This window comes from Lagenorhynchus albirostris, chromosome 9 (genome assembly GCF_949774975.1).
Source record: "Lagenorhynchus albirostris chromosome 9, mLagAlb1.1, whole genome shotgun sequence".
Lineage (NCBI taxonomy): Eukaryota > Metazoa > Chordata > Mammalia > Artiodactyla > Delphinidae > Lagenorhynchus > Lagenorhynchus albirostris.
Window position 1 is genome coordinate 8,673,500 of NC_083103.1, and position 475,282 is coordinate 9,148,781.

The 475,282-nt window shown below is 48.1% G+C and overlaps 32 protein-coding genes, 2 long non-coding RNA genes, 12 other non-coding genes and 2 pseudogenes across 106 annotated transcripts; 32 read left to right on the forward strand and 16 right to left on the reverse strand.

The window, feature by feature from the left end:
• Window positions 1-6,284: 6,284 nt before the first annotated feature.
• On the reverse strand, window positions 6,285-45,111 carry LOC132525123 (solute carrier family 22 member 10-like). The gene is made up of 10 exons (XM_060157640.1): window positions 44,710-45,111; window positions 43,678-43,781; window positions 17,242-17,396; window positions 16,971-17,139; window positions 15,500-15,623; window positions 14,919-15,034; window positions 11,670-11,884; window positions 9,486-9,594; window positions 8,500-8,703; window positions 6,285-6,345 (listed from the first exon to the last, which is right to left on the reverse strand). Exons 1-10 carry the CDS (start codon window positions 45,109-45,111, stop codon window positions 6,285-6,287), a joined length of 1,659 nt encoding a protein of 552 aa, XP_060013623.1.
• A 46,970-nt stretch (window positions 45,112-92,081) lies between these two features.
• SLC22A8 (solute carrier family 22 member 8) lies at window positions 92,082-111,780 on the forward strand. Its single transcript, XM_060158869.1, has 10 exons — window positions 92,082-92,417; window positions 105,154-105,257; window positions 105,783-105,937; window positions 106,413-106,581; window positions 108,716-108,839; window positions 109,050-109,165; window positions 110,121-110,335; window positions 111,047-111,155; window positions 111,292-111,495; window positions 111,574-111,780. The coding sequence occupies exons 1-10, from the start codon at window positions 92,082-92,084 to the stop codon at window positions 111,671-111,673; spliced, it is 1,632 nt and encodes a 543-aa protein (XP_060014852.1). The 3' UTR covers window positions 111,674-111,780.
• Window positions 111,781-119,900: 8,120 nt separating this feature from the next.
• Window positions 119,901-126,724, forward strand: SLC22A6 (solute carrier family 22 member 6). Of its 4 annotated transcripts, none has more exons than XM_060157641.1 (10): window positions 119,901-120,269; window positions 120,612-120,715; window positions 120,970-121,124; window positions 122,304-122,472; window positions 122,895-123,018; window positions 123,161-123,276; window positions 124,333-124,547; window positions 124,658-124,766; window positions 126,123-126,383; window positions 126,643-126,724. In XM_060157641.1, exons 1-10 carry the CDS (start codon window positions 119,901-119,903, stop codon window positions 126,722-126,724), a joined length of 1,704 nt encoding a protein of 567 aa, XP_060013624.1. The 4 variants fall into 4 exon arrangements, with proteins under 4 accessions (XP_060013624.1, XP_060013625.1, XP_060013627.1 ...); XM_060157642.1 differs by having other exon boundaries at window positions 126,123-126,326; window positions 126,640-126,724; XM_060157644.1 differs by having other exon boundaries at window positions 126,255-126,383.
• Window positions 126,725-135,222: 8,498 nt separating this feature from the next.
• LOC132526112 (solute carrier family 22 member 6-like) lies at window positions 135,223-156,389 on the forward strand (annotated as a pseudogene).
• Window positions 156,390-167,692: 11,303 nt separating this feature from the next.
• On the forward strand, window positions 167,693-176,777 carry CHRM1 (cholinergic receptor muscarinic 1). The gene is made up of 2 exons (XM_060157646.1): window positions 167,693-167,780; window positions 175,321-176,777. The coding sequence occupies exon 2, from the start codon at window positions 175,398-175,400 to the stop codon at window positions 176,775-176,777; it is 1,380 nt and encodes a 459-aa protein (XP_060013629.1). The 5' UTR covers window positions 167,693-167,780; window positions 175,321-175,397.
• An 18,734-nt stretch (window positions 176,778-195,511) lies between these two features.
• Window positions 195,512-201,646, reverse strand: SLC3A2 (solute carrier family 3 member 2). The gene is made up of 9 exons (XM_060158876.1): window positions 201,069-201,646; window positions 200,504-200,677; window positions 199,827-199,921; window positions 198,128-198,196; window positions 197,973-198,031; window positions 197,642-197,822; window positions 197,386-197,529; window positions 196,147-196,230; window positions 195,512-196,022 (listed from the first exon to the last, which is right to left on the reverse strand). Exons 1-9 carry the CDS (start codon window positions 201,499-201,501, stop codon window positions 195,660-195,662), a joined length of 1,602 nt encoding a protein of 533 aa, XP_060014859.1. The 5' UTR covers window positions 201,502-201,646; the 3' UTR covers window positions 195,512-195,659.
• A 9,966-nt stretch (window positions 201,647-211,612) lies between these two features.
• Window positions 211,613-212,466, reverse strand: LOC132525126 (small ribosomal subunit protein eS4, X isoform-like). The gene has a single exon (XM_060157647.1). The coding sequence runs from the start codon at window positions 212,447-212,449 to the stop codon at window positions 211,646-211,648; it is 804 nt and encodes a 267-aa protein (XP_060013630.1). The 5' UTR covers window positions 212,450-212,466; the 3' UTR covers window positions 211,613-211,645.
• A 4,952-nt stretch (window positions 212,467-217,418) lies between these two features.
• LOC132526621 (U2 spliceosomal RNA) lies at window positions 217,419-217,535 on the reverse strand (annotated as a pseudogene).
• A 16,786-nt stretch (window positions 217,536-234,321) lies between these two features.
• LOC132526610 (U2 spliceosomal RNA) lies at window positions 234,322-234,509 on the reverse strand. The gene has a single exon (XR_009542604.1). It is a non-coding gene; the product is annotated as a U2 spliceosomal RNA (small nuclear RNA).
• A 7,854-nt stretch (window positions 234,510-242,363) lies between these two features.
• LOC132525709 (uncharacterized) lies at window positions 242,364-246,067 on the forward strand. Of its 3 annotated transcripts, none has more exons than XR_009542341.1 (12): window positions 242,364-242,448; window positions 242,804-242,853; window positions 243,121-243,207; window positions 243,432-243,482; window positions 243,587-243,728; window positions 243,835-243,869; window positions 244,233-244,281; window positions 244,555-244,609; window positions 244,786-244,820; window positions 245,034-245,070; window positions 245,451-245,776; window positions 245,957-246,067. It is a non-coding gene; the product is annotated as an uncharacterized LOC132525709 (long non-coding RNA). The 3 variants fall into 3 exon arrangements; XR_009542340.1 differs by having other exon boundaries at window positions 242,367-242,448; window positions 245,034-245,500; window positions 245,743-245,776; XR_009542339.1 differs by having other exon boundaries at window positions 242,367-242,448; window positions 245,034-245,776.
• On the forward strand, window positions 242,933-243,008 carry LOC132526663 (small nucleolar RNA SNORD26). Its single transcript, XR_009542652.1, has one exon. It is a non-coding gene; the product is annotated as a small nucleolar RNA SNORD26 (small nucleolar RNA).
• Window positions 243,288-243,359, forward strand: LOC132526662 (small nucleolar RNA SNORD27). Its single transcript, XR_009542651.1, has one exon. It is a non-coding gene; the product is annotated as a small nucleolar RNA SNORD27 (small nucleolar RNA).
• Window positions 243,691-243,765, forward strand: LOC132526661 (small nucleolar RNA SNORD28). Its single transcript, XR_009542650.1, has one exon. It is a non-coding gene; the product is annotated as a small nucleolar RNA SNORD28 (small nucleolar RNA).
• Window positions 244,322-244,448, forward strand: LOC132526668 (small nucleolar RNA SNORD22). The gene has a single exon (XR_009542657.1). It is a non-coding gene; the product is annotated as a small nucleolar RNA SNORD22 (small nucleolar RNA).
• LOC132526660 (small nucleolar RNA SNORD29) lies at window positions 244,651-244,717 on the forward strand. The gene has a single exon (XR_009542649.1). It is a non-coding gene; the product is annotated as a small nucleolar RNA SNORD29 (small nucleolar RNA).
• On the forward strand, window positions 244,887-244,956 carry LOC132526664 (small nucleolar RNA SNORD30). The gene has a single exon (XR_009542653.1). It is a non-coding gene; the product is annotated as a small nucleolar RNA SNORD30 (small nucleolar RNA).
• LOC132526665 (small nucleolar RNA SNORD31) lies at window positions 245,207-245,275 on the forward strand. The gene has a single exon (XR_009542654.1). It is a non-coding gene; the product is annotated as a small nucleolar RNA SNORD31 (small nucleolar RNA).
• Window positions 245,540-245,665, forward strand: LOC132526667 (small nucleolar RNA SNORD22). Its single transcript, XR_009542656.1, has one exon. It is a non-coding gene; the product is annotated as a small nucleolar RNA SNORD22 (small nucleolar RNA).
• A 5,545-nt stretch (window positions 246,068-251,612) lies between the features above and the next one.
• Window positions 251,613-251,803, forward strand: LOC132526599 (U2 spliceosomal RNA). The gene has a single exon (XR_009542593.1). It is a non-coding gene; the product is annotated as a U2 spliceosomal RNA (small nuclear RNA).
• Window positions 251,804-252,349: 546 nt separating this feature from the next.
• On the forward strand, window positions 252,350-259,150 carry WDR74 (WD repeat domain 74). 9 transcript variants are annotated; one of them, XM_060158879.1, is made up of 11 exons: window positions 252,350-252,577; window positions 253,961-254,067; window positions 254,153-254,274; window positions 256,052-256,127; window positions 256,269-256,415; window positions 256,595-256,696; window positions 257,796-257,896; window positions 257,979-258,034; window positions 258,378-258,523; window positions 258,608-258,664; window positions 258,930-259,150. In XM_060158879.1, the coding sequence occupies exons 1-11, from the start codon at window positions 252,454-252,456 to the stop codon at window positions 259,107-259,109; spliced, it is 1,218 nt and encodes a 405-aa protein (XP_060014862.1). In that variant the 5' UTR covers window positions 252,350-252,453; the 3' UTR covers window positions 259,110-259,150. The 9 variants fall into 9 exon arrangements, with proteins under 9 accessions (XP_060014862.1, XP_060014864.1, XP_060014866.1 ...); XM_060158880.1 differs by lacking the exon at window positions 252,350-252,577 and adding an exon at window positions 253,791-253,882; XM_060158887.1 differs by lacking the exon at window positions 252,350-252,577 and adding an exon at window positions 253,798-253,848.
• A 33-nt stretch (window positions 259,151-259,183) lies between these two features.
• Window positions 259,184-260,288, forward strand: TEX54 (testis expressed 54). The gene is given in 5 exon segments (XM_060159973.1): window positions 259,184-259,383; window positions 259,491-259,614; window positions 259,616-259,720; window positions 260,059-260,159; window positions 260,209-260,288. Coding segments are annotated over 5 exon segments (522 nt in total). The 5' UTR covers window positions 259,184-259,271.
• STX5 (syntaxin 5) lies at window positions 260,019-288,549 on the forward strand. 3 transcript variants are annotated; one of them, XM_060158890.1, is made up of 11 exons: window positions 260,019-260,159; window positions 260,847-261,090; window positions 262,095-262,165; window positions 262,331-262,386; window positions 262,505-262,575; window positions 266,368-266,484; window positions 266,560-266,616; window positions 266,792-266,873; window positions 267,345-267,451; window positions 267,621-267,742; window positions 287,800-288,549. In XM_060158890.1, the coding sequence occupies exons 2-11, from the start codon at window positions 260,866-260,868 to the stop codon at window positions 287,957-287,959; spliced, it is 1,068 nt and encodes a 355-aa protein (XP_060014873.1). In that variant the 5' UTR covers window positions 260,019-260,159; window positions 260,847-260,865; the 3' UTR covers window positions 287,960-288,549. The 3 variants fall into 3 exon arrangements, with proteins under 3 accessions (XP_060014873.1, XP_060014874.1, XP_060014875.1); XM_060158892.1 differs by having other exon boundaries at window positions 260,028-260,159; window positions 260,999-261,090; XM_060158891.1 differs by lacking the exon at window positions 266,560-266,616.
• An 83-nt stretch (window positions 288,550-288,632) lies between these two features.
• On the forward strand, window positions 288,633-301,880 carry NXF1 (nuclear RNA export factor 1). Of its 2 annotated transcripts, none has more exons than XM_060158888.1 (21): window positions 288,633-288,912; window positions 293,406-293,589; window positions 293,809-293,968; window positions 294,771-294,854; window positions 294,967-295,071; window positions 295,195-295,275; window positions 295,389-295,458; window positions 295,592-295,680; window positions 295,813-295,920; window positions 296,107-296,216; window positions 298,041-298,077; window positions 298,544-298,612; window positions 298,709-298,764; window positions 298,896-299,003; window positions 299,120-299,178; window positions 299,296-299,411; window positions 299,536-299,578; window positions 300,177-300,249; window positions 300,727-300,909; window positions 301,401-301,461; window positions 301,578-301,880. In XM_060158888.1, the coding sequence occupies exons 1-21, from the start codon at window positions 288,783-288,785 to the stop codon at window positions 301,614-301,616; spliced, it is 1,965 nt and encodes a 654-aa protein (XP_060014871.1). In that variant the 5' UTR covers window positions 288,633-288,782; the 3' UTR covers window positions 301,617-301,880. The 2 variants fall into 2 exon arrangements, with proteins under 2 accessions (XP_060014871.1, XP_060014872.1); XM_060158889.1 differs by lacking the exon at window positions 288,633-288,912 and adding an exon at window positions 289,940-290,131.
• A 114-nt stretch (window positions 301,881-301,994) lies between these two features.
• TMEM223 (transmembrane protein 223) lies at window positions 301,995-303,190 on the forward strand. Its single transcript, XM_060158900.1, has 2 exons — window positions 301,995-302,326; window positions 302,748-303,190. Exons 1-2 carry the CDS (start codon window positions 302,011-302,013, stop codon window positions 303,038-303,040), a joined length of 609 nt encoding a protein of 202 aa, XP_060014883.1. The 5' UTR covers window positions 301,995-302,010; the 3' UTR covers window positions 303,041-303,190.
• Window positions 302,658-316,904, reverse strand: TAF6L (TATA-box binding protein associated factor 6 like). 6 transcript variants are annotated; one of them, XR_009542343.1, is made up of 16 exons: window positions 316,777-316,904; window positions 315,979-316,038; window positions 314,236-314,395; window positions 313,806-313,892; window positions 312,986-313,136; window positions 312,780-312,830; window positions 312,123-312,217; window positions 310,587-310,661; window positions 310,235-310,455; window positions 309,751-309,883; window positions 306,510-306,638; window positions 305,396-306,391; window positions 304,338-304,361; window positions 304,123-304,254; window positions 303,876-303,954; window positions 302,658-302,813 (listed from the first exon to the last, which is right to left on the reverse strand). XR_009542343.1 is itself a non-coding variant. In XM_060158894.1 (12 exons), exons 2-12 carry the CDS (start codon window positions 315,984-315,986, stop codon window positions 305,621-305,623), a joined length of 1,881 nt encoding a protein of 626 aa, XP_060014877.1. In that variant the 5' UTR covers window positions 315,987-316,038; window positions 316,573-316,763; the 3' UTR covers window positions 305,582-305,620. The 6 variants fall into 6 exon arrangements, 4 of the variants coding, with proteins under 4 accessions (XP_060014877.1, XP_060014879.1, XP_060014878.1 ...); XR_009542342.1 differs by lacking the exon at window positions 304,338-304,361; XM_060158894.1 differs by lacking the exons at window positions 302,658-302,813; window positions 303,876-303,954; window positions 304,123-304,254; window positions 304,338-304,361; window positions 316,777-316,904 and adding an exon at window positions 316,573-316,763 and having other exon boundaries at window positions 305,582-306,391.
• On the reverse strand, window positions 303,284-305,529 carry TMEM179B (transmembrane protein 179B). 2 transcript variants are annotated; one of them, XM_060158898.1, is made up of 6 exons: window positions 305,373-305,494; window positions 304,696-304,798; window positions 304,338-304,525; window positions 304,123-304,254; window positions 303,876-303,954; window positions 303,284-303,628 (listed from the first exon to the last, which is right to left on the reverse strand). In XM_060158898.1, exons 1-6 carry the CDS (start codon window positions 305,489-305,491, stop codon window positions 303,467-303,469), a joined length of 783 nt encoding a protein of 260 aa, XP_060014881.1. In that variant the 5' UTR covers window positions 305,492-305,494; the 3' UTR covers window positions 303,284-303,466. The 2 variants fall into 2 exon arrangements, with proteins under 2 accessions (XP_060014881.1, XP_060014882.1); XM_060158899.1 differs by lacking the exon at window positions 304,696-304,798 and having other exon boundaries at window positions 305,396-305,529.
• Window positions 316,905-321,167: 4,263 nt separating the features above from the next.
• On the reverse strand, window positions 321,168-324,271 carry POLR2G (RNA polymerase II subunit G). 2 transcript variants are annotated; one of them, XM_060157648.1, is made up of 8 exons: window positions 324,155-324,271; window positions 323,912-324,021; window positions 322,781-322,940; window positions 322,146-322,196; window positions 321,975-322,040; window positions 321,799-321,870; window positions 321,582-321,615; window positions 321,168-321,388 (listed from the first exon to the last, which is right to left on the reverse strand). In XM_060157648.1, exons 1-8 carry the CDS (start codon window positions 324,164-324,166, stop codon window positions 321,375-321,377), a joined length of 519 nt encoding a protein of 172 aa, XP_060013631.1. In that variant the 5' UTR covers window positions 324,167-324,271; the 3' UTR covers window positions 321,168-321,374. The 2 variants fall into 2 exon arrangements, with proteins under 2 accessions (XP_060013631.1, XP_060013632.1); XM_060157649.1 differs by lacking the exon at window positions 322,146-322,196.
• A 7,735-nt stretch (window positions 324,272-332,006) lies between these two features.
• On the forward strand, window positions 332,007-335,077 carry ZBTB3 (zinc finger and BTB domain containing 3). Of its 3 annotated transcripts, none has more exons than XM_060157651.1 (2): window positions 332,007-332,066; window positions 332,772-335,077. In XM_060157651.1, the coding sequence occupies exon 2, from the start codon at window positions 332,823-332,825 to the stop codon at window positions 334,377-334,379; it is 1,557 nt and encodes a 518-aa protein (XP_060013634.1). In that variant the 5' UTR covers window positions 332,007-332,066; window positions 332,772-332,822; the 3' UTR covers window positions 334,380-335,077. The 3 variants fall into 3 exon arrangements, with proteins under 3 accessions (XP_060013634.1, XP_060013633.1, XP_060013636.1); XM_060157650.1 differs by lacking the exon at window positions 332,007-332,066 and adding an exon at window positions 332,334-332,431; XM_060157653.1 differs by lacking the exon at window positions 332,007-332,066 and adding an exon at window positions 332,432-332,493.
• A 3,141-nt stretch (window positions 335,078-338,218) lies between these two features.
• Window positions 338,219-345,914, reverse strand: TTC9C (tetratricopeptide repeat domain 9C). 4 transcript variants are annotated; one of them, XM_060158903.1, is made up of 5 exons: window positions 345,188-345,467; window positions 344,477-344,769; window positions 340,869-341,051; window positions 340,315-340,419; window positions 338,219-339,925 (listed from the first exon to the last, which is right to left on the reverse strand). In XM_060158903.1, the coding sequence occupies exons 1-4, from the start codon at window positions 345,295-345,297 to the stop codon at window positions 340,328-340,330; spliced, it is 678 nt and encodes a 225-aa protein (XP_060014886.1). In that variant the 5' UTR covers window positions 345,298-345,467; the 3' UTR covers window positions 338,219-339,925; window positions 340,315-340,327. The 4 variants fall into 4 exon arrangements, with proteins under 4 accessions (XP_060014886.1, XP_060014889.1, XP_060014888.1 ...); XM_060158906.1 differs by lacking the exons at window positions 340,315-340,419; window positions 345,188-345,467 and adding an exon at window positions 345,536-345,914; XM_060158905.1 differs by lacking the exon at window positions 340,315-340,419 and having other exon boundaries at window positions 345,381-345,511.
• Window positions 345,915-345,990: 76 nt separating this feature from the next.
• On the forward strand, window positions 345,991-355,862 carry HNRNPUL2 (heterogeneous nuclear ribonucleoprotein U like 2). Of its 2 annotated transcripts, XM_060158902.1 has the most exons (14): window positions 345,996-347,006; window positions 348,896-349,031; window positions 349,325-349,401; window positions 349,592-349,731; window positions 350,041-350,131; window positions 350,219-350,331; window positions 350,553-350,816; window positions 350,990-351,112; window positions 351,492-351,620; window positions 352,319-352,487; window positions 353,830-354,030; window positions 355,104-355,177; window positions 355,442-355,549; window positions 355,668-355,862. In XM_060158902.1, exons 1-14 carry the CDS (start codon window positions 346,466-346,468, stop codon window positions 355,746-355,748), a joined length of 2,247 nt encoding a protein of 748 aa, XP_060014885.1. In that variant the 5' UTR covers window positions 345,996-346,465; the 3' UTR covers window positions 355,749-355,862. The 2 variants fall into 2 exon arrangements, 1 of the variants encoding a protein (XP_060014885.1); XR_009542344.1 differs by lacking the exon at window positions 355,104-355,177 and having other exon boundaries at window positions 345,991-347,006; window positions 355,668-355,709.
• A 5,116-nt stretch (window positions 355,863-360,978) lies between these two features.
• On the forward strand, window positions 360,979-372,984 carry BSCL2 (BSCL2 lipid droplet biogenesis associated, seipin). Of its 10 annotated transcripts, XM_060158913.1 has the most exons (12): window positions 360,979-361,285; window positions 363,116-363,337; window positions 364,850-365,166; window positions 367,022-367,103; window positions 369,970-370,134; window positions 370,939-371,073; window positions 371,261-371,358; window positions 371,820-371,961; window positions 372,104-372,169; window positions 372,340-372,430; window positions 372,526-372,606; window positions 372,750-372,984. In XM_060158913.1, exons 2-12 carry the CDS (start codon window positions 363,149-363,151, stop codon window positions 372,890-372,892), a joined length of 1,509 nt encoding a protein of 502 aa, XP_060014896.1. In that variant the 5' UTR covers window positions 360,979-361,285; window positions 363,116-363,148; the 3' UTR covers window positions 372,893-372,984. The 10 variants fall into 10 exon arrangements, with proteins under 10 accessions (XP_060014896.1, XP_060014895.1, XP_060014897.1 ...); XM_060158912.1 differs by lacking the exon at window positions 360,979-361,285 and having other exon boundaries at window positions 372,104-372,170; window positions 372,395-372,430; XM_060158907.1 differs by lacking the exon at window positions 360,979-361,285 and having other exon boundaries at window positions 363,117-363,337; window positions 372,104-372,170; window positions 372,344-372,430.
• GNG3 (G protein subunit gamma 3) lies at window positions 361,231-363,929 on the reverse strand. Its single transcript, XM_060158920.1, has 4 exons — window positions 363,715-363,929; window positions 362,528-362,728; window positions 362,030-362,129; window positions 361,231-361,754 (listed from the first exon to the last, which is right to left on the reverse strand). Exons 3-4 carry the CDS (start codon window positions 362,126-362,128, stop codon window positions 361,626-361,628), a joined length of 228 nt encoding a protein of 75 aa, XP_060014903.1. The 5' UTR covers window position 362,129; window positions 362,528-362,728; window positions 363,715-363,929; the 3' UTR covers window positions 361,231-361,625.
• A 151-nt stretch (window positions 372,985-373,135) lies between the features above and the next one.
• On the forward strand, window positions 373,136-375,040 carry LRRN4CL (LRRN4 C-terminal like). Its single transcript, XM_060158919.1, has 2 exons — window positions 373,136-373,796; window positions 374,343-375,040. Exon 2 carries the CDS (start codon window positions 374,348-374,350, stop codon window positions 375,038-375,040), a length of 693 nt encoding a protein of 230 aa, XP_060014902.1. The 5' UTR covers window positions 373,136-373,796; window positions 374,343-374,347.
• Window positions 375,041-377,977: 2,937 nt separating this feature from the next.
• On the forward strand, window positions 377,978-380,567 carry UBXN1 (UBX domain protein 1). Its single transcript, XM_060158918.1, has 10 exons — window positions 377,978-378,041; window positions 378,142-378,229; window positions 378,369-378,422; window positions 378,511-378,605; window positions 378,704-378,773; window positions 378,960-379,151; window positions 379,246-379,297; window positions 379,414-379,530; window positions 380,062-380,254; window positions 380,428-380,567. Exons 2-10 carry the CDS (start codon window positions 378,171-378,173, stop codon window positions 380,475-380,477), a joined length of 882 nt encoding a protein of 293 aa, XP_060014901.1. The 5' UTR covers window positions 377,978-378,041; window positions 378,142-378,170; the 3' UTR covers window positions 380,478-380,567.
• Window positions 380,568-382,670: 2,103 nt separating this feature from the next.
• LOC132525726 (ubiquinol-cytochrome-c reductase complex assembly factor 3) lies at window positions 382,671-383,387 on the reverse strand. The gene is made up of 2 exons (XM_060158926.1): window positions 383,158-383,387; window positions 382,671-383,067 (listed from the first exon to the last, which is right to left on the reverse strand). The coding sequence occupies exons 1-2, from the start codon at window positions 383,383-383,385 to the stop codon at window positions 382,918-382,920; spliced, it is 378 nt and encodes a 125-aa protein (XP_060014909.1). The 5' UTR covers window positions 383,386-383,387; the 3' UTR covers window positions 382,671-382,917.
• A 540-nt stretch (window positions 383,388-383,927) lies between these two features.
• Window positions 383,928-391,527, forward strand: LOC132525724 (uncharacterized protein C11orf98). 2 transcript variants are annotated; one of them, XM_060158921.1, is made up of 4 exons: window positions 383,928-384,826; window positions 385,652-385,879; window positions 388,154-388,278; window positions 389,981-390,082. In XM_060158921.1, the coding sequence occupies exons 1-4, from the start codon at window positions 384,463-384,465 to the stop codon at window positions 390,080-390,082; spliced, it is 819 nt and encodes a 272-aa protein (XP_060014904.1). In that variant the 5' UTR covers window positions 383,928-384,462. The 2 variants fall into 2 exon arrangements, with proteins under 2 accessions (XP_060014904.1, XP_060014905.1); XM_060158922.1 differs by lacking the exons at window positions 383,928-384,826; window positions 385,652-385,879 and adding exons at window positions 387,906-388,001; window positions 390,163-391,527 and having other exon boundaries at window positions 389,981-390,078.
• Window positions 386,341-387,805, reverse strand: CSKMT (citrate synthase lysine methyltransferase). Of its 2 annotated transcripts, XM_060158923.1 has the most exons (4): window positions 387,793-387,805; window positions 387,414-387,501; window positions 387,177-387,310; window positions 386,341-387,013 (listed from the first exon to the last, which is right to left on the reverse strand). In XM_060158923.1, exons 3-4 carry the CDS (start codon window positions 387,241-387,243, stop codon window positions 386,358-386,360), a joined length of 723 nt encoding a protein of 240 aa, XP_060014906.1. In that variant the 5' UTR covers window positions 387,244-387,310; window positions 387,414-387,501; window positions 387,793-387,805; the 3' UTR covers window positions 386,341-386,357. The 2 variants fall into 2 exon arrangements, with proteins under 2 accessions (XP_060014906.1, XP_060014908.1); XM_060158925.1 differs by having other exon boundaries at window positions 387,414-387,800.
• On the reverse strand, window positions 387,579-387,727 carry LOC132526670 (small nucleolar RNA SNORA57). Its single transcript, XR_009542658.1, has one exon. It is a non-coding gene; the product is annotated as a small nucleolar RNA SNORA57 (small nucleolar RNA).
• A 3,270-nt stretch (window positions 391,528-394,797) lies between the features above and the next one.
• On the forward strand, window positions 394,798-399,451 carry INTS5 (integrator complex subunit 5). Its single transcript, XM_060158927.1, has 2 exons — window positions 394,798-394,949; window positions 396,297-399,451. Exons 1-2 carry the CDS (start codon window positions 394,870-394,872, stop codon window positions 399,274-399,276), a joined length of 3,060 nt encoding a protein of 1,019 aa, XP_060014910.1. The 5' UTR covers window positions 394,798-394,869; the 3' UTR covers window positions 399,277-399,451.
• Window positions 399,452-399,688: 237 nt separating this feature from the next.
• GANAB (glucosidase II alpha subunit) lies at window positions 399,689-416,469 on the forward strand. 4 transcript variants are annotated; one of them, XM_060158928.1, is made up of 25 exons: window positions 399,689-399,751; window positions 403,104-403,208; window positions 403,358-403,466; window positions 403,717-403,844; window positions 407,557-407,736; window positions 408,214-408,279; window positions 409,090-409,163; window positions 409,338-409,421; window positions 409,509-409,605; window positions 409,859-410,039; window positions 410,625-410,778; window positions 410,984-411,219; window positions 411,302-411,428; window positions 411,532-411,611; window positions 411,854-411,997; window positions 412,095-412,191; window positions 412,471-412,572; window positions 412,748-412,991; window positions 414,090-414,154; window positions 414,349-414,425; window positions 414,536-414,610; window positions 414,788-414,901; window positions 415,025-415,137; window positions 415,280-415,380; window positions 415,498-416,469. In XM_060158928.1, exons 1-25 carry the CDS (start codon window positions 399,714-399,716, stop codon window positions 415,605-415,607), a joined length of 2,901 nt encoding a protein of 966 aa, XP_060014911.1. In that variant the 5' UTR covers window positions 399,689-399,713; the 3' UTR covers window positions 415,608-416,469. The 4 variants fall into 4 exon arrangements, with proteins under 4 accessions (XP_060014911.1, XP_060014913.1, XP_060014912.1 ...); XM_060158930.1 differs by lacking the exon at window positions 409,859-410,039 and having other exon boundaries at window positions 411,028-411,219; XM_060158929.1 differs by lacking the exon at window positions 408,214-408,279.
• On the reverse strand, window positions 401,493-401,598 carry LOC132526634 (U6 spliceosomal RNA). The gene has a single exon (XR_009542625.1). It is a non-coding gene; the product is annotated as a U6 spliceosomal RNA (small nuclear RNA).
• A 2,574-nt stretch (window positions 416,470-419,043) lies between the features above and the next one.
• B3GAT3 (beta-1,3-glucuronyltransferase 3) lies at window positions 419,044-423,561 on the forward strand. 4 transcript variants are annotated; one of them, XM_060158932.1, is made up of 5 exons: window positions 419,044-419,187; window positions 420,318-420,492; window positions 421,830-422,190; window positions 422,361-422,651; window positions 423,053-423,561. In XM_060158932.1, the coding sequence occupies exons 1-5, from the start codon at window positions 419,106-419,108 to the stop codon at window positions 423,149-423,151; spliced, it is 1,008 nt and encodes a 335-aa protein (XP_060014915.1). In that variant the 5' UTR covers window positions 419,044-419,105; the 3' UTR covers window positions 423,152-423,561. The 4 variants fall into 4 exon arrangements, with proteins under 4 accessions (XP_060014915.1, XP_060014919.1, XP_060014918.1 ...); XM_060158936.1 differs by having other exon boundaries at window positions 420,357-420,492; XM_060158935.1 differs by having other exon boundaries at window positions 419,045-419,187; window positions 420,354-420,492.
• Window positions 423,562-423,705: 144 nt separating this feature from the next.
• On the reverse strand, window positions 423,706-426,054 carry ROM1 (retinal outer segment membrane protein 1). The gene is made up of 3 exons (XM_060158957.1): window positions 424,974-426,054; window positions 424,339-424,585; window positions 423,706-424,224 (listed from the first exon to the last, which is right to left on the reverse strand). Exons 1-3 carry the CDS (start codon window positions 425,561-425,563, stop codon window positions 424,006-424,008), a joined length of 1,056 nt encoding a protein of 351 aa, XP_060014940.1. The 5' UTR covers window positions 425,564-426,054; the 3' UTR covers window positions 423,706-424,005.
• Window positions 426,055-426,087: 33 nt separating this feature from the next.
• Window positions 426,088-435,425, forward strand: EML3 (EMAP like 3). Of its 8 annotated transcripts, none has more exons than XM_060158939.1 (22): window positions 426,089-426,423; window positions 427,252-427,423; window positions 427,505-427,765; window positions 427,864-427,977; window positions 429,009-429,076; window positions 429,246-429,369; window positions 429,586-429,756; window positions 429,921-429,990; window positions 430,077-430,187; window positions 430,429-430,524; window positions 430,891-431,046; window positions 431,200-431,341; window positions 431,744-431,895; window positions 431,978-432,094; window positions 432,191-432,322; window positions 432,773-432,840; window positions 433,394-433,482; window positions 433,556-433,653; window positions 433,773-433,860; window positions 434,388-434,486; window positions 434,770-434,900; window positions 434,987-435,425. In XM_060158939.1, the coding sequence occupies exons 1-22, from the start codon at window positions 426,402-426,404 to the stop codon at window positions 435,188-435,190; spliced, it is 2,685 nt and encodes an 894-aa protein (XP_060014922.1). In that variant the 5' UTR covers window positions 426,089-426,401; the 3' UTR covers window positions 435,191-435,425. The 8 variants fall into 8 exon arrangements, with proteins under 8 accessions (XP_060014924.1, XP_060014922.1, XP_060014923.1 ...); XM_060158940.1 differs by having other exon boundaries at window positions 427,508-427,765; XM_060158937.1 differs by having other exon boundaries at window positions 426,090-426,423; window positions 431,978-432,103.
• Window positions 435,426-435,700: 275 nt separating this feature from the next.
• On the forward strand, window positions 435,701-444,163 carry MTA2 (metastasis associated 1 family member 2). 3 transcript variants are annotated; one of them, XM_060158952.1, is made up of 18 exons: window positions 435,706-436,227; window positions 436,980-437,047; window positions 437,487-437,580; window positions 439,174-439,291; window positions 439,425-439,488; window positions 439,712-439,790; window positions 440,067-440,169; window positions 440,351-440,450; window positions 440,625-440,813; window positions 440,917-440,991; window positions 441,111-441,169; window positions 441,332-441,429; window positions 441,546-441,685; window positions 441,953-442,181; window positions 442,378-442,467; window positions 442,802-442,920; window positions 443,021-443,163; window positions 443,392-444,163. In XM_060158952.1, the coding sequence occupies exons 1-18, from the start codon at window positions 436,200-436,202 to the stop codon at window positions 443,555-443,557; spliced, it is 1,962 nt and encodes a 653-aa protein (XP_060014935.1). In that variant the 5' UTR covers window positions 435,706-436,199; the 3' UTR covers window positions 443,558-444,163. The 3 variants fall into 3 exon arrangements, with proteins under 3 accessions (XP_060014937.1, XP_060014935.1, XP_060014934.1); XM_060158951.1 differs by having other exon boundaries at window positions 435,707-436,227; window positions 439,673-439,790; XM_060158954.1 differs by lacking the exon at window positions 442,378-442,467 and having other exon boundaries at window positions 435,701-436,227; window positions 439,673-439,790.
• Window positions 438,793-439,867, reverse strand: LOC132525735 (uncharacterized). Its single transcript, XR_009542345.1, has 3 exons — window positions 439,652-439,867; window positions 439,397-439,476; window positions 438,793-438,966 (listed from the first exon to the last, which is right to left on the reverse strand). It is a non-coding gene; the product is annotated as an uncharacterized LOC132525735 (long non-coding RNA).
• Window positions 444,164-445,810: 1,647 nt separating the features above from the next.
• On the forward strand, window positions 445,811-460,644 carry TUT1 (terminal uridylyl transferase 1, U6 snRNA-specific). 5 transcript variants are annotated; one of them, XM_060158949.1, is made up of 10 exons: window positions 445,829-445,956; window positions 447,089-447,491; window positions 447,569-447,759; window positions 455,734-456,049; window positions 456,234-456,334; window positions 457,387-457,856; window positions 458,424-458,533; window positions 458,702-458,812; window positions 458,995-459,087; window positions 459,457-460,644. In XM_060158949.1, exons 3-10 carry the CDS (start codon window positions 447,745-447,747, stop codon window positions 460,599-460,601), a joined length of 2,361 nt encoding a protein of 786 aa, XP_060014932.1. In that variant the 5' UTR covers window positions 445,829-445,956; window positions 447,089-447,491; window positions 447,569-447,744; the 3' UTR covers window positions 460,602-460,644. The 5 variants fall into 5 exon arrangements, with proteins under 5 accessions (XP_060014929.1, XP_060014930.1, XP_060014932.1 ...); XM_060158948.1 differs by having other exon boundaries at window positions 445,832-445,956; window positions 446,989-447,491; XM_060158946.1 differs by lacking the exon at window positions 447,089-447,491 and having other exon boundaries at window positions 445,811-445,956.
• A 1,074-nt stretch (window positions 460,645-461,718) lies between these two features.
• Window positions 461,719-471,709, forward strand: EEF1G (eukaryotic translation elongation factor 1 gamma). Of its 2 annotated transcripts, none has more exons than XM_060158955.1 (10): window positions 461,719-461,745; window positions 462,848-463,006; window positions 463,691-463,754; window positions 463,911-464,053; window positions 464,563-464,706; window positions 466,371-466,500; window positions 466,888-467,092; window positions 470,842-471,014; window positions 471,108-471,232; window positions 471,472-471,709. In XM_060158955.1, the coding sequence occupies exons 1-10, from the start codon at window positions 461,734-461,736 to the stop codon at window positions 471,628-471,630; spliced, it is 1,314 nt and encodes a 437-aa protein (XP_060014938.1). In that variant the 5' UTR covers window positions 461,719-461,733; the 3' UTR covers window positions 471,631-471,709. The 2 variants fall into 2 exon arrangements, with proteins under 2 accessions (XP_060014938.1, XP_060014939.1); XM_060158956.1 differs by lacking the exon at window positions 461,719-461,745 and adding an exon at window positions 462,064-462,279.
• The last annotated feature ends 3,573 nt before the right edge of the window (window positions 471,710-475,282 follow it).

Genomic DNA, 475,282 nt, shown 5'->3' on the forward strand with positions numbered 1-475,282 from the left:
CCTGTTGGACATCTGCATGTCTTTTTGGAAGAATGTCTATTCAAGTCTTCTGCTCACTTTTTTTTTTTTTTTTTTTTTTGCAGTACGCAGGCCTCTCACTGTTGTGGCCTCTCCCGTTGCGGAGCACAGGCTTCGGACGCGCAGGCTCAGCGGCCATGGCTTACGGGCCCAACTGTTCCGCGGCATGTGGGATCTTCCCGGACCGGGACACGAACCCATGTCCCCTGCATCGGCAGGCGGACTCTCAACCACTGCGCCACCAGGGAAGCCCTTCTGCTCACTTTTTAATCTGGCTTTTTTCTTTTTTGATGTTGAGTTGTATAGGCTGTTTATATATTTTGGATAGTAATTCTTGGTCATTATTTGCAAATATATTCTCACATTCGGTAAGCTGTCTTTTCATTTAGTCGAAGGTTTCCTTTGCTGTGCAAAAGCTTGTAAGTTTAATTAGGTCCCATTAGTTTATTTTTGCTTTTATTTCCTTTGCTTTAGGAGACAGATTCAAAAAACACTGCTATAATATATGTCAAAGAGTGTTCTGCCTATGTTTTCTTCTAGGAGTTTTACGGTTTCAGGTCTTACATTTAGGTCTTAAATCCATTTTGAGTTCATTTTTTATATGGTGTTAGGGAATGTTCTATTTTCATTCTTTTACATGTAGCTGTCCAATTTTCTCAGCACCACGTATTGAAGAGACTATCTTTTCACTATTGTGTATTTTTACCTCCTTTGTCATAGATTAATTGACCATAACTGTGTGGGGTTTTTTTTTTTAACATCTTTATTGGAGTACAATTGCTTTACAATGGTGTGTTAGTTTCTGCTTTATAACAAAGTGAATCAGTTATACATATACATATGTTCCCATATATCTTCCCTCTTGCGTCTCCCTCCCTCCCACCCTCCCTATCCCACCCCTCTAGGTGGTCACAAAGCACCGAGCTGATCTCCCTGTGCTATGCGGCTGCTTCCCACTAGCTATCGGTTTTATATTTGGTGGGGTATATATGTCCATGCCACTCTCTCACTTTGTCCCAGCTTACCCTTCCCACTCCCCATATCCTCAAGTCCATTCTCTAGTAGGTCTGTGTCTTTATTCCTGTCTTACCCAAGCATCATTTCTTGAAGACTTCCTTCCTCCCACTGAATTTTCTGGTCCCCTTTGTTAAAAATCAATTGACCATAACTTTAGGGTTTATTTCTGTGCTCTCAATTTTATTCCTTTATGTTAAAGTCTATCCTAATGCCTGAATCACACTGTACTATAGATTTGCAGTAACCTTTGAAACTGTAAAGTGAAAGTCCTCTAAGTTTATTTTTCTTTTCCAATATTGTTTTGGCAATCTGGGTCCTTGAGTCCATATCAATATTAATGACAATGATATTATACATTGACAATTAATGTCAATTCTGCCCAAAAGTAAGCCAGTTGAGATTTGGATAGAAATTTTGTTGAAACTATAGGTCAACTTGGGGGTATTGCTTTACTGACAACACTAAGCCTCCCAATACGAGAATATGAGCTATCTTTCCATTTATGTAGATCTTCTTTATTTTCTCAGAACACTGTGTTTTGGTTTACAGTGGACAATTCTTGCACTCCTATTAACTTTTTCTGTGTATTTTATTCCCTATGATACTATTGTAAATTGATTTTTATAAGATTTGTTTTTGGGGCTTCCCTGGTGGTGCAGTGGTTGAGAGTCCACCTGCCGATGCAGGGACATGGGTTCAAAAAAAAAAAAAAAGATTTGTTTTTGGATTGTCTATTGCTAGTGTAAAGAAATACAATTGATTTTTGCAATTTATTTTGTATTTTGCAAAGTTCATAAACTCATTTATTACTTCTAACAGATATTTAGTGGATCCTTGGGAATTTCTACATACAAAATTATGTCATCTACAGATAAAGACAGTTTTGCTTTTTCTTTTCGAATATGGTTATCTTTTATTTATTTGTCTTCTCTAATTACCCTCATTAGAACTTTTAATATTTTGTTGAATATACATGATGATAGCTGACATCATTATATTTTCCCTGAACTTATGGTAAAGAAATCAGCCTTTCATCATTTAGGGTGAGAATTTCTGTAGGTTCTTTTTTTGTTGTTGTTGTTGTTGTTGTTGTTTTTGTGTGTAGGTTCTTTGTATTTTCTCCTTTTTAGTTTTACTGGGGTATAATTGATATACCAAATAATTTCACATTTTGTTGAGATTGTGCATATGCATACACTTATGATACCATCACTAAACTAAGGTACTAACCATATTGATCACCTGGAAAAATTCCCTTCTGTTCCTTTGTAATCTTTTTTTATTGAACACAACATGAGATCCACCCCTTTAACATATAAAATGCACAATACCGTATTGTTAACTATGGCCTTATTCATCATGAATAAAAAAACTTTATACCCATTGGAAAACAATTTCCAACTTCTCTCTCTCCCCAGCCCCTGACAACTACCATTCATTCTACTCTCTGCTTCTATGACTTTGACTATTTTAAAAACCTCATATAAGTGGAATCATGCCATATTTGTCATTCTGTAACTGGATTATTTCACTTATAATAATGTCTGTATGCTTATCCATGTTGTCCCAATGGCAGGATTTGCTTCTTTTTTATGGACAAATAATATTCCACTTTTAAGCAAGATGTAAACACTGACTTGGAACTCTAAAACTCCTCAGAGAAAAACCTAGGGAAAAACTTCTTTGACGTAGTTGGTGGCAATGATTTCTTGGTTTTGGCATGAAAATCACAGGCAACAATGTCAAAAATAGAAAAGTGGACTACATAAAACTCAAAAGCTTCAAAAAGCAAAGGAAATAATCAACAAAATGAAAAGGCATATATGCTGTTTACCAGGGTGAACTCCCTTTCTTTTGCTCACTTCCCATCTATTTTCTAAAAGAGTTTGTGAAGGATTCATGTTAATTCCTTTTAAATGTTTGGTAGAGTTCACCAGTGAAGGTAAATTAGACTGAGCTTCTCTTTGTAGGAAGTTTTAAAGTAGTAACTTAAGATCTTTAATTTTTATAGTCTTATTCAGATTTTCTATTCCTTCTTTGAGTCAGTTTTGGTAAATTTTGCCCTTCTAGGAATTTGTCCATTTCATCAAATTATCTTATTTCTTGGCATTCAGTTGTTCACAGGATTACCTATCTGCTCTTTTTTATTTATGATTTTAGAAACTTGAGTCTCTTCTAATTCTTTTCTTGGTTAAGGCACTTAAAGTTTTATTCACCCTATTTTGTTCACCTTTTCAAAGAATCAATTTGGTTTCACTGATTGTTCTCCATTGTTTTTCTATTATCTCTCTCTTTTTTATCTTTGTACTAATATTATTACCTTCCTTCTGCTTTCTTTGGATTTAGTTTTCTCTTCTTTTTCAAGTTCAAAGATTGAAGGTTAGATTACTGATTTGTGCTCTTCCTTTTTCTTTAATATAGTCATTTTCTTCCATGTCTTTTCCCCTAAGAATTGCTTTAGTGCATCCTATAAGTTTTGTTATGTTATGTTTTCCTGTTCATTCATCTTGAAAAATTCTCTAATTTTCCATGTGATTTCTTCTTTAACTAATGGTTAGGTAGAAGTGTATAACTTAATTTCCTCATATTTGTAAATTTCTCAAAATTTATGTTGTTGATTTCTAATTTAATTCTATTGTGGTCGAAGAACATGTTTTGCGTTATTTCCATCCTTTACTGTGTCTAAAAGCTTGTTTGATGGACTAATTTATGGTCTATTCTGGAGAATGTTCCATGAGTTCTTGAGAAGAATATGTACTGTGATGTTTTAGGCGAAGTGTTCTATACTTGTTAGGTCTTCTTTGTTTATAGCATTGTTCAAGTCTTCTTTACACTTCCTGACCTTCTAACAAAGGTTCTATCCATTATATTTAGCAGGATATTGATGTTTCCAACTATTATTGTTGAATTTTCTATTTCTACCTTCAGTTCTGTCAGTTTTTGCTTCATCTATTTTAGGGTTCTGTTGTTACATTTATGCACATTTATAATTCTTATATCTTCTCGATTAATTGACCTATTTATCATCCTAAAATGTGCAGATTTTGCTTTCGTCACAGTTGTTGTCTGAAAGTCTATTTTGTATGATATTTATATAGTCACACCAGCTATCTTGCAGTTGCGGTCTGAATGGTATTTCTTTTTCTATCCTTTTACTTTCAATCTATTGGTATTAGGTCTAAAGTCTATTTCCTGTAGACAACATAGAGTTGGATATTTTTGTTTCTCATCCAGCCAGTCTCTGCTTTTAATTAGATTGTAAATATTATTATTGATACAGTTGGAATCACATCAATTATTTTGATTTTATTTTTCTTTCTGTCTCATGACTATTTTATTCCTCTAGTCCTCTTTTAATACCACCTTTAAAATAAATATTTTCTGGTGTATCATTTAATTTATTTAACTATTTTAAACTCTTTTTTTTCTCAGTGGTTTCTCAGTAGTTGCTCTAGAGGTTATAATACACAGCATAGGCTATCAGAACCTACTTCATATTTATACTCACTGAATTCCATAATATATAGAAACTTTACTCCTCTAGAGCTCTATTTCCTCCCCCATCCACTTTGTGCTATTATTTTTAAGACATGATAATATATTACTATATATACTTTCACAGTCTAGAATAGTTGCCCCATGAGTTCTTTCATGGTGCATTTAGTCAAAAGAGAACAGATTCAGTATGCTTACTCTATCTTCTTCAGGATCAGAACCCTCCTCCTTTTGTAAGGGAAGCTCTGTACCACAGCAAACTAGTCATATATGTTTAATTTTGGTATATATGGTGTATATATGTGTCTTTTTAAAACTGTTTTCTGTAGATAATTAAGTTCCGTAATTAAAAATTTTTTAAAGAAAAAATAAAGAATAGGACAAAAGGGAAATTAACAGGAAGCAGAGAAACACATAAAGTTTGGTAGCAAGAGAGAGAAAGATGATGAAGAGGGAGAAATTATGAAACCATGCTCCATAGGATTAATGGAAGCTGGTGTTTAACAGAAATCATTGAATGTGTCTAACATAGCAGCAGATAAGGGAAGAGTTTCTTAGAAAACCCTCTGCTTGTAACCTGCCTTTACTGATTAAGCCTACTTCATTTGTATTTTTTCCGCTTTCTCTAACTGCAAACCCTCCAAACTTCATGAACCCTACATAGTTTATCATCAGACTTCTAACCACCCCTATAGATAATACTTCTGATGTATGAGTCACTAGAGTAATGGGGGCTTAAGTTGTTTTCCAAAAATTTGGAGTCAGCTCCTGCCCAATACACCTGGCTAAGACTAGTTGAGCCCACTGACCCTAAAGCTGGGCCTGCACAGAAATGAGTTACTTCATCTTTCCCCAATCTCCAATCACCTTTCCAAATGCCTGAGACCACTCTGTTTCTTTATATCATAAGTATCTCAAGCCTCTGGCCTTTGGAGATGCATATCTGAGATTTATTCTCCTGTGTCCTCACTTGGCTACCTCACAAATAACACTTTCTCTGTTGCAAACGTCAGTGACTCAGTGTTTGGCTTGTTGTTCGACGGGCAAACAAACCTGGTTTGATTACATATTTGGTGAGCAAGCTGGGAGATAACTCCAGACAATCCTTTTGCCCATGGTTCTTCAGCCCCTTACCAGTATTGATAGCCTGTGGATGAGTCCAAACAGCTGCCTGGTAGACACTCCACAGGATTTCCCCCAGACCCAAAAAGATCAGTGTTTTCAAGTCACTTAGGCATATCCCAAACAACTCAATAATATTTTTAGGAATAAAAAGTATCTAGCATCCAAGAAGTTAAGACACAGTGCTTGGCATCCATCAAAAATCAGGTAAGTAAAGTTATAGGAAAATAAAATCCATGATAAGGAGAGAAACTATTAATGAAAAAAAGATAAACTAAATAGTCCTATACCTATTACATGAAATAAATTTATAGTTAAACATTCTCCCACAAAGAAAACTACAGTGGAAATTTTACCAAATATTTAAGGAAGACATATTACCCATTTTACGCCAACTCCTTCAGGAATACAAGAGGAAAACATGTTTCCTAACATTCTACGTGGGCACCATTTTTCTGATCATGGAATTACATGTTCCAAGAAATCATATGTTTAATTGCAAATTAATGCCATGATTGTAAATGAGATTCATGTTCCAGTATACTTCCTTGCTAGTATGTAAAGATAAAGGAAAGCTCCCTTTTTTTTCTGCGTATTTTTATTTTCCTCACCAGTCATCTCATGAAATCCACTTAAAATTTTGTCACTTTAATGTAGAAATCTTTTTCATGTGCTTCTCTTGAGAATTTTTTGCTGGAAAAACAAAACAGAAAAAACCAAATCAACCAACGAGTTAGCAAATAAAAACACACATTAAAAAATAGAAAATAATAAAAGTAAGTTTGGATGCCATCCGTGCACAAGTACAAACTGATCCTTAACCATCAGCTTTTTATAATCCAATAAAATTCATGAGAGATTGACACTCATCCTGCAAAAGGCTCTGCTGACTGTGCAGACCCAAGAAAGCAGTTAGAAAGTGCTACTCTCACTTGGTCTTTTTAGACCTCTGACCAAAGACACCTTTGGAAAGTCAAGGGGTGAGTTGAAAATCTTAACCCCATTTGTTATGCAGTGAAATGTGTCCCTTCAAAAATTCATATGCTGAAGCCTTAACTCTCAGTATCTCAGAATATGAGATTGCCATATTTAGAAACATGGTTCTTGCAGATATAATTAATTAAGATGAAGTCATACTGGAGTAGGTTGGGCCCCTAAACCAATTTGACTGGTGTCATTATACAAAGGGGATATTTGGACGTAGAGACATGCCAGGGAGATGCCATGTGGAGACTGGAGTTAAGCTGCCACAAGCCAAGGAACTACCAGAAACCAGGAGAGACCTGGAACAGACCCTTCTCTAGAGCCTTCAGAGGGAGCATGGCCCTGCCAACAACTTCAGCTCAGACTTCCAGGCTCCAGAACTGTGAGACAATACATTTCTGTTGTTTAATTCACTCAGTTTGTGGAACTTTATTATTGAGGCCCTAGGTTACGAAGGTAGCGTATTTCTCATATTAAAAGACTTTTACTAGTTTCTTTTTTCCCCTATCCTTGATACTTTCCATTACTTGTAGTGACAAAATTTGCCTGAATCTTACAAGCGCCTACACAAGATTTATTTCTTTATTATCTTATCAAAGAGAGTCTTTATATTTTTTCTTTAAAAAAATTTTTTAACATCTTTAATGGAGTATAATTGCTTTACAATGGTGTGTTAGTTTCTGCTGTAGGACAAAGTGAATCAGCTATATATACACATATATCCCCATATCTCCTCCCTCTTGTGTCTCCCTCTCACCCTCCCTATCCCATCTCTCTAGGTGGTCACAAAGCACCGAGCTGATCTCCCTGTGCTGTGTGGCTACTTCCCACTAGCTATCTATTTAATATTTGGTAGTGTATACATGTCCATGCCACTCTCTCACTTCGTCCCAGCTTACCCTTCCTCCTTCCTGTGTCCTCAAGTCCATTCTCTACGTCTGCATCTTTGTTCCTGTCCTGCCCCTAGGTTCTTCAGAACCTTTTTTTTTTTTTTAGATTCCATATACATGTGTTAGCATACGGTATTTGTTTTCCTCTTTCTGACTTACTTCACTCTGTGTGACAGACTCTAGGTCCATCCACCTCACTACAAATAACTCAATTTCATTTCTTTTTATAGCTGAGTAATATTCCATTGTATATATGTGACACATCTTCTTTATCCATTCGTCTGTGAATGGACACTTAGTTTGCTTCCATGTCCTGGCTATTGTAAATAGTGGTGCAATGAGCATTGTGGTACATGACTCTTTTTGAATTATGGTTTTCTCAGAGTATATGCCCAGTAGTGGGATTGCTGGGTCATATGATAGTTCTATTTTTAGTTTTTTAAGGAACCTCCAAAATGTTCTCCATAGTGGCTGTATCAATTTACTTTCCCACCAACAGTGCAAGAGGGTTTCCTTTTCTCCACACCTTCTCCAGCATTTATTGTTTGTAGATTTTCAGAACGGCCATCATCAAACAGTCTTTAACTCAACATGATCTTCCTAACACTGTTCCTTCACTGGTCATCCCATTTCTTTTCCCTTTATATCCCCTGCTCTTATGGATCTGAGGATCATGAAATACTATCATGAGGGCAGGTAGGATATGCCCTCACAGTAGAGCTAATTACTGTCTCTTCAGCACTAAAACTACCAATGAGAACAGGGCAGAGAGGAATCTCTGCAGTCTAGACTGGAACTCACAATGGTTAGAAATGACCTTGCCACTTGTGAAGGCCATGGCCCAAGATGGAAGTGTCCCAGGCAGGCTCAGCCTTTCCAGTGATCTGAGGGACCCACTCTGTGTTTTGTCTTTCTCACTCACAGACCCAAAGCACACAGTCTCTCCCAGGGGATGGCTAGAAGCATTACTCACTTATTTTCCACATCCTGGATGGTGTCAAGCAGAGGCAGATTTCTGGTTTCAGGTTGGAAAGGGACAACAAGACTCGCAATAATGGGACATACTCCATAGATGATCCAGGGCAGAGTGGGTAGATACACCACCAGGGTCATCAAGAGGGGAGCCAGTGCTGACCCACACCTACTAGCCATTACATCTAATCCCAAAGCTTTTGCCCTGAAAGATAAACAAGAATACATAATAATCCAGTAAAAATCCACACGTGTAACTTATGATCTATTATTTTGATGTGATTATGGAACACACTAAAACACAATTATTACCTATGTGGGCTTTACGAAACACTGGTTTTTGTGATTTGCTCTGTGATTTTCTAGCTGTCTTTGACAGGGTCAAAATGTGTTAAGACGCGTTTTCATCATTTTAATAAAAACAGATGTACTGAAGTACTGCTTAGCACAGTACCCGACACCAAGTCAGCTTTTCTGATAAACTGTGGTGATAATTGTTTTTTAGTATATTGTTACTATTACTATTACAAATAATTGCTTTATAATTAACATTTCTTATTATGTTATTCCACAATAAGCATCAATTAGCTGGGAAAGTCCTATTTTTTGGCCCTGGAGGGATATTCAAAGTTCTTGGTTTTTGATTTTTCATTTTCTATTCTAAGTAGTACAGTTTACAGCTATTAGATAATAAACAATAAAAAGTCACTTTTTAGAAAATCCGTATCCAAAGCCAACCTCAAGGACACAGTAATTAAGGTTAAATCCACTTTTTTTGTTTGTTTTTATTTTCTAATATGTTTGGTGCTTTATATTTCTGTTTTACACTCATAACTGGAACTTACAAATGGGCAACTACTACCTTATTATTAGTGGAATTAGAACAATTTCCTGGTCCCTTTCCTAAACCACAAATTATATTAAACTACTGGATACTATATATCAATCTTTACTCAGGCTTCGGAAGGATATAAAAAATCCTTATACCTGAGGAGAGTGGGGATGAGTTCATTACAGTGGACAGAATAACTGGTGATAGAAGCGGCACCACAGCTGATTCCCACACTTGCCAAAGTCACACACAGGGTCTGCATTTCTAGAGAGAGGAAGACCAGTGAGATTAAGAACGCTGTGTTAAAGGAATCAGCAACCACCAACTTTATTCAGGACAAACAACTCTACAGGTTATTTGTATGTTTGAAATAGATTGTAGAAAATATCACAGTAGCAGGATCATGGAGTCTTATCAACTGAGAAAGATAAAGTTATCAACATAGGTTGTAAAATGTACATAAAATTATCTCGGTTAATTGTAGCAAATCTCCCTGTATATCTGAGATTTGCCAGAGAAGAAGAAGAAGAGGTGAGTGTGGCAGAAATTTGCTTTTAGTTATTCTGTCCAGTACTTGCTCTATGCTTATTATAGGAGGTAGGACTGGCACGTGGACAGTTACTGTGTCTAAGCCTCAGCTTTAACCTTGAGGACTTTACAATTAAAGGGCAGAATTTAAAGTGACCAGTCATCCTGGTTTTCCTGGGAATTAGGAGGTTTTAGCGATGTGAGATTTTCATTAATAAAACCTGGAAAGTCCCAGACAAACCTCAGTGAGTCAGTCAACCTCGTGTAGATACAGCATTGCCATGGGGTGAGTATGGCCCAAGAGAGTAATAGAGGGACAGGGCTTTTCTGTTAGTGGACAGGCTGAAGAGAAGCTGGGTCTACATCAGTGTTAGACATGAGGAACCAGGAACGGAAACTTCTATTTGGAAAAAAAGAATTGGGGACCACTAAAAAAAATTTCAGAGGAACAGTTTTCTGCACAGTATAAAAAGAAATCTAATTATAGCTTTATAATATTGGAAAGAACTCTCGTGTAAGGGAGTAAGCCTGCATCATTAAGGATATTCTAAAGAGCAGAGTCCGCCCATCTGTAATGCTGTGAAGCATATTCTTGCATTGGGAGATGGTGAAGCATAGCGCTCACTAAGGTTCTACTAATCATATCACTTTTCTATTAACTTGTAAAGTAATCTAACAGGGAATGGACAAGGATTTTTTTTAATACCTATTTTAATTAATTTATTTATTTTTGGCTGTGTTGGGTCTTCGTTTCTGTGCGAGGGCTTTCTCTAGTTGTGGCAAGCGGGGGCCACTCTTCATCACGGTGCGCGGGTCTCTCACTATCTCAGCCTCTCTTGTTGCGGAGCACAGGCTCCAGACATGCAGGCTCAGTAGTTGTGGCTCACGGGCCTAGTTGCTCCGCGGCATGTGGGATTTCCCAGACCAGGGCTCGAACCCATGTCCCCTGCATTGGCAGGCAGATTCTCAACCACTGTGCCACCAGGGAAGCCCCGGACAAGGATTTTAATCTGCTTAAATTCTATTCCAACTGTTCACTCCTTCATTCCTTGAAAAAGGGGGATTTTTTTCATTTCCTGGGAGACTCTCATGAGCAAGAGCTGCAGTCATGGTGACTTAACACCACATTCATATGTGGGTATGTAGAGATGGGGAAGTGACTAGTCATCAAAGCTGGTAATGAAGAACCCAAACAGAGGGAGTGACCATGCTGTGTCCTCACCTGGGGGATCATTGCAAGGCCTCACTCCTCCATACTTGTTATTTGAAGTGTGAATGGACAAAAGGCAGGTAAACAATTGCTGTCTTAGAGAAATAATCTGGGATAGATTGTACCAGTTTAAGACACTTCACAATGTGATGAGATGAACATATGCCTGATTTGCCCCTCGCTGACCTTTAGTATTTTTCCCGAAAAATTTTTAGCAGAATTTCTCATAAACCATCAGATTGGTTTGGGGGGAATACTTAGCACATAACTGGTACCTTTTTTTTTTTTTTTTTTTTTTTTTTTTTTGCGGTACGCGGGCCTCTCACTGTTGTGGCCTCTCCCGCTACAGAGCACGGGCTCCGGACGCGCAGGCTCAGCAGCCATGGCTCATGGGCCTAGCCGCTCCGCAACATGTGGGATCTTCCCGGACCGGGGCATGAACCCGTGTCCCCTGCAGCGGCAGGCGGACTCTCAACCACTGCGCCACCAGGGAAGTCCCTGGTACCTCTTTTTAAACCTGACTTCAGACAAGTGTGACCAATACAATCCCTGAAGGGTGGGAAAAAGACACTTTTTTCCCCAAAGTCCAGTCTTCTCTCACCTTGGGGCACAAACGTGTTGGTCAAAATGGAAAGTCCCACCAGGAACATGAAAAGCATCTGAGTTGGTCGACGGCCCATATAATTCAATACTAGAAGTGCAAGACATCGGGCTAAGGCAGTGAGAACGCCAAAGATTACCTGGAACAGGAAAATATTGCTCCCAAAGTGCTGTAGATTGATAAAGATGCCAAAAACGGGTATTGTGCTTGCAAATCTGTAGTGAACAAAAGAGGAAAGACACAAGCTGTAAGATTTAGAGCCAACATGTTGCAGTCGATTATTATATTGACACAGGTAGCCAATGATCAGTGTTTAACAATTAAGGTGTAGTCTGATTTGTATAACACTTCCTTTTAGGGTGATAAATTTACCATTAAAATAACAAGGAAAATGATATTCCTTTTGTCTTTCTTTTTTTGAGTCCCTAAGCATAGAGTTAGCAGTGACGGGAAAACATAACCTGACTCAATCACCAAACTGGATGGTATAGAGAATTTGAATATATAAGCATTAAAACTTAAAATTTAGGGAAATCATTTCTTTTTGAGAGTTGTCTGTATGCTGTGAGTCCTCCCTCTATTCCGCCAACCCCAATACTGTAAAGCATTTCCCTTTCCTCAACTAGTGACTGGAACTGCAAAGAAACTACCTGTGTCCCCTTGACTGGGAGCATAGTGTCCTGGTTTCAAACACAGTTCTGGGAAATTTAAAGTTCATATCAGAGTTCTTGGGGCTAAAAGAAAATGTAAGAATTCAGGAAAGCAAACATGTACCAACTGTACCATCAGAAATGGAATCAAAGATTCCCACTGAGGATCTACCTTTTACCCAAAGAGCATCTAAGGGAAAGGAGTCCACATAAAAGATCTATTTCACCCAGAGAGAGACAGATTTAGGTATTGCCATAGAAGAAACCATCACACTAAATAGACATTTCTCCAAAGAAGATATACAGACTGCCAACAAACACATGAAAGAATGCTCAACATCATTAATCATTAGAGAAATGCAAATCAAAACTACAATGAGATATCACCTCACACTGGTCAGAATGGCCATCATCAAAAAATCTACAAACAATAAATGCTGGAGAGGATGTGGAGAAAAGGGAACCCTCTTGCACTGTTGGTGGGAATGTATACTGATACAGCCACTATGGAGAACAGTATGGACGTTCCTTAGAAAACTACAAATAGAACTACCATACAACCCAGCAATCCCACTACTGGGCATATACCCTGAGAAAATCATAATTCAAAAATAGTCGGGGATTCCCTGGTGGCGCAGTGGTTGAGAGTCTGCCTGCCGATGCAGGGGACACAGGTTCGTGCCCCAGTCCGGGAAGATCCCACACGCTGCGGAGCGGCTGGGCCTGTGAGCCATGGCCGCTGAGCCTGCGCGTCTGGAGCCTGTGCTCCGCAACGGGAGAGGCCACAACAGTGAGAGGCCTGCGTACCGCAAAAAAAAAAAAAAAAATAGTCATGTACCAAAACGTTCACTGCAGGTCTATTTACAATAGCCAGGACATGGAAGCAACCTAAGTGTCCATCAACAGATGAATGGATAAAGATGTGGCACATATACACAATGGAATATTACTCAGCCATAAAAAGGAACAAAACTGAGTTATTTGTAGTGAGGTGGATGGATCTAGAGACTGTCATACAGAGTGAAGTAAGTCAGAAAGAGAGAAACAAATACCGTATGCTAACACATATATATGGAATGTAAAAAAAAGAAAAAAAAAGGTCAGAAGAACCTAGGGGCAAGACGGGAATAAAGATGCAGACCTACTAGAGAGTGGACTTGAGGATACGGGGAGGGGGAAGGGTAAGCTGGGACAAAGTGAAAGAGTGGCATGGACATATATACACTACCAAACGTAAAACAGATAGCTAGTGGGAAGCAGCCGCATAGCACAGGGAGATCAGCTCGGTGCTCTGTGACCACCTAGAGGGGTGGGATAGGGAGGGTGGGAGGGAGTGAGATGCAAGAGGGAAGAGATATGGGGACATATGTATATGTACAACTGATTCACTTTGTTATAAAGCAGAAGCTAACACACCATTGTAAAGCAATTGTACGCCAATAAAGATGTTTAGAAAGAAAATAGAAGAAAACATCACAGAACACAGCAATTGCAAACAGGTCTTTTCCTATCATTGTAGGTACTTTTTCCTTCCACTCTGATTATCTAGAATTCAGAAACGTAAGTCTGTGTCCTAGTGGATGTGAAAAGGTCAAAAAGCACAATGGAATTAAATGAATAAGCAGTCTACTAGGATATGTCCGGGAAAGATAAATTATACTATTCAATAGTCACTTTCTTAAGCTTGGCAGTGGGTGTTTATCGTCCTGTGTGCTTTTTGTCCATGTGTGTGAATCTTCAAAAATTCAGAATTTAAAATTTCTCCTCCTGACGATACCAAAGTAAATACTTATGTCCCCTCAAGAGATAATGAGCAAGACTTTAACAGAAGCCCTTGTGCTAACACACAAAAAACTGTATCCAAATTGGAAACAAATAAAAGTCCATTGATATTGAAGTACATAAAGAAATTGTAGTGTATTCATCCAAAGGAGACTAAAGCACTGGGGAGGAGAACAACCTACTGTCACGTGCAACAGAATGGATGAATCTTCATGAATGAGCATGAGACGACCTGTCACAGAACCCTTCTATCATTTATATTATGTGAAGGTCAAGGTCAGGCAACACTCATCTGCAGTGAAGGAGATCAGAACCACTGTTAAGTTTTATTTGGCACAGGAGAGGGCGGTGAGCAGAGAACAGTGTCGCGCAAAGGTGTGGAGGCGGTGAATATTGCTGAACCAGAGAGTTGAGGGGAAGTCTTGGGGAATTAGGATTTTCTATCTTGATCTGTATGTTGGCTACCTTTTTACATACTGACATATTCATTGATTTGTAGATATTTCTGACCTCTTCATGTTTCTGTTTGCAACGTTTGCTTCAATTAAAATTGAAAGAAAAATGCAGAAAATTAAGTGCCCAAATCTGTACTGTGATGGAAGTTCTCAACATCCATCTCCAGAGAAAAGACTGATAGTGTGAAATGACCTAACTAAATTTCATCATATAAGCAGTTCCGTGTGTGTGTTATTTGGTGTGATTTCCTCATTTTTTCTCCAAATCAGCGCCTCCCTCTCACAGCACTGTTAAAACCTATGAAATACATAGATTCATGTCCCCACTCTTTGAATGTTGTCATGCACTGCGTGGCGCCCACCTCACAAAGAGCAGGAGACAGATCCTCTTACGCAGGTTGGGTGTGCGGAACAAGTCAAATACAGTGGTTTTGGTCTGTGCGGCCTCCAGCTCCTCCTGCATGGTCGCTCTCAAACCCTTCAAGAACGACAAACGTGTCATTTGCCAATACAGTGCCAGGTACTGTGATGAGCACTGGCACCCGATAGGAGAGGAGAGATGTGTTCCCTTTCTTTATAACGTAACATATTACACATGCAATCACAGGAGTGAACATGGTATGAAGAAGGATGCAGGGAGTTAAGGGAGAGTCCAGGAAATTAAATGGCAACAATGATATTTTGAAAATGAGGCCACAGAGGTGGGTAGGGCACCCAGGAGAGTACATAGGGTTTAGAGTCAGATCAGGAATTGAGCTATAGGAAGAAGCTCTGTACAGTGCTCACAGCTTCTTTTCTATGAGATGGCCATGAAAGACCAGGGAATTTGCATTCTCGACTAGCTGCCCTTGTTAGAAAAGCAGTTTGTCTCTAATAAGGAGAAGGCACGTGTCAATTTGTATCTTCTCTCCAACCCAATGACCACCTTCCCCTTCCTGCTCACCTCCATGTTCAGGGCTGCTTCAGCATTCTTTATTCCATTTCTGTGTGCAACCTTTTTCAGTTCCTTTAAGCCCTCATCTGGTTTGTTGGTGATAATCAGCCACCGAGCAGATTCCACCAGCCACCTGATGAGAGACGGGCACACTAGTGCAGGCAGCTATCTCTCGCTATTCGTCCTACGGTTAATTACAACATAGGCTTTTTGCCTACCATCCAATATCCACCACCAATTGAAGTGGTGGCTATTAGATGGAAGGCAAAAATGTACTACATGCATAGGATCACACACTTTGTTTTCAAATTGCCTCTCTGCTTATTCACCAGGAGATTTTCCAAGAGGCTTATGAAGCTTAAGTTTGAGAGTCCCTCACTTGCATAATTCCCTTCCAAAGCTTAGCATGAGATCTGGCAAATTTGTGCCATAGTATATATTCTATATATAGTATATATAATGTATATTATATATATTATTATATATAGTGTATATAATGTACATTATATATATATTATTATATAATGTATATTATATATAGTATATATAATGTATATTATTATATATAGTATATATAATGTATATTATATATATATTATTATATATAGTGTATATAATGTATATTATTTTGACAAAAGAAGTCCCCAAATTATGTAAACTTTTAGGCCAACAAATATTGAGAATACTCCTGCCACTACCAGAAGTGTCGGTAACTAACTACATAAATGAGTCACTTATTTACATCTGCTTTAGTTTTCTTATAACTAAATGGAAACAATAAGCACATCTTCCTTGTTATGAGAAAAGAATGACTTAGCAGATGAGTCTGACATGGATTACACTCTTCTTTCTCTCTGTACTCATCTCACTCTATTAATCCTGTAGTCATCTTTCTGCGATCTACTAAAGCTAATTCTCCCTAGAGTGGTTTTAAGTGTAGGGATGGAATTATCCATAAATAAATATTTGTTAAAATTATTTAAGGGAAGAGGGAGTGTTGAACACGTAATGTAAGTCGTCCAATCTGCTGTCATTTTCACTTCTGGAGAAATTCTATTGCTATTTTGTTAAATTGCTCTATGAATAAATTTTCTGCCTCTTCCTTTATCCAATTTCATCTGCAACATAGAAAATCATGGAAAACTTTGTTGTACCTTATTCATTCCAAAGCCAAAAAATTGAAGGTATATCTTCAAGTCTATAAGAAAAATAATATTGGAATAACTAAATGACCACAATACTGGGTAAGACTTAGGAAGCAAAATGGCAGAAAATACCTCGAGCTCCCTGGAAGGAAGATCACTGTTACTCCCTATTCTACTTCTCAAATCTCAAATTGATCAGAGTGAACAAATGAGAAATGCTGGTTTAGGTCAAAACAACAGGAAATGGTCCAGGGAATAAGAAAATCAGTATATCCCAATTCAATATGCATTTTCATCCTAGGTTCCCTTAAGTGGAGTGAGAGAGAGGCTCATACCTTGAGGAGAAAAAGAAGACAAAGAATGGTATAGACACCACCAGCTGCAGGGTATGCCAGTCTCGAAAGACAAAAGCCAGTCCTCCCAGCATTATCTGTCCAATACTAATGGCACAGGTTATCAGTGTTATTACCATGGCTTTTGACTGGGACCTTGTCCACTCTACAACTGAAAGAAAACCCAAATGGGATATTAATGTCACATAAGGGTGAAATTTCAAGGTTAAATTCAAGGCTTGGAAAATCAAGAAAATCAAAACTGTTGACTTACTGAGCATCCAGTTATTTGTTATGATGACCACAGCAGAACAACCTGACCAGAAGCGTAGTGAGCAGTAAATGAGGAAGGTGGGAGCAAAGGCTGCACAGGTCCCAGAGATGGCGAGCTGGAGCAAACACCACCTGAGAATCAACTTTCTTCCAAACCTAAGAAACAGAGAGGCAGGTTAGATTATGGGAGCAATGATAATTTGTGGTAAAAAAAAAATTAAGAAAACAAAGCATACATTGAAATTTAGACAATGTTTTAGCAAGTGATTCTTTGTACCTGAAACCTTGAGTAAACAAGAGCTAAATCAACAATGGAAATCGCTTCATATTAACACTCTGGTTTACAGACTAACATTACTATACTAAAACTTCATCATCCAATCCCCAGGAGGACTCTGACAGGAAGTGATACCATACGAAAGAAACTACAGTGTTGAAAATTGGAATATACCATGAGCATTCATTGTACTAACATATGTATTTACCATAGTGGAGAGTCTGTATAGTGAGCTAAAAGTGTACTTTGGTCTCTAGCACCAGACAGGTGAAGATGCAACTGATACAAATGATCAGTGAAGCAATGCATCAAAGTTGTTGAAGATTTATGTAAGAGTCACCCTTCGTTGAATCTGTATTTATAAACCTCAAGTAATGTGCTTTCCTAGAATAGAATATAGGAGCGCCATAACCCAGACAGTGACCATTGTATCAACCTCTCACAGGAAAGAATTATGTAAAATGGAGAATGAAGGGAAAAAGAATGTGAAAGACAAATAAGGAAAAGTGAATTTTGTCTTTCATTGGGCATCAAGAGAAGAGGGTCTTAGTAGAGACATCGTGGACTAAACGAGATGTGGTAATGTAAATATAAGCCCATTGTCTGAAATAAAAACAGACAGACAGTGTTTGGTATTAGGAATTCCTCTGCAATATTTTAAAATAGAATCAAATAATTTCCCCCCAAACAGAAAATGGGATACATAAGAACAAACACAACACCAAATAATCATGTTCATAATCACTATCATCATCAAGAAAATAATTTAGAAAACAAAAAATGAAATGGTAGATGGAAAGAAAATCCCAAAACAATCACATCAAACTAATTGCTAATGACCTAAACACTCCATCGAATGATAGAGATTACCAGAGTGAGTTAAAAAACAGATGTACTAGGCTTCCCTGGTGGCGCACTGGTTGAGAGTCCGCCTGCCGATGCAGGGGACATGGGTTCGTGCCCCCGTCCGGGAAGATCCCACGTCCCGCGGAACGGCTGGGCCCGTGAGCCATGGCCGCTGAGCCTGCGCGTCCGGAGCCTGTGCTCCACAATGGGAGAGACCACAACAGTGAGAGGCCCGCGTACCACAAAAAAAAAAAAAAAAAAATTTCATTCTTTTACATGTAGCTGTACAGTTTTCCCAGCACTTCTTATTGAAGACGCTGTCTTTTCTGCATTGTATATTCTTGCCTCCTTTATCAAATATAAGGTGGCCATATGTGCATGGGTTTATCTCTGGGCTTTCTATCCTATTTCATTTTTCTATATTTCTGTTTTTGTGCCAGTACCATACTGTCCTGTTTAGTGTAGCTTTGCAGTATAGTCTGAAGCCAGGCAGCATGATTCCTCCAGCTCCGTTTTTCTTCTCAAGATTGCTTTGGTGATTTGGGGTCTTTTGTGTTTCCATACAAATTGTGAAATTTTTTGTTCTAGTTCAGTGAAAAATACCATTGGTAGTTTGATAGGGATTGCATTGAATCTGTAGATTGCTTTGCGTAGTATAGTCATTTTCACAATGTTGATTCTTCCAATCCAAGAAAGTGATATATCTCTCCATCTGTTTGTATCATCTTTAATTTCTTTCATCAGTGTCTTATAGTTTTCTGCATACAGGTCTATTGTCTCCGTAGGTAGGTTTATTCCTAGGTATTTTATTCTTTTTGTTGCAATGGTAAATAGTAGTTTTTCCTTAATTTCTCTTTCAGACTTTTCATCATTAGTATATAGGAATGCAAGAGATTTCTGTGCATTAATTTTGTATCCTGCTACTTTACCAAATTCATTGATTAGCTCTGGTAGTTTTCTGGTAGCATCTTTAGGATTTTCTATGTATAGTATCAGGTCATCTGCAAACAGTGAGTTTGCTTCTTCTTTCCCGATTTGGATTCCTTTTATTTCTTTGTCGTCTCTGATTGCTGTGGCTAAAACTGCCAAAACTATGTTGAATAATAGTGGTGAGAGTGAGCATCCTTGTCTTGTTCCTGATTTTAGGGGAAATGGTTTCAGTTTTTCACCATTGAGAATGATGTTGGCTGTGGGTTTTTCATATATGACCTTTATTATGTTGAGATAAGTTCCCTCCCTGCTTACTTTCTGGAGGTTTTTTAAAATCATAAATCAGTGTTGAATTTTGTCAAAAGCTTTTTCTGCATCTATTGAGATGATCATATGGTTTTTCTCTTTCAATTTGTTAATATGGTGTATCACATTGATTGATTTGCATATATTGAAGAATCCTTACATCCTGGGGTAAACCCCACTTGATCATGATGTATGGTCCTTTTAATGTGCTGTTGGATTCTGCTTGCTAATATTTTGTTGAGGATTTTTGCATGTTTGTTCATCAGTGATATTGGCCTGTAGTGGTCTTTCTTTGTGACATCTTTGTCTGGTTTTGGTATCAGGGTGATTGTGACCTCGTTGAATAAGTTTGGGAGTGTTCCCCTTTTTGCTATATTTTGGAAGATTTTGAGAGGGATACGTGTTAGCTCTTCTCTAAATGTTTGATAGAATTCACCTGTGAATCCATCTTGTCATGGGCTTTTATTTGTTGGAAGATTTTAAATCACAGTTTCAATTTCAGTGCTCGTCATTGGTCTGTTTATATTTTCTATTTCTTCCTGGTTCAGTCTCTGAAGGTTGTGCTTTTCTAAGAATTTTTCTATTTCTTCCAGGTTTTTCATTTTATTGGCATATGGTTTCTTGTAGTGATAAAAAAAAGTGATGTACTTTTATACTGCCCACTGTAGTACTTAAAATATTGTCAGTTGAAAGATGGACCTAGAGTCTGTCATACAGAGTGAAGTAAGTCAGAATGAGAAAAAAAAATACCGTACGCTAACACACTTATATGGAAACTAAAAAAACAAAAAACGGTACTGATGAACTTAGTGGCAGGGCAGGAATAAAGATGCAAACGTAGCGAAAGGACTTGAGTACACAGACGGGTGAAGGGAAAGCTGGGACGAAGCGAGAGAGTAGCATTGACATATATACACTACCAAATGTAAAATGGATGGCTAGTGGGAAGCTGCTGCATAGCACGGGGAGATCAGCTCGATGCTTTGTGAGGATCTAGAGGGGTGGGATAGGGAGGGTGGGAGGGAGGGGATATGGGGTTATATGTATACATATAGCTGATTCAATCTTTTATATAGCAGAAACTAGCACAACATTGTAAAGCAATTATACTCCAATAAAGAGGTAAAAAAATGTAAATTGACAGAAAAAGATATAGAATTAAAATAGTAATAATAATGTGGGAGTCTTTATATTAATATCAAATAAAATAAATTTCAAAACAAAATACATTTCCAGAAAAGATCATGCTGGAAATGTCAAATGTACCTTAACTTAAAAAAGTTTGAAATACATGAAACAATATTGACAGAATTAGACACGTAATTCACAATGATATTTGGAGATATGTTTGAATGTTTTTAATGTCATATGATAGATACAATACTTGTCATTTTAATCTTTTTTAGATGTACAAACCTGTGATTAATTACATTCGTCATGTTGTGCTACCATCATTGTCTTTTTTCTGAGACATTTACGTCAACACAAAGAGAAATTCTATCACCATCAAGCAGTAATTTCCCATTCATTCCTGCCCTCTTATTCTTCTGATATCACTAATCTACTTTCTGTCTCCCTTAATTTGCCTATTCTAGATATATTTCATATAAGTGGATGCCTACAACATTTGTTCTTTTGTGTCGGGTTTATTTCATTTAGCATAATTTTTTCAAGGTTCATTCATGTTGTACCATGTACCAGAACTTCATTCTTTTTTGCTGTATTTGATATACAGCTGTCTAAGTCCCTGTGTTTAGAGTATACACCTAGGAGTGGAATTGTTGGTTCAGATGGCAATTACATGTTTAGATTTTTGAGGATCTGTCAAACTGCTTTCCACAGTGGTTTCACCAATTTATATTCCCACCATCAATGGACAAGAGTTTCAATTTCTCCACATGCTCACCAACACTTGAAATTTCTAATTTTTTTGAAGTACTGTTGATTTACAATATTATATTAGTTTCTGGTGTACAGCACAGTGATTCAGTATTTTTGCAGATTATATTCCATTATAAGTTATTATAAGATAATGGATATAATTCCCTGTGCTTTAAAATATATCCTTGTTGCTCTTCTGTTCTATGCACAATAGTCTTAACTATCTCTTAATACCATACCTCTAATATCTTCCTCCCCACTTTCTGTCCCCTTTTGTAACCACTAGTTTGTTTTCTGTATCTGTAAGCCTGTTTTTTTTTTTTTGCATACATTCATTGGTATTATTTTTTAAGATTCCACATATAAGTGATGTTATAGAGTATTTGTCTTTCTCTCTCTGACTTATTTCACTAGCACAATATTTTCTAGGTCCATCCACATTGCTGCAAGAATTTCATTTTTATCATGGCTGAGTAATATTCCATTTTAAATATATACTACATCTTCTTTATTAGTCTGTTAATTGCTCCCATGTCTCAGCTATTATAAATAGTGCTGCTATGAATATTGGGGTGCATGTATCTTTTTGAATTAGTGTTTTCATTTTTTTCTAGATATTATCCCAGGAATGGAATTGCTGGGTCATATGGTAGCTCTATTTTTAGTTTTTTGAGAACCTTCCATACTGTCTTCCACAGGGGTTGCATCAATTTACATTCTCACCAATAGTGTACAAGAGTTCCCTTTTGTCCACATTCTCACCAATATTTGTTATTTGTATTCTTGTTGATAGCCATTTTGACAGGTATGAAGTGATATCGCATTTTCCTTTTAATTAACATTTCTCTAATGATTAAAGATGTTGAGCATCTGTTCATGTGCCTATTGATCATCTGTATGTATTCTTTGGAGAAATGTCTATTTAGATCTTCCTATTTTTTTATCTAGTTGTTTGGTTTTTTTGATGTTGGTGAGTATGAGTTATTTACATGTTTGGATATTAACCCCTTATCAGTCATATCATTTGCAAATATTTTCTCCCATTCAGCAGGTTGTCATTTCATTTTGTTGATGATTTCCTTTACTGTGTGAAAGCTGTTAAGTTTTATTTTGTCCCAACTGTTTATTTTTGGGTTTATTTCCTTTACTTTAGGAGACAGAGCCAATAAAAACGTTGCTTTGATTTATGTCAGAGTGTTCCACATATATTTACTTTTAGAAGTTTTATGGTTTCTAGTCGTACATTTAGGTCTTTAATCCATTTTCTTTTTTTATTTAAGTGTATATGGTTTTAGAGAATGTCCTTCCTTCTTTTACATGAAGCTGTCCAGTTTTCTGAGCACCACTTATTGAAATGACTGTCTTTCCTCCATTCTATATTCTTGCTTCCTTTGTTGATCAGAAGTGTATGGGTTTATTTCTTGGCTCTCTATTCTGGTCCATTGATCTATATGTCTGTTCTTGTGCCAGTACCACATTGTTTTGATTACTGTAGTTTTGTAATATACTCTGAAGTCAGGGATCATGATTCCTCCAGCTCCGTTCTTTCTCAAGATCATTTTCGCTATTGATGGTCTTTTCTGATTCCATTCAAAATTTAAAATTATTTGCTCTAATTCTGTGAAAAATGTTCTTGGTATTTTTATAAGGATTACTTTGAATCTGTAGATTCCCTTGGGTAGTATGGTCATTTTAACATTAATTCTTCCAGTCAATGAACACAGTATATCTTTGCATCTGTTTGTGTCCTCTTCAATTTCTTTCATCAGTGTCTTGTAGTTTTCCAAGAACAGGTCTTTCATCTCCTTAGGTAGGTTTATTCCTAGGTATTTTATTCTTTTTGATTGATTGGAAATTGAATTTTGTGTTTGATTTCTCTTTCCGATAGTTTTTTGTTAGTGTATAGAAATGCAACAGATTTCTGTATGTTAATTTTGTATCCTGCAACATTGGTGAATTCATTGGTGAGCTCTGGTAGTTTTCTGGTGGCATCATCGGATTTTCTATGAATAGTATGACATCAGCAAACAATGACAGTTTTTTTAAAAAATTGTTTTCTTTTATTTCTTTTTATTGTATTTGCAAGGTTAGGACTTCCAATACTATTTTGAATAAATGTGGCAAGAATGAGCACCCTTTTCTTGTTCCTGAACTTATAAGAAATGCTTTCAGTTTTTCACCAGTGATTATGATGTTAGCTATGTGCTTGTCATATATGGCTATTATGATGTTGAGGTAACTTTCCTCTATGCCCACCTTCTGAAGATTTTTTACTGTAAATGAATGTTGAATTTTATCAAAATCTTTTTCTCCATCTATTTAGATGACCATATGGTTTTTCTTAATTCTTCAGTTTCTTAATGTGGTATATCACATTGATTTGTTTGCAGAAACTGAAAAATACTTGCATCCATGCAATAAAGCACACTTGATTATTGTGTATGATCCTTCTGATATATTGTTGGATTCAGTTTCCTAATAACAACATGTTATTCAGGATTTTTGCAACTATGTTCTTCAGTGATATTTGCTTCTAATTCCTTTTTTTGTGACAGCTTTGTCTGGTTTCGGTATCAGGGTGATGATGGCCTCATAGAATATGTTCAGAAGTGCTCCTTCCTCTGAAATTTTTTGGAATAGTTTGAGAAGTATAGATGTTTTTGTTTTTTATTTTATTTTATTGAGGTATAGTTGTTTTACAATGTAGTGTTAATTTCTGCTGTACAGCAAAGTGATTAGTCATATATATACATGACTATATATATGAATATATATATTCATTCTTTCTCATATTCTTGTCTTTTTTTGTTTATTACAGGACATTGAATATAGTTCCCTGTGCTATACTGTAGGAACTTGTTTGTCCATTCAGTATATAATAGTTTGGATCTGCTAATCCCAAATTCCCAATCTATCCCTCCCCCACCACTCCCCCTGCTTGGCAACCACAAGTCTGTTCTCTGTATCTATGAATCTGTTTCTGTTTTGTAGATAAGTTCTTTTGCATCTTATTCTAGATTCCATATATAAGTGATATCATATGCTGTTTGTCTTTCTCTTTCTGACTTACAACACTTAGTATGATAATCTCTAGGTCCATCCAAGTTGCTGCAAATGGCATTACTTCATTCTTTTTTGTGGCTTAGTAGTATTCCAATGTATATATGTACCACTGTATATATTTACCTTCTTTAGAGAAGGATAGATATTAACTGTTCTCTACATGTTTGGTAGAATTCCCCTTTGAAGCCATTTGACCCTGGACTTTTGTTTGCAGGAAGTTTTTAAATTAAAGATTCTATCTCACTTCTACTGATCAGTCTGTTCAAATTGTCTGTTTCTTCTTGACTCAGTATTGGCAGGCTGCATGCTTTTAGAAATTTGTTAATTTCTTCTAGGTTGTCCAATATTTAGATGTACAACTAGTCATAGTATTCTTTTATGATTTTTTTGTTTCTCTGTGGTATCAGTTGTTATTTCCCCTCTTTCATTTCTTATATTGTTTATTTGGGTCCTCTCTCTTTTCTTCTTAGTGAGCCTGGCTACAGGTTTATCAATTTTGTTTATATTTTCAAAAAACCAACTCTTGGTTCCATTGATCTTTTCTATTCTTTTAATCTATATTTATTTATTTTCTTTCTGAACTTTATTACTTCCTTCCTTCTAGTGACTTGTGTTTTGTTTGTCTTTCTTTTTCTAATTATGTTTAGGTGATTTATTTGAGAATTTTCTTGTTTTGGGGGGAAGACCTGTATTGCTATAAACTTCCCTCCTAGAACTGCTTTTGATGCATCTCACAGTTTATGGAAAGTGTGCTTCATTTTCACTTGTCTCAGGGTATATTCTGATTTCCTCTTTGATTTTGTCATTGACCCAGTGGTTTCTTAGTAGCATGTTATTTAGTCTCCACATGTTTGTTCTTTTCCCATTTTTCTTCCTGTGGTTGATTTCTGGATTCATACTGCTGTGGTAGCAAAAAATGTTTTATATTATTTCTATCTTAAATTTGTTGAGACTTGTTTTGTGGTCCAATATGTGATCTATCCTGGAGAACATTCCATGTGCACTTGAAGAGAATGTGTATTCTGATTTTGGGGGGAGGGGGATGTACTGTCCTGTAGATATCAACCAAGTCCAACTGGTCTATTGTGTCTTTAAGACCACTTTTGCCTTACTGATTTTCTGTCTGGATGATCTGTCCACTGATGTCAGTGGAATGTTAAATTTTCCTACTATTATTGTATTATTGTCAATTTCTCCCTTTATGTTTGCTAGTGTTTGCTTTATATATTTAGGTGTTCCTCTATTGAGTGCATATATGTTAGCTAGTGTAATATCCTGTTCTTGTATTTATCCCTGTATTATTATGTAAAGCCTTCTTTGTCTTTTTCTATAGGCTTTGTTATAAAATCTATTATGTTTCATATGAGTACTGCTACTTCTGATTTCTTGTCGTTTCCCTTTGAAATATCTTTTTCTATCCCTTCACTTTCAGACTCACTCTCAAGTTGTCTCATGTGGGCAGCATACTGAATGTCTTGGTTTCTTTTCCCAATTAGCTACTCTATATCTTTTGATTGGAGCAGTTAGTTAATTGATATTTAAAGTAATTATTGATAGTGGTATACTTTTGCAATTTTATTACATATTTTCTGGTTGTTTTTATAGATCTGCTTTCTTCATTTTATCTTCTTTTAGTTCCTACTATTGTGATTTGATAATTTTCTTTTTTAAATATTTTTCTTAATTTTTATTGGAGTATAGTTGATGTACAATGTTGTGTTGGTTTCAGGTGTACACACTACTATATATAAAATGATGATTTTCTTTAGTAGTGTGCTTGGCTTTCTCTCTTTTTGATTTTTTTATATTCTTTTTATAAATTTATTTATTTTTGGCTGCGTTGGGTATTCCTTGTTGCATGCAGGCTTTCTCTAGTTGCAGCGAGCAGGGGCTGCTCTTCCTTGCACTGCACGGGTTTCTCATCGCGGTGGCTTCTCTTGTTGCGGAGCATGGGCTCCAGTCATGTGGGCTTCAGTAGTTGTGGTGCATGGGCTTAGTTGGTCCGTGGCATGTGGGATCTTCCCCGACCAGGGCTCGAACCTGTGTCCCCTGCCTTGGCAGACGGATTCTTAACCACTGTGCCACCAGGGAAGCCCTAAAAATATTTATTTATTTATTTATTTATTTGGTTGCACCCTGTCAGTTGCGGCAGACGGGTTCCTTAGTTGTGGCATGCATGTGGGATCTAGCTCCCTGACCAGGGATTGAACCCAGGCCCCCTGCACTGGGAGCATGGAATCTTAACCACTGCACCATCAGGGAAGTCCTGATTTTTGTGTATTTACTATAGGCTTCTGATTTATTTTTACCATGGGGTTCATGTATGTTGACTCATAATTATACCCACTTGTTTTAAACTGGCTGTTAATTTAAGTTCAAACACATTCTAAGACATACACATTTTTATTCCCCTCCCCCACATTCCCCTCCCCCACATTTGTGGTTTTGATGTCATATTTTACATATTCATGTTTATCTCTTAACTGTTTATCTCATAGTAGTTATGGTTGTTTTTACAATTTTTTGACTTTTAATGTACAACTGGCACACTTAGTGATCTTAAATTCTTTCTATATATTTGTGTTTCCTAATGGGATTTTCCCTTTCTTATAGATCCTTACTTCTTTTCTATTTGGAGAAGAATATTCAACATTTCTTTTACGATATGTTTATTATTGATTAATTCTTTCAGTTTTGCTTTTCTAAGAAGTTCTTTATTTCTCTTTCTATCCTAAATGGTACTCTTGCTTGGTAGAGTATCCTGGGTTGCTGTTTTTTTCCTTTCAGCACTTTGAATATGTCATGGCACTCCGTTCTGGCTTGCAAATTTTCTGCAGAAAAATCAGTTGATAGCCTTATGGGAATTCTCTTGTATATAACTCATTATTTTTCTCTTGCTGCCTTTAGAATCCTTTCTTTATCTTTCACTTTTATCATTTTAATTACGATATATCTTGTTGTGGGTCTGTTTGGTTTAATCTTTTCTAGGACCCTCTGTGCTTCCTGTGCCTGGATATCTGTTTCTTTCTCCAGGTTTGGGAAATTTTCAGACATAATTTCCTTATATCCATTTTCAATCTACTTATCTTTCTCTTCTCCCTCTGGAACCCCAATAATGCAAATGTTGTCATGCTTCATGTTATCTCAGAGATCTTGTAGATTGTGATCATTTTTTTTTATGTGTCCGGAGCCTGTGCTCCGCAACGGGAGAGGCCACAACAGTGAGAGGCCCGCGTACCGCAAAAAAAAAAAAAAAAAAAAAAAAGACAGTTGGCTATAAATGTATGGGTTTATTTCTGAACTCTCAGTTCTATTACATTTGACTGTATGTCAATCCTTATACCAGTACCATAACATTTGGTAACTGTAGCTTCATTGTAGTTCTGAAACCGAGATGCATGAGTCCCCTGAATTCACTCTTCTTTTTCAAAATTGTTTGGCTATTTGGAGCCCTGATTTCATATGAATATAAGTTTCAGCTTTTCTGTTTCTAGAAAAACATTACATTGGAGTTTTGATTGTGATTTCATTGAAACTGTAGCTGCATTAAATATGATTGACTTCATTGATAATATTAGGTCTTCCTACCTCATTAACATGGGATACTTTCCATTTATTTAGGTCTTCTCTAATTTCTTTCAACAATGTTGTATAGTTTTCAATGTGCAAGTCTTTCACATCCTAGGTTAAATTTATTTCTAAGTATTTTATTCCTTTAGAAGATGATGTATGGGTAATAAATTTCCTAATTTCTTTTCAAATTGTTCACTTCAAATATATAGAAAAACAACTGATTTTTGTGTGTTCATTTTGTACTCTGCAACTTTCTTAAATTAGTTTATTAGTTCTAATGAATTTCTTGGGCATTCTTTGGAATTTTCTATATCTATATGATCATGTCATCTATATATATATATAATTATATTATTCTTCTTCCTTTTTACTTTGGGTAAATTTTATTTCTCTTTCTCTCTAATTGCTCTACATAGGTTTACAGTATGATGTCAAATAGCAGCAGTGAAAGCAGACATCTTTATCTTTCTCCTTACCTTAGTGTGAAAGTTAATATTCTCTCACCATTGACTGTAGTGATAGTTGTAGCTTTATTCCTAAACACCCTTTAAAATATTGAGGAAGTTACATTTAATTCCTATATTATTTTCACCAAGAAAATTGTTTGATTTTGTAAAATGTCTCCTAAGCATCAGTTGACATTATATAGGTTTTTTTCCTCCATTGTATTGATGTGGTATATTATATTGGATGATTATCTTATGATGAACCACTTTGCATTTCTGTGATAAATCCTATTTTTTTACAGTATATAAACATTTTAATATGCAGTTGGATTCAGTTTGCTTGCATTTTGTTGAATATTTTTAGGTCTATATTCAGAGGGGATATGGCTCTGTAATTTTCGTTTTTCTGAAGTCATTATCTAGCTTTGATATCATAAGAACACTGGTCTTATAGTATGAGTTAGGAAGTTTTCCTACTCTTCTGCTTTATGGAAGAGTTCAAGAAGTATTGGCTTTGGATTTGAGACAGTGGAGTAAAAGGACGTGCACTCACTCCCTCTTGCAAGAGCACTGGAATCACAACTAACTGCTGAACAATCATCAACAGGGATACACTGAAACATCAAAAAATATACCTCACATCCAAAGACAAAAGAGAAGCTGCAATGAGATGGTAGGAGGGTCACAATCACAATAAAATCAAATCCCATATCCACAGGGTGCATGACTCGCAAACTGGAGAACAATTATACCACAGAAGTCCGTGCACTGGAGTGAAGGTTCTGAGCCCCATGTCAGGCTTCCCAACCTGGGGGTCTGGCAATGGGAGAGGAATGCTCAGAGAATCAAACTTTGAAGGCTAGCAGGATTTGATTGCAGGACTTTGACAGGACTTGGGGAAACAGAGACTCCACTCTTGGAGGGCACACACAAAGTAGTGTGCACATCAGGAACCAGGGGGAAGGAACTGTGACCCCATAGGAAATTGAACCAGACATACCTGCTAGTGTTGGAGGGTCTCCTGCAGAGGACAGGGCTGTGGCTTACAGCAGGGACAAGGACACTGGCAGCAGAAATTCTGGGAAGTACTCCTTGGCATGAGCCCTCCCAGTGTCTGCCATTAGCCCCACCAAAGAGCCTGTAGCCTCCAATGCTATGTCATCACAGGCCAAACAACCAACAGGGAGGGGACTCAGCCCCACTGATCAGCAGACAAGCAGATTAAAGTTTTACTGAGCTCTGCCCAAAAGAGCAACATCCAGCTCTATCCACACTAGCCCCTACCATCGGGAAGCTTCCACAAGCCTTTTAGATAGCCTCATCCACCAGAGGGCAGACAGCAGAAGCAAGAAGAACTAAAATCCTGCATCACGCAGAAGGAAAACCACATTCACAGAAGAACAGGCAAAATGAAAATGCAGAGGGCTACGTACTGGATGAAGGAACAAGGTAAAACCCCTGAAAAACAATTAAATGTAATGGAGATAGGCAACCTTCCAGAAAAAGAATTCAAAATAACGATAGTGAAGATGATCCAGGACCTCAGAAAAAGAATGGAGGCAAAGATCGAGAAGATGTAAGAAATATTTAACAAAGACCTAGAAGAATTAAAGGACAAACACCTAGAAGAATTAAAGAACAAACAAACAGAGATGAACAATACAATAACTGAAATGAAAAAAATATACTAGAAGGAATCAATAGCAGAATAACTGAGGCAGAAGGACAGACAAGTGACCTGGAAGATAGAATGGTGGAAATCACTGCCATGGAAAGAATAAAGAAAAAAGAATGAAAAGAAATGAAGACAGCCTAAGAGACGTCTGGGACAACATTAATAAACCAGCATTCACATTATAGGGGTCCCCAAAGGAGAAGAGAAAGAGAAAGGACGCAAGAAAATCTTTGAAGAGATTATAGTTGAAAACTTCCCTAACATGGGAAAGGAAATAGCCATCCAAGTCCAGAAAGCACTTGGATGATTGTTCATCCAAGCCAGAGACTCCCAGGCAGGATAAACCCAAGGAGAAACATGCCAAGACACACAGTAATCAAATCGAAAAAATTAAAGACAAAGAAAAATTATTGAAAGCAACAAGGGAAAATTGACAAATAACATACAAGGGAACTCCTATAAGGTAGTGGCTGATTTCTTAGCAGAAAATCTACAAGGCAGAAGGGAGTGGCATGATATATTTAAAATGATGAAAGGGAAGAAACTACAACTAAGATTACTCTAGCCAGCAAGGATCTCATTCAGATTCAACAGAGTAATCGAAAGGTTTACAGACAAACAAAAACTAAAAGAACTCAGCACAGCCAAACCAGCTCTACAACAAATGTTAAAGGAACTTCTTTAAGTGGGAAACACAAGAGAAGAAACGGACCTACAAAAACAAAACCAAAATAATTTTTAACATGGTAATAGGAACATACATACTGATAATTATTTTCATTGTGAATGGATTAAATGCTCCAGCCAAAAGACACAGGCTGCCTGAATGGATACGTAAAGAAGACCCATATATATGCTGTCTACAAGAGACCCACTTCAGACCTAGGGACACATACAGTCTGAAAGTGAGGGGATGGAAAAAGTTATTCCATGCAAATGGAAATCAAAAGAAAGCTGGAGTAGCAATACTCATATCAGACATAATACTCTTTAAAATAAAGAATGTTATAAGAAACAAGCAAGGACACTACTTAATGGTCACGAGATTAATCCAACAAGAAGTTATAACAATTATAAATATATATGCATCCAACTTAGGAGCACCTCAATACATAAGGCAAATGCTAACTGCTATAAAAGAGGAAATCTACAGTAACACAATAATAGTTGGGGACTTTAACACCTCACATAAAACAAAGGACAGATCATCCAAACAGAAAATTAATAAGGAAACAAAGGCTTTAAATGACACAATAGACCAGATAGATTTCACTGATATCTATAGGACATTCCATCCGAAAACAACAGATTTCACTTTCTTCTCAGGAGCACACGGAACATTCTCCAGGTGAGATGACATCTTGGGTCACAAATCAGGCTTCAGTAAATTTAAGAAAGTTGAAATCATATCAAGCATCTTTCTAACCAAAACTCTATGAAATTAGAAATAAATTGCAGGGGGAATAAAGTAAAATACACAAACACATGGAGGGTAAACCATACGTTACTAAATAACCAAGAGATCACTGAAGAAATCAAAGAGGAAATCAAAAAATACCTAGAGACAAATTACAAAGAAAACACGATGATCCAAAACCTATGGGAAGTAGCAAAAGCAGTTCTAAGAGGGAAGTTTATAGCAAATATAATCCTACCTCAAGAAACAAGAAAAGTCTCAGATAAACAATCTAACCTTACACCTAAAGGAACTAGAGAAAGAACAAACAAAACCCAAAGTTAGTAGAAGGAAAGAAATCATAAAGATCAGAGCAGAAATAAATGAAATAGAAACAAAGAAAACAATAGCAAAGATCAATAAAACTAAAAGCTGGTTCTGTGAGAAGATAAACAAAATTGATAAATATTTAGCCAGACTCATCAAGAAAAAGAGGCAGAGGACGCAAATCAATAAAATTACAAATGAAAAAGGAGAAGTTACAACAGACACTGCAGAAATACAAAGCATCCTAAGAAACTACAACAATCAATTCTATGCCAATAAACTGGACAACCAGGAAGAAATGGACTAATTCTTAGAAAGGTATGACCTTCCAAGACTGAACCAGGAAGAAATAGGAAATATAAACAGGTAAACACTACAAAAAAAGAAAATTGCAGACCAATATCACTGATGAATATAGATGCAAAAATCCTCAACAGAATACTTGCAAACAGAATCCAACAACACATTAAAAGCATCATAGACCATGATCAAGTGGGATTCATCCCAGTGATGCAAGTATTCTTCAATATACACAAATAAATCAGTGTGATTCACCGTATTAACAAATTGAAAAATAAAAACCATATGATCATCTCAATAGATGCAGAAAAAGCTTTTGACAAAATTCAACAACAATTTATGATAAAAACTCTCCAGAAACTGGGCATAGAGGGAACCTATCTCAACATAATAAAGGCCATATGTGACAAACCCATAGCAAACATCATTCTCAATGGTGAAAAATTGAAAGCATTTCCTCTAAGACCAGGAACAAGATAAGGATGTGTACCCTCGCCACTATTATTCAACATAGTTTTGGAAGTCCTAGCCATGACAATCAGAGAAGAAAAAGAAATAAAAGAATACAAATTGGAAAAGAAGAAGTAAAACTGTCACTGTTTGCAGTTGACATGATACTATACATAGAGAATCCTAAGATGCTACCAGAAAACTACTAGAGCTAATCAATGAATTTGGTAAAATTGCAGGATACAAAATTAATGCACAGAAATCTCTTGCATTCGTATACACTAACAATGAAAGATCAGAAAGAGAAATTAAGGAAACAATCCCATTCACCTCTGCAAAAATAAGGATAAAATACCTAGGAATAAACCTAGCTAAGGAGCTAAAAGACATGTACTCAGGAAACTGTAGGACACTGATGAAAGAAATCAAAGATGATACAGATGGAGAGATATACCATGTTCTTGCAATGGAATAACCAATATTGTGAAAATGACAATACTACCCAAAGCAATCTACATATTCAAATTACCAACAGAATTCTTTACAGAACCAGAACAAAAAAATCTTAAAATTTGTATGGAGACACAAAGGCCCCATATAGCCAAAGCAATCTTCAGGGAAAAAAACGGAGCCAGAGGAATAATACTCCCTGGCCTCAGACTATACTACAAAGCTACAGTAATTATGACAATTTAGTACTGGCACAAAAACAGAAATATAGATAAATGGTACAGGATAGAAAGCCCAGAGATAAACTCACACACATATGGTCAACTAATCTATGACAAAGGAGGCAAGGATATACAATGGAGAAAAGACACACTCCTCAATAAGTGATGCTGGGAAAACTGGACAGCTTCATGTAAAATGATGAAATTAGAACACTCCCTAACACCATATACACACACACAAAAAAAACTCAAAATGGATTAAAGACTTAAATGTAACACCAGACACTATAAAACTCTTACAGGAAAACATAGGAAGAACACTGTTTGACATAAATCACAGCAAGATCTTTTTTGACCCACATCCTAGAGTAATGGAAATAAAAACAAAAATAAACAAATGGACCTAACAAAACTTAAAAGCTTTTGCACAGCAAAGCAAACTATAAACAAGACAAAAAGACAACCCTCAGAATGGGAGAAAATATTTGCAAAAGAAGCAACAGACAATGGATTAATCTCCAAAATATACATACAGCTCATGCAGTTCAATATTAAAAAAACAAACAACCCAATCCAAAAATGGGCAGAAGACCTAAATAGACATTTATCCAAAGAAGACATACAGATGGCCAAGAGACACATGAAAAGCTGCTCAACATCACTAATTATTAGATAGATGAAAATTAAAACTACAATGAGGTATCACCTCACTCCAGTTAGAATGGACATCACTAGAAAGTCTACAAACCACAAATACTGGAGAGGGTATGGAGAAAAGGGAACCCTCTTGCATCTATTGGTGGGAATGTAAATTGATACAGCCACTGTGGAGAATGGCATGGAGGTTCCTTAAAAAACTAAAAGCTGCATTACAACCCAGCAATCCCACTACTGGGCACATACCCAGAGAAAAACCTAATTCAAAAAGTCATATGCACTCCAATGTTCATTGCAGCACTATTTACAATAGCCGGATCATGGAAGCATCCTAAATGCCCATCGACAGATGAATGGATAAAGAAGATGTGGTACATATATACAATGGAATATTACTCAGCCTTAAAAATGAACGAAATTGGGTCATTTATAAAGACGTGGATGGACCTAGCAACTGTCATACAGATTTAAGTAAGTCAGAAAGTGAAAAACAAAAATAGTATATTAACACATATATGTGGAATCTAGAAAAATGGTACAGATGAACCGGTTTGCAAAGCAGAAATAAAGACACAGATGTAGAGAACAAATGTATGGACACCAAGCGGGGAAAGTGGACGGGTGTGTGGTGCGATGAATTGGGAGATTGGGATTGACATATATACACTGATATGTATAAAATAGATAACTAGAGGGGGACCTTCAAGAAGGCAGACTAGTAAGAGGTGGAGATCACCTTCTTCCCAACAAATACATCAAAAATGCATCTACATGTGGAACAACTCCTACAGAACACCTACTGAGCGCTGGAAGAAGACCTCAGATTTCCCAACAGGCAAGAAAATCCACACGTACCTGGGTAGGGCATAAGAAAAAGAAAAAACAGAGACAAAATAATAGGGATGGAACCTGCACCCCTGGGAGGGAGCTGTGAAGGAGGAAAAGTTTCCAACACTAAGAAGCCTCTTCACTGGCAGAGACAGGGAGTGGGGGGGGAGAAGCTTCAGAGACCCAGAGGAGAGCTTAGCAACAAGGATGCAGAGGGCAAAGCAGAGAGATTCCCACACAGAGGATCAGTGCTGACCAGCACTCATCAGCCTGAGAGGATTGTCTGCTCACCCCCCAGGGCGGGTGGGGGCTGGGAACTGATGCTTGGGCTTCAGAGGTCAGATCCCAGGGAGAGGACTGGGGTTGGCTGCATGAACGCAGCTTGAAGAGGGCTAGTGCACCACAACTAGCTGGGAGGGAGTCCGGGAAAAAGTCTGGACCTGCCAAAGAGGCAAGAGACCATTGTTTCAGGGTGCGTGAGGAGAGGGGTTTCCTTCCCTGTCTGCCCACAGAAGGCAGAGCGCTGCCTAAACGAGCTCCAGAGACAGGAAAGAAATGCTAACACTGCCGCAGCCACAAAGAATCCTGTGTGCAAGCACAGGTCACTATCCACACACACTCCCCCAGGAACATGTGCAGCACGCCACTGCCAGGTCTCGCGATCCAGGGACAACTTCCCGAGGAGAAAACACTACACACCTCAGGCTGTTGCAACATCACGGTGACCTCTGCCACCACAGGCTCACCCCACATTCCAGTTAAAACTACCGTACCCCTCTCTGCTCCTGGCATGAGTAAGCAAGAGCCCCCTAATCAGCCACTGCTTTAACCCCTTCCTTCCTGTGGGGAACAGATGCCTGAGAGCGAGGTACATCCAGAGGTGTGGCCAAAACCAAAGCTGAACCCCAGGAGCTGTGCGAACAAAGAAGAGAAAGGGAAATTTCTCTGTGCAGCCTCAGGAGCAGTGGACTAAATCCCCACAATCAAGTTGACGAACCCTGAATCAATCAATAGCAGAAAAATTGAGGCAGAAGAACGGATAAGTGACCTGGAAGATAAAATAATGTAAATAACTGCTGCAGGGCAGAATAAAGAAAAAACAATGAAAAGAATTGAGGACAGTATCAGAGACATCTGGGGCAACATTAAATGCACTACCATTTGAATTATAGGGGTCCCAGAAGTAGTAAACAAAAAGAAAGGGTCTGAGAAAATATTTGAAGAGATTATAGTTGAAACTTTCCCTAATATGGAAAAGGAAATAGTCAATCAAGTCCAGGAAGTGCAGAGACTCCATACAGGATAATTCCAAGGAGAAACACGCCAAGACACATATTAATCTAATTATCAAAAATTAAATACCAAGAAAAAATATTAAAAGCAGCAAGGGAAAAGCAACAAATAACGTACAAGGGAATCCCCATAAGTTGAACAGGTGATCTTTCAGCAGAAATTCTGCAAGCCAGGAGGAAGTGGTAGGATATATTTAAAGTGATGAAAGGGGAAAATCTACAACCAAGATTAATCTACCCAGTAAGGATCTCATTCAGATTCAACAGATAAATTAAACCTTTACAGACAAGCAAAAAATTAACAGAATTTGGCACCACCAAACCAGCTGTACAAATGCTAAAGGAATTTCTCTAGGCAGGAAACACAAGGGAAGGAAAAGACCTACAAGGACAAATGCAAAACAATTAAGAAAATGGTAATAGGAACATACATATTGATAATTACTTAAAATGTAAAAGGATTAAATGCTCCAATCAAAAGATATAAACTGGCTGAATGGATATGAAAATAAGACCCGTATATATGCGGTCTACAAGAGACCCACTTCAGACCTAGGGACACATTCAGACTGAAAGTGAGGGGATAGAAAAAGATATTTCATGCAAATGGAAATCAAAAGAAAGCTGGAGTAGCCATTCTCATATCAGACAAAATAGATTTTAAAGTAAAGAGTATTACAAGAGACAAAGAAAGACACTACATAATGATCAAGGGATCAATCCAAGAAGAAGATATAACAATTGTAAATATTTATGCACCCAACATAGGAGCACCTCAATACATAAGGCAAATGCTAACAGCCGTGAAAAGGAAAATCAACAGTAACACAATCATAGTAGGGGACTTTAACACCCCACTATCACCAATGGACAGATCATCCAAAATGAAAACAAATAAGGAAACACAAGCTTTAAATTATACATAAAAAAGATGGACTTAATAGATATTTATAGGACATGTCATACAAAAACAACACAATACACTTTCTTCTCAAGTGCTAATGGAACATTCTCCAGGATAGATCATATCTTGGGCCGCAAATAAAGCCTTAGTAAATTTAAGAAAATTGAAATTGTATCAAGTATGTTTTCTGACCACAACGCTATGAGACAAGATATCAATTACATGAAAAAATCCATAAAAAATACAAACACATGGAGGGTAAACAATACACTACTAAACATCCAAGAGATCACTGAAGAAATCAAAGAGGAAATCAAAAAATACCTAGAAAAAATGGGCCCGTGTACCCCCCCCAAAAAAAAAAACTACAATGAGATATCATCTCACACCAATCAGCATGGACATCATCAAAAAATCTAGAAACAATAAATGCTGGAGAGGGTGTGGAGAAAAGGGAATCCTCTTGCACTGTTGGTGGGAATGTAAATTGATACAGCCACTATGGAGAACAGTATGGAGTTTCCTTAAAAATCTACAACTAGAACTACCATACGACCCAGCAATCCCACTACTGGGCATATACCCTGAGAAAACCATAGTTCAAAAAGAGTCATGTACCAAAATGTTCATTGCAGCTCCATTTACAATAGCCAGGACATGGAAGCAACCTAACTGTCCATCATCAGATGAATGGATAAGGAAGATGTGGCACATATATACAATGGAATATTACTCAGCCATAAAAATAAATGAAATTGAGATATTTGTAGTGAGGTGGATGGACCTAGAATCTGTCATACAGAGTGAATTAAGTCAGAAAGAGAAAAACAAATACCATATGCTAACACATATATACACGGAATCTAAGAAAAAAAATGGTCAGAAGAACTTAGGGGCAAGACAGGAATAAAGATGCAGACCTACTAGATAATTGACTTGAGGATATGGGGAGGGGGAAGGGTAAGCTGGGACAAAGTGAGAGAGTGGCATGAACCTATATACACCACCACACGTAAAACAAATAGCTAGTGAGAAGCAGCCACATAGCACAGGGAGATCAGCTCGGTGCTTTGTGACCACCTAGCAGGGTGGGATAGGTAGAGTGGGAGGGAGGGAGATGCAAGAGGGAAGAGATATGGGGACATATCTATATGTATAACTGACTCACTTTGTTATAAAGCAGAAAGTGAACACACCATTGTAAAGCAATTATACTCCAATAAAGATGTTAAAAAAAAAAAAGAAGATATACAGATTGCCAACAAACACATGAAAGGATACTCAACATTACTAATCATTAGAGAAATGCAAATCAAAACTACAATGAGGTATCACCTCACACCAGTCAGGTGTGAGGCCAACATCAAAAAATCTACAAACGATGCTGGAGAAGGTGTGGAGAAAAGGGAACCCTCTTGCACTGTTGGTGGGAATGTAAATTGATACAGCCACTATGGAAAACAGTATGGAGGTTCCTTAAAAAACTAAAAATTAAAAAAATTAACTAAAAATAAAACTACCATATGATCCAGCAATCCCACTATTGGGGATACACTATGAGAAAACCATAATTCAATGAGTCATGTACCACAATGTTCATTGCAGCACTATTTACAGTAGCCAGGACATGGAAGCAACCTAAGTGTCCATCGACAGATGAATGGATAAATGAGATGTGGCACATATATACAATGGAATATTACTCAGCCATCAAAAGAAATGAAAATGAATTATTTGTAGTGATGTGGATGGACCTAGAATCTGTCATACAGAGTGAAGTAAATCAGAAAGAGAAAAACAAATACCGTAGGCTAACACATATGTTTGGAATCTAAAAAAAACCAAATGGTTCTGAAGAACCTGGGGGCAGGACAGGAATAAAGATGGAGATGTAGAGAATGAACTTGAGGACATGGTGAAGGGGAAGGGTAAGCTGGGAAGAAGTGACAGAGTAGCATTGACATATATACACTATCAAATGTTAAACAGATAGCTAGTCGGAAGCAGCTGCATAACACAGGGAGATCAGCTCAGTGCTTTGTGTCCACCTAAAGGGGTGGGATAGGGAGGGTGGGAGGGAGACGAAGAGGGAGGGGATTTGGGGATATATGTATATGTATAGCTGATTCACTTTTTTATACAGCAGAAACTAACACAACAATGTAAAGCAATTATAGTTCAATAAAGATGTTTTAAAAAAAGAAAACTCTCAAATAACATTAATTTACACCTGAAGGAACTGGAAAAGAGGAGAAACTAAGCCCAATGTTAGCAGAAGGAAAGAAATAACTAATAGCAGTTCAGAAATAAATAAAATAGAAACTAGGAAAACAACAGAAACCATCAACAAAACCAAGTCGCGATTTTTTGAAAAAGCAAACAAGATTGAGAAACTTATTTGACTAAGAAAATGAGAGAATATTTAAATTAAAAAACTTAAAATGAAAGCAGATAGATTACAGCTGATACTACAGAGATACAAAGAGGCTACTGCAGATATTTATAAGTGACAACGTGGATAACCTAGAATAAAGGGAAAAATTTCTAGAAACATACAATCTACCAAGACAGAAACATTAGCAAGTTCAGTATCTGAACACACCAATAATGATGAAAGATATTGAATCACTAATCAAAACCTCACCCATCCTCAAAAGAAAATATCCAAAATATTTAAACAACATATATAGCTCAATATCAAGAAAAGTAAACAACCCTATATAAAAATGGGCAGAAGAGCTGATTAGACATTTTTCCAAATACAAAAACAGATGACCAACTGGCACATGAAAAGATACTCAACACTAGGAATCATCAGATAATGCAAATCCAAATCACAATGAGATATCACTTCAAAGCTATCAAATACTTATCATGAAACAGACCACAAACAACAACTCTTGGTGAAAATACGGAGAAAAGGGAACTTTTATACATTGTTGGTGGGAATGTGAATTGGTGCAGAAACTATGTAAAACAGTATGGAGTTTCCTCAAAAAACTAGAAATAGACTACTGTATGATCCAGCAATACCACTTCTGGATACATATCTGAAAAGAAACAATACACCATTCAAAAAGATAAGTGCATACAAATGTTCATAGCAGCATTATTTACAATAGAAAAGATATGAAAGCAACCTAAGTGTCCATCAACAGACGAATGAATGAAGAAGATATTATATATATATATATATATATATATATATATACACACACATATATCTACATACAATGGAATATTACTCAATGATAAAAAAGAAGGAGGGGCTTCCCTGGTGGCGCAGTGGTTGAGAGTCCGCCTGCTGATGCAGGGGACACGGGTTCGTGCCCCGGTCCAGGAGGATCACACATGTCGCTGAGCGGCTGGGCCCGTGAGCCATGGCCGCTGAGCCTGCGCATCCGGAGCCTGTGCTCCGCAACGGGAGAGGCCACAACAGTGAGAGGCCTGCGTACCGCAAAAAAAAAAAAAAGAAGGAAATTCTAAAATTTGCAACACTGTGGATGGGCCTACAGAGTATTATGCTTAGAGAAAAAAGTCAGACAGAAGAAGACAAATACTCTGTGCTTTCATTTATATGTGGAATCTAAAAAATAATACAAATGAATTATGTAATTATACAGAAACAGACTCACAAACTAGTGGTTACCAATGGGGCAAGGGAAGGGCGGGGGAGGCAAGATAGGGGATGAGATTAAGAGACATAAACTACTATGAATAAAATATATAAGCCACAAGGATAAATTGTAGAGCACAGGTAAATGTAGCTGTTAATTTGTAATAACTTTAAATGGAATATAATCTATAAAAATATTGAATCACAATTTTATGTACTTGAAACTAATACAATACTATAAATTGACTATATTTAAACTTTTTTTAAAAGACCTGATAATTTAACAGGTGAATTCTTACAAATATTTGAAGAATAAACACCAACTCTTCTCGAACATTTCCAAAACACTAAAGAGGAGAATACAGTCTCAAACTCATTTTATTTATTTATTTATTTAATATCTTTATTGAAGTATAATTACTGTACAAGGTTGTGTTAGTTTCTGCTGTACAACAAAGTGAATCAGCTCTATGTATACATATATCCCCCATTCCTTCCCTCTTGAGCCTCCCTCCCACCCTCCCTATCCCACCCCTCTAGGTCATCACCAAGCACCGAGTTGATCTCCCTGTGCTATGCAGCAGCTTCCCATTAGCCATCCATTTTATATTTGGTAGTGTATATATGTCAATGCTACTCTCTCACTTCGTCCCAGCTTCCCCTTCCCCCTGTGTCCTCAAGTCTGTTCTCTATGTCTGTGTCTTTATTCCTGCCCTGCCACTAAGTTCATCAGTACCATTTTTTTAGTTTCCATACATGTGTGCTAGCATACATTTTCCTGTTGTTTTTCTGACTTACTTTACTGTGTATGACAGACTCTAGGTCCATCCACCTTACAAATAACTCAATTTCGTTCCTTTTCATGGCTGAGTAATATTTCATTGTATATATGTGCCACATATTCTTCATCCATTCATCTGTCGATGGACATTTAGGTTGCTGCCATGTCCTGGCTATTGTAAATAGTGCTTCAATGAACTTTGTGGTACATGTATCTTTTTGAATTATGGTCAAACTCATTTTAGAAGACCACCATTTTCAAGATATCAAAATAAGATAAGGACACAACAAGAAAACTACAGTCCAACATCTCTGATGAATATAGATGCAAAAAATTTCTCATCAAAATAATAGCAAAGCAAATTTAACAGCACATTAAAAGGGTCATACAATACGATGAAGTGTGATTCATCCCTAAGATGCAAGGAGTTCAACATATGGAAATCAATATACGTGATACACTATATTAATGGAATGAAAGTTAAAAATCATATGATCATTTCAAAAGATAAAGAAAAATCCATTTATATAATACAATATCCTTTCATGATAAAAATGCTCGATTAATTGGGTGTAGAAGAAACATAACTCAACACAATAAAAGTGATATATGACAAGCCTTCAGATAACATCGTACTCAGTAGTGACAGTTTGCAAGATTTTCCTCTAAGTTCAAGGGAATAAAGGGAGCCCACTCACACCATTCCTATCAGCATAATCCTGGAAGTCCTAATCAGACCTATCAGACAAGAAAAAGAAGTAAAATGTATTCAAATGGGAAAGAAGGAATTATATGTTTTTTGTTACAGATGATATGAACTTGTATATAGAAAACCCTGAAGACTCAACCAAAAACTTTGTTAGAACTTATCTACAAATTCAATACAGTTGCAGGAAACAAAATCAACTTATGAAAATCAAACACATTTCTATATACCAACAATGAAATATCTGAAAACGGTAATAAAAGAAACAATCCCATTTACTATAGCATCAAAAACAATAAAATGATTAAGGAGATGAAAGATCTGGACACTGAAAAAAACAAGATGATGAAAGAAATTGAAGTGGACAAAAATAAATGGAAAGAACTCATGTTCATGGATGAGAAAAATTAATATTTTTAAAATGTTCACACTACCCAGAGCCATCTATAGATTAAGTGCAATATCTATCAAAATTCCAGTGGCATCTTTCACAGAAACAGAAAAAAACTGTCCAAAAATTTATATGAAATCACAAATGAACCCAAATAGTCAAAGCAATCCTGACAAAGAAGATCCAAGCTAGAAGCAGAACACTGTCTATTTCAAGCTATATTACAAAGCTATAATAATCAAAAGAGTATGGTACTGGCATATAAAGAGACAGATAAACCAATAGAACGGAATCATGATTCGAGAGGTGACACATTCAGAGTCCACAATTTTCAGCTGTAAGATTAAAGGACGTTAGGCTTACAGATGACAAGGGGTACTTTAAGCCTCCCATTTCCCCTATGGGAGACTTGAGTATGTGGCAGCCATGCTGGTCCTCTTACTTTTGGATGACCCCTGCCAGGCACAGGATAACCCAAACTTCTGACTCCAAAAATTATGACTCCTGAGTTCTATAGATTAGTTACCTTATATTGTTGAAAGTATTACCTCTAATGAGGCTTTTTATCTCTTACAAAATTAAACATACAGATTATAGCCACAATTATTTCTAATTCAACTTCAGTACCATCTCACTGAGCACACAAATTTTATAGAAATCAATACTAATTACAGTGGGGTAACCATGATATGAGGACTAATGTGAGAACCCACAAACATTTAGCTCACTGAATCCTTGGGAAAGGCCTACAATGCTGTTTCTTCAAACAGGCAGAACCTCCTATCTTGAAGCACCTTCCTCTCACTTCCCATTGGTAACTCCTTCTCACCTTTATAAATGAAGTTTATGGTAACTCACCTCAAACTACTATTCTGAAATGCACCCAGATCTTACGAAGAGGCCATTTATGTGACCAGTACAGAGAGCTCTGTGGCAACAAAATGACATTCATCGCAATGATTCTAATTCTGCATTTCCATCTATAGCTCCCTTGGAACCAAGGCAACCCACAACAGTATAAATTGTATATTGGGACTCAATAAAGAATCTTTATGAAGCAATTAATCATAAACTGTGAAAACACCACAGAGGAATGGCAGCAGTGATCTGGAGAAACTCACCTGTCTGAGAGATGGCCATATAGGAGGCCCCCCACCAGCATTCCAGCCATGAATAGGGATTGAACCACTGGTTTCTGTGACTGATAATCACATACGAGGTCCCACTGGAAGAGAAGGAAACCAGCACAGAGGAGCTTCACAGCATCTTTTACCATTCGATGCGCACTGACTTCAATAGCCCTCAGTGAACACGCCCTCTGGTTTCCTTTACTACATCTACTCATCTGTATCATTCATGTCTCAGCTTAAGCATGGCTTTCGCTAGATCCTCAGCTCACTCTACCAGGTTATACCAGGGACAGTCTTCATATTGACTGAGCACTGCATACCTCAGTGGTTCTCAATCTTTGTCACACATTGGAAAAATTGAGGTTTGTTTATTTTTTTTAATCATTGATGCCTGGATCACACCTATAGTGAAATACATTCTGATTTGTTTCTCTGACAATTAGTCAGGAAAAGGAATTTTTTTAAGTTAATACAAATATTTCCAATTGCAACTAGACTGAGAACAAGTGACCAAGAATAATTTTTCAGGACTTCCCTGGTGGCACGGTGGTTGGGAGTCCGCCTGCCGATGCAGGGGACACGGGTTCGTGCCCCGGTCCGGGAGGATCCCTCATGCCACGGAGAGGCTGGGCCCGTGAGCCATGGCCGCTGGGCCTGTGCGTCCAGAGCCTGTGCTCCGCAATGGGAGAGGCTACAACAGTGAGAGGCCCGCGTACCACAAAAAAAATAATAATAAATAAGAATAATGTTTCACACATTATATCAAGTATGTCCTTGTCTAAACGTCAATCTTCACATTAAATTTTAAGCTTTGTGATAGTAAAATTCATGAGCAGTTTGTTGATTTCATCATCTTCAGTTGTAATGTAAGTGTTTGGCAATTAAAAAGATAAACAATCACTGAAAGAATAAAAGAGAGCTGGTTATACTAGCTACTCAGTAACTGAATATTTGAACAGTGCCTATTCATGTTATTCTAAACACCCACACCACGTACTCAGAAGAGGTAAATGGGGCCTTTACCTCAGTCACGATGGTGGAGGAGAAGGAGCTTCGGTCATACACCCAGCCGTCCACACAGGGTTCCGTGTCCAGGTCACTCATGTTGGGGAAGGTCCCGTTCAGTTGAAGGAGCTGCCACTGGGGGAGGAGGAAACGATGACATTTCTCTGGTTTCAAGTTAGAATCCAACGGGATGAAGATTCTCAGGAGGACATCAGGGCTGAAGATCCCAGTGTCATTATCAGAGACAGTGTCATTATCAAGGATGGGGACCCAGCAGCGATGACCAGGAATGGCTGCAGTGAAGTTTTCCAGCAGTATGTGACAGGCTGCTATCATGACCGGAGGAAGAACGAAAACCATCTGAAGGATCTGGAATTTTCCCAGGCCACCAACTTCATTCAGAAGCTCCTCAAAAGCCATTGTGAAGAGGCAATTTTCAAGAAAACTCACAATGAATTTGTAGAGGTAAGTTCAAAGGGGGAAAAATGTTTCCTTTCATTAACTCACACTAAATCTATGTGACCTCACATCAGTTTCTCATCAATGGTTCTCGTCACTTCGCTACTGCACCAGAACATCGGAAGCAGTTTCCCCAATCTGTCTGGAATCACGAGGTATTAGTTTTTTAAGTAAAGTCATAGAGAAAATTATTTACCAAAGATACTTCTATCTGATGAACATTAAATCTGTTTAAAGGTTTACTCACTTAACATGCTTCTTCTCAGTGATTCTGTGAAATCAACATTGGACTTTGGCGTGTACATGGTCTCTAAATAATCTAAAATATGCCTGCTACAGTCTTCAGTCATTTCCAGAAAATGGAATTTGAGAGACACAGAAGTGAATGCTTTATGATTTTTCTGGGGAAAGAACAGAAAGCAAGTGTTCTTCTTGTTTATACTGACTTTAAGTTACAATAATTAACAAAATATAATCCTTTGTTTCTAATTAAAGCATAGTGGAATATGGTGCAATTGCTACCTTTTAGCAACTGATATGTGCTTCAGTTTCAGTCACACCCAGAACTCAAAATAATTTTAAATTCCTTCAAATAAAGATAGTGGAGAAAGAGAGGTGAGCTCACCTAAGGATTTATCTTCTGAGGTTTTCCCTTACAGAATATATTAAGGATCTTTTATGCGTTACCGGTCAGAATCCTGATGAATTCGTCACTTTATCAAGATGCTCCTGGGCCTTTTTACGTCTAGTAATGCTTCTCAATTCCCAGTATGTATTTTACTTATATGAATATAACAGTTCCAGGTTTCTTATACTTACAGTTTACATGCTACAACTTCCAATCTGGTATACTTTTAATTGAAGTGTTTATTGGTATTATTGAAGATTCACATGCAGTAGCAAGAAAAAATATAATGAGAATCTGCGTGCACTTCACTCAGTTTGCCCCAATAATAATATTTATAAAATTATAGTATAATAATCACAGCGAAGATATTGAGAGTGACACAGTCTACTGATCTTATTCAGATTTCCCCAGTCAGGTTTTCCTGTACTTGTGTTTGTGTGTGCATGTAATTAGAACTGTATAGTGTTATCACCCGTAGCTTCCTGTGCCCACCGCCATAGCCCAGATACTAAATAATTCCCTCCCCACAGGAAATCCTGTTTTAGTACTCTTATAAATGTACCACCAACACTTGCTCACGTCATTCCCTTTCCTACCTTTGGCATCTAGTGATCTGTTTTCCATTATTTAACCTCTGTCATTTAAAAGTTGCTATATAGAGGGGAGGGATCAAAAGGGTGCAGTGGGAGGACGTGGAGCTCACCAATCCTTACACACATGAAAAATACATCAACATGTGGAATAATTCTCACAGAATACTGAATGCAAGTTGTCAGAAGAACTCCTAAACAAACAAAGCTTCAAGAAAGATTTCCACGTAACAGAGGAGGACAGAAAAAAATGCCTATGGTCAGGATCCCAGCCCTGGAAAGGGATCTTCAAGTAAGAGAGAAATTTTGCAGGGACAGACCCTCATCCTGAGGAGCTATCTGGTTGAGTCACAGCCTGGACATCCCAATCTGGGTTCCTGCGTGGATGAGACAAGACCTCTTGGTGGCTGGGAGAACCTCTGGGACAGATAGATGAGCTGGAGGAGCCTTGACCCTACACACAAGGAGAGCACACATTTTGGCTCCAATAATCAGGGTGGACAGAACTTTGAACTGGCAGCTACCGCCTCGCTGCACTCCCCAATCTGAGGGGGCAAACATCCCACCCCCACTCACTCCACAGCACATCTTACTGCTGCATCTGGGGCAGAGAGGTCCTGGGAGAATACTGCCAGTGAGGCAGCCCATATACCTGACAGAAGTGCAGCCACCTCAATTCCTGCAGCCATAGTGCCCTGACCCCAAGCCCCAGTCTAGCGAACGCGCCAGCCTGGCCCCTCCACACCACAGCCTTGCACTAGATCTGGGATGAACACATCAGGGAAAAGGATGGGGTGCATCTGAGTGAGCTGTGGACACCAACACGGCAGTGCTTCAGTTCTCTGTGAGCACACGGACCTCTATTGCTTCCATACTCCTCTCTTTTGGGGCAGGGCATGCACTCAAGGGGAAAGAAACCAGATGGAACCTGACTTTCAGAGCTTCTACTCCAAAAACTGGGGAGCAGACCCGCCCATGAGAGCATGGTGATAGGCATGGAGCAGAGAGGAATTCCTGCCTCACTCTGGACTGGCTTTAGATCCCCCAAAACCAACCGCACCAACCTGAGAGAAGACATGGCTAGCATCCATTACAAACCAGCCCTTGAACCAAAGATATTGGACACACAGGGTCTACACCAGTATGCTCCCATCTAAAACACCCCTTCAACAGCACAATACTTAACTGTTTCCCCTAAATTCATAGAGATAGAGAATGTTAAGTAAAATGAAAATTCAGAGGAACTACTCCTAATTAAAAGAACATGAGAGATCCTCTGAAATAACAAAGCAGACCTCACCAGTCTATTACAACCCCAGTTTTAAAAGGAGGTAATAAAGATGCTAAAGGAATTAAGAAAATATATCAGTAGAAACACAGATCACTGTAACAAGGGACTAGAAACTATATAATAACACTTATCTGTTATTACAGAATATTGAATATAGTTCCCGGTGCTATAGAGTAGGTCCTTGTTTGTTATCTATTTCATATATAGTAGTGTGTATATGTTAATCCCAACCTCCTAATTTATCTCTCCCCCCACCCCCTTTCCCCTTTGGTAACCATAAGTTTGTGTTCTATGTCTGTGAGTCTCTTTCCGTTTTGGAAATAAGTTCATTTGTATCTCTTTTTTTAGATTACACATATAAACGATGTCATATGATATTTATCTTTCTCTGTCCAGTTTACTGCACTTAGTATGACAATTTCTAGGTCCATCCATTTTGCTGCAAATGGTATTATTTCATTCTTTTTTATGGTTGAGTAATATTCCATTATATATATGTTTATATACATACATATATATATGTTTATACACATGCATATCCATTCATATGTTGATGGACATTTAGGTTGCTTCCATGTCTTGCCTATTGTAAATAGTACTGCTATTTACATGGGGTGCATGTATTTTTTCAAATTATGATTTTCTCCAGATATTTGCCCAGGAGTGGGATCGCAGGATAATATCGTAGCTCTATATTAGTTTCTTGCAGAACCTCCATACTGTTCTCCATAGTGGCTGTACTAATTTACAATCCCACCCACAGTGTAGGAGGGTTTCTTTTTCTCAACACTCTTTTCAGCATTTGCTACTTGTAGACTTTTTTGATGATGGCCATTCTGAACGGTGTGAGGTGATACCTCATTGTACTTTTGATTTGCATTTCTCTAATAATTATCGATGTGGAGCATCACTTCATGTGCCTTTTGGCCACCTGTATGTCTTCTTTGGAGAAATGTCCATTTAGATCTTGTGCTCACTTTTTTGATTGGGTTGTTTGTTTTTTGATATTGAGCTATATGTGTTGTTTGTATATTTTGGAGATTAATCCCTTGTTGGTTGCATCATTTGCAAAAATTTTCTCCCACTATGTATGTTGTCTTTTTATTTTGTTTATGGTTTCCTTTGCTGTGCAAAACCTTTTAAGTTTAATTTGGTCCCATTTGTTTATTTTTGTTTTTAAATCCATTACTCTAGGAGGTGGACCCAAAAAGATATTGCTGCAATTTATGTCAAAGAGTGTCCTACCTATATTTTCCTCTAGGAGTTTTGTGGTATCCTGTTTTACATTTAGGTCTTCAATCCATTTTGAGTTTACTTTTGTGTATGGTGTTAGAGAATGTTCTAATTTCATTCTTTTACATGTAGCTGTCCAGTTTTCCCAGCACCACTTATTGAAGAGACTGTCTTTCCACCATGGTATAGTCTTGCCTCCTTTGTCTTAGATTAATTGACCATAGATGCATGGGTTTATCTCTGGGCTTTCTATCCTGTTCCATTGATCTATATTTCTGTTTTGGTGTGCATGTCATACTGTTTTGATTGCTGTATCTTTGTAGTATAGTCTGAAGTCAGGGAGCCTGATTCCTCCAGCTCTGTTTTTCTTTCTCAAGATTGCTTTGTTGGTGGTCTCTTGTGTTTCCATATAAATTTTAAAATATTTTGTTCTTGTTCTGTGAAAAATGCCATTGGTAGTTTGATAAGTATTGCATTGAGTCTGTAGATTGCTTTGGGTAGTATAGTCATTCTGACAATATTGATTCTTTCAATCCAAGAACACCATATATCTTTCCATCTGTTTGTGTCATCTTTGATTTCCTTCATCAGTGTCTTATAGTTTTCAGAGTACAGGTCTTTTGCCTCCTTAGGTGGGTTTATTCCTAGGTATTTTATTCTTTTTGATGTGATGGTAAATGGGATTGTTTCCTTAATTTCTATTTCTAATCTTTCATAGTTAGTGTATAAAAATGCAACAGATTTCTCTGCATTAATTTTGTATCCTGCTGCATTACCGAATTCATTGATGAGCTCTAGTGGTTTTATGGTACATCTTTAGGATTGTCTATGTATAGTATCATGTCATTTGCAAACAGTGACAGTTTTACTACTTCTTATCCAGTCTGAATCCCTTTTATTTCTTTTCCTTCCCTGATTGCTGTGGTTAGGACTTCCAAAACTATGTTGAATAATATTGGCAAGAGTGGACATCCTTTTCTTGTTCCTGATCGTAGAGGTAATGCTTTCAGCTTTTCACCATTGAGTATGATGTTAGCTGTGGGTTTGTCATATATGGCCTTTATTATGTTGAGGTTGGTTCTCTCTATGCCCACTTTCTGGAGAGTTTTTTTTATCATAAATGGATGTTGAATTTTATCAAGAGATTTTTCTGCCTCTATTGAGATGATCATATTGTTTGTTTGTTTGTTTTTTTTTGATCATATGGTTTTTATTCTTCAGTTTGTTAATGTAGAGTATCACACTGATTGATTTGTGGATATTGAAAAATCCTTGCATCCCTAGGATAAATCCCACTTGGTTATGGTGTATGATCCTTATATTGTATTGTTGAATTTGATTTGCTAGTATTTTGTGGAGGATTTGTATATCTATATTAATCAGTGATATCGGCCTGTCATTTCCTTTTTTGTGTAGTATCTTTGTCTGATTTTGGTATCAGGGTGATGGGGACCTCATAGAATGAGTTTAAAAGTGTTCCTTCCTCTGCAATTTTTAAAAATAATTTCAGAAGGATAGCTGTTAATTCTTCCCCAAATGTTTGATAGAATTCACCTGTGAAGCCAGCTGGTCCTGGACTTTTGTTTATTGGGAGTTTTTAAATCACAGATTCAATTTCAATACTTGTAATTTGCCTATTCATATTTTCTATTTCTTCCTAGTTCTGTCTTGGGAGAGTGTACCTTTCTAAGAATCGGTCCATTTCTTCTAGGTTTTCCATTTTATTGGCATGTAATTGCCTGTAGTACTCTGTTACGTACTTTTGTATTTCTGTGGTGTCTGTTGTAAGTTCTCATTTTTCATTTCTAATTTTACTGATTTGGGCTGTCTTTCTTTTTTTTTCTTGATGTGTCTGGCTAAAGGTTTTTCAATTTTGTTTATCTTTTCAAAGAACCAGCTTTTGGTTTCATTGATCTTTTCTATTGTTTTCTTAGTCTTTCATTTATTTCTGCTCTGATTTTTATGATTTCTTTCCTTCTACTAACACTGGGTTTTGTTTTCATTTCTCTATTTGCTTTAGGTGTAAGGTTAGGATGGTTATTTGAGATTTTTCTTTTTTCCTAAGGTAAACTTGTATCACTATAAAGTTCCCTCTTAGAACTGCTTTTGCTGTGTCCCATAGGTGGTAGATTGTCATGTTTTTGTTTTCATTTGTCTCTAGGTATTTTTTAATTTCCTCTTTGATTTCCAAGTGATCCATTTGTTGTTTAGTAGCATATTGTTTAGGCTACATGTGTTTGTGTTTTTCACAATTTTTTTCTTGTAGTTGACTCCTAACCTCATAGCCTTGTGGTTGGAGAAGTTGCTTAATATGATTTCAATTTTCTTAAATTTACCAAGACTTCCTTTGTGGCCCAACATGTGACCAATTCTGAAGAATGTTCTATTTGCACTTGAAAAGAATGTGTATTCTGCTGCTTTTGGATGGAATACTCTATAAATATCAAGTCTATCTGGTCTAATGTGTCACTTAAGGCCTGTTTCCTTATTGATTTTTTGTTTTTTGTCTAGATGAACTTCCATTGATGTAAGTGGGGTGTTAAAGTCCCCCACTATTATTGTGTTACCGTCAATGTCTCCTTTTATGACTGTTTGTGTTTGCCTTATATATTGAGGTGCTCCTATGTTGGGTGCACATATATTTACAATTGTTATATCCTCTTCTTGTACTGATCCCTTGATCATTTTGTCATGTCTTCCTTTGTCTTTAGTTTTAACAGTCTTCATTTTAAAGTCTATTTCATCTGATATAAGTATTGCTACTCTACCTTACTTTTGATTTCCAATTGCATGGAATACCATTTTCCATCCCCTTACTTTCAGTCCGTTTGTGTCTCTAGATCTGAAGTGGGGCTCTTGTGGACAACATATATATGGGTCTTGTTTTGTATCCATTCAGCCAGTCTATCTCTTTTATTTGGAGCATTTCATCTGTTTACATTTAAGGTAATTATCCATATATATATTCTTATTGCTGTTTTGTTACTTGTTTCAGATTTGTTTTTGTATCCCTTTTTTTTTCCTTTCCTCTTGTGTTCTCTTCTCTTGTGATTTGCTTGGATTCACTTTTCTTTTTTGCAGTATATTATAGATTTTTCGTTTGCAGTTACCATGAGGTTTTGATATAGCAGTCTATATGTATACAAGATTGTTTTACATTGCTGATCTCTTCATTTGAAATGCATTTCCAATATCCTGCATTTGTACTCTCCTCCTCTCATGTTTACGGGTTTTGATATCATATTTGTGTGTGGATGATTGCCTGCCTTTACTGTATGTTTGCCTTTATTGGTGAGCTTCCCCATTTTGTAAGTTTCTTGTTTCGAGCTGTGGCCTTTTGTATTTCACTTAGAGAAGTTCCTTTAGCATTTGTTGTAAAACTGGTCTGGTGGTGCCAAATTCTCTTAGCTTTTGTTTATCTGTAAAGCTTTTGATTTCTCTGTCAAATCCGAATGAGAGCCATGCTGGGTAGAGTATTCTTGGTTGTAGTTTCTTCCCTTTCATTACTTTAACTAAATTGTGCAACTTCCTTCTGGCCTGCAGAGTTCCTGCTGAAAAATCAGCTGATAGTCTTATGAGTATTCTGTTGGGTGTTATTTGTTGCTTTTCCCTTATTGCTTTTAATATTTTCTCTTTGTCTTTCATTTTTGTCAGTTTAATTGCTATGTGTCTTGACGTGTTGCTCCTTGGGTTAATCCTGTATGGGACTCTGTGCTTTCTGGACTTGGGTGACTGTTTCTTTTCCCATGTTAGGGAATTTTTCAGCTATTATCTCTTCAAATATTTTCTCAGGCCCTTCTCTCTCTCTTCTCCTTCTGTGACCCCTATAATTCTAATGTTGCTGTGTTTGACATTGTACCAGAGGTCTCTTAAACTATCCTCATTTCTTTTCAACTTTTTTCTTTATTCTGTTCTGTGGCAGTCTTTCCACCACTCCGTCTTCCAGCTGATTGATTTGGTCTTCTGCCTCATTTATTCTGCGATTGATTCCTTCTAGTGTATTCTAAATTTCAGGTATTGTATTCTTCATCTCTGGTTATTCTTTGTATTTTCTAACTCTTTGCTAAAAACTTCCTGTAACTTCTCACTCTTTGCATTCATTCTTTTCCTGAGTTCTTGGATCATCTTTGATCGTTATTCTGAACTCTTTCTCAGGTAGATTGCCTATCTGCACTTTACTTAGTTGTTCTTCTGGTGTTTTATCTTGTTCCTTCATCTGGAACATATCCTTTAGGCGTCTCATTTTGTTTAAAGTTGTATTTGCATTTTGTGTATGTAGTAGCTTAGCTACATTTCTCGACTTGGAGAAGTGGCCCTCTCTAGCAGCTGTCCTATATGTCCCAGGAGTACACTCCTTTCTCGTCAACCTAGGGCCAGGGACCAGCTGGCCCCAGGCTCATCTCTGACCTGTGTTTGCAAACTCAATGCTATAGGCTGAAGGACTGTAGTTTTCTTGCTTCTGGTGTTTGCCTCCTGGTGGGTGAGACTGGTCTAGAGGCTTATACAAGCTTCCTGGTGGGAGGGGCTGGTACCTACCCACTGATGGGTGGAGCTGGGTCTTGGCCCTCTGGTGGACAGTGCTGTGTCGAGTGGTGTGTTTAGAAGTGGCTGTGGGCTCAGGAAGTCTTTAAGCAGCCTGTTTGCTGATGGGTGGGACCTTGTGCTGACCCTGTGATTTGTTTAGCCTGGGGCATTCCTGCACTGCTTTCTTTCAGGTTGCAAGGTGCATTTAGTCAAAGAGACCAGAGCCAGTATGCTTAGTCTATCATCCCCAGCATCAGAGCCTTCCTCCTTCCTCCTTTCTTAAGGAAAGCTCTGTACTATGAACTAGTAATACCTGTTTAATTTTTGTGTATATGGTGTATATATGAGTGTCTTTTAAAAAATTGTTTTCTGTAGATAAGTAAGTTCTATAATTAAATTTTTAAAAAAAGAAAAGCAAAAACTTGGACAAGATGGAGATGAACAAAACTCATAAAGTTTAGTAACCAGGGAAAGAGGGATGTTGAAGAGAGAATAGAGATATTCATAGAAGCCAAGTCTTTGAGTAGATGTGGGGAAATGAGATTCCTTTAAAAATGAAATGTTTGGCTTTGGTCAGGAGAAGGTCATGCTGTGCAAATGAAAAAATGCAGAGTTTGTGGGTAAAGATATGAGTAAAAATGAGGTCTCCTCTGTTATTTTTACCCTTATTGAGATAACTAACTGGGTGCCCATCAGGTAGTACAACTGTAGGAGAAGCAGTGTTGTAAGTCTGAGGAGAGAGGACTGGGTACATAAACTGGAAGACTGGTCCTGCTCTAAAGTTAGGGTTAAATCATCCTGCAAATATAGTAGAATTGCCAGGGAATTCCAAGGATTTACTTTGTAGTTACAGTCTCACATTTACTGGGAAAAGTGAGCAACCACATTCAGTGACTTGAGTCCAAAGTGCAAAATGGAGAGAAGTTACCTCAAACCACATACCTAAGTTCACTGAGTTGTGTAGGTGACACGTGGCAGTTTCAAGGAGCACAGATGGGATGGGATTGACATCTTTATCAGCAACCTCTTCCCCTGCCTGCACAACTCCATGCACTTCCCAGTCTCACAGAGAAGCGTCCTGTGTAGGGAAAGGCCAGTCTATTCAGAATTTTTTTTCAGGGAGGCGGGATATTCAGGGAGCCTTTGGGTGATCCCTGGCCTTAGAGTAGATGTCCCCAGAGGGGCACCTTGGCAGGATAAGGAATGGGAGCTTGATTCAAGGGGGGGGTCTGATGAGTGCTTAAGGAAGAGGGGTCAGGGTTAGGAGGGGCTGCTGAGCCTCCACAAGCTGAAATGAGTAGTTGTTAGAAGAAGTGGGTCTATTGGCCAGCTTGGCCAGGACTTGCCATAAATTGGGTTCTGGAAGGTCCCAGCTTTAGATTCATAGAGGCAGGAAAGGGTGGTGAGATGGGGCTCCTGTAAGTCGCACAGCCCCATTATAGAAAACTACGACTTCTTTCCCCAAGGACAAGGAAATTGGCAAATATACACAAATAATCTTTTCTTTCCACTATGGAAAATAGTTCTTTTATTTTCTATCACTATAGAATTAAAAATTCTTCACAGAAAAAGTTGGAAATAAAATTTTACTTCACATAAGATCTAGGCTGTATTAACACACATAGATACTGTTAATATCTTGGCTAAATATATAGAACTTTATTTCTGGCCATAAGAATAGTGTCCTGGTATACATTTTGGGTTTTTCCTCATTTCCTAACTTAACATGTTCTTTTTTCCCCCCTTCAATGCATACAGTTATCCTTTGTAATGACAGAAGTGAAAGCAGTTTGGATGGATATATTTGAATTTATTAAATGAGAAAATCAAGGTCGTTTTCAGTTTTACTTTGAAACTTTCATTTATGAGCAGCCTAGTACATGCATTCTATTCCTTTTCATTAATTACTTCTTTAAGGTTAAGTTCTTCCCATTCAGTTTCTAAAATAAAGGTTAAGCCTTTTAATTTAGTTGTATTTTTAAAATAGCCTCATAAAGATTGTGCCTAATTATACTACTGCAAGTACCCCCAGAAATTTTGGTTTTCCCACATTCTCTATAATACTGTTGCACTTTAATCTGATGAAACTCATAAGTTTTAAGTGACATAAAAATTTTAATTTTCTAATTTTGTTATTATTGAGCTTGACCATCTTTTCATATTTTTTAGTCTCTTGCATTTCTCTCAGTAACTGTTCAGTGTCCCTTGAGCAATTTCTTTAAAAATCCAGTGTTTATTATACTTCTTTCCTTAAAAGGACTCATAATATTAGAATAAAAACTAGACTCTAAAAATGTTACAGAGTTTTAAAATTAATTGTTTTCTTTTTTCTTTTTTCTTTTTTCTTTTTGCGGTACGCGGGCCTCTCACTGTGTGGCCTCTCCCGTTGCGGAGCACAGGCTCCAGATGCGCAGTTTCAGCGGCCATGGCTCACGGGCATGTGGGATCTTCCCGGACTGGGGCACGAACCCATGTCCCCTGCATCGGCAGGTGGACTCTCAACCACTGCGCCACCAGGGAAGCCCCAATTGTTTGCTTTTAACTATTAAATTATTAGATTTCACTAAAAACATGCTTTTTAATATATGTGAAATATAAATATTATTTTTTAATTTTAAAAAATTCTTTTTAATTTTTTTTTTACATCTTTACTGTAGTAAAATTGCTTTACAATCTCGTGTTAGTTTCTGCTGTATAACAAAGTGAATCAGCTATACGTATACATATATCCCCATATCTCCTCCCTCATGCAACTCCTCCCACATTCCCTATCCCACCAGTCTGGGTGGACACAAAGTACCAAGCTGATCTCCCTGTGCTGTGTGGCTGCTTCCCACTAGCTATCTATTTTACATTTGGTGGTGTATATATGTCCATGCCACTCCCTCACTTCATCCCAGCTTACACTTCCCCCTCCCCATGTTCTCATGTCCATTCACTACTTCTGCATCTTTATTCCTATCCAGCCCCTAGTTCTTCAAACCCCCTCCCTTTTTTTAGATTATATATATATATATATATATATATATATATATATATATATATATGTTAGCATACGGTATTTGTTTTCCTCTTTCTGACTTACTTCACTCTGTATGACAGACTCTAGGTCCATCCACCTCACTACAAATAACTCAATTTCGTTTCTTTTTATGGCTGAGTAATATTCCATTGAATACATGTGCCACATCTTAATCCATTCGTCTGTGAATGGACACTTATTGGCTTCCATACCCTGGCTATTGTAAATAGTGGTGCAGTGAATATCGTGGTACATGACTCTTTTTGAATTATGGTTTTCTCAGGGTATATGCCCAGTAGTGGGATTTCCGGGTCATATGGCAGTTCTATTTTTAGTTTTTTAAGGAACTTCCATACTGTCCTTCATAGTGGCTGTGTCCATTTACATTCCCACCAACAGTGCAAGAGGTTCCCCTTTTTTGACACCCTCTCCAGCATTTATTGTTTGTGGGTTTTCTGATGATGGCCATTCTGATGAGTGTGAGGTGATACCTCATTGTCGTTTTGATTTGCATTTCTCTAATAATTAGTGATGTTGAGCATTCTTTCATGTATTTGTTGGCAATCTGTATATCTTCTTTGGAGAAATGTCTATTTAGGTCTTCTGCCCATTTTTGGATTGGGTTGTTTGTTTTTTTGATATTGAGCTGCATGAGCTGTTGTATATTTTGGAGATTACTCCTTTGTCCATTGCTTTGTTTACAAATATTTTCCCCCATTCTGCGGGTTGTCTTTTCGTCTTGTTTATTGTTTCCTTTGCTGTGCAAAAGCTTTTAAGTTTCATTAGGTCCCATTTGTTTATTTTGTTTTTATTTCCATTTCTCTAGGAAGTGGGTCAAAGAGGATCTTGCTGTGATTTATGTCATAGAGTGTTCTGTCTATGTTTTCCTCTAAGAGTTTTAGAGTGTCTGACCTTACATTTACGTCTTTAATCCATCTTGAGTTTATTTGTGTGCATGGTATTAGGGAGGGTTCTAATTTCATTCTTTTACATGTAGCTGTCCAGTTGTTGCAGCACCGCTTATTGAAGAGTCTGTCTTTTCTCCATTGTATATTCTTGCCTCCTTTATCAAAAACAAGGTGACCATATGTTCGTGGGTTTACCTCTGGACTTTCTATCCTTTTCCATTGATCTATAATTCTGTTTTTTTGCCAGTACCATACTGTCTTCATTAATGTACCTTTATAATATAGTCTGAAGTCAGGGAACTTGATTCTTCCAGCTCAAATTTTCTTTCTCAAGATTGCTTTGTTTATGTGGGGTCTTTGTGTTTCAATACAAATTGTGAAATTTTTTTGTTCCAGTTCTGTGAAGAATGCCATTGGTAGTTTGATAGGGATTGCATTGAATCTGTAGATTGCTTTGGATAGTATAGTCATTTTCATAATGTTGATTCTTCCAATCCAAGAACACGGTATGTCTCTCCATTTGTTGGAATGTATCATCTTTAATTTCTTTCATCAGTGTCTTATAGTTTTTGGCATACAGGTTTTTGTCTCCTTAGGTAGGTTTATTCCTAGATATTTTATTCTTTTTGTTGGAATGGTAAGCGGGAGTGTTTCCTTAACTTCTCTTTCAGATTTTTCGTCATTAGTGTATAGGAATAGAAGAGATTTCTGTGCATTAATTTTGTATCCTGCTACTTAATCAAATTCATTGATTAGCTGTAGTATTTTTCTGGTAGCATCTTTAGGATTCTCTATGTATAGTATTGTGTCATCTGCAAACAGAGACAGTTTTAATTCTTCTTTTCCGATTTGAATTCCTTTTATTTCTTTGTCATCTCTGATTGCTGTGGCTAAAACTTCCAAACTATGTTGAATAATAATGGTGAGAGTGGACAACCTTGTCTTTCTCCTGATCTTAGTGGAAATGGTTTCAGTATTTCACCATTGAGAAAGATGTTGGCTGTAGGTTTGTCATATATGACCTTTATTATGTTGAGGTAACTCCCTCTATGCCTACTTTCTGAAGGGTTTTATAATAAAACAGTGTTGAATTTTGTCAAAAGATTTTTCTGCATCTATTGAAATGATCATATGGTTTTTATCCTTCAGTTTGTTAATATGGTATTACACACTGATTGATTTGCATATATTGAAGAATCCTTATATTCCTGGGATAAGCCCCCTTGATCATGGTGTATGATCCTTTTAATGTGTTGTTGGATTCTGTTTGCTAGTATTTTGTTGAGGATATTTGCATCTATATTCATCAGTGATATTTGTTTATAATTTTCTTTTTTTGTAGTATCTTTGTCTGGTTTTGGTATCAGGGTGATGGTGGCCTCATAGAATGGGTTTGGGAGTGTTCCTCCCTCTGCTATGTTGTGTAAGACTTTTAGAAGGATAGGTGTCACCTCGTCTCTAAATGTTTGAAAGAATTCGCCTGTGAGAGAACCAAGTGAGAGAACCAAGATTTTTAATCACAGTCTCAATTCCAGTGCTTGTGGTTGGTCTGTTTATATTTTCTATTTCTTCCTCATTCTGTCTCAGAAGGTAGTGCTTTTCTAAGAATTTGTGCATTTCTTCTAGGTTGTCCATTTTATTGGCATATAGTTCCTTGTGGTAATCTCTCATGATCCTTTGTATTTCTTCAGTGTCAGTTGTTACTTCTCCACTTTCATTTCAAATTCTGTTGATTTCAGTCTTCTCCCTTTTATTCTTGATGAGTCTGGCTAATGGTTTATCAATTTACTGTATCTTCTCAAAGAACCAGCTTTTAGTCTTACTGATCTTTGCTATCGTTTCCTTCATTTCTCTTTCATTTATTTCTGATCTGATCTTTATGATTTCTGTATTTCTGCTACCTTTGGGGTTTTTTGTTCTTTCTCTAATTGCTTTATGTGTACAGTTAGGTTGTTTGAGATTTTTCTTGTTTCTTGAGATAGGATTGTATTGCTATAAACTTCCCTCTTAGAATTGCTTTTGCTGCATCCCATAGGTTTTGGGCCATCGTGTCTTCATTGTCATTTGTTTCTAGGTATTTTTTGATTTCCTCTTTGATTTCTTCAGTGATCTCTTGGTTATTTAGTAGTATATTGTTTAGCCTCTATGTGTTTGTATTTTTTACAGATATTTTTCCTGTAATTGATATCTAGTCTCATAGTGTTATAGTCGGAAAACATACTTGATACGATTTTTCTTAAATTTACCAAGGCTTGATTTGCACCCAAGATATGATCTATCCTGGAGAATGTTCCATAAGCACTTGAGAAGAAAGTGTATTCTGTTGTTTTGGGATGGAATGTCCTATAAATATCAATTATGTCCATCTTGTCTAATGTGTCATTTAAAGCTTGTGTTTCATTATTTATTTTAATTTTGGATGATCTGTCCTTTGGTGAAGGTGGGGTGGTAAAGTCCCCTACTATGATTGTGTTACTGTTGATTTCCCCTTTCACAGCTGTTAGCATTTGTCTTATGTATTGAGGTGCTCCTTTGTTTGGTGCATAAATTTTACTATTGTTATATCTTTTTCTTGGATTGATCCCTTGATCATTATGTATTGTCCTTCTTTGTCTCTTGTAATAGTCTTGATTTTAACGTCTTTTTTGTCTGATATGATAATTGCCACTCAAGCTTTCTTTTGATTTCAATTTACATGGAATAATTTTTCCATCCCCTCACTTTCAGTCTGTATGTGTAACTAGGTCTGAAGTGGGTGTCTTGTAGACAGCGTATATATGGGTCTTGTTTTTGTATCCATTCATCCAGTCTATGCCTTTTAGTTGGAGCATTTAATCAATTTACTTTCAACGTAGTTATCGATATATATGTTCCTATTACGATTTTCTTAATTGTTTTGGGTTTGTTATTGTAGGTTTTTTCCTTCTCTTTTGTTTTCTGCCTAGAGAAGATCCTTTAGCATTTGTTGTAAAGCTGGTTTGGTGGTGCTGAATTCTCTTAGTTTTTGCTTCCCTGTAAAGGTTTTAATTTCTCCGTCGAATCTGAATGAGATCCTTGCTAGAGAGAGTAATCTCGGTTGTAGGTTTTTCCCTTTCATCACTTTAAATATGTCCTGCACTCCCTTCTGGCTTGTAGAGTTTCTGCTGACAGATCAGCTGTTAAACTTATGGGGATTCCCTTGTATGTTAATTGTTGTTTTTCCCTTGTTGCTTTAATATTTTTTCTTTGTATTTGAGTTTTTATAGTTTGATTAATGTGTCTTGACGTGTTTCTCCTTGGATTTAGCCTGTATGGGACTTGTACTCTTCCTGTACTTGACTGACTATTTCCTTTCCCATTTTAGGGAAGTTTTCAAATATAATCTGTTCAAATATTTTCTCAGTCCCTTTCTTTTTCTCTTCTTCTTCTTGGACCCCTATAATTCAAATGTTGCTGCATTTAATGTTGTCCCAGAGGTCTCTGAGACTGTCCTCAATTCGTTTCATTCTTTTTTCTTTATTCTGCTCTGCAGTAGTTATTTCCACTATTTTATCTTCCAGCTCACTTATCCATTCTTCTGCCTCAGTTGTTCTGCTTGATTCCTTCTAGAGAATTTTTCATTTCATTTATTGTGTTGTTCATCATTGTTTGTTTGCTCTTTAGTTCTCCTAAGTCCTTGTTAAAAGTTTCTTCTGTTTTCTCCATTCTATTTCCAAGATTATGGATGATGTTTACTGTCATTACTCTGCATTCTTTTTCAGGTAGACTATTTCTTCTTCATTTGTTTGGTCGGTTGGGTTTTTACCTAGCTCCTTCATCTGTTCTGTGTTTCTCTGTCTCCTCATTTTGTTTAACTTAATGTGTTTGGGGTCTACCTTTTGCAGTCTGCAGGTTCGTAGTTCCCGTTGTTTTTGGTGTCTGCCCCCAGTGGCTAAGGTTGGTTCAGTGGGTTGTGTAGGCTTTCTGGTGGAGGGGACTGGTGCCTGTGTTCTGGTGGATGAGGCTGGATCTTGTCTTTCTGGTGGGCAGGACGGATTTTGGTGGTGTGTTTTGGGGTGTCTGTGAACTCATTACTATTTTAGGCTGCCTCTCTGCTAATGGGTGGGGTTGTGTTCCTGTCTTGCTAGTTGTTTGGCATAGGGTGTCCAGCACTGTAGCTTGCTGGTCATTGAGTGGAGCTGGGTCTTAGCATTGAGATGGAGATCTCTGGGAGAGCTTTCGCTGTTAGATATTATGTGAGGCTGGGGGGTCTCTGGTAGACCAATATCCTGAATTCAGCTCTCCCACTTCAGAGGCTCAGACCTGACACACAGTGAGAGAACCAAGAGCCTATCAGCCACACGGCTCAGAAGAAAAGGGAGAAAAGAAAAACAAAGAAAGAAAAAAATAAAATAAAGTTATTTAAATGAAAAATTAAAAAATTATTATTAAAAACAAAAAAAATTAAAAAGTAATTTTAGGGCTTCCCTGGTGGTGCAGTGATTGAGAGTCCACCTGCTGATGCAAGGAACATGGGTTCATGCCCCAGTCCGGGAGGATCCCACATGCCGCGGAGCGGCTGGGCCCGTGAGCCATGGCTGCTGAGCCTGTGCATCCGGAGCCTGTGCTCTGCAACAGGAGAGGCCACAACAGTGAGAGGCCCGAGTACCGCAAAAAAAAAAAAAAAAAAAAAAGTAATTTTAAAAAGGGGTGGGGGGGGAGAAAGAAAGAAAGAAGAGAGCAAGTAAACCAAAAATCCAATCCACCAATGATAACAAGTCTTAAAAACTATACCAAAAAAAGTAATCATCAACAACAACAACAAAAAAGTAATGAACAGACAGAGCCCTAGGACAAATGGTAAAAGCAAAGCTTTTATATAGACAAAATAACACAAAGAAACATACACACTCACAAAAAGTAAAAAACAAAATAATATAGAAAGAGAGAGAGAACAAACAAACCAGTAAACAAATCTACCAATGATAATAAGCTCTAAATACTAAACTAAGATAAACATAAAACCAGAAACAAATTAGATGCAGAAAGCAAATCCCAAGTCTACAGTTGCTCCCAAAGTCCACTGCCTCAATTTTGGGATGATTCATTGTCTATTCAGGTATTCCAGAGATGCAGTGTACCTCAATTTGATTGTGGAGATTTAATCCACTGCTCCTGAGGCTTCTAGGAGAAATGTACCTTTCTCTTATTTGTTCACACAGCTCCTGGGGTTCAGCTTTGGATTTGACCCTGCCTCTGTGTGTAGGTGGCCTGAGGACGTCTGTTCTCTGCCCAGACAGGACGGGGTTTAAATAGCATCTAATTAGGGGGCTCTGGCTCACTCAGTACAAGGGGATGGAGGGGTACAAAATATGGGGCAAGCCTGCAGCGGAAGAGGTCAGTGTGATGTTGCAACAGCCTGAGGTGCATAATGTGTTCTTCCGGGGAAGTTGTCCCTGGATCACGGGACGCTGGCAGTGGCGGGCTGCACAGGCTCCCAGGAGGGGAGGTGTGGATGGTGACCTGTGCTTGCACACAGGCTTCATGATGGCTGCAGCAGCAGCCTTAGTGTTTCATGCCCGTGTCTTGTGTCCACACTGATAGCCTGGCTCGCGCCTGTCTCTGGAGCTCATTTAGGTGGTCCTCTGAATCCTCTCTCCTCGTGCACCCTGAAACAATGCTCTCTTGCCTCTTAGGCGGTTCCAGACTTTTTCTGGACTCCCTCCAGCTAGCTATGGCACACTAGCCCCCTTCAGGCTGTGTTCACACAGCCAACCCCAGTCCTCTCCCTGGAATCTGACCCCTGAAGCCTGAGCCTCAGCTCCCAGCACCCACCTGCCCCGGCGGGTGAGCAGACAAGCCTCTGAGGCTGGTGAGTGCTGTCAGCACTGGTCCTTTGTGTGGGAATCTCTCTGCTTTTCCCTTTGCACCCCTGTTGCTGCACTCTCCTTGGTGGCTCTGAAGCTTCCCCCCTGCTCACCCCCCATCTCCACCAGTGAAAGGGCTCCCTAGTGTGTGGAAACTTTTCCTCCTTCACAGCTCCCTCCCAGAGGTGCAGGTCCTGTCCCTATTCTTTTGTCTCTTTTCTTTTTTCTTTTGACCTACCCATGTTTGTGGGGAGTTTCTTGCCTTTTGGGATGTCTGAGGTCTTCTGCTAGCGGTCAGTAGGTGTTCTGTAGGTGTTGTTCCACATGTAGTTGTATTTTTGATGTATTTTTGGTGAGGAAGGTGATCTCCACATCTTACTCCTGTGCCATCTTGAAGGTCCCCCAATATATATGTTTTTAAAAGTCATGGAATTAAGAGAATCTATACAAAAAAATATAAAAATTTCCTAAATATCAATGACCCTGAAATTTAAATTAATATTTTTATACTTTATTCTTTCTAATTAATCTGTAATTAGATGTAGTCTCCTTAGAAATATTTAAATGTTACTGTAAGCAAAATCTTGATCTTTACATCTTTGATCACTTAAATTGGATTTATGATACAAAAACTCTTCACACTCTGAAACTTTGATGTTCTTCTGTACTTTCTCATAGTATTTTATGACTTACATTAGATTTTTTAACTTTTAAATTAGTTGGAATTTTTTCTGATGTAATATAAAGCTATAATATTACTTACCCAAAATATTTAAATATTTTTTCTAGGACTATATTACTTTCCACACTGTTTTCAACTTCAACTATATCATAAATTCTCCTACATACTTCATGCCATTTTTCCTGAGCTATCTTGTTCAATTGGCTTTCTTAGAAATTATTTTGATTCTGAGATCTGTAGAGAGATTCCATTGAGCATTAGGCAGAGCGCACCTCACTGAATTTATTCAAGTATTTATGCATGTGGAAAAAACACAAAAGATTGAGAAAGAGCTATCCTAGGTTGTTAGAGGTAAAACTCATTGCATTTCATACAAGGATGGGAATAGTGCCAAATCCTATCAACAAAAGTAGAAAAGCCTGATAATTCCCATGAGTTTTTTGGTAGTATTTGCAGAAGATTTTCATTCATTAGGGGGAAAAATTAACCCTAGGTTAAATGTTGCTCTGTGGTACCTAAAGACGTTTAAAAGCAAGAACCCCCAAAGTCAGTGTCTGCAAATAACTTAATCACATCCCATACAGCTAAAAAATATTTTTAAGAATACAAAAATATGCAACACCCAGGAAGTGAAGAGTCATAACACTTGGCTTCCATCAAAAATTACCAGGCATATACTCCAATAAAGATGTTTTAAAAAAAAATTACCAGGCAATGGTGGTGCAGTGGTTAAGAATCCACCTGCAGATCAGGTAAGCAGATGCCACTGGGAAACTCTGAGGGCATGGAACCACTGACAGGTGGTGGCTTGAGGATCAGAAGATGAGGGACAAAAACAGCCTGCCGTGTGGCTGACAGGGTCTTGGTGCTCCGACTGGGTGTCCAGCTTGTGCCTCTGAAGTGGGTGAGCTGAGTTCAGGACATTGGTTCATCAGAGACCACTCTGCTCCACGTAATATCAAACAGTGAAAGCTCTCCAGGAGATCTCCATCTCAATGCTAAGACCCAGCTCCACTCAATGACCAGCAAGCTACAGTACTGGACACCCTATGCCAAACAACTAGCAAGACAGGAACACAATGCCACCCATTGGTGGAGAGGCTGCTTAAAATCATAATAAGGTCAAAGGCACCCCAAAACACACCACCGGACATACTCCTGCCCACCACCAACACAAGATCCAGCCTCATCCACCAGAACACAGGCACCATTCCCCTCCACCAGGAAGCCTACAAAATCCACAGAACTAACCTTAGCCACTGGGGGCAGACACCAAAAACAATGGGAACTACGAATCTGCAGCCTGCGAAAAGTAGACCCCAAACACAGGAAGTTAAGCAAAATGAGAAGACAGAGAAACACACAGCAGATGAAGGAGCAAGGTAACAACCAATCAGACAAAACAAATGAAGAGGAAATAGGCAGTCTACCTGAAAAAGAATTCAGAGTAATGATAGTAAAGGTGATGCAAAATCTTAGAAATAGAATGGAGAAAATACAAGAAACGTTTAACAAGGACCTAGAAGAACTAAAGAGCAAACAAACAATGATGAACAACACAATAAGTGAAATTAAAAATTCTCTAGAAGGAATCTATAGCAGAATAAGTGAGGCAGAAGAATGGATAAGTGACCTGGAAGATAAAATAGTGGAAATAACTACCACAGAGCAGAATAAAGGAAAAGAATCGAGGACAGTCTCAAAGACCTCTGGGACAACATTAAATGCAGCAACATTCGAATTATAGGGGTCCAGGAAGAAGAAGGGGAAAAGAAAGGAACTGAGAAAATATTTGAAGAGATTATAGTTGAAACTTTGCCTAATATGGAAAAGGAAATAGTCTAATCCACGAAGAGCAGAGAGTCCCATATAGGATAAATCCAAGGAGAAACACTCCAAGACACATATTAATCAAACTATCAAAACTCAAATACAAAGAAAAAATATTAAAGCAGCAAGGGAAAAACAACAAATAACCTACAAGGGACTCCCCATGAGGTTAACAGCTGACCTTTCAGCAGAAACTCTGCAAGCCAGAAGGGAGTGGCAGGACATAGTAAAATTGATGAAAGGGGAAAACCGACAACCAAGATTCTACCTAGCAAGGATCTAATTCAGATTCGATAGAGAAATTAAACCCTTACAGACAAGCAAAAGCTAAGAGAATTCAGCACCACCAAACCAACTTTACAACAAATGCTAAAGGAACATCTCTAGGCAGGAAAAACAAGAGAAGGAAAAGACCGACAAACCCAAAACAATTAAGAAAATGGTAATAGGAACATATATATCAATAATTACTTTAAATGTAAAAGGATTAAATGCTCCAATCAAAAGATATAAACTAGCTGAATGGATACAAAAACAAGACCCGTATATATGCTGTCTACAAGAGACTCACTTCACACCTAGGGACACATTCAGACTGAAAGTGAGGGGATGGAAAAAGATATTCCATGCAAATGGAAATCAAAAGAAAGCTGGAGTAGCCATTCTCATATCAGACAAAATAGATTTTAAAGTAAAGAGTATTACAAGAGACAAAGAAAGACACTACATAATGATCAAGGGATCAATCCAAGAAGAAGATATAACAATTGTAAATATTTATGCACCCAACAAAGGAGAACCTCAATACATAAGGCAAATGCTAACAGCCATAAAAGGGGAAATCTACAGTAACACAATCATAGTAGGGCATTTAAAGACCCCACTATCACCAATGGACAGATCATCCAACATGAAAATAAATAAGGCAACACAAGCTTTAAATGATATATTAAACAAGATGAACTTAATTGATATTTATAGAACATTCCATCCAGAAAAAACAGAGTACACTTCGCAAATGCTCACACAACATTCTCCAGGATAGATCATATCAAGGGTCAGAAATCAAGCCTTTAAATTTAAGAAAATTGAAATTGTATCAAGTATGTTTTCCGACCAAAACGCTATGAGACTAGATATCAATTACAAGAAAAAAATCTGTAAAAACTACAAACACAAGGAGACTAAACAATACACTATTTAACAACCAAGAGATCACTGAAGAAATCAAAGAGTAAATTTTAAAAAACCTAGAAAAAAATGACAATGAAAACACAACGACCCAAAATCTATGGGATGAAGCAAAAGCAGTTCTAACAGGGAAGCTTATAGCAATACAATCCTACCTTAAGAAACAAGAAACATCGCAAATAAACAACCTAACCTTACACCTAAAGCAACTAAAGAAAGAAGAACAAAAAAAAACCAAAGTTAGCAGAAGGAAAGAAATCAGAAATATCAGATCAGAAATAAATGAAAAAGAAATGAAAGAAGCAATAGCAAAGATCAATAAAACTAAAAGCTGGTTCTTTGAGAAGATAAGAAAAATTGATAAACCATTAGCCAGACTCAACAAGAAAAAAAGGGAGAAGACTCGAATCAAGAGAACTAGACGTGAAAAAGAAGTAACAACTGACACTGCAGAAATACAAAGGATAATGAGAGATTACTACACGCAAATATATGCCCATAATATGGGAAACCTGGAAGAAATGGACAAATTCTTAGAAAAGCACAACCTGCCAAGACTGAATCAGGAAGAAATAGAAAATATGAACAGACCAATCACAAGCACTGAAATTGAAACTGTGATTAAAAGTCTTCCAACAAACAAAAGTCCAAGAGCGGACGGCTTCACGGGTGAATTCTATCAAACATTTGGAGAAGAGCTAACACCTATCCTTCTCAAACTCTTCCAAAATATAGCAGAGAGAGGAACACTCCCAAACCCATTCTATGAGGCCACCATCACCTTGATACAAAACCAGACAAAGATGTAACAAAGAAAGAAAACTACAGGCAATAACAATGACGAACATAGATGCAAAAGTCCTCAACAAAATACTAGCAAACAGAATCGAACAGCACATTAAAAGGATCATACACCATGATCAAGTGGGGTTTATCCCAGGAGTGCAAGGATTCTTCAATATATGTAAATCAATCAATGGGATACAGCATATTAACAAATTGAAGGAGAAAAACAACTTGATCATCAAAATAGATGCAGAAAAAGAAAATTCAACACCGATTTATGATAAAAACCCTCCAGAAAGTAGCCAAAGAGGGAGGACACCTCAACATAATAAAGGCCATATATGGAAAACCCACAGCCAACATTGTTCTCAATGGTGAAAAACTGAAAGCATTTCCACTAAGATCAGGAACAAGACAATGCTGCCGACACTTACCACTGTTATTCAACATAGGTTTGGAAGTTTTAGCCACAGCAATCAGAGAAGAAAAAGAAATAAAATGAATCCAAATCAGGAAAGAAGTAGAGTTGTCACTGTCTGCAGATGACATGATACTGTACATGGAGAATCCTAAAGATGCCACCAGAAAACTACTAGAGCTAATCAATGAATTTGGTAAAGTAGCAGGATACAAAATTAATGCACAGAAATCTCTGGCATTCCTCTACACTAATGATGAAAAATCCAAAAGAGAAATTAAGGAAACACTCCCATTTACCATTGCAACAAAAAAAGAATAAAATACCTAGGAATAAACCTACATAAGGAGACAAAAGACCTGTATACAGAAAACTATGCCACTGATGAAAGAAATTAAATACGATACGAACAGATGGAGAGATAGACCATGTTCTTGGATTGGAAAATCATCACAGTGAAAATGACTCTACTACCCAAAGCAATATACAGATTCAGTGCAACCCCTATCAAACTACCAATGGCATTTTTCACAGAACTAGAATAAAAAATTTCACAATTTGTATGGAAACACAAAAGACCCCGAATAGCCAAAGCAATCTTGAGAACAAAAAACGGAGCTGGAGGAATCAGGCTCCCTGACTTCAGACTATACTACAAAACTACAGTAATTGAGACAGTATGGTACTGGCACAAAAACAGAATTATAGATCAATGGAAAAGGATAGAAAGCCCAGAGGTAAACCCACGCACATATGGTCACCTTAATTTTGATAAAGGAGGCAAGAATATACAATGGAGAAAAGACAGCCTCTTCAATAAGTGGTGCTGCAACAACTGGACAGCTACATGTAAAAGAATGAAATTAGAACCCTCCCTAACACCATGCACAAAAATAAACTCAAGATGGATTAAAGACCTAAATGTAAGGCTAGACACTTGAAAACTCTTAGAGGAAAACATGGACAGAACACTCTATGACATAAATCACAGCAAGATCCTTTTTGACCCACCTCCTAGAGAAATAGGAATAAAAACAAAAATAAACAAATGGGACCTAATGAAACTTAAAAGCTTTTGCACAGCAAAGGAAACCATAAACAAGACCAAAAGACAACCCTCAGAATGGGGGAAAATATTTGTAAACAAAGCAATGGACAAAGGATTAATCTCCAAAATATACAAGCAGCTCATGCAGCTCAATATCAAAAAAAACAAACAACCCAATCCAAACATGGGCAGAAGACCTAAATAGACATTTTCCAAAGAAGATATACAGATTGCCAACAAACACATGAAAAGATGCCCAACATCACTAATCATTAGAGAAATGCAAATCAAAACTACAATGAGATATCAGCTCACACCAGTCAGAATGGTCATCATCAAAGCGAGAGAGAGGCATGGACATGTATACACTACCAAACGTAAGGTAGATAGCTAGTGGGAAGCAGCCGCATAGCACAGAGAGATCAGCTCGGTGCTTTGTGACCGCCTGGAGGGGTGGGATAGGGAGGGTGGGAGGGAGACGCAAGAGGGAAGAGATATGGGAACATATGTATATGTATAACTGATCTACTTTGTTATAAAGCAGAAACTAACACACCATTGTAAAGCAATTATACCCCAATAAAGATGTTAAAAATAAATAAATAAATAACGACAAAAAAAGCATTAATTTATGTCATAGCCTTAAAAAAAAAGATGGTAAAAAAATAGAAATAATAATAAATAAAAATGAGATGGAAATCAGGAATTCACTGGCCATCCAGGGGTTAGGACTCTGCACCTTCACTGCCAGGGGCTCGGGTTTGATCCGTGGTCAGGGAACCAGGATCTCATAAGCTTTGTAGCTAGCCAAAAAAAAAAAGAGAGAGAGAGAGATGAAAACCACAAAGAAAGGACACACAGATTCTAGAAATGAGGAATACAGTGCATGGAATGAAAATTGCAATAGAGAGCATCAACAGCAGAATGGATCTTGCAGGAAAAAAATCTGTGGCTAAAAGACAATAACTCTGAAATTATCTAATCAGAGGAGAACAAAGAAAAAAGAATAAAAAAGAGTGGCGCAGTGGTTGAGAGTCTGCCTCCCGATGCAGGGGACATGGGTTCGTGTCCCGGTCCGGGAAGATCTCACATGCCGCGGAGCGGCTGGGCCTGTGACCCATGGCCGCTGAGCCTGCGCGTCTGGAGCCTGTGCTCCGCAACGGGAGAGGCCACAACAGTGAGAGGCCCGCGTACCGCAAATAATAATAATAATAATAATGCTAAGAGACCAGTTCAGCGTAATCGTAGTGACAGGACACCAGCCAAAGAGGATTCTAAAAGAACATCATTGGGGTTGGATCCAGGTTGTAATATCCAAAAATCTTCTTGATGTAACAAATTAAGTTAAAATACAAACAAAAGAAGGCAGCTAAGCCAGAAACTTGGATCTCAGTCACCTTGGAAGTCTCCTTCTCTAACCAAAAATCAGTCCATTTATAATCCAGATTAATTAACCTAAGCTGGTTTGAGGATTTGTGGTCGAAACTGCTAATTAACTGCCAATATTCATTTTTCCCTTCTTCCATAATACAGAATTTTGGCCACCCAGAGGAAAGGTTACATTTCACAGCCTCTCTTGCAGAAGAGTCTGGCCATATGAATCCTTAGCAGCATGTTTTCTGGACGGTGGGATGTGAGCAGAAGTAATGTGCACAACCTCTAGGTTGTCTTTAAAGGGAAGAGATGTGTCCTTTCCCTCCACTTTTGAACCCAGGCAGCCTACCTCCAAAAACAAACAAACAAAAATCTAAGTTCTTTTTTTAAATTTACTTTATTGAAGTATAGTTGAGTTACATTGTTGTGTTAGTTTCTGCTGTACAGCAAAGTGAGTCAGTTATACATATATGTACATCCTTTTTCAGATTCTTTTCATTATGGTTTATCACAGGGTACTGAATATAGTTCCCTGTGCTATACAGTAGGACCTTGTTGTTTATCCTTTCTGTACACAATAGTTTGCATCTGCTAATCCCAAACTCCCAACCCATCCCTCCCCCTCCTCCCCTCCACGCCTGGCAACCATAAGTCTGTTCTCTCTGAGTCTAAAAACCTGTTCTTAACCGTCGTGTTGTATGTGTTATATTGCTACTGGCCCCAACTTGCTCCTCCACTATCCCTAGGTTGTTGTCTTCATCATCATGATCCAAAATGATTCACTCCCCTGTCTGCATTCTACTCACCTGGAAGGGAAGAGACAAACTGAAAGAACTGCCTTCCGATCCCAAACTCCTAACACTGTGCTCTACGGCCCTCTAGTGGAATGATCTGGTACTTGACATAATCGTTGAGTCAAAGCACTGACAGGGCTGGAGGGAGGGTAGAGAGGGAAGAGAAAGTGTCCACAGCGTTCCAGCTCCCTCCAGGCATGTAGATGCCACCAGTCCCTCATCCCAAAAGGCCACTACCCAAGAGGCTTTAGAGCCACCTTAGAAGTCATCCCCAGGAGTCCTAGGGACATCCCCTCCTCCCAGTATGCCCAGGCAACAGCTCGGTATTTTGTGACAGGAGCAACTACTAAAGGAATTGCCCCTCCAGCTTCAAGGGGCAAGAAGGGTCCAGGTGGAACGATTGCCATGTGTGGCAGCCCAATTAAATCCCTCCTATGGCTAAAACTGGGAGAGCCATTTAACCTGTCAGGCAAACCCTAGAGTCGAAAGTGTTTGAAAACGTCAAGCTGAATTAACAACTTCAAATCCCTCCTTTATTTGGTAAAACACAAGTCATTTTTCTAACTAACCTGAGCCCAGGGGTCCTAAATGCTACTCTTTTCCATTCACTGGGAGTCCATTATGTAGAATTATATCCTCCCCAAAAAAGATAGGCTGAAATCTTATCCCCAGTACTGCAGAATGTGACCTTACTTGGAAAAAGGGTCATTGCAGATGTATTTAGTTAACATGAGGTCCTACTGGAGTAAGGTGGGCCCCCAACCCTATATGACTGGTGTTGTTATAAGAAGACACAGACACACAGGGAGAATGTCACGTGAAGACGGAGGATGGGAGTGATCCCAGACACAAGGAGTGTCTGGGGCTGCCAGGAGCTAGGAGAGAGAACAGACCCTCCCTGAGAACTTCCAGAAGGAACCAACCCTGCTGACACCTTGATTTGGGGCTTTTAGCCTCCAAAACTGTGAGACAATTTCTGTTGTTAAAAAGCACACAGTTTGTGATACTTTGTTACAGTGGCCCTGGGAAACTAACACAGGAGTCAACTGAGTGGACAAGAAGCTGAGGGTCCCTCATACAATCTTCTCTCCCCTCAAGGATCATCATGGCCCAATGGAAAGGGCACATCTAAGACCCGAGTTTGAATGCTGGCTTACTGTCTGTGTTTACTTAAGAAACGTTTTTAACTTCTCCAAGCCCTATTGTATCTAGAAAAACAAAGGGAGGAGGGGATAATGCCATCTAACTCAAAACCCTGCTGAGGCACTTGATGTCCGTTTAATCCCTCTCTCTCTCTCCCTCCCTCTCTCTCTCCCTCCCTCTCTCTCTCCCTCTCTCTCTCACTCATTGTGGAGGAAGCCGCCTGCCATGTTGTGAGGTGACCATGTGGAAAGGCTCCCTCATAACAACCACATAGAATCAGATGCCTTGCCCTGAGTAGAGCCTTCAGATAAGACCCCAGTCCTAGCCGGCAGCTTGACTGCAACTTCGTAAGACACCATGAGCCAAAGGCACCCAGCTAAGCCAGGTCCAGAATCCTGACCCACAAAAACTGTGAACTACTAAACATGTGTTTTAAGCCACTAAGCTGGAGGGTGATTTGTTACAAGGTAATGAATAGCTAATAGAGTATGTTCCACAGGAATCTGGGTCTGTGGAAGGATCTGAGATGTGTACTTTGGAGGCTGAAGTTTGGAGTTCCCTCTGATGCTGTGGAAGTTAAGGGGATGGATGAAGCAGCGAAGTGATGAAGCAATGCATTTTTGAGTCTGTGTGCTTTCCTCCATTGAAGAAAGTTCCTGACTCACGTTCTTAACAGCTACCAGCAGGTTCCTGATGAACCTACTCCCTCTTGAGCTTTCCTAGCACCTGCTCACGTACTCACCTGTACCCTCTCCTTCCACTCTTACTAAACTGAGCTAGGTAAATCCAGTTTTCCAAAATCGTCTTCGACTGAATAGTAGCTCCCAAAAAGATGTGTCTACATCCTGATCCTCAAAGTCTGTCAAAATTACCTTATATGAGAGGCTTCCCTGGTGGCGCAGTGGTTGAGAGTCCGCCTGCCGATGCAGGGGACGCGGGTTCATGCCCCGGTCCGGGAAGATCCCACATGCCGCAGAGCGGCTGGGCCCGTGAGCCATGGCCGCTGAGCCTGCGCGTCCGGAGCCTGTGCTCCGCAACAGGAGAGGCCACAACGGTGAGAGGCCCGCGTGCTGAAAAAAAAATAATAATAATAATAATTACCTTATATGATAAAAGAGTAAATATTACCTTATATGACTAAAAATGTGGTTAAGGATTTTTAGAGGAAGGGCATATCTGGGTTGTCCAGGGGAATAAGTCTCCTTAAAAGAGTGAGAAGGAGGAAGATTCCACTGACGGAAGAGGAGGAGACAGAGATTGGAATGATACAGCCTCAAGTCGAAGAATGCCAGGAGGCAGCAGAAGCTGGTAGAGGCAAAGAACTGGTTTTCCCCTACAGACTCCAGAGGCAGTGTGGCCTTGCCGACACTTTGATTTCATACTTCTGGCCTTCAAAACTGTAAGAGAATAAATTTCTATGGATGGACCTAGAGCTGATCATACTAAGTGAGGTTAAGTCAGAAAGAGAAAGACAAACACCACACGATATCACTTATATGTGGAATCGAAAATACGACACAAATGAACTTGCCTACAAAACAAAAACAGACTCACAGGCATAGAGAACAGACTTGTGGTTGCCAAGGGGGAGGGGAGTGGGGAAGGGTTGGATTGGGAGTTCTGGGTTAGCAGGTGCAAACTATTATATATAAGATAGATAAACAAGGTCCTACTGTATAGCACAGGGAACCGTATTCAATATCCTGTGATTAAACCATAATAGAAAAGAATATGAAAAAGAATATACATATAGGTATAACTGAATCATTTTGCTGTACACCAGAAACAAACACAACATTGCAAATCAACTATACTTCAATAACAAAACAAAAATAAAAAAATAAAAGTTTGTTGTTTTAAGCCACATAGTTTATCACAAAGTGTTTCAGCAGCCTCAGGAAACTAATACACCAGTCTATTTCCATGTACAGACATCCTCTATGGTTCCCGTGTGTTGTGGGCTGAATGTCTGTGTCCTCCCAAAATTCATACGTTGAAGCACTGACCCCCACTGTTATGGCATTTGGATGTGGGACTGTTGGGAGATAATGAGGTTTAGATTAGGTCATGAGGGTGGGACCCTCATGACAGGATTAGTGCCATTTTGAGAAGGAGAAGACAGAGCAATCTCCCTCTCTATGTGCACACAGAGGAAAAACCAAGTGAGCCCACAGGGAGAAGGGAGCTGTTGACAAGCCAAGAACAAGTTCTCACCAGGCACCAAATCTGTTGGCACCTTGATCTTGGATTTCCTAGCCTCCAGAACTGTGAGAAACAAATTTCTGTTGTTTAAATGACCCAGTCCATGATATTTTGTTACCGCAGTCCACACAGGCTAAGACATCATAGTACACTGAAAATGGCCACAAGGCCTTGCCCCATCCCCTTTGCATCTATACTCTTGTAATGTGACATGGTCTTCCCATTGAGGAGTGTAATCTATTTCTCCACCCCTTGGCGGTGACTTGCTGTGGTCAAGGAGATACTACCAATCACGACACAAGCAGAAGCTTGAAAGGTACTTGCTCATAGGGTTTCCCTCTTGCTGCGCTTTGGCAGCCCAGGCTCACTTGCTTCCTGTAAGAATGAGAGACCACCAGAGCAGAGGTGAGCCAACCCAGCTGAGGGACCTCCTGTTAGACCAACCAGCCTGCCAACTGACCCACCAGCTGACCACATCCACTTGAGCAAGCCAGGCAGAGATCAGATCAGGAAGACCCACAAACTCAGGAGTCAAATAAATGGCTGTTGTTTTAAACCACCACGTTTTGGAGTTGTTTGTTACCCAGCAGTAGATAACTAATACAGTTCCTAAGGTCACCTCACTTCCATGATAAATGCTTACATCCACAGGGGTTCAAGCTCTGATATCATCATGGGCCATTTCCTGATTTTTTTCTCTTTTCCAGGGAAAAAATAGATTTTCATAGTCTTGCTTCAGATAGACCTTTGTGCCAAGGAGGACCTTTGGTCTGCCCTGCAGTTCCTCTCTGGATGATCTTGGCCAGTCCCCTCTCTCTCTGGGTCTTGGTTCCCTCATCTGTACAATTAGGACAATGGATTTAACAAGTGGTTCTCAAACGCTGATTCAAGACAAAGTTCACAACTGGATGCATTAAAATAAGAAAGAATAAGACATTTTAAAGTTCCTATTTAATCTAGAATTCTTCCATTTAAAGCCCTCTTCTTTATTTTCAGATCATATCCTTCTTATGTTTGTATGTTTTTAAGTTGTCCTTTAAGAAATGATAAGGTATTGGGTGGGAGAGGATATAGGTGAAACAAAATTTGCAAAATATTAATAGCTGTTGAAGCTGGGTGATCTTCGTATATGTTTGAATATTTCCATAAGAAACGGTTTAGTAAATGATGGTGCAAGTAAGTCATGATGGTGTTTGTATGTGCATCTGCGTGTGTTTTAATTCTAAAGTGGATGAAAGGGCAGTTCTAAAAATAAAGTAGAGAAGAAGGAGGTGGGGAAGGAGAAGATGAGGAAGAAGAGTTGCTGTGGAAATTAGATACATGCAGACAGAGAGAGCTTAGTAGGCTCTCAGTAAATGCCATTCATACACCGGCAATACAACCTCTTCACAATTCTCTCTGCAATATCCCCCCCCGCCCCAACTCCCTCCCTTCTCCCCTGGGTCCTGGAAGGGAAACTTTTTCACTCTGACTTGCAAGTGAGAAAAAGTCATATCAGGGCTCTCTATTTCACAGAAGGTCCGAGGAGAATGTGGCTGTGAACAGGCTGAGGGAGGGGATGGTTGCCTGCCCTTGCCTATCCTCCCACCTGCTGAGGAAAGCAGGTGGATTGACTGCCCGATAGCCCTGGCCACATGCCCCTCCAGGAGTCCTGTCAATATAGACATGGACAGGGACCTGCTATGCTGCCACCCCACCCTCCCCCTATACCTGTGACGGGCCAGCAGAGACCATCAACTCCCAGACCACGTCCCCTTGGCCTTTTCCGTTTTAGTGATTGACAGCCTGACTTCCTGTTGCCGAGAACCTGCAACTCTTTGCTAATGGCTTTCCTGGACACCAGATCCTGCTCTGCCCAAGTATGGCAGACTGGAAGTGCAGGGGAATTAACTCCCGTACAGTAGCCCTCGACCCATGGTTGACCAGAGTTCAGGGAAGAGTGCCCCAGCTCCCCCGGCCGGGGTGCAGGGGTGACTCAGGCATGTGCTCCATGCTGTCTCCCTCAGTTCCCCAGCGAGGTCCAGCTCCAGTGGTCCACAGGGGCATCTGGCTCGATGACACACCCTTTATCGACCCCTTCCCTTCCCTATGCCACTCCCCACTGCCCTGCTGGGTGTCTTGGGATCACCTCCTAATAAACCACTTGCACTCAGACCTTCGTCTCAGGATCAGCAATGCTTACGGGGGAAACCAAACCAAGATACAGACTATGGTAACTGTGTTAGACAGAATAACGTTCCCCCCATGGCGTCCACATCCTAATCCCCAGAACCTGTGCATATGTTATTGTAGCTGAAAGTGGGGTCTGGCTGCTTACCTCTCAAAAGACAATAAGGAGGCAAAGTTGGTGGAAAGGAAAGTTTGCTTTATTTTGGATGTAGGCAACCGGGGCGGAAGGGAGGAGCAGACTCCACCTCCCACACACACACAACCAGTGGGCAAGAGTTTTTATAGGCAGAGGGAGGGCCTGCATGCAGAAACAGCACAGTCAGCTCCGACAGTCATCTTGAAATTGGTTATCAGTGGTCTGACCAGCGTCATCTTGATTGTTTCAAGTACGGTTAATGTTCAGTTCCAGGGTCAATTTGTTCCCAGTTCTTTGAGGACAATTCTTGGAATTGTGGCAGCTTATGTCATGGGTACAGTCTGGTCATCACGTAGTTAACTTCTTCCACCTGGTGAGGGTTTTCAGTATCTACAAGACAGCTCCCAGGATATGGCTCAGAATATGACCTATAGCCCTTGAGAGGGAACTGAAGATCCTTGACTAAACTATTCTTATTTAGTCTTGTTGGACTGTTTTCCTTTGTTTCTGCATTTTCTCACTTCTCTGATTAAACTTATTCTTTGGCTAAAGTTTTTCCACAGACAAAAGGCAGGTGGAGGACATGGGGGCGGCGGGGGGAGGGGGGGGAAGGACGATAAGGTCCTGCTCCATTTCATTACCTTACATGGAAAAAGGGGATTTTGCCAATCTTGAGATTGGGAGATTATCCAGAATGATCTGTGTCGCCTCAGTGTAATCACAAGAGTCCTTATGAGAAGGAGGCATCTGAGTCAGAGAAGATGTTATCATGGAAACAGAGGTCAGAGCAATGCAATTGATGGAAAGGGGTCACAAGCCAGCCGGCTTCTAGAAGCTGGAAAAGGGAAGAAAACAGATTTTCCCCTAGAGCCTCCAGAAGGAATGCAGCCCTGCTGACACCTTGATTTAAGCCCAGTGAAACCCATTTTGGACTTCTGACCTCCAGAACTGGAAGATAATACATCTGTGTTGCTTTAAGCTACTAAGTGTGTGGGAATTTGCTGCAATCACAACAGGAAACATACAGTCATCAATCAGCCACACTCACCCACTGAACCCAGGCATCGTGATGGAATCCTTCCCAACGTGTGCTAATTGACAGGAATTGGTACCCAAGGAATTACCCATGTACCATCCCTGTGTCATGAACACCTGCCCTCTAGAGCTGGAACCTTTGGACACATCAGAGGAACCCTCTCCCTCGGGTGGGTCCAGCCCTCACCTGCCCGTGTTCCCAGGGTCCACCACATTACACAATCAGGGGCACCACTTCCCTGACTCTCTGTGGGAAAGGTGCTTCCTGGGAAACGACCGAGAAAGAACCAGGTATTACGGAGGGGGAATGGGGGTGAGGAAGAGCCACCCGGGAGCTCCTGAGCTTGTGATGCAGCTACTGGGTGTGAGATGTTTCACTGCAGCTGCTCCGATGCTGCCATTTTGACTCAGGGACATTCTGACACAGCCTAAGAGACAAGCCACTAAACAGACAACGTCTTTATTATTAAGTAATGTGGGAAACGACACCCTGCTGCCAAAACTAAGACCCTCCCTACCCCTGACCCCTACCCAGGTGTGGATCAGGGATGAAGCAGGGCTCGGGGATGCCTGTTGCATTATAACTCGTCGGTGTTCGGGAAATATTAGATGATAGCTCCTATTTTTTTTTCCCAATTAGTTGATCAAGCCCCCGGTTGCCTTACTATCGTTCTTTTCTCCCAGAGGTTGATGCTGTCAGGAGGGCGGCGGTCAGTCTGGCTTCCTGGCGCTGGGTAGAGAGAAGCCCCAGGCCAGCCACCGTTGCCTCTCTCGGCCACACGGCGTCGCTGTTGAGCGGGCGGGGCCGCGGGGCTCGGAGCCCCGGCTTGGGCAGAGCGCCCACCCCAGCGCTCCACCGTGTGCCCCGAGGACTCTGAGATTCCACACGCGGCTGCTGTCCAGGGCCCCAGGCCTGCCGAGGGTCAACAGCCGTCGCTGTGAATCCTCAGACTGCGTCTCCTTTCCCCGGGCGATGAGCCCCTCACCCCCTTCTGAGAGAGATGCCTCCAGGATGGCTGGCCCAAGGAAGCCCCAGTGGTCCAGGAGACCCAGGCCGGGAGACTGGCTGCCACCTCCCTGTCTGGTAAAGATGCACACACAAGGATGGAGGGCGCCCAGACACCTGCTGGGGAAATACAAACTAGAGGCAAAATCCCCTGCCAACCCAGAAAACCCCTCCGAAAAATTAAGAGGGAAAGAACCTTTCTATATTGAATTAGCATTCGACCAGAATGTGGGGCACATCACAGGCTATCCGCTACGAGGTTACAAAGAACTCTCACCCTTTCCTATAGCCAGGCAGATAACGACACGTCATACACATCTCAAGATCAACCCCAGCTAGTCCTCCAGCAAAAGGACTGGACAGCACCACTGTCATGTATATGTTACATTTGCCTGGCAATTACAGTAGCCACCTCTGTTTGCTAATTGCCTTTATGCCGAGGAAAAATACCTACCTCCAGAGGTAGGTTTGCAACCTGGGGCCCGGCACCAGCTCAAGTTAGGCTCCTGCTTTCCCACAGAAAGTGGGAGATGAGTTTCTGGAGGATCCATTTCAGAGACAGAGCTGCGCATCCCTGAGGAAACATTCCTGGGATGGTAAACTGGCAAGAGGCTTACTTAGCTTTTGAAAAGATTTACATACATTTCAAAGAGGCAAAGCTTACAATTATAAGGTTTCTAAACTGAAAAGGGAAGAGAAGTCTCTTCCCTTTTTTTCTACACGGAGAATTAAACTCTTTTCTTTCTTATTTTTAATTTGTATCTGCCCTTACACACCCGAGGCAAACGTTCACTACCTCTCAAATGCACCTCCTCTGCCGGCCCCACCACAGACCCTGCAAGCTAGCCACCACACGCGCGAGTGCGGGACATGCACACACATGCACACACTGACTCACACGTGTGCACAAGCATGCGTGCACACGTGCTCACCCACTCTCTGCTTAGCCTTTGCTTTCTGGACTATTTTCCTTTCCAGGTTAACCCTCCAGGTTGAGCTGACTCAACTCAGCAAAAGTTAAGACTAGGTCTATCCAGTTCTGCCGGGGTGGGAGCAACAGGGGTGAGGCTGCGTCTGGGCGGGACCAGGGACCTGGGCCCATCTGGCTTCTTTGCTGTGAACTCTTTTTTTTTTTTTTTTTTTGCTGTACGCGGGCCTCTCATTGTTGTGGCCTCTTCCGCTGCGGAGCACAGGCTCCGGACGCGCAGGCTCAGCGGCCATGGCTCACAGGCCCAGCCGCTCCGCGGCATGCGGGATCTTCCCGGACCGGGGCACGAACCCACGTCCCCTGCATCGGCAGGCGGACTCTCAACCACTGCGCCACCAGGGAAGTCCTGCTGTGAACTCTCGATTCGTGTATCCACCCCCCTGCCCTACCGAACCCTGGCTGCTGTTGGCTTCGCCTTCAACAGATAGACCATAATAAAACTGTTCCCTGGTCTGTGCTGGCCTTCTGCAGAGACTGTAACAAGTGAATAGAGGGGACGGGACCTCGAACTGGACCTTTCCTGCCTTTAGGGCTCTGTGCTGGGCTTACTGTGAGGTAACAAAACCTAGCCCTTTACCTCAGCCCAGTCCATGTGAAAGAGGCTGAGAAATTCAAAAAAGACTGTTCCAAACGAGAATTTCTTCCTAGAGTTGTCAGCCCAGGAGGGAGAAGGGCTTACACACACACACACCCCAAAAAAACACTCCTCAAGCCAGGTGAGGGGGACTCAGGACCGCTGCTTGGAGGACAGGGGGTCGCCAGAGGAGACCCTGGCACCTCGTCCCCACCCTCACTGCTGAGCCGCTGACACTCAGGAACCTGCCACTGCTGCTACCAGGGCAGGGCAAGGGGAGAGCAAGGGACCAGAGACCTGCAACAGTGTCCAGACTGGCAGGATGAAGGACAGAGGGCTGCAGTGGGGGTGACGTGCGTGCCACCACTGACAGGGCAGCAGCTAATTCCCATGGCCAAAGTGGACGTTCAGGAAGAGAGCTGAGCTAGAGCAATCTCGACAGGACCCCACCCGGGGGCGCTGCCTGCGGGCACGAGGCGACCCCACAGAAAGCAGCTTTGCAGGAGGACCGGGCGGGGTGTGAGAGGGCAGCCGGAGCAGGTGTGACCTGTGTCAGGAAAGGGTGCAGGCAGAGTTTGTGGAGGGGCTAACTCACCTGCACACCCCACGTGCGTGACAGTCCCATCATCAAGGAGCCCTTAACAGTTTCTTTTCATCCCTCCTTGCCTCTCGGACCGAAGGAGCAGGAAAGCAGCGGCTAGCTGTGGGAGAGGAGGTGAATCAAACAGAGCCAAGACACCCTCCAAGACCGCCCACCTGCCGCCGCCTGCCTTTCCCACCACGTGAAACTGGGTCAGCTTGAATAGGAGACACTTCTGTTGGATGGGAGGTGAATATTCTTACTTCGATGGGACTGGGCTTATTTTTTAACTGGGCAAAAACAGTTTCTTTTTTAGCCAACTTTTGATAAGAATTTTCAAACTCACAGAAAAGTCGAAAGAATGATGCAATAAAGCCATATACTCACCACTTAGATTCAAAAATGTTTGACATTGTGGTGTGTGTGTGTGGGTGTGTGTGTGTGTGTGTGTGTGTGTGACCTGGTTTGGCTGAACCATTTGAAAGTGAGCCTTAGACATCACAACACTTCACTCTTGGATCATTCAATGTACATCTCCTAAAGAATCGCTTTTTAAAGCCTGAAATTGAAATTGATCTAATACCTGAAAGGAATTGGTAAAACTCTATTTAGTTGAAGTACTTTCAAGGAGAGGGATGAGAGAAGCAACAGAGCAAATGCTAGGATGGTGGCAGGAGACAAATTAAGCTGGTTCCAGCTTGCACCCTACAAAGTCCAGCCAGTTGAAAAAAACCAGTTACATGAAGAAGATAAGACCATTTCAGGTCATGGCAGGTGCTATAAAAAACTAAAGCAGGGTAGAGGTGATGCGGGTAAGACCAGGAGGCGAGACAACATGGGGGTGGTAAGGAGTCAACCCCTCAGGAAGAAAAAGTGACTTTTGAGCTGAGACCTCAAGTCAGCAACGCCAGACAGTCAGGAGAACGGTGTTCAAGGCAGAGTCAAGAGCAAGGCCAAGGGCCCGGAGGCACAGAGAGTGACAGCTTGCGGAGAAGGGGTATGGAAAGTACAGAGAGAGGAGAAGTGATGGGGACCCGGCTCTCTCAGCCGAGGGGAGGGATTTGGAGAGAATTTTAAGCAGGAGAGTAACTTACAGTTTTATATACTCTAGCTGCTCAGGTGAAAAAAGACCTTGGGGGAGACCCAAGAGTGAAGCCCAGAAACCACCAGGGAGGCTGTTTGCAATCCTCCAGGGAGGCCAGGGAGGATGGTGGCTTGGATCAGAGTGGTATCCCAAGGTAGGCATTATTGCCCCCACTTTAAAGATGAGGAAACTGAGGCTCAGAGAAGTTAAGTGACTTGGCCAAGATCATGCTCCCTTTAAGTGGCAGGTCCAGGATTTTTTTTTCGAGGGGGAGGGAGGGTACTCTTTTTAATTGTGGTAAAATATACATAACATAAAACTTACCATTTGACCCATTTTGAAGTGTGCAGTTCAGTGGCATTAAGTACATTCACAATGTGCCACCACTATCCTTTTCCAGAACTTTTTCATCATCTCAAACAGAAACTGTACCCACCCACCAATAGTTCCCCTGTCCCCCTACCCTAGTCAGTCCCTGATAGCCCATAATAGAGGTCTACTTTCTGGCTCTATGAATGCTCTCCTCTAGGTACCTCCTGTAAGTGGAATCATATAATATTTGTCCTTTTGTGTCTGGCTTATTTCACTGAGTATAACATTTTTTTGTTTTGGTTTGGTTTTGGTTTTGGCTTTTTTTTTTTTTTTGGCCACGCCGAGTGTCTTGCAGGATTTTATTTCCCAGACCAGGGATGGAACCCACGCCCTCGGCAGTGAAAGTGAGGAGTCCTATCCACTGGACCACCAGGGAATTCCCACTATAATATTTTCAAAGTTCATCCATATTGTAACATGTATCAGAATTTCCTTCCTTTCTAAGGCTGAATAATATTCTACTGTGTGTATATCACATTGTGTTTAACCATTCATCTGTTGTTGGAGGGCCAGGATTTTTACCAAGATGTCTGATTGGCGCTGAGTCCAGCGCAGTGCCCCCAGCGGCCACCAGAGGGAGCACAGAGACCACTCCCACCCCTACCCCCTCCCCACCCACCCAGGCGGGCGCGCTGCGGGCACTTGGCGGTTTGTGGGAGGAAGAGGAAGCCGGAACTCAGCGTCTTGCACGCACGTCCCACACCAAGGGACATGCAGATGAGAGGGAAGCTGGCTGCGGGGAAAGAGACCCAACTATAGAATTGGCCTCAAAGGGAGGAAAGGGAGGAGGTCGGGGTGGGAAGTGTCGCCCCTGCAATTCTGGTCCAACCCGCAAAGGAAACAAACGCCGGGCACCCCTAGCTTCCCAACCAGCCGTCCTCCGGCGGGAACAACCCGGCTGAGGAGCTGAGTGAAGCAGACGGGGCACTGTGTCCAGGGAGCCTCGGGCTCCCTGTCCTGCTCTCCTCCAGCGGCCCGGTGAGCTCCAGCCTAAGGCTTGCACGTTTCACAGATGAGGAAACTGAAGCTCGGAGCCATTGACCGCTTGTCCAGAGCAAGCGGAGGAGGCAAGGTCCGAACACCTGCCGCCGGGTGGGGCTTGTGAACTCCTCTCCAGGCTCAGTGCCCTGATTTCTTCAACCGTATCCCAGTGTGGCTTTAGGCCTCATTCCCCCCTTGATCTTGTCGGCCAGTCTCTCTGCAGGGGAAGCGCAGAATGGGATGCGGTTCTGGAAGCTGCTCTGACCCCCGTGGTCTCCCTCCTTCCGAGCATTAGGCCTCTAAGAATGGCGCCCAAGTCTGTCCTGGCTGGTCTTGGCAGCCACCTCATGTTGACCGAAATTTCCATCAGCTTAAATCCCTCAACTTTTCTGCCGCGTGCTGTTCGTTGCTAAGCCTTTGCTTCCCCCCACTGCGTCCATGCCGTGTGCTGTTTGTTGCTAAGCCTTTGCTTCCCCCCCACTGCGTCCATGTGCAGCTGGGTCTTTGGATCTGAGTCCAGGAACTGACATTTATCCCCGTCAGATTTCATCTTGTTCATTCATCTGACAAACATTTGTTCCATGCCCACGCCGTACCAAGAACTGGCAGCACAGAAAGACAGATCCCCTGTCCTCGAGGAGCTCACACTGTCATTAATCAGAGCAGCCACCATAGTTATCAAGGACCTGCTGTGTGCCAGGAACTGTGCTGGGGGCCGCATGTAGCTTGTCTCATTGACCCTCAGAGCACTGCAGTATAGGTGGCATTGCTCCCATTTTGCAAATGGGGAAATCGAGGTTCAAAAGGTTTTGTGCCTTGTCTGCAGTGGCACACCTGGAAAGTGGCAGGTTCCGCACTCAACCCTTCAATCGCTTTAGATTCTGCCTCTGTCCTCCTACATAGATACCCTCTCTCCCAGATTTGGGTTCTCTGCAAACCTGATAAACTTCACCTCTCTGAATTTCATCAACAGCACTGATGAAACTAAGATGAGGTCAGAGACCTGGGGTGAGCCACCAATGCCCCTCTACCCCAGAGGGACAGCCATCTATGACTCTGCACCCTGTGGGCTCAGCAGATACAAATGCACTCGACTGGAAGCCCCCTGACCCTTCTCCTCCCTCCAGCCCAGGCCCCGGGCTCGCTCCCCATCCAAGCAGCTATGTACCTGGTTGTTGGCGTCTTTGCCAAGAAACCAGCCCCCACTGCCAAGTCCTCTACATGCAGGAGCCCAGCTGTGCCTGCCCCTTGCCTGAATCATGGTAAAACTCCATTTGCCAATGTCCCTCCCCAAGAGGGAGACGTGAAGCCCAAGACCAGGAGAGGGCAGTTGAGCTGGGATTTCTCAGGCTCTGAGCAGCCCCTCTTGCGTCTGAGGCTTCTGCTCTCCAGCACCGTCTGCTCCCAGAGGCTCAGCCCAGCTTTTTTGCTCAGCTCTTCCGCCAAGCTGACGGAGACCAACTGCAGAGTGGGCCTGTGCGAGGGCTGGGGGTAGGAAAGAAGGTGAGCAGAATACATCACTGCTCCGTTAGGGAGAGGAGGTTTGAGATGGGCTCCGAGCTCCCGGCCAGACCCGGGGACACCATACCCCATGACAGGGTTTGAGCTTACCACCTCACAGGACCACAGGCACCCACCCTCCTCACAGCCCCAGAAGATTGGAAATATTATCATTGTGCCCATTTTGCAGGCAAGGAGACTAAGGTGCAGCAAGTGGGATCCAGGCCTGGATACTACCTCTGCTAAGACTGCTTCCTGAAAAGAGATCAGGGACTTGTGGACAGAATGCGTCTGCTGAACAAGAACCCAGCGAGCTCCTACCATAAGCCCAGTATACAGCAAATAGGTCAGAGTCAGGCCCTGCCCTTATGGCCTCACATTCAGGGGCAGGGGAGATAGATAATAAAGCCAGCCCATAATTTCAGGCGGTGATAAATGCTACGAAGAGCATAAAGCCAGGGAGAGCTTTATGTCAGTAGGTGTCAGTAGAGTTAAGGATGCGACTCCAGCTAGCATTGTCCTGGAAGGCCTCTCTGAGGAGGTGACGCTTTAGGAGCCAAGAAGGAGCTGGCCTTGGGGACAGCAAGTATAAAGATGCTGAAAGAGAATGAGTGCGGTGTGGTACCAAACCCACCCTCACCATGGGTGATCACAGAGAGGAAACCACATGGCTCTGATGTGAGGCCTCAGTGGGGAAGCATGTGGGCCGGTGTCCTTAGGATGCCTGAGCCCTGGCACGGGCTCCATGGATGCCTCCACTCTCCCTCCAGGGGTCTGTGAGTCCCCACCCGGAATGCGGGTCTGTGATGCTCTGTGTCGTCTTCGTTTCCTCCCATCTTCAACACCTTTCTGCACAAGGCCCAGCCCAAAGCAGGCTCTAGATAAACTTTGCCGAATGAACAACCTCTAGAAGGCCCTGCTCACCAAATCCCGAGGGCCAGCAAGGAGGAGGTGTGAGGACAAACCCAAGGAAATCCTACCTTCTTCTACAAGGAATCACTTGATGGAGTTTGTGGCTCCTGTCGGTGGTAGAAGCAGAAAAGACAAAGGGATTCCAGAAGGTGGGAGGAGGGGTCGCCTACACAATTGGAACTTTTCGCACAGAAGTCCAGATTTCAAGCTATTTTTAAAATATTTGAAGATCTGGCAACCCCGAGCCTGCATATCCCCATGGCAACACCAGCTGGTGCTGAGCGGCCCTGGTGACTGGACATGCGCTCTGCACTTCGCCGCGGACAGGCGGCTCACTGCTGCAGACACTTAACCCACACCACTCGTTCACATCACTGGCCCCGTGGGCATCTGAATCGGACAACCCTGGTTTAAGAGATCTGATGAGCAGAAAGTCGTGCAGGGGGCATGGGGACCATGGCATCTGTCGCGTCAGCCTGCAGCTAAGGAGAGTCAGACTGAGGTCCCCTCCCTCAGGTTCTTATGGCAGTTGTCCAGTGTGCGGGGGTTTCCAGGTCCACTTAAATCGGTTCGCTGTGCTGTGCTCTGGGTTCGGGTGCCGGGAGGGCTCCAAAACTTCGGCCGTTCAGTCGAGGCGAGACATGCAGTTCCCGATGTGCAACAGCAGGGGGCGTCTCTCCCTACTGCGTCCTCAGAACTGCAGGGCGGTACGGCGCGGGGAGCGCCACTCCCGGCCTTGACGGTGCAGCCAGGGCTCCAGCTGCTGGAAAACAATCCCTCAGTCATCCCGGTCCCGGAATGATCCTGTGTCCCTGCATTTTCTCACTTGGGGTGACAGCTGAGGCCCAGCCTGCCCGACAACATGATGGGCTCAGCGGTGATTAGCTGGGCCAGGACATACTCCAGGTGCCCGAGGACAGCCTCAAGAGGTCCACAACCCACCTTGGGCACCCCTTCTGCCCTCCCTTCTCCTAGCAACCTTCTCTTCCTCCTCTACTTCTGGGACTGCTCAGCCTTGCTGGTCCCTCAGGGCTGACCCTCAAATTAAGTACTATGGGCTTGGCACTTTAGATCCCAACAACCCTATAAGGTAGGTATTAATCCCCATTTTACAAGTGGGGAAAGTGAGGCTGAAACAGGAGACATCACGGGCCCAGGGCCAACCAATTAGAGAGTTGTGGAGTCATGATTCAAATCCAGGCCTGTGGAACCCCTCTTCCCTGGACTGCTTTGTTCCCATGAAGGAAATTTCAGAATCAGCCCGTGGAAGAGGAGGGGTTGCTTAGGGTTTGAGGGCAGAGGACAATCCCTTGCCCGGGTCCAGCTGAAACCACCCCCACACAGGCCACCTATCCTGTTGGAGCCGTCCAAGGACAGGGGCAGAATCTGGGGCCCCTAAACCAGTGATGAAAGCTCAGGGCTTCAGCATGGCCACCAGGGAGGAATAGCTCCTGGCCCTTGGGAATTTACTGAATGCCTCACGATCCCCACCTGGGGCTCTAGTCTGAGCAGCGGGACAGGGTCCCACACGTGCTACAGCTTCTGCTTTGAACCCATGAGGGGTGGTGAGCAGACAGCGCCAGGCACAGGGACACCTGGACAGTTCAAATGGCCAACTCAGCTGGAGGGGACCTAGAAGAGGGGCAAGAGACCCAGAGTCTGTACAAGGTGAGCTTAAGCACCGCTGAGCATGACTCGGTCAGCTCTTGAGCTGACCTCAGGAGCTCCCCGCTCCCACCTACAGTGAGACAGAGAAGCCCAGGGATCGTCAGCCCCTCTGCGACTATCACAGCGATGTGACCAAGGCCACCACCCTGGGTAGGAAGAGAGGTTCTGTCCTTGCTATTTCATCCAGTTTACCTCCCATTTTCCCACCATGCCCTGCACTCACACTGCCGGGTCTGCAAGTCCCTCCCCATTTCTGCCTGCGTAAATGCCACCTTCTATGGGCAACCCACCTTGATCTGATCCCTCAGATCTGGTCATTTTCTCCCTCTCCTGAGACCACTGAAACTGTGTGGACCTCTCCTGTGGCATTGAGGTCAGTCTCGTTTATGCTGTAATTGTTTCTGGAACAGTCTTCTCTGACAAGTGGACTGCAAGTTCCAGCAGGCACCATAGCTCCTAACATGGGGCCTCATACACACAAAGCATGAGACACATTGGATGGATGGAAGGAAGGAAGGAAGGGAGGGAGGAAGGAAGGAAGGAAGGGAGGAAGGAAGGAAGGAAGGATGGAAGGAAGGAAGGAAGGATGGGGAGATGACAAGATAAACAGATGAACAAATGAGTGGGTAGGAGGGTGCATGGCCCACAGAGATTCAGTATGGCCTCCGTAATTGGCCAGAACTGCCCCTCCAAGGGAATGAGATTTCCCTGTTTCACTTATCACAGCCCCTCCCCTGCCTCAGTGAATTGAAGACTTAGAGACTGTACTGTGTGGAGCTGCAAGGGAAACAGGGAGTCAGATCTGTGTCCCTTCCCTCACTGGACCTCAGTCTCCCTTATATAAGATGAGGACATTGGACTAGATGATTCTTTGGGCCTTTCCGGAGCAAAACACATGTCAGTGCTGGGACCCAGCAAAGAACAGGGCAACTGATTGAACCTAGTTCAGCTTAGAGGCTCTAGAAGAGTTCAGGCAACAACGAAAGGAAGAAAGAGAAAGAAAGAAGCGGGAAGGAAGGAAGGGAGGAAAGAAGGAAGAAAATCGATTCCCATGCCCCAAATTAAAAATGCATTTTTTAAAAATGCATCTAGTATGTAAGATTTCCCAAATGCATCATTTCTTTAAAAAAAAAAAGTTAATTTCAACATATTGAATTTAGGATCACAGCATGTAAGAGGAGGTGGATCCTCTTACATGGAGGATCCTCTATAATGGAGTTTCCTCAGGCTGGGATGGCCTGGGGTAAAAGGTGCCCAAGGGAAGGATGGGCTGGGAGGCTGGGGGTGTGGAGGGGGCTTCTCTCCATCCCCTTCGCCACTTAAGCAGACCACCTCCTTTAGGATCTGACTTATATGTTGACCTTAGGGACCCACTATATTGTTTGAATAAAAGGTTCGTGTGTGTGTGTGTGTGTGTGTGTGTGTGTGTGTGTGTGTGTGTGTGTGTGTGTGTGTGTGTGTGTTTTAAGCCACTTAACTAATAAAGAGAAACAAGAGGCCCGGAGGGAGGTGATTTGCCCAAGGTCGTACAGCCAGTGTATCAACACATTCCTTCGGTTCAGATTCAGGAATCCAAGCACATCCCTGGGGTCGGGGGCACCGTCCCTGACTGGGCTATACTCTGGCTCAGCTCCAGCAGCCGCAGTGGGAGGTCATCAGGCTCCTTTAAACAACATTCCACTAGGACAGGAACAATCAGATAACCCTGGCCCAATTAGGAACCGGAAAGTCTCACAGAGGGCGAATGCCCAGAACCGGGGGGCTCAGGGCGGGGGCCCAGCTCTCTGCAAGCTTCACAGTCCAAAACCTTCCTAAAACAACCCCTTGGCTGCCTCGGAGCATAATTGAATCTTCCTTTGATGACTCCGGATCTCGCCCTGCCTCGGGCCACTTTAAGAACATCAATTACTGCTGGGCCCAGGTGGGGAGCCAGAGGAGGGGCTGGACCCGGGTTACAGCTGACCCTGCCCTTGGAGCGGCCGGTAGGGGAGGAAGCGCTGGAGGAGACTTCGTGGGGAGCCTGAGCCTCCAGCCTGAGCCCAGGGAGCTGGATGCTGCCTTGGTGGAGAAGGGGCCAAGGAAGAGAATGGGGAGCCCCCTCCCCAACCGAGAAGGGGAGCCCTAGGTGGGCTCCTTCTTAGCCCCCAGAGCAGGCAGGAGGGGCAGCTCCTAGGGTCCCTGGAGGAAGAACCCGACAGCTAAAGGCAGGCAGGAGTGGTGCTGAAGGCCAGGCTAGGAGACCTTGCTAAGGGAGAGGCAGCACAGTGCCCCACGGACTTTGCAGAAATGTTGGCTCCAAGAGACAGAAGTGGGCTTAGAGCCACACTGCCCCTGCCCTGCCACTTCCTGGCTGGGGAACCAGGAGCAAGTTACTTAACCTCTCTGTGCCTCAATTTCTTAGGATAATGCTAGAATAGTAAAACAAGGCTGCTGTGAGGGTTAAACGAGACTCACGTTGGCTGCTAGAAAGTGGGGGCTTAGGGGGCTTCCCTGGTGGCACAGTGATTAAGAATCCACCTGCCAATGCAGGAGACACGGGTTCGAGCCCTGGTCCGGGAAGATCCCACATGCCGCGGAGCAACTAAGCCCGTGCGCCACAGCTACTGAGCCCGCATGCCACAACTAGTGAAGCCTGCATGCCTAGAGCCCGTGCTCTGCAACAAGAGAAGCCACGGCCATGAGAAGCCCACACAAGGAAGAGTAGCCTCCACTCGCCACAACTAGAGGAAGCCTGCGCACAGCAACAAAGACCCAACGCAGCCAAAAATAAATAAATAAAATGAATAAATTTATTTTTAAAAAAAAAAAGTGGGGGCTTAGACCGCGGTCTCATGAGGAAAGGGCTGGAAGCACATACATCAGATCGCTCACAGGCCTGGCTGTCAGGTGAGACTGGGCGTTTTGTTTTGTTTGACTTGTTTGTGTTTCCTGTACTTTATGCGAGAAACAGTTGATTATACAATTAAAATAATATTCAGAGGAAAAAACAGAACCATAGGGCCTGCAAGCTGTCTTTAAAGGGAAGCAGTTGTCAGAAGAGGAGCCCATCCACTGAGCATGGGGATGGAAGGGGGTGTGGGTATTCCTCTGGGTCTGAGACTCAGACAGGGGAGCCCTGGCTGCCCCAGGGGCCCAGGGGGTGACAGCCCGGAGCCCTCAGGGACAGACACAGGTGACATTTTCGGCCTGGACGGGCCCTACTATTTCCTGTGTCCTACCAAGAGGCGCCAGGCAGGGGAAGTCAGTGCAGTACACGGGCAGTACCACTTACTCTCACTGGCTCTTCTCAGCTCCAAGTCTTCAGACCGTCAGCTCAGAGAGGACCCTGGGCCCTCAGGACTCAAGCCAGCCCCCCCCCCCCTCCCCAGACTCCACCTGCCCGGACCACCTAGGCTTCTTTCCCCCCCCACCCCCACTAGGCTCAGCCACGCCACCACACCAGCCTTTGCTGAGGCAGCCCTTTGAGGAAAGCTGGGCTTAGTGGGTCCACAGCCCTGGCCCTGCCAGTGTCATTAATCCCCCAAAGAAAGTCAAACATTAGCCTGGGAAAGAGCTTATGCCTTATATAAGCTCCCCTGGGGAAGGTACAAATACAGCTTGTTGGAGCCGGGCTGCCAAAACACAGAGCTGCCGGACCCTGGGTCAGAGCAAGGGTTTCAGCCCCATCGGCCACCGACCCCGCCAGAGGGAGGAGCCAGGCCCAGCCACCAGGTGAGGAGGGACCCCTGGGAAGCCCCCAAGGCCGGGCCTTGCTTCCGCACTGCAACTGACCAAGCCCCTTACGCCCTCTGGGATCTGCTTGGCCCCTTTCTGCTGCCCTGCTATGGTGCACCCAGACCCAGGGGATCCCCAAAACCAGGAGGCGCGGGGCTTGGGGAGACCTTCCCAGCAGGCAACCTGAGCTCCGCCAGTCCTTTGTGTCTGCTGGAGGCAACCAGGGACCCCTCCCACTCACTCCTGACATCCATCCTGTGGGGACAACGTCCAAGACGGGGCCCCTTGGTCCCAGCGGCCTGGCCTGCACTGCCCCATGCCTGCAGCGCGTGTGACCAGCCTGGCTGAACACATACTCACACCCACAAGTCCCCACACGCACACAGCGACACACCCGTGCTCACACAGCTGTGCCCTTCCACTCCAGCCTAAATGTGCACATCCCAGCAGACACTGCCGTGAACACACACCACACCTGCGACCCCACGTCTGCAGGCGCAGTTGGGTACATCCTCATCCACACGCAAATCTGTGGGTACACACAGCTGAGCCCCACATCCTCACACACTTCTACATACACAGGCTTACACATACACCGGGGCACACCCTCCCCCTTGTGCTTCCACACCCATCCCCCTGCCCGCCCTCACCCCCGTGCACACTTCCCTCTCCCCGGCCTGGTGCCCCACCCACCCGTAGCTCTGGCTCATCTTGTCCGGTGCCATGACCTTCGCCGAGCTCGTTGACCGCGTGGCCAGCAAAGGGCCCTTCCAGTTCCTGCACACAGTCCTGCTCGGCCTCCCGATCCTGAGCATGGCCAACCACAACCTGCTGCAGATCTTCACGGCGGCCACCCCCGCCCACCACTGTCGCCCGCCACCCAACGCCTCCGCGGGGCCCTGGGTGCTCCCCATGGGCCTGAATGAGAAGCCTGAGCCGTGCCTCCGTTTTGTACATCCACCCAACGCCAGCCTGCCCAATGACACCCAGGGGGCCACCGAGCCCTGCCTGGATGGCTGGACCTACGACGTCAGCACCAGGGACTCCATTGTGACTGAGGTATGCCCAGAGGCCAGCCCTCTCCCTCCGATTACAGCAGGAACCCCACACTCGTGGACAGGGGAGCATGAGACCCAGGGACAGGGCACTGGGCAGGCAGAGAGGAAGGACCTGGGTGCAGAGACACGCCAACCTAAAGGTTCCGTCTCTTCACTTTCAGAGTGCAAACAGTCCTTTCTATGCCAGGCGCAGTGCCAAACTCTGGGGATACAAAAATGCACTGTCCCTGTTCCCACGGGGTCCACCGCCTAGCAGGGGTAACAGCAATTAACGAGAGGACCACACAAAGAAATGTCAAATTACAACTTCAAAGTACTTAAGGTTGTGACCTTAGACTACCACCTACCCCTGGGCTGGGGGCAGGGGCCAGGGGAAGCTTCCTTAAAGAAGTGACCTTGGGCAGAGATAAGGGAGTCCAGCAAGATTTAGCCAGGCAATGGGGAAAAGGAGGGAAATTCCATCTTGTGCAAAGGTCTCAAGGTGGGACAGTGTGTGGAGGAGGGGATGGACAGAGGTGAGGGTTGGAACATGCCCAAGCAGACCCAGAAAACATCTCATCCTCTCCTGCCGTCACTTATGTGTTCATCTCCCATTCATTCACATCCTCATTTATTCACTGATTCTTTTTTTTTTTTTTTTTTTTTTTTTTGCGGTACGCGGGCCTCTCACTGTTGTGGCCTCTCCCGTTGCAGAGCACAGACTCCAGACGCACAGGCTCAGCGGCCATGGCTCACGGGCCCAGCCGCTCCGCAGCATGTGGGATCCTCCCGGACCGGGGCACGAACCAGCGTCCCCTGCATCGGCAGGCGGACTCTCAACCACTGCGCCACGGGGGAAGCCCCTATTCACTGATTCTTTTACCCACCATCTCCAGGAGTTACAGAGTTAAATCAGGCTCTCGAATGACCTGGAGACCATGGTCAGATGAAGAGAGCGAAACGGGAATTGGCATTTATTGAGGATCCACAAATGGTCAGGCACGTCTTGGCCTCTGGCAGACATTGTCTCCCACACTTTGATTCCCACAATGATATTCTGTTGAAGGTGATTTTATCTCCTTTTTCATTCAAAAAAAAACTAAGACTGAGAGGAGGGAAGTGAAGGTCCAGTGGCAGTACAAAAGAGTGGGGGGACCACGGGATTCTAGGGAGGCTTCCTGGAGGGGGTGACATCTGAGCAGTGAGCAGAGGCCAGTGTTTTCATTCTCCCTTCGGGGACCATGAGCCCCTCGAGGGCAGGATCTTGCTTTTGCCACATTAGAAGAGATGCATTTCAAAGTCTTTACCTGGTGCCAGTCCTGTGCTGGGCACACTATGAGCGTGGGCTCCTGGAATCCCTGGAGATGGCATCTCAGTGAGGGAAGTATTGTTAGTACCTTCAGATGAGGAAACCGAGGCTCAGCCTGTTTCAATGACTTTCCCAGGATCACATATGATTCGGACCTGGCAGAGAGACGATTTGAATCCAGGACTATCTATGTTCAGAATCTACGATTGCTATTCATTTGTCTAGTGAATATTTATTTCTGTATAAAGCACTGACTGCGCGCAAGGCACTGTCCTAAGCGCTTTATACATATTAACCCTTTTAACCTTCCTGACACCATTATAAGATAGTATGATAGGGCTTCCCTGGTGGCGCAGTGGTTGGGAGTCTGCCTGCCGATGCAGGGGACACGGGTTCGTGCCCCGGTCCCAGAGGATCCCACATGCCGCGGAGCGGCTGGGCCCGTGAGCCATGGACACTGAGTCTGCGCGTCCGGAGCCTGTGCGCCGCAACGGGAGAGGCCGCAACAGTGAGAGGCCCGCGTACAGCAAAAAAAAAAAAAAAGATAGTATGATAAGCCCATTGTTGCGATGGGGAAACTGAAGCACACAGAGAATGAGGAGATTGTTCAAGCTCTCGCCACTAGTAAGAGGCAGATTCGGGATCTGAACACAGGCACCTGCCCCAGAGCCGCGCTCCTAACCATCACATCTGCTGCCTCTCATAGCCCCGGATACTTCATCCCTGTCCTATGCACTTTTTCTCCCCAGCACCCAGCCCAGTGCCTGAAATACATCCAGCATCCAACATTTATTGACAGCTACACTCATAGTACTGAGGACACAGACTCAAGGAACTCATGAGCCCTGCCTGTCCTCCAGGTGTTCACCTGTAGTGAGGAAAGTCACCAGCAGCGTGGTGGGGTATGCAGGCTTCCCAGGGCAGGGGCTTTCAGCTGCTTTGCTATATCCCCAGCAGCTGGAACAGTGCCTGGCACAGAGGAGGCGCTCTGTGAAATAAATATTTGTGTAATGAATGGATACGAGCTTTATAAACTCAGGGTGCTCGGGGAGCCCAGAGGAGGGGCATGGAATCTGCCTGGAGGGGGAACCCAGGGGGGCTCACTGGAGTCAGCAAAGCCTGAGCTGAGGGTGAAGGAGGGGTCAGGGTTAGGGCGGGGGCTGATGCAGGCAAGTGCAGCCCAGGCGAAAGGAACAGAGTGCCTGGAGTCACATGCACAGTCACAGGAGCATAAAGAGAGCAAAGCAGTAAGGACTGCAAGAGACTCGGGAAGGCTGGAGAGGCGGGCAGCGGGCTGCGGAGGCCAGGGACACAGGGAGGAAGCGGGCCAGCAGGAGGGCCTGCCGTGGATGCCGGGGCGAAGGGCTCTGTCTCGAAGGCGACAGGGAGCCGTTGCATGGGGTTATGCAGGAGTGTGGCGTGCTCAGATCGCCTTCTAAGGATCTGCACTCTGTGATCTCGGGTGGCCTCGGCCTACAGCAGCAGCTTGAAGCAGGATCTCGATCCCCAGCCAGAGATTGAAGTCAGGCCGCAGCAGTGATAGCGCTGAATCCTAGTCACTAGACCGGTGGCCAGTGACAAGGCCCTGGCCCTTCGGCTCTGTAGAAATGAATTCCCACACAGACAGAAAGTGGTGAAACAAGTAAAGTATTTATTAGGAGGTAAAAGGGTACATGTGGATAGACACATGGCCCAACTCAGAGAGAGAGTTACACCCTTGTGGTAGTTTTTTTTTTTTTTTTTACGGTACGCGGGCCTCTCACTGTTGTGGCCTCTCCCATTGCGGAGCACAGGCTCTGGACATGCAGGCTCAGCGGCCATGGCTCACGGGCCCAGCCGCTCCGCAGCATGTGGGATCCTCCCGGACCAGGGCACGAACCCGCGTCCCCTGCATCGGCAGGCGGACTCTCAACCGCTGCGCCACCAGGGAAGCCCCCTTGTGGTAGTTTGAATCACTTATATGGGGCATTTCTTCCGGGTTTCCTTTGGCCACTCATCTCACTTTGCCTGGTTCTGAGTCCATATTTTGTTTATCTCAGGGTCCTCCCACGTGTGCGCGCGCATCTCTTAGCCAAGATGGATTCTAGCAAAGAGGCCTGTGGGTAGGTTGAGGTCACTTACTATGGAGCGGCGCCCCCTCCGTTGTTGACCTTCAAGGAGCCTTTCTGAGTACGTATAGTTGGGAAGGTCTCCTTGGCTTCAAGAATGAGGCATATGCAATCTTTTATCTCTTATCTGGACAGGGCTCAGCTCTCCTCCCTCCTCCTACTCTGGCGTATCTGTCCACAGGGGACGAACTCCGGCTGCTCAGCCTGGGGCCCATCTATCTCCTGCCCCAACTGCAGGGCGGAGAGTAGCTTGCAGAGCATTTTGGTCCAGCAGCTGCGAGACCAGTTAGCAGGTTGCCACAGGGACCCAGGACCAAGATGACAGATGGCAGGGGCAGTCGAAGTAAATACCAGAGAGGTTTGGGGGTCAGAATCTCTGGGACTCGGGAACCAAATGGATGTTGGGGTGAGGAACAGGGCAGGGGTGGGGGGCGTGGAAATGCCCCAATATCTGTAACTAAGTTTCCAGGTGTGTGGGCAACTTGCTGTACGTCTGGTCCCTGGAAGACAGAGAGAAGGGGTAAAGCCACCGTCCGTGTCCTCCAGAACCTAGACGAGGAAACAAAAATCCTACAGGGAGCAACGAAATAATAACCATCGCTACCCTTACCGTGTGCTAACCCCTTGCCAGACGGCTCTAATCAGTTTGCTCGTATGAACGCATTTAATCCTCACAACAACTCTCTGAGGTTAGTACCTATATTATGTCCTTTTTGCAGATGAGGAAACCAAGGTACAGGTTACTGGCCCAAGGCACCACATCTTATAAATGCTGGAGCTGGGAGCCAAACCCAGGCAGCAGGGCTCCAGAGCCACCTGCCCCCACTTCCCCACCCTGTGCTCCTGGGGACTGCATCCCCCGACCACTGCACCCTGGGCTAGGTTCTGGGAAGCGCTCAGTTAATGCTGAATGAAGGCCATATGCCCTCAGAGCCCGGCAGGAGGGACTCAGACAGTGCTGACTGCTGGGAAGTGTCTTCCCCTCCAAGGTGCACCTTGAGCTCCAGGGAGCCTGGCCAAGAGCAGAGCTTGCAGGTTTTTTTTTTAGCTGCCTTGGGTCTTCGTTGCTGCGCATGGGCTTTCTCTGGTTGCCGCGAGCAGGGGCTACTCTTCGTTGTGGTGTGCAGACTTCTCATTGCGGTGGCTTCTCTTGTTGCGGAGCACAGGCTCTAGGTGCGTGGGCTTCAGTACTTGTGGCACATGGGCTCAGTAGTTGTGGCACGCAGGCTCAGTAGTTGTGGTGCACGGACTTAGTTGCTCCGTGGCCTGTGGGATCTTCCCGAACCAAGGCTCGAACCCGTGTCCCCTGCATTGGCAGGCGGACTCTTAACCACTGCGCCACCAGGGAGGCCCAGCTTGCAGGTCTTGTACCCCGTCAAGCATCAGCTCACATCTGTACCCGCTGAGCACCCAGTCACCATTCCAGCTGTTAGGACCACGTGAATCTGCATCCCAAATACGCAGGGTTTCACCAGGCCTCGGGGTCTGCCCCCTTCTCCAGGTCGGGTCCTGGTCAGGCCCAGGCTCCCTGAGGACTCTCAGCCATGAGAACCCCTGATCAGGGTCCTCACCCAGTCAGGGAAATGTCAGTGGCCAGACCCAGCCAGGTGCTCTTAGCAGCACAGCAAGGTCAAACCCCCTCCGTTTGTGGTTCAAGCCGTGGCAAATCCATGCTCCATCACTTGGGGTGGGGTGGGGTTCCGGTCCCTCACGGGGTGGAGGTAAGATGGTGGCTGGCTCACCTAGGGGTGTGTCTCTGGCGTGGACGCAGGGACCTGGGTGTGCCAACCTGGAGGGAAGGGTGGTAATAAGGGAGACAGCACCTGGCAACCAACTCAGTCCAGGTGACCCTGGTTAGTAGGCAAGGAGCCATCTGCCAGGTGGACAGCGTGGCACCATGAGCCAGGGCCAAGCAGCAGAGTTCACATTCTGACTCTGCTGTTTACTAGGGATGTTACAACCCCAGAAGTCTCAGTTTCCTCATCTGTAAAATGGGGTAAGAGAACAAGTGTGACCATTAAAAGAGATAATGCAAGGCCAGCATTAGCACAGGGCCTGGCACCTATAAGGTGTTCAGCTAATGTTTGCTGCCACCGTTGCTGTTGTGGTGGTCATGATGAATAGAGATGTCCTGAGAAGTAGGGGGTTAGTCCCCCCAGAAGAGTAGGGGAACTCCCGGTAAAAGGAGAATCAGCTGTCACAGCTCTTCCCAGCTCACCCTGGTGGCAGGGCTTTGTCTCACTCCACCCCCCAACCCAGCACAGGGCAGCACGCAGGGCCCAGCTCCAGCCCCCGACAGCCGGGGACCTGGCGAGTCACCTCCCTCCCCACCTCAGTCCCCTCATCTGTAGAATGGGATAATAAGGACCTTCCCTGCAGAGGAGGCGAGGTTGGGAGGGCTGAGCTGGGTCCAGCCAGGAGCACGGGGGATTTCCCTCCCCCTTCTGATCCCATAAGCTTTGCTGGCAGAGGTGACCACACATTCCTTTCTCTGGGTTCAGCAGAGACAAGGTAGGAATTTTTCAGAAGGAGCTTTACCAGGACGTTAAGAGGAAACAAAGGCCTTTCTTTTAAGTCTGGAAAGTGTGAGGAGTGAGGATTGTGGACTCTGGATTCCCTGGAGAGGAGCCCACAGCTTCCACACCACAGAATACAGCCCTGTGGGGGCCCAGCTCAGTCTGGGGGCTCCGGAAACCCAACCCTGCAGCCCTCAAAGGCCCGGGCCTGGCCTTGGATGAGCAGGCCCTCCCTCTGAGGCCCCTGTGAGTACTCTCTGGGCCTTGGGCCTTCCCGTCCTGTCTCCAGGGCCACAGAAATCTTGTCTCCCCACATAGGTCCCTGGAGGCCCCAAGTCAGCCGCTGGAGAAGCAGAGATCCCACTCAGTGGTCCTCCCAAAAGTGGGTCTCCACCCTGGAAGTTTCCCCTGCCGAGTGTCTGGTCTTCCTCCACGCTCACCCCCAAATCCCCAGGCCGCGCACCTCCCAGACCATCTGTCCACCTCTTGTCTCCAGCTGAGCTCCTGCATCACCCCTACTTGCTCACCCTGGCCCCTGCCCTGGGCGCCCGTCCTATCATCTCCCCTTTCCTAGCCTCCAATCTGACTCTTGCGTAATGACCAGGGGGCCCCAGCTCAGCCACGTGTCTGGGCCAGCCTGACCCCGCGCGCCGTGGCAGCCCTCACCTAGGAAGCTGTAATCCCAGGCAAGAGGAGCCCGGGGCCATCCCCTGGGCTCAGGGTCAAGGTGAACGTCTACCGTGTGCAGGGCCCTGGGCGGGTGCTTTGCATTCCTTCTTTCACGACCCTGCGAATCTTCTTTTATGGCCCCTGTGAACGTTGCCCCTTTTTACAGAGGAATACACTGGGGTCAGATCCAGAAGATGGCTCTCTCCGCCATGATGGTGAAATCAAGCTTTTGTAGGAAGAGGGATGGGGGTCCTGACTCCAGAATCCACGCCCCTTCTACTGCATCGCACGTCCCTGTGAGCACAGGCCTTACAATGACATGTGACAATGATAATAAAACACTATCACACAGAGTGCCGACTGTTTGCCAGGTATAGTGCTGGGTGCTCTTCGTTCCTTATTTCATTTACAATCTTGAGAAGCAGGTATTAGTATTACCCCCATTCTACAGGTAAAGAGACTGAGCCCCAGAGAGGTAAACTGGCCCAGGAACTCACAGCTACTGAGTGGCAGAGCTGGAGACGCATGCCTTTTTGAGTCTTCCCAGGTACCTGGCTCTCTGGCCGTTGCGCCCCAGCCTTGGTTCCATCAGAGGTCCAAGAGTAGACAGAGGCAGAGCAATTCTCCCCAAGTTCTAAACTGGAGCTAAAAGGCCCCAAATCTAGGGAAGTTTGTTCCCCTTGTCCTTGCTCTGGAGGGAGTATGGACCATGTGTGGGGTCCCCTGGCAGAGTCAGCCTACACACACACACACACACACACACACACACACACACACACACACACGGAGCAGGGTCCCCATCCTTGATCACACGTGGCTCGCCCTGACCGTTTACGTCACGCCTTCTTCTTTGCCGTCTGAGGGGCCTCCTGGCCTATGATTTTGCTCCGCTCCAGCTCCTGAGCCTGTCCCTCACCCTTTGGGCCTGACATCAGATCAGCCCCCTTGACTCTGGCCTTGGCTGCCTCCTTGACCATGACTCCAGCCCATCCTGTGCTTATGTCTTATAGTGACACATGGCTACAGCTCCCATGGACTGAGCCTTCCCTCCGGCAGCTCAGGACTCAGAGCGCTAGTTGGGCGTCCAGAAGACCTGAGTTTGAGTCTCTGCCTTGAAATGAACCAAAGCTGTGCTTGGGCAAGTTATTTACCCTCTGAGTCTCGGGTTCTTGGTCTGTAAAATGGAGATAATAATAGTACCTGGGCTTCCCTGGTGGCGCAGTGGTTGAGAGTCCGCCTGCCGATGCAGGGGACACGGGTTCGTGCCCCGGTCCGGGAAGATCCCACATGCCGCGGAGCGGCTGGGCCCGTGAGCCATGGCCGCTGGGCCTGCGCGTCCGGAGCCTGTGCTCCACAACAGGAGAGGCCACAACAGTGAGAGACCCGTGCACCGCAAAAAAATAAAAATAAAAATAAATAAAATAAAATAATAGTACCCACTTCATAGGATTATTATGGCATCATTTGCAAAGCTTGCTCCGGAGCAGAGTAAGCCCTCTCTTTCTCCCCCACCACCTTCCTGGTATATCATCACTCAGGAAGACACCGCAGTGGGCTTCCTGTTCTTGCCTTCCTGAATCCAGCTCCCTAAGGAGTAAACATTCCAAGAAAGGAAAAAGAAGGCCAAGAACATTGGAGGGGATATTGGGAGCAAGAACTCTATGTGGAGCCGCCAAAAGCCGATAGACAAGAGGTCAGCCCAGGCCATGCCATGGGCTAGATAGAAGCTGAGTGACCGGTTCCCTCCAGTCAGCTGGTTACCTCTTCCTCTCTGGGCCTCATCGGTAAGCTATGTATAGCAACCCCATTAATGATTCATTGGACAAACATTTAACATTTACTGTGCACCACCTACTCTGCTAGCTGCTGGGGTTAAAGCGTCAAATGAGATGTCTCCGCCCTCGGTGTGGTTACGGAATGCAGGAGAGATAGACAAGCACATAGGCAGGTAGCGTGCTAGGTAATCTGTGTCCTCTTCGAGGTAAGAACGGGATGCTGAGTGTGGAAGGAGAAATGAGGAATTGCACTGGGAGTCTGGATGTGCTTCTCAGCCACTTACCCATTTCACGAATATTTACCGACTACCTGCTTGTACCAGGCAGCCAGAAAAGATGCTTCTGGCACCAGGGTAAGTGATCTTGACGTGTCTTTTGAAGGACTGACAACCTTGCTAGAGTAGGGGAAGATATCAAGTACAAAAGCAAAGAGGAACACAATAGCCTGAAGCTTCTGTAGGATCACTAGTGAAAACCTGATTACAACCACGGACCCCACGTGGCCAGGCCTACGCATGGAGTCAGGGTCAAAGGAAACATAAATCACTCTCTCAACACCTTGAAGAATGGAGACTTCAGCTACAGGTTTTCTTAACACAGAAAGCATGCCAAAATCCCTCAAAATATCTTCCCTTCCCCCCCAATATTCCAGGATGCCTTTAAAAATCTCTCCAGGGCTTCCCTGGTGGCGCAGTGGTTGAGAGTCCGCCTGCCGATGCAGGGGACGCGGGTTCGTGACCGGTCCAGGGAGGTCCCACATGCTGCGGAGCGGCTGGGCCCGTGAGCCATGGCCGCTGAGCCTGCACATCCGGAGCCTGTGCTCCGCAACGGGAGAGGCCACAACAGTGAGAGGCCCGTGTACCGCAAAAAAAAAAAAAAAAAAAAAAAAAAATCTCTCCAGTTCTCTCTATATCTGGTCCCATGCTCTTGTGTTCCCAGTACCCTTCCGAGGTCATTCGGGGACCGAGACACACAGCAGCTCCGCCATCTTCAACACGTGGCTTCCAGAGTTGCTCTAGTTACCACCATTCCTAACCAACAGGAAGGGAGAAAGCACGCAAGTCCAGGCCAGGGATTCCCTCTTACTCAAATGAAGCGGAAGCAGCATCCACTTCTTCCACTCACACGTCACTGTCAAGAATTACACGGCCCCGTCTCGCTCCCGGATGGCCTGTCCCTTTACACCGCATGCTACACAGTACAGAATGTCTCTCTAGACACCCGCTGGCCTACTCCTTTCACACCACCTCCCTTCCTCCTCTACTCCTTTCCCTCCCCCATCCCCACACATGTACCATGCAGGCTCCCTTTCCAGCCAGAAGAGCCCTGGGTTTGCTGGCCACTCTGGGCCACTGTGAGCAAGCTGGAGGACCTGGAGACTTCACCCTCGCCCAATCCCCCTCGCTTCCCGGGAGGAAAGCAGAAAGAGCTCCCTGGGATGTGTGGTCCTTTGCCCGCACTGTTTTGCTTCCAAAACATTCTCATCAGGCATTTCCAGTGAATGAGCTTCTTCACTTCATTACACAAGTAATTCAGGACAACTGGACAAAGGGTGCGTGCTGGAGATTAGCGGGAGATTAGACCAGACAGGTGGGCAGGGGCCAGAGCCTGAGGGCTTTATAAATCTGTGTTAACAGAGCTTTCTCTTTACCCAGAGGGCAAGAGGAAGCCAGGGGGTGCCTTAGGCAAGGCAGCAAGCTGACGTGAGAGGTGCTTCAGAAAAGCCCCTCAGGTTACCAGGGAAAGAATGGACAGGAAGGACTGAGGTCGAAGGTTGGGAGACCTGTCAGAAGACTGTTGCCGATAATACTCTCTGGGCTCAATTTCCTCAACTGTAAAATGAGGATGACAGCAGCTCTACATCGTAAGGTTGCTATGATGACTGAAAAAATTAAGGCATGGAAAGTGCTGACTTAGAACAGTGCCTGGTGCAGAGTAAGCCCTCAATATATATTGGCTGTTATTCTTTTTTTAAAATTTATTTTATGGACGTATAGCAGATTTACAATGTTGTGTTAATTTCGGCTATACAGCAAAGTGACTCAGTTACCCATATATACACTCTTCATATTTTTTTCCATTATGGTTTATCACAGTATATTGAATATAGTTCCCTGTGATATACGGTAGGACCTTGTTTTTTTATCCATGCTATATACACCAGCTTGCATCTGCTAATCCCAAACTCTCAATCCATCCCTCCCCTGCTCCCCTCCTGCTTGACAACCACAAGTCTGTTCTCTATGTCTGTGAGTCTGTTTCTGTTTCGTAGATAAGTTCATTTGTGTCATATTTTAGATCCCACATATAAGTGATATCATATGATATTTTGTCTTTCTCTTTCTGACTTACTTCACTTAGTATGATAATCTCTAGGTCCATCCATGTTGCTGCAAATGGCATTGTTTCATTCTTTTTTATGGCTGAGTAGTATTCCACTGTATATATGTACCACATTTTCTTTATCCATTCATCCATCAATGGACATTTAGGTTGTTTCCATGTCTTGGCTATTGTAAACAGTGCTGCTATGAACATAGGGGTGCATGTATCTTTTTTAATTATAGTTTTGTCCAGATATATGCCCAGGAATGGGATTGTTGGATCATATGGGAACTCTATTTTTAGTTTTTTGAGGACCCTTCATACTGTTTTCTATAGTGACTGCACGAATTCACATTCCCACCAACAGTGTAGGAGGGTTCCCATTTCTCCACACCCTTTCCAGCATTTGTTATTTGTAGACTTTTTAATGATGGCCATTCTGACCGATGTGGGGTGATACCTCATTGTAGTTTTGGTTTGCATTTCTCTAATAATTTGCGACATTGAGCATCTTTTCATATGCCTGTTGGCCATCCATATTTCTTCTTTGGAGAAACGTCTCTTTAGGTCTCTGCCCATTTTTCGATTGGGTTGTTTGTTTTTTGGTTTTGAGTTACATGAGCTGTTTGTAAATTTTGGAAATTAAGCCCTTATCGGTCTCATCATTTGCAAATATTTTCTCCCAGTCCATAGGTTATCTTTTCATTTTGTTTATGGTTTCCTTTGCTGTGCAAAAGCCTGTAAGTTTCATTAGGTCCCATTGCTTTCATTTCTACTGTATATTGGCTGTTATTCTTAATCCAAGTATAAGAGGATGAGGCCTGCACTAAGATAGCAGTAATGGAGATAGAAGAATCCAGATTCGAGAAATATTAAAGGACTTCCCTGGCGGTCCAGTGGTTAAGACTCCACGCTTCCACTGCAGGGGCCATGGGTTCGATCCCTGGTTGGGGAAGTAAGATCCCACATGCCGCTAGCGGCGGCCAGAGAAAAAAGAAGTATTTAAAAAGTTAGAAACTGGAGGATGAAGCGATTGTAACATGGGAGAGGAAGGAGTCCAAAAAGGGCTGCCAGTCACTGTGCTTCAGACCTTACAGGGAGAGGGTGGCAAGTCTCGCTGACTCTGAGATGCCCAAAAGACACCCTCCAGGTGGAGATTTCAAGTAGGCTGCTGAGTCGATGGGTCTCAAGGCCAGAAGAAAGGTTGGGCTAAAGAGAGGGGTTTGGAGTTTTCACCATAAAATAGTCATTGAAGCCACAGGAGCAGGTGGCATTTCCTGGGGAAAGTGAATAAAAAGAGAAAGATCCACGAAGAGGCCTGGGGAACTTTTAAGGGATAGAGAGAAAGAAGGCCGCAGAGGGAGGGAAAGGAGGAAGACCGGAGGAGGCAGAGGTCAGCAGGGTCACGGGCTGCCGAAGGGAAGTCAGGTCAGGAAGCAGAAGGTTCCATTGGGTTTGGGGAGCAGAGTTTCAGTGGAGGGTGGGGGCAGCCTCGGGAAATGAGTGGGACACGAGGACGGGGTGACAGCCAGGATGGCTCCTTGTTCAAGAGATCTGGCTTTGAAGGGAAGAGAGAAATGAAGCAAATGTGGAAGGGAAAGAGGTTTTAAGTGGAGAGACTGGAACATAAGCAAATGACGATGCAGAGCAGTCAGGAGACAGACCGAAGGTGTGGGATGGAGGGAGGTAGCAGCAGGAGTGGCCCCTGGAGGAGCGAGGGGGCAAGCAGAGGGACCAGCCTTGCACAAGTGAAGTTGGGGAGCAGACACACAGGTAACCGCAGGACGCAGGTGAGCCTGGAGGAGCTTGAAGACAGACCTGGCTGTGGCAGCCGAGCAGACTTCACGAGCCATATGGCAGGCCACATGTGCCGAAGGGATGTTGTCATTGCAGAACCACAGGGCCAGCCTGACCGGGAGCAGGGGCCAGGCTCAGGGAAGCCAAGCACCGGCGCTGGGGGAGGGAGCGCACACATGGGGGCGCAGGCTGAGCACAGCTGAGAGGCTGGGCTGGGCTGAGCCGGGTGGCCGGGTGGCTCTCCCTCTCTCCTGCGCAGTGGGACCTGGTGTGCAGCTCCAACAAACTGAAGGAGATGGCTCAGTCTATCTTCATGGCGGGCATACTGATTGGGGGGCTCGTGCTGGGAGACCTGTCTGACAGGTGAGACGCGGGGGCCTCGCCAGGGGAGGCACAACCCATGGAGACCCCCCCGCCCCTCTCCATTACACCCATGCACCCCCAAAGAGGCCAAGAGCTGGGGTAGGGGGGAGAGATGGTCCTTGCTGTGTGGCCAGCCCCTTTCGGGGCCACAGCCTTCTCCCTGCCCCAAAACCCCTACAGCTTGAGTCTTCCAGCCTCCCCAGACCCGGGGAAACGGCCTCAGGGTTTTCAGACCCAGTAGTGGCTGCATGGCCGTGGAGGTGGGTGGATGAACGGCTTGGAGAGGAGACGTCCTTTGACCCCTGCTCAGGTAGCTAAGCTGGGGGTGGAGGAGATCACTCATTAACTCAAACGTCTAACTTGTCAACAAAAAAAAGCAATTACCAGCAAGGCTCTGTCTGGGGAGGGAGTTACACGCCCTGCCTGGCCCTTTGGGAGGTGGAGGGTCCAGCCCTTTGCCCCGCAGAGTCACTGCCCTTGGCCGGCTCACAGCAGCTAACGACCCTCTTCTTGTTTGAGCTGCAGATTTGGCCGCAAGCCCATCCTGACCTGCAGCTACCTGCTGCTGGCAGCCAGCGGCTCAGGCGCAGCCTTCAGCCCCACCCTCCCCATCTACACAGTCTTCCGCTTCCTGTGCGGCTGCGGCATCTCAGGCATCACCCTGAGCACCACGATCTTGAGTGAGCCACCGGGGGAGGGGATGGGGACCAGGAGTTTGGGGAGCACCAGCCTGAAGCCAAGAGCGTGGCTCAGCCCCAGGCACCGGGCGACCTTGGTCAGGCAAGGCGCTGCCCCTCTCAGGACCCCAGAGGCTCCCCCTGAACGTAACAACAAGCAGAGCAGCAGCAGCTCCCCCGGGCCTGGCATCTGCCGGTACATGAGCTCGTTCAGCCCATACGCACAAGTAGGTCAAACAAGGGACGTCACCCGCCACTGGAGAGGCAGTCAAGACTGCAGGCTTGGGAGTCAGTCAAACCTACGTTTGAGTCCTACCTTCTTGACCCTCAGTCACCGCATCTCTAAAATGGGGGCGATGAAACCTTAGGATCAGGGTCAGCTCAAGTAGCCAACGGAGGGGCAAGAGCTGGTGCCCCTTCTCAGGAGGTGCCCACCGCCCAGGAGGGTCTTAATCTGGTCCTTGGGTTCCTCCTGCAGGTGTCGAGTGGGTGTCCACCCGGATGCGGGCCATCAAGTCGATTTCACTCGGTTACTTCTACACCAGTGGCCAGTTCATTCTGCCTGGCCTGGCCTACGCCATCCCCCAGTGGCGCTGGCTCCAGTTAACCGTGTCCATTCCCTTCTTCGCCTTCTTCCTGTTGTCCTGGTATGTGACCCTCTTTTCTTCAGCCTCCTCCTTAGAGCCGCCGGGATCAAACAGGAGGAGCCCATGCCTGACCAGGCTGGCTGACTCTGTCTGTCCCGAGACACCCCATCCCAGAGTCGGGAAGGGCGTTCCAGGGAGGAGGAACCACACACCGAGGCATGCGGGGAGGGAGCGCTCGGCTGGGGGGGCGGTGAGGGGGTTAGGGTCTGGCTGTGAAGAGCACAGAAAGCCAGAGGGGCCTCGGTTTCACGTGGAGGGACAGAGAACGCCCCTGAAGGTGCCCGGGGTGCTGAGGGGCCTGACCAAACTTCCGTTCGTGACATAATCACACAGAAGGACACACCCAAGTGGGTGGGGACGAGAGACAAAGGGGAGTGACCGCGTGGGCAAGAGGAGCCTGGGAGATGAGTCTGAGGGGCATTTTGAAGGCGAAATCCTCAGAGTGTGGGGACTTCTGGATTTGAGGTATAAAGAAAAGGAAAGCTCCAACCTGAGAACCTGGGAGAATCAAGGGGTCTGGGGCAGAGACCCCGAGTAAGGACATGTGGAAGACAGGAAACCCATCTGTAGGTGGTAGTTAATAGCTGGGCCCAAAGAACAGGAAGTAATGAACAAGCCCAGGAGCAGAAATGAAGTCCTGGAGGATCCTTTATCCGGCACTTACTACGTGCAAGGCCCTGTTCTGGGCACCAACCCGCATCATACCAGCACTCAGGGCATCTCTGTGTGAAGGGGACATTAGTATTCCCATTTTACAGATGAGGAAACCGAGGATGAGAGAGGTGAAGCAATCCTCCAAGGTTTCACAAAAAGACGCAGGACTGGAATGGGGCCTCCATTTGAAAATGAGAATAAGCTCCCAAGGGGACGGGCAATCTTGCAGTGAGAGAGATGGTCCGAGAGTCCAGAGTGGAGTTCGGCATGTCCACAGCCTAGGATGGGAGCCGAGAGGTGGGAGGCAAAATAAGGGCAGATGGTCAGCAGGTCCCTTCACTGGGTGACTTGGGGCAAGCCTCACCCACTCTGAGCCTCAAGATTTTTCTAGGCAAGATGGAGATACCGATGCCTGTCTCCCAGAGTTACACGTGCCTGGTTCACAGGAAGGCTCACTGATTGGAAGCCACTGTTGTCATTATTCTCAGGGAGAGGGGGATGGAATCCAGGCCCTGGCTATGGGATTTGGGAGGAAGTCACCCATCATCTTGGTAGGCGCAGGCTGAGAAGACTGTCAGGGCAGAAATAAGACCACAAGGCCAGAGGGCAGGTAGCAATGGGCCCAGGAAGCTGCCACTACCAGCAGGACCAAAGGTCTGGGGCCAGGTGACCCGTGTCCACTCCCCTGAGGGTCTCACTGGAGCCAGGTCCTGGGTGCCTGTGGGGTCCACAGTCGGAACAGACCCCACCTGGGACCAGACTTTTCCAAGCATCCCTCCTTTCTCCCCACGCCTCTGCCTCCTCCATTTCCCTTCAACTTGTGACCCTCAGGGTTTGCTCAGGGGTGAACCAATCCCAAAAGCACAGCCCAAGGGTGGGGGAGAGTGAGGTTGGCCACACGCTTGCCAACCCCAAGGCCCCATGTTGCGCTTGCAAACCGTCCCCCGACCCAGCAGAGTTGGCCTTTTGCAGGGAGAATCAAAGCGTCCTCGGACCCCTTCCCTAGACCACAGCCCTAAACTTAGCCCCCTTCCTAAGCGGCCCTGGGACTGCAGCCCTGCCCCCGCTTCACCCAGGACCTGGAATTGGGCCCAAGGACGGCTGGGGACATGGACGTGTAGGACCCTCCAGCTGTCCAGCCTCGAGCATGCCAACCCTTCCCCAGGCCCCACCTGCCTTGGCCTAGGGCCCGAGGCTCCTAGCTAAGAACAACACCCAAGGATAACACGCTGCCCGGGGGTCGGGGGCAGGGGAACGGCTCTTCTGGAAAGGGAAGAAGAGATCTCTGGAATTTGCGCCGGCTGCAGGCAGCCCAGGTGCAGAGCTTGACCAAGTGTAAATTCCATGAAACCTGCAGTAAGGCGGCTCGGGTTTCTGGTCCTCCTAGCCTGCGGCCCTGGCTCTTGATCGTTTTCCACCCTCTCAGAAGAAGGTGGGGGTGGGGGTTTGGGAGCCACTGTGACTCGGTTCTGGCCCCCAGGTGGCTGCCAGAGTCCATACGCTGGATGATCCTGTCTGGAAGGTCCTCCAAGGCCCTGAAGACATTCCGGCAGGTGGCGGCCTTCAATGGCAAGAAGGAGGAAGGAGAAGCACTCAGCCTGGAGGTAGAGACCCAGAGGGACTGTGGTCTTGGGCACGAACCTGGGCTCTGCACTTGGACTGTCCTCTCCTCTTGCCTCTGTTTCCCCTGCTCACAAACTACATCTGATGCCCTAAGCAAGCTCTTCCAAAGGCACCAGGCCTGCACCTCCCTCTCTTCTCCCTCTGCCCACCAGCTGGTCACTAACGGACCCCTCCCCTTCCTCTGCCCCAAGGAGATCAAACTCAACCTGCAGAAGGAGATCACCTTGGCCAAGGCCAAACACAGCATAGCTGACCTGTTCCGGACACCCATCCTGCGCCGTGTGACCTTCTGTCTTTCCCTGGCCTGGTAACCCACCACCCCTCCCTGCCCACACCCTAGCACCCCTGCCAAGCAGGGGTCATGTACAAGGCCTCTGGCAGGCTCACCTAAGGGCAAGGCCTAAAATACCTGCAAGAAGAGTCAAGGGATCCCCTCCTCAGGGTTGCCCCAGTCCAGCCCCAACCCCAGAAATCTCTGGCATCCCTGCCCCACACCCAGGTCCAGCCATAAGGGTCTGCTTCCTCCTGGGGTCACACCCACCTCACCCACAGGGCAAATTTTCCAAACACCTTCACCAGCTCACATCCCTACCATGTGAGCTGTGCCTCTCTGTCCCTGCCCCCCACTGGTTCCGCTCTGCCCTCTGGGACCCCACAGAACAAGCCTGGCTCTCAGGGCTTCAAGATTTAACGACAGAAATTGTGATTCTTCTAAGTCTTCTCTTTTGCCCGACATCCCACATCTCCTTCAAAGCCCCTTCCGTGACCTGGTTCTGACGCCCTTCTCATCCTGGCCACCCCCATGTGAAAAGGATTCAGTATATCCAGCAACTCTTCAAAAGGGATTCCACAATTCTGAGAGGGGGAGGGGAGGCATCTGACCCATGTGTGCAGCCCTGGGGACTTTCACCTCCCCCATCTGAATGTTAAACCATTACCCAACAAAGAGAGATTGTTTACTGCCTCCTTTGGTCTCCAAGAGTCCCTCCAGGACCGATATTCTCTGGAGTCAATTATATGACACTTTGTCACCATACCCTAGACCATGTCCATGTCAGACATAACCAATCAATCCCAGCACTCTCTCACTGAGCCCAGACACAATCTCAGAGGCCTCAAAACACCACTGAAGCAGCCCCTATCGATCTGTTGCAGTTGGGACAAGAAATGAAACTATTCATCATCCTGGTGACCCAATGAGCAGTATGGGGAGAGGCCCCCGCCTGGCTGTGGGTCCTAATCACTCACTCTCTGACCCTCAGGTTTTCCACCGGTTTCGCCTACTATAGTTTGGCTATGGGTGTGGAGGAATTTGGCGTCAACCTCTATGTTCTCCAGCTCATCTTTGGTGGGGTCGATGTCCCAGCCAAGTTCATCACTATGGTCTCCATAAGCTATCTGGGCCGGCACACCACGGAGGCCGTCGTTCTGCTCCTGGCAGGAGGATGCATCCTGTCTCTCATCTTTGTGCCTTCGGGTGAGAAGCTGGGTCGACCCCCAGAACCCTCCAAAAGAGGCTGACCCGTGAGACCAATGTGTCTGTGGGCCTCACAGGCTGGGAAGTGGGGTTCCAGGGACGCCAGATCTGCTGAGTGTGCCTCTAATTCACTGTGTTACCTTGAGCAGCTCCCTGTACTCCCTGGGGCTCAGGTTTCTCTTCTAGAAAATAACACAGGTGGGCTAGATGACATCAAAGCTCCTTTTCAGATCTGACTCAGGGCAAAGTATGGTGGTGTCTACACAGTGAGAGGAAGTGCTCGGGATTTGGGTGTTGCCCGGGTGACATCGCTGCAGAAGACAAGCTTGGATGGGGAAACCTCAGAGCCCAGTGCTCAAGGAACACCCCACAACCTACTCCACCATGACCTTGGAAAAGCCACTTTTACTTTATATAGATGTTTGTGTGTTGATACACCTATATCCTTCCAAAGGGACTGGAGATATTTTTGGACAAAAACAGATACAACAAATTATGAGAATAGGAAATCAGAGCCAGGGAAAAACCCAAATGCAGCAGGCCACAAGCCTGCAAAGCACTGGGAATAGCAGAGGGGCTACTACTCAGATTTAAGTTTCGATGTGAGCTGCCCGGCAGCCAAAGCAAAGAGGGAGACAAGGTCTCTGAGGAGTGAGAACACTCAGGGGCTCCTGAGCCCTCAAGGTCTACTGCCTTTTCTTTCCTGTGCAGACTTGTTGACCCTGAGGACAGTACTGGCTGTGTTTGGGAAGGGATGCTTGTCCAGCTCCTTCAGCTGCCTATTCCTCTACACGAGCGAGCTATACCCCACTGTCATCAGGTAGGTGCTGGGCCTGGAAGCGGCCCAGCCAAAGGATACAGGGGCAGGTGGGATTGTGGCCCCTGTCCAGGGGTCCCAGAGCTGTTTTTTGAGAACCCGCACAGAGGCTGCCAATCTCTGCTCTGAACTCTCCCAGGCAAACAGGTATGGGCATAAATAACCTGTGGACCCGCGTGGGAAGCATGACGGCCCCACTGGTGAAAATCACCGGGGAGCTGAAGCCCTTCATCCCCAATGTCATCTTTGGGACCATCGCCCTCCTGGGAGGCAGTGCAGCCCTCTTCCTGCCTGAGACGCTCAATCAGCCCTTGCCAGAGACTGTTGAAGACTTAGAAAACTGGTCAGTCCCCTGTTTCTGGCCCCACCAGTCCTCCTCCTTGGGGAAGCCCAGGGCTTTTCCTGAGCTCTCTTTCCCTAGGTCCCTGCAGGCAAAGGAGCCAAAGCAGGAGCCAGAAGCGGAAAACGCATCCCAGAGGATCCCTCTGCAGCCTTGTGAACTGGGCCTGGGCCCCAGCTGAAGGCAACAGACCTTCCTTTCCCTGCCCTCCAGAGACTAATCCCAGCCGGGTCCCTGCCTGTCTCTGGGCTCCGCAGGCACCTTGGGGAGGGCCCTGGGTGCAACTGTGCTCCTAGGACACAGTCCTCTGAGAGCTTGGTGGAGGTATCTTCACCACCCCCGGGGCTCCCCAACCCAGCCCTGGCCAGTTCAAAAGTTTGGCCACAGGCCTTTGCACACCCCACCTTGCCCTCACCCTCCCTGCAGCCCAGGCCCTGCCATTCTTCTGTCCAGCCCTTCCCCACTGACCACTTCCCCCATTGTTCCCACTCCCTTCCCCTTCTTGCTCCCACCCCTTTCTTCAATGGGAGGTTTCAATAAACAGCAGTGAAGAACTCAAGCCATGCTGCTCAGGAACAGGGGTGGGAAAGGGGGCAGGGCCTGATATGGACGTGTGAGCATGTGCATCTGCCCATCCACACTGGCATGTACATACAGGTATGGGCACACAGGTACATGCAAGGTGGGCTGATGTGAACACGTGTGTCCAGTGCGAGCACACTGACGTGTGTATACGCCAAGCCTGTATTGGTCGACTTGGACTGCTATAACAACACGCCACAGATAGAATCACTTAAACAATTTCTTCCTCACAGTTCGGGAGGCTGAGAAGTCCAAGATCAAGGTGCTGGCAGACTCAGTTCCTGGTGGGGGCCCCATTCCTGGCTTGCAGATGGTCAGATACCTTCTCACTGTGTCTCACATGGCGGGAGAGAGATGAATCGAGCTTTCTGGTTTCTCTTCTTTTTTTTTTTTTTTTTGCAGTAAGTGGGCCTCTCACTGTTGTGGTCTCTCCCGTTGCAGAGCACAGGCTCCGGACGCTCAGGCTCAGCGGCCACGGCTCACGGGCCCAGCCACTCCATAGCATGTGGGATCTTCCCAGACCGGGGCACGAACCCGTGTCCCCTGCATCGGCAGGCGGACTCTCAACCACTGCGCCACCAGGGAAGCCCTCTCTTCTTTTAAGGGTACTAATCCCATCATGAGGGCCCCACCCTCATGACCTCATCTAACTCTAATTACCTCCCAAAGGCCCCACCTCCTAGTACCATCACATTGGGTGTTACAATGCAGTCTATAGCAAGTCCTGTCCTTGGAAATACCACATGTGTATCTATATGTCCCATCATGTGTGTGAGCACTTGACTAGATAAGCCCAGAGTGGCTGCAGACGGAAGCCAGGGCTCCTCCAATCCCAACCTCCTTCTCCCTGCTCACCCTGAGTCTCTGATCCATGTCCCAACCCTGCGCCCACCAGGCAGCTTTGTCTCCTATTTAACTGAGAAAACTGCAACCATAACTGAACACTGTCGACGTCTGCCACCATGTTTCCCAAGTTTCCCCCAATCACAACAGAAAGTCCAGTCCTCCCATTGGGGCTCTGCATCCAGCCTCTCCCACCAGCAGCCATCTGCCTTCTCCTTGGGTCTCTGCCCTTTCCCTCTCTCCTGGCTCCTTCCCATCACCAGTTAAATAAACCCAAGTCTCTCCTACCTTAACTCAAACCAACCAACCAACCTTCCTTGGAGGCCACGTCTCCCTCCAGGGCCACGCTGTCTCTTTCTCCACTTCACAGCCAAACTTCACAAAGCTCCCATCTGCCTCCTCTGCCTCTACTCTCTAACCTCATCCAAACTGCGCTCTGGCTCCCACCCTTCTCTGAAATTGTTTTCACCAACAACACTCATCAGCCCCTGTGCCCAATCCATAGGTCACTTGTCATCCCTTGTCTTGCTTGACCTCACAGCAGATTTCGTTCTATTGGTCATGGCCTCCTCCCTTGGTTTCTGAGATGCCACGTGCTTACAGCTCCCTCCCACACTCTGGCTTCTCCTTCTCAGTATCCTTTGGGGTTTCCTGTAAAATGCTATGGTGATCGCTTTGTCCTGCACCCACACCTTCCTCAAGGCTCTACATCGCCCAGAACCTGCTAACTGAACAGCTAACATGACCCTGCGCCTCTGGTCATGACTGACTGGACCAGAGGGCACTTCAGATCCAAACCTCGTTAATCATGTGTTCCCTCCGGGCTGGAATCTGGGTCATGGAGGTTCTAGTCCATCTCTGGTTTCTTGTCCTGAGAAGGCAAGTTAGCATGAAGGTGGGCTGGCCCAGGTAAAAGTAGAGCAGAGAAAATCAGTTGCAGAGAAAGAATGAAGCAGGTGCACAGAGGGGGGAAAAAAAGACATAAACAGATAAACAAATGGTGAGACCATTTGCATTTATTCTTTTTTTTTTAATTTATTTTTGGCTGCTTTGGGTCTTTGTTGCTGCGTGCGGGCTTTCTCTAGTTGTGGCGAGCAGGGAATACTCATCATTGCGATGCGCGGGCTTCCCATTGCGGTAGCTTCTCTTGTTGCGGAGCATGGGCTCTAGGCATGCGGGCTTCAGTAGTTGCAGCATTCAGGCTCAGTAGTTGTGGCGCACGGGCTTAGTTGCTCTGCAGCATGTGGAATCTTCCCCGACCAGGGCTCAAACCCATGTCCCCTGCATTGGCAGGCAGATTCTTAACCACTGCGCCACCAGGGAAGTCCCTGCGTTGATTCTTAATGGATTCCAGGTCCCAATTCCCTCTCAGCCCTGGATGCACTTTCTGCCCCTGGGTTCTATCAACTATTTTGACTTCTCTGAATAAACTTCTTTTTTTCAAAGATAAACTCAAGTGTTTCTGTTCCTTATAACCAAACAATTCCAAAAGCAATTCCTTTATCAGCTCTTAATGATCATCTCTCAAAACTCTTCCTAGGACCTCTTCCTCTAGGATTCTTTACCAGCACTGCCCAGTGAAAATATAACGCAAGCCACTTGTGTAATTTTAAAATTCCTAGTAACTATTAAAAAGATGAAATTAATTTTAATACTATAGTAATATTTTTAGTTAACCCAATATATCTATATATTACCATTTCAACATGTAATCAATAGAAAAGTTATCAATGAGATATTTTATATCCTTTAATTCATACTGAGTCTTCAAAATCCATATGTATTTTACCCTAACAGCATATCTCCATTAGGATTAGCTCAATTCAGGCACCCAGTAGTAGCTAGTGGCTACCATACTGGACAATTCAGACACACAGCAGGGCTTCAATTATCAGCCACGGAGCTAATTACTCTCAAGTCTGTATTTAGATATTTGTGAGAGAGTGCTTAATAAACGTGAACTAAATCATACTGCCCCCACGCTTCAATTTTTTGGTAACGTCCCATCGGGATGAAGTCTAAACTCTGTTACAAGGCCCATCATGTTCAGGCCCCAACCTGCCCCAATGGCTTCAGTTTTTAATACCCTCTACCTTACACCCTGAAATCTAGCCTCATTTCACTTCTTTCGGTTCCTAGACTGCAATAGTTCCTCTTATGCCTGCCCCTCATCCCTGCCCGGCACCTGACTTCTCTCCATCCCACCTCCACAACATTTGACTTAGGGTCAGCTGACAATGGGACCACCAATGTCTCCCCTTGGCTTGAGTGGGTCTCAACCTGCAGGGAGAAGAATTGGGTTCAGTGAAGAACACTGGCTCTCTCACCCCATCCCCATCTTTCAGTTTTCCAGAATTCAGGGTGGCTCCCAGGATGTCCTAGTTGTTCCTGTGCTGTATCCGGGGGTTTACTGCAAAGACACACAGGAAGGGAAGGGAAGATGCCCAGGAAAGCAGCTCCTAGTCACATGTTCAGGACTCCTGGTGACCTGGGATGCTGGTGTCAGGCTGTACTGACCGCCCCCCCCCCCATATATGCCATTCCTCTGGCCATTCCCAACTCCCCATCTGGATTCCACCCTCTCTCCTTGTCTGCTTGTTCCTCCACAACTCCAGCTCCTCCTGCTTTCCCTATTCGCCTCTCTCTGTCCCTGAACTGACTCAGTGAATTGCCACCCAATGTGGAGCACCTCACTTGGGGGGCGTCCTCATACTGAGCCACTTCATTCATTACTAGACTCATATCCAGCCTTTAAATGGCAGTCTTTGGATTCATTTCTAACTTATACACTAGCCATTGGCCAGAGTAGCCAAGCCACAAGGCATAAAGCTCACAGTCTGGCTCCTTGCTCCGAATGTTGTAGACCTGGCGGGCGCTTGGAGTCTGCCAGACCTCTCTCCAGGTCAATCATTTCAACTCACACTTAGGGCCTGTGATCTGAGCAAGAGTGTTTTCTTTATCTGTAAATTATTTTATTTGAAAAGTCTCACAAAATAATCAACACCAAAATCACAGGTAGTCACACACCTTAAATCCCACTTATTTAATGGCATAAAATTATACAAAACCTGGATGTCTCAGAAAGTCTGGGATATGTGATGGCTGCTAACACAGTAGAAGAAGCAATGGAATCAAGAGGCCTGAGTTCTAGATTTGCTTGCTGTGTGATCCTAGACAAATCCCTTGCCTACTCTGGGCCTTGGTCTCCTCATCTGCACAATAGAAGTTTTCACCTGTGTGATGGGGTTCATCACTAATGGCACGTGGTTCTGTGGCTCTTGGCCAGTTGGAAGCCCTCAGATTTGACCCCTTCTCGGTGAGCGTGGCCAGAACTTAAGTCCACATTCCAGTGAGCACAGGGGAGTCCAGCTCCTGGTGTTTAATGACCCAGAATGTCCCTAAAGGATAGTTCCTGGCTCTACAAATCATTTGCCAAGGGAGCAATTCCATCCAGAAACTCTCCATGAGCTGAGAGGCTGGTGGGGAATCCCCTCACTAACCAGATAATTCCAGGAGCCAACCACAGTTCAGTCCCTAGAGTTTCCAGTTGAGCCTTCTCCAGACTTAGGCTGGCTTGGAGCTGGTCAGACACTAGGGAGGGAGCTCTTCTCCCGGGCAGGACTGGACACAGGCTCAGAGAAGAAGGGTGCTTGTAGGGGCCCACAATCTCCCCCACTGCACTTGGCACTCCATTCACTCCCCCATAAGGGCACCAAGTCCTGGCTGGAGACTGGCCCCAGAACCCCCAAGCTGTTTGTCCAGCTGTCCTCACATCCCCAGGCCACAAGGTTCTTATATACCTTGGCCTGGAAAATGTTGTCAGGCATCTGGACACCCATGGGGTCCCAGCCCAGAACCAACACAAGGTGGGAGGAGGGAAGCTGGGCTGAGTCTCATACCTCTCTGGGCCTCCCCTATTCTCTTCTGTACATATGAGGTCACATGGTCACCAAGAGCTCTTTAGCTGGGCAGTCCACACCTCCAGAGTACCAGTTAAGAACTTGGTTGGCTTTGAAGTTAGACAGAATAGGTCTGAACTAGCGTAAGACTTTATGTACCCAGGACTTCGATAAACAATATATACTCCCCCAACTTCATACACAAAAGTGTAGTTTGTGTAAACTGTGCGATGCTAACAGAGCATCTTGACTCCTTACAACAGAAGTCAGAAGTCAAACTGCTTCCCCTCAATAAGACTTGGAGATTTGTGCCCAGAAGAATTGAGAAATGCCCCTTCCCTTCACAGCCCATCAGCTAATTTGTACAGGGCCTGGCATACCTCCTGTAAAACTATGGAACCCTAATAATCCATTGTGTTCAGACATATGCCAAGATCTCTGAAGTGGGCCGGAGGAGCAATCGATGGGTGGCAGATTACAGAGAGGGACAGCCAGAGACCCCAAATGGAAACGCACCACGAAGGGCAAAAGAGAGTCTAATACGGTAACCCAAGCCCAGCGATCGAGTTAGAACATGGTGGGAAAGGGTGTTGGCCTGGACACAGGGAGGCCAGGGTCTTGATTCAGCCACTCCAGTGGCAAAACTGGCTAGGCAGGCGCAGCTAGGGGAAGACTTGCAGCACTTTGGAGCTTGCAAGTCTGTTGTTATTCTGGGGAGGCAGAGGAGTTCTCATGTTCACCTTGCAAACATCTGCCCATTCACATAAGCATGTGGGGATTCTTAGAAATATGTTGGTAGGAGTCATCCGTCTGACTGCGTCGTCCTTTGCCAAGTAGGTGTGGGATTGATCACTATACAAAAGAAGTTTGAGGACATCTTCTAGGGTAGGGTTTCTTAGCACTATTGACATTTTAGCTCCAGAAAATTCTTGGTTATGGAGGCCTGTCCTGTGCACTGTAGGATGCTGAGTAGCATCCCTGGGACTCTACCCACTAGATGCCAGTGGTACCACCACCCCCAGTGGTGACAACTAAAAATGTCTCCAGATGTCCCCTGGGGAAAAATCTCCCCCAATCGGGAATCACAGTTCTGAGGGTAAGATGTGCCTAGGCACATTTTCTCTCTAAAAATCAGTGTGATAGTGTCACCCTTTTACCAGAAACAAATAATAAGAACAGCTCATGATCACTGAGCCACAGGGCAGGAACCACCTTAAGATCTTTACCTGTATTTGTTCATTTAACCCTCCAACAATCCAATGAGGCATACACAACCGTTATCCCCATCTTGCAAACAAGAACACTGAGATACAGAAAGTTTAGCAACTTGCCCATGGCCAGCAAGTGTGGAGTGAGGATTTGGATCCAAGTAAGCTGACTCCAGAGTCCATGGTTTATATAATATACACTATGCAAAGTAAAAGCAAGAAGCTGTAATCCACTCTGTTGACCTCCCCAACCCATGATCCAACCAATCGGATCCCACAGAAACCCATCCAATCAGAGCTTGGCACTGCCCTGAGCAGGAGTGAACTGGACGCAGGAACCAAACCATTGGGGAAATCAAGCAAATGTCTTAGAGTTGTGGCTAAAAGTAAAATAAGTTCATGGTCATTGGGAAGAAGGAGGAGAAGGAGGAGGAGGAGAAGAAGGAGGAGGAGAAGAAGGAGGAGGAGGAGGGGGAGGGGGAGGGGAGGGGGAGGAGGAGGAGGGGAGGAGAAGGAGGAGAGGGAGAAGAAGAAAAAGGAGAAGGAGAAGGAGAAGAAGAAGAAGAAGGAAAAGGAGAAGGAGAAGGAGAAGAAGAGGAAAAAGGAGGAGGGGAGGGGGAGGGGGAGGAGGGGGAGGAGAAGCTATAGACAGAAGACAAGACAAAGGGAAATTTTGAATGGGGATGAGGAAGAGAGTAAAAGCTGAGATACTGGAAGACTCAGTCTACATCACATAAGATGTTGGTCTTAGGTCCCACTGCTTCAAAAGCAGCCTCTGACCTCTACTGTGTCTTCCAATTGAACAAAGCCGTGGTCCTATAAGATGTAAGCTGTCCCCAGAAGACCAAAGACCGGGGTTGCCAATTTTAGCAAATAGTACAGGATAGTGGGAAGTAGCCGCATAGCGCAGGGAGATCAGCTCGGTGCTCTGTGACCGCCTGGAGGGGTGGGGTAGGGAGGGTGGGAGGGAGATGCAAGAGGGAGGGTTTATGGGGATATATGTATACATATAGCTAATTCACTGTGTGATACAGCAGAAACTAACACAACACTGTAAAGCAATTATACTCCAATAAAGATGTTAAGAAAAAAAAAAAAGAATACAGGAAACCCAGTTAAATTTGAATTTCAGATCAATGAATACTTTTTTAGTAGAAGTATGTCCCATGTAAATATTAGGGACATTCTTAACACTAAAGAAAAAAATTTATTTGATGATCTGAAATTCAAATTAACTGGCAACCTGTATTTTCTCTGGCAACCCCTCCCCAAGACGGTCCCTTTGGATCCTGCCCACTAAAAGGGACAGAAGCCCCACAAGAGGCCAGCACACTTCCCAGAGCCCAATCTCCTCACTAAAAGGAAGACAAAAGGTCCCACACTTTCCCCTCCTGCCCCAGGTGCCCAGTACAATCTGCTCCCATCACCCCCACTTCAGTCCACCCTCTCCTGCCCTTTATACCCACGTGGAGAAATTCCACTGATACAAGGATACTTGGAGGGTTAATCCTTCTGATACCAAGTCACACTTTAACTCATTCCCTCCAGGCCAAGGATTAAATACTGCCCCTGTAGGGGTCAGGGCTACAGCAGACCCTGAAAGCTGAGAAACACCCCACACACTCACACCAAGTGAGGAGAGGCTGCCAAGGAAAGGGAGGGACGGAACAAGGAGAGAGAAGAAAGGAGGGGCTGCCTGGCCGGGCTGCTGTCCCCCCTACAGAGCCAGCTCAGATTCAGTTCCAGGAGCAGCTTGGCTGCGGAAGCAACGGCAGTCCCTCTCCACCAGGGAAGGGCAGCGGGCGGACCGGCACACAGACGGAGGGCCTGGGACTGGAAGTCCTCAGCCCCCAGCCTCTCGGCCAGGCCTGGCCCCATGGCCTTCAATGACCTCCTGCTGCAGGTGGGGGGCGCCGGCCGCTTCCAGCAGATCCAGGTCACTCTGGTGGTCCTCCCCCTGCTCCTGATGGCCTCCCACAACACTCTGCAGAACTTCACCGCCGCTGTCCCCACCCACCACTGCCGCCCGCCTGCCGACACCAACCTCAGCAAGGACGGGGAGCTGGACGCCTGGCTGCCCCGGGACAGGCAGGGGCGGCCCGAGTCCTGCCTCCGCTTCACCTCCCCCCAGCGGGGGCTGCCCTTTCCCAACGGCACAGAGACCAATGGCACGGGGGCCACAGAGCCCTGCACCCACGGCTGGATCTATGACAATAGCACCTTCCCTTCCACCATCGTGATGGAGGTGAGGAGACCTGGGCCCCTCTGTACACCATCCAGAGTGTGCTTTCCCCTCTGACACACACACACACACACACACACACACACACACACACACACACAGTCTCAAATTCTCCAGAGGCCAAGATGGGAAAATGGAGAAAGGGGTTCAAGATGGGGGTCTTTGTAGGAAAGGGGGAGGTGGGAGTTGTAGGGGTCAAGAAAAGTCTCTCAGCTCCTGGGGCCAAAGAGAAGAGTCAGGGGAAGAGGGTGACACAGGCCTCAGAGGACCAGCCGGAAGGAGGGCAAGGGGCTGCCCTGCAGCCCAGGCTCGCCTTGGCCTGACCCTTGCCCCCTCTCCCCACAGTGGGACCTCGTGTGTTCTCGTAGGGCCTTACGCCAGCTGGCTCAGTCCTTGTACATGGTAGGGGTGCTTCTCGGAGCCATGATATTCGGGCACCTGGCAGACAGGTCAGTCCTGGGCAGGGCCAAGGAGCCGGGCTGGGACTGGGGGCTCCTCAGCTGGGCTTGGGGGGCCTAGGTGGGAGGTTGGCATCACCAGCTGGGGCTCATCTGAGGACCTATAGCACAGCCTCATGATCAGTCAGGGGTCCTGCAAAGACCCCCACCCCAGGGACTCACCCAGGGCAAGCGCCCCTCTTCCAGCTTAGCCTGGCCCTGCTGGTCCTCAGGACCCGTGTTGCAGGTCTTCCTTCCCCCGACAGGCTGGGCCGCCGGAAGGTGCTCATCTTGAACTACCTGCAGACGGCTGTGTCAGGAACCTGCGCCGCCTTTGCTCCCAACTTCCCCGTCTACTGCGCCTTCCGGCTCCTCTCGGGCATGTCGCTGGCTGGCATTTCCCTCAACTGCATGACACTGAGTGAGGGAGGCCGGAAGGGCAAGGCAGGCCCCTACCCACTCCCTTCCGACCACCCAGCCCTGCAGCCCCTTTCCAGCCTCCTCTCCCAGCCCACCCCTCCTGCACTCAGCCTGTCCTGCCCTTCCAGCCAACATAACAGCCTTTTTCCCGGGGCTCACACCTTCCTGACCTCTCATTTAAACATGTGATTGCAAAGTCCATTGTTAGGGCCAAGTAATTCCCATCAATGACTGAAGCAGACAACAGGCCCTAGGCAGCGGTGAGGACTGTCTCTGAAAGATAATCACATCCCTCCAGAGGGGCCACAGCCACTCAGCTCCTCCAGCCAAGAAGTCTCGGGGCTGTCAGATCTTCCCCCACCCTTTTTTATCAGTGTAAAATATCCCAATTTTTTTTAACATTTGTAATTAATTCTCATATTTTTAACATAGGGCAAGCCAGCATCATATAGACCAAACACATTTATGGACTGAGCATGGCCTATCCATGAGTCATCAGTGTGCCTCCTTGGATAAGTCACCCGCCTTCTCCCTGTTTCTCAGATGAGGAACCTGAGGCTGGGGAGAAGGGAAAGGATTTACCCAAGCCCAGAGGGGAATCTAAGGATTTGGGATTCTCCAGACTAGGGCTGGGGCAGGACACCTAGAGAATCCAGTCCCAAAGGCCAATCTAAGTCTTCAAGCCACTGCCCCAGCTGCCAAATCAGGAGCCCACAAGGAACGAAACTGGACCTCTTCAGACAGAAGCAGAGAGGTGGTCCCACTCCCACCTCAATTCTCCAGAGTAGAGGAAAGCTACTGTCTCCTCTGCGTTGCTCTGGCCACTGAGGCTGAAATCCAGCCCAGACTGAGAAGGACCAGAGGGGCGGGTGCTGTTGAGGATGGAATGAATGGTCAGAGATGCTCTGAAGGGAAAGAGGACCCCGGCCAGGACAGTAGGTTGGAGAGGAGCAAAAACACACACAAGTCTTGGGGATTCCAAACCTCCCTCCCGTCCCCACCTCCATCACAAGCCCCCCACTCCCCCGCCCATGGCCCCCAACCTCGTTTGATGTATCTTCCACTGAGCTTTGGGACAGACCAAGGTTTGAACAGAGAGAGGGGTCTTGGCGGGCTCCACGGGTCTCCACCCACCTGGCACACAGTAAGTTCCACCACTCTGTTCTAACCCTCTTTTCAGATGTGGAGTGGATGCCCATCCACACGCGGGCCTGCGTGGGCACCCTGATTGGCTATGTCTACAGCCTGGGCCAGTTTCTCCTGGCTGGTGTGGCCTATGCTGTGCCCCACTGGCGCTACCTGCAGCTGCTGGTCTCCGTGCCCTTTTTTGCCTTCTTCATCTACTCCTGGTGCGTGGGGCCCAGAGGGATGCGAGGGACAAGACTTCCCCCAGGTGTCGCCCGCAGAATCAGAGAAGGTCAAACCCAGGCCAGTGACTCAGTGTGACCAATGGGGAAACTGAGGCTCTGGGGGGAAGGACTTGCCCCAGGGTGTCTGGTTCTCTGGCTTCCCCAGCTCCCCCCAGCTCTCCAGCCTACCTGCCCTGCTCCCTATACCCAGCACCCAAGGGCTGAGCTCCCGTGTTGGGGAATAAGTCATCACCAAGTTGGGCACTGCCTTATGGTCCTAGAGATTGGGGTGTGGCAAAGTCCTGGGTTCCCAATCTTACATAAAGTCCCACTGCAGACCTCTGGAAAGCCCATGCCCTACCTCCAGCCCCAGTGACTGGAACTGAAGCCACGCCAACACCCACGCTCACCCCTGCTCCCAGGTTCTTCATCGAGTCGGCCCGCTGGTACTCCTCCTCTGGGAGGCTGGACCTCACCCTGAAGGCCCTGCAAAGAGTGGCCTGGATCAATGGGAAGCGGGAAGAGGGGGCCAATCTAAGTATGGAGGTGAGACCCCTGAGACCTCCCATGACACCGCACCAGGGCTCCATCCCTAAACCCAGGACTCACAGGGCTTCTCTGAGTGAGGAGCTAGGCTGGGAGGAGCTCCTATGGAAGTCCAAGCCCTGAGCCCGGTCCATCCCGGCAGGTGCTCCGGGCCAGTCTGCAGAAGGAGCTGACCCTGGGCAAGGGCCAGGCCTCGGCCGTGGAGCTGCTGCGCTGTCCTGCCCTTCGCCGCCTCTTCCTCTGCCTCTCCATGCTGTGGTAGGCCCAGACAGACAGACTGATGGACAGACAGACAAACCAAGAGACTAAAGACTGGTTGGGGAAAGACTGGACGCAGGGGATGGAAGAAGGGAGACAAGAGGGAGGAAGTCTGCAGACCAGCTATGAGAGGCAGGAATCTCCCACCAGAGAGAGTCTTAAAGAACCAGATGACCTCCAGCCTCAGTTTGCCTCCAATCCCCAAACTGGGCATCAATCTCTCCATATTCTTCTCCTTTTATCAGCTCTGTTCCAATATGGAAACACTTCATCAGTACTGATGGCCCGCAGAGTCAACAGAATTACATCACAAAGGCAGAGACAAGGATGGCTTGCAAAACATTGAGAGACATCACTGGCCTTGTGGTGCCTGCCAGAAACACAGGCACAGGCAAAACTCGTCTCTGAAAGTACACTCTGGCCAGGGTTGAGACCAGCCAAAAATCTTCCTTTCCCACTGCAACATCACCCATTACCCCTCTTACGTGCTACTCTCCCAACCCCATCATCATAGCAATCCCATGACAATTAAGAGAAACATGGTCAGAAGGAACAATCCTGCCAATGAATTCTTTGCTTCCAATTTGGGCTTTACTCCAGGTTGTGGGTTCTGTCCAACAACCTGAGCTTTATATTCTGGGCTCTTGACATCTTAAGAAGCACAACCACAATCCCAGGACCACGGACAGGTCCTGGAACACTCTGGCCTCTCCCAACACCTTGGCCCTAAATACATGGCTTTGGATATCCACTTGTCCTCCCTCAGTCCAGTATCAATAGATAAAATAAAGACTAAAACTGTGTAAATCCTACATGGCAACTAAGTGAAAATTCCCTAATACACTGGGGACACGATCAGAAGACTGAGAAATCTGGGGTATTGGAGGACTACCCCAATACTTAAAGTGCATACTAAATGACAGAAGAAACATTAGGCAAGGTAGATTCCAGGTTCTTAAACAGGGTAACCTGTGCAGCTCACCCCTGTTCTGGACGAGCACTCCCCTGTCTTTAATCTTCCTAACAAACTCCATACCCCTTATCCCTCCCCACCAGGTTTGCCACTAGCTTTGCCTACTATGGGCTGGTCATGGACCTGCAGGGTTTTGGGGTCAGCATCTACCTAATCCAGGTGATCTTTGGTGCTGTGGACCTGCCTGCCAAGCTTGTGGGCTTCCTTGTCATCAACTCTATGGGCCGCCGGCCTGCCCAGATGGCCTCACTGCTGCTGGCAGGCGTCTGCATCCTGATCAATGGGGTGGTACCCCAGGGTGAGCACCCGTGGACATCTTGGCCCCTCATCCTTGGCCACACCCCCAGACATGACCCAACTTCTCAGCCCGCACTCCCGAGATCTGCTGACCCCCTCTCTTCTCTCTAGATCAGTCCATTGTCCGAACCTCCCTTGCTGTGCTGGGGAAGGGCTGCCTGGCTGCCTCCTTCAACTGCATCTTCCTGTACACTGGGGAGCTGTACCCCACAGTGATCCGGTGAGTGGGAGCTTAATGGGAGGGGCTTGGGGACAAGACATTCCCCCGCACACAGGTCAGACCCAGAGCACAGTCCAGTATGCCCCAGCCCAAGGCCCCCTCCCAGCACCTAACAGTGAAAGGTCTATATCAGCCGCTCAGTACACACCTAGGCTGCCCACTAACCTCTTACCTGACATAAGGGGAAGATTTGAGCCACCAACTGGGACAGGGTTGGAGGCCAAGAAGACACATCTCAGAGGCAGTTAATTGAAGTCCCCTCCTTGATCTCCAAAGCACAAGTTAGAAGCTGCCACAAAATCTAAATTCCATCTTTAACCAAGTAGTATGTCTAAAACCAAAGACCACAAACATGAAAGTAATTTTTTATCACAGAGCAACCACTTAATAACGGTGGTTCTGGGAGTTGTATGGATAAACACAGCACTGCTTTTTTGAGTGCCAAGTTTGCAGGGAGGGGGTATTTTTGCATTAAGACACCAGAAACACATATCTATTTTAAGAATGGGATGCAAAACAACAACAACAAAAAATAGAATGGGGTGCAAAATTCATATGAGATGTCAAAGAAATGCCAGGCTTCCCTAGGCTACTTGGAATGAGAACCGCAAGGGGTCATGGTTACTGTCCTGTACCTTCAAAGGATTTCAGCTGAAAGAACAATAGTATAAAGTAGTACTATGTGCCAGGCACTGTCAAACTGCTTACAAATATCAACTCTTTTGGTCCTCATAACAAGCTTATGAGGTAGGTACTATGATAATTCCCATTTTCCAAATGAGAAAACTGAGCCACAGAGAGGTTAAGTGCCTTGCCCAAGGTCACACAGCTTATAAGTCAGGAAGCTTAGATTTGAAAGCAAGCAGTTTATCTCCCTAGTCAAAGTTTTTAACCTCTGCTCTCATAGAGAATGTTCTTAACGTGCAGAGTCCAGGTCCCTTCCCCTGGGGATTCTAATCCAACAGGTCTGTGTGGAGCTGGGGCAACTGTAAATCAAATCCCTCAGGTGATCTGAGAACAACTGGCCGCACTAAGCTAACTCAACAGTTCAGGAAACTGTCCAGAGAGGGCAAGAGACTTGCCCAAGGTCACAGAGCAAGTTAAAGGCAGAGGCAAAATTCAATCCCCTGATTCTCTGCCCAGAGCCTTTCCCAACCTGTTTTGGTTTTTTTTTTTAATCTCCAAAGTAAATGCCAAATTGGTTAGCTAATCAAATGGGGAACAGAGCAGGCACCAGTGGGTCTGGGCCCGAGCTGCCCTGGGTCTGGGCCCGAGCTGCCCTGGCCCCAAATTCAGCCAGAACCGCAGCATTCATGCCAGAACTCTAACCGGCACCCGTCCCCCTGGGTCCCGCAGGCAGACAGGCTTGGGAATGGGCAGCACTCTGGCCCGAGTGGGCAGCATTGTGAGTCCACTGGTGAGCATGACCGCCGAGATCTACCCCTCCGTGCCTCTCTTTATCTACGGCGCTGTCCCCGTGGCCGCCAGCGCTGCCACTGCCTTCCTGCCGGAGACCCTGGGCCAGCCCCTGCCAGACACTGTGCAGGACGTGGAAGACAGGTGGGCCTCCACCCAGAGACAGCAGGGACTCTCCCCGGGTCACACATCCAGGCTGGGGTGGCATTAAGACTCAAACCCAGGCCTCCTCTTCCAGGCCAGGGCTCTTTGTCCCTGTGTCCCCAATAGGCTGAGAGTCTCCTGGAGTCCTTCCTGGGGCTCGCGGCTCCAGGGAGTGGTAGATGCTTGGGGCAGAGAGCTGGTAGCTGGGCACAGCTGAATGGAGAGCCCCCTGGGAGCCCCAGGCTGGCCTGGGGGCTGCATACCGAGGGCACCACTCTCCTGCCCACCCACCCACCCCGACCTGCCACAGGAGGAGAGGGAAGAGGAGGCAGCAGCGACAGGAGCGAAAGCAGATGGTCCCGCTCCAGGCCTCAGCACAAGTGAAGGACGGACTCTGAGCGCTGAAAAGGAGTCTTACAGAGCCCTAAAGGAAGACAGGATCCTACAGGTCCTGGGCCACTCGCAGGAGAAGGGGGAAGGGGGAATGGTGGCCCAAGTGCTGGGGCTATGGTTCAGGGAGCACTCCCCAGGGGTCCCTCTCTCTGAACAGACACCATGAAGACCGCATATTAAAAGGTTTGTGTGCAGCACCTCCCTTTGTCTCTCCTGTCTCAAAAGTAACAGCCACTCCGCTTCAGCCAGCTTCCAGTCCAAAAGAGCATACAATCCGGTCCCCCCACCCTCAATCCCCAGGACTTTACAAACCATCCCAGGCAACTGGAGAAGAACCTCTTACCTCGGCCCCCTCCCCTGGCCCTGCTTTCCTCCCTCTTCCCTCCTTCCTTCTCTAACCTATCTAATTATTGCTATTTCTGAGTTTTAAATCCCTTACACTCCACCCCTTCCCTATCAGGCTGGAAACTGACAAGGGACTAAAATGAAAGCAGCCAATCAGAGGCTTTGTTTCAGGATCCTCCCTCTCTGTGAAAGCTCCTGGGAACTTCTGGCAGCAAAGGAGGAGAAAAAAGAGAGCAGCTGTGACGTCAGGATGCTGATCCCTGCTCCTCTGGATTCCAGCAGGGTCTGGACTCAAAACCAGTTTGCCACTTCCAGCTGTGCACCTGGAGATTCAGCCTGCTAGCTGTCCTAACCCTCCGCACTGCACTTCCCGGCCTTTCTTTGCTGCTCTGCCTCCAGCGGGCCCTGGGTTGGTGGAGGGGAAGGAGGAGGAAAAGGGAGGGTGGAACCCAGCCAGAGAGCCACCTCTGAGTGCTAATTTGGTGCCAGGCACGGTCCTAAGCACTTTGCATGTATTAACGCATTCAGTCCTCCCAGGAGCCTTCTAGAGATAAGTGCTGGTATTATCCCCATTTTACAGGGAAGGAGATCAAGGCACAGAGTGGTTAAGTAACTTGCCCAAATTCACACAGCTATTAAATTGCAGAGTCAGGGTTAGAAGCAGACCACGTGGAATGTGTGCGCCAGGACACCCCCCCCTCCCCACCAAATGCCCCGGGGGCTGTGAGGTGCTGAGACTTTGGCCTCTTCCACCCCCAGGGCTGTGCTTCTACTCCTCCCTCCTGAGCTGAAAAGAGACCGAGAAGGGGGGGGTGGGGGTGGGGGAGACCGGATCACATGGTAGGAACCATGTGAAAGGAGGGATAGAAGGCAGTTTAGGGATCACAGCCAGGAAAAGAGGAATATCCAGTCACCTACATCAGCAAGGGAGCTCCCTTCAGGGAGGCTGGGGGTGGGGGGTTAGAGTGGGGAGGCCATGGGAAAAGATAGTCCTCTTAACACCCACAGGTGGCAGGAAGGAGGGGGCCAGCCGTGCCCTCTAGTACGTGTACTTGCTTAGTCATGCTTGTCTGCTGACACACTGCCCCTTACTCTTTCCCCTGCAAGCGACCCAGCCGCCCAGACCCTCGTCCCCTGGAGAAAGTTCACACTCTCAAGCTGTACACATTGCCTTCCAGGTGGGACCCGAGGGCTCGAGCTGAGTCAGGGCAACCTGGAGAGGGAAGGTGGCCTGGAGCTCCCCTGAAAAAGCCACAAAGCCCTGGGAGAGCTCAAGGCAGCTCAGAAAGCCAGAGGACAGACTGGGCAGAGCTGAAATCACCGTAACCCACCCCACATCCTGGAACATCTGAAACCTCGGTGTTCCCCGATGGTGCTGACACTCCCATGCTCCCCAAGAATTTCTTGGCCATTGTAGGACCCAGTAGATGCCGGAGCACCACCAGCCCCACCCCTGCTGCTGTTTCTCAGGCAGTGTTGCCCTCGTGGCTGATGAGGGGCACCTAGGATGGCATCTTCTGCTTCTGCAGATGTAGGGGTTTGGGGACCAGTGATTTGCCCTACCCCTGCCTCAAAACCCTGCTAGCAGCTCTGACATGTTCTGATTCCTGTAGGTCTGTCATCTCTGTGCTTAGATCACCTGGTACCTGCATCTGTCTCAACCAGAGCCAGTCCCTGGCCTGTCCCAGCTGCATACACCCCCAACTGGTAAAGACCTGGTGCTGACTCAGGTGGCTTGCACCATCTGCACGGACTCCGTTTCCCCAGCTCCTGGCCTGAGACTTCCTGCACTCACCCCATGCCCTTGACCAAATGGAATTCTACCTTCCTCCCACTCTTAAGTCACCAGTAAGTGACTTCTGACCGGGTCTCCCCAAGGAGTCAGCCCCCAAACACTGGCTCACATCTCATCCTCTTGCCTTGGAGGGCCAAGTTCTAATACAGTCATGCACCACCCCAGTGGCCACAGATGCTGTCCCCAGTTTTGAACACAAGGTCCCATCTTCAGCCAGGGTAGGTAGAACCTTTGAGACCACCCTCAATTTCTCTGCCTACAGCCTTGAGCACTTCCTGGACAGGAAGGCACATTCAAGAGGTTCTTCACCTGCATGACGCTGGTAGAGGGCTCACGGGAATCCACCTTCCCAGGGCCCCACCCTTGCATCCCAGGTCCCACCTCAACAACTCAAGCTTCAGTCCACACCCACACCAAGCTCCTCCATCAGGCTCTTCTCCCCACTTCCCAGGAGTTACATGGCCCCTTGGAGAGCAGATGCCCAGCCAGTTAAGCTTTCATTTCGTGTGGTAGGCTGAATAATGCCCCCCAAAGATGTCCACATCCTGATCCTGGAACCTGTGAATATGTTACCTTACATGGTAAAAGGGACTTTGCAGATGTGAATAAGTTAAGGATCTTGAGATGGAGAGATTATCTTGGATTACCTGGGTGGGCCTGGTGTGATCACAATAGTGATTTTTTTTTAATAAATTTATTTATTTTATTTTTTGGCTGCTTTGGGACTTTGTTGCTGTGCACAGGCTTTCTCTAGTTGCGGCACACGGGGGTTACTCTGCGTTGCAGTGCGCAGGCTTCTCTTCTTGTGGAGCACGGGCTCTAGGCGTGCGGGCTTCAGTAGTTGTGTCACATGGGCTCAACAGTTGTGGCTCACGGGATCTAGAGCGCAGGCTCAGTAGCTGTGGCGCACAGGCTTAGTTGCTCCGCGGCATGTGGGATCTTCCCGGACCAGGGCTCGAACCCATGTCCCCTGCATTGGCAGGCGGGTTCTTAACCACTGCGCCACCAGGGAAGTCCCAACACAATAGTCTTTTTAAGAGAGAGGCAGGAGATCAGAGTGGGTAGTGGGCGATGTGACAACAGAAACAAGAGGTCCTAGTGATACAGGAAGGGACCTCAAGCCAAGAAATGCAAGCAGCCTCTAGAAGATGAAAAAGGCAAAGAAATGAATTCTCCTCCGAAGCCTCGAGAAGGAATGTAGCCATGCCAACACATTGATTTTAGACTTCTGACCTCCAGAACTCTAAGAAAATTAATGTGCGCTGTTTTAAGTCACTAAGTTTGTGGCAATGTGTTACAACAGCAGTAGGAAACGAATACACACCCCTTATTCTCAGACTCCTCCAGGAGTCTCAAACTGGCCCATAGAGCTTTTATTTTCCCATGCATTATGTTTTTGGTGGGGATAGGGCTGTACTGTCCAAATCACCATAGGCCTCACCGCTGTCTATTGTCTTACATCTGACAGATTCACATATTTACGTTGCCCTCTGACCCTTGTAGCCAGTTAAGTTTAGGACTCCTAGACCCCTCTCTGTTTAACCCCTACCTTACCTTCACATTTTTTAAATTGTTGAAGGAAAGATTTTTGTTATAGGTATAGAGAGCCAAAGAAAAACACTGGGTGGGCCCCATTGCCCCATTGTTCCTCCTCTTTCAAGAAAACCACTTAATGTTATTCTCTGAGATGTGACCGTCTCCATGTAGTTCATGCTGTAATCATGGAACAGTAGCTGACTCCACTGCAAAAAGCTGGAGTAATAAGCTAGATGACCTTGAGCCTCGGTTTCCCTGACCAGCTCTAGTAAGGTCTGCTCCTGCTTCTCCTAAATGTCTCCCCCAAGAGAAACCCACACCCCAGCAGCAAGTTCCATGTAAGCCACACCCAGAGAAGAAACCAAATAGCCTGTTCGGGCTAGATTAGATTTAGCTGACAGACAATGCTGAGTCTGGATGGGATGTCTGGAACCGTGGCAGCCTTCTTGTCACCCAAGAGGGAAACAAGAGCAAAGAGGAAGGCAGCAACTAACAGTAACCAAGTGGGAAGATGGAACTCACCTAGGGGGTTGATGGTGTCACTGAGCTGCTGATTTAACTGATCCTGGAGCCACCTACATCTACTCTAATGGTAGAAGGTAAGAATTTAAATTTAAGTTCTCCTTAGCCTCTTGATTCTTTAAGCCATGGTAAGTTGGTTTTTCTGTGATTTGCAGCCAAAGACATGTTAACTAATATATTTTTACAGCTTTTTTGAAATATAATAGACAATTAGTTGCCCATATTTACAGTGTTAAATTCGATGAGTTTTGACAGATGCATATACCCATGAAACCATCACCAAAATCAAGACAATGAACATAGCCATTGCCACCAAAGTTTCTTCATGCCCCTTTTTGTGTGGACATGGCTTCCATTTTTCTTGAGCAAACATTAAGGAGTGGAATGGCTGAGTAGTATGCAAGATGTACGTTTAAGTTTTTAAGAAATAGACAATTTTCCAAAGTGGTTGTAACAATTCACATTCCCACCAAGTATGTGAGAGTTCCAGTTGCTCCACATCTTTGCCCACTCTTGGTATGATAGATATTTTAACTTTTAGCCATTGGAGGGAATGTGTAGTGGTATCTTACTGTAGTCTTAATTTACATTTCCCTAATGACTAATGATGTTAAGAAAATTTTATGTGCTTATTTCCATCTAGATCTCTTCTTTTGTATATGTTCAAAACTTTTTGCACATTTTTAATTCGGTTGATTTTTTATGATTGAGTTGGAAGCTGTTTTTTAGTGTATTCTAGAAACAAGAATATACTCCTTTCATTTTAAATTTTTCAAAGTTGTTTTGGCTAGTTTAGATACTTTGTATTTCCACATAAATTTTAAAATCTTTTGCCAGTTATGTGTTTTGCAAATATTTTCTCTAAGTTTATAGCTTCTCTCTTCATCTTTCTGAGTGTCTTTTGAATAGCAAAAGTTTTTAAATTTTAATGAAGTCCAATTTTTTTCTTTTATAATTTTTTAAATAAAATTCTTTAATTTTTTCTTTTATAATTTGTGTCTTATTTTTTAAATCTTTGCCAAATCCAAGGACACTAACATTTTCTCTTATGTTTTCTTATTGAAAGTTTATAGTTTTGACTCATATTCAGGTCTATGATCCATTTTGAGTTAGTTTTGTAAAGAGGGTTGTGGTTCATTGTTTTTTGCATATGGTAACCAATTATTCCAGCACTATTTGTTGAAAATTTTTCTTTTCCTCATTGAATTGCCTAGGTATCTTCGTCAAAGGTAAACTGGCTATGTGTGTGGCTCTATTTCTGAACTCTTCTATACCATTGATCTGTTTATGTGTCTTTACATGAATATCACACTGTCTTAATAACTATAACTTCATAACTAGTCTTGAACTCAGTGTAGATCCTTTAATTTTAACTTTTTCAAAGTTGTTTTGGCTACTCTAGATCGTATGCATTTCCATATAAATTTTTAAATCAACTTGTAAATTTTTACCTGAAAAACTACTGAAATTTTGGGCTTCCCTGGTGGTGCAGTGGTTGAGTCCGCCTGCCGATGCAGGGGACACGGGTTCGTGCCCCAGTCCGGGAAGATCCCACGTGCCGCGGAGCAGCCGGGCCCGTGAGCCATGGCCGCTGAGCCTGCGTGTCCGGAGCCTGTGCTCCGCAACGGGAGAGGCCACAACAGTGAGAGGCCCGCGTACCACAAAACAAAAGGAAAAAAGAAAACTGAAGGAAATGTGGGAAACTATAGTCAGCCTTTGAACAACAGGCTATGGAGATTTGTAATTTCTTTGATAATAGAAACAAATGATGTGAGACCTACCTATCATCACCCAGGCTTTCTTCCTGGAAGCAGTTTCCAGACTTTAGTGAAGGGAAGTGGACTCCAAAGAAGCCTGGCAATCTCATTGAGTTGAGGACAAAAAAGTTGAGTGGCCAAGGCAGCTAGAATCTGCAGGACAAACTTCTGGAGAGGAGAGAGCTATGCAAACATAGTTCCACAAATCTGTAGTGTATATAAAGGAGTCCACAACTCAATAAAAAGTAGTCAAGTACTCCAATTCAAAAATGGGCAAAAAAAAAAAATTTGAACGTGTGCTTTTTTTTTTTAATTTTATTTATTCATCTTTGGCTGTATTGTGTCTTCGTTGCTGTGCACAGGCTTTCTCTAGTTGTGTCGAGCAAGGGCTTCTCATTGCAGTGGCTTCTCTTGTTGTGGAGCATGGGCTCTAGGCGTGCAGGCTTCGGTACTTGTGGCATACGGGCCCAGTAGTTGTGGCTCGCGGGTTCTAGAGTGCAAGCTCAGGAGTTGTGGTGCACGGGCTTAGTTGCTCTGTGGCATGTGGGATCTTCCTGGACCAGGGATCAAACGCATGTCCCCTGCATTGGCAGGCAGATTCTCAACAACTGTGCCACCAGGGAAGTCCCTGAACATACGCTTTACCACAGAAAATAAATGGAATGGCCAATAAGCAAATGAAAAGAAGTTCACCATCATTAGTCATGCAGAAAATGCAAACGAGGCCGTGAGATATTACTACACATCCTACTAAAAATGGCTAAAATTCAAAAGATGGACCATACAAAGTGTTGGAAAGAACATGAAGTAACTGGAACTTTCACACATTGCAGATGGAAATATATAATTTGGAAACTCTTTGGAAAACAATTTGACAGTTTCTGATGAGCTTAAATATACACTTACCATATGACCCAGCAATTCTACCTCTAGACATTTACCCAAGAGAAATTAAAACGTATGTCCACACATTGTACACAAATGATCAAAGCAGCTTTATTTGCAGCAGCCCAAAGCTGGAAACAACACAAATGTTCGTCAACAGGTGAATGAATAAACAAATTGTGGTATGTCCATATGCTGAACCACTACTCAGCACTAAAAAGAATGAACTGTTGGTACACTGCAACATGGACGGATCTCAGAAACATTGGGCTCAATAAAAGAAGCCAGATGCGGACTTCCCTGGTGGCACAGTGGTTGAGAGTCCGCCTGCCGATGCAGGGGACACGGGTTCATGCCCCGGTCCTGGAAGATCGCACATGCCGCGGAGCGGCTGGGCCCGTGAGCCATGGCTGCTGAGCCTGCGCGTCCTGAGCCTGTGCTCCGCAACGGGAGAGGCCACAACAGTGAGAGGCCCACGTACCACAAAAAATAAAAAATAAATAAAAGAAGCCAGACACAACAGTATACACTGTATGATATTCATTTGAAACTCTAGAAAAGACAAATCTATTGCCTAGGACTAGGTAGAGCTATCTGGAGTATGGTACCAGGAAATTTGGAGGTGATAAAAATGTTCTATATAGTGGTTACATGGGTGTATAAATTTGTCAAAACTTGTCGAAAGGAGCCCCCCAAATTGAAGCATTTTAGTGTATATACTAAATCTCAATAAAGATTTTTTTTTCCCAGTTTTGAGGATGGTTAAGCAGCTAATGGGACAGACGGTGGTGGACGTTTCCTTGGTTTTAGCTGTTACAACTGAGGGAAAGAGAAAAATTGGGAGTGGATTGTATTATAATGAGAAAAGAGGCCCTGCTGGTATTTACCTCTGAGGAGGGTTCACTTTTTTTTTTTTTTTTGGCCGCATGTCATGCTTGTTGGACCTTAGTTCCCCACACCAGGGATTGAACCTGGCCCCCGACAGTGAAAGTGCCGAGTCCTAACCACTGGACCACCAGAGAATTCCCAGGCTTCACTCTTTGAGTGGAGGTTAAGCGGTGGCTTAGCTGAAGGCCCAGGTCTGGGATTAACACAGAGGCAGTACTCACAGGTTGGGGCGTGCTGACAACCGCAGCACAATGGCATTTCTGTGTGAGCTCTTCAGAGCTTTCACCCAACTCCATGTGGCCCAAGCGGCCTTGAGAAAAGGGAATTCAGCTGGGGCTTTGCGCTCAAACCAGCCTGGGCCTCCCTCTGCTCTTTCCTGTCTCCTCCAAGAAAGAGGTCGCTTGCTCTGGCCTGGGGTGGGGAGAGTCAAACCACCAAACTTTGGGGCATCACGCATATCCCTCCTTCACAAGAAGGTGGTTTCTTCCACCCCATCCAACTTTACCTGCCCTTTAGATCCCCTTGAACAAATCACTGACCCGACGAGTCTTAATACTTGAACGTCTTACTTTCAAGTCACAGTTTAACTTGGTGCCTCAAAAGAAGTTATAAACACGAGTCTTTAGCTCAGGTGACTTAGGGCCACAGCAGACCCAGGAACTGATGAGCTGAGGAGGCAAAGGGCAGTCTGTCTCCTCCCCCTGCACCGAAAGACAGGAAACAGGCTGTGGGAGGGAGAGGCCTCAGCTCCAGTGCCCCTGGGAGATCCTGCCCCATGGCTTTCAGTGACTTCCTGCTGCAGGTTGGGGGACATCGGCCGCTTCCAGCAGATCCAGACCACTCTTGATTGTGCCCCTGCTCCTAACGGTTTTGCACAACACCCTGCAGAACTTCACCACTGCCATCCCCACCCACCACTGCTGCTCACCTGCCAACACCAACCTCAGCAAGGACAGGGAGCTGGACGCCTGGCTGCCCCGGGAAGGGCAGGGGTGGCCCAAGATCTGCCTCCTCTTCTCCTCCCCCTCAGCAGGGACCATCCTTTCCCAATGGCACAGAGACCAACGGCACAGGGGCCACAGAGCCCTGCACCCACGGCTGGATCTATGACAATAGCACCTTCCCTTCCACCATCGTGACTGACGTGAGGAGACCTGGACCTCCTCCTTCCAACCCCTGTGTCCCCGTCTTACCATCCCCCCCCCACACACACACACACACACAGACTGTGTGAACCTGACCTGAGTTTGTCTGAAGACCCTGGAGCTATGAAGAGCTCTGCCTAAATGCAGGTAAGAGAACAGGGGTTGGAGTTCAGGTCTTCCTGGTAGAGGAGGTTATGGAACTCCTTGCAGAAAGCTACTCCCTGCCCCTCCACCTCCACCAGAGAGAGAGATACTATTACTGGAGTTTGATATTCTACTTTGGTTTCCCTGAGAGGTTGCAATTCCACAGGGTAGGGAGGTGGGGCGGTGGTTCAGAGGAAGCTAGAAAGGAGGCATGCAGATAGTGGAGGGCAAGGAGGGTGTCCCTGAGCAGGGGATTCTGGGCTCAGAGTCCTAGAGACAAAAACAATTTCCTGACTTCATCTAGAAATAGCTCTCGGCAGCTGGGGCCAGGAGATGGAGAGCAGCCAAGGAACTAAGACGGGAAAGAGAACAGGGTTATGGGAGGGTCCTTTCATCTCTAGTGATTTAACACCCCTCCCCCGAAACACACACACAGTCGACTGTAGCGTCTCCCTGGCCTGCTAAGTGGTTCATCCGGCTGAATTCTGCACTTCGTAGCTGTCACATGGATCGTGCTCTTAACATCTGTGCTTGTCAATGATCTTTTGGTTGCAAGGAAGAGAAGCTCTCTCAAGTCAGCTCACGAGAAAAGGGATTTCAGGGAACGCAAGGGCAGGAAACGAAGTGTGTCCAGGCCTCATGGAATCTGGAACCAGGGATGGGAGCACCAGAGACATCCCTATACACTTACTCTGTAACTCTCTCCTCACCCCATTTCATCTGTGTGCCCATTTGCAAGACAACCACTGGTCCCAGCTCTGATCCATTACCCCTCAGATTTAGGGCCTACCACCAACCAGAACACGTCTGTGAATCTTAATTCAGAAAAGGCTTCAACTGGCCCAGCTCAACACACTGGGGAGCAGCCCATCCCCCGCCCAGCAACTGGCTCAGGTGTCCACACTTCATCTAATCACCATGCCAACGGACAATACAGTGGGATTACGTGGTCCCTTGTCCTTTAGTCAGGGCTCTGCAGAAAAGATGCCTTGAGAAGAGGCTGTGGTCGAGCTGAGCCCCCAAACTCGCCTGACGCAGCATCTGTCTGGAAGTGTTAAAAGTGAAGCCACACTTCCCACTAGACAGACCCAAGCTGCAGAAGCAGAAGGTGACAAAGGATGGCTAGTCCTCCCTCTGGGCGTGCAGGCATCATAGGCCATCCCATCCCTGCAGGGTTGGGGAAGAACCTTCTTCATTATTCTCCAGCCTCAACCCAAATCCTGCGACATTCCCCTCCACCCACCTTAACGTGTATGTTATCAAGGCTTCCAATTCTGCTTTTCCATTTCCCTTCTTAGAACTCTACACTCTGCTTTCCAAGTCTGACAATACTCCGGGAACTATCAACCTGGCTGCTGTTCTTCTGTTCAAAACAGCAGGCAGTTTGATCCAAAGCTCAAATTTCTTGCCCTCTGGAACAAAGAATCCGGGTAAGTGTGCACCTTAGCTTTCCTTCTAGATGAAGGCTTGGTAGTAACCTCATCATGTTTGGTTTCAATGACTGACAAAGCCAGATGCACACAGTCTTCCTGAGTTGTGGGGAGATGCCAAGGATAACCCAATCCTCTTCCAACAGGCACTGTGAATAGGGCCATTCTCCACCACCACACATGGACACAGGGCACTAAAAGGTCTATTTCATAAACACAACCGGGATACTTCTTCCTTGGGCCAATAATGCCAAAGGCTGCACCAGAGACCATTTCATTAGGATAATAGGCAGCTTACATGCATAACCTAATGTGAAGCTGGGCCTTCTGAGTTGTGAAGCAAATGAAACGGCTCGCAAGTTATCAGGGGTCGCATAAGCAAGAAGCTTAGTCGCAGTGAAGATACTCCACCCAGACCACAGGGCTGTATCTGGTAGGCACAATGGCACAGGTCACCTGAGAAACATAAGTCTCAGCCTGCTTCTTGGAAAGAACTCCCAAATGGCCCAGTATCCCAAAGGGATACTTCTGCACTCTAAATGCAAAGCAAAAAATAAATACATATAATAAGAAAAAGGTGCTATCTCTGGGTTCCGATAAAAACTCTGTCTGAGCTCTTCTTCTTTTCTTCTGAATTAAGGTATCCTAAGTAGTAACCAGCAGCTTCTATCTGAACTATACTAGTCAAGACTCTTGTTTGCAAGTGGTTGCAATTCAACTCAAGCTAATCTGAGCATGAAGAGCGTGTATAAAGGCTCCCATAAACCAAACCACGAGATGAGCAGAGGCAGGGCTTGCTCTAGGAGCTGTGGGAATCAGGGCCATGCGAGCAGGACCCTTGCTGGCTCTCATCTTTACTTTCCTTTGCATGTTGGGCATGTGACTCTGCCACGGATCCTTCACAATGTGGCCATTGACCATTCTGGACTCACTCCTAATAACTGTCTCTCCGCTTCAACTTTGAAAAATTCTAGGAAAGACTTATTTGCTGGCCTGGGTCAGGTGCCCACCCCTGGGTCCAATGACTGTAGGGCAGGGAGGGCGTGAGTTGTTATGAATGACCAGCCTGAGTCTCCCGTTCACTTCTGTTTTGCAGATGAACAACAGTTACCATTTCACTGCTCTAATTCCTGGTGCCACTGTCATTCAGTTCCTCTTCTTCTTTCCCCCGAGGCCAGTCTCACAGCATCTGTCATTTATCACAGCCTTTATCAAGTTAGCAGTGCAGAGCTTTCCTAGGCAGCAGTTCTCTGAGTCTCCCTCAAATCCACCACTGCCTATTCCTAGACTTTGGTTCCTGTTACTGAGAAAGTAATTCTATATACATGAGGCCCAGGAGCACACAACTATACGGTCCTCAAGTCTCAGGTGCACGTGAAGAGAATATATATAGTAAAAGCCAGTGCTAAACCTACGGTGATGTAAGCCCCACCCAATTGTTGCTTTTACAGATGACAAGCACCTTAGGGCAGAACAGAGGCAGAAAAATTCTGAGTACATATTGTATACTCATTTATCAATTCCTATTCTGGACGACACCCAGATTTCATCACCAGACTGCATACAGATTTTGTTCTCTTTGCACGCCTTGGTTCTTTTTTTTTTTTAACAAATCCTTATTTTTCCATTTTCTCTAAAATCGATACACCTATTTTTTTTAATTTTATTGATGTATAGTTGATATACAATGTTGTGTTAACCTCTGCTGTACGGCAGAGTGATTCAGTTACACGTGTGTATATTCCTTTTCATATTCTTTTCCATGATGGTTTATCACAGGTTATTGAATATCGTTCCCTGTGCTACACAGTAGGACCTTGTTGTTCATCTGTCCTCTATACAATAGTTTGCATCTGCCAATCCCACACTCCCAGTCCGTCCCTCCTCCAGCGCTCCTCTGACCTCTTACCTCTTTCCTACACCTCTTGCTTCTCATCTTTCCATTCCTCAGTTCTGGTCTATCATATCCCTAACTCCACACTACAGTGTGTCCCACATGCATCTCCACGGTAGTATTTCATTCACAAGTTTCCATTAAAGTACTGTTAAAAATGAATTCCCAGTCTGACACAGCCCCAAAATCTTTTTTAAATAAAAATTATATCAGATAACACAGAGAACTACAGAATAGCAGTTATTTGAATAAAACAGCAATAAAGTCCATTGCTCTTCAGAGAAAGTGTTCAAATGCCAACCACCCAAATTTTACATCATATGGTGTGTGCACAGGGTATTAAAAGTCTCACTGTAATAATTAAATTCACAAATAAGGATTTCTCTCCAATCAAATCAAGATTATCAAGTAATTACACTTGAAGGATGAATTCATTTGGATATATATTAACACATCTTAGGGAACATTCCCTAAACGTCCTGGTCATCCCTGCCCCCTTTCCTTTTTCTTCTGTTAACAAAAGAAATGAGTTTTAAAATCCACTCAAAAGTATACAAAAATTCGCTTTTATGTAAAGGAAATACCACACCTATTTGTCATTTTGATTTAAGTCACATCCTTTAAGTCACATCCGTCAGTGTGACTTTTGATTTTAGTATGATTTTCCTGCAGGCTGTGGAGCTGTTTTACTCCACCTAGAAAGGAAGTACTTTTAAAAGGAGAATTTTTTTTCTTATATTCATTAAAAAGAGCAACAAAATTTAAACTATTAGTTGAGGTATTCAATTGCCACTTATTCAGGATTGCAAATAACTACACCCCTCTCAAATTTGCTTATGGAAAGTTAACGGAAGGATGCAAAGGTATTTCACAGAACCCAAGGTCAAGAACTTGAGCCCAGCCTTATGAAAGACTGGGATCAGGTGGTTGAGGAAAACCAGGAGAGCTGAACTCTCTATCTTCACCTCTCGGGCACTAAGATCTCACCTCCACTTCCCTCTGACTAAATTACTGCATTCTTTTCCCCTATGCCCCTCCTTCCCTCCCTTCCCCCATCCCTCCTTCTCCCCTTCCCTCATCTTTTTCTCCCTCTCCCTCTCCCTCTCCCTTTCCCACTCTCTGTCTCATGATTTCTCAGCTCCCCTTCATCATTCCAAACTTGGTCCTCCCACCCCAACTTTGGGTGCCCTTAACCAACCTTGCTTCTCTGAGTCGCTTTTCCAAATTTGTAAGAAAGCGAACCTGGGGACTTCCCTGGTGGTCCTGTGGCTAAGGCGCAGTGCTCCCAATGCTGGGGGCCCCAGGTTCAATCCCTGGTCAGGGAACTAGATCCCACATGCCTCAACTAAGACCCGGCACAGCTAAATAAATAAATATTAAAAAAAAAAAAACTAATTAGCTCTGTCCAGCTCCAGGGTCAGTTTTCTTCAGCTGCACCCAGGGAGGGACAGGTTAAAGAGCCCTGAAAGAGGGTGAGGGGTTAGTGTTCAGAAAAGGGCGAGTAGTCTGAGCTGTCATCCCAAAAGATACCTCTTACATGTTTTGAAATAACTTGAATCATTCTCACTAGGAGAAGATGATGAGGAAGATTGTGTGACTTAGGGAGGCAAGCCCTCCTTATGTGCCTGTCCTAATCCAAGACCCTCAGCCCACCAGGAGAGAGGGCATGGGCTGCTGTGGGGCCGGCCCATCTCTCCTTGACCCCAGTTCTTCCCTCCTCACAGTGGGACCTCTTGTGCACACACAAGACCTTGCCACAGCTGAGTCAGTCCATCATCATGGCAGGAGTACTGGTCGGAAACTTGACGTTGGGGATCATGGCAGACAGGTCAGTGGTGAATAAAGCTGGCTCAAGGAGCAAAGGCATAAGCCCTCTAGGCTGGACACAGAGGGGAGACTGGCATCCCTGAGAATCCAGAGAAGAACACAGGACTGATCCACCCAAGCCTGACCACGTCTGGAAAGTCTGTAGGAATCCCACAACCGTCCATCAGCACTTTCCATGTCTTGCCTCATTTCAATTCCTCCTCACCATACCCTTGTGAAGCCAGCATGAATGGTACTATTAACTGCATTTTACCAATGAGGACGCTTAGGTTCAGGGATGTTGGATAACTTGCCCAAACTGCCTAGAAGGAACCCAAGAAAACGATGTTGTTAATTCTGAGGAGTGGAATTGAAAAGAAGAGAACTTTTCACTTTTCATTACTGTATTATTTGAACTTTAATGATAATTCATTACCTTTATAATTGTATAACGTAAATAGTTAATGTTTACTTTTTTAAAAAGTACAGTCACACAGCTAATAAGTGGCCAAAGCAGGACAAGAATCCGGATTTTCCAACATCCTGAAGAAGTCACCTCCCACCACTCTGCCTTATATGTGACATGTGAGTGTCACAGAAACAAAGACCTAGGAACCAATAACAGCTAGAGACAAGCTCAGATCAGCCACAACTGTGTGCCCATGAGGAGTTATACAAACTCTCTTATACTTGGTTTTTCCATCTATAAAATAGGAGTTATGGTGAGGGTTAAATTAGTAGCTGCAACTCAGTGTTAATACCCTAACCTTGACTATCTTCCAAGACCATAAAAAGATCATGGGATGAATACTAGGAGGCAATTTTCTAAAGAATAATATCTAAAAATATTATAAATGTCACAGCAGACATTTCAGCAGACACAGTCGGCTTTATTATTCATAAAATACAAGCCACAATCATATGCATTTTGCAAAATGATAAGCCTTGCATAGGTTTCCCAGAAATAAAAATCACATAAACCAAGCTCATAGATATAGAGAACAGATAGGTAGTTGCTAGAGGCAGGGAGTCAGGGGTGGGCAAAATGAATGAAAGGGGTCAAAAAGTCCAAATTCCAGTTATAAGCGAAATAAGTCGTGGGAATATAATGTACAGCATGGTGACTCTTACTGTATTGCGTATTTGAAAGTCGCTGAGAGAGTAGATCTTAAGTGTTCTCACCACACACACACACAAATTGTTGTAACTACATGTGGTGGTGTATTTTAAGTAGACTTATTGTGGTGATCATTTCACAATGTATACAAATATAGAATCATTATGTTATAGACCTAAAACTATTATACTGTGGTATGTTGATTATACCTCAATGTTTTTAAAAAAACTCACAAAAGGCTGTCTCCTAACCGGAGTCACCATCGACCAACATTCAAACAATCAACCACACCCCAGAGCAGTAGTTCCCAAACCTTGGGAGCTTGTTAAAAATCAGGTTTCTAGGGCTTCCCTGGTGGCGCAGTGGTTGAGAGTCCGCCTGCCGATGCAGAGGACGCGGGTTCGTGCTCCGGTCCGGGAGGATCCCACATGCTGCGGAGCGTCTGGGCCCGTGAGCCATGGCCGCTGAGCCTGCGCGTCTGGAGCCTGTGCTCCGCATCGGGAGAGGCCACGGCAGTGAAAGGCCCGCGTACCGCTAAAAAAAAAAAAAAAAAAAAAAAAAAAAAATCAGGTTTCTAGGGCTTCCCTGGTGGCGCAGTGGTTGAGAGTCCGCCTGCCGATGCAGGGGATACGGGTTCGTGTCGCGGTCCGGGAGGATCCCACATGCCGCGGAGCAGCTGGGCCCGTGAGCCATGGCCGCTGAGCCTGCGCGTCCGGAGCCTGTGCTCCGCGACGGGAGAGGCCACAACAGTGAGAGGCCCGCGTACCGCAAAAAAAAAAAAAAAAAAAAAATCAGGTTTCTAGCTTACCTTCCAGATATCCAACAGGCCTTAAGTGGGGCTCTGGTATGTGGATTGTTTTCAACACACCCTCTATGATACTGATGAAGGCGCGTGGCTCTCTCCACAGAGGTATGCTGGGATGCGTCAGGACCCTGGACAGCAGCAACCCAAGGATCCTCCCAACACCAGGTCCCCTAGATGCCAGCCCTCACCCAATTATTCCCTATCTCCCATCTCAGCATCTACCTGATGGGCACAGGTGGGCAGCCTTACAAGCAGCTGTTAGATTGCCCAGGGCACCAAGGATGAGACAGCCAGGGACATGGGGCAGGGGAGCAAGCAATGTGCTCTCCAGACCCAGGTTTCCCCTCCTTTCACAGGCTGGGCTGTCAGAAGGTGCTGATCTGGAGCTACCTGCAGTTAGTCTCAGGGACCTGTGCTGCCTTCGCACTCAACTTCCCAACCTACTGCGCGTTCCATTTCCTCTCAGGCATGGCTGTCGGGAGCCAGCAGCACTTCCATGACTTTGAGTGAGAGGGAACCCGGGAGGCCAGGCTCGTGGGGACTCCTCAATCACAGGGGTCCAGTGAACCAGCAGACCTGACAAAGTCAAACCTCAGTTCCTTCCCTGAGTACAAAGTGGAGTCTACCTGTTCCAGCCGATCCTGACCTATCTGGGCCTCTCCTGGAGTAGGCAGTGCCCCGGGCAGAAAAAAAAGATAAGATCATGACCTCTTTGGTAGCTCTGATTACTGGGGGCTGGAATTCATCCTAGATATTTAGGGATCATGGTAAGGATAAACTAAATAAAGCCTCAGAGATTGGAGTAGGGTTGCTTAGAGAAGCCAGTCACACAGGGAGTCTTTAATTCAACATTTCTTTATTCAATACAGTTTTGAAAGGCATTTAATTTGTGTAACATCCTGCACTGGGAATACACAAGTGAACAAGAGCACACTACCTATGACCTCAAAGAGTTAATAGTTGACTGGAGAGAGTGCCAAGCAGTTACAAATTGGTTTACTAAAGGCTAGGATGAGGGCCATCCTGGGTGATGTGGGAGTTCAGAAGTGGAGTGTTCAATCAGGACTTGGGGAGCCAGGAACTCTCCCCAGAAGAGGTGACAGCTAAGCTCAGAACTGAACGAAAAGTGAGACAGAAAGAAAGGAGTAAGGTTCTGGGGCAGAGTTCTAGACAAAAAGAATAGGGATTTCCCTGGCATTCCAGTGGTTAGGAGTCCAAGCTTCCATTGGAGGGGGCCTGGGTTTGATCCCTGGTCAGGGAACTAAGATCCCACAAGCCAAGCAGAGCGGCCAAATAAATTAATTAATTATTTTTAAAAAGAATATACAAGGCCCAGAGGCCAGAGAGCGACCCATTGGAAGAAACGACAGTGGTGCAGAATGGCCTGAGGGTAAGGCTCATTCATCTCTATTTCCCAGGTCAAGCAAAGGGCATGGCACAGAGTCCTCACCTCTAAATAACTGCTGAATTAAAATGAGTTGAAGGAGGTGCAGAGGGAGTGGCTGGAGGCCATTCAAAAGAGGTTTGGGAGAAGTGAGGAAACATGAATGTTGGGGTTGGGGACACTGGATAGGAGAATGCCTGGGAATTCAGAGTCTTCTAGCCCATTCCTTTCTCCACACACACGCGACCTAACCAGAGATCAAACCACCCTTGCTTTACCCTGTGAGGGACCTAGGGGTGCAGAGTAGGACTGCGCTCAAGAGAAGAGCCCTTCTACTCCAATGTGAGGGTCGTCCTCCTTCTGGAAGTGACAACCACCCCCAAATACACACGTACTCACACAGCCCTGACTTCAACCTAAGCTCTGCTCTTCTCCCCAGATCTGGAGTGGCTGCCCACCCATGCCCGGCCAGGTCTGGGCCTCTTATTTGGATTTGTCCCCACTGTAGGCCAGCTCTTCCTGGCTGGCATGGCTTATGCTGTGCCCCACTGGTGCCACCTGCAGCTGTTGGTCTCTCTGCCCCTCTTTGTCATCCTCAACTACTCCAGGTGCGTGGGACCTCAGGGTAGGGTAGAGGGTTCAAAATAAGTCACAGATGGGCATAGCATCTCCTAGAACACCTAGAACACCCACTACCTTCCCCCACTAGGAGTAACCCAAACTTTCCTGCCTGGCACCTTTATCTTATACTGTTTCTGGACTCTTCAGTTCCATGGACTTGTCTGTCTATTCTGGTGCCAATAATATTGTTTAATTCTTAATTCATTTCAGTGTAGCTCATATAAGATTGTCTTCTATGGACAGCTTCTCACTGTGCCCTTTACCAACCTTGAGACAGGACACTGTACTTCGACACATCTCTAAGGAGAAAAATGCCCTAAAAAGTGTCACTAAACATTGTTGGTTTTATGAAGACTCCTTGGGGGATGGAAGAGATGCTTATATCACATACCACACAGCCAAAACACTTAATAGGCATTTCTGTTGTCCCTCAAATCCATTCTTGGGGGCTTCCCTGGTGGCGCAGTGGTTGAGAGTCGGCCTGCCGATGCAGGGGACGCGGGTTCGTGCCCCCGTCCGGGAAGATCCCACATGCCACGGAGCGGCTGGGCCCGTGAGCCATGGCCGCTGAGCCTGCGCGTCTGGAGCCTGTGCTCCGCAACGGGAGAGGCCACAGCAGTGAGAGGCCCGCGTACCGCAAAAAAAAAAAAAAAAAAAAAAAAAATCTATTCTTGGCTAACAGTCACTTATTCTTCTCCTCTTTCTCTCTCCTGATACTTCCTCCACATAACTGCTAAAATCTCCTCCTAGGAATTCATCTCTGGCTGTATATCTGCATACATCACTCAGCAAAGCAAAACTCTTGGCATTAATGAATGCTTCTTTCTTATAATTCATCAGTTGTTACTTAAGCCTCCCCATGAGGAGGGGTCTCTCCAAAACACCCTCTCCCAGTGCAAACAACTAATCAAAGTATGCGCCTATCAAAAGCAGGTCCCTTAGGGCAGGAATTGGAAGGAGGGGAAGAGGACCTATTGCAAGGTAAAAACATTGCTTTCTCCTAGGGGTGTTGGGGAGGAGTCCTGGAATGGAACAATGAGGTCCTAGAGCCAAAAGGTTTCCAGCCAGAAAGGATACAAAGGTCAATCAATTATTTTTTAAGGCAACAAAGGAGAACAAAAACATACAGAAATTAGAACAAATTAAAGACAAAAAGTAAGATGGTATCAATAACTCAAAATATATGTCACAACAATAGATATAAATAGATTAAACCTACCAGTTAAGAGGCAGAGATTGTCCAAGTTGATTTTATTTAAGTCTAGTTCATGAAGTTTACAAGAGACCCATTTAAAATGTTAGACCATGAAAATCTTAAATGTGGAGAAATAGAAAAGGTTATACTAGACAAATGTTAACCAGAAGAAAGTTAGGTAGATATAGAAGCCGAAATAGACTTTAAGACCAAAAAAAGTACAATGGTTAAGAATATGGCTCAGAATTCCCCAGCAGTCCAGTGGTTAGGACTCGGCGCTTTCACTGCTGGGGCCCAGGTTCAATCCCTGGTTGGGGAACTAAGATCCCACAAGCTGCAGGGCATGGCCAAAAAAAAAAACGAATATGGCTCTGGTATAAAAGGTAACTAGTCCAAATGTTCAGTCATCTTATCTATAAAACACAATAATAATAGTACCAGAAACAGATTAAATAGAAAACAAATGTATAAAAAAGAGGGTCAACAAAACAAAAAGTCAATCTTTGAAAATATCAGTGAAATGGACAAATGCCTAGTAATAATAATAAAAAAAATCAAAAACTGGACACGAATAAATATTAGGAATTAAAAAAAACTGAACTATAGATCTAGAGAAATTAAGATGCAAAAATTAATTAAGTAATTAAAGATGCAAAAAACTATAAACCAGTCTATACTGATAAATTTTTTTTTTTTTTTTTGGCTGCATTGGGGTCCTCGTTGTGGCTCAGGCTTCTCTCTAGTTGTGGCGTGTGGGTTTTCTCTCTCTGGTTGGGCCACACAGGCTCCAGAGCATGTGGGCTCTGCAGTTTGCAGCATGCAGGCTCCCTCACTGAGGCGCGTTAGCTCAGTAGTTGAGGCTGTGAGCTTAGTTGCCCCATGGCATGTGGGATTCTAGTTCCCCAACCAAGGATGGAACCCGCGTTCCTTGCATTGGAAAGCAGATTCTTTACCACTGGACCACCAGGGAAGTCCTGATAAATTTTAAATTTAGATGAAATTGACAAATTCCTAAAAAAAATAATATAGGAAAACTGATTCTAGAATAAATAAAAATTCTGGGGGCTTCCCTGGTGGCACAGTGGTTGAGAGTCCACCTGCTGATGCAGGGGACACAGGTTCGTGCCCCGGTCCGGGAAGATCCCACATGCCACGGAGCGGCTGGGCCCGTGAGCCATGGCCGCTGAGCCTGCGCGTCCGGAGCCTGTGCTCTGCAACGGGAGAGGCCACAACAGTGAGAGGCCCACGTACCGCAAAAAAAAAAGAAAAAGAAAAAGAAAAAAAAAATTCTGAAGAGTAAACTTTAAAATCTTGCCTCAAAGAAAACACCAGACCCAGATATTAATACAGGTGAGTTCCACCACACTTTTAAGGAACAAATCTTCCAACGTTATACAAACGCTTCCCCAAAAAAGAGAAAAAGGGAAATTATGCCAAATACATTCTGTGAGGTCAGGTGATCCTGAAACCAAAAGAGGATAGTTGTGAAATAAAATTACAGGCCAATATTACTCATAAACAGATAAAAAATCTTAAACAAAATATTAGAAAAATGAATCCAGTGATGTATAAAAAATGATAATACATTATGACCAAGGAGAGCTGACTCAGGAAAGCAAGGATAGTTTTACTTTAGAAAATATATTAATATCACAAAAATTAAAATATATTAATATAGATCTATTAATCTATATTAATAGATTATCATCCCAATAAAAACAAAAAATATTTAATAAAAATTAGCATCCATTAAAAATAGTCTTAGTAAAACAACGATAGAAGGAAATTTAAGTTGATATGGAACATCTACCAAAAATCCACAGCAAATATTATTTCTTGATGGTGAAACATTAGAAGCACTGTCTCTTTTTTTTTTTTGTATTTTTTTAAATTTATTTTATTTATTTTTGGCTGCGTTGGGTCTTCGTTGCTGCGCGCGGGCTTTCTCTAGTTGCGGAAAGCGGGGATTACTCTTCGTTGCGGTGCATGGGCTTCTCATTGCAGTGGCTTCTCTTGTTGCACAGCACAGGCTCTAGGGTGTATGGGCTTCAGTAGTTGTGGCACACGGGCTCAGTAGTTGTGGTTCGCAGGCTCTAGAGCGCAGGCTCAGTAGTTGTGGTGCACGGGCTTAGTTGCTCCGCAGCATGTGGGATCTTCCCGGGCCAAGGCTCGAACCCGTGTCCCCTGCATTGGCAGGCGGATTCTTAACCACTGCACCACCAGGGAAGCCCTAGAAACATTCTCTTTAAACTTGGGAATAAGACCAATGTGCCTGCTGTCTCCTCTATTCAACATTATCCTGGAGAGTGTGGTCAATGCCTAGGATAAGAATAACAAATAACAGAAATAGGACTGGAAAGGAAAAATCAAAACTACCACTATTTAGAGAGGATATAACTGTCTGTATATAAAATAGATAACTAATAAGAACCTACTGTATAGCACAGGGAACGCTACTCAATACTCTGTAATGACCTATGTGGGAAAAGAATCCAAAAAAGAGTGGATCTATATATAGGTATAACTTTACTGATTCACTTTGCTGTACAGCAGAAACTAACACAACATTGTAAATCAACAGCACTCCAATAAAAATTAATTTTAAAAATCTATATAAAAATCTAGAATTATTAGAAATAGTAAAGTTGGCAAGGTGGCTAGATACAAGGTCAATAAACAAAAGATCAACTGCATTCTCTACTCTTCTAAAAATTAGACTTTTTTCAAGAAAATTTTTAAATTATATTAAAAGGTATTAAAGAAAATGTAAATAAATGTATTATGTGCATGGAGAGGAAATCTCATAATATGTCAACTCATAATTGACATAAGATGATATTAAAATGTTAGTGATTCCAAGATTGATTTATAAATTCAATGCAATTTTGATCAAAATCCCAATAGATAGGACTTCCCTGGTGGCGCAGTGGTTAAGAGTCCGCCTGCCGATGCAGGGGACACGGGTTCGTGCCCCGGTCCGGGAAGATCCCACATGCCGCGGAGCGGCTGGGCCCGTGAGCCATGGCCGCTGAGCCTGCGCGTCCGGAGCCTGTGCTCCGCAACGGGAGAGGCCACAACAGTGAGAGGCCAGCGTACCGAAAAAAAAAAAAAAAAAAAAAATCCCGATAGATATTTTCAAGAAACTAGCAAGCAAATTCTAAAATGTATATAAAAGTGCTGTGGACCAAGTATAACCAAGGTACTTTTTTAAAAAGGACAGAGGGGAAGGACTTGCCCTACCAGAAATCAAGGCATATTATAAACTCTTATTATAAAATTGTAGTAATTAAGATAGTGGATGCTGGAGCAGGAAAGAACAAATTGTCCAGTGGAAAGGAACAGTAAGCTCCAAAACAGACCTACACGTAGGAAAACTTGCAGAGGAAGCACTGCAGATGATAGGATAAAACGTGGCCTATTTAACAAATAGTACCAGGACATCTACTAACCCATTTGGGAAATAAATAAAATGCAGTCATATTTCAACCTTAAAGAAAAGTTAATTTCTGCTGAAGAGGGGAGGATTTCTGAAGACATAAAAAAAGGCTAACCAAAAAAGGCACATTGATAAAGTTTTCTATGTTGGATTTTTTTTTAATCCTGGTCATTTGTTTCACTATAAACAAGGTGAAAAGAGAAAAAGAAGGCATTTACAGGGATTTGTATGCAGACTTTATAAAGAACTTCTGGAAATCTATTAGTAAAAAAGGACTTCTATTTCCATTAAAATAAAAAAATAACATTGACAATAACCCCCCAAAAGTATAAAGTATTTTTAAATATCCTTAAAGTATTTTTAAATGTCCACCAAAGAGCTGGAATAAAAGTCAGGGAAAACTAGGCCAACCATCTAAGGGAAATTGGGAGCCCAGAGAGTTAAGCAGAGCACCTGAACAAACACTATACATAATGAAGAAAGTCATGTGCATTCGCTTTGATCTTAGACTCAACTGTTTAACACAGTACTGGGGGTCCTGGACAGCACAGCTCTACTGGGAAGGAAATAAGCAATTTAAAAGACAAGCGTTTAAAACATCATTATTTAGAGAGTATATGATCATTGACCTAGATAAACCAATAAAATCAATAAGCAATTAAAACTAATAAAAGAGTTCAGCAGGATGCTGGATACAAAATCAAATTACCAAAATGTCAATAGCAATAACCTAGAAGCAATAATCTAGAGAAATAATCCAGAAAATAACATAGAAAATCTTTGAAAATGAAGACACCATTCAGGATAACACCAAAAGCTAGATATTATCAGGAAATTAACAGAGGACAGCCAAGACTTCCATGGAGAAAATTTCTGAAACATTTTTAAGATCACAAAGATTATTTTAGTAAGTGGAGAGACATTCCACACTCTTGTTTAGAATGACATAATAAAGATGTCCATCCTCTCGAAGTTAACTCTTAGAAATTTATAGAAATTCAACAGAATCTAATCAGAATTTCAATTAGATCATTTTTTAGGAACTCCAAAAACTTACTCTAAAATTTATAGGGACGAAAAAAGACCACAATTGCTAGTCAATTCTGAAACAGAAAAGCAAAGAAGAGAGTCTCACTGTACCATCTATTAAGACATACAACAAAGCCATGGCTTTCTTGGTGCAAGAAGAGACAAGCAGAATTGAAGAGAGGGCTTGGAGATAGACAGATGGAGATGCAGACGCAGATGGAGATGGAGATGGAGGGGAGCAGGGAGCGGGGAAAGGAGGGGGAAAGAAAGGGAGAGGGAGGAAGAGGAAGAGAGAAACATGGTAGCTATATCAATTTCATTATATCAAAAAGGACTTCTGCTTAGTGAAGGACACAATGGACAAATTTAAAAGACAGAGCGGAATTCCCTGGCGGTCCAGTGGTTAGGACTCGGCGCTTTCACTGCCAGGTTCCAGGTTCAATCCCTGGTCAGGAAACAGAGTGCTGAGTGAAATGAGAAATAGAATGATCTATTACCTCTACCATTTAGGTAAGTTAAAATATTTGCACACAAAACAATACACATTTTACAAGAACATATACAAATAAAAAATGCAGGGACTTCCCTGGTGGAGCAATGATTAAGAATCCGCCTGCCAGTGCAGGGGACACGGGTTTGAGCCCTGGTCCGGGAAGATCCCACATGCCTTGGAGCAACTAAGCCCGTGCACCACAACTACTGAACCCGTGTGCCGCAACTACTGAAGTCCACGTGCTTAGAGCCCGTGCTCCGCAACAAGAGAAGCCACCGCAATGAGAAGCCCGTGCACCACAACCAAGAGTAGACCCCGCTCGCCACAACTAGAGAAAGCCCACATGCAGCAGCAAAGACCCAATACAGCTAAATAAATAAATAAATAAATAAACCTACCTTAAAAAAAAATGCACATCAAACACAATAGAATGGTTGACTTTGGCAAGGAGGGGATTAGGAGTGGGTAATGATAATAAAAGGAGTAAACAATTAAGGGGGGGGAATAAGGGAGCCTTTCAAGGGCAAATGATAATAGAGGGTGAGGGTCATGAACTGAGAGTTATGAGTAACTCAACCCTCTGCCTCTGAGATCCAAAAAAAAAGTAGAAAAAGAGAGTGACTGGGTAGCTTTAGATAAGATGATCAGGGTAGGTCTCCTTGGTAAAGATCAAAGGTAAACACTAAGGAATAAATGAGGAAACAAAGGGATAGGGCACAAGATAAGAACTTGGTAGGCAAGGAGCAATCATGTAGGGATTTAGAAGGAGGTCAGATTTTATTCTAGCATGATGAGATATCACAGGATGTTTTTAAGCAGAGGGTGAAAACATCTGAGTTACAGTTTTAAAGATCACTTTGGCTTCCTCATGGAGAATAGGCTGGGGATAGAAGGGCCGAGAGTGAAAATGGGAAAACCAGTCAGGAGGCTACTGCAATAGTACTGTCAAGAGGTGAAAATGGGGACTTCCCTGGCAGTCCAATGGTTAAGACTTTGCCTTCCAATGCAGGGAGTGCGGGTTCAATCCCTAATCGGGGAGCTAAGATCCCACATGCCTCGTGGCCAAAAACAAAACAAAACATAAACCAGAAACAATATTGTAACAAATTCAATAAAAGACTTTTAAAAGGGTCCACATCTGGGCGTCCCTGGTGGCACAGTGGTTAAGAATCCGCCTGCCAACGCAGGGGACACGGGTTCGAGCCCTGGTCTGGGAAGATCGTACATGTCGCGGATCAACTAAGCCCGTGCGCTACAACTACTGAGCCTGGGCTCTGGAGCCCACGAGCCACGACTACTGAAGCCCGCGCACCTAGAGCCCATGCTCTGCGACGAGAAGCCACCGCAACGAGAAGCCCGCGCACTGCGACGAAGAATAGCTCTCGCTCACCGCAACTAGAGAAAGCCCACGCCCAGCAACAAAGACCCAACGCAGCCAAAAATAAATAAAAATAAAATAAATAAATTTTTTTAAAAAATGGTCCACATCCAAAAAAAATCTTTAAAACAATAAATAGAGGTGAAAATGGCTTCGCATGAACTGGAGGGCAGTGGTTGTAGAGATGGAGAAGAGGAACTGATTCTGAATGTGTTCTGGAAGAAAAGCCAACCAAATTCATATTTTGGATGTGGGGAAATAAGGGAACAGGAGGTATCGGGGATAATTACAGATACTTGAGCTTGAGCAACTGAGTGGTTAGAAGTGCCCTGTGCCAGGATGGGGAAATCTGAGCAACGACTTGGAGGTAGAAACGAAAAGTTCTTGGCCATCTACAATTTGAGGGGCCCTTTGGACATCCAAATTAAGGTGTTAAGTAGGAAGCTAGATATAGCATCTGGAGCTTGGGGGAGAGGTTGGTTGGGGACATGTTCAGTTATACAGCAGGTTCAAACTGGAACTGGAACCCAGGCTTCCTGGTTCCAAAACCATTTGCTTCCAACTTTCCTCTTAGCCAAGGTAAGTGCAAGCATTTGGCCGTGTACGGAATGTGAAAAAAGAAAACACCATTGGCAGGCAGAGTTAGGGCACCCACAAGCCTCACCGGCCTCACCAAGGTGCTCTTCCTCTCCACAGGCAGAGAGGTCTGAGTGTGACAACCACCTTGGCCAACATAGGCAGCATTCTGAGCCCACTGGTGGGCATGACCTCTGAGCTCTACCCTTCCCTGCCTCTCTTCATCTATGGAGCGGTCCTTGTGGCTGCCTGCCCCATCCCTGTTCTCCTGCCAGAGACTCTGGGGCTGCCACTGCCCAACACACTGCAGGACGTGGAAAGAAGGTACGCTGCCCGCTCCCCTCCCCTCCCTACACTCAGAGCTATAAGGCCCTCACAAATCCTTGATCCAGCCCCATTAAACAAAAAAAGGCCAGACCCAGGGGAGAGCAGGGACTTACCTGGGGTCATTCAGCTGGACTCTGGTGAAGCCACAGCCAGAATCCAGGCTTCCTGCTTCCTTTGGCTCCTGGTCCTGTTCTCACAGATAGGCTGAGTCCCCTAGAATCCTTTCTGGGACTCTTGGAAATAGTGGGAGATTTGGGCATAAAATGGGACAGCTGAGCACAAACATCTAAAAAGCATCCCCCATCTCTACTCCCACACCCTGCTTCTCCTTCCCCCGTAGGTGGAAAGAGAAATCGGGGCACATGCAGCAGAGCAGCAGATGGTCCCACTCCAGTCCTCCTGAGAAGTGAGAAGGGGCAGAGAGTGGCCAGAGCCCCTGCATCTCCTGTACGTCCACACCAAGTGGAGGAATGGAGAAATGGCAGGCAGGGGAAGACGGGAGGGACCTCTACTAGACCTGTGGTTCCAGGGAATACTTCCCCTGGGCCCCCCACTCCTAGCCAGATCCACCCTACCATTTCATTAAAAGTAGCTATGCACAACTTCTCCCACTGTTTCCACAGAGGCCGCTCCACTTCAGCTAACTCTCTGACCAAAAACTCATGCAGCGATCGTCTATGTAGAAAATCCAATGGAATCTACACAAATGCTACCACAATGAAAACAAATTTAGCAAGGTTGTGGGCTGTCAGATCAATATTTTTAAAGAATTGCATTTCTAGGATTTCCCTGGCGGCACAATGGTTAAGAATCCGCCTGCCAATGCAGGGGACATGGGTTCAAGCCTTGGCCCTGGAAGATCCCACATGCCGTGGAGCACCTAAGCCCGTGCACCACAACTACTGAGCCTGCGCTCTAGAGCCCACGAGCCACAACTTCTGAGCTCACGTGCCACAACTACTGAAGCCCGTGCACCTAGAGCCTGTGCTCCGCAACAAGAGAAGCCACTGCAATGAGAAGTCCACGCACCACGACGAAGAGTAGCCCCCGCTCACCGCAACTAGAGAAAAGCCTGCGCGCAGCAAGGACCCAACACAGCCAAACATAAATAAATAAAATAAATAAATTTATTTAAAAAAAAAAAAAAACAGCGAGAGAGAAACCACCGCAATGAGAAGCCCACGCACCAAAACAGAGTAGCCCCCGCTCGCCGCAACTAGAGAAAAGCCTGCACGCAGCAGCGAAGATCCAACACGGCCAAACATAAATAAATAAATACATTTTTTTAAAAAAAGAATTGTATTTCTATATACTAGCAATAAACAACCGGAATTTGAAATTTTAAAAAGAATACCATTTACAGTAGCATCAAAAATGTGAAATCTATGGGGCTTCCCTGGTGGCGCAGTGGTTGAGAGTCTGCCTGCCGATGCAGGGGACACGGGTTCGTGCCCCGGTCCGGGAAGATCCCACATGCCGCGGAGCAGCAGGGCACGTGAGCCATGGCCGCTGAGCCTGCGCGTCCGGAGCCTGTGCTCCGCAACGGGAGAGGCCGCAACCGTGAGAGGCTCGCGCACCGCAAAAAAAAAAAAAAAAAGTGAAATCTATGAAGACAGTAAAAACATCAGTGGTTGCTCAAGGCTCAGAGGGAGGGAAGAAGGATGAATAGGAGGGACACGGGGGATTTTTAGGGCAGGAAAACTATCCTATATGACACTATAATGTCATTATATGTGCCAAAATGCTTGATAAGCTACAAGGTAAGTAGTAGTATTATCCTTAGGCTGAGGAAGGTCGTGAGACACAGCGAAGAAACAACGGAGTCCCCACTTGGACTCAGTTGACTTGACAGCAGAAATCATGTGTGTACACACACACACACACACACACACACACACACACACACACACACACACCGCGCTCCCACGTTTCTCACCAGTTTTCTCTGCTCCCTTCACGGCTTTCTTTTAGTTACACTGAAAACCTTTATGCCTCTTGCTTCCCCCACCTCCCTATTCAGTCTTTCCTGGAAGCAGAGAAGGGACTAAAATGAACGCAGCCAATCAGGAGGCTGTGAAACTCTTCCCCCTCCCTGAGGCAGATGCTAACATCTGGAAACAAAGGAGAAAAGAAGAAAGGGGAGAAGAATGCTGAAGCAGGCTAGTCTCAGCCCTCCAGGCCGGATCCTGGCTGCTGGAGCAGTGTGCCTCTTACACCTGGGCTCTTGTCCAGGAAGTTCAGCCTCCCAACTCATCCAAGCTTTCCTGCTGGACTCCAGGCGCTTCTCCTCCTCTTCTCCGCCTCCAGTGAGCCTTGGGTTGGCACTGATGAGGCCCAAGAAGGCAAAACACAGCAAGAGGAGTCACTGAGGTCTGGTCTCATCCCTCCATCCCTCAGGCCCTTCTTCCTCCTCAGCCTCTGCCTGCCTCTCCCGGGATGGCAGGAACCGGTACTGATGGCACTGGGGAGACCACGTGAAAGAGGGATGGAGGATGGCATGATCTGCAGTCCAGAAGAGAACCCAGGATTCCTGGTCCTTGTACCCGTTCTGGGCTGGGGGTGGAGGCGATGAGGGGCTCTGGCAGCGGCTGCAGAGAGGCAGGAGCGGGTGGACGCGAGCTGTGGCTGCCCAGCCCGGAAAGCTAACAGTTCATCCATGCTCAGCTGCCTACCCAAGGCCTGCTCTGGCTCCTTCCTGAGCTGATGGGACTCTACACTGGCCCAGGAAGCCTGCCTCCTGCCGCATCCACAGACAGGCACCTATTGCCCCAGCCCCAGGGAGGGGCGGAGGAGGGCCCGTGCGACCTGTACCTGGCTCTGAAGCTGCTGGCGGAAATGTGCAACCGCGCATCGAAACCGCAGGTACCCGCCGGAATCCCACTGGTTCTGGTCTCTGATTCTACGGACGCTTAGCCTTGGCCCTGCCCCGACCCCGGCTTCTGGCCCCACCCCCTCATCCTACCAACCCAGCCTTCAGAGCCTCAGCTGCGTCTCCGGCCCTGGCCCCGCCTCTCGGCCTTGGCGCTGCCCCTGAGACCTGGCCCCAGGTTCGAGCTCGAGCTCGAGGCCTCATCACCTGGTCCCACCTCCCAGCTCCTTCACCTGCCGCACTCCTCCCTTCCTGGCCGGATGACTGGTTCCGGACCGTCCTCACCTGAGTGAGCCAGGTGAGTGCCCCTTCCCCCACGCAGCCCCGCCCCTGTGCCATGCCCCACCCCTCTCTGGACTTTACCTGCCTCCCAACCCAAACTGCACCACCACCAACGCAGGGTTTCTCTCCATTATCTCACTAATCCTCCGGGGTTCCTGCGGGACAAGACCTGCTACCCGCATTTTACAAACCAGGAAAGTCCTGTCCAGTCCCTGGGCCGGGTCTCTGCACCTCTTTTTCTCCCTGGGCCTTCCCAGTGGTATCCATGTCCAGTTCATCCTCCCAGAAGGATTTTGAGTCCAGAGCTGGGACTAGGATGAAAGGCACTTGGACTCACCTCTCCTGCCTCACCCTGCCCCTGTTTTCCCTTCAAATTTTGACATTTTGGGACTTCCCCGGTGGCACAGTGGTTAAGAATCTGCCTGCCAATGCAGGTGACATGGGTTCGAGCCCTAGTCCGGGAAGATCCCACATGCTGTGGAGCAACTAAGCCCGTGCACCACAACTACTGAGCCTGCACTCTAGAGCCCGTGAGCCACAACTACTGATACTGCGTGCCACAACTACTGAAGCCCGCGCGCCTAGCGCCCCGGCTCCGCAACAAGAGAAGCCACCGTAATGAGAAGCCCGCGAACCGCAACAAAGAGTAGCCCCCGCTCGCCGCAACTGGAGAAAGCCCGTGCGCAGCAACAAAGACCCGATGCAGCCAAAACTAAATAAATAAATTTTTTTTCAAGTTTGACATTTTGTTCATCGTAGATTTTTTTTGCATTAATTTTGATTCTTTTAAATATTACGTTAAAATATTACATATTTTGATGACTGAGTTTTTTGGCACCCCTGAGACTTTGCACCTGACGGGAGTCCAGCCCTGCCCTGCACACACCACCTTCCTTGGCTGCCCACTGCTCAGGAGGCATTCAGGGACATTCATGATCTGGCCCCTGCCAAGGTCTCTGGGTTCTTCTCTCTGCCCACTGCCCCAAGCCCTAGCCCTTTGTATGATCTCATTATCATCTTTATCTTGCAGAAACTTGATGTTTTGTTTACTATTAACAGGCATAGGTAACAGTAGTGCAAAGTCATCTAGTAAGGAAAGTGCTTGGCATGTTCTGGGAATAACAAGGCCCACGTGGTTGGAGCAGAGTAGCAAGGAAGCAGTGGAAGGAAATTAGATCAAGGAGGGAGAAGAAGCTGATCACACAGGGGCCTTGCAAGTACTTACAAGGCCTGGAGCTTTACTCTGAAAAAGATAAGTTGATAGAGCATCTCAAATGGTGGAGGGATATGATTTGACTTATATGTCAAAGGGAACCTTCTGAATGTTACCTTGAGGACAGACTGTACAATGAGTCAGGATAGAAGCAGGAAGACCAGTGTGGAGGCAGTTATCCAGGTGAGAGATGACCCTGGCCGAGACCACAGTGGCTGCACCCTGGATATATTTAAGGAAGAGACAACAGGATTTTCTAATGAATTAGATTCAGGATGTGAGAGAAAGAGTAAAGTCAAGAATGACTGCAAGGTTTGAGGCCTGAGCTACTGGAAGGAGACGGTTGCCATCTACTGAGATAAGCAAGGCTGAAGATAGAGCAGTTTTGGGTTAGGGATGAGTCATGTCTGAGATGATTCTAGATATCCAAGTGGAGCTGGCAGGCAGCAATAATGACAGCGATAACAATAATCATAGCTCCAGCCATAGTACTAATCGGAGGCAGGCACGCTTCCAATGCTTTACATGTCTTAACTCATTTAATCCTCATAACAACCCTGTGATGTTGAGCTATTATTATCCCCATTTTACAGATGAGGAAATATTGGATATACGAGTCTGGTGTTCAGAGGAGAGGCTGGGCTGGAGACATGAATGTGTAAGCTATCAATGTGTGGGTGGCATAAGTCGCCTGTGAAGTGGGTGTGAAGGTCCAAGGACTGAGCCCAGATACTCCAAAGTTTAGGCAGTGGGAGGATGAGGAAAATCAGCAAAGGAGTTTGAGGAACAACAGCCAGGGACGTAGCAGGAGAAAAAATGGGGGGGTGTCCTTAGAGGCTCTGTACAGAAAATATTTCTAGAAGGAAGAAGTGATGAAGAAAGAGAAAGCACTATGGAAAGCGCAAATGGAGATCTCAATACAAGGAGACAATTTGGGGTTAGTCACTAGCCACTGAGTGGTTACATAGCCCACCACAGGTCACAGGGCGTCAGCTCCCACATCTGGAAAACGGATCTTTACACCGCTGACTGGCCCTTATCCCCAGTCCCATCCCAGGGCCACCTGCTGAGCTAGGCTTACCACCCTCATCCCTCTGCACTGACCTTCCCACCATCCCCCCACCCCTTGCCACTTGCCTCACTAGAATGTTCTAGATCATAATCTATATTTTTGCCTCCAAGGTGTTCCCTCATCTTGAACCAGGCTCATGATGGGGCGAGGAGGGTAATTACTTTAAATACCTGTGGGTTCACCTCCCATCCTGCCTCCCCTCTGGGCCCTGGCTCTCCTTTGACCCTGGCTCGGGCCCAAAGACTCAAGAGATGCAGCTAGGGAGAGAGAAGGTGCTGCCTCAACTTCAACTGCCTAGAACCCAACATCTCAGACGTGGCTTCAGAGGGGAAGGCTGGGAGCCATGGGTGGGAAGTGGGACGAGGGCCGGGAGCTGAGGTTCAAGGTGCAGGGGTCTGGGGCTGGGAACCAGGAGACTTGGGGCCAGAGGCCTCATAGGGGGCTGGGGAATAAGGTCTCTTGACTGAGGAGTAGAGGCTGGAGGCTGGGTGTGGGAAACTTGAGGCTGGGGCATGGGATTGGGAACCAGAGAAACACAACCTGGGGCTATGGGAAGCCATCACATTGAACCCTGCCAGGAGGGCCCAGACAGCACCCCTCAGGCCTCTGGGGACCAGAAAAGATGAGAGAAGGGGCAGCTGGATGGAGTTTGAGCTCTCCAGGGCTGAGCCAGGGAAAGTCACAGAAGGCCACGCACAAAGGACACACTAAGGTGAGCAGAGCAAGGGCCCAGAGATGGAAGTGTCCAGGAAAGCCTGGGGCAAGGAGACAAGTCCTCAAAGGGGCAGGAGTCCAGGGGGCTGAAAGATGGAGGGAATGCCTAAAATGATCACATACTGGACCTGGAGGGTTTCTAGATAAGCTAGTCCAGAGTGAGTCAAGTATGTTCCTCAGATGCCAGCCCTAAAATATGCTCTACAGAAAACTGGTTCTGTGGTGAAGTCAGTTTGGAAAACTGCATGTTCTCTCTGCCTCTCAGAGATTTTTAGTGTACATTTGCCATTTAAAGGTTCTGATAGGCTCCTACAGTAAAGAAAGCCTAATGAATTTTCCATTTTATCATGGAAGTCTTTTTTCTTATAACTTACACCTACTAATGTCCTGCAACATAGATTTTGAGGAACAGTAGACTAGCCTCCCATTTTACTTCCAGGAAACCAAAGCTCAGAGGAGGAGAGTAATGTGCCCAGGGTTTCATGACCAGGAGAGGCAGAGCTGAGTAAAACCCCAGGTGTCCCATTTTCAAAGAACATCAGAGCTAGGAAAGTCCTCTGGGACCATCTAGTGCATCTAGTCCTTCTTTGCCTTTGCCCTCGGTTCCATTTATGGATGGGTAGACTGAGGCTGGGAGAGGGGCCATGACTATTTCTCTCCCACAAGGTCTAGACTGGGCCCCCAACTTGACTCAGGCTGGTGCCCTGACAACTCTGGAACCAGATCATCCTCCCCAGCCAGGCCTACACTCACCCCACTACGGCCAGCTCCCACTGACCATCCCTCGACCTTTCTTCACCTTTTTTCCTGTTCTTAGGAAGTTCATGGACTCTGGTCTGTCCTGGTACCTTTCTCAGGATCATTTTATCTCCTCAGCTCATTCACCAACCCCACGGCTTCTGGGTCCTGGTTTCTCCTGTTCCCTCCCCAGTGTTGAACACAGTGCTGGGCATAGATTCCAGACTGTTCCCTCAGGATGGGGCTGCATTATCAATCTGGAGGAAGTAGGATATGTTATAGGCTGCGCTGTGTGGTTTTTAAACAGGAACTGCTGGTTGACAGCTCTGGAGGCCTATCCCTGGAATGTAGGGCAAGGGAGCAAAAGATCCCCAGGAGGAGGGCTGAACTGGAGTGGGCTTTTATTCCTGTCTTCCCCCCACCCCAGGCGGTTTGCAGAGTCAGCCCACTGGCTGTTGGCGGCAGGAAAGCTAGAGCAGGCTGAGCGTGTGCTCAAGGAAAAGGTTCACATCCCTGGGAGAAAAACATAGAGATAAATACTCACCCCAGAAGTGAGGCAGCTTGAGGCCCAAGCAAGGCTGCTTCCCACCATCGAAAACCCAGACCCAGCCCGGCTTCCTACCTCCCTCCCTGCACTGCCGCCATTTTCTGTTGGGAGGTCTCCCTTCAGGCAAGGGCTTCCTTCTTCTGATATGCACCCAAGCCCTCCCTTTCTGAGTCTCTGGTCCTCTGTGGGAAGGAGAAGAAGGGCAAGAAGGGTGGGGAAGTTTGGTCCCCCACCGCTGAGGGCTGTGTGCTCCCTACCCCTGCTGGCTGGGCACATCCCCTTCTCCACCTCCCCAGGGGACTCCAGCTTCAAGCAAACCACCGATGTGCCTGAGGGAAAGGCAGCTCCAGCCAGCAGGCCCCTCCCCCACCCTGGCCTCAGCCCTGGAGCTACGGGCCCTAACTCGATTGTGCACCGTTAATCACAGCGTGTGCCTGTGCCGGCCGGTGGGGTGGAGTAAACAGGCGGCCTCCGAGGTCCACTCAAACTCATCAATCCCTGCCTTGGTCGGGCCTCCTTTGGCGCTGGGGCTGGCAGGAGATGCCAAGGGGCAGGGAAGGAGGGCCATGGAACCAGGGTCGTGTTAGACCCTGGCAGAAAGTCTGGTTGCCCCACAGTCCAGGGATATGGGTGAGGAGGAAAGGAGAGATGTGGGTACACTGACATTGACATTTGGGGGATCTGTAGGATAGGGGCAAAAGCAATGATCGGGAATCAACTGCCTAGCTCTGGGACTTAGTAGCCATTCGACCTTGACAGATTACAGAAACACTCAGTGCCTCAGTTTCCTCATCTATAAAATGGGGATAATAATTCTACCTACTTCCTCGGGTTGCTATGAAAATTAAATTAGTGAAAACAGGTACAACACTGAGAACGGTGCCCACACACAGTTGGGGCTATGTGTTTGTTAAATAAATGGGACAAGAGAATGAATGACTGGGAGAGACACCGGCTTAGCAAGTTCCGGCAATCCTCCTCTGCCTTATAAATGGCCTAAAGAGTTCTCATCTAGTTAAACTGCAAAACCTGCAAACTCTGGTGGAGTCAGGAGGGCAGAATGAGTTAACCTAACCTCTCTGGGCCTCAGTTTTCTGTCGAATGGAGATCATAACTGCGCCTATAGCACGGAGTTGTTAGGAGGATTAAATGAGAAAGTTCATGAAAGCATTTACGAATGCGATAGCCAGTAGCGAGCGCTCCAAGGAAGGGCAGCCAGCTCTTGTTTCTTCCTAGAGCTGGATCTGCACCATCCTTTACCCACCCCTGCCAAAGAAAGGCCCGCACTGTAGGCCATGAAGGATGAATGTGTACTATCACTTCTCTCCCTGCGAAGGAAAATGGGCGCTGGGCACCAGGCACACGCCAGCCCTGGCACCCCGGCCTCTCGCTGCCCCGTTCCCGGGCACAGAGCTGGGCGGGCCGCTAGGGGGCGCTGCGGGAGGTGCGGAGCGCAGTGGGTACCGCTGGAGCGTCCCGGGCAGCCTGCACTGAGGAGGGGAGGACCCCGAGCCGAGCCTGGGTGGTCCGCGATGCGGCAGGCGGGAAGGGTGAGAGGCAGCCCCCTGCCCACCGACGGACGTGCTGCGCCCGCGCGGGGGCTAGGCTGTCGCCGAGAGGTTGGTGGGAGAGTGAGCCGGCGTAGGCTCCACTCGCCTGGCTCCGTCCCACTCCTCGCCTTCGTGGGCTTCGAGCTTCGGTCTCCGCCTCGGTGGGGAACTCGAAGACAAAGCGTACACGCCCACGGGAGTCGGAGGGAGGGGTGTTACCAGGAAAAGAAGCAAATTTAGCTGTGTCGGGGGCAGGGGACCCCGAAATCGGTCTGCCTCCCCCGGTCACTCCCTGGGCGCGCGGACTCAGCTACAGAGCGTTTGGGAGAAGCCTTGGGCATCCGGACCTCAGGGCCGGGATCCCGCCTGAAGTTTCCGCCCAAAGCTCCATACGATTTCTCTCCAGCAGCTTCATGTCGTCCTAATGCTGGGCCGGGGCCCCCATACCATGTGGCGGGAGACATGGGTGCCCAATGTCCACTGACCAAGCATAGCAAAGTCGACTCTGTTAATCAGATTTTTCGAGCTGTTTTTGGCCATAGAGATTTGAGCGAGAGGCACGGGCCTCCACAGTGCGAGGAAGAGTGCGCCTTTCCTCCATCCGGGCCGCACATCCACAGTGCGTCCAACTCCTAGGCGGCAGCAAGTGACCTGGACTCCGAGGTCCTGTCCTCATAGGCAGGACAAAGAATGCTAACCGGCGCCCTGTGGGAACACAGTTCCGCCCCGCGGCCCAGTCCGGCCGGGATCCAGAGCTTCGTCCAGGATGCTTTGCCTCGGTTCTCAGCGATCACCACCACCGTCCGACCCCGGGCGTCCTGTTAACTCAGCCCCACCCGCCAAAATGACTAGGCAGCGCCTCGCAGATTCAGGCGGCGCGAGGAGCCCCTCTCCGGGCCGCCCGAACCCATCCTTTCTTCGGACGCTGACCTCGAGGCTTCGGGGCTGGTGGAGCGGGGCTCTTGAGGGCTCTCCACGTGCCCCGAGGCTCCCAGCACAGAGCCAGGCCGGGGAGGTGAAGCGCCCGAGAGGTGAAGGGGAGATTGTTTCTAAGAGGCTTAACTTCGGAACTAGACTCGGAAAACCCCGATTTCCTGTCCAAGATGATGCCTTTGTTGTGGCCACTTTCGCCCCGGCCTTCGGGCAGCAGGGACTGCGGGGGTCCCTTTCTAGGCCTGCTCTATCCGCAGCCCCGCCCTGGATTTTAGTTTCTCCTTTTAAATCTGGGAATTAGTCCCTCCCGGAATCCCCGCCGTCGGGAAGGTGAGACCGAGGGGGTAATGAGACTGGGGGCCTAAAGCAATGGGGGCTGGGAGGTGGGGGACGGGATGGGGGCGGATCAAGGAAGGGTGCCCTGAGGACAACGGGCTGCCTCCCTCCTGGGGTCGGAATGGAGGTCACTTCCCACCGCGGGTGAGACCACCAACCCAGGCCTGTTCCAGAGGGCACTGAGGACCAACCAGCTCAGCTTCCTAGGTCTGGTGGGGGTCAAGAGGATAGCCCACTGCCGCCTCCTTCTCCCAGAACAGAGGAAGCAGCTCTGAGAAGCGGCAAGTTTATCTGGGTTTGAGGTCCTAAGGTGAGTTCAAGCCGAGGGTGAGGGTTAAACTGAGGGGCTGCGAGCGCGCAGCATGAGCGCGCTCACTTCCTTTCCCCACCCCCGCGCGGCATTCAGACGGGATCCCCGACCTTTTAAAAATGCTGTCACAGGTTTCTGGCATCCCTGAAACTGCAGCCTCCACGCTCCCACCCCGACCCCAGTCCCAGGATGCCCCCAGGCACACTGACCGCACCCCACACGAAACCCCCGGGGGATGCGCGCCGCTTATACATCTACTCATCTGTAAAATGGGAATAATAATAGAACCTCCCTCAGAGAGCTGTTGTGAGAAACAAACTAGTTAATGAATTAGGAGCCCTTAGCAGCGCCTGGCACGTAGTAAGTGCTCAATACGAGTTATAAATAACGATGATAATGGTTGTCACTTGTAGCAAACGCCAGTGCCAAGTTTAACCTGCAACCGATGATCAAACAGGGCTGTCAGGAAAGTAGTTCTAGTGCCGTCGCTGATGAAACAGTCGTAGAGAGGGGCACCGACTTGCTCTGCGCGGTTCCACTGGCAAGAGGCAAACCTGGATTCGCACCCAAGGCAGCTTCTCTCTTCGCCCACGTGAGGAAGCTGAGAGAGGTGCCCAGCCACGCGGGGCGACCCCGTGTTCCCTCGGTGGCCTGGAGGAGTGACCCCTCCGCCCAGCGACCAAAAACAGCAGCCGACAGGAGCCGATGCCCAGGGGTCCTGTACCGACCGGGGTCCCACGCGGCCGGAGAGAGAAGAGAACTGGCTGGGGTCAGGCCGGGCCGCGCGAGGGCGGCTGGGGGGCGCGCGGGGGCGCGGCTGGACCCCCACGTGCGCCGCCTGCCGCTGCTTAGCCGAGCCCTTTGTCGGGAGCAGCCGCGTTCGTGCAGCACTCGGTGGCTTAAAATAAAGACAATGTTCCCAGCCTCCCTGCGGCTAAATCCGGCGCGGGTGCGGGGGCGGTGAGAGAGCCGGGTGGGAGAGCTTCTCCCGGCCCTACCTCCCTTCTCCCTTCCTGCCTCAGTTTCCCCATCTGGTAAGGGGACCTAGCCAAGCCTGGGCCTAGAACAGCCATACAATCGGGGTTGGGGCGGGGGGCATCAACCCCCTGCCTCCGCGGCTGCACGGACTTAAGGCGCAAAAACCTCTTGGAACAAGAGGGGCGCTCAGGAGGAGGCAAGGGAAAGCTGGACACCCTCCTCTCCCGCCTACAAAATAAGTGTTTTTATTTCTAAAGGGACGTGTGCAGAGGCGGTGGGAGAAGAGAAGGGAGACCAAGGAGACTGGGGGGAGGGGGCAAGGAGAGAGCCTGATTCAGACTCGGAAATGGATGTTGAGCGTGGAGGCCTAACACCCACACACTCAGCCACGTGTACGCGCACAAGTACACGCAGCCCCACCGCGCGCACAAGCCGCAGCCGCAAACCGAGCACAACCCAGCAGGGGCAGCGGGAGTCCGCGGCCACGGGCAGGGACTGGTGGAGCTCTGACCCGCCCCTGACCCGCCAGCTGACTCCGGGGTGGGAGGGGTTGCTCAGATTCCTCTCCAAGCGGCAGCATCTCCTGGACTTCGGAAGGGAGGGGTACTGGGCGCTTGCTCTTGCCTCAGCTGGCTTCGAGAAGCAGAGATGCCCCCACATGTACCTGCCACGTGTGCCCACCACTGGCATGATGGCTGCTGGCCACGCCCCAGGGACTCCAGTTTCTGCTCCACCGGCCTCCCTTGGCAACCGGGCTCCAGCCTGAGGAAGCCCCAGGTTACCCTCAGGCATCAGGATTGAGAGGGGGTGCTGGGTGGCGGAAAGGGCAGGGGGCAAGCGGTGGGGCAGGTCCCAACCGCCTGACCCACTCCAGAGCCGCGGGCTCAGAGCCCGGGACCTGAGTGCAGACACTTGCCAACCACGTTTTAAACACGCCCCTCTGCTCTTCGGTTTTCTCACCTACATCGTGGGGATGACAGTTGACCCTGGTCCTTCCCACCTTCCATCCCAGGGCTTCAGCATGGCCCAGTGAAGCAAAGGCCCAGCAGCCCAGCGGCAGCCTCCCCATGTCTGCTCCACGGTCAGCTCCCCAGGAGGTCTCAAGGGCCAGGTGAGGGTGGGGCAGGACCCAGGTCTCTATAGCTAAAGGCCCCCAGGGGTTCTATCTCTGAGGAAACTCAACACAGAAATCCAGACCGGCCTGGGGGAGAGGGGTGCTGGCCAAGCAGTTGGGCTAAGGGATGTGGAGAGGAAGGGCAGGCTCATCACTTCCCAGGTGCACACCTGTGAGCCCCGAGTGGGAGTCAGGGGAGACGGAGTTTGACAAGCTGGGAGGAGAGCTGTCTGTCTGCCTGTCTGTCTTCCAAGTGGAAGCTGGGGGTGGAACAGGCAGGGTGGTAGAGGCTGCCTCCCTTGTCAGAATTAGCAAGTCCCACAGTTGGGCAACACTCAGACACACACCGAATACAGACACACACACGTCCCGGCTCCAGACCCACAGGGCGACACCTGCATTTACACCGGCTGCGTGATGACATGCGACTCAGGGACACACATGTGCGGGGCACTCAGCAACGCGTGGAGCAGGCATACGGCCCCCCACTCGTCCCCGCAAACCAGACACCCGTGTGCCCTCACACCCAGCTGTGTGGCAGGGACAGAAAACAGCGCACCGCCCAGCATGCGGGCTCATCCGTTCGGCCCCGGGCGGGTGAGCCAGCCCTCTGGGTCTGTTCCAAGTTGGAGCCTCTCACGTGAGGCCCAATGTGTCATTTCCAAACAGAAGGAATCTAGCTCCTTCGCAGTAGGGAGGAAGAGCAGGGTGTGGGGCTGGGCGGGCGGGCGCGTGGGCATGTGCAGGGGGCAGGGCGTATGTGGAGGGAAACAGGCATGCGAATGCCGGGGTGTGTATGGTGGGGCATGGTGCACGCGGGTTGGGGTCTCTAAGGTTGGGTGGGGGAAGGAGCCCGGGAAACAGTATGCCTTTGTGAGGGTGTACGTGTGTGTGTGTGTGTGTGTGTGCGCGTGTGCGTGCGCCGCCGAGTCTGTGTGCATTGGGTGTGGGTGTTTGTCTCCCTGTATCTGCCTTCTCTCCCGTTCTGGACTTTTAGCCTTCCTGGGCTCATCTTCCTCATGCCCTACACCCTCCCTCTCAGGACTCGAATTTGGTGCCCTAGTGGAGAAGGGGGCCACGCTCCAGGACCCAGTCCAACCCCAGACGCTGCCTGAGGCTTCCCTCCAGCTCCCCCTCCCTTCCTTTCCTCTCTTTTCTCCCTCCCTCTCTTTCTCTTCCTCCCTCCCCCCCCCAGGCTGGCGTGCCAGGGGGTGGGACATGCCAATCACTAGCTGTGCTTCTCCGGCTGCCAGCACAGGGCACAGCTCCCCCCAGGAGCCAGGTGTTTGGGTCCCTGGAGACACCGTCGGCCCCCGGAGAGCCAGTGGAACTGAGGAACCTTCAGACCTCTCTCCAGCCCCATGGTGAGTACATTTGGGAGGGGCTCCACCGAGGTGGGGGCAGGAGAAGCAGGGTCCTTGAGCAACGCAGGGACCAGAACCAGAAGGAAACGGGGATGGACCCCAGACAGACGAGGGGGCCAGGGAGGGCTCTAGAGGCCAAGGGGCCTCTGTAGCTTTGCACACTGGCTGCTCCAAGTACCCCATCTCCTGGCTTCGAGTGGATACACCTAATGTTTTTCTGGGATTCAGCTGGGAAAGGAGATGGAAACCCCCTTAGGAAACTGGACCTGGAGCCCAGAAGGGATTAGGTTGCCACATAGCAGGCAGAGTCCCCAAATCCCAGGGACAGAGTGGGGAGGGCAGGGGGCCAGGGGGTAGCCCTTGCCACCAGGATCCTGTGGGAAGTTGACCCCCCCAAAACTGGGGTGCCAGTCCCAGAACCTCCTCCTCTCCTCCCTCAGGGAACCCTGAATCCCACCACCCCCATCCACCTTCAACCCCTCCAAGATGGACTGAACCAGGCTGCTGGCCCGATGGACAAGCAGGATACCAAGGTGGGTGCCGGGCCGGAAGCCAGCAGGAGCCCATGTCAAGAGCTCCCGGGCTCTTGGGGCGTATGGGCACGTGGATGGCCGGGCCAGCCAGGGCACACGGTCCCGGTGTGTGCGGCCACCCAGAGGGCCCTCCCTATGTCTATAGCACCTTGGGCTCCCGCAGGGCAGGTCTCAACCCTAAGTCCACGTGATGCATAGTTACTAATGGGCACCCATGCCAGGTACCCATCCTAGGACCCCCAGAGCACAATGTGGGGATGGGCTGGAGGCCAGGAGCTCTGATTCTCGCAGCTGGGGAGGGGTCGGGCGGCGTTCACTGGGTCACTCAGACAAATGCTTCCTGGGGGTTATCAGTGCCAGGGGACAGGGGTTCACTGCTTCCCACAAAACATACCTGCGGACTGACCCAGGGCCTCCTGCCCAACTGGCCGGAAGCGGCTGGAAGCAGCCGGACAGTCTCCTGCCCCTGAGAAATCAGCTGCTCACTGAGCTGTCAGGTACGAGTTAGTTCTCTGCCCCTTGACCTCAGCCACCAGGCAAGCCATGATCGCCACTGCATTCCGGAAGGCAGGGGAGGAAATGACGAAATAGGGCTGCAGAAGGTGTGACTCTTGGCTCTTCGGCTGGGGCCTGGAGGTCTGAGAACTGGATTCCCAAGTGCGAAGAGGAGTCAGAGTGTCAAGAAGGGAGTAGGTAGAGGTCACATCAGACTTAAAAGGAGCCTCCCCATTGTACAGATGGAGAGACTGAGGCTGAGGAAGGGGAAGGGGTGTGCTCATGGTCACAGAAGGGATATTTAGGGGTGCAGCTGGGGCTTGGACCCCATACTCCTCACCCTCAGCACGGCGCTGAACTCCTACCTCCCTGATCAGGATGACAGGGTGGGGGAAGCAGCGAGCTCTGTGAACGGGAGCTTGGGCTTCTGGGCGGGCGGGGGAGAGGTGGGTGAATATCTCCCTAGGTTTCCGTTCTGCTGTGATGCCATGGTGATGCCTAGAAAGATGGAGGAGGGAGGGAGGGAGGGAGAGACAAGAAAGGAAATGAGGAGGGGAGCGGGGAGGGGAGCGCAAGGAGTGAAGAGCAGGGGGCATGCAGAGTGTAGAACGAGGGGCAGGGCACTTCTGATGCCACCTGGCAGAGTGAGGTCTAGGGCCCAGCCTGCTAACTGCCAGGCTCTAACATGGTCCGGCTGAAGTTGGGCAACTGGTTAAGGTCCACCAACAGGGAGGGTATGTGGCACTGATTCTAAGGCTGACGCTCCTCTTCCGGTTCAGCCGTGCGTTTATGAAAATTTAACTGATGGCTGCTGCCCTCCGCAGGGCTAGTTGGCACTCCCAGTGGTGACTGTTGAGCCTGAAAAGGTGATAAATTGTATCAGTTCACCCCTTCCTTTCCAAGGCCAGACATCAGAGGTGGAAGTTTTATGTACCTTTAATGGTGCTACCTTCAGAGAAAAATTAAGCCCGGGGGAGAGAGCCACCTCTGACAGGCTGGCTTCTGGGTTAAGGCCCCAGCAGAAGGGACAGGTCAGTAGGCCTGGCCAGAGGAGCGCCCTCGATGCACTTGTGAGGTCCCAGGTGCCCAGCCCCACATCCCTCACCTCGTACCTCCTTCTCCCCAATATCGTCCATTCTCTCCAGCTAGGGTTCTGCCGTCTTCCACGTCCAGAATCACAAGATGGCTTCACTCCCCACTCCTGAATCTCTTCCCCAGCACCCCCTCATTCTCTGCCTCCCCTTCTGCTCTCCTTGGCCAGTGGTAAGATTCAGAAAGCCCTAGTGTTCAGGAATCCCTCTCCCCAGCAATCTCTCCCCTCCCCCTTCCTCTCACCAACCAGATGCCCGGCCCCCGGGGATTGGTCCAGGACGCTGGCGGTCAACAGTCTGGCCTGCTCTGCTAGAGGCTCTGACCTCATCCCTTAACTCTTTGAGCCCAGGCTGAAGTTTTCCTCCCCAACGCTGACAGGCGCCATCCCATGCCCGTGCCTGTCCTGTTACCTCACTCGACTTCCCCGCAGCAGGTGAGGCAGGGTTTCCTTGGTCCATTTTACAGATAAGGATGTTCTTGGGTATTTTGCTCTCAAGCCAGGTAGGGCCTCACCGAGGGGACAGGCACCTGGCAGGTGAAGGGATGCAGGAACTGGACAGAGCAGAGACACCACACTCTGCAGCCAGTTCAAACTGCCATGCCCTCACCCCCGCCGCCGCAGGCTCATCCTCATGCCCGAAGTCCCGAAGCCAATCAGGAGAATTCCGTGTACACATTCATGGATTCACTCCACAGATATTTACTGAGCAACTGATGTGTGCCAAGCAAAGAGCTACAGCTGGGCCACCCCCTTCCCATAGCACTGTGATCATACATCCCTAGAGAGATGGCAGACACTGTCACACACATACACACGCAGAGGCCAGATTCTAAAGGAAGGACTGATTCCTCCCTATTGACTGATTCAAACTAGGGTTTGGCCAATCTAGCTAGTCAAAGTGGGCAAGGAGGCTCTGCACCCCCCAATCCCCACAGCAGTTGAGGGTAGGGGCCCAAGAGGTTAGCCCCAGAGGCAGACTACCTGGGTCCAAATCCTGGCTGCATCGCTGATGAGCTGTCAGGTCCTTAAGGTCTGAAAGCCTCACTGCGCCGTTTGCAAATTGAAGATAATAGAACCTACTTCCCAAGGGTTTGTAACAGGTCAATTAAATCATGTATGTAATGCTTAGAACTGTGTCTGGTTATAGTAAGCAGTCTGTAAATATTAGTTGCTGTGATATTATTAATAATATTATTAAAAGCTCCCAACAACCTTCATCAGGAAGCCACAGTGCTGGGCAGAAAAGCACCGCCTGCTTCCTTTCCACCTTCCTGTACCCCAGACACCCTCAGCGGATGAGTCCCAACCCATCCTCACCAAGACTCACCCTCATTATTTCTTATTTTCACTCAGCAATGCACACACCCTCACATACAAACACTCATCCTACAGGAGGGTGACCAGGTCAGGACAATCACTTGCCCAAGGTCACACAGCAAGACAAGAGCAGAGATGGGGCTTGAAGCAGAGGCAGTGCAAGGACTTCCTTGAGGAGTCTCCCCGGCCGGCCCTGCAATCCTCATTTACCAACTCCCCCAACCCCATGGATGTTTTCACAGAATATGCTATGCAAATACAGCTTCCAGCCCCCCTTTCAACAGACGGCTAACCCTAAGCCCCTCCTTCGTAGAAATTCTGGAGCTGCGGCTGAACCCTGGCACCCTGACTTTCAGCCCAGAGCTCGTCCCCGCAGGGGAATCAGCCACAATCACCGGAAGCCATGTTCCTTCTCAGCCATCAACTCGCTGACCCTTCAGTAGCCTTGAAGAGGCAGAGGATTGCCCCCAATAAGGAGATAAGGAGACTCACCCAAGGTCACACAGCAAGGACCAGAGCAGGAACCTTATCTGGAGCAAATTACAGTCCAAGAGGGGTTTGGAGGAGGACTCCCACTTCTGATGGTGGAGGAAGGGCAGAGTCATTGACAGCCCTGTTCTTGGGCTGAATCTCAGGGGCTCAGAAGGTCCAGGGGGTGGCAAGAACCAGGGTCCGGTTCCCCAGAACTTCTGCCCTTCTCCTTCCCCGAGCTGTCCCCGATGGGAGCCCATAGGTGGGGCAGAGAGGGTCCACCAAGCGGAAGGAGTGCAGGCATTGGAGCCTGCAGGTTCCGGGCTGAGAGGAGCTGAGTGAGCCTTCAGCCTTTGCAGCCTCACCTCTGGGATGTGGTCCATTTCACAGATGAGGGTATTCTTGGCTAGTTTTCAAGCTATTTTGAGATCTTGATGCTCTCGAGCCATCTTGAGATCTTGGTTCCAGGAGCCTGTAAACTCTCCCCAGATGTCAGCCTGCTCCAACTCCTCCACCGTACAGATGAGCAGTCTGGGGACCAGAGAGGGGCTGTGCCTGGGGTCTGGAGGGGAAGGGGCAGGTAGGAGTTCGCTGAGCAGTGGATTGGAATGAGGAGATGGGAATAATAACAGAGGCCTTTGACTGAGTGTCATTTCAGTGCCAGGCACTTTGGATACTATTATCCCCATCAGCTCAGGGCTGCAGGGCTGCAGGGAAGGAAAGGTTAAGTCGTTGCCGATGATCACACAGCTAGGAAGGGACAGCTTGGAGATTCAAACCTAGGGCTGTGGTCCGCAATGCAGGAATTAGGGTGAGGCAAGTGAGGTACTCACCTTGGAGCAAAATTTCAAGGTGGGGGGCTCACAAAAATACCTCACTAGTCAAGATAAATAATATTGTAATGTAATATTTTTAAAAATCAAATAGCAAACTACAGCCCACAGGTGGTCTGCTTTTGCAAATCAAGTTTTGTCAGAACCAGGGCCAGGATTAGTGCGAGGCATGGGTGATAGGGGTGTTTGTGCAAGTGCGGGGTTGGATCCTGTCTTGGTTTAAAATTGTGTTCATGATGGATGTTTTGCATTGATTTCTATTCTTTAAATATTTCATTAAAATGTTATTTTCTTGATTGACTGAGTTTGGGGCATCTCCTTAAATTTTGCACCCAAGACAAGTGCCTCACTCCCCCCGCCCTAGTCCTAGCCCTGCTGTGGCATAAGGGCCATGTACAATAGCAGAACACGTGGCTGCAACGCGCACAGACAGACGGGAGGCCCCTACGGCTGTGGAGGGTACAGCCTCTCACGCCCTAAAGCTCCTCTTCTGACCCAGCCTTTGCACATCTTGGCCCAGGAAGCCGCTGGGGGCTACAGAGCTGCTCCGGGGCACCCAGGGGCTGGGGGGTGAGGCAGCACCCAGTCTAGGAATCGGGAGGCCTTGAGCTACACAATGCCTTCTTCCCTTTTTTCTCTGGGCCTCAGTTGCTCGATTTCTGCAATGGGCACAAACAGCACTGAGACCAGAAGATCAAAGGGACAAGAGTTGTTCAGAGTCACCTTGTCAAGGGTGGTTCCCACCAGTGGCCTCACGGGGAAAAGCCCCAGCACCCGCAGTCTGATCTCAGCCTCCCGCCCAGCGCCTGACTTTGGTTAAGGGAGGAGGATACACCAAAACTCAGTAAGCAAGATAAATCATATTTTAATGTAATATTTCTTAGTTCAAATTGGCAAACTATGGCCCCCAGGCCGACCATCAGTTTTTATAAATAAAGTTTCATAGGAACAGACTGCCTGGGCTCCAATCCTGGTTCCTACCTTAGCTGTGTGACCTTGTGCATATTCTCATGCTTTTCTCAGCCTCAGTTTCTTCATCTGTAAGATGGAGAGAAAAACAACCCCTAGGTCATAGGTTCCCCATTAAGGTTAAGTGAGATAGGGCACATAAGTGCTCTGAGCGGCGACTGGCCCTCAGGGATGCTAAATAATAGCAATGACCGTTATTATTTGTTGCTGTTGTCCCAGTATTAGATTTTTTTTTTCTTCTGGCTGTGCCACTTGGCATGCGGGATCTTAGTTCCCCGACCGGGGATTGAACCCATGGCCCCTGCAGTGTAAGTTCAGAGCCCTAAGCACTGGACCGCCAGGGAATTCCCCATAGTATTAGAAATTTTTAATCAAAGAAGCAGACACTGGGCTTCCCTGGTGGCACAGTAGTTGAGAGTCCGCCTGCCGATGCAGGGGACGCGGGTTCGTGCCCTGGTCCGGGAAGATCCCACATGCCGCGGAGCGGCTGGGCCCGTGAGCCATGGCCGCTGAGCCTGCGCGTCCGGAGCCTGTGCTCCGCAACAGGAGAGGCCACAACAGTGAGAGGCCCGCGTACCGCAAAAAAAAAAAAAAAAAAAAAAAAAGCAGACACTTCTAGGCAGGAGGGAGCCCTCGCTACTACCCGTGCTAAGAGTCAACGGGAACTTAGTGCTTACCATGGACCAGGGCTGTTCTAAGTACTTTATATCTATTGACTCTTTAAGCCTCGCGATAATTCCTCGAGGTATTAGCTAGGGACTAACATTATCCCCGTTTGTCAGTTGAGGAAACCGAGGCACATAACAGTTACATCGCTAGCGGAGACCACACACCCAGTACGTGGTGTAGCCTGGATTCAGATGTGGACAGTCTGACTCCAGAGTCTGGGTCCTTCAACCGGGACGTCACCTGTGCCCCCTCACGTGCAAATTGTCCCAGACACACAAGCACTGACGGCCACAGCTTTTCTTGCTTGTTCTGTCACACTCTGAATTCATGCTGAGAGTCGCTGTCACACACGCTGACAGTACACCCAAGTCACACACCGCCGAGGCATCCGTCATGCAGCGACCCCCTCACAGACTCTCTGTCACAGACCAGGTCCCAAGAAACATCAGGGCTCGCTGGGCCCAACGTCTCTCCCTTGGAATTTTTCCAACAATACTGCCCCTGAAGCCATAGCTGCAGCTAGGAGGAGACCCCAATCTCTTCAACACACGGAAGGATGCCTGAAGCCCAGAACAGGAAGGAAGCGGTCAACACATACAGCAGCGAGGCCGTGGCTGAGCGGTCGAGGCCTCTGCCCGGCCAGTAGTCACTGAGAGCTGTGGCTTTTCTCTCGTCCCACCCCGAGTGCCTGAGCTGCACTCCAGCTTCAGGAAAAGTCTGGGGCATCTTCCGGTTCCCCTTGCTGCCCTCCACTCAGCTGGGGCCCAGGAACCGAGTGGGGAGGTAGAGGAGTCCTCCCACACCTCATCTGGGGCCAGACCCCCGCTTATCTGGGAGCTGAGGCCCTCGCGCCTGCTGCCTGCTTTTACTCCGGATCGTCAACCACCGGCAAGTGTCCAGGCCCAGCACAACGTCCCCCGCTGCCCCCACTGAGGGTCCGATCCAGCCCCAAACTGCGCACAAGCACACACACTCAGGCGCACACATGCAGCACCCCTCTGCTCCCATCTCTTCCCCCTGTCTTCTCTGGAGCCCTCCCCCGCCTTCCCATCTCTCCTTATTTGATGGAAGAATCCCACCGGGTCTTCACGTGCTCCGAGAGTGAGCGAGGGAGGTGGGTTCTGATCACATGCACCACCTGTGTCGCCACGGCCAGGTCTTGGAGTTGCTCGGAGCCACAGTCGCCTCCGTGAAATGGGGACCATAAGAGACCTTCCTCTTACAAATGTTCAACAATTAAATTAGGTAATTCAGTTAAGTGCTTAGCACTGTTTATGGCATGTAGTAACTACTCAGTAAATGAGAGCTTTAATAAAATTGAGTGAAATGCTTTGAAAATTTGGCAGTCCCGTATACAAAGCAAGTCTCCCCACTCCTGCCACGTGATCAAGACAAGCCTTAGTAGCGATTTCCCGATGAGAAAATTGAGGCTCCGCGTCTGAATGGTGGAGTGGGAATGAGGACTCAGATCTCTGGATTCCAAAGCCATGCCCCTCCCCCTGTGCTGCTGGTAAATCCATTCAAGGCTGGGAAAGTGCATTATAAGTGACCTGGTGTGGGCACCAGTAGGGGGGGTGTGACGCTGTCTGGCCTGCAGCTCCGAGAAGGCAGAGGCTTTGCTGCCGACACCTTCCACTCTGCACTCTGGGAGACGTCCAGCAGCCCAACCCAAGCCCGTGTCCTCTCTTTTCAGGTGATGACCGCCCCCAAGGAAGGCCTGTACTGTGACTAGAGGAAGGGGCTGTCCCCCATCGACCCCGCCCAGCCACCATGAATACCTCAGCCCCACCCGCCGTCAGCCCCAACATCACCGTCCTGGCACCGGGAAAGGGTCCCTGGCAAGTGGCCTTCATCGGGATCACCACGGGCCTCCTGTCACTGGCCACGGTGACCGGCAACCTGCTGGTACTCATCTCCTTCAAGGTCAACACGGAGCTCAAGACGGTCAACAACTACTTCCTGCTGAGCCTGGCCTGTGCCGACCTCATCATTGGCACCTTCTCCATGAACCTCTACACCACGTATCTGCTCATGGGCCACTGGGCTCTGGGCACGCTGGCCTGTGACCTCTGGCTGGCCCTGGACTACGTGGCCAGCAACGCCTCGGTCATGAACCTGCTGCTCATCAGTTTTGACCGCTACTTCTCCGTGACCCGGCCCCTGAGCTACCGCGCCAAGCGCACACCCCGCCGGGCGGCCCTGATGATCGGCCTGGCCTGGCTGGTTTCTTTCGTCCTCTGGGCCCCAGCCATCCTCTTCTGGCAGTACCTGGTAGGGGAGCGGACGGTGCTGGCCGGGCAGTGCTATATCCAGTTCCTGTCCCAGCCCATCATCACCTTTGGCACAGCCATGGCTGCCTTCTACCTCCCCGTCACGGTCATGTGCACGCTCTACTGGCGCATCTACCGGGAGACAGAGAACCGGGCCCGGGAGCTGGCGGCCCTGCAGGGCTCCGAGACGCCGGGGAAGGGGGGCGGCAGCAGCAGCAGCTCAGAGAGGTCCCAGCCAGGGGCTGAGGGCTCCCCGGAGACCCCTCCAGGGCGCTGCTGCCGCTGCTGCCGGGCCCCCCGGCTGCTCCAGGCCTACAGCTGGAAAGAGGAGGAGGAGGATGAAGGCTCCATGGAGTCCCTCACGTCCTCGGAGGGTGAGGAGCCCGGCTCTGAGGTGGTGATCAAGATGCCCATGGTGGACCCCGGGGCGCAGGCCCCCCCCAAGCAGCCGCCCCGGAGCTCCCCGAATACGGTCAAGAGGCCGACCCGGAAGGGGCGTGAGCGAGCGGGCAAGGGCCAGAAGCCCCGTGGGAAGGGGCAGCTGGCCAAGCGGAAGACCTTCTCGCTGGTCAAGGAGAAGAAGGCGGCTCGGACCCTGAGCGCCATCCTGCTGGCCTTCATCCTCACCTGGACACCGTACAACATCATGGTGCTGGTGTCCACTTTCTGCAAGGACTGTGTCCCCGAGACCCTGTGGGAGCTGGGCTACTGGCTGTGCTACGTCAACAGCACCATTAACCCCATGTGCTACGCGCTCTGCAACAAGGCCTTCCGGGACACCTTCCGCCTGCTGCTGCTCTGCCGCTGGGACAAGCGTCGCTGGCGCAAGATCCCCAAGCGCCCCGGCTCTGTGCACCGCACCCCCTCCCGCCAATGCTGAGGGCCCCTCGCCTGCGTCCCTCCACCCCAGGCCCCGGTGGAAAGCGGGCAGGCGCTGTGACCTCAGACCCAGGGCCCTGCTCGGGCCCCACCAGCCTTCCCGGGCCCCTAGGTCACCTTCCTGCACAGCCCAGGGAGACCCTGCCAACTTTCCAAATTTTGCTGTTCCCAGGCAGGGAGGGGCACCCGGAGAACTGGTTTTTCTGTTCCCTGCTGGGTGGGAATGGGCCCTTCACCAGGAAGAAGGCCCAGGAGGAGGGTCCGGGCTTTGGCTTCCTTGTTTGTGTTTAGACAGGAAGTCCATCCAGGGCCAGCATTGCGGGCCAGGAGAAAGGAGATTTAGCTGTGCAGTCATCCTTGGCCCAGGGGCTGGCCTGGATTGAGCGGGAGACGGCACCCCCTGCCAGCAGGGAACTGACACCAACCACTGAGACAGAAGCGTGGCTCAAAGGGAGCATCCCCCACCCTCCCCGGGGACCCCCTCCCTCCCCAGGCACAGCCCACTCTGCTGGGCCCTAGGCACACTCTCCGGGATCATCCAGCCTCCCTACACATGTCCCCAGAGTGTCCCTAGGTGGGTCACCCCCAAGGCACATGTCCAAGCATCAGCAGGACAATGACACCAGAGGGGACCAGCACGGTTAGTCACCCCGTCCAAGTCCCGAGGCAGCATCAGGACCAGGCGCCAGGTGTCCCAGCTGTCCCACTGTGTCATTTCCCTGGGAGTGAGGGGCAGGGGTGCCTACTGTCCAGCCCCACACCTATACCCCCTGCCCCAGAGAAACCCTCAGTCCCGCCCTCCCTGGCTCACAGACGCCACCTGGAGAGATCTGTTCCGTCAGATCTAGCCAGGCCTCCCGCATGCTGCCTGCCTCCGGCCCCACCCCACACCGGCCTGGCCCAGCCAACAGGTTCTCTGCTGTGAGCTCCCCAATCCGACCCATGCATGGCCTCCCAGCCACCCTTATCTCCAGGCCCAGGTCCCAAATGTTCTTTCCTCCTGACCTCAGCAAGTGCTGAGTCTGTGAATAAAGCCACATAACCAGCGGGCGCTAAGGGGCCTTCTTCCCTGTGTTGGCTCTTTTTTTTTTTTTTTTTAATTTGGCCACACCTCGAAGCCTGCGGGATCTTAGTTCCCCACAGGGATGGAACTCATGCCCCCTGCAGTGGAAGCGAGGAGTCCTAACCACTGGACCACCCGGGAATTCCCTCTAGGACCTGGTCTGAAGCCAGGGGAGGATGGGGCAGGGAGGGTCCAAGCACCATAAGAAATGGGTCACTGCCCTGAGAGTGGTCTCAGGAGGGGCAGCACAGAGTGGCTGGATCTACTGAAACCTGTGGGCCCAGCACCTCGGGTCCCCGGCTCAGGTGAGTAGGGCTGTAGTGGGCAGAGCTGTCTCCCGGAAGCAAAGTTGCTGAGTGGTTATATTTTACTACAGTGAAAGATGCAAATTAGAGTCAGCAAAGGATGGAGGTGCACAGGCAGCGTCCAGGAGAGACCAGCTGCAAGCTTCTACTGTCCTCTCCCAGTGGAGTTATGGGGACAGCACTTAATTCTCCCAGCAACAATGAGTCACCAGCCAGGAAACACAGTTTCCAGCTGTATGAAGTACTGCCAGCCAGCAAAGCCGAGCCAAGTCTTGGTGTCCAGCGTTTAACGGAGGCTCCTGACCACCCACGTAGCTGGCCTTACTTAGTCTCCAGCCCCTCCAGAGGCTAAACTGATACGAAGAGGCCCATGGCCCCCAGATAAGCAAAGACACTCTTACCAGGCAAGATATTCCAAGGGTTTAGGGGCCGTCTCCCAGGAGCCAGGCAGGGGGCAAACCTTTCTTTGGAATGTGTGGCATTTGGACAACCCGGACCTGCTGAGTTAATCCTTCAGTGCACAGTGCTCCTGTCCAGCAGCATCAGTATCACCTGGGAGCTTATTAGATGTACAAGTTCTCAGGGTCACCCCAGATTTACTGAATCAGAAACTCTAGGGGTGGGTCGGAGCCATCTGTTTCAGCAAGCCGTCCAGGTGATTGTGATGTAGCCTAAGGTTTGAGAAATGCTGGCCTAGAGGAATGAGGTCCCAGGTGGGGCTAAACCCTTACAGAGAAAGAGTGAAGGTTCACCCCGCACACAGCTGTCAGGACTCCCAGAACCCTTAGAAAAGGAAGCTTCCGACGCTATGGGCAGGGGCAATCCACTCAGGAGGTGGACAGGACAGCCCAGCCCAGGGCTGCCAGGTGCACTGCACTGTGGAGAATGACTGTAGGACACAAAGCCCATCCCCCTCTCCCACAGCACAGCTTCCTGGGTTGTCAGATCAAGACCTTGAGAGGGTCCCTCCCTGGCCACCGCTTAGCCCTGAGCCCCCTTTCGTGTTAAATGCCCTGCCCTGTGTTGAAGGCATTGGTCCTGGGACACGGATGAGGGGTTGCAGGGGAGACTGAGGAAGCCAAGCAGTATTGGGAGAGCGGGGCTGTTGGAATCAGACTGGCTTGACCTCTACTGGAGGCCAGGAGTTGGGGGTGGGGGGAGGCAGTCAAAGCTGGTATTCGGGTGAGGAATGGGGCTAGCAGGTCACGTGTCCCTTGTCCAGACGCCAAGTCCATTTTCAGGCCCACACCTGTCCCTTCTCCTCCAGCCTGGGCTTCTAAAAGAGTCCAGAGTCCCATCGCCCCAGCCCAGGGAGAAGAAACAGGGCTTGGAGAAAGGAATAGGGGTGGGGGAGAGTGTGCAATCCAAGAAGCCTTCCCAGAGATGGCGTCTGTGCCCTGAAAGCCACTGAAGCGAGATTCCTGCAGAGCCAGCTGCCAGAAGTTGGAGGAGATGGCTGGAGCCCGACGGGAGAGGATGGCTGGACGTGGCATCGTCCACCCCAGACACTGCACCCCCTCCCGCCTTGAGGGAATACTTCTCTGCCCCAGAAACAAGGGCGTTTTGTGGCAGAGCAGGAAGTAGGGAAAGAATGGGGTGGTTTTGTGAATGCCACCTCCTCCGGCCAGGAGCAGACCTAGAGAAGCGGGCGACTTAGGAGTATTTCTCCTCCCGCCGGCCCCCACCCCTCCATTCCCATCGTGTCGCTTTAGCGCCATCTGCAGGCAGTCAAGGGAATAGCCCTGTCAAGAAAGGAGGCCCTTAGAACCGGCCTGGACTGCTTCCCAGAGAATAGGAAGGAAAACAGGACAAATGATAGAGTAGATCGTCTTGGCCACCTCAGCTCCTACCTCCACACTTCAGCAGCAACCCTAGGTCCCCGAAAGTTCAGCTCACTTGGCTGATACTACGCTGAGGCAGGCCCTGCCTCTGTCCAGTATGCCAACCTCACCAGACAACTAGGAGATGGATGAGGGGAGACTGGCATCTACGGACAACGCCATATTCTCCTGGGCCTCTCCCAGAACTGGTGCTGACCAAACTGTAAATTCTCCCAGGTAGCTGCTCACCTTTTTTTTTTTTTTTTTTAATTGTTTTTGGCTGCATTGGGTCTTCATTGCTACGCACGGGTTTTCTCTAGTTGTGGAGAGCGGGGGCTACTCTTCGTTGCGGTGCACAGGCTTCTCATTGCGGTGGCTTCTCTTGTTGTGGAGCATGGGCTCTAGGCGCGTGGACTTCAGTAGTTGTGGCGTGTGGGCTCAGTAGTTATGGCTCTCGGGCTCTAGAGCTCAGGCTCAGTAGTTGTGGCGCACGGGCATAGTTGCTCCGTGGCATGTGGGATCTTCCCGGACCAGGGCTCGAACCCGTGTCCCCTGCATTGGTAGGCGGATTCCCAACCACTGCGCCACCAGGGAAGTCCCCTGCTCACCTTTATAGCACAAAAGCCTTTTGAATGCCAGGTGCCCCACACCAGCCTCCAGCTGTTTGAGGTGATGCCTTTGTTCTTAGCATCTTTGGTGACACACACACACTATGTAACTCCAGGAATCAGACTGTCACACAAAGGAGGCCTGAGAACTGTTCTCACTCTTCCCTCCTGGCCCCTGTACTTCTCCTCATCTTGGTATTTCTGGCCTGACTAGCACTACCATTCATGCAGTGCTCAACCCAGAAATCTGAATATTTCCCAAATTCATTCAGTTTTCTCCATCCCCCCACTCCCCTCTGTCACTATCCTAATGCAGGCCTCTTGCTAATAATCTCTTACTTCAAGGGTGAGCAAATTTTTTCCATAAAAGGCCAGATAGTAAGTATTTGAGGCTCTGTGAGCCAAGAGGCAAAATGAAGGATATTTTTTTAGGTACTTGTATATTATACAGTCTCTGTCGCAACTCTGCCATTAGGGTCAAAAAGCAGCCATGAACAGCACATAAGTAAACGAACGTGACTGTGTTCCAGTAAAACTTGATTTGAATTTCACTGAGATTTGAATTTCATATAGTTTTCCTATGACACAAAATATTACTCTTCTTTTGATTTGCTTTTCAGTTATTTAAAAATGCAAAATCCATTCTTAGCTCACAGGGGATACAGACCCACAGGCCGTAGTTTGCCCACCCCTGCCTAAATCAGTCCCACCCCCATCCATTCGCCATGCTTCAGCCAAAGGGCTTTTGCCAACACACAGCTCTGACGCTGTCAATTCCTTGCTAACAGCTAGCCAAAAACAGCTTGAGATTTTTTTTGTTTTTTGTTTTTTGTTTTTTTTGGCTTCGTTGGGTCTTCGTTGCTGCGCATGGGCTTTCTCTAGTTGCGGCCAGCGGGGGCTACTCTTCGTTGCGTTGTGCGTGCTTCTCGTTTGGTGGCTTCTCTTGTTGCGGAGCACAGGTTCTAGGCATGTGGGCTTCAGTAGTTGTGGCACACGGGCTCAGTAGTTGTGGCGCACAGGCTTAGTTGCTCCGTGGCATGTGGGATCTTCCCGGACCAGAGCTCGAACCCATGTCCCCTCCATTAGCAGGCGGATTCTTAACCACTGCACCACCAGGGAAGTCCCAACAGCTTGAGATTAAAAACCAAGCTCCGGGCTTCCCTGGTGGCGTAGTGGTTGCGAGTCCGCCTGCTGATGCAGAGGACACGGGTTCGTGCCCCGATCCGGGAAGATCCCACATGATGCGGAGCTGCTAGGCCCGTGAGCCATGGCCGCTGAGCCTGCGCGTCTGGAGCCTGTGCTCCGCAAAAAAAAAAGCAAGCTCCTCAGCCTCCAACAACCTTTACATTAAGACCTGCTTCCTTCTTCAGCCTCTTCTGTCTGTGACACCTCACCACACAGACCCTACTCCCAGCCTCTGAAATTCTCCTGGTACTCAAACAGGCTTCAAGCTCATTCCATGTGTTTACTCCTCTGCTTGGAGTATTCTCACCCTAAAAAGGAAAAAGTTCTGTTTCCTTTACACTCTACTCACAAACCTTCTGACATTAAATATGTGGGGTTTTTTTCCCCACACCAACCAATTCTCCAACATGAGCCGGGGGTGTCCTATGATTCAATTCCGAAAATATCTACCTGAAATTTACATCAGATCCTACAAGTTAAGGACTCAGTCCCACAAGACAGCTCACGCTTCAGACGCCAGTCCCAAGTAGTGAGTCCCAAGGTTACCCACACTTCTCTCTGCTTTGGCTATAAATCGGAGGTTCCGTGATCCCACTTCAGGTTTAATAATTTGCTGTGCTGTTCACAGAACTCAGGGAAACACTTACATGTACCAGTTATATAATAAAGGATATGATAAAGGATACAGATGAAGAGCCAGGTGAAGAGTTACAAAGGGCGAGGTCCAAAGGGTCCCAAGTGTGGGAGCATCTGTATCTGTGGAGTTGGGATACACCACCCTGCCAGCACATGAATGTGTTCACCAACCCAGAAGCTCTCTGAACCCAAAATTTTAGGGATTTTTATGGAGGCTTCACCATGTAGGTGTGATCGATTGTTAATTAACTCAATCTCTAGCCCCTCTCCCCTCCCTGGAGGATGAGGCGTGGGGCTGAAAGTTCCAAGCATCTAATCACGGCTTGGTCTTTCTGATGAGCAGGCCCCTTCCTAGAGCCATCCAGGACTTGTCTAGAGTCACCTCAATAGAACAAAAGACATTCCTCCTTATAACCCAGGAAGCTCTAAGGGATTTAGGAGTTCTGTGTCAGGAACCAGGATCAAAAACCAAATACTAGAACAAAAGATGCTCCTAGGGCTTCCCTGGTGGCACAGTGGTTGAGAGTCCGCCTGCCGATGCAGAGGACACGGGTTCGTTCCCCGGTCCAGTCCGCCTGCCGATGCAGAGGACACGGGTTCGTTCCCCGGTCCAGGAAGATCCCACATGCCGTGGAGCGGCTGGGCCCGTGAGCCATGGCCGCTGAGCCTGCGCGTCCGGAGCCTGTGCTCCACGACGGGAGAGGCCACAACAGTGAGAGGCCCGCGTACCACAAAAAATAAAAAAAACAAAAGGTGCTCCTAGCACCCCTATCACTCAGGAAATTACAAGGCAAGAGTTTGAGAGCGAGAGTTTGTGAACTTGGACAAATTGCTTTATTAATCCAATCCCCTCCTCATCTGTAAAAGACGTATAGTCATGCTGGGCCTGTCGCATATGAAACACTCAGGAAGCACTGGCTTTCTCCCCATGCCTGCAGTGGGTGAACGCATTTCACTTTCCCTTTCTCACACTCCTCTGCCTCTCCCCAGCCAGGTGGCGGGGAGCGGGGGAGGGGGGTGCGGAGCGGGGGGACACACGTTACACCACAGCCCCTCAGGATCAGTAAAGTACTGGACACATTGTCTGTGACACAGTAGACAATAAATGATCATTAGTATATTATATTTTTCCTTATTATTATATTTTGCCTTAGACGACTGGGAACCAGACAGGAAGCCCATAGGTTTCTCTGACTCCTATTAGCATTCTTCCCCTCTGACATGTGAACAAACTATCTTTTTATTTTTATTTTTTGGCTGCTCTGGGTCTTTGTTGCGGCACGCGGGCTTCTCTAGTTGTGGCGCGCAGGCTTAGTTGCTCCACGACATGTGGGATCTTAGTTCCCCAACCGGGGATTGAACCCGCATCCCCTGCACTGGAAGGCGGATTGTTAACCACTGGACCACCAGGGAAGAAATATGTATTAGGTCTTTGTCCCCAGTTCCTGACGCAGAGCTTCTTAAAACCCTTGGAATTTCCTGAGCGACAGAGGTGAGAGGAGTGTCTTTGGTTATTCACAATGAGCCCATTTCAACCTTACCTGAGTTTGTGCTTAATGAGGGCATTCCAGGGGCGGGGAGCTAGATAGCTTCAGGATGGGGGCTGGTTACCAGAGGAATCCACTATGTGAATAGAGGGCTGGAATTTTCAGCCCCATCACTGACCTCCACTGAGACTGAGTTGATCACTAATGGGCAATGATGTCTTCAATCACGCCTAGGCAATGGAACCTCTGTAAAAGCCACTGAACAGCAGAGTTCAGAGAGCTTCCAGGTCGGTGTACACAGCAAGGTGCTGGGAGGGTGACTCGCACAGGGAGGGCATAGGAGCTCCCCACACCTTCCCTCCCCCATACCTTGCCCCGTGCATCTCTTCTGTCTGGCTGTTCCTGAGTTGTATCCTTTCTAATAAACTGGTAGTGCTAAGTAAAGCACTTTCCTGAGTTGAGTTGTCCTGGTTGTCTCTAGTTGTCCTAAAGAATAACTGGACCTGAGGAGGGAGTTGTGGGAACACTCTGAATTTACAGTACCTGTGACAACCTGGGACCTGCAACTGGCACCTCAAATGGGGACAAGTCTTGGGGGAACAAGCCCTTCACTCGCAGTATCTGTGCTAACTCCTGGTAGCTAGTGTCAGAGTTGAATTGAATTGTAGGACCCCCAGTTAGTGTCCAGAGAATTGGTTGGAGTGCGGGGGAGAAAACAACACATAAACACACACAAACACACGCGCGTGGTGTCAGAAGTGTTGTGTAAAAACAGTTCAGACTATATCACAAATGAGGAAACTGAGGTTAAGATGTTTCATCTGGATAGAGCGAGGAGTCCATCCCCCAGATGACTTTCAAAGCTATGCTCTCCTCCTCTTAACCCTGACTGCCACCCCACCTGGGTAACTCACTCATCAGCGCCGTTGGCATGATCTCTTCAGCCCCAGGGACCTCATTTTCCACTTCACATCAGCCACACCCAGTCCTCAGCTGCCCCCTCTTCCAGAGCTTAACCTCCAGCACCCTCGCTCCTGCGCCCTGCCCCCGCCGGGCCCTGTCCTTTTTCTCCCAGTCCTTCAACCCTCTCCCCTGCCATGGCTTTTCCTTGAACCGTGCCCTCTTTCATCCACACCACAAATATCCACGATCCCCCAGCCCCTGGCTTCCACCACACACTCACCACCCTGGACCAACGCCACCAGCCATCCATCTTCCCTGGTCCTACCCAGGGGCAGTCAAGCACTGCTGGGGAAAAAGTCCTGCCGCCTTGCAGATTGGCACCAGAATCAGTGCAGGGTTCCTGACCTCCGCCAATGGGCCTCACGGTGCCGTCTAACCACCCTGGTACTTGTCCTCAGTCAGCTCCCTTGCCTTGTTCCCAGAGGTGCTCTCAGCTTTCCCCTTCTCTCCTCATTCTCCTCTCCTCTTCCCTACCCTCCGTGCTCACAAGTGACCTTGCCTCCTTTGTGTTCATTTAAATGAGCGAACGCTCAAACTCTGCTTAAGAAATCTTGCAGTCACTGCAGCAATTGTTTTACCCTCCCACACGTGGGAGGGTAGGCTTGTGCCAGTGCCCCCCTTCTGGCTTCACAAAAAACTCCCAGGAATTTATACCTTTTACAAAACAGAGATGTGAATGTCAATATTATTGCCAGGGCAACACATTATTAAGGAAGACAAGCAATCAGAATTACAAGCTGTTTAAAAGTTAAAGGTTACTTTCACAGGACAAAGCAACAGCCTCTTAAATTCATTGTTTGACGAGACTCCCTTGTTAGAAATAACATTTGCGAGGTTGGTCTTATGATTCAGAAAAGAATCTACTTTTATTTCTGCTGCTTCAGAAGAAGACGGAGGAACATCTTCTCCTTATCATACTGAGATTTTTTTCTTTTCTTTTCTTTTCTTTTTTTTTTTTTTTTTTTTTTTTTGCCACCCTGTTAAGGGGCCTGGAGTTTTCAAGGCCAAGTGCTGAAATTCCATTAGTTAGCACCAAGAGAAACAAAGTCAGGTCTGAAGCAGACTGTTCACACTGCCTGGCAATCCATCTACATTTCCCTCAGACGGTGGCCCTACCATTCCACTCCATCAGGGCCGGTCCAACTCCAGTGTGCATGAGTCATCTGGCACTAAAATGCAGATTCAGATTCCGATTCAAGGGGTCTGGGGTAGGGGAGTTGTCTGATGGTGTAGTGGTTAGGATCCCAGGCTTTCACCGCCATGGCCTGGGTTCAATCCCTGGCCAGGGAGCTGAGATCCCACAAGCTGAATGGTGTGGCCAAAAAAAAAAAGAGGTCGGGGTGGACCTGCGATTCTGCATTTCCAACAAGTAGATGATGTACTTAGTCCCAAACAGACACTGTGAATAGTGTCCTGGATATTTATTCATACTTCCTCCCCCTCCTCAAACCTCCGACACTTAGGAGGCCCCAGTCTGAACTCTCAGCTACTGACTGTGTTTCCTGTTTGGCTGAGAAAATCAAAGCAATGTGCGGTGGAATTCCACAAACTCCACCCCCCACCCCACCCCTGCCCCATCTACCCACCAACTCTAAACTTGCTACTCCACCTTCTCTGTGACCAGCTCCCAGTAAAGGCCAGCCCCACCCCATCCCCACACTAGATCCCACCCGCTCTCCGGACCTCAAAGGCATCCATCCAGCAAGGCTTCTCTCTCCAGCATTTTCCCCTCTCCACTGAAGCACAAATGCTGTGATTGCACCCATCTTAAATAAATAAATAAAAAGCCTTGTGTTGCATATTTGAAAGTTGCTAAGAAAGTATATCTTAAAAGTTCTCATCACAAGAAAAAAAAAAACTCTTAACTATGTATGATGAGAGATGTTAACTAGAGATGAGAGATGATCACTGCCCAATATATACAAAAAATATCAAATTGGTATGTTTTATGTCAATTATATCGCAATTAAAAGATAAAGTAAAAATTAAGCACATATGGTCACCTTATCTTTGATAAAGGAGGCAAGAGAATACAATGGAGAAAAGACAGCCTCTTCAATAAGTGGTGCTGGGAAAACTGGACAGGTACATGTAAAAGAATGAAATTACAACACTCCCTAACACCATACACAAAAATAAACTCAAAATGGATTAAAGACCTAAATGTAAGGCCAGATACTATAAAACTCTTAGAGGAAAACATAGGCAGAACACTCTATGACATAAATCACAGCAGATCCTTTTGGACCCACCTCCTAGAGAAATGGAAATAAAAACAAAAATAAACAAATGGGACCTAATGAAACTTCAAAGCTTTTGCACAGCAAAGGAAACCATAAACAAGATGAAAAGACAACCCTCAGAATGGGAGAAAATATTTGCAAATGAAGCAACTGACAAAGGATTAATCTCCAAAATTTACAAGCAGCTCATGCAGCTCAATATCCAAAAAACAAACAACCCAATCCAAAAATGGGCAGAAGACCTAAATAGACATTTCTCCAAAGAAGATATACAGATGGCCAACAAATACGTGAAAGGTTGCTCAACATCACTAATCATTAGAGAAATGCAAATCAAAACTACAATGAGGTATCACCTCACACCAGTCAGAATGGCCATCATCCAAAAATCTACAAACAAACACACCTGGAGAGAGTGTGGAGTAAAGGGAACCCTCTTGTACTGTTGGTGGGAATGTAAATTGATACAGCCACTGTGGAGAACAGTATGGAGGTTCCTTAAAAACTAAAAATAGAACTACCATACGACCCAGCAATCCCACTACTGGGCATATGCCCTGAGAAAACCATAATCCAAAGCGTCATGGGGAGCAGTTCCCCTGCGGTCCCTTACCCTGCTGAGCTCCGCCCCGGCGCCCCTCCCCAGTAAAGTCTTTTGCTCTGTCAGCCATGTGTCTCCTCGGACAATTCATTTCTGAGTGTTACACGAGAGCCCACTCTCGGGCCCTGGAAGAGGTCTTCCTTCCTGCAACAAAATCATTGGATATGAATATTCACCAAACTACCTTTAAATAAAATTTAATATATTAAAAAAAAAAAGAGTCATGTACCACAGTGTTCATTGCAGCACTATTTACAATAGCCAGGACATGGAAGCAACCTAAGTGTCCATCAACAGATGAATGGATAAAGATGTTGCACATATATACAATGTAATATTACTCAGCCATAAAAAAATGAAATTGAGTTATTTGTAGTGAGGTGGATGGACCTAGAGTCTGTCATTCAGAGTGAATTAAGTCAGAAAGAGAAAAACAAATACCGTGTGCTAACACATATATATGGAATCTAAGAAACAAACAAACAAAAATGGTCATGAAGAACCTAGGGGCAAGACAGGAATAAAGACACAGACCTACTAGAGAATGGACTTGAGGATACGGGGAGGGGAAGGGTAAGATGGGGCAAAGCGAGAGAGTGGCATGGACATATATACACTACCAAATGTAAAATCGATAGCTAGCGGGAAGTAACCGCATGGCACAGGGAGATCAGCTCGGTGCTCTGTGACCACCTAGAGGGCTGGGATAGGGAGGGTGGGAGGAAAGGAGACGTAAGAGGGAGGAGATATGGGGATATATGTATATGTATAACTGATTCTCTTTGTTATAAAGCAGAAACTAACACACCATTGTAAAGCAGTTATACTCCAATAAAGATGTTTAAAAAAATTAAATAGTGAAATGAATATAATAATAATTTTTAAAAGCCTTTGGCCCTCGGGCTTCCCTGGTGGCGCAGTGGTTGAGAGTCCGCCTGCCGATGCAGGGGACACGGGTTTGTGCCCCGGTCCAGGAAGATCCCACATGCCGCGGAGTGGCTGGGCCCGTGAGCCATGGCCGCTGAGCCTGCACGTCCGTAGCCTGTGCTCCGCAACGGGAGAGGCCACAACGGTGAGAGGACCTAGTACCGCAAAAAAAAAAAAAAAAAGCCTTTGGCCGTCTTCTTCCTCCAGCTAGTGCCTCATCTCTCTGTCTTCCTTAACAGCTACACTGTCTAGTCACTGACTCCAAATTCCCTCCTCTGATCGTCCTAAACCCCTTCCAGTTGGCTTCTGCCCTAACCTCAACCCAAACTGCTCTTGTCAAGGTCACCAAAGACCTCACGCTGATCAACACCGTGGCCAAGGCTCTGTCCTCTTACTTGGTCCCCGGAAGCATTTGACGTTTCCTCCTGGCTTTGTCCCGAGGCCACACTCTCCTTCCTACCTCACTGGCCCTCTTTCTCAGCCTGTGTTGCTGGCTCCCCCTCCTCTCTCCCCTCTGAAGGGCTTGGCCCTCAGTCCTTGGTCCTCTTCTCTTCCCTTCCTACACTCACTCCCCTGGTCATCTCCTGTCATCTCGTGGCTTTAAATGCCAGCCGTGCGCATGACTGCCAAATCCCCATCTCCGGCCCAGAACGCCATGAACACCAGAGCAGCAGGTCCAGCTAACATCTTGACACTTCCATTTAGATGTCTGCTAGATCTCAAAACCATCAGGGCCCAAACTGAGCTGCCAGTTCCCTTTTAAATCCCATTTCTCCGGCCATCTTCCCCACCTCAGTAAGTGGCAAATCCAATCTTCTAGCTCCTCAGGCTGAAAACCTTAAAAGCATCCTTGACTCTTCTATAGCTAGCCCCGCCCCCCACCCCAGGCTCACCAGCACCCTTATGTGAACTAGAAGAGGGCGGCCCTTCAGTGCAGACACAGTACCACGTGGGTGACTTGTGAGAAGGAGAAGGTGATCCCCCTGCATCCCGGACTCAGGACCACTGCAGGTGGAGCACATTCTGCCCTTCAGCAGTGCCCGCGTCCAGACTCTATGCCCAACCGCACACGCATTGGCAGCGTGTCCCCAGTGGCAGCCTCCCAGGCAGTTCCAGTTAGAAGACAATTGTACTTCCTGCTCCTTGGCGCCCGCTTCCTGCCCATTTTCCAAATCTGGTCCTGCCTCCTCCTGGCAGGTCCGGACAGCCTTTCAATGGGTTCTTTTGCTGCTTAAGAAAACCAGGAACTCTGACAGATACTATCTCGAAACTTTTACCAATACCTCCCACCCTTAACATTAGAAAAATCCGTTTCTCCACCCTCCCCTGGAAGGGCTCTGGAGAAGCCCACCAATGATCTCCTTGTCACCAAACTGCAGGCCACCAGGGACAACTCTGCTCTGACCCTGACCTGGCCTCTTTCTCTGGCCTTCCCATCCTCCCACCCCAGGGCTCTGTTCTCTTCTTTTTTTTTTTTTTTTTTTACGGTACGCGGGCCTCTCACTGTTGTGGCCTCTCCCGTCGCGGAGCACAGGCTCCGGACGCGCAGGCCCAGCGGCCACGGCCCGCGGGCCCAGCCGCTCCGCGGCACGTGGGATCCTCCCGGACCAGGGCACGAACCCACGTCCCCTGCATCGGCAGGCGGACTCTCAACAACTGCGCCACAAGGGAAGCCCTCTGTTCTCTTCTTTTCCTCCTCCTTCGCGGGTCCCTCTTCCACCGTCCTGTGAATGTTGCCAGTTCTCAGGGCTCCAGCCTCCCCTTTCTGCCCTTCTCACCCCGCACACTCACCACCACATCATTCACACCCACCGTAGGTACCCCCACCTCTACCACTCTGCTGAGCTGTAGACCCTCCTCCGCTGGAAAGCTCCACCTGCAAGTCCAAGGGCACCTAAACCCAGCACACGTGCATGGAGTTGATCACCTTCCCACCCACAGCTGCTTCTCTTCCTGACTCCCCCGCTTAGCTCCATGGCCCCAGCCTGCTCCTCCAGTCTCCTAAGCTAGAAACTCAGGAGTCACCACACAGCAACCTTCTCCCCTCACATCAAGCCTGTCCCTCCTAGGCTATCATGAAATCCTGGAGCTTCTTCTCTCGAAACATCTGTCCAAGCCATCCCCTCCTCTGCAACCCCACAGCCTCTGCCTCTCTCTTCCAAAGCTTCCACGAGCCTCCTAAACGGCACCCCGTCCTGACCACCCTCAGCTTCTTCCAGCAGCCGAGCCAGAGTGAGCTTCCCAGAATTCAGTCCTGACCGAGCACATCTCAGGGGTTTCCTTTCTCATTCTTATCTGAGCTTCTTATAGACTCTCATGTTTTATCCCAGACCTTCTGAAACAGAATATTCAGGAGAAAAACCAGGACTTTTCTTTCTAATCATCATCCTTGGGCATAACTAAGCAAGGCAAACGTCGTACTAGCGATTCCCAAACTGCTGTGGGAATCATTTCAGAAAGTTAATTTAAAATAGACTCCCAGGGCTTCCCTGGTGGCGCAGTGGTTGAGAGTCCGCCTGCCGATGCAGGGGACGCAGGTTCGTGCCCCAGTCCGGGAAGATCCCACACACCGTGGAGCGTCTGGGCCCATGAGCCATGGCCGCTGAGCCTGTGCGTCCGGAGCCTGTGCTCTGCAACGGGAGGGGCCGCAACAGTGAGAGGCCCGCGTACCGCAAAAAAAAAAAAAAAAAAAGACTCCCAGGCTCACTCCCTTGGAGATTCCAACTCAGTGAATGTTGAATGGGAGAGAGTTTTCCAGAGGATTCTGCATAACCGGGTGGGAACCACTAATCTACAAACAGGCAAAGTACAGCTAATTTGAGCATGGCTGTTAAAGCCCTTAGTGCTTCAGTTGGCTGTCACCACTCTCCCAAGCTAGTGTGGTCCAAAACCACACTCACCAGGGCGTCTCAACTGAGTGGCTATACGTAATGTCCCCTCTAGCCGGGTGGCCCTGTCCTCCACGGGCGTCACATGAATGCCTGCTTGTGCCTCAGTCTCAAGTCAGACGAAGGCTCCAGGAGGCTTTCCCTGATCTCTCCTTGGTTAAACGCTTTGTCTGTGCTCCACGGGGCCCAGTTTACAGCTGACCCACAGCCTTTACCTCAGAACTGTGATTATTTGCACATCTGCTTCCACTCCAATCGGTGAAGCCCAGAACAGTGGCAGTCTTTTAGTCCCCTTTATGTCCCAACACATAGCACATTGATTGGTACTAAGAACAATGGAAAATGTCAGTTCCCTCCCCGACCCGCAGGTAACTGGCTAGAGGCCCTGGGGAAAGACCGAGTCTGGTGGCACGGGGGCTTGACTATGGGGTTAAGGCCTGGGTCTACATGGCAGCTCCACTGCTGTGTCCAAGAGCAGAGGTCCCTTACCGTATAAATAAGGTCCCCACAATCCTCATAGATGTATCACAATGACTCAGAAAGGAAAAAAAAAAGTGAAATCTTATTTAACCAATTATCTCATTTAAACACAAGTGTGCTTAACCCTTAAGAGGTGGTTCCAGTGCTTAGGAGGTCAAGCATGTGGTCCTCTGGAGACTGGAAACCGTATTCAGGCAGGGTCTTGTTCACCCTGAATCTGGAAATGAGGATGGTACCAGGAACAGAGCAGTAACTCAAAAACTGTTTGTTGAGTGAATGAATTGCAGAGGTGCCTTTCTGTGGAAGCCACCTGCCCTTGGCCCTCTGCCCCCATTTCAGGTGAGTCTTGCTGTCAGCTCCGACTGCCCTGGGGAGAGGCATTCTGGCCACTTTCCTCATCTGTGATAATAAGGGTGAGAATTCCTTCGTCATAGGGTAGCTGCAGGGCTGACGAGACAGCTTCTATGACTGCACCTGGCTCTATTTCCTTCCGTCCTTAAGGTGGGCAGTCAGGGAGAAATACGTAATGGTACAGTTCTTGCAGATGTCAGAGGGCCTGCAAGTTCATGTTCTCACTTGTTTCTCCACAGCACAGAGGTCAGAGTATTACCAGGATTACTCAGCACCGCTGGAAATTTGAATGTCTTCATTTAATTTTTGGTTTATTCATTTTATTTATTTATTTTTTTAAGCCACTACTTTTTTTTTTTTGTTTTTTTTTTTGGCTGTGTTGGGTCTTCGTTTCTGTGCGAGGGCTTTCTCTAGTTGCGTTGAACAGGGGCCACTCTTCATCGCGGTGCGCGGGTCTCTCACTATCGCAGCCTCTCTTGTTGCGGAAGCACAGGCTCCAGATGCGCAGGCTCAGTAGTTGTGGCTCACGGGCCCAGCTGCTCCGCGTCATGTGGGATCTTCCCAGACCAGGGCTCGAACCCGTGTCCCCTGCATCGGCAGGCAGACTCTCAACCACTGCGCCACCAGGGAAGCCCCATTTTAGTTAATAAAAAAGAATATGGGAGGAGTTACTGTTTAACGGACAGTCTCAGTTTGGCATGATGAAAAAGTTCTGTAGATGGAAGGTGGCCATGATTGCACAACACTGTGAAGTACTTTACGCCACTGAACTGTATGCCTAAAAATGGTTAAAATGGTAAATTTTATGCTATGTATATTTTACCACAATTTTTTTAAAGTGTTAAGCCCACAGTAAGTTGCAAAGCACACAGTCACGATGAGGCTGCATCTGTAGCGACCCCATGATGCAAACTGTGGATCAGAGGGGAGGCCAGGAGGCCGAGGGAGAGGGGGAAAGGGAGGGCTGGAGCTGGGACCCTGGGAAAGGACCAAGGAGGGAAGGGGTGGGGAGCCTCAGGAAGAGGAGAGGCCCAGATTAGACGTGGGCCAGAAGGGGGAGGGGCCGTGAGGAGAGGAAGGCAAATCCCAGGCAGAAGAGAGCTCAGGTCCAACTGGCAGGTTGCAGAGTGTGTCTTCTCAGGAACTGAAGTCTCGGAGTACATGCCCTGTGCACGCCTTCCCTCACAGCCCTCAGGCCAAGGGTCAGCAGACAAGGACTCGACGTTAATTTGGGGCATCTAATCCTTTTGATCTGCCCCTTACATCAAGACACCCTTAAGACACCCAGTCCCGACCCAAGCCCCATCCTACAGGAACGAGTGTTCTTTTCCCTAAGAGGGCCAAGCTCAACCTGAGGCTGTGAGGCCAACCTAAAACTCATTATGACTGCAAATCCTATGGCTCTGCCTGCAAAATAAATGCAGGATTCCAACACTTCTTACCACCACCAAAGTCTGGCCTTTGCCCTGTTACTGGGAGGTGATATCTAGGCCCCTGGAATGTCCTGCCTGATAGGAGTATCTTTGTTAGTCTGGGGCCTTCAGACATCAGTCTAATGATGTGATTTATTATTATTTTTTTAATAAATTTATTTATTTTGGCTGCGTCAGGTCTTTGTTGCTGCACGCGGGCTTTCTCTAGTTGCGGTGAGCGTGGGTTACTCTTCATCACGGCTCGCGGTCTCCTCATTGCAGTAGCTTCTCTTGTTGCGGAGCACGGGCTCTAGGCACGCGGGCTCTAGAGCTCAGGCTCAGTAGTTGTGGCGCACGGGCTTAGCTGCTCCGCGGCACATGGGATCTTCCGCCACCGGGGCTCGAACCCATGTCCCCTGAATTGGCAGGCAGACTCTTAACCACTGCCACCAGCGAAGTCCCTAGTGATGTGATTTATGATAAGGGCGTTGGGACACGGGGCATCTGGAGGGGATGGAGACTAAAGCTATTAGCCAGAACCTCCGGGAGGGGCTGGAGAATAAACGTTAGCCACGTGGGCATATGTGATTAAGCCCCAAGAAAAACTCTGGACACCAAAGTCTTAGGCAAGCTTCCCAGCTTGGCCACACTCTGTGGGTTATAGTCAGGAGGTCTGTGACAGGACTCCACTCCACTGGGAAAGGACCATCAGACGCTTCACACTGGGACCCCTCCCAATCCCATATGGGTCCTGTGCTTCCGTCCTTGGTGTTTGAATGTGTATCCTTTCTCTATAATAAAACCATAATCTTAGTGCTTTCCTGCATTCTGTGAGCCTCTCTAGCAAATAACCCACTGATGGTCATGGGGACCCAGAACTTGCAGCTGGCGTCTGAAATGAGGGCAGTCTTTTGGGGACCACGCCCTCCAACGGTGCAGTTTGCCAACTGTTTGTTCCCCACCCCCGTCCTCCCACTACGTGCCTTACTATACCCTTCACCACCTGCCCACCCCTTGCCAACCAGACCTCATCCCAGGGCCTCTCCACCTCGCCCCCACCTCATTCCTCACAAGAGTCAGGTGTGCTCCCACCCAGGGCCCTGGAGAGCTCCTTCCCAGACATCTAGCAAGTTAACTCCCTCCCTTCTTTCAGACCTTTTATTCAAATGTCACCTCCTTGGTGAGGCCGCCTCTAGCCCTCACCCCAAACTCCCCCCACGCCACACACCTCCCTCTTTCCCTGCTCTACCTTTTCCTCTTTGAACACTACCACCGTGTCCACCATACGCTTAATTTTATACATCTTCTTTCTTCTCCATCTCCTCAGGAGAATATAAGCCCCAAGGAGACAAGGATCTTTGTACTGTGTTCCTTCCTGTGACCCCAGGCATGTGCTGAGCACACAATAAATTCTTGTTGAATGAAGAACCTGCAGCATCTTTTAGAAGTACCTTTTAGAAAACAGGCCACCCCACTCCCACTTTTCCTCCCAGAAAGGTGAAGTCTGCAAAACAGGAAAAGTGACCACGCTTGGCTGGAGACCACTGCTGAGGAGGTGGTCAGGAAGAGTCAGCAGGAGCTGAGACCTCCGGGCCGGGTGGGAGCCGGGATGCTAGTTCGTCCTGACACCACCTTGCTGTTGTGACCTCGACAGGCCCCTTCCTCCCTGGTCCTGATCACTTGGCGGGGGGTCCAGTGGGGGAGAGGGGAAGAAGGGGAGAGAATTTCCTGCCGTTGACAGCGGGTAGAGGGAAGAGGAGGCCATACCAGGTAGGGGTGACTTTTATTTGAAACCAGAAAACACCCTATTTTGGGGTTCATCTGTAACAGTTAAAAAAAAAAAGAAGAGAGAGAGAGAGAGAAACCAGAACTCAAAGGGCCTGCGGAGGGGAGGGGAAGGATAGTGGGCCCAGGTCAGGCCAGGTAGGGGAAGCGGAGCAGCAGCCCCTCGTGGGGCTCCAGGTTCAGGTGCTCCAGCTCAAGAGAGGCACCCTCCTTGCGGCCTGGCTGTGTGCTGAGCAGCAGATCCACACTGGCTGGCAGGCTGGCGCCGGCAGGCAGGCTGGACGCCCCCAGCCTAGCAGGCTGGCGCACATCCCCGAAGTTGAGCACTATGAGGAAACGCTCGCTCTGGTCCCACTGCCGGATATAGGCGAAGAGGTCGGGCCCTGAGGTGAGCGCGTGGAAATCTCCGTGCAGCAGGGAGCGCTCCTTACCCCGCTGATCACTCAGCCATCGGAACAGGGAGAGGAGGGAGCCAGGGTCTTCGCTCTGGCCCTGCAAACGGTAAAGTGGTAAAGATACAGCAGAAAGGGGTGGAGGGCTCCCCGGGGCGCGAACTCCCACCAGCCACCTGCCCTCACCCCTTGCCTATCAGGCCCTGCCCATCTAAAACCCTTACCTTCACAGTCATGGTGGTGTTTACAGGTCCTGAAGTGTTGGGAAAGCTGGATTCATCCCACAGCATGACCGGGGCCTTCACAGGCTAAGAGGCAGGGAGAACAGGACTTGGAAAGACCTGGGCCGCTCTCCAACTCCTCCTCCCGCTTCCAGCCCCACAGAAGTATAACGTCCCCCACCTCAGGGCCTCACCCCCTGTCCCCTAGCCTAGAGGGCGCTTCTCCCGGACAGCCACAAGCTAGCCCCTCACTGCCCGCCGGTCCCTGCTCAGGTGCTTCCATCGGGTTTCCTGTGGCCATTTGATATAAAACCACCCACGTCCCCGCTCTCTAGGCCCCTTACCCTGCTTTCTTGCACATATCAGCACCTGGCATCTTTATCAACATGTGCTTACTATCTAATTTCACCACCTCCAGCTCTTTTGTGCACCGCTGTATTTTTGTTTCCTCCACGCATAGCCTACAGGAATTACTGCATAAAGCTTTGTGGAATAAGTGAATGACAGGTTCTATAAATAGCAGCTTAGGTGTCAACCTCCAACCCTGTGGTTAAAGCTAACCGGGTGCCTTCATGGTCTTACCCCACCAAGGCACTCGCTGCATGTACTTCTCTTACTCATCTGGTTCCCCCACGCAACTCTGAGTTCCTGGAGAGCAGAGCCTGACACGGAGTACCCGCTGCCCAGTGAATGAACGAATTACCAAGTGATGGCTACCATACTGAACTCCTACCAGGAGCCAGGTACTGCATTTTAAAATACGCTCTCAGGGCTTCCCTGGTGGCGCAGTGGTTGAGAGTCCGCCTGCCGATGCAGGGGACACGGGTTCATGCCCCGGTCCGGAAAGATCCCACATGCCGCAGAGCGGCTGGGCCTGTGAGCCATGGCCGCTGAGCCTGTGCGTCCGGAGCCTGTGCTCCGCAACGGGAGAGGCCACAACAGTGAGAGGCACGCGTACCGCAAAAACAAAACAAAACAAAACAAAAAAATAAATAAAAATAAAATACGCCCTCATTCAGTCCTAACTACCCTTATAAAAAAAGTAGTATCACGGCAGAGATGACCAAGAGTCAGAGAAGTGAAATATCCTGTCAAGGCCACACAGCAACTGCCCAGGTGGCTGACTAGCAATCCAACGCAGGTTCCTCCCCAAGTCTCTTGCCCGTGCACTGCCAGCCACAGAACCACCGTGACGGATGAATGCAGCCTCCCCCACTGTGCTGGGCAGGCAGCAAGCGATACCTGTCCAGGAAGGCCAGCTTCCTCTAGGCCAATCTCGTCTCCATAGCTAAAAACTGGGGTCCCTGGCAGGGTGAAGAGCAGCAGCTGGTAGAGTCGGAGGAGCTGAGGTGGCACGAAGGAAGTCAGGAGCCCCGACTGAGACAACTGCAGGAATGGAAGCACTGGTGAGCCCCAAGGCCTGCCTCTGCCTCCACCTTCCAACACTCCTTTCTTCCAAAAGGCCTCCTGCCCCCTCTCCTACCACTGTGGTACTCACACTCCAGCTGCACCAGCGGCTGCCAAAGGCGTCCAAATACTGGGTGACCAGGAAATTTGTATGCTTCCCAGTGAAACTGGAGGTTGACAGGTAAGAGCTGGTCAACAACAGGTCCTCGGTGGAATCGAGCAGGCTGAGGATCTGCTGAAGGTCGGAGGAGTCTGTGCCTGCGATCAAGAGCCTGCACAGAGCAGAGCAGGAGTCAAGGGTAGTACAGGACAAGAAAGGAAGAAGGTTTTCTGGACTAGGACCTCTGCTTCCTGGGGCTAACACTCCGCTGAGGGGTTCCCACAAAGGAGCTGAGTTAGGGGAGCCAGGGTCTGGTACCCACCTATCTTCACTGAAGCTCTTAGTGATATTCTGCCACTCCGCCAAGAGCGAAGATGCATCCTAGGAGGAAAAGAGCAGAGGCAAGAAGCAGGGAACACTACCAGGGTGTTTCTGTTCTCACCCAGGCTCTGCTTCTCGCGTGGAAAGGGTACTCACTGTCAGATTCCCCACATCCCGAACCTGGAACCCATCCACACCAGCCTGCAGCCAAAACCTCAGAGCTTCCTACAGGAGGGAGGCAAAAGAACAGAGGAAAGATATCAACACTCTGATGCAAGGGCTCAGCCCACACTAGATCTTGCCTACCATGCACTCTCCCGTGGCCTCTGGAGAGTCACTTGCCGTGAACGGTCTCACTTTCTTGCCTCTATTATAAATCTGGAGGTAGCCTTTAGTTCCCTTCCATTCTAACCTATCATTGATTCTCTTAGTGATATAACGCTTTACTTCTCTACTCCTCCTCATGGTGAATCACAAAGCTTTACCTTTTTTTTTTTTAAGCTTTACCTTTGACCCCTACAGAAAAGACCTATGAGAAAAGTGTGTTCATACATGTAACTTCATCTAACACTTAGCATGTGTGGAATGCTGGTATACTCATTTTACAGATAAGCAAACAATGTCAGAGACGCAAGGAGGCGTGCCCAAGGCCACAATCAGAGAGCAGCAGAGATGGGAGCGAAAATGCTAACCAAGATCCCAAGAAGAGTATACTTACTCCTCTCCCAGTTTCCTGGAGTCTGGGGAGGGTGTAAGTAAAACAGCTGGTCAGAGCCAAGACCAAGGATAAAAAAGTGAAATTCAAAGCACAGCCCCAGGGCAGTTTAGCCAAAGATTTGAAAAGAGAAGCCAGCTCTGCAGAACAGGCCCAGGCCTGAAGCCCTGGCATTCATGGGGCACATGACATGGAACCCCACTCCTGCTGCCCCTCTCTTCCTCTTTCTCTCTCTGATCCATGTGCTCTCTCCTCTAGTCTCCATCTTCATCTGAGGCTACAACACCTCATGCCACACCATCTGAAAACATTCCCTTCTCAGTAACTTTTAAAGGGTCTTCCAGCAAGTAGCAAGGAATGAACCGAATGACCCCAAGAGTCAACTGAAATCAGTCAACTGGGACAACAGAATTCTACCTCAGAATCACGGCTGCCAGCAAAGTGTCAGAGTCTGCCTCCATTTTTGTTCTACCCTTTCTGAACTGGTCAGTGTCCTGGAACCCAGGCATTAGGAGCTGGGATGACATTCAAAGCCCCACTCCCAGCCTGCAGGGTACAGAGTTCGAGCCTAGGCCTTCAGAGTAGGCAGATTAGAGAGATAAGACTAGTTGGAACATCAAATCCCAGGGCACATTAAAGACCTGTGAACCTTAGCTTCCTCATTTACAGATTACACTGACAGGGACCTTGTTTGGTTATACAGGTGATTAAAGAAGGTATATAAAGTACTCAGCATACTCCCAGACACATAGGAAGACCCCAATGCTTACAATTTCAGACTGGGCTCCACTCCAAAACACATCAAATAAGAAAAGGGAAACCAGACAGGACAGAATTCCCATAGAGAAAGGGCTTCCTCTCCCAAAAGGAAGAAAATTCACATCTGAGAAATTCCCTTCCTGGCACTGTCACCCTCAGAGCCAGGGAAACAAGGAAAATGAGTGGTCAGAAAAGGAACAAACAAAAATAGGGGTGCAATGTTTGCCTATCCTTCTGCCTGTGGGAGGAGCACGCCTGCTTGGCTCCAAGGAGCAAGGGGCGCCTTGGCTGGCACCGGGCTACGTTTATAGAACTCACTGTGAAAGGACCGAACAGCCCCAGCATCCCGCTCCCACATGCCATAGGCACCAACACACTCACCTTCACTTTGGTGGCCACAGTGTCAATCTGAGTGGAGTGGAACCACAGGTTCTGGCCCTTGTAGTTGGGAGTGAGGTCTAGGATGACCCGGATGCCTAGAACAATGGAGGGGGAGGCAGTTGATAGAAAGACTCTGGGGGGAGGGGAAAGGAGGAAATCAACAAATATAAGTCGGCAGAGTATTTCCTACGTATTGGTACAAAAGCTTAGACTTGAACCCTGGCAAAACTCATTCCATTGAAACAGAAATATGAGCAAGTGGCAGGGCGGGAGGCGGGGGGAGGGTAGTGTAACAGAGAAGGCTGAGCTTATGAGGCCCTGGGCCCCTCACCCCCAAGGCAAACCCTGTTCAATGTAAGAAAAGATTTTCCTTGGATTTTTTTTCAAAAGGATCCACTCTTTTACAAGTTTTAAAACCACTGATTTAGCAAAAACCTACATTTTGCAAATAAGGGCACTGAAGCCCAGAAGTTAAATAACTGCACATCCAAGTATAGAAAGGCTCTGAACCACCTGACAAGTCCATTTTAGGCTGAAGCCTAACAAACCTCCCGTGTACCTGCCTTAGGAAAACTCTGAGCCACTCAGCAATACACCAGACAGTAAAGCTATCCGGCCTTTCCTCTGGCCAGAAGGCCAAGCCCTTCCTAGCTGCTTGCGAGCTCTAGGACACCCACTCTTTTTCTTGGCCGATTGCAGGAGACTGTCAAAATCTTCCTTGGAGCCGAAAGTGGGGGCGATCTGTTCCAAGTTGGTCCCTGTGAGGTCATCCTTCTGGTTCTGGTGAATTGGGCCCAACACAAAACCTTTTACCTTCAGGGTGCTCAAGTAATCAAGCCGCCCCTTCAGGCCTGAAATGGAGAAGCAGAGTTTAAAGTGACGCCTCCCTGAGGCCCCTGATCGCCCCTATTCTCCCCGAGACGAAGTTGGGGGGGGCGGTTTGGCTGGATCACGAGAGAAGCTGTTGTAAGGAGACTAGAACATTGCTTCAGAAACCGGCAGCGATAGGCTACTGGCGCCGGGAGGGGGGGAAGGGAGCATGCTGAGTCAGCCACCCTCAGGAAAGAGGGAGTGGGGGGCGGTTTCCTTCGAAGAAAGAAGGAGGGGCTACGTCCCGGGGGTCGGTCACCAGTACCAGGAAGGGTGGAGAACCACCTGGGTCAATCTGGGCACAGGGGTCGAAGCCGGTGACCAGTTAAACCAGGGGAACGCGGGGTGGGGGTGGGGGAGCCCCGTACTCACCCACTAGGTCGCCTGCGTCGCGGCCCTGGAAGGCCTGAAGGTCGCCAATGCGGTAGAGGGCGCCCTTGTGCCACCAGCTCATTGCGGGCAGCTCGCGGCAGCGCGGCGCCCGAACGATGATGACCACGGCGCCCGCCAGCATGCCCAGCCAGCCGAGCCAGAAGAGCAGCAGCAGCGCCCAGCGGGTGCGTACCCAGCCAGGCCTGCCTGCCACCTTCAGCAGCTCCTCTTTAGACAGGCCTGTGAACTTGGCCGCGGCCGCCGCGGCCGCCTCGTCGTCGGCCACCTTGATCTTCACCAGACCATTCTTCTCGGTGCCGCCCGCCACGGCCACGGCCACAGCCGCCCCCGACGCCGCGTTCATCGGCTGCTTCTCGGGTTCCAGCTCGTTCAGCTCCACTTCCTTCATGTCCACCTCGGCGTCCTGGCTCATGGTGCCTGCGAAACCGGCAACACGACGCAGCCTGCGGTCAGCTGGTGGCTGGATAGCTGCCCGGACCTCCCGGCCCCAGAACAGTCTCCCAGGTTTCTGTGACTCCGCTCAGCTTCCACGACCGCGTCTGTGGCCGGGCGGGCGCGGTCTCTGGTACTGGGCACGGGAGCCCCGCCCCGGCCCGCCCCTTAAAGTGGAACATCCTGGATTGCTCTTCCAGGGACTGAAAGGGTGGGCGGCGGCCGAGGGAATAATATTGGGAACTCGCTTCCGACGGCCGTGTGGTCGAATTCCTCACCTCGAACAGTCTAGCCCTAAGGTTCGGACACAAAGAAGGCTGAGCACGGAGCCACCTTTAGGTGGGCGGGGTCTGTGCTTTGTCCTGCCTCAGGTCCCCGCTGGTCCCTCGCGCTGCCGGAAAGTGGGCCAAAGGGGATATCCAGAACTGCGGGGGGGTCCCGAGGCCCCTCTTTGCCCACACCGAAGGTTTGTGACTTCCCTGGACACCACCCTCCATTTGCCCCTGGCCCAGGGCTCAGGCCACCGCCTGGTCTTCCCAACTTCGCATGGCCACTTGTACTCTCAGAGCCAATCAAACTCAACTCAGCCCTTTCCCCCACCAGACCTTGTCTTCTCAGGCCTCTGGGACTTGGCGCTAGACCTCCGATTCCCCGCAGGGCTACTCCCACTCTTTCAAGATATCTTGAATTTAGTTCAATTAATTCATCATGCGGCAACTATTTACTGAGTGCCCACTACAGTACTGTGCTTTATTAACTTTAGTGAATTAACCCTAATCTAGCCTTCCCCATGATATTTTATGATAAATCTGTTTGGACAGCACAGTTGCTGACACTCCCCATCTTACCCTACCCCACCCCCACTTTCTGGCCCCAGGATGTCGGGCAGCTAGGAACCTGACATCCAAAAGAGATGGATGGACAGCCTCGGGGCTGACAACATTCTGGGGCTGGGCCTCAGTTAGAGGCCCCCACCTTCTCCTTACACCAGATCAGAAGATTGCCATGGCCAGAATCTTCCCCTCCTTGCAGGGCCTCCCACACATTAGCCCAATCTCCCCACGGTGCCATGGTTCCCTTACCTCCCTTACCCCTTCACTATGCTAGGCCTTGGAGGCAGCTGGTACTGCAGAGGCCTTGAAAACCACCCAACTTCTCCCCACAGAGGTCCTTGGATTGAGAATGAGACAATTCACAGCAGGGACTGCCGGACATCAACACCATGAGGTGCCAACACTCTCAGGAACTTCTTGTTCCTGCGCACTGCCAGCTGGGTTATTTTCAGAGAGGCGCTGAAGGAAATAAGTTCTTTCTCCCTCTCCCACCTGGGCTGGAAGCCAAGATAGCTGTGTATTTGGAAGAAAGCAGAAGCCAAGATCTGAAGAAATGGAAAAGGTACCAAAGGAGAGCCAAGAGAGTGAAAAGGCTCATCCCGTGCCATTCCCCTTCCTTCTTCGTACCAGAGCCCATCCCCATCCCTCACCCCAGGCAAGCGGGTAGAGGTTGGAGTTCAGACCTGTGCTCAATGATGATAAGGAGTCCAGGGTGCCCTGGGCATGCCAACCAGGGGCTGTGAACAGACTTTATCACCAGCATGAAAGCTCAAAGTTAAGAACTGTGGGGTCAGACACTCTCCTTGAGATAGTCCAACATAACACCCCCATACATACACATAGTATCTTACTCACAGCCCCCCATGGCTCCAGAAAGATGAAACAAATCCCTCCTGCATGCGGTAAATAAGCTAACAACTTACCTTCCCAAGTTTATCACCCACCACACCTGCCACAGGGACCACCCTCCAGCAACATCAGCCTTCAAACACCCGTTAGTCCCACAACACACCCAGCTTTGTCAGGCCTCTGCATCTTTGTACATGCCATTCCCTCTGTGTTCTGCCCTTCCTGTTCTGCCACCCTGCCTCATAAGCTCCAATTCCTTCCAGACCTAGCTCAAATGATAGCTTTTCTCAACTCCCCCGAAAGGATTACTTTCCATCCACTGTGCACCTCTCTCTTCTACAATTCACGTCTCATTTGTTCATTACATTTCCTTGTCTGAGTGTCGGCACTTCAAGACGAGTGGCAGGGGCCTCGTGCTATTTGTTCATGGACGTGCCTGCTCAGGGGTAGCACACAGTAGGCACTTTGTAAGTGTTTGGTAAACGAGTGGATGAACTATTATCAATCAAACCCAAATTGCTCCCTTCTTAGAAATAATTCAACAGAAGTAGCATGTATTTGAAAAGAAATGTGCACCTCAGTGGTCATAGCAGCATTATTTACAATTGCAAAGATATGGAGGCAACCTAAGTGTCATCAACAGATAAATGGATAAAGAAGATGTGATATATACATATATACACACATATACATGTATACACACATAATGGAATACTACTCAGCCATAAGAAAGAAGGAAATTTTGCCATTTGCAGCAATGTGGAAGGAACTTGGAGGGCATATGCTACGTGAAGTAAGTCAGAAAAAGAAAAATACTGTATGATATCACTTATATGTGGAATCTAAAATATACAACAAACTAGTAAATATTATACAACAAAAAAGAAGCAGACTCACAGATAGAGAAAACAAACGTGGTTACCAGTGGCGGGGAGGGGCAATATAGGGGTGAGGGAGCAGGAGATACAAACTACTGGGTATAAGATTGGCTCCAGGATGTACTATACGACATGGGGAATATAGCCAATATTTTTTAATAGCTGAAATGGAAAGTAACCTTTAAAATTGTATTAAAAATTTTTAATTAAAAAAATAAAATGCAGGGCTTCCCTGGTGGCGCAGTGGTTGAGTCCGCCTGCCGATGCAGAGGACGCGGGTTCGTGCCCCGGTCCGGGAAGATCCCACATGCCGCGGAGCGGCTGGGCCCGTGAGCCATGGCCGCTGAGCCTGCGCGTCCGGAGCCTGTGCTCTGCAACGGGAGAGGCCACAACAGTGAGAGGCCCGCGTACCGCAAAATAAATAAATGAATAAATAAATAATAAAATGCAAAAACAAAAGTAGCATGTGAAGGTAAAGGGATAAAAGTGAAAAGGAATTTAAACAACACTGTATGGTATCAAGATGAAGCTGTTTATGTAGGAAAACAAACCAAAACTTGTAACTGTTCAATCAAATAAAACAAAGAATAAATCTGGGTGAAGGAGAGGACAGAAAAGCAACAGGGCAAGACTGCAGAGAAGAGGACTGAAGGTGACTCGAGATCCTCAGATCCTACAATGCATGTTGCTAAATATAAAACTTAGTATTTACTATAGAATTCAAAGTATATAATGTGTTCAAGAAGAATTTAGCCTTCAAGAAAAGGCTGGGACAAAGCAAAGAAAAAAGCAGTTCAAGAGTCCAGAGGCCAATAAGGACGAAATAATGAGGCCACAAGCCTTCAGGACTTTACACTCACTCAGAAGATGGGGGTGGGGCCCTGAAGTTCAGAGGGCCAAGTGCACAGAGAAAGTTCCTTTCTAATCCCCTGTTGAAAAAATTCATGTCACCTGTTTCCCAACAAGTGAGGATTACTTGATCTTAGCCAAAAGATATGGAAGTTTTTTCCCCCTCAGTGTGTAAAAAAAAAATTCCAAAGACAGAGCAAAGATGGGAGGATAGTTAGAAACTTAGGAGACTGTCCAACAGACATGGCAACGCTGCCAAAGCTGAAGACATAATTCCAAAACACCCAGAAAAAAAGCATTCAGGCTCTGCCTCTAAACTACCCATCAGCCTTGAGTTTAGCCATTTGAAAAATGGATGACGGCTGAAGTTAAGGAACCAAGCATTTGGAAGCCAAAGTGCAGCTGAGATGAAAGCAGAGGAGGAGGCTGACCCCAACCACAGGGGCCCACTTGGCCGCTGTTATTAGAAGAAGTGATGTTGAAATATTACTTTACTACAAATCCTGCAGAAGGGGCACTGGCTGCTGAAGAGAACTGTCAGAGCTGTCTTAGTGAAGGGTGAGGAACGTGAGGGGGAATAAAAGCCAGAAAGAGTAAAGGAAACGCCAACCAAAGCCTTCTCTTAGAAGAAGAGAAATGAAAACATCTGAAAAGTATCTCATACTCACAATGGACAAATGAATAACACTGCAGCAAGCCATTCTCTCTACTGCAACCAAGTATTAAAAGAGAAACACCAGAGATACAGCAGATCAAGTTATGGAAGAGTTAGAGAAGTACTTTTAACATATTACCCTTGGATAGATAACATCATATATTCAATTGATCAGGACTTCCCTGATCAGTTTCTTAACCACTGGTGGCGCAGTGGTTAAGAATCTGCCTGACAATGCAGGGGACACAGGTTCCAGCCGTGGTCCAGGAAGATCCCACATGCCGTGGAGCAACTAAGCCCGGCACCACAACTACTGAGCCTGCGCTCTAGAGCCCACGAGCCACGACTACTGAAGCCCGCGCTCCTAGAGCCCGTACTCCGCAACAAGAGAAGCCACCACAATGAGAAGCCCGTGCACCGCAACAAAGAATAGCCCCCGCCCGCCGCAACTAGAGAAAGCCCACACGCAGCAACAAAGACCCAACGCAGCCAAAAAACAAACAAAAAAACAAATTCAACTTTAAAAAAAAATAAATCTCAACTTTAAAAACAAAAGATATTCAACTGATCAGAGACAGAATACTGATCTCATCAAAAGGCTAATTGGTAATAAGAGATTAAATGATTCCTTAAATGATCACCAAAGTACTCCAACGTCAGCTCCTTCTGCAGTTCTAGTCACACAATACTGTTGGGTATTGTCATCTTCCCCATCTCCACTGCTCCTCAAAACTTTCTATCATCACATTCTTTAGAAGAAAGTCACTAAGTGTAGCCACACTCAAGAGGTATGAGGTTAAGCTCTGCCTCCCAGAGCTGGGAGTATCTTCATAAATTATTTGGGATTTTTCTGTATGGAAGATTTGTCTCTTTTCCCTTATTTATTTATTTATCTATTCATTTATTTATATCAGTATAAGTCAACATATGTATGTATTCTTGGATACTTATTTTATACTTTGGGTTAGAATCCAACACTATATTGCTTTGCTGCTCAAATTATTCCAGCTTTGGCCACTGTGAGCTCTTTCAGTCTGGCCACTGTGTCCTTTTAATACATTCCCCCCTTCCCCCCCCCGCCCTTTTTGTAACACTACTCTGCTTTCTGGCACTGCAAGATGCTCCAGGTTTATCTTGTATATTCTCTAGGGCCCCAGCCCTAGAATCAGCCATTTCTCCAAGGAGCCCTGGTCCCTTTTATTGGAGAATGGTATTAGAAATCAAGATATGGGCACTCAGGTGTCTTTTTTTTTGGTTAATAAATTTATTTGTTTATTGGCTGTGTTGGGTCTTCGTTGCTGCACACGGGCTTTCTCTAGTTGCGGTGAGCGGGGGCTACTCTTCGTTGCGGTGCGCGGGCTTCTCATTGGGTGGCTTCCCCTATTGCAGAGCACAGGCTCTAGGCATGCGGGCTTCAGTAGTTGTGAAACGTGGGCTCAGTAGTTGTGGCTCGCGGTCTCCAGAGCGCAGGTTCAGTAGCTGTGTTGCCCGGGCTTAGTTGCTCCGCAGCATGTGGGATGTTCCGGGACCAGGGGTCAAACCGTATCCCCTGCATTGCAGGCAGATTCTTAACCACTGCGCCACCACGGAAGTCCCTCAGGTGTCCTTTGATGAACAAAAGTTATCCATCAAAAATATATCAGTCTCGGTAATCCGCCTGCCAATGCAGGGGACACGGGTTCGAGCCCTGGTCCCAGAAGATCCCACATGCCACGAAGCAACTAAGTTTGTGCGCCACAACTACTGAGCCTGCACTCTAGAGCCTGCGAGCGACAACTGCTGAGCCCACAAGACACAACTACCAAAGCCCACACACCTAGAGCCCGTGATCCACAACAAGAGAGGCCACTACAATGAGAAGCCCCTGCACCGCAACGAAGAGTAGCCCCCACTCGCCGCAACCAGAGAAAGCCCATGTGTAGCAACGAAGACCCAACACAGCCAAAAATAAATCAATAAAATAAAATAAATTTAAAAATATATATATATATCAGTCTCGGGACTTCCCTGGTGATCCAGTGGTTAAGACTCCACATTCCCAATGCAAGGGGCCCAGGTTCGATCCCTGCTCAGTGAACTAGATCCTGCGTGCCACAACTAAAGATCCTGCATGCTGCAACTAAAGATCCCGCATGCCACAACTAAAAGATCCCACATGCCACAACTAAGACCCGGAGCAGCCAAATAAATAAATAAATAAAATATTAAAAAAGCAAATAAATAAAGGGCCTGTATTATTTAATATATATGTATATATTAAATATATATATCAGTTATATATTTATATATTATTAAATATATACATGTATATCAGTCTTGGGAATTCCCTGGCAGTCCAGTGGTTAGGACTCTGCACTTTCACTGCTGATGGCGTGAGTGCGATCCCTAGTCAAGGAACTAAGACCCCACAAGATACGTGGCGCAGCCAAAAAAAATTTTTTTCTTTAAATATATATATATATCTCTCTCTCAGTCTTTTCTTGTATACTCTGGTTTTGGGGGTTTTTAGTGTCCTATTTTTTTTTCAACATCTTTATTGGAGTAAATTGCTTTACATTGTTGTGTTAGTTTCTGCTGTATAACCAAGTGAATCAGCTATAAGTATACTTATATCCCCATATCCCCATATCCTCTCCCTCTTGCATCTCCCTCCCACCCTCCCTACCCCACCCCTCTAGGTGGTCACAAAGCACCGAGCTGATCTCCCTGTGCTATGCGGCTGCTTCCCACTAGCTATATTACATTTGGTAGTGTATATATATCAATGCCACACTCTCACTTCATCCCAGCTTGCCCCCTCCCCTTGTTCTTAAGTCCATTCTCTACATCTGCGTCTTTATTCCTGTCCTCCCCCTAGGTTCTTCAGAACCATTTTTTTTTTTTTAGATTCCATATATATGTGTTAGCATACGGTATTTGTTTTTCTCTTTCTGACTTACTTCACTCTGTATGACAGATTCTAGGTCCAGCCACCTCACTACAAATAACTCAATTTTGTTTCTTTTTATGGCTGAGTAATATTCTATTGTATATATGTGCCACATCTTCTTTATCCATTCATCTGTCGACGGACTTTAATGTCCTATTTTTTAAATCTTTCCTTACTTCAAGGCCTGAAAGATACTCATCTATATTTTCTACACAAAAAAAGGAAGGTTTTATTTTTGACATTGCAATCCTTAATCAATCTTTAGTTTATGTTTACTTATGGCATAAGGTAGAGAGCCTATCTAATTTTTTTTCCACATGGGTAACTGTAACACAATTAAAATACATACATATATTCGGTCTTTGTCCCTAGTTCCTGACAGAGAGCTCCTAACTCCCTTAGAATCTCGTGGGTGATAGGAATGTCTTTTGTTTTAATGAGGCCACTCTTGGTGGACTTCTAGAAAGCTTGAAGATGGGGGCTGGTTATCAGAAAGTCATGATTGGAAGGTTGGAAATTTCAGTCCCACCCCCCAACCTCTGGGAAGGGGAGAGGGGCTAGAGACTGGGTTAATCACCAATGGCAATGATTTAATCACTCATACCTACATAATGAAACCTCCATTAAAAACCCCTAAATGATAGGGTTCACAGTTTCCGAGTTGGTGAACACATCAGGGTGCGGGTGAGGCGGCACAAACACCCCCACTCCTTGCTCTGTGCATTCTTCCATTTGGCTGTTGCTGAGTTGCATCCTTTATAATAAACTGGTAATAGTAAAACGCTGTACACGTCCTCAGTCCCTCAAGGACCCCATTTATTCTCAAATCTACTAAAGGACCCCCAAATCTTTGTTCATCTTTAGTTAGTTCTATATTTCTACTTATTCAAAATTAATCTTATCTTGCCATTCCCACAATCCCCTATAGCCTCTCCTCCTCAATCCCCCTGCTCAATATCACAGTTCAGTGAGTGACACTGGCATTCTTCCAGTTTTCTAGGCCAGAAGCACTTGGGCAATTTTCTTAGCTCTTACATCTCCCTATCCTCCTTGTCCAGCTAGATGCTGGTATAAACTCTGTAGCCTGGTTAATATAATTACAGTATCTCCACTTAAAGAACAACAGAAACTTCTCCTGCCTGCTATCACACAGTTCTCTAAACAAGTTGGAAATGGTTCCAAGTATGGAATATAACAGAAACCTGAATTTGAAATAACCACTCACTCTGGACCTAAAGTGGTTAATTTCAACAACTCTCTGTAAAATAATTTGGACTACAGATAAACTAAAGACAAATTAAAAAAAAAAAGTAAAATACATCACTAAGAAGGGAAACCCTCTTTTCTATTTCAAAATAGAAACTGTTACACTAATGAAATGCTAACTAGAATGTAACCAATCTGAGAAAGGAAATAAACTTTTTCCTTACAATCAGTGATTACCACAGCCTGATTTTCACAGCTTCTTTTGAACCATTATAAGTCCCCAATAACACATGTTCCCAGAGGTGCTGCAATACCAGGCTGTGATACTGCGATATAAGAAATATGTATTTGGGACTTCCCGGGTGGTCCAGTGGTTATGACTCCGCACTTCCCCTGCAGGGAGCACGGGTTCAATCCCCTAGTCAGGGAACTAAGAACCCATATGCGGTGCGGCCAACAGAAGGAAGGAATTTGGTCTTCATTCCACTTTCCTGGAACAAGAGCTTCTAAAACCTTTGGAATCTCTAGAGTAAAGAGTGTCATTTTGTATGTTAACAAGGTGACCTGGGTGGGGGTGGGTGGGTTCCAGGATGAAGACTTGTTGCCAGAAGAACCTGAGTAATTAGGAGTTTGGAACTTTCAGCGCCACCCCTCGGCCTCCAGAGGGGAGAGGAGCTGAAGCCTGAGTAATCACCAATGGCCAGTGATCATGCCTATCTAATGGAAACACCATACAAATCCTAATCAACAGGGTTTGGAGAGCTTCCAGGCTGATGAACACATCCATTTGCCAAGCAGATGTCACACCTCAAGTCCACAGGGTCATAAGACTCTGCACTTGGAACCTCACCCTATGTACCTCTTCATCTGGCTGTTCATTTGTATGCTTTATAATATCCTTTATAATGAACTGATAATAGTATGTAAAGTATTTCCCTGAGTTCTATGAGCTGTTATAGCAAATTCAAACCTGAGGAGGGGGTTGTGGGAACCCCTAATCTTTAGCCAACTCAAAAGTGTGGGTAACTTGCAGATCCACTACTTGAGATTGTTGTGTGAAGTGGGGAACAGTCTGTGAGACTGAGCCCTTACTTAACCTGTGGGGTCTGTGCAACCCCAGGTAGTTTTAGAACTGAATGAAATTGTAGGACATCCAGTTGGTGTCCCCACAGCATTGGAGAATTGCTTGGTGGAAAACCCACACATTAAGTGTCAGAAGTACTCTGTGCAGAAAACATCATGGTAGTTAGCAGTAAACAGGCCATTAAAGCAGATTCTTCTCACAGACCCTCGCACTCAAATCTGGAAATGTTATTTAAGGAAGCTTTTTTCTTACTCATTTCACTCAACAGAAAAGGTACAAAATATCTACGGAAATGTAGACATTTAGAGAGATATTTTTAAATAGTAGAAATCTAGATTCTGGTTATCACACTTCCATGAAAAGAGTAAATGATCTCAAACAAAAATTTGTACTGTTGGGCTTCCCTGGTGGCGCAGTGGTTGAGAGTCCGCCTGCCGATGCAAGGCACGCGGGTTCGTGCCCCGGTCCGGGAAGATCCCACATGCCGCGGAGTGGCTGGGCACATGAGCCATGGCCGCTGAGCCTGAGCGTCCGGAGCCTGTGCTCCGCAACGGGAGAGGCCACAACGGTGAGAGGCCCGCGTACCGCAAAAAAAAAAAAGAAAGAAAAAAATTTGTACAGTTAAAGGTGCTGACTAGAGACAAAATTAAAACTCAAAAGTCTAAGAAAAATGGGTCTTATAGCAAGTTTGGAAAGGGGAGTCCTTTTTCATCCTCAAATTAGAAAGCAGCATTAGAACTGAGTTACCATAGAGCAAGTTTCTTTTTTTTTTTTAACACTAAAGAGGCGTTTAATTATGTAGCGTTATTTCTAAGTACAAAGACTTTCCCAATCACATCACTTAGAGATCATTTTCTCCACTGCTCTGTTTGGCCGCCAGTCTCTTGTCTCTCTCCTCAGCAATGGTAAGGCGGACACCCTTTCCACGAGGAAGAGAGATCCATGGTTTTTCGCCTTTGCCAATAACGAAAATGTTGGAGAGCTGGGTGGCAAAGCTATTGCTGTTGGCATCTTTCACATGAACTACATCAAAAGCACCAGGATGTCTCTCCCGGTTAGTGATCACACCAATTCTTCCCAGGTTAGCACCTCCAGTCACCATGCACAGGTTACCAGTGTCAAATTTGATGAAATCAGTAATCTTGCCAGTCTCCAAATCAATCTGAATGGTGTCATTCACCTTGATGAGGGGATCAGGGTAGCGGATGGTGCGAGCATCATGGGTCACCAGAGGAGGGATTCCTTTTGTCCCCACAAAGATCTTTCTCACTTTGCATAACTTATACTCGGCCTCCTCAGGTGTAATACAATGAACAGCAAAGCGACCCTTGGTGTCATAGATCAGATGAAAATTCTCTCCAGTCTTGTCAATGCTGATGACATCCATAAAACCAACAGGGTAGGTTATATCAGTGCGGACCTTGCCATCAATCTTAATGAAACGCTGCATGCAGATCTTCTTTACTTCATCTCCTGTTAGGGCATATTTAAGTCTGTTCCTTAGGAAAATAATTAGGGGGAGACATTCCCTCAGCTTGTGGGGACTGGTAGATGGACGAGGAGCAAACACACCAGTCAGTTTATCCAGCATCCAATGCTTTGGAGCTGCTACGCGCTTCAGGTGCTTTTTGGGACCACGAGCCATGGCTGCGCTAGGCACGGAAAGAGTGAGCAAGTTTCTTTAAAATAGTAATATCAATAATTTACAAAACACTTGTATAGGTAACTAAAATTTGATTTGGGGAATAAAACTGATACGTAAATGTTTTTCTTACTTATAGAAAATAAAATTCTGTATAGAAAAATCAAACTGAATCTAGACAAATTATTAGAATAAGAGTTCAATAAAATACTAGACATAAAATAATATACAAAAACAATTCTGTTCTGTACACCAGTAGCAAACAACTAGAAAATGTCTTTTTTTTTAAGTTGCCATATACACTAGCAATGAAAACTAAGAGCTAAGATAAAATCTAACAGTAAATAGATAACTTCTTTATGAAGGAAAAGATAATATCCTACAGAAAGTCATTCACACAAAAAACACTGAGTACCTAGTATGTGCCAGGCACTTTTCTATGAGCTGGGGTGGTAGCGAGGAAAGAGACCCTGCTTTCATGAAGCTTAATTCCACTGAGTGAAAGAAAGACAATTAAAAAATACTCAACCATACACAGTATGTCAAATGATTACAAGTGCTTTGAAAAGATAGAGGAGGGTGAGAAGGAGACTACTTTATTCAAGGAAATCATCTCTGATGAGGTGACATTTGAGCAAAGACCCAAGGAGGTAAAGGAACAAAGGAGCTTTCTAAAAGAAAGTTTTCTAGGTGAGGGAATAATAGCAAGTGTAAAGACCAAAAGGAGAAGTGTCACATATTCATGAATAGAAAGATTTGATGTCATAAAGAAATTAATGCTCCCTGATGAAATAAAATTAAGTCAAGATAAGAAAAATTTAACATAAAGTTTTTCTCTGCAGTTTGAGCCACTCCACTGCCCTTTCAGTGTGCATTGTGCATCTGCATTATGCATTAACTAGATCCCCTTAGAACACACAGCAATGCCTACTTGCAAAAAGAAACAACAAACAAACAAACAAAGCAATTTCCTCCTGGCACCAGGAAGGTAACTCCTCAGAAGATAACATTCCTTTCTCAATTCTGTAAGGGGTCACAATAACTCACAGCTCGCCTTGTTGGACTATGTTACTTTGATATATGACCCTTTGTCTCAAAAACTTATAAAACTGTGCTTTGACCTCTAACAGAGGAATAGTCCTCAGAGCTTTCTGAAAGACTGTCTCCTGGGTTATAATCCTCAGGTTGGCTTAAATAAAATTTTCCAGTTCTTTCTTAGATTGACTATTGGTTAATTTTTTCATTGACATCCCTGAACAATCTGTCTATCCACTGCAATTCCAATACAAATCTGAATATCTATTCTTGGGAACTTTATGATTCTATAACACGTGTAAGAGAAAAGGGCCAAAAACAGTAAAGATATTTTTTTTAAAAAGTAATATTTTTGAAGACAAATCCTACCATATACCAAGCATGTTATATTCTTAAGTAATAATAATAGCATGCTAAAGTAATAATAATAGCATGCTATAGCCACAGGGATGGACAAACGGACCAATAGAACAGAATATGAAATCTAAAAGAAACTCATGCATATTTGAAACCTTAATATATGCAGAGATAATATTACAATCACTGGAGGAAGGAATAGCTATTCACCAAATGGTGCTGAAAAAAATAAAATTAGGTCATTATTTAAAAGTAAACACAATAATATATTCCAAGTGATTAAAAGACCTAAGTATGAAAAGCAAATATTTAAAATTTTTAGAAAAAAAATTAGAATATCTTTCTGACATCAAGGTAAGGAAGGAGTTCTTAAACAAGACACAAAAGCACAAAACATTAAGAAAAGAACTGATAAATTCTGCAAGAAAAATCTGTGCATCACGAGACCATAACAAACTGAAAAGACAAGCCACAAACGGGAGAAGACATAGTATCTGAAACTAATAAAACAACAGAGTCTTGCATAAAACATATAACTCACTGAAAACCAGTAAGGAAAAGGCCAACAACCTGGTAGGAAAAAAAAATATTTACAGACTACGAACAGTCATTTCACAAAATTGGATACACAAAAGAATGGCCAGTGAACTCTTGACACATTACATAACCTTAGCAGTAACCAAGAAAATGCAAATTAAAATCACAACAAAACATAATTTTATGTCCATCAGATTGGCAATATTAAAACATCTGACTGAACCAAGTGATGACAAGAACATGAAATTGCATAAGTGACAACATTAACTGGTACAATCTCTCTAGGTGAGCAATTTGCAAAAGCCTGTAGAATTGAAAATACTCATAGCTATTACCCAGAAATGTCATTCCTGGATTCATAACCCAGAGAAACTCTCATCCACATGCACAAAGCAATATACAAAGGATTTCACTGCAGCACTGGTTAAGTAGTAAAAACTTGGAAATCTTAAAAAGGGTTTATCACTAGGGGACAAAATAATTTGTAGAAAACGTCTAACTAGAGTACTATAACTAAATCTTAAAGAGCTAGGGCACAAAAAGACAGAAAAAATGCATCAAAACTATAATGTTAAAGAAAAAGGGGGAAATAGCAGGTTTCACCTTAAAATTTTTTTCCAAAAACTAAATGATACACAGAACACCAGCAGTCTGCACTTTCTTTTTAATAAATTTATTTATTTATTTATTTATTTTTGGCTGTGTTGGGTCTTCGTTGCTGTGCGGCCTTTCTCTAGCTGTGGCAAGAGGGGGCTACTCTTTGTTGCAGTGCGTGGGCTTCGCAGTGCGTGGGCTTCGCAGTGCGTGGGCTTCTCTTATTGCGAAGCACGGGTCTCTAGGCGTGTGGGTTTCAGCAGTTGTTGCACACAGGCTCAGTAGTTGTGGCTCACGGGCTCTAGAGCGCAGGCTCAGAGTTGCGGTGCACGGGCTTAGTTGCTCCGTGGCATGTGGGATCTTCCTGGACCAGGGCTCAAACCCGTGTCCCTTGCACTGGCAGGCAGATTCTTTTTTTTTTTTTTTTAACATCTTTATTGGAGTATAATTGCTTTACAATGGTATGTTAGTTTCAGCTTCACAACAAAATGAATCAGTTATATATATACATATATTCCCATATCTCTTCCTGCTTGCGTCTCCCTCCCTCCCACCCTCCCTATCCCACCCCTCCAGGCAGTCACAAAGCACCGAGCTGATCTCCCTGTGCTATGCGGCTGCTTCCCACTAGCTATCTACCTTACGTTTGGTAGTGTATATATGTCCATGCCTCTTTATCGCTTTGTCACCGTTTACCTTTCCCCCTCCCCATAGTCTCAAGTCCATTCTCTAGTAAGTCTGTGTCTTTATTCCTGTTTCACTCCTAGGTTTTTCATGACATTTTTTTTTTAATTCCATATATATGTGTTAGCATACGGTATTTGTCTCTCTCTTTCTGACTTACTTCACTCTGTATGACAGACTCTAGGTCTATCCACCTCATTACAAATAGCTCAATTTCGTCTCTTTTTATGGCTGAGTAATATTCCATTGTATATATGTGCCACATCTTCTTTATCCATTCATCCGATGATGGATACTTAGGTTGTTTCCATCTCCGGGCTATTGTAAATAGAGCTGCAATGAACATTTTGGTACATGACTCTTTTTGAATTATGGTTTTCTCAGGGTATATGCCCAGTAGTGGGATTGCTGGGTCATATGGTAGTTCTATTTGTAGCTTTTTAAGGAACCTCCATACTGTTCTCCACAGTGGCTGTATCAATTTACATTCCCACCAACAGTGTAAGAGGGTTCCCTTTTCTCCACACCCTCTCCAGCATTTATTGTTTCTAGATTTTTTGATGATGGCCATTCTGACTGGTGTGAGATGATATCTCATTGTAGTTTTGATTTGCATTTCTCTAATGATTAGTGATGTTGAGCATTCTTTCATGTGTTTGTTGGCACTCTGTATATCTTCTTTGGAGAAATGTCTATTTAGGTCTTCTGCCCATTTTTGGATTGGGTTGTTTGTTTTTCTGTTATTAAGCTGCATGAGCTGCTTATAAATTTTGGAGATTAATCCTTTGTCAGTTGCTTCATTTGCAAATATTTTCTCCCATTCTGAGGGTTGTCTTTTCATCTTGTTTATGGTTTCCTTTGCTGCGCAAAAGCTTTGAAGTTTCATTAGGTCCCATTTGTTTACTTTTGTTTTTATTTCCTTTTCTCTAGGAGGTGGGTCAAAAAGGACCTTGCTGTGATTTATGTCATAGAGTGTTCTGCCTATGTTTTCCTCTAAGAGTTTGATAGTTTCTGGCCTTACATTTAGGTCTTTAATCCATTTTGAGCTAATTTTTGTGTATGGTGTTAGGGAGTGATCTAATCTCATACTTTTACATGTACCTGTCCAGTTTTCCCAGCACCACTTATTGAATAGGCTGTCCTTTCTCCACTGTACATTTCTGCCTCCTTTGTCAAAGATAAGGTGACCATATGTGCGTGGGTTTATCTCTGGGCTTTCTATCCTGTTCCATTGATCTATCTTTCTGTTTTTGGGCAGGCAGATTCTTAACCACTGTGCCACCAGGGAAGTCCAACAGTCTGCACTTTAATTGACATCTATCCCAAAAGGGAGAACCACACCATTCATTGAGGAACTGAGACAGCAGACTGATTTGTGGAATGGAAGGAACAAGCCTCTGGTTCATCTCCCTGTTCCAAAATTCCACTTAATAAAGTATCCTCAGGGCTTCCCTGGTGGTGTATTGGTTAAGAATCTGCCTGCCAACACAGGGGACACGGGTTCGAGCCCTGGTTTGGGAAGATCCCACATGCCACAGAGCAACTAAGCCCATGTGCCGTAACTACTGAGCCTGCGCTCTAGAGCCCACGAGCCACAACTACTGAAGCCCGGGCGCCTAGAGCCCGTGCTCCACAACAAAAGAAGACACTGCAATGAGGAGCCCACGCACCGCAATGAAGAGTAGCCCTCGCTCGCCGCAACTAGAGAAAGCCCGCGCACAGCAACGAACATCCAACCTAGCCAAAAATAAAATAAATATAATAAATTATTTTTTTAATAAAATAAAATAAATAAAGTATCCTCAGGTAGAGGATTTATGAGATGTTAAATGATAAGAACAGATACTAACCTTGATCTTGGGCCAAAAACCAAAGAAACAACCTATAATTAAGATTCCCTAACCAACAAGGACCTACTGTATAGCACAGGAAACTATATTCAATATTTCGTAATAACCTATAAGGGAAAAAATCTGAAAAGAATGTATCTATGCATATATGTGTGTGTGATATGTGTGTGTGTGTGTGTGTATATATATATATAGGTGTGTGTGTGTATACATGTAGCTGAATCACTGTGCTGTACACCTGAAACTGACACAACATTGTAAATCAACTACACTTCAATTAAAAAAGAGAAAAGTTCTCATCAGGCTTTGCTTCCCAAACTTTCACGCAAGGCCATAGAAGCAGCCTTAAAGTTGTTCCTTTTAAAATTCCACATATTTGGCTCTTCCAAAAACCAGTCTAATCCTTCCCTGGGAGAGCTTCCCACTGTCACACTCCTCCACGGTTCAGGAAATAAGGAAATTCTGTTCTCAGATTGAATTTTTGCCCTACAGGTGAACATCCTATCCTGCTCCTTGCACAGCACTGCTCATTTGCTTATTCCTACTCCTCTACTAGTAGAGGCAGTGCCTCTTGCTGCCAGGAGAGGGCAGACCAATTCCCTGGAGCAGCTGCCATCCTCCCAGAAAGATTCCTGTTAGAGGAACCTGTTTATAGTTCAAAAGTATTTCTTCTAACAACCTCTTCAGGAGCTTACTTCATAGCATAGAGCAGGTAATCAATGAATTCTAGTGACATGCCTTGTTATACATGATGGGGATAAAGTAATAAATTATTCAGACAAGATTTCTGACCTCAGGGAATATATGCCAGCAAGGGGTCAGGTAGAGCGATGGGGAGGGAAGGAGTGGTGTTATTGAAACTGAAAAGGGAAACTGGGCCTTGCTGGCTCTGTTGGTAGTGAGACAGGAAGACAAGAGTACAGCCATTTCGGAAAAGAACCGAGGAACAGCCTTGGGCAAAACAGGCCTTCAAGCTAAAGAACAAAGGCCCTGGGGGCCTGAGCCCCAGAGACAAAAACCAGGCTCGCATGAATAAAAGATTAACTTTATCTCTGTTACACTAACTTAGCTGCCACAAGACAAGAAGCTCAACTATAAATTTTAACCTTATCTGTTCCTGTGCTTTCTTGCAGAAAATTCTCATGCATTTCTTTCCCCTCACAGAAGCACTCCCTATTCCTGACAGCCAACCTGGGGCAACCTGCTGCTGATCAAAGAGCTTTGATGATTTCTGGAAATTATCATTCATCATGAGACAAACCCTCCCTTTTGTTATAAAAGCAACTCGCCCCTTCTACTCAGGGAGCTGGCTCTTTTTTTTTTTCCTGCCTTCTCCCTTGTGCACAAGCTATCTCTTTTAATAAAAAGCTTTGCTTGCCTGAGAGCCTTGTAGAAGCGATATTCATTTCTACAGTATTGCTGTCCAAGAGTCTGGAAAGGGCCTGGTAACAGTAGGAACAGACTTTAAGAGCAAAGGAGGAGGATTCTGAGCTGAGATCAGCTTTTTTATTTGGAAAGATCACTCTGGCTATCCTGGGGAGAATGGATTAGAAGGGGGTAGAGTCAGAGCCAGGGAACCTGGTTAGGAATCTCTAGCAGAAATCCAGGGGTGAAGAGCTTGAACTAGGGTACTGAGAAAGAGAAAAGTAGCTGCTAATGTCCAGAAGCTGGCCTGGCCCTCACTGCTAGGCCTTGGTGTTCTCATGTTGAACATAACATCAGACAAGTCTACTCTGTGGTCATGGTGGATGAAGAAAAAAACCAGAACAAGATCATTCACATAATCACGTCTAAACACAAACGAAAACGTGAACAAAAGTCCAAACATCTCTCCATCCTGGCTAATACGAGTGACTGCTGCTACTTCACCAATTACAGATTCAGCCTCATTGTAGTCTCCCCTCTTTCTAGATAAGACTTATTAAGATATCCAATAACAAAATGATCCCACTTCCTGAAAACACCCAGAGTAAAGCCCCACGAGCTTAAACCCTCACACAAATCACCTAACGCCAGCCCAAATCCTGTAAGTTTTTCTAACACTCTCCCCCCCATGGTGTGTGTTCTTCTTCCTGTAACAAGTAATAAATCCAACCTGCTCTGATACAAGTACGTTCCTGACAGTCTTCAGCTGGAGGGCATTTACAGTATGGAGGCAGTGGGGATAATGTCTGTCTTGGACAACTGAGTAAAAGAGGGCACGCTGGAGAAGGAACAGATTTGTGGAGAAAGATGATGAATTCAGTTTTGGACAAGTTGAGCCAGATGTTGATGAACCATCCCAGTGAACACGTCTGGCAGTCAGATACAAGGGTCTGCAGTTCAGGAGATCCTGGATTGAGATGAAGTTTGGGAGATGGCGGAATATGTATAGTTAATGAAGTCATGGTCATGGATAAATTGGTCTAGCCAGACTGAGAAAACAAGTGGATCCAGGACAGAACGCTGAGTGCAATGGGTTGAAGAGAGAATGGGAAGTTAGAAAGTCGCTGGAGTGGGGACCCAGCAGTTTCAAAGATTTCTACTTTGTCTTTCCCAGGCCAAAGACTCAATGTGGGGGTTACTCCAGGTCCAAGTATATCAATCCCATTAAGCACTTGGGGACCAGGGATATGATCACTGGTTAAGAATCCAAGGACTTCAGGGAGCTTTCTTGGGACCCAGGACTCAAGCCCTGGCAAGGATTCCAGTGGGTGGGGCAAAATCACTGCTATGGTGGCTCGTAGAAGCTTTGAGAAAGCAATGGCCTATGCTGAGTGAAACAGATATGCCTGACTTGCCCTAGTAGGTGGTAGAGGAAGGAATACAGAGGCTGAAGAAAGCAGGCATGCCAGAATGGATATATTAGGTGAGGTCAGAAGACCCACCAGAGAATTGTGTTCCAAGAAAGGGCCCAGAGGACACAATATTCACCAAGGCCATCTATTGAGGGGTATCAGCATCACTAAGAAGTTCAGGGGTGGTTCTCCTCTATGGTGGAGGAGAGGAAGTCACAGAGCTGAGCTACTTAACATGAGATGTATGGGGATGGTACTCCTTGCCCATCCCCATCAAGTAAAACAGAAGAGGTTTAACAGAAGCACTGCTTAACTGCCAGAAGCCAGAAAGCTGTAATTACCATAAGAACGGCAAGATTGGAGGGTTAGCCTTGGGGCCTTGACCCATCAGAGACAGTTGTAGATATAATAAACAATGGTATTCCTAGCGGTAAAATAGATGGGAAGCCAAGGAAGCCAAGAATGCTGCTGAACATCTACAACCTGAAGAAAGAAAGAAGAAAGGAGCAAAAGGCTAAATACAGTCACCACAATAAATAGTAGCCAAGAGGAAGCTTGCACAAGCCTCTTAGCCTCATCCACCAGCAAGAAGAACTACAGTTCTGCAGCCTGTGGAAGGAAAACCACATTCACAGAAAGATAGACAAAATGGAAAGGCAGAGGACTCTGTACCAGATGAAGGAACACGATAAAACTCCAGAAAAACAACTAAATGAAGTGGAGATAGGCAACCTTCCAGAAAAACAATTCAGAATAATGATAGTGAAGATGATCCAGGACCTAGGAAAAAGAATGGAGGCAAAGATCAAGAAGAAGCAAGAAATGTTTAAAGAAGACCTAGAAGAATTAAAGAACAAACAAAAAAAGATGAACAATACAATAACTGAAATGAAAAATATACTAGAAGGAATCAATAGCAGAATAACTGAGGCAGAAGAACGGATAAGTGACCTGGAAGACAGAATGGTGGAATTCACTGCCACAGAACAGAATAAAGAAAAAAGAATGAAAAGAAATGAAGACAGCCTAAGAGACCTCTGGGACAACATTAAATGCAACAACATTCGCATTATAGGGGTCCCAGAAGGAGAAGGAGAGAGAAAGGACCCGAGAAAATATTTGAAGAGATTATAGTTGAAAACTTCCCTAACATGGGAAAGGAAAGAGCCACCCAAGTCCAAGAAGTGCAGAGAGTCCCAGGCAGGATAAACCCAAGGAGAAACACGCCAAGACACACAGTAATCAAACTGACAAAAATTAAGTGTAAGGCCAACTGGCCCGAGGCAGGGGAACGCAATCAGACTCACAGGTTGCATCAGACCGAAACTTTCCGGACCACCCAGTTCCAGGAACTGACCTGGGGACTTTCCACCCGGCCCAGCCTTCCCGCCTTTCGAGGGGCGGGACTAACGGTCCCAAGACTGATGCAACCGGCACCAGATATTGCCACGATACCCGAAAAGACCACCAAATAAGGAATACCCTGAGCCCTCCCGGATTCACCACACCCCTTTCCCTTCTTCCCCTATAAATTCTGCCCAAACCCTCGCCCGGGCGCGACTTCTCTGGCCCCTTTCTCTCGGACCAGTGAACCTCGCCCGGGAGCGTACCCAAATAAAGCTTGTTTAAGCTCTCCTCCTTTTTTGGTGCCGTTCCTTACATTTGCTGACACCCGGGAAGGGTACCAAGCCCCGCGGGTTACCGCGCGGGCCGCTCCTCCCCTCCCCCAGGAGACAACCAGGGAACCTCTACTCATCCACCCAATCCGGCAGAAAACGGGGTAAGTCCCCCTCCCTTGTTCCCTCCGACCCTCAGAGTCCCTGCCCACCGGACTCCCTGTCCTTAATCGCGGCCGCGTCAGGGATTCCTCCGTCCTCTCTCCGGGCCTCGGGCAACTGTGGAGACGTCCCAATTGCCTGACCGCTCTCCGACCCGCCGGGCCTCGGGTGATTGTGGAGACGTCCCAATCGCCTGACCGCCCTCCGACCTGCCGTGAATTGGAGACTGAGACCAGGGACGCCTCTCTCCCTCTCCATTCACTCAGGGACAGACTGGGGGTCATGGAAACCTCACAATCGAAACCAGATCCTAAGACGCCCCTGGGGTGTCTCCTAGCCAATTTTACAGCCCTCGGCTTAGCCCAAGATCTCCGTTGCCGACGGCTTATTTTCTATTCCACTGTGGCCTGGCCACAATATCCTCTAGACAATCAATCCAAATGGCCTCCTGAAGGGACTTTCGATTTTAACATCCTCCGTGATCTAGATAATTACTGCCGCAGGACGGGCAAATGGTCCGAGGTCCCCTATGTTAAGGCCTTCTCGTATTTACGCTCCCGCCCTTCCCTCTGCATCGATTGTTCCACTTCCCAGATCCTTCTTGCCAAACAGACATCTCCTACATCCAAGCCCCTAATTTCCTTTGATCTCTTGCCTCTCCCCCCTCCAGAGCTCCTCTCCAACCTCCACCCTACCCTGAAGCGGTCTCTCCTCCTCCCGAACCCGCTCCGGCCGCTCCGGCCGCTCGCCCCTCCAACCGCTCCCCCGCCTCCCTCAACGGTTTCTCCTCCCACGCCCCTTGCTTAACCAAATCTCCTCTGCCCTCTGAGGGAGGTAGCAGGAGCGGAAGGATTAGTTAGAGTTCATGTTCCCTCTTCCCTCCAAGATCTCTCTCAAATAGAAAAGCGATTAGGCTCCTTTTCTGCCCACTCTGCCCGCTACATCAAAGAATTTCGCTACCTCTCTCAAGCTTACGATCTGACCTGGCACGATATCTTTGTGATCCTATCTTCTACTCTGACCCCTGACGAGAGGGAAAGAATTCAAACTGCTGCCCGAAACCATGCAGATCAGGTTCCCCTTACCGACAGCTCCATGCCTGTCGGAGCCACTGCCGTACCTGGCACCGATCCAGGCTGGACTTATCAGGATGGCCAAGATGGCCGTCGTAAACGCGACCTCATGATCCAATGCCTCCTGGCTGGCATGCAGGCTGCTGCTCATAAAGTAGTCAATTTTGAAAAACTAAAAGAGATAACCCAAGAAGCTAACGAAAATCCAGCTATCTTTCTCAATCGCCTTACAGAGGCCTTAACTCTCTACACCCGGCTGGATCCCGACACCCCGACAGGGGCAGCGGTCCTAGCCACCCATTTTATCACCCAATCAGCCCCGGACATCCGAAAGAAATTAAAACGGGCAGAAGACGGCCCTCAGACCCCTATTCGAGATCTGGTAAGGATGGCCTTTAAAGTCTATAATGGCCGTGAGGATTTGGCAGAATCCAGCCGACAGGCTCGGATGCACCAGAAGGTGGCCCTCCAAACCCAAGCTCTTGTAGCCGCCCTAAGGCTGGCCATCTCCCATGGATCACAGCATCCACGGGGTCCGCAAAAGGCAACCCCGCCGGGGGCCTGCTTCAAATGCGGAAAAGAAGGCCACTGGGCTCGCCAATGTCCCAATCCCCGACCACCTTCTAAGCCCTGTCCCAGCTGCGGGCTAACGGGCCACTGGAAGAGTGACTGCCCTACGACTGGCCCTCCCTCAGCGTCTCCACGCGGGGGGCAGGCCGACCCAATGGCATTACCACTCGAACTGCTGGGATTGGCTGACGACTGACGGCGCCCGGACTCGAAGACCCCCCATCACCCTCGCCGAGCCCAGGGTAACGCTACAGGTAGCGGGTAAGTCCATCTCATTTCTGGTGGACACGGGGGCTACCTATTCGGTCCTGCCTACTTATTCCGGGCCAGTTTCTCCTTCCCAGATCTCGGTCATGGGTATTGATGGCAAACCATCCTTCTCACTCCAGACCGGTCCACTCCCATGTCATATCGAAGGACTCCCTTTTACTCATTCCTTCTTAGTCATACCATCCTGCCCAGTTCCTTTGCTAGGCCAAAATGTCCTTTTCCACTTAGGGGCCTCCCTCCAGCTGGTTAGACTTGACCCTAAGGTCCCCTCCTCCCAACTCCTGCTTCCTCTTCTCGGCCTGTCTCTAGAACCCTCCCCCTCCTATTCCCCTCTTCCAATCACACCAAACCCAATCAATCCCCAAGTTTGGGATACTTCTAAGCCCATAATAGCAACACACCATTCCCCCGTCCTCATCCGCCTAAAGGACCCCTCCAAATTTCCATCAAGGCCCCAATTTCCCATCTCTGAGACTCACCTTAGGGGCCTACAACCTATTATCACCAGACTCCTAAACCAGGGACTCCTTATCCCCACTGACTCTCCCTGCAACACCCCCATCCTACCTGTCCGCAAGGCCTCTGGGGATTATCGCCTGGTTCAGGACCTCCGACTAATCAGTGAGGCCATAATTCCTCTCCACCCAGTAGTACCAAACCCATACACCTTGCTCTCCCATATCCCCCCATCCACAACCCACTTTACGGTTCTGGATCTCAAAGATTCCTTTTTCACTATCCCCCTACATCCCGACTCCTATTTCCTCTTCGCCTTTACCTGGACGGATCCGGATGCTCATACTTCCAGTCAGCTCACCGGGACAGTCCTCCCCAGGGCTTCCGCGACAGCCCTCGCCTCCTCGGTCAGGCGCTGGCACGGGACCCCACCTCCCGCTCCCTCACCCCCAGCACGCTCCTCCAACATGCAGATGACCTCCTCCTCTGTAGCCCGTCTCTCAGCCTCTCAAGACAACATACTGCAGATCTCCTCAATTACCTTGGCTCTCGAGGTTATTGGGTCTCCCCAGCCAAGGCTCAGTTATCTGTATCTTCTGTAACCTACCTGGGGCTCCACCTTACCCCTACCACAAAAGGTCTAACAGCCGACCGCACCCGGATTATCCGTGAACTCCAGCCTCCGGAAACAGCGGAACAAATTCTCTCCTTTTTGGGCCTTATAGGATTTTTCCGACACTGGATCCCTAACTTTGCTCTCCTCACTAAACCCTTATATTTAGCCACTAAAGAAACCCCTCAAGGACCCCTCACCTCTCCTTCCGCCATTCGACAGGCCTTTCTCACCCTCCGTAACGTTCTGATATCTTCTTCCCTTTCTCTGCTCAACCCAAATGACCTTTTCACCTTTTTGTGGATGAACGGGCCGGAATGGCCACTGGACTCCTTGCCCAGCCTGTAGGGCCTTCCTACCGCCCCGTGGCTTACCTCTCCAAACAGCTAGACCCAACCATTCGGGGATGGCAACCATGTCTTTGGGCCCTAGCAGCGGCAGCTGAACTCACCAAACATTCAAACTGACTCTGGCCCACCCACTAACCGTGTTTTCCTCCCACCTGCTGGTCGACCTCCTAGGCCACAAGTCTCTCTCCCTCCTGGGCCCCTCCCGCATCCAGGAGTTCCACCTACTGTTCATTGAAAACCCAGCTATTTCTCTTGATCTCTCCCCTCGCCTGAACCTGGCTTCCCTCCTGCCTATCTCTGGCACCGGGGGCTTTCCATCCCATTCCTGCCCTCATGTCATAGAAGCCTTCAAACCACCAAGAGAGGGACTCTTTGACACCCTCTTTCAAATCCGGACCACACTCTCTTTGTGGATGGTAGTTCAATACTCAGTCCTTACTCGGTCCTGACGGATGCCGACGGGCGGCCTACACGGGAGTAACCATCTCAACCATTATCGAGGCCAACCGCCTCCCAGAAGGGACAACCTCTCAAAGGGCTGAACTGATAGCACTCATGCGGGCCCTCGACCTCTAAGGGCCAAAGGGCCATCTTTCTCCCTATGGTTGCAGGCATTTCCCTCGCCTCCTCTCTCGTTGCTGCGGGCATCAGGGGAGGAGCCCTAACACACAGTGTCTCAACATCCCGTGACCTAGAACAGAAACTCCAGCTAGCCATCGAGGCTTCTGCCGCCTCCATCACCTCCCTCCAGCACCAGATCACCTCAGTAGCCCGAGTTACCCTCCAAAATCGACGAGCCCTGGATCTCCTGACGGCCAACAAAGAAGGTACCTGCGTCTTCCTACAGGAGGAATGCTGCTATTACATCAATGAAACAGGACTCGTCGAAGACAACGTAAACGCCCTCCATCGCTTAAGAGAAGAACTCCAACGCAAACACCAACAGTCCGCCTCCCCAATTCCCAATTGGTGGCAATCCACCCTCTATACCTGGCTAACACCAATCTTAGGCCCCTTAATTCTCATCTGTATCTTGTTCATGCTTGCTCCCTGTTTTCTTAGGTTCCTTTGCAGGCGCATGGAGGAAGTCTCTCGGGTGGCCACAAACCAAATGCTCCTCGGCCCTTACACCTTGATTCCTACAGAACCCCCCCACTGGTCTCCCTTAAGCCTCGGACCTCTGGTCGCCTGACTCCTCTTTCGATGCCCCCATTCAGCAAGAAGTAGCCAGAGATCAGAACGCCGCCCCATTACACCAAAGATGTTGGGATGTAAGGCCAACTGGCCCAAGGCAGGGGAACGCAATCAGACTCACAGGTTGCATCAGACCGAAACTTTCCGGACCACCCAGTTCCAGAAACTGACCTGGAGACTTTCCAGACCAGCCAGTTCCAGGAACTGACCTGGGGACTTTCCACCCAGCCCAGCCTTCCTGCCTTTCGAGGGGCGGGACTAACGGTCCCAAGACTGATGCAACCGGCACCAGATATTGCCACGATACCCGAAAAGACCACCAAATAAGGAATACCCTGCGCCCTCCCGGATTCACCACACCCCTTTCCCTTCTTCCCCTATAAATTCTGCCCAAACCCTCGCCCGGGCGCGACTTCTCTGGCCCCTTTCTCTCGGACCAGTGAACCTCGCCCGGGAGTGCTCCTTAATAAAGCTCACTTGAAGCTTTCCTCTGTTTCGCGATGCCATTTGTTAAGATCCGACCTTACATTAAGGACAAAGAAAAATTATTGAAAGCAACAAGGGAAAAACGACAAATAACATACAAGGGAACTCCCATGTTAACAGCTGATTTCTCAGCAGAAACTCTACAAGCCAGAAAGGAGTGGCATGATATATTTAAAGTGATGAAAGGGAAGAACCTACAACCAAGATTACTCTACCAGGCAAGGATCTCATTCAGATTCAATGGAGAAATCAAAAGCTTTACAGACAAGCAAAAGCTAAGAGAATTCAGCACCACCAAACCAGCTCTACAACAAACGCTAAAGGAACTTCTCTAAGTGGGAACACAAAAGAAAAGGACCTACAAAAACAAACCCATAACACTTAAGAAAATGGTAATAGGAACATACATATCAATAATTACCTTAAACGTGAATGGATTAAATGCGCCAACCAAAAGACACAGGCTCACTGAATGGATACAAAACAAGACCCATATATATGCTGTGTACAAGAGACCCACTTCAGGGCTTCCCTGGTGGCGCAGTGGTTGGGAGTCCACCTGCCAATGCGGGGGGCACAGGTTTGTGCCCCGGTCCAAGAGGATCCCACATGCCCGTGAGCCATGGCCACTGAGCCTGTGCGTCCGGAGCCTGTGCTCCGCAACTGGAGAGGCCACCGCAGTGAGAGGCCCGCATACCGCAAAAAAAAAAAGAGACCCACTTCAGACCTAGGGACACATACAGACTGAAAGTGAGGGGATGGAAAAAGATATCCCATGCAAATGGAAATCAAAAGAAAGCTGGAGTAGCAATACTCATATCAGATAAAATAGACTAAAATAAAGAATGTTACAAGAGACAAGGAAGGGCACTACATAATGATCAACGGACCAATCCAAGAAGAAGATATAACAATTATATATATATATATGCACTCAACATAGGAGCACCTCAATACATAAGGCAACTGCTAACAGTCATAAAAGAGGAAATCAACAGTAACACAATAATAGAGGAGGACAATAAAACCTCACTTACACCAATGGACAGATCTTCCAGACAGAAAATTAATAAGAAAACACAAGCTTTAAATGACACAAGAGACCAGAGAGATTTAATTGATATTTATAGGACATTCCACCCAAAAACAGCAGATTACACTTTCTTCTCAAGTGCACATGGAACATTTTCCAGGATAGATCACATCTTGGGTCACAAATCAAGCCTTGGTAAATTTAAGAAAATTGAAATCATATCAAGCATCTTTTCTGACCACAACACTATGAGATTAGAAATCAATTAAAGGGAAAAAAATGTAAAAGACACAAACACATGGAGGCTAAACAATATGTTACTAAACAACCAAGAGATCACTGAAGAAATCAAAGAGGAAATCAAAAAATACCTAGAGACAAATGACAACGAAAACACAACAATCCCAAACCTACGGGATGCAGCAAAAGCAGTTCTAAGAGGAAGTTTATAGCCATACAAGCCTACCTCAAGAAACAAGAAAAATCTCAAATAAACAATCTAACCTTACACCTAAAAGAACTAGAGAAAGAACAAACAAAACCCAAAGTTAGAAGAAGGAAAGAAATCATAAAGATCAGACCAGAAATAAATGAAATAGAAACAAAGAAAACAGCAAAGATGAAGAAAACTAAAAGCTGGTTCTTTGAGAAGATAAACAAAATTGATAAGCCATTAGCCAGATTCATCAAGAAAGAGAGGTAGAGGACTCAAATCAATAAAATTAGAAATGAAAAAGGAGAAGTTACAACAGACACTGCAGAAATACAAAGCATCCTAAGAGACTACTACAAGCAACTCTATGCCAATAAAATGAACAACCTGAAAGAAATGGACAAATTCTTAAAAAGGTATAACCTTCCAAGACTGAAGTAGGAAGAAATAGAAAATATGAACAGACCAATCACAAGTAATGAAATTGAAACTGAAACTGTGATTAAAAATCTTCCAACAAACAAAAGTCCAGGACCAGATGGCTTCACAGGTGAATTCTATCAAACATTTAGAGAAGAGCTAACACCCATCCTTCTCAAACTCGTCCAAAAAATTGCAGAGGAAGGAACACTCCCAAACTCATTCTATGAGGCCACCATCACCCTGATACCAAAACCAAAGATACTACAAAAAAAGAAAATTATAAACCAATATCACTGATGAATATAGATGCAAAAATCCTCAACAAAATACTAGCAAACAGAATCCAACAACACATTAAAAGGATCAAGTGGGGTTTTATCCCAGGGATGCAAGGATTCTTCAATATACGCAAATCAATCAATGTGATACACCATATTAACAAAGTGAAGAATAAAAGCCACATGACCATCTCAATAGATGCAGAAAAAGCTTTTGACAAAATTCAACACCCATTTATGATGAAAACTCTCCAGGTCTTCCCTGGTGGCGCAGTGGTTGAGAGTCCGCCTGCCGATGCAGGGGACACGGGTTCGTGCCCTGGGCCGGGAAGATCCCACATGCCGCGGAAAGGCTGGGCCCGTGAAACATGGCCGCTGAGCCTGCGCGTCCAGAGTCTATGCTCCACAACGGGAGAGGCCACAACAGTGAGAGGCCCATGTACCGCAAAAAAAAAAAAAAAAAAAAAAAACTCTCCAGAAAGTGGACATAGAGGGAACCTACCTCAACATAATAAAGGCCATATACGACAAACCCACAGCAAACATCATTCTCAATGGTGAAAAACTGAAAGCATTTCCTCTAAGATCAGGAACAAGACAAGGATATCCACTCTCACCGCTATTATTCAACATAGTTTTGGAAGTCCTAGCCACGGCAATCAGAGAAGAAAAAGAAATAAAAAGAATACAAATTGGAAAAGAAGTAAAACTATTTGTACATAACATGATACTATACATAGAGAATCCTAAAGATGCCACCAGAAAACTACTAGAGCTAATCAATGAATTTGGTAAAGTTGCAGGATACAAAATTAATGCACAGACATCTTTTGCATTCCTATACACTAACAACGAAAAATCAGAAAGAGAAATTAAGGAAACAATCCCATTCACCATTACAACAAAAACAATAAAATACCTAGGAATAAACCTAGTAAGGAGGTAAAAGACCTGTACTCAGAACATTTTAAGATACTGATGAAAGAAATCAAAGATGACACAAACAGGTGGAGAGATATACCATGTTTTTGGATTGGAAGAATCAATATTGTGAAAATGACTATACTACCCAAAGCAATCTACAGATTCAATGCAATCCCTATCAAATTACCAGTGGCATATTTTTACAGAACTAGAACAAAAAAATCTTAAAATTTGTATGGAGACACAAAAGACCCCGAATAGCTAAAGCAGTCTTGAGGGAAAAAAACGGAGCTGGAGGAATCAGACTCCCTGACTTCAGACTATACTACAAAGCTACAATAATCAAGACAATGTGGTACTGGCACAAAAACAGAAATATAGATCAACGGAACAGTATAGAAAGCCCAGAGATAAACCCACACACCTATGGTCAACTAATCTATGACAAAGGAGGCAAGGATATACACTGGAGAAAAGACAGTCTCTTCAATAAGTGGTGCTGGGAAAACTGGACAACTACATGTAAAAGAATGAAATTAGAGCACTCCCTAACACCATAAACAAAAATAAACTCAAAATGGATTAGAGACCTAATGGACTGGAGACTGGACACTATAAAACCTTTACAGGAAAACATAGAAAGAACACTGTTTGACATAAATCACAGCAAGATCTTTTCTGATCCACCTCCTAGAGTAATGGAAATAAAAACAAAAATAAACAAATTGGGGGGCTTCCCTGGTGGCGCAGTGGTTGAGAGTCCGCCGGCCGATGCAGGGGACGCGGGTTTGTGCCCCGGTCCGGGAAGATCCCGCATGCCGCAGAGCTGCTGGGCCCGTGAGCCATGGCTGCTGAGCCTGCGCGTCCAGAGCCTGTGCTCCGCAACGGGAGAGGCTGCAGCAGTGAGAGGCCCACATACCGAAAAAAATAAATAAATAAATAAAAATAATAAACAAATGGGACCTAATGAAACTTCAAAGCTTTTCACAGCAAAGGAAACTACAAACAAGACAAAAAGACAACCCTCAGAATGGGAGAAAATATTTGCAAATGAATCAATGGACAAAGGATTAATCTCCAAAATATATAAACAGCTCATGCAGTTCAATATTAAAAAAACAACCCAATCAAAAAATGGGCAGAAGACCTAATAGACATTTCTCCAAAGAAGACATACAGATGGCCAAAAAACACATGAAAAGCTGCTCAACATCACTAATTATTAGAGAAATGCAAATCAAAACTACAATGATGTATCACCTCACACCAGTTAGAATGGGCATCATCAGAAAATCTACAAACAACAAATTCTGGAGAGGGTGTGGAGAAATTGGAACCCTCTTGTACTGTTGGTGGGAATGTAAATTGATACAGCCACTATGGAGAACAGTATGGAGGTTCCTTAAAAAACTAAAAATAGAATTACCATATGACCCAGCAATCCCACTACTGGGCATATACCCAGAGAAAACCATAATTCAAAAAGACACATGCACCCCAATGTTCACTGCAGCACTATTCACAATAGCCAGGTCACGGAAGCAACGTAAATGCCCATCGACAGACGATTGGAGAAAGATGTGGTACGTATGGAATATTAATGGAATATTACTCAGCCATAAAAAGGAACGAAATTGGGTCATTTGTAGAGATGTGGATGGATCTAGAGACTGTCATACAGAGTGAAGTAAGTCAGAAGGAGAAGAACAAATATCATATATCGACGCATATGTGTGGAACCTAGAAAAACGGTACAGATGAACCAGTTTGCAGGGCAGAAGTTTTGACACAGATGTAGAAAACAAACGTATGGACACGTATGGAAACGTATGGACACCAAGGGGGGAAAGTGGCGTGGGGAGTGGTGGTGGTTGGATGAATTGGGAGATTGGGATTGACTTATACACACTAATATGTATAAAATAGATAACTATAAGAACCTGCTGTGTAAATAAATAAATAAAATAAAAAATTTTAAATAAAATAAATAAATGGTGCCAAAATCTCTTCCTTAGTTCCTGGATCTGAGCCAATTTTCACATCCAAAACCAAGTCCCTAGAGGAAGGATCATGAAACTATAATGACTCTCCCAGTTCTTCCCAAAAGGGAACTCATCATCTATTCAGATGACTATACATTTGGAAAAGGAGAATATGCAAATATTTTCAGCATTTTAGACACAGGATCTGAGCTGACACTGATGCCTAGAGACCCAAAGCATCATCATGATTCCCATCAGAAGAGGTAATTTCTTCAGTCCCCAAGTGTTTAGTGGAACTAATATACTCATGAGTTGGTATAACCTCTACTTTGGGTCCTTAGTGTAAGAGAGAAGAGCTATCATAGTGGGAAAGGCAATGTAGAAATCTCTGAAACTCCCCCACTCTTCAGCCATGATAGTAAATAAAAAGAAATGACCATATCCTAGGGAGTAAGGGGAGAGGGACAGAGATTAGTGCCACCATAAAAGACAGAAAGGATGTGTGGATGGTGCCTATCATATCCACTCCTAGAAATAAAGCTCCCACCTATACACCAGATGACATGGTAAGTTGCCAACTTTGAGTGCAACCCAGAGTAGGAAAGGGCTCTGCAGCAGGTCCAAGCTGCAATGCACGAAGCCCTGCCATTTAGGACATAACATCCAAGAGACCTAAGAGGGTGGAAAATCATGCAGTGTGGAGCCTATGGCAAGCCCCAATGGGCAAAGCAGGGGCTTGAAATTCTAGAGCAAGGCCAGGCTGTCCACAGCAGACAAATACATGCCTTTTGAGAAAAAACTCTCAGCCTGTTATTGCAATACTTCATTATGAAACACTAAGTAACCATGAAATGCTCCCATTATGAGTTGGTTGTCAGACTTGCTCCCATTACGAGTTATGAGTTATGTCAGAACTGCTGCCATTATAAGTTGGACCTGTTAAGTCAAAGAGTCAGACCAGACCAGCAGCAGTCTTTCAAAAGATAGAAATGGTACCTTCAGAATCAAGACTAAGCAGAACCAGAGGACACAAGCAAACTGCATGAGCAGGTAGCCCAGACCTCTTGCTATCCACCATACATCTAAAAGCATCCCCACCCCTTGTGCAAAAGAACCCATAGTCATAAGGAATGTCTTGTATAACCTGCTAAGGGAGGAAGTAAAAGCCCAAGCATGATTTACAGATGGGTTAACTGATGAGTGCCAACTGAAAATGGATGACAGTCACATTCAGAAGTGGTCTTGAAAGACAGTGGAGACAGAAAATCTGCCAGCTATACACCTGATGATCCACCTTGTGTAGAAGGAGAAATAGCCCAAGGTGAGAATATATACACATTCTAGGTCAATGGCCAATGGCCTGGCCATCTGATTAGAGGACTGGAAGGAAAAGGACTAGAAGATCAAAGGCAATGAGGTCTGGGGCAGAGAATGGTGATGGACATATGGGAGAGTGCACAAAGCCAAAGATTTCTGCATCACACATTAATGTCCACCAAAAAGAATCCACCATGAAAGAAGCACTAAACCACCAAACAGACAAAATGACTTGGCCTTCATCAGAAAGCATAAGATGAACCCAGGATTCTAATTTCAGGCATCCTCTTAGCCAATACAATGATTTACAAACAAAACATGTGAATTTCTATTTATATTTCATCCTTTGAAAAATTTTCTACCTTTTCAAATAATTGATAATGTACATAAAATATAATTTACCCTAAAAAATCGTCACATATTAGGGTGTTCGAGTTTCTTTTGTTTTTTGGGGGGTTTTTTTTGGCTGCGATGTGCAGCTTGCGGGATCCTAGCTGTCGGAGCAGGGATTGAACCCAGGCCCTCAGCAGTGAAAGCGCAGAGTCCCAACCACTGGACTGCCAGGGAATTCCCTCTATCTTTTTTCTTAACTGATAGGGAGCAATCAAAAAAGTTTGGTGACCACTGCTATATTCTGCCATTACATAAAGTAATTACTGGTTGTTGAATTAACAGATATACTTGTTAGCCTAATTCTGGACTACTTCATATGGTTTATAGTACCTCTTACAAGTCCATAACCAAATCCTTTACTAATGAATCCAGTTGCCATAGTTTATCATGCTTATTCTTTCTAAGGGAAACATAATTTCACCAAAGTTATAGCTAACAAATCTCTTGTTTAACAACTAAATATCCCCAAAGGGGTACACTACTCCTAGAAGTACTGCAATGCCAGGTTGATGCATGGAGCTGACAAAACAAGCTCCTATTCTATCTCCTTGTTCCAAAACTCAATGTAATACATTGTCCTCAGGTAAAGGACATAGATACTAAACTGATAAGAACAGATACCACACTTCATCTTAGCCAAAAGGCCTAGAATTGATATTATCTGTATTAACTCCCCATCATCTCTTCCTGTCCCAAACTTTCCTCACTCAGGTCCACAAACACAGCTTGTAAGCATGTCCTTACAACCATCAACATCCTCATCTTCCCCAGAGACCAGGAAATTCTGTTATCAAATAACTTAAGTTACTGTCTTATCTCCCAGTTCCTGGCAAAGAACTAGTTATTTGCATACCTCCTCATCCATTAAGTGAGGCAGTGCCTCTTGCTGCCAGGTGGGGGCAGGGTTGCTCTCTGGGCAAAATCACCAGACCTCTCTAAGCACCTCATTTGATAAGAAGGGTTATCAATGAATTGGGGCTAGAAAAAGATCATTCAAAAATTTATAGGGATAAATTAGTATATATTGGGTCCTACTTTGTGTCCTCTACTCTGCTAGGCAATAGGGATACAATGATGATTTACACAGACATGATCTCTAAACTCAGGGAGTTTATGGTGGGCAGGCAGAGCGGATCTGTCTTGGGGAGGGAGTGGCAGTAAGGAAAGGGGCAAAGGGGTCTCAATGGCCATAATGATGATCTGGACAATAACCTAAAGACTATGGAGGGGCACTGAAGAGTTATGAACTGAGACATGAGACTGGACCAAATATTTTATATAGAAAGATCACTCCAGCTTCAAGATGGAGAATGGACTAAAGAAAGGAAACCAGGGTCAGGGAGTCAGATTAAGTCTGTTGTAAAAACCTTGGGGTCAAAGGCCTCAATTAGGGTAGTGGCAGTGAGGGAGCTTGGACAATTGAGTGAAACAGGAGAAGCAGGTTGAATTCAATCTGGAAAAGTTAAGAAGTTTGTGGACCACGTGACAATGTTCAACCAGAAGGCAACTGGATGCACAGCTCTGAAGCTCAGGAGAAAGATCGTGGGCTGGAGCTACAGGCATAACGGTGGTCATTAAAATCACGGGAGTGGATAAGGTGGCCCAGGCAGAGTAAGTAAAAAGTTGGGCCTAATACATAACTGGAGGAACATTAATGTTTGAGGAATGGGCCAGAAGATGTACCTCAAAGGATCAGGAAGAAGTTAGCAGAAACATAAGAGGAAGGCTAGGAGAGGGCAGTGTCCCAAGCACTGTGGAAACAGTGTTTTAAGAAATAGGAAATGGGTCAATAGGGTAAGGTGCTGCTGAGAGATCAAGTAGGATGACTGAAGTGTCTTAAGAAGTGGGCAGCAACTGTGTGAACAAGTGCTTCTTAAGCTTTAGCTTGCATACAGATCACCTGGGGATCTTGTGTAAATGTAAATGCTAATTCATTTGGCCTGTGAAAAGACCTGAGATTAGCATTTCTAACAGGCTCCCAGGTAATGCAGGTGTAGCCAGCTCTTTAAAGGTAAAGACATTTGCTGGAAAGAGGAAGCAAGATACGATGCTAGCCAGAGGGAGGCATGGTGTTAGAGCCACACTAGCACACTGTCTAAAGCTCCAATTCGGGAGTCAGACCTCCTGAATTTAAATTCTGACTCTCAGTAAATATTTTCTGAATAAATAAATAAATGGATCAACAAAAGACAGTGTACCACAGGGGTTGTTAAAGTATAATTTTTAAAAATGAAAACATGACTCATAAAAATATAAAGTAAACACATGTCAAAGATTTTATTCAACCTATTAATTAATAAGAGAATGAATAAGATTTAAAACTGGTTCAATAGAGAATTCTAGAAAAAGAGTATCATCAGTCAAGAGTCTAGGCAAGGGCTTCCCTGGTGGCGCAGTTGTTGACAGTCCGCCTGCCGGTGCAGGGGACACGGGTTCGTGCCCCGGTCCGGGAAGATCCCACATGCCGCGGAGCGGCTGGGCCCGTGAGCCGTGGCCGCTGAGCCTGCGCGTCCGGAGCCTGTGCTCCGCAACGGGAGGGGCCACGACGGTGACAGGCCCGCGTACCGCAAAAAACAAACAAACAAACAAACAAACAAAAAATCACCTAATGTCTTACAAGGCAAACTTATCAAATTGTAAAATATCCAAAGCGATAGTAAAAAGGACATCAGGGGCTTCCCTGGTGGCGCAGTGGTTGAGAGTCCGCCTGCCGATGCAGGGGACACGGGTTCATGCCCCAGTCTGGTAAGATCCCACATGCCGCGAAATGGCTGGGCCTGTGAGCCATGGCCGCTGGGCCTGCGTGTCCGGAGCCTGTGCTCCGCAACGGGAGAGGCCACAACAGTGAGAGGCCCGCGTACCGCAAAAAAAAAAAAGAGTCCAGGCAAGAATGATATGACTTTGCATTCTAATACATAGATATAAAATCACCTAATGTCTTACAAGGCAAACTTATCAAATTGTAAAATACCCAAAGCAATAGTAAAAAGGACATCAAACAAAGGTACACACCCCCTGGAAAACCAGATAATCCCCAAGCTAGGTGGGCCTGCTCTCCGTCAAAAGGACACCTAGTAATAACTTTTGCCTATTTCCAAGTTTTGGATAATTTTTCTTAACAGGGTCAAAAGTAGAGACTGGATTTGAATAACAGCTCTGCCACACTAGCTATACTATCCTTGGATAAGTAACTTATATAAAACTCAGTTTTCTTTTTTCACAGAACTAGAACAAAAAATTTCACAATTTGTATGGAAACACAAAAGACCCCGAATAGCCAAAGCAATCTTGAGAACGAAAAACGGAGCTGGAGGAATCAGGCTCCCTGACTTCAGACTATACTACAAAGCTACAGTAATCAAGACAGTATGGTACTGGCACAAAAACAGAAAGATAGATCAAGGGAACAGGATAGAAAGCCCAGAGATAAACCCACGCACATATGGACACCTTATCTTTGATAAAGGTGGCAGGAATGTACAGTGGAGAAAGGACAGCCTCTTCAATAAGTGGTTCTGGGAAAACTGGACAGGTACATGTAAAAGTATGAGATTAGATCACTCCCTAACACCATACACAAAAATTAGCTCAAAACGGATTAAAGTCCTAAATGTAAGGCCAGAAACTATCAAACTCTTAGAGGAAAACATAGGCAGAACACTCTATGACATAAATCACAGCAAGATCCTTTCTGACCCACCTCCTAGAGAAAAGGAAATAAAAACAAAAATAAACAAATGGGACCTAATGAAACTTCAAAGCTTTTGTACAGCAAAGGAAACCACAAACAAGACCAAAAGACAACCCTCAGAATGGGAGAAAATATTTGCAAATGAAGCAACTGACAAAGGATTAATCTCCAAAATTTACAAGCAGCTCATGCAGCTCAATAACAAAAAAACAAACAACCCAATCCAAAAATGGGCAGAAGACCTAAACAGACATTTCTCCAAAGAAGATATACAGACTGCCAACAAACACATGAAAGAATGTTCAACATTATTAATCATTAGAGAAATGCAAACCAGAACTATAATGAGATATCATCTCACACCAGTCAGAATGGCCATCATCAAAAAATCTAGAAACAATAAATGCTGGAGAGGGTGTGAAGAAAAGGGAACACTCTTGTACTGCTGGTGGGAATGTGAATTGGTTCAGCCACTATGGAGAACAGTATGGAGGTTCCTTAAAAAGCTACAAATAGAACTACCATATGACCCAGCAATCCCACTACTGGGCATATACCCTAAGAAAACCAAAATTCAAAAAGAGTCATGTACCAAAATGTTCATTGCAGCTCTATTTACAATAGCCCGGAGATGGAAGCAACCTAAGTGCCCATCATCGGATGAATGGATAAAGAAGATGTGGCACATATATACAATGGAATATTACTCAGCCATAAAAAGAAACGAAATTGAGCTATTTGTAATGAGGTGGATAGACCTAGAGTCTGTCATACAGAGTGAAGTAAGTCAGAAAGAAAAAGACAAAATACCGTATGCTAACACATATATATGGAATTTAAGGAAAAAATGTCATGAAGAACCTAGGGGTAAGACAGGAATAAAGACACAGACCTACTGGAGAACGGACTTGAGGATATGGGGAGGGGGAAGGGTGAGCTGTGACAGGGCGAGAGAGAGGCATGGACATATATACACTAACAAATGTAAGGTAGGTAGCTAGTGGGAAGCAGCCGCATGGCACAGGGATATCAGCTCGGTGCTTTGTGACCGCCTGGAGGGGTGGGATAGGGAGGGTGGAAGGGAGGGAGACGCAAGAGGGAAGAGATATGGGAACATATGTATATGTATAACTGATTCACTTTGTTATAAAGCAGAAACTAACACACCATTGTAAAGCAATTATACCCCAATAAAGATGTTATAAAAACAACAACAACAACAACTCAGTTTTCTTATCTGTAAAAAGGGGATGGTAACCATAAAAACTACTATTTTTTGAATTGAGGTAATATATATAAAGCACTTAGTACAGTGCCTGGAAGGTGTCATGGAAAGCACTTAATAGATGTTAACACCCTCCACCAATTGTTTCACCTTGTTTATCTCATTTCCCATTACTTGACACACCAGCCTTTTTGCACCATTCTAGCAAATATGTTTACACACACATGCACACATTTCACTTAATTTGACTACTACATTCTTCACTTGTGCAACATCCTCTTTTAACCTTATTATTCAAAGGAAAAAATGTCCAGCATTCACTTATTTCATGGGTAATGAAACTTGCATTATTTCCACCAAACTTCACCTTGACGTATATAATACCTCCCCAGTTATGTTTTAAAAATCCTAACCACAACCTATAAATCAGTAAGCACAGTCCAGTGCTGCAGTCCTACTTGGAGCATTCTACCTCATATGGCTCTCTCCTCCATTTCTTTCAGAGTTCTGCACAAATGTCCCTCTCTGAGTGAAATGACAATTCCTCCCCCTCTGCCCCAGCACTCCCTCTCTCCTTCCCTACTTAATTTTCACCATAGCTTTGTTTTTTTGTTTTGTTTTGTTTTTTGTTTTTGGCCGCACCTCACGGCATGCAGGATCTTATTTCCCCAACCAGGGATCGAACCTGTGCCCCGTGCAGTGGAAGTGCTGAGTTTTAACCACTGGACCACCAGGGAAGTCCAATTTTCACCACAGCATTTAACTGCACTTGACATATTATTTGTCTGTGTTTTCCACCAGAATATAAGCTCCAAGGGAGCATAAGGGGACTGTCTGCTTTGTTCCCTGTTGTATCTCCTGTGCCTTGTAGATGCTCAACAGATAAATAATATTGGTAGACTAAACGTTAAGCGAAGGTTGCGCCCGTGATCTCCAACTCCCAAGAACATTGTTGTTTTTTTTTTTTTGGTGCTTAAGCCCCTCAACCCACTTACAGCTTCCAAAAAGAATATCCAGTTTTTGACATCCCCCCCTTTCTAGTGGATTCTATATCACTACAAAAGATGCTGAAAATTCACACTCTTGTGCACAGGCATATTTTGATTGGCTCATAGAAAATGCTTAAAATTTTTAAGTTAGATGCCAACATTTTATTATTTTTTTTGTTTTTTGGGGTTTTTTTGGCCGCATCACATGGCACATGGCATCTTAGTTCCCCAACTAGGGATCAAACCCACGCCCCCTGCATTGGAAGTGCAGAGTCTTAACCACTGGACAGCCAGGGAAGTCCCGATGATGCCAACTTTTTCAATGGGCAAATTAATAAACAATTCTGGATTTCTGGATTCTCTTGATCAGATTTTTCAGAGAACAGTATTCTAGGAAGGCAACAATCTGCTGGAGCTAAGACAGAGCTATCTAGATTGCCAGAGTCCCCACCCGGTTCCTACGGCTTACTGCATTACCTATATTCCTGTAGGTATGAGTTGAAGACTTCTGATGGAAATCCTCTCCTATTTCCCTTTCATTACACTTGTTAGTACAGAATCCACTTACCTGCTGCTTAAACTACTGTGACAATCTAATTAATGTCCTTATCTCATCTTAGCCCTCAATTTCTAATCACCTCCCTACTCAAAAACTTTCACTGTTTATTTTTATCTATAGTTCAAATTATTTAGCTTTGCATTCCAGGCCCCCCTCATCCGGTCTTCCCCAGGAAATCTTTTCCAATTTTATATTCTGATTCCCCTTCAGCCCATCTTTCATGAACTATATTCATACACTTCCTTTTCCAGCTCCAATCCTGTTGCTCAAATTGTTTCTTTAACTTGAATTCCCTCCCTGGTTCTGTTTATCTAACCTTCAAGGCCCAGGCACTCCATAAAGCATCCCCCAATTCCCATGCCCACACACAACCTCCCTAGACCTATCTGCCTGCTCTGGACCTTCTGAATTCTCCATAACTTATCTGTTCCATTTTCTATACATTTTGTTACAACTTTCCAATCATGTACTTGCACAAGCACTTAATAGTTATTGAATAAATGAATTTATTCCATCTATAATAACTTTGTTCATACTGGAATTCTTTCAACACTTGTTTTGTCACTTGTGTTACGCTGGGACATGCATGAGGACAACACTGCCCCCAAAGGAGTGAAAATGGATTCCTGCAGAGTAGGGAGAGGGCAAAAAACCCTAGATATTAAAAAAAAAGAAAAAAAAAAGGTTTCTGGCCCTCCAAAGGTCCGTGGAACATAAACAGACATACAGTATATCAGTGTTATTACAACTTCATGGTTGGGATTAGAGGGGAAAATGTCTTTTTAAGGCTCCTGGAGAGGGGAAGACAACAATGAAAACAATTGAGAAACAGTATCCAGGGACCATGCTATTTGTTTCCTGTGTATTTGCTTGCCCCCCAAATTCCCAGAGAAGAGCGAGGACAGCAGTAAAGCAGAGTGATCAAAAGTGCAGGCTCTCGGGCTTCCCTGGTGGCGCAGTGGTTAAGAATCCGCCTGCCAACCCAGGGGACATGGGTTCGAGCCCTGGCCCGGGAAGATTCCACATGCTACGGAGCAACTAAGCCTGTGCGCTACAATTACTGAGCCTGCGCTCTAGAGCCTGCGAGCCACAACTACTGAGCCCATGTGCCTAGAGCCTGTGCTCCTCAACAAGAGAAACCACCGCAATGACACCACCACAAACGATTAATAAATTGATGCTGGTTGGCCTCAATAACAAGTGTATACAGGTGACTGGAACTGCCTCGCCAATCAGGCGGGAGCTGTAGGCTGCTCTGCAAGAGGTCTTTACACCTAGATTCCGTCATCTATAAAATGCGTGTACTGTACCAACCTCTTTTGGGATCTGGAGAACTGAAATATAATCAATTCACGTAATGTGCTTAAAGCGGCACTTTAAATATCAGCTAATATTAGCCCTACTGCAAGCCAAGCTCCTAGTAAAATCGGACTGGACAGCAGGACAGAGGTGGCCAGTTAGAGAAAACATCCTAAGGCTGTTATAAAATTTCAAAAGCACCTACGGCCTGATTCACTTTCCCGAAACGGCTCCACGCAAGGGCCCTCCACTCGAGCTCGGCCCGGGGCCCAGTAGTACCTGAGTCGCCCCCCATGCTGGGACCCTGAGGACCAGACCCAGAATGCTCGCTGGGCGGCTGGCGTGGAACCGAGACGACGCCGGCCGAGGGTTCATAAGGTTCGCGGTCCATCATGTCGGACCCTGCACGCGGGTTTAAGGTGTGTGTGCGCAAGAGGGGGGGGGGGGCTCTCAGGGAAGGGAGAGGGGGCAGGCAGCTGTGACCAAGACGGGGCGTCAGTCCAGGATCCGCGGGAAACCGGGAACTCGTCGCCTCAGTCCCACAGTTATCCGCAGCACAGTCCCCGCCGCGGCACGTTAGGCGCGCCTGCACAACCCCTAAGGCGCATGCGCACCGCTTTCGCGCCGCCGCGTCAGGGAACGCACAGCCTCCCCCTCCCACCCGACCCGGGCTTCCTCTGGAAACCTTTACCCACGAGCCACCAGGCTCGCACGCCCTCTCTTTCTGCGCTTGCGCCTGTCATAGTCCCGCCCCCAAATCCCGTGGACCTCTGCGAGATGCTATTTAAGTGTCTCTCGGTAGGCTTTCGGTCTCATTCTTCCACAGATTTCGGTAAGTGTGTGTGTTTGACTACACTTTAAAAAAAAAAAAATGACCACGAGAACGTGTCCGCGCCTTGGCCTCTCTCAGTTGCATGTATTGGGTTCGTGGAGCAGGGGAGAGAAAAACATGGCCATGGCATTGAGGCCTTGAAGCGACAGGGGCTTTGTGAAGGACAACATGGCGATGGGGGGCGGTGCCGACGGGCCTCTCTGTGATGAGAGTCTTTTCACAGACCTGTACTGAGCTCCGTGAGGATAAGAAACTCTGAGGAGACAGCCCTTGCACGGCCGATGCAGTCTTAGCTCCGGAAAACAAAGCGTTTACGAGATAGCCTAGTGCTGACCTGATGTTCTCTTGTCTTCAGGGTTCGGACGCGCGTCGAGCACTAAAGGATAGCAAAGAGTTCTCGTTACAGTAAGTGCTCGTGGCGTGCCTTTACCACCTTTATTTTTTTGGTTTAATTGTTGGATATACGGAAGTCTACCGGGATGTGCTACGGGGATGATCTCAAAAGTTGAACTCTCTCTTTCTGATGAATTAGTGGAGAAAACATAAAAATTCTGAGTAGCACTGTTTGTGGCCAATGTTTGGGCTCTTTAGCCCTGAGATGTTAAGGGACTGACGTGGGACAGTTAGGCTACGAGACGTAAAAGTGAAGGGTGTTCTTTTTTTTTTTCCCAGATGTGGTTTAAATCAAAAGACCTTATGGGTGGGAGGATGGGACAAGACCTGTCCCTGTGTGGATCAAGCATTATGGCGATGCTCCAGGTGGGTATACGATGCTTTATGCAATTACGGGTAGGGGCACAGAATCTGGATGGGACTTGCTGTTTCAGATTGCGCTGGCCACTCCATGATGAACGTAAAATGACAAGCATATGCCTGAACTCAAAAGTGATGTCATCTTACTACTGAGAAGTGGGCCCCAAATACTCAAGGGCCTTGAATGGCTATTCTTAGGTACATATAATGCCTCTCTTTTCTGTCTCCAGCATCTCATCGCCAATCCTAAGGAATTCAGCTGCCTCCCAGGGTGAATGCAGGTAATTTTGCAAATGGGGGGGTTAGGGTGTAGTCTGTCCGGTGTTGCCCACAACCAGGAGAGCAAATGGTCAGTGGAGCAGTGTTGCCTTTTTGCTCCTTTCAGCTTGTTCCTCTTGGAATGATTTTCCTGGGGAGGGAGATGGCAGCCCAGCAAGCGGCACAGTTGGTTCTTGTGATGGTGTGCTCTTCCCTCACCCACATGTCACTGTCAGATGATTTGAGTGGTAATGCTGATTCTCCATGAGGTACGACATTTAATAGCATGTTAGAGTTCTGATGGCAGTTCCTGTTAATGAAGACATTTTATTCCATCCTAGTGTTTTGAAATAACCATTTGCTGCCCTTTTGCAGGTTGTCCTCATGGTGATGTATACATCTGTTTTACAGTAAGTTACTTTTCCCAATGTTGTAAGTTAGGTTATATGTGAGACTTGATAACTCTCGGGGGGGGGGGGTTGTTGTAAAAGCCCTGATTGATCCGTGTAACTTTTTGGTTTCTTTTGTTCCTTATAGTGATGTTTCTTGATCTTTTATCTTTCTTTCTTTTTGATATTTACTTCTTTATTTGGCTGTGTCGGGTCCTAGTTGTGGCACGCAGGCTCTAGAGCCCTCGGGCTTAGTTGCCCCGCGGCATGTGGGATCTCAGTTCCCCTACCAGGGATCACACCATTGTCCCCTGCATTGGGAGGCAGATTCTCAACACTGGACCACCAGGGAAGTCCCTTATTTTATCTTTCTTGATTTTCTAGATGCCTCTTGATCTGCTCAGGGTCAGACTCCTGGAGAGAGTTGAGAATCGTGAGTACTTGTAACCTTTCTGGTTGTAGCTTGTTTCCAGTGCCAGTGAGGAGAGCAAGCATTCTGTCTTACCCCTGTTCTAGCCCCAGAGGCAGTAATGGTGAACCCACTGGGGCTAACGGGGAGAGGGGATGAAAGCTTGTTCCACAAGGAAGTGTCTGAGGTGCAGCAAATGCCTGCGGATATCACTTGCTTAGCTTTTCTTGGTTTATCCATTAACCCTAGCTAGAATAATTCTGGCTATGTTGCTAATTACATGACGTTCTCATTCAGGAGCAGCTTGTTCCTTGTTCCCGTATTACTCCTGGAAAGCCTCCCGCGTTGAAAGGTTAGTTGATTAGTGTCTGGCATATATCACCAAGTAAGCAGTTTCTATGATGAATCAGACTAGCTCACTATGACTTAAATAATGAGAAGACCTGAACATCTGAGAAACTGGAGAAGACAGCAGTGGGATACTGTCTGTAAGGAACTTGTATCACTCACAGCTTCATCCTTCCCTAGGTACCATTGCCAGTTACCTGCTTGTTTGCTCAAAGGTGAGTGTTTTTCATATGCGTTGGTGGATACAGCGTATTGAGTAGGAAAGGCCTTTTTCGGCATGTCTGTATGATGACTTACCTGGAATCTCGTTCGGCTGACGATTTGCTGTTGAGACTCGGAAATCTGATTTTCTAGGAACCATAGCTTAGGTGGGAACAACTTTTAATGCAGGAATTAAGCTTACTGATTCAGTCTTGTTTTTGTTTTAGGTCCAACTCCTTGTCTGGAGCCTGAGAATGAATTGAGGTAAATCTGTCATCTGTGGCTACTATATAGAATTTGCCAGGGTTTTTTGTGGCACTTTGGATAGCTGTGCAGACATTACTTGTTTAATCCAAAGTTTGTCTTTGGCCATTTGTGAACCACCTGTGACAGATTTCCACTCACCAGTGATGAGTTCAGTACCGCCCCAGTCTGATCACTATGACTGAAAGGTATTTTCTGAGCTGTGAGTTTGCCTTGGAGTGAAAGATGACAATAGTGGGAGGTTGGGTGGGCTTTATAGCCAATAGGAAGCTTTGTGGACTAGGTGGTGGTTTCTATCAAAATGTCTGTTGAGACCTACATAGATGTGCCTTTTGTCTCGGGGTGGTTTAGAGACTTAGTTCCCAATCGTTCTTTCGCAGGGGAAAGGAGTAAGCCATATTTCTGTTCAACTCCAGTCTGAAGTTAAGAGGTGAGTAAATGTAAACACAAGGTGGGTCAAATTAAAATTTCCCAGTGAAGAAATATTCACATGTCTTACTTCCTGTCCTAGTCCCAGAGCCTGTAAAGGTGAACCCACTGGGGCTGGCTGGGGGAGAAGAGGAAAGCTTGTTCCAGAAGGAACTGTCTGAGGGATCATAAGAATTTCTAAACAAGGCAAAGGAGGGAATAAATTACTGGTTGAAAATTGGTTGTGTTTTTTTTTTCCTTCAGGTCTGAAGAAAGAACAAAGCACACATAATGGTAAGTATCTATTCATGTACTTACATTACATATTTAATAGACTAACCATGATAAATAGAAAAGTATCTGGAAGCAGTCCTTTTAATGTTAGCTGGTTTAAAGGATAGCCCTTCTAAACCCATGTGGTATATACTTTTCCATATGGTAAGAAAACTCAACTTTTTTTTTTTTTTCTCTACAGGAGTCCAACTCTCTAAGGATATCAAAAATGGAATTTTCTTATACAACCTACCTGTTCAAATTAGCACACAATCATTTTAGCCTTTCTAAATAAAACTTTGTTTTTTTAAACCTTCACTGATTCCTGTGTTTGAGTGGGTCTAGCTGGACAGAAGGAAATAATCCCAGAAAGATTGTTACTGGCTTTACCCTGTTTAAGCTTGGCAGTTTGCCTGATGCTGAATTGTCTAACCCAGGGAACCATTCGGGGAGCCTCCTTACACCTTTAAGGAGTTTTTCCTTCTCTCTGTACTTAGCTGAGGAGTTCTATATGAATGTTTGCTGGGTTTGGGTGACCCTTTAACCTTTAGCTGTGCCCTAAAACTTTATACTAGACTTTTCTCAATAAAATACGTTTTGTGTCAGGAGTATAGTAAAGTAAAAGGCAATTTAACTGAAAGAAAATGCATTTTTGCTAATTCAGTCGTAGCCATACAGTAATAAGAATGGTCAACACAGTAAATATAGCCACAAGAATGAAAGGGTTGGTCCAAGTAAGAGAAGGCACATCGAGGAAGCCTGGGGAAGCACCTGTATTTAAAGGTGGGAGGAACAGCAGAGGACAAACCCAGAATGAGGCACTGCAAGCAGTAAGAGAGCCTGCAGTGCTGACCTGTAAACCCGAGGGAAGAGAGCACCATGAGAGGTGTTTGGTAGATAATGAAGCCTTCCTCAAGCAATATTTTCACCATGTGGCAAATAGGAATTCAAATTAAGGCCCAGCTACTTAAGAGATGAAAGAAATGAGTCTGGGACCATCTGGAGAAATGGGGGAGAGCTCCAAAATGAGGGGCACCCTCATAGTCCTTCCATACAGTGATGACTCAGTCTATGATATTTCTAGCCTGGACTTCTGCAACCTGCCCCTGACCTGATAACCAGTCAGACATTCAGACCTTGATTCCATGTCGTTCCTCTCCAGTCTCCCCACTTCAGTAAGTGTCAGCAGTGCCAACGTGTTGCTCCATCCCAAACCTAGCAGTGTACTTGCTGGGAGAGCCAAGGCCCTGCTCTTGCTTTTGCTGACTGATGTTTGGTTACATTCTAGAGGAAGAGGAGGAGGCAGAATGAGAGCCAACAAACAAGGTTATTTGAAATAGCAGAGTGGTTCTCAACCAGGGGTGATTTTGCCCCCTGGGGAACATTAAAAAATGTCTGGAGACACTTCTGGTTGTCACAGTGTTTTGTGGGGGGTGGTGGGTAGGCTATACTACTATCTAGTGGGTAGAGGCCAAGGATGCTGCTAAACACCCTACAATTAATAGGACAGCTCCCCAACTCCCCAAACACAATGTCAATAGTGCCGAGTTTTCAGGCACCCTGAGATAAACGCCGGAAAGAATAGGGAGTCGGGCTTCCCTGGTGGCGCAGTGGTTTAAGAATCCTCCTGCCAATGCAGGGGACACGGGTTCAAGTCCTGGTCCGGGATGCCACGGAGTAAGTAAGCCCGTGAGCCTAGAGCCCGTGCTCTGCAACAAGAGAAGCCACCACAATGAGAAGCCCGAGCACGGCAACGGCAACAAAAAGTAGCCCCTGCTCGCCGCAACTAGAGAAAGCCCGTGCGCCGAAACGAAGACCCAACGCAGCCAAAAAAAAAAGCTTGATCCCTGGTTGGGGAGCTATAATCTCACATGCCTCGCGGCCAAAAAACCAAAACATAAAACAAGCAATATTGTAACAAATTCAATAAAGACTTAAAAAAATGGTCCACATGGGCTTCCCTTGGTGGCGCAGTGGTTGAGAGTCCGCCTGCTGATGCAGGGGACACGGGTTCGTACCCCGGTCCGGGAAGATCCCACATGCTGCGGAGCGGCTGGGCCCGTGAGCCATGGCCGCTGGGCCTGCGCGTCCGGAGCCTGTGCTCCGCAACGGGAGAGGCCACAACAGTGAGAGGCCCGCGTACCGAAAAAAATAAAAAATAAAAAAATGAAAAATGGTCCACGTCAAAAAATCTTTCTTTTTAAAATTTATTTATTTTTGGCTGCGTTGGGTTTTAATTGCTGCGTGTGGGCCTTCTCTAGTTGCGGCGAGCGGGGGCTACTCTTCATTGTGGTGCGTGGGCTCCTCATGCAGTGGCTTCTCGTTGTGGAGCACGGGCTCTAGGCACGCGGGCTTCAGTAGTTGTGGCATGCGGGCTCAGTAGTTGTGTCTCGGGCTCTAGAGCTCAGGCTCAGTAGTTGTGGCTCATGGGCTTAGTTGCTCCGTGGCATGTGGGATCTTCCCAGACCAGGGCTCGAACCTGTGTCCCCTGCATTGGCAGGCGGATTCTTAACCACTGCGCCACCAGGGAAGTCCACGTCAAAAAAATCTTAAAAAAAAAAATTACATCACCTAACCTACTGTGCCTCAGTTTCTCCATCTGTAAAAGAGGGAAGATTATAGTACTACTTATTCAATTAATGTTGTTAATACATATAAAGCACCTGGAATCGTGCATGAAACCATAGACTAGTCAGGCTGGGAATCAGTCATCACCAGGTGACGGATGGGAGGGAAAGCCAGGGCACTGGATAAGATCATTTCAGCAGAGAGTGTAAATAGGAGCAGACATTTTGAATTCCTAGGAGCCAGGGAGCTACTACAAATCAGCAAAGAGGGTAGGGTTGGTCATCAAGAGGTCAGCTAGGCCCTCTTTTCTGGCCCGACTCCAACCCAGAGTTGCCACATGGGGATGTAGGCCCAGAGGAGCCAGTCTTAAGTCCCGGAGCCGAGGCTATCTCTCTGTGGGCCTGCCTACAGGGCCTTCCAGGACCTCCAGTTGATGTGGCCTCTTTTTAGGTGTTTGGATGCCTTCAGACAGGTCCTCCTATCTTTTTGGGGCTGTGGTTGTTAACTTGTAGATTAGTGAACAGGCTTTAGGGAGCTCTAAGAATCTCCTCGGAAATTGTATGCAAAATTGTATAAGGCAACTATGCATTTATTTGGGAAAAGCTTCAACAGATTCTCAGAAGGGTTGGGTGGTACAATAAAAATTAAACACCTCTTCAGACTGACTAAGCATTTCCTCAACCTGCTTCATATTATGTTGGTTTTTAAGTTTATAACATCTTCCTCTCAAGAGCACCAAAAAAAAGTCTAAAATTGTTCAATTAATTTATAAATATGGGGGACTTCCCTGGCGGTCCAGTGGTTAAGACTACGAGCTTCCACTGTAGGTGCGGCCAAAAAAAAAAAAAAGTTAAAAGGGGGTTGTAAATTGGGGAGAGTTGTTGTCATAAACCTTTGAACACTACTTGACAATTTATACCATTTTCATAAAATAAAACATTAACTTACAAAATTTAAATGCACCCACATGGAAAGAATATTCCCTTGGCCTTGCTTTGCTTGTTATCAAAGCCAGTGACTCTTTGTGACTTCTTCCACTTCTCTCCATCTCTGCCACCACAGCCACCCCAACCACACCCCCTAAGCCACTTTCATCTCTCGCCTGGAGGATCACAGGAGCCTTCTCTCACTTTTCCCCAGTAAACCTTAAACATCATGAAGGCAAGGTCCATGTCTGATTTTGCTCATCATTGTAGGGTATCTGCTCAAAAAGCATAAACAAATGGACAAATGGCCTCCCCGTGAATAAATAGATCTCCAAGTTCCTGTGGAGTTCTCACTATCAGCCTCCTGTACCCACGCAGCAAGAGGCGGGGGTCACGGTAGAAGAGAGTGACAGAGCTCTCCCCACTTGCCTTTGCTTCAGAGGAGGACCTGACAGCTGAGACCCGACAGGGAAAAGCCCGCCAAGAGATCTGTGCACTCAGGATGCTTGGCTGCAGCCTGCCTGGACAGACTGAAGCCTGCTCCACCAGGGGGCTGTGGCCTGCCCCAGGCTGGGTCTTGCAGAATTTAGAGAAGGTTAGAATTGAAAGAAACTGAATTTTGCTTTTGCTTTTGCTTCTGTATTAGTTGTTTGTTTGTTTGTTTTGTTTTGTTTTTTATTGCTTGGTGGCTTAAAACAAAAAAATATATTATCTTACAGTTTTGGAGGTCAGAAGTCCTAAATGGGTCTCAATGGGCTAAAATCAAGGTGTGTTAACAGGGCTGCATTTCTTTCTAGAGGCTCCTGCCTTTTCTAGCTTCTAGAGGCCACCTCCATTCCTTGACTGATGACTCCCTTCCATCTTCAAAGCCAGTGATGGCTCATCAGATCATCACTCTGACACTGAGTCTCCTGTCTCCCTTGTGATCTTTGTGATTACGTACATGGAGCCCACCAGATAATCCAGAATGATCTCTCCTTCTCAAAACGCTTAATTTAATCATATCTGCAAAGTACACTTTGCCTGCCATGTAAGGTAACATAATGAGAGATTCTACGAATTAGGACATGGGCATGTAGGGGCATTATTCTGCCTACCACATCCCCTTAATTTGGCCCCTCCCTGGAGATTCTGGATTTATTTTGGGAGCTTGTAGAAACTGCTTCTGTTTATTCACAGGGACACATTGTAAGAAACCATATTCTCTAAAATCATAGATTATCAGACTTTGCTAGTTGAAATCATATCAGTGAGAATAGAACATCCCAATCTTGCCTGAAGGATCTCAGCCAGGCCGGTCACTTTGACACATAAACAGCTGTAGAGCTCAGTTAAGGGGGTTTTGAACAGAACGTTCCGCGTTCAGATTAACACAGTGTCCAAGCAAACAGGACTTCAAGTCCCGTTCTCAGCCAGAGTCTGACATTAATCCCTTTCATACAGCTGGGCTATGCTGTGAGCCTCTAAAGTACCGCTTCTTTTAGATTTGACCTACATTGCCTCACCCCTACTCCCACCGCAGGTTCCTGGGTTTATGAATCAGGCGGCTCCGAAACGTCTTTCTCAGGCCATCTTTTCTCCGCTGTGGGGCCGACGGTGGGTGATGGATGGTACAAAGGGCAAGATATAAGTGGGGTGGGGATGGATGTTACAAGCCGAGGAGGCGGGAGGGGCAGAAGGGAGCCGGGAGCCCCAGGATGAGAGGGGAACACAGGCTATAAGCCAACTTCCACTGTCACCTCTGGGCCGAGAGCAGCATGTCCTCAGTTCTCACAACCACCGCTTAAATGCAGGTTATTAATTCCTCCATTTAAAAGAGGAGAAGACGGGAGCCTAAGCAACATGCCTCGAGTCACCAAATCAGGAACTGGCAAGCATGGATTCCAACTCGGTTCTTTGAACTCCGAAGTCTGTGCTCGGGAACCGCGGCCTTTCCAAGTAAATGTCCGGGAGAAGGGCCCCGCCCTGCATCTTCTTCCACAGACTAACGAACACCACCGCCCTACCGCCCCCAGGGAGTGCCTAAAAGCCTTAAGGCTGGAGACGGACGCCACAGTCTCTGAGCAAAGGTACGACGCGGCCATTGATATCACGTCTAGTTATGTGGACCAATCCCCAGAAAGTGAAAGAGCAGAGGGGCGGGTTTATGCAAAACACACAGAGCTTGAGCAGGAAGGCGAAGCAGTAAAAACCTTGTTTAAGGTCTATTTCCAAAAATTTAGTTATCATTATGAAGCAAAAATAATGAAGAATTGGTTTTAAGCAAGATTACACATGAAGGAAAGTCTAATGATTAGGCCATAAAAGTCACCACAACCGTAAAAGCTATAGCAAGAGTAACGCTGGCCGGCAGTGAACCTTACCAGTATCGCTTCTCGGCCTTTTGGCTAAGATCAAGTGTAGTATCTGTTCTTATCAGTTTAATATCTGATACGTCCTCTATCCGAGGACAATATATTAAATGGATTTTTGGAATTAGGAGATGGAATAGGAGCTTGCTCCGTCCACTCCACGCATCGACCTGGTATTGCAGTACTTCCAGGAACGGTGCACTCCCCTTCGGGGGAAACTTTTGGTTGTCAAAAGAAAGAATATAACAATTCAAGTATTTTGCTGTTCAGAATACAGGAAAACTTTCTTATGAAGGTTAAAGTTTTCTCATTTACTTGTTTTATCTAGTTGTTATGGAATCTATTTGCAAGTGGAAGTTTGTGATTCGTATAGTTCTGTATTCAATAAACATACGCCTTTTTTAAGCTTGGGTCATGCGCTATTTTCCGTATGTCCGTTAGCTGCTGTGCAAAACATGAAATCGGTGATACTGTTTGAAGTCCCTTCGGCAAAAACTCTTAAGTTCTCCGAAAAATACGAGAAAACCAACAAAATGCGCATAGTTACAAGAATTCTGAGCTGCTTGTTTTTTTTTTTTTCTTCTGAGAACTCATAAGTGTTCACGAGAGATTCTGTTTCGCGTGCCATGAAGTGTATCTCAGAAAACCCGTGTAGTCTCACCATAATGAAACAACTGCGATTATTCTTTAAACTGTTTTCGGTGCTTCCGCTATTGCAGTAGTATAAATCTACCGCCGCTGACGCGGGTTTGAGTCTTAATCCGCGCAGATCTCCCCACAAAGATTTCGTTTTAACGCCGCAACTGTTGAATCGCGTCGCCTGTAGTTCGTACTCCATAGCAAGAGCAACTACGGCGATGAGAAGGCCGCACACCACCTTCACAACAAAGAATAATTCTCGCTCGCCGTCCGCGTGCAGGAGTGGAGATGCAACGCAATCAAAAATAAAGGAAGTTTTTAAAAAAGCCATCAGAAAGAATAGTAAGTACTCCAGTAAATTCCGTACAAAATGGAGGAATCCGAGCACCGACTTTTGGTCTGGATTGAACTAGATTGAGAGTGTTCTTTTCTCGGTAATGCAAAGCCAAGAGCAAGGATGAAGTGTTACTCTCTGCACTCCTACCGCCAGTTCTCTACCGGAGTCGAAAATAAAGATTGCTTCTCTCTTCAGGAGTCAAATCTGCCGGGCCACAGTGGGGTGCTTTATTCTTACCGACGTAGTTTAAAACAGCAAAATTTCTGAAAGGCTTTGATTTCAGGAAACAACACTTCTCCGTACGTCACTCCAGAAAGGGAGTCGTTGTTATTTTGTAAGTTGTATTTTATTCCGAGAAGAAGTGTTGTTAATTCTGCAGTTTTTTCACTGTGAGTTGATTTTTACGATCACCAAACCTCAACGTGAGGGAGAGCAATGCCCTACCTTACTTTTCCAAAAGGATATACATATACGTAAGAGTGTCTCTTCGTTTTCCGAAACACTATTCGTGTTGTGTTTTCCTTCTTTAATTATTTTTCTTTTACGCTGCTTTGGGTTTTCATTGCTGCACGCAGGTTTTTTTATCCGTTGCTGCGAGCGGCAACTACTCTTCGTTGTGGTGCGGGGCCTTCGCATTGCGCAGGTTTCTTTTGTTGCTGAGCACGGGCTTCAGGCGGCGGACTTCAGTAGTGGTGGCACGCGGACTCTAGAGCGCAGACTCAATAGTTGCGGCACACGAGCTTAGTTGCTCCATAGCCGGTAGGAATTTTCCCGGCGTAGGGTTCAAACCTGTGTCCCTGCATTGACAGGCGGTTGTTTGATTACTGCGCCACCACAGAAGTCCCCTTTTTGTCTTTTCATACTCGAAGTTGAAGCCCTCCGCTTCACTAGCGTTTCAATCATTTCTGAAATGGTCTCTTACCTTGTCTGGTACAGGAAATATTACATGATGCTTTGGGGTACGGAAACGGACTACGGATGCCTAGACCCGGCATCGCGGTTCAGTTAGGATACGCTTCACTCGAAGTGTAAAATGGTCAAGTTACTGTTCAGATCTCCACAAGAAACATCTCCAGGTTTCTGGAGATGTAAAAGCGAAAGCAACTGGCGCGCAAAGGGATTTTTTGTTTTTTTAACTGTTGCGGTTTAACTCCCGGAAACCGCATTCCACTGGGTCGGACTCCGCGCGCGCTGGTGACGCAGCTGCTGCGCCGGAAGTGCGAGGCGTATGTTCCGGGACTCAGCTATGGCTGCTGCGGCAGCACGCTGGAATCATGTGTGGGTCGGCACCGACACCGGCATCCTGAAAGGTGGGGGGCGGGGGCGGGAACCAGGGGCGGGGGTCGCCGTTTGGGGACATTGGCGCGACTAACGTCCGTGTTCCACAGGCGTGAATCTTCAGCGCAAACAAGCGGCCAACTTCACGCCGTCGGGACAGCCGCGGCGCGAGGAGGCGGTGAGCGCCCTGTGTTGGGGCGCGGGCGGCGAGACTCAGGTGCGCAGCCGCTGGCAGGCGGAGCGAGGGGCCTGGGGCACGGCCGCCTCCCTCTTCTCGCCATTCTGCCCTCCTCTGCTCGCAGATCCTGGTGGGCTGTGCGGATGGGACAGTGAAGCACTTCAGCACCGAGGAGGGCAGGTTCCAGGGTCAGAGGCACTGCTCCGGAGGGGAGGGCATATTCCGAGGCCTCGCCCAAGTCGACGGGTAAGACCGAGCCCCTTGCTGAAACGCTCAGGTCGTAGGGAGAGCTTTGAGGTTCCCGTGGGACGGCCGAATAATGGCGATCAACCTTGAGGTGACACGGGCCGGGTCTGCGTGACAGGGGCCTTTGTCCTGCCGAAGTTCATTCATTCCTATAACAGACATTAACTGAACACCTACTGGGTTGTATATAGGCATTGGGCGAAATGCAAGGGCTTCAGGTCAACCAGACACAGTACCTGCCTTCATACAGTTTGCAGCCTCCAGGGTTTTTCTTTTGGCTCCATAATCTTTTGGATGACCCTGAGCCCGTCATTTAATAGTTTCGAGTGTTTTTCAGTGGGGGCTAACAACCACCAACAAGGTCGTGAAGCTCCCAAAGTAAAAGATAGGAAAGTGCTAGGTTGCAGGCCTAGCTTTCTTCCGAAGATGAAGAGAGAGGCTGTGAGCAGACTGTGTAGGTTTGGTGATGTTAATTCTGACAGGTGAGGTGGAGAAGGCTTTGTGGGGGTGAGAAGTTGGAACTGGCCCTTGAAGCATGGGTAGAATTTTGAAATGTGGAGAAAGGAATAAGGGCATTCTAGAAAGAAGCTCCTGCCTGAGCAGAGGCCAAGGATTGGTGTTAGGCTACAGGGTACATCACAAGGACGATAAATAGCATTTGAAGGTTGAAGCCGAGGCAACGTTTTTCCTTTTTATTTTTTTTCCTATTATTTGTGAGGAAGCATTTTAATATGAGATAGGCAAGGTAGGTTGGGACTAAAGGTAAAGGGCTTTAAGTGCCAGGCCGAGAGATCTGCACTTCTGTAGGTGGTGGGGAGTTACTGGTTTTTGAGCAGGAAATGCTGCGGTCAGAGCTATGAGCTTGCAGGAATGTGGAGGATGGATTGGAGAGAAAGCAGTTGGGAGACTTGCCACAGCCCAGGCAAGCCTAGAGCCTGAACCGAGTTGGGAAGGGTGGGCAGATATGAGAAAGAGTATAAGCTTGAACTGTACCGATACTGGGGAGAGACTTGCTTGGGCTTCATGGGACGCATACTTTGAGGGAGAGATTGGAACCCCGAACAGGGAACTTGAGAGAAGAAGCTGGTGTTTGGTTTTGGCCGAACACTAAATCCAGAACAGTCCCATTTCAATCCTTTCAGAGCTACTGATCCTGACCTCTGGTGACTGACTCAAGGTTCAGAAAGACTAGCAGGGCCAGGTGTCCCAGACGTAGCTGTGGAATAGCAAAGGCTGTCTGTTTTGGAGTATCAGACTTGATTTCCAGCTCTGGTGCTGACATTTATAGCTGAGTGGCAAATCTTTTAATTTCTCAGAGCTTCAGCTTCCTCACTTATGAGACTGGTAAACCCTTACCTTGTTGAGGAAATTAAGTAAGAGCCATCAAGCCCTGCCCAGACCCGAGTAACCTAGAGGCTTCCTTAGGAGCAGGACTGGTATGGGACCTCCCTGGTGGCACAGTGGATAGGACTTGATGCTCACAGGACGTTCAGGCCTGTGTGCAGGAGGCCAGGGTTCAATCCCTGGTCGGGGAGCTCATGCATGCCTCAACTGGCAGTTCACATGCCTCAACTAAGGAGCCTGCGAACTGCAACTAAGGAGCCCGCCTGCTGCAACTAAGACCCGGGGCAACCAAATAAATAAATATTTTTTAAAAAAGGAACAGGGCTGGTAGGAGGGAGTCTAGTTCATATGAATTTGGGCGTGGGTCGACTGGGGCCAGAGAACAACCCTGCTCTTTTTTTTAACCCTGACTCTATCCTCCCTTTGCCGGCAGCACCCTCATCACATGTGTGGATTCTGGGATTCTTCGAGTCTGGCATGACAATGACAAGGAGGCATCCTCTGACCCTGTGAGGCTCCCCTGGCCTGATGCTGATGGTTGGGGGAGGTGGGACCCAGGGTAGGAGCCAGATGAAGGCTTTGCGGGAGGGAGGAGGAGTAAGGATCTGGAACCGACTCTCATCTCCCCTCTCATCTTCCATTCTTTTCAGCTTTTGGAACTAAGGGTGGGCCCTGGGGTGTGTAGGATGCGCCAAGACCCAGCGCGCCCCCACATGGTTGCCACAGGTGGGAAGGAGAATGCTCTGAAGGTGTGGGACCTGCAGGGCTCTGAGGAGCCTGTGTTCAGGGCCAAGAACGTGAGTAATGGGGGGTGGGGAGGAGATGGGGGCCAGGGAGGGGCTGGTTCCGAGGTCCAGGGAGTCTGAGGCCACTATGTCAGAGACCAGCTGGGCTTTAGGGGACAATGGTAGAAGGCAGGAGGAAGGGGCACACTGAGCCCTCCACAGCCCTGTCCCCCATCTACCCACCCTACCAGGTACGGAATGATTGGCTCGACCTGCGGGTTCCCATCTGGGACCAGGACATACAGTTCCTCCCTGAGTCACAGAAGCTCGTCACCTGTACAGGGTACCACCAGGTGAGGCACCACCCCACCCCTATCTCTTTCTGGGCTTAAGCAGCCTCCTGGAGAAACAGCCTTGCTGTGCAGGCTCGGTCCCCACCATTCGGCACAGCCGCCCTGCTTGCCATGTTTCTTCCATCCCTGAGCTCCCAGAAGAGGGACGACTTCCCCCATCTGTTCCAGCCCAACGGCTGAGCCGGTGATCTTCTCTTACTACATTCTAGGAAGGAGTTCCCTGAACTGTGATTCTTCCTTTTCCTCCCACCTGGAAGAGAAAAGAAGGGAGTGTCCCCTTCATAGTAGAATCACATGGTTCAGGTGTCATGAGAAGACGTGAGCTGGGTATCAAGAGAACTGAGTTCTGGTCCTGATGCAGCCTCTGATTTGCTTTCGGACCCAAGCCTGACCCTCTACTAACTGGCCTCAGCTCCTCAGCTTTACGGGAAAGGTCCACATGGGGATCTTTTCAGTGGGTCTCTCTCTCTCTCTTTCCTTTTTTGACTGCCCTGCGCTGCATGCGGGATCTTAATTTCCCGACCAGGGATCAAACCCGTGTCCCCTACAGTGGAAGCACAGAGTCCTAACCACTGACTGCCAGGGAATTCCCAGCTGGTCTTATGTGAAGTTCTAAGACCCAGGCAGGCCTGGGTGGCTGTATTTGCCCTGTTTCCTTTGCTCCTACATATTGAAGTCTGCTATTGGTGAGACACCTCTGCTCAGAACACATATGAGGGCTTCCCCTCTCTTCCCTGTTGAGACTTAACGTCTTTCTCTGCTTGAAATTCAGCAACTCTTGACAGTTGGACTGACTTGCTTTTCCATCCCAAGAGGGGAGTACGGGGGGATGGAATGCTCATGCATGCAGACCATGGGAATGCTGCCGCCTCCAGGCTGGAGGACCTCTCTCCTCAGCCCTGTATGTTCATGCTCCTTAGCAGCTGTCTCTCCTCTACCCCGCAACACACAGAGAAGAGGAGTGCATTTCAAATGAGAGTTTCTCTGAAAGAGTGGGTTGTAAACAAAGCAGTGTATGAGGAGGGGATGAAGATGTGGAGGAGCCGGAGGGCATCTGTGGAGTGCGGGTACTGTTGGTGATGCTTCAGCCTTCCTCCAGGTCCGCGTCTATGATCCAGCCTCCCCCCAGCGCAGGCCGGTCCTCGAGGCCACCTACGGAGAGTACCCACTGACAGCCATGACCCTCACTCCTGGGGGCAAGTGAGTGTTTAGAGGGCAAAGTGGGGCTTGGGAAGGACTCCAGGGGGCCACTGCTGACCCCATGTGCCTCTGATCTCCTCAGTTCGGTGATTGTGGGGAACACTCATGGGCAGCTGGCAGAAATTGACCTTCGGCAGGGTGAGTGGACTAGGGAGCCTTGCGGGAGGGGAAGGGGTGGGGAGGAAGGGCAGGATTCCCTCTGACGGGGTGCAGTGGAGCTGTTGAGCCCTCTTTCAGGTGCCAGATTGCCCGGGTTCAAATCCTGGTTCTGCCATAAGCTGTGTGACCTTAGACAAATTACTTTGTCAATTCCGTGCCTCAGTTCCTTCACGTGAAAAATGCAGATATTAATGGTAATTGCCATCTCAGCATTATGTTAAACGAGGATTAAATGTTGAAACATAAAGTGATATGAACAGTAAACACTCAATAAATGGTTGTTGGCTGGCCAGCTAGCACTGATTCCTACCGCCTTCTCTAGGGCGCCTACTGGTCTGTCTGAAGGGGCTGGCGGGCAGCGTCCGAGGGTTGCAGTGCCACCCTTCAAAGCCCCTTCTAGCCTCCTGTGGCTTGGACAGAGTCTTGAGGGTACACAGGATCCGGAATCCACGGGGCCTGGACCATAAGGTGAGAACCTGCTGCCTCCTGTTCCCCGGATTCATGTTTCTATTTCTGCAGGCTTGGCCCGTTAAGGTCCCTCATCTTTTGCAGGTTTACCTCAAATCTCAACTGAACTGCCTCCTGCTGTCAGGCAGGGATAACTGGGAGGTAAGCAGTTGGGTCTGGGAATGTGGGCGCTGAGGGCACAGGTGTGAGGACTTCCCTGTGAAGAGGAAAGGGAAGCAGCTGGAACTCAGACCTGGGACTGTCCATCCATCTGCCAAGTGTAGTCCTAAAAGAGTTACTGCCAAGGGTGAGATAGGCACATGGATGGACATGGTTTCCAGGAGCAGGAAATAAAAGGGGTGGTGCCTGGAGGAATTATTCCCCTTCCCTGGGGGTCTGACTCCTAAGCTCTTCTCCCACTCACCAGGATGAACCCCACGAGCCTCAAGAGCCCAACAAGGTGCCCTCAGAAGACACAGAGACAGATGAACTCTGGGCTTCCTTGGAGGCAGCTGCCAAGCGGAAACTCCCCGGTATGGAGCAGTCCCAAGGCGCCCTCCAAACCAGACAGAGAAAGAAGAAGAGGCCTGGGTCCACCAGCTCCTGAAGAGCTTGTGCTCATGTTGTAAATAAACAGCTTAATACGTACCACGACGCTGAGCCTTTTGTGTTGGCAGAAAGGAAAGAGTGGTGGCTGCTCCCTGAGCTGGGGTGATGGGGGGTATCTCCTGTCACAAAAGCAGGGCCGGGAGTCGGCGGGCTGGCGTGGATGGAACCGAGTGCGGGGCCCGCGCGTGGGGCCATGGGCTGCTGCCAAGGCAAGGACTTTCAGACTTCGGGTGAGCAGGCCAAGGAGGCCGGGTCACAGGAAGTTCAGGAAGGTGGGACCGGAGACACACAAGGGTGCTCAGGGAGCCGGGAGTGCGGGATGGACCACCCGGAGGTTGGACTGGGGAGGATAGAGCTCAGCGGCCTCGCATCCTCGCAGGCAAAGAAGGGGTCGATACAGACTCGGCGGAAAACCGGAATCTCAGGTCGCACGAAAGGCTTCTGATCACTGTGCTGTGGCGGCGGCTCTCCCTGTTCAGCCATCGGGGCTCGTCGCGGTCAAACGAGGCAATCAGTCCAAAATCCAAAGCAGGCGTGTACGTTCCAGGAGTGCAACCGGGAGGGGATCCAGGAGGAGCCGGAGAAGGGGCGACCCCAGCCCTGTTCTCAGTCCGCCCCAGCCTCCCTCCAGAGAATAAAGTTTCTAACTTATACCTGCCTGAGAGCTTGTGCCTCCAAGGCTCGCTTTGCGCACACAGGGCGCGGGCACCACCAGGGCTGCGGGCTCTTTAAGGCTCCTCCCCCGAGGCTGGCCCATTCCCTTGGGCCCCAGGCTCCCGTTCCTTGGGGGCGGGGCCACGGTTGCGGCCTAGCCAATGGGAGAGCGGAGTTGCATTAGCGTTTGGGTGGAGGGGCGCGTCTCTCGGGTCGCCGGGCTTGAAAAGGCGTGGCACCGCCCGCTCGTCACCGGGGGTGGGGTTACGTGTGGGTGACGTGGCGGCTTCTAGTCTTTGGTCGGGTTTCGGCGGCTTCGGTTCCCGGGGTGAAGGCGGTGACGACCCGGGAGATTGTGGCAGTGGCGGCGGCGGCGCCAGGCGGCAGAGAGGAGGTAGGACACGCTCCAAGAGGGGTCTGACCGCAGTGTCTGCTCTGGGCAGCTCTTTCCGGGGACGGCGCGGGCTGGGGGGAAGGGAACCAGAGGCAAGCGGGCAAGTCCTGCCGGCACGGCTCGAAGTGAGCGAATACGTCGCCGTCCAATCAGGAAAGCCCCTGTTGAGAAAGACGTCGGCCTTAGCTAATCAGTGGTTGCAGTCCTCCAGACGGTGGGACTTAGGCGAGGCGAGGGTGGTACTTCCTGCTTCAAATAAACACCTAGAGATTTCCCCCCTCCGCCCACCGAAGTGTGTCCCTCTCAGGAGGTCCGTCACCGTTTCTCCCTGACGAGTCGGAGGAACCCGTGGATACGAGAGGGCCCACTTAGGGCCTAGGGCAGTTGCACGGGCCGGACTGGAGCTTCGGAGCCACAGAACCTGGCTCTGGCCCTGCCTCTCCTTCAGGGCCCCGGCCCGCGCTCTGGCCGCCAGAACCAAGTTGGAAGAAGAGTCTGAGGAGCCGGACGGCTTGGGCCAGAGAAGAAGCGGGGTCCTGCCCGCTGCGGGTCGGCCCCAGGATCTGCGGGTGGCTTCGGGCGCGAAAGTCCGTGCCAAGTGCAAAGGGGCCCCGAGGATCTGCTGGTTGGGGGGGATTTGTGGGGAAGGAGGCTGCCTGGGGAATGACACTCTCCCCTCCACCACAGTCCAAGGTTATGCGTCTCAATGATCCCGCGGAAACGCTACGGGTCTAAGAACACGGATCAGGGTGTCTACCTGGGTCTCTCAAAGACACAGGTCCTGTCCCCTGCAACTGCTGGCACTAGCAGCAGCGACATCGCCCCTCTGCCCCCCCCAGTGGCCCTGGTCCCTCCCCTTCCCGACACCATGTCCTGCCGGGATCGGACCCAGGAGTTCCTGTCTGCCTGCAAGTCCCTGCAGAGCCGTCAGGTAAGGACCTGGAGTGGGAAAGGCAAGAGTGACTCATACTCAGACCTGGGAGAGGCGGTGCTCCAGCACCGATGGTTGAAGTAATTCTTGGGGGAGCCCGATGGAGAACTGGTCCAGCTTGGAGAGGGTGGTAGGATCTACCAAGCAACAGAGAAGAGGTGGGCTAGCTAATCTAGAGTTGTAAGGATCTAGGCTTTTTTTTTTTTTTTTTTAAATCAGGAATTTCCTGAGCGTAGGGTTGCTATTCTGGAAGGAATATCTCAGCGCAAGAGGTGGCTGCAAGTATATTTGGTTTGGATAAGGAACAGGTTCTCGAAAGAGCTTTTAGCTCAGAGACAAGCACTTTGAATTCTAGTTCCAGTATAATTTTACCACGTTTGCTCTGTGACAACACAGAAGTTAATCTAGTTGGATCTCAGGTTTTGTATCTGTAAAATGAAGGAAGGTTTCTAAGTAAGTAGTTTTAATCAAAACCACTTCGGAGTGCTTTTTTAAAAATTAGATTTGTCTTGGTCCAGACTTTCTGAATCCAAGTGGAACCTGAATAAATGTAATTTAAAATATTTTTACTGGTCAGCTCTTGTTAGCTTCTCTTCTGTACAATCTCCAAGAGTTTTACATTTATTCTTTCTGATTCCCGGATTGGAGGAATAGAATGGTAATACTAGTTACCATTTATTTAGTGCTTAGAATGGACCTGGTATTTGGCTAAAATAATTTACAACCCTTAGTTTTTTTAATCTTAGCAAGAACAAGAGATGTGTGGATTGTCTTCATTTTACAGAAGAGGAAGTAGAAATTCAGAATGGTTTAAGCAACTTGCCCCAAGCCCCCTATGTAGTAAGAGGTGGCACCTAGATTTGAACCCAGGTCTACCTGTATGGACCGTCTGGTGGAGGATGCCACTAGTGTTAGAGGGTGAGTTTAGTAGACACCTGAGGAACAGTGAAAGCTGGAAATGGGGAGGGAAAACTAAAGTTTTACCTCTTGACGTTGCTTTTCAGAATGGAATCCAGACAAACAAGCCAACTCTGCGTGCTGTCCGGCAGCGCAGTGAATTCACCCTCATGGCCAAGTGAGTTGACAGAAGTTATGTGGTGGGATGACCACTGTCTGAGGAGAGGTAGCCTTGCCTGTGGTGACCTTGGCCATGAGGACTGGGATTGGTTGTGCTGGTGCTAATGTGGGAAAGGCCCTCTCCTTCCCTTCCCGCAGTGTTCCCATTAATGCTCGTTTGCAGGCGCATTGGGAAAGACCTCAGCAACACATTTGCCAAGCTGGAGAAGCTGACAATCTGTGAGTGTTCTCGGGGCCTTTCAGAACTGGGGCAGTGCACCCGAGAGGGCGGAGGAACCATACTCCCTGAGCCTGGTCTTCAGCCTCACCTGTCGTGACTTCTTGTTTGTCTCTGCAGTGGCAAAGCGCAAGTCTCTCTTTGATGATAAAGCAGTGGAAATTGAGGAGCTAACTTATATTATCAAACAGGTGAGCGACTAGCGATCGGGAGAGCCCAGCATTTCAATTGGATCACTTCCATCATTTTCCCTTGCTCTAGGGTCCCAGAGAAATTTTCTAGAGCCAGCCCCAAACATCCCGCTCATCCAGTGTGTCAGTGATCATCTACTGTGTACAAAGCACCATGCTGGGCACTTGCCACACAAACATTACGAGGCAAGATACCTGACTTCAAGGGCTTATTGTCTAGAAGAGGTATCCAGCTCATAAACTCACACTTACAATGAATAGGAGGCAAATGGTACAGAAAAGATCTTATGAAAAGATGAATGAGATAGTCTGGGGACACTGGGAAAGATTTTATTGAGGATGTGACATCTGAGCTGGTTTCAAGGCTTGTGGAGAAGCAGTGGAAGAACGTGCCAGACAAAGGAAACAGTGTGTGCAGAAGCATGTCTCATAAAAGGGAAAGTTCAAGTTTTTGCTCAGATATCACCTGCTCAGGGAGGCCTACTGTCACCATGCTGTTTACTACCCCAGCAACCAACTCTGATCTCGCTTATCTTGCTCTATTTTCTTTTTTATAGCACTTGTTACATTCTAATGGTCTCTATAATTAACTTATGTTTATTGTTTGTTTTCTCCCACTTAAGTCATCTTCCCCCAAAAAAGAAAAAAAAAGTGCTAATGCCATAAGAGCAGAGATTTTTCTTTCTGTTTGTTCATGGATGTATCCCAAATGCCTGTAGCAGTGTCTGGCGTGTATTAGGTACTCAGTATTTGTTGATTGAATTGAGTGATTGGCAGCAAATGAGACTGAAAAGGTAGACTGGTAGCTGTCTGTGAAGATCCTCATGGGGGCTTGCTAAGGAGTGTGGAATCACTCTGAAGTGTGTGGGCTGCAAAGACGATTAGAACCTGGATTCCAATTCTGTCTGCAAGACCCTAGTATAGCAGTTCTAACAGTGTTATTTGTTTCTTTCCCGGAACAATGTAATAAGAATAAAATGAGAAATTGAATGACCATGGGGGAAAAAGGAACACCCTGGAGCATGAACGGTCAGAGAGGCTAGGGAGGAGGCTTGTGCAGTTCTCCAGTATGAAGATGATTATGGCAGAGGCCAAAGGGCAGACACATTCAGGAGATGCTGTGCTGAGTAGAAAAGAGAGGGTTCCGTTAATTACTGGGGCATTATCGCATAGGCATTTAAGAACCACTGACTGGATTTAGACAGACTTCAAATCCCAGGCTCACCAATTATGGTGTGACCTTGCGTAAGCTACCTAACTACTCTGAGCTTCAGTTCCCTTATAAATAAAAAGGGGATAATAACAGTACCCACCTCACAGGGTTGTTACAAGGATTTATTAGTTTATTTTTTCAATCACTCACATTATTGAGTGACTTTGGCTGCCTGGTTCTGGGGATTCAGCAGTGAACAAGACAAATGCGGTCCCTGCCCTTGGCAACTTCCTTGCTGAATGGGTGAACTAGACACTATACAAGCAAACAGAAAAGACAGTTTCAGGTAGCGGCACATCCTATTAAAGAAATGAGGTGAGTGAGTTCCTCAGGGTAGGGGCCTACTTTACATGGGGTGATCGAGGATGGTTTGGCTGAGGAAGGGACATAGAGACCTGAATGGTAAGGAGAAAGTTGGTCATCCAGAGATCTGACGGGGGCACATTCCAGAAGATGGGAATAGCAAAGGGAAAGGCCCCGAGGCCTGGGCAGCCTTGATGTGAAAGGCTGTGAAACAGGCCAGTGCGGCTGCAGCACAGCCAGTGAGGAGGAGGCCTGTGGGGGTGAGGCCAGAGGAGCGAGTGGGGCGGGGCCGCACAGCCCGTGTAAGCTAGGTGAGGAATTTGGATCGTGTACTAGATTTAGTGGGAAGCTCTTGGAAGATTTTGAAGCAGGGGAATGACATGCACTATTTTTGGTTTAGAAGGTCACTCTGGCGGTTGTGTGGAAAGTGGATTGTAGGGGGCAAATTCTAAAAGGAAGATCACTTAGGAGGCTCTGGGCAATTTTTAGAGAGAGGACAGTTTGGACTAGGGTAGCTTTGTTAGAGAAGGAGATGAGTGGACACATTCAGAGTATATGTTGGAATCAGCTGGGTTCTTTGTGGGTTCCGTGTGGATTAAGGGAAGAGAGAGGAATTGAGGATGATTTCTTAAGGTTTTCGTCTGAGCACCTGGTGAGCGGTGGTACCATTTACCAAAGTGGCAAAGAAGGAAGGGGGAATAACTGGGGGGGAAATTAAGAGTTGTTTTCTATGTTAAGTTAAGAGAAAGTCATAAGCTGCTTAGCAGGTTGCATGGCGCACAGTAATCAAACCCGAGACTGCTGTTCTGTTCACAAAGTGCTGAGTATGTAGTAAACGCTCAGTGCAGGTTACGGTTGTGCTGTGGCATATAGGTTGGGTTAAGGAAATGTCAGTATGTGACTTAGAAGCTTCTAGCTTGGGCAACTAAGTGGGGAGTAGTGCCATTTTCTAAGTTCCGGGGGGAGGAGATTTTATGGGGGAAAAACCTGGAATGCAGTTTTGGACACATGGCTGTGAGCAGGCTCCATTAACTCTGAAGGGACAGAGCAGTCAGCAGCAGAAATCGTCCAGGGGTCTCGAGAGAATCTTTGGGGCTAGGATACTAATTGGAGGAATACTAACTGGGGGTACTGTTGGAGGGACTCTAGAAGTTGCCTAATCTAGTTTTTTGGGTTTTTTTTTTTAACTTTTATTTATTTATTTACATTTTGGCTGCGTTGGGTCTTTGTTGCTGCCCACGGGCTTTCTCTAGTTGCGGCGAGCGGGGGCTACTCTTCGTTGCAGCGCATGGCTTCTCATTGCAGTGGCTTCTCTTGTTGTAGAGCACGGGCTCTAGGAGCGCAGGCTTCAGTAGTTGTGGCTCGTGGGCTCAGTAATTGTGGCTCGCAGGCTCTAGAGTGCAGGCTCAGTAGTTGAGGCACACGGGCTTAGTTGCTCCGCGGCATGTGGGTTCTTCCAGACCAGGGCTCAAACCTCATCCCCTGCATTGGCAGGTGGATTCTTAACCAGTGTACCGCCAGGGAAGCCCCTAATCTAGTTTTTTTCTTAGCCTGTATCTTGAGCTCACTACTTTTGACCTCTTCCCTCTCCCCCTCCTCTTCTTCCTCTGGTCTTTCCCTGGACTTCGCTGTCCTGGGGCGGCAAGCTTTCTCTGCCACTCCCAGCCGCCTCCTTCATCTCCCTTGTCTCGCGAGGCCCTTGGCAGGCAGGATTGGGAAGCAGATAATCCATTGGCCTGGTGTAGAAAGCCTGGCTGTGCTACTAATTCATCGTGTATAACGTTAGACAAGTCACATCTTTCACTCTTTTGCGATAGTAATTTTTAAAAGGAATTCTGTATATAAAAACCATTTCGTTGATGCTTCTGGGAAGCCATGGTGCCTTTGACTCTTCCTGTCTCCTGAGTACAGCACAGATGCTTTGTTGCTCAGCATGCTCTGGGTCTGAGATTTTGGCCTTTTGAAGGGTTCTATGGCCATGAGCGTGGCCTCACAGTGGGGGTAGGACAGCAGGGTGGAGGGAGTAAACACCTCAGGTCTTCATGAATGGACGGAGCCATATTTCACTTCTTTCTGGCTCTACCCCGCAGGCACTGAGCCTGAGCAAACTACAGAGCTTGGACTATCCCAGCAGGCCCTTCTGGTCTGTCCGAGATACCATCACCCCTGCTAGTAATGTCCACCCTGCCGTCCCTGCCAGAGATGTCCATGTGGGAGAGGTGCTGGCTGAGGACCCCATGGTTGATACTCAGTTTTTCTGTTGGCTCTTTCACCAGGACATCAACAGCCTTAACAAACAAATCGCCCAGCTTCAAGATTTCGTGAGAGCCAAGGGCAGCCAGAGCGGCCGGCACCTGCAAACCCATTCCAACACCATCGTGGTCTCCCTGCAGGTGGGACCCGGGGGAGGGAGAGGCAGAAGGGAGGAAGGCGTCTTCTCTGGTTGACCCTCTCTCCTTTTCTTTCAGTCAAAACTGGCCTCCATGTCCAATGACTTCAAATCAGTTTTAGAAGTGAGGACAGAGGTGAGAAGAATCTGTGTAGGAGGGATAGGAATCAGGGGTGAGGGCCCCAGAGGGAAGTGGGAAGGGGACAAGTGGAAGGGCAAGGGCAACAGGGTCACGGGCACCTGGAGGAATCTCTTTAATGTGCCCGCTTTCCAGCGGCCTCAGGACCTTTGCATTTCTTCCCCAACCCTAGAACCTGAAGCAGCAGAGGAGCCGGCGGGAGCAGTTCTCCCGGGCACCCGTGTCAGCCCTGCCCCTTGCCCCCAACCACCTAGGTAAGTCACAGGCAATACAGGGAGCCCTGAGGGATAAGGCTTAGTTACTCCAGTTCTGGTATCTTCCAAAGGCAGGGGTTGGGTAGGAGAATGGAGGGCCAAGGAGGTTGCTAGGCTTTGTCTCTTAGAGGTCAGACCTGATTGCTGGGATTTATGAGCCACGCCTAGTCTCCAGCATTCTCAGTGTTGGGGGTGAATTCAATCATGTTCAGAAGAATGACAGTTTCTAATTTTTTTTGCACTTACTCGTTGTATTCCCATTCTGTCATTTAATTTTCACAACCACCTTTTGAGAAAGCAACTATTGTTATCCCCCATTTTACAGGTGAGGAAACTGAGGCTCAGAGAGGTTAAATGACTTGTCCAGGGTCACAAGGCTAGTAAGTGCCAGAGCTGGGATTCAAATCCAGAGCATGTGGGCTTTGAACCTTTTAACCACTAAGAAGTGCCATGTCGTCTTTCTTCCCCCAGGGGGCGGTGCTGTGGTTTTGGGGGCGGAGTCTCGAGCCTCTGGGGACGTGGCCATTGACATGATGGACTCTAGGACCAGCCAGCAGCTGCAGCTCATTGATGAGCAGGTATCAACGCTCTGAGCTTGGGAGGAGTTGCTCCTCTGTTTTCCTCTGTGGTCACAAGCAAGTGTTTGGAATGTGCCATGGGTGGAATGGCAAAGTGGAGGGTCCTAAAGAGGCAGGCCCTCCCCTGCAGAAGCTCCCAGTGCTCATGTATGCTGTCTCTCCTCTGAAGGATTCCTACATCCAGAGCCGGGCAGACACCATGCAGAATATTGAGTCCACAATTGTTGAGCTGGGCTCCATCTTCCAGCAGTTGGCACACATGGTTAAGGAACAGGAAGAAACCATTCAGAGGTGAGATTCTTTCTCTCCTTAACTTCAAAAACAGGAGCCTTCTCTTCCCCGTGGATTGGCATCCTAAAGGTCCCCAGGGACAGCTTGATGCCCTTTGGAAGAGAAGAGTGAATCCTGTCCACCCACAGGGTCAAGTTCACCTGCCTCCATCCACTCAACAAGTGTTAATTGAGCACCTGTTCCTTGTCAAGCACTGTCCTAGGTGCTGGGGATACGGTGATCAACAGCACAGTTAAGTCTGTTTTGTGGAGCTTACTTTGTAGTATGGAATTTAATAGTGTGGGTGAGGATAGCTGTTAAAAAGAATTGAGAAGAAATTTTCAGGTACTGATAAGGGCTATACTGAGAATTAAAGTAGGATGAGGTGTTCGGAAAGTGATGGAGGAGGTATATCAGATTGGGTGGCAGGGAAGGCTGCTCTGAAGACTTGATATTTAAACAGAGACATGAACTACAAGAAGGATCCAACCATGCAAAGAAGAGGGATCCAACCATGCAAAGGAGAGGGTAAGAGTTGTCTAGGCAGTGTGGATAGCTAGAGCAAAGGCCCTACGATGGGACAGTCTTGCTGTATTAAAGAATCAAGGGACTTCCTTGGTGGCACAGTGGTTAAGAATCCGCCTGCCAATGCAGGGGACATGGGTTCGATCCCTGGTCCAGGAAGATCCCACAGGCCACGGAGCAACTAAGCATGTGCACCACAACTACTGAGCCTGCGCTCTAGAGCCGCGAGCCACAACTACTGAGGCCACGTGCCACAGCTACTGAAGCCTGCGCACCTAAAGCCCAAGCTCCACAACAAGAGAAACCACTGCAATGAGAGTCCTGCGCACTGCAATGAAGAATAGCCCCCGCTCGATGCAACTAGAGAAAGCCCGCGTGCAGCAAGGAAGACCCAACGCAACCAAATAAATTATTTTTTTTTTAAATTAAAAGAAAAAAGAATCAAGAAGGCCAGTGTAGCTGGAAAGCAATGAACAGGAAGAGACAGGTACAAGATAAGACTGGAGGGAGGTAGGCAGAGCCCACGCACGGGAAGGCCTCTCTGCTCTCCTGGTGCCCCCTGCTACTGCACGAGGCATTTTATCTGCTCCTCTTTGGCACTTAGCGTTCATTCAGTCAGTTATGGAGATACAGTCGAGGATGAAAGAGACAAAGAACCCTCCCCTTGGGGAATATACATTGTAGTAGGGGAAACATAAGTTAAAATATACAAAATAAGTAAATGGTCCAGTATATATTTTTGCCCAGTGATAAATCCATAAATTAGAGTAGGGTAAACTAATCAGGAGTTCTAGGTTTGGAGGAGCAAGTTGTAATTTTAAATAGGATGGTTATTAAGAGAGGCCCTATTAAGAAGATGGCGTCTATCCAAGAAGAGGGAAGGTAAGGGAGTTTGCCATGTGGATATATGGAGAAGAGTACCAGGCAGAGGGAAGAACCAGTGTAAAGGCCTTCAGGCAAGAATATGTCTGATGAGTTAAAGGACAGCAAAGAAGCCACTGCATCTGGGGACAGGTGAGAAGGAGAGTAGTACCAGGTGAGGTTAGAGGGGAAATGGGAGACCAGATCATGTGGGGCCTTTTAAAGCCAGTGTGAGGATTTAGCATTTACTCTGAGTGACATGGGGAGCCACTGCAGGGTTTTGATGAACGGTTGTACTATCTGACTTCTGTTTTATTTATTTATTTTTTGGGCCGCACTGCGTAGCTTGTGGGATCTTAGTTCCTTGACCAGGGATTGAACCAAGCCACCGCAGTGAAAGCGCCAAGTCCTAACCACTGAACCGCTAGGGGATTCCCTCTGACTTCTATTTTAAAAGAATCATTTGGTTGCTGTAGTCAGAACAGATTGTAAGGACCTAGGATAGAAGCAGGGAGATGGATGCAGAGGCCTTTTCAGTAATCTAGGCAAGAGGTGATGGTTGCTGGGACCAAGGTGGTATGAGTCGTAGTTGCACTCTGGATGTATTTTGGAGGTAGAACCAATAGGATCAATTGCTTGATGAACTGAATGCAGGGCATGAGAGAAAAAGAGGAGTTTACGATAACTCCAGGCTTTTGATGTGAGCAATCAAAGGGATTCATGCTCTTCACTTGAAATAGGGCTGGTTACTCGGGGTAGAGTAGATTTGGGGCAAAATAAGTTGTGTTGGACACGTCCAACGAGGTGGACAGTTGTTTGTTTGTTAGACATCTGGGTGGAGATAGTGAACAGGCCTATAGATATAAGGAGTTGAGGAGACAGGTCTGGGCCAAGAGTGGGCAGCATTGGACTTTGAAACTAGGCCAAGTGAGTTCTAAGAAAGAGGAGGATCAAGCACTGAGTCCCAGGGCTATTTCTGGACTCAATTCTTAGTTCTGAGGGAGGGCACTGAACAGGAGCACAGTTTGTGAGGTAGGAAGAAAAATAAATGAATGTGGTGTCCTAGGAGCCAGGAGAAGAAAATGATTCAGGGAAAGAATAATCAGCTGTGACAAATTTTGCTTATAGGCCAAGCAAGATGAGAGCTGAGAATTTAATTGGAGTATTTAGTTCATTAATAGTTAATAATTTTTGCTAAGGTTGGATTTAGGCCTACCATTTTACTATTTTTTTTTCCTGTTTTTCCCTTCTGTTTTTTGTTCCTCTCTTCCTTCTTTCCTATCTTTTGAACAGTTGAAAAAAAATTTTTAATTCCATTTAAATTTGTCTGTTGGTATTTTAGCTATATGTAATTGCTTTTTTTATCCAGTGGTTGCTCTAGGGATTACAGTATGCATCATTAACTTTTCACAGTCAGATGCATATAAAATGTGAGAAGTTTGCAACCTTCTCCTCCATCTTTTATGTTATAGTTGTCATATTTGTTACATCTACATACTTTATAAACTCCATAATATAATAGTATAATTTTTATCTTACAGAAATAAAGAGGAAAAAATAGTCTTTTATACTTACTCATATATTTACTGTTTCCAGTGCTCTTCATTTCTTCCCGAATATCCAGTTTCCATCACTTCCCTTTAACCTGGAGAATTTTCCTTAGTACTTTTTGTAGTGCAGTTCTGCTGATGACAAATACTTTTACTTTCTTTTTTTTAATAAATTTATTTATTCACTTATTTAATTTTTGGCTGCATTGGGTCTTCACTGCTGCACACAGGTTTTCTCTAGTTGCTGAGAGCAGGGGCTACTCTTTGTTGCAGTGCACGGGCTTCTCTATGCAGTGGCTTCTCTTGTTGTAGAGCACAGGCTCTAGGCATGCGGGCTTCAGTAGTTGTGGCACATGGGCTTCATAAGTTGTGGCTTGCAGGCTCTAGAGTGCAGGCTCAGTAGTTGTGGTGCATGGGCTTAGTTGCTCTGCAGCGTGTGGGATCTTCCTGGACCAGGGCTCAAACCCATGTGCCCTGCATTGGCAGGCGGATTCTTTACCACTGCGCCACCTGGGAAACCCACTTTTACTTTTCTTTTTTTAAAATAAGTTTATTTATTTATTTTTGGCTCGCTGGGTCTTCGTTGCTGTGCGGGCTTTCTCTAGTTGCAGCGAGCAGGGGTTGCTCTTCGCTGTGGTGGCTTCTCACTGTGGTGGCTTCTGTTGTTGCAGAGCATGGACTCTAGGCACGTGGGCTTCAGTAGTTGTGGCTCATGGACTCTAGAGTGCAGGCTCAGTAGTTGTGGCGCACAGGCTTAGTTGCTCTGCAGCGTGTGGGATCTTCCTGGACCAGGGCTCAAACCCATGTCCCCTGTGTTGGCAGGTGGATTCTTAACCACTGTGCCACCAGGGGAGTCCCTGGCTGCTTTTTAATACTTTTTTTTCTTATATTTGGATTTTCACAGTTGTTGGTTTATGTACTTAGATGTGGTTTTCTTTGAATTTATTTATTTATTTATTTACTTATTTGGGGCTGTGTTGGGTCTTCGTTGCTGTGTGTAGGCTTTCTCTAGTTGTGGTGAGTGCAGGCTACTCTTCATTGCAGTGTGCAGGCTTCTCATTGTCGTGGCTTCTCTTGTTGTGGAGCAGGGGCTCTATGAGCACAGGCTTTAGTAGTTGTGGCTTGAGGGCTTTAGAGCCCAGGCTCAGTAGTCATGGCACACGGGCTTAGTTGCTCCGCGGAATGTAGGATCTTCCCGGACCAGGGCTCGAACCCGTGTCCCCTGCTTGACAGGCGTATTCTTGACCACTGCGCCACCAGGGAAGCCCCTTCTTTGAATTTATGCTGCTTGGGGTTCTCTGAGCTTCTTGAATCTGTAAATTTATGTCTTTCATGAAGTTTAGGGAATATTTGACCATTATTTCTTCAAGATTTTTTTCTGCCTCTTTTTCTTTCTGTTTTCTTCTTTTAGGAATATATATGTATACGTATATATAATCAACTATAGGAATTCCCTGGTGGTCCAGTGGTTAGGACTCAGCACTTTCACTGCCAAGGGCCTGGGTTTGATCTCTCGTTGGAGAACTAAAATCCCGCAAGCCATGTGGCACAGCCAAAAAAAAATCAACTATAACTGTATATTTATTTTGTTGAGATGTATGTATATCTCAACAAATTACATCTCATTAGGAGGCATTTAATGTCAGATTGACCCTATATTATCTAGAACAAGTTTGATCACTTGATTAAGGGGGTAACAGATAATCTCTCCTTTCATTTATTTATTTATTTTATTATTTTTAAATCTCTCCCTTTTTTTTTTTTACGGTATGCGGGGCTCTCACTGTTGTGCCCTCTCCCGTTGCGGAGCACAGGCTCCAGACGCGCAGGCTCAGCGGCCATGGCTCACGGGCCCAGCCGCTCTGCGGCATGTGGGATCTTCCTGGACCAGGGCACGAACCCGTGTTCCCTGCATCGGCAGGCGGACTCTCAACCACTGCGCCACCAGGGAAGCCCTAATCTCTCCTTTTAAAAGTACATTTTCTTCTTTGCAGTCAGCAAGTGATTTATGGGATACCCTGTTCCCAAAAAACCTTTAACCTAATGTTTCTAGTAGCCAGTTATGATGCTTGTCTGGTCTGAATTAATTAATCTAATTTGGGTGTGTTTTTTCTGTAAAGAAGAGCTTTCCTTTATTAACTGCATGAGCTGAAGTTCATCTGAATCAGGCTGGATAAATCTTAATTATTTTCCTGTATTTCCAGAGTAAATAGTTACGGAGTAGGTGCCATAGTAGTGACCAAGGAGGTTTTTTGTTTTGTTTTAATTCTTCCTTGTTTTTGATTATCATTACGGGCTTAAGGTTTTTATTTATGTTTTATATTACAATTAGTTAGGATAATGATTATTTTCATAGTTCAGATTGTTCCCAGTTTGTCCAGTGGAAGACAAGAGGTTTTTGTTTTGTTTTTTTAAAGAATGGGAGAAAATAAAAGTATGTTTGTATTCTTTTTTTTTTAAATAAATTTATTTATTTTATTTATTTTTGGCTGCATTGGGTCTTCGTTGCTGTGCACGGGCTTTCTTTAGTTGCGGTGAGCGGAGGCTACTCTTTGTTGTGATGTGCAGGCTTCTCATTGTGGTGGCTTCTTGTTGCGGAGCATGGGCTCTAGGCGCATGGGCTTCGGTAGTTGTGATACGCGGCTCAGTAGCTGTGGTTCACAGGCTGTAGAGCACCGGCTCAGTAGTTGTGGTGCACGGGCTTAGTTGTTCCACGGCACGTGGAATCTTCCCAGACCAGGGATTGAACCCGTGTCCCCAGCATTGGCAGGCAGATTCTTAACCACTGTGCCACCAGGGAAGCCCCATGTGTTTGTATTCTAATGGGAATGATCCAGCAGAGAAATAAAAATTGACAATATAGCAGGCAGGGGGAAGAATCTTAAAGTTATGTCCTTGAGATGGTGACAGGAAGTGGGATCCAGTGGATAAGTATAGGACTTGGCTTTGAGACGAGCTGGTGAGAGCTGGGAAAGCAGATGCTGGGGGGAGGGACCAAGATAGCTGAACTCATGGCACTGTGTAAATGCCTGGGACTCAACACCTAGTAGTTGAATAAGTAAACAAACATCCTTTTAACCATTGGTTGCCAAGCCTGGATGTTCATAGGAACCCCCTATAGAGCTTATAAAAAATGAAGATCTTGCCAACCAATGGCTGGCAGCCACTGCACAAGGCAGAGCCTGGCAACTAACCAGACCAGGTGCCAGCCACGCCTGCTGGGCCACCTATGCCTAGTCAGTCCCACCACAGCAGAAGGGCCCACACAATATGGGGCAGCCCTAGAGCATATAGCTGTGGTGACCAGAGGGAAGTGAACTGCTGGGATGCATAGGACATCTCCTATGAAAGGCCGTTTCTCTAAGGTCAGGAAACATAACGAACCTACCAGGTACATAAAAATAAAAACAGCAAATTGGGCAAAATGAAGCAACAGAGGAGCATGTTCCAATCAAAGGAACAAGTTAAGACCCCAGAAGAAAAACTAAGTGAAGTGGAGATAGGCAAACTACGTGATAAAGAGTTCAAGGTAATGATCATAAAGATGATCAAGGAACTTGGGAGAAGAATGGATGAACATAGTGAGAAGCTTAACAGAGAGTTAGAAGATGTAAAGAAGAACCAAACGGATGAATATAACTGAAATGAAAAATACACTAGAAAGAATCAACAGTAGATTAAATGATACAGAGGAATGGATCAGTGAGTTGGAAAATTAGAGTAGTGGAAAGCACTGAAACTGAAAAAAAAAAAAGTGAGCGGTTTAAGAGACCTCTGGGACATCTAGTGTACTAACATCTGCATTATAAGGGTCCCAGAGGGGAAAGGAGAAAGAGACAGGGAACGTATCGGGAGACATAATATTATAGCTGAAAACTTCCCTGACCTGGGAAAGAAAACAGACATCCAGGTCCGGGACACCTAGAGAGTCCCGAACAGCATCAACCTGAAGAGGACCACACAAAGACACACTGTAATTAAAATAGCAAAAATTAAAGACAGGGAGTATTAAAAGCAGCAAGGAAAAATTAAGTTATGTACAAGAGAACTCCCATAAGGCTATCAGTTGACTCTTCCAGCAGAAACTCTGCAGTCCAGAAGGGAGTGACATGATATATTTAAAGTGATGAAAAGGAAAAACCTACGGCAAGAACACCCTACCTGCCAAGGTTTTCATTCAGAGTTGATGAGGGAATCAAAAATTTTACAGAAAAGCAGAAGCTAAAAGAGTTCAGCACCACCAAACCAGCTTTAGAAGGAATGTTAAAGGGACTTCCCTAAGTAAAAAAGAAAAGGCCACAACTAGAAACATGAAAATTACGAAAGGAAAAAGCTCATTGGTAAAATTAAATATACAGTAAAAGTAGTAAACTAACCATTTACAAAACTAGTAGGAAAATTAAAAGACAAAGAGTAGGACTTCCCTGGTGGCGCAGTGGTTGAGAGTCCGCCTGCCGATGCAGGGGACACGGGTTCGTGCCCCGGACTGGGAGGATCCCACATGCCGCGGAGCAGCTGGGCCCATGAGCCATGGCCGCTGGGCCTGCGCATCCGAGGCCTGTGCTCCGCAATGGGAGGGGCCGCAGCAGTGAGAGGCCTGTGAACCACAAAAAAAAAAAAAAGAGTAAAATCACCCATATCTACAATAAGTAAGTGAGGGGTACACAAAACAAAAAGTTGTAAAATATGATGTCAAAAACTAACTGTGGGGGAGGGGAGTAAAAATACATTTGAACTTAAGAGATCAGCAACTTAAAATAACCACATATATATATTTATAGATTGCTATATATAAACCTCATGGTAACCATAAACCAAAAATCTATAATAGATACATAAAAAAGAGAAAAGAATTCAAACGTAACACCAAAGATAGTCATCACATCATAAGGGAAGAGAACAAAAAAAGAAAAAGGAACAAAAAGAACTACAAAAACAACCCCCAAACAACTAATGAAATGGCAGTAAGTACATACCTATCAATAATTACTTTAAATGTAAATGGACTAAGTGCCCCAATCAAAAGACATAGAGTGCCTGAATGGATACAAAAACAAGACCCATATATATATGCTGCCTATGTATGACTCACTTAAGATCTAAAGACGGACACACAGACTGAAAGTGAGGGGATGGAAAAAGGTATTCCATGCAAATGGAAATCAAAAGAAAGCTGGGTAGCAATACTTACATCATACAAAACAGACTTTAAAACAAAGACTGTAACAAGAGACAAAGAAGGACATTACATAATGATCAAGGGATCAATCCAATAAGAAGATATAACAATTGTAAACATACATGCACCCAGACATAGGAGCACCTGAATATATAAAGCCAATATTAACAGACATAAAGGAAGAAATTGACACTAACACAATAATAGTAGGGAACCTTAATATCTCACTTATATTAATGGACACATCAGACAAGAAGTCAATAAGGAAACACTGGCCTTAAGTGACACATTAGACCAAATGGGTTTATATAGAGAACATTCCTCCAAAAGCAGCAGAATACAAATTCTTTTCAAGTGCATATGGAACATTCTCCAGGATATATTTATTACATGCTAGGCCACAAACCAAGTGTTAGTAAATTTAAGAAAACTGAAATCATATCAAACATCTTTTCCAACCACCATGCTATGAGAGTAGAAATCAAATACAAGAAGAAAACTGCAAAAAAAACTAACAAGTGGAGGCTGAACAATATGCTGCTAAACAACCAGTGGATCACTGAAGAAATGAAAGAAGAAATAAAAATTATCTGGAGACAAAATGAAAACAATAATCCAAAATCTGTGGGATGCAGCAACAGCAGTCCTAAGAGGGAAGTTTATAGCAATAGAAGCCTGCCTCAGGAAATAAAAATCTCAAACAACCTACCCTTACACCTAAAGGAACTAGAAAACGAAGAACAAACAAACCCAGAGTTAGTAGAGGAAAGAAGTAATAAAGAGTAGGGCAGAAATAAATGAAATAGAGACTAAAAAAAATAGAAAAGATCAATGAAAGTAAGAAGAGATAAACAAGATTGATAAACCTTTAGCCAAACTTATCAAGAAGAAAAGAGGGAAGGGCCTAAGGCAATAAAATCAGAAAAAGGAGAAGTTACAACTGATACTACAGAAATACAAAGGATCAAAAGAGATTCCTGTGAAAACTATATGCCAATAAAATGGACAACCCAGAAGCAGAGAACAAATTCCTAGAAACGTATAATCTCCCAAGATGAATTAGGAAGAAATAGAAAATATGAACAGACCAATTACCGGTAATGAATCAGTAATTTTAAAAAACTTCCAACAAAAGTCCAGGACCAGATTGCTTCACAGGTGAATTCTACCAAATGTTTCGAGAAGAGTTAACACCTATTCTCAAACTATTCCAAAAAACTGCAGAGGAAGGAGTGATCCTAAACTCATTGTACGAAGCCAGCATCACCCTGATACCAAACCAAAGATATCACAAAAAATAAAATTACAGGCCAATATCACTGATGAACATAGATACAAAAATCCTCAACAAAGTATTAGCAGATTGAATCCACCAATACATTAAAAATACACACCATGATCAACTGGGAGCTTATTCCAGGGATGCAAGGATGTTTCAATCCACAAATCAGTGTGATATACCACATTAACAAATTGAAGAATAAAAATTATAGATGATTTCAAATAGGTGCATATAAAACTTTTGACAAAATTCAACATCCATTTATGATAAGAACTCTTCACAAAGTGGGCAGAACATTCCTCAACATAATAAAGGCCATATATGATAAGCCCACAGCTAACATCATACTCAGCAGTGGAAAGCTGAAAGCATATCCTCGAGATCAGGAACAAGGACACCCACTCTCACCACTTTTATTCAGCATAGTATTGGAAGTTGTATCCACAGCAATCAGAAGAAAAAGGAATCCAGATTGTAAAGGAAAAAGTAAAACTGTCACTGTTTGCAAACGACATGATACATAGAAAACCCGGAAGATGCCACCAAAAAGCTACTAGAGCTCATCAATAAATTCAGTAAAGTTGCGGGATACAAAATTAATACACAGAAATCTGTTGAATTTCTATACACCAACAACAAACTATCAGAAAGAGAAATTAAGGAAACTCATTTACAATCGCATCAAAAAGAAAAGGAATAAATCTAAGGCAGTAAAAGACCTGTACTTGGAAAACTATAAAACACTGATGAAAGAAATTGAAGAGGACACAAACAGATGGAACAATATTCCATGTTCTTGGATTGGAAGAATTAATATTATTAAAATGACCATACTACCCAAGGCAATCTACAGATTCAGTGCAATCCCTATCAAAAACTAATGGCATGTAGTCTTTTTTTTAAAATTTTATTTATTTTTTTATACAGCATGTTCTTATTAGTCATCAGTTTTATACACATCAGTGTACACATGTCAATCCCAATCTCCCAATTCATCACACCATGCCCCCACCCCCCCACCATTTTGCCCCCCTTGGTGTCCTAGGTTTGTTCTCTACATCTGTCTCAATTTCTGCCCTGCAAACTGGTTCGTCTGTACCATTTTTCTAGGTTCCACATACACACGTTAATATATAATATTTGTTTTTCTCTTTGTGACTTCACTCTGTATGACAGTCTCTAGATCCATCCACGTCTCAACAAAAGACCCAATTTCGTTCCTTTTTATGGCTGAGTAATATTCCATTGTATATATGTACCACATCTTTATCCGTTCGTCTGTCGGTGGGCATTTAGGTTGCTTCCATGACCTGGCTATTGTAAATAGTGCTTCAATGAACATTGGGGTGCATGTGTCTTTTTGAATTATGGTTTTCTCTGGGTATAGGCCCAGTAGTGGGATTGCTGGATCATATGGTAATTCTAATTTTAGTTTTTTAATGAACCTCCATACTGTTCTCCATAGTGGCTGTATCAATTTACATTCCCACCAACAGTGCAAGAGGGTTCCCTTTACTCCACACCCTCTCCAGCATTTGTTGTTTGTAGATATTCTGATGATGCCCATTCTATCTGGTGTGAGGTGATACCTCATTGTAGTTTTGATTTGTATTTCTCTAATAATTAGTGATATTGAGCAGCTTTTCATGTGCTTCTTGGCCATCTGTATGTCTTCTTTGGAGAAATGTCTATTTAGGTTTTCTGCCCATTTTTTGATTGGGTTGTTTGTTTTTTTAATGTTGAGCTGCATGAGCTGTGTATACATTTTGGAGATTAATCCTTTGTCCATTGATTCGTTTGCAAATATTTTCTCCCATTCTGAGTGTTCTCTTTTCGTCTTGTTTATGGTTTCCTTTGCTGTGCAAAAGCTTTGAAATTTCATTAGGTCCCATTTGTTTATTTTTGTTTTTATTTCCATTACTCTAGGAGGTGGATCAAAAAAGACCTTGCTGTGATTTATATCAAAGAGTGTTCTTCCTATGTTTTCCTCTAAGAGTTTTATAGTGTCCGGTTTTACATTTAGGTCTCTAATCCATTCTGAGTTTATTTTTGTGTATGGTGTTAGGGAGTGTTCTAATTTCATTCTTTTATATGTAGCTGTCCAGTTTTCCCAGCACCACTTATTGAAGAGATTGTCTTTTCTCCATTTTATATCTGTGCCTCCTTTGTCATAGATTAGTTGACCATAGGTGCATGGGTTTATCTCTGAGCTTTCTGTCTTGTGCCATTGATCTGTGTTTCTGTTTTTGTGTCAGTACCATATTGTCTTGATTACTGTAGCTTTGTAGTATAGTCTGAAGTCAGGGAGTCTGATTCCTCCAGCTCCGTTTTTTTCCCTCAAGACTGCTTTGGCTATTCGGGGTCTTTTTTGTCTCCATACAAATTTTAAGATTTTTTGTTCTAGTTCCATAAAAAATGCCATTGGTAATTTGATAGGGATTGCACTGAATCTGTAGGTTACTTTGGGTAGTATAGTCATTTTCACAATATTGATTCTTCCAATCCAAGAACATGGTATTATCTCTTCATCTGTTGGTATCATCTTTAATTTCTTTCATCAGTGTCTTATAGTTTTCTGTCTACAGGTCTTTTGTCTCCGTAGGTAGATTTATTCCTAGGTATTTTGTTCTTTTTGTTGCAATGGTAAATGGGAGTGTTTCCTTAATTTCTGTTTCAGATTTTTCATCATTAGTGTATAGGAATGCAAGAGATTTCTGTGCATTAATTTCGTATCCTGAAACTTTACTAAATTTATTGATTAGCTCTAGTAGTATTCTGGTGGTATCTTTAGGATTCTCTATGTATAGTATCATGTCATCTGCAAACAGTGACAGTTTTACGTCTTTTCCAATTTGTATTCCTTTTATTTCTTTTTCTTCTCTGATTGCCATGGCTAGGAGTTCCAAAACTGTGTTGAATAATAGTGGTGAGAGTGGGCAACCTTGTCTTGTTCCTGATCTTAGAGGAAATGCTTTCAGTTTTTCACCATTGAGAATGATGTTTGCTGTGGGTTTGTTGTATATAGCCTTCACTATGTTGAGGTAGGTTCCCTCTATGCCCACTTTCTGGAGAGTTTTTATCATCAATGGGTGTTGAATTTTGTCAGAAGCTTTTTCTGCATCTATTGAGATGATCATATGGGTTTTCTTCTTCAGTTTGTTAATATGGTGTATCACATTGATTGATTTGCGTGTATTGAAGAATCCTTGCATCCCTGGGATAAACCCCACTTGATCATGGTGTATGATCCTTTTAATGTGTTGTTGGATTCTGTTTGCTAGTATTTTGTTGAGGATTTTTGCATCTATGTTCATCAGTGTTATTGGTCTGTAATTTTCTTTTTTTGTAGTATCTTTGTCTGGTTTTGGTATCAGGGTGATGGTGGCCTCATAGAATGAGTTTGGGAGTGTTCCTTCCTCTGCAATTTTTTGGATGAGTTTGAGAAGGATGGGTGTTAGCTCTTCTCTAAATGTTTGATAGAATTCACCTGTGAAGTAATGGCATTTAGTCTTTTGTGGAGACACAAAAGACTTGCAATATCCAAAACAATTTTGAGAAAGAAGAACAGAGCTTGAGTTGTCATGCTCCCTGTCTTCAGACTGTACCAAAGCTACAGTAATCAAAACACTGTGGTACTGAAACAGAAACAGACACATCAATGAAACAGAATAGAAAGCCCAGAAATAAACCCACACACTTATGGTCAATTAATCTATGACACAGGAAGCATCAATATACAGTGGGGAAGAGACAGTCTCTTCAGTAAGTGGTGCTGGGAAAACCAGACAGTTACATGTAAAGGAATGAAATTGGAGCATTTTCTCGCACCATATACAAAAGTAAACTCAAAGTGTGGGAATTTCCTGGCGGTCCAGTGGTTAGGACTCTGCGCCTCCACTGCCAGGGGCCCGGGTCAGGGAACTAAGATCCCACAAGCCACACGGTGCATCAAAAAAAACAAAAAGTAAGCTCAAAGTGGATTAAAGACCCTAAATGTGAGACCAGAAACCATAAAATTCCTAGAAGAAAACACAGGCAGAACACTCTTTGACATATATCATAGCAATATTTTTTGCATCCATCTCCTAAAGCAAAGGAAACAAAACCAAAAATAAACACATGGGACCAAATCAAGGTTTTGCACAGCAAAGGAAACCATCGACAAAACAAAAAGATAGCTTACCAAAATAGAAGATATTTGCAAATGATATGACTGATGGGTTAATTTACAAAATGTATAAACAGCTCATACAACTGAACATCAAAAAATCCGATCAAAAAATGAGTAGAGGGACTTCCCTGGAGGTCCAGTAGTTAAGACTCTGTGCTCCCAATTCGGGAGGCACAGGTTTGATCCCTGGTCAGGGAACCGGGATCCTGTAAGCCGAACAGCACGGCCAAAAAAAAAAAAAAAAAAAAGGCAGAAGACCTGAATAGACATTTTTCCAATGAAGACGTACAGATGGCCAACAGGCACATGAAAAGATGCTCAACATTGTTAATCATTAGAGACATGCAAGTCAAAACCACAATAAGATAGCATCTCACACCTGTCATACTGGCTATCATCAAAAACACCACAAATAACAAATGGTGGTAAGGATATGGAGAAAAGGGAACCCTTGTGCACTGTTGGTGGGAATGTAAATTGGTGCAGCCACTGTGGGAAACAGTATGGAGTTTCCTCAAAAAAGTAAAAATATTAGAACGACCATATGGTCCAGCAGTTCCACTCCACTCCTGGGTATATATCCAAAGAAAATGGAAAACACTAATTTGAAAAGGTACATTCACCCCAGTGTTCACAGCACCACTATTTAGAATAGCCAAGATATGGAAACATCCTAGGTGTCCATCAACAGGTGAATGGATAAGGAAGATGTAGTATGTGTATACAATGGAATACTGCTCAGCCATAAAAAGAATGAACTCTTGCCATTTGCAGCAACTCTTGCAACAATGAATAGGCTTGGAGTGTATTATGCTTAGTGAAATAAGGCAAAGACAAATAGTGTATAATATCACTTATATGTGGAATCTAAAAAATAAGACAAACTACTGAATATGACAAAAAAGAGACAGACTCAGATATAAAGAACAAACTAGTGGTTACCAGTGGGGAGAGTGAAGGGGGAGGGGCAACATGCGGGTGGGGGATTAAGAGGTACAGACTACTGTGTATAAAACAAGCTACCAGGATACATTGTAGAGTTCAGACAGTATAGCCAATAGTTTATAACTAATTGGAGTATAACTTTTAAAAATTGTGAATCACTATGTTGTACATCTAAAACATATAATATTGTAAATCAACAATACGTCAATTAAAAAATGGAAAGAAAAAAATGAATGAATGTAACAAAACAAACAAATTCACAGATATAGAGAACAAACTAGTGGTTACTGATGGGGAGAGGGAAGGGAGAGGGGCAAGATAGGGGGAGGGGTTTAAGATAAAAACTGTATATAAAATAAGCTACAAGAATGTAAATATTCTACAGCACAGGGAATATAGCCAACATTTTATAATAACTTTAAATGGAGTATAATCTGTAAAAATTTGAGGGTTTCCCTGGTGGCGCAGTGGTTGAGCGTCCGCCTGCCGATGCAGGGGACCACAGGTTCGTGCCCCGGTCTGGGAAGATCCCACATGCCGCGGAGTGGCTGGGCCTGTGAGCCATGGCCGCTGAGCCTGTGCGTCTGGAGCCTGTGCTCCGCAACGTGAGAGGCCCCAACAGTGAGAGGCCCGCGTACCGCAAAAAAAAACACAAAAAAACAAACAAAAAATTTTGAGTCACCGTGTTCTATACCTGAAATTACTATAGTATCTTAAATCAGCTATACCTAATTTAAAAATATATTTTCTCCTGGGAAACAAAAAAAAATGAAGGTTCCTGGCAGTCTACTGCACTCACATCTGTGGAATCAGAATCTCCAAGTATGAGGCCAGGAACCTGTTTTTTTTTACCTTGCCCAATTCTTCAAACTACTTCCATGTTCTCAGTTCGGTAAGAAGAAAGGCCATTAGTGGAGAGAATCAAGGAGAGGAGGTGTGGGAGTTCTGAGGAATCTGCAGGTTCACACATTCCCGCCCACTTGCTCTGATGCCTTCAGGCAATGTCCAGGCCTGGATGTTCTTTATTCCCCACAGCACCTAGCAAGCAGAGTGCTTGTACTCCTGGTTGTTGATCAAGTGAAACTGCGTGAACACCTGCATTTGTATAAAGCAGGTTTCCCAACACCAGTGCATTAAGCAGCCTCACATATTTAATTGGGCAATTTAACGGCACTGTGAAGACAGCAGTCTTGATCCTAGAACCAGGAGAACTGACTGATTCTTACCTGGTTCAACTGAGACCTAGGGAATTCAGTTGAATTGCTGAGTTAGGCCATAACACTGGAGCTCTTCAGGCTACAATGTTTTTGTTTTTTGTTTTTTGGTTGCATTGGGTCTTTGTTGCTGTGTACGCTCTAGTTTCTGCGAGTGGGGGCTACTCGGGGGCTACTCTTCGTTGCGGTGCGTGGGCTTCTTATTGTGGTGGCTTCTCTTGTTGTGGAGCTGTAGGTGCGTGGCATGTAGTAGCTGTAGTAGCTGTGGCATGTGAGCTCAGTGGTTGTGGCTTGTGGGGTCTAGAGCGCAGGCTCAGTAGTTGTGGCACATGGGCTTAGTTGCTCCGCGGCGTGTGGGATCTTCCCGGACCAGGGCTCGAGCCCGTGTCCCCAGTATTGGCAGGCGGGTTCTTAACCACTGCACCACCAGGGAAGCCCTACAGTGTATTTTGAATATTAGAATATTATAGATTCAAAGAAACAGATTTGTATCAATAAAAGCTTTGTGTTCTTTCCCCAATGCATATGTGTGTTTTTTTAAGAATTTATTATTATTATTATTAATTTTTTTGGCTGCATTGGGTCTTCGTTGCTGCGTGCGGGCTTTCTCTAGTTGCGGCAAGCGGTGACTACTCTTTCGTTGTGGTGTGCAGGCTTCTCATCGCGGTGGCTTCTCTTGCTGCGGAACATGGGCTCTAGGTGCACAGGCTCCAGTAGTTGTGGCTCACGGGCTCAGTAGTTGTGGCTCGCAGGCTCTAGAGCACAGGCTCAGCAGTTGTGGCGTATGGGCTTAGTTGCTCCACAGCATATGGGATCTTCCCGGACCAGGGCTCGAACCCGTGCCCCCTGCATTGGCAGGTGTATTCTTAACCACTGCGCCACCAGGGAAGCCCCTGCATATGTGTTTTAAATAGTTAGGGAATTCCCTGGCGGTCCAGTGGTTAGGACTCTGCACTTCCACTGCAGGGGGCATGGGTTCCGTCCCTGGACAGGGAACTAAAATCCCGCATGCCAACAAAACTGAAAGCCTTTTATTTAAAAAAAAAAAAAAGTTAGAGTTATAGTATGTATACAACTTTACATTCTAGTCTTCCTTGAAAAAGTGTCATAAGTATTTTTCGGTGTTAGTACTCGTTTGTTCATTGGTTTAGCAAACATTTGTCGCTGCTCCTGTGAGCTAGTCCTCCTGGATCTGGGGATAGGGAGAGAACGCAAGAGGCCGCAGACTGGTGCTGGGTGAGGAGAATGAGGTTTGTTCTGGGACAGCTGAGAGGCATGAGATGCATGGTCTTAATGCTCAGAAGAGAGGGCTAAGCTAGAGATAAGGACTTGGGAGTCAGCAGCTTCTGGGTGAAACCATGAAGGTAGATGAGACTACCCAGGGACAATGGGTAAAGTGAGAATAAGGACAGGACAGCACCCCATGGATTCCAGGCATATGTGGTGAAGGGAAGAATCTGTCCAAGAGACTGAGGAGGAAGTTTTAGGGAGATGAGAGAAAAAAGCAGAGATGTGAAGCTGAGGTGGAAAGAATTTTAGGGAGAAAGGGGTCGTTATTTCTTGGTGCCCCTGAGAAAGGAAGTGTGAATCCTCAAGCATTACTTGGATCAGGGGGCTTGGATTAATTGGATCAGTGCCAGCAATTTCAGTTGAGTGGCTCAGAAGCAACCTGGCAGTAGATTGAAACATAAAAGGGAAATAACAAAGGAGAGAAAACTTGTGTGCAATGATATGAAAAAGAAATTGAAAATTTGAAAGGATGATGTTTTTAAAATAGACCCAGATATTCTTGTGTTTGCTTCCTGCAAATGCCAGTGGATCTGGATTTGAGCACCCTCGTGAGAAACCACTGATTTAGTCCAAAGTTCTCAGTATGTAGTTTCCTGGGCCCCATCCTAGAATCTCTGAATGTGAGACCTAAGAATTTGCTTTTTTTTCTTCTGCCCACTTCTTGTGGCATGTGGGATGTTAGTTCCCCAACCAGGGGTCAAACCCCGGCTCACAGCAGTGAAAACGCTGAGTCTTAACCACGGGACCGCCAGGGAATTCTCTGGCGGTCCCGTGGTTAGGACTTCACGCTTTCACTGCTGTGGGCTCAGGTTCGATCCCTGGTCGGGGAATTAAGATCCCACAAGTCACTTGGCTTGGCAGAAAAAAAAAAAAGAAAAAGAATCTGCGTTTTTGTTTTTGTTTTTGATTTGCGGTACGCGGGCCTCTCACCGTTGTGGCCTCTCCCGTTGCGGAGCACAGGCTCCGGACGCGCAGGCTCAGCGGCCATGGCTCACGGGCCTAGCCGCTCCGCGGCATGTGGGATCTTCCTGGCCCGGGGCACGAACCCATGTCCCCTGCATCGGCAGGCGGACTCTCAACCACTGCGCCACCAGGGAAGCCTGAATCTGTGTTTTTGAGACGCTCAACAGGTGATTCTTATGTTTTTCTAAAGTAGAAAAACTGCTGATGTAGTGTTAGTCATTTTCCTTTTCCCTCCAACTTGTAAATTAAAATTTTTCAAACTATAGAAAAGTTGGGAGGATAGCATAAGGAACACCTATATTCCTTTCACCTGGATTCACCAACTGTTGACATTTTATCACATTTGCTTCCTCTCACCTTTTTTTTTTTCTGAATCATTTAAAAGTAGGTGCAAACATCATGACATTTTATCCCCAGATACTTCAGCAAGCATCTGCCAAACATAGGTATTCTCCTGAGCAGCCACAGGACCGTTATCGAGCCTGAGAAAATGAACGATTCTCCAGCACAGTCCAGCACTCAGTCCATACTCAGATTTCCCCAACTGGTCTAAAAAAAAGTTTTTAGCTTTTTTCCTTCAATTTAAGATTCAGGCAACATTCATACATTTCATTTGATGGTTGTGTCTCTTTAGTCTGCCTTTTGTTTTTTTTGTGTGTGTGATACTTACTTTTTTTTGAAGAGGCCAGCGTCTCTTGTACGAGGTCCTCCATGTTTATTTGTCCCCTGTTTTCCCTATGATTAAATTTAAGTTCCATGTATTTGGGAAGCCCGAGGTTATATCTTTTATTGGTGATACCAAGTTTGGCCACTTGTTCAAGGGGGTAACCATCAGACTGAGTCATCTGTGGAGTGATGCTTTGGGTCCCTGTGAATTTCCAGTTCCTTAGCCCCCTGATGGTCCTTGCCTGATTCGTTTGTGAGAGTGTGTGTTGCAAAATGGTAATTTTCTAATTTGCTCATTCCTTCTGCATTTATTAGCTGACATTCTTCCTTAAAGAAGTTTTCTGTCGTAAAATTACTATAGAATAATAGTAATTTCTTTCCTTGTATTAGATTTCATTCACAGACTCCCATTTAAAATCTTTTAGATGCCAGATTGCATTCATTGTTTTTCCACTTTTGTTAAGCAAAGCCATTATAATTGCCGATATGAATGAGCTTAATTGGGTATGAGATGACAAACGCATCCACACTGAGAAATCTAGTTATAGCCAAAAGCTAGGAAACCTGATAACTTTAGCCTCCCTGACATAAACAGGGAGCCGTGTACAATCCAGGCTCCTGTATTTGGACAGAGATTAGCTCGCCGTCCTCATGACCACCTTACCAGGACCTTGGACTTGCAGCCACTGGCCCAGCCTTTCCTCTCACTTCCTATTTGATTACCAGGCTCCACCAACTTTTCTGACCTCACAGCTCCCACAGGTGCCTGCTCCCAGCGAATCCCTTTGCAAAGACCAGGGTTTATATTTGGTTTTTAGGACTCTGCATATTCAGATTAGCTGGGATATGTTTGATTTTCCTCAGCAGTGTCTCAAGAGATTGCCATTCTTCTGAGAACTTCTCTATATCCTGAGAGACATGTTCTCCTAATATAGGGCTTTTCTTATCCCTTGACTTTCTGTCCACATCATCAAGTTTTTCTTCCTTTCTCACTCAGAACCAGGGTTTCCTTACCATAATGGTCTGTGAACTTTTCCCCCTTTTTACAAATGCAATACTGTTTATTAGACAAAAATCAATAAATACCAATGAGCAAAAAAATATAACATTTTGGATCCTCTTAGTATGGGTTGGGCACTTTATATAACTCATTTAAGATTGACAACGAACTTACGATTTGTGTTATCCTCATTTTTCCTTCCTTTGCAGTTGAGGAAAATGAGACTTGAGGTTAAATGACTGGCTTAGGGGTCATAAGCTAATAAGTTGCAGAGTTGATTTTCAAACCACAGCCAAGACTTGTTTATATTACCCTTCCAGAGCTTTTTCTATATATCAATACAAATATATAAACATGCAGAAAATACACTTCAACAGCATTCTTTTTAATCCAGTGTCATTCTCTTTCCCCTCCTCCCGGCCCTATCCCCAGGATCGACGAGAACGTGCTGGGAGCCCAGCTGGATGTTGAGGCCGCCCACTCAGAGATTCTCAAGTACTTCCAGTCGGTCACCTCCAACCGGTGGCTTATGGTCAAAATCTTCCTCATCCTCATTGTGTTCTTCATCATCTTTGTGGTCTTCCTTGCCTGAACCCTCTCCACTCTGAGGCACTCCATGGGGGTTTGGAACCCTCCTGGGAGGGCAGGTGGCCAGAGCTGCCACTGAGCCTGTGCAGGATGCTTGGGAGAAAGGCCCTGCTTCCTTGGAACTGCTAAGAATGGCCACTGCCCCCAATCCCCCACTCCTTTCCTCTGGCCACCCTGTCCTCCCCTCCCCACCCTCCAGCCCATGAAACACACACGGTTCTGCATTTGGACTCTGCTGTGAAGTGGCTGGAAGGGAGCAGAGGCCAACTGGGGGCTCATCACGCAGGTTGTCTCCACTAGGAGATTTTTATAAACCCTCCCCAGCCTGTCACAAAAGAAACTTTGGCAGCAAGGGGAGGTGATGTCCTTCCTCACCTTCCTGAGAGTGAGGAAAGGAAGTGAAACTGGCCCAGGGACCAACTTTCCCATCTGGATTAGAATTTGACCTCTTCTTCCTCTCTTCACCATGTGAGGCAGGGGGCCCTGAGCCCCTCGGCTGCCTGCATAACCCCAACTTTGGCTGCAGGTGACTCTCAATCTGCCAAATGTGCTGCAGCCTGTTTTCTCCCAATTACAACAAGACTGTCAGCCTCACTAGCCATGTCGTCATTTTTGGGTGGGAGCGTCAAAAGGCCTAGGCAGCAAGTGGAGTGAGCCCACTGCCCAATATTATAACTGAAAGGGTTGGGCTGATGGCCCCAAGGGGCCAGGCTTTGGGCTCCATGCACACAGCTGCCTCCAGCAGGGGATAACCAAGTGCAGCAGCACTTAATTAGCATGGAAACTTCCCTTCAAAGCGGGGAGCAGGATCTCAGAGTGGGTCTCTGATGGGTGGCAACTTCAGGACCATCTCCAGAAGTATTTGGATCTGTTTCATCTGCATCCTCCAACCAGCTGGCCCCACGTTTTCCTTGGGCTGGATGAAGCAGGAGTTCTGCCTGCTGCCAGGAGTGAAAGGTGAAGAGAAGTGTTTGTTCGCAGCTCCAGCTGAGGCTCGTGGTCCCCTCGAAGCCCCTCACCAAATCCAAGCTAGTCACACGAGAATGAAGTAGAGACCTGCCTGGAACACCTACCCTCCAGGGAGGTCAATATGCTGGTCAGTCCCGAGCAGGACCCACGACCACATCGTGCCGAGGTCACCGGAGTTCCCCCATTTCACACACCCAAAGGAAGCTCAAGCTATAGCGAGGACCATCACCATCACACTGGGCTGGCCATAGCACTTTGGGGGGGGGGCGTTGTCTAGGAGAGCCCAGGTCTTTCCTAGGCCTGGTGTTTTAATATTTCCTCTCCCCTTGGCCTGTGTTCAGAGGGTGGTCTTGCTTGCATCTTCACTGCCCAGTTGACCCACAAGGTGGGTTTAGCACAGCACATCGGTGGTGAGTGGGGCGGTCTGTGAAGACGACCAAAGCCTGACAAATGCAGTTTTTCTCATTTGACTCTGCAACTCTTCTTGGGGGAACGCAGAGATAGGAAGCTTATTTCATAAATATTTGTTGAGTTTCCGCTATGTGCTAGGTATGGTACTGAGCCAGGTGCTGGAGAAAAAAGCCATGAATTAGTCAAGTCCCTGCTCTCTTGGAGCTTACCTTCTAGTTTTCTATTTTTATAGGCGAGGAAAGCACGGCATAGATAACGCAGATGGCAAAGGGCTGGGCTGAGCTGAGACTTAAGCCCTGGCTGGATCCCCGTAGGGGTCTATGAGCGGTCACTCCCACTCCAAGGCCCTTGGTCTCCCATTCCTCGGCAGCACTTCTTGTGGCTCCTCTCCCTTGTTCCTCTTGGAATCCTGGGCTGTGGCGTCCAGCTCTCTGCTTGAGCCCCTACCTTTGTGGTGCTGGTCTAGCGGCGGACGGATGCGAGTAGGGGGCGGGGCGAACTCGCGGTAACTCTGGGCTGCGCGAGCTCGGGTCTTGGGCGGGGCGTGCAGCGCCAAGTCCCGCCCCCGGCGCGTCGGCTCGTCGGATGCGTACGCACATGTCCCAGCGGCCCCGCCTGTTATTGTAGGACGTCGGCTGTCTGTGACGAGCTCGACCCCATAAAAGCGGTGGCACCCAGCGCAGGAGCACTTCGCCTTGGAGCGCCTAGGCGTTCGGACGTTGGGCTGGGTTGCGGCCCGCGACAGAGCCCTCCCTTTCTCGGTGTGCCATGGCGGACGAGGGGAAGTCGTACAACGGTCAGTGCCGGCCCTTGGGTTGGGGAGCGGGACGATCTGGGCTCAGCTGGGCAGCGCCGGCCTAGGCCGCAGCGCCGGGGCGTGAGGCCGCGAGGGGCCCGGCGTCCGCGGGGAGCGGCGGTGCTCGGCGCCGGCCCGGGGCGAGGCAGCCCGGGGGTTTGGCTGAACTTGAGGGTGGGTGCCCGACTTGTTAATTCCGGAATCCTGGCGTTGCGAGCACCTGCGGCTCGAAGCCGGTGGCTCGGCAGCGTGGTGATGAGATTCCTTTGAACTTTGTGGATGGTTGATACCTGTCAGTTCAATTTGGCTGCCAGACTCTTTAATGTGAGTCGGTGCCCTGCTCTTGGGCCGCCGGTGCCCTATTTTCTACCGCGCGTCCAGTCGGTCTTGCCCCCTTCCCCTCCCCCCCACCCGCCGCGGCTTTGGCTTAATATTTTAGACCTACACACTAACTCGATGTTCTAGTCCGAACACTACATTGGGTTTTAGTCCAGAGTAGTGGTTAAGAGCACACGACAGCCGAGGTTTCAATCCTGAGTTGGCTCTGCCAATCTTGAGTGAGTTAAACACTCAGGCCTGATTTTCCACCCCTTTAATAAGGATAGAAACAGTACCTACCCCCTGAGTTTGTCTCCGTGTGTGCGTTAAAACGAGATGGTTCGTGTCAAGTGCCTGGAGCATAGTGCCTGGCATTGGAGAAAGCCCTCAATGAACGTTAGCTGCGCTTTCTATTCATTTATTATTTTTTCCCTAGGGTCATTTCTTGAGGTTCATTGTTTGCAGAGTATTACGCATTAGACAGACCTTTTTGGGGAATCATGCGTCTTTTTTAAGAAGCCATTCCTACCCACCAGGGTTCAGAGGATCATATTCCTGGAGAACATTTGAGGACCCTTGGTGAAACACCCTAGCTGCCACTAGAACCTGAATTTAGGAGTTGTCTCCTGAGTTAAGAGGCATTTCTGACCAAGGAAACAAAGAGCTCACTCCCTAAACTTCAGAGTGGCAGTTTGAGAATAAGGCTTTCAAAAGAAGCTCTTCAATTGGTCATATTTGTAACTGATGTTTGTACTGTATAGGCAAAAGAGGTATTGTTTACTGAAAGCTAATGTAATCATTGTGATTGGTTTTCTGAGATGTGAGAGAGGTCACCTTGGGATTAAGTAGATTTGGGTGGGCTGACAGAAAGCTGATTTCAGGTGACTTTCAGGGAGTCTGAGTTGTGTCCAGTTACACTTGGGTCACTCACACTTCCACATTCACTTCAGAGTGGCAGTTTAAGAACAAGAATTTTATTTATTTAGTTTTTTTTAGTAAGGTTGATTTACAGTATTATGTTAGTTTCAGGTGTATGACATAGTGATTCAGTATTTGATAAATTCGATTCCATTAAAAGTTATTACAAAGTAATGGCTGTCACTGCCCATGCTGTACAATGTACCCTTGTTGCTTATCCATTGTATATTTAGTAGTTTGTATCTCTTAATCCCATAACCTTATCTTGCCCCTCCCCACGTCCGTCTCCCCAGTGGTAACCACTAGTTTGTTATCTATATCTGTGAGACTGTTTCTGTTTTGCTGAATATATTTATTTTTTAGATTCCACATGTAGGTGCTATCATACAATAATTGTCTTTTTCTGTCTGACTTATTTCACTAAGCATAATACCCTCCAAGTCCATTCATCGTGTTGCAGTGGCAAGATTTCATTCTTTTTTATGACTGAGTAGTATTCTGTTGTGTATATATGTACCCCATCTTTATCCATTAGTCTCTTGATGGACACTTGGGTTGCTTCCATATCTTGGCCACTGTAAATAGTGCTGCTATGAACTTTGGGATGCATGTATCTTTATTTTTCCCCCCTGAACACAAGTGAAGCTCATATGGTATATAACACAGGGAACTCTACTCAGTGCTCTGTGGTTACCTAAATGGGAAGGAAATCCAAAAAAGAGGGGATACATGTATACATATAGCTGATTCACTTTGCTGTACAGTAGAAACTAACACAGCATTGTAAAGCAATTAAACTCCAATAAAAATTTAAAGATTTTAAAAAAAAGCAAGTGAAGCTTATATGTTTTCTTCCCTTTTTCTTAGTTTTGATATTTTCCTTTTTTTTAAATTTTTATTTTACATTAGCGTATAGTTGATTTACAATGTTGTGTTAGTTTCAGGCGTACAGCAAAGTGATTTAGTTATACATATATCTATTTTTCAGATTCTTTTCCCATATAGGTTATTTCAGAGTTTTGAGTAGAGTTTCCTGTGCTCTATGGTAGGTCCTTGTTGATTATCTGTTTTATATATAGTAGTGTGTATATGTTAATCCCAACCTCTTAATTTATGCATGTATCTTTTTGAGTTAGTATTTTTTGTTTTTTCCAGATATATAACCAGGAGTGGAATTGCTGGATCATATGGTAGCTCTATTTTTAGTTTTTTGAAGAGAGAACAAGACCTAAAAGAAGCCCTTAAATTGGTCATATTTGTAACTGATGTCTGTGCTATATAGGCAAAAGAAGTATTGTTTACTGAGAGCTGATGTAATTATTGTGATTGTGATGTAACTATTGTGACTGATCAAATTTTCAGTGAGGGTAGACTTAGGGAATGAACTTATGGTTACTAGCGGGGAAGGGTGGGGGGGCAGGGATAGTTAGGGAGTTTGGAATTGACGTGTACACACTGCTCTATTTAAAATGGATAACCAACAAGGACATACTGTATAGCACAGGGAACTCTGCTCAGTATTCTCTAACAACCGAATTGGGAACAAAATTTGAAAAGGAATAGATAACATTTATATGTATAACTGAATTACTTTGTTGTACACCTGAAACTAACACAACGTTGTTAATCAGCTATACTCCAATATAAAATTAAAAGTTAAAAAAAATTTTGAGTGGGATTAAGTAGATTTGGGAGGCTGAGAAAAGCAGACTTCAGATGACTTTCAGGGGCTCTGAGTTGTATCCAGTTAAACTTGGGACACTCTCACTTCCACATTCTGCTTCTTCTTTCTATAGTTCCAATTTCTGCTTCATTTTTCTAAAGACTTTACACAGTTTTCCAATCATTTTCCCCTGTTGCTGCCATCCCACGGAGAGGGTTCTTTCCCTGGACAGGCAGAAGAGTTTGCACGGAGGTGGTCTCTGTAGTGAGTGTGTATCTCATCTGATAGTGCCGGGTGCCGGATGCTGTGGTTGCCAGGCAAGGTAGCTGAACCAGGGATGTATTTTCTCATTTAAAATTCTGTTCCCAACCCCAGAGCACGATGATCGTGTTGGTTTCCCTCAAAGAAGAAAGAAAGGCCGGGGCCCCTTCCGGTGGAAGTATGGTGAGGGGAACCGGAGGTCTGGAAGAGGAGGTTTCGTTGTTCGGTCTTCCCGCCTTGAGGAAGAGAACAGAGATGTGGCAATGAGCGATGCCCAGGATGTTTCCCGAGTACGATAGTAAGTAACCAGTTGATCTGGTTTGAATTTATCGACCCCCTCATTTATGTAGCCCTCTTACTGTCCATGTCATTTCTCTTCCCGCCTGGAAGAGAGAGAAATGCCAGGACCTGCTTAATGGTTGAGCAGTCTTAGTTGTGGTCCTGGTAACAGTGCAGGAAAGTCTTTGAGAAGACACTCCTGACCTTTCTGAGTGTTTTATTCTCTCCCTCCCCACAGCAACCCCTATGCTGCACGACCCAACCGTAGGGGTGATAATTGGCACGAGCGGTCTCGAATTCATGTTACTGTGCCTCTGCGGAGAGATAGAGCTCCTCCAGAGAGGGGAGGGGCTGGCACCAGCCAGGATGGGACCTCAAAGAACTGGTTTAAGATTACAGTGAGTACCTTGGAAAGTACATGGTGCAGGGGAGCTATAGGGGACTGGGCTCAGAGTTAAGGTGTTTACTTTTCACATTAAAAAATCAGTGTTCTCAGCTGTTAACTCCACAATCAGGTAACCATTCTTTCTCCTAAGAGTCAATATCTTAGAACACCTAAGAGCAGGTTCAGAAAAGGAGAAGGGGACAGGTAGGACGGGGAGGCCATCTAAAGGGAAATGTGGTAACTGCAGTTGGGAGGTGCAATAACGCCTCCACATGTCTCCATCTGACTCAAGCTGAGTGTGGAGCTGGGGGTCACTTGAGTTCTCTCAGGGGCAGGCAGGTTATAAATGATGTCTTGGAACTTTTAGAATCAAACAATTTGAATCTTTTGAGGAATAATAAGTATAAATGGACAGAAAGGAGGTTAAGGAGTTCGTGTTTGGCTTGAGTAGAAACCCTTTTTTTTGGCCACACCATGCAGCTTGTGGGATCTTCTTAGTTCCCCCACCAGGGATTGAACCCGGACCACCAGGGAGTTCCCAGAAAACCTTTTTTTTTTTTAAATATTTATTTGGCTGCACCGGGTCTTAGATGTGGCATGCGGGATCTAGTTCCCTGACCAGGGATCGAACCTGGGCCCCCAGCATTGGGAGCGAGGAGTCTTAACCACTGGACCGCCAGGGAAGTCCCCCCAGAAACCCTTTAATTGACCGTTTCTTCAGAGCTTGGCAGATGATACGAAAGGAGGGCTAGAGTGGGTCTGCTGTTCAGTATTAGTTATGTGTTGTTCCCTTCTCTTCTCTTTCTCTCATCTAGATTCCTTATGGCAGGAAATATGACAAGTCATGGCTCCTGAGCATGATTCAGAGCAAGTGCAGCATCCCTTTCACTCCCATTGAGGTAAGAGAAGGCGCAGGTGTGTGGCTGGGGACCAAGGAGCAGGTGGAGGTACCATCTGCACGGGGGTGCTCTGGGCTCCCAAGTCCAATGCTGTTGTTTTCTCTTCTTGCAGTTTCACTATGAAAACACACGGGCCCTGTTTTTTGTTGAGGATGCCAGTACTGCCTCTGCATTGAAGGCTGTCAACTATAAGATTTTGGATCGGGAGAACCGCAGGGTATGTGTGAAGGGCCTGGCTTGGTTGGGGGTGGGGATTGGTGCTCAGGGCATGGACTGGGTCTTGGTCCTGGGGCTTAGGCCTCCCTGGAGTTCACCGTGCCCATGCGTGTCTCCCCTGCAGATATCTATCATCATCAACTCCTCTCTTCCACCCCACACTGTGCAGAACGAACTGAAGCCAGAGCAAGCAGAGCAGCTAAAGGTGAGGCAGCCGCAAGGGATGGGCGCTTCCACCCGAGTCCTGCCAGTTCTCACCCTCCACCCATGCCCACACGCAACTCCAGTGACCGCTGAATCCTTTGTATTCCTCTGTAGCTGGTCATGAGCAAACGATACGATGGCTCCCAGCAAGCACTTGACCTCAAGGGCCTCCGTTCAGACCCAGGTATGGTTGATAGCAGTAATTCTCAGATGGGTGGCGGCAGAGGGGGATCTGTCAGGCAGGGAACATTTGAGGCTGGTTTGGTGGGAACGCTGGCCTGGGTGAGCCCTCTCAGACTTCCCTTTCCTTCCTGAAGATTTGGTGGCCCAGAACATTGATGTTGTCCTGAATCGTAGAAGCTGTATGGCAGCCACCCTGCGAATCATTGAAGAGAACATCCCTGAGGTGAGGCCTTTGTCCCACTAGGTGGGAGGAAGCAGGGTGGGATAGATAGATAGATAGGATGGGGTTGGGAGGCAGGTTTGTTTCAGATTCCCTTGCTGCTGGTGCTTCCTCTAAATTCTTCTCTCCCCACAGCTGTTGTCCTTAAACTTGAGCAATAACAAGCTGTACAGGCTGGATGACTTGTCCAGCATTGTGCAGAAAGCACCCAATCTAAAGATCCTCGATCTTTCTGGAAATGAGGTGAGATTGAGAGCCTGTTTGTGTTTTGGATGGGGTGGGCAGAGGGTGGAGCGAGCTTGCCTGGTGGCAGCAAGAGGCGAGGGAGGGCATTTAAGGGATGAGGTGGGGTTTGGGGGTGGGAGGAATCTAGCTGGCTCCCTTTACCAGCAGCATGTCTTTCCCGCCTTTTCTCCCCATCCTTTGCAGCTAAAGTCTGAGCGGGAGTTGGACAAGATAAAAGGGCTGAAGCTAGAAGAGCTGTGGCTTGACAGAAACACCCTGTGTGATACCTTTCGAGACCAGTCCACCTACATCAGGTCAGTTTTAACCTCTGTCTCCCCTCCTGGGAACCTTCACCCCTAGGAGGCTGAGCTGATGCACCCTGACCAGTGCCCGTCTGCAGATGTGCAGCCCTGAGCTGGAACCACCTGTCCTTGGGGAGGATCATGTGCTCCTCCCGTTTGTCCATCCGTGACACCCAGCTTTGCCCCAGGCCTCCTTTCCTTTCTTCTCACCTGTCTGCCTGTTTGCTGGTTCTGTGGCTTTTCTCCTTCCTTCCTGAACACAGGGTTTTCTACACTCCCCCTACCCTGTTGTTCCATGAAGAGCAGCTCCCTTTTTTACCATGGCTAGGGGGCATATCTTGTATATCATGCCCCATACATGGAGTTGCTTTGAGCCAAGAGCCTGGTATCCCTGGGCAGAGAAAGCCCTCCCTCCCTGGGACTTCCTGCTGATGGAAGTTCTTCCTTCCTCTGTCCTGCAACGGCCCCTCTTGCCCTTTTGCCAAGAGGCGCTCTCTTCTCACAATCTCCTTGCCCAAGGCTGGTGCCTGGGCTTTCCTGCCCACACTGAGGTTGAGGCCTCCTGGTGGCTGGTGCCGTGCAATCGGTCTCTACTGCCCAGTGCTGTAAGCTGGGCCCTCCCTGGAGGAGAAACCTGGGTTCCCGAAGACATGTGACCAGAACCGGGGCCCCGCCAGTTGGCGAGGGAATCCCAGGGCAGGTGCTGGGCGTGGAGGCCACGGGGGCATAGGCTACCAAGGTGACAGAGAACTGACCTTCTCTGGGGGCGCTGCACCTCGCTCACTCGCACACCTCACATCTCCCTGCTTGGCCCCGGAGGATGGCTGGTTAGCCAGAGACGGGTAAGATTCCTCAGGGAAGGAACAACCTAAGACAGGCACAGTCGCAGAGGGGCCATCAGGAGAGAACTTGGGGGCCAACAGAGGTGGGGCACAGACCCTCACCCCCCCAACTTTGCAGGGGCCTGAACCCTCACCCCTTCTGAGGGAGGTCTCCTGTCCCCATGGCTGCTTCGCTTCCCACGCCCAGCTCAGATGGGAACCCAGGTAGCAGACAAGAGACCTGGCCAATAGCAGCTGCTCTCCTGCCGCAGCAGGGCTTTGTTTCCCATTTCCTCCGTGGACCACAGGGAAGAGGGAGCTGAAAGAAAGGGCTGTGTCAGGTGGCTTCTTCCTTTGTTCTCCCTCTTCTTTCTAAATGACTCTTTGCCGTGTAGTGCTTTCGCTTTTCCTTTGCTTTCTCTTTCCTCTTTCTCTCTCCTCGCCAGTATCGGCCCCGTCTCCTTGGCTCCTTCCTCTCCTGCCTTTTCTCTCTCTTCTCCGTTTCGTCCCCTCGCTGCTTCCTTGGCCTCATCTCCTCCTGAGCCCTGCCTTGCTCATCTCCCTGCCCCAACATCCTGTGCCATTTCTGCGGTGTGTTCTGGTCTTGGCCGTGGCCAGACCTGGCAGAAGTAATGGATACCTGTTGAGGCAGTGGAGCCCCTGGGCTCCCACCCCATTCCCTCCTCCCGGGGGCTGCACAGGTGAGTAGGTGGAAGGTAAGGGGGGTAGGGAGGGAAAGGAGGTCCTGGCTTAAAGCCTGGGCCGGGAGTGCTGCTTCTGTGGCGTGTTCAGAGTCACTCAGAGAAGAGAGGGTCGTCCTCCGAGGCAGTCATTTCTGGTGCCCAGGAGAGGTGGGGAGTTGGGGCCATTTTTCCTGGAGCTCAGAGGCTGGGAAAGAGTGAGGACAAGAGGGTGGGATGGGCTGTCCCTCGGGCATTGGTATATTCACCCCTAGAGCAGCCCAGGAGGCACGGTGGCTCTGAAACATCACTCATTTCTGTCCCATTCTTGACAGCGCCGTTCGAGAGCGATTTCCCAAATTATTACGCCTGGTAAGTACCTAACTTTTTTCATTCTCTTCTAAGGAGCATAGCATCTCGCACCCTCAAAGTCTTGCCTAACGTGTTTGTATGATCACTGATTTGGGGACATGGAGCCCTTTGAGAATCTGACAAAGTCTCTAATCCTTTTTTTTTTTTTTTCCCTGGTTGTGGGGTGGGGGGAATCAAGCCATTTTATTGAGGACCTTTGAGGGAGGGTTGAAGGGCCGGTAGAACAATGAGATCTGACATCCTTCTCCCAGCTGGGATCTCCCCAGCTTCACAGTCGCTGAAAATATAATCATTCTTCCCAGAAAAACACCTGTAGACAAAAGTTGCATCTATCAGGATTCATGGACCCTTGCCATGTCTCTTTGACACTTGACCTGTGACCCCTCACTCTTAGTTCTCCCATCTGAGTGCTCATCCAGCCTTTTCTGTCTGGTTTATATCGTCGGCTGTCACTTTCTTTCTGCAGGACGGCCATGAGTTACCCCCACCGATTGCCTTTGACATTGAAGCCCCCACAGTGTTACCTCCCTGCAAGGTGAGTGGAGGGGGCCGCAGTTGGGGGCACAAGAGTTAGCGCTCACGTTGGGAGGAGAGTCCTGGTTACGTGGTCCTAATATCTGTTTGATTCCAGGGAAGCTACTTTGGAACAGAGACCCTGAAGAATCTGGTCCTGCACTTCTTGCAGCAGTGAGTATCTCAGGTCACCTCAGGCTGGGGGGCGGTGGGCTAGCCCCAGCACAGCTCGCTCTCGGGAGCTGTCGGTCACTGTGCGGCCCCAGATTGTGGAGCTCAGGCTTTCCCTTTTGTTTTCCTCGTAGGTACTATGCGATATATGACTCCGGAGACCGGCAGCAGCTCCTGGATGCCTACCACGATGGGGCCTGCTGCTCTCTGAGTATTCCTTTCACCCCCCAGAACCCTGCCCGGTGAGTGTCACATCCCAGAACCTGCCCAGAACCAGAGTTTCTCAGCAAATACAGGCCAGCACGTGCGCATGCACACCGTTCTGACCACTGCCTCCTTTTTCTCCTGTTCCCCCCAGAAGCAACTTAGCTGAGTACTTCAAAGATAGTAGGAATGTGAAGAAGCTCAAAGACCCTAGTAAGTGTGTGATGTGAGCAGAACAGGCTGGGAGAAGGGGATGGGGGGGCTGGGCGCGGGTGTGGCCAGTGTGGCCAGTGTGGCGGCTGCTCACCTTGGCGTCCCCTCCTCCCACAGCCCTGCGGTTCCGGCTGCTAAAGCACACACGTCTCAATGTTGTGGCCTTCCTCAATGAGTTGCCCAAAACTCAGCATGACGTCAGTTCCTTCGTGGTAGACATAAGCGCCCAGACAGTGAGCACCTATGTCTTCCCTTGGCAGAAGGGCGGAATTGGGGAAGGGGCGGTTAAGAGGCAGGGAGGACTCGGGCTCTGGCTGGGAGCCTACGTGGTACCTGATGCTGCTGCTTCTCTTTCAGAGCACGTTGCTGTGTTTTTCTGTCAATGGGGTCTTCAAAGAAGGTGAGGGTCTTTGGAGTGCCGAGTTTGCAGAGTGGTCCCTTTCCCAGCTAGTCGTTCTGAGCACTCTTAGCTTCCCAGCTACCTTCTCTTCTCTCTTCTTCCTTGACCTTCTCTCATTCTTCCCCCCAAGCCTACCCTCTCCACCTGTCTTTTCCTGTCTGGGATATGGGAAAAGCCTGAGGTTTAGAAGGACACAGACTTTGGAGTCAGGCAGGTCTGAGCTTCCATCCCAACTTTGGTCCTCTGTGTCTGTGGGCAATTTACATTACCTCTGAGCCTGAGTCTTTATTTGTGAAAGGAAGGGGGTTAGTAATAGCCATCTCACAGTGTTGTGGTGAGTAAGTGAAGTGATGTACAAGATGCTTGACACCGGGCCTGGCACACACACACTCCACTAGTGGGATAACAGCGTTGTTATTACTGTCCTCCCTGACCTCTGATACTCCTCCCCACTGTGCTCCCCTGTGCACACATAATCATCCCTGTCTGGCCCACTTAGGGTTCTTTGTATCAAATAAGACCATGATTTTTGAGAAGCTGTTTGAAAACATAAAACATGAGTGACTCTGACAGGTTGTCACCATTGTTATCATTGCAGTGGATGGAAAATCTCGGGACTCTTTGCGAGCCTTTACCCGGACATTCGTCGCTGTTCCTGCCAGCAATTCAGGGTGAGTGTTGGACTTACCGTATGGGGTCCCAGTCCCAATCCATGGCCACCACTGTGAAGATTGGGGAGGGTGGAGTCGGTCCTCTGGGTATCTTCAGACATTCAGAAAGGCAGGGGGTGATCAGAGGAGGGTCACATAGTGGTGACGAGCTTGGCTCTGGAGTCCAGCTGTCTGGGGTTTTCATCCTGGCTCCACCACTTCTAGCTTAGGGCAAGTTTCCTCATTTGAAAAGTGGTTTAACAATATTCACTTCCTAAGTCTGTTGTGAAGATAAATGAGTGTTGGGGGAGAATGTATAATTCTAGTGTGTTTGGTAGATAATCCCATACATGGAGTCCATGGGAAAGGGAGGAAATGAAAAAGGGACCTCGTGGGTATTGAAAGGATCTGAGTGTCAAGTGAGAATAGGAATGATGTTGGGAGGATGAGGTTATCTGTCTGTCTGTCCAGCTGTCTCAGGTGCTTTTTGTCCCCAAGGTTGTGCATCGTAAATGATGAGCTATTTGTGCGGAATGCCAGTCCTGATGAGATCCAAAGAGCCTTTGCCATGCCTGCACCCACACCTTCTTCCAGCCCAGTGCCCACCCTCTCCCCAGAGCAGCAGGAAATGGTGCAGGCATTCTCTACCCAGTCTGGCATGAACCTTGAGTGGTCCCAGAAGTGAGTACTGGACATGTGTAGGAATAAGGGTGAACTGGGGTAGGGCTGCTGGTGAATAATGACTGCCCCTAAAATTTTTAAAGCCAGAACTTTTTTTATTACTTAAAGAAAAAAAAAAGACGGTCCATAAAAAAATTTTCTCTATGCATACATTAGCATAACATTTAAAGTCAAAATGAAGTCCCTCTTTTATACTGTTCTGCAACATACTTTACTTATCCCATGAACATCTTTCCCTATTAGTATAAAACTCACCTTAGTCTCATTTCTGTTAGCTATTTAATAGAAATAGATAGCTATTTAATATTTCTTTGTAATCGAAAGACCATTGATAGATGGATTTTTACCAACTTTTCATTTGTATAAAGAGTGCAAGAATGTATGTAATTGTTGGTGAGTGTTTCCATAGAATGGATGTTGAAGTGGCATTTAGAGATCAGGGTGACTGCGTCTTGGTTCTAATGGAGGTGCCTGTTCTTGCCCTACTCCAGGTGCCTTCAGGACAACAACTGGGACTACACCAGATCTGCCCAGGCCTTTACTCATCTCAAGGTAAAGTTTGGGAATAGGTGGCTAAAAGAGATTTCCAGGCCTTCAAGAGGGTCACGTAGGCTTGGGACGCGGGCATGGGCCACCTGGCTCTACTGACCTTTTATTTTTTCTCTAAGGCCAAGGGCGAAATCCCAGAAGTGGCATTCATAAAGTAATCCATAGTCATGCCCCAGAAGATCCCTGTAAATAGCCCTTGTCTGTCCTGATGTCTCCTCTTTGGCCCCTGTGACTGTGACTGCTGGATCCCTCTCCTTACCTGCCTTCTTGAAGACTTCGGGAAGATTGAGCCTCCCTGGTGCCAGGAAGCCAAAGCTTACTTTGTAGAACTGACACTAAACTACCCGAAGGACTTAGGTGCTTTGTGTACTTATCCCAGGATCCTCCCTACTTTTTAAGATAAAGAGTGATACTGTATTTTGTGTCCAGTGTGCTGGGTTATTTTAGCCTTGCCCTTCGCAAGCGCGGGCGGGGCCAGCGGCAGGAAGGGGGCGGGGCGGGGCGGGGCCAGCGGCAGGAAGTCCCGCCCCGGAAGCGGCGCCGCTCAGGGGCATGGCGGCTCTCGGGCGGCGGTGCCGTGTGCGGCTGTTCTTAACGCTGCAGTCGCTTGCCGCGCGCAGGGCTCTGCATGACGTGGGCCCGCCACGGGACGTGCTGCTCTTCGAGCACGAAGGGGGTCGCTTCTTCGCCGTCCTCGGGCTGTTCTGCGCTGGCCAGGGCGTCTTCTGGGCTTCCCTAGCCATTGCCGCCTTGGCCCGCCCGCCGGCCTCCACTCGGCCTCCAGACGCCGAGTCCCCAGGCCGCGGCCGCCTGGACCTGCGCTCCGCGCTCTGGCGCTACGGCCTTGCCGTCGGCTGCGGCGCCATCGGTAAGGTGTGGTTTGCCTTGCCGGCATGGGTCGAGGAGGGCGGGCACAATCCTCTCCGCTTGGGCAAGAAGAGTAAGGGGCTCCCGACCCTCCAGGATGGACAGGCCACCCTCATAGGTGTGTGGTACACTGGAGTCGGACGTCCCCGAGCGCCAAGCCCTCGTACAGGTTCAGGCTGAAGTCTGCCTCTCACTCTGTGACCTTGAGCGAGTTAGTACTTACGCTCTGGACCCTGTTTTAAAATGGGTGTGAGTATCTATTAAGGCTTTTGGGAGGAATGACTAATACATGATGGGGGTATAGGAGGAGCTTAGTAAATGTTACTATCATCACAATTTTTTTTTTTTATTATTTGGGGGCACACGGTAAGGGTTGCTTCTTAGCTCTCCAGGGAAAACCCCAATCTTTGCTCTTCCTGCAGGTACTCTGGTACTTGGTGCTGGTCTTCTCTTTTCCTTCCGCTCTGTGCGCTCAGTGATGCTACAGGCTGGAGGGAAGCAAGTGACCCTCACCACTCATGCCCCCTTTGGCTGGGGTGCCCATTTTACAGTTCCCTTGAACCAAGTATCCTGCATGGCCCACCGGGGTGAAGTCCCTGCCATGTTGCCTCTTAAGGTCAAAGGCCGACGATTCTACTTCCTCTTGGACAAAGCTGGACACTTCCCCAACACGAAACTCTTTGACAACACTGTGGGTGCCTACCGTAGCTTGTGACGAAACCACCTCAGGTCACTCACCCCTCCCAGAGGGGAATCAAAACTGAACCTTAGGGAATGGGGTGACAACCAGGGTCACACAAGAGGCCCAAAATTCATTAACAGCAAATAAAGGAGCAGTCATCCCAAGGGCAGCTACCTGTCAGTACCTCAAAGTTTTGATCCATGCCTGTTTCGCCTTCACTCCTTACTCCCATCCACCCTACCTACAGTGCTTTACACCAAGAACTCAGTACTGAGATGAAGAAAGAAAGTAATATAATACTTTGGTACAAAAACAGCTGTAGGAAGAGGGGGTCTGTTAATCATGTTTCCCTCCTGGAGGGAAAACTCAGGCTCCCAGCCGTGTGGGCCATGTGGGGGCAAGAGGACTGCAGGCACTTGGGCACGGAGTCTGGCGGCAGGAGTACTCTTTGGTTAGTCTTCAGGAATGGGAAAGGCGTGGCCCAACAAGAGCATCTGTCTCAGAGCTCCACACAGGGTCCCCCCTCTCCAGAGGCCGGTATGGGGTGGCTTCAGACTTCCACTGCACGACCTGGAGCACCAAGACCACGCACCACAATACCAGATTCACCCAAGAAGAGGTCTGTGGGAGACAGGAACAGGAGTGTGAGGAGTGGGCCCATCTCGAATCCAGTTCCACCCACACACCACTCTTAGCTGTTCACTGTCAGGCCGTCAAGCCTTCAGCTCCTCTCAGCCCCTCACTGGTGGGCCAAGCTCAGAGTACACTGGTGAGCACTCTTACAACTGCAGATTGTGTTATATGATTCATTATGTGAATCTGTGTATCCCTCAATCTCCACCCAGTCTTTCATATCCCAGGACCTCACTTCAGCATTGTGTAGGTTGGAGTAAAACTGCAGAGCGGTTCCAGGGGGTATCCATGGAGTTTTCTGGGCATCAGAGCAGCTGTGAGGTCAAAGAGACAGTTGTGAGAAAGGGGAGACATACCCTAAATACCCTTGTGCTCCAGTGCCCCTTTGAGAACTGATGGGGATATAAAACGGGGTGTATAGGATCCCCTCTACAGAGGGAAGGTAGTCAGCCCCAGCCAGGCTTCCCTCCCTCTCCCATTACCTAGTTATGTTCAGGGAGATGATGGATTTGCAGAGGGAACTGGTGCCAAATCGAAGGATGCAGGCAGACACTAAGACCAGGAAGATGGCTATAGCTGAGATGGCCAGTGCAATGCGGAGCCCTATCGGGCCTCTATAAGGAGGGAGAGAATAAACCTTGTGGTTGAGGTGGGACTCCTCCCATCTCAGCCCCCGGCCCTCGGAGTGGGCAGTCACCTGTGGGAATCCTCGATGCAGCTGCTGTAGACCCAGAAGAGCAGAAGCAGGAGACAGTAGAGGGCCAGCAGGCCAGAGGCCCCAGCCACAAAGTAGCAGAGAGATGGGGCCGAGGGTCGGGACAAGGCCAGGGAGGAGCCATTCAGGGCAGCCACACCATACAGGGGACAGCTGCCCCTGAAGGAGCCCTGTGGAAAGAAGCTGCTGAGTCCTAGATTTCAGGCTGGTGCCTCTGGATGCAGGCTCATGGCAGGTGTTGGGGATAATCTAGACCAGGGCCGCTCTAGGGAGTTATTTGTGCACTGTCAGCTCCTGTTTCTGGGCCAGTAGATTAATGAGTCCGCTGGGGAAATCAAACCTGCAGTGAGTGGCCAGAAGGATCAGGAAATAGGCGGTAGTTATGAAATACAAAGAGCTTCAGAGTTGCCTCACAAGTTCTGGTCTCCCCTCGTGCAGAAATCCTAGAGTAGAACCAGAACTGTGTGACCTTCAGCTATCTCCGATGTTTTCTGACCTGTAAAACAGGCGTAATAGCGCCTACTTACAGGGATTAAATGAACCTGTTTATTAACATGATTGCCTGACTGCGATAAACACTCAGCCTAAACTTTTGGCTTCTGCTACATCACTATTTTGCCATTTAACACATTCTGTCGCAACCATTTGGTAGTTTGATCATCTCCACTACACCAAGCTTTATTTCTTGGAGTAGCTTAGCACAACAGTGTCTGATTTAGGGGGCCCTGGACCAGCTTGTTTCACAGCCAGGGTGAGGTTATGCAGAGGGAGTCACCAGGCCGGGCTATATCTGATGCTGTTAAGACTCTCCTGAGAACTCGTTCCTTTGGCCCGAGTATGACCTGGGCGGACAGATCGACAGAGCGCGTTTACCGCCGATGCAACTCCGCCGCCGACCAGCCCCACCCGGCCCACCGGCTGAGAGGAGCAGCGCGCCAGAACCCGCCCCCCACCCCCCACCGGCCCGGACAGCAGCGGACTCTCCGTGTCAGGATCGGCCTGCCCGCCCCCGCTTACCCGGCCCCGCCCCGCAGCCCCACCTGGGTCCGAGTCAGTGCCGCGGCCGCCACGGCTCCGCACACGAAGGCGGTAGCAAAGAACACGAGCTCGACGCGCTGCAACCAAGGGAGAGCCATGGCTCCCTCGCCACCAGGAAGCGCCGCCGTGGGAGCCAACCGCCCAAGCCCCGCCTCATCCGGCGCGACCCACGAGCGCGGAGACGTCACTTCCGGGCGCTGGATTTATTCACAGAGGCCAGCGCCGCCTCAAAGCGGCAGGTACAGCGAGTAGTCCGAGAGCGCCCAGCGGCGGGCCGGGCGGCCGGTGCGGCCGATCATGGGCAGCTTCTGCACGTAACGGGAGGCCGGGCTGGGCCCGTACGGCGCGGGGAAGGCAGTCTGGAAGAGGCGCCCGCGGCATCGCCTCCCTGCTTGCCGCCCGGCGATGATGAAACGGAAGTGAGGGGCACCGCGCGGGGCGAAACGGCTCTTCTGAAAGACGTCGCGGGTGCCGGCGCCCGGGCCCTGCTGCCGGGGCGCCCCCCGCGCCCGGTGCACGCGCGGCAGCGGCCTGCTCTCAGAGGCGGTGGGGGCAGAGGCCGACGGGGGGCCTCCGCCCCGGGGGCTCTCGTCGCCCTGCGGGCTGACCATGGCGTTGGCGGTCAGCTGCGGCATCTTCCGCACCGAGTCCGGGGCGGCCGCCGGCTCTTTCTTGTCCCCAGGCGGCCGCGGGGCCGTGGGCGCGGGCTGACCCGTGCCAAAGCGGGTGGCCAAGCTGTCACCGAAGAAGGCGTAGAGCTCCCGATAGATGTCCGCCAGGGTCACCGAAGGGGAAGGAGCCTCCGGCCCCGCGCCTCCTGGCGGCAGCGGGAGACCAGACCCAAAGCCTGGCTCTGCGCTGCCCCCGGAGGGAGACTCCTGCAGGAGAAGACTGTCCCAAGGCAGGTCGTCTGAGCGCCGGCAGCCCCTGCTGCCTGGCCCACCCTTGTTGGGCTCTGCTGCCTGGGCCTTCATCTTCAGCAGTCGTTCTACGGCCACCTGCAAGAGCAGGGGGACTAGGATAGGAGGAACCTGGGCCTATCAAGTGTTCCAAAGTAGGCCCGCTGAGCTGCTGTGCTCATGCAGGGAGGAGAGGCTGGAAGGGGCTGGCACTCACCAGAATGGCTCCATAGACTTTGTGCCCATCTGCTTTAACCTGGGCATTCGATACTGAATAATCATCTAGCACAGCCTGCAAATTTGTCCAGTAAGTGGACAGGTGTGGGTACAGGACTCGCTCTACTGCCTGGAAAGGAGAGAAGAATGCAGTGAGTGCCTCTTTTTTGCTTATCGCCTCCCAAGTACCATTTCCCCTGAAAGATCTACTTTTATCTCCGGTACTGAATTTAGGGCTCAATCCTAAATTCCCTGCTTGGCATATTCAGCCACCGTTTGGAAGCTCCTGGATGCCCAAGCCTTAATTAATTAAGCCCTGGGAACAAAGATCGGGTACAAAGACATACAAAACCAATACAAAGTGACCCCACTATCACTGACATATGTGCCAAAGGCTAAGAGGGTATAAGTAATGCCCCCTGGTAACAGAGAAATTTAGTGGCCAGCTGCTACCCTATACAGCCAATAATGTCCTGGCATAGATGCAACCTGGAACTCAGTTCAAACCACTTGTGCAAAAACAAACAACTGGGCTTCCCTGGTGGTGCAGTGGTTGAGAGTCCGCCTGCCGATGCAGGGGACGCGGGTTCGTGCCCCAGTCCGGGAAGATCCCACATGCTGCGGAGCGGCTGGGCCTGTGAGCCATGGCCGCTGAGCCTGCGCGTCCGGAGCCTGTGCTCCGCAACGGGAGAGGCCACAACAGTGAGAGGCCCGCGTACCGCAAAAAAAAAAAAAAAAGAAAGATGAAAGCTTGGGACTGCCCTGGTGGTCCAGTGGTACAGAATCCGCCTTACAATGCAGGGGATGCGGGTTTGATCCCTGGTCAGGGAACTAAGATCCCACATGCTGCGGGGCAACTAAGCCTCTGTGCCACAACTACTGAGCTCGCGCGCCTCAACTAGAGCCCACGTGCCGCAAACTACAGAGCCCACACGCTCTGGAACCCGCGTGCCACAAGTAGAGAGAAGCCCGCACGCCGCAACGAAAGATCCCGCCTGCCACAACTAAGACCTGACGCAGCCAAAAATAAATGAAATAAACAAAGAGATCTTTAAAAAAAATATATGAAAGCTCAAATAATTCTGTAACCATAGTAGTTAAAAATATAACCACAAAACACCATGCCAGAATTTACAGTCGACAGACACTCAAGGAAAAGAGCGTCTCAATAAAATAAAATAAAATTTAATTTAAAAATATAAAGTATAAAAAATAAATACTCCTTCCCTACCTCATCCCATAAAGCCAGTATAACCCTGATACTAAAACCATGTAAGGACAGTACCTGAGGAAACTTAATGATTGATTTCACTCATAGAGATAAATCATTTTAAATTTTAGTAAAGGGCTTCTCTAGTTAAGAACCCGCCTGCCAATGCAGGGGACATGGGTTCGAGCCCTGGTCCAGGAAGATCCCACATGCCACGGAGCAACTAAGCCCATGCGCCACAACTACTGAGCCTGCGCTCCAGAGCCCATGAGCCACAACTACTGAGCCCATGTGCCACAACTACTGAAGCCCATGCACCTAGAGCCCGTGCTCCACAACAAGAGAAGCCACCTCAATGAGAAGACCGCGCACCAAAACGAAGAGTAGCCCCTGCTCGCCGCAACTAGAGAAAGCCCATGCACAGCAACAAAGACCCAATGCAAACAAAAATAAATAATAATTTAAAAATAATAAAACTTTAGTAAAGCCAACAGTATATAAAAAATGTATTATATTCCAATAAAAGTTTTGCATTTTTTAAAGACTATAGCATGACTAAATTGAATTTATCCTAGAAATGTAAAGATGGTTTACTATTAGAAAATCTGTATAGGGAATTCCCTGGCAATCCAGTGGTTAGGACTCAGCGCTTTCACTGCTGGAGCCGGGGTTCATTCCCTGGTTGGGGAACTAAGATCCCACAAGCTGTGTGATACAGACAAAAAAAAAAAAAAAAAAAACCACTAGGTATACAATTAATCACATTAACAGATAAAAGCAGGAAAACCTTAGGATCAATTCAAAAGATACAAAAAGAGCGTTTGATAAAAGTTAACATAAAGTAATAATAAAACTAAGAATAAAATTTCCTTAACCTGAGGAAGGTATCTATCTATAAACACACAAAGTAAACATCAGCCTAAATAGAAAAGGTTACTGTTAACCCTTTTTTTAAAATCGGAAATGAGACAAGGATGCCCATTATCATCATATGTAAAATGATATTAGTGATCCTAACAATAAAATAATAAAAAGAAATTAAAGGCATTAGGTTTGGGAATTCCCTGGTGGCCCAGTGGTTAGGACTCCGCACTTTCACTGCCAAGGGCCCAGGTTCGATCCCTGGTCAGGAAACTAAGATCCCACAAGCCGTGTGGTGTGCCCCCCCCCCTCCCCGCAAAAAAAAGAGAGAATTCAAAAAAATAAAGGCAGGCTTCCCTGGTGGCGCAGTGGTTGAGAGTCCACCTGCCGATGGAGGGGACGCGGGTTCGTGCCCCGGTCCGGGAAGATCCCACATGCCGTGGAGCGGCTAGGCCTGTGAGCCATGGCCGCTGAGCCCGCGCGTCCGGAGCCTGTGCTCCGCAACGGGAGAGGCCACAACAGTGAGAGGCCCGTGTACCACAAAAATAAATAAATAAATATAAAGGCATAAGGTTTAAAAAAGACAAAGCTGTCATTATTTGCACGATATGATCTACCTTAAAAACCCAGAATAATCCACAGTTAAAAATGATAGTTTAATAAAGTAGCTGAATCAATACACAAGTCAATTGTGTTTCTATACACCAGTAAGAAATTAATACCATGAAAAGAAGACACCATTACAACAGTATCAAAAATAGCAGGAGGGCTTCCCTGGTGGCGCAGTGGTTGGGAGTCCACCTGCCGATGCAGGGGACGCGGGTTCGTGCCCCGGTCTGGGAAGATCCCACATGCCGCGGAGCGGCTGGGCCCGTGAGCCACGGCCGCTAAGCCTGCGCGTCCGGAGCCTGCGCTCTGCAACAGGAGAGGCCGCAGCAGTGAGAGGCTCACATACCGCAAAAAAAAAAAGAAGAAAAAAAAAAAGCAAGAATCTAGGAATAAACTGAATAAAGTATTTGTAGGTTCTCTTCAGGGAAAATTATGAAAGGATCCTGAAAGACAGTGAAAGACCTAAAAAAATGGAGAGAGATGACAGGTTCTTGGACAAGAAAGACTTTCTAACTACAAATGGGAGCTCTTACAGCTCTGCGAGAAAAGCCAGGGTCCTCACCTTCCAGCCAAGGGCGTGCAGCCCCACCACAGCCCCGTAGTGAGAGCAGAGAGGCCTCACAGGATCTGCCAAGACCTTCTGCAGGGAGAGCAGGATCTGCTGATAGAGGCCACTTACAAGGTCCCCATGAGTCCTGCGGGAGCAACATTCAGTCAGGGGAATGAGGCACGGCACTGCCCAGCTGTACTCAGGTCCCAGCACATAGAGAAAACAGCACCTGTATGGCACGCTTGGGTGAGTGAAAGAGGCGTCTGGGCCAAGAGGCCCAGGACCTCAGGGCTGATGGACCAAACCCCTGGCACGTTCATCACCCATTTGTAGAATCCCCGGGTTCACGGCACACCAGCTTGGAAGATCGAAGGGAAGAGGCTCCCGACCTCTCAACATAGAGCCTCAAAGCCAGAAGTTTCACCCCATCTCCTACGCCAACCCACTCAGCTCTGCAGCAGTCCTGCCCTTTGATCAGCACTGGCCCAGCAGCTACCAGAAGATGTGACTGAGCAGGAGGGCAGCTCCATCCCGCAGGGTCCAGTGGTCATTCAGCGGGTTGATGGAGGCAGCCAGGGGCTCCAGGACACAGTAGAGGACACTGCCTACCAGGGAGCGGACATAGGGCCCCAGGCAGAGGTGTGGGTTCCGAACTAGGCTCCGTGCCACCTGCAAGAGCCGGTGTAGCTGCTCCAGGTCGTGGCTTACAGATTTCACCTGTTGGGAGGAGAGGGGTGCTTAGGGGACACAAGGGCGCACAAGAGCCTGCTCTTCTGGTGGCACCTGCCGTGAGCCCTAGAGGCTGCTGCATCATCTCCTCCCCACAAAACCACATAAACCCCACTTACCCCACTGACCACATAAACAAAGTACGGCAGGAGCGCTGCGATCTTCGAGTTGGTCTGCAAGTCCTGGAGGGCAACCTGAAATGGAAGGGGCCACGCTGCACAGTCCACCAGCCCCAAGTATAAACGGACATTTTTTTTTAAAGAACAATTTAGCACCTATGCAGTAAAATTTTAAACGTTCAAACTCTGTGACTCAGCAATTCTACAAATTTAACCCGCTACAAAAGAAACCCACTCACACATACCCACATACAGATAGCACTGTCTGTAATGTAGTAATAAAAAACTGAATACAACCTAAATGTCCAACATATTTTTAACTGAGTAAAGCAATTATTCTAAACCCAGACGCTTAGTTACCACTGGTTGACGGTAAACTATGTACAGTTTACACATACAAACAAAAGGGTGAGTGGGTGATGCTACAGAATTGCACTTTCTACTTTGTGTGATTTTATATTACAGTACTTCTATTATAAACATATGCTGGTATGACTTTTTTTTTTTTTGGCTGCTTTGGGTCTTAGTTGTGGCATAACAGCTCCTCCCTAGCTGCGGCGTGCGAGCTCAGTAGTTGCAGCACGTAGGCTTAGTTGCCCCGCGGCATGTGGGACCTTAGTTCCCCAACCAGGTATCAAACCCATGTCCCCTGCATTGGAAGGCAGATTCTCAACCACTGGACCACCAGGGAAGTCCCCTGGTATTACTTTGATAAGCAGAAAAAATAGAGTAGGTAAATGAGTAAAACCATCTTAGCCCTGAACCCCCACCACCTGTGCCCTTCCAACTCCTCTGGATAAAGACCCTAAGTTCAGGTTCTGTGAAAGCGGACAGCAGCTAGTGAGGAAGGAGCTCAGCTCCCAGGCCCCACATCCAGCCACTGCACTGTTGCCTGGGGACCAGCAGCCAAGTTTCTAAGGCAGGAAGTATAGTAACAACAGTCCTAACTTTGCAAGGGAAACAACAGCAGCAGCCAGACATGGAAGATGTAAAACCCTCAAATAGAGAGAGGCCACATGGCCAAGCAGACCACCAAACTGGTCCTCGTCTGACTCTGGACAGAAGAGGCCTGGCACAGGCGCTGTCCAGCGGGCCCTGTGGAGCCCAAGAGGCTAAAGCAGCAGGGCTGGCATGAGGTCTGGCCAGGCACCTTAACCTGGCTCCCTCTACTTCCTCTTCTCCTTTCCCTCTCGAGTCCAGGCAAATGAAAGCTACCATGTGGATGCCCCATGTGGCTCCAGGTCAACAGATGCCCCAAAGGGTGGGCTCTGGATTAAGGTGTGGGGAGCTGACCACCTGAGCCCCCCACAGGGCCCTGCTGAGCTGCCCATTCCCTAAGGAACGAGGGTTCCTACTAGAGTAAGAAGAGGAGTCAGCGCTGGCCCAGGGCCAGCCACAGAGCACCACGCCACCCCCAAGAGCAGCTTCTGCCCACATCAGTCACTCAGTGTTCAGAGGACAGAAGGAGGCATCTGAAGGAATTCCATGAGGATTTGAAAGTTGGACTTTGTGCCCCAGTTCAGGCCCACGGCTCACCTTCATCAGCTGTGGATCATCCCCCAGCACAGCCCGAGTCACTTGCTGGTAGTACTTGAGAAGGTCATCAGTCAGTGAAGACACAGCACTGGGCACTGCCAGAGGGTGGGCAGAAGGTGGTCAGGGTGGAGCCCTGCCCTCTCCCAGCCTCCCCGCCTCCCCCCAACAACCACCGCCATTCCCACAATCCCACAAGGAGCCCATTCCGACAGGACGCCCAGAGCACAGCGTTGCCAGCCCCTCTGAGCAGCCTGCGCAGCCCTGACCTTGCAAGCTCTCCACACCCAGCTCTGTACGCTGCCTCCCACCTGTCCTCTGCTGGGCGGACTCCTGCTTAGTCCCCAAGTTCCGAGGTCATAGCCTCAGGCTGTGAAGCTCCATTCAGCAGACCCTGGAAGTGTGACACCTCAGGGACCCCAGCAAGCGGCCCAGACTTCTGTACTAGCACCCAACATGGCATCATGATCGGTCTTAAGTCTGGGACACTATCTCCGACCCTGAGGCCTCTGGGCAGGGAGCAGTGCCCACTCAGGGCAGGCACCCCTTAGGCACGGAAAATTCTTGTCAGGTGAAGACTCAGAGGTGTAGAGGCACCACCCTCAGCTCCTAACGGAGGAACGTCCAGGCAGAGGGCCCATTCCCCACACTGCCCCTTACCCGATCCTTGAGGGGCCAGGTTCCCTTTGCCATCTAGGTAGGAGACATGAACTAGAACCAGAGCAGAGAGATGGGTCAGCCTGGGGTTTGGCCCCTTGTAATACCACCCACCCTTCTGAGTTCCGCCCCATCCACCAGCCAGCCCATCACCACTCCTCCGACAACCCAACTCCTGTCCCCACCCCATGCATGACCCCGGCGGTCACCTCTCACAGCTGTCTCGGCGCAGCCTTTGGGGATGTTGGTGGCCAGGGCCAGCTCCACCAGGTTCACCTCTCGGTCCTCGGGGAAGTAGAGCTCACCCTCCCTGGCAGGGCGCAGGGGCAGCGCCTCCTGGGACCCATAACCACACACAGCCTGAGTGAAGAGATGACTGGGCTGAATCCAGGGAGGGAAGAGGTGCTCTACCAATCAGGGCACGAAGCCTATGTTCGCGGGAAGTCCAGAGGTCCTGAGAAGAGGAGGGATGCCCGGGGATCCAGGCCCTTCACTGGGAACTTGGCTGGAGCATCCAGTATTCGCTGAGTCAAGGAGTAGCATGTGGGCCCTCCTCACGGATCCACAGGGACTCAGAACCCCACCCACAGGCCGCTGGTCCTCCACCTCACACTTGCCCAACTTTGAAAACCCTCCTCTCTTCTAACCCTCCCCTCTTCTTCCCTAGACCCACTGCCCTGGAACAACTGTGCAGGACATTCCAACCCCTACACTTGGGCTCAGCCTCCTCCCTCACCCAGAATGCCCTCTTTTCCTTGTGACTTAGTCTAATCCCAGCCTCCCTTTCAGGTTCAGCTCAAGTTCCATCTCTTCCAAGAAACCTTCCCTAACCTCCTGGTCTCCGTGGCCGCCTCTCCCTCTCTGAACTCCTGGCCCTTGGGGGCTGGGCCCAGCACATGTGCTGTGGTGGCTGTGACCTTCCCTCGTGTGTGCACTGGGTCTTCACATCTCGCCGCACTGCCAGCCCCGAGCTGGGCGTGCAGGAGGGCTTGTGCCAACCGAGCCTTCTGCAGCCGGCACCCCACTCACCTCCACACTGCTCCATCTGAGGGCCCTGTTGAAATCCTCGACAGTCAGCTTCCGCCGTTTGGTATGTTTCATGAATTGAGAGCTATTCTGGGAGCGGAGGAACAGAGTCAGTCAAGGGACAGGAAACAGGGGGCAAACAACTCCCAACGTCACATCCCCTCCCTGTGACTCAGTTTCTCATGTGCAGGATGTGACTGTGAACCTGCCTGGCCCACCCAGCAGGCGTGTGGTGAGCAGCACACGAGAAGACGCCCAGCAAGCGCTTTGTTCGCTGGAAGCCCAGCGGGCTGGAAGCGGGCTCTGGAGAGGGCGGGGACCGCCTCCACTGCACTCCCTCTGAGCAGGGAGTAGGTGCCTGACATATACTTGCTGAATAAACCCCTGGAGGAGGGGGTAGTCAAAGGGAGGGACAAGGAGAGGGGAAGTGTACCTGGGTGGCCTCTCTGAGACGGTAGCACACGTCCTCTGCGAGCAGGGCCGTCACCTCATCACTCAGCTCCAGGCCTGTGCTCTCTGCCATGAGCCGGACGGACTCCCGAGGGATCTCCACGAACCGCCGCTCTTCTCGCTCCGACATGGCCCCGATGGAACTGGGAGTGGGGAGGGAGGTGTGAAAGGCCAGCCCAGGCTCCCTCAGAGCCTGTGAGCCGGACTCAAGGCCCTCGAAACCAGTCTTGCTGCTCTTTGCTCCAGAATCCCTGAACAAGGAGTCACGATGGCTCTGAGTGTCCACGTGAGGAAACCTGAGGCTCAGAGCAAGAAACGGACTTGAGCTGGACCAGAGGGCAGACAACAGGGCCACCTGAGAAACTGCCTGGCCTTGGGTTGCACAGAACTGGGTCCCAGCCCTGCTCTACCACCTCCGGTGTGAACCCGCTGAGACCCTCATCAGTCTGAGCCCCGGGAAGATAGTGGCAATAATCCCTGCCCTCCGTAACTCACAGGGCTGAGGTGAGGATGAAAGGAAATGAGGTAGGAGAAACTCAGGGTCTAGAATGCTACACAAATGGAAAATGTTACGATCACTAATAATAAACAAAAACTTCATGCCTTCTTCCTTCTGATCCTTGCTACAATCGCTACGGACTAAACACTGATGAAAAGACTACTTTTACCCCCATAGTCCCTTGCTCAAAAGTCTTCAATACTTCTCCACCACTCCTAAAAGGAAAGTCCCAGCTCCCTGGCTCAGCATACCGTGTTTCGTCCCAAATCCCCACAGCTGATCAAGCTGACCCGTCCCCCCAGTAAGGCCGCCTCGTGTCTTCCAACCTGCCTTGCACCCCACTGCCAGGGCTTGGGCTGGTCTGTCCCCCACCTTACTCCAAGCCCCCACACCCTCCTCTTTCTTTCCTAAGGCAGAAGCAGCCTGTCCTTTGAGGTCTTCCTGCCCCATGTGCCACCTGGGGCTGTCAGGTTTTTAGTAGCTGGGCTTTCTGCCCATGTGTCTGGTCTTCCCCAGTTTGGCTACGAGCCCTAAAAGCAGAAACCTGCTCTTCCGTTCACAGGATATGGCAGAATAAGAAGGCACGAAAACAGCACAGCCCACAATTAGAAGGTTGGCCCTCACGGACCAAAGTGAGGCATCAGCACCATGGGCAGCGACGCCCACCCAGCTTCACGGTGACCCACCCAGGCACTGCCCCACCACTCCTCTCTGACAAGGCTCAGTGGGTCACCAGTGACCTCCAGGTCCCTAAATCCAGTGGGCGCCCTACCTGGTCTCCCTGCAGCATTTCTCCCAATGGCTCCTCATTGCCTTTGGAATAAAACACTAACCTGTGCCATGGCTCCAAGGCCCTGCATGTGTGGCTACATCTGCAAACACCTCTTTCCACTCTCTCGTGTTCTGCATACCCGTGGCCTCTTTCCATTTCCTCAAAAACACCTTATTTCAGGACACTCATACACTGTTTCCTGGACTTGAAACGCTCTCCTCCTCCACCCCCAATCCCTTTGTCCACTGAGCTCCTAGTCGCTCCTTCAGATGTCAGTCTGAAATGTCACTTGCTCAGGGAACTCTTCTCAGACCCCCACCATGGGCCTGTACTTTACCTCCCAAAGCAGTTGACAGTTTGTAATTATACACTTGTGTAACTTTCCGATTAACACCTACCTCCCCACTAGATTGTAAGCTCCATGCCAGCAAGGATCATCATGCCTTTTTGCTCACCTTTGCATCCCCCGCGTCAGGCACTGCGTCTGCACATAACACGCCCTCAATAAACACTTGCTGAAAAAACGAATAAAGAAAAGCGATTTTTCTAAACACATGCTATGCCCGAGGCACCGAGCTAAGTGCTTTCCATGGCTTCCGCCTCATTCTGTCCACATTAACAATGCGATAGGGATTCTGTAAGTATTATGTCTATTTCACAACCAAGGAAATCAAAGCTCAAAGAGGTTAAATGTTAAATGACTTTCCCAAAATCATCCGGCGAGCACTACCTGGGTAGGGAGAAAGAACTCAACTATCGTTCTAATCATGAGGAGCGACGGGCTGTGTGGGGAACAAGGCCTGGATTCCCAGCCAGGAAACTAGGCGTTGGAAACCCGCCAATGGATAATTGTTAAGCTTCTTTCTCCACCTGTAAAATGGGAGCACGAAGTCCTGCCCACACGGAAGGCGCCGAGGGGTTTTCCCTGTTACGAGCCCACATTACAATCCACAAAGTCCGGGCTCCGACCAAGGTCTCCCGCTCTTCAACCTCCTCTCCTCCACATCCTCAGCCACTAGCCGTACTGTTAACAAGGCGCGAGAACTGACCTCTACCGGTCTCCGTGATGCGAATCCTCCCACCCAGCCTCGCTTCACGCCAGATCTAGAGGTGGTGGGGTACGGAGGAGGAGGTCAGAGGTTACAGAACTTGGGTCACGTGGTCAGCGAAGGGGGCGGGCCCCCAGCGGAGCTGGCTCCCAGGCCGGTGAGCGCGCGGCCCACAGCAGGACGGGCCTTCGAGGGCCTGCTCACCTGAGGGCTCCGGCACGGCGAAGGCGGTTACCGGGACGGCGGTAGCTGTGACGGTGACGGTGGTGGCGGCGGCGCTGGCGCCCACTCACTCAGCTCGCACTAATTCCCTCTCTCGGCGCTCAGGCTCCGCCCTCTACAAACACAGCCAATCGACGAGCGCCTTGAGGAGTTCCCGCCCACCAAAAGACTTCCCGCTACCCGATTGGCCACTGTGATGGGGCTGTAAAAGGCTCAGGGCGCCAGAGGTCACGTGATGCTGAAGACTCGCGCTTCTTAAAGCAACAGCTCTTGGGAGCTTTGCGGGGTGGGTATGGTTCGGTGTACGTTTTAATAACCATGTTCTCGAGGAAAGCGTCCGCATTCCCTTGTCTACTCCTGAGTTTCCGAGCACTTGCATTTACACGAATGCATTGATGCTTTAGACTTCGGCGTCTGCGTTAGTTTTGCTGCCCGCTTGGTGGGGATCAGCTTACCTCTCCCACATCACCTGCCACTTCCCCTTCCCGAAGGTTGGGCTCTCAGTAGGTATTCTCTGGCAAAAGGGTCTTCTGACTGGGCCAAACACACCCCGTGCAAGCTCTAGACTCCAGGGCTCTACCCATTCGGGCACCCTACCTCGTATCCTCCCCATTTCTGTCCAATAAGCCAAATATAAGCCCTCACCTACCTCGCACACTTCCTTGACCGTTTTACACGTACACGCTTTCCCGAACTTGGACAGTTCTCAACTGAAAAGCAGTGGGCTTAGTGAGTCAGACCGACACGGGTTCAAACTCTGATAGTGCTTTTGAGCAAACTACTTGAGCGCATTTCCCCCATCTACAAAATGGAGTGATAATACCCACCTCACAGGGTTATTGTAGATTAAATGAGATAAAATTGGTAGTTGGTAGTTGAATTTTCACTCACACATCACGGGGCAGACAGTGATTTAATTCCTTTATGTTCATCCAAGATGGGACCATTTAGGGCTTCCCTGGTGGCGCAGTGGTTGGGAGTCCACCTGCCGATGCAGGGGACGCGGGTTCGTGCGTGCCCCGGTCCAGGAAGATCCCACATGCCGCGGAGTGGCTGGGCCTGTGAGCCATCCGCTGAGCCTGCGCGTCCGGAGCCTGTGCTCCGCAACGGGAGAGGCCACAACAGTGAGAGGCCCGCGTACCGCAAAAAAAAAAAAAAAAAAAAAAACAAGATGGGACCATTTGCAATGGGCTATTATAGAAAGGAGCTTTCTGTAGGGGAGCATGAATGTATACATCCTTGCCCTTCCTCCCTCTCAGGGTTAGATGCTGCTGCCTCTAGAAAAGAAGATCCCCTGAGACCAGAGCTGAGAAAGCCAGATGGATGGGACTGGGGTTGCCACAGCAACACCACCTAAGGGGACTGTGACCCTGCTGAGTTTCTTCCAGTCATATTCAGAATGATACTTGGAGTAGTTTCAGGACTGTGCTTGGTCACTGGAGTGTCTGCCCACCTATGCATGAAGGATAGGGGGGGCTCCTCTAAGGTTCTGAGTCTGAGATCAGCTCAGATCTCCTGGCTGCTGGCAGACCTCCTTGCAAAGGTGTTATTGGTAGGGCCAGCCATTGGCAACCTTGGCAGCGTGAGACAATGAAGAGAGGATGGCCTGCAGGCCTGTAGGATGCAGTAAAGCTGCATGCAAGCTGTCTGGGGCTGATTTGCCTCCAGCTTGAGTCAAAGCAGTAATGAGACTCACATGGCCATAGATGGGAGAAAGGTGGCTCCCACACAAACTCCCCAGCCACCAATGCCTGGCAAGAAAAGCTATGATGGTTTTAGAGTTAGACGATTAAAAAAATTTTTTTAAAAAACAGCTCCACTAGTTGTGTGACCTTAGGCATGTTTAGTTCATCCCTCTGACCCGTTTTATCATCTGTCAAGTGGGGTGACAGAATGTTACATGGAACTGTTGTGAAAATTCAATAATGTGTGTAAAGGATTTAACATGTTACCAGGCACATACTCCTGTCACTATTAAGCCTGTGACCTCTTTAAGAGGCTGTAACTTCCTGGGAATTCCCTGGTGGTCCAGTGGTTAAGACTCTGTGCTTTCACTGCTGAGGGTCTGGGTTAAATCCCTGGTCAGGGAACTAAGATCCCAAAGATGCATGGCCAAAAAAAAAGAGGCTGTAACTTCCAGACTCCCCTAGTACCAAACCTTAAAAGATCAGAAGAGTCCAGGACTATCTCCAGGCCATCCCCACTTACTCGCTTCCCTATCCAGTGTCAGCCTTCTCAGTGCCACACCCCACATCCTCACCAGCAGTTCCATGAGCTGCTTCTCTGTCCATCAGTCTCTTCCTTCTGGCCTGGTTTTACTACTGGGGCATCCCCAACACAATTTACAGATGCATGATTCCATTTGAGAACTTGGGAAGAACTTTACTCTCAGTGAGACACATGTTTAGGGCCTAACTAGGCAAATTCCCTGCAACCTATGAAATCAACTCTGTGTTGGGAAGTGGTTTCACAACTTGAACATTGTTTCCGTGGCAAAATTCATTGCAAATCCAGCACAGAAACTTTCCAGGGTTCAACACACTTGGGAAAACTGGCAGAGTGCTGAGAACTGGAGATACAAAAATCAAAGGGATGCATATGAATCTATAATTATCTCAATAAAATAACTGAAATTTTATGTAATAAAAAAATGGAAAGGGAGACAATAAGGAAATAATGTGTTTTATGACATACTAGAGAGGTATGAATGGAAGAGCCTACCTCTGTCCAGGAGTGGTGAGGCAAGGGGAAGGGAAACACATTCAAATGCCTTTTCCTTACCAGGTTAAAGGCAGTATTTTGGATGTTTCATAACAGGTCTGGACCTTGGCACGGTTGACATTTGGGGCCAGATAATTCTTTGTTGTGGGTGGCTGTCCTATACATTGTAGGATATTAGCAGCCTGCCTGGCCTCTACTCACTAGAAGGCAGTCGCATCCCCACCCAGTTGTGACAACAAAAAATGTCATTGCCAAATGTCCCCTGGGGGCCAAGATCACCCCAGGTGATAATCACGGCTTTATATGCACCATATAACAATAATTATAATTAACCGTTGAGTACCTATCATGGGCCAGGCTCTGTGCCAGCCACTTGCACATACAATCTCTGATACTAGCAGCAATCATCCAAAGAGCGTTATATGATCATTTTACAATGAGGAAACATAAGGTCACCCAGCTAGGACTGCAACCCAGCTCTGTATCAACCCAAATACTGTGCTTTCTACGACACAACTCTGTTTCCCAAGGAAGTCAAGGAAAGCTTTAAAAAAAAAAAAAAATTGACTGAGATTTGATAGATTCCTAGGCAGCAAGCAGGTAGGTTGGGAAAAGGCATTCCAAGGTAGACAAACAGTACTGCAAAGACAGTGTGAGGGACGGTAGCATGTCTGCTTCATCTTATTTCGTGTATTTCTGTTGTGTTACCCTAAGGAGATTATGAGCCCTTTCATATCTTCAGTTCAGTTTAGTTTAATAATTGATAAGCAAATAAAGGCTGTAGTTTATGTGCCCATCCTAAGAAGGGCTGGGACCTCACAATCTGTATCATTACTGTCCTATTATTCACCTCTTCCTACCTGCTGTCTCCTCTTCCCTCTCCTCAGCTATACTCTTGGTTATTTTTAAGGCTGGGGAAAGGGCAAATACTCTGAAACTAGACTGGGGCTTAGGACTTCTCTGGTAGCACAGTGGTTATGAATCCGCCTGCCAGTGCAGGGGACACGGGTTTGAGCTCTGGTCTGGGAAGATCCCACATGCCGCAGAGCAACTAAGCCCGTGTACCACAACTACTGAGCCTGCGCTCTAGAGCCCACAAACCACAACTACTGAAGCCTGCGCGCCTAGAGCCCGTGCTCCACAACAAGAGAAGCCACCGCAATGAGAAGCCCATGCACCGCAATGAAGAGTAGCCTCCGTTCTCCGCAACTAGAGAAAGCCCGCACGCAGCAACGAAGACCCAACACAGCCATAAATAAATAAATAAATAAATAAACAGACGGGGGCTTAGAGCGGCTCTAATGATAGTATCATTTGCTGGAAGCCAAAGACCCAACACTAACGCCTTCCCTTTAGTGAGGTCAACTTCAGACCTTGGCAAAAGGGTTAGTCAGATCCCCTGGTGGGTGAAGCTAGTTAAGGCATCAGGCCAAGAAAAGAGGGGCTAGCAAGCATCTGGTCCTCCAGCCTTTTTAAAAAAAGAGTTGTTCTGGGTCTTCCCTGGCGGTCCAGTCGTTAAGACTCTGCGCATCCACTACAAGGGGCGCAGGTTCAATCCCTGGTCAGGCAACTAAGATCGCACATGCCGCGCAGCGTGGCCGAAAAAAAACCAGACTTGTTCTTACCAAAGAAAGAAGGAGATGACGCTTCCATGAGAATCAAGAACCTTTTATGGTTAGAACACACAGTCAGAAATCTGGGAGTGGCTGCTAAGCCACAAGAAGAGCCAGATGTCTTCTGAGGACAAGAAACCTTCCTTGCCTCCTCCACAGCAGCCAGACTGGGCCTCTGGACAACACGGGAAGTGTGACAGTCACACCTCCTGGATAAGGACCAAACAAGGTAGGAGGTCACGGTACTCAGCTCACAAGCCCTGCCGAGAACAGGAAAAGCACATTGGTTAGACCCAGAGCTTGGGGCAGCCCTAAACATCGACTTCCCATCCCGAGAGGCACGTGTCCTCGGTCTTCCAAGCAGACAACAGGAGAGTTTCTGTCATCTGTGGTTCAGGCATTAAATCCCATATCCCACAAACCCCTCCTCCAGGCAATGACCCTGACACTCACCCAAGTAATCATCCATCAGGGAGCCGATAGCAAACTGCAGAAGGAAAGGTAAAAAGCAAATGAAGCCAGGGCAAGCACAGAGCTATGCTCTAACCCGCAGTCTCAGGCCTTCTGCCCACCCACTTCTTCTTCCAAGCAGAAGAGCACAACCCCCCAAGGAACTCTGGGGAGGCAGAAATCATCAGCGCTGCCTGGTAGAGGCAGGCAAGAGACTCACAATGTCATTCTTGTCCACACGGGTCCCCACAATCTTCAAGCGGATCTCATCGTCCTGCTGAATCACAATGTCCTGGGGAGGAGGGAACAGTACATTCAGACAACCCCAGGCCAGGACTCTCCCTCGGAGTGGCTCATGCTCTTGTCCCTCTCACTGACTTCTTCCTTCCCACTTACCTCATCCATTGTCTTGTAACATGGTGGGTTGGAGTTAGGATCAAACTCCATCTCTGACGGGATGGACTGAAAGGAAGGTGAAACTGGGTAAGAGTACTTTAAAAGGATGCTTCAATAGATGCTCACGATACCTGTCTCCTCCTTAGACCCACCCAGTGTGCCTAGACTTACATGTCGAGAAATGAAGCAGGACATGGGCCCAATTTCTGTGAAGAGTCCAACCTAGAAGGGAAATGAGTGACCTTGCTTTTCCTTTTGTCCCCCAAAGTCTTCTAAGCTTCCTGTCCTTATCTGGTTCCTAATATCAATAATATTCTTCATGTTTCGAAACCACTCTGAAGTTTGGCATTTGTTTTCATTTCTTTCTTTTTTTCAAGCTTTCGTTTTAAGTTATGGAAGTGTAGTGGTAAACAGCTGAGGCCTAGAACTTTTCGGAACTTGGGATTTGAACACCTGTTGGCCACATGACCTTGGCCAGTAGACAACTTCTCCAGGCTTCAGCCTGGAGAAAAAAGCACGAGGATAAAAGCACTCACCTCACAGAGTCACTGTGAGGCTTTGCACACTACCTGTCCCAGAGGAACTACTCAATCAGTGGAGGCTACTATTGTTTTGACTATCAATAATGACTTACATACCCCTGAGTGAGGCAGAGCAAGATCACCATACCATTTGACAGGTGAGGAAGCTTGAAGCACAAAGAAGTGACGTGGCCAAAGACACAGAGTTATTAACAAGTCGAGTTGGGATCCATCCCAGATCTTCTAAGGGAGGGACCTTTCCACTACCTCCCCTGATGGTCTTACCTTGTTGACCTGAGTGACAACGGCATCCACGACCTCCCCTTTAAAGGGTCGGAAAACAATGGCCTTGTACTTAACTGGATAAAGGACAAAGCCTCGGCCTGGCTGGATCACACCAGCACCGATATTGTCGATGGTGGTGACAGCAATTACAAAGCCATACCTGCAAGGAGGATGAGAAGGAGAAAGGCACTGTGTGTGGAAAAGCCTCTAAACCATCTGCCACAAGAGACACTGAGCCTGGGGGTAAAGGGGCGGCACAAAGGGGAAGTAGATAGCACCCCTGCCCCACAGAGCTTAATAATCAAGAGAGGAGACAGGACAATGGTCCGCATCTAAAAATGCCAAATGCTGCTCTCATAATTTCACAACAAATGTCCAAAAGGGCTGCAGTCCTTGAGCCAAGAGACCTCAATCTTGGAGATGCCTCAGAATCACCTGGGAGAAACTTACTAAAATGCATATTCCCAGGCCTCCCCCCAGAGAGTCGTGATGCTGTAGGGATGAGTTGAGGCTCAGGAACCTGTATGTTCAAAGAACACCCAAAGTTACTCTGATGCTGGAGGTCCAAGCACTCTATAGCCCTGCTCATCCTCACTCATTTACATCACCATGTGCAAGGCTCCTCTGTGCAGAGCCCAGAGATGGTCAAGTCTCAGTCCTCTTCCTTCCTCCCCCTAACTCTCAATCTGCTTTTTCCTGCTCACTCATTAATTCAACAAACCTTTAGTGAGGCCCAAGATGTGCCACGCCAGGTCCCTGGGACAGAGAAAAGCAGCAGAATCAAAAAACACTGAGCCCCACAAGGGCGGACCTCATTCTATCTTTTTCACGGCATTGTTCCCAGGGCCTGACACAGAGCCTGGCACACAGCTGGAGCTTTAGAAATGTTTGCAGAGTAAATGAATGACCAATCTTGGCTGAAGGAAGGAAGCTCCGTTATCCAGCTTCGCAGAGGGAATCGTGGGAACCCAAAGCAGGAAGCATCTAACTGCCTGGGGCTCCTGGGAGAGTGAGAGGGCTCGCCAGGGTAGGTAGCTGAACCTTTCAGGATGTGTAGGAGTTGGGGAGGGGATGCAGGCAAAGGGAGACGTGTGCTCACTGCTTAGGTGGCACGGAGGGCGCGACACTCACTTGCCGGTGCAGGTCCCCTCCACCTCGGTGAAGAGCTTTTGCTTCACCGTGTTGAGCAGGTTGGGGCCGAAGTAGCGTGGGTGCAGCAGGATCTCGTGCTCCAGGGAGATCTGCGGGGAAACGGGGATGGAGACCAGGCTAGGAGCGGCAGGAACGTGAGGCAAGAAGCGGCCCCTAGTCCCGGTCCTCCGCTTCTCTCCTCCTCTCGACCCTGCCCTCGCCGCCATCCCGTGCCCTGCTCACGTGATAGAACATCGTCCCGGAGGAGCCTGGACAGCAGCCGGGCCTACAGCAGCGACGGCAGCGAGCCTCCACACCCACCGGAAACACAGCAACTACCCCAAGCCCGCTTCCGGGACTGCCCCGGAGAAGTGGGAGGGACTCGCCTCCTCCTCGGACCCCATTGAGTCTCGTTGTCGTGGGCGGGGAATCCGTGAAGCTCCTCCCCTCTGTGCAGCCCAACCGTGGTCGAAATGCCAGGCTCGCACAAATTATCAGTGTCCGGTGTAGACTATATGCTCAGTAAATCCTTTTAAAAGGCACTAATTGGGCTTCCCTGGTGGCGCAGTGGTTGAGAGTCCGCCGGCCGATGCAGGGGACGCGGGTTCGTGCCCCGGTCCGGGAGAATCCCACGTGCCGCGGAGCGGCTGGGCCCGTGAGCCATGGCCGCTGAGCCTGCGCGTCTGGAGCCTGTGATCCGCAACGGGAGAGGCCACAACAGTGAGAGGCCCGCGTACAGCAAAAATAATGATAGTAATAATAATTAATTAATTAATGAGAGATGGCATAAATAAAGCGCTTTAGCAGAATCTATTCATTCAGCAAATAGCTGAAGACGGCTTTCACATAGTAAGTATAGTAAGTAGCTGTTCTTATCTCATTTAATCCATACAGCAACCCCACCAGGCAGGCTTTGTTATTACTCCCATTTACAAGAAGGTCCCAGGCTCAGAAGGTTGAGGTCACTCAGGGTCGGGATTCAAATTCAGGATGCCTGACTCCAAGACTCTTGCATATTCAGGCATTCATTGCCTGGCTCTGGTAGTTTAGAGATGAAACCCGCAAAGTCAGAGCCCAGAAGGTAGCGCCCCCTCCAGGTGTGAAGAGAACCTCAAGTCACTGCGCTCCTTTCAACCCCCTCTCGCCCCTTCGTCCGCCCCCTTACACCCAAGGACCTAGAGAACTGGTGAGCCTTGTCTGTTCCTTCAGCCCTGCTCGCAGTTTTGTAGATAGTCCCTTTATTAAACTCGCCTCAGTTAACCAGAGTGAGCATGCAGTCTGTGCCCTGCTGGGACCCTGACTGATAAAAGGGCCATGGGAAGAAAGGCAGAAACACCATGAGATGCGGACCTATAATAAAGACTCAGCAAGAGCAGCTGTTTCTAAAGCCCAGACAGTGTCTGGGACCTTGAGCAAACTCCCTGCTGCCTAAGTTTTTGTATGTTGTAAGAAAGCCTGACCTTCCCTCCTGCAAGAACAGAGACTTCATGCTTTCTTAGAGCTGTCACACACCAGTTTCCATTGACGCTGCCCATTTCCTAGAATGATTGAGGTCACCAGTCAGCTGTTCAGACTCCTTGGGGATCCCCTGCACCTGCAACCACATAAGGAAGCAGATGGCGGGACGGAGGGCAGGGCCTCAACAGCCACGACTCCCTCCTTTCCTCTTTTCGAAGCCAGCCTGCCCGCAAAAGCAACCTTACCTGCTGACAGTGGTGTGCTGGAGCCCCCTACAAAAGCCAGCTGTTAATATTTCAGGAATTTTGCAAGCCAGTGGGTAAACACAACCATTATTAAAAAGTTAATTGTCTTGGGACTTCCATGGTGGCCCAGTGGGTAAGACTCTGCGCTCCCAATGCTGGGGGTCCGGGTTTGATCCCTGGTAAGGGAACTAGATCCCACATGCCTCAACTAAGTCTGCATGCTGCAACTAAAAATCCTGCAAAGACCAGCACAGCCAAAATAAATAAATAGATATTTTTAAAATGTTAACAATAATTTAATTGTCAACTTACAATTAAATGAATTATACTAAAAAACAAAGGCAGAGGTGTAGATGAAACAAGTTTGGCAATATATTGATAATCGTTGAAGCCGGATGATGGATAACGGTGGTTTCTTACACTTTTCCTACTACTTTTGTGTGTTTGAAATTGTTCATAATAAAAAGTTAGAAAAAAACAAAACTGTGATACTGTGATTTACAATAAATAAATAAATAAATATATATATATATATATATATATGGTCTTTTCCCCCGTTTCTGTCACAGAGCTCCTAAACCCTTAGAATTGCCTAAGTGATAAGATGATGAATGTGTCTTGATATTCATAACAAACCCCTTTCAACCACACACGAGTTTATGTTAATGAGATGACTTTTGGAACGCACCTAAACCAGGGGAAACAACCAAGTGACTGGAGGATTGGAACTTTCAGTGTCAACTCCTTGACCTGGCTAATGAATTAATCAACCCTGCCTATGTAGTGAAAATCTCCATAAAAACCCAAAAGGATGGGGTTCAGAGAGCTTGGCGTTTGTGAAGACGTATAGAACTGGGGAGAGTGGTGAGCTCAGAGAGAGCATGGAAGCTCCACGCCCTTTCCCCATCCCACACCCTAGGCATCTTTTCTATGTGGCTCTTCCTGAGTTAGGGTCTTTTATAATAAAGTGGAAATCTAGTAAGTGAAATGTTTCTTTGAGTTCTGTGAGCCACTCTAGCAAATTAATTGAACCCAAGGAGGTGGGTGGGAGTGGTCTTTGGAACCTTCAATCTATAGCCAGTTAGATGGACAGATGACAACCGGAACTTACTATTGTCATCTGAAGTGGAAGGCAGTCTTGTAGGACTGAGCCCTTAACCTGTGGAATCTGATGCTATCTCCGTGTCGATGGTGTCAGAATTGAGTTAAATCATAGGACACCCAGCTGGTGTTTGAGAATTGCTTGGAAGTGTGGGGGGGAAAAAACACACATTGTAATTAGAGTCAGAATCATTAGCAATAAATACTTAAAACTCATCATTTCCTATTTAACATAGTTTACTATTATCAATGCTCTTGAGGTTATTTACACCTACTGTGTCTGTGTGGTGTAAATGTTATATAATTGTCTATGTAGGTATAAGAATTCCAGTTGCTCTGATATCCTCACCAGCACTTGGTACTGTCAGCAGGGTTTATTTTTTTGTTTGCTATCCTAGTAAGTGTGATAGTATCTCATGGTGGTTTTAATTTTCATTCTCCTAATGACTAAGGATGTTGAACATCTTTTCATGTACTTATTTGCCAAGAGTGATCTTTTCAAAACTCACGTCAAATCATGTCAATCCCCTACTTAGGGCCTGATGGCTTCCCAGGGCACTAGAATAAAACCATCACTCTGACCAACCAGGCAGGGGCCAGATTCAGCCAACTCTATTTTCTGCCTCTCTTCCTCTTGCTTTCTCCACTCCAGCCACATTGGCCTCCTCTCCCACCTTGAGACCAATGCGCTTGCTATTTCCTATGCCTACAACGCTATTGGCTCTGATTTTCACCTGATGGGGATGGGGGAGCTCCTTCTCATTTTTCAGTTATAAGCTCAATATCACCACTTCCAAGAGGCCTTCCATGACTACCCTGACTCAAGTAGCCACACCCAATCACTCTCCTGTTGTATTGCTTTGTTTTATTTTCTTCATAGAACTTAGCCCTATTTAGCGTCATCTTATTAATTTATGTATGTGCAGATTGCCTGTTTCCCCTCAAGAAGGGCAGGGATTCCTGTCTGTTGTGTTCCTAGATGCCTAGAAGAGCCCCTGGCACACAACAGGTGCTTGGGATCTATTTGCATCACTGATCGAATCTCTAGCACCTAACAGTGCACTTGGCAAATAATGGAGTTTAACAAATATGGGTTGACTGAACCTCATTCTCATATTGAATCTATTATGATCTCTTCAAGCTCCCCAGGCATGGTTTGGCCCTGATAAATCCTCCCCAAGCCCTGATCTCTTTGCCTCCAAAACTTCAGAATCAGAGACAAGCTAGAACAGAAAGAAAATAGCAATGGAGAACAATCAGCTGAATTGAGATTCGGAGTACAAAGAAAGTCTACTGAAGGATTGTTTTACTTTACTTTTGTTGCACAATAAACCACCCCAAAACTTTGTGGCTTAAAACAACCACAGTAATTTATTTATCTCATAATCTACAGTTGGAGCAAAAGACTCAGTGGGGAAGGTGTGCTCCTGCTTCAAGCAAAGTCAGCTGGGCAGCTCAGCTGGGCACTGGAGGGTCCACTTTTTTTTTTGCGGTACGCGGGCCTCTCACTGTTGTGGCCTCTCCCGTTGCGGAGCACAGGCTCCGGACGCGCAGGCTCAGCGGCCATGGCTCACGGGCCCAGCCGCTCCGCGGCATGTGGGATCCTCCCGGACCGGGGCACGAACCCGTGTCCCCTGCATCGGCAGGTGGACTCTCAACCACTGCGCCACCAGGGAAGCCCTAGAGGATCCGCTTCTGAGATGGTTCAATCACATGGCTGGCAAATTGAAGCTGGCTGTTAGCTGGAAGCCTGGGTGTGGCTCTGGCTGAAACACTTACAGGTGCCCTCTTCGTGTGGCCTGGGTTCTTCACAGCATGGTGGCTGGGTCCTAAGAGCAAGCATCCCAAGAGGACCAGGCGGAACTTCTGTCCCTTTTTATGACGTAGCCTCAAAAGTCACACAGCATCACATCTCTCTGAGGGTCACAATCTCTCCCGGACTCAAGGTGAGAGAACTTACCGGATGGAAGGAGCATCAATGTCATATTGTAAAAGGAGCATGTGGGAGGGAAGATCTTGTTAAGGCCACTTTGGAGAACACAATCTGCCACAAGGATAGGTCTTACCAACCTACAGAGTAGTAGAGAGGAGCCCTTGTGATGATGTCTGTCACTTGTCTCCCAAAGATTTATATACAAGCAGCAGGTCCAGCCCCTGGAGGGCAACTCTGAGGAAGGATCATCCATCCTAGCTGCCCCTCTCGCTGGTTCTAGGTTCCTGCTTCTGTGCCACCAGTTCATCCAACAGCTAGGATAATCCTGCCTGCAGTTGAGTCTGAATCCTCTGGCCATGGGTACAACAACCCTGAGGACCACCTGGGGGACACTCCAGGAAGACAAATCTACAAAGTGGTTAAGGGTGTGACTTTGAAGATAGGTAGACCTAGATTCAATTTCAGCTCTGCCTTTTATTAGCTTTGTGACCTTGGCCAAGTTACTTAACCAAGTCTCACAAGAACCTCAGTCTCTTCTTCTGTCTAATGGGGATAAGAAAGGCTATAATGGAATTAGAGATCATATGTTTAGCACATTGCTAGCAGTTAACAACTACTAAATATACGGTAGGTATTTTTCTAATTTCTACTAATACAAAAACGCATAGAAGAAAGCTTTTCAACCTCTTTTCTTGGGGGAAAGTTACTGCAATAAGTATGAAATTTCTTTTGTTTTAGCTTTAAAATTTACATACTTTTTTTTTCATGTGCCATAGTCTATCTATGCCAGTTTAATATGCCTATTCCCCAGATAAAAACTTCTATCAAAAAAATCTGGGGCTTCCCTGGTGGCGCAGTGGCTGAGAGTCCGCCTGCCGATGCAGGGGACGCGGGTTCGTGCCCCGTCCGGGAAGATCCCACATGCCGCGGAGCGGCTGGGCCCGTGAGCCATGGCCGCTGAGCCTGCGCGTCCGGAACCTGTGCTCCGCCACGGGAGAGGCCACAGCAGTGAGAGGCCCGCGTACCGCAAAAAAAAAAAAAAAAATCTGACTGAACGGTGCTCTTGAAAGATGTTTCCTGGCACCCTGTAGCTCTGTGTACCCCAGGGTGGGGGTATGTATATTCCAGTTTTTTTGTTTTGTTCTTTTTTTTTTTTTTTTTAATGAGAAGACTTGTTTAAATTGAAGACACTTTTTTTTTTTTTTAATTTATGACTGTGTTGGGTCTTCGTTTCTGTGCGAGGGCTTTCTCTAGTTGTGGCAAGCGGGGGCCCCTCTTCATCGCGGTGCACGGGCCTCTCGCTATCGCGGCCTCTCTTGTTGCAGAGCACAGGCTCCAGACGCACAGGCTCAGTAGTTGTGGCTCACGGACCCAGTTGCTCCGCGGCATGTGGGATCTTCCCAGACCAGGGCTCGAACCCGTGTCCCCTGCACTGGCAGGCAGATTCTCAACCACTGCACCACCAGGGAAGCCCTGTATATTCCAGTTTTGAGAAGCAAAACCAACAAGTTGTGCCCTGCTTAATGGTGTGCCTGGGTGTGAGAGAGGCTAAAACCTAGCACACACTAGGCTTATTAAGCCACAGTGGCCACTAGTCTGTGTTGACCAAAGGGATTTATACAGAGGTTAAAATAAATGTTATCTTTTTTTTTTTTTTGGCTGTGCCGCATGGCATATAGGATCTTAGTTCCCCGACCAGGGATGGAACCTGTGTCCCCTGTAGTGGAAGCATGGAGTCCTAACCACTGGACCACCAGGGAATTCCCCAAATAACTATAATTTTAAAAACCTAGGTCCAGTATGTTTAGCAACCCCAGAGTGTGTCAAGCACACAGTCTTTGTGCCCAATCTCAGATTCATCTTCATTCTGATCTCTTCTGAACCTGTAGAAACATGATCGCTTAAGCTTCCTGAACAGCCTGTGCTCCTCACTGCTTAGCAGCTCCACAGCCCTCTCTCCTACAAGGGTTTTCCCTCCAGTCCCCTGGCTTTAAATACCATCCATATGATGCTGATGACACTCCCAATGTATATCTCCAGCCCCAGTGTTTCCCCTGATCTTCAAGCTCACAAGTCTAACCGGCTGAGGGGAAGCTCTACCTAAAGCGTCAAAACAGAACTCTCCATTTTCCTATCCCATTGTCCCCATCTCAGAAAATGGCTGCCAGCCACACCATTGCTCATGCAAAGATTTTAGCCATCCTTGACTCCTTTTTCCTCTTGACTCTCATCTCCTATCCTAATTTTAGCAAATTCTGTTGACCCAGCACTTCTCCCCAGCTCCACCATCACTACCTTTGTCTAGCCACCATCATCTCTTGCAGAACAATTTGCACAGCTCTCTCCCTGCCCCACTTTGATCCCCTATGTTCCTTTCTCCAGACTAGGCAGGCTAAGCCTTTAAAAGCAAGAATCGTATCAGAACACTCCCCTGCTTAAAACCTACCAATGGCTCCCGACTATACTCAGAATAGAATACAAACTGCTCACCATGGCCAATGAAATTCCACACCCACCCATTTGTGTGAGGTCAGATTTTAATCTTCATATAATCAAAACAATATCTCATAATAGTTTGAAAACAGAAACAGATGTGAGACTCCAGCTGTCTTATATTAAGCCAGACATTAAAGAAATTGGGAAAAATGTAAAACAATGCCACTATTTTCACTACATATTTTTTTGACTTTGGAAAATAGAGTTATTTTTCCTAGAAAATGAAAATGTTACTTATGTCGGGTTTTTTTTTAATTAATTAATTATTTTTGGCTGCACTGGGTCTTCGTTGCGGTGCACGGGCTTCTCGTTGCAGAGCACAGGCTCTATGCATGCCGGCTTCAGGAGTTGCAGCACGCGGGCTCAGTAGTTGTGTCTAGACAACTAGCTGTTGTCTAGGAACTCTGGAAGATCTCTTCAGAAGTAGTCACGCTCTTTATTCTCCCGCCCAGGGACACTTTAGGGCCTTGGCCCACTCACTCCTTTCCTACCAGCTACTGCCCACTACGCTCCACACAGAGAAGGACACTCATCTCTTCTACTGTAAGTTGGCTATAGAGTTTAGGCTAGGGACACTACGACCGCATTCGCACAGCTGCTAGTTCTCTGACACCACCACTGCTGAGCCAGGAGCCCAGAACCATCAGACTGGAGGGAGTGAGGCAGCAGGACATCTTGGAGTTTTTGAGAGAGTAAGGGCCCTACAAGAAACAACTGCAGTTCAGAGGTGCAGCTATCGCCCACGGTTACAGCAGAGCCGGGTCTAAGACTCGGGCCTCCGGGGTACCACACCAGCTTGTAGGTTCTCCTTTTCCCGGTCACCCAGCAGCGAGGGTGACGTGCTGTCCGCTAAGACACAACGCTCTGCGCCGTGGCGGGCCTCGCGGCCCTCCTGGCGGACGTCGCACTCCTACTGCCTCAGGTAGCTGGAAAAGCTCAACCAATCCAGAGGGCTCTGAGGCGAAGAAGGAGGTTAGAAAAGGAAAAGTTTAGGACAGGAGCGCTAACCAATAGGGAGCCCACCTGCCTGAGTGACGGCCACCAGCACCCACTTGGAGAAGCCGCCCCGAGCTGGGGGGATGGTTAGGGGAGAGTGAACCAATCCCTGACGAGGGAAGGCAAATTTGAGCCAATGACAACTGAGAAGGTGGGAAGGGGCGGAGCTCTCCCGGTGGCTGGTCGGTGGTGAGTGAAGAGATCAGCTTTCTCTGCTAGTTCCCACCCTCGGACTTCTTAGCCCCTGGAATGCGAGAGAGGCTCAGGGAGTTCCCGGAGTGGGGCGTAGAGGTATCGCCCGCAAAGGCCTGGGGGCGAGACTTCTTGTTGAAGGAGGTGCTGGAAGCTACCGGGTGGGCATCGAGGAAGCGGAGGCTGCTTAGGAGGCGGGACTTCCGGGGAGGGGCTTTGTCGACAGGGCGGGGCCTGCTGCTAAGGTTAGGCCGAAGGGGCGGGGCTAAAAGTAGACCACTGGGTGTGACCTGGGAGAACGAAGGGTAGTAATTTAAGCGAGCGTCTTGGGGTCAGGACGGTGCTGCCAGAGGCTTTGGGGTGGCAAGTAATAGCCCATAGGTGACGTTATGGTTTATGGGAGGGTCACCTGCCCTAACCCCCTGTCCTCTTTTCCCAGGGAGCCACTGGTGGCGACCTTCCTAGGGTCCCTTTCCCTTCGTGGGGTGCTATGGAGTTCCCAGAACACAGCCAGCAGCTGCTGCAGAGCCTCCGAGAGCAGCGGTCCCAGGGTTTCCTTTGTGACTGCACGGTGATGGTGGGTAGCACCCAGTTCTTGGCCCATCGGGCTGTGCTGGCCTCCTGCAGCCCGTTTTTCCAGCTTTTCTACAAAGAGCGGGAACTGGACAAGAGGGATCTGGTGTGTATCCACAACGAGATTGTCACAGCTCCAGCCTTTGGGCTGCTTCTGGACTTTATGTATGCCGGCCAGCTGGTCCTGAGGGGGGATACCCCTGTGGAGGATGTGCTGGCAGCTGCCAGCTACTTGCACATGAATGATATTGTCAAGGTGTGTAAGCGGCGGCTGCAAGCCCGGGCCCTGGCAGAGGCGGATAGTACCAAGAAGGAGGAAGAAACCAACTCACAGCACCCTAATTTGGAGTTTTTGTCCAGCACTTCCCGTGGCCCCCAACCTTCGTTGGCATCTGCAGAGACATCAGGCCACTGGGGCAAAGGGGAATGGAAAGGCTCAGCAGCTCCCTCACCTACTGTCTGTCCTCCAGATGAGCCACCGATGCCGGCTGGGGCTGATACTACACAGCCTGGCGTGGAGGTTGACTCACCGCATCTGCGGGCACCTCCTCCACCAGTGGCTGATGTCTCTCTTGCCAGCCCCAGTAGCTCCACAGAAACCAACCCTGCAAACTACTTCTCTTCGGGCCTCCCAACGGTTTCAGTGGAGCCACTGGCTCCCCTTGATGTGGTTTCTGAGAATCTGAGGGTGGTGGAACCAAGGGGAACTGGAGGCCCGCTGCAAGGCTTCTATCCCCCAGCTTCGGCTGCAGTCCCAGTCCCAGCCCCAGTTCCATCCCAGGCTCCAGCCCCAGCAGAAGCGGAGCTGGTCCAGGTGAAAGTAGAAGCTATCGTGATTTCCGATGAGGAGCCCGATGCCTCGGAGGAACAGCCTCGGGGTCCTGAGGGACTGTTCCCACCCGGAGGAGCAGTGTATGGTGAACAGCCCCCCCAGCCAGAGGCCTTTGAAGAGCCAAGGGCAGCAGGACTGGAGGAGGTGGGGGCCAGTGACCACTTCCTGCCGCCAGATCCTCACCTACCCTACCATTTGCTGCCAGGTCCAGGGCAGTATCATCGAGGACTGGTGACCTCACCCCTGCCTGCTCCGCCCACCCTGCACGAGCCACTCTACCTGCCTTCCGAGTATGAAGCAGCCCCGGGAAGCTTTGGGGTTTTTACGGAGGATGTTCCCACTTGCAAGACATGCGGGAAGACCTTCTCATGTTCTTACACACTACGGCGCCATGCCACAGTGCACACGCGTGAGCGACCCTACGAGTGCCGCTACTGCCTGCGCAGTTACACGCAGTCAGGGGACCTGTACCGCCACATCCGCAAGGCTCACAATGAGGACCTGGCCAAACGCAGCAAACCGGATCCAGAGGCTGGCCCCCTCCTGGGAGTGCAGCCCATCCCCGGCTCCCCGACAGCAGACAGACAGAACAGCAGTGCTGGAGGGCCAGCCAAAGATTTTGTACTTGGCCCCAAAAACTAACACGCCCTGATGCCAGGCCGGCTCTTGCCCCCGTTAGGGGGCAGCACGGAAGGTGGGAAGCATCTCATTTCCCCTGCTGGGGACAGAATGAAGATTCTGCCCAGGCTGTAGGTTCCTACCCTTTTCTTTTCCCAGCCAGATAGCAGGACTTTATGGGGCATCGCATCTCAGTCAACTCCTCACCAAGGGCACTGGGAATTTTCCTGAGGTGTAATTGCTTCTCACTCTGCGTTTGGACCCATAAAGCTAGCAGTGAAAAGTATCTCTCTGAACTGGACTTGCCTGGTTTCTTCCACAAAACTGCACACCTGCTGATTCTTTCACAGCTCTCCTCCAGACCTAGGAATCTGATACCTGTACTTGGGGTAGGGGTGGGGGTCAGGTTGTTTATGAGGAAAAAAGTGGGAGAGGCAGAGGGCAGTGTAGACTTTACTTAGGAAAAGTGTACAAATTAGGGAATTTCACACAATTATGGTTTATTGTTGTAGTTGAGCTCTTCCTGTGTCCCGGACTGTACTGGGGACTTCACATAAATACTCATTTAATCCTCAACAAGTTTATGAGGTATTATCCCTCTCCCCGCTTTTTTCCCCACAGACAAGGAAACTTGAGACTGAACAATCAACGTTAACTTGTTCTGGGTCACAGAGCTAGTTAAGGGGCAAGCCAGAATTTGAACGCTGGCTTATGACTTCAGATACCATGCTGGTTTAAAACACTGTTGAAGATGGTTCACCTTGAACTAGAAGTTGTTTTCTTTTTTGACCTTCTGAGTGTTTGGTTTTGTTGCCTTACCCCTTTCCCTCTGCTTTCCATGTAGAAAGGCCTTTGATTGACTGTTTCAACAACAGATACCTTTTGAGTGTTTGGTTTTGTTGCCTTTTTTTTTTGAGTGTTGCCTTACCCCTTTTGTTGCCTTACCCCTTTCCCTCTGCTTTCCATGTAGAAAGGCCTTTGATTGACTGTTTCAACAACAGATACCGTATTGATGACTTGAAATTTTTGCCTGCATGTCTTAAATGTGCATTGAGGTCTCTGAAGATGACAAACTGGAAGGCAGAAAACACTAAGCTCCACGGTGGTAGGCGTGTGGGGGCAGACTGAGGACTTGTGAAATGGAAACGATGGGCTCTTGGGAAAACTAAAGCAAGAAACTCTAGATGAGACAATCTTAGAGTTCATCTGGTCTAACTCCCTCACTTAAAAGTTGTGATGACGGCCTAGACAGGTCAGATTACTCAGGTACGGTCACACAGGTGGTTACTGACAGTAGAGATAGCAAAGAAATGGGAATTTGGGGTGTTGGTGTGGCATGGGGGGAAAGCATTCTAGGAATGTAAGAGAAGGGTCTGCCCCTGCCTGTGGTGAAGAGTGGTGTTTGTAGGATGGACCAGAGGGCTCCCCACAAACTCTCTCTTTGGCACATAAGGAACTGAATGCAAAAAAAGCAGGAAGGAGTATTTAGAAAAAGATGAAAATATGAGTGAATTTTCTGAATTTCTTCTCTCTCTTTTTGGATTTGTCACATTCAGCCCTGTGAACTCACACTAGCAAGCTGTTTTTGAGTCATAGGAAGGAGACAAAGCTGAGCATCAAAGACTTGGCCAAAGAAAGCTCCTTACTTGGGGTATGATGGGAAGCAAAGGTTGACGCTTAACATTTCCATGGCTGAGAGACTGAATTCTGTGCTTTTCATTTTCCTTGTGTTGGAATAATCTTTTATTTTATTTTTCAAATGGCTAATTTTATTTATGCAAATACATTACTGCCTTAACTCCTTGGTGAAACAAGGCAAGATATACATACATACAGTAAGAGCTATTTTAGCTGATTGGAGCACCTTTTCCTGGAGTAAGTATCACATCAAAATGCCTATAAGAATCAGTTGCCTTTAAAAGAGTGAAATTTATGGTATGTGAATTATCTATCAATTTTTTTAAAAAGGAGGGGGGAAAAAAGAAATCGGTTGCCTCAGAACATCAGTTCCTAAAAGCAAGGCATAATAAATATGTGTACATGTATATATAATGTATATAATTTCTCTGGACCATCTGGGGAACACAGGAACCTTGTTACTGTCTCGGCCAAGTGCAATACTTAACTAAAGAGGATGTGTTAACTTGGTGAGATTCTCCTGAAGAGCAAGCATTTGCCTTTAGTTCCCAGCATGGAATGCTTTCTTCATTGGAGGTGGCAGCCAAGAATTTGCAAGATGTTTAAAGCAGCAGCCAACACAATTATGGCCACAGTTGCCTCACTTTATCTATCTGCTGGACACCAAGAACAGTTTAGGCCTGTCTGTAGAGGTGTGATCAAGAGAACTTTCTCTGGTTTCCACTACTCTTGACAGTCCCATCCATGGATTCAACGAACCATAGGCCAGCTCATCTAACCTCTAGTCCAACACTGGATCCTCCTTTTGCCAGGTGTTGAAAGAGAACTCACTATTCCCAAAGGAAACATATTCTACTGTTGGACAACCCTAATTGTTGGATAATTATTCCTTCTACTGAGCCAAAATCGGCCTCCTTTTATGGTGGGATGGGCCAGGCCCCAGGCTATTAAGAGTTTAACCCTGAGAAGTTATTTGCTTTTGAGCTACAAGCTGATTTAGTTTTCAGACGACCACCCTTTGCTCTCCAGTTTTAGAGACCTCTTCCTAGTTTAGGATTTCATTTCTTAATTGGTATTTTGTAAGTGTATGCCTTCACTTGCGCTTAGCTTCACAAAACTCACCATTTTAGCCCTTCACATTAGATTTCACTTTCTCCAAAGCCAGTGTTTCCAAAGATGGTTTACTTCAATATATACTAATACTTTTTTTTTTTTTACTGTAAAATACATTTATTTTTATGGTTGATTGGTTGTTTTGTTTTGGGGTTTTTTTTTGTGTGTTTTTTGGCAAATGATATGAAGTGCTCTAAAGTCCCCTCCCCAATTTTATCAGTAAGCAATTTCAGCATGCACCTCTAAAAGAACTCTTAAAAAGACCAAATACCATGATCACACCCAGCAAAACTGTTAATAATTCTTGTTCAAATTTCCCTGATTGTCTCGCAAACTTTTAGTTGTTTTTTCAAATCAGAATCCAAATTCCAAGGGTTTTAGGAGATCTGTGCCAGGAGCTGGGAAGAGACCAATATATATATTTTTTCTTAATTCACACAGTCTCATAAAAACTTTTAGTTGTTTTCTTCTAACAGAGTCACATTTATTTGGTTGGTGGCTCTTAAACTTCTTTTAATTTATAGGTTCCCCTCTCTTTTTCCTTGCAATTTATAGAAGAAATTGGTTTATTCATCTTATGGTTTCAGCCTGGGGTTTGCTGATTACGTCCCCATGGTATCATTTAACATATTCCTCTGTCCAAAAATTCCTTTCAAAATATATATTTAAAATATTGACTAAAAAGTAGTATAGGTAGTATGTGATTTTGGCAAAACTATAAAGATGATGGGTATTGGTTTGGAGGGAAACACTGTTCTAAACTGTCCCTTATGTGCAGTATGAATCCTCACATCACCATGAATGCTTTCTCTTCAATCAAACCCTCAAATCCTGTGTGGAAACCATTAAGGATTGGTAAGGTGAGCAGCCTCCCCCCTCCACAAACTTCTGAGTACAGAGATTGAGGTACCTCTGGCTGATTCCTTCAGGATGTGGGCTGGCCAGACCTCCTCCAGACCCACATCTGACTGCCTATCTTTGTCCACTTTCCCGTTCGTTAACATCTCTGTTAGGAGCTGGCCTTCAAATTAAAGGCGAAATGTAAGTCTGACCATTTTGTGTCTTAGAAGCGCTAAAAAGGGTTAGTGCAATAAATTTGTACAGTACATTTTTAAATATCAGTTTTATTTTTTCCTCACTGATGCAGAACATAGCTTACTGTAACATCAAGTCTTAGGGGAAAAAAAGAAAATCAGAAAGCAAAACCAACCCCAAACAAACATAACACACAACCATGCATGACATAATCTGGCAACAGTCTAGGCTTAGAAATTTAAGAAACTTGGAAGAGGAATAAAATATTCAACTTTTGTTAGTTCTGTCCTTGGACTTAAAAGATTATTTGGTATGAAAACTTTTTGTTTGTAAGTTGGTGGCTGTATTATTTAAGGGTACAGGGAGACTCAAAGAGGAGCCTAGCTCGTTGATAGAGAGGCATTACTGATAAAGGGAGAAGAGCTTGTGTACACTTGGCAAGACTAAGGGGTTTTTGTCTGAAATCTGTCTGTGTATGATGGCTAATGATACATGCTTATTACCTTCACTCATAAAGGTAGAAGCAGTGCTATTATGGTCTTATCTACTCTGTACAACTCATACATTGTGGACATTAGCAGAATGACAAAAGAGCTCCCGGTTGATGAAGCCTCCTACTGAGCCATGACTGCACCAGATCTGCGCCTGCACCCATGCCCAAAAAATCTTCCAGAAAGTTCGTTGGTGCTTAAAAGGCCCTAAGGGAAGAGAACCTTTTCTCACTGTTTCCTTCCTCTTTAATAAAGTGAGCTCCTGCAAAATACAAGGGGGCGGGTAACAAGTAAAGAACAGATCTATGTTTTTATCCTGTTCTTTTATGGTATTGTTTCTAGAAGACTTGGTAAACTGTCTTTCCTATGTTTTTTTAGAGAAATGAGCATACTATAGATATGCACCTATTAAAAATTAAAATGTTTACGAGTGTTTTTTTGGCATGAGAGCTTTTAAAAGATTACAAAATATATACTTAAATGCTTGACTCCAGAAGTTTTAAGACAGAAGGGTTTAATAAAAAAATAAATAAGTATACTATATTAATGATCTGAGTGTGAACAATAGCAAGGACTAGAAATTACCAAGAGAAACAAGAGGAACTAGATACTTTTGTGGGGGAAAAAGAATCTGAATGTATGTGGAACATTAAGACAAAGGAATTATTTTAGTCAAGATGGTTAATTTCAAATCTTTCATTCTGAGCCGTGTGGGCCCAATTTATAATTGTCTAGTTTCACAGTATATATATTTGCCAGTTTGTGGCCTGTGTAAGTTTGGCTTTGGACATCTGAGGAAACGAAGGAAGAAACTCCTTTCTGCCTTCCTTATTACTTCATCCTCTGCTAGCCTTCTCCTTTGTATATGACTACATCTACCAACATCTATCATTAAAATCTATGCCAAAGATATGATTAATTCCACCCATAACTGACGAATGTTTTCTGGTTGTATTTCTCAAGGCAAATATCCCTAATAATACCACATATTAAAAGCCATATAAATACATAGATGGAGAAACAAAAACAGACACAGACCATGTAGGCAATAAAGAGTTCGTGCAGAACTAGAAACAAAATACAAGTTCACCTCAGTCAGAGGTATGGGGTTAATTTCTCTTGCTGAGGCTCAGGTTTCCCCTTGATGGGTCCTTATTGGTTCACCGAAGTTCCAGTGGAGGGGTATCTTTCTTCTTTGCTAACCAAACATGCCCAGGTAGAGCTGCTTCTCTTTCCGATGGTAGCTGCTGAGTTCCGACTGCGTTAGCTGAAGGTACCGCCGGACACTGGCGTCTTAGAACAGGGCAAAGAAGGCAATTAGAGACAGGCCATAACCGTACCTCTGGACAGAAGGGGATTATGAACACACTTCCATTTCCTAAAATCTTTCCACTTGCATATATCACAACAATTCTATGCAATAGTAAATGTCATTCATTAATTATGTGCATTATTAAAAAATCTTGTACAGGGATGCTAACTTAATAATGAAAAGGAGCTTGGAGAAATAGTTTTTGTCAGAGCAAGTCTCTAAAGCTACTATACATGGCTGGCAGTTAATCTATGTACTTGAAGGTAAGAAATGTGAACAACGGCTCATATATCTTTATTAATTCATAATGGCTTTCCCGTTCAATTAGAGAGATCTTGCTGAATTTTTGTAAGTTTGGGGACCCTCTTACTTCAGTAGCCGCTCTAAGCCAGAATGCAAAATGGGAGACAACTTTCAGTGCTGAACCACCAACACAGGAATGAGTCTGTCGTTCTCTTCACAATATTCTTTTCCCCTTGGAAACAAGGGAAACAAGCCTCAAATTTTCTGTCAGGAGGCCTGTCCTTCTTCTAGGTCATACCTGGGGTTAGCTGAGCTAAAGGATGAATGGATAGTTAAGCAAAGGCCAGACCCCAGCTGGAGAACTGGTAGAAATGAGGATTATCATGTTTATTCATTGGAATCCAGATCCTATTTTTGTCCCCATCTAGGAACTGAAACTTGAAAAACAACATTTTAAGATTATTTCTGGAGCACATACAATATTGCTTTCCTGTGGAGGCAAGAATACAGGAGTAGAAGGCCTGTTTATCATATATCTTTTTACACTTTTTGAATTTTGAACATGTGAATGTATTATTACCTATTTTCAAAATTCAATAAATGGAAAGCTAAAACACTCCCACAGATACCACCTCAGTGGAACAATTTTTTGTACTTACTACTTCAATCCCCTTCTCTCACCTTTTGGTTGCCTGTTGACAGCGGCCATGAGGTAATGCCGAGCCTGGTCATAGTCCTGCAGGTGGAAAAAGGCCACTCCAGCCCGATACAAGGCCTTGGCATTATCAGGCTGTCGCTCCAGGACTTTCTGACTGTATTCTTTCACCCGTTCATAGTTTACTGGCTCCATCTGAAGAAGACAGGCTAATGGGGCCAAATGGAAGGAAGAGAGAAGAGGGAACACTAAGTTCCATTGCCCAACTCTAGGCAGTACCAAACCTAGGATGATGTCAACAACATTCACTCATCCAACAAATACATTTAAGTGCCCACCATATGCCAGACATTCTTCTAGCCATTGGGGATACAGCAGTGAATATAAGCTTTACATACCTCACAGTTTACGTCACTATCTACCAAATGCCTGGCACGTACCTAGTGTGGGTCAGGCCCAGCTAGAAAAGTTGATAAGAACATATTTTAAAATTTATTTATGGGGACTTCTCTGGTGGTCCAGTGGTTGGGACTTCACGCGTCCACTGCAGGGGGTGTGGGTTCGATCCCTGGTCGGGGAACTGGGATGTTGCATGCTGCGTGGCACAGCCAAAAAAAGAAAAAAAATTATTTAAAACTCTTCATTGTATCTCTTCTACCCAAGGCTCTCTGTCTTGAATCTCCCATTTCACCACAATGCTTGTACTGAAGCTCTGTTAACAACAACCGTTGCCATTGATTGTGTGAGGAAATAGTAAGCGCCGTGCTATGTTCTTTAATCTTCTCATCCACCCTCTGAAGTCAGTATGTGTTACCATCTCCATTTAATGGATGAAGAAATCAAGGCTCACAAGGGTCAAGTAAGTTGTCCAAGATCCCACAGCTTCTAGGTGGAATGAATAAGAAATCTGAACCAAGGACTCTCTAACTCAAAAATTACCACCATTCTCAATGATGATATATTACTTCACTATTCCCTTGGATGAAAGATGGGACCTCAAACCACAAATCTGTTTAGGAGGCAATGTTCAGGTCAGTGTTTTGCCTTTCTATAAGTAAGAAGGGAAATGCATTCCCTGTTTCATAACTGTGGGAATTAAACATAGCATTATTAAATCACGGTGCTGAGAAGGAAGGAGAATCAGGGCTGATGTCTGCAACCCTTCTACAACATCCCCACCAAGTGGCCATATGGTTTATATCAATACTTCGGTACTCCCAGGCGGTCAGCTAACCCATCACTGTAGCTTCATTCATTCATTCGACAACTAGTTATGGAACACTGACCATGTGCTAGGCGGAGTTAGGAGCAGGAGAGGAGAGGAACGAGACAGACACCTTGACGAGTAAATAGAGCTTGCATCCCAGTTCCCAGGTAGGAGGAATGCACTAAGAAATTCACTTATTTATTAGTGCTTTGAGGAAAACAGAACTGTGCTGGGACAGAGAGTGAATGAGGTCAGAGTGATGTTTGATTACAGAAGGCCTCCCTGAGAAAGTGACTTTTGGGCCATGATCTGAATGACAAGGGTCATTCAAGGGACAGGGCATTCTACCTGACAGAAGAGATCCTACAAAGCTGGAAGGTGGACGCATGCTTTGTGAATTTGGTCTATGGCGGAGCCAGATCAGGTCAGGCGGTGCCGGGGAAGGTCAGAGTTTGAATATTTTCCTAAGTGTAATGTGATGCCATTGGACAGTTTTAGACAGTGACATGGTCTGATTTCCTTATCTGTAAAATGGGGAAAATCATAAATACCTTGCAGAATTTTTATAAAGATGAGAGATACTATAAATAAACTGCCCAACACGTAAACTTCACTCACATGTAAGTGAAATTTAATTTTAGTGAGTCTTTATGGAGCATCCACCAAGCACCCCCAAGCAGAGGGTCTATAGATGGATAAGCTACAGTCTCTGCCTTCAAGTCCACCTGGAGAGTCACGATATTTACAAGTACCTATCTCATTTCCTTGATTTCTGGTCAATTCCCCAATGTGTATTCTCTTCTCTAATAATGCACAGTATTCTGCAATAAGAGCTTAAGCTCTGCAATTAAGACTTCCCATGTTTAATTTTAGCTCCACCACTTATTAGATGTTTCCTTAAATCTACCTCAAAGGATTGCTGTGACACTTAAATAGGTTTATATGTATATGTGTATAAAGGGCCTAAACACGGTATTTCATAAATGTCACCTTAACGAGCCTTCCCTGACCCCTACCTAACACTTCCATGCCTATGGCACTCACTTTCCCCATTTTCTTTTTTTGGGCCACTCCACACAGTATGTATGATCTTAGTTCCCTGACCGGGGATGGAACCTGCACCCCCTGCATTGGAAGCATGGAGTCTTAACCACTGGACCGCCAGGGCAGTCCCTATCCCCATTTTCTGCTTTATTCTTTTCCACATTACTCATCATCTTCTAATATATGTTACCTCTTCTGTTAATTGTCCATCTCCCCATGAAAGCAGGGATCTTTATCTGTTTTATAATACTGCAGTATCCTCAGTACCCAATAAATAATTGTTGAATGAACTGAAATATTAGCTCCTCTAGTTACTGTTACTTGAGTCTAAGAGGAGCTCTGGACACACACTGTAAAAAAGCTAGATTTTCACCAAATCACAGCTGATGAGTGTTGTAGAAAGCAAAAAAAAAAAAAAAATCATTTAAACACCTATTACAAAGTATAAAAACTACCCCTGGGCTTCCCTGGTGGCGCAGTGGTTGAGAGTCCGCCTGCCGATGCAGGGGACACAGGTTCGTGGCCCGGTCTGGGAAGAACCCACATGCCGCGGAGCGGCTGGGCCCGTGAGCCATGGCCGCTGAGCCTGCGCGTCCGGAGCCTGTGCTCCGCAACGGGAGAGGCCACAACAGTGAGAGGCCCGCGTACCGCAAAAAAAAAAAAAAAAAAAAAAACTACTCCTAATAATTTCTATGGCCTCAACTGGGACCATTAGAATACTTTAATATACTTCAAAATAACTTAATTAGCTCTATGGTTATTTTGCCTGCCATAAAACAGACCTAAGAAGTCTCCCTTCTTTTAGCAGATTAATCCTAGCGATACTAACTCTGGAATCCACCTCTTCATTCAAGGCCAGCTGGAAAAGGAAGATATTGGTTACCCAGGTTACCATCTAGCTGATTTATAGGAAGAAGGAAAATGAGGAAAAGCTATCCAAAATATCTAAGATGGATAACTTACACCACCAGTTAAAGCAAGTGCCTTCTTTCCTATATTTTAAATATTAAAGAAACAACACTCTAAACGTAGGTTCAGTATTGTCCCTATAGCGTGCGAAATTCCCTAAACCTATCAGCATCACCCGGGAGTTTGTTAGAAATGCAAATTGGTACACACATCGCCCAACACACAAACCTCCGACCCATTAAATCGGAATCGTGGGAACAGGGCTCAAGAAGTTGAGTTTAACAAACTCTCCAAGTGAAGTCTGAGAAGCACTGCTCTACAGAAACTCAATTAGACCCTACAGATTGAAAATAAATTTCAATTCACGGCAGAATAACTAGATGACGGCAGAGAAGCACGTCAGTTTTCCCCAATGTTCTCAGACTTTCATGTCCCGGCCTTGACACTCTACCCACCCTTCAGCCCTGTTCTTACCAGCTAGGTTGTTGTAGCAGTCTGTCTGGGTGGTGCGCAGTACGTTTTCTTGTTCAGGTGTGAGGGCCGGGCCCTGGGGTCCCAGATTAGGAATCGGGGAGGGCAGACTTGGATCCAGACCCCGCAGCTGCAGCAGAGCTCGATGGTACCCACTCACAGCATCTCGGTACTTTCCTTCCCGGTAACATTGGTTCCCTTTCTCCTTGTACAGCTGGGCCTCCTGCAGGCGCTTCTCCATAACTTTGTCGCCCAGTGCTCTTGAGGAATTGGGAAGTGAAAGAGCAACCGAAGCTCTGGGGATAGGAGCGAAATAACCGATTTTGGTAGCCGACTTAAAAAAGCAGGAAATTCTCCTTCTCCAGGAGGCCTCTCAGGGAATGTTTCCTTGATTCTACTACAGCCCCTTCCTTTCTTCTCTGCAGTTATTTTTCAATCTCTAGAAGTGCAGGGCATTGATCAGGGAGAGGACGTGGGAAGAGTAAAGCCAGAGATTAATTTATTTCCTAAAGCGGCGACTCCGGGGGGCGGAGACTGCACGAAAAAGCGAAGGCCGTACTATAAAATTGTGGCCGGCGTGCAAACGCCAGCGGAATTGCTTCCTCCTTTCCTTCGGACACACCTCCCTGACCTGGAAATGGAAGAGAGTAAGGCGGGGACAACTGCTAAACGAGGTCTAGAGGGCTTGCCTCCATCCCAGCTCTTTGTTCGCACTTATTCAACCAGCATTTGTTGACCTCCGGGCCAGGAGTTGGGGAACCGAGGTGAATGCGGTCCGTGCACCCCAAACAGCCCGAGGGTGACGCGGCCGCAGCGCCGCTCATGCAAGCCTCGCATGCCCCGCGGCCAGCCCCTCGCCCCCAGCAAGTGGCCGAACCCGAAGTCTCCCCGCTGGGCTTCGATTTACCGGCGGGGAATAGGGAGAGTGCAGGGTCAGGCCTCCCGACAGCTTGGTGTCTAAATGGTGGCGCGCATTGCTCCACGCCGCCCAATCAGAAGCGGCCCCGGAAAAGTAATCCCGCAGAAACGACCCCGCCTCTCCAGCCTCCCCAGTGGACCAACCGTGGGGTGGGCGGAAATCCTCTGGCAGCTTCGCCAATTGAAAAAAAAAAAAAAAAGAAAGCTCTTGAGGGACCAATCAGAATTGCAGATGACGATTCAAGTTGGCCAATACGGCGAGGCCAGGGTGTCTGTTGCTGGGTAGAAGTTGAAGGATTGAGGGGAAAAAAGAGGGCCGGGGTTAGTTACTGCGGTCCTTGCAAGGTTTTAGAGAGCCCTTTTGTTGACTAACGAGAAAGACAATTGCCAGTAGGCGTTCACGTTGCAAGAGCTTCCCTGCTTTCCTTCTGGCTTTTTTCTCTCTCAAGAAGTGGCTGCACGAATAGACACTAGGGAACAGAGATTAGCGAGCAAGCCCTACGACAACAGTGTGATCGGGTCAGACGGAAGTAAGGGTGGTGACGGGGTGGGAGGGGCGTGTGGCGAGGGAGGTCCGGGCGGCTGCGCGGAGCCCCGGCTGGAAGTACGGAGGGACGGGTGCGCACACGCCTCGGTACTACGAGGCACTTGAGCTGAAGCCAGCCTTTCCCGTCTCCGGCTCCGGTGCGACTGCGCCGTGAAGCCGCTGGCGGCGATTGGCCCAGGGGGTGAGAGGGGGCGGGAGGTAAAGAGAGGGAAGTCCACCGTCCACGGCGCGCGCCCACCCGCCCGCGGCAGGGGAACCAAGGGGGCTGGAGAGGAAGCAGCTCCCTGTTGTGTTGTTTTGGGCTCCGAGGGCCGAAAGGGGGAGGGAGGAAGGGCGAGAAACAAACACTACGTAGCGGAGGCTGCGTGCGGCCTTCTGCCTGCGTGCCTACGTGCGTGCGCTCGCTCGCGCGGGCTCAGTGCTGGCGCGTGAGGCGGAGGCGGGCGGCGGCGGCGCCTGCGCGGTCGGGCTCGGTCGACGGCTCTCAGGGGAGGAGGCGGCGGGAGGCGGAGGAGGCGGCGGCGGCGATGGAGGTGAAGCGGCTGAAAGTGACCGAGCTGCGGTCGGAGCTGCAGCGGCGCGGCCTGGACTCGCGCGGCCTCAAGGTGGATCTGGCGCAGCGGCTGCAGGAGGCGCTGGACGCCGAGATGCTCGAGGACGAGGCCGGCGGTGGCGGGGCCGGGCCCGGCGGGGCCTGCAAGGCGGAGCCTCGGCCTGTGGCCGCGTCGGGCGGCGGCCCGGGCGGGGACGAGGAGGAGGACGAAGAGGAGGAGGAGGAGGACGAGGAGGCGCTGCTTGAGGACGAAGACGAAGAGCCACCCCCTGCCGAGGCCTCGGGCCAGGCCGCACAGCCGCCGCCGGAGCCCCCGGAGGCGGCAGCCGTGGAGGCCGCGGCCGAGCCCGATGCTTCCGAGAAACCAGTGGAGGAGGCCACAGCCGAGTCAGGTGGGGTGAACGGTGGCGAAGAGCAGGGCACCGACAAGGGGGAGGAAGATGAGCCGGAGGATCGGAGCGGAGACGAGACGCCGGGATCCGAGGCGCCGGGTGACAAGGCCGCAGAGGAACAGGGTGAGGAGCTGGCAGCGGAGCGGGTGCGCCCCTGACCCAGCACCAAGCCCTGCATCGCGGGGTTCGATTCCCATCGCCATTCGGTGGGACTCCCCAGGGGAGGTGGCTTTCGTCCTCTACCCACCTTTTTGGGGGGTTTGACTACCTCTGGTGGCCCCACTCTCTGCAGGCGGGAGGTTCCTGCCTAACTCGGTTGCTTGGTGGTAGTGGATGGAAGTAAGCGATGTTGCTTGCGAACTGCTTATGAGCTACCTGTTGGAGCAGCCTTCCGCGGTGCTGGTTATCTTTTCCTAAACCGAGAATGCACTGAGGAATTGTTGATTACACGGACAGCCAGACCGACTGTTGGAGGCTTCGGCCCGACTGTTGACTTTTTCGCCATAAAATTAAGCAATAAGCTCAGTTCGTCAAAGTTCGCTCCATCGAAAGCTCAATATTAGAGTTTGAGCCACACCGAAAATCTGGAAATCTAACATTGCTCCTGCTTTAGCAGCAGCTCCTGCTTCAGCAGCCTGTGGTGTGAGGGTGTCAAGTTTAATCGTTAACTACGGAAGAAAAAATTTTAATCTACAGCATTTAGAACGTTAATCAACATTATTTGGCTAGTGGTTTAACCTTGCCTGAATTCTTACAACTAAATTTTAATCTTTCATCTGAGAAGATGGTTGGGCAAATTTGTATATTTGCTGTACACATAGCTAGCTTTTTACATTTCGGGTCCTTGACTTCCTGAATTGAAATGGTTGGGCTGTTGGTGGGTCCATTGAGTAACCTTGTGGAAGAGACTGTATAGAGTTGCCCTAGGGAGTTAGTGACCTTTCTCTCTTTGAAGTAATTGGATGGTTGGAGCTGATCCATAACTGTCTTGTCAGAGTAGGGAGGAAAACTAGAGCTGCTTCCCATTCTTAATATGAAGTGGCTTGCTTTAGTTCCTTTTATAATACATTTTTTAGGCTGCTGCTTGGTATGATGGTATAATTGGAACCCAGTCTACAACAGTCACATGCAACTTGCAGATTGTCCTATGTTCTGGAACAAAAATCCCATTACATAACCTTTGACTTAACGTGTACCGCCAGATAGCAGATAAAAAAGGTTGAGGGATAAAGGACTTCTTTAAAGAAGTTATTATTAAAAACTTTAGTGTTACAAACCAAAAAAGTCCAAGGAAAAATTGTTTTTCTTCTCCTTTTGTGAAGAATGTTGCGAAATATATGACAACACTTTTCTGCTCCAAATTATGTGCAGTAAAGATGCAGTATTATTTGTGGGTCTCTTGTGACTTAATGGTTTGCTCCTGCAAGTTTCAGTAAAAATCTGTGATAAAAATACAGCTCTGTATATACACCATAGTCCATTAGCTATGTAGGTAAAGCTGTGGATGGCTGTGCGTTTCAAAGCTGGAAAGGCAAACCCTTAAAAAAAAAAAATTGAGGCTTCTGTAACATGAACCTGTGGAAAAGTGTTGGAAAACATATATTAAGTGTCCAGCTTAAATCCAAATCTGATAGTCAGGAATCGAAGTTAAGCTATGAAGTTTTTAAAAAACTCATGGGATGTTTCTTTTATGTCATATTGGTGGGAAAATCTGCAAGTTTGACCTGATTTAAGCAGATAAATTTAGAATGCAAAAATTGCCGAATTTTTAATCTACTGCTTGACTGTAATTAGCCCATAATGTCCCTTTTTTTAAAAAAAAAAAAAAAAATCCCAGCCAATGACAGGAAGATGATCATCTTTGGAAATAAAACATTCTGTGAATGCCATGGGAAAAACCTGGCTCTTCTGACTAGACAGATATGCAGGTCCTCCTTTAGTTTCTGTTGGTTCTGAGCTTATTCTACACTCCAGTATGAAAACTGCTGATTTTCTTTCCCTCCTTTTTGTAGGAGATGACCAAGATAGTGAAAAGTCAAAACCGGCAGGCTCAGATGGTGAGCGGCGGGGGGTAAAGAGACAGCGGGATGAGAAGGATGAACATGGCCGAGCTTACTATGAATTCCGAGAGGAGGCTTACCACAGCCGGTGAGGGAAATAGTCCCTTTCATTGAAGGGAGTGTCTGCTCTGATTTTGGTATACCTGATGTTGATTGGAGAGTCTGGAAAGAGGGGTGGATTAAAAATGGAATAGGTTTTTACAGGCCTAAGTTTTAGATTAAATCTACCCTGAGAGCTCCTGTTGCCCTTTTCACATTTGTTGAAAGAAGCTGTCTGCTGGAAGTTTATATTTGCTGATAAACAGACCTGATGTCATGCAGACACCTCTCCAATTAGAGGACTTTGGTTACACTGTATTTGCTTTTCTCTCATATGTATAGTTCAAAGTCTCCACCACCCCCGGAAGAAGAGGCAAAAGATGAGGAAGAGGATCAGACTCTTGTGAACCTGGACACGTGTATGTATAAGGCAGACAGGTTGAGGTTTTAAACCAATCAAAAGTGATTTTGGAGATTAAAACTTCATGGCCTGCAGCTTTGAAAAGATTTAAACTTTGTATCCATTCTTGAGAACTGGGTATACTTGTGTTCTATTGGTGGCTTCAAGTGTTGGGCATTGGAGTAAACAGATCGCTTCTTTCTTAACAGATACCTCGGATCTCCATTTTCAAGTGAGCAAAGACCGCTATGGAGGGCAGCCGCTTTTCTCAGAGAAGTTCCCCACCCTTTGGTCCGGGGCAAGAAGTACTTATGGAGTGACAAAGGGGAAAGTCTGCTTTGAGGCCAAGGTAGTGTGTACAGCTCATTAGGACCGTTCATTTATTAAATTAGTCATTAGACCACTATGTAGTGGGCTCCAGTACATAGTAGTTTACTGCCCACCAGTATTTTATTAGTGCAGAAAAAGGCACCACGCTTGAATGACAACCGTAGCGCCAGTAACCGAGAAATTGACCCTCATGGCTTTGGTTTAAGTTTATTGACAGTTGTTTTTCTGACGTTGAGTTGTGACAGTTGTCGTTTTCGGTTTGTATCAAAATCTTGTCTAACTCAGACTTTGCTTGAGTATCTGAAAGTTCCTTTTCTGACTTGGCCAGGTAACCCAGAATCTCCCAATGAAAGAAGGCTGCACAGAGGTTTCTCTCCTTCGAGTTGGATGGTCTGTTGATTTTTCCCATCCACAGCTTGGTAAAGTTATTTTTAACATAATCATTTTAATGTTTGCTGCTCTGTGGGAGGTTTGTGTGTAGGTAACTAATTTGCTGATTATTCTAGGTGAGGATGAATTCTCGTATGGTTTCGATGGACGAGGACTCAAGGCAGAGAATGGGCAGTTTGAGGAATTTGGCCAGACTTTTGGGGAGAGTGATGTCATTGGCTGCTTTGCTGTAAGTGCTCCTGAAAGTTGTAGATTTGTAGCAAGGAGTAAATAGAGGGCACTAGGGATCAATTTGCTTCCCATCGACTGCTGTCTTTTCTGCCTTTGATGCATTGCTCACATAGTTGTTTAGTACAGCAGTTGGAGTAGAGAAAAAAAAGATTAAATTGTAAGATTAATCAATCTCAAGCTCTGTGTGCCCATAAATGCTCTTGTCTTTCGTCGTTGTAGAATTTTGAGGCTGAAGAAGTAGAACTTTCCTTTTCCAAGAATGGAGAAGACCTTGGCGTGGCATTCCGTATCAACAAGGAATCCCTGGCTGACCGGGCCCTCCTACCCCATGTCCTCTGCAAAAATTGTGTTGTAGAATTAAATTTTGGTCAGAAGGAGGAGCCCTTCTTCCCACCGCCAGAAGAGTTTGTGTTCATCCATGCCGTGCCTGTGGAGGAGCGCGTGCGCACTGCGGTCCCTCCCAAGACCATAGAGGAGTGTGAGGTATGCTGGAGAGTGTGCAGAACCTTGGTGCTCATGCTTGGAATGGTGGGTGGGTCGCTTTTCTTCTGAAAACTTTACCCAGCTGGGGGAAGGGGAGGATGTTCTTAAATTGGGCTTTGTAAACATGACCCTCACTTATTTTTTATAGCATTCCTGGTTCTGTTTACTTGCAGGTGATTCTGATGGTGGGACTGCCTGGATCTGGAAAGACCCAGTGGGCACTGAAATACGCAAAAGAAAACCCTGAGAAAAGATACAATGTCCTGGGAGCTGAGACTGTGCTCAATCAAATGAGGGTGAGTTGCTGGGAGGGGTTAGTCAGCTGTGATGTTAGCTCTTGAGGTACCAAGAAATTGATATAATCTTTTCCCAGTGGAGTTGGTCTTTCAGGTGTCTGAGAACAAGGGCCCCACAAATAAAGAAATGCGTTCTCAGTATGTGTTTATGGTAGATTTTTTTCTTTTCCTTTGCTGTGTTGTCAAATGTGAAAGCTGGTAAAGTCTGGAGTTTATCCAGATTGAGACTGGAAATGAGTTCTGTAGGAAATGGACAACATTCACAGCACTGAGCAATGTCAGTGAACTGATGTGGTGGTGGTGTGGCATTTACCAGTGATTCTTGGGCTTTAACTTAGTGTGTAACTCCTTGTGTTTCTCTTCTTCTCAAACTCATTAGATGAAGGGGCTCGAGGAGCCACAGATGGACCCCAAAAGCCGAGACCTTTTAGTTCAGCAAGCCTCCCAGTGCCTTAGTAAGCTGGTCCAGATTGCTTCCCGGACAAAGAGGAACTTCATTCTTGATCAGGTATTGTTCAAACATTCAAAAGAAACCTAATCTAACAATAGGTCCAAAGATAAAAGATTTGGTATCCATTTAATCTGATAAAATTGCTCAGGGACTTTGCTGGTGGTCCAGTGGGTAAGACTCCGTGCTCCCAATGCAGGGGGCCTGGGTTCAATCCCTAGTCAGGGAACTAGATCCCGCGTGCATGCTGCAACTAAGACCCGGCACAGCCAAAATAAATAATATTTTTTTAAATCCCTTTAAAAAAAAATTGCTCAGAGTCAAAATAGGGTGCATATATAGAGAAAGACTGAATTAAGTAACAGAATCAGGTTACCTGATTATGACTAAGTGGTTGTGTTACGGTTGTAATGTGTTTTGAGCTCAGAGATACAACTCTTAGTGTTTTTACCAGAGAGTGTATGGACCCAGACTGTAAAACACATTCTAGAGGCAATGGAAAGAGCGTTGGAGCTTTGGATTCATGGCTCCACCACTTACTAGGTTTGTGACCTTGGACAAGTCTTGGCCTCTCTGAGTCTCAATTTTCATGTTGTGTAAAACAGGATAACATCATGTAGCTTTTGAAGAATTCAAAGAGATTGTGTAAATAAGACCCCTAATCTAGTGCCTCACTTGTGAAAGATGCTCAGTAATTGTTGGTTGAATTAGTGTTTAATTTTTATTCCTAAAACGTCTATTACTCCTCTTGTTCCTAGTGTAACGTGTACAACTCTGGCCAACGGCGGAAGCTATTGCTGTTTAAGACTTTCTCTCGGAAAGTGGTGGTGGTCGTCCCTAATGAGGAGGACTGGAAGAAGAGGCTGGAGCTAAGGAAGGAAGTGGAGGGAGATGATGTGCCTGAGTCTATAATGCTGGAGATGAAAGGTGGGCTAAAGTCTACAAGTTAGGGGTCCTGTCCTTGGTCCATGCACACCTCACTGGAGCCTCTTAGCACCTGGAGGATTCTCCACATGTAAAGTGTAAATCTGTGGAATAAATTAATGGGTGTGATCACTTGAAGATTAATGAATGAGCAGAGTGAATGGTGAAGCAATAACTCCTTGATTCATTCTGATAAAATACAAAAAGAGAAATGGTGATAGATCACAGGATGATAGCCTTAAGGCAGAGGCTTCAACGAGTCAGTTATTCATTTAGTAAGTACTTAAAGTGTCTACTATTTGTCCAGTACTGTTCTAGACATAGGGAAAGAATGAATGAAATGAAGCTCTGCCTTCACCGAATTTATATTCTAGAGATGGGCCATGCTTGTGGTTCAAATTAAAATGGTAGTGGTTGGAGTGAATGATCTCATCAGTATATTTTGATTTCTAGTATCACATTAGGCCTGTTTTTTATTTTTGTTGTTTGTTTGTTTTGGTTTTTGATACGCGTGGTACAAAGCCTTACAGCAAGGTTCCCTAGAAGGCAAAATTAACTATCTTGATTGATCTAGTTTTGTGCTGTTCACCTCAGAGTTTGGTTTTTCCCCTTGCTGCCTTCAGCGCCTGACATCCCACCTGAGCTGTCAACTACTGGCTCTTTGAATTCTGATAATGCCCAGGCATGGGAGCTGGTTACACATTTAAGAGCTGGATTCTCCAGTTTACTTAGAATGAACTAGGCCAGTCCATACCGGTACTCAAGCACTTGGAGGAACTTAGTTCAGTTTTATAAAACGGAGGGCTAACTGGATTCATCTCAGAATCAGGAGAGCCTCATTGAACTGAATTCTGCGGGGACTCAGCCTCTGAACTTGATGTCTAGAGACTGGCAAGTGTGCTGGCCCATCATACACAGGTGGTTTTAATGAGGACCCCGTACTCTTGTTAACTGTTTTTCTTGTATAGATGAGTAAGTGCCTTTAGGCTGGGGTCAGTTTCTTCTTGAGTCTCTTTAAAAGTGTATTTCTTATCTAACCAACACCAAAAGTTTCTCAGTTACTTTTAGCCTCTGGCTGCCTGCTTCTGTCCTGATAAGAAACCTTAACCCAGTTCACTCTTAATTTATTATGGATCACTTGAGAACCTGTAAATCTACAGCTTGCAGATAGCCCTTTGCCTGGGGCTGTTACAGTTTAGGGAAAACCCATAGAGTGAACCCAGCACACTTCTGTGCATTAGTACCTGAGGCTTAGAAAATCCTATTCTTGTAGTGGGGTTTTCATCATGAGATCTTACCCGTCTACGTACTTGGAGGCCCACAAGCTTCTCTCTTACTCTTACAGCCAACTTCTCTCTGCCTGAAAAATGCGACTATATGGATGAGGTGACATACGGGGAGCTGGAGAAGGAGGAAGCTCAGCCCATTGTCACTAAGTACAGGGAGGAGGCAAGGAAGCTGCTGCCGCCCTCCGAGAAGCGGACAAACCGCCGAAACAATCGAAACAAGCGAAACCGGCAGAACCGAAGCAGAGGCCAAGGCTACGGTGAGTCCTGGGGACCTAACAGCCCAAGCCTCAGTCTGTTCTCTGTGCTGAGTGCAGCAGGACCCACAAGGAAAGGGCAGGCAAACCAAGTCAGGTCACCAACAATAAGGAAGCCCCTTCTTACGGAGCTTATTTCTTCCTGTGATCTTTACTCCCAGCTTCTTGTGCTTTTTCCATAATCCTTCAACAAAAGGTAGTTATTTTTCAACAAAAATATTTGTTTCCTTGAAAAGCAATGCTTGAGCCTGTTCATTTATCTAGTTTTCATTTTTACATGTGGACTCCCCATTCACTATTGTAGTTTATTTGAAGGATTTGTGCAGTGAAATCAGATTCTTATCTTTTTCCTTGCTACTTTGTCTATTGGATCAACCCAACTGTATAGAGCAGAAAGTGAATGCATTATTCAGTAATCTGGGGGGGGGTGTTAGACAGTAAGTTAGCTTATTAGTGGAATTAATTTCCCTCCTGAATGTCTAGTTTGTCACTTAACACCCCCCGCCACAGTGTGCATTCACTGTGCATTAAAAATGTGTGTGTGTGTGTGTGTGTGTGTGTGTGTGTGTGTGTGTGTAATTATAAGTGTAAGTCAACAAACTTTTTGAGTGCCTGCTCTGTGCTGGGCAGTGGGAATACCAACAGTTCCTACCCTGGAAGAGCTTATCATTTAGACTTTGTTCATTTGTATAAAATGATGGGTCTGGGTTATATGATATCCAGGATCCCTTCCAGGGCTGAAAGTCTGTGGCTCTACGAATGGCAGTTTTTACTCATGTTTCTAACTCTGCCATGTATCCTTTTGGCATCTTAAATGTTTTGCAGGAATTGGGGAGCTTCAAAAGGTGAAACCAAGGTGGCTTGGTTTTCTTGTGTCTCTATTCCTCTGCCCTCCCCCACCTCAGACTTTTTAAAAGATCCTGGCTGGTGCTTTAATTAACATTGTGTGAGCCTGGCAGAAGCAGGCCTCCTATTCCCCCAGAATTGCCTTTGGCTCCGACTTTTTGATTTCCACTCAGATGTGGAGCCAGGACCCCATGCCAGCTGTCTGAGCGCGCTCTCCATTTCTCTTCCAGTGGGCGGGCAGCGCCGAGGCTACGACAACCGGGCCTACGGGCAGCAGTACTGGGGGCAGTCTGGAAACAGAGGGGTGAGTGCAGCTCTCCTTCTGCTCCTCCCTCTGGGCCGTGATAGCCATTCCTATTGGCTTGGGGGAGCAGAGTGGTTTGGGCTGTTTTCTCAGGGCTTAGGGTTTTGCCCATTTAATTTGTTCCTCTGGAAGACTTTATCCTGGGAAGGTTAAGCTTGTTTATAATATCAAGTGAAGATGTGTCTCATTTAAGACGGGGGATAGCAGTGGCTTGTGATGCTGAAAGCCCATACATCTTCGCTCTTTCTCCTTCTCCTTTCTCAGGGTTACCGTAACTTCTACGATCGATACAGGGGAGACTACGATCGGTTCTATGGGCGAGATTATGAGTACAACAGATACAGAGACTATTACAGACAATACAGTCGGGATGTAAGTATCATCTGGGGATAGAGAGATGAAGGGGGGCAGGGCCAAAGGGATGAGTGTCGTGCCTCTCCATCCTTAGCCAGCTGTGGCTCCAGGTGATGGAGTTTCCCCTTTCTTCTAGTGGCAGAATTACTACTACCACCATCCCCAGGACAGAGACCGATACTACAGGAACTACTACGGTTACCAAGGGTATCGGTGAAGCCCCTGCCATTGTCGCCTGTCAGCCATGAAGCTGAATCTCTGGGGGTGCCAAGCACCCCCCAAAACACAACCAAGGAAAACAGGGGCTGCCGGGGTGGGGCTGAGCTGCCGGGGAGGGGCGGTGGGGGGAGGGTGCGCAAGCGGGGGGGGAGGGGGTGGAAACAAACAACAAAACTGTACATTTTTTTTTAAAGTTTGTTGAAAAGAATATTGTCTTATTCTATAAAACATTTCAAACCTAGTTAGATATTTGTAATCAAAAAACCATTTGCTCAGAAAGCAGCACTTAGGGCTGCCTGTCCTATACCCTGCAGTCAGACAGGAAAATAACTGAAAATGTCACCCTTCTGACATTCTGAGGCAGCTGGACTGGCAGCCAAGTAAGGGAGAGTGATGGCGAGGTAGTGCGGAGCGGGTGGGGAGGCGTGTGAGGGCACTCTCCATACAGGCAGGAGCGGGGACAGAGGGAGAGCTTGTGACTGGGGCAGTGAAAATAAACGATCAGCTCTTATCAATCACTTGCACCAACTAACCGTTTGTATTTTCTTTACCGACCTTTCCCTCTTGGGATATCTGGTCTGGTGGGCTGGGAGGCCATAGTGTCCCTGTCTCCACGTTCCTGTGCCTTTGTGCTGTTTGGCTGAGGCATGGAGACCACCAGTTGGGCGGTTCTGTTATAGGATCCCCACGCCAAGGAGGCGTGGGGACTGTTCCTGATTGCAGAGCAGAATAGCTTGCAGCCTCTCTGTGTCTGTTAATGGATTTCCGTAAAATCCGGGGGAAGAGTTGGGGTTGCAGCCCTCAGCCTGAAGACTGTGATTTGCCAGTCTCTACTCTCTGTCTTCCAAGGTTGAGACAGGTGGGAAGTCTCTGAAATCATCTCTGTTAGAGAATCTGTCCTCTTATAGTTCAAGAGAAGGAACGTTTCTCAGGGTTTCAGCTCACACAGAAACGAAGCAGGATTCTTTTCACTGCAGCAGGATATGTATATAGGTGAATCCTGTGGTGTGGGCTACCAGGCCCAGGCGCTGAGAATAGCAGCTATTTTCTACAGTGTGGAGGGCCGGGGCCCTGCTGGCTTTTTTGATACACAGATAGAGAGTGAATAGAAAAGGGGAGGGTGGGGGGTGGGAGGCAGCTCCGTGGGGCTGCTGGAACTTGGGAAGAGCATGAATGTGAGCGTGTGCAGCGTGTGCATGAAAGAGAGCACCCCTTCCCGACTTGTTGAAACAGGATTCCTCCTGGGGTGCCTTCCCTGTGTGTCCCAGAGAGGCCTCTAGCCAAGAGACTTCAGTCGGGAGAGTTATTGTTTTGTAACTTTACCAGCACCCTCCCAGTTCTTGACAGACAGCTTCAGGTTGTGGGTTCAAGAATACAGGTGGATTATGGGAATGCTCTTTCAATACTGAGCTTCAGTTTTCATTCACCTTCCTGCTCAGCATTGTGTCAGCCAAGAGCTTACTCAGCGAACACCACACATTGCTGCACTTCCTGGCGAGGGGAGCCCTGGGTTGTGCTACTAGAAGGTACTTCACTTCCATTTCCTTACCTGGGCAGTCCTCTGTTGAAAATTTTGTGCTGAGATTTGACCTCTCTCCCCCTCTCCCACGGTTACTGCCGTGCCCAGGAGGGTGCGCAGGCCCTCGTCCTGGCCCTCTAGTCGCCCTTCTGCTCCACAAGGACCTCTGACCCGGAGGCTGGAATGGGGGCTGGTAGGCAATACGTTTGCTTGCTCAAAATGATGTCCTTTCTCTGGGCACCTGCTTTTTCTGTGGTGCCGTCAAATGGATTTGTGTGTGGCAGTGGGTGAAGTGATTGCATGAATTTTTCTGTAACCCACTAACTTTTTATTATCATTAAGGGGAGTTTTTGAGAAAGTTTTGCTCATAGTGTCAGGGAGGTAAAAAGGAGGAGGTAGAAACTGGAGCCCAAAGAGATTCCCTTAGGGCAAGATTATAACAGAAAATTGACTCTGAGGCAGAAGCTGCCACCCCTATTCAAACGTTTAGTTCTCCAGCAAATAGCATCTTTTTATAGTCTACAACACAGTTCGGGGATGCTAGGCCCTCAGGACCAGGGGGACAAAGCTTAAGCCGCTTTGGGTTTTTTTGGGGGGAGGGGAGGTACTTGCTGTTAATTTTTGACACTAGAAAGTCATTTTTTTTTAAAAAAAAGCTTTTTCTAGGTGGGTGGAGAGTGAAACTGCCACGTCCTTGTCGGTTTAGTCCAAGAGATCACTCGCAACAACAGTAGATGTCTGGGTTTTGTTTCTGTCTTTTTTTATTATGAAAAAACAATGTTAAGGGGGAAAATGTGGATTAACAGGCGGGATCCCTACCCTTGTTTTCCTTAGAAGACTTGTTTAGTGTTTTATCAGACGTCTGTTGTAGTTGTAGATGGAAAAGCTTGTGAGAAAAACAAACACCACATGGAGCCTGTAAATGTTATTGCACAACCTGTAAAGCATTCTTGGAAGTGGCCAGTAAAAAAGGGTTTTACCATTTAAAAAAAATGTAACTGTGTCATTGTTTACATCTGTAACTTTTTCCTCCCCTGTTCTCATTACAACATTATGGCAAAAATGTAGGCACGGTAGCTTCCAGTTTTAGAATAAATAACCATTTGGATTGAATTCACCCTCTCTCCTGTCGCTGCACTGACTGGGTAGAGTGTGTCATTGGGGGCTTTATTTCTGATGCTGCTCCTCAAGTTGTACTGGGTTCCAACCAAGGTTGGCTTTCCTCTTTCATGGCTTTTCTCCCTTCCTATTCTGCCATGCTTTCACTTGGGAACCAGCCATACCTTCATTCGGGGTCACTCGGGGTTTGTTGGCTTACTTAAGTGCTTGCTTGAGCCGTTGGAGTAGAAGAAAATAAATGATAACCATGACCTCTGTGTATTTGGCCTATACTAAAACCAGTTGGATGCTTGAAGTTAAATGTAGGGTTCCATTTAGGAGCCAGATTAAGTTTATTCGTAATTACCACATAAGAGGAAAAGCCTACTTATTCAACAGAAGATGTTTGATGGGGATTCTTTCCTAGTGACTATGTAGAATGAGAAGGTAACTTTGACAAAAGCACTACTGCATTACTAGCACCGAACGGATATTGATTGTAACTTCTGATAAATGGTCAAGGACTTATTAAGGCTGGGCTCCCACAGGCTTATGACATCTAGTGTTTTGAAGCAGTGGTGACCCAGGTATAGTTACTGCTCTAACTCCTCCCACTGTACATGATAGAGATTCCCACCCCAGGGGCTTACAGCTTTGGGCCCAAAGGCTATCCTTGATTTCAGTGTCTGCCCATTCTCTAGGGTATTTAAAGTTACTCAGTGTTACAGCTAATAATTTAAAATGGTTATTTATAGCTCATGCCTTGTCTCTAGTAACCTCTAGACACCCCCCTTTGCCCCCAGCAAGGGCTGCAGCCATTCACCCCTAATCTGATGAGTATGAAAATTGAATGTGTAGAAAAACTGAGCAGAGGTTGCTTTTTTTTTTTTTTTAAATAACCTAATATCAAGATTACATTTATTGAGCACTTCTGACTTCTTACCAAGTCTGAGCTGATGTGGGCATTTTCACTTACCCCTCTGGAATTTGCCCAACACTGTAATACCTTAGGAAAAGAGAAAGATTCTTTTAGTGCTTTCTATGCCCTGCTTGCCATTTAAGCATGTATAGTACAATCGTTGGATATCTGAATGCCTGTCATATGCCAGACACTGACAGGATGCAGGGATTAAACAGACTTGACCCTTAGAGGAGTCAACGGGCACTAAGAACTAAGCAGGCTCCTGAACAGAATGGGGGTAGGTCCCCACTTCAGGAGGGCAGCCAGGTTACTTTCCTTGGTTTCTTCCTCTCCAGGATGAGGGAATTAAATATCTCCAGGGCCTATTAGGGCTCAGGAATTCATCAACAGCGGGGAAGCTGCTATTCCTGAAGGTGCCTCAAGTTCACTGGGTACTCCTGGAGCCTGTGGAGGCGTCCATAGGAAACTTAAGTTCAGTTCCTGGTAGAACCCCCTTTATTCCTTTGGTTTCCTCTTTGTCCCCCTCCCCTGCTGTCTTCCTGTGTGAAGGTGTGGGGAAGCTGGGGGCGATGTGCTGTCTCTAATATAGGTCACCCCCTTCTGCAAGGCAGCCTCCGGCAGCCGACCCTACCCGCAAGTGTATCCCAGGACAAAGCATGACCCAGGCTTGCCCCGGGAAGCATGTGTCACTGGGTAGGGGGTGGGGAATCTTGACAACCCAGGAGGAGCAGACCTCCTGAGACTTACTTTCTCTGCCTTGGCCCTGGTCCCACCTCCGTATGTGTCTTTCTTTCCCTTGGAAGGTAACGGCTTCTGGAAAGGTATGCTGGGGCTTTATAAACCTCCGCCAAGTTTGAGTCCGGGAGGCGCTCGTGAGACAAACCTCTGGCCGGGCAGCTTGCTGGACCACTACTAGGGGTGGTAGGCGCACCAGGGGCGGGGACACTGCTCCTGGCGGATGTGACAGAAGGGGCCTGAATGGGAAGTGGGAGAACAGCAAGCCCCAGTTCTAACAGGAAGCCCAAACTGAACAACTAAGGGCTTATCCAACTCCTAGGGAGAACAGGAAGCGACCAAGGAACAGCGCCCCAAGCCGAACGGCGCCGGGCATTGTCCTCACACTTATGTTTCCGCTCCAAGGGAGTCTCTACTAGGCAAGATAACAGAGACCTAGGTTCTCTCATAAGTTCCACGCGACCGGCGCCTACTGCAGGCGTGCTTGCTGGGACCCCCTTGTCCCATGATCCTTGGCTATAGCCACCAGTGTGCCTTCACCTGGATCGGGTGGACGTCGGCTTCCGGCCTCCGGGGTGGGTAGGAGTGGGTATCGAGTTGACGAGGGAAGGAGCAGCCATTTTGAGACAGATGAGCACGGAAGGGACCATATTGAGAACTCTGGATGCCTGGGGCCGCCATTTTAAGTATGGGCCCAGCCGAGAAGCCCTGTACGGTGAAACGCTGTGACATGCGGCGGCCATATTGGTGCGGATCCCCTTGGCGGCGGCCATCTTGAACGGAGACCTGCTGTGGGCGTCGCCATCTTAGAAGTAAAACGGCCCCTTCCCAGGAACTGGAACCAAGCTCCTCCCCTCTCACTGGGTACCTCCTGTCTGCGAGTGCCCTTCGGAAGCCCTCCCTAAGTCCACCCCGTTAGGTCTGTTTTCATTTTCACTTGTCTTCATTGCACTCGTGTGTGTGTGTGTGTGTGTATGCTCTCCGTAGCCTCTGAGTGTCTGTCTGTAACTTAATTCTTCCACTTGAGACGTTCTCTCATGCCCGCCATCCACCCTAACCCGGTGGATCTCCGATCCTAGACAATGTCTAACCCGCTTTGACTGGCCCTGTTCCCTGGTTATGGCAAGCTTTTCCACCTGCCGCACCCACTCCCAAATCTATTGACTGATCCTATCCCCCAAGAACGGTAACACAGGAACTGTCCTCTGAGACTCTGGATGACTTTATTCTTCAAATGGCTTTACACTTCCAATAGTTCCAGGTGAGACTGAGAGCCAGCACCCAGCCCATCCCTCTCTCCATTGTCTGAGCGGGTCACAGAGGGAAGCGGGCAGGACGCTGGCAGAGTCTGACAGCCCTTCTGTGGGTGGAGCTAAGGGTGCCCCGAGTCACGGGGTGCTTTGGGTCCGCCTCAGTGGGCGAGGAAATGGGGTCGGCAGATAGGTGAGGGAGGGCCTTGTGCTTCAGCTAACCTCACAGGGTTGGGAAAGGGCTACGGATGGGATGCAGGGATCCTAGTGGGCTCACCACAGTTCCTGACATAAATGAGGAAGGGCCCGGGAGAGGGAAGGGTGAAGAGTTGTGAGGAGGGACAGGGCAGCTCAGAGGAGGGCACAGAAGAATTTCTTCTCCCGGAAAGGGTTCTCCGAAGTGGGCACAGGGGTGATGAGGGGATCCTCACAGGCGTGGGCATCACAATAAGTCATCAGGTCTGCTGCTGCCTTGGACACCTGGGGCACAGCCAGGAGGGGAACTGTTAGCCAGAAACCCTGAAATGGACTGCAGGCTCCCTCCCCAAATGGAAAATCTTTTGCCGTCTCTAGGGCTCCTTAAGACAGTCTTCTCTTCCCTCATCACCCACAGAGACCTGGGGCCAGCTCTCCTTACAGATCCCAAGACTCCTCCTGTGATCTCAAGGAGTCAATGAAAGAAAGCATCTCTTATCCTGAGGTTTGGGAACCTACGATACAGGCTGCCAACTAATGGGATCCAGGGCCCCACCCACCTTTATCCGGCACAAGCTGGCTTCAATCTTAAGCTGTTCCACCATCTTGCGGGCTTGCCCAATACTCATAGTGCTGTTCACAGGGGTCTCCCCTTTCATCCTGGAGAAGAGAGCTCAGAGCATGATAGGGGGCCCTGCACAATCTCAGCTGAAGGCCCCCCTCTGTGCTTACTCCTCATCAACCTTTACAAGGCCGGGTCATATGCCCCAATATTTTATTCCCCTCTTATCCCCAACCTCCGTGGTCTTTCCCATTCCTGTCTTCCTCAGCTAAGGAAATGGAGAAGTGGGATGAGATGCTCCCCAAACTCCTACATGGCCTGGGCCACAGATCATTAAACATATAAATGATTTAAGGCTTCCGAGCCCTCAAGTTATGTGTGTTCCCAGCTCTGAAAACCACAACTAGAAAGAGGCCCGCCCTAATGAGGAGAGTACTGAACCCCCACCTGCCCCCTTGAGCCCCAAAGGGAGAAAAGCAGGATGCTCGCTACTCACCTGAGGCCACGGGCAGCGACAGTCCTGGGGAGAAGGATCGTGGGGTGCACCAAAACCTTCTGCCTGAGATGGGTGCCTCACCTTGCAGGGAGTTGCAGCTGAGAATATCTGACGCAGCAGCACAAGGCCACTGGGGAGGGTCAAGTCAGAGGCCAGTGGAGGGCTGGTCCCAGTTTTTGCAGCTCCAGCACTGGCTGTTACCTGAAAGATGAAGGATGCTAGAAGGAGCTGCTCAGATCCTGGCACATACCAACTGTCTGGCCAGTGGGGGAGCCTGGCTGCTGCCTGCAGCCCCTGTGCACGCCCCCACTGTTACTGTCTCACTACCTGCCCCTCCCCCATTGCAGGCATTCAGAGTCTGGGCTAGAGACCTCCCCAAAGGAGCTGGAAGTAGCTGAGTCCCAGGTAGATTCCCCCCTCAAATGGGGTGGTCTGGACCTGTGACAGCCCCTGCAGTGGAGTCAGTACTGACTGCGTGAGACCCTGCTCATTTGAAAATCTGACATCAGCTGGGCAGTCGCCCCCTCCATCCCTCCTCCCTCTACTCTGACACAGCATTTAACACCTGAATCTTCACTTCTCTCCCAGGGACCCTCCATTCCCCATATCCTGGAAAATGTGATGAGCTACAGGTATCAGCTTCTAGATCACCACTTTAACGTTCTAGCTACAAGTACTCGAGCAGAAGATCCAGGGGCAGCGAGGTCCATCAGGAAGATGTCTAAAGAAATGGCAGACCAAAGAGAAGAAGGAGCAGCTGGGGAAAGAGTGGCATGCAGAGATCAGATCAAAGAATCGGACAAAGACGAGGTAGAGGGGAGAGTCGGTGGGTGTTTCTGGAAATAGATGGGATTCCTGGGTGTGTGTGTGTATTGGCTTGAGATTGCCTCCCACGTCTGCAGTGTTGTGCTTGGTGCTGTGAGATGTACGCAAAGATGTACACAACACTGATCCTTCTGAGGGATCTTATTTGGGGTGAATAGACATATACAAAATAGAAATGCCACCCGCCAAAACCTAGTCTAGATAATGCGCTGTGGGGACTCTGAGGGAAAGTCTAGTTAGGGTCGGAGGAGGTCGATCACGCATCGTAAAAGCTGGAGACAAAACACGGGCCTGAAATGCTACCGCTCTTGTGAATAGGGGACAGCCAGCCCGCTGGCGCAACGCGCAAGATGCACAGGTACCCGCAGATTGCAACGTTCTCGGGGCGAATGCTCTCTGCCTTGGAAGCCCACGGATCCAAGGAGCTGTGGGCAATGAAAATCAGCGCCAGCTGGATGCCCGCCTCTCCCCCTCTTCGGGGGTTAAATGGCGGATAGTGAAGGTGTGGGCGGAGGGCCGTGATTGCGGCCTCGAGGGGCGGGCTGAGGGATCCTGCTGACTCATATCTGGAGCATATCTTGGGGCCTGGAGGGAGGCGCCTGTCCCCTTTGGTTTTGGTATCCGGAGGGTAACGGACCGCAGGAACGGACAGTGCCGGGCGCGAGGAGGTAGGAACTTGGCGGCCCGGAAGGCCCCGCCCCCTGTACCGGGCCCCGCCCCAGACGAGCCCCGCCCCCAGTGCTACAAAGGGGGCCGACGAAAGGGGGAGGGACTTCCCCGGGAGGGGGAGGGACTTCCCCGGGAGGCGGAAGTGCTTTCTCGCGGTTGCCCGGGCGGTGCGCGGCTGGTGAGTCTGCATCCCTGTGGCGGTTCGCTGGCAGGTTTCTGTGTTGCTGCGGTTGGGTGGGGGCTCCGGGCGCTGCGCCCACCGCCGAGCCAGAGGGAGCTGGCGGGGAGCGGCCGTTGGCTGTAGGACGCCCTGCCCGGAGTGGGGCGCAGCCCTGTCTGAGAGCGACTGCAGCTCCAGGAGGAGAGGAGAAGCTCGGTAGGGAATTGTGGCTGCGCTGAGGTTGCTGGCTTTGAGTCCGGCTATGCGACCTTAGGCAAGTCGCGCGTGCTCTCCGTGCAGCCACCTCGCAGTGTGGAATCGTGTCATCGTGTGTGTAAAACCGCCTTGGAAGAATTTTAAGGTGCTCATCCTCTGTATGTTACGTATTACTATGAATGCCCGTCAAGGTGGCTGTCCCAGAATCAGGTGACCCGAGGATGGGTTCAGCTGAGGAACTCTAGCACAGGTGGTGGAGAGAGCACAGTGGAGGAAAGGAAGGGATAATTGGCTGAGAAACGCAATCAATTGGAGAAAGGCCATATGAAACAAAGACTTTGCTATGTCTTGCTATCTCTGGTTCCTCAAAGCCAGTCCGGTAAGCTTGTCCTTTTTGTCCGCACCTCCCCCGTGAAAAGAGCCATTCTTTCCCCTTCTCTGTCTTTTTCCAGGAACCACCAGCTGCTTCATCCCATGGCCAGGGGTGGCGTCCAGGTGGCAGAGCACCTAGGAACTCAAGGCCTGAACCCGGGGCCAGACCCCCTGCACTCCCCATCATGGTCAATGACCCACCAGTACCTGCCTTACTGTGGGCCCAGGAGATGGGCCACGTCCTGGCAGGCCGTGCCCGCAAGCTGCTACTGCAGTTTGGGGTGCTCTTCTGTACCATCCTGCTCCTGCTCTGGGTGTCTGTCTTCCTCTATGGCTCCTTCTACTATTCCTACATGCCGACAGTCAGCCACCTCAGCCCCGTGCATTTCTACTACAGGTGAGAGGGGTCTTCTATCAAAGTAGACGAATCCAGTGAGAGAATTGCTGCAAGGACCCTTGGAGCTTATTCAAGTCAACCCCCTTATTTACGGAGGAGGACACTTGAGCCCAGTGTGCTTATACTGATTTATAGCCCAAGGTTGGGGCAGGTCTGGGCTTGTAGAGCTCTAGGGTCCTAGTCCTGTCTCTGGTTACTGGAATCTGGTTAAAAAGAAGAAAAAAAAAAAATCCCTCTCCTAGATTGTCATTATGAGGGTCAGTTCAATTTAGGCTGGATCAGACCTCTCTCAGGGCCACTGTAGACTTTTGAGCCAACCCAACTCCTTGGGTCATCTCAGAACTAATCTGGCCTTCAGTAGAGGAGGTATTAGGAAAGCAGTAGTTTGCCTTTTACATGACTTCTTCCCACTCCCGGATAGTCTGCTGCAAGAGAATTTATGGAAACACAGGGTGTCTGGGTGCATAAACTCCCAGAGTCCTACTTCCCTACTTCTTGCCTGGGGCCTCAATTCCTTCCCATTTTACAAACACTGCCAAATTCCCTCCCCTTCTTTTTTATTTTATTTTATTTATTTTTTTTGCGGTACGCAGGCCTCTCACCATTGTGGCCTCTCCCGTTGCGGAGCACAGGCTCTGGACGCACAGGCTCAGCGGCCATGGCTCACGGGCCCAGCCACTCCGCGGCATGTGGGATCTTCCCGGACCGGGGCACGAACCCGCGTCCCCTGCATTGGCAGGCGGACTCTCAACCACTGCGCCACCAGGGAAGCCCGTCTCCCCTTCTTTTAACAATGACTACAGGACCAACAAGAGGTGCTGACAAGGGCACTATTATCAGTGGTCCAAAGTTTTTTGGGTTTTTTTTCCCCTGTCCTGAGTCCGTGGTCATGAGCTGTAATTTCTAAGGCAGAGCTGCTTAAACTTTTATTTATTTTATTTTATTTAATTAATTAATTTATTTATTGGCTGCGTTGGGTCTTCCGTTGCTGTGTGCTGGCTTTCTCTAGTTGCAGCGAGCGGGGGCCACTCTTCGTTGCGGTGCGAGGGCTTTTCACTGCAGTGGCTTCTCTTGTTGTGGAGCACAAGATCTAGGCACGCAAGCCTCAGTAGTTGTGGCACACGGGCTTCAGTAGTTGTGGCTCACAGGCTCAAGAGCGCAGGCTCAGGAGTTGTGGCACACGGGCTCAGTTGCTCCGCGGCATGTGGGATCCTCCCGGACCAGGGCTCGAACCCGTGTCCCCTGCATTAGCAGGCGGACTCCTAACCACTGCGCCACCAGGGAAGCCGTGCTTAAACTTTTAAGAGGCATGATGGCCTGGCCCCTGGCCCAGGTTCAGCTTATGAAAGCTCTGGCCCTTCCTGCCATAAAAACCTATATATATGCCCATGTGCAATTTTGCCTACAATTCAGAGGGTTCGTGAGCCTCTTAAAGATCATCTGTGGCTCCCTTTGGAGGAGTTTTCTCAAACTAGGCCCCAGACCAGAATTCCTAAATCAGAATTTGGAGGAGTGGGACCCAGGGATTTGCATTTTTATCAGCTCCCCAGGTGAGTCTTTAGAAAGACTTAAGTCCGAAACTATTCAACTAAGTGTCCATAGGTTCCCATTTAAGAATGTCTGCTCTAATGAAAGGAAATAAATGGAAGTAGCAGGAAGAGAATTAAAGACTCAATCTGTTGTCTTGAATCTCCTGGCTGCATTTCTTCTCCGTCTGTCTCTATAACAGAGAAGCGTGCCCACTCTGGGAGAAGGGATGGGGGATAGGAAAGGGAGCCCTAGGGGCCAAGGAGGTGTGTGGACAAGTAAGGCAGACTCTGTAACTTAGCAGAGTATCATCCCCATTCTCATTTAGGACCGACTGTGATTCCTCCGCCTCCTTACTCTGCTCCTTCCCTGTTGCCAATGTCTCACTGGCTAAGGGTGGACGTGATCGGGTGAGTATGGGAGCTGAAGAGAGGTTTCATTAGAGCTTTGATGACTTGAAACAGGAAGGCTTGAGGAAGACCTGGATGTCAGGGACCGAGTAATAGAGACTAAAAGGAAGGCTTTCAGGGAAAAGGGAGGTTAAAGAAAAATTAAAGTCCAAATGAATTGTGTGGATTATTCTTTCCTCCTTCTTAAATTGTTTCAGCCAGGCCATATCTACTAGATAAGGTGTATTTTAGATCTAAATGAACCTAAATTAACAGATCAGCTATCTCACAGAACTAGGATGGGATCCACCCAAGAGTTTTGTAAGTATGTTAAATTACGAAACCGTTGACGGATATGTGTAACCTGCCATGACAAAGGGTGCTGTGCCAGGGGACCGGCCCAGTGCCAGCATGCCTTCAGCAAACCTGGGCGCCCTGGGGAATGCAGGATGGGGATGCGTCCTTCTCTACCAGGCAAGCTGCTGGAGGCCCTGAAAAAGGGTAGGGTCCCAGAACACTTCAGAAGGATCCTGGAGGATCAGGAGCATTTCTGATCACCAGAGTTTTCTGAGTTGTCAGCAATGTAATAAGAAGTCATCAGAAATCAGACTTACTAAGAGTTTAAACACCATTTGAAAATGATTTTTCAAAAATTGTACTTGGGAGGATACTGACCTAAAGATAAACACAGGATAGAAATAAATGGTCACTCTGAAGGGAGGAGTGTAAGCTGTAGAGTCTGGGGCCCCCTGGGGTTGACAATACAAATAACCTAGGAGACTGTGTATCCTGTCTCCTGTGACATCTTCCAGTTTACTGCCAGGGTAACACTATCCAGAAAGCTTACCAGGTGGGATGAGTGGATCCCAAATGGAGATTTCAAAGTGGTGAAGTGGGGAAGGGAATTCCCTGGCGGTCCAGTCGTTAGGACTCCACACTTTGACTGCCGAGAGTCCAGGTTCAATCCCTGGGGCAGCTTCACAGTGTGGCCAAAAAAAAAAAAAAAACTGGTGAAGTGGAATGTTGGGCATTGCAAGACAGGATTATCATTTTAGTTCTGCTACTCAGGAAAGTAACTTGGAGATTATTATAGAATGTTCTGTAAAAACATTGGTTCAATGTGTTTTTGTGGTTTAATAATAATAATAAATGGAATATATTGAGAGGGGAATAGAAACAAAGCCACAGTACATTTGCACCTGGGATGCTGCATGCATTTGTGTGGCTGCCCATAGTAGATCATAATGGTTGGTGACGCAAGGAGCCTAAAACAATCGGGTACCAGGCTGCTGGATGAGGAAGGAATGGAAGGATGAAGGGTGAGGCCAGATTGATCATTTCATTAATTTCTAGTGAGCATTTTTGAGTGAATGCATGAAATAATGGGTCTTCTCTGTGTGTAACACCTTGTTTAGAAATAGAAGATGTGGTCCTGCTTTCAAGGAGCTCACAGGATTGACAGAAATCTATACATTGCATTAAGTAGCAAAGATGCAGATTCTGCATTTCAGAAGAGTTTGTGAAGAATTAGACAGGTGTGAGACTATGGAGATGGTGAGGCTCAAAGTGGGCCTTTTAAGGAAGGGTGAATGCTGCGTGGGAATGGAGGAGAGGGAGAACCTGCCCATCAGGCAGACAAATGCGAACAAAGGCAGGACTCATTCACAAGATTCTGGTATTAGATTTTGTGGATGCCCTTGGAGGAGATGACATAATTACTGGTTTAAAAAGAAAAAATATATATATATAAATCTTTATTGAGATATAATTCACATAATGTACAAGTCGCCCTTCAAAATGTACAATTCAGTCGTTTTCAGTATATTCAGAGATGAGCAACCATCACCACAATCAATTTTAGAACATGTTCATCACCGCAGAAAGAAACCCATACCCACTACCTAGCAGTCCCTCCCCGTTTCCGTCCTGCCCACTCAGAGAACTACCTATTTTAATGTTTCAAAGAATTCAGTGAAGCAACTGGCTTAGATTCATCTGGCCTCTACAGGGGGGTAGGAATCTCATGGAATCCATTTTTGTCAAGACGTAATTCAGACCGAAAATAAGAATCTGTATAAAGAAAGACTTCGATCAGTGGTTTTTCAGCTATTACCCTACGGATAAAATGCTCAAAGTACCCTCATAGCCATATCTAGATTTTGGAGCTAGTATACTATTAGGGTTAGGGGAAAGTTTTTTTCAACTTCTTTTTTTTTTTAATCCACTCCCTCTTTGGTTAAAACCAGAAGCTTTACCATCACCGCTGTGATCCTTATGTATCACCCTGAGGGGGTCACGCGTAGGACAAGCATAGCTGAATGTAGGATTCGAGGAACATAGGAACAGTCAGGAAAACTAGGGTATGTTTGGTGGCACATCTTCAACCTCTTGAGGTTAGTCCCAGTGAAGAAGCCTTCCTGTGTGAGTCTCAGGGTTCTACCAACAGAACCAAGATAAAGGACCCAGAATGACGTAAGATGGTCTTGAGTGACAGTGACTGTGCGACAGCTGGCTAGGGAGATGGTGAGCATTTCTGGCACTCGGTTAATTAATAATGTAAGTGAAGGTAGGCTGGGTCCGGGGGGGATGGCCTCACGGGGACAGAGAGACCTGAGTCACAGATGGCCCAGTTGGCAACGTGACGGTTCACTTTTGGAAGAGAAATGTGACACAGCCTTTCTCGAATAGAGCGATTCGGTAGAGCAGACAGGATACTGAAGATCTCAGAAGTGGGAGGGATCCAGCCACCAGAAGGGGGCAGCACTTTCTTGGGACCAGGGAGATTGAGAGGCCTGTTTAGAGAGCGGAGGGTTGTGGCAGAGTGTTTTGAGGGGAAGGGGGGGAGGTGGTACAGGGGCAGTGCAATTTAAAAAAACTTTTTTTAAAGAGATGGGGCTACCTTGGGCAGGTGCTGATGTATGGACAGCCGTACCGCGTTACCTTAGAGCTTGAGCTGCCAGAGTCTCCTGTGAATCAAGATTTGGGCATGTTCTTGGTCACCATTTCATGCTACACCAGAGGCGGCCGAATCATCTCCACCTCTTCACGCTCCGTGAGTGTTCCTTCCTGGCCTGTCTAGGAGGGTGTGGAGAACGATGACAGATGTCAGACTGTCTGGGTAGGGCTTCAGGAGAAAACATCCTAGCTCTGAAGTCACAGACACATCAGGATAGGCAAGAGGTGTCAGTTTACCACACCAGACAAACACCCCCTAACATCTGATGAGCATGGCCAGCTTTGGGGTAAAGTCTGAAGAGTAGAGCCACCCTGAAAACGGGGGCTTCTGTGGAGCCAGGCAAGCCTGGCCTCAAATCCTCACTCAGAAACATGCTAGCTGAGGGGCAATTTACTTAACCCCTTAGTTATGAAGTACTATAAGTGAATATAGTAGTAACTCTCTCATGACAAGACGAGTTTGGATTCAATGAGGAAATAGTGGGTGTTCAGTAAATGTTAGACTCCATTCTTAGTTATCAACAGAACCATATCATGAAGCAAATCCCTGAATGTCCACATGCGGGAAAAGCTTCAGATGGTACACTGGAACATACAGTCTGTTCTGGATTATAGAACCATTGGGGGGGAAGGTAGATCAGAGACAGTGTGGGGCTTCACCTAGGAGGGTTTCTTAGAAAAGGGGGCTTTGTTGTATTGGAATAGGGACACGCAGCCGGCTAGGGCAGGGCAGGGATGTCATTCAAGTGTTTGCAACGGTTGGGTCAAGACTTGGGTTTTGGGGGCGTGGTAGGAAGTGAAAGTTAGGGAGCAGGGACCGGGGAAGCAGCAGCCTTCCTGGCCTGCTCAGGGGTGGAGGGGCGGGCCCCCGTCCCCAGCCTCTCCCTCCTGGCCCTGGCAGGTGATGCTGCATTACCGTTCAAACCTGCTCCAGATGCTTGACACACTGGTCTTCTCTAGCCTCCTGCTGTTTGGCTTTGCAGAGCAGAAGCAGGTCCTGGAGGTGGAGCTGTACCCAGAATACAGGGAGAACTCGGTAAGGGGGGAAGGAGGACTAGGACACAGCCCTCCCCACGAGCCCAGGATTTTACCTGAGGAGCTTCTGGGCTCGGTCAGGAGGGACAGCAGTAGAGGCTGGAAGCGGGCCTCAGGTTGGCCTGGTAAGAGTGACAGCGGCAGGATCCTGGCCTGATGTGCTGCCACCACTGCCCACCCGCCCGCAGTACGTGCCGACCACCGGAGCCGTCATCGAGATCCACAGCAAGCGCGTCCAGCTGTACGGAGCCTACCTCCGCATCCACGCCCACTTCACTGGGCTCAGGTGGGGAAGCGCCGCCGTGACCTGGGCAGCTCTCGTGGGGCCGTCCTTAAGTGAAGAGGGTCCTAAGCAGAGGCGCCGGCTTTTACGGGTTTTACTTAGGCCACAGACTCTCAACCCTGGCTGCACGTCAGCGTATCAGGTCCCTGGGGAACTTTAAAAGACACTGATGCCTGGGCCCCACCCCAAGACCAGGATTTGTTAGGGTCATACCAGGCCGTCAGACCTTTTGAAAGCACCCCAGGGAAAGGTCATGTGCAGTCAGTGTTGAGAACTGCTCTCTTTTTTTTTTTTTTTTTGGGAACTGCTCTCTTGAACACGTCGGCTCAGTGGGTGGGAGGCAGGGGATGCAGCCCAGCTCTAGCCAAACTGGCGAATCGCCCTAGAAGTTACTTCTGGGAAATGAGAAGGCTGGTACTCCCTGGTACCTGCTACTCCCCTCCTGTCTCTGCTTCCTGCTTCAGGTACCTGCTGTACAACTTCCCGATGACCTGCGCTTTCATTGGTGTCGCCAGCAACTTCACCTTCCTCAGCGTCATCGTGCTTTTCAGCTACATGCAGTGGGTGTGGCGGGGCATCTGGCCCCGACACCGCCTCTCTCTGCAGGTCGCAAAGGACCCCTTTCCTCTCCCCGTCACGATCCTTCTTTGGGGAGTGGGCAGGAGCATGTTGGGGGCTGGGGCTGAAGGGCCCTGATCACTGGTGAGGGAAGGCAGTCCTTGCTGCTCAGGAGTTTCCCCCCCTACAGGTAAACATCCGAAACAGAGACAGGTCCCACAAGGAAGTCCAGCGGAGGATCTCTGCCCATCAGCCAGGTAAAGGTGATGGCTGGGGGCTGGGTGAGGAGGCTCCTGCGCCGTCCAGTATGAGGCTTTAGGTGCTCACATACCAAGCTGAAGGTCAAGGCAAAGGCTGAATGGGGTGAAATTGGCACTGCCGTCCAGGCGCAGCTGCCCTAGCCCTGCCCTGTCCTCTACCCCCTTTGGAGGCACAGGGCCCCAAGGCCAGGAGGAGTCCCCTCAGCTGTCACCCATTACAGAGGATAGTGAGAGCCGTGCAGATCCCTCGGAGCCAGGTAAGGTGCAGCAGCCCGACCTCCTTCCTGACTCCTCTCAGCCCTCCCCTTCAGCCTCCTCCAGACTGACCTCTGCCCTCCCCCTGGGGCTGCAGAAGGCCAGCTGTCTGAGGAGGAGAAACCAGATCAACAGCCCCTGAGTGGCGAGGAGGAGCTAGAGCCCGAGGCCAGTGACGGTGAGGGGCACTCTGCAGCGGGACCTGGGTGGACTGGGGTTGGCCTGTGGCTAGGGAGAAGGCCACGTTGGGTTGGGTAGGGGCAGGAGCCCCTGGTCTGGAATTTCCCATTTGGGATTTCGTTTCTCCTTCCCCTGGCCCAGGTTCAGGCTCCTGGGAAGATGCAGCTCTGCTGACGGAGGCCAACCTGCCTGTTTCTGCCCCTGCCCTTGCCCCGGAAACCGTGGGCAGCTCTGAACCCTCCACAGGCACTGTCCGACAGCGCCCCATTTGCTCTAGTTCCTGAAGAGAATAGGGCAGAGTTCCCACACTCCAGCCCTCTCCCCCCCCCATCCCTTTCCCTTTCCGGGGCTCCCCCAATAAACTCTTTTCATGCCAGCTGCCTCCCTGACTCTGAACTGGATTCGGGGCCATTTGAAAACGTGATGTTCCCCAGGCATCCCTCACCTCGATTGGAGGAGGTTGTCTTGTCAGGGGCTACCGATGGGGAAGACCTCCAGACCCTGGACTATTTCAGGCACAGCTGTTTCCATTCATCAGCCTAGGACGTCCAAGGAGCGAAAACCTGCCCACTCCATCCATGTGACTCTCATCTCCCTCTGGGGAGGGGGATAGCATAGGGCGGGTCTGGAAAGCTGGGATACATCATTCTGGCCTCCGTACCCCTCCCTTCCTCAGTCCATTGGGAGGCAGAAGACAGGAAATGACTGCCATGAATGTGGTATGATTTTTTACTGAAACAGCATTTTGTAGCCCAGGCCCCATGCTGTCCACAGCTGTTTTTCTCTCTGATACCAGCCAGGTGGCCCCGTCCTTTGTGTTCCCCTTCACCCCCTCACATGACTTCAGCCTTTGGATTCTCAGCTCCTGGCTGCTTTCCACATTCCACTGCTCTTTCAGAACCCAGGCATCCTGGCCTCCAGCTGAAACCGCTGCATGTGGCTTCCCCCACCCCTGGCCCCGTGACTCAGGCCCTCTGAAGGGACCAGCCCTCTTCTTGGCACTCACTGGGGAGGGGGGCAGGGGAAGGGGGGCCAGGTGGTGACATCACAGTTGAGGGGTATAAAAGCTTTGAGCCGAAACAGAATTGAAATTGAAGACACTGAGAAAACCTGACTGCGCAGCCTGTGCTCCTGGGGACCTCTTAGGACCCCCGGCCTGCTACTCACTGCATCAAGGCCTACCCACTGGTAAGGCGCTGCTTGTGAGCCAGGGAGGTGGGGGGCAGGCAGGGACAAGGACTGATAGGTGGGGAGGGAGGGTTCCAGGGCCTCTGTGTCCCATCTCTTCTCCTTTCTCACCTCCATCTCCTTTCTGGGTTTCTGCATGTGTCACTGACTGATTGATACTTATTTTACTTAGATGGTTTCTCTGGGTGGCAGCTGTGAACTATCCCACCTTCCTTCCCCAGACTGCGTAAATCATTTACTCCTGTTCTCCCCTCAGCACTCAGTTTATTCATTAACTGTTTCTCGTGCTTCACGCATTGCTGGTCGCACACTTCTCTCTGTCGGGTCAGACGCCATTTTATTCTTTTTCGCCCAAAACCAAGCACATAGGCTGTTCAGAAGTTGGATGACAAAGGGGTGTACCGTCTCATTTCCACCTCTTTCCTGTTCTCCTCTCGGTCCCCGTTCGGTCGTGTTTCCCTGTCTCTAGAGCTTTTGTTGAGGGAGGGGGGCCTGCAAGGTGTGAGGGCTGGCCGGCCTTCACCCTTCCCCCTCCTTCCCTTCCAGACCCCATGCCGGGAAATCCCCGCCTTCTGTGGCTCCTGGCTGTCACCTTCTCCTTGGTTCCCAGAGCGCAGCCCTTGGCGGGAGACGCGGAAGAAGAGGAGCAAGATGAGACACCTCTGCCGGCTGTCCCCTGCGACTACGACCGCTGCCGCCACCTGCAGGTGCCCTGCCAGGAGCTGCAGAGGGCCGGCCCGACGACGTGCCTGTGCCCTGGCCTCTCCAGCGCCACACAGCCGCCCGACCCGCCACGCCTGGGGGAAGTGCGCATGGAGGCCGAGGCGGGCCGCGCCGTGGTGCACTGGTGCGCCCCCTTCTCCCCGGTCCACCAGTACTGGCTGCTGCTTTGGGAAGGCGCCGGGGCTCCGCAGAAGGGGCCTCCCCTCAACTCGACGGTCCGCCGAGCGGAGCTGAAGGGCCTGAAGCCCGGGGGCGCATACGTCGTCTGCGTGGTGGCCGCCAACGCGGCCGGGGAGAGCAGCGTGCCCGGGGCCGAGGGCCTCGACGGCGCGGGCGGCCCCGCCTTCGGGCCCTGCGGCCGGCTGACTGTGCTGCCGAGGCCACTCACGCTGCTGCACGGGGCCGTGGGCGTGGGCTCGGCGCTGGCCCTGCTCAGCTGCTCCGCCCTGGTGTGGCACTTCTGCCTGCGCGAGCGCTGGGGCTGCCCCCGCCGAGGCCGCCCGAGCGGCGCGGGACTCTGAGGCCGCCCGAGCGGCGCGGGACTCTGAGGCCGCCCGGGGGCCTCTCCGGCCAAGCTAAGCCCGGCGCCGCTCCGGGGGAGGTGGCGGACCCCGACAGACGGCGGGATGGAAGGCCGGGCGCTGGGCCCCCACTGAGTCGGTTCAGGCCCCAGACTTTCCACTCTGCCCCGAGCTTAGGTTTAGGAGTAGAGAAGGTCAGCAAATTTTTTCTTAAGGGACGAGAATAATTTAGGCTTTGTGGTTCCAGGGGATAAAATCGAAGATACCATGTAGTTCTTACACAACCATGTAACCATTTAAAAATGTAAACATCATTCTTAGCTCTTGGGCCTTACAAGTCAGGCCCTGGCCAGATTCGGCCCATTGGCTACGGTTAGTCTACTTCTGTCGTACAGCCTCAAAAGGGCCCTGCCACTATGGGTGGCTTCCGTGGGGTTTTGAGAATAAGCTGCTGCGGTATGGGAGTTTGGGGCTAGAGACCACTCCTTCTCCTTCTGCCTTTTTGTTTAGATAGTGAGGATGCGCACTGAGTTAGAATCTACCTGTGTCTGAGGCGGGTGGAAATAAATGACTGACATGGGGTGGAGAAGAGAAGGACTGCCCAAGCTGCTGTCTGAGACAAGCTTGCGGTTTTGCTAGTAAAATTATAATAATAATAATACAATAATAGCAAAGGATTCCCCCTCCCGCATTTGTGTTTATTGTATATTCACTGTAACAACATTAAAGGAGATGTAAAAGGAAAACATTTTCAATTTTCATGATCCTTTTCAGTTCCTCGTCCACACACCGATTTTTCGGAGTAGTATACATACTTTCGAGTTTTTAAATTAACTGGATGTAGAAAAGTCGAAGTTGCTACACAGTTTATTCCTCACTTTTACTGATCTTATAACCTTTTCTCAAATTATGAAAGTAACACATACAAATTTCAGTACTGGAGAGGATAAAATGAAAGTTCCCCTCCTCCTCAAGAGGTAATTGCCTGTAGCAGAGCAAATTTTTCTCTAAGCAATGCAAATATATTTTTTTCATTCAATATATTATGGACAATGTTCCCTGTTGGTAAATCACAGCCTCCTTAGTTATGTGAAAGGCATAACTTTCCACTGGAGGATGCTCCTTAACTGGCAAGAGCCTTGGCTCTTTGTTAGAACATTTGTCTTCAGCGTTTGCTATGGACATCCTTGTTTGTTTGTGTATCCTCACATGTTTGTGTACTTCCATAGGGTACTTACTTGGAAGTAGGTGAGAGAAGTAGTACTATACAATTTAATCATTCTTCTATTATTGGAACTCTAGAATAAATTTAGAACACATTTGTTATTTTGAATACACTCACCACATTGCCATGAATACTTTGTCTTTTTAATCTGATTCCTGTATTTCTCAGCATTTATTCATTTACAAATAATGAGGGCCTACTACCTCACTTTTTTGTTGTTTTTTTTCCCCGTACTTTTTCTTCCCTACTGTCTTAATATTAAAGACATGCTTTACATGCTTTCGTACTTAATCTCTATCACAGTCGTTCTAAGAGATGGTATCACCTTTTCACAGATGAGAAGTTTGAGGTTCTAAATGGTTTGAAGCTATTCAGTACAAATAAGGAGGTGAGTTAGGACTTCTCGATACAAGTTGCCCAACTCCATAGCTGATGATCATTCCACCGCAGAGAGGCAGCACAGCCTAGCAGTTCCAGCACGCACACTGCATGGGTTTGAATCCTAGCTCTGCGACCTTCGGTAAATTATCTCATCTTTCTGTGTCTGTTTCCTGTGACTAATAATAGTATCTACATCATATGGATTTTTGTGATGATTAAATATGAATTAACCATATAAAATTCTCTAGTGCATATATTATCAATATCAGCAACTTATTATTATTCTGCCTCCTAAAAAACATTTAAAGTGAGCTTTAACTTAAGGGACCTAACAGCCTAGGTAGTGGCGGCGGGCTAAGTAATCAACAAGACTACACACTACGGTGACAAATGCTAATGGAGTAAATACCGGGGCTGGGAGATGGAGAGGGGGTGGTCAAGGCAGGCTTCCCTTGGAAAGCACACCCAGGGACTTCCCTGGTGGTCCAGTGGTTAAGATTCCGCGCTTCCACAGCAGGGGGCGCAGGTTTGATCCCTGGGGACGTAAGATCCCACATGCGTGCGGCCAAAAAAAAAAAAAAAGGAAAGAAAAAAAAGAAAGCAAACCCAGGGTCCAGTCCGAAAAAACGACTGGGAGTTAACCAAGCCTACAGAAAAGGCAGGACATCCCAGACACAGAGGGACGGGTATGTGCAAAGGCCGGGAGGAGGGAGAGTTTTGCAATCTGCACAAGTTACCCTCAAGTGGTGAGAGATGAACCCCGCACCAACTACCAACATTTACACAGTGTAGTCTTGCCAGACACCTAAGGTTGGTGCTATTGTTATCCTCACTTTACAGATGGGACATTAACAAAAGAAAGGGTAGGAGGAAGCCAGACTACCAGCATTTAAGTTTCGTCCTCGGTGACTGAGGTGTCATGGAGAAATCTTAATCAGGGAGCTGATGACAGGATCAGTTACTGTGTTTTGCAAAGATCCCTTTGGCAGTAGCGCGGAGGATAGCTCAATTGCCGGACAGGATGAGCAGGTCAAAGGGTGCGCACATTCCTATGGCTCCTGATAAACACTGCTAAATAATTTTCCAACCGGTCGCGCTAAGGGGCCATATCGAGAGCTGTCTTGATTCGCCCAAGGGTTTCACGGCGGCATCGCCCTTCTACACCGCTGCGGGGCACCCGGGCTTGGGCGGGGGAGTGTGAGCTGCCTCCCGGGCCGCTACTCCTACGCCCCGCCTGTCCCCTCAGCGCCAGGTCCTGGCAGCCGGGCCAGGCCTGTGTTTCTGGCTCTCTGCGGCACCCGTCCACGTCCGCCTCCACGTGACCCAAACAGATTCGGGCACTTCCGCTTCCTCTAGGCTTTCTTCTCGTCGGTGTCCAGGGCCGGTCTGGAGCCAGTGAGTGAGCGAGCGTCCGGTTGGGGCCGTAGGGGGCGGGTTTCCGCGCCGGCGGGGGACGCCCCGCGTTGACCCTCTCCGGCCTTCTCGTCCCTTCCAGGTCCCCGCGGAAGCGGCGGTGGCGGCGTCATGGCGGAGCTGACGGCTCTGGAGAGTCTCATCGAGATGGGCTTCCCCAGGGGACGCGCGTAAGGGAGTCCCCTAACACCCGTCCGCGGGGGTCGCCGACCTGTCCAGGCCTTTACCCCAGCCTGGCCTCAGGCTCTACGCCCCAGCCTGACCATCGCCATGGCTCGTGGGCGCTATTCACGGTGTTTCTGCCCCCAGGGAGAAGGCTCTGGCCCTCACAGGGAACCAGGGCATCGAGGCTGCGATGGACTGGTGAGCGCTCAGACCGGGTAGCAGGTGGCTGGGGACTCCTACGAGGGGCAGCCTGAACATTAACCTCCCTCCCGACTTTCCCTGCCAGGTTGATGGAGCATGAAGACGACCCAGACGTGGACGAGCCACTAGCGACCCCCCTTGGACATATCCTGGGACGGGAACCCACACCCACTGAGCAAGGTGGCCCTGAAAGTCCTGATGGAGGGACCCACTGTGATTATTCAGGAGGGCCTGAGGAGGAGGATGAGCGGGTGATAATACTGATTGCTTGTTTGTAGGACCTGAGTCTGTTGTGGGAGAAAGCAAACCCGTTTTGACTGAAGAGGAAAGACAGGAACAGACTAAGAGGTATGAAGAACAAGCTCCCACTTCTGAGGCTCCTCCTCCACCTCTCCCCAGAGATGTTTGGGCCTGTGTTCCCGGATTCTGTTTTCTGAATCCCTTGTTAATAAACACACCCTCCCAATTTATGTCCGTTTCTCTTGAACCAATTTATGTCCATTTGTCTTGAACTCTTTCCTCTCTGCAATACAGGATGTTGGAGCTGGTGGCCCAAAAGCAGCGGGAGCGTGAAGAAAGAGAGGAGCGGGAGGCACTGGAACGGGAACGGCAGCGCAGGAGACAAGGGCAAGAGTTGTCAGCTGCCCGACAGCGGCTACAGGAAGATGAGATGCGCCGGGCTGCTGAGGAGCGGAGGAGGGAAAAGGCTGAAGAGTTAGCAGCCAGGTCTGGGTGCTGGGGGTGTTGGCTAAGAGATGAGAAAGGAATCAAGATTTGCTTTGTCAGTGTCTGACCTACTTTCGTTCTGTCTGCATTCCAGACAAAGAGTCCGAGAAAAGATCGAAAGGGACAAAGCAGAGAGAGCCAAGAAGGTAGGTGATTGGGTACATACTGAGGGTCATGAAGTAGGGGGACTAGTAAATCCCCTTTTCTAGCTTCAGAGGGAAGGGTTGGGCTTAGTGCCTGATTGTTTAACTTTGTCCTCCAGTATGGTGGTCATGGGGGTTCTCAGCCATGCCCACCAACAACAGAGCCAGGCCCTGTTCCCTCCTCTCCCGGCAAGGAGCCTCCCACGAAGCGAGAGTATGACCAGTGTCGCATACAGGTACTGATTCTGATTCCTGTCCTGCTCCTGGGACCCTTTGTTGGCTTGTAAGGCACCCAGCCCAGCCCAGAGCTTTTTTCAGTTATGTTCCCTTTGCCAAACCTTTCCCATCTTTGTAAATGACTTTTGAAATCCTACCTCCTCTGCTCTTAGGAAAGATATCAAATTTTACTTGCCCTAGTCTTACATAAATCTATCTCTCTTTCATATTCAGCAGTTAACTTCTTACTTGTTCACCGTATTTTCCTTTGGCTTATTATACAGCTATTTGCACGATGTGGTACCTATCCAGATATTTTGTGTAATCTGGTCTTTGTTTTCCTTAAATTGTGAGGGAGCTAGGAGTCTCTCTTCAGTGTTCAGTAAAGCCAAGCCTAAGTGCTTGTTCATTAGCTGCTTTAAATAGTAATTATGCTGCTTCAGTCTCTCTAAGAGGAAGGAGAAGCCAACTTTGCTCTTTTCCTTTTCCTTACCTGGGCACTTCACTCAGTTTTGACACTCACAATTCTGTATTTCTGTCTTGCCTTCCAGGTCAGGCTGCCAGATGGGAGCTCACTGACCCAGACATTCCGGGCACGGGAACAGCTGGCAGCTGTGAGGCTCTATGTGGAGCTCCACCGTGGGGAGGAGCTAGGAGGGGGCCAGGATCCTGTGCAGTTGCTTAGTGGCTTCCCCCGGCGGGCCTTCTCAGAGGCTGACATGGAGCGGCCTCTGCAGGAGCTGGGTATGACACGTGGGACCTGAAACCAGGAGGGGGATAGGGGACATGCCCGAGAAAGGAAGGGATGCAAAGAAGGGACTTTGTGGAGATAGTGTGAGGCCAGGAATTTGGGGGGGCCGGGGAGGGTGGGCAAAAAGCAGATCTTTTGGTTCAAACCTGTTTCGTTCCATCTTCAGGACTTGTGCCTTCTGCTGTCCTCATTGTGGCCAAGAAATGTCCCGGCTGAGAGGCCTTTATCCCACCACCCTTCTCTGACCTCTCCATCTTTGATAAAGCACTGACATTACCTTCCTAATAAATAGACCCTCTGAGTTGTGTATGCGACTGACTCCTTCCTGAATGGCCGGGAGGGACAAAAGGAAGGCTTTTAGAACAGACCCTATGCTTCCTCTTAAATTTCCACGGGAGACTTGTTTCTAATCTCTGGGTCTGATGAGTTGCTTGGGAGGTTGAAGGGGAGAGGTGCTGGAGTGTGGGGTGTACGTTGGATAGCATCTTTTGCTCCTATGGGTAAGGCAGTACCTAAGCCTGAAATCCTTAGTAGCTATGTGCCTTGACTTCTTTAATTAAGCCTAGTTTCTTCTTTAGTAAACAGGGATAATAGTGCCTGTTAATTGGGGTTTGGGGGCTTACGTAATGCTGACGTAAGGTGCTTTGGCACCGTGCCTGGCACCTGGTAAGTCCCCAATTAAGTATTAGCTACTAGAAGGGTAGTTTTTAAAATGTGGCCATTCGGGCTTCCCTGGTGGCGCAGTGGTTGAGAGTCCGCCTGCCGATGCAGGGGACACGGGTTCGTGGCCCGGTCCAGGAAGATGCCACATGCCGCGGAGCGGCTGGGCCCGTGAGCCATGGCTGCTGAGCCTGTGCGTCCGGAGCCTGTGCTCCGCAACGGGAGAGGCCACAACAGTGAGAGGCCCGCGTACCGGAAAAAAAAAAAAAAAGTGGCCATTCACAGTGAGAGGAGCCATAGTGTGACCTTCAAAACTGCATCTCTTCTGCACTAAAAAGCATGAGTACTTAATATATACCACACAGTTTTAAGTGCTCTGTATGTATTAACTGAGATATGAAGGCAGTATTATCTAGCTGTAGGTACAATGATCCCATTTTAGAGATTGGGACGCCAAAGCACATGACTTGTCCAAACTGACAGAGCTAGCAAGTAGCAGAACCTGGACATATCTCTGGGGAGCGTGACTCTAGGGCTCAGGCTCTGAACTGCCGAGCTCCCCTTGCGCTGCTGCTGCTCACCTCATCCTCGTGCTCCCTCAGACAGCTGTTGACCTCCCTCCTCTCATACCCCGACTAGGAAAGAGGCCACAAGTAAACTGTAAAGGTCGCACATGACAAATGTACTCAGCTTACGACTTCACCATCTAGTAGCTGAAAACTGCACCAATGCTCATATCTGGGTTTACACCTCAGTGTTCCCAAGCTTTGTTTAGTGTGTTCCGGCTTTATTTAATACAAGCAGCCCCCCCCATCCCCCATCAATTGCAATCTTGTTTGGAACCACGGGACATAAAATAGACAAAAGGGGAGTGAAATGGTTGACTTCGCTGTAGGGCGGCCACCCCACTGATAGCTTTATCTCATCCCATCAGTGGCATCGCCAATGGATCCTGTGACGGATTCAGAAATTGAAAGCCACTACAGTGAAAACCTTGTGGGAGGAAAACCCCAGTGCATTTAGTGAGAGGCTGCCCTGTGCCTGGCACTGCACTTTACATTCCTAAGTTCACCTTTTTACAACTCTCAAGATAATTGTCACCATTTATTTATTTATGTATTTATCTGCACCAGGTCTTAGTTGCAGCACTCTGGATCTTCGTTGCAACATGTGGGATCTCTTAGTTGCGGCATGCGAACTCTTGTTGCAGTACCTGGGATCTAGTTCCCTGACCAGGGATCGAACCAGGGCCCCCTGCATTGGGAGCACAGAGTCTTAGCCACTGGACCACCAGGAAAGTCCCCATTATCACCTTTTATGGAACAGGACTAAGGCTCAGAGGTTAAAAACATAGAGGAGTTGAAACAAGATCTGACTCAAAGCACACCCCTTTTACCGCTCCTACCACGAATTAAGGTCACAGAAGGCATTATGGCACATGTTAATTGCTAGAAGCCCCTCTCCAACCTCATTCGAAGGACAGGCACCCAGAGTGTCCTCTATGGGTATTTACTGCACAAGAGTTTCCAGGATAACGATTTCAAGAACATCACTTGGTTATCCCCCAAAGTACACTCACGCAAACCACGTGACCTGACGTGTGTTTTGAAAACGTGGTCGCTCTGCCTATAGGGCTTCAGCGTCACATGAAGGGCGGGGCAGGCGGGAGCTGCATTCAAGCCCGCCCGCAGCACTGACCCCCATAACACTCTAGGCTTTTATGGGCGTCCAACCGCAGTGCTCACTCTCTGGATGGAGGAACATGATTTATTGGTTCCTTCAGTTAGCCACATCCGATGCCCTGGCCCAAGACGTGGACGTTAAAACACAGTCAGTGCAGGGTTTGGGGGGGAACGTGCTCACCCGGCGGCAGCTTCCCAGGTCCCGAAGAGGTCTGCGCGTGTCTGGACTCCCCGCCGGCCCACAGAGGAGTAAGGCCGGCTCGGGCTCCTGCGCTGCAGCGGAGGTCCCGGCGCGCACGGGGGCAGGTCTGGCCTCAGGCTGACTTCCCGCCGGCGCCACTCATCCAGTTCTTTCTCCAGGCGACGTTCTCTTGCGTGGCCACGGCCTCCTGCAGAGTGGCCAGAAGTAGCTCTTTGGTCCCGGCCACCTCGTCCCTGCGCTGCGGGTCCTGCTCCGGCATCTCCTGCGGGCAGAAAGGGAGGTTCGTAGTCCGGGCTACCAGCCTGCGGTTCTCCGCCCGCTCGCCCCACCTCGGCCTCCCAGCTGCTCACACCTTTAGCATCGCCTGCTTCTGCTGCTCTCCCGGGGTCACGAGGACAAAGAGCGCGGTGCCCACGCCAGCCCCCACGCCCAGCACTGCGCCCGCGATCAGCGCTTTGCGCAGGGTCCCCATGGCCGACCGCGCGACCAGCGAGACGCCCTCCGGAGCCTCCAGTAGCCTAGCAAGGCCGCCGCGACGTCTCAATCTGCGCAGGCTAGAACGCCTCACACAGGAAACCATAGAGACGGGGCCGGGCTAGAGAGGGCCTGGCCAGAGAAACGTTTCGAAGCTAGAGCGCCTGGGTGTTAAGACTAGGTGTAGCTGAGGAGGTTGACCACGTCAAGAGGTGTTGGCACCCAGGGCCGAGCGTGGGGCCCCTTGTCATGAAATCCCGAGGAGGATTGCTAAGGGGAGAGTAAGTGTCTTCATTGTTGCTGTGAGTTTTACAATTGCCCAGCTCCGGAATGTCCTGATCAATAGAGGGTCAAGGCTGTGCTCTGTGCTTTTCCAATACAGTACATAAGGACATTCAGATACTTATAAACATCAATCTATTGACTGCCTTCAATCCCTTCAACTCCTGAACAAAAACTCAAAGCCAAGTGTACCGGGTGGGGAGAAGGGTATATTTATGTTTTCTTTTTATCTTACTTTTTTGAAAGTAAACGTTACCTTTCTCTTCACGGTGTATAACCTTTTTTTTTTTTTAAAACCATGGATTTTGTTTAACATACCGAATTCTAGTTTGGAGAAGAAAACACCTCTTAGTTGTGTGACCCCGGGCAAATCGTTTAAGTTCTTTGTTTCTCGGTTTCTGCATCGGAAAATGAGGCTAATAACAGTATTTATCTCATAGTTTTAGGATAATTAAATAAGTTTATATGAAAAGCATTTAAAACAGTTCCTGGCAAATAGCATACACCATAAAAATATTCATTAAATAAGATACAAAGAAACATGTCAATGTGGGAGACCCAGTAAGAACCAGAAAATTCCAAGTTTGTTATCAAAGCTCTTCACTCACAGGGCTTTAATCCAGATGCCCTCGTTAACTCCTACTTCCGCCTTTCCCAGTGTCACCAGGGAGTGAGTAGAAATAAAGCTCCTATCCCACCTCTTGGGATTGTCCCCTCCCCTGAAAGGCCCATAATCTCCTTGCATGTCAGCCTCTTCTCAGAAGTGATTAAGGGGCCAGGCTCCAAAGCAGATTAGAGGAACAGTCTGTGGGGTGCTTTGGGCAGGGATACTCTACTGAGTTCAACCACCCTGCACTCCAAGAATCAGCACCCATGGCCCTTGTGCCAGGGAGCAGCGAGGATGGGCCTTGGCCTAGAGATAGCCCAGGCTCCTCCCAGCAACCGGAAAGTCCTAGACTCACCAACCCTCTCTGGGACGACAGAGGAGAAATTGGCCAGGTTGAAGGTCACCAGGATGTTCAGGTTAGTACTTCCCCACCTTGTGTCTTGCTGTTGGCTCATTCTAATTTGGCCCAAGCCCCCTGCTGTGCCCATCCAGGTTGTCTGTCAAAAGACCCGCCTCCCCTCCATCGTGGTGGAAGCCGCTGAGGCTGAAGGGAGTGAAGAGAGTGGGGAGCTCCGGTGGCCGCACAAGGAGCTGCAGCTGCTCACTGATGATGAGGAAGAGGAGGTTGAGGTCTTCCAGGACCAAAGTGAAGAACCAGGTGAGGGAGGTGGCTGGTTCAAATGAGGCTGTTGTGAATGGGATGGTCTAAGCAGGACAACTTAGTTGTGTCTCTTGCATTAAGCAGCACACAGTAGGTGCTCAGTAAACACAGTGAAGAAAAATGTAGAGGTGGGAGATAAAAGTCAAGGTGGGGCTTCCCTGGTGGCGCAGTGGTTGAGGGTCCGCCTGCCTATGCAGGGGACACAGGTTCGTGCCCCGGGCCGGGAAGATCCCACATGCCGCAGAGCAGCTGGGCCCGTGAGCCATGGCCGCTGAGCCTGCGTGTCCGGAGCCTGTGCTCCGCAACAGGAGAGGCCACAACAGTGAGAGGCTCACGTACCGCAAAAAAAAAAAAAAAAAAGTCAAGGTGGTTGGCAAAGTTGATGAACTTTAAAAGGCAGTTGTGATGTCAGATAGGTGACACCTTTTAATATGTATTTTTAATACTTTAAGATATTTTTGTCATGGGGGAAAGAATAAAATCACCCCAAATCCGACTACCCAGAGATTAACATTTTGGATGCCTTCTCCTCCAGATTTTTCTTCATGTCTATATACTGTTACAGAAGCTACTTTTACTATATGTCAGGCACTGTGCTGAACACTTTTACATATATTTTTCAGGACCCAGTGAGGAAGGATACTTTCTCCCTCATGAGGAAACTGAAGCTGTTAAGTTAGGCTCTTCATTATAATTGCTGTATTATTTTTATAAGGAAAAGAAATTACATGAATTTGTTTTATCTTAAAAAAAAATCCAGTAATATATCAGGTATATTTTTCACTGTTAATGGGCTCTAACTCCCTCCCTCCCACCCCCCAGGCTGGACTTGGAGCTCACTGGACCCCAAATCTCCCTTAAGAACCTTTAACCCAGAACTCAGCTGGGGGCAGGAACAGGTAGATCAAGATGCCTACTGGATTCCAGAGGAGACAGATTGTCAGGAAGCCCCCAATCCCTGTCCTCTCTGGGACTCGGCATCAGGTTCCCATGTGTGCAGAAGCTGCTTTGTGGAATATTCCCATTTCCTGCCTCCCAGGAGCTTTGAGGGTAAGTATCATTCTCCCTCAAACATTTTACCTAGGTTTATGAAGCCCTTCTACCTATCCTTTCACAATTTTCCCCTTCTACAAGCTGAGAAAAGTGAAGGCTTACAGGTTAGGCCCCTGGGTCACACACACGTCATATCCAAGGAATCTGGATTAAGAATTCCTATCTGTGCTTTTAGGAGCTCGGTTAACTGGGCTGGGGAATGACCCACTTGTACCTTCTTTATTCAGCACTCATCTTGTGCCTGGCACTGCTAAGTGTTTCACCTGTTGTTGTATGGAATCCACATAACTCCAGGTATTATTCCAACCTTGCAGATGAGTAAACTGGGGCACAGAAATATTCAATACTGTGTGCACACAGCTAATAAATATGAAAGCCCGGATCCAAATCCTCATTTTCCAGTCATCTTGCCAAGACAAAAGCTTTCTCCAACTCCTCACCCAACAGAAACACTAGGGTCAGGTTTTAAAAGTCTTTAATTGGAGCCTTGAACCAAGTAAGCAAAGTAGGTGATGCCCCCGAAAGGGCCCAGCTCCTGCACAGACACAGTGCAGCCTTGGGACCCTTGCTCCAGGCAGGGCAGCCGCACATCAGGGTCCTCATCTGAGAACTGAATCAGGGTCCCCCCAGGGCTTAGGACCCTCAGGCACTCTGACAGCAGCTGGTAAGCCCCAGGCAGACCAGCCTGGGCAAGAGCATCCCAGGTACCCTTGTCTAGCACTAGATGGAAAGAGCCTGAGGAAGCCACTGGCTGCAGGTTGAGGGCATTAGCTTGCATGAAGTGGAGGCGTGAGGCAGGGTGCCCCGGGCACAGGGGTGTTTGGCCTTGGCCACCTTCCAGGAGGCTGTTCATGTGGGCCACAGCCACAGGAGAAGAGTCCACCCCCAGCACGCCCACTGGGTGCGGGCATTTGGTGTAGAGGCCCGTGCACAAGCTGGAGGTCCCACAGCCCACGTCCAACACCCGCGGTGGACAGGCAGCTGGTGCCTCCTGCAGCAGCGGCAGTAGGAGCCCCTGGGCTTCCTCGTATCCAAAGAACCAGTCGAAGGTGCCCGCGCTGCCCTGACGGGGCTGGGCGGGGAGCTTATCCCAGAGGCGGCGGTCCGCCAGGCAGCTACCAGCCAGGGAGCCTGTGGACGAGCGGAGGACTTGCGTCACCCAGCGCCCAGTTCTAGCAAAACGCGACAAAACCCACACCAATGTGGCCTGGGGCTTTAAGCGGCACAATTTCAGGGACTAGACTCCTGTGTAACAAAGAACCCAACTTGCCCTCCCTCTGTCCACCTTCCCTACCCGCCACGGCGCGACGGGCCGCCGCCGCCAGGCTCGCCAGGTGGAGGGTTCGGCGCAGGGCTGCCATCCGGAGGTGACGGCAAGGTCGGCCGGAGAAACTTCTGCGAAAATGTCGCCCGTACTCCGGCAGGGGCCTGAGGTCCAAGGGAAGATTTGCAAAATACGCTGTGAGGAATCACGCGTACAGCCTCCCTAACTCTGCAGCCTCGGAGAAAAGGAACGCGGACACAAACTTACTACGGTACGAACGGCTTTTATTGTTTGCAACGGGAAGTGGAAGAGGAGGGGATGCGACAGCTCCGGCTCCTGGGGCGGCTCCACAGACCTGAAATCAAAGGAGAAGGTGTGAGCACCCCGGGGAGGAGTCTGCTGAACCTCGGTTCTGCCCTGCTCCTTGGAGCCCTGTGTCCCGGCGCTTGAGGATAGAACCCGCGGAATGGAAGCCGCCGGTACCGAAGACATGACGCCGAGGGGGCCGGAGCCCTTTCCCTCTACCTCCGTACATTACGCGGACCGGGACCGCACGCCCGGTCCCCGCCAAGAAAAGGAGGGTCAACAGGCCCCACCCAGAAACCCCGCACGGCCAGCCGGTGAAAACACTAAAACCGACACTCACTCAGTCGCTGTCCTCGGAAAGACCGAAACGCCAGCCGGGCTCCTTTATATCGCTCCAGGACCCGCCCCCTCCCAGCTGCGATTGGCTAGCGGAGGACTGAGGGGTGGGGCGCACACGGACCCTGCGCAGAGCTGAAACGCTGGTCCCTGAGCTGGTTTCGCAACGCAGCAATGGGTGCTCCGGGGGGGAAGATCAACCGGCCGCGAACGGTGACTGTGTGGGAGCCCGACCCTGTTTCCCAAGCGTCCTGGAGCCCTTTACCCTCGCCCGAGTTGGACTCGATGGGCCAGTGTCGCCGGGTGCGGGGTCCCGGGTCGCGGTGCACGGCACCCGTCTGATTAAGCATCTTCCTCCCCCTTAGGAGCTGAAGAAGAAGCTGTTCAAGCGACGGCGGGTGTTGAACCGGGAGCGGCGACTGAAGCACCAGGTGGTCGGGGCTGTGATAGACGAAGGGCTGATCACGAGGCACCACCTCAAGAAGCGGGCGTGAGTGCCAGACGCTCTCCCTTTTGGTCCTCCCCACCATGCCTCCTTCCCTCCTCCTTGTCGAGCTCCGGAGCAGCTAACACCTTTTTGCTTTCCTTGTGTACTCACGTTTATGCAAGGAACGTTTGTGCCTAAACTCTGCTAGTCTCTCACTGTACCTGTAGCTCACAACCTTTCTTTGGTTCTTGGACTCTGATGAGAATCTAAGGAGAGCTGTGGACTCCCCCACCTCCCCAAGTAACATTATTCACTCGCACAGATTATTTATTTATTTATTTATTTTGCGGTACGCGGGCCTCTCACCGTTGTGGCCTCTCCCGTTGCGGAGTACAGGCTCCGGACGCCCAGCCGCTCCGCAGCATGTGGGATCTTCCCGGACCGGGGCACGAACCCGTGTCCCCTGCATCGGCAGGCGGACTCTCAACCACTGCGCCACCAGGGAAGCCCCACACAGATTTTTTTATAAGTACATTTAAAAGCACACACATAAGTGTGCGGCGAATCATTCGATGAATTTTCACAAGGGCACATGTGAGATTTTGCATATAATCTGAGTCTTGGGGCAGAGTTCCCACCCCATTCTTTCATTGACTTGTTTATTATAAATATTTAGTTTATAAAGCAGCATAATAAATATATTTGGTCCCTGTCTCTGCTTTCTGGCAGAGCTAAATTTCCTGAGTAATAAGAGTGAATTTTTGTTCATAAGAATCCCCTTTTGAGCACACCTAAATTTATGCAAATGGTGACTTAGTGTGGGGCTGGTCATCAGAAGGATGAAGTGATTAGAGGATTGGAAATTTAATTCCCTCTCACTGCCTGTGGGAAGGGGGTGGGTGGGTGCTGTAGATTAAGCTCTACACAACCTCTTGAACCAGCTCCTGATTGGTCCACTGGTGGAGGTACTGGGAGGCTGGCTCACCTGGAGAGAGCATGGAACCTCTGGCCCCTTCCATACCTTACCCTATGCTTCTCTTCCATCTGACTGTTCCTGAGTTGTATCGTTTTATAATAAATCAGTAAATGCAAATACATGTTGCCCTGAGTTCTGTGAGCTGTTCTAGCAAATTATCGAGTCTGAGAAGGGGATCATGAGAACCCCAATTTATGACTGGTCAATCAGAAGTACAGGTAACAACCTGGATATGTGATTGGCATTTGAAGTGGGGGAAAACTTAACCTTTGGTATCTGTTGCTGTGTCCTGGTAGATAGTGTCCAAATGGAGTTAAATTTGTAGGACACCTAGTCAATGTCCATTGAGAATTTGGAGAATTACTTGATGTGGGAAACCTCCCCCACCCACCACATCTGCTGTTAAAAGTATCAAGAATAAGGGACTTCCCTGGCGGTCCAGTGGTTAAGACCAATTGCGCTTCCAATACAGGGGGCATGGGTTCGATCCCTGGTCAAGGGAACTAAGATCCTGCATGTTGAATGGCCAGAAAAAAAAAAAAGTATATATATATATATATATATGTATTTATATATTTATATATATTTATAAAATAAGAGGAGGAAACGTTTCTATTATGTACTAAATTTTAGCAATTAATGTTACTTTATGTATCTGTTAAGACTAGTTTTAGGTAAAGTAACAGTTCTTTGACTTGGATCCAAAGACCTTTTCAGTAACCAGGACCACTGTGTGGTCTGTATTGGTTCAGGTTAACCTGGATATTTTTGCTCTTACCAATCCTTCAGGTCCAGTGCACGTGCCAACATTACTCTGTCTGGGAAGAAGCGCAGAAAACTCCTCCAGCAGATCCGGCTTGCCCAGAAAGAGAAAGCAGCCATGGAAGGTGAGGCGAGGGCACAGAAGCTGGGGTGAGGGGGCAGCTGGGTTCATTTGGGTTCTTTAATGCTTCCTCTTTCCCTTTGCTCAGTGGAAGCCCCCCTCAAGTCAGCCAAGACTAGTGAACCACAGCCCAAATCAAAAAAGAAGACAAAAATCCCCCAGGATGTAGACATGGAGGACCTTGAAGATAAGAGCTAAATGTCACACCCCTTCCACCAGAAGATTCTCAGCTGGAGCCAGGAGGACTCGATGGTTATTTCAAAGGACTTTGGAGAAAGCGTTGCTCCTTTTCACTGTTCCCAGATTCCTCTTCCCTAATGGCCTAGTGACCTGCCCTGGAGGGATGTATTGAGAGGTAGAGGGTAGAAAAGAAAGATTGGAGAGGGGGTCCTAAGCAGTCAACTCTGTTTGTAAAAAAGCCCTAGCATTCTCACTGAGATGTATGTGATTAAATGTAGGAATGGGGCTAGGCCATGAAAAGGGGCTGTGAGTGTGGAAACAAGACAATCGGGAAACAGGACCCACAGCTCTTACTTGACCAAAGGCAACAAGAAGCCACCTTCCATGATGGCCCTGTCTCCCCGATGAGTGACACTCCATCTTTCCATTTCTGACAAAAATAAGGTGTTCCGTAGAGATAGCAGAGGAGGTAACGGTCTTGATACTGGCCCTACCACCTCCTCTGTGTGACCAGGGTGGACAAGTGACCGTGGTTGTCTCTGCTTCCTTTGCTGGATTATATTTTTATAAAGTGAACATTATTTTTCCCTTTTAACGTTCAGAAATTCTGTTTGTTGGAAGCCAGGGCTGGGGTGGTTAATTAAAGTGAGAAGCTATGTGTGCAGAGATGTGGTCAACTGGGGAAAAGCATATTCTCTCCTTGCTCTGTTAATCAGTGCAGGCTTCCTGGAAGAGGGAGGGTTTGGGTACAGTGTTGTGCTCCGCCCTCCTCAAGTTTATATTTTGAACATTTTCAAACCTTCGGTAAAGTTAAGAAATTAGCACACTGAGCCCTTAAATATGCACTCTACTTGGATTTACCAGTTTTTAACATTCGGCTATACTTGATCTCCTTACCCGCTTGCATATATATGTGTGTGTTCAAGTATGTATAATTGTTGTCTTTGCTGACTCATTTGAAAGTCAGTTGCAGATGAGATTTTATCCCTTAGTACATGCTTCTATATAGCCAAAACACCTAAGACATTTAACATTGGTGGAATAGCTAAAATTCAGGTTTTCATATTCACATTTCCTCAGCTGTGGATAATATTTTTTATAGCTGTTTATTGTTTCCTCAATCCAGACACCGTTAAGGATCACGCATAGCATTTAATTGTCATGTCCCTTTAGTCTCCTTCAATCCAGAACAGTACCCCTACCTTGTCTTAGGTGACTTGGTGTCTTCGAAGAGTCTAGCCTAAATTAATTAATTAAAGAATATCTCACAGCCTGGGTTTGTCTGAGTGTTTCCATATGTTTCCTCATCAATAGATGTAGGTTAAGCATTTCTGGGAAAAATTCTACATAGAAGATATTGTGTACTTCCCATTGCATTTCATCAGGAAGTAAGTGTTGACTGAAAAAAAAAAAAAATACAACCTAAAGGTTGAGAATTATGTTTGATTCAGCAGACTTGCTGAAAACTTAAACCTGGAAGACAGCCTGTCAGATAGCTCTGAGGTAAGGGAGGAGCCAGGATATAGAGGTGTTTTTGCAACAAAAACCAGGTAGTTGGAACATCAAAGATTATTGTTAATTAAAAAAAATCAGACTTCTCAAGTTAATTAATTTAGTGCTTTTCTATGTATGGGAAGATGCAAGAGTCTCGGCTCTTTGATATGCTCCTTAACTACCTATGGCCAGTATCCTGTTCTTTTTCCTCCTGAATCTCCTCCTGAATCACCGCTGGGGATGGCTGCAGTGGTTGATGGTTTGATGGAGGGCAGCCTGTTTGGAGACCGTCGGAGATGGTCATAGTGGCTGATTGCTTGATGGCCGCAACATTGTTTGTTTTCTGATACACCAGGCAGGCGAATTTTTCGTCCACACATATAATATTAGTTTGTCTCATTATCGGTGATTCCTAGTGTTAAGTGGGTGTCTGTCAGATTTCTCCACAGTTAAGGTATTCTTTCCCTTTGTAATTAATAAGCAATCTATGGAGTGATACTTTGAGATTGTATGAATACCCTGTTCCCCAATGACCTCTCAACAATGGTTTTAGCATCCATGATGATCCATACCTGAATTAGTTAGTGCTGCAAAATGGTGATTTTTCTAATTGTATCATTCATTCATCCATGTTACTCATTTTACATATTCTGTAAAGGAAACCCCTACTTCCTTTTTAAAATCTCATTTTGGTTGTTAAACATCTGTTACTATCACTTTTTCATGCTCCAAATCATACCAAACTGGCCAGCCAAAGCCTGTGTCTTTTTTTTGAGGGGGGGTTCCAGGGGGGCACACAGGATATAGCATCTTGGTTCCCCAACCACGGATTGAACCTGTGCCCCCTGCAATGGAGGCACAGTCTTAACCACTGGACCACCAAGAAAGTTCTGGTCCTGTGTCCTTTTGACACAGCACCACCAGTATCTGAGCAATCCCTTGCTGTCTGGCACAATGTTCCAGGCTCACCTGCTACTTCCCCTGGGCTAAAACTTGGTATCAGCTATTTTTCTATGGAGACAGTATTATGTCCAGTTTTGAACACAGAAAGGAAAAAGTACTTGTGTGAAACTGAAATATATTCAGAGGCGGTAAGGAGAGGAGGGGAGAAGCTGCAGGGAGAAGGAATTTCAACATCTTGGGATTCTCATCTCCTTTCATAATTTTGTTCTACCCCCTGTGCCTAAGGCAGAAAGGAGCTTGCTGTGTTCAAAGAAGAGTTTCTGTACCTGGTATTGTGCTAAATTCTTTACACAAATAATCTGAAGTGGGAATTTCCTGGCAGTCCAGTGGTTAGGACTCCACGCTTCCACTGCGGGGGCATGGGTTTGATCCCTGGTCGGAGAACTAAGATCCTGCATACTGCATGGCATGGCCAAATAAAGAAAAAGAAAAAAAAAGAGAGAGAGAAAGAAATAGGTGAATAATCTGAAGTGATCTTTGCAAAAAGTTTGTGAGATACGATACAACATGCGCCATTTTACAGTTAAGGAAAGGGGCTCCGAGCAGCTGAGTCACTTGCTCAGGGTTACATTGCTAATTAATAGCAGACATGAATCCAGATCTAACTCCAAAACAAGCACCCTTAGATTGTGAAATCTTTAAGGGCAAGGACCACATAATAGTCTCATAGCTGGAAGAATTTATCGGGTTCAAAAGGCACTTTTTTTTTTGGCCATGTCGTGAGGCATGCGGATCTTAGTTCCCCCACCAGGGATCTAACGCATGCCCCCTGCAGTGGAAATGCAGAGTCTTAACAACTGGACTACCAGGGAAGTCCCCAAAAGCCACTTTTCATAGATCAAAAGTCAAGGCCCAGAGAAGGGAAGTGTTGGGTCCAAGTTTGAAGCAGAGCTAGGAGCAGAAATTGTCTCATTTACTGTCCTAGAGCATATACGCTTCATGAGTGATCGAACTTCTAAAATTTAAGGATAAATATAGAACCACCATAATTAATCATTTAGCTTTTAAAACACCGTCACTTCAAAGGTATCTTTAGAACCTACCATCTGGTGTTATTCTAACTCACATTTCCACTGAGAACAGTAAGCCCTCTGGTTAATACAGGCCTCAGAACCCACCTTCCTTTTCATTCATCCAACCAACTATTAAGAGCCTGCTACATGCCAGGAAGACACTGTTGTATGTGATGATGATAATGCCTTTAACAAAACTGGCAACATCCCTGTTGTCAAAGAGCTGGAGTTCATTCAACAAATATAATAAAAACAGCTGTTGCTTATATAGTGCTTACCTACCATTGCAGGCACCAAGTGCTATACAGTAAACATATTACCTGGTTTAAATTTTCACAAGCCCGTGAGGTAATTGTACTATTAACATCCCGATTTCCAGAAAAGCAAACAGGCAGAGAGGGGTTAAATGTAGTACACAGCCGGTTAGTGGAAATAGCTGGAACGTGATCTAGATAGACTGGTTGGAGCAGGGGCTCTTGATGAGGTGTATTATATCCTCATAAGGTTACCAAGCTCTCTCTGCAGCTATGGGGATGTGAGGTTGGGGAAGGCCCCCCTGCACTGGGAGACTGGGGAGCCTGACAGAGATCGTAGTGCTAACCTAGGACTGGGAGAACACCTTCAGCGTAGCCAGCCCAATTTTTTCAGGCTTCCTCCTCTCCCTCTCTTTCCTTGTCTTCTCTTCATCTTCTCTTACAGACTTTCACTCCTTTCTTTCCGTCTCTCTTCCGCTTTCCTTCTTCCCTTCTCTCCTTTAACTGCTTTTTACATTGTCACTGGTTATTGATTAAAATGTTTCCTAAGGTGCTTCCTTTTTTAAAACCTCGAGAGTTGAAAATTTTGTTTCGGCTTTAGGAAAATTAATTAAATCCAATTAAGTGGTCGCAGCTAGCCTTAGTCTGTGTAAATAGCCCTCTCGGGGGAAAAAAGTGGTTGCGTTGAGGGTGGGTCGGCTTCCCGCTCTCGGGTGCAGCCCCGTTCTGGGACGCCGACTCATCTCGGAACCAATGTGTGAGGGTCACGGACGTCGCCGGATTGGTTTTCCTGAGAGGCTTTGTCGCTGGTTCCTTTCGGGTTTCCCGGCAGCGCGCATGCGCCTCCTGCGCTCCGCCGCTCCCGCTTCGGGCTCGGGCTAGGGCTCCGGGATGTCCGCGTTGTGCGACCCTCCCGGGGCCCCAGGGCCTCCCGGGCCTGCCCCGGTCTCCCACGGTCCCGCGCCGCTCAGGTAGTCAGAGCCCCTGGCATCTTTCCCTACCGCGGGGTCCCGCGCCGATAACCAGCCTTCTCGGCGGAAACCCGGATCCCACCTCGAGAACTCGCGTCCGGGTTCTCAGAGATTCCCGGACGGGTCTTCCCAGAACTCAGGGACTGCCTCACTAAAACTCTGGGCTCCAGTGCCCGCACTCCCAAGATCTCGGTACTGCCTACCCCTAAACCCCAATGCCCAGTTACCCCGGATCCTGGCCTTGCTCTTCCAAGAATTGGGAATATCAGAACTCTTGGGAAACCAGGTGCCCTGTCCCTTAGACCCGAGGGAACCCAGGGTCCCCTGACTTCATGGAGACTCCCTGAGCACCCAGGCCCAGAAACCCACAGAATGCTTTCTTCTAGCCTTTCCCTTGCTCTCCAACGGAGACACTCCCCTCACCGTAGAGTGTTTTTTTTTGGAGGAACCAGAGATGAATGGCACAGTCAGAGCCTTATCAACCTCTAGAGGATGCTGTCAGAAAATGCAATGAGAGGAAGTAACAATGGCTTCTGAACCTCTAAGACTGAACCCATATGTTTCAGGAGGGGAAGGGTTGAAGGGCATTAGCTTGTCTCTGCCCTGGGGCACCTTGATTGCTGGGGCATACTGAGGGTTCTGGGAAGGTGGTGGCTGTTGATGTGGTGGAGTCCAAGTGGTTGGTGGTTAGGATGCTTGCAGAATATGGGAAGAAGCAGGTTTGGGGAGGGAGAGCTCTTACTAAGGGGCAAATTTGGGCTTAGAATTTTCGTTCCATTAAGAGCAAAGTCCAGCGTTCTCGTTTGTATGTAGGGGGGAGTGCAGTAAAGCTAGAAAGGTGTGTTTAAAGCAGATGTTACAGGAACACAAACTATACTTACTCAATTCAACAAATATTTATTGAGTATTTCCCATATTCCAGGCACCCCAGTAGAAGAGGATCCACTGTTGAAAATCAGAGAACTGTTAACTACCCTCTTGGACTTTATAGTCTGATTACTTACCTTGGTTTCCTTCCCTGTAAAATGGGATCATAATGGTACCTACCTTATTGGGCTGTTATCTGTATTGAAATAATACAAGTAAAGTACTTAAAAGAGAACTTGATGTATTACAAGAGTTATCTAATATTGATACTATTGTTATTTATTAAAAGAAAAATAGCTAGCATTTACTGAGTAACTAGTGTGACCTAGATATGGTGCTTACGTGCTTTATGAATATTATCTTTTGAGGGAGGTACAGTTATCCCTATTCTACATAGAAAGAAACTGAAGCTCACAGAGGGAATGTAACTTGCTCAACAACTCCCAACACTCTAACTCTGCTTCTTTTGCTTCCTTACAGTGCTCAGGAGCTGTCGCAGGAAATCAAGGCCTTTCTGACTGGTGTAGACCCTGTTCTGGGCCACCAACTCTCTGCTCGGGAACATGCTCGCTGTGGCCTTCTTTTGCTCCGCTCTTTGCCACCTGCGCGGGCTGCTGTGCTTGACCACTTGCGAGGTGTCTTTGATGAGAGTGTCCGGGCCCACCTGGCTGCCCTGGATGAAAGCCCTGTGGCTGGTCCACCTCACCTCCGTCCACCGCCACCCTCCCATGTCCCTGCTGGGGGACCTGGTCTAGAGGATGTGGTGCAGGAAGTGCAGCAGGTGCTGTCTGAGTTTATCCGGGCCAACCCGAAGGCGTGGGCACCTGTGATTAGTGCATGGTCCATTGACCTCATGGGGCAACTGAGCAGCACTTACTCGGGCCAGCACCAGCGTGTGCCCCATGCCACTGGCTCTCTCAACGAATTGCTGCAGCTGTGGATGGGCTGTCGGGCCACACGCACATTAATGGACATCTATGTTCAGTGCCTCTCGGCTCTCATTGGTAGTTGCCCAGATGCTTGCGTGGATGCCTTGCTGGATACCTCTGTCCAGCATTCCCCACACTTCGACTGGGTTGTGGCGCATATTGGCTCCTCTTTTCCCGGCACCATCATCTCCCGAGTTCTCTCCTGTGGCCTTAAGGACTTCTGTGTTCACAGTGGGGCTGGAGGTGGAGCTGGTGGCAGTGGTGGAGGCTCTTCTCAGACCCCCTCTACAGACCCCTTCCCTGGATCTCCTGCCATCCCTGGGGAGAAACGGGTGCCCAAGATTGCCTCAGTTGTAGGCATCCTAGGGCACCTGGCCTCCCGCCATGGAGACAGCATCCGACGGGAGCTCCTGCGAATGTTTCATGACAGTCTGGCAGGGGGCACTGGCGGCCGGAGTGGGGATCCCTCCCTTCAGGCCACAGTTCCCTTCCTCCTGCAGCTGGCAGTCATGTCACCAGCTTTGTTGGGCACAGTCTCTGGAGAGCTGGTGGATTGCCTTAAGCCCCCAGCTGTGCTGAGTCAGCTGCAGCAACACCTGCAGGGATTCCCCCGAGAGGAGCTGGACAACATGCTGAACCTGGCCGTGCACCTGGTGAGCCAGGCCTCTGGGGCAGGTGCCTACCGCCTGTTGCAGTTCCTGGTGGACACAGCCATGCCTGCCTCAGTCATTACCACCCAGGGCCTGGCTGTGCCAGACACCGTGCGTGAGGCCTGTGACCGGCTGATCCAGCTATTGCTGCTGCACCTGCAAAAGCTGGTTCATCACCGGGGAGGGTCTCCTGGGGAAGGGGTGCTGGGCCCCCCCCCGCCCCCCCGCCCTGTGCCCTTTCTAGATGCGCTAAGAAACCACGTTGGAGAGCTGTGTGGAGAGACGTTACGTTTGGAACGAAAACGCTTCCTCTGGCAACACCAGCTCCTTGGCCTGCTCTCTGTTTATACCCGGCCTAGCTGCGGACCTGAGGCCTTGGGCCATCTCCTGAGCCGGGCCCGAAGCCCTGAAGAGTTGAGTCTGGCCACTCAGTTATACGCAGGGCTGGTGGTCAGTCTCTCTGGCCTCCTGCCCCTGGCCTTCCGAAGCTGCCTGGCTAGGGTACATGCAGGGACTTTGCAACCTCCCTTCACGGCTCGGTTCCTGCGTAACTTGGCACTGCTAGTGGGGTGGGAACAGCAGGGTGGTGAGGGCCCTGCAGCCCTAGGGGCCCGGTTTGGGGAGTCGGCCTCAGCTCATCTGTCTGACCTGGCTCCTCTCCTGCTCCATCCTGAGGAGGAAGTAGCCGAAGCCTCTGCCTCCCTCCTGGCCATTTGTCCCTTTCCTCCGGAAGCCCTGTGCCCTTCCCAACTCCTGGGACTGGTGAGAGCTGGAGTGCATCGCTTCTTTGCCTCTCTCAGGCTGCACGGTCCTCCAGGGGTGGCTTCCGCCTCCCAGCTTCTTACCCGCCTCTCCCAGACCTCCCCAGCTGGGCTCAAGGCTGTCCTGCAGCTGCTAGTTGAGGGAGCCTTACATCGGGGCAACACAGAACTGTTTGGTGGGGAAGTGGATGGGGATAATGAGACTCTCTCAGTTGTTTCAGCTCCTTTGGCTTCGGCCTCCCTGTTGGACACAAACCGGCGGCACACTGCAGCTGTGCCGGGCCCTGGAGGGATTTGGTCTGTTTTCCACGCTGGAGTCATCGGCCGTGGCCTAAAGCCACCCAAGTTTGCCCAGTCACGCAATCAGCAAGAAGTGATGTATAACACCCAGAGCCTCCTCAGCCTCCTGGTGCACTGCTGCAGTGCCCCTGGGGGGACTGAATGTGTGGGCTGCTGGGGGGCTCCCACCCTGAGCCCGGAGGCAGCCAAAGCAGTGGCAGTGACCTTGGTGGAGAGTGTGTGTCCCGATGCAGCCGGTGCTGAGCTAGCCTGGCCTCCTGAGGAGCATGCCCGGGCCACCGTGGAGCGGGATCTCCGCATTGGCCGGCGCTTCCGGGAACAGCCTCTGCTCTTTGAGCTGTTAAAGTTGGTAGCAGCTGCTCCCCCAGCCCTGTGCTACTGTTCCGTGTTGCTGCGGGGGCTGCTGGCCGCCCTCTTGGGCCATTGGGAAGCCTCTCGCCACCCTGATACAGCCCACTCCCCCTGGCACCTGGAGGCATCCTGCACCCTGGTGGCTGTCATGGCTGAGGGAAGCCTCCTGCCACCAGCCCTGGGGAATATGCACGAGGTATTTAGCCAACTGGCACCTTTTGAAGTGCGTCTGCTGCTGCTCAGTGTCTGGGGCTTTCTCCGGGAGCACGGGCCCTTGCCCCAGAAGTTCATCTTCCAGTCAGAGCGTGGCCGCTTCATCCGGGACTTCTCCAGGGAGGGTGGGGGTGAAGGTGGAGCCCATCTGGCTGTGCTGCACAGTGTCCTCCACCGCAACATTGACCGCCTGGGCCTTTTCTCTGGCCGTTTCCAGGCACCTTCACCGTCCAATCTCCTTCGGCAGGGGACATAGCCTTTCCATGCTCCAGAAGCCGAGGGAGGTTGAGCCAGGAGAGACAGACAGGGGGCTAAGGTGCTGCAGAAATGTGGAGGTTTCTCTTCTAAGACCTTGGCCTAAAAGAGCGCTGTCACTTTCTTCCTCCCCCACCTTTTTTTCTAAATAAAATTTGCCGAGTTGAGAAAAACAAGAGTCCGGTTCCTCTGTCTGATGTGGAGAGCCGGCAAATTCGGACAGCTCCTGTCTCTGAACAATCCCGCCCCCTCCCTCAAGCCCCGCCCTGGCCCCGCCCCCACCAGCATTTAGAGTACGCTCTCGGCCAATGGGACAGACGCCAGGCTTCAGTGTGGCCCGGCCAATCAGGAAGCCGGAAGGGGCGGGCGCTAAGATACGTGGCTCAACGCGCGCTGGGGGAGGGGAAGCTCCGGGTCAAGGAGCAAACCCGGCACAAGATGGCGGCGGTAGCGGCAGTGGTGGCGCGTAGGAGGCGGTGAGGAGCCCGGATCCCGGGGAACGCGCCCGGGACGCCCCCAGACCCCCAAATCCCGTGTCTCTCCTTCCTGTATGTTCTCCTGAGACTCCGCCATCCCCAGCCTCGTGAGGACTCTTTGTCTCTCTGGAGGCGGCCTCAGGTGCCCCCAGCCTCCTCGCCGCGTCGGGGGGCCCTTGTTTCTGGGGCTCTCCGCTCCGGCCCGGTGGCTCTAGAAGGCCGCAGCCTTGTGTTCTTCTTGGCCTTGGCCGCTGTCAGCCGCCGCCCTCCGCTGGCGGCTTGCGGCGGTTAACGCTGCCGCTTCTTTCCTGCAATGCGCGGGGCCATCGGGGCAGAGGAAGAGATGCGGCCCGGCCTCCGGGAATGCAGCCTGCTGCCCTGCGGCCCCTCAGCCGCGCTGGAAGCACCGCGGCCGGCAGTCTTGCTTCCACTGCCCTTCCCGCCCTCCCCTCGAGAGCCCCGGACCCTGCCCTGCCCTTGTCTTCACGTGGACACCAGCCCTGGCTTGTTTGGTGTCCACGGTCGTTGGGCACGGCTGGGGCAGGATCCCGTAAGTTCACAGTCGACCTGGATGACGTTGCTCAAACACAACAGTGGTTTGTTCTGCATTTATATTACTGAAAAGACGGTTCGAAACAATCATCAGCGCCACAGAGTGTTTACCAGGACCTAACGGATGTATCGGGGTGGGAGAGGCACGTACTGTCGGCAGCGGTGAAAAAAGCGTGGATCGTAAATTTGACTCCAGAAGCCTGTGACCTGAAACAATAAATGAGTGCACCTTTCCTTGCGACTCATTCCTGACCTTGGCTTGTGACCACCTCTTGCCCAGGGGCGTTCAAGGCATTCCTGAGTTCTCAGGGCCTTCCAACAGGTTACCTCTGAAAAATCTTTCAGAAATTCTATCCCCATTGGCGTCTCTCCAAACCCATTTTATAGATTGTGCAAGTAGGACTCCAGAGAGTATTTAATTCACTGTACTTCTGATTACTGCTGCTTTGGGCTGGTGGACACGGGGTCAGTTGCTCAGGGTGTCCGCTGCAGTCACTCCTCAGGACCTGGGCCACATGCCTTGCTTTTGAGTTTTCCGGTAGCATTTCTTCTGCTTGTTTTGCTACTATTTGTTCCTGCTTGACCTATTAAACCACAAAGCCTGGTGTTTTCCTCATCTTTCTGTGTGGCCTGGCTTGCCTTGCACATTCTTCTGGAACTGGAGGGCTTACTGTGTTCTGTGATCTCCTTTCTAGTGATTTTCTTTACCTTTAGCTTTCAAGCAGATACTGAGGATATGCTGGATACAATGTGTTTGTAGGCCCTACTCTTTGGTTACCCTGTTAGCAGGTCGCAAAGTTTTAATGCTGAGGAGAAATGTGTGTTTTTGTTTGTTCTCCTTTATTTGGAACACTTTCTCAGAGTGTGCTCCTAATCAGCCACTGGGAGAGCATGTTTAAACTGCAGATTCCCTGGGACCCGGGAATCTTCATTTAGTAAGCACTGCATGTAACTCTTAACAGACGCTAAAGTGTGAGAATCCCTATTTAGGGTTTACTCAGAATGGATGGATATATCCTTAACAAACTAACTTGTTCAGATAAGCCTGTTAGTCCCTTGTCTGTTATTATTTTTTTTTTACATCTTTATTAGAGTATAATTGCTTTACAATGGTGTGTTAGTTTCTGCTTTATAACAAAGTGAATCAGTTATACATATGATCCCATATCTCTTCCCTCTTGGGTCTCCCAAAAATATGGAACGCTTCACGAATTTGCGTGTCATCCTTGCGCAGGGGCCATGCTAATCTTCTCTGTATCATTCCATTTTAGTATATGTGCTGCCGAAGCGAGCACCCTTGTCTGTCATTTGATAGCATGTTGGGGAAGTGACAAGTTTGTGGAAACCCTGGTGATGGTCCTCAATGAGGCAGGCCCTGCTGGTGGTTAGTGCAATGTGCTGTGCATAATGAAGTGCCCGGGCCCTGGAGTTAGGCAGAGCTGAGTTCACCAGTGTCACCTCATACTGGCTGTTAAATCTTGGATGAATTATTGAACCTTTTTTTTTTTTTTTTTTTTTTTTTTGCGGTACGCGGGCCGCTCACTGCTGTGGCCTCTCCCGTTGCGGAGCACAGGCTCCGGACGCGCAGGCTCAGCGGCCATGGCTCACGGGCCCAGCCGCTCCGCGGCATGTGGGATCTTCCCGGACCGGGGCACGAGCCCGCGTCCCCCGCATCGGCAGGCGGACTCTCAACCACTGCGCCACCAGGGAAGCCCCAAATTATTGAACCTTTTATGCCTCAGTGCTCCCATCTCGGAAAAATCCCAATCCTACATTCACCAAGAAAACAGTGAAAGAAAGGGAAAAGAGCTATTAGTGTGTATAAAGAATTGTTTCTGAACACTGGTTGCCTATTAGAATTGTTTAGGGGAGTTTAAAATCTGATGCCCAGGTTCCACTTCAGGCCAATTAGATTGAAATCTCAGGGTGAGACCTGGGCATAGACACTACTAAAAACTGCAGGGAGAGTTAAAAACTAGTATAGGGCTTCCCTGGTGGCTCAGTGGTTGGGAGTCCGCCTGCCGATGAGGGGGACGCGGGTTCGTGCCCTGGTCCTGGAAGATCGCACATGCCGCGGAGCGGCTGGGCCCGTGAGCCATGGCTGCTGAGCCTGCGCGTCCGGAGCCTGTGCTCCGCAACGGGAGAGGCCACAGCAGTGAGCGGCCCGCGTACCGCAAAAAAAAGAAACAAAAAAACTAGTATAAGGCGGTTAGCCAGGTCCCCGGGTGCCTATTAGGACTCAACACAGGTTAGCTGTTGTTATTCTTTTCAAGCTTACGTGGTGACAGTGGTGACTTATGTCAAAGATATAGCAGTGGAGATCAGAGGAACAGGATGCCTAGAGTGTTAGGGATGTTAGGACCCTAGGAACCTGTGACCAGCAGGCCAGCTGAGGGTACATCTTGAACTTTTTCACTGTAGGTCCCCCCAGTGTCTTTCCAGTGAAAAGGCATGGCTTACTGTGTTTCTCTGTTCCACACATAAGGTACCACCACTTCCCCTGGGACTGGCTGTTACTGTTCCTTTCCTCTGAGAGGCTGATGTAACCTGAGTCAATACCAGGCCTCTGAAGGCCAAGGATCCTTTGTCCACTTCCTCTGCCTTTTGAAGGAAAGGTGTGCGTGAGCCAGCTCCTCAGGCCTGACACTTAAGCCCTGTCCACTCTGCCGTGTTTTCTGTTTAATGGGACTCTATCTTTCTCCCCTTTTAGGGTTGTGGTGGGAAGAGGCCTTTACCTCAGAAGGTGGGGCCCTTTCTGACCCTGTGCTGATCGTGCCCTCTTTGTCCTTTTCCCCCCTAGGTCTTGGACTGGTTTGGTACTGGCTTGTTTAGGCGTCTGCCTGGGAATTACCCTGGCTGTGGATAGAAGCAACTTTAAGACCTGCGAAGAGAGTTCCTTCTGCAAGTATGATATTTCTGGGAGACAAGAATGGAAAGTAGGGTAATGTGGGAGGTGTCTGTGGCAGATGAGGTAGCCTGGGGCACTGCAGCTGATAGAAGGACTTAGGGGCCTTGGGGAACCCTCCCCCGTTCTCAGTCATTTCACATTGGCAGGAGGCAACGAAGCATACGGCCAGGCCATTCTCCATACCGAGCCTTGCTGGACTCTCTGCAGCTTGGTCCTGATGCCCTCACAGTCCATCTGATCAACGAAGTCACTAAGGTCAGGGGAGAAAAGGAAGAGTCTGGTGGGGGTGGAGAAATGGCTAAGGGGTAATTCGGGAAGGGGAATCCTATAGCCAACATCCTGTGCCATCTAACCTTGGGACTTGTACTTTGTGAGGAATTCAGATTTCAGATCCCTTAGGCAAAGGGCTAGAAGGAGGAGACCCCCTCGGGAGAGAAATGGGTTCAGAGGGCATTTCCTGGTATAGCCCATTCCTTTCTCCAGACCCAGACCTCTGCCTCCACAGGTGTTGCTTGTGCTGGAGCTCCAGGGGCTTCGAAGGAACATGACTCGGATCAGAATTGATGAACTAGAGCCCCGGCGGCCCCGATACCGTGTGCCAGACGTGTTGGTGGCTGATCCCCCCACAGCTGGGTGAGTTTTTCCTGAGGAACATCTCCATCTCCATGGCCCTTTCCCTTCCTAATGAGCCTTTATTTGGCAGCTGACTTTCTCTTCCACATTGGGGTAATAGCTGAATAGCACCCGGCCACTCTCCTCAGCCTTCCCTCATCTGTGCTTCTGTTTCACTTGTTTTCTCAACTGATTGATTGATTGATTGATTGGCCGAGCTGCTTGGCTTGCGGGATCTTAGTTCCCCAGCCAGGGATTGAACCTGCGCACTGTGCAGTGAAAGCACAGGGTCTTAATCACTGGACTGCCAGGGAATTCCCTCACTTGTTTTCTCTTTCACCCTTTATCTTCATTCAGTCAGCAAAGAAATACTGCTTCCTCTTCTGTGCCAGGCCTGGCCTAGGTGCTGGAGATACAAGAGGGAGTCAGCAAGGCCATGGAGCTCGCCTTCCAGGAATACAGTGTCTCTGTGGTTGGTTCCTCCCTTCCCTTCCCTTCCTGTCCTGTCCCCCTGTCTTGTCTCGTCTGTTCTTTTCTTCTCTTTCTTTTTTTCTCTTTTCTCTCTCTTTTCTTTCTCCCCTTCCTTCCTTCCTCCCTTCCTCCCTTCCTTCCCTCTTTCCCTCCTTCCCTTCCTCCCTCCTCAATTTCTCCTCAGATATTCAGGATAGGATTATTCAAATACTCGGGTCATGACACATCGTCGTCATTATTCCACGCATGGCTCTCTGTTAAGTATTTAACTTAGAAAATAACATGATAAACCCTTCACCTAACCCAAACATATACATCTCACTGTCCTGTACCCCTGACTCCTTCGGAGATGATTGTTATTCTGAAGTTTATTATTCCCTTGTTTTTTTGTTCTCACAGTTATATCGTGGGTACGTATATACATATACACACTTTCGTACATTTGCCTAAGCAATAAATTATGTGATTTTGTTTTTGAGTTTTATAGGGAAAGTGTCTTAGTGAATGTGGTCTTTTGGGATTTCCTTTTTTCACTTAACTGGATTTAACTTTGTTGCATGTAGCTCCAGAAACTCATTTTTACTGCTGTATAATGTTATGTTATATGAATATATCCCGATTTATTTCTCCATTTCTGTGTTGATGGGCATTTGGGTTGTTTCCAGTGTTGGCGTGAACATTCTTGTCCATGTCTCCTGTCTCCCTGTGCAGGAGTTTCTCTTTGGTGTATAGCTAAGAGAAGAACTGCAGAGTTGTAGAATATGGAAATCATCAACTTTCCAAGATAAAGCCAAAGTGGCTTACCAATTTACACTTCCACCAGCAATATATAAGAGGCTTATTGAACTGCATCTTCTCCAGCCCTTGGAACTATTGGACTTAATTTTTGTCAGTGGAATGGCTGTAGGATGATACCATGTGGTGGTCTTGGCTTGCTTGTCTTTCCCAGTTTATTACTGATATTGAGCATGTCTTCATATATTTATCTGTCATTCTGTTCTGTGAAATGGAAGTTCACTGCTCTGCTCATTTTCCTTTTATGTTGTTTGTCATCACTGATTTGTGGAAATTCATTAGTCTTGATACCAGTTCTTTATTACTTACATGTATTGCAGTTATCTTTTCCCAGATTGTAGCTTATCTTTTTACTTTTCTAAAGGTGCCTTGAAAAAAGAAGATTTTTTAATTTTATTTTTTAAAAAATTTTATGTATTTATTTTTGGCTGCATTGGGTCTTTTGTTGCTGCGTGCAGGCTACTCTTCATTGCAGTGTGCGGGCTTCTCTTTGCGGAGCACAAGCTCTAGGTGCGCAGGCTCAGTAGTTGTGGCTCGAGGGCTTAGTTGCTCCGCGGCCTGTGGGATCTTCCCAGACCAAGGATCGAACCTGTGTCCCCTGCACTGGCAGGCGGATTCTTAACCACTGCGCCACCAGGGAAGTCCCAACGATTTTTTAATTTTAGAATAGTTTTAGATTTATAGGAAAGTTTCAAGAATATTACGAGAGTTCCTGTATACCCTGTACTCTTGTTTTCCCCTGTTAACATTATTGTGATATATTTGTCATACATAATGAATTGATATCATTATTGTTAACTAAAGTTCATAAATTTTTTTCTTTTTTCATTCCTTTTTTTAAAGTGTTTTTATTGTTTATTTTTTTGTGGTACGCGGGCCTCTCACTGTTGTGGCCTCTCCCGTTGCGGAGCACAGGCTCCGGACGCGCAGGCTCAGCGGCCATGGCTTATGGGCCTAGCCACTCCGTGGCATGTGGGATCTTCCTGGACCGGAGCACGAACCCGCGTCCCCTGCATCAGCAGGTGGACTCTCAACCACTGCGCCATCAGGGAAGCCCTATTTTTTTTAAAATTTTATTTATTTATTTATTTTGGCTGTGTTGGGTCTTCATTGCTGCGTGCAGGCTTTCTCTAGTTGCGGCGAGCAGGGGCTGCTCTTCATTGTGGTGCACGGGCTTCTCATTGCGGTGGCTCCTCTTGTTGCAGAGCACGGGCTCTAGGTGCGTGGGCTTCAGTAGTTGTGGTGCTCTGGCTCAATAGTTGTGGTGCACGAGCTTAGCTGCTCCAAGGCATGTGAGATCTTCCCAGACCGGGGATCAAACCCGTGTCCCCTGCGTTGGCAGGCGGATTCTTAACCACTGCGCCAGCATTTCATTTATTTTTAATTGAAGTGTAGTTGATGTACAATATTACATAAGTTATAGGTGTACAATATAGTGATTCACAATTTTTAAAGGTCGTACTCCATTAATAGCTATTATAAAATATCAGCTACGCTCCTTGTGTTGTACGATATATCCTTGTAGCTTAAAGTCCATATTTTTTTCAGATTTCCTTAGTTTTTTTGTTATTTATTTATTTACTTATGGCTGCATTGGGTCTTCGTTGCTGCGTGCAGGCTTTCTCTAGTTGCGGCAAGCGGGCTTCTCATTGCAGTGGCTTCTTCTGTTGCGGAGCATGGGCTTTAGGCGCGTGGGCTTCAGTAGTTGTGGTGCACGGGCTTATTTGCCCCGCAGCATGTGGGATCTTCCCGGGCCAGGGATTGAATCCAAGTCCCCTGCATTGGCAGGTGGATTCTTAACCACCACGCCACCAGGGAAGTCCCAGATTTCCTTAGTTTTTACCTAATGTCCTTCTTCTGCTTCACGATCCAATCCAGGATACTGTTTTATATTTAGTTGTCATGTCTCCTGAGGCTCCTCTAGACTGGGACAGTTCCTCAGACTTTTCTTGTTTTTGATTACCCTTAATGTATCTTTCAATAAATAGAAATTCTGAATTTTGTTGTCAGGTAGATAAGTCTCTTACCTTTTGGTGTTAGTGTTTTCTAAGTTGTGTTTAAATAATCCTTATCTACCTCAGAGTCAGAAAATATTTTTTTATATTTTCTTCTAAAGGTTTTACTCTAAAATTTTAAGTCATAATCTGTCTGGAGTTGATACTTGTATCTGGTATGAGGTAGGAGTGTGATACCATTTCTTTTCTATACAGAAAATGTGTTTTTCCGCTCTGTTATTGAATAGTCCTCCAGACCTCACTGAACTGCCATGCCATCTGTTACATTTCAACATTCTAAGATGCTTGGGTCTGTTTCCAGGCTCTTTATTTGATTCCTTTGGTCAACGTATCTGTCCCTGTACTGTTACCACACTGCCTGTATAGCTCTTAGCAGGTCCCCCGTCTTCTAAGTGTCATGACTGCTCCTGGCACTTTGCACTTCCTTATATCCCTTTTGATCTTTTTCCCAGGCTTTCTGTCTCTGGCCGGGATGCCAACAGCGTAGAGCTAACCATGGCTGAGGGGCCCTATAAAATCATCTTGACGGCACGGCCATTCCGCCTCGACCTACTGGAGGACCGCAGCCTTCTGCTCAGTGTCAATGCCCGAGGACTCTTAAATTTTGAGCACCAGAGGGCTCCCAGGGTCTCGTGAGTACAGGGATCAGGAGTGAAGGGGACCTAGTGTGAAGGAACCTAGGGGTGTCGTAGGATCTGGCACTGGGTCCCTGGGAGGAAGACAGGGTGGTAGTAGAGCCAGGTCGGGGCTGGGGGCTGGGCGAAGCTGACCATCAGGGAGGGTAGGAAGCAGACCTGGGTTGAAGTTTTCTCCATTTCCTGTACAGACCAGGAGGCAGTCACTTTTGTCCATGAGCTGTACCCTGGGCACCTCCTCCCTCAGAGGCCTGCCTGGGTCTGCCTTTCCCTCTTCCCCCTCTCACACCATCACACTTCCCAGATTTATTTTCTTCCTTTTTTTTGTTTTGTTTTGTTTTGTTTTTTGTTTTTAATTTCTTCCCCCACCCCATCTCTGGAAGTTTGTCGACTGAAACTCACTTTTATGTTTCTGTTTTTGTGTTGGTTTTGTGCCTCCTTTTCCCCTTTCCTACCCATCTCCTCCTGCCCCAGTTTCTCGGATAAAGTTAGTCTCACGCTCGGTAGCATTTGGGATAAGATCAAGAACCTTTTCTCTAGGTAAATCCATGACCACTGGTACTGTATCTGTTCCTCTGCCCTTACCCCCCCTTCACTCTGGCCCCCAGGGAAGGTGCCCCAGACCCTTCCATACCCTGTCCTTCACTCACCTCTTTTTCCCCAACTATATGGTCTCTGGTTCCCGTTCCCCATTCCCTTGGCTAGGAGCCCCCTGGGAGAAGGAAGATGAAATGTTGGATATCCTTGAGGAATGTAGGGAGCTTCTTGCTTTGCCAGGGGGTGGAGAGATGCTGCCTGTTGCTGGGGTTCCTGCCTCTCAGCTGGCTTGCACTGAGGCTCTGGGCAGAGCTGCTTGCCAGCTGCCCTTGAAAGCATCCTTTGGCAGAATCTCTTGTTTGAGTCCCTGTGTAGAGGCTTGACCATGGTTATGACTCACTTGCCTTTGCAAAACCCTGTGTCACGCCAAGAGGCTGAGGCCCAGTGAGGGAAGTTGGGGCCAGAGTCTCTTGGTAGAGGCAGCAGGGCTAGGACTGGCATTCCGAACCCAGGCCCTTGAACCTGTCTGCCTGTCTCTTCTGGAATGCTGGCAGAGGCTGATGGTTTGGGCCTGTGTTTGGAAGGCACCCCTTGGTGGCATTTACTTCTCATTTCCCTTTCTCATTTCTCTCCCTGTCCTTTGCACACTTATCTGCTCACTGGGGGTCCCTTTCCAAGCTTTAACATTCAGTCCCTTCCTCCAGTGCCGTCGTTCCTTTGGACCCTTGGCTCTCTATTCCCTCACCCCTCCTTCCACTAGCCCCTCGTCCCTGCCCCCTCTGGATTGGAGCAGACAGCTCTCCTACCTTCCAGGCAAGGATCAAAAGACCCAGCTGAGGGCGATGGGGCCCAGCCCGAGGAAACACCTGGGGATGGTGACAAGGCAAGTTGGTGGGGGTGGGTGGTTGGAGCACAGGGCTGGCTGGGAGGTTGGAGGGGAAAGGCCCACAAGAAATTTGAGCTTAGTCTTGCCATCGTGGATGGGATTTAGAAAATGGGCAAGGGAAGAGAGAGGACCTGGTGTGTGATTGAGTAGTGGTCTGCTTTCTCCTTCCAGCCAGATGAGACCCAGGGGAAGGCAGAGCACGATGAGCCAGGAGCCTGGGAAGAGACATTTAAAACTCACACTGACAGCAAGCCCTTTGGTGAGGGGCTGGGGGAGCCTTGGGCAAGAGGACAGGGAGTCCTTGCCAAGCAGAAGCTCTGGAGCTCATCTTTTGCTTTTCTTCCAGGCCCCACATCTGTGAGTTTGGACTTCTCTCTGCCAGGCATGGAGCATGTGTATGGGATCCCTGAGCATGCAGACAACCTGAGGCTGAAAGTCACTGAGTGAGTCCTACAGTGACATCAGGATATGGGAGGAGGGAAGGGGGCAGAGGCCAGGGCTGTGGGAGATGTGCACACAGATTAGACACTCCAGACGAGCGTGGCTCACTTCCTGTGCCAGAGAACCTTGGGCCATCAGAAAATGCTGCTTTGAGAAAGGGCAGAGGGGCCAGTTTTTATCCCTCATCTGTGTCTATGGGGCTGGGGCTGTGCATGCCATGGCCCGGGGCCAGTCTGTCTGTCTGCCTGCCTGCAGGGGTGGGGAGCCGTATCGCCTCTACAATTTGGACGTGTTCCAGTATGAGCTGTACAACCGCATGGCCCTATATGGGTCTGTGCCCGTGCTCCTAGCACACAGCCCTCATCGGGACCTGGGCATCTTCTGGCTCAACGCCGCGGAGACCTGGGTTGACATATCCTCCAACACTGCAGGCAAGGTGAGAGCACAGGCGTGGGGAGCAATAAGGGAGGGAATCGTCAGGCCTTGAGACAGATGGGTTTGTTAGGGGCATTTGCTTTGAAGAGGCTGGTAGAGTGGCCTATTTGGATACCTGTTTGGGGACTGGATGAGAGACAGGCCCTGGGCCTTCTGGGCAGCATATGAGTTCCCCAGACACTCCCAGAAGACACAGACTCATGGGGAAGGTATTTCCTTTTCTGCATTTATTAATACATTTGTTATTGAGTATGCGTTAGGAGCTTCAGACCCTTTTCTAGGTGCTGGGGATATATTGCTTACTGAGTTAGGAAAGGAGGAAGACAGATTAAACAGGTAACAGAGGGAAGATGAGTTCAGTGGTGGTAAGTTCTAAGAAAGAAATGCAGTGGTCATGTGATGGGGATGGGCGGTGCTGCTTATGATGGGGCCCAGGGAAGCCTCACTGAGGAGGTGACGTTTAATCTCAGCCCGAAGTGACTCAAGGAGCCAGCTGTGTGAGGACTCTGAGGAAAACACTGCTGCTTTGTCTTTGGGTTGGGAAGCAAGAGGGTGGTGTCAGACCTCTCTCTGGTCCCCTCTGCAGACCCTGTTTGGGAAGATGCTGGACTACCTGCAGGGCTCTGGGGAGACCCCACAGACAGATGTTCGCTGGATATCGGAGAGTGGCATCATTGATGTCTTCCTGCTACTTGGGCCGTCTGTCTTTGATGTCTTCCGGCAGTACGCTAGTCTCACAGGTACGCAGTGTCCCTACTCTGTCAGCCTGCAGCCTCCCTTTCTGGTCCTTGGCTTCTTGAGGGATGACTGCATTTTCAGAAATCCTGTGCCTTGGCCTATTCTCCAGCCCGGTGCCCTTTCATCTCCCTCAATTTCTGGGCATCCCCATTGGCCCCAGGTTGAGCCTGACCCCATTGTGACACCCATCCCTCACTGAACCTGCAGGGACCCAGGTTTTGCCCCCGCTCTTCTCCCTCGGCTACCACCAGAGCCGCTGGAACTATCGGGATGAGGCTGACGTTCTGGAAGTCGATCAGGGCTTCGATGATCACAACCTGCCTTGCGATGTCATCTGGCTGGACATTGAGCATGCTGATGGCAAGCGGTATTTCACCTGGGACCCCAGCCGTTTCCCCCAGCCCCTCACCATGCTTGAGCATTTGGCCTCCAAGAGGCGGAAGGTAAGAGGGCCGCAGCCATGGTTGGTTTTCTCAGGCATGATAGCCCTGGAGAACTCTCACTACCCGTGTTCCGTGCCCCCAGCTGGTGGCCATCGTGGACCCCCACATCAAGGTGGACTCTGGCTACCGCGTACATGAAGAGTTGCAGAACCTGGGTCTGTACGTTAAAACCCGGGATGGCTCTGACTACGAAGGCTGGTGCTGGCCAGGTAGGTGGGCCCAGAATTAAAGGAGGCTATTGTGAGGCCAGGGAGCTAGAGTGGAGGCTATTTTACCCCTCAGGGGTTGAAAGCCATCCTTGATTTCTTCTAGGCGCAGCCGGTTACCCTGATTTCACCAATCCCAAGATGAGGGCCTGGTGGGCTAACATGTTTCGCTTTGACAATTATGAGGTATGGCAGCCCCTCCCCGACCTGCCTCTGTCTTTCCCACTCTACCTCTTGGAATCAGTCATTCTCTGCCTGCTATCCCTGCTATGGTTGGTTGCTCATAAGATATCGGGGCCTTGATGATCCTGGGGGGGGGCCCTGAGAAATGCATCTTTCTGGATTCCTAGGAGCTCTCTGCTCAGACACTGTTTTGTCTTCTCCCTCCCCTCTGTCGTCTGTCCCCATTCTCTGCCTTGTGTTCTCAGGGCTCATCTCCCAACCTCTATGTCTGGAATGACATGAATGAACCGTCCGTGTTCAATGGTCCTGAGGTCACCATGCTCAAGGATGCCCAGCATTATGGGGGCTGGGAGCACCGAGACGTGCATAACATCTATGGCTTCTACGTGGTAAGGGACTGAGAGAGGAGAGACCAAGGACCGAGAACTTGCACCGATGACAGCTGGCTTTTGCTCCTCACTACCCTTCTTTCCTGTTCCCACGCAGCACATGGCGACTGCTGACGGGCTGGTGCTGCGCTCCGGGGGCATAGAACGCCCCTTTGTCCTGAGCAGGGCTTTCTTTGCTGGCTCCCAGCGCTTTGGTAAGATTTGGAGAATAAAGCTGTGGCAGAGGGACCTGGGCCTGGTTCTTGGAGAAGTCTGTCCATCCTCTGAGAGTTACGTACTTCCTTCCAGCTGTTCACTAAAAGCGAGGCAGGGAGTGGGAGGGCCAGTCCGTGTTGAAGTGCTCTTGTGAACTCTGCCATCTTCAGCAGGACTCTGGGGGCCCCAGAGGAGATGTGGCAGGTTAGAGAGGTCAGCTGTATAAAAGGCTGAGCCCCTTCACTGTTTGCAAGTTCCCTCCCTCTTTTCTTCCTCAGGAGCCGTGTGGACAGGCGACAATGCTGCCGAATGGGACCATTTGAAGATCTCTATTCCTATGTGTCTCAGCTTGGGGCTGGTGGGACTTTCCTTCTGTGGAGGTGAGAGGGGGAGGAACTTGGAGCCTTGCTTTGGCGGGAGAGGGGCAAGGTAGAGGGCATAAAACCTAGGCCTGTGCAGAGAACTGACAGTCCATGATGGGGCCTTGGGGGGCTCCTTAGGCAGCAGCCCTCCCTCACCCTCTTTTCCAACCGGTTTCCTCCCTCCCCTCTCTAGCGGATGTGGGCGGCTTCTTCAAAAATCCAGAGCCAGAGCTGCTTGTGCGCTGGTACCAGATGGGTGCCTACCAGCCGTTCTTCCGGGCACATGCCCACTTGGACACTGGTCGGCGAGAGCCGTGGTTGTTACCGTCTCAGTACCATGACATAATCCGAGACGCCTTGGGTCAGCGATACTCCCTACTGCCCTTCTGGTATACCCTCTTCTATCAGGCCCATCGTGAAGGGATTCCTATCATGAGGTGAGGCATTCAGTTGGGTCTGTGTAGAATGGACTGAGATGGCTGGGAGACTGGGTTCCATCTCTGGGCCTCTTTCTTCATTTACGAGGGCCTTGTAAAGGAGGGAAATCTGACTGCAAGGTCAAGAGTAAGAAGAGACCAGTGGGGAGATGAAGAGCAGTGAACGTTACTGAGTGCTTATGACATGCTAGGCATTACTCATCACTATCCCCAGAGCCAGAAACAAATCAGACAAGTGTCGTACCCTTGTGGAACTTACATTCTTGGGAGGAAGACAGAGAGACATGTAAACAAATATGGAAATAGGAAAACTGCCAAAACTGACAAGGTTTTTGAAAAAAATAGAACAGGGTAACGGAGTTAAGTTCCACAAACAGGCCACGTAGGGCTTCCCTGGTGGCGCAGTGGTTGAGAGTCCGCCTGCCGATGCAGGGGACACGGGTTCGTGCCCCGGTCCGGGAAGATCCCACATGCTGCGGAGCAGCTGGGCCCGTGAGCCATGGCCGCTGAGCCTGCGCGTCCAGAGCCTGTGCTCCTCAACGGGAGAGGCCACAGCAGTGAGAAGCCTGCGTACCGCAAAAAAAACCAAAAAACAAAAAACAGGCCACGTAAAGATGAGCCCTGACTGATGAGTAAGACAGGCTTTTGTGACGCAGAGGAAGAATGTTCCAAGCAGGGGAGACTGCAAGTGCAAAAATTATGAAATGGAAATGAGTTTGTTATGTTCCAGGAGTAGGAACAAACCAGTGTGTCTCAGGGGTAAAGAACCAGAGGGAGAGGTAGATGAGGTGGAGTGGAAAATTCAACCTGAACTAGAGGGCTTTTCAGGCCAGGATAATGAAGTGGCCGCTGGGAGGTAGCTGTGCAGAGCAGTTTCCAGAGGGAGCAGGGTGGGAGGAGGCAGGGAGACACGTTAGGAAGTTAAATGTCTAGACCAAGGTTAGAGTGCATAGCTGAGTCCTTAAGCCTGCTGGGCTGTCTGGCTGCCAGCTCGCGGGTCTTTCCCCTGTGCTCTTCTTTTTGCCAGTGCCTGGGGTAGCATCTTTGACTTCTGCCAAACAGCAAGTGTCTTCCTTTCTTGTCCTGCTTCCTTCCTAGGCCCCTGTGGGTTCATTATCCTCAGGATGTGACCACCTTCAGTATAGATGATCAGTTCCTGCTTGGTGAGAAACAAGGGGGACAGTTAGTGGTGGGTTGGGATAGGGCTGAGAAGAAGCAAGCACTGTGATAGATACGTCTGTGGATGTGCAGGGAGGGAGGAGTGAACGAGGCCAGGGGTGCAAGGGGGTGGGTGCTCTAGGGCTCCCTCTTTGGGAACTGATCTCCCCAATTCAGAGTTGATTCTGCTGTGTCTTAGGGGATGCATTGCTGGTTCACCCTGTATCAGACTCTGAGGCTCATGGCGTGCAGGTCTATCTTCCTGGCCAAGGGGAGGTGAGTTAAGGAAGGGTGTGGTGGGGAAAGGTGGTGGAGGTCAGAGAGGGTAAATAGAGAGGGGGGTCCTCTGTGCAGTGAGTGACCGAGTATATCTTCTGCACCCACAGGTGTGGTATGACGTTCATAGCTACCAGAAGCATCATGGTCCCCAGACCCTGTATCTGCCTGTAACTCTAAGCAGTGTGAGTATGCCTGGCCCAGCTGCCAGCTCCATCTGCCTGTAGGTTTCCAGAAGGGGAGAGAGTGTATACTTTGGAGTCCAGTTCCTAAGGGGACGCAGATATACACAAGCAAAAGATATTGCAGGGCCCAGGGTTGAACAACAGGGCTACTTCATCCCAGCACTGCTCTTGCCCTAGATCCCTGTGTTCCAGCGTGGAGGGACAATTGTGCCCCGATGGATGCGAGTGCGGCGTTCTTCAGACTGCATGAAGGATGACCCCATCACTCTTTTCGTTGCACTCAGCCTCCAGGTGAGCGCATAAGCAGGGAGCCTCCTCAACCATCTGCCTACCTTCCTAGGATTCAGTCCCCTGGGGATGTGCCCCTCACTCCCTCTTGGGCTCAGGCTCTCGCCTACCCCACTTCCTGCTCAGGGTACGGCCCAAGGAGAGCTCTTTCTAGATGATGGGCACACGTTCAACTATCAGACTCGCCATGAGTTCCTGCTGCGTCGATTCTCATTCTCTGGCAACACCCTTGTTTCCAGGTAAGGAGGTACCCTTTCTTCCTTGGCAGCCTCTGGGATGCTTACAGCTCACTGTGCTCTTACATCATGGCCTTGCTCTGCTCTCCTCCTCTCTGCTCTGACAGTTTTTTTTCTGATGGGTATCCATTTTTGCTTCCTCCAGCTCAGCAGACCCCAAAGGCCACTTTGAGACACCAATTTGGATTGAGCGGGTGGTGATAATAGGGGCTGGAAAGCCAGCAACCGTGGTACTCCAGACAAAAGGTGAGTGATCTGGCCCCCAGGTGGGGAAAGAGAAGAAGCAGGGCAGGGTTGGGGACCCCCTGCGTATAGGAGAGTAGTTGCTATTGACTCTGGCACTCTTTCTCTTTCCTCCACCAGGATCTCCTGAAAGCCGCCTGTCCTTCCAGCATGACCCTGAGACCTCTGTGTTGATCCTGCGCAAGCCTGGCGTCAGTGTGGTATCCGACTGGAGTATTCACCTGCGATAACCCAAGGGATGTTGGGGTGGGGTGTGATGGTCTTGATAGTTACTCTTCCTTCTGCCCTGGAGTTTGACCTTCCCCAGACTTCACCTTTCTTATCTCAAGATCTACATTCTGCCAACATCTGGGCAGGATGAGAGGGCTTTCCCTGGGCTCTGAATTCATTTTGTGATCTCCTGACCTCTCCCACCCCATTGACACCACATCTCCCTTCATCCCCAAATATTCTGTTGCTCTGACTGGAGCACATTCACCTGTGAAGACCTGGGGACCACAGGGCCCTTGCTTTCCCTTCTCTTTTCTTTCTTCTGGGGGCCCTGAATCTCCTCCATACCCTCTCTGTTCATGTCTCTTGTGTGTTGATGCCATTTCTTGGAAGAAGATGAGGGCAGTGAGCTTTAGGGCTCCTTTTCTCCTTCCCCTTCCCTCCCCACCAAACTGTTCTCCCTCCTTTTTATTTCTTCCTCCTGGCTCTTCTCTATCAGGCCTCTCTGTTTTATGCCCCATTGATGCACAGGGTCCACCCCTTACCCTGATAAGGGATGAATGGATCAAAGGAGTGAGGTTGCTGGAAAACATCCTCTTCCCTGGCATCCCAGCCTTTCCTCTCCCTGCTTCTATCTAGAGCAGCTGCGGTTCTGACAGGGGCAGTTCTACCTCCCCTGTCCCTTGGGGGAAAGAAGTTTCCACTCCTTAAGAGGGGATGAGCGAGACTTCTTTTGCCTCCTAAAATTTTGTCCCCTTGAGGGGCATTCCAGATGGAGAAATCAGTTGCGGTTTCATCGAATCATGGTCACCTGTATTTATTGCTGGGGGAAGGCTGAGGGTGGGGGAGATGATCATGTGCGCTCAGGGTTGGCCCAGGGCCCTGGGTGGGGGGTGGGGGAGGACTAACTGGGGACGATGGGGAATGTTTGTGGGAATTTTTTTTACTTCCTTTTGGCCCCCAGCTGTGACAGGTTTTGATAAAAGGAGAAACAATAAAGAGAGAAACCATAAATAACTGTTGGCGTCTGGATTCCAGTTCTGGCCTGAACCACAGACCCCTAAAAGCCCGAGGACCTGACATTTTCATTTAGCTTCAGCATAAGCCTCATTGGTTGAGCAAAATGAGTGAGTGCAAGCCTCCTTCAGCTTGCTTGATGCCAATTTTTTTTTTAATTAATTTATTTTTGGCTGCATTGGGTCCTCGTTGCTGCACGCGGGCTTTCTCTAGTTGCAGCGAGTGGGGGCTACTCTTCGTTGTGGTGCGCGGGCTTCTCATTGTGGTGGCTTCTCTTTGTGGCGGAGCATGGGCTCTAGGCGCATGGACTTCAGTAGTTGTGGTACGTGGGCTCTGTAGTTGTGGCTCGCAGGCTCTAGAGCGCAGGCTCAGTAGTTGCGCACGGGCTTAGTTGCTCCGTGGCATGTGGGATCTTCCCGGACCAGGGCTGGAACCCATGTCCCCTGCATTGGCAGGCGGATTCTTTTTTTTTTTTTTTTGTGGTACACAGGCCTGTCGCTGTTGTGGCCTCTCCCGTTGTGGAGCACAGGCTCCAGACGCGCAGGCTCAGCGGCCATGGCTCACGGGCCCAGCCACTCCGCGGCACATGAGATCTTCCTGGACCGGGGCACGAACCTGTGTCCCCTGCATCGGCAGGCGGACTCTCAACCACTGCACCACCAGGGAAGCCCCTGGCAGGCGGACTCTTAACCACTGCGCCACAAGGAAGTCCCTGATGCCAGTATTTTCATAGAGGAGCCCAGCAAGGTCATCAGATTTTGGTAGGCCTAGTTAATAGTGGTGACCAGAGCTAATGGGGTCCCTCTTGAATACAAATAGCTATATGTCAGATGTTCTCATACTAAAGACTGCTTCTCTTTAGCTAGCAGCATTTTTAAAAATTTCCCATTGTTTTAGTGACAGGAAATAGTTTCCTCCATTTTGTAGACTGACCACAAGTCTTAGAGATTATTTTAACAAGAAACTAGGTTTTGTTTGGAAAAATTACTGCTCAGGATGGTTTATGCCTGTGAGGAGTTAGGGGTTGTGTTTCTGGAATTCCTCAGCTCAAGAAATATTTCCAGGGGCTTCCTGGGTGGTGCGGTGGTTAAGAATCCGTCTGCCAATGCAGGGGATATGGGTTCGAGCCCTGGTCTGGGAAGATCCCACATGCCGCGGAGCAGCTAAGCCCGTGAGACACAACTACTGAGCCTGCACTCTAGAGCCTGTGAGCCACAACTACTGAGCCCACGTGCCACAACTACTGAAGCCCACGTGCCTAGAGCCCATGCTCCACAACGAGAGAAGCCACTGCAATGAGAAGCCCACGCGCCGCAATGAAGAGTAGCCCCCGCTGGCCGCAAATAGAGAAAGCCTACGAGCAGCAACGAAGACCCAGTGCAGCCAAAAGTAAACAAATAAATTTATTTTAAAAAGAAATTTCCAGTTAATTCTCTGGGAGATAGCTCATTGCCTTGACATTTTACCCCCACCCCTTCTGTCACCTGTTTCAGTGTGGGTCAAAGGAGACAGTACAGCTCCTGGAGTCAGGTATCTAGAAGGGACATAGAAAATTGTACGATGGGAATTACATGATTTGGCACAATTTTAGTTACTTATCTGTAAAATGGGGACAATACCTATCTCTCACACAAAAGTGGACCAAGATACTGTGACAACCCTGAAGAAGAGCAGTTTGCTCCTGAACTACTGCCAGATGTGCTGGAAAAACACTATGGATATAAACTCTTCATCCCAGAAAGGGACCTGATTCCAAGTCATACTAGAAATTCAAAAAAAAAAATCCAAGAAATATTAGAATATGAGAGGTTGATTAATTAATGAAATATCAAAAATACCCCTTTACTATTTTTTGGTTTAATTTATTAGATTACTATGTATTTTTTGCATTTTTGCCAAGAGTACCTTGTTAAATATCAAAATTCTGCAACATCAATCTTTAGAGTTTTAATATCCTAAATTGTATTAAAATTATAATCAAAGGATTATAGTGAGGATTGTATGAGACACCCAGGGCACAGGCTTGGTACATGATAGGCCCTAGATTTCACTCATTCATGTAACAAGTATGTACTGAGGTACTGTTACTACCTGCAGTGACTGATGGATGAATGAATGACTATAAGGAGAAAATCTGCGCAGAGGGACTAGAGATCAAGGGGCGGTCCCAAAGCCACTCCCAAGTACCCTACCTGGCTTTTGACCGCCGGCCGCGCGCGCTTGATACGCCGGATATGACGTCACCCACTACCGTGGTTCCCAGAACTAGGCGGTGGGAGCGGAAATTAACCCGGAGGGAGGGAGTGTGCAGACTGACCGGAAGTGGGCCGCGACGTTTACTGCCAGCTCCAGCTCCTGGGAGCAGGTCGAGAGGAGGGTGAGGAGGGCGGGTCAAGGGGCGGGGCCGCTTCAGGGGCGGGGCTTGCAGGCTGGCGGGCTGGGGGCGGGGAACTTCGTGCCTGCAGGACCCCGCCTGCCCAGGCGCCGGCGGTGGCGCGGCCATGAAGCTGAAGCTGAAGAACGTGTTCCTCGCCTACTTCCTGGTGTCGATCGCCGGCCTCCTCTACGCGCTGGTGCAGCTCGGTGAGCGGGGCGGGGCGGGGGCGCGGCGGGTCGGCCCTCGGGCACCCGTCGCCGAGCGTCCCGCCCTGGGGATGAACCCCCGCGCAGACCCCATTCATCCGGCTCGGCCCTTCTACAGCCCTCTGCGGCCGCCGGGCGCACTCCCCTCTCTAGAACGCACCGCGGCTGCCCGCCGCACCTCGGGTGAAATCAGACTCCTTCCCAGAGCCTGCAAGGCCCCGCATGATCCTGCCTTGGTCTGCCTCTCTAACCCCATTTCCTAACCCTCTCGCTCGCTCTGCTCCGGCCACACTGGCTTCATGACAGTTTCTTGAAAACCCCACACTCATTGCTTCCAAGCACTTAACCTGTCCCCGCTGCCTGTGGTGCTCTTCACTCAGCTCTTTCCCAGCTCCCTCTCTCATCCTTCAGGTTTCAGCTCACATGTCACCGCCTCACAGGCCTTCCTTGACCACCTTAGCTAAAGTACCTCTTCTCAATCTGGATTCTCTTTAAGTCTCTATCCTATTTGTTTCCTTCATGGCCCTTGCCACGGTTTCTAATAATTTTATTAATTTGTTTCTTTGCTTAGTGTCCAGCTCCTCCACTAAACTGAAACCTCCATGAGGGCAGGGACCATGTCTGTTTGCTTTCCTAAGCTGCATCCCGGGCACCTAAGGCAGTGCCTCCCAGGAGGAGCATTCAATAAATATTTATCCAATGATGGAATCAATGAATTTAATGAGTCTTTGGTCACACAGCCAGTGGAACAGATTGAACCCTGCCTCTTATGCAGGGATTTAGAGACTGGGCCACTGCATGATCCTCAGGTATTTGAAAGACTGTCCTGTTTTAGGAGATCAACTTGTTCTTTATGGTTCCAGAAGGCAGAATTAGGACCAGAAGGTAGAAAGGATGGAGGCAGGTAATCAGCTCAATAGCCAAATGAAAACTGTAATGGATGGAATTGGTAAAGTCGGAGAGGGGCTGCTAATTGAGGCAGTGAGCTCCCCACCACCCAAGGCATAGAAAAGCTGTTAGAGAAGTTGTAAAGAGAGCCCTGCACTGGCTAGTTGAACAGAAGGTTATGGCCCTTTGGGATGCTGAACATACTGTGGTTCTCTGCCCCCATCCCTGCTTCCTGGGACCAGGCCAGCCATGTGACTGCCTCTCTCCCCTGCGGGCAGCAGCAGAGCAGCTTCGGCAGAAGGATCTGAGGATTTCCCAGCTGCAAGCCGATCTCCGCCGTCCACCCCCTGCCCCCGCCCAGCCCCCTGAACCTGAGGCTCTGCCTACTATCTATGTTGTTACCCCCACCTATGCCAGGTATGGGCTGTGATGCACCCAACATCTGCATGGACCAAGAGGCTGGGGTCGATGATGAGTTTCGGGAGGCGCTGGGCCAGGGGATGTTCCTCAAGCTAAGGCATGACAAATGACAGGCTAAATGAACCACATCATTACTCTAAGATTTGTGGGAAAATGTTTTTCTATTAAAATAGACAGGGATGTGCTGTGAAGTAGAATACAATATTCCTGAGAAGTTTTAAGGTAGAACAATAAAGTTGCAAAGAAATTCTGAACTTGCCAGTGAGTTCACTCTCTCTCCTTAGGGAGCCTTTGGTGAGAAAGTTTGGGAAGCCCTTGACTAAATCGAAGTAGAAAAGGACTTGGCCCTGCGGTCATACGGGGGTCTAGAAATAGTTACACCAGCTATTATTTGCAGTGTGTTTACTCTCTGCCCCACACTGTGCTAAGTGTGTTCCTTTTTTTTTTTTTTTAATAAAACGTAGCGTTATTGGTGACACAAACCAACTGGGAAATGTGGTTTTGAATCTGTAGCCAAAAGGGCTTGCTGACATCTGCCTGGAATCAGATGGCTGACCCACCTACGCCAGGGCATCTCTAGACCCTCTCCACCTCCCTACACACACCATCAAGCCTGGGGCGGGCAGGCCCATCTGAAGGGTAAAGAAGCCTGCAAGAGACTGGGCCCCTACTTTCCCAGTTTCTTGTCTAAACTCGGATAAATCTTCGTCCCCTGAAAAGGAATGAGCCAAAGGGCTCCTCTAAACTCTTCTACCTGGAAATCCAAGCATAGGCGGCGAAGAACATGGTCCTACTGGTATTCTAAAAAGTCATGATCTTATTTAATCTTTAAAACAACATTGTTTTAAAGTACTGTTATTTTAAAGTTATTTAAAGGAAACTGAGCCTTGGGGAGATGGAGCCATTTCCCCAGATATCTCACCTAATAAGTTACAAAACTGGCGTTCAAACCCAGATCTGATTTCAAAGACTGTGCCCTTAATTTATAGTCAGAGCCCTGGGGTTGAGGTGAGTGACAGACATGGACATTAAGAACAGGGCAGGTGAATCAATTCCCTGGCGGTCCAGTGGTTAGGACTCAGCGCTTCCACTGCAGTGGGCATGGGTTCCATCCCTGGTCAGGGAACTAAGATCCTGCAAGCTGAGTAGCTGGGTCAAAAAACAAAACAAGACAAAGAAAAGAACAGGGCATTTGGGTGCTGGTCAGGGAAAGGTCACGGGGAGGGGTGGGGAGGGTGGGCGGTGCTAGGAGTGGCCCAGGAGAAGCCATATGTACCCTCTGGAGTGGGCAAATGGTGCCTACCCCTTTCCCTCCTGCATCTTTCCCCCTGCAGGCTGGTGCAGAAGGCGGAGCTGGTGCGGCTGTCCCAGACCCTAAGCCTGGTGCCCCGGCTGCACTGGCTGCTGGTAGAGGATGCTGAGGGCCCCACCCCGTTGGTCTCGGGGCTGCTGGCTGCCTCTGGCCTCCTCTTCACACACCTGGCGGTCCTCACCCCCAAGGCCCAGCGACTCCGGGAGGGCGAGCCAGGCTGGGTTCGGCCCCGAGGTGTTGAGCAACGGAACAGGGCCCTGGACTGGCTCCGGAGCAGAGGGGGTGCTGTGGCGGGAGAGAAGGATCCACCCCCACCAGGCACCCAGGGAGTCGTGTACTTTGCTGATGATGACAACACCTACAGCCGGGAACTCTTTGAGGAGGTGAGCACTGAGATGGGGCTGGGGAAACAGGCCAGGTGGGGCCCGCTTCATCTTTTTCCCTAGGTGAGGAGTGGGGAGTGGTGGGGCAGAGTGACTCAAGTGGTCCTTCCCGCTGCTCCCATTCCTCTGGGCCACCTCCTGTCTGTTTCTTCTTTCCTGACTTCCGGTAGATGCGCTGGACCCGTGGCGTCTCAGTGTGGCCAGTGGGGCTGGTGGGCGGCCTGCGATTCGAGGGCCCTCGCGTACAGGATGGCCGGGTCGTGGGCTTCCACACCGCGTGGGAGCCCAATAGGCCCTTCCCACTGGATATGGCGGGATTTGCCGTCTCCCTGCCCCTGCTGTTGGCGAAACCCAATGCCCGGTTTGATGCTACTGCTCCTCGGGGCCACCTGGAGAGCAGCCTCCTGAGCCACCTTGTCGATCCCAAGGACCTGGAGCCACGGGCTGCCAACTGCACTCGGGTAAGGGGATGGAGGTGGGCACGGAAATCTGACTGTGGGATGGACGGGTGATGGGAGAAGTGGAATGAGGCCCTGGGGAGTAGGATCAGGGATGGGTGTTTGAACCAGGAGAGACCCTCCAGGGCTCAGATTCAACCTTGCTTGCTCTCCTGAAGGGGAAGCTGGGAGGCAGGGAAGGAAAGTGGTCTTCCTGCCACTCTGTCTCCTGGCACCCGTGTGACACAGAGAGGGTAAGGGATTAAGCCCCATTTTAGAGGCACTAAAGGCTCCCCCCACCCACCCTTCATACTTGGCAGCCAACCCAGTGTGTGTCGAGGGGGTTGGAGAATCCGTTCTACACTGCGTGCCCCAGAGGCTTGGCTGTGGCTGGGCCCGGCTCTAACTGAAAGCTCTCGGGACAGGTTCTGGTGTGGCATACGCGGACAGAGAAGCCCAAGACGAAGCAGGAGGAGCAGCTGCAGCGGCAGGGCCGAGGCTCAGACCCAGCTGTCGAGGTGTGATGGCGGCCCTCCACTGCCCACCATCTCATCAGACACAGATCTGTGGGACTGGATCCCTGGCCTGCCCAGGATGTGGTTTTCCAAGTCCTGAGCCCTCAGAGCCAGGGGCGGCCCTTCTGCCCCTTCAACCCCAGGGTGTGGCCCAGCTGCTTCTCCCCTCCCCCAGCTTGCCTTGTGGCACTGCTCACAGGCTAGGGACAAGCAGCCCTTGTGTTGAGCCAGATGGGCTTGTCTGGGGCGGAGCAGAAAACAGAGAGTCTCGGGCGGGAGGGCGGCTGAGTGACTGGGTAACTTATTGGGGCTGGGCATGCACTGGGGGGCTGGAGGAGCTGGGCTGGACCCTCCCCACCTGAGCATGCTGACCCCCCCCCCCCCGCCCCAACCTCCAGAATAAAAACTCTCAACTTGGAGGGGCTTCTGTTTTCCTTCACTTCCCATGTCAGGTTCTTGCATTTGATCCTTACCAGGTCAAACCCCTGGAGTCCTGGCTTCTCCATCAGACGGAAATCAGTTCTCTCAGGGCCCCCACCCCCTTGAAGAGAAAGATCAGTGGCTTCAGTCCAAAAGCTTTATTGAGTCTGTGCACCAGAAGCAGCCTCCAGTCCTTCCCATGTCACTTTCCCACCACCCTGGTTTTTTTTTCTGTTCTTCCCTGGTGGTTCTGGCCATGGGCTAGGCCCTAGGACACCTGGTTTTCTCTCCTACCCCAGTCCAGCTCACTGACTATCCTTAACCCTCTAATCCCAGAGATCCCTCCTCCCCCACCTGGAGCCTATAAGGAGTTGTGAGGTTTCCAGGCTTGTCCATCTCTCCCCTTCCCCCCACCCCTCATCCCCACCCCAAGCTCCAGGCCACTAGGCCTCAGGTAGACCCTCCTTGGGAGGTTCCTCTTCTGGTGGGGCCTCCTCAGGTGCTGGCCTGCGGGCCACCCCTCCCTGTAGCCACGCTGTTTTCAGCATGTCTTTCAGCCCAGCAGGAAAGAGATAGCCCTGGGCCTCTCCCTCCCCATCGATGACTCCTCCGAGCCCCTCCAGTGCCGTTTGCACGTACCGCAGGCCCAAGAGTACCAGAGTCTGTGGGGAAAGCAAGGGGCAAGAGGTCAATGAGGGTCACAGCAGTTTCAGGGGCCCCTGGGTTGGAGGCGGTGAGGAGGCCCAGAGGAGGCCTCAGACACTTTGCTGACTCACCTGCAGCAGGAAGGTAACAGCCAGCATGTTGCCCAGTGTGCTCGCCAGCCCCTGCAGGTGCCCCAGCAGCACCTCATGGCATCCTTGGGCCCAGAGGTTTAGGTTGGGCTGTCGGGGATCAAAGAGGGGGTGGGCGTGGGGGTCTGAGAGCTGGCTTTGCAGGCAAGGTCTGGGTGAGTGGGGATTACAGCAGGAGAAAGGGACCCCATCAATCAGATATAGGCCTTCCACATTGCTCTGGATCCGGCTGCAAAGGGAGGGGCAGGGGTGTTAGGATGTCTGGAGATAGAGGCCTGGGGGAGAAGCTGCAGGGCACAGGAGTTGAGAAGGGAAAAGATGAGTGAGACATGTACTGACTGCTTTACTATGTGCCAGGCATGCATACATAATTCGTTTATCCTTACGACAACTCTGTAAGGTGGGACTTTTATCATCTCCAGTTTACAGACAAGCAAATGGGCCCAGAGCAGTTTGGTAACATGCCCTGGGTCACACAGCTAAAACATGGCAGAGCTGTGCTCCATTCTCTCAGTCACTAGACTCTACTCATTGCCTGTCTGGGTGAGGTGGGGTTTCAAGGAAGGAGGAAGAGGAGGAGAAGAAGGAAGAGGGAGGAGGAGAAGCAAATCACTCACTCAGCCACGTCCTGGTCATTGGGATCCAGGTAACGGTTGCTGACCCACTGGATCCCAAACCAATCCTTGTACCCATGGCGCCCGCAGCAGTGGTGCCTCAGCTGCAGCTCGTCCAACAGCCGTTTGGCTTGACAGCGTCCAGGGACCTCTGTGTCCTTGTAGTTAGCCAAGGCAGTCCCCAGGCCCTCCTCCAGTCCTGTGTCCAGAGTCCCAGGCAAAGCCAGGGCTAGCCCCAGGGCAAGAACCAGGAGCCCCCCGCCACCAGCTGTGCCAGCCACCAGCAGCGGGCCCAGGACCCCTCGCCAGGGAGGGTATCGAGCTGCATCCAGACTGGCCCTGCTGGCTCCTGAACCCACCAGTCCTGTGCCCAGAGCCACTGCACTGGCTGCCAAGGCAACCTGGGGCAGGGCAGCGACCGGGCAGGAGGGAGCCAAGAAGGTGCCAAGGTGCCACAGCTGGACCAGGAGGTGCCCGCTACAGAGGAGGGTGAGGCCACCGACCACCGCCAGCAGCCAGGAGAGGAGCCAGAGGCCCTGCGCCAGACGGATGCGGGGCTGGAGGGGCAGCACCAGGGGCAGCACCGGCGCCATCTCCCATCTCTGCCCAAGGGACAGCAGAGCTGTCAGGGACAGGGGTTGGCCGCGGCAGGATGCTGCGTCAGCCCAGCCTGGCTTGAGCTGGGCTAATGCCACCCTGACCCCAATACCCTGGGCATCCTCCCGCCACAGCCTTAATAACCCTCTGCCCTGTCCCCTGCCAGTCCCAATTCGGGATGCCTTGGCCTTGCCCCTTAGGAAAAGCCCCGCCCCCGGGCACAAGGCCTATTTCGTGACCCCGCCCCTGTCCCTTCGCGGAAGTGGGGAGGGGCTGGTCGGTTCTGCCTCGACAGACTAGGGGCTGGGGGCGGGAGACCTCACGGCCCGCGCTCCTTCCCAGGTTCCCAGGGAGTCCGAGGGCCAGGATCCCGGAAGGGCCTGGAGGGCGGTGGCCGGAGGGGGCCTGGGGTCAACGGGTTGGCCCCGCCCCCGAAGCGAGCTGCGAGGCCCGGACAGGGAGGGGTTACCAGGCGGCCCGGCCCCCCCGCCTCGTCCCGCCCCCCCACCTCCCGCGCTTCCTGGCGGCCTCGCGTCCGGCGCCTGTTTGTGCTGCGGCGCTGGGGCCCAGGACGGCCCCGCCACCCCACCCCCGGGAGCCAAGAGCGGTCCCGGGAGAGTCCGAGGCCCCAGCGGGCCCCGGAGCCTGCGGCCCCCGCCCCACAGCGCCCCCTCCAGGCCCTTTCCCCGCGCCCGACAGCGCCCCCGGGGGGTGGCTCGGCTCCCTTGCGCGCGCGCCCCGGGGTGCTTCCCCTTCCCCTCTCTCTGGCCATGGCCCCCGCGGCTTAGACGCCTCCTCCTCCGCCGCCGCCGCTCGGAGCAAGCCGGGGGCCGGATGGACGGGGCCGGGGGGCCCGGTGAGTACGGGGCGGGGCGGGCGGCGTGCCCCTTCCCGGAGCGCCGGCCGGTCGGGCGCTGCCATTGCCCGACGGCTGTTCGGAGCGTCCCCGCGTGCTCCTCGGCTCCGGGGGCTCTGAGCATCCTCCACTGTACCTCAGGTCGCTCTCCCTAGTTACTTGGGTCCTCCAACTGTCATTTCGGACTTCCCCAACGTCATCCTATCTCCCGTGTTACTCTGGGCCCCTCGAAAATTTCCTTACCTCCTGTGTTACTCTGGGCCTCTTTTCCTGGGATTTTGGGTCTTTTTACTTCGAACCCCCACTGTTACCCTGGGACCTTCGCTATGACTCTTCTCTCCACTCATACCCTCTCCTGTCACTCTAGATGTCTTCTTCTCTGAGTCCTCAGGATGACTGTACTGTTGTGTCCCCCCCCACTTTTCTCCGGGTGCTCCCTCTGAGTTTCTCTGCCTTCTCTGGAGAGCTGAGCTTGCTCTGGGCTGGGCCCTGTCGTCCCTCACCAGCACTGCGCTTCAGCCTGTGGTTCCCACGTTCCTCGCCAGTACTCCATTTTTTCCCCGGGTACTCCATGGTACTCCCTGTCTTTGCGGAGGCTGGGACGGCAGCAGGAAGGGAGCTTTGCCAGGTTCCTCGCCTGCCCTGCCACAAGGAGGCCCTTGATCCTTTACTACCCGTCTCCTCCCCTCTGGGAGCGCATCCAAGCCTGGAGCTGCTCGAAGGGTGCAGGTCCTATTGGACAAATGCACAGCTGGGGGCAGAGAGAATCCCCTCAAGCCTTTCCCCAGGTGGTGGGTACATTCTGACTGCTTCTTGCCCCTTTCCCAGGTGAGGGCCCTGCTCAGGAGGCCCTGCAGTCCTTGAGCCGGCGGCTTCAGGTGCAGGAGAAGGAGATGGAGCTGGTAAAGGCAGCCTTGGCAGAAGCTCTTCGCCTGCTGCGGCTGCAGGCGCCTCCCACCTCCCTGCAGGACCCTGGCACACCAGGCCCTACAAGGGACAGGTATGCATGTTGTCAAACCTTCTTCCTCCCCCTTGCTGGGGCCTGCCCCAGGCGCATCGGGCTGATGCACTGGCTCCCCAGCAGCCCTGCAGCTCCCCCGGGACTGCCACCCACACGCAGCCCCTCCTCGGTGAGCCGAGGCACCCAGACAGAGACAGAGGTGGAGACGGAGTCATCACCTGGCCCCCCTGGCCTGATCAACGGGCCCGCGGCCCCGCATGGGGGCGGTGAAGAGCCCGGTGGGACCCAGTCCGAAGGAGGGGGCAGCAGCAGCAGTGGCACTGGCTCGCCCGGCCCCCCAGGGCTCCTCAGGCTGGTGCAGCCCCCACAGCGTACTGACACGTGAGTGTCCTGCGGCAGAGGCTGGGAGGGGAGGGAGGAGTGGGGAGCACGATCCGAGGGAATGACTTTCACCTGCTCACTGTGCTCCGTCCGACCAGGCCCCGGAGAAATTCTTCCTCCTCCTCGTCCCCCTCAGAGCGGCCTCGCCAGAAACTCTCCCGGAAGGCAGCTTCCTCGGCCAACCTGTTGCTGCGGTCAGGGAGCACAGAGAGGTGGGCGAGGCTCCCCTCCCCCCAGCCCGCCCCACCCCAGGCTCAGGTTCTTGACTTTTCACATCCCTCACCTCACTTCCCTGGGTGGAGTGGGGGGACCTCATTGCCCAACAGGAAGAAAGGAACAAGCACTCCTGGGGTGCCTGCCGTGTACCCGGCACTGTGCTAAACCCTCGACCTCCTCCGTCTCATTCAGTCCCCATGACATCCTTGGGGGGGTAGGTGGTCTCATGCTGATCATTGTCCAGGTGAAGAAGCAGGCTCAGAGAGGGTAAGTCATTTGTCTGGGGTCACACAGCTAGAGCCAGGATTCCAACCCCACTCTTCCTGACTCCAGTTCCCCTGCCGTTTCCACCATATCACAACATACCTTCCAAGATTCCAAGAGGGTTTTCCAAAAGCACCCATGATTTTCATGGTGACGGTCCTCAGAGTCTCAGCCTCCTCCCACACCCCAGCGTACCAAGCTTTACTTCTAGAGAGCAAGGGGAAATCCTGGTGGCTGAGCATAGTTGTCTCAGAGTGTGTACAGGCCCCGGGACGCCTGAGTGTTCATTCTAGCCCGATCCTTGGCCTCTCTTTTATTCTTTGAAGAGAGATGGTCACCTTATTATCTAAGGACAGTGATCTCTGGAATTCACCTGTCACTTTCCCCTTGAGAGAGAAGGACTATTCTTGCTTACCTCTCAGATCCCTGAAAGGCAGGGCTGATGTACATTCTGGATTCACTAAAGGCCCATTTTACAGATGGGAAAATGAAGCGGTTAATAGCCAGAGGCCTGGTGGTCTGGAGGAAAGTGTCACCCCACCCTGCCTCTTACAGGCTTACTCAGCCTCTTTAGCCTCAGTCTTCTCATGCCTTAAATGGAGCTAAAAGTCCCCACCTGAGCTCTGAATGCGCACGATGCAAACTGAAATTCTGCAGAGGTGACTGTCATCTCTAGGGTAGCCTCCTTTCTTACGTCCTGCCCCTCCACAATTATGTCTTGGGACCTGACCCCAATCCCTGTGCTTTTCTTCCTTCGCAACAGCCGTGGGGGAAAAGACGCCCTCTCCAGCCCTGGGGGTCCTGGATCTCGGAGGAGCAATTATAATTTAGGTATGTATAGAGGGATCCGGAAGAACTTGGATGATGGGGTTAGGGTTTGGGCTGCAGCCCCAGGAGCTATTTTGGGGGACCTGTGAGGTATGGTGGGTTGAGTTCTGCTCTGGCTTTCCTGGAAGGGAAGCTACAGGGTGGTGATTGACACCCCCTTCTTTTTTTGTAGAAGGCATCTCAGTGAAGATGTTCCTTCGCGGCCGCCCCATTACCATGTACATCCCGTCTGGCATCCGCAGCCTTGAGGAGCTGCCCAGCGGCCCACCCCCGGAGACCCTCAGCCTTGACTGGGTGTATCCTGCCCCTTCCAGTCCCATGGGAACCACCCTTCCCATCCTGGAATGTCCCCCCCCTTGCACCTCCTGGGTCTGCAAGGAGAGTGAGACCTCTGAATCCTCCGCTTCCATCCTCTGCCAGTGGCGCTGCTATAGCCAGAGCTCTGTCTTCCTCTCCTTTTCCTCGTGGTGCCCTTGATCTGACCCTTTCCTTGACCATGATCCCCACTCCAGTTACGGGTACCGGGGTCGTGACTCCCGCTCTAATCTGTTTGTGCTGCGCTCTGGGGAGGTGGTCTACTTTATCGCCTGTGTGGTGGTGCTGTACCGGCCCGGGGGAGGCCCAGGGGGTCCTGGAGGTGGCGGCCAGAGACATTACCGGGGGCACACGGACTGCGTTCGATGGTGAGGGTCCTAGGGCTTGGGAGTGGGCAGCTCTAGGCATGGGGATGGTGGGCTTGGCAGGAAGAGGGTCTGGGTGGGTGTGGAGGAACAGGAGAGGAGAGTGGCCTGGGTGGTCTTGAGAGACCACCGACCCCCTTCCCTAGAGTGTCTCCTCCCCCACTTAGCCTGGCTGTTCACCCTGATGGTGTGCGTGTAGCCTCAGGACAGACAGCCGGAGTGGATAAGGATGGAAAGGTAAGGCCACAGTCAAACGCCAGGCAGACAGGATGAAATTCCAGCCCAGCTGTCCTTCACACCCCTGACCCCTTCTCTTCCACCAGCCCCTGCAGCCTGTGGTTCATGTCTGGGACTCAGAGACGCTGCTGAAGCTGCAGGAGATCGGACTGGGGGCCTTCGAGCGGGGTGTGGGGGCCCTGGCCTTTTCAGTTGCGGTGAGCTGGCCCCGGCGCCTTGAGGCCCCCATCTTCCCTGTCCGGGAACCCCCTCCTTGTACTTCACCAGGAAGCCTCAGAATTCCTGGCCTTCCTAAGCCCCACCCAGCCGGTTCTCCTAAGAGACAGTGGGGCCCCTTCTGCTCTCTCAGCCTGTCGTGCACCCCTGACCTAATTTGGACCATGAATCCTGAGCCCTCCAGGCCTTACTCGGCCCCTCTGATGTGTCCCCCATCTTCAGGATCTGGGTGCTTTCCTCTGTGTGGTGGATGATTCCAACGAGCACATGCTGTCTGTGTGGGACTGCAGCCGGGGAACGAAGCTGGCTGAGATCAAGGTGAGGTGTCCAGGTGGCCTGGTGGGGCGCTGAGGTTGAGGTGCTGGGAGTGGTGGAGTGCAGAGAGCTCCAGACTTCCCCGTACGTGTACCTCCTTTCTGGCCTGGTCCCCTGGAGCAAGCCTCCTAGCCTCTCTGCGGCTGTGAAGTGGGGACCACGGAGGTTCTGACCTCGTGAGGGACACCGTGTTAGGCACTAGTGAGTGACTGCCAGTAGTGCTCTTAGGGGACCAGGGCCTTGGAGGAAGGGTTGTCCTGAGGGTCCTGGGCTGCTGCAGACCAGTTGTCAGGATGCCAGTTGAAGAGAGTCTGGTAGAACGAAGGTGCACAGGGCTTGGAGTGGTTGAATCTAGTATCTTCCCTTCAGAGCACAAATGACTCAGTCCTGGCCGTTGGCTTCAACCCTCGTGACAGCAGCTGCATTGTCACCAGCGGGAAATCCCACGTCCACTTCTGGAACTGGAGTGGTGGAGCAGGGGTTCCTGGGAACGGGACCCTCACCAGGAAACAGGGTGTCTTTGGGGTGAGGTGTGGATGGGTGCAGGGTGGTGGGGGAGGGCAGAGTGGCGATGGAAGTATTGGTCTGAGTACCGTAGACCCTGACGCTACCCAACTCCCAGCTGTCCGGAGACTTGTAGCGTCTTTGACCTCTACTCTCTGCTCGCCTGGCCCCTAGAAATACAAGAAACCCAAGTTTATCCCCTGCTTTGTGCTCCTTCCGGACGGAGACATTCTCACAGGGGACTCCGAGGGGAACATTCTCACCTGGGGGCGGAGCCTCTCAGATTCCAGGACCCCAGGCAGGGGCGGGGCCAAAGGTATGTGATTGGGGGTGGCATCTGGGAAGGCTAGTTCCCCAGACGGTCTGTGAAAACAGAGGAGAGGATTTCCCATCCTTTGCCCTTGAGAATTGATGGTGCTCTGTCCGAGGGTGGGGCCCTCTGGGGGGCTAGTCTCGGAGGGCAGGGGGCAGCGTGGCAGAGGGGGCTGGGGCTTTGGAGTGTGCCAGACCCTGGGTTCAAATCCCAGTTTCGCCCCTAGTTGCCTGGCCCTTAGGAAGTTACCTCACCTCTCGAAGCCTTGGTCGTCCAGTCTGTAAACTGGGGAGAAGCCGAGGACCAGACTAGGCACTCAGCACCCGGCAGTCATTGCTCTATTGTGACGGCCTCGGCTGCTCCCTGCACCCCAAAAGCATGACCCACCCAGGACTTTGCCAACAGAGACCTACGGGATTGTGGCCCAGGCGCACGCTCACGAGGGTTCTATCTTCGCCCTGTGTCTCCGGCGGGACGGGACCGTGCTGAGTGGTGGTGGGCGGGACCGCCGGCTGGTCCAGTGGGGGCCTGGGTTGGTGGCCCTCCAGGAAGCTGAGGTGAGGGCTGGGCTGGGGTCAAGGGAAGGAGAGGGAAGAGGAATGGTCAGCGGGCCCCTGACTTTCTGCCACCACTCTGCAGATTCCTGAACACTTTGGGGCCGTGCGGGCCATTGCAGAGGGGCTTGGCGCTGAGCTGCTGGTGGGAACCACGAAGAACGCATTGCTGAGGGGAGATCTGGACCAGGGCTTCTCCCCTGTAATCCAGGTTGGGGGGGGCGCCAAGGGTTCGAGCGAGCAGGAAGGGAAGGGCTGTTGGGGAGGGGCAGAGGTGACAGCGCACGCTCTGCCGCAGGGTCACACGGATGAGCTCTGGGGGCTCTGCACACATCCCTTCCAGAACCGTTTCCTCACCTGTGGCCATGACCGGCAGCTCTGCCTGTGGGATGGGGAGGGCCATGCGCTGGCCTGGAGCATCGACCTCAAGGTAGAGCTCTGTGTCCCCGGATCCTCAGTGTCACGCCCACCATGACTCCTGTGGCCACCACTCCTTCCCCAACACCCCCTTCCCTTTTGCTCCTAGAGGCAGCCCGTTTGTACTGGTGTGGCTGTACTGGCTGGTAAAATATTCATTCTTCTGTACTGATGCCTCCAGTGCCCCTGAGCACTGCCCTCCCCCAGCCCTTAGACGTCCTCTTGATCCAGCAACTGACGGTTAATCTCCAGCACAGCTGTGGGGTGTCACTTCTGGTTGTTAAGTGTTTTGAGTAGCACCTCTGCTTAGGCTCCGGTGATACCCTGCCTCCATCCCAGGTTTCCTGTCCCTCTCATCCTTGAGAGGAGGGGGCTTTGACATTGTTATCAAGATGACAAGGTATCCATCTTAGTTCCCTCACTAGAAAGGCATCTTCTTGAATTCACCTTTCCCCCCTCCCAGGAGACTGGTCTCTGTGCTGACTTCCACCCCAGTGGGGCAGTTGTGGCCGTAGGACTGAACACAGGGAGGTGAGAGGGAGCCAGGACTCCTGGGAGGGGAAAGCAGGAGGTATGGGAAGGGTTTCTGGTAATGGCGGGGGTGGAGGAGTGTGATCGCTGCCTGCTCAGGAGCCCCAACTGCACCCTCCCTCTTCTCAGTGCTTTTCCCTGCAGCCAGGGTCTCCCCTGCTCTCCTATGGCAGCTGTCATCACACCCTCCCCCATCCATTCTCCCCTCCAAGCAAGCCTGGGAGTGGAGGAGGTGGCAGCTCAGGCTAGAGAAGCAGCGGGGATGGGAGGGGCATAGGGGAGACTAACACAGGGAAGTGACAAGCTTAACAGACTCCACAAGGCCCTGGTAGTTGGGCCCCTGTTCTCCCTTTCAGATGGCATCAGGAGCCCCTCAGCTTTTATCTGCCCATAGCCCCTTCCCACTTCCCAGCATAAGACCGCAATGATAGATAACCTCTCTGTCTACATCACAGCCTTTCTTTTGGTGTCTCTGAGGCTCTCTGACTTGCCAACCCCTACCCTGCTCAGGACAGGTATCCTCACACCCGCTTTCCACCCCCCTCCCTTCTAGGTGGCTAGTTTTGGACACAGAGACCAGAGAGATCGTGTCCGACATCACTGATGGCAATGAGCAGCTCTCAGTGGTCCGGTACAGCCCAGGTGGGAGCCCCCCCCCACCCCGGAACCTAGACTCATCCCTGGCCCTTCCCTCTCTGAGTGACTGTCTTTGTAGATGGGTTGTACCTGGCCATCGGTTCCCATGACAACATGATCTACATCTATAGCGTTTCCAGTGATGGTGCCAAGTCCAGCCGCTTTGGCCGCTGTGTGGTGAGGAAGCTGGGGTGGAGGGCGGGGCATTGCCATAGCAGGTAAACTAATGTCCTTTAGGAGGGTGAGGGGATGGGAAACGGTGGCTACATTGTTAGTCTCTTGACCCTTGCTCCCAGGGTCACTCCAGCTTCATCACTCACCTTGACTGGTCCAAGGATGGGAACTTCATCATGTCCAATTCTGGGGACTATGAGATCCTTTACTGTGAGTGACAGTAGGAGAGGGCATGGGGAGAGGGTAATAGGGGTGGGTTTTATTTATGTGAGGGGGCTCCTGGTTGGGAGGGGATGAAGGAGAAGATGTGGGGGAACTCCAGGTGGAGGGGCAGTCAGACAGGGAGGTGGAGATGGGTTTGAAGTGGAGTCAGAATTATACACATAGGAGAAATGTTGTCATTTGGACAAAAAAACCACACACACAGTTTTGCACCATGTCTTGTTCCCACAAGGCCTTGGGGGAGTTGAAAAATGCACCAAGAAAAGATTGTTTTGGAAAAGTTTCTCAGGACAGGTGTGGAGGGATTATCAAAGGAGGAGGAACTGATGAGAAACAGGACAACTTCAGCTGAGAACTCAGGAAGCACATGGGGCTGGGTGTTGCCCTGGGCTGAGGGCTACCACCCTGACCAGATCACGTGCCACCGCCTCAAGCCAGTCTTTCCAACCCTTCCATGGCATCTTCCCCACTGAGGGCAGGGTGAGAGCTGAGCTGGGTGGGCTCCTTCTCCCCAGGGGACGTGGCTGGAGGCTGTAAGCTGCTGAGGAATCGTTATGAGAGCCGAGACCGGGAGTGGGCCACCTACACCTGCGTGCTGGGCTTCCATGTCTACGGTGAGCAGGGGCCCAGGGCCGCGGAACCCTGTGGGAGAGGTGCGGGGACAAGGTGCAGCCCGTCCCGGGCTCGCAATGCTGGACAGGTGTAGAGGGGTGGGCGTCAAGAAACTGGCAAATCCAGCCCAGGAGGCCCCTCCGGCCGGCCCTGGGGACCGGGAAGGATTGCCTGGAACGCGCGGCCGGTGGGTGGGTGGCCGGGCCGCCTGAGAGCCGGAAATGGTGCCGCTCTGGACCGTGGGTGGCGGCCGGGAGGCTGGGCTGAGGCTGGCCCCTGTGCTAGGCGTGTGGCCTGACGGCTCGGATGGAACCGACATCAACTCCCTGTGCCGCTCCCACAACGAGCGCGTGGTGGCCGTGGCCGACGACTTCTGCAAAGTGCACCTCTTCCAGTACCCGTGCGCCCGCGCCAAGGTAAGGCCTCCCGGGGCCTCCGGGGCCGGGCGGGAGGGGTCCCAGGGCTCCGCGGCCACTGTAGCCCGACCTTCCTTCCTGCCCAGGCGCCGAGCCTCGTGTACGGTGGTCACGGCAGCCACGTGACCAGCGTCCGGTTCACGCACGACGACTCGCACCTCGTCTCGCTGGGCGGCAAGGACGCCAGCATCTTCCAGTGGCGAGTGCTGGGCCCTGGGGGCGCGGGGCCGGCGCCTGCAACGCCCTCTCGAACCCCCTCCCTGTCCCCTGCCTCCTCTCTCGACGTCTGACCGCTGTCCTACGGGACCCACAGGCCCTGCAGCGTGGCCCCGCCCCACCCAAATTCCCCATTACCGGGGCCGACCCTGTCCTCGACTTCGAGACATTCCCAAAAGCGCCTTTCCCTGGAGGGGGCGAACGGCACCCCTGCACACACTGTATAGACCCGCTGGCTGAGCCGGGCAGCCCCAGCCGGGGCCCTGACTCCCGCTGCCTGCTGAGGGGCAATAAACCAAAAGCAAAGTCGCCTCCCGGTCCTTTTGTGGGGTGCGGCTGGGCGCCTAGGGCCTTTGTGGGGATGGGGAGCAAGGAAAAGGGGAATGCGGAAAGGGTGAGGGAGCGTCGACCTTTCATGCAAATAACGGGCAAAGCCGCTTGCAAATAACTCCGAGAAGTGCAAAGGGCGCTTCGAGTCTTTCGCGGCCGCATGCGGAGCTGCAGCACTCCGGGGCGAGGAAAGAGTTAAGCCCAACTCCTCTCCCCGCCCTCGGGGGAGGGGCCGAGCCGCAACGGAAATAACCGAGCGCCAGGCCGCGGTTGGCCGTGGGGAGCCGAACTTCTTCCGGAAGTAGCCGAGCTTTGAGGTCTAGTTCTCCGACCGGAGCCGAGCGCTGGGCCTTGTTCTGCGGATCCGCCGAAGGTGTTCCGGAAGGAGGCGAACCCCGAGGCGGGCAGGGCAAGCCTTCGCGGCGGCCCTCCGAGTCCAACGTCTGGCGGGGCTCGGCGAGCGCGGGGGGAGCAGCAGCCTGGCTCCGGTCCGGCGGGAGCCGAGCTCCTTCCGGAAGAAGCCGAGCGGGCCGGCGCCGGCCTCGGCGTCCCGGGCTAGAGGCGGTAGAGGCGGCGGCGACAGCGCGGGCCGGGATGAACCGCGACGGCTGAGGCGGCGGAGGTGCCGGCTGCGCGGGCCCGACTGAGACTTCTGTGAAGCACTAGCCCCGCGCTCCGGGCTTCGCTTCGAGCCCTGCCCCAGTGAGCCTCCCGGACCCCTTTGTGCGGCCGGAGGCGGCGGCGGGAACGGCCATGGCGGCCAACATGTACCGAGTGGGGGGTAAGTACCGGGCGTAGGGGCTGCGGGGCCCGGGGCGGGAGAGGCTGGGGGCCAGGATCGGAGAGGCTTGGCACCCAGTGGCGCGGGGAGCCGCGTTTGGGGCGGCATGGTCCAGAACGCGGACCGGAACCGGAACCGGGAGGGAGGGGAGGGAGGGCGCGGGGATCGCGACTCGACTGAGCACCGAGACTCCCGGAGAGGCTTCGGGCGGCCCGACGGCACTCGCGGGGCTGAGTCTGGGGTCGCCGGTGTCGCGGAGTGGGCTTGGGAAAGTGGTTCTGAAGGAATTGACAGGGCAGGCAGGGGACGGGGAGGGCCGGGGCGACCGCTTTGCCACCTGCGGGGGAGCCGTTGGGAGGTTTCCTCTTCCCAGGCGTTATTGTGCGCCTCGGTTCGCAAAGGTGGGGGCCCTGCGCAGGAGTGAACAATTAGTCGCTTGGCCCAGACTGGGATGCAACTCCGTCGCTGAGTGGTGGGGACTGCTGGGGAACCCCCTGCTTCTTGTCTCCCCCTGAAGGCTCACTTTTGAGTGAAGGATCTGATTTTAGAACTAAGTGATAAGGGGTGGAGGGTGGGGCATCCTTTCCTTATTTTCTGTTAGTTTCTCCACTTCCACATTTAAGCGTCCTCTCTACCTCGACCCTTATCTCCTTTTGGTCTACTCGGGCCTGCTTTCGCTCCTCCCACCCTGGTGCTCGGCTCTCCCATCTACTCCTCTGATCTTGCCGGTTCTTCCCCACCCCCTCCTACAGATTACGTCTATTTTGAGAACTCCTCCAGCAATCCTTACCTGGTTAGAAGGATTGAAGAGCTCAACAAGGTGAGTGGAGCAGAGTCCCGCCACCTCGCCACCAACCCCCCCCCCCCCCGCAACCTCCTCTTTCTTCTGAGGTCTCTAACTTCAGGTGAATGAGAGAGAGAGAGAGAGAGAGAGAGAGAGAGAGAGAGAGAGAGAGAGAGAGAGAGGGAGAGAGAAAACACAAACCCTATCCTAAGTACCCATTCATATTCATTCATTCATTTATTCATTCATTTCACACATTCAGGAAAGGCTATTGAGAGCTTAGTGGGAACTTTGCTATTCTGTTTCTTGGGGGCCAAGGAAAGGGATTTGGAAGTCTGTCCTTAAATGTAAATCTCTTGATTCATAATTTCTTGGGCTTTTCTTACATCCTTTAGACTTGCTCACTGTTGTTAGTCTCTTTATGCATTTCCACTTTCAAATGACTACTTTTCACCACCATTTTTTCTCTCCTTAGACTGCAAATGGAAATGTGGAGGCAAAGGTTGTGTGCCTTTTCCGGCGAAGGGACATTTCTAGTAGCCTCAACAGCCTGGCTGATAGTAATGCCAGTAAGTGTCTTTGTACCCCACCCCCGGCCCCCCGTCTCCCCCTGCCCATGATCTGAAGCCTGCGCATGTCTCTGCAGGTGTTTCTCTTGGTAGCATGCCCAAGGCAGGGGTGTGAGTTTGGGGGTGGTAAATGCCTGGTCTGCAGAGGGAGGCCTGTTTTTACACGTTGGGTTGGAAGCAGGGTGGAGAGGCCATGATAAGGAAAGCCAGAATTTGGCTTGTGTGTGAGCGTGTATTTACGAGATGATAGTATTTAAATAAGGGATGAGGAGGAGCTTTAGAGAAGCAGGACTCTTGGGGGACAGTTTTGGTTATGTTGGGACAATGGGTGGTGACTGTGAAGGTCAGGTGAAGAGGAAGACATCGTACTTAGAAGCCTGTGTAACAGGGAAGCAGGTTTTTTTGTGTGTGTGTGTGTGGTCATGAGGTGGTAAGGATACATGGGTGGGAGGGAATAAATAGGAAGCCAGGAGTTTTCTTGCACTTTTCCTCTTTCTCACCTATCCTGACTTCCCCTTTACTCCACTTTACATCTTTCCCTTTTCTTTTTGCCCTATCCTACGTCTCTTTATGCTTTCATCATCTTTTCAGATACATATTCTTCCATTTCCCTTAGTTTCTTTTTCTTTTTTCTGCTTTGGCTTTCTTTTCCCTTCCTCTTGTTTTTCCTAAATTATTTTTCTCATTTTAGGCTTTTTTGGGCCTTGGACATGAAGGGGTTAATGAGGACCTGGGCCTACCAAGTTCTCCGGCCCTTTGGGGTTTCCAGTCCCTTCTGGCAGGGGCTGACCTTGGCCTTGTCCAATCAGAAAGGGTGTGGGGGGTGTGGTCCCCCTTGCCTTAGGGCAGGGTTTCCGGAGCACGCAGGCGAGGGGGTGGAGCCTACCGCACCGCACACCCCCCTTTCTCCCTGAGGCTGGGAACAATGCACCAATGAGCCTGGACCTGTGGCTCCTTTGCCCCCTCCCTGTTTGGTTGGCACCCAGCCAAATTAACCCTTTCCACCAAGGTTTCAGGGCAAGTTGCAGCTCCTTGGGGAGGAAGGTGTTGGCACTGGCTTGAAAGGTACTGTCCTTGAAAGCCCCACAACAAACGATTGTTAGCCAAGTAGAAAACAAGGGATAGTTAGGGTCGCACGTGACATTTAAGAGCAAAGTCTCCTGAAATTTGCAAAGAGGAACTGGTAAACACACTCCTGTGTGGGGCTTTTACTCATTTATTTAATTTGGATTTCTGGACCCCAGGCTAGTTTAGCAAGAGACAGGTGGGATCTTCTTGCTGGGTCTCATGTGAGCAGATTTGTGCTGTATGAGTGGTGTCTGAGCCGTGGCACCTGGGTCTGTGATGTATTTCTGTGGCAGTCTTTGTACTCTCAGCAGCTCTTCCCTAAAGAGTGATGGAGAGTTGGGAGTATTTGTAAGGGGGGTGGGGGTGGGGAAGCTAAGAGGGAAAGCTGGTGGTGTGAGAGGCAGGTACCTAGGGAATGTGAGAAAAACAAGTGAGACAGGAAATATTTTCCCTGGGTTAGAGCTTCTAAGGTGGCTTCTTTCTGAATTAGTTTCTGACTCGGCGTCTTCCTCCTAAATCTCCCAGGGGAGTTTGAGGAGGAATCAAAGCAGCCAGGGGTGTCGGAACAGCAGCGACATCAACTGAAGCACCGGGAGCTTTTTCTTTCTCGGCAATTCGAATCGTTACCAGCCACCCACATAAGGTATGGAACAATCAGGGCCACTGTGGCCTGCATGCACTTATTTAGAAGGTGGAAAGGAGAGACTAGTGTATTGGAGCTGCTGTACAGAGGAAATGAGGAACTCACCCAGGGTTTTCTGACCTCTCTCCTGTAGGGGGAAATGCAGTGTGACCCTCTTGAATGAGACAGATATCTTGAGCCAGTACCTGGAAAAGGAGGTGAGAAAGAGGTGTCGGGAGAAGAGGGAGGGAAGTAGGTATTGCCCCGAAAGGCAAGAAGAAAGTCTGACTGGGATGAGGTACAGGTTGACGGGCTGCCTGTCTTGGGAACTCTGGATACACCCCACTGCCCCCTGCCTATGAGGACTGCTGCCCTGCTTACCTTCTCTCTTTCCATCTCCAGGACTGCTTTTTTTACTCACTGGTGTTTGATCCTGTGCAGAAGACACTTCTAGCTGATCAGGGGGAGATTCGAGTTGGTTGCAAATACCAAGCTGAGATCCCAGATCGCCTGGCAGAGGGTATGCAGCAGGGGACACCATATCATGGCTGCGGGGTTGTGTAACATCAGAGTCTCTGAATGGTGTGCCCTGGCGTTGTGTGGTGCACAGTCTGCCTGGCTCTGTGTTGTGAACGTAGCAGAATGGGACCTTAGGAACCGGAAAGGGGCAAATGGGCACATTGGGAAGAGAAGTCTGAGAGTTGAGGTGGCTGACAGAATCCAAGGAGGAGACGAGGTGTTACTTTGTCAAGACATCTATTATCCTCCCCGATGATACCATTTCCCCATTCCCCAGGAGAATCTGATAATCGGAACCAACAGAAGATGGAGCTGAAAGTCTGGGATCCAGACAACCCTCTCACAGACCGGCAGATTGATCAGTTTCTCGTGGTGGCCCGGTGAGGGGTGGGTGGATGGGGCAGATGGGCTGGGGGTGGTGTGGACATAGTTCTGATTCATGTTCGTAGAGATGGACTTTATTTATTTTTGGCCTGGGTGTTGTCCTTTTTTCTCATCTGGCTTGGTTCCTCAGCCCACTCGCGCTTTCTGCTTTCCCTGACTCCTCACTCTCTCCCTCAGAGCTGTGGGGACCTTCGCGAGAGCCCTAGATTGCAGCAGCTCCATTCGGCAGCCAAGCTTGCACATGAGTGCCGCCGCCGCTTCCCGAGATATCACCCTGGTGAGCAAGAAGTTGGTGGGTAGTTGGGTAGGCTGGACTTTGTGGGGACCTGCAGAGCCTTGGGACTCTGCAGGGAGGAGGGTATCTCTGAGGGAGTGGGAGTATTTAAAGAGCAACAGAGGAGTGGTGCTGAGGGTTTCAGGTCATCAGCATTGTTTCCCACCTTTCCTGTAGTTTCACGCCATGGATACATTGCAAAGGAACGGCTACGACCTGGCTAAGGCCATGTCGACCCTGGTGCCCCAAGGGGGCCCGGTGCTGTGTCGGGATGAGATGGAGGAATGGTCAGCCTCAGAGGCCATGCTATTTGAGGAGGCCCTGGAGAAGTACGGGAAGGATTTCAATGATATTCGCCAGGACTTTGTAAGTGGATGGGACTAGGAGGAGAGGTGGAAGAGGTGACAGGTGAGGGAACCAGGACCAGGGGCCAGATAGCAGCTCATCCTTCTTCCTTGTGCCTCCTCAGCTACCCTGGAAGTCACTGGCCAGCATAGTTCAATTTTATTACATGTGGAAAACCACAGACCGATACATTCAGCAGGTGAGGTCTGGGCTGGGGAGGCTGGACCAGAGGCCTCCTGCTCACCTCTGCCTTTGAAGTTGGTGACATCCTCCCTGCTGAGATGCTCTGATCCTTTTTACTTTTTCTCCTTCCTGCAGAAAAGATTGAAAGCTGCTGAAGCAGACAGCAAACTAAAACAAGTCTACATCCCCACCTAGTAAGTGCGACGGATAGGGGAGACGGGCATGTTTCCCTTCTCAGCCCCTAACCTGTGCTTTCCTAAGTGGTTGGGGGGTGGGTCGGAGACGCTGTCAAATTACAGAGACAAAGTGGAAGTGGATTCTTTTCCTTGACCAGTTCCTGGTTTCTCCTCCATTAGCACCAAACCAAACCCTAACCAGATCATCTCTGTGGGCTCAAAACCTGGCATGAATGGGGCTGGATTCCAGAAGGGCCTGACTTGTGAGAGTTGCCACAGTGAGTTCCAGGAAGGGATAGGGATGCGGGGGGTGAGCCGGGTGTTTTTTCTGGCCCAGCAACCTGAGAGGCTCAGGTAGCCTCCGGACCATTCCCTCCTCTCCATGTTCCTGCAGCCACACAGTCTGCCCAGTGGTATGCCTGGGGCCCACCCAACATGCAGTGCCGCCTCTGTGCTTCCTGTTGGATCTACTGGAAGAAGTACGGGGGACTGAAGACCCCAACCCAGCTTGAGGGGGCTGCTCGGGGCACCACAGTAAGGATGGACGATGAGGGACAGGTTGGGGAGAGCAGTAAGCTAATTGATATGAGCTTTAAGTGAAGGCCAGAACACCCAGCTCCAGTAAGGTTATGGCTTGACTGGGGTGGGGGTGGGGTGGTACTGGACAGTGGTTGGGGAGCCAGGCAGGTCAGGATGGCAGCAAAGAGATCAGGCAGGAATAAAAGACCCTCCATCAAGAATGGAAGAAGGGAGCCTTGGCGACTGACTGTGTTCTCCCCTTTTCCTATGTCCTTCTTCCAGGAGCCACACTCGAGGGGTCATTTATCCAGACCCGAAGCCCAAAGTCTCTCCCCCTATACGACCAGCGCCAACCGGGCCAAGCTGCTGGCTAAGAACAGGCAAACATTCCTGCTGCAGACCACGAAGCTGACCCGTCTTGCCAGACGCATGTGCAGGGACCTGTTACAACCGAGGAGGGCTGCCCGACGACCTTATGCCCCCATCAATGCCAATGCCATCAAGGCAGAGTGTAAGGGCAGGAGTGCTGGGGCTGGTGGCAGGTTCGGGGTTGCTCTGGCCAGAGACCAGTGTTTCTCTGGGTGTTTAAGGACAGTAGTAGGGATAGTAGGCCACAAGGATTTGTTACGAGGTTAGGCATGGTTCCTGGCCCCAGAGGAGGCCTGAATAGTGAAGCGCCTTCAAAAGCGTTCATCTTTGTTCTCCAGGCTCCATTCGACTCCCTAAGGCCGCCAAGACTCCACTGAAGATTCACCCTTTGGTGCGGCTCCCCCTGGCAACTATTGTCAAAGATCTGGGTAAGGGTGGGTATAGGATGGGGAACCTTTAGGGTGGTGTCTGGCTCCCGGTCCTTTTATCATCAAGATCCTTCTCTTCCCCTGCTTTTTTCTTTCCCACTGAGTCCAAAAAGGTTTAGTCTAACAGACTGTACTTTTGTAGGTTAAAAATGTTACTTTTCACATGCTATCCAGTATAACTATATATTGATTGATAAGATCATACTCATGTGTGACTTTTGAAATACTGGTGATTACTCTCCAGACCCCTCCCCCGTCACTGCTTTTGGGGATGCATACAGAAGAGGAAGTGTGAACGTCCTCTAAGGTTTCCTTTCTTTTTTTTCCCTGACAGTGGCCCAGGCACCTCTGAAACCAAAAACACCTCGGGGTACCAAGACGCCGATCAACAGAAACCAGCTGACCCAGAACCGGGGACTGGGGGGCATCATGGTGAAACGGGCCTATGAGACTGTGAGTTGACAGACTGGAGTGGGCCGAGTTGGGTGGGCTTTTGTATCTGATAGGTGTCTGAGAGTCTCCTCTCTCATTGTGCTGCCCCATTCTTTTCCAGATGGCAGGAGTCCCCTTCTCTGCCAATGGAAGGCCTCTGGCCTCAGGGATTCGCTCAAGCTCACAGCCAGCAGCCAAGCGTCAGAAACTAAACCCAGCTGATGCACCCAATCCTGTGGTGTTTGTGGCCACAAAAGATACCAGGTAGGGAGCCCTCCATGGGAGGGGCTGAGAGGTTGACAACCTAGATTGGTGGATATGGGAAAGGAAGTAGGAAGGAGTATCTGAGCAAGACCAGCTCCACGAAGACTGGGTGCAGGGTGGGTGGGGATGTTAGGAAGGAATGGGCTGGAAGGTGGAATTGTAGTGGAATGTGGGGTTTCATCTTGAAGGTCTTTGCCTTTTTTATTGCCCCCTTCTCTTCTTGGCCAGAGCCCTGCGGAAGGCTCTGACCCACCTGGAAATGCGGCGAGCTGCCCGCCGGCCCAACTTGCCCCTGAAGGTGAAGCCACCACTGATTGCAGTGCGGCCCCCAGTCCCTCTTCCTCCATCCTCACATCCTGCCAGCACCAGTGAGCCCATTGTCCTGGAAGATTGAGCATCTGTGGGGAAGGGAGGTGGGCTGAAAGCTAGAGGGTGGGTGCACAGGGCACCTAGCCTCCCTTCCCTTTAGTATCAAAGGGAATGAGGAGTGAAGGAGGGAGGGAGCAAGTGAGCGTGTCCTTGGAGGGGTTGGACGCCCTCTGGTGTTAGCACTTGGAGGCTTGTCCCCTTCCAGTGCTTCTCTGTGCCTGGTGGTGGAGGGCAGACTGCAGGAACTGGCCCATTGTGGGAACCTAGCCTGTTTTGGGGGGTAGGACCCACAGTTGTCTTGGACAGTTTTGGGGGGAGGGTTTTTAAATTTTTTAAAAATTTTGCCTCCCTTTGTGAAAGGGGATGGGGGAGGGGAAGAGTAAACAGATATCAGGTGGTGGTATCTGGTTGGGGGTGGGGGGCGTGCACTGCCATGACTGCCATGTCTTTTTTTTTTTTTTTTTTCTCCTAATTGAGGGTTTCTCTTCCTGTCCGGTGTCCGGACTTTCCTAATTGGAGTTTGAGGTCCCATAACCCCAGCCTATGCTCGCTCTTTCCTTCCCTCCCCTTGTCCCCTCTGCCTTTTGTACGCCAGTTCTCAGAAATAAAGACCTTTTGTCTGTTTTTTTAACCTCGGATTCTGTAATTGGTTCTTATAGTAACAAATAAAAAGCTGTTTTCTTCAGCTCCTCCTGGCTCAGCTATTCTCTGCCGTGTGCATGCGTGTGTGTGTGTGTGTGTGTGTGTGAGTGTGAAGGTGCTTCTTTATTTCCTAACTCTTAATCCCCTTTCCTTTTTTTTTTTTTTGCGATACGCGGGCCTCTCACTGTTGTGGCCTCTCCCCTTGCGGAGCACAGGCTCCGGACGCGCAGGCTCAGCGGCCGTGGCTCACGGGCCCAGCCGCTCTGCGGCATGTGGGATCTTCCCAGACCGGGGCACGAACCTGCGTTCCCTGCATCGGCAGGCGGACTCTCAACCACTGCGCCACCAGGGAAGCCCTCCCCTCTCCTTTTTACTTAGAGGATTCTGGGAGTTGTTAGAGGTCAGAGCAGGATGTAGACCACTTTGGGGTGTACTGTAGGATCATATCACCTAGGTCTGTGGTGTATTTGCACAGACTGCTGCTTCAAGGATCCCCAAGGGCAGCCTCAGCAACTGCCTTGATATTGGGGCCCACTCTAGTGCTGTTTCCTCCCTTTTTAAGTTTGGGAGACAGATTAGACATTTGAGCTGGTCCCAACAAGAGGAGCACCTTAGGAGAGAGAACGAGAAGTTACGCCTACTGTGTGCTCCTTGAGCACTTTCTTTAGAGATGGGGAAAAGCCTCAGCAGTTGTGACTTGCTCAAGGTTAGATCCTGAGATGTCTGCCTCAGGTCCGCTGCTCTTTCCACAGCCGGAAGCTGTGGAAAGCTGTGCGTTGATCAAACACAGCAGGAGCTGCTTAGCCCAGCTGATAGGCCCCTCCATCTCATGGTCCTTGTCCCTGGGGCCTCCCTAGCTCTCTTCCTCCCTCCCTGGCCTGAGCCAACACCTTGGTAGTGTAGGGAGGAACTGACCACTATAACATTCTAGGGGGAAGCAGCACCCTCCAGTGTCTTCACTCAGCTGCCACCATAGCAGGTTCTGCTAAATGCCTTTAAGTGGGCCGGTGGCTCTGGCTTCTGGTGGGTGCACTCCACGCAGCCCGCTTACGCGGAAGAGAGGCGATCTGGCTGTAGCCCGTGGAGTGCGGAAGGTGCCCGGTGGGGGCAGAGCTCCCCAACCAGGGTTAGGGAGAGGTTGCAGAACTCCCATTCTGGGAGAGGACCGACGGCAGAGGGAGAGGGTAACAGCCCTGAGGAGGTTGGGAGTCTAGGGACAGTGCGGGCTTTGTGGAGGATCCGCCTTTATTCACTAGGTAAATATGGGGTTGAGGATACAGTCTCTACTGCCCCTTGAAGGAGGACACAGCCTGCTCTCGACCACCCAGCAGGGAAACCGCCTGCCGTCAAGCAGTGGGCCCGGCAAGAAACCCGGCGCACGCTGTGGCTGCCTTATGAATATTCATGACCTTTGGGCCAATCAACGTCTGAACAGCTCAGAGCACGCCAATCGGCTTACCGCATGCAGATAAGCATCGTAGATGGTATTCCGAAAGCTGGTAGAGGCTTAAGTCGGGCTGGAAACGGAACCTTGAGCGGAAAGAGCTCGGTTTTCGGAGGAGTGTACCGCGCGATTGGGCGACGGCTACGTCACTTCCTATCGGACGGGCGGAAGTTGCTTCCCAGCATGGTGCAATTTGTAGAAGTGAGTTCCGGTCGTGGCCGAAGTGGTTGCATTTTGTTAGTACCGGACAGTTGTGATGGCTGCGGTGGATTCGGATGTCGAACCGCTGCCTCGCGGGGGTTTCCGCTGCTGCCTCTGCCACGTCACTACGGCCAACCGTAAGCGGTGGCTAGTGAGGGGGGTGTTTATGGGCTTTCGTCTTTGGGTCCTAGCGAAAGTTAGGGTTATAGGTCATAGTTCTTGCCAAGTCGGTTGGTAGGGTCTCACCTCCGTTTTCTCTCCGCTGTCCGAAGGGATTACAGAGCGGGGGAGAGTCCCACCATCTTACACCCCAGCTTCCCAGTATCCGAAATCTCGACGACAGAAGTTTCGTTATTTTATTTCCTCTTTAACCGTCATCTATTGGATATTCCCTTTGTGCCTGCTACTCCGCTGGGTTCTAGAGCGGGGAGAGGGGATTTAGAGATGAAGGAGCTCACCACCTAGAGATGGAAACAATTTCAGTACCTTATAGATGTGTTTGGAAAGCTGCCCGGTCACAGAGAAGGTAGTAATTAAGTGAGGGAAGCCCTACAGAGGAGCTTCCCAAAGGCAGAGATGGGTGAAGTAGTATGGTATGCATGTTTGGAACGTGGGTTTGGAAAAGGAGACAAGGTCCTTTTATGACAGCGTGAGAAGCTCAATGAAACCTCATATTCCACTTTTGAAGTCTGGAATCATAATCTCCCCTAAACATGATCTTTCATTCTTTTCCTTTGTGAGTGGCACTACCACTTGTCCAGTAGGGCAAGCCAGAAATCCAGGATAGTCTTCTCTGGCCCCACATATACACTGGTGACATCAAGCAGCTGACTCAAAATGTAATAAAAATTTAAAAATCAGCTAAGTTTTCCCGCATTCACCATGTACCAGACTCTCAGGCAAGTGCTATATATGAATAATATCAATGTGGTAGGTACTATTACTATCTCCATTTTATACCTGAGGAGACATGAACAGCGAGGTTAAGTAAGTTGCCCAAGATTTCGCACAGCTTGACAGAGCTGGGATTTGATTCTGGGTAGTGTGACTTCTGATCCTGCACTTGTAATCTCTATAATATACCCAGAAATGATAAATAGTCTAGGGTCCTGATTTATTTAGTTCTTCTATAAATGACCTAGATAAGTTACCTGTTAATTTCTTTACAGTGTGCAGGTGTTGCTCTACCTAGCACTTGTAGATGGTTTAAGAAATACTTGTGGGGCTTCCCCGGTGGCGCACTGGTTAAGAATCCGCCTGCCAATGCAGGGGACACAGGTTCCAGCCCTGGTCCGGGAAGATCCCACACGATGTAGAGCAACTAAGCCCGTGCACCACAACTACTGAGCCTGCACTCTAGAGCCTGCGAGCCACAGCTACTGAACCCATGTGCCACAACTACTGAAACCCGTGCGCCTAGAGCCTGCGCTCCACAACAAGAGAAGCCACTGCAATGAGAAGCCCTCACACTGCAATGAAGACCCAATGCAGCCAAAAAAAAAAAAAAAAGAAATTAAAAAAAATAATAATACTTGTGTACAGCCAGTTCTCTTGGGAACCACTTAAAATGCTTTATATAGACAAATGGACGAGAGAGGAAGCTGCAAGGAGCCAGGACTTTGTCATTCAAATGCCACATTTTCTATGGCTTGGAAGAATCAGTAGGATCTAGGTATGCCGAGAAAAAAGTCGGGGTAGGTACACTGAAGAGCAATTTGGATGTTTTTGTCCTCACGTTTGTCTTTGCAGGACCCAGCCTAGAGGCCCACCTGGGAGGCCGAAAGCACCGGCACCTGGTAGAACTACGAGCTGCTCGAAAGGCCCAGGGACTTCGAAGCGTGTTTGTCAGTGGCTTTCCCCGGGATGTGGGTTCTGCTCAGCTCTCTGAGTACTTCCAGGCATTTGGACCTGTGGCCAGTGTTGTCATGGACAAGGACAAGGTAGAGTGAGTGGCTCTGGGGGTAAAGAATGAGTCAGGTGTCCTGCACACCAAAAGAAATGGGGCGGGAGACCAGCAGCCTGTTTCTGCTGGTTCCTAATGTGGCTTGCCCTTGGTGGACACTCCAGTACTTGGGCTAGTCCAGCTTTGTGAGTCTCTCACCCTCGCCCCCCCACCCCTGCTTGGATTTTATCAGTTCGTCAGAATTAGTCACTGGGGAACTTGTTGGTCATTTATTTATTCAGTCAGTCTTTTATTTGCCAAATATTTATTAGCTGCTAACTTTGTACTAGGCACTGCTTAGAACTGCATTCTGAGTAGTGCATAGGTTAGTCATGGTCCCTGCTTGCACAGACCTTACAGTCTAGTGGAGGAAGTAGACAATTAAATGAGTAACTACTACAGTGAAGTGGGTGCTTTAAGACCACACCATTGGGACATCTATCCTAACCCTTCAAGAAACTGGTTGATAAACCAGCTAGCAGTTTATTAACTTATGCTGAAAGGTACTGAGGTCATCCGGTCAGAATACCCTGTCGTCTGGACAATGCAAGACAAACAGACTTGTTCTTTGTGGTCCTTTTTGTCTTGCTTCCATGCCGACCTTTTGTCAGAGTCTCTCTAGTCCCCTGGAAAAAGTTTGCCGTTGTGGTGATGTGCTCCGTGGTCATATTGTAGCTCTGAGGCTACACTCTGGTTTTGTGGGCTTAGATGATCCCAAATCTACTTAGCAGCTCAGGTCTTCTTTTACCACGCCGTGGGGTCTGTTTTTCTTAGAAATTGCATTCAGCAACCGACTCACAATGGTTTAAACAAGCAGGGTTCAGTTGTTCTCTTATAACAAGAAGTCCAGACCTGGGCCGTCCAAGATTTTACTGTTTTCCTGCTCTGTCATTATGGGCATATGGCTCTCACTTCAGAGTTGTGATTATGCTGGTTCCACATCTTCCGACAAGAAGCAGCAGCAGGTTGAAGGGCAGACTATCAAAGGCTAGGGTCATCTGAGTCTGATCCCTTCCCCCGCTTTCTTTATTTCCCAGGAAAATATTTCTCAGAGGCCTCTTCAGCAGACATCTCCTTATATTTCATTGTCCAGAACTCTGTCTATTGCCTGGTTACTCCTAGCTACAGGGAAGCCTGGGAAATGAAGTTTTCTTAGCTGGGCACTTTGCCCCTCTGAGCAAAAAGCAGGGTTCTGTTAGTAAGGAAGTTGGGAGAATGTATATTGGGTGGGCAATTGGCAGTGTCTGTCCCAGGTGAACTCTTCAGAAAGCTCAATGCCACCATTTTTGTTCATATTTATTTCAATTGTAAAGAAAGATCTTTTCCTGAATTTAAACCTCAAGTTTTTGAGGCTTCTATCAATAATTATAACAATAATGACTAAAATTTTTATGGAGCAATTATTATGCACCAATTATATGCTAAGTACCGTATATCTTTTTTTTTTTTTTTTCCGGTACGCGGGCCTCTCACTGTTGCGGCCTCTCCCGTTGCGGAGCACAGGCTCTGGACGCGCAGGCCCAGCGGCCATGGCTCACGGGCCCAGCCGCTCCGCGGCATGTGGGATCTTCCCGGACCGGGGCACGAACCCGTGTCCCCTGCTTCGGCAGGCGGACTCTCAACCACTGCGCCACCAGGGAAGCCCTAAGTACTGTATATCTCATTTAATCTCCACAACATTTCCTTGAGATCATCACTGGGGAAGTTGGAGATTTGGGGGAGTCCCTACTTGGGAGGCAGTCACGAGTTACTTAACCTCTCTGAGTTTCAGCTGCTTAATTTGTAAAAAGGGAATAATAACACATACCTTGTTGTAGGAATCTTATGAGACTTTGAGATAGCTTACGTGAACTGTTCGGTTAACAATAAGCCCTCAGGGGGCACGGGTTCAGTCCCTGGTCGTGGAACTAAGATCTTGCATACCACACAGCGCGGCCTAAAAAAAAAAAACAACTTGCAAAAAAAAAATAAAGACCTCAGTAAATAGTGGCTGTAGTTGGGGATGCTGGTATTGAGAGGAGAAAAATGGCTGGGATACATCCTTCTGAATCTGCTTATCCCACCCTCCCTGATGCCTTTTGTGCCGTTCTTGAGAGAAATATGTGCACACAGACAAGGCCAAGCAAAGAGACACCTAATTGCTAGCTGGGGCTTCGGCTGCAAACTTGGTGTTGCACTGCAGTCTGTTGAGCTGTGTGATTCCTCAGAATCAGAAGATTCACTTGGGCAGGCCCAAGTGGCTGCCTTTCTCCTTAGTTTCACTTTGGTTCTTTGTGCTATTTGACATAGGGTAGAAGTGAGGGTAGACGGGGGACCCCCTTTTCTTTTTCCCCTCCTTGTATTGTCAATTGATATTATATATTATTAAGATATATAATTCACTGTTTGTTAGTATATTTGGAAGATTCTGCAACCATCATATGATCTAATTCCAGAATGTTTTTTATCACCCCAAAAAGAAACTGTGAATCTATTATCTGTCATTCTCCAATTGTGATTCAGGCCTGTGTGCTGGTGAAGCCATCCCTCTGGTTAATTTTTGTATATGGCGTGAGGTAGGGGTCCAACATCATTCTTTTACATGTGGTTATCCAGTTATCCCAGTTGAGAAGACTGTTCTTTTCCCATTGAATGGTCTTAACACCTTTGTTGAAAATCAGTTGGTCATAGATGTACGAGTTTATTTCTGGAGTCTCAATTACATTCTCTTCATCTGAATGTCTGTCTTTTTTTTTAAAAAAATAATTTTTGGCTGCGTTGGGTCTTCATTGCTGCATGCGGGCTTTCTCTAGTTGTGGCGAGCAGGGGCTAACCCTTCGTTGTGGTGCACAGGCATCTCATTGCGGTGGCTTCTCTTTGTTGCAGAGCATGGGCTCGGGAGCGTGGGCTTCAGTAGTTGTGGCTCGTGGGCATAGTTGCACTGCAGCATGTGGGATCTTCCTGGACCAGGGCTCGAACCTGTGTCCCCTGCCTTGGCAGGTGGATTCTTAACCACTGCACCACCAGGGAAGTTGTGAATGTCTATCTCTATGCCAGTACCACACTGTCTTTTTTTTTTTTTTTTAAATTAAAAAATTGTTTGGGAACTTCCTGGTGGTACCGTGGTTAGGACTCAGCGCTTTGGCTGTCAGGGCCTGGGTTCAATCCCTAGTCAGGGGACTAAGATCCCGTGAGCTGTGCGGCATGGCCAAAAAAAAAAGTTCTTTTTAACTGAGGTAACGTTGGTTTGTAACATTATATAAATTTTATGTGTACAACATTATATTTCTATTTCTGTATACCCTACAGTATGGTCACCACCAAAAATTTAGTTTCCATCCATCACCATACAGTTGATCCCCTTTACGCATTTTGCTCTGCTTCTTCCCCTCTGATAATCACTACTCCTCTCTGTATCTATGTGTTTGTTTTTGTTTGGTTTGTTCATTTATTTATTTATTTATTTATCTATTTAATAGATGTTTTTATGGTACATATAGTACTTTATTTTTTTAAAAACTTTATTTATTTACTTATTTATTTTGGCTGCGCTGGGTCTTAGTTGCAGCACGCAGGATCTTTGTTGAGGCACGTGGGATCTTTCAGTTGCAGCATGCGGACTTCTTAGTTGTGGCATGCATGCAGGATGAGTAATACTCTAATATTCTATTGTATATATACACCTCATCTTCTTTATCCATTCATCCATTCAGGGGCACTTAGGTTGTTTCCATACCTTGGCTATTGTAAATAATGCCGCAGTGAACATAGGGGTGCATATATCTTTTTTTTTTTTTTCCCTGTACACGGGCCTCTCACTGTTGTGGCCTCTCCCGTTGTGGAGCACAGGCTCCGGACACGCAGGCTCAGCGGCCATGGCTCACGGGCCCAGCCGCTCCGTGGCACGTGGGATCTTCCCAGACCGGGGCACGAACCCATGTCCCCTGCATCGGCAGGCGGGCTCTCAACCACTGCGCCACCAGGGAAGCCCTCATATATCTTTTCAAATTAGCGTTTTCGTTTTCTTTGTATAATAACCCAGGAGTGGAATTGCTGGATTGAATGGTAATTTTAGTATTAATTTTTTTGAGGAATCTCCATACTGTTTTCCATAGCGGCTGAACCACTTTATATTCCCAACAGTGCACGAGGGTTCCCTTTTCTCCACATCCTCACCAAGACTTATTTCTTGCCTTTTTGATAATACCCATTCTAATAGGCATGAGGTGATATCTCATTGTAGTTTTTTTTTTTTTAATCTTTTTTTTTTTTGTCTGTGTTGGGGCTTCATTGCTGTGCACGGGCTTTCTCTAGTTGTGGCAGGCGGGGGCTACTCTCCCTTGCGGTGGCTTCTCTTGTTGTGGAGCATGGGCTCTAGGCACGCTGGCTTCATTAGTTGTGGCACGTGGGCTCAGTAGTTGTGGCTCGCGGGCTCTAGAACACAGGCTCAGTAGTTGTGGCGCGCGGGCTTAGTTGCTCTGCGGCATGTGGGATCTTCCCGGACCAGGGCTCAAATCCATGTCCCCTGCCTTGACAGGCGGATTCTTAACCACTGCGCCACCAGGGAAGTCCAGTCTCTTTGTTTTCAAAATTTTGGTTGAGTTGTATAAGTTCTTTATGTATTTTGGATATCAGCCCATTATCAGATATATCATTTGCAAATATCTTCTCCCATTTGGTGGGTTGTCTTTCTATTTTATTGATGGTTTCCTTTGTTGTGCAGAAGCTTTTTAGTTTGATGTCGTCCCATTTGTTTATTTTTGCTTTTGTTTCTCTTGCTTGAGGAGACATATCTAGGAAGATATTAAGAACAGTATCAAAGAGCTTACTGCCAGTGTTTTCTTCTAGGAGTTTTATGGTTTCAAGTGTTACATTCAAGTCTTTAATCTGTTTTGAGTTTATTTTTGTGTGTGGTGTGAGATAGTGATCTAGTTTCATTTTTTGCATGTGGCTGTCAAGTTTTCTGAACACTGTTTATTGAGGAGACTGTTCTTACTCCATTGTATGTTCTTTGCTCCTTGTTGTAAATTAATTGTCCATATACATGTGGGTTTATTTCTGGGCTCTCAGTTCTGTTCCATTGATCTGTGTGTCTGTTTTTCTGCCAGTACCATGCTGTTTTGCTTATTATGATTTTGTAATATAGTTTGAAATCAGGGAGTGTGATACCTCCAGTTTTGTTCTTTTTTCTCAGGATTGCTTTGGCTATTTGGGGTCTTTTGTGGTTCCTATAAATTTTAGAATTTTTTGTTCTGTTTTTGTGAAAAATGTCCTTGGGATTTTTTTTTTTTTTTTTTTTGAGGTACGTAGGCCTCTCACTGTTGTGGCCTCTCCCGTTGCGGAGCACAGGCTCCAGACGCGCAGGCTCAGCGGCCATGGCTCATGGGCCTAGCCGCTCCACGGCATGTGTGATCTTCCTGGACCAGGGCATGAACCCATGTCCCCTGCATCAGCAGGTGGACTCTCAACCACTGCCCCACCAGGGAAGCCCTCCTTGGGATTTTGATAGGGATTGCATTGAATCTGTAGATTGCCTTAGGACATTTTGACAATGTTAATTCTTCCAATCCATGAACATGGAATGTTTTTCTATTTATTTGTGTCTTTTTCAGTTTTTTTCAACAATGTCTTATAGTTTTCAGTGTATATGTCTTTCACCTCCTTAAAGTTTATTCCTAGGTATTTTATTATTTCTGTTGTGATCGTAAATAGTTTTCTTAATTTTTCTTTCTGCTGGCTGATTGTTAGCATATAGAAAGAGAACAGATTTTTGTACCCTGCAACTTTGCTGTATTCATTTATTATTTCTAGTGGGTTTTGGTAGAGTCTTTAAGGTTTTCCATATATAAAGTCATGTCAACTGCAAATCGTGATGGTTTTGCTTCTCCTTCCCAATTTGATGCCTTTTATTTCTTTTTCTTGTCTAATTGATCTGGCTAGGACTTCAATACTGTTTTGAATAAGAGTGATGAGAGTGGGCATCCTTGTCTTGTTCCTGATAGCTTTCAGATTTTCACCATTGAGTATGATGTTAGCTATGGGTTTGTCATATATGACTTTTATTATATTGAGGTGCATTCCTTCTCTACCCATTTTATTGAGAGTTTCTATCATAAATGGGTAATGAATCTTGTCAAATGCTTTTTCTACGTCTACTGAGATGATCCTATTTTTATTCTTCAGTTTGTTAAAGTATGTGTCTTGTTGATTGATTCATGGTTGTTGAACCATCCCTGCATCCCGCTTGATGGTGTGTATGATCCTTTTAAGGTATTATTGTATTGTATTTGCTAATACTTTGTTGAGCATTTTTGCATCTATGTTCCCAAGAGATATTAGCCTGTAGTTTTCTTTTTTTGTGTTGTCTTTGTATGGTTTTGGTATCGGTGATGTTGGCCTTGTAAAAATAAGTTAGGGGGCTTTCCTGGTGGTGCAGTGGTTGAGAGTCCGCCTGCCGATGCAGGGGACATGGGTTCGTGCCCTGGTCCGGGAAGATCCCACATGCTGTGGAGCGGCTGGGCCCGTGAGCCATGGCCACTGAGCCTGTGCGTCCGGAGCCTGTGCTCCGCAACGACGGGAGAGGCCACAACAGTGAGAGGCCCATGTACCCCCCCACCAAAAAAAAAAAGGTTAGGAAGCGTTCCCTCCTCTTCAATATTTTGGAATAGTTTGAGAAGGATAGGTATTAAGTCTTTGATGGTCCTGGACTTTTGTTTTTTGGGAAACGTTTTGATTACTGTTTCATTCTCCTTACTCGTGATCAGTCTATTCAGGTTTTCCATTTCTTCATGATTCAGTCTTTGAAGGTTGTGTGATTCTAAGAATTTGTCCCTTTCTTCTAGGTTGTCCCTTTGTAGGTTTGTTGGTGTATAGCTTTTCATATTCATAATATTCTCTTACCCTTTGTATTCCTGTGGTATCCGTTATTATTTCTCCTCTTTCATTTCTGATTTTATTTATCAGAGGCTTCTCTCTTTTTTTTCTTAGTGAGTTTAGCTAAAGTTCTGTCACTAGTACCACACTGTCTTGATTACTGTAGAGAGTACCTTTGTATAAGCAGGATGAGGTTCTAGCTTTACCACTGAAGAAAATATAAAAAAATATGGCCTTTTGCCAGAGCAGTTATATTTTTTCTGCTCCTGCTAACGTTTTACCTTAAAAAAAAAAATGACCCAATGAATATCATTAAACTCAACCAAATCATAGCAGCAGTGCTGTCATATTGCTGGTAAGTTTGTTGAAGATAGGGTTTATATGTTTATATTTATGCCTAACACAGTGATCATTACATGGATTCTTTTTTTTTTTTTTTTTTTTTTTGTGGTACACGGGCCTCTCAACCGCTGCGGCCCCTCCCACTGCGGAGCACAGGCTCCGGACGCGCAGGCCCAGTGGCCGTGGCTCACGGGCCCAGCCGCTCCGTGGCATGTGGGATCCTCCCGGACCGGGGCACGAACCCGCGTCCCCCGCATCGGCAGGTGGACTCCCAACCACTGCACCACCAGGGAAGACCCTACATGGATTCTTAATATTAAAAGAGTCTAAGTAAAGCAGGAAAAGTTAGGGGGTGAGTCACAGTATTACCAGTGAAATGTCATTGGGAAGACGGGGGTTTTATAAAATAGGTAAAATGAGGTTTTTCAGAGGCAGGCTTGGGTGAGAATAAAATGTATGCGATTTGAGTGAAGGAGATAATTGCTTTTCTAAATATGTTCCCTGGTGGGAATTCCCTGGCGGTCCAGTGATTAGGACTCCACGCTTTCGCTGCCGAGGGCGTGGGTTCAATCCCTGGTAGGGGAACTAAGATCCCATAAGCCTCGAGGCGTGGCCTAAATAAATAAATAAATATGTTCTCTGATGTTATGGAAACAGCAAACAAATTTCCCAATTTATATGGTGGTCCCCATTTTAAAGATTCTCACCCACTGTCAGACCATGTGTTTGGATTCTAGGTTCTAAAACCATCATCATTGTCCCTCTTGTGGTTTGACAGGGAGTGTTTGCCATTGTGGAGATGGGGGACGTGGGTGCCCGGGAAGCTGTTCTCTCACAGCCCCAGCACAGCTTGGGAGGACATCGCCTGAGGGTCCGGCCACGGGAGCAGAAAGAGTTCCAGAGCCCAGCCTCCAAGTCCCCCAAAGGAGTGGCCCCCGACAGTCACCAGCTGGCAAAAGCACTAGCGGAGGCCCCGGACGTGGAGGCACAAATGGCGAAGCTCGTGGGGCTGAGGGAGCTGTCTGAGGCTGAGCGGCAGCTTCGGAGCCTCGTGGTGGCCCTGGTGCAGGAGGTCTTCACAGAGTTCTTCCCTGGTGTGTCACCTCCCTCACTGTGTCTGAGCCCTCCCTGTCCTTCCTCCCCTGTGTTTGCATCCCCCGTCCTCCCTCAGCTAGTGGTGTTCATTTGCCTGCTTTTCCATCTTTGTGCCCCATTTTGTTCTTCCACCACTTACTCCCTGCAGTGTCTCTTGACCTTTATTCTCTGCTTGGCACCCAGGCTGTGTGGTCCATCCTTTTGGCTCTTCCATAAACAGCTTTGACGTCCATGGCTGTGATCTTGACCTCTTCCTGGATCTGGGGGACTTGGACGAGCCCCAGGTATGTGACCATGGAGGCAGCTGTGAAGAGTCAGTGGAAATGGTCATGTCTGGGCAAACACTTGACCTCTCGTGCCTTAATTCCTCATCTATAAAATGGGGGTAATAGGACCTGCCTGAAAGGGTTATTATAATTGGAGAAATGTGAATATGTATGGATATTGGATAGGATAAAATGAATCAACATGGTATAAATGGCATTTGTAACAGGGAAAAAAACAGATTTCAAAATAGCATGTATAATATCTTATTTGGGGAGATAATGGGTTATGTTTTTGCTTATCTGTGTTTTCTAACATGTAATGTACAGATCCTGCCTTGGGAATAGGAAAGGGTCATTATTTTTTAAATAGACTATTTTTTAGAGCTGTTTTAGGTTCATAACAAAATTGAGCAGAAAGTACAGAGTTCCCATATACCTCTCACCCACAAAAGGTTTTTTTTTTTGCTGCACCTCACAGCTTACAGATCTTAGTTCCCCCACCAGGGATTGAACCCGTGCCCCCTGCAGTGGAAACGCACTGGATTCCTAACCACTGGACCACCAGGGAATTCCCTTTTTAGTCTTATTTAATCTGGAACAGTTCCTCTGCCTTTTTTTGTTTTTCATGACAATAACGTTTTTCTAAAATACTGACCGTTTATTTTATGGCATTAAAAGGTTAATTTTTAAAAAGGCTTGTGAGGGCTTCCCTGGTGGCGCAGTGGTTGAGAGTCCGCCTGCCGATGCAGGGGACACGGGTTCGTGCCCCGGTCCGGGAAGATCCTACATGCCGCGGAGCGGCTGGGCCCGTGAGCCATGGCCTCTGAGCCTGCGCGTCCGGAGCCTGTGTTCCGCAGCGGGAGAGGCCACAACAATGAGAGGCCCACGTACTGCAAAAAAAAAAAAAAAAAAAAAAAAAGCTTGTGAAGGTTAAATGAGTTGATATTTATAAAGCCTTTAGGATAGAGGCTGGCACATAATAAGCAGTAATAGGTATACCTTAGGGATGGAATGTTCCCTGGTTAGGGGACCGCAGGTGAGGCAGTTACTCAGCTCGTTTCCATCCACAGCCAGCCCCAAAGGCTGCAGAATCTCCATCCCTGGACTCGGCCCTTGCATCCCCACTGGATCCTCAAGCCCTGGCCTGCATCCCAGCCTCCCCTCCAGACTCACAGCCTCCAGCTTCTCCCCAAGACTCGGAAGCCCTGGACTGTGAAGTCCCTTCCTCCTCTCTGGCACCCCGGACTCCAGACTCTGCTTTGGCCTCTGAGACCCTCGCCTCTCCCCAGTCCCTGCCTCCATCCTCGCCACTGCAGGAGGACCAGGGAGAGGGGGACCTGGGGAAGGCCATGGAACTGGCAGAGGCCCTGAAGGGGGAGAAAGCAGAAGGGGGAGCCATGCTGGAGCTGGTGGGATCCATTCTTCGGCGCTGTGTCCCTGGAGTGTACCGAGTCCAAACTGTGCCATCTGCCCGACGCCCTGTGGTCAAGTTCTGCCATCGGCCTTCAGGTCTCCACGGTGACGTCTCCCTCAGTAACCGGTACCTTTGTTTGGGGGGTGGCGGGGAAGGCCGGATGGGCACTCTGGGGAGGTTGAGGAGGGTGCCCTGCACCAGCTGAGCCTTTGGTTGTCCTTATTTGGTCCTGTCTGTCTTTCTGATGCTCATCTCATGTCTGGCTTTCATTTCAATGTTTGGAAAGTGTGTTTCTTGGGATACTGTTTTTAAGGATTTAGGAAAGAGTTCCATGGTTGAATAAGTTTTAGCATTGGGAAATGCTGAGTTAAACACAGGCAGGTTTCTCCCTTCCCTCCCTCTCCCCCACTTCCTCTTTCCTCCCTCTCCCTCCCTTCCTATCTTTCTTTGCATAGTAAAGGCTCTGATCAGTCTTACAATAACATGCTCTGTAACTAAGACATTTATAGGATGTAGTGTTTCCCAGACACGTTTGATGTTCTTTTGTACATACTCTCTCCAGACCATGTCAGAAAACTCGGGAAACCCTCTGTTGGCCTTCTTCCGGCTGGCCCCCATTACACAAGCCTGGAATAAGAGCTGGGGGTGATAGGTTCCTGAGCCCTAACACCCTTGTCCCCCCCTCTGTCCCAGGCTGGCCCTGCATAACTCCCGCTTCCTGAGCCTCTGCTCTGAGCTGGATGGGCGAGTACGGCCCCTTGTGTACACTCTGCGCTGCTGGGCTCAGGGTCGAGGGCTGTCAGGTGAGAATGAATCAGGACAGACTTGGGGCTGTGTTCGTGTCGGGGCAGAGGCAGGGACTCAGGGAGAGAAGGAAGGTGGCAGGTACAGGAACCAGGGTTGCGAAAACTGCCAAGGAGGGGATCAGAACCGCCTCTAATCTAACCGGAATTAATTGATTATTTACCCAGGGAGTGGCCCACTTCTCAATAACTACGCCCTGACCTTGCTCGTGATCTATTTCCTTCAGACCAGGGACCCTCCTGTGTTGCCCACTGTGTCCCAGCTCACCCAGAAAGCAGGTACAGTAGCCCGGCCTCCACCCGCTCTGTCTCGTGAGCTTCATCTCTCTTCTTCATCTCACTTAGACATATTGAGCTTCCCTGGGAATGAGATCTCTGCTATCACTCCCATATCCACCCTCCCCGCCCCCCCTTAATCTTCGTGCTTCCAGGCTCACCCTCACCTTTTTTTACTTTCATAGGTGAGGGCGAACAGGTGGAGGTTGATGGCTGGGACTGTAGTTTTCCCAGGGATGCCTCGAGACTGGAGCCCAGCACCAATAAGGAGCCCCCGAGTGAGTTTGGGGAGCCTGGGAGAGGACTAATAAATGGTGCTAATGACACAGTTACCGGCACACAGCAACCTCGTGGGGTAGCTAATACTGTTATTGCTACTTAACAGATGAAGAAACCGTGCCTTGGAGTAATTGAGTGGCTTGCCCGAGGCCACGCTGCTGGCGAGGGGAAGGGGCGTATCTGGGAGAGCCACGGGAGAGAGGTGTGGCCTCCTGTGTATAGGGATCAGAGGAGCCTGGCCCTGGCACTCTTCTGGGCCGCTTGGGAGGGAAAAAGAAAGTCCAGCTAAGGGAATGGCTCTGCCACAGGGCTGACCTCACTTCTGGCCTCCAGGTGACCCCTTTTCCCTGGGTTTTCTGTTCCTCCAGGTTCCCTGCTGGCCCAGTTCTTCTCCTGCGTCTCTTCTTGGGATCTTCGTGGCTCACTGCTGTCCCTGCGGGAGGGTCAGGCACTGCCTGTGGCAGGGGGCCTGCCCTCTCATCTCTGGGAGGGTCTGCGCCTCGGTCCCATGAATCTCCAGGACCCCTTTGACCTGAGTCACAACGTGGCAGCCAACGTGACCAGCCGGGTGGTCGGGCGGCTACAGAACTGCTGCCAGGCGGCAGCCGGTTACTGCCGAAGCCTCCAGTACCAGTGCCGTTCCTCCCGGGGTCGCGACTGGGGGCTGCTTCCCCTTCTGCAGCCCAGCTCCCCTAGCTCCCTGCTGTCTGCAACACCCATCCCCTTACCCTCCGCTCCCTTCACCCAGCTCACTGCTGCCCTGGCCCAGGTGTTACAGGAGGCTTTGGGGTGCCATATAGAACAGGGAACCAAGAGACTGCGGTCAGAGGGAGGTGGGACTGGGGAGCCTTCCCAGGGAGGGACAAGCAAAAGATTGAAACTAGACGGACAGAAAAGCTGTGAGGGGGGGCAGGAGGAACAGCAGGGACGTGCAGGGGGCCACGGGGAAGATGGGGTGGAAGAAATGGCGATAGAGGCTGGAGAGTCAGTGCAAGACTGGGCCATGAGGAGCCCTGGGCAGCCAGGGGAGCTGGCCCCGATGACCGGAAAGCATCTAGGCACTGGAGAAGAGGGGCGGTCAGGCCCCGCAGCGCTGGCTGAGCAGGGGCCCAGAGGACCTGAGGCAGCCCGAGAAGGGTCTCAGGCCGAGGCAGGGAAGGGGGCGTTGCTCTCCTCAGTGGGCTGGCGCTGTGCCTTGTGCCACCGAGTGTGGCAGGGGCGGCGGCGTGCCCGAAGACGCTTGCAGCAAATCAAGGAAGGCGGTGGAGCTGGTGCTGACACAGGAGCAGAGTGGCTGGCAACTGAGGCTCGGGTCACCCGGCAGCTGCGAGGCCTGAGCGGTACTGAACAGACGCCAGGGGCCAAGCCACTCCTGACCTTCGTGGTGTCTGTCTCCCAGGCTGACCAGGCTCTCACTGTGACCCCACTCCGGGATTCTCAAGGCCTGTTCCCTGATCTCCATCATTTCTTACAGGTTTTCCTCCCTCAAGCACTTCGAAACCTGCTCAAGTGAAGATGGGGACCGTAAAGGGCAATAAAGCTGCTAGTTTAATAAACGCTAGTTTCTGCTAATTTCCACCTGGTAATAATCCTCCTTCCCCCCAGTGCTTAATGCAGCCTCTCCCAGGTACCCTCTCTCGCCACCCTAAGATAGGTCTCTCAGTATGTTTCCTTCAGAGCCCAGGAGGAGTGTGTGTTTGGCACCTGGACCCACTCAGTAGAGTTCTGGAAAGATGGAGTGCTGGGTGGGTGGCTTGAGCAGCACCTGAGAAGTACCAAGTTTGCTTCCACATTTACCTTACTGCCCAGAGTTGTGAATGGTGACAGGGCTTGAAATTTGGATTCAGGGTTCTTCATTCTCTCACTTAATAGAATTCATCCTGTTCTTAAATTGGGTTCAGATCTGAGCATGGGTAAAGGGCGACCCATCCATTGAATTGTCAGCCCTTCCCGGGTGACAGGACGTGGCTGGGTTCTCCCTCAGCCCCTCCCTTGTTGCAGGCCCGAGGACTAGCTCCTCTTCTAAGCAGTAACAGCATCCTTGAGCTGCAAGGTCGTTTAATGGCAAAAAACCTCTTTTACAGAGGGCTTCGGACTTGGGCTTGGGTTAGATGTACAAGCTCTCCTCTAGAAAGAGCCGGAACAAAAGGAACGTGGCACCTCGCCACCTCCACGCAGTTGCTTCCGCTCCTATGAGTGTCACACAACCACGATGTTCGGGGGTCTGGCAGGACCTCCAACAAATCACCGCGGGCCCCGCGACCCGGAGGGAAACGCCTCTGGGGCCCGGCGCGATGCCGGGCTGGCAGCTCTGCCACGTAGCTGCAGAGGGCCGGCTTTCCAGCTAGTTCTCACAGTCTCCCCACCCTCCGCGCCTTCTACCTCCATGTCGGGACTCGGATTGGGCCCCCCCCTCACCGCGCAGGCGCGAGCTTTTTCCGCGCAGGCCCCAGGCCCCACCTCCTGTTTCCTTTTAGCTGCCGCGGGATACCGAACTGTCGTGCGTAAGCCTTCTATGCCGTCCTCGCTTTCCGGCTGCTGTTTCTCCACGGCTCTCCCCTGCCCCCCCCCCCCACCGTTCTCTCCCTGACGGCTTACTTTGCGGCAGCGCGGAGGGCCCCACCCCCTTTCTCTGCGGAATCACCATGGCGGCTGGGGTAAGTTTGCCGGCTCTGGCAATCCAGGTCACCCTATCCGACGCCATCCTCTGCCGGAGTGGGTCCAGCCGGCGTCAGAGGGTTTCTGGAGCCGAGTGGGGAACGGATCCGGGGTCTAGAGATCGTACTGTTGGAGAGTAGGGCTTCCAGGCCCCGGAGGGGAACTGAGGCTGGGGCTCTGGGAGGCCAAAGAGGTGGAAGGGTCTGGGGTAGAAGAGAAAAGGGATGCCAGATCCTGGCAGTCTGGGACCTGAGAACGGAGTTCGGTTCGTTGCCTTCTCGAGACGTGGGATCCGGGCAGGTTGACAGAACTTTTGCGACCGTTTTGTGGGGCAACGGGAGGGACAGGGGAAGAGGAGGGTCTTTGTGGGCACGTACGGCGGGCCACGGTTAAGGGTCGTCCTGCGGGGAGGTTTGGCAGCGAGAGGAGTCTCCGGACGCTGGAGTCAGACCAGTTGGACCCCGCTGGCCACGTTAATAGAAGGAGAGAAGGAAACCCCTGGGAACTCACTGCGGGACAGGACCGGAGGGATGGTACGCGTGACAAGGAATGAAAGGTTTTTTAGGGAGACCGAGTTGGCTTAGGAAGAGAAGATGCCATTCGGTCTCTTTGTGGCTGTTCGGAGGGGGACTTGGAAATGTCTTGGTTGGTGTGTGTGTCTTGGAAACAAGGGTGATGCTTTTGAAGGGTGAGCGGCTCAGTAGAGTAAGCAGGCGCTCAGTGACCATCAATGAATGAACAAGGGCTCTGGGAAGGGAGGGGTGTGTATTTGTCGGCAGATGGAATCTGAGGGAGCTAGAAGTTGTGCATTTCTTAGAGGTGTATTTGAGGGGAAGAGAACGCTTCCAGAGACGTCCTTACGGAAGGTCACATCTGTCAACAAGCTTTATTTAGCAGTTGGTGTGTAGTTCTGTCCTCGTATTTTGGAGGACTCTGATTACACAAGACTGCAGATACTGAAGAACTAACTTGGTTCACCAAAGGGAGTAAAAGAGTGAGTCGAAACAGATTGGGATTACTCGGGGAAGTTGTTCCCGGGTAACACTTAGGACTGGGACCCTTCTAGTCATTAATGGCTTATTCCCCGCCTTTTCCCCACAGACCCTGTACACATATCCTGAAAACTGGAGGGCCTTCAAGGCCCTCATTGCCGCTCAGTACAGCGGGGCTCAGGTCCGCGTGCTGTCCGCACCACCCCACTTCCATTTTGGCCAAACCAACCGTACCCCCGAGTTTCTCCGTAAATTTCCTGCTGGCAAGGTGAGTAGGGAAGTGGAGAGGGGGCTTTGGTCCTGAGAACCCAAGGAGAACTGAGATTCCATCACTCTGAAGATGACCTCCATCTTTAAAAGGGAGCTTTCCATGTTACTTTTTTTTTTTTTCACGCTTCAGAGAGTTAAAAACTTTTATTTTGAGACAGTTGTGATTTACTTGTTGTTAAAAATAGTACAGAGCTGTTCAGTCATTTCCTGTGAAATTCACAGGCTTCTTTTTATTTGTGGGAGAGAGGATCAGTTTTGACTGATTTCAGTGCAAATAGATCAAATGTTTGCTGTGAGTAGAATTCTTGCCCCAAGAGGCTTACAGAGATAGATAAATAACCATGCTACATGTAGAAGAGATCAAGTGCAGTGGGGGAGTACTATAATACTTGGGATAATATAGACAGAAATATCAGACTCGGGTTTCTTGCCTTTTGCTTATTTGACTGAGATTATATACAAATATCTAATATCTAAAATTTGGGGGTCTCTTATGTGAGTTCAGATTGTAGGGGATGGCAAGTTACTCATACAGTTTTGGTTCTTGAGTTTCAGATAGTGTCAAGAGTTTGGTCAGCAAGGGTTCTCAGCCTTATATAAAAAACTTTATTCAAAACGATTGAGTCCCTGGGCATGACTAGTGAGAAACTGCTGTGTTTACTTATGACTGCTTTGTCCCCAGGTTCCAGCCTTTGAGGGTGACGATGGATTCTGTGTGTTCGAGAGCAATGCCATTGCCTACTATGGTAATCTGCAGTGGCTGGGGAATGGGAAGGTCTGGAGGTGATGGGGTGCAGGAGAGGGTGAGGGGAGCTGGAGCGGGCAAGGAGAGGAATTTTCAGGGACCTGCACTGGCTTTGACACAGCCCCAAAGTTCTGACCTTTATGTTCTGCCTCTGCAGTGAGCAACGAGGAGCTGCGGGGAAGTACTCCCGAAGCAGCAGCCCAGGTGGTGCAGTGGGTGAGCTTTGCTGATAGCGACATAGTTCCCCCAGCCAGTACCTGGGTGTTCCCCACCTTGGGCATCATGCACCACAGCAAGCAGGTGAGCCTTGGAACTTGGGGAGAAACCAAGAGCAGGGGTGGCGTCAGCTCCTCAGTATCAGGGAGGAAGAAATAAAAAAGATTGAGGAAGGGTGATGCCAAGAATATGTGGATAATAAATACCTAATCTTTGAGCTTTCAGTTGGGAGCGCTGGGCTGTTGATGGTATATGGATTCTTTGTCAGACAGACCCAGTGGAGGTGGGAGGTCTGAGTGGCCAGAGGAGAGGCCTCTGCTCTAGAAAGGTTGTACCAAATGGTAAGGGAGTGGTTAGACCAGATGACCTCTAAGGTTCTTTCTAAAATTCAAAGATATATGCCTACGATCAGTGCAGTGGGAAATGAAGCCAGACTGCGCCATGAAGAAATTTAACGTTGAGAGCTTCATTTGCGATACATTTGGAAGGAGCCAGGACTCAGTGGAATAGCTACCTTAGTTCTATTATTGGGGGAGAAGGGCAGGGACGAGGGTTGGTACCCACTGCCGAGTCTGATCATTTTAAATCAATAGGCCACAGAGAATGCAAAGGAGGAGGTGAGGCGAATCCTGGGGCTGCTGGATGCTCACCTGAAGACGAGGACTTTTCTGGTGGGCGAACGTGTGACGCTGGCTGACATCACACTTGTCTGCACCCTGTTGTGGCTTTATAAACAGGTGAAGTTTGTAAAGAATCTGGGTTGACAGAGGGTAGGTGGGGATTAGAAACAGAGTGACAGGCTTGCCAGGTTATCTGTATCCTGCTGATGTGAGGGAGTCTGAGGCAACAGCTAGTCTTTAGGAATTCCAGGGTTGAGTACCACTGTTAACGGAAAACTGGGCGCCGCTCCGCGGCATGTGGGATCTTCCTGGACTGGGCCACGAACCCATGTCCCCTGCGTCGGCAGGCGGACTCTCAACCACTGCGCCACCAGGGAAGCCCTGGTTGGTTTTTTTTTTTTGCTACGTCATGCAGCATGCAGGATCTTAGTTCCCCGACTAGGGATCGAACTTGTGCCCCCTGCAGTGGAAGTGCGGAGTCCTAACCACCCGACCACCAGGGAATTCCCAGTTTCTGCATTCTTTTGTTCCCTTAAGATCATTAATTACAAAGACCTGTTCAAGGACAAGTATTACAGGCAGGTTCAGATCACAAAATGGCTTAGGCCAAAAATGGCTTCTCTTATGTCAAGAAAGTGCCTGGTTCTCTTTTTCCACAGACCCTCTACCCTGTCTTCTCACACCACGACTGCTTTCCCTCCTGAGAAGTTTGATCCTGTTCTGTTGCCCTTAATTTCTGTTTGGCAGCTAGTACGTTTAGTTTGTTCCCGTGTTTCTCAGGTTGCCCGGTTGTGCTTAGTTGTGAAGACAGAGGTAGAGGTGATAGCTTCAGCATCAAGATCTTTGGAGGCAGAACTAGGATCAGTTCTTGGCTTCAGTACTTACTGGTTGTTGGGGGGAGGGTGTGTGTGGATTCATTTAGTCCTCTTTTTCCCCCCTGTGGAAGCCATAAAACCAAGGTAGGAATAATCACTGTTGAGGTTATTGGGTTAAAGATGGCATATTGCTGGTTCCTAAACAGCAGCTCTTGGACTGTTGCTGGACCAGAATAGTAATGTGATAACAGCAAAGAAAAAAGCACCTACTACGTGTCAGAGCCTGTGCCAGGGCATAACAAGGACAACCTTAGTGAGTCTTTGCTTGTTGTGTGGGTGAAAGAAATGTAGCCTGGAAGTTGTGGAGTAGGATTTGAACCCAAGTACTGCAGAATCAGCACTACAGAGCTGACTGCGATGTATCCTTGACAGGATTATTTTCCCTCTGATCTTGGCAAACCGAAAAAATGGTAGATGAATTTTTCATGAAGCTAAGTTTAAGCACCCTGTTATTCTGAAATAAACTTTTTTGCTGTTGACTGTTTACTTTCTGAAGTTTGATGATGCATGTATATATCTCTCACATATCACATAGTTCACATAGAGAGTTTTCATTATTTGCTTGGCAAAGTGAATAGTTCGTAGTTCTCTGTTGGTCCCCAGCCTTTTAAGTTCTATTGACACGTGAAATGGCTTTGTAAAAGGAGTAAGGCACAATATAAACATTCCTACCGGGTAGATTCTCGCAGTGAATAGAGGGTGGGACGAAGCATCCATTAAATTGGATTGGACTGCAGGAGAGACATGAGTAAGGTAAGTGGGCAGTAGCCCTCCAGGGAAAGCTGGTGTTCTGGGGGCTGAAAGGAAGCTGGAGCTTTGGTGTGGAAAGAAACAAGGGGCTCTGACTGGAAACTCGTCAGGACTTTTCCCTCCGCTGAGTTTATGTCCACTCTTGCATCCTGGCAGGTTCTGGAGCCTTCTTTCCGCCAGGCCTTCCCTAATACAAACCGCTGGTTCCTCACCTGCATTAACCAGCCCCAGTTCCGGGCGGTCTTGGGGGAGGTGAAACTCTGTGAGAAAATGGCCCAATTTGATGGTAAGTCTGAGGAGGTAGGGGAGCGTGCCGGCAGGGTCAGGGGACTGGTTTGCTTAGTCTTAACCCGTTGACTTCCTGTCTAGCTTTTGGGTTATGTGGACCCACAGAACGTAGGGCATCGCACGTAGCAGCTAGTATTTTGTGATAGTTGTCTTCTGCACACACATGCTCCCGCTCATTTGTGTTAATGTGTAGAATCATGATGCACGTGTATGTGTTGCTGAGGGTTGCATTCTTGCTCAGGATGTACTGTGAGGTGGCGGCGGTGTAGCGTCAGATCCCTTAGCTCCCGCCCAGCAGCTTTCCTCCGTTACTTTGCTTGTGCCTGGCTTGGGAGGGTTGTGGAAAGAGACCAGACGTTGACTTTTCTCCTTCCCTTTGCACCAGCTAAAAAGTTTGCAGAGAGCCAGCCTAAAAAGGACACGCCACGGAAAGAGAAAGCTTCTCGAGAAGAGAAGCAGAAGCCCCAGGCCGAGCGGAAAGAGGAGAAGAAGGCAGCTGCCCCTGCTCCCGAGGAGGAGCTGGATGAATGTGAGCAGGCGCTGGCTGCTGAGCCGAAGGCCAAGGATCCCTTTGCTCACCTGCCCAAGAGGTATGGATGGTGGAGGGTAGGGGGCATGGGGCCCAGGAGGGCCTGTGCTCACCTCTGTGCATCCCCCTCATACTGCTAGGGCCTAGGATTTTAGGTTGTCCATACAAAATTGAAAGATGTATTTTAGTTGCAAATAAAGCAGCTTCCAGACTTTACCGTCAAGGGTTGGGTGACTTTTGAAAGTAGCAAACAAGTTCCTAATGCATCTGGTATTTGAGGATATCAGAACTCCCTTTCTAGCAAAGAAAGCACATGGGCCCAGGGCCCAGAATCCGGTGTGGAGGTGAATTGATTGGTCTTGCGTGCGCACGTTAGGATTTGAGATTGAGAACGCTCGGAACTAATACACTGAGGGGCGCAGGAAGGAAGAAAATGCAGAGAACCTCCATCTGCCCTGCTCTGCTGGCTTTGCTGAGGCAGCGGACACCATGTCAGTGTCCTCTGATTGTCTTTTTGCTGTTCTGATGCATCAGCCTGTATAAAAATTGCTCACTTTAAGAGAAAGGATGATGACCATGGCTACGTAGTGTCTGTCTGGTTTATTGTTTCCCAGCGTGGGGGAGTTAAACCCCACAAGGAGAAGGACGTATATGGGGTGGTCGTCTGTGTCCTCTTCTCAGTCACCATAGGGGTTCCTGGAAGAAGGAATACAGTAAATGGGGGATTTTTAGTGTGAAAAAAGTGGGACAGCCAGTACTTGCCCAGTTGTTTACCATCAAATCTTTTTTCAGTCACTGCTCCGGGTCATCTTATTAGAATTTCAAGCAATATGAGAAATGTCTTTTCCACGGTCACGTCACTTAGTTCGCTTTTCTGTTTTTCTTGCCCATTCTGCCTTTCCTAAAGCCATCTATCCTTTCACTAGTTGGTTTGTTGGGGTGCAACAGTGTTTGACCTCCCCATTTTGTAGTGGTTTGTATTTGCGATGAAGGAGCACGCACTGGTGGTAGGCGTAAGAAGAAGTATGTGGAGTTGTAAGCGACCTAGTACTGGATGGTTACCATTAGGAACCGCTGCTTCCCCATTTGGGGAGCAACTTGGGGTGTAGCTGAGAGCTCTTACTCCCAGGCACTTCATACAAGGCGGCTCCTAACGCAGCCGCTTTTTAAGGATATATTCCTTTTTGAATCTAGCACAGGGGCAGGTCAGGAGTGAGCAGGATTTTTGGTATCTGTAAGTAAGCTATGATAACCAACCCAAATTATGTACACCCTTGTAACATAGGTACTGCTAATAGCTAGAGATACTCACGTATATTGGGTCTGTACACTGGGCAGAAAATAAATCAGGCAGTAAACTTAAAATCTTTAATAAACTTAGCATTTTAAAAAAAAATAATTTTTTAAATTTTTTTGGCCGCGTTGGGTCTTCGTTGCTGCTCACGGGCTTTCTCTAGTTGCAGCAAGCGGGGGCTACTCTTGTTGCAGTGCACGGGCTTCTCATTGCGGTGGCTTCTCTTGTTGCAGAGCACAGGCTCTAGGCGCGTGGGTTTCAGTAGTTGTGGCACGCAGGCTCAGTAGTTGTGACTCACGGGCTTAGTTGCTCCGCGGCATGTGGTATCTTCCTGGACCAGGGCTTGAACCCGTGACCCCTGCATTGGCAGGTGGATTCTTTTTTTTTTTAACAGTTTTATTGAAGTATAATTTCCATTATGAAGTATAATTTCCATTACGAAGTATAATTTTCCATATAAAATTCAGTCGTTAAGGCTTCCCTGGTGGCGCAGTGGTTGAGAGTCCGCCTGCCGATGCAGGGGACACGAGTTCGTGCCCCGGCCGGGAGGATCCCACATGCCGCGGAGCAGCTGGGCCCATGAGCCATGGCCGCTGAGACTGTGCGTCCGGAGCCTGTGCTCCGCAACGGGAGAGGCCACGGCAGTGAGAGGCCCGCGTACCGCAAAGGAAAAAAAATAAAATAAAATTCCGTCATTATAAGTATATAGTTCAGTGCCTTTAACTAAATTTATAGATCTGTGTAACCACAAAAATTAAATTTTAAAACATTTCCAACACTACAAAAGTTCACTGGCAGGCGGATTTTTAACCACTGCGCCACCAGGGAAGCCCCAGCACTTTTTTTGTTTTCTTTCGTATCATTTGGGAGTGCTTATTAGTACTTATTCGTTACATTACCATGGTGTACTCCTGGGCTGCCAAGATGATTTTCCCCAGGATTCTTAATGACTCAAAAGTGATGTCTTCAAAGACAAGACTCATTTGTCCAGAGTTAATTTTAGTCCTTTTAAGACCTTCCAGCTACCCTAACCCTGTGGTCATTTGTTTGGTTTTTTTTAAATTTTATTTATTTTTTTATACAGCAGGTTCTTATTAGTTATCCATTTTATACATATATCAATCCCAGTCTTCCAACTGTGGTCAGTTTGGGGAGAAAAATGGACACATGGTCATAAATAATAAAGTTCAAACAGCTCAGGAGAGAGTGAAGAAAAACTCCCCAGCCCTAATTTTTTTTTTTTTTTTTACTGAATTTGTTACAATATTGCTTCTGTTTTATGTTTTGGTTTTTTGGCCCTGAGGTATGTGGGATCTTAGCTCCCCAACCAGGGATCGAACCCACACCCCCTGCATTGGAAGGTGAGGTCTTAACCACTGGACCACCAGGGAAGTCCCCCCCAGCCCTACTTTTTGGGTGGTTGAGGAAGTAAAGCACCTCAGATGAGGTCTCTGATGTGCATTTGGGAAGGAACCTGGGACCTCGGGTTAAAGGACAGATTCTCTGCTTTGCTACATTGCAGCAGTGAGCAAGTCACACCACTTAACCTTATTGGTAAAGGGAGGGATGGTAACATTCTCTGACTCTAGGGTTTGTTGACATTAATTATATACTAATGAATAATTGAACCAATTAAACATTCAGTATAAGGGGGTTTAATGGATTTATGGCACATTCATGCAGAAGATTATTTAGCCATTAAAACATCTGCAAAACATTCTTGATAGCCAGGCAGTATTAAGTAAGCAAATTGTGTAAGGCACAGAATTACATGCATCATCTTTGGAAAATTGCTAGTGGGAAGTACATTAAAATATTAGTTATCTTGTTTGCTGGCATAGTGAGTGATTTTCTTCAGTCAGTATGTGTTTTTATAATTGGAAGGAAAGAAAAAAAACCCAGAAGCCCTACCATGGGGGGGGCGCGTCTCCTCTGAAGCTGGCGTCCTTGGCTCCGTGTGCCAGGTTGCTTCACAGATCACGAACTTGTTTCTGAGCCGAGTAACTAGAGGGCCCGGGGGTAGGATTTGGGGTGGAGGCCCCTTGCAAACATTCACTTACATTGCCATCATATTATAGTGTGTGTAACCTGAAGAGGCCTGTGTGATGGGGAGGGGTGGGGGCAGCGACTTGGGTGAGTCAGGAACTTGAGGGTGACTCTTGGATAAGAGCCTGGGGAGGGGCCGGCCAGGGGAAAAAAAAAAAGGAGTCCTCGCTGTGAGTCTCCACCAGGGGGCAGCAGCTCGCCGTGTCTTTCTTCGGGCAGATCCTGGGCCCCACCCTCCACGTGCCAAGCATATTTAGGCTGGGGGTGGGGGGATAGGGGAATGCCCTGGGCGCCTTTCATACCCCCCAGCTCTCCTCCCTTGGAAGGTGATACACGTCTGCCAATCCAGTGACCCTACCTTTAAAGCAGTATGTTTGAGTGGAAATGCCCTTAGTTTCTCTTAGCATGGCAACGTTGCCGCAGTAGGACCTTCTCCACCTTGATCTCCTTGCTTTTTTTCCTTCATTCAGTACCTTTGTGTTGGATGAATTTAAGCGCAAGTACTCCAACGAGGACACACTCTCCGTGGCCCTGCCGTACTTTTGGGAGCACTTTGATAAAGATGGCTGGTCCCTGTGGTACTCCGAGTACCGCTTCCCTGAAGAGCTCACCCAGACCTTCATGAGCTGCAACCTCATCACTGGTGAGCAGAGGGTAGCTCTGGGAAGAGGAAGGGAGGAGACAAGGTAGTGGGTGACATGATTTCAAAGGCTGAATGTTCTTCCTTGCCCTTCAGGAATGTTCCAGCGATTGGACAAACTGAGGAAGAATGCCTTTGCCAGTGTCATTCTGTTTGGAACCAACAATAGCAGCTCCATTTCCGGAGTCTGGGTCTTCCGAGGCCAGGAGCTTGCCTTTCCGGTGAGGAAGGTGCAGGGGAGGGGTCTTGTCTCTTTAGGGCGGGGCGAGGGTTTGGGAAGTGCACTCGTATTCCTGAGCCGTTGGGCATTCCGGAGAGTTCAAGGAATGTGTCCACGAAGGAGCTGTCATGTTCGCAGGAGTCCTGGGGTCTGATGACGGGTGTCTGAGCTGGAAATAGCAGGTGTGGGGCAGCGGCCAATAGCCTGACCACATGCTTCTACCTGGCTTTTCCTCCCCAGCTGAGTCCAGATTGGCAGGTGGACTATGAGTCATACACATGGCGGAAACTGGATCCCAGCAGCGAGGAGACCCAGACGCTGGTTCGAGAATACTTTTCCTGGGATGGGGCCTTCCAGCATGTGGGCAAAGCCTTCAATCAGGGCAAGATCTTCAAGTGAACATCTCCTGCCATCACCTAGCTGCCCGCACCTGCCCTTCAGGGAGAATGGGGGTCATTAAAGGAAACTGAACATCGAACCCTCTCCTGCCCTGCCTCCTTTGTGGGTGATGGCTTCTTCAAAGGGGAGTAGATATGTTGAAGCAGGGTGTTGTGTATACCTGCAGGACCTCCCTGTGTAGGAGAGAAGTGTTCAGAAGAGCAGAAAGAGAGGCCTCTCCTCAGTTTTGATTTTTTTTTTTTAATTGCCTTGCCTCTCCTGTGATGACCATCTTCTAGCCTAGCTGGGAGAGACTGGATGTAGTTAGGAGGTGGTGACACGGGGCTTTTGCAACTACCTAACTGGAGACCTTCCCGCGTGAAGGGGGAGAATACCTGCCGATGGGGTGAGAGCACAGCATGCAGAGCGACTTACCACTACTTCCCGCAACTGCCCTGTGAGGTGGGGCAGCAGCCGTATCCCAAGAGTCAATAGTTTCAACACTTCAGACAAACAGCGAGAAGAGACTCCTTGGAACAGATACTGGCCTGTGGCCCCTAACCTGGCTGCGGATCATCTCTGGGGTATCCCTACTTTCTAACAAGGAAGTGGGGTTCAGAGATTTAAGCAACTTGCCTGTGATCACACATCTTAGGTGGTGGAGACAGGATTTTGAACCCAGTGGGTGTCCCTGGAGCCTGTACCCTAAAAACGCCCTAGCGCTTCCTGCAATGTAGAGCAGTCATAAATGTCTTTTAACAACCCTGCTCAGACCAGTGGTTGCTATTTTTTCTCCTTTGAGCTTAATTTTTTGTTATACCCTTTTCAGGGATAACTTGCCCCTACTCTGATTGTCTTTTCTGTGTCTTCTGAAGAGCATTAAGGATCTCTCTGTAAATTTAACAGCTCAGGTGAAGTCGGAAACCTGGTTTGATTCACATTTTGAGGCTTTGGTCTCCAGGTTGTGGTTTTCTGAGTGGTTATTTTTTCCCATCCCTTAAGTCCAAGCACAAAGCAAGGGCAGGGGGTCTTGGCTTGGGAGGGGAAGAAGGTAATCTTTCCCGGTACAGGTGGGGGCTGCTAGCTTTTGAGGGAGTAGGGCTGTAATCTCGCTGGTACCTTAACTGCAGTTGGGGTTCTGTGAACAAATGGGCAGGGGAGAGTGGTGGTTTGGAATCCAGTTGGGTGAGGATGGGTTGATTCTTGCTCAGAATTTGCACCTTGGTAGTTGTGAGTTGGTTCCAGACTTGCCACCTGTCTTGCTTCTGAGCATTCTGGGCTCCTGGAGGATAGGAGCTAGAAGTGCTAGGTGCTGGCCAGGGTGTGCCCTGAGCTGGTTGCCTGCGCCTCACAGAACCAGTCAGACTCCCCTTCCGGGTTCCATTTCCCTCCACACCCTCTGCTCCTTGGCTTGTGTAATTTTCACGACCTTCCTGGTATCCTTAATCTTCCCAGGACCTGAAGATGGAGGCAGGAGAGATTGAGCTGTGCAAGTAGGTTTGCAGGGTTAGGCCCGAGAGGCCCGGGGAAAAGGGGGCGGCTTGGGCAGCGGCGGGCCTGGCAGCCCACGTGCATGGGGGGCGGTTCTGGCCTGTGGGGGGGGGCTGGACCGCCTCCTAGCCTCCCTCAGACTGCAGGAAGAGTGACTCATCCACACGTCCTTCTTCTTGTGCCTGTAGCTCTGGCGGTTGGTGCCGAGGAGTGTGGCCAGGTTGGTTGAGGCCAGGCCTGCGCTTGGGGGAGGGCCAGGACCCACAAGCAGGAGGTGGGGTGGGAGGCCCAGAGGAGAGGGGGTTGTGTGGCCTCAGGAAGGTTTGCTGTTGGCCTCCAAAGGGTGGGGGGGCCTCTACCCTGCCGGGGTGGGCAGGAAAGAGATTAATATCAGGAGATTCTAGGGCAGATGTGGGGCGGGGAAAGGGGGAGTACAGCTGTAGTTAGGTCGGTCCCCGCCCTGCCCCGGGGAGCCCTGAGTCACCACCGCACCGCCTGAGGACTCGGGATCTCTCCAGGATCCCACCGGGTGCCCGCCCCGCCCTCCGTGCTGCGCTAGAGCCCCGCCCCCCGCTCCTCCCAGTGCGGGGTGGGGGCGCTCTCGGCCCCGCCCGGCTCGCTAGCCACAGCCAGTGAGCCTGCGCCGTGGGGACGTCTCCTGTGGTGGGGTCGTTTTCCAGACGTGCCGGGGAGGCTCACCGTGCAGCTGGCGTCCCCGCGCCCACGGTGCTGCTCAGGCCGGCAGGGGCTGGGGTCGCGGGGCGGAAAGGGAAGGGGCTGCTGCGAGTGGGTGGAGAGCTGAGGACAGGGCAGGATCTTGGAGAAATGGGATAGGATGGGGGGAGGAGGAGGCTATTTCACCCACTTACGGAGCAAAATCTCAGAGCCTCCAGAAAGGGAGGGTGAGAAACTGGAGAGGGGGCCGGGGCTCAGACGTGCGTTTGACTGCAGATACAATCTACAGTGGCTGGAGTGTGAATGGGAGGCTGAGACTTGGTTTAGCTCGTAGATAAACCAGTTATAAACTGGTTATAAGCGGCTGTTTATTTTAGCTTTGTTGGCGTTTCTGCTTAAGTCACTTATTAAAAAGTCAAAAGCCTTTAAAGTTCTTCCAAGAAACACCTAGGTTGTCTTTTCTTCACGTCCTGGTTGGAGCTGGACATCTGCTGCTCACACTGGGTCAGTCCCATCCATCCCACCAGCTGCCCACATGCCCCAAATGTGCCACTTCCCCTTTTGAAGGGTGGGGGAATGGTCTAGAATGTTGAAGGGAGAGGAGTGAAGCGCTTTGAAGACTCCACCCAGTCATTTCTGAAATTAATACCGTGATTTTCATGGCAACCTTTCATGGCATGTCCTCAGAACCCGAACTTTCCCTCCACACATCAGGTGGGTGTTCCTGGGTGACTGTGGCTTACCCGGCTCACCCCATCAGTGGTACCTGCAGGACACTGTAACTTCCCCAACTTGCTTTGGTCCTCTATGTTTTTTGGTTTTTAGGTTTTTAAAATAAATTTATTTATTTTTGGCTGCATTGGGTCTTCGCTGCTGTGCGCAGGCTTACTCTAGTTGCGGCAAGGGGGGCTACTCTTTGTTGCGGTGCGCGTGCCTCTCATTGCAGTGGCTTCTCTTGTTGCGAAGCACGGGCTCTAGGTGCGTGGGCTTCAGTAGCTGTGGCGAATGGGCTCAGTAGTTGTGGCTCGTGGGCTCTAGAGCGCAGGCTCAGGAGTTGTGGCGCACGGGCTTCGTTGCTCCGCGGCATGTGGGATCTTCCCGGACCAGGGCTGGAACCCGTGTCCCCTGCATTGGCAGGCGGATTCTTAACCACGGTACCAGCAGGGAAGTCCCCTCTCTGTATGTTTGAATGTAATTCTGGGGCACCCACCTTATTTATTCTTCCCCTGATGCTATGGAGCTAAAATATTGGTGCTCCAGAAAGGTTAAGAGAAACTGTGCCACCTGGTCTTGTCTGTTTGCTCTAATCAGGCTGGCATGGCTCCCAGAGAAGGCTGTTGTTTTACTCCAGTGGAATGACTGGGGTGTCCCAGTGCCTCAGCACGCAAGGGGTGGGTGGAGTGGGGGTAATGGCGGTTGCTGGGGAGTAGCTCTGTATTCATTTGAATCTCTTGTAAGAGAGAGAATGCCTTGGGCAGGTGGGGCTGGTTCAGTGGCAAAGGTATCC

Excerpts from the sequence above, each read along its gene's own strand:
- TMEM223 (XM_060158900.1), top strand. The coding sequence starts at position 302,011 with ATGGCGGCTCTCGGGCGGCGGTGCCGTGTGCGGCTGTTCTTAACGCTG. Across the intron at positions 302,327-302,747 it reads CGTCGGCTGCGGCGCCATCG|GTACTCTGGTACTTGGTGCT; the intron begins GTAAGGTGTGGT and ends CTCTTCCTGCAG.
- GANAB (XM_060158928.1), top strand. The coding sequence starts at position 399,714 with ATGGCGGCGGTAGCGGCAGTGGTGGCGCGTAGGAGGCG. Across the intron at positions 409,422-409,508 it reads CACTGACAGCAAGCCCTTTG|GCCCCACATCTGTGAGTTTG; the intron begins GTGAGGGGCTGG and ends CTTTTCTTCCAG. Across the intron at positions 414,611-414,787 it reads TGCCTGTAACTCTAAGCAGT|ATCCCTGTGTTCCAGCGTGG; the intron begins GTGAGTATGCCT and ends CTCTTGCCCTAG.
- LOC132525726 (XM_060158926.1), bottom strand. The coding sequence starts at position 383,385 with ATGGTTTCCTGTGTGAGGCGTTCTAGCCTGCGCAGATTGAGACGTCGC. Across the intron at positions 383,068-383,157 it reads AGAAGCAGGCGATGCTAAAG|GAGATGCCGGAGCAGGACCC; the intron begins GTGTGAGCAGCT and ends TTCTGCCCGCAG.
- WDR74 (XM_060158879.1), top strand. The coding sequence starts at position 252,454 with ATGAGAAGGCCGCACACCACCTTCACAACAAAGAATAATTCTCGCTCG. Across the intron at positions 256,128-256,268 it reads AGGAGGCATCCTCTGACCCT|CTTTTGGAACTAAGGGTGGG; the intron begins GTGAGGCTCCCC and ends CATTCTTTTCAG. Across the intron at positions 257,897-257,978 it reads ACCCTCACTCCTGGGGGCAA|TTCGGTGATTGTGGGGAACA; the intron begins GTGAGTGTTTAG and ends TGATCTCCTCAG.
- INTS5 (XM_060158927.1), top strand. The coding sequence starts at position 394,870 with ATGTCCGCGTTGTGCGACCCTCCCGGGGCCCCAGGGCCTCCCGGGCCT. Across the intron at positions 394,950-396,296 it reads CACGGTCCCGCGCCGCTCAG|TGCTCAGGAGCTGTCGCAGG; the intron begins GTAGTCAGAGCC and ends GCTTCCTTACAG.
- SLC3A2 (XM_060158876.1), bottom strand. The coding sequence starts at position 201,501 with ATGAGCCAGGACGCCGAGGTGGACATGAAGGAAGTGGAGCTGAACGAG. Across the intron at positions 198,197-199,826 it reads CTGTGGCCACCAAAGTGAAG|GAAGCTCTGAGGTTTTGGCT; the intron begins GTGAGTGTGTTG and ends TCCCTCCTGTAG. Across the intron at positions 197,823-197,972 it reads AAGAGCTTCAGTGAAGATAG|GCTCTTGATCGCAGGCACAG; the intron begins GTGGGTACCAGA and ends TGCTCTGTGCAG.
- LRRN4CL (XM_060158919.1), top strand. The coding sequence starts at position 374,348 with ATGCCGGGAAATCCCCGCCTTCTGTGGCTCCTGGCTGTCACCTTCTCC.
- HNRNPUL2 (XM_060158902.1), top strand. The coding sequence starts at position 346,466 with ATGGAGGTGAAGCGGCTGAAAGTGACCGAGCTGCGGTCGGAGCTGCAG. Across the intron at positions 351,621-352,318 it reads GGAACTTCATTCTTGATCAG|TGTAACGTGTACAACTCTGG; the intron begins GTATTGTTCAAA and ends TCTTGTTCCTAG. Across the intron at positions 354,031-355,103 it reads AAGCAGAGGCCAAGGCTACG|TGGGCGGGCAGCGCCGAGGC; the intron begins GTGAGTCCTGGG and ends TTTCTCTTCCAG.
- POLR2G (XM_060157648.1), bottom strand. Across the intron at positions 322,941-323,911 it reads GAGGGGACCTGCACCGGCAA|GTATGGCTTTGTAATTGCTG; the intron begins GTGAGTGTCGCG and ends TCCTCCTTGCAG. Across the intron at positions 322,041-322,145 it reads CCTGCTTCATTTCTCGACAT|TCCATCCCGTCAGAGATGGA; the intron begins GTAAGTCTAGGC and ends CCTTCCTTTCAG.
- B3GAT3 (XM_060158932.1), top strand. The coding sequence starts at position 419,106 with ATGAAGCTGAAGCTGAAGAACGTGTTCCTCGCCTACTTCCTGGTGTCG. Across the intron at positions 419,188-420,317 it reads CTACGCGCTGGTGCAGCTCG|GCCAGCCATGTGACTGCCTC; the intron begins GTGAGCGGGGCG and ends TCCTGGGACCAG. Across the intron at positions 422,652-423,052 it reads GGGCTGCCAACTGCACTCGG|GTTCTGGTGTGGCATACGCG; the intron begins GTAAGGGGATGG and ends CTCTCGGGACAG.
- TUT1 (XM_060158946.1), top strand. The coding sequence starts at position 445,875 with ATGGCTGCGGTGGATTCGGATGTCGAACCGCTGCCTCGCGGGGGTTTC. Across the intron at positions 445,957-447,568 it reads CCACGTCACTACGGCCAACC|GACCCAGCCTAGAGGCCCAC; the intron begins GTAAGCGGTGGC and ends TTGTCTTTGCAG. Across the intron at positions 458,813-458,994 it reads CCAGCTCACCCAGAAAGCAG|GTGAGGGCGAACAGGTGGAG; the intron begins GTACAGTAGCCC and ends TTACTTTCATAG.
- SLC22A6 (XM_060157641.1), top strand. The coding sequence starts at position 119,901 with ATGGCCTTCAATGACCTCCTGCTGCAGGTGGGGGGCGCCGGCCGCTTC. Across the intron at positions 124,767-126,122 it reads CTGTACCCCACAGTGATCCG|GCAGACAGGCTTGGGAATGG; the intron begins GTGAGTGGGAGC and ends TGGGTCCCGCAG. Across the intron at positions 126,384-126,642 it reads GGTCACACATCCAGGCTGGG|AGGGAAGAGGAGGCAGCAGC; the intron begins GTGGCATTAAGA and ends CCACAGGAGGAG.
- ROM1 (XM_060158957.1), bottom strand. The coding sequence starts at position 425,563 with ATGGCGCCGGTGCTGCCCCTGGTGCTGCCCCTCCAGCCCCGCATCCGT. Across the intron at positions 424,586-424,973 it reads AATGACCAGGACGTGGCTGA|CCGGATCCAGAGCAATGTGG; the intron begins GTGAGTGATTTG and ends CTCCCTTTGCAG. Across the intron at positions 424,225-424,338 it reads CTGTTACCTTCCTGCTGCAG|ACTCTGGTACTCTTGGGCCT; the intron begins GTGAGTCAGCAA and ends CTTTCCCCACAG.
- MTA2 (XM_060158951.1), top strand. The coding sequence starts at position 436,200 with ATGGCGGCCAACATGTACCGAGTGGGGG. Across the intron at positions 440,814-440,916 it reads ATGATATTCGCCAGGACTTT|CTACCCTGGAAGTCACTGGC; the intron begins GTAAGTGGATGG and ends GTGCCTCCTCAG. Across the intron at positions 442,182-442,377 it reads CAATGCCATCAAGGCAGAGT|GCTCCATTCGACTCCCTAAG; the intron begins GTAAGGGCAGGA and ends TTTGTTCTCCAG.
- ZBTB3 (XM_060157650.1), top strand. The coding sequence starts at position 332,390 with ATGCGAGAGAGGCTCAGGGAGTTCCCGGAGTGGGGCGTAGAG. Across the intron at positions 332,432-332,771 it reads TCCCGGAGTGGGGCGTAGAG|GGAGCCACTGGTGGCGACCT; the intron begins GTATCGCCCGCA and ends CTCTTTTCCCAG.
- CHRM1 (XM_060157646.1), top strand. The coding sequence starts at position 175,398 with ATGAATACCTCAGCCCCACCCGCCGTCAGCCCCAACATCACCGTCCTG.
- EEF1G (XM_060158955.1), top strand. Across the intron at positions 463,007-463,690 it reads GTAAATTTCCTGCTGGCAAG|GTTCCAGCCTTTGAGGGTGA; the intron begins GTGAGTAGGGAA and ends CTTTGTCCCCAG. Across the intron at positions 466,501-466,887 it reads GAAAATGGCCCAATTTGATG|CTAAAAAGTTTGCAGAGAGC; the intron begins GTAAGTCTGAGG and ends CCTTTGCACCAG.
- UBXN1 (XM_060158918.1), top strand. The coding sequence starts at position 378,171 with ATGGCGGAGCTGACGGCTCTGGAGAGTCTCATCGAGATGGGCTTCCCC. Across the intron at positions 378,230-378,368 it reads GGCTTCCCCAGGGGACGCGC|GGAGAAGGCTCTGGCCCTCA; the intron begins GTAAGGGAGTCC and ends TTCTGCCCCCAG. Across the intron at positions 378,423-378,510 it reads ATCGAGGCTGCGATGGACTG|GTTGATGGAGCATGAAGACG; the intron begins GTGAGCGCTCAG and ends TTTCCCTGCCAG.
- EML3 (XM_060158937.1), top strand. The coding sequence starts at position 426,402 with ATGGACGGGGCCGGGGGGCCCG. Across the intron at positions 429,757-429,920 it reads CACACGGACTGCGTTCGATG|CCTGGCTGTTCACCCTGATG; the intron begins GTGAGGGTCCTA and ends TCCCCCACTTAG. Across the intron at positions 429,991-430,076 it reads GAGTGGATAAGGATGGAAAG|CCCCTGCAGCCTGTGGTTCA; the intron begins GTAAGGCCACAG and ends CTCTTCCACCAG.
- SLC22A8 (XM_060158869.1), top strand. The coding sequence starts at position 92,082 with ATGACCTTCGCCGAGCTCGTTGACCGCGTGGCCAGCAAAGGGCCCTTC. Across the intron at positions 108,840-109,049 it reads GAGAAGCACTCAGCCTGGAG|GAGATCAAACTCAACCTGCA; the intron begins GTAGAGACCCAG and ends CTCTGCCCCAAG. Across the intron at positions 111,496-111,573 it reads GTTGAAGACTTAGAAAACTG|GTCCCTGCAGGCAAAGGAGC; the intron begins GTCAGTCCCCTG and ends CTCTTTCCCTAG.
- CSKMT (XM_060158923.1), bottom strand. The coding sequence starts at position 387,243 with ATGGCAGCCCTGCGCCGAACCCTCCACCTGGCGAGCCTGGCGGCGGCG. Across the intron at positions 387,014-387,176 it reads GGCCCGTCGCGCCGTGGCGG|GCTCCCTGGCTGGTAGCTGC; the intron begins GTAGGGAAGGTG and ends GCTCGTCCACAG.
- BSCL2 (XM_060158913.1), top strand. The coding sequence starts at position 363,149 with ATGAGCTACAGGTATCAGCTTCTAGATCACCACTTTAACGTTCTAGCT. Across the intron at positions 370,135-370,938 it reads TCTCCACCTCTTCACGCTCC|GTGATGCTGCATTACCGTTC; the intron begins GTGAGTGTTCCT and ends TGGCCCTGGCAG. Across the intron at positions 371,962-372,103 it reads GACACCGCCTCTCTCTGCAG|GTAAACATCCGAAACAGAGA; the intron begins GTCGCAAAGGAC and ends CCCCCCCTACAG.
- GNG3 (XM_060158920.1), bottom strand. The coding sequence starts at position 362,128 with ATGAAAGGGGAGACCCCTGTGAACAGCACTATGAGTATTGGGCAAGCC. Across the intron at positions 361,755-362,029 it reads CCAGCTTGTGCCGGATAAAG|GTGTCCAAGGCAGCAGCAGA; the intron begins GTGGGTGGGGCC and ends GCTGTGCCCCAG.
- LOC132525123 (XM_060157640.1), bottom strand. The coding sequence starts at position 45,111 with ATGGCTTTTGAGGAGCTTCTGAATGAAGTTGGTGGCCTGGGAAAATTC. Across the intron at positions 17,140-17,241 it reads AACAAATAACTGGATGCTCA|TTGTAGAGTGGACAAGGTCC; the intron begins GTAAGTCAACAG and ends GTTTTCTTTCAG. Across the intron at positions 15,035-15,499 it reads AAGCAGCCCTGAACATGGAG|GGTTTGAGAGCGACCATGCA; the intron begins GTGAGCAGGAAG and ends TCGTTCTTGAAG.
- LOC132525126 (XM_060157647.1), bottom strand. The coding sequence starts at position 212,449 with ATGGCTCGTGGTCCCAAAAAGCACCTGAAGCGCGTAGCAGCTCCAAAG.
- NXF1 (XM_060158888.1), top strand. The coding sequence starts at position 288,783 with ATGGGTGGCAACTTCAGGACCATCTCCAGAAGTATTTGGATCTGTTTC. Across the intron at positions 298,613-298,708 it reads CAGTGTTACCTCCCTGCAAG|GGAAGCTACTTTGGAACAGA; the intron begins GTGAGTGGAGGG and ends GTTTGATTCCAG. Across the intron at positions 299,179-299,295 it reads GAAGAAGCTCAAAGACCCTA|CCCTGCGGTTCCGGCTGCTA; the intron begins GTAAGTGTGTGA and ends CTCCTCCCACAG.
- TMEM179B (XM_060158898.1), bottom strand. The coding sequence starts at position 305,491 with ATGGCTCTCCCTTGGTTGCAGCGCGTCGAGCTCGTGTTCTTTGCTACC. Across the intron at positions 304,799-305,372 it reads GGGCTGCGGGGCGGGGCCGG|GATTTCTGCACGAGGGGAGA; the intron begins GTAAGCGGGGGC and ends GTTCTACTCTAG. Across the intron at positions 303,629-303,875 it reads CCAACCTACACAATGCTGAA|ACCTCTTCTTGGGTGAATCT; the intron begins GTGAGGTCCTGG and ends TGTCTCCCACAG.
- STX5 (XM_060158890.1), top strand. The coding sequence starts at position 260,866 with ATGATCCCGCGGAAACGCTACGGGTCTAAGAACACGGATCAGGGTGTC. Across the intron at positions 262,166-262,330 it reads GAATTCACCCTCATGGCCAA|GCGCATTGGGAAAGACCTCA; the intron begins GTGAGTTGACAG and ends GCTCGTTTGCAG. Across the intron at positions 267,452-267,620 it reads TGCAGCTCATTGATGAGCAG|GATTCCTACATCCAGAGCCG; the intron begins GTATCAACGCTC and ends TCTCCTCTGAAG.
- TAF6L (XM_060158894.1), bottom strand. Across the intron at positions 310,456-310,586 it reads TTGTTTATGTGGTCAGTGGG|GTGAAATCTGTAAGCCACGA; the intron begins GTAAGTGGGGTT and ends TCCTCCCAACAG. Across the intron at positions 306,392-306,509 it reads AAGTCTATGGAGCCATTCTG|GTGGCCGTAGAACGACTGCT; the intron begins GTGAGTGCCAGC and ends CTGCTCTTGCAG.
- TTC9C (XM_060158903.1), bottom strand. The coding sequence starts at position 345,297 with ATGAGCGGCGCTGCGGCCGCGTCACCCTCGGGCTGTTTGGGGTGCACG. Across the intron at positions 341,052-344,476 it reads CTGCTACAACAACCTAGCTG|CCTGTCTTCTTCAGATGGAG; the intron begins GTAAGAACAGGG and ends TGGCCCCATTAG. Across the intron at positions 340,420-340,868 it reads TGTCAACAGGCAACCAAAAG|GGGAAAAGAATATTGTGAAG; the intron begins GTGAGAGAAGGG and ends CTTGTTTCCAAG.
- LOC132525724 (XM_060158921.1), top strand. The coding sequence starts at position 384,463 with ATGGGCCTTGGCCTAGAGATAGCCCAGGCTCCTCCCAGCAACCGGAAA. Across the intron at positions 384,827-385,651 it reads GGACCAAAGTGAAGAACCAG|GCTGGACTTGGAGCTCACTG; the intron begins GTGAGGGAGGTG and ends CCCACCCCCCAG. Across the intron at positions 388,279-389,980 it reads CACCACCTCAAGAAGCGGGC|GTCCAGTGCACGTGCCAACA; the intron begins GTGAGTGCCAGA and ends CCAATCCTTCAG.